The sequence below is a fragment of the Micromys minutus genome (assembly GCF_963924665.1).
Source record: "Micromys minutus genome assembly, chromosome: 3".
Lineage (NCBI taxonomy): Eukaryota > Metazoa > Chordata > Mammalia > Rodentia > Muridae > Micromys > Micromys minutus.
In genome coordinates this window covers 69,236,033-69,719,471 of record NC_137972.1, presented here as the reverse complement: position 1 = coordinate 69,719,471, position 483,439 = coordinate 69,236,033, and the positions used below count along the sequence as shown (strand labels likewise).

Here is a 483,439-nt window from a genome sequence, read left to right as displayed (position 1 = left end):
AGCTGGTCCCTATGGGCTTACTCTTTCCTCACGATGCTCTTATTTTTAGTCAGACACCGAAGCGGTTTATTTATTTTTAGTTAGACACATTTGGCACATTTCAAGTTTTCCAACTTGTATTCGATGAAGGGAACATAAAGGATTCCTGTCACCTGTCTTAATTGAAAGCTTCTTTGATAAATACTTTTGGACAGTTGATTCACACTACCAGCCTTCCAAAGGGAGAAAAAAAAAAAAAAAAAACATTCTTTTGAGACACTTTTGCACTTTTGATTTTTTTTTTTTTTTTTAATTTGTAATTTCGGGGCCAGAGATTTAATGGCTCAAATTACTCTTGACGGTCTCAGGAAATCATACTCTTGATAAAAGCAGTACCTGTCTCAAGTGAAATATGGGCATGGAAATATGCTGCCCGCTCTTGGACTCACATCTTACCCTACATTTCTTTCATCAGCCTACAGTAGCTGGGAATCAGGAAATGCCCACTGGATCCGAGTGTGGCCTGCCTTTAATAGTGATGCTTTGAGGTGCTGGGGGGCAGACTCTTCATTTTTATTGGATCTGCTGGGTGTGTAAATCTTGTCTTGACAACTGGTGTGTACACAGATGGTAGAAATGCAGTGATTCTAACAACAGCCTTAAGATCAAGGTACTGGTCTGTACTTTCTTATTGAGAGACCAGGCTACACTTCTCCCAAAGGGTCCCTGATTCTACCAGACTTCTCTGGCTGACTCTCCAACTCCACTGCAAGGCAGTCTTGATGGTGAATGAGGCTTAGCCCAGCAAAACAAGACCTCCTAACCTTGCTCCCTGAGTTGTCTTTCCTAATTTAAAACAAACAAGGCTGTAGTTTTCTCACAGCTGAATATGGTTCTGAAGCATGTGATATGCGTGTTGATGGGTTTTTATGATCCTAGAGGAAGCAGGCTTCTCAGTCTTTCTACTTAATCTCAATATTTTACGGCTGAAGGTTCCCACAGCAGCTGCAAGACTGTTTCCTATCAGTCAAAGCCAGATGGTAGTCCTGAGATGGTGGGCCATTCTGCTGAAACGCTTTATGTCCCCAAGGTTTTTCTCCCTGTGAACGAATCCTGTTGATGGGTCACGACCCACACACTCAGCAGTTGCCAGGTACAGCTGGATCCCCTCTCCTGGGCTGCCACCTACTCTAGAGACCCTGGGGTCCAGCAACTGATGAAGCATCCTGACCTTTCACAGTCTCAGTGTGTGGAAAATGAGAAGTATGCACTGAGAGGCAGGTGAGGAATTCACATCGGCAGTCATGCTCCAGATAAAACTGGGTAGAACAATGCTCGACCCTACCTGCAGCCCAAGCTGAGGTGAGTCTCCCCCTCCTCTCAGTCTGACAGGCTAGCCTCCCCCAGTGGGAGGCCACATGTTTCTCATTTTAGAAATCCAGATAAAGAAATTGTAAAGAAATGTATAGAGAACTCCTTGCAACCCTCACTAGAGTTGCCTGATGCTGACATCTTCAATGTTGAACATACTGACATCAGTACAATTAAGAAAGAGAGGAACAGAGGGAAGGGGAGAAGGAAGGGACAGAGAAAGGGAAGGAGGGGTTGAGGAATGAGCATATGTGCATGTGCACACAGATAGCCTTATACAATTTCAACTAGTGTGAGGCTTCCCGGAATTACCTCTACCTCAAAACACCCTCTCGTGCTACTCCTTGCTTCATCCACACCTCCTTCTCCCATTTAATTCTTGGTGTGCTTTTCAGACTCATTTGGTGGTAATAAAATATCCAGAAAACAAACATGGCCAAGGGTAAAGGAGTTTATTTCTGCTTACAATTCCAGGTTCCCGTCCATTGCTGTGAGAAAGTCAACACAGAAACTTCAGACAGCTAGTCACATCGCATCCACAGTCAAGAGTAGAGATAAATGCATATATACTTGCTCTCTTGTTTGCTTCCTCATGTTCAGCTTGCTTTCTCTATTCTTTTATAGTTCAGGACCCAATGTGCCTAGGGAATGGCGCTGCCCATAGTGAACTCAATCCCCCACATCAATTAAAAAGACAGTCCCCAGCAGAAATGCTCACCAGATAACCCAATGTAGATGATCCTTCATTGAGATTCTCCTTCTCAGAGATTCTAGGTCATAATCAAGTTGACAAAGCCAACCATCACAGAGTTAATTTTCATGTTGTAACTTGAGGAGAGATTTATTTTATAAATCTCATCAGAAATTTCCATTCAGATACCACTGTATCTGAGACTTGGTGAGGAAGAACATTATGGTAACAGAGGAAAGTAGAGAAGAAGGTTTTGTCTGATAGTGGACAGGAAGCAGAATGTAACACTGACAGGAACCCAGGATAGCCCAAGGAAGAACTTCCAGTAGCTCATTCCTTCCTACCTGGCCCCACCACCCACAGTTCTACCACCTCAAAGTAGTCTATTCAAAAAAATGTTTTAAGATTTATTTAATATGAGTACACTGTAGCTGTCTTCAGACACACTAGAAGAGGACATCAGATCTCATTATAAATGGTTGTGAGCCACTATGTGGTTGCTGAGAACTGAACTCAGGACCTCTGGAAAGAGCAGTCAGTGCTCTTAACCATTAAGCCATCTCTCCAGCCCATCTATGCAAATTTTAAACCATCAAAGAATGACCATTAGTGGGAGCTGAAGAGATGGCTTAGTGCTTAAGAGCACTGGCTGTTTTTCCAGGGGACCAAGGTTTGATTCCCAGCACCCACCCATGGTTGGCTCACAACCACCCATAACTTCAGTTCTAAAGGATCTGACACCCTCTTCTGGCCTGCATGGGCACCTGTACACATGACTAAAAATAAATAAGTCTTTTTGAAAAGTCAATTAAACCAAAGCATTCATTAGGTCAAGGCTTTATGATGTTATTCTCTCTCCCAGACACACCTGGCAGTATCCTGGCCATCTTTGATACAGTCAAGTTGGCCGTCTTTATTAACCATTTCCACTGACAGTCATTAGTCTCTTTGCTATTTTTCCAGTTATTTTTATAATGAACATATCATGACCATGGAATCAGGTGGTATGTGGCCATCTGATACTGGATTTTTTTTCCTCAGTGTGATTCTTCTGAGGCTCATCCAAGTTTTTTGTATTTTAAATGTATGTTATTCTAAAATGTGGGTGAATTTACTAAGATGGTGCACTTGGCTGGCACATGCTTGCTGCCTAAGCATGATTTAAAACAAAGTCAGTTGTAGTCACGTATGTAGCCTGTAATGCTAGCACAGAGAGGGAGAGACAGGAGGACCTGTGTCTCAGCACTAAGACAAAAGGTGATAGTAAAGGACACCTGATGTCTCCTCTAGCCTCCATTTATACACCTGTGTGCACATCTGCATATATGTTTGTGCCTATAACACATTCACACCCTTCTTACACTGAACATTTCACTCATTTAAAAGTTTGCATTTCAATGCCTCTGAATGTTCATACAGAGATATAGATGCTAAAAGAGATCCCATTGATGTCATGGCCCATAGTCAGTAGGCACAGCCCCGGGGGATGGCAAATTCACCTTCTCTCTTTACAGTTGTGCCTATTCAGGACATCTGGCATACATGGATTTAGAATATGTTGTGTTTTGAAGCTGATTTATTTCGCTTACTATGCTTACTTACCATGTTCATCCATGTAACATCATGTACCAGCCCACTGTGGGTGGTACCATTCCTTAGGCAATGGTTGGCCTCTGGGCATGTCAACTTTCTCTAGAAATGGTTGGCCTTTGGGTTTGTCTGTACCCACAATTAAGACAATTAACTAATTGATATGAGAAGACCCAGCTCACTGTGGGTGGTACCATTCCGTGTGCTGGGGGACCTTGAGCTGTAGGAAAGGAGATAAATCAAGCTGAGCACAAGCAAGTGAGTATGTATGCATTTCTCTCATCTCTGACGGTGGATGCTATATGACTAGTTGTTTGAATTCCCTTGCCTTGACAGTAGTTTCCAGTTCTGAGATCACTGTCCAGGTGTCTGTGTGTGGTGATCAGTCCACTTTCAGTTCCAAAAAAAAAAAAAAAAAAAAAAAACCCAAAACCCATCTATGAACATATGCAAAGTGGCATCTTACATTCCTATCAATATGTGAGGCATTTGTAGATAGTTGCCACATTTCACTGTGGTCTTATTTCATTTTATTATCTTATTATTACCGGGACATTATTATGTATTATTAATTAATATTATTAATTGGGCATTAATCTCAGAACTTGAAACTATTGTTCACAGTCGTGTTCTTTGCAATACTCTAACTATAACCTATGTATATGTTCTTCCACAGGTTGTTAATAACTGTCCTACTTTTACTGTTGCTGTGATAAGATACAGCAATTTATTTTATTTTTGTACAGGTTTGGCTATGTATCCCAGGCTAGCCTAGAACTTTTGGTGCTCCTGCCTCAGCTTCCCAGGTCCAGGGCATTTACCAGCATGACCAGCCTCTCTGAGGCTCTGAACTATGAAGTTAAACATCCTCTCATGTGCTACTGTAGTGACTGTGTACATCCTCTGCATTGAAAAGAAAATCTCCTCATTCCTTTTGCCTAGTCTTTAATTAGACCTTCAAAATACATCACAGTAGTTTCCATACAATAAATACATGCTTTTAAACTGTTCCCTGTAATCCCCTTTTCATCCTCATGACAGTTTTTAAAAGAGCAGACGTTCTTAACTTTGTTGGGTTTTTGTTGTTGTTGTTGTTGTTGTTGTTTGTTTGTCTTGTTTTGTTTGAAGACAGACTCTTGGGTGGTGGTGGTGCTCACCTTTAGTCCCGGCAGAGACAGGCTGATCCCAATGAACTGGTCTACAGAGCGAGTTTCAGGAAAGTCAAGGTTACACAGAGAAACCCTGTGGTGGAGAAACCCTGCTAATTAAGATTGGAAATCTACCATGTCCAGATGGCTCATTGGAGCTCGGTGCAAAATGGAGGACTCTTTACCAGCTGGGCTTCCCCTTCTCTGACCCTGTCTGGGGAATTGGACGCCCTACTGCCTCTACCTGGAGAAGGCTGAGTAGTCCTTGGCAGGCTTACATCTTCTTTTCCTGATAAGAACCCATCTGACAAATCCCTGGGATTCCTGGAATGCCTCTCCATACAATGAGGTGTTCATAGAACTTTAAACTCTAACCAATGATTTTCATTTATCCTGAAAACTTCCAACTCTCCAAGGTCCACATATAACCCTGGTTCACCCCAAACAAAGTGTGTGCATACAAGCCCATTCCAATAGAGGTATGCTCGAATGTCAGGATCATCTAAGAAAGCTATAACACTAAGATTCTTGGAGAAGGCCTTCTTTCTCTTTCTCTCTCCCCCTCCCCCACTGGCACTCACTCCCAGCTGGACCCTGATCCTTTATTACCCCATTCATTCTGGACTCTGTTTCATCCTCTCCCACCCAGTGTGCAGGACACGCTGAGAGGGAGGAAGCAGAGGATGTATAACCACAGCTGGACCCCCAAGCTTATACCACCCCCTGTTCTTAAATCCAAAACCACCTTCCCCTCAAAGATCTCCTGAAGCTCTGGTTAGCCTCCAACTTGATACACTTACTGTGTAGCAGAGGATGACCTTCAACATCTGATCTTCCTGCCTCCACCTCCTGAGTCCTCTGGTTATAGATGTGCTCCATCATGGCTGCTTTTATGGTTAGTCTTGAATCCCAAGCTGGGCAAGCGCTTTACCTACTAAGCCTGTGCTTTTTGTTTTTCTTTTTCATGCTTGGGGTTGAACCCCAAGGCCCTGTGCACATTACCTGTATCCCATCACCCCATGAGCCATACCCACAGCAGTAAAGCGTTTGATTATTATGAAGTCCATGCTTTCTTTTTGGATCAAGGCTCCTGAAGGGAGCCCCCACTTTTTTTTTTCTCTAAAAGTTTCAGTCTTACTTCTCATATCTAAGGCCTTACTCTCCATTTTGAATTTATGTACGTCTAAGCTATAGGCCGTAAGAGACCAGGATTTTGCCTCTTAGTTTCTGTCTTAATTACTTTGCTGTTGCTGTGAGAAAATACTCTGACAAACACAATTTAAGGGAGAAATGGTTTATTCTGGCCCGTAGTTCAATGGCAGTCTATTGTGCCACGGAGGTCACCATGACAGAAATGTATGTACAATCAGGAAGCAGAGAGAGAAAGGAATGCAACCCCCTTTCTCTATTTATACAGTGGAGGATCTCAGTCTGGGAATGACACCACCCAAGGTGGATAAGTCTTCACATTTCAATTAACACAATCAAAATATACTCCCAATCCTATGCAGTGAGGCCTGGTTCCCAGGTGATTCTAGATCCTATTAACAGCTAACAAAAGTCATCCCAAGTGTCCTATTGCCACAACACCATTTACTGAAAATGTCCTCTTCTGTGGGATTATTTTGAGCCTTTGTCAACTGGCAGCTGGGGATGCTTGCAAGGATTCTTTCTGGTTCTCCACAAAGCTTGCATTACAGTTTGAATGTGAAATTCATGTACTTGAGTACTTGGCCACCAGCTGGAGTTGTGGTTTGGGAGAGTCTAAGGAGCAGAGTCTAGCTGGAGGAAGTGGCTTGCTGAGAAACAAGCTTTGGAATCTGTAGCTCCCCCTGGGCTCAGCAGCAGCACTCCCCACCCCCACCCCATTCCTGACTGCTGATATTTATGAACAACCCACAGCCTGGTTCTTCTTGTCATAGCCAAATATTGTCCTACCGTGATGGACTTGGGCCTCTAAACCATGAGTCAGAATAAATCTTCCCTGCCTGAAGCTATTTCTGTTAGGTATTTTGTAACAACTATGAGAAAAGCATACTGTTTGAATTTCAGTCCAACCCTTATGCAAACTTGAGAATGTGGATCAGACAAGTCTTTCTTTTTTCTTTTGATCTATTTATTTATTTTATGTATATGGATACACTGTAGCTGTCTTCAGACACACCAGAAGTGGGCATTGGATCCCATAATAGATGGTTGTGAGCCACCATGTGGTTGCTGGAAATTGAACTCAGGGCCTTTGGAAGAGCAGGCAGTGCTCTAGTGCTCTTAACCACTGAGCTCTCTCTTCAGCCCCGAGACCAGTCTTTCAATTATGTATTTGTTACTCTGTGTGTGTGTGTGGAATTGGGAGAGCTGCGTGGTGACAACCTTTGTTGTTAATTCAATATACCCATAAAAGAAGGAACTTCAACTGCCTTGCCTCCATCAGACTCTATGTACTCACTCTGACTACCCACTGTTCATAAGGAGTGCCTGGGTCCCTGACCTGCTCCTACCTCCCTAGGCCAATTGTCAATCCTCATGTGGGTGTCACCTAGAGGCCCTGGGTATTGAAAGATGCCTCTTCACACTTGGCTTTCAACTTCACACCTCTGTTGGATGAAGCCAAATGTGGGGCCTGGAATCTATTCTCAGGGTTTCCCAGGCCAGCTGAAAAAGAAAGGCAACCAGTGAAGGCCACCCTAGCATTGACTTTGTGGTCTGACAACACAAAGGCAGGCAGGAGACTCTAGACCTTTGAGTTAGCATTTGGGCTTTTGTTTTTCTCATCATGAAAAAGCTCAGAGACCCTTGGACTTACTGCCAAGCCTTGCTGTGGCACACAAGGTAACGGGGAGGCCAGTACCGGACTTTCATGAGCTCCTGGCTTTCTGCAGTCAGTCTCTGATCAGCAGGACTTCTGCCAAGCCCCGGGTGGTGGTGGTCCCAGACCCTTCTGTTTCTCTCTGTAGCCATGAACAATGGAAAAGAGACAGGCTGCTACAGGTTTGCCTCTCCACAGTTGCAAGTAATGCAAACAAGCTTGCCTATATTTTCAGTGCCTCAGTGTCGCCCTTTAAATATATGTACATATATTTAATTTATATATGCAAATGTGGTGATGGTTAAGGAAGACACGTGACATCTCAAGGCCTGGTTGGGCATGCTGGTAGAACTCACAGGTAGTCCATTCCCACCAGGAGGCTTCTTTGTCAGTCAGATTTGCAACTGCAGGCACATGGGATAAGAGTGCCAGCTCAGCACAGGAAGTGGAAGAAAGGAGAGAGCATTACTTGTGGGTGGGTGGGAAACCCCAGTGCTTGGGACTCCTACTAATCAAAGTCATGTTACTACATACAACACACACACACACACACACACACACACACACACAGGAGCTACAGGCCAAGGGAAGTAAGCATACACAGGAACAGCAAGCAGGTAAGGGGAAAGTCTGTGTTCAGGGCTGGGGGTGTAGCTCAGTAGAGCGCTTGACTAGCACAGATTCGGACCTGTATTCCCACTACTAGGGAAGTAGAGGCAGTAGAATCAGAGGTTCAAGGTTATGCTCAGCTGTAGAGTATAAAGCCAGGTTAACTGATGTGAAAGCCTATCTCAAGAAAAAGAAAACAACATTGTAACTAACAAGGGGCTAGAGATGCAATCTAGGCTCCACCTTTAAGCTAGACCATTGCAAAGGATTCTGGGTCGAAAGCCCCGACTGCTGCAGACTCTTATGGAGTTTCTTGTGAGAATTTAAAATTCAAACTTCTAGGACAGGTGTTGCTCACGCTTTTAATCTCAGCACTTGGGAGGTAGAGGCAGGAAAATCTTTGAGTTTGAGGCCAGCCTGATCTACAATGAGAATTCTAGGACAGCCAGGACTACACAGAGAAACCCTGTCTTGAAAATCCAAACCAACCAACCAAACCAAACCAAACAGAACTATAGTGAAATATTTAAAAACAGAGTCACTGAAATGATGAGTCCATAAAAAAAAAAATCAGGTAAATTGAAAGCAATTAAAGTAATGGCTGTCTGAGAAATTAGAAATACAGCTGACTTAAAAGACAGCTTAGAATTGTGGTCAGTGAACAAGAGACTGTGTATCATTCAGCTTGTATCAATGTCCCTAGTAAGTAGATATATTGAGAGAGAAAGTAGGTCAGTGGTAGGCTATGGTAGAAGAACACCAGGGAGATGAGAAGGGTCACAGTAAATGAATGAGAAGTTTAACTCAAAGTACATTTGTTTATTTATGTTTGTCTGTGTATATGTATATGCACACCATGTCTTACCTGTGAAGGTCAAAGGACAACATGTAGGAGTTAGAGCTCTCCTTCCCCTGTATAGAACCTAGGAGTGGAACTCACTCCAGTTAACAGGTTTAGGCATCAGGAAGTTTTACCCACTGAACCTCTCACACACTTCTTTGGGATTCCTTAGGTTGTAAGTCAAAGGCTCTGACACTGATTGTGGGGTTGGTTGGTTATATAACTCTTAGTGGCAATGGTTATATAACTCTGAGAATTACTGAAAGGTGTGGATTGTAGGTTTTAAATAGGTTGAGAACATGGTATGTGAATAAGCTGTCTCTTAGGAGGTGGATGATAGAAAAATGAATTAGATGTTTATATTAAATAGATAGATAGTTTTGCAGTAAATATAAAAAATGGAATATCTTGTCTCTTTATTGACCCCCTGCAGTGTCACTCTGTGGGCGCCACTTCTTGTAAGGAGCCAGCACATGGACTCTGTCACTTGGTCCAATTTGCTCCTGATCTCACTCCGCCTGCACGACTGCTTCCAACTGAGTAAAATTACCACCTTGCCTGACACAAACATGATGTCATGGCCCAATAGCTTTTCATACAAGTTTACATATTCAATTCTTAATCCACAAGCCCTCTACACAGAAAGATTATACCAAATGGACAAAGATACAAACTGCCCTTCTATATGAAATAAAAGACCTATAAAATACTAAAAGTGTTCATAGCAACCTAACGCCCACCTGGATCTAATTCATCCTTCCCGATGTCCATATTGGTCCTTCTCTCTTGCTCCTCCTCTACCCTCCCTTCCCCTCACCCCTGACTCCCTCTCTCTACCTCCCTTCCTCTGCCTAATCACCAGCTCTTGCCTTTATTTTACTAATTAAAATGGGCAGGTTCTGATGAAGTCCTGAGTAGTGACTAGGCAGCATTTCTTGGAGAAGTGGAATTAACATCAAAATATGAACAGTTGTAGGACCATCTACAAAATAGATAGATAGATAGATAGATAGATAGATGGATGGATAGATGGATAGATAGATAGATAGATAGATAGATAGATAGATAGATAGATAGATAGATAGATGTTAGAGTTTACCCACATGCACACCTGTATAGCAGTTCAGAAACAGGATGAAGAAAAAATTAGTAAACTCGAATAAAGATATGAAGATATTATTCAAAGGACAACATAAAGATGGACAAACAAATACATGGGAAATAATATAAATAGTAAAGGACATTTCTGTTTAAAAAGAATTACAGAGGAAAAGAACAATGAGAATGGGAAAAAAGTGATATTCAAATATACAAGGTTTGGTGTTGGAATAGGTTTGGTCTCATAGACTCCTGTGTTTGAAGGCTTGGCCCACAAGGAGTGGCACTATTAGGAAGTGTGGACTTGTTGAATGTTTCACTCTGGTGGAGGAAGTGTAACTCTGTAGAGGCAGGCTTTGAAGTCTCCTATGTTCAAGCTACACCCAGTGTGGTACACCATCTCCTTCTATTGCCTGTGGATCAACATTTAAACTCTCAGCTCCTTCTCTAGCACCATGTCTGCCTGCCCTAATAATGGGCTGAACCTTTGAACCTGTAAGCTAGCCCCCAGTTAAATGTTTTTCTTTATCAAAGTCGCCTTGGTCATGTGTCTCTTTACAGCATTGGAAAAGCTATCAAAGACACAATGGTTAAGAATATTCCAGAGGCTCAGTGGTTAAAAGCACTGTCTACCCTTCCAGAGATCCTGAGTTCAATTCCCAGCAACCACATGGTGGCTCACAACCATCTGTAATGGGATCTGATGCCCTCTTCTGGTGTGTCTGAAGACACTGACACATACATAAAATGTGTCACTTTTTACTCACATACATAAAATGAGTAAATCTTTTTTGAAATAATATTCCAGAACTGATGAGATTCTTGAATCCACAGTGATAAAAACAAAGAGAATCCAAACCTAAGCATAGTAGAGCTACAGACTGCAAAAGACAGATTAAGGCTTTAAAGTAGCCAGAGAAAGATGGCTTGCTTAAAAAATGGATACTCTAACTAGTCTCGAGCTACCTTTCTCAAAAAAAAAAGCAATACAAGCTCAAAAACAGTACAGTAATAACCTACAAAATGCCAAAATTATAACGTCATTGTAGTTATAACTGGCTTAGTGGCTATGAGCAATGACCGCTATTCCTGAGGACCCAAGTCAGTTCCTAGCACCCACATCAGGTAGTTTCCACCTGCCTGTAATCCCAGCTCCAAAGGAAATCTCTGACCTCTGTGAGCATTTGCATTCATGTGCACATACCTTCCTACATAGTATACACAATTAAAATAAAAATTAATCTTTAAAAAAGAATAAGGCTGAAGTAAAGACATTTTCCCAAAAATAAATGCCAGGTTTACTCTAGGCATGTCCTAGGGAGGTCCAGGGATACCTGTCAGTCAGAACTGCCACCTATGAGAACCACCAATGTTAACTCCTCTTTGTTGTTGTTGTTGTTAAAGAATTATTTATTTATGGTATATGAGTACACTGTAGTTGTCTTCAGACACACCAGAAGAGAGCTCAGGTCCTCTTACAGATGTTTGTGAGCCACCATGTGGTTTTTGGGAATTGAACTCAGAACCTCTTGAAGAGCACTCAGTGCTCTTAACTGCTGAGCCATCTCTCCAGCCCCAGGGTCTTGCTTCTATTCTCCCTTCCTGTGTTCTTCTTTTGGACACCAGAGTTGGTCACACATTCTTTGCTGTCAGTGTGCAGGGTTGTTCAGTCCTTGAGTTACCCTGTGTCCAGTGGACTGTTCTTTCGGTTTAGCATCTTCCTATTTGGTTGTTGATAACCCCTGAAAGCGCTGGCAAACAGCCATCAGTGTAGACGGTCATCTAAGGGACCATACTAGGTAAAGAGCTGAGCTGTTTCATATACATAACATACTCTGACTGTTGTAAAGATAGAGAAACAGGCTGAAATGCCCTAAACAATCCGAGTCTGTATACGCTATACATTTTTGTAATGACTAATGTCAATGTATCTTTATCCCATAGAGGGCCTGGCTTGGAACATGTGTTCCAGTGGCTGAGTCACTGAGGGCAGAAATGAGTAACTTTCTTCCTATCCTCTTGTGTTCTTCCAGTAAAATTAAGGCTTTTCACTATCATGGACATTCCTAAGCAATGCTTAATTATCTGTACAAAGCTTTGTGACTGAGAACTCATGGGTTACAGATGGGAAAGGGGAAAACGTGTTTACTTCCGTAGTGTTTCACTTCTAAGAATGGGGTGAGCTACTAACAAACCATCACAGGAGGGCGTTTGTGTGTGTATGTGTGTGTGTCCACTCATACATGAGAGAAGAATGTTGAAAGGAAAAAGAAAAATGCAGAAAAATAGCATGAAGCCTAAAAGTTCACAGTGAAAGAGGCATTTTCGGCAAAGTTCCCAAGAGAGTGACTCTCTCTATGCTGTTGATTATTGTTGTGAGCCCAGCTGTTTAACACTGAGCCACCCCATCTCCCCTCCATAAGCCCAATGTATCTTCTGTGACGTGCAGCAGCTGTATCATCACTGCCCATGACCTAAATTCTAGGTTCTAGGGTGTGGTGGTTTGAATAAGAGTGGCTCCCACAGATTCATATTTGAATGCTTAGGGAGTGGCATTAGGAGGTGTGTTCTTGTGGGAGGAAGTGTGTCACTGAGGGTGGGTTAATAATATAGAAGTTGATACCAAGGTCTGGGGTTATGTTGTGATAGGCCTGACCAAGTTTCTTGTTTGTGAAATGTGGACTTTGGGACTTTGGATTAGAAAAATAGCTTTGTGGTTTGAGTGGGTCATCACAGGCAATACAGGTTTTAGAGGAGAAGAATTGTAGACCTAGATTTTTCAAAACCTACTTTTACTAAGGGTTCTTAAATGCTTTAACCTCTCTTCTAGCTCACCACCCACCAGAGGTAGTAGAAAGAAAAGGTTAATAGAGCAAAGGAGGACATGGACCTGTTTAGAAATAGTCCTTTGGAGCAAATACAATCTGTGTTGTCAGGATATCAGCAGTTCAGTTCATTTAAAACAACAAGGGTAGCCCAATCCACTTGCAAACACCATTCATGAATCAGCAGTGGCAGTTCAATCCGGAAGATACCTTGAAGCTCAGCCAATCAGCCCAAGTCTGAGACAGTGGCAAGAAGCTGCCAGAACACCACTAAAAGTTCTTTTGTGTTGTTTCTGTCTGTGAGGTCAGGAGAAACGATGATGACCAGCAAAGAACAGCAAGGTGAACCAATACCATACACTGTCATCAGCAAAGACCATAGTCAGCAAAGCCCAGTGATGACTAGCAAAAGAATGTAAGGGGTACTGATACCACACAGCATTGTCCACTGTCTGTTGGGTTATATTTATACTCTTTTGAAACATCACATTCCTGTTCTTGCAATTGTCAGCTCTAGCAAAACATCACATGCCCTTTTCCCAGGCAGCTTCTAGAAAACCACTATATGTTTATTCTCGGCAAAACATCCTCCCATGTGTCTGTTTTAGCAAAAACATTCTCTCATAAGACTGTTTCCAGAAAAAAAAAAAAAAAAAAAATCACATGACATAACTGAGTCTCCAAAGAAACCAGAAATTTCCAAATCAAAGAATATTAGTATGCAACCTAGAGACCATTCTTGTGATATTTTGGCAGAGACTGTGGGTACATTCTGCCCCTGTTCCTTGTCTTAGTCAGGGTTTCTATTTCTGCACAAGCATCATGACCAAGAAGCTAGTTGGGGAGGAAAGGGTTTATTCAGCTTACACTTCCATATGGCTGTTCATCACCAGAGGAAGTCAGGACTGGAACTCAAGCAGGTCAGGAAGCAGGAGCTGATGCAGAGGCCATGGAGGGATGTTGCTTACTGGCTTGCTTCCCCTGGCTTGTTCGGCCTGCTTCCTTATAGAACCCAGGTCTACCAGCCCAGGGATGGCACCACCCACAATGGGCTGGGCCCTCCCCCCTTGATCACTAGTTGAGAAAATGCCTTGCAGCTGAATCTCATGGAGGCATTTCCTCAACTGAGGCTCCTTTCTCTGTGATAACTCCAGCTTGTGTCAAGTTGACACAAAACCTGCCAGTATATCTCCCCAAAAATCTGCTTGAGCTTAAATAGAAAAATTATGGGTCGGCATTTTTCGTAGATTTCTCTCTATGGGAATTCCAAAGAGTTTAGTTTTGACTTTGTTGCTTGATTATTAGTGATCATAATTATGAAGATCTATAAAGAAAAGGACCAAGCTAAACAAGGGAAAATACAAAATATACAGTCTGAGGAGAGAAGGAACATTACACAGGGAAGTGTAATGGAGTCAAGTCCAGTGCCAAGCTTCCTACTTCCGAAAAGTAATTAAAAGTTTAGGACTGGGTGTGGCTGCATTACTTTTAATGCTAGCAGCACTCGGGAGACAGAGGCAGCAGGCAGCTCACTGAGTTCAAGGCCAGCCTGGTCTACAGATCGAATTCCAGGACAGTCGAGCTTAGGCAGTAAAGGAAACCACTTGAAAACAGAAAGCTAGTAAAGATGTATTTGAATGAAGAGACACATCCCAGGGCCAGGAAGCAGCAGAACTTGGCAGCTTTGGCCATATGGTTCTGGCTTTAGAGTCAAGGGTTCAAAAAGGGTTATGGAATCTCCCTCTGTGACTAAGGAAAGCTGATGAGACCAGGTGTGTGTCAGGAATATCCCTGTATAGAGGCCCAGAGACCTTCGCTTGAAGCTATGAAGGTTAAACCTGGTGATGATTTGAATAGATAAGGCTGGCCCTCATACATTTAAATGTTTGAGTGCTTGGCCATAGGGAGTGACACTATAAGGAAGTGTGGCCTTATTGGCTTAAGCATGGCTTTGTTAGAGGAAGTGCGTTACTGTGGAGGCAGGGTTTTGAGGTCACATATGCTCAAACTCTGTGAAATGTGACATACATACAATCTCCTTCTGATGCCTTCAGGTCAGTGTGTAAAACTCTCAGCTTCTCCATCACCGAGTCTCATTGGATGCTGCATCCCTCTCAGCTTCTCCATCACCGAGTCTCATTGGATGCTGCATCCCCTCCCGCCATTATGATAATGGACTGAGCCTGTGAAACTGTAAGCCAGCCTTAATTAAACGTTGTAAGAGTTGCTATTGCCACGTGTCTGCTCACAGCGATGGAAAACCTAACTCAGACAATTGCCCTGGAAACCCCTCCCCTGCCAAGATGTTGGATATGCCAGTGTCATGGGATGCTCAAAGAGAGAAGCTGTTAAAAGGGAGTGGAACTAGCCCAAGAGAAATGACTGTGTTTCAGTCAACAAAGCTGAAAGGAGTTAGAGATCTGAAGGGTGCTTTGACTTCAGGTGCGGAGATGCAGAGTTTGGAGTTTGCACAGCTATATTTTGGGTCTTGATTTTGTCCAGCATTTTCTCATGTTCTTTCGGAATGACTGGAGGTATGCGATGATTTTGCCTTTGTTTTTTTTTTTTTTTTTTTTTTTTTTTTTTTTTTTTTTTTGTTTGTTTGTTTGTTTTTGTTTGTTTGTTTTTTGCAGATCATAGTTAAGAGCTTGCTATAAGTCTTATAATAGACTTTGAACTTTTTAAAAAAAATTTACCTGAGCAGTCAGTGCTCTTAACCTCTGAGCCATCTCTCCAGCCTGACTTTGGACCTTTAAGCAGCGTTGAGACTAGGAACTATGAAGACTTTTAAGGTGGAGCTGAGAACGTTTTTGCATTATAATATGGCTGCAAGTCTGGGGGGGGGGGAGGCAGGGAGCAAAATGTGGTGTCTTGAATAAGAATGGTCCCTATAGACTCATGAATGCTTAATGGAAGTTGTGGCCTTGTTGGAATAGGTGTGGCTTTATTGGAGGAAGCATGTTATTGGGTTTGGGTGGAGAGGGTGAGCTTTGGGTTTTGAATGCCCAAGCCTGGTTCAGAGGCTCTCTGTCTTCCTACTGACTCCCAAACTGGATGTGGAATTCTCAGCTTCTTCTTACAGAACCATGTCTGCTTGGGTGCTGCCATGCTTCCTGCCATGATGATAGTGAACCGAACCTCTGAATTCTAAGCCATCCCCAGTTAAATGTTTTCCCTTATGAGAGTTGCTGGGTGGTCATGGTGTCTCTTCAAAGCAATGGAGACCCTAAATGTGATACTAGGTATTCCTGCTTTGGAGACAGAGATGCTGAAGATTCATTCCAAGGTATCTTCTTCATTTTTTTGTTCTTGTTTTTAATGTCCATTGGTGTTTTGTCTTTGTGTATACCTGTATGAGGATGTCAGATCCTTTGAGACTAGATTTACAGGCAATTAGATGCTGCCATGTAGGTGCTGGGAATTGAATCCAAGCAGCCAGTTCTCTTAACAACTGAGGCATCTCTTCAGTCCCATTCTAAAGAATTTTCTAGAAGTGCCTTAGCCAAGAAAGACAATAAAAACAGTTGTTCTATTTTTGACACCTTTGGCGGTTACATATCAGATATTTATTTACCTCGATTCATAACAGTTGCAAAACTTACAGTTATGAAGTAGCAATGAAATAATCTTATGGTTAGAGGTCACCTCAACATGAGGGACTGTATTAAAGGGTCACAGCATTAGGTTGAGAGCCACTGCAACAAAAGAAGAATTTTGTGTCAGGCAGTTGTAGCATGTGACTTTAATTCCAGCACTCAGGAGGCAGAGGCAGGCAGATCCTTGAGTTTGAGGCCAGCCTGGTCTACAGAGTGAGTTCCAGGACAGCCAGGGCTATACAGAGAAACCCTGTCTCAAAACAAACAAACAAACAAACAAACACAAAACAACAACAACAACAAAAAAGGTGTTTGTAAAACACCCTAGATCCATTGTGTCAAGACATAATGTAACCGCATTTCAAATATATATAGCCATAGTAGCCAAGAGGGTAGGGCTCTTAAGTAAGCTTGGCATGTGGGGAATTTCTCTTTATTCCCCAAAGATGAAGGGCTCTCATCCTCCATCCATGCTGGCTTGTTCGTTTGTTTTTAGGTTATTTTTATTTTACTTGGATGGGTGTTTTGCCTGCATATATGCTGTGTACCTTAAGTGTGCCAAGTGCAAGAGAAGTCCAGAAAAGGGGACCACATCCACAGAACTGGAGTTAGAGATGGTTTTGAGCTGCTATGTGGGTGCTAGGAATCAAAGTTGGGTCCTTTGGAAAAAAAAACAGCCAGTGCTCTTAATTGATGGGGCATCTTCCTGGCCCCTTCTATGTTTCTATAGAAAGTGTAATAATGAATAGAATACAAGACAGTATATCATGACAGTAATGTCTCCAACCCATTTTCGTACCAACAAATCAGGGTAAGACACAGGTATTTCAAAAGGACATAGGCAACTGCCCAGGCCCTTCCTGCAGGTTCCCCTAGACTTCACTTTAGTCTAGAGAAATCCCAGGGCCCTCAGCTTACTCCAGAAAGCTCAAAAGAGGAGCCCTATTTGGCTTGTTTTCTGTTTGTGTTTTTTTAACATAAACTTTCAGTTTCACTGGGGAGATATTCAATCAGTAATGTACTTGCTGTAAGATCATGAGGTCCCAAGTTCACCCACTCAGAACCTGTATACAAAGCTGGGCATATCAGCATGCATGTGAAATCACCATGGAGACAGAGTGACAGGAGGATCCCTGGCACTTGCTGGTCACCCAGACTAGTGGAATCAGCAGGCTCCGGGTTCAAGGAGAGATCCTGTATGTCAGAAAATAAGGTGTTTATCTGTGGAGGAAGACATCGGATATAGACCTCTGTCCTCCAAGTGTTTTGGGACACATATGCTCCCCAGATTGTATCTAGTAGCTTCCCAACCATTTCTCCATCACTGGAGGACCCTTTGGCTTCCTTGTTGCCTGTCTAACTATCCTTGAGGGGAGTACAGCATGTGAGCAGGAATGTGGTCGGGCAGAGCCTGTGCCTGGAAAATGGAGAAACACCCCAGAGATATGCTCGCCTTGCAAGGCTGGACTAAGGTGTGGACAGTTCAGCTGTGACTGCAGATGTCAGCGCAGATGCCGGGGACCTGATTCATGACAGCTCCACCTGGCTGGCAACCACAGGCTGGGAGGTTCCCTACTGATGGTGGAGCCCCGGGTGTGACAATCTCAGTGGTGTGATTTGTGACATCTTTGTAATAAGAGTGGATGTGGAGGGTGGAGGTGAGGCTCAGGTGGCCTTCTAGAAATGTCTTCAGAATCTGAGTTCAGACTGGACATTTGCTCTGTTCCCATGCTCATTTAAGACAGCTCAAGCCGCGAGCTTCCTATGCTGGCTGAAAGTGTGGCCCAGGAAGAGCACGTAGGGGCTCTCCACATCTCAACCCCAGAAACCAAATGCCAAGCTTTATTTTTCATGGCAGCCAAAAATGTATAAGAGCTGCCGCACTCCGACGAAGAGTAAGACACACTTGACTGTGACTGTCACCCACTGTTAGGAGACCAAAGCGTTTCTTTAGCAGTTCATCAAGTCAATGAAACACTGTGTGTGCTGAGGATAAGGGCGGGTGGATGTGTATGGCCTTCTGCAATAGCCCCTTCTCATCTGTGCTTTCTTTCAGTGAACAGAGGTCAACCGTGATCCAAAAAGCAGTACATGGAAGCTCCCAGAAACAAACAAGAAAGGAACTTGACAGTGAAGAGACTGGACACACTGCCTCAGTCAGGTGACCAACGTCAGCATAAGTTCTCAAGTGACTTCCACTGAAGCAGACCAACGTTGATCTGCAGAGGAAGGGCAGTTACTTTAAAAGCGCCCACCTTAAGTCTACAGATAATAAAACACAGATGCTAGCAGCTCGCCCAGAACACGGGGTCCTTAGCAGTCAGGCCCCACATAGGAGGCGGGAAGAAAAGGATGCAGGAATCAAACCATAGCCTAAAGTAGAAAATGAATATCCAGGAGCCTATACCACTCTAAAGAAAATTATATAGATTCTCCATGTAAATTAGGGAGCAGGAGAGAGAGCTTTAAGTTGCTTCTGCAGGTGCATAAATTATGCAGATACTTCCAGCCCAGTGGAGAACTTAATCCTCCTCTTCAGATGCTAACTGCACCCAGGGACTTCCTGGCACAGAATCCAGGCAGTGAAGTGCAGGGAAGAGCATTATAGTGAAGCTGCCTGAGAGGCTTCCTGGCCAGGTGATCAAAATCAACATCTATAGCCGCAAGTCTTGTTGATAGTTTGTATCCTTGAAATACCATCCGGAGAAGAGCACTCTGTGCCTTTAGGGTCTTCCTTCAACCCCAGAGCCCAGTCTGCTACGAGAAGAGCAAGAGACGGATTCTGGTTGACACACAAGCTATACAGTGTCTGGCCAGTGTTCCATAAACCGTCACTAAAAACAAAGTACTGTAAGAGATGTAACAATGTGTTTGACGCCCCAGATGGGACCTGGAAGGACCATAAAGTAGGAGAAACTAAGGAACCTGGGTACAGTCCTTACTAGTGTTCTGTTCATCTTGTCTCTGGGGGGTGTGGTGTGGTGGAGGTCTTTAATCCCAGCACTCAGGAGGCAGAGACAAGTGGATCTCTGAGTTTGAGGCCAGCCTGGTGTCAGAGAGACCAGAGGCTCTTTATAGAGAGAACTTGGAGGTTACATAGAAAGACCAACCAACCGACCAACCAATGAACTAACACAACCCACAAATTTTTGTGTTGTGTGCTTTTGCTGGAACCTCCCTCACTTTTCTCATTTTTTAAAAAAGATGTATTTATTTATTACATGTAAATACACTGTATCTGTCTTCAGACACACCTGAAGAGGGCATCAGAACCACCATATGGTTGCTGGGATTTGAACTCGGGACCTTTGGAAGAGCAGTTAGTGCTCTTAACCACTGAGCCCCTCTTTTCTCATTTTTTAAGACTCCAGAACCAAAGTGAGAATAGCTGGACATGGTAGTGCATGCTTGTGATCCCAGTAGTGGGGAGGAACAGACGGGACTTTCCTTGTGCTTACTAGCAAGCTAGCCTAGTTTACCCTAGGTGAGTTCTGGACCAGTGAGGGGCCCTGCCTTAAAGAGAGAGAGAGAGAGAAAAAAAAAAAAAAGAGTATGTTTGGAGGGGTTGTCCTCTGGCCTCCACACGCATATACCAGCATATGCACAGATGTGGGCGCACGCATGACTGTTCCCTCTTGTTTATCGCCTGTTCAGAAAACTGTAGCAGGCTTTCAGATGCAGAAGTGGGTCGGCTTAGTTAAAAATCTCAGCTCCACTACTGGCCACACACTGTGAGTACAGTCTCTCTCCAGGCCAGATCTCTACCAGCGAGGTCAAAAACATCCCCAAAGCAACAACAAAATGTTATGTGGGAAGGTATTGGTAAAGGTGTTTTTAAAATGCTGTTAAATATACCCACCATTAAGTTCAGCGAGTCCGTTTGACTTTCGGCACTACTTGTTTCTGGAACTTTCCCGTCTCACTCTTGCCTCCTTCCCCAGGTCCTGGTGACTATTATCATGTTGTATTCATATTGCTGTGCAGCAGCAAGTGTCTAGAATCTGCAGATTTAACCATAATCGCCCCCCGCCCCCCCTTCTGATAACTACCATTCTACTTCCTGTCTCTGACGCTGGCTGTTAGCTGCTTAGTGGAAGTGGAACTATACTGAGTTTGTAGCTGGCTTACTTTGCTTAGAGTACTGTCTTCAAGAGTCATCCATGCTGCTGAGCAGGCTGGTGACGTTCTAAAACCCTGTCACTCAGGAGGCAGAGGCAGGGGAGCCTAGACTAGTGGTTTTCAACCTTTCCTGTGTTGTGATGTCTCCCAGCTGTAAGATTGTTCTTGTTCCTCCTTCATAGCTGTAATTTTGCTACTGTTATGAACCATAGTATAAATGCTTTTGGAGATAGAGGTTTGCTAAGGGGGTCTCAACCCACAGGTTAAGAACCTCTGATTTAGATCTTTAGTGCAGGCTGAATTATACAGCGAGAACATGCCTCTTTCATTTCCTAATTTGAAAGAAAGAAAAGAAAGAAAAGGAAGAAAGAAAGAAAGAAAGAAAGAAAGAAAGAAAGAAAGAAAGAAAAAGAAAGGAAGGAAGGAAGGAAGAAAGAAACAAAGAAAAGGTGTGGTGCAGTTCACTGTGAGGTGGAAGTGTGTGTGGGGGGGGCATAGTACACAGTCTTCTCACGTTAGCTACATAGTGAATTTGAGGCCAGCCCGAGATACATGAGACCCAGCCTTTAAAAAACAAAATAGAGAACCATCTTAGTGGGGAAGTGTTTGTGAGCAAAGCTGCCAGAACCCACATAGTGGATGGAGAGAACCAGTTCCTGCAAGTGGCCCTGGGACCTCCACCTTGTGAGCCATGCCATGTAGGTATCCACATACATATAGACAAAATAGATAAATATATTAAACTTTTTAAAGTTCAAAATAGAGGGGGCAGAGGGAGAAGGAAAGAGTTAGAATCTTTTGTTTCTTTGTGTGTGTGTGCATATTTATGGATATATGTATGTATCTGAGACAAGGTTTCTCTGTGTAGCTCTGGCTGTCCTCAAACTTGCTCTAGGGATTAAAGGCATGCACCACCACCACCACCAACCAGCCGAGACAGGATCTTCTTAAAGCAGTCTAGTTCCCTATTGTGCCTGTGTTTCTTACCAGCTCATCCTCTACCAGTCACTTGGATGGTGTCTTTTACGACACTGTGAACAGAGTTACAAGCTTTCAGTTTGGGAGTATATACTCAGAAGTGAGGGTACTGGGTCATATGACCAGTCAGAGATTGCTTAGGAACTACCAAGTTCTCTACATATTCAAAAATACTCTTCTTCTTCTTCTTCTTCTTCTTCTTCTTCTTCTTCTTCTTCTTCTTCTTCTTCTTCTTCTTCTTCTTCTTCTTCTTCTTCTTCTTCTTCTTCTTCTTCTTTTTCTTCTTCCTTTCCTTTCCTTCTCCTTCTTCTATTTATTTATGTACTTTGTATATATGAGTGTTTTGTCTCCATGTATGTCTTGTACACTAGAGAAAGACACTGGATTCTATGGGACCACAGTTGCAGACTTGTGAGGTATGTCGGTGCAGGCCTTTGAACTCAGGTCCTCTGGAAGAACAGCCTGTGTGAGCCATCCCTCAGGTCCTAAATATTCTCCCTCTCTCCCTCCCTCCTTCTCCCCCCCTGTCTGTCTGTCTGTCTGTCTGTCTGTCTCTCTCTCTCCTCTCTCTCTCTCCTTCCTTTTTTCCTTTTTATTTTTTTTTCTACTTATTTCCAATAGCAGCCACCTCCATGGGTTCAAAGACCCCTGCATATGCCATTGAAAATGAGGTTAACCTTGAGCACTGTGTGGTAAGTGGACAGAGCATGGCCTTCTGCCTTGCTTGATGACTACAGCGGTCCTTAGACAGGCCCAGGGATCCTTCTTGGGAAGGGATGGTGCTATAAAAGCTCGTCTCCATCTACTTACTTTCAGCTCATTAGAAAGCATTTCAACCTGTTAGTGGGTTTCGGGGTCACGCCATCCCACTTTAATTAAACTAATCCTCACATTATGATCAAGAAATCTAATCAAAATGATCCACAACAACATCACACAGAGTAGATAAAATGAATTAATGTGAGCCACACGGAAATGAGGAATGGCAATTCCTGTGACCCTCCCAGAGTCCCTTATCAGTTGCAGAAACAAAACTAAGCTGACATGTTGGTCCAAACAGCGTAAAGAATTAGGAAAAGCAGCTAAGGGAAGAAAGAGGCCCGTAAAGATTTACATCTGTCCAATGAAGCCCACTCCAATGCATGAGTCCTGAGTGAGTGCGTACTAACCACAGAGCACTAGGGAAGCCATATTGAAGTGAGCATTGTGCCCTGTGCCATTGGACAACAGCTAATGGAGCAGGCATGCCGTGCCAAACGTTTTTTATTAATGGAACACATGATCAAAAATATTTGGAGACAGAGACTAGATAGAAGATCCCTGGATCTTCTGGTTAAAACTGGCACGTCGGTTTAGAAGAATCTCATAAAGGATACTGGGAGAGGGCTGGGGCAAGCATCCCGTGTGGAGGATGGAACTTGACAATGCTCAGGCAGAGTTGCCTTTAACCAACACCTCAGGATTTCTCAAGGTAAGAGTAAGGGATGTGGACAGTCCTTAGGGTCTCTCAGCTTCCCTCTGGATCTCTTTTGACACTGCTTCCTGAAATGTCTTCCATTTAATTGTGTCCCTGTGGACTTTGGTTGGCCCCTGTGTAGGATGGGGCTGGCATCTCCTGTTCCCAAGGCTGCGGGGAGGAGATGCTTAGCAGAGTGCCAAGGGTCCTCCGGGGGCAGCCTAGGATGGTGACTGGACTATTCATTAACTCAGAAAGATGGTACATTATACACAGGGAAGCATCTTACCAAAGAGCAGCTGTTCTGAGCTCAGAACTGAGCATGCTGGTTTGCTTCCCTTTTGAGAGGGGTTGGGTTTCGGGCAGTCTTGGTAAAGGTCTGTGTTACATTGTTTTGTTTTAATGACTATATTACCCTCCACCAATGGCTAGCCTCTGTTCTGCCTCCTCCCTCTACCCATCCTTTTCTTTCTTCAGTGCTGGGGATGGAACCCAACACTTTGCTCATGCTAAGTTAGGTTAGGCAAGATGCTCCAACACTCAGCCCCAGCCTTGTTCTTGGCTCTGTAATGCTCCTTCTCCATATGCCCGGTGAGTTCTCCCAGGTCTGACTTTCATTGCTCTTGCCTAGATGATGTTGGAATCCACGCCAGGGTCTAAGTATACCTGATGTCCCCCCAGGTCTCTTCTTTCCCCTCAGAGCAAGGAGAACACATGATCTCTCTCTCTCTCTCCCTCCCTCCATTCCTCTCTCTCCCTCCCTCCATTCCTCTCTCTCTCTCTCTCTCTCTCCCTCCCCGAAACCCTCTCCCATTGTTACTCCTGTTTGTGGAGCCAGAGAAAATGATCACTGAACTCATGAACAGTGACCATGTGATACGTTGGGGGAAAGATGAGTAGATAGGGGAGGGGAAGAGGGGAAGGGGAGACAAAAATTATGCAAAGAAAGGAAGGCAGAGAAAGTGGGAAGGGGGAGAGAAAGGAAGCAGGAAGGAGGATCTTTGTACACCTCCAAACTAACCCTTCCAAGAGCATCTTCCTCCAAAGCTGCACGGCCTTGCCTGTCATGGTACTCATGTCTGTATTGTACAAGCAAGGAAGCCAAGGCTCAGAGGTTCCAACCTTTGTCTGGAAGCATCTCATCCTCCAAGAAGATCAGCATGGACAGGTCATCCACCTGCCTCTGAGGACCACCTCCCCAGAGCCTAGGGAAGTATCTGGGCTCTCCTGCCTGGAATCATGGGCAGTTCATCTTACCCAGAAGGTATATAGTTGGGTGCCTGGAAATGCCAGCAAAGGAAGTCAGGAATGACTCAGGCAGAAACGGAAGTACAAGATGGGCTTCACGTTCCTGGCTGAACTGGGAGCAACAGTGAGCACACACTTCTAAGATCTCAGGCTTCTGATTTTCTTTCTTCCAACCCATCTGCTAGTTCAACTTTGCCTGGAAGGAGGATGCCCACATCCTTCCCTGCTTCACCTAGTCTTTCAATACCTCCTGCCCCTCCCCTCCTCTTCCTTCCTCCTGCTTTTCCCTTCCCCCTTTCCTCCTCTTCTTTCTCTTTCTCATTCTGTCCTTCTTTTCTTCCACCTTCCCTCTCCTATCCTCTCTTTAAAACAAACAAACAAACAAACAAACAAAAAAGATCCATGGCTTTTGCTTCTAACAATTTATCTGCATAGTAACCTCTTTGCCAATTCCAGGCACACAGAGCCAAGGAACCAGCTCCCTTTGGATACTTTAAATTGACCCCAAGATAGCGATACCCCCGCTTGTACCTCCTCCTATTTGCTTAAGAGGTTGCTCTAAGCTCTTTGTTTTCTGACCACAATCCTTCCAAGGCTTCCAATTGTCCCAGAGATGTCCACACCTGACTAAGCATCCCACCCAGCATCTGCAATCCTCTCAAGTTTCAATCCTCACCCTTCCTGGGGGTGGAGTGTCCCTGTGGTACCTTCAGTAGAGATGACTAGGGACTCATCAGATTACACAGGACAGTTGGTGTTTGGATTAGCAGCAGGGGTGCAAGTTTAGATGATTTATTTGCCTTGTGGCATGCAAGACACCTGTCAGTTGCTGAGAACAGCATGTCTTACCAATTTCCCAAAGGCCTCGGGCTCCTGTGTTTCCTTCTGCTACTCTAGCTCCTGCTGCTGCCTCGTGTGTTCCCAGCCTCTCTCTCTGGCTCACCTTCATCTGTCTACAGACCTCAGGGCTTGTTCAGATGTGTCTCTCTAGGGTGCTCCCCCGCCCCCGCCCAGTTTTGGGAAGTACAGCTGAGTGAGCTGTTCCTTACCAGGAGGGATGGGTTGGGGCTCAGAGAAGACCCTGGGCATACAGTCTGGGTGCCTTTGTGCTCAGGTAACTGAGGCAAGTCCCCCCACCAATGCTGTGTTTTTGCAGGAACTCTCAAAGCTGGGTTTAGGGATGGACACTGACATAGAACTTCAAACTCTGCAGCTGCCTGTGGATCACAGGGAGGTCAAACAGAGGCTCATCACAATCTGAGAAGACTTTCAACCACAAGTAAGTGGTACCTGGAGAGGCCGTGGGTCTGGGAAACAGATGATGACCTTGATCTAGATTTGAAGTCTGGAGAGCACCTTTTCATGGGGCCCCACCAAGAATGTAAATTACAAGCTTCTGGGTCTCTGTATAAGTTTATGCTGAAACATGGGGTAGGTCTTAAAGGATGGCTGGGGGCAGGGCGGAGTGTGGGATGAAATGGGAATCTTGTATTCAAGCCAAGACTCAGGATAACTCACACCTAAAAGAGAAGTCCTACATTTAAGCCCTGTGTATGGCTAATTCCAGCTATTCTGAGGGATTTAAGGTAAAGAGCTTCGGTCCACTCAGGGTCAGTCGGCCTTCCAAACATCCTGCCAGAGGCCTGGTATGGTGGCATACACCTTTGATCATGGTACTCAGAGGGCAGAGGCAGATAGGTCTCTGTGAGTTCAAGGTCAGCCTGGTTTATGTTATGAATTCAAAACCCCATTTCAAGCAAACAAAAGTCCTCTGCCTACACAGTAACTGAATATAAGCACTGTGTAAACAGGGGTGCAGTGCGGGTGTGGTGGTACACACCTTTAATCCCAACACTTGAGAGGCAGGGGCAGGTAGCTCTCTATGACTTCGAGGCCAGCCTGCTCTACAAAAAGAGTTCCAGGACAGCCGGGGCTGTTAGAGCAACTCTGTCTGGGGGGGGGTGGGGGGGGGGAGAGCGTGCGCACATGTGTGTGTGTGTGTGTGTGTGTGTGTGTGTGTGTGTGTGTGTGGTGTGTGTGTGTGTATCCATTTATCCTGTGGTAAGACACTGACCAAATACTGCAACAAATTCTTCTGCAACTGTTTTCAAAGGAGGAAAACTAAAGTCTAATAAGATTCAATTAGATTGTTGCTAGCTTCCTTTATGGATTGTTTCATTCAAAAGATACATGATTCTGCTAAAAAGCCAGCCTCTCCCAGGGTCATCTTAGATACCTGATCGCCCCCACCCACCCATGAGGAAAGAGAACACACAACCTCCTAGGAGCCATTTGAAATAGCAAAGTCCTTAAATGTAGAAATAGCACACTTAATTCAACCCAAAGATGTGCTCCCTTTCTATCAGCACCGTTAACTAGAGGCCTAGGCAGGGATCCTGGGGGTCTTCTGGAGGGTTCGAAGCTTGAAACGTTTTGTAACTGGGAGTGGGCTCTGCGATCACCAGGTCTTTCTGCCCATCTAGTGATCTGGTCCCCAGGATTTCCGACATGTATGTTCACACAGCTTGCTGTGCACGTGGGCATGGACACTTCCACCAAGGCCATCTTTCTGGAGCAGTGTGGTAAGAACCGAGGCTATCGGGATTCAGACATAAGAGGCTTCCAGCCGGAGGATGGAGTGTGACTCCCAGGTGGCCCTGAAGTGATGCTGTCTGTCTTCAACATGAAGGAGGTCTGCCGGCGTGTTGCTGTTGAGGGTGTTCAAGTGGCCTTTTCCCGAGATGCGGGCAGGTTCTTCAGGTCTCCATGTGCCAAACAGGCGGGAGAGAGGGATGGTCCTTCAGAGTTTCTTCCCTCTCCTTGAGAGGCTGTTTTATGCTGTTCATGTGGCTGCTTTAGTTGCGGGCATCTCCAAAATTGCCCTTAGTTGTCACAGGCACTGCATCTTAATTTAACCTCTTCTCCAATCGCTGACAGCCCCTTCCCCCCCAAGCATCTTCTCTCTTCCAGGGATAAAGAAATACCTGAGGGAAGATGGTAGGAAGGTAGCCACTGTGCTGAAGGTGTTTGAAAGGCTGGCTCAATACTGTCCCGACCACTTGCTGGTTATTAGACTATGAGCCCAAGAACCAATGTCTGTCTGGCCTATTCTTAGACTGTGTCCTTTCTCTATCAGAAGAGCAAAACTCAAGTGGTTGTGGGCATGTGGGTATGAACAACCACAAATCTCATGCTTTATGGACACTGAACTCACTATATCTGACAGTGACAAGATCTGGGAATAATGGGGAATTTCATGTGGTTGCAGGTACATCTGCGATTACACCTACTACCTGTCTCTGCACCCTGGGACTGGGCATGCGGCGTTCATCCATGTCATTCCTCTGTCACACTGGCTCTCAGCCAGCCTTCCGGGCAAAGCCTTGCAAGTCATCATCCAAGACATTCTGGAAGAAAGTGGGGATGTCCAGACTCAGAGCACAGCAGCTCAAGGGAAGCAGCAAAGGGGATGCCTTCTTTAGATGAAATGCTTCAAGCTTGGGTGGAGAGGCCAGCCATGCTACGAGAGGCTCTGAAAAAGTGGCTTGTGAAACGGTTACTAGGCTAGGGGTGGTGGCATGAGGTGGACACACAGAACCACAGACTTATTTTTGTGTCCAGAGCAAGAAGAAAATCCCCTAAGGTGAATGCTTCACAAGGGGGAGCTATGACCTTCCTGACAGTAATTTGCAAGCCAGTAGTTTTCCTCCCAAGGCTGTGTGGTTCTTCCTGGATCAGGGAGATGTCAGAAATGCTTCGGGGGGGGGGGGTCCAGAAATGCAGGCATAGCCCTGGCTCCAGGGGCTCAAATTCTGCTCTCTAAGCTTGTCATTCAGGTCTTGTGAATGGCTTTGGGGACACCTAGTCACTAGTCTTCCCTTCCCTCCCCATCCTGCTCTATCTCCCTCCCTCCCCCTCCCCCCTCTCCATCTCTAGACCTTTCTCTGCCACCTTCTGTTGCAGTGGCATGTGAAATACCCCCTGCCCTGCCCCCACCTGTGTTTGAACCACTTGGTCCCCTGTTTATTCCTGATTTGGAGGGCCGTGGAATCCTTAGAAGGTGGAGGCTTGCCTGAGAAAGTGAGCTACTGCCAGCGAGCTTCTGCACGGCACAGCTCTCCCCCACTTCCTTCTCACTCTTCATTCCTGATAGCAGATGCCATGTGACCAGCCAGCCCTCTCCTGCTGCCCCTCTGCTTCCCTGCACTGGTGCCTTCTACCTCCTTGAACACCAGGACAAACCCTTCCCTCCTTAAGTTGCTTTGGTCAGGGTACCTGTCACAACATTAGGAATGATGGTAATGCTTTTGAAAACTCCAAGTCCACCCTCAGTGACATATCTCCTCTAAGAAGGCCATGCTTTTCTTTTTTTAAAAAAATATTATTTAGGACTGGAGAGATGGCTCAGTGGTTAAGAGCACTGACTGCTCTTCAAGAGGTCACCAGTTCAATTCCCAGCAACAACATGGTGGCTCACAACCATCTGTCATAGGATCTGATGCCCTCTTCTGGTATTTCTGAGAACAGCTATAGTGTACTCATACACATATGATAAATAAATCTTTAAAAACGTTATTTATCTTATGTGCATGAGTACACTGTCACTGTCTTCAGACACATCAGAAGTGTCTTAATCCTTCCCAAACAGTTTCTACCAACTGAGGACCTATGATCCTATGGGGGCTGTGCTCGGTTAAGCCACTGTACTCCTGGTTCACTTTGTTTTCATTTTAGGACACTGGACCAGATCTTGTGCCAAGCTGTGCACAGCAAAGATCTGTGTGTCTACCACGCCTGTGTCTTCTGGGTACTTATTTTTATTATGAGCCCATCAGTAGCAGTTTCCTCTGAGGAAGCAGGTGAAGGTTGCAAGTAAGCACTGGACAATTTCTTGTCATGTTGTGTTAGTGTGTTCAAAACCACTGTTGGCTACTTATATCAGAACAAACAACCCCCCCCCCCCGGCTTCCTGTAAGAAAGACATTCATAGCCCAACAGCCACTTAAGGAGACTGAGTTGGGGGTATAGTTCAGTGGCAGTGTGTTGCATAAGGCCTAGTCTATATGTGTTCCATGATAGCTGGGGGTGGGGGGGTTGGGAAGATGGGGAGAGGAGCAGGAGGAGCAGGAGGAGAGAGTAGGGAAGCTTAGAGGAAGGGAGAGGAGAGGAGAAAGGAGAGAGACTGTACAAGGCCCTGGGTTAAATACTCAGCACTACAAAGAGCCACCAAAACCCAATGTCAAAATCAAATGAACCAAATAGCTCTCAACTATTTTTTTTTCCTTAAGATTTATTTATTATGCATACAGTGTTCTCCCTGCGTATATGCCTGCACTCCAGAAGAGGACACCAGATGCCATTACAGATGGTTATGAACCACCATTCTATAGTCGCTGGGAATCGAACTCAGGACCTCTTAAGCTCTCAGCCATCTCTTTACCTCCCTCTTTTGTTTTGAGACAGGGTTTCTCTGTGTAGCGCCCCCCTCCCTCCACTTAACTGGAACTCACAGAAATCTGCCTGCTTCTGCAAGAAAATGACTTTCCAAGACTCCCTCTGCAAATAAACTAGGAACCTTTTATAGATGATAGAACCAAACCACACTAAGGCAGATCAAAGCCCAAGGTGGATTGGAATGGTACAGGCCACCTGCACAGAGCCTAGCTTCCTAGCTGGTCCCTCAGAGACCCCTCTTTGTAAACAAAGAGCTCCTACTGCAAAACCTAAGTCCCTTTGTCCTAGGAGTGGGCTCCTGGGATACTGTCACTTGGCACCTGACCAGACACATTAAAAAAAAAGTTGTTTGTTTGAAAGCTACCTAGGCGGGAGGCCCAGAGCTCCCACTGATGAGCAGTTCCATTCTCTTCCAGTGCCCCTCAAGTTTAAGACACTAGGCACCCATTTGCATTGGGTTTTTGTAAATGGCTGCCAGGCCCTGGCATTGTTATCCTGCCCTGGTTGACAGTGGGTGGTTTTGTATGTTTGATAGTCTTAGTATAAAACACTGGTTTACCTGGTTACTTAATGGCTGGGAGGTTTGAAGCATGACTGTGTGTTCATCTATAGCCAGATTAATAAAGTCCTGCCTTTTCAGGTTGGTTTTGAATACCCCTCCCCCCCAATGTGTTACCAACAACACACTAGCCAAAGAAAGGGGGGAAAAAGCTTTGAGTGTGGCCCCTCAGCTTGTGGCTTGAATATGTTTTTCTGGTTTTTGTTGTTGTTTGGGGGGTGGGATGGGGTGGGGGGAGTGGAGCAGCATCTTGTAAACACGTGTTTAAAAAAAAGAGAAAGAAATGGTGACTCTGGGGGCAGTGATGGCCCATGCTTTTAATGACAAAGCTTGCTAGTGAAGCAGGAGGATCTCTGAGTTCTAGGACAGCCTGGTCTACAGAGTGAGTTCTGGAAACTGTGTTTCAGAAGGATTAAAAAAAAAAAAAGTGACTCAGACTCAGAGGGGAGGGGAGAGAGTCTACCTTAAAGGTCTAGTTCGTTCATCCTTAGAAGTGGCTGCCTTTGCCCGGCAGATGTTTTGTAAGGCATGCCCTAGCAAGCTGGAGACAACACCAGTCTGGAGCGGTACAGAAAGACCTTTGGAGTCATCTAGTGAAATTCCTTGGGCATGTGGCGAGAAAAAGAACCTGGGATAGTACCAGATGACAAGAAGGTGTGCTCTTTCAAAATGATTTCTTGATCATAAACCCACTCAGAGACTCACTGGCCACCCATTTTACCTTTCAGTTCTTCACCCGGTCTCCTGATTTTCTCAGTGTTTAGTGAGAAGGCTACCCACTCTCCCAAGAGTCTAGAATGTATGGCTTGCTTCATTTTCCAACCCAAACCTCCCACCATCTTCCCAGGACAAAGATGGAGAGCTCAACGTTTCAGAGTACCTGTGGGCAACCTGACTACTCACAGCCTCCCGGGTTTTCTCTCCAGCACCCTCTGAGGCACCCCAACGGTTAAGCATTACCAAGGACATGTTAATGTATGTACTTCGATTTTTGGCAATCCTGCCCCACCCCCAGACTCACATGTACCGCATGTGCACACACACGCACGCAAGCAAGAACGCTTGCACGCTCTACTCCCCAAGGAAGTGGGGAATAGTTTCGGAACGGAGAGGAAACCAACTTGGACAAAGGTGCATACAGAATTTTTATTTAACTTAATCCATGTGGTACTTTAACTACTAGAAAAAAGCAGAGTAATAGACTCAAGTGGCCTTAGCTTCAGCCATTCAAAATAGACAAAGTTTCTTTTCTTTCATAAAGAATCCCGAGTATGTCGCAGTAACAGGAATAAATTCTTACAACAGAATATACAAAAACATTGAATTTTTTTTCATCTACTGATTTTTTTTTATATATAAACAGGCCTTTTTTTTTTTTTTTAGGAATAATTTATACACAGAAAATTATTTTATGTAACAAATTGGCCATATTATCTTTTTTACTTTTTTCCTTTTTTAAGAAAAAATTTAACAAGAAAACTCATAAATGCATTATTGGTGGTGCATCTACTTCACCACTTTCTGATCTGACTTTTTTTTTTAAAATCCCAGAGGTAGATAAGCTCTTGCAAAGCTTTCACCTCAACCTCACTAGCTTAGGAAGCAGACAGGGGATGTCACCAGGTGGGCACCTGTCTGCACACTGCCCAACTTCCATGAGAAACTGAAAAACCAAACCAAACCCACCAATGGTTCCTTAGGCCTTTTTTTCCTGCAATGCTAAGAGAATTCCAGATGCTTTCAACAATGGTATCTTGTGGAACCGTAGAAACATGGCCAATAATGCACTGGGAGCCAAAGGACATGGATTTTAATTCTAAAAAAAGGGGACAAGGGGGACATACTTCCTGGTTTTTGTTACCAGTTTGTTCTGTATTAGAAAAAAATGGACCTTCAGCGTTCGGCATTTAACACAGGTAGGCACAGCTTCCTTCAGGATCTGAGGCACCTGTGCCAACAACCTGCACAACAGAATCATGTGGTCACTGCGAAGCCTTCTCAGGGTCCTGAGACCACCCTTCTCCAGATGTGGCCAGTGATGCCATCTCTTTGCTGGGTGGTAACACACTGCTACTTCCATGGCCAGTAAGATTCTCGGTTCTTTCTGTGTGTTTAGGCTGCTGCACTCCACAGGGGACAGTAACAGAGAATTCCTTTCCCCAGCAAAGGGTTCCAAGATCAAGATACCGAAGAATACAGAAGTACTTTTTAAACCACTGCATTCCTTTTTTTTTTTCTTTATTATTATTTATTTATTTATTTATTTTTACAAACTAGAGCAGAAAGCATGTGGGAAAGAGGGTGAACCACAATTTGGGTCCTGGGGAGAATTTTTTTTTTAATTTTTAAAAAAGTTTTTATTTTTTTATTTTTGGCATATTGTAAAGCTAGCTAGTAAACGAGTGTCAAAAAGAAAAAAGAAAGAAAAAAAGAAAACAAAGAAAAAAAAAAAAGACCACAAACACGCATTTTTGCACACAGAGAGGAAAAAAAAGTGTTTTTAAATTACTTCGGCAATTATAAACTACAAACATTTTATAAAATTATTCTATGTTCTTACAAAAATGCAATGAAACGTTTAATTAGTTCTTGTAAACCAGATCTTCGTCAACGACTACCCGTAATCTACTGGACTTAGAAGCCCTATTGGAAACCATAATGAGTAATTGAAAGAATGTTTACTGGAAAGATGTGGACACAAATGTGGACACACGGAAAGTGATTATGAAGTTCTCACAGAAACAAAATAAAATAAATCCCTAACGCCATGCCCCAGACTGACAACTCATCTGATGAGTGTGATGGAGTCTGAGTTCTTCAACGCGTGACTTAGCTCTAGAAGTTTCCAGAGCAGGATGCCGGAGTTTATCATCTGAAACCAAATAAATGCCCACAGATGACTCCGCAGCCTCCATGTGGTCTGACACCTTCAGAAACCATCAATTATGGTCCATGCTTCTTCCAGGCCCTTTACCCCTCTGTTAGCAATTCCTGTCAATCATGATGCCGGTTACCATGGTTTCCTACTGCACCATCACTCTGTCATTCCATCAAGGAATGTTCGTTTCTCTAAATCACCAACTGGTTATCCAAGTTGGAGGCCCAAAGCAAAGACCCCTGGCCTGTCCAAAGCCTGTTTCTTCGGCATCTCTGGTGAGAGAGGTTCAACTTTGAACAACATCCTGTCTTGAAGTTCTCATTTGTACCACCACCTAGTTCAAGGTGGAGCGATAAAGTTTGACTGTCATCGCTGTCTCAAGGAGTGGATCTCTCTGGTCCAGGTCTCCCAGTGCAGCTGCTTAGCCCAGGAAATGAAAAGACATCAGACAGACATAAAAGTAACATTAAAAACAAAATAAAAACCCCAAACTGTCAATGCTAAAATGGGCCAAAACATTTTGTTGGGGTGGTCCTGTCTCCCGCAGTATGCCAATGTTTAGGAAAGGAGTTGCCTTCAGCACTGTGTGGCCACTCTCAGAGGACCCAACAATGACAACAGAGGACCTTGGGTAAGCATTTCAGACTTCTCGCCCACTTGAGCTCAGAGTGGCTTTGCCACCACTTGTTTGCCTCAGGTACAGCTGCTGTCAACAGAGGTGGGCTGCTAAGGCCAAGGATCTGGGAGCTCAGACTGGCTTACAACTTGGCATCACACAGAGCTCACCCGTCTGTCAGCCCACCCTAAAACACTCCTGTCTACCACTCCGCCATCTGCTCCATTCATAATGATCCCTTCTCGATTTTATGAAGCTGCTTTTTCTACCACTGAACTGTCCCGAGTCCTAAGAAACAAGCAGGCAGGAAAGGCCAGTGTTGGCCCTGAACAGTCTTTTCTAGCTCAAGGAGGAAGGTTCATCCCAACTCTAAATCCACGTTAGGACACTGCTGGAAGGAGATGGAGGACACGTGGGCCTCACACAGCTCATGTGCCGCTGTATCTTCGTGATTCAGGAAGCGCTGTGTGTGTGGGAACACCGGAACATCACATCACCTGCGTGCTGTACCTCAGTGGTTCATGTTACCTCAGTGTGAGCTCCTATCCGAAGAAGGGGAGGTTCGTGAGAAAGGCCACAGCTTATCTTGTTAAGATGACTTGAAGCATATAGAGAGAAAGATCAGGAAGAGGCAGGGAACGTAAGCATGAGATCAGGCTAGAACTGTGGATATGATGCCTTGAAGTGGTCAGGGCAGGTCGATCCAGCAGAAGGACCGCACCCTGGATAAAAACCGACCTTTTCTTTTACTAAAGTGTTTCTGGAGCATTTGTTACGATGGACACCATGCTGCCAGTTCCGTCTCTCTACTTAAAGAGAAAAAAAAAAAAAAAAAAAAACCACCCACGGGAAACAAAAAAACACCAACAACTCGGACAGTTTTAAAAGAAAGGAAAAGAAGAGAAACCCTTAAAATCAATTGAATGAGCTGTATAAATCCAGTTGTGGAAAACAGGCAGGTATGTGCAAGAGAAGGGAGGCCACTATACCGAGAGTCACCTACAGTGTAGAAGAAAGCCCTGATCAAACAGCATCTCCTGGTGACCCTGTGAGCATCTAGGAACCCAGAGAAGGGCAGCATTCTGGCAGGAGGCAAAGGGCTCCTGAGCTTAACTGAACTGATAGGCAGTTTTCCACACTGCGGGGGAAAGATCAGCCACCATGTTTCCTAGCAAAGGTCCCCAGGGCCTGTGAGAGCAGCTGCTGGAATTGAGGAGTGCGCTGTCCACCCATGAGCAGCAGATGGATGGGGTGGACAGAGGCAGAGCACAGGGAAGGCTAGGTGCCAACCACTGGCCTTCCAGCCTCAAGATGTGGTCAGTCCTTGTTTAGCCCTGGGGGGGGGGCAGGGAAGAGGAGGGAAGGACAACAGCCTGCAGGGGGCACAGGCTTTGTCTTGCCCCCTTTATTATACTGGCCTTCTGTCAGAAGCAGAGGGGTGAGGAGAGAGCTCCCTGACTCTTGTACTTCTAAGAGGAACCAATGCCAAGAGAGCAATGGTGGCATGCCCCTGCCGTTGTGCAGGTCTCAGAGGAGCAGCTGAGGGGGCTGACAGGGCACCCTTACATGTGCACACATTGGGACTCTCAGACAACCTATGTGTGGGTGCCTCCTGCCCTCAAAACCTGGGAGTACCTGCTCTCTTAGGGATAGAGTCTATCAGTCATTCAATCTGTATAAAGCTCTGTTCCAAAGTTTGCCAGCTGAGGACGGGCAGTCGACCCCCTCTAGCGCTGTGCTCTGTGCTCATGGTGGTTGCTGGGTTCAAAGTAGGGAACCAGGTGAGGAGAAAGACCAGAGTTGACCTAGAAAAGGTGGGCTTTTGGAGACAGGGAGGGAAGAGGCTGATTGAGTTAGTGTTACTTTGACCCCAGAATCCAGCCTAGCCCCCCTCTCTACTTCACCTGGGTATGTGGCCTTTGGAGTGGATGAGGTTACCAGTATCATCGGCCTACTGTACTGAGAAGTGTGAGATATATTATATATCTATATATATATCCATATATATCTATCTATATATAGATATATATATATACACACACACACGAAAAACAAGAGTGAGGTAGATAAATGTTTGAAAAGCAAAACACCCCCCAAACCAAAAACTGTCCCATCTAATACACACATACACAGAAATACATACACCTTTTCCTCAGCACTTAAATTCATAACGGGGAGCTTCTCTAACAGTGATTAAAGTAGGTATCACAAAATAAATTAAAACTCCTACATGAAATACCTTCTTAGTAAGCTTTTCCCCATATCCTCCTTTTCTCTATTTCTGTTAAGGGAAAACACTGTGGGGCAGAGGCCAGGGAGAACCGTGAGCCTGAAAATACAAACAAGCCAGAGAACTTTTTTCTGTGTCTAGTCTCCAGTCACAACTGTAATCACCATGTTCCAACGTTTTTCTTACTTCTAACTGAAGTATTTCTACCCAGAAGCATCCCTCATGCCTTCACTACTCTGGTAAGTGCTTAAAACTAAACAGAACAGGACCCACAGGCCCAGAGAGCTGGGACTCTGGTTAAGGAGGAACAGCAAAGGGCCCTAGGGCTACTGTAGGGTCAGCTCTGCTCCACCTGTCATTTGGGCGTTCTGACCTCAGGAATGGGCTTTAGAACCCACAGAATTTGAAAGTGCTGCTCCTGGTCAAGGGATGTTGGTGCCTGACACCCCACTCACATGGAGGCCACTCCTTCAGATATGCTGGTTCTCTGGTTGGTCTAGTGAAGGAGATAGCAGGGTGGCAGATGGGCCACCAGGCCAGCTCTGCTGTTCTCTGGGGATTCAGCAGCTGTTTTTTTTGTTTGTGTGTGTGTCGTGTGGAATAGAAGAATCAAATATTCATTAAAAAAAAATAACAATCCAATGACTACTGTCTGCAGTTAAAACTGCTATTGTATCTCAAAAATTGATGTGTGTGTGTGTGTGTGTGTGTGTGTGTGTGTGTGTGACAACCAAAGCAAAGAGAGAAAGCAAAGTGTGACTTTCAACAATGGGGACTAGAAACACTAAACCAGGATGTGTGAGATCTTTAACCGTTTGTTTCTGACCTGAGTTTGTGGCCTGCCATGCACTGTAACAGACTCCAACGCTGTGTGTGGGAGGTGTGGAAAGGAATGGGGCCCAGGAGTATGTGGGCTCTGGCTTCCCAGCCTCCCCACTTCCTTACCCGTGTCTGTGCTCACAGAGCCTATGGGTTAGAGGAGAATGAACGGGGCTTTGGGGAGCAGGGGATGGGAGATATGTTTATAAAAAGGCATCAAACAGTTCATGGCAAATTATGTCCTAGAAGCATCAGTTGCCGGAGAAGAGGAAGAAAAACCACACTCTAGTAAGCACAGGAAGTTTCTTGGAGTGAGCAGAAAGGAAGAAGGGTAGACCTGAAAGTTTCATAGATTTAAATCCACGAAGATAAAGAACAAAAAAAATAGCAGCTTTTTTTTTCTGTACAGACATATAGATGAATATCTGAACTGTAAAAAAGTTATAAAACTGACATTGAAGACGATGCGTATGCAAATGTCTCACGGTCTAACATAGAACTGAGACCCATGAAGAAGTCCTAGTACCAGACCATGTCAAAGCTTAGGCTGCTTGGATTCACTGCCTGGGCTGCTCCATGCTGCTGTGGGTCTGTCTGAATCCCTTCCTCCATCTGAACCAACAGCCGGGCCGAGTCCCTGGAACCCTTCCGCATCTGTGGCTCTGGGGGGGGGGGCAGGAGGGAGGCTGGGGAGGGGACGAGGCTGAAATGAGGACCACCTTGACCCACAACCTGACCTTCAGGCTTGCCCATGGCTATTTCCTCCAGAATTCTTGGGGCGCTGTGGATGGGGTAGGGGTGGAGAACCAGGTCCACATTCCCCTTCTTCAAGGAGGGCGGGTTCCATCTGGTCCAGTTCTCCCAAACAGACCCAGGGGATGTGGTCTAGTAGAGCACGCCGGGCACAGTGGAGGCCTCGACAACGTGTCTCACAAATGGTATTATCAACTAGACACCACGTTTCACCCCGTGCCTCTGGATAAAAGGAAACCAGCGCAGGGAGCACATGCTCGCAAGGGAAACCAAACCGAAAACAGGATTTTGGCAGAAATGGCAGCATGAAAATGGAAACCACGGATGGATGAAAATGGCCCTTTTACATTTCCGGATGACCCTAAAAAAGGTTAAAGGTACAGTTAAAAAACTTTCATCTCAGTGTGTGAATATTTTCTTTTTCTTTTTTTTTTTTTGTAAAGACCTACGGTGTCAGGCAGGTATATATGGGGTGATAAAGAGCCCCAGGGACAGCCATTAAGTCAATCTGATTCTTTTCTTTTTTTTTTTTTTAAAAAAAAAAAAAAAAAAAAAAAAGGCTTCCCGGCTGGGCTCTCGCATACATTTTTCCACTGTAAAGCAGAAAAAAGAAAGGAGAGCGTGGAAGGGGAGAGGAGAGAGAGGGAAGGCAGAAGAGAGGAAAGGTACAGAATGAGGAGACTCAGTTCTCGAGCGTCCTGTTGCTATTAAGTGTTGTCATCAAGGTTTGCAGAGGCCCAAGTCAGTTAAGGGTTTGGGTAGGGAAATAAAAACGGCTGCTTGCATATTGAAAAAAAGGAAGGTCCCAATGTGTTTACTGCAGAGAAGCTCCCGTGGGCAGCAATGGCAGTTCTGAAGATCCACTGAGGTACAGGAGGCTTGTGAATAGATTGTTACAACCTGCTCCCCTCTCCGCCCACCGAGAGAGCACACACACGTTACTGTTTGCACGTGCTTGCTTCGGTGTCCGAGGATCAGCAGGTGGAGGACTGGGGCAGAGGCAAGGCCCTCTCGTTGGCACGTCCCCCGTTCATGTGAGCGTAAGGCTGTCTCTCATCAAAACTGGCACGGAGAACCAGCACACCAGGGCCCGGGCCGTTCTCAGCCTTGTGTCCTGAGTGTCTTTCAGGCAGAGGCAGGGAGGCTGAGGAGGCCGAAGGGTCCAGAGGGACGCTCTCCATGTTCTCGGGCTCCAGCTCCAGCTCCAGCTCCTCCGGCTCTGGAGGCTTGTTCTCCTCGCTGTAGTAGAAGGAGACCTCCTGAAAGCTGGGCTCCATCTCATCCTTGATGCTTCCGATGATCTCCAGGAAGGAGGGCCGCATCTTGGGGTTGTACTGCCAGCACATGCGCATAAGTTCAAACCTAAAAGGGAGAAGGAAAGGGGGTGAGCTGCCAGGGAGCTCTTGCTGAGGTCAGAGAGGTCCAGAACAACTGCATGACCTCTGCACTCCTTGGTTTCCCATCTGCCATGTATCTTGCCCAGAACCCAGATCTAGCCACGGTGCCAAGTCCAAACTCACTTCAAGCCTTGGCTCAGAGAGTCCACCATGAATAGAGTTGTATTGGTGATAACACTGCTAAGAGATAAAACAACCTGTCTGAAGCACCTCTTCTAGCCATGCGCTAACCAGAAGCAGGAAACCTCCATCTCTCAGTAATGAGAGCTACAGCTTTCCTGATGGGCATCATTTTCTGTATCTGAGCTTCTTCCTGGCACCAGGGTACCCCTGGCAGTGGGCCTGAGGGAGGAGGCGGCAGGGGTGCCAGACAGAAGGAGCACACATCCCAGGCTTGCTATCTCATGCCAGCACCTGCTTACTGTGTATGTCCCATTAAGAAGATCTAGGATACCCAGAAGCAGAGTTCTACTAGAAACCTCACGTCAGATGCCAACAAACCAAGGAATGCCCTGAGCACCAGCTTCTCCAAACAAGGCCAAGGTAGAGTGTAAGCCCACGCTGCATCTCCACCAATCTCACAAAGTTACAAACCTTTGCAAAGCTCCCCTGCCCTCGAGTCACATGGGCATCTGCACACATTACAGGAGTCGAGGAAAGCTGCACACACAGCTACCTGATTAGGAGAGGCCTGGGTGTAGAGAGTGGAGGAAACTCTGAGCAAGTGAAGGTCTGAGTGAGTGTGTATTGCTGATACGTGCATAGCCATGTCAAGAACCCTGAAGCCCCCGTCCCACGGGAGTGACAGAGTCTTCTCCAGTGATGCTCAGAGAGATGGTAAAGCCTTCCCAAGGTTTGAGTGCAAATGCTGATACTGTGCACAGAACATGTCCACTGTCATGTCCCCACTTCCTGCTCAGAGCTGAAGACAGACAGCTCCTGCCAAGATGAGCTAAACCTGCCTCCTTGTTCAGCTGTATATAATAACCCTGCTTCCTTGTTTATCTGAATGCGATAATCTGCCTGTCTGTTCAAATATATATAATAAGCTTCCAGAGCCAAGTCTGTCCAGCCCCGGCTTTTCTATAACCATGAGCTTATTCTTTCTTCATTCCCTTGATGCCCATAGTCAGGTAAGTCATAGTTCGGGTACCCAAGCCCTGTAGAGAGCCACACTTGAGCTCTGGTAGATGGACAGGCAGGACAGACAGAAAGCAAGAACAGGGTAGTTATTATTCTCAGGGAAAGGGGTACCCAGCAGATTTCATTCACAGGGGCATGAGACCAGAGCAGTTTCTGCCTATGCTCCTCCAGGAAATAGTGTGTGAAAACTTCTGGCTCAACAGACGCTTTACACCCAATGGAACTTCAAATACACAGAAATCCCTAGTCACCCTAAACAGGCATTCTGTTAGGTTGACCATTGGGCAACCTGGCCACTTCACTTCTTCACAATGGGCCATGTAAATGATCCCACGGGGGTAAAGGCATGTGAAAGCAGCCCATACACAGGCATGGAGTTGCCTATGGAGAGAAAGGGACTCCTCATCTGGCCAATTTTCTCAGAAGCCCTAGGGTCAAGTCAGGTCAGGTGGAAGACAGCAACCTTAAAAAAAAATTAAAAAGGGGTGCATTGGAGGTCTGCCCAGAATTAAGAATTCTGGAGGCCCAGAGGCATAGCCAATTAATTACAGCTGAGCAAGATGCGGTGCGGAGCCTGTTACACGTTGAGTTTTATAGGAACAGAGCTGTCTACATAGCACCTGTGGCTGGTCTAAGCTCCTCTGTAGTTTGAGTAGTTGAGACAAAGGCTGTTAAGCTAGCCTACAATATTTACTGTCTACTCCTCTGGGAATGAAAAAAAAAAAGTCCTGATAAAGTGGCCAGTGCCTTCGATGGAAGAAAACAAACTGGACCAAAGACGAGGCTAACTAGGTATCCTCACTGGCACTAAGTGACTGGTGCTTGTGGCACATGATAGGTTGCAGTAGGTACTAAGAGCTCTGGGCCTGGGAGTCACACTGGTCCAGAGCCAGAGATGTCTCTTTATTGCAACACATCCTCATCTTACTCATAAGGGGAAGAAGCACCAATCAAAACATTTAATCATTTGTCCAAAGTCACACAGTGAGTTGGAGTGACAATATAGCTTCACTGCAGACACCCTAGTAAGAGTGACCATGGTCCCGCTAGCGGACCATGTCCACAGCCAGCAGGCAGGTAGCATGCTTCCCTACTCTGGTTATGTGGTGGAGAAGCCTGTTCTCCCGTCTCCATCCTTTCCCGAAGGATTAATCAGAATGAGAAGCAAACACAGGGAGCTTAGCTCTGTGGCCGGGTGGCAATTTCCTCTCTGGCTGACAGGCCCGTCCCTGAATAGAAAAGTGCAACTGGAGGCAAGAACATGAGATGTGTCTGGCCTCACGCCCTGTGGCCAGGGGTGGGGATGGGGCTGAGGAGGTGCCACAAGCAGGGTACGGATGCGGTGACATCAGTAAAAAACAAGCCATGTGATGCCTCTTTTAAATCATCTCAGTCAGCCCTTCCACGGCTGCCCATACAAGGAAGTCTTTTTTTGCTCTGTGTGATTTAAGACCTTGTTTTTTTTTTTTTAATACTCTTTCTACAAGAAAACTCTCCAGTAGACTCTGGGACTAATAAGCTGATAAAAGGCTCCCTCTAAAAAAGCACATTTTGAAACCACCGGGCAGCTCTGATGAGCCGGAGCTGTGATTTATAGAATGTGTCCCTCTCTGATGGCACACACCTAGCTCTCCCCTAGGAGTGATGCTACCCCAGGGGTGTATGCACACCCTGTTATTTCCATCCCTCACTTGGCTTTTGAGCCCCCAAGCACACCCCATGTTTTGATCTGGACAGGCACTGGCAAGATAAAAAATGCTCAGGAGCTCATGTACATGGTACCCATGCTGAGTATTGGTACCGTACTCGGTAGTGGCAACTTACCAGGGACCAGACGTTCAGAAGGTCCCACAGGACTGAGTGGGTCCTCTTCTAGCAAATCTAAACAGCTAAGGCTGTTTTAGGGCCTACTTCTCAGCTGGGACTCATTCGGGGGGTGCTAGCTAACCCAGTTGCTGGCACACAGCTGATGCCAGGGATCGCCTGGCAGACACTGTCACCTACCTCTTATGACTCTATTTAAACAATTTATCTCTACAAAACTATCCCGGGATTCCCAGCATCCTAGGTGTTTGAATCTCAGAAAGGAAAAATGCAGAAGTCATCAGATTCGACCGAGCAAGTCTCAGCTGTATGTGAGCCAGTGACACTTGGCTAATAAAACGTTCAAGCTCTTTCCTGAATCTTGCATCCTGAAGACTTGGCATGTGAGCTCTGGAGACATTACTGGATCAAATGGTTCTACAGCCCAGTTTTGTGGCTGAGCTTAAATCTTCATCCCATTCTGCAGCTTTAGGTTTGGAACCTGTCTCAGGGTCTCCAGGTTCCATGAACTCTGACCTCAGCAGGGTTCACTGGCAATTTGGTATCCAAGGCACTGAAATCCAGGGGTAAAGATGATAATGGTGGGCTCCCCGGATCCTGCCTCATAAAATTTGCTAAATTAAGTCAAACCGAGTTATGGCATTGACACTCAGACCTGGATACCCTGGTGTTTGATGGCAGTCTTTTCTATAAAGCTAGAACACTTGGTGATACACAAGGCTGGGCCCTTGGCTACTCTTGAAACAAAATGGTTCATGTGTAGGGCTGGTCCTGCCTCGAATCCACGCACAGGAAACCCTTTCTCTACGTGTGAGACCCAACAGGCTTCAGACTACTCCCAAGGGTGTTCATTTACTGTGCCAAAAGAATCCTTTCCCAGAACACATCTTCCTCTCAGCAAATCAGGGCAGCACGCTCCCTGCTGGAGCCAGCTCGTCTCCCTTCTCTATGTTCTTTTCTTAGAAAGGAGACCAATCTGCCAAGGGGGTTCTGAATGGCAAAGCAGAAAGGCCTTCTGAATCAATCATTCTGCATCCAAGAGCAGCCTCCGTGTGTAAACTTCCTCCTCACTCTATGCTGGGAACAGGAAGTCCACTGCCTTTCCCATAGCAGGTGGCTGCTTCCCAAGCATATTAAATTCATACCAAAAAAACAAGAAAAACAGCCAGTCATCTGGAGATGGATTAACTTCAGGAGTCCCATGAGTTTCCCAGACAAATGTTTGCCCCGGTTTGAAAAGAACAAAAACAATACCTCTCCTGCGACCAGCCCCGAACCACAGGAATAAAACTCACACCTGCTCTTTTGAACAGTTTCATAGCTTGTGAGACACTGCTGACTCTGATATCCGAATCAATGCGGGTGTGGTACACCCTTAGGCAGATTCAGAGGCAGCCACGTTCTTCCTCCACAATCTGAACGCTGCCCCAGTACTAACTATCCTCTCACAGTGAGCGAGTAGAAATGTGGCCATACCACAGAGATCAAAGGAAAGCTCGAAGGGACAGCAGGAGCAGCACTTCAGAACCCAGAGCTTCTCTAGGTAGCCCTCCTGCCTCCCATAAGCCTTCTGAGGTCAGTTTATAGAGGACACAATGGCAGTGCTCTCCCTGAAGATGCAGCAGGGACACAGCAGGCAACGGACAAGCCAGTGGTCAATATGGCCGGCTGGCTGCCTATCCAATTTTGTAAGGCCCGCCCAAGTCAGAGGGTTTACACTTGCAAACAGTTGGGGCAAAAACAAAGAAACAAGCAACCTCTCCAAATAGGAATAATTTATAAGAAGAAAAGGAAGGGAATTCAAGTTTCATTATAAAGTTTGAGTTGGGCACCAGGGAACACAGGCTGCAATCGTAGCACTGGGGGGGCGGGGTTTGAGGCAGGAAAGTTATCCTGGGCTATATTCTCCCTCAAAGGCTCCATACTTGTTGAAGCCTGAACACCTGCTTTGCACAACTGTGGCAGGGCCCAGGGAATGAAGACTGAGCATGCAGCCCCCAGCACCACAAATCCTCTCCCGTCTGCTGGAGAAATCCCCTCACTGGATGGAGTGGTCCAAAGAAGCCACAGCCTCCTCTCACCTGACACAGACCTGTCACTGTTCCTACCGCCCTGTGGTAATCTGTTCTCCCCATAACCACTAACTGCGCAATAGTGTCATTTTTATCTGCAGGAAGTCCTGTCTCAGAGTTCAGCAGCACTCTCCTGGAGACCTTGGTCTAGCTAGCGTCGCCTTACCAAGCTCCTCCTAGGTTTCGTCAGAAAGCCTGCGAGATGACATTTTTCAACGGATGGAGCCTCACGTGGGACTAGGCTAGCCCACACTTTGACTTCTCATGATTCTGAGCGGAGTCACTAGCACCTCTGTGTGGTTCTGCCCACTGCCCGCACGTCCAACCTCCATCTGTACAGCCCCTCGCCCTCTGATGCACCCTGTGAGCGAGCGATTCGCTGAGGAAGAGAAGGCAGCGGGCGGGCAAGCAGATATGGATGTCTTTTGTGTGGAAGTAAAGACATTTTGACACTCCTCCTGGGATTCTTTCACTGGTGAAGCTGAACCTGTTTTGAAGAGTTTCTGGAAAACTATATGGGTCTTGACACATCAGTGGGAACCTGCTTTGATGTTTCCCCAGAGAAGCAAAACAATAGCTGAGCCACGACTTAACGAGTGCACGTCAAGTGCAAGCCCAGGACACTCAACCTGTACTTGATGAGCCAATCAGAATAGCTTCCTGTCTCCCTTGAAGCTTCACTCCAGGAAGGGCCATTCTCCAGGCCCACTGAGCCACCAACATCAGACGACAAAGCAAGGTCTTTCTCTCTTCAAGAGTACAAATACAGTTTGGATGCTCAACGCTCTACCGAGGCCTGTATGAAGAAAGTTTCTTCCCCAGTTTTGGCAACACCGGGGTAGCTTTGAGAGGTGGAACCTAGGAAGTTGCCAGGTCATTTGAAGGGTGTCTTCAAGATTTATAGCTACAGCCCTTTCATGCAGGGGTTCCCAACTTTCCTAAAGCTGTGTCCCTTTCATACAATTCCTCATGTTGTGGTGACCCCCAAGTATAACATTACCTTCACTGTTGCTTCCTAATTGTAATTTGCAACTGTTATAAGGTGTGACGGAAACATCTGTGCTTTCCACTGGTCTCGGGCGACTCTGTGAAAGGGTAAGGGGTCACAACCCACAGGTGGCAAACCACTTCTTTAATGGCCACTTTCCACTTTCAAGCCACGTGGTGAAATATGCGCTCGGAGACACACTCTCCACCCGAACAGCAGCAGCTACCTCACCGCAAAAAGCAACAGAACCCACTTGTGCTCCCCAACACTGGGAGCCAAGGCAAAACACTTCTCCTGGTATGCTGTCCATCTTGGGGGCTTTCTCGAAGTCACGCAGCCTGGGCACTGAGGTGGGCATGGCCCCCTGAATACGCTGCCATGGAGTGACAACTCTCACGACCGATCATCTCACTAACGCGCCCCCCCTCCTGCCCCCGCAGGGTGTGCCCCGGAGTATGGCCAAAGAGGGGTGAGGTCAACCTTGGTGTGGGTCCATGCTGCTCACAGGGGAAAGATGACAGCAGCAGATGGTTTGTGACCTTGTGTTGGAGCTACCTGAGGTTTAGCCTACTACTGCAAGGGAGTGACTCTCACCACGAAGCTCTGTGTGAGCATGCCATACAGACCTTCTAGAGGCTGGGAGAGCTCTCGAATCTGGCTCAACAGCAGTAACGGTTGCATCTTTTCCTTAAAAATTAAAATTTGTGTGCAAAAGATGAGGCAGGATTGCTATCATCCCTTATTCAGAGATGGGGGTGGGGGTGTGCCGAGAGACCATGGTGCAAAGTGCCAATTAGCATGGGGGGGGCAAGGGACACAGGATGGGATTAAGGTTAGCACAAAGTCACAGATCCGACAAGCTCATCTCCTGCAGTAAGGATGGATAAGCCCCCTTCTAATCCTCTCCTATGCCTGCAAGCAACAGAGGGAATGGCTCTGGAGTTACTAATCCTACATGGCTCAGGAAATACATACAGCATATCGGGGCAGTTGTCCGGCTTGTCCAGAAGGCCGCCCTCCATGACGAAACGAAGAACTTGCTCGTTAGACAAGCCCTGGTACGGCTGCTCAGCCAGAGTGGCGATCTCCCAGAGGACGACCCCAAAGGACCTACAGGTGGAACAGAACAATGAATAGCTCAGTAAAGGATAGGAAGGACTATTTCCCCTCCTTACTAGCATTTCTTTCTTTCTTTTTTTTTTTTAAGAAAAGATTTATTTATTATATATAAGTACCCTGTAGCTGTCTTCGACACACCAAAAGAGGGCATCAGATCTCATTACAGATGGTTGTGAGCCAACATGTGGTTGCTGAGATTTGAACTTAGGACTTGTCGAAGAGCTGTCAGTGCTCTTAACCACTGAGCCATCTCTCCAGCCCCTTACTAGCGTTTCTTAAACTCTGGGTTCTGAAAGAGTGTCCTCCATGTGATGACTGTGCTTTATGGATGTCAAACTAGCCAGCTGGCTACAGGTGGGACATCTGGGACATGTGGGACATAATGCTTCCTGTAGGGCTATGACAACCCAGGCGAAAGGGCTGAGGTAGCTCTGGGCTTCTAACATCTCTCACAGTTTTTAGAGACTAGTCTATAGCAAACACATTCAGTGCCAGGTACCAGCCATTACTTGGACTTAAGCCAAACTAGCTTTAGTTCAGCAATGTACGCAGAGGACCAGGTCCCAACCTGGCCACTGACCTGGGGCAGCTAAGCATCTCACCTGTCTCCTTCAGGGAGTTGTTCATCCCAGGTTAGAAATCTCTATGTTAATAGTTCTCTACACCACTGCAAACCAGAATCTGATCAGAGTTCTTCAAACAAATGGGTATCTGGGCTCCCCAAAGCAGTTCTGATCTGTTCATTGAAGGGTAGGGAGCTGGGTCTGAAATGTCTGGAAGCTCTGTAGGATCTTGACTTGGGCCAAGGCAGATGAAAACCCATGGCCTCAACAGAACTCAGCAGCCATGGCTGGGAAAAACGCTGTGTCAGGTAGGGGACTGGAAAGGATACATTGCCCAGGGGGTGTGTCGAAATAACAGTCCTTTGGTCTAGAGGGTGGCTGAGGTATGAACTCAGCAGGTGGAACAGTGAGAAATTCTCCCATGTGTGCAGTTTTGCCTGTCAGCCCAGAAGATCAAGCTACAGGAGATCTGTGCATGCAGCAACTTCGAACAGGTAATGGTCATACTGTCGCTCACAGTGTGAACACACCTTCTCAGGGAGAGTCTTTCACAAAATCCTCCTTTGCTTACACTCAGGCTGTATGGCTGGAATGAAGAAGGCTGACCGTGGCAAGCCAACACGAGGCTTCAGATGGTACCCTAGCAGGGTTGAGCCCCACAGGAGAGCCTGAGGCGGGTATTGTCCGCTTAGCACTCTGAGGCCTATGCTGAAGCAGGCAGCCTCTGACTGAATTATAACTTTTGGTCTGCTGCTTCAGCTTCCTTCTATGAGCAAAAGGGTTCTGTACAAATTGATACAAACAATGTCAGATGGGAACAGAACCTCAGCAGTCAGACCAAGTTCCTTTGGAACAGGTAGTCACTATGATATACAGCTCAGTTGTGGGTTTTAAAGACCTGGCCTTAGAGACACAGGTCCGTTTCAGTCATGGGATCTGCCTTCCAGAGCCTCCGTAGGCACACCAGAGGCACTGTTTGGGCTGCAGCGCCCACCCTCAGGTCTGAAATATGGCCTGAGACAGGCAATGAAGTGTGTGGTTTTCTATTTTTATCGACTGGTCTTGACTCGTCTCTTCCAGGCCAACTTCCCTCGTCTCTCACGCTTTCCCTGGTGCACCACAGGCTTCCAGGCATCCAATCCTGGCCCCGAGCTCTGACCGCCATATCTAGACTGCTGGTTACTTGAGTCTTTACAAACTCAGCATGTCAGCTCCAGCTTAATTCTTGCTGGTCCCCAGTTCTCTTCCTGGACTCCCTACAGCCCAATTCCCATCCAACCCAGCCCATCCCAGCAGTCCGCTCAGAGGGTGAACAGGAAGATAGAGTGTATAAACCAGGAAGAACAAAGACATCTAAAGGCTGGTCTTCCCGCCCTTGTGAGGGAGGGGACAGTCCCAAGAACATCTCCACAGAAGCTCAAATAACAGCTATAATAAATGTAGGTGATCAGGGTGTGGCTTGACCCGAGGCTGCCTCCCCACACCATGCTCCTAAGGTGTCCTACAAAGTCAAACAAAGTTCTTCGAATTTTTCCTTTGGATTTTTACCTAATAAGAACAATGGTCTTCTGACTATCTGTGAATTCATTCTAAAATGACTGCCATTCCTCCAGCAAGCAGGGGTGCAGTCAGAGCTGAGAACTGGTTTATATGTTCTGTGTCCTCGCTGTCCCCAGCTGTGTGCTCAAAGCATGGGTTGAGAAAACAAACACCCAAGCACTGTCTGCCTTGGCACTTGGCACAATGAACTCCAACGCCTTTCCTCTCTACACAGATATTTTCTTGTTGGTTCACAATGGCTATGTAGTCAAAGCAGAGGAAAAACCGGCAGGGAGCACCCCGTGTGCCCCTCACTGTGGCTTGTAGTGACATCTTCTACCCACAAGTGGGGTAGAATGAATCTGTGCTCACTGTTTTCCTATCCTGCAAGCTGACCTCAAAGCTTCCTGAAGCATAAAGCTCAGAACAGACGGAAGCTGGCCCTAGGTGTACCATCTCCCATGACCTCATCTACATGTGGAACAGAGTACTTTGATTTGACAGAAAAGAGGTAACCTCACATGGGCTCACTGCAGAACAAACCTCACCCCTGAGTCAGGAAACAACCAGGCTGTGCCGGGTCATGTTCAAAGGCTATTTCCAATTTGCACCTGTCCTCCAGATAAGATCCAAAGCTCTTGACCGGGAAAGGTTCACGAGACTAGAAAACTGATGTCAGGCACTACTGGGATGGTTTCTCGGTGTGGTCATTGGCACTTGGAATAAACAACAGCAACGGGATCTCCCAAGCAGACAGCCAAGGCACTTGCTGACATTTGAGGAGGGGGACGTGCCAGGGCTCCTGCCTGCCAAGAACGCCAGTTGTATTTTGGAACCTGATGACCTCTGCACGGCGTTTCCAAGGAACCGCAGTAAACACTACTACAGAGAAGTCTTTACAACCCTTGGTCGGTGTGCTTCTAGACAAGGCACTTTTATTGCTAAGGAAGATGCTTTGTGTCTGCAACAATGTACCTGTGTGAGTGTGTATGTGAGTGTGTGTGTGCGCATGCGTGTGAGGTCAGATGGCACCAACAGAAAAACCACAACCAAGACTTCCAAGTTTTGGGTTTAAATCAAGCACTGCCTTCTATCTGAAGGTTCAGTGAGCTGAGGCAAAAGTGCATTCATAGAATTAACCCACTGAGAGTGGGAAAAAGAGAGGGAGGAACAGGCAGAGGAACCAGAGGTGAGGACTCAGGCTTTGGCTATTTCCCCACTCCTTGGACATATAATCAATATTAGCTGAAAAGGGAAGGAAATGTTGGTTCTACATACTCCTTGGCATCCCACAAATACCCTTTTGCTCTAACGGACTCCACATCTAAAAGCTAACGGGCACTGAATGCTGAACTCTAGGCTGGTAATGGTGATCGTGAACAGAAACAAGGAGGAGAATAACCCAGGAGCCTGAACTGGGAGCTGGAAGGTCCAAGCTGGCTATGTAGGGGAACTCTCGTACCAGACATCGGAATGAGTAGTGAAGACTCCATCTTTGAGGGACTCGGGAGACATCCAGCGCACAGGCAGCAACCCCTTCCCCCCTTTCCGGTAGTAGTCCGTCTCGTAGATGTCTCGTGTCATACCAAAATCTGGAGGGAAGATGCACAGTTACTTAGCTGGATCAGGTCATGGTGCAGCAGCCAAGGTGCCATGGCTGTCCCAGCGTAGACCTTGTCCTCTGCCTGCATTCAAGGTGAGACATGTTCTTGCTCTACTGTGAGAAGGCTTCATCTAACATTACAGCTTGTCACTTTACAAGGCAGAAAGAGTAAGACAAGACCAGCCACTTCACAGGCAAATACAAGACATTTCTGGTCTTAGTAATTTATAGTCTGGCCCCTTTAAGAAATTAACTCCCTTACTGCATGTAAAGTGAAAGGCTGTTTGCAAACTATGGAGGACCGTGGTCTTTCAAGAAAAGAAAGACATGTGGTTTTTTTGTCATGTGGTTTTAAAGCTTGATCAAATACATGGGAGGATGTGGACCTTATTTTCTTGGCAGTGGGTTCCTAACACTGAGGAAAAGGCCTTTTACCACTTCACAGGGGAGAACATGCTCAAGGAGATGGAGGTAGACAGTGAGAACCTGAGATGCTCTTTACACACCTTCCCAACACAATACTCTCATTCATTTCCGACTCTCCTGATGGCGTCCCATCACCATGGCAGATGACAGGCTTGCTTTTTTTTTTTTTTTTTTTTTTTTTTAAATAATCTCACATTACTGTGTCTTCATCCATTTTATGATTTTTCCACTCAACCACACCACTCTTTTTTTTTTCCTCTCACAAACTCTCCCATTCTCCTTCCATCGAGGTAAGCGCTGCTCTAACCTTTAAAATGTCCCTTCATATCTCTCAGTGGTGCCACAAAGGGGTGAGGTACTGAACGACAGAGCGAACCTAATGGAGAATGAGGCTGCATGGATGTTAGCCCCACACAATAGAATTGCACTGCGTCTGAGCTACCAGCCGCCTCTGGTGGACTGACTTAGGGCATGTAATCCCCAAGACGGGGGCACTGGGGGACACAGAACTCGGAACGCGCCTGAAGCAGAAAAAGGAAGTGCTCAAGACTCATCTTTGAATTAATCCAGAGACTTGCAAATGAGAGAATCTCATTGCATAAAAAGGGGAATTCTAGAAAACAATCTCTCTTCCTAAATGCAAGAGAAAAATAGAACAACCTCCCCTCCCTTCCTAAACAGGCACACAGAATTTAATTCTAAAAAGAAGAATCATAATTATAATAGAAAATATCCTCATAAATGTGCCACATGGTTAAACGGAAAATATAATCTTGATTTGGATTTAAAATGGCAAAAGCACACATGCATGCACACATACACAAAAGCATTTCTCCAGCTGTAATGCAGAATGGGACAAAAGTGGCTTTGCTGAGTTTGGAAGGGTGCATGGGAGGGCAGGGTGAGGACGCAGACACGGGCTTGCCGGGTAGGCAGCTCCCCGTCTGCCCGAGTGCCTCTCTCATTTCACAGGTGAGGAAAGATGGCCACTCAGGTGCACAGTGGCTTCCTGATAGTGCACTCTGGGTCCTCACACATAAGGGCGGAAGGGAGGGTCACAAAGGCTGGTAAGAGGATGCCTCTTATCTAGAAACTCCTGAGGGGTGCCCACCAATTGGGGCCCCAGGCTCTGTAATATGTCTGCATGCCCACATCCCTAAGAGCAAGAGAAAGAGAGGGGGGTTTGAGGGAGGGAGAGCGAGTGAGCCCTACTTTGGATACCTCTTTAGAGATGATACCCATTGCTTATGAAGAGGCCAGAAATGGCTCCCTTAAAAATCACTGCTAGGGTTTTAGGCAAGCAAGACATTTCTAGAACACATGCTCAAGAGGCTGCCAAATGTTAGTGGCTGGTAGTTTCTGCTACACTTGCTGGCCCTCTGCTTGTTCTCAGGGTGAACACTTGGTGTGTTTCACAGTAGGAAGGTAAAGGCCTCTTAAATGCAGGATGGTTTTCTTAGCAACTTTGCTACTACTTTCCCCCCCTTTTCTTTGAAGTAAAAAGACAAAGCCAACATGCAAGCTGAAAGAAAGGCTGAGGAGAATTTCTAGCCAGTGACCAGAAATGCAATCCAATCAGTGTTTTAGGATCACAATGCATTGGTAGCAACAAGGTATGCTGAGCAGCCATGGTCATGGCAGGAAGTGCTATGCATGACAGAGAGCTCAAGCACTTGGAGCTACCATCGAAGGATGTAGCTCAGCGGTAGAGTGTTTTACTAGCATACATAAGGCCCTGGGTTCAATCCGTGGTAGCAGTACAGGAGGAGAGAACTTTGAGCCGACCAGTCAGTCCCTAGGTATAAAGACCAGTCAGTCCCTAGGTATAAAGACCAGTCAGTCCCTAGGTATAAAGACCAGTCAGTCCCTAGGTATAAAGACCAGTCAGTCCCTAAGTATAAAGACCAGTCAGTCCTTAGGTATAAAGACCAGTCAGTCCCTAGGTATAAAACGCAGTCAGCAGTGATCTTCCCTCTTCTGTGGACTGACCTGCCCACTTTGGTTTCATCATATGGGCACTTTGCCTCTTAGGAACTCCATGGGCCTATCCAGGGCCAATGTTCTTTATAAGCTGAGAAACTGGAGGGGTGGACTGGATAGTGACATTTTCCTCAAGAAATCACTTGAGGAAGCAAGTTGCCCTGATCATTTCTGAAACAACCTGTAACATTCTACCTGGGAAGCACAGTCCCTGTCTGGACCACCATGTTAAGGTGCTCTCAGGGCTACAGCCAGGAATAGATAATCACACTGACTACACACATCTTTGAGCTCAAGGTCCCCTGGGATGGATTGAAAAAAATCTCTCCGGTAGCAGACTAAGGACTGCAAAGTCCCTAAAGCACCTGTGAGTTTAGTTTAGTTTGTGTCCAATCTGGAAAAGCAAAGGACACACCTCCAATTTTGACTGTGAAATCTTCAGCTACCATGCAGTTCCGAGCAGCAAGGTCTCTGTGGACGAACTTGTTGGCATTGAGGTAGGCCATGCCATCTGCAATCTCTCCAGCCATCTGGATCATCTTGCTTAGGCTCGGAGGAATCAGGACTAGATTATTCTGCTGAAGATTAGAAACAAAACAAATACATGAGCAACTGAGACTTCCTCCCCACCTGTAGGTTTGTTCTAGGCGCTGTAAATCCATGTTTATCTGAGTACCGAAGGTCACCTGCAGGAAGTCAGGACTTGCTCAGAAAGGAGGTATCACTGCTGAGCCCTGGCATCACCTGCTTGTAACAAAATCACCTGCAGCTAGAGGAAACACCAATTAGCACCCCTGCTCCCATGTGTGCATGTACATGGATGTCAGGTATGTTGGGAGCCACCTTCTACCTATTCATTCAGGCAGAGTGTCCCAATCAAACCCAAAGCTGGTCAACACAGTTTGCTCCGGGGATCCCAACTCACACTTTCAAGGATGGAATCATAGGTGTGCTGACACACCAGCCCATCGCTTACATGGTTTCTGAGGGCCTTGAACTCTGGTCCCTATGCCGGAGGGGCTAGAACTTTTACCAGCAAGGTATCCCCCCACTTACCCCCATTCCCTGTCCAATGTTTTCTATTTGGAGCAGGACAAAAGTTATTTAAAGTAAATCAGCAAGTTTAGGCATTAATTATTCTCAGCTTCTACAATCACGAAGTGTGAGGGGAGGAAGGACAGAGCACCCATGCATAGGCCACACGAACAGACACCCTTCCTAAATGGATTCCCAGGAACTTCATTTCCCATGTAAGCTGCCAAGACTTACTTATCTTCATTCCCTTCTTCTAAGGTACAAAGGATATGAAGACTAATGCTTTCATCTTACATTACTGCTTTCTATGGGCACTGTGGACAACCAAAGTTCAGGTGGAGTTCACCTTGGAGGAAACAAAAGGTCACACTGGCCAGCAACACAGACCACTGTCATGTTTGAAGAGGAGGGCAAGATGCTGCCTTCGGCACTGAAAACCATTAGCTGAACAAGGAATAAATTAGTTTTGACAAAATAAAATAAATGTCTAAAAGGCTGATGAGAATGGCTTAGCGGGTGAAGGTTCCTGCTGCCAAGACGGAGAGACCTATGTTCAGTTCCCAAGACAGGTATGGTAAAAGACAAAAACCAACTCCCTCAAGGTATATGCAGGTACACACATGCACATGCACAAATGCACACATGGTACACACATACAAACATAAAAAATCCCAAAGCTCCCAGTCACCCCACTCCCAGGTGTAAAACCTCGCAGTTTTGACACTGTGTGTCAGTACCAGTACAATAAATTATGCCTCAGTTTCCCTAACTGCAAACTCACACAACACTCTGAAGCTATCTCATTTCCTAGGTCCCATCCACACAGCTTCCTAACGTACCTCGAGAGTCATAGGAACACATGACAAGGTTTGGAGATCAGACTATTTGGGCCATTCTACACAGGTCCCATGAACTCTGACCATAATGAACACTCAAGGATTCTGGCTCTTGCCCAGGGTTGCTAAGTTCTCACCAGATGCCAGGACCTAGGAACCAGGCAGCTGCCCTCCAGTGTGTCCAGGAGCATTCTCCACACCAGGGCAGACCTGGGTGAGCTCATTTACATATGTAACCATTTTTACTCTGATTCAGGGTCTCTTACTATAATCCTGGGGATGTTTTCAGAGGATGTACCATCATGTGGAGGAAGCCTATATTACCATTTATTTTACATGGGTCTGCCCCTGTCACATTGTCTTTTAGTATTGTTAGGGTCTTAAATACACATGGCAAAGCAGAACCTCTGCATTTCAGGTGACAAGTACTTAGGCTCACGACATATACTGGAGTATGAATGCTGTGTAAGTGTTCAACAAAGAGTTGTCACAAAATCAAACAGTCAACAAAAGGGACTTAATTGTGTGCGGAAAAGGGCTGGGCTGCCATTTTGTCAGTTCATGATAGTATGTTGTCATTCTTTCCTTCATCTCAAGAAAGCAGACATCTTTAATTTTGATAAATTAAAATTATTTATTTTAATAATTTTATTAAATGTGTGCCCCTTCAGACAGCACACATCCATACACTTATCTAAGTAAATAAACTGCAATAGAGTTAGAATCCACTGAAGGTAAGGCATATACACTGAACCAGGGTATCTACACTGAAGCTGGGGTATCTATGCCGAACCTGGGGTATCTACACTGAAGCTAAATACTTTTTAAAAGATTCTGATGTGAGTTAGACAAAATTTAGATCTGATCAATTTAAAGGTAAGTTTTACTTCTGCAAGAGACTTTAGTAATTCAACCTGTCACTTTAGATTTAATTAGAATTTTGTGTTATGTATGGTGGTGTTTTGCCTGCATGCACGTTTGTGCACCACCTGTACAACGGGTGCCCACGGAGGCCAGAAGAACCGTGAATACAAACAGTTGTGAGCTATTATGTGGGTGCTGGGAATCCAACCAGGGTTCTCTGGAAGAGCAGCCATTACTCTTAACTGCTGAGCCATCTCTACAGCCCTAGCCCCTTCTCTCTACAGGACTAAACTGAGGCTCAGAGGCCTCTTACCGTTGCCTGAGGATTGGAGGTAACCAATGGCAGAAACAACCCTGAGACCACAAGTTACAGGTTTATTCTGTGCACGAACGGGGAGTGGAAGGCGTTAAGCATGTCCTGATGTTAAGAAGTACCTAGAGAACCGCTCTCCAGGTACCTATTTGAGCAAGCTTTTCTCCTTCTGTAGACTGGATATTACTGGGTCAGGATGAGGCTCCACCATGAACCTGGGAATGATGCTGGGAGAAACGGGCAGAGCTTTGTGGTTCTGCTATCAGTGCATGCTCAGCCTTGTGGATCTCCTGAAACCCCGAAAGCACACGCTAAAAATTACGCGAGGACATTTGTGAAGAGCTACTCAGAACTAAAATGAAGAAACCAACACTTGGGAGATGATTAAGTTGTACAGGAAAAGAAAAGTTTACAGAGAGAACGGGAGCAAAACCAGAAAGGGCCTGAGAAGAGGAAGTTCCCCTTATGGCAAATGTAGACAGACAAGCTGCTTAGCCACAGGCAGCAAAGCCAGGGTGAAGTAAGAACATCAGAACCACTGAGGCAGCCCCATAAAAGGCAGTGGGCCCTGGCAATACTTCTCAACACGTCTATCAGTTAACTCTTAGTAAGGACTCAGAAATCAGACTTATGCCAGGTAGTGGCGGTGCATGCCTTTAATGCCAGCACTTGGGAGGCAGAGGCAAGTGAATCTCTGTTCTCAAATTTGAGGCCAGCTTGGTCTGCAAAGTGAGTTCTAGGACAGCCGGGGCTGCACAGCAAAACCCTGTCTCGAAAAACAAAAACAAACCAACAAAACCCAGAAACAATAACAAAAATGAAAGGACACTCACATATGCTAAAAAACTGGCTGTGGGCTAACACAACTGAAGGGGACACTCACAGTGTCTAATTAAAAAAAAAAAATCACACTGGACCTGCTAAGGTTTACATTTTGAAAATTCCACTAGACTGAGCAAAATTATGCAGCTGGGATGATTATCACTTAAAAGCCCAAGTAGGACACTGGCCTATTATCCAGCCTGAAAAGTAGGCCCGGCGTTTGGGAAGCATCTGAAACAGGGTCAGGGTGAGGGAAGTACAATGTGTGCCATCCCGTTAAGGATAGTATGCTCACATGTGTGTGTGTGTGTGTGTGTGTGTGTGTGCACACAAGCGTGCACGCATGTGTGTGTGCGTAATGGGCTCCTGAGAAAATAGATGTCTTGTGCACAGACAGGGTGGGGAGTCACTCTGGCCAAGGTCAAGGCCCCTGACAGCCTAAAGACTGACCATAAAGGCATTTACTGAAAAGGTTACCAGCCACAGACATGGCCCTGAGGTAAAGAAGGGGCACACCCCGAGGACCATGACAAAGGAAAATGTAGGCAGTCAAGTGTACTGGCAAATCGGCAGGGGAGGCCAGCCCAGGGTGAGTGGGAATATATAACGTGTCACACAGCAGCCGTAAGATGTAGGCAGGGATAAAGGGAATGCAGAAATAAGAACACGGAGATGCTGGAGGTCGCCTGGGTGGGATGAAGAGACAGACAAGTCTGAAGATTCCAGTCTGCTTACAGTTGGACAATCTTTTACAGAGGGAACCCACATACATGCAGCCAGGCACTCAAGGCTGAGAAGCAAATGGATTTAAAGACATGTTTTTACAAGCAAGCTCCTGAAGGGAGTGGAACAGGTACAAAACTGACCTCCACTTCTGGCCTTAGAGAGCGGAGATAGCTCTTTAGATCGCCACGGGTCATTAGTTCCATGATGACCAGGGTGGGCTGGCCTTGGGATACCACACCCAGCAACCGGACCTGGAGAAATCAAGAAGAGAAGGACTCAGAGGGGGAGGGCATCCCACACAATGATCTATGACTCCTGAAACTGGGTGGTGCTGGCCTGTGGCCAGGCATGGAGTTCTGGTGAAAGGGTGAGGCTTCCACCTAATGGGTCTCAGGGTAGCAGGAATGCAATGGGAAACTACCCATTGGGAAGAGGGAAAGGTACCAATCCTGTTAAGGACACAGAGGGTGACACTAGGGATGCTTTCTGTCCATGTCTGGCTCCCTAGTGACAGTCTTACCACATGGTGACAGTTGAACTCCTTCATCACGGAGGCCTCGTTGAGAAACTCGATTCGTTCGCGCATACTTGCAGCCTCATTCACGGTCTTGATGGCCACTCTGGTTTCGGGTTCATCCTTGACCACGCCCTTGGCCACTCCTTCATAGACCATCCCAAAGGACCCTTGTCCAAGCTCCCGGTTCATGGTGATCTTCTCTCGAGCTACCTCCCATTCATCAGGCACATACACTAGTAAGAGACAGGATGGGAGATGCTGCTTACCAAAACCCACAAATGAAAGTACCAAGGCACAAGACAGTCTAGCCCGGGTACTCAATCTTCGAGGACTCCATGACACTTGAGGGTAGTATTAGTAGCTAAGAACCATAAGGAAACCAAGAAACCTAAGGAAGGAAAACCAAACCAAACCAAAAAGCAGTGGTTTCCATTTCTTCCCTTGGCAAAACCCCAACCCAACAACAACAGCAGCAGCAGCAGCAGCAGCAACAGCAAATTAATCCTAAGAGACAAAGACAATCCCAGAAAGGATCAGAGTGTCAGAAGCTCTAATCTTCCCCTTCCTGGATGAACCCAGAGGTCAGAAACAGCCTGTGCACAGCCTGTGTGCTAGCTAACAGGTCACCTAGCCCCACTGTAGGCTTTCTGAGTACTTGGAAGATGGCTGGCTCCAACTGACATGTGCTGTAAGTAAGGCACGCATTATACATCAAAGACTTGTTTAAAACAATTTTAAAAAAGGCAACTTTACAAAAATTTAAAAATTTATGTATACATGTGAAAATCCCCCTTTGCCCCCCCCCCCCGTGTGTGTGTGTGTGTGTGTGTGTGTGTGTGTGTGTTTTACCACCTGTGTCTGCCTGGGGAATCCAGAAGACAGTGTTGGCTTCTCTGGACCTAGAGTTTCGGGTGTTGGAAGCCTCTTCAGAGGTGCTGGGAACTGAACTAAGGTTCTCTAGGTCAGCAAGTGCTCTCAACTGCTGGGCCATTTTCCCCCCAGCCTTGTATTCCCAAGACTTGGTTAAAAACAAGTTTAAAAAGAGAGCTTTTATGTTAAAACTGACTGTTGGATGTTGCAGGTTAAATGAAAATTGTAACAGATTTACCTCATCAGCACTTAGAAACATGGCTACTAGCCCAGTGTGGCAACAAGAGGCTGTAAGCCCAGCCCAGCCCGCCAGGCATGGAGGTTAGAGATGGGGCTTGTGGGACTACCCGCATAGTCAGACCGTTATGTGTCTGCGATCTGTGCCGATCAGACCGTGGTGCACAGATCTTACTCCACCCCTTCCACAGCCATGTCTGACAAACTCAATGTGGCTGAGACGGAGAAACTCAGTCAAAACTAAAGAAAGCAGAGGCTCAAGAGAAAACGCCTCAGCCATCAAAAGACATAGTAGAAAAGGAGACGGAGAGGGGGTCCCCGCAGAGTGCTGAGGGATGCTGTGCGTACTCCAAGCACTGCCTTCCTGTATCCCTCTGTACAGCTGTTTAACTCTGGAAGGTGCAAAGAAGTTGGATTTTGTTTAAGCCACGCTGCTACCCCTTTTGCATAGAGGAACTGAGATCTAGTGATAATGTAGACTGTCTGCCTTTCCCATCAGAGAGAGAACTCACACACTGATGAAAGCAGGTGGGAGATGAAACCTACAGCTCAAAACCAAGATGATTCAAGGTGTCCTGCAGGCTATAAAATGCAGTTTAATCCCAGGGCTGCTTTGTTTTGCTTTTCAAGTGATTTGACTTAGCGGAATGCATACTGTTTCAAAACAATCAATTTTGTTAACGGGTGTTTTCCCTGCCTGCACCTACACTTAGCACCTGAGGAGGACTGAAAGAAGGATGCACCCGGATCTGGGTGGGGACAGGAAACACATGTGGTTGTGGGCTGTCACATGCGTGAGAATAGCACATGGGTTCTGGGAATCAAATCAAGGTCTTCTAGAAAAGGAGCCAATGTGTGTAACTGCTGAGCCATCTCTCTAGCTCCAGAATGCACAACTTTTAAAAATAAAAGTATTAAAACCTAACCAAGAAACCAAACCAAACCCAGAGGCTGGGGTCTTCAGCTCGGTAGCAGAACATTTGCTTAACATGGGTGAGGCCTGGGATCCCCTTTCAGGGATCTCTAGTGAGGCAAGTGAGCTCTGGGATTGAGGACTCAGTGGTGACCCCAGGGCTTTGGCCTGCACTCTGTAACGCCAGAAACCTCCCTGACACAAACCTGAACAGAATTCCTTCTTCAGCTTCCATTTTTGGTTATGCTTGATCTGGTTCGAGAAAAATAAATAAACGAATAGTTCTCGGAAGGAAGAAAAGGAAATAAAAGAGAGGCAAGTAAGAAAAACCAAACAAAGACTCCATCCCATAATGTCAGTGAGCACAGCAAGAACTGAAATAATATTAAACTACCACATAAGATCTGGAAAGAGGATATCTGCTCCATTAGAACTGTAGCCCAACATAGTTACCAACAGCCTTGTCTAATGGAGGATGGTCAGCAGACACTGCAAGAAGGAAGTCCTAGCTCAGAGATGGGCCTGGGAGGGGAATCATGGCTGTGTTTTCCTTTATGCTTTTAGATGCCAATCTGCAGCTGGAGGTGGACGACCACAAGAAGGCCATCACAGTTATCAATCACCCCCAGAGCACAAGCCCTTACATCTAAGTAATGACTTAAGGGAAGGGTGTGTATTGTAAATGTGGGGTTAGGGACCTCACTGACTTATATTTTGAAGAACGGAACATATGTCTCATGGTGGTCTGAGTAGGTGTGGTCCCCACAGGCTCACAGACTTGAATGCTTGGACATTAGAGAGCAGTGCTACCTGACAGGAATTAGGAGGTGTGGCCTTGTTAGAGGAGTGGAGGAGCCCACTGAGGGTTTCAAATGCCTAGTGTCTTGCTCTGTTCCTGCTGCCTGATCTAGATGTAGAACTCTTAACTCCTCTCCAGCACTATGTCCACCTCATGCCACCATGCTTCCTGCCATGACAATAACAGACTAAACCTCTGACACCGTAAACCTGTCCCTCTAGGCCAGCCCCTTTCCATTAAAAAAAAAAAAAATCTGTTTTCAGACACACCAGAAGAGGGCATCAGATCTCATTACACATTACCATGTGAGCCACTACATGGTTGCTGGGATTTGAACTCAGTACTTTTGGAACAGCAGTCGGTGCTCTTAACCACTGAGCCATCTCTCCAGCCCACCCCTTTCTACTCTAAGAGTTGTTGTAGTCATGGTATCTCTTCACAGCAGCAGCACAATAAGACACATACTTATCTGTTTATTCACTTACTTCTACTGGCCGATTTGGGGAGAGGCTGTTCTATCTGGTTCACACTTGCCATGAACTTGCTATGCAATTCAGGTTGGCCTTCAATTTACAGTTTTTCTGCCTCCATGTGCCCAGTACTTGGACTTATAGGTTTGTGCTGCCACATCTGGCTCCTGGCGAGTATGTGTCTGGTAATTGGAATTCTGTCTTCCATAGGCCCCAGATAGCTCGTCACCCTGCAGAGGCTGAGCTTGCTCAGGAGACAAGGTCTTTGTAATGCCTCCCATAAGAATGGGGGCACTGCCTCTGTTTATTATTTCTAGGGATCCAGGCTAGTTATTAATGAGAATTAACTACGTGGCTTGCCACAGAACATGGAGTTAAAGCCCATCCCAGCCATTCCTTGGGAGGTCCCTGAAGTTAATGCCTTCAACCCTTTTTCTAAATTCAACCCAGCTGCCGACTTTAGCCAGCATACTTCGGCGTCACCTGCCAGAGCTGTTCATAAACTGCACACAATGTTATCAGCACTTTCCTGTAGGGAACCCTCAGTGCACTCTTGACAACAGTGACATGCAGATTAACTCTGGGAGAAAGACGTTTTTAAAGCACCTTTGAGATGCAACGTCACTCTGTAGCTCTTTGAGGAAGAATGGCTTCTGCTGTGGGTGCTTGTCAAAAGGCCAAATGAGCCAAGTGCAGATGAGGTGACAGTGTTCTCACCTGTTGACCTGGGCAGTGACAAGTTTGTGCTTGCTTTGTTTTGAAGGGGAAAAAGAGACTATTTCTCTGGCCCTTCTTTTCCCCCTCTTTTACAAAAGCAATTATTGACCTGGACAAATGGATGCATGACCCTGGCTAATCAGGAGACTGAGGGCAGGTAGGTGTTCGGAAGGCCTGAGGCTAAGAGTTTGAGGCTAGCCTGTATAACATGGTAGGCCCTTTATAGTCAGGCTCTGCCTCAAATAAGAAAAAAAAAGTTCTTTGTATAAACAATGCACATTTAGTTTCTTTATTTTCCTTGTTTGCTTTCTTATTTGCATTGGTGTTCAAGGACAGAACCCAAGTTCTGGAACACAGTAGGCAAATGCCCTGTCACTAAACTGCATATCCAAACCTTCTTCATTTATGTTTTAAAGGAGAAAGATAAGTCTCTGTAAATAACTATGCTCATGCCCTCCTAGTGTATTTTCCAGGCTTTATAGGCACAAACATAAGCACATAGTGCCTATTTAAAAAATAAGTCTTGTGAGACCTTCTGTAAACAGAAATAACATCATTATTCTGCACCTGATTCAAATTCAGAAGAGGCTGTTCTTGATTGGCTTTACTATAAACATTATCCAGTTAAAAATGATTAAAGAAACCATAGTAAAACCAAACGTACTTACACGGGCATTTTCAAATTACAAAGCGAATCTCTCTGCTCTTCCATTTGAACAGGATAATCAATCAGAATAATCCTGACTATTTCTTATCTGGGGCACATCTACTTATACTTCTGGAGCAAGGGAACGTCCCTCCTGAACAAACGCCCGCACTGCACGGACTCCATCCAGCCAGGGGCCCTGTACAGCCCAGCAACCTCACAGTTCTTCCAAACATATCGCGCTGTGAGGATTCAGGAGGAAGGCTGGGGATGCTCCTTGTCCTGACTTCCCACTGCTCAGCTGTGGGAACCTGAATAACTCCTTCTCAGAGATTCTTTTCTTGCCTGTATCTAGAGAGGCATGAGAAAGCTACAAGGGCTACCCAAGGAGGAACCCTCCCCAACTTACTTAAAAGGTCCGAGGTTAATTAAGCAGAAGCATTAGGTTAGAAAAGAGAAAGAGACCAGTAGGTACAAACACAGGTTCCAAGTCAGAACTTTGGAGCCATTTCATTAAATGACTTCCATCAGGTACTGCCAAAGGGAATGGAAATGGGTGGAAGGTTATATGACCCTAAGCAGGGCAGAACAGCAGAGGGGTTCCAAAACCACACAAAGCTATACAGTCTTAACTGGCCAGGGAACAACTGGAGCCTCACCCCTGAGTGGACGGCCACTCAGGAAGCCTGGCTGGCTTCAGCAGACCTCCAACCAGATGACAGTAATTAGAATATTTCTTTCCCCCTGGCGTAACATTTCAAGCAGCTCACTGAACTGATCAGCAGCCTGGCCATAGGCATCTCCAGAAGGTTTGACAAAGACACTGAGTACTAAAGATGTTACTAAAAAGCAAAAAGGAAATACTACCAGAGGCAGATCTCTGGACAAAGGTACTTCCAAATTACGAAATGCTTTTCTCCAATCAACACCCGACAGTTCCCATATTCCCACACGTTGGCCGGGACCCTTACCATCAGCTGCGCTGAAATACTCAGGGTTCACAGAGGCGTACAACACTCCATTGCCCAGCCTGCTGTTATTTCTGTCAAAAAAGATGAAATTCAGGTCAAAAAACCCCATCTCAATACATTTCTAGAAACATTTTCTTTTTCTTCTCACGCATTATTTTGAGCAAGGGATGGAAACCGTGCTCATGGGACCCTTGTCTGCACCCCTGATGCAGGCCCTGGTGGGCCAGTATATATCTGAGGTGTCTTTCCACTTTTGCTCTGGCCTCAGATTAGAGCTTTTAAACCTTAGTTTTTTTTTTTTTTTGTTTCACTGGAAATAACAAGGCTTACTCCATGGGACGCTAAACTGTCATGCTTGGAGAAGCTCTGACAAGGCAGCAATCTGTGCACTAGAACAGCCAGAAAGCAGAGGATGGGTACAGAGAAAGAAGCATCTCCTTTTGTCTTGTTAACCATCAGGAAATACAACCCTTTTTCCCTCTGAAGAATATCTGACTCAGAGCCCTGGCTATCCAGTCTGCTTGGTATTTTTTCCCCACAGACGATCTATGTTCAAGTTCAAATCCTCAGATCGACTCAGTATGACTACTGTTTTCTGCTGGCCCAGACACTCACCTCTTTCTATGAAAGACATACAGCATGATCACCAGCCCCCCCACGATCAGCAGGATGGCAACCGGCAGAGCAATGATCAAGTGCATGAAATTCTCATAGGTCGCTGCAGAAACAAGGAAGAAACAGGAAGACGTCAGGCACCGGGTGAATAACTGGCTCACCTCATTTTTGTCTATGGTTGGAAGTATGATAAAACCATCTCTGAAAAAGTCTGTATCCCCCCATCACACAGTAGGAGTGTTTGAGGAGTCTTCTAGTGTTAGGACTAGACCAGCACACAGCCTGAATTGTTTGGAGACAGAGGTACATAAAATACTGCATATTCTGAATATAGCAAGTAATTCTGAAGGCAAGTACTCTTTGTGTGTAGTTTTGTGGAAGTTTAGCTGAGGTAAAACGAACAGATTCTTATACACATACTAGTTGCTGATGCTACGCCTGTCTTTAATAAGGTCCCACAGACAGCTTGCTTACCACTGCAGCCCCCCGAAGCACTGGATGCCACTTCTTACCAATGTTGCTCTGAGTGTTCTACAAATATGTAAATCCAATTCAAGTCTGAACTTGCTACCAGTACCTGGAGTGGTAGGTACCATATGAAAAGTAGGTACCACTTTACACTTCATGTCTTTACCTCTGAAAATTCTGCCAGATCTAAGAACTCAGTCTACAGACAGGTGGATCTGTATATGGGTGTGCACTGGGCATAGGGGAAAGAGGAGATGGGGGAGCAAGGGACGCCCCTCACCGAAACTCCTTTACCAAGGTATGTTTCCCTGGGGAAAGCTTCCAAGGCAAAGAAATGCCTTGCAGATGGTACTGAATGAAAAACCAGCCGATGAAGGGCTTTGGTTCAGGCTTAGTGGTTTCCACTCCACCATGGAGGTTCAAAGGTGTTAGTGGCTCAGCGGTAAAGCCTATGAACCACAACAGGGACCAGGGTATCAAGGTGTTCCTGAGGGTGTAACAGTGGCACTTACACTGTGGGGTAACCAACAACTGTCTAATCGGACTTAAGGCCTGGGCATCAGGAGGAAATTCTTGCCTGATAAGGTAAACCTAGCCGATCATCTGTAACCGATGAGGTCATGGGCCCTAGAGAAAAACCTGCTACTACTGCTTCCTAGAGCAGTCTGCTTTCTAACTGCACTTTGAGTGCTCGAGCCTCCAGAGATTTCTACCCACTGATAACTGCAGCTTCCCTCTGCGGCAGGTGGAGAGGATTAGAGAGAACCATTACTGGTCAAAAGCGAACAGCTGACCAGGGGGTACCCATTCCCAGTTGATATACCCTTGTCAAAACCCACAAAACAAATGCCCGTGGAACACTGCAAAAAAGCGGGTGGTAAGATTCTAAGAGCCAGAGCACCAGGGTTGTCTGCTGAGAGACGGTGCCTTTTACACAAGACACCTGCACACATGAAATCTCAACAAGACGGTGACCTAAGCTTGCATGATGACAGTACCAGTTGACAAAGCTTACTGAAGGGAGCAAAATCTCTGAAGTCCCACCCCTAGATGAGAGAACAGCTGCTGAGAGGAAGATCAGACTTTATCAGACGATAGGTTAGCCAAATGGCCATTCCTAAACTTGGACACGTACCAGTAACACTAAATGATCCTGGTAGGACATATACATACATACATACATACATACATACATACATACATACATACATACATACATACATAGACACACACACACACACACACACACACACACACACACACAAAATATCCTTGGTAAGGAGCTGGGGACTCAGTAGAGACATGTTCATGGACCACAAGTCACTTACCAATGGTCGGTCTATCTCTAAACTCTATTCTTATTCTTGAAATACCACAGAAGCAAAATTAGTTTTTCAAATTAAATTTGATTTCTGAATCAAGTATTTTCCAAAATGCATGTGGGTGAGTTCAGCACCTTCCAACTCCTGGAAGGACTCACGCGAATCCCTGCCAGTGAGAAGCTAGGAGCTTTCCTGTTGCCCTAGGAGAGCTCTTGGTTTTGGGTTGCTGATTCTACAGGTCAGGCTGTGGATGTGTTCTATTTGAGTTTCATATTTCAGCAGGGACACAGAGAAACTGGAACATATCCAGAAGAACAAAACTGAGATTGGCCTTCAAGAAAGGGCCGAAAGGCCTGAGAAGATTTTATCGGGAAGGGAGAAACTTGAGTTTAACAGAATTCAAGCAAGAAGACTCTCCCTTAAAAATAGCAGGTGGTGCCGAGCCTTCATGCCCCCCACCTCCGCAATAAAGTGCACGTAAGAGTCCTGCAGGACAACGTTTCCCAAAAGCAAAGAAAGTTAGTGCACAGCTTCAACCCCCCCCCCCCCTGTGGGATGTGGCAGCTTCCACTAGAGAAACCCTATCAGAGGGCCTCTTAAGATTCCCCAGTGGCACCCAGTCTTTGTTTTACAAACTTGTTCTCTCCTAAGAAAAGCCAGGCTCCCTAGGCTTCAGAAGCCAAGACCGCTGACTTCAGAGGACACTATGGAATTTCTAGACTTGGGCTCCTATTCACTGGAAATAAGCAAAAAGAGGGAGGGGGCCTAGAGAGAGTTGCAGAAACAGCAGTGTTGGCATGGGAGCATGGCAAACTATGATTATAAGCTTAAATGTGCCCCAAGGGCAGAGATGTTCAGGGCTTTGTTGCCAGCCTATGATGTCATTGGGAAGTTAGCAGCAACCTTAGAAGCTGGTTCTAGAGGAAAAAAGTTAGGTCGCTGGACAGTAGGTAACCATTGAGAGACCTGTGAAACCCAGCCCCTTTCTGTCCTTGGTAACCAGCTTTGTTCTATCCCGTGCTTCCTGCTTCTGATGTTTTGTCTCAGCCCAGTCTGAAAATAAAAGAACCAGCAGACAATGCACTACAACCCCTGAAACTGTGGGGCCACCCCTCTAATTATCTCTGTGTTTTGTCACAACAGAGAGCTATTGTAACATCACAAGGGAGTGTTAACACATAAGCTAACTGATGAGACTAGGCTACCTAGAAAAAAATGAGAGAATTCAGACTCTACCTGACAGAACTATCCACCTCATTATTCCCAAAATCCACATCCAGGCACAGCAGCAGCAGATACCTAGACTCCTAACTTCCTGTTTATAATTCTGTTTACTTCTGTCCTTCTGCAGTCACTGGGGATTTTTGGATGTCATGCGTATCTCTGAATACCTGGAATTGACTAGGTAGACTATCAGAGTATTAACTGACATAAAGTTATACATAACATATTTACCACGTACAACATACGTTAAAGCATGTGTACATTAACTCAATCAGTATCAGCATTAACTCACATCATTACCGTTTCTGTGGTGACACTTCTTAGCATTACTCAAGAATGCTTTATTAACTATAGCTAGTGTGTTATACAGTTCATCTCTTGAAATTTTTCCTTCTATCTACCTAAAATTGTGTGCCTTTGGAGCACCTCCTGAAGTTACGCTCCCCTGGTAACCCACAGGACTCTCCGAGTTCCCCCTTTTAGTTCACATATACGTGAGGTCATGTGGTGTTTCTGCACCTTCTGTTAACAGACGAGTATTCTGTTACGTACATGTACCACATTTGCACCCAGGCATCTGCTGGAGGATATTTCCGCTGTTTGTTTATTGTGACTAGTGGGCCCTTAAACAAGAGAGTGTAGATTTTAACACAACTAACTTCATTTCTTTCGGATCAGTATTCAGGATTGGGGATTGCTGGATCTGTTGAGAGCTTGTCTGAACCAAGGGACATAGACACTAGGAAACAAAGTTCACCAAACCCAAGAGTCTAGCCTCAAAGCTGGGCTGAGATTTTGAGGGAGAGGGGGTTGCAAAGGTGTGTGTAGTTAAGGTGATAGCAGGTGACAAGGACAGTGGAGACGTAGGCAAGGAAAAGGCTAAGAAAACAGAAGAGGGGGAGAGAGGAAGACTGGAGGAGGAATCAAGATGGAGCTGCAGAAAGAGAATCTGGATTCAGGTGGTCTTCATTGGCAATAGGTAGTTATGAATATTTTAAGGGTTTCTATAGGTTTTTTTTATCTCATATAGAAAGGCAGTTTGTATCTTTGTCCTTTGGATGTAATCTTATTGTGTAGAGGGTTTGTGGATTGAAAATTTAATGTATAAACCTGCTTGATAAGCTACCAGGCTTTGGAGTCTTATTTGTACCGGGTGGTGGAGGAAAGAAAAACACTGGAGCTGTTGTATCCACCCGGGACAAAAGCAACAGGGCGGGTGGAGTAAACCACCTGGGAAGGGAATCTTATAGAGGGCAGCTTGCGTACTGTGTGACAGAGTCCGTGCGCTTGGCTCCACACTAGTCTTCGGAGCGAGACCGTGGGGTGGAGTGGGAGGGAGGATCGATAAAAGGTTAAACCATCTATTTAATATTTACTGCAACACAAAAGGAATTCACATTTGATCTTCTTATAATACTTGTTTATATATTACATGAACATGAAATCTAAAAAATTTGGTTTCTATTAAGACACGTTAAAAAAAAATCCCTAAGTATTATTTCACCAAGAAGACTAAGTTTTCGCGGTCAAACAAGTATGCAGCCCCTGCACTGAAACATTTCGCAACACTGAGTTTTAAATCTGAAATCATACGGAGCAGCCTAAGAATCCTATCTTCTCGGTGGTTCCCATGAAACGTGAAACATGATCCACTAGTGTCCGCCACATAACGCGTACAGCATCTTTCAATGCATGCTGGTGGGTGATGAAAAGCATATCTGCTTCTTACCACTGGGCAGATGAGGGAGAGGACTGACTCTGACTGGGGTGCTATACTGCAGATTCCTGCCCTGGGGCAGTGACTCCAGAGGATCCCTGGGAAGATGCTGACTATTGGCTCAGCCTCGCTGACCAGGCAGGAGACCAGATATCAACTCAATGCTTTGCAAATGCCTCCACACACCATGGTGCAAGCAAAGGTATCTTCTGGGTTGCACGATCTAGTTTGTCATGAAAAAAGGATCCAAGGCTCAGCATCTTCCCAGGTTGAGATCTCAGATAAACACGCTGATTCCTTAGTGTGACGCCCCTACCACCTTGGGAAAACTTGCTAGCTCTGGGATACACGTGTGTGCTGAGGGGGTGATGGTGGCACAGATGTATGTACACTAGGAGTAAATAAATATCAAGTGTCTTCCTTTCTGCCTTGCTACCTCTATTTTCTAGACATGGCTTCTCATTGAAACCAGAGTTCACCACTGGGCCAGACTGGCCAGCTAGCAAGCTATAAAACTTTTACTGTCAATCCACTGAACACAGAGGTAACAGAAGCATGCTACCGCCCCTGGTTTTTATGTCAAGGACTTGAACTTAGACCTTTAAGCAGGCACGTTTCCTAATAAGCCACCTCCTCAACCCAGTCAGCTCTGTTCTAACAGAAAACCAGAGAGCTTCGGAAGCTCAGGGCTTCTGAGTTCTGGCCCAGCCGGCTTGTAAGTGCACTGCGCAATCTCCCTCAGTAAGACTTACTTTTGGCAGGGACATAGAAGAACACAGGATCTGTCCAGGACCCATTCCCAGAGAGGGAGGTAGCCTGAATCCGGGCTGTATAATTCCCTGGATTTAGACGGTTAAGCTTGGCCCCTCCGTACTTCCTGTACTCCTGTCTGGACACACATTCCCGCTGATCCTACGGAAACATAAGGTAAGTGTTAAAGTACCACAAGCGTGAATGAGATCTGACACCTGTCAACCCAGATCATGCTGTTGACTCCAGCTGCCCAACCTCTGCCTAACAACTGTCCAGGTCATCAATATAAAGGAAGCAATTATGTCATAACGGTAGTCTTCAGGCTGGCACATGGAGAACCGTAATCAAATATGTTGGTAATCAGACAGAACGAGGCCTATCTACGGTTTAACTGTTTGTTGGTGAAGTACAGGTAGCTCCTTGCACCGAAGTTACTACTTAACAGAGATGGTGGTGTTGGGAAGACCCTTGCCCTCACTGACTGCCCACCTCTCTGCTGTGGGCTGAGCAGCCAGCAGACCACTGTCACGCTCTAACGTGCGCTCTCAGCACTGAAACACATGCAGCTGCAGGCCACGGCCCGCCTCTTACCTCGACTTGTGATCCGTATTTTATTTCATACATTAGAATCAATCCGTTGGGGTTCTCGGGTTCGGGCCACTTTAAAAAGATGGAGTTTTCTGGTCTTGGCTCCCAGGTCACTGGGCCTGGAATGTCATCTGCTCCTTCTGTGGAATCAATGTAAACAAGCAGAAAAAAATTGGGGTTAGGTCCCCAGAAAGAACAACAAATAGTACGCTCACATGTGAGTGACTCTTCCCCTGGTCCGTGTATATACAGGACTCTGGACCTTGTAGGAATTATTCCCCAAGATGGCTGCTCACACAAGGTGTAAGATGAGGGACTAGATTTGCCCGGTGACCTGTCATCTCAAGATGCCACAGCACCCCCCTTCTGACTGAAAAAATCTGTGGCTGAGTAGAAGCGAACACTCCAGAAAAATCTATGCAACATTCCCCAGGTCCATTTTTCTACCTAAAAAATAAATAAAAAGGAACCCTTCAAACAGAGCGGCCCTCAAGGAGGGCAGTGAGCTTCGGTGTGCTGCGCCTCCAGCTGAGGCACTGGCACATTCTCCGCAGCTCACACCCTCACAGCAACTGCAGCTCCCACACAGGACGAAGGGCCAGCTATGAGGCTGGCCTCTGAGGCAGCTGTTCTGGCCTCACTTCTGAAACCGAGGCAGTGAACCAAAGCTGAGACAGCTGAGTGACAGCCGAGAAAGGCCCTGGAAGATAAGCCGTTCTCTGTCTCTTCCAGGACTGGGAAACTGAGGCACAGGAGGCTCAGGGCTGCATGTGAGTGCTAGAGCCAATCTCAGAAGCTCCAACAGCCCCGGTTCCCATCATGCACAGTTCTTCCCACTGCTTGACATCTCCTGCAGAAGTGAGAAGCAGCCGTTCACACGGCTTCACAGACAGGCAGTGTCTAACCGTAAAAGGAGGCCCACAGGCTGCTCCAGCTGACCACGAGGACAATGTTTCCTCTGCGTCAAGGCAGCTGCTACAGTTGGGACCTGGCGTGCCTCTCACAGGTCTGTGGTGTGCTAAGAAGACCTTTGTGTCCTCAGTCTCTAGCCACTGGCACCTCCGAGAGAAGGTAGGACCCTTTAGGAGATTGGGCTGCCATGAGCAAAGGGAAATGGGCTTGCCTCACCACCTACTGCTGACATGATATGCTGTTTCACTACAAGCCCCAAAGCAGCAAAGGCAAGTGCCTGTGGTCTAAAACTCCCAAAACACTGAGACCAAAATAAACCTTTCCTCCGGGCAGGATTCTGCGGCAGTGACGAAGAGCTAACTCACTTAGCTGTACACAGGAGGGCAGAGGGGGTGTGTGCAGTATGAACAGAGGGGTGTGTGCATGTGCAGTATGAACCAAGCCAAGGGATGAGAGTCCTGAAGCGGGCTTGTGAAGACTTTCTATGGTGAGTCTGGGAACACATCTTCTGTTGATGGACAAGGCTGTGTACCAACGACTACACACCGGTAGGACTGAATCTAAGGGCTGTCAGTCTTTCCCCCTCGGCTCAAAGCCGGTGGTGGGGCTACCTGCCGTACCTGCCGGCATGGTTCTTGCAAAGACAAAGTTGGAGGCGCTGCAGCCCAGCTTCTCGGCCTCGTGGTTGCAGCTGTGGATATCGATGCGGTACAGAGTGAAAGGCCGGAGGTTGGAAATGACCGTCCTCTCCTTGTTGTCCACTCTGCTCTCAAAGAAAGGGTATTCTGTCTCGAACTCTTCTGGATCTGTGATATTGTAGGTGTCAGCTACTGTGGTGTTCCTGCTTCGGCTGGACATGGTGGTGTTGGCCACTTGCATGACGTCTCTCCTCCTCCTCTCGGGTCTGCAGGGGAGAGAAGGTCAGCTGCTAAGTTCATTTGTTTTTCTTGTCTTTCCCAGGGCCATGGTAGAAGTAATAGAACAAAAAAAATCCTAACCTTGAACTAAAAGAAACTATTCAGGCTCCTTGGGTAAGAACTAACAAATAACCAGGGGATTTTCTTCTTCATGGCCCATCTTGTACTCTCTGAGGTACTCAGAGAAGCATGCATGCACACCACACACACACACACACACACACACACACACACACACACACACACACACACACACCCCACAATGGTACTTGGAAACAATGTGTGGGCTCTTCTTAGCTCAGTATTTTTCTGTTTTACCTGACAGTGCTACTTGGTCAGGCCTGATAACCGAGCAATAAATAAGACAAACCAGCCAGGCTCATAAGACCAGTTTGGGAAAGGTGAGGTACCTTATGGCTAAGACATACAAGGTAGAAGGGACCCAAAGTCCAACAGCAGTGGCTTCTTTGATCTTCTTTGAAATGGAGATGCCCTAGTTTAAGCAGCTACCAAGTACCTAAATCCCAGGGCTTTCCCCGAGGAACAGGGTCTCCTATTAATGGGTGCCCCCAGTCCCTAATACACATCATGGTCTTGGAGGCCCATCAAACCTGGCTTTGCTTCCTTCTTGGCAGTGATACCTGTGGCCTCCCAAGAGGGGAGTGGAGCCTCTGCCATTGACTTGTGTTGGCTTGAGAAATTACAGAAAAATAACAGGAGCAGGGGCTGGGGCTCCCTCTCTCTCTACAAACCTTAAAACTGGCTTCTAACATTCATAGAAACTGGAAAAAAAAATAACATCAGACAAGCAGCCCTATGGGATAAAAGCACCCTCAGGTTGTCTGCAGGTGAACAGTGGGCAATCTGGGTCCTGAGGCTGTCGCTGGCATTGCTCGTGACCGGGCAGGGGAAGAAAGAACAGGTGGGATGCAGTCCATCTGGTAAGAACACGACTGTAAGATAAAAGGGAGCCTAGAGTATGGAGCGCAGCAGAGAGAGCAGAAGTTCCCATAGACTGAGGCACCGTGGAAGCCATGCCAAGGCCTATGGATATTCTCTAGGCCAACATCAGAAGAGTGACATAGAGTCAGGGGAAAGGGCCACGTGCTCCCCAGTCTTCAGCAGATGGATCTGCTATCAAAACCACAGTTCTTTGTGGTGTACTGACATGCCAGTCCCCACTAAAAGTATAGAAACTGCCAGGACCCACTCAAAAGCTAGGAACGGTATTTGTGTTCATGATGCTAGGGAAGGAAGAGTTAGGAAATGAGGGTGCTATTCCACCGTGCTCACACCCAGAAAACCACAAACCAACCAAGCAGCAAAGCACCCGTCTCCCTGGAAGAAAATACATAAGAAACCATTGGGGGGGGGGAGGAGGGGAGGGAAGGGAGACATTCAAAACATTACTAATAAATTTCCTGCCTCCCTCTCGAAACTAGTGCAACACAACTTGTGCCTTCATGTAAGCTTTTGCTTGCATTTGATCTATTGTGAAATCAGACTGGTCCACTCCCTGCCTTGAGCCACCCCCAACAAACTGGGGTACAGCACCAAGCAGACTAAGTTGTCTCCTTATTTATAAATACTGCACTCTTGCAGATTATGTAACAACCTACTGCTATTGGAAAAAATTAACATCTGAGAATGTTTTAGTGACAGAAAGTGACTTCAAAAATAAAGATGGCGGCCAATGAAAGCCATTGGCTAAACACCACATTTAGGAAGTTAGCTTTATGAACAGTAGCCTCTGTTCTACAATAAGCTCACAGGCAAAGTCAGACGACACAGAAGGACTAAATCTGACTTATTTGCCTTCAGCCCCCAGATAAACTGTACCTAGAATGACATGAAGGAAGAAATAGGTTTTAGGTAACTGGTGGTGGATTGTATGAGAGTCATTCCTGTCGCCCGGGGTGCTCCTTTACCGGACCTTTCGTGACCAAGAACTTGGTAAGAGATAAGTAATCAAACCAAACCAAACCCCAAAAGCTAAATGTGGTGACACCTAGATGCATGTTAGGCTTGTTTTAAGGACACAGAGGTAAGGACAATCAGCATGCAGGATCTGGCCGAGAGGAAACTAGTTTCAAGTCTACAGGACAAGCCCTGCACTGTCCCATGTAAAGTCAACCACAGCCCTACTGTGCCATCACATTTCCTGGTGTGGCACAGCTGATGACAATAGCAGTCAGAAAGCGGCGTCATCTGAGTATAATTAAACACTAGGGGCTTTCTCTATGGTCTGTCCTCTCTTGCTTGGTCACCAGTGGGCAGCTGCATAAAGAGCCTTTAGGGAATGGGCGTTAGGGGAGATGCTGATGTGCCGTGGGGTGCTGTAATCATAAAAACAAGACTAAGCTCTCAACTTCTGTCCGGCTTCCTGTCTGCCTTGCATCCTTTGCTGCCCCACAAGCGCATCTCCCACAATGCTCTCCCATGGGACACTCAAGGATGCCTTCACTGGAGCAGAGCCCATGCTGGCTCCTTACTCTTCTACCTTGAGAACTGTCGAGCTATGCATACCGCCAAGGATCAGGTAATTTGTTAGCAACGACGAAAGAACCTACAATGTCCACTTACAACCCAAACCTCTGGCAGTGCCTAGAAAAGCCTGGATTTGACTGACACCCAGTACACGTGTGGTTACAGGAGGACATCTGCCTGGCCTCCTGGGGACAATTGACACCTGGCCATTCTTGTGTCTATGGGAACTCTTACTAGCTGAGTGTCGGTTCATGTGGAAGGGTCCGCAGAGATAACCCAGTGAAGAGATGGGGGTTTGGTATTAGAGAATGCGGGTCTTAAGACTCAAGATTTCCACAGACGGTAAGTTATTCAGGGCATCAGAGAAGTCACCAGACTCAGTTTTAAAAGAACCTTTTTATTTGTTTCCTGTCGTTGGGTTTTCAAATTTAAGAAAACACACTGGACACACAGGAAAACATGGGTTTAAAAAAAAAAAAAAAAAAAAAAAAACAAACCAGCAGTGCATCCTGACCCAGCAGCCTGCCAACCAACAGGAGCTGCCCTGAGCGGCACAGATGGGAGTGTGCACAGCCCACTACGGGGCACTGGAAACCCTAGTAATTTCAACGGTGAAAGGAGGGAAGCGGAAGAAAGCCACCGAGAAGCCAGGACTCCTATTCTCAAAAAGATGGGTACCTCTAGAGCTCACAGGCCTTTATTTTCTTCTTTATTGACTTTTTCAGAATAAAACGGCCATCTTTTACTATTCCACAAATATCATGGAAGTAAGTCATGCTCAAATCCACTTGTTGATATAACCCAGAAAAGGCACCAAAGGCAAGTAACAGCAGGACAAACAGCCACTAAGGACTTGAGGGGAGCTCAGGAGAAGGGAATAAGCCTAGAGGACTACATACATCTGGGTTACCATGGAGACTTGGGTGGGCACCTCACTGTCTGAATCCAGCTGCTCAGCTAGTTTTTGCCCTCCAATGTTGTGTGCAGCCTCTCAGGAGCTTCCAGGCGCATGTCCTCTACCTCCTTCCCATACATTACTAACTCCTCTGGACTATAGTGAGAATGCACAACCACTGCCGCTATGTCCAAACACTACCATAAAAAAAAAAAAAAAAAAAAAAAAAAAAATCACCTGCTTCCCTCTCCACCCTATTCTGTTTTTTAAAAAATATTATTTATTTGTTTATTTTATGTGTACGAGTGCTCTGTCTGCATGTGTACCTGTATGCCCGAAGAGGGCATGAGAACTCATTACAGATGGTTGTGAGCAACCACATAGTTGCTGGTATTTGAATTCAGGACTTCTAGAACAGTAATTGGTGCTCATAACAGCTGAGCCACCTCTCTAGCCCCTCCACCCTATTCTTAACCCCTAGGAAATGCTAACCTGCCATATGTGTCTGTTCTGTATATTTCATATGCATAAAATCATACAGTACTTATTCTTCACATCACTCAGGATTTCTTCCCTTTTCACAGCTAGATAGTATTCCATTGAATAGATATACCATCGTTTGCTTATCTATCTACAGATGTACAACTGAGTTCTTTTTTTCAAGCTTTTCTCCAGTACTGTTACTGAAATTTTTCCTTTATTTAAAATAAAAACTAAATACATATACTCCTTCCCCCGCTTCCCAGCAGGAGGTTAGAGGACAGAGGACAACTTGTGGGAGTCAGTCCTCTTTCTTCTAACCATGTGGGTACTGAGTACTGAACTCAGGTGTTTAGGCTTAGGAGTTGCCTTTACCCACTGAGCTCACTGGGCCCCTTCATGTGCCTTTTTGCTTTGAAGAAACTGAGCGTAGAACAGGAACAGAGGGAGTACCTGGGACAGAGCTCTACACTACTTAGGGACACACTGAGGGCATACACAGCTATGTTTTGAAGCTGGATCCCCTTTGAAATGGACATTCAGTTTGCTTCCCTCCTGCGGGGTTGAGTGTCAGTGAACAGAAGAAGGGAGGGCAGACAGGCTCAAGTCTCAGCTTTTCCCTTTCCTGGTTTCCAGGAGGACAGTCAAGTGATTTATGCGGCGGCTCCACCACCAGCTGAGGAGGGCCCCACCTGCTCTGAGGGAAGCAAAATGGCTGAGGCTAGACAATTCTCAGGCTCATGTGACCTCCTCCCATACACAAGCCCAGAGCCCCCTCCTGAAGGGCTAGCCTTCTGAAGGAGCTCTGCGGGCCATACTAACAACATTATTTGTTGTTCCCTCTAGGTGGGTTCCCTGTGGTACCCATGTGGTACCATGTAGTGGGGAGTGAAATACTGGCTTGCTGAAGAGCACCAAACGTAGCACTTCCAAAGGGCACACTCACCGGGGCACAAAGATGGAATTGTGAAGAAAATTCTCAAAGACTTTACGGTACTCGGCCTCCTCCTTCTCGGCCTGCTTCTCGGCTTCCGTTTTCGGACACGCACAGCATGGCCCTTTATCACCACCGCACACTTCTGTCTTGGGATTTTCCGTCACCTCCTCCACATCAATGGTGCCATCGGCATACTTTCTGATGGGTATTTTGTCTGCTTGAAGAAGAACAGAGCAGGAACGAAAGCCATGTACAATGTGCCTGTGAGGGTTGTTGGTGGGGGAGGGATGCAACCCCGGGGCTCAGGTACTCTCGGACAACAGACAAGGCCAGTGGCACTGCTGCCGGCTGCTGGCCCACCTCACCTTTGGAGCAGTAGTTGTGCCGGTACAGGTAGCCATCCTGGGGCTGCCGCTGCCACCTCACAATGTAGTAACTCAAGTTACCATTGGGCAGGGTTGGGGGATTCCACTTGACAATCAGCTGAGAGGAAGAGTTTGATGCTGAGAGGACATCGAGGGGAATGGAAGGAACTGGAAAGAAGAACAAAGGGCATTTCAGAAAACAGAATGGAACCCGAGGTCAGGGCTATCAGGGAGCCAACGCAAGCCAGTGGGAAGTGTCAGGCTCGACCTGGGCATGGAGATAGCAACGGACCAACCAGAACACAAAGCGAACCCGAGCTTTTGAAAGATTACTAACTGGGACACCAGCCTCCCCTCCAGACCACTTGTTCTCAGATAATCTATGTGCAAACACACTCGGCTCACTGACCGGGGACTGACAGAGCTACGAGGGCATAGCTGGGGTTAAAGGGGACTCTTAAAATCTGACTGTTGACTCCATTATGACAACTGCTGCTCTCTGGTGTGTCTTAGGAAATGTCAGATTGGACTTAGTACTTCACCGTTGATTGCACATTTGAATCTCTGATACAGATGACAGAAAGCCAAACTAGAGAGTGGGACTCGGGGCTGGACAGCCTGTGGGGTGAGATGTGCCTGTGTGAAAGGTCCGTGAAACAAGGACCATAGACCCACAGATCTTGTAAGCAAGCTTGATTCAGGAAAGTCAGTGTGCCCGAGCCCCGATTCCATGCAAAGTCCTGTTACCAACAAATGAGTGACAAAACGACTGATTGAGGTTTATATCCTGCCGTCGGCCGGACTCAAAAAGTAGAACTGACTTCTGTAAAAAGGAAACCATCCCAGGACCACTGCCACGCCCTTGCCAGAGTTCCCACAGCAAAATCAATACAACAGCCGAAGTGCACCCTGTCCCAACACACAAGACAGAGAACAAGGCAGATTCCAAAGTGCAAGAGACAGGGCCATGGTATGCCACTTAAGCAGGAGTCCAACCAATCTGAAATCTGAAAGCAGCTTGTACTGGTTAGTCTTATGACAACTTGACACAGACAGAAAGATACTTTAATTGAGAAGATGACTCAGGGTGATCAGACTGTAGGCAGGTCTGTGGGACATCTTCTTAACTAATGATGGGTGGGGGGAAAGTCCAGCTCATTGTGGTGAGGAAGCCTCTGGGCTTGTGGTCCAGGGTAATATAAGAAAGCAGGCTGAGCAAGGCATTGGGAGCGAGCCAGCAAGCAGCATTTTCCCATAGCTCCTGTCTCTGCTGGAGTTTCCACCTTGGCTTCCTTAATGACGACAGGACTGTGAACTGAACATGGAAGTCAAATCCTTTCCTCGCCAGGTTGTTTCTGGTCATATACCACATCATTAGGAAGCAAACTAACAGAGGGCCATCATGATGTATGCAGTGCTCAGGGCATGTTGGAAGATCAAGACTGCTGATAGCTCTTGCCAACAGGCACCTGATGTCTGGACATGTGAGGGTTTCCATAAGTATTTACAAAATAGATAATTCAACGACAAGTGTCCCAGATGAAGCAGAGGTACAGGATGAACGAAGTATGTCATTATCAGCCCGAGCACTGTTGAGGACAGGGGCCAAATGCAGTTTTTAACATTTAGGAAGAAGAACCAGATTTCTTAAGAATCTGCTATAATAATAATAATAATAATAATAATAATGATGATGATGATGATGATGATGATAATGATGATGATAATGATAATAATGATAATAATAATAAATTCCTGTTTTTCCCCCTCAAATCTTAAATCTGCTGCAGTGAGTCACTGGGAATTGTTACTCCCAAATTTTAAGATGAAAAATGTATCCAGTTGAAATTCCACTACAGGAACCCATTCCCAGGACTAGAGGCCTGTGTGGAAAATTCGATTCTATGAACACTTTGGGGTCAGTGGTATGGCTGTGACTGTTTACGGAATCACTTGAGTGGCGTGGCAGTAGAAGTGGGGATGAATGATGAATGGGGATGCTGTTAAGATCGTCTCTTTCTACCACTCATGTCCGAGTCTGGGATGCCTCAACCTACTCACCAAAGCAGAGCCTGCTCTCAGAATGGTTACTGGTGCTGCAGATTGTGTGCACTTCTCACCCCACAGATCCCTATGTGGAAACCCCTAGCCTTCAAGTGTTAGGCCTCTGCAAAGTAGACAGGTCACAAAGAGGGAGTTTTAGCATTCTAACAAAAGAAAGTTGGAGGCCCCTGTGTGTGCTCTTTAAGATACTCAAGGGCACATCTAACTGATGTGTATGAGCCAAGAAGTTGGCTCCCACCCGTCACAAAACGCCAATGCTTTGCTCTTGGAATGGTGAGAAGTGCACATCTTTTTGCTTTGTAGGTCACCCAGTCTCCGGGATTTTTGTTGTAAGCGGCTAGTCGTTAATTTTACAGTGAAGCGTATCTTTATTTCTCTAGTCTTGAGATACAGATTTGCACATGTTCGCTTTTCCCACTTGTAGGTTCTGGAGCCGGGGAACGGGTATGTAAGCATGTGAAGAGAAGATGAGAAGGGACCAGTTGATCATCGGGTACCACGGGACTCTAAGCCTGCTGAGAACATGGCGAGTACAGAGTAAAGACAGCAAGCCACTAGAGGCAGGTGGTACAGGGGTGTCATCTCAGTCCCTACAAGTCTGCATCGCAACAGACGAGACCAGCCACAGATGGCTACATCCTGGGCATCGAGAAAGACACCACCCTACTGCTTTGGAGTATTGCTGCAGAGCAGATCGATTGTTAAGATGGTACCAAGACCAGAAACATCTCTCAGGAGAATTTAAGGTGCTGGAGGTGAGAAGTTACTGAGCAGCAACAGCAGGCATCTCACTGCTAACCCTACAGCCATACTACACCCATGTAAATAAAGCAAGCTTATAAAAAGAACGGCGGTGTGTGTGTGTGTGTGTGTGTGTGTGTGTGTGTGTGTGTGTGGTGCAGGGGTGCTCATCCGGTGTGTGGATACCTGAGGCATTGGTGCGAATGTACAAGATTTCACTTTTGGCCCCACGGATGTGGTCGTTCTCCACCATGGTGAGGGTCACAGCCTTGACATAGACAGCGTACTGAGTCCAGGGCTTCAGCCCGTGCAGTAAGATGCCAGGCTCCCCTTCCTTGTTCGGAGGGAGGTCCACATCCACCATGTTCCAGCTGTTGGAGCCACAGGCATCCTGCCCATCATATTCCGTGACATTCTTAAAGGGTCTGAAAGACAATCAGTGCAGGTCGGAGGGTGCTGAAGGGCTCAGGCAGCAAAGCTCTCAAGAACCTTCCCCAGGGGCTGAGCGTGTTACACTTTCTAAAACGGGAATTCCAAATAAAACTCATCATCAATTAGATTTCTATACAAGAATAAAACCAAGCATCTGGACTCGGGAGCTCAGCAGCTAGGAACCACAGAACTGAGTGAACAGCCTGAGCTGCGGGCAGCAAGATCCGTGTTCACGAGGAACGAAAGTGCTGCTCCTAGGACACGCAGATGCTGATTTTCTTCTTATTGATAGTTAAAAAAAACAAAAACCAAAAAAAAAAAAAAAAAAAAAAAAAAAAACCAACAAAACCACTAAAAGGAGGAAACCAAGCATGGCTGTTTAATGCAAATATTAAAGCTCATAAAAGATAACTTTTGAAGAAAACTAACTTTCCTATCCCTTATCCCCAGAATTCTAAAATGCAAATCGATAGTAGCTATTTTTGGTGCTTTTCAAATATTCTGTCTCCTGACTGTCTCAGAATCATCGGTGACACCATGGCCAGTGTACTGGTAATGCCTTCAAAGGGAAGACAGGGGTCTGCACGAGCCCATGGTGGCCAGAGTGTCTACTTTTATGAGATGGAAGGGTTGCTAGCCACTGGCTTCTGGAATTGGATCAACATGACCCGAGTTCAGTCACGGTGGGAGATGGGCAGCTCCCACTTATACAAACGCAGAGTGATTTTGAGCTTTCTGTTTCCCACGGGCTATAACAGCTCCCAGGACTCTAGGTCCAGCAGCAGCAAAGGTACCAGGCACTGCCATCGGCACCTTTGCTTCTGGGAAGAAGAGCACCTGGGAAAACAGATGACCACACAGACTGGGGAAACCCCCTGCCCACAGGAGGCCCAGTAGGGCAATGAGATAGCTTAGGGAAAGTCTCAGACGATCCTGGAAACTGGTGGCACCTAGGTTAGCCCCGCTCTATTCCTCTCTAATGCTAGAGGGCTTGTGGCCCAGAGCAAAGTCTTGGCAAGGCCATGAATGCATAAAGGGACTGGAAGACAATGGGCCAGTTCAGGGTAACCTCGGTGTGAACAGCGTATCCCATGGGGTATTTTGGGGACAGGGGCTAAGACAATATTTTAACAAAGTCCACATCATGGCATATGACGATTTAGACGGATCCAGTTCTCTTAAAAATCCATTCCCTTTTCCCCTTGGGGTAAATTTACTCAAATAGTGTCTAAACAACAAAAGGGCTGAAGTGGATACGCTCCTGACTGGCTGTGTCAGGTTGGGACAGCTCAATGTGACAACCAGAGAGGATGCATGAGGATTAGGTAGTCACCTCCTGGCCCGATTCTTCACAGAAACTCCAAAGACACTCTATTCAGCCAAGTCATACAACCACCTGGCCATCCCCACCCTCAAGCCTGGTGTCAGAGTGATGGGCCCAAACTCACGCCTCCTTGTAGTAAACCGTGAAGCTGATGAGATCCCGGTAGTCGGGCGGCCGGTACCGGTGCCACGTTATGATGATGCGGTTCTTCCAGGTGGTGGTGGAGGTGAAGCGGAGAACATCACTCTCACCTGGGGCGGAGAGGCACATGTGTGAGTGACAGAGACCCACATCCGTGAACTACTACTTCCATCTTTCCTGAGGCTGGCTGTCACGCTAAGCTCTGGCTAGATTTTGTGGGAAGCATTCTGACTCTCCCATCATGAATCCAAGTATTTCCCAGGGGAGCACCTACAGGTTCCTCTTTCAGTTCAGGTCAGTTCATCCCCTTGGTTGCTTGCCTGGGGATGGGGCGTGAACCTGGAACTGTCTCTCAACCAGTGAGAAGGGTCTCTTTACAAACAAGGTGGCTTTACCCCTCAGATCATTCACAGGGTGCTGGCAGCTAAAGGGGACCTGGTTGAATGACTGCACATCTGTACACTGGACTGAGGGGACAGGGAGTCTTGTACGTAATGACATCTGCTGGCTTCTGTGCAGTCTTCACAGGCGTGTGTAAGATGACGAGTAAGCCACAAACTGGAGCGTCTCTTGGAACAGGGCAGCAAGCTAGAAGGATCCAGGGCCTCTTTGGAGTCTTCTAGCAGGAATGAGACTGGTGGGCACTGATCTGGGCAAGCCTTGTGCTCTGTGGCCTGGCTATGAGGTATGGTGAGGTGCAGAGTCTGTCCTGATTTTAGCTCTATACCTAACTGCTAAGGTGGGGGAGCTGATGGTTAACATTCCATCAAGTTGTGTTTAGCCCCCAAACTGCCTGAGTCCTTGCGTGTCTTACTAGTGAGCTGAAGGCAAGAGATGGAGAATGTCAAAACCCTGAGAAATCTTCTGGGCCAAATGTGCTCAACAGAGACCCCCCAGAGCACCGCAGGCCCAGATCAAGTGTCATTCTGAGAGAAAACTCTGACTGTGCTTCCAAAGGAAAATAAATGGCTGGTGCATTCATGACCTGGCAGGTCAGGCTGGCTGCCCCTAAGGAGTCAGGCTGGCTGCCCCTAAGGAAGAAGCACTTTGTAATGTTCCGACCACAGGCTTTGGCTATGGTCTTAATGGGGAACAGGTTGGGGGCGCCTCCTGGGTCTTGACGGTACTCAGAAGACAAGGCTATCCCTCCCTCCGTATGTATGTGTACAACTGACTAGCATGGCTCCTGATTTCCACGCTAATGCTATAAAAACGGAGTGCCACATAGAGCTTTAGTATTTGTTTGTTTGTGTTTCCTTAAAACAGGGTTTTATGATGTAACCCAAGCAGGCTTCAAACTCGAAATCTTCCTGCCTTATCCTCTTAAGGGCTGAGATTATAGGAGTATACCATCATGCCTTGCTCCATACAGGGCTAGAGAAAGACTGACATTCCAGGTCTGGGACCACATTTGGAGAGGGGTTGGGCTACCAGGCCAAACTCTAGTCTGTATTAGGGTGAAATTTCTGTGACCACGATGATATCACTACATTGTCCAAATTGTAAAAAGCATTCTGGATTCGAGGACATGGGCTGACTTTGTCCTGGGAACGCGGGACAGAGAGGAGGCCAAGTGTGAGCACCAGGACACTGGATGCTCATGGAGATGCTGCAGTGGAACATACACCCCGAGGGAACCTTCTGTAGCACAGGAGAGAAAGGCAGAGCTGGCCTGTTCACAGGATGAGAATGGACCAGCTCTTTGATATGTACTGTCTGCTCATATTGAAAAGATATTTTACTGTGCACGCTCTAAGAACCTGCTTGAATGTTTAGTATACTCAAACAGACCCTCAGGCAAATATATCACTATGAATGTATCATGCACCCTCCTACTAACTGTGAAGACATTTGCAGAGGCCAGATACTGGCTGTAGTGGTTTGACAGTCCAGGGTGAAACAAAGAGCCCGCCCACGAATGCCAAAGACAGCCGCAGTGGTCTGAACGCTGTCACTCACAGGACGCTCGCTCTCCGTTGTTCCTGGTGTTTATGTCCCCTTTGCTCTGGCGTCCCTTTGTTCCTGTCACTTCCTCCATTCGGTAAATTTCGGAGACACACAGCTTGGGATTGAAAGCAAAGTACATTTTCCCCGACCTGACGGTCAGGTTCCGATGGTTCCAGTCCCACAGCTGCTGCAAGTTCTGGTTGTCCAGGACGTAGAAAGAGTAGTTCCTGGAAGCACAGATATCCACATTAGCAACCCACGGAGCCCATGCCCCCTTCAGCGACACAGAGCTTCTCTGAGGCAAGTGTGGCTCCATACCAATGGGAGGGTTTGCCTCCCGGGGCTACGTAAGAGCAGACAGTTGCTGGGGCTACTGGCAAAAAGATGAGCCACGGACAATGTTTTGAAATCGATGGGACACTAATTAATTTTATGACCTCTATTACCAGCGCACAAAGCTTCACCCACCAAAGGATGTTCCTTGATTCATTCCCTGGAAATGCCTTTGGTTATTTTTCTCGGAGCCAGGTATGTACAATGTGCTTGAAATCAGCCTACAGGAGAACAGACGTGCTCCGCTACTCAACTGGAACAGCTTACATGCTAGCAGCAAAGACTGCCATTATCCCTGGGAATAAATCCTACCCATGCCCAATCAGCAGTGCATGATGGGATGGGAGACAGCCTGGCTGCTCCCTCTTGTACCGTTGCCTCTCACAACAAGGAGCCTTTGATGCAGTCCCTAAAAAATACGGGAGAGGAGAAACCCCCAGTGTTCCCCTAGAATCTCCCATCAGGGTATCAAGAGGCAGTGGCTTTCCACAGTTAGTATGTCCACAGCTTGTTTTCAGAAGCCCTACTGCTAAAGCTTCTGGTACAGAGGTCCAGAGTGGGCCGGGAATCTCCATTTCTAACAGGTGAGGCTGGTAACACCAGTCCCAGGCCTACCCAGAGTGTACCAGGCTGGTCATGGCACTGTTTCCAAGGCTCAACTTCCACTAGAGGGAAGATATGGGCACAGCCAAAGGGAAGACAGCTATCTTTGGCTACTCTAGTACCAGGAGAGCCTATGGCAGGGAGAAAGCAAGGAGTCTACATGGGTGTGTCTGCAAACAACTCGTTCCTGTCCCTGACCACCAAAACCTGGAGGCAGTGTGTCTGTATATGGTCTGAGTCTCTAGCTAGGTGAGAGGTCTGTTCCCCATGGACCATGAGCCCCTTCTTTTTATTTTTTTTCCTGTTTCTTTACTGTCTTTGTTCCCCCTACTCCTCCCAAAGGGTTTTTTTCTTAACGTTATTTCTAAACCCACCCACAACCAGACAAATGTGTCCCAAAGTCCTGCTCTGCCGTAAAGGCTATGTCCACCTCTGTACCACCCGCAGAGAGCCCTCAGTCAGACCAGAGCCACTATCTAGGGGGTGTGCCTTCAACACAACCTTCACATGCTGAGCAACTGCTATGTTGTTGCCAAGCAGCTCCCGATACTTCCTTGAGCACTCATCCGGGAGCTCAGAGGTGGGAACCCAGCACTGGAAAAGCCATGAATTCACCACAGGACAAGCCACAGTTTCCTCCATGCTACTAAGAGCAGTGTTCATGTGCCCTCAGTCCTAAGAAAGGAGTGTAGCAGGCGGAGCCTGAGTTTCAGTGAGGTGGCTCATGTGAGCAGGGTACACAGTACATGTCTGGTTACCTGGACCCCGTGAAGGAAGAACAGTTACTCCATAAGGCTGTCCTCTCGGCTGTGAACACGCATCACTCTCACACACACCATGTACTCACACAGTCAATGGTAAAATAAAACCGTACTCAGAGAGTCCTCACATCTAGGAGTCAGAGCTCAAGTGTAATCCACCCTATCAAACAGAAGCCCCAAGCCTCCTCAGGCACTTCAGCACAAGCTTCAGCACAGGGTCTGCACTGGGCGGGCTCAGTGAGACAGGAAGCCTTTGGTAAGGAGTGTTTTCTTACCATGCCTGTGTCTAGGAATGGGAAGCTAAGACCCCGATCATAGGGATCCAGATTATATTACACAGGACTGTATGTTCCAAATCTTGGGATACCTGTCAGTCAGAACTGCCACCTATGGGAACCACCAATGTTAACTCTTTTTTTGTGGTTGTTTGTTAAAGAATTATGTATTTATTGTATTATACAAGTACACTGTAGCTGTCTTCAGACACACCAGAAGAGGGCATCAGATCTCAGTACAGATGGTTGTGAGCCACCATGTGGCTGCTGGGATTTGAACTCAGGACCTCTGGAAGAGCAGTCAGGGCTCTTAACCGCTGAGCCATCTCCCCAGCCCCCAACATTAACTCTTACTGATGGTGGGTTGTTCAGGATAGCCAGACAACTGAAGGACAGGTGTAATGGTGGAAAGATCTGGTCCTATCACGTATCTTTCCGAACCATGGGACATTTTAGACTGCTGCCTCATCACTAACCTCACTGGTCCGGCTGCTCCCAAGTCTTTAGAGCCCCAGGAGACCAAAAAAAAAAAAAAAAAAAAAAAAAATCTCCGGTTACCAAAGACACCTACAGGCCAGATGCAAGGGCCAATTAATCAGGTCAAACTTCCATCTCAATCTAGGACAAGGCCTAAGTAAACTAATTTCACTAGCAGGAAACAACTTCCTCCTGAACCAGACAGTCCTCTCTCCAGGGAGGAAGCATGAATTAGAAACTAGGAATTTGACGAATTGAATGGCAGGCACACAGACACTCAAGGCATTTGACTAATCACTTTGAAAAGCAAGATTATCCTTTCACAGCAAACACAAACTTGCTCTCTTTAAACAATGCTGAGAAGGCTGGGAGCCAGAAATACCAACATCTTTAAAACCCAGGCATCCAGGAGCCTGCAGAAGGTAAAGAAAAGTAAAAATCTCCACCAAAATAATCACCAGCCTGTTGGGGAGTGCTTGCTTTCCAACCCCTGCTGGAGGCCTGTTTCCCCAGCACCCTTCCACAATCAGGTGGGAATTAGGAGATCATCCCAGGTGGAGATCTGTCTGCACATCTTCCAAACACTAATGTACTTGAGCTGTCACTGTCCTCCCAAGGAAATGACTAGTTAAGGAAACCACTCAGTAAATATTACTTCATAAATTGTTTCTAAGCTCACTGCCTTTTACATTCTTAGAATATTAAAAAAAAAACAACAACAACAACAAAAAAAAAAAAAAAACCAAACTGTTCATTTATTCTTTGGCTCCTGCAGGATGTATGGTACACCAGAGTTTTATTAAAGAGTGTTATCTTGGCTCTTAGTTCCTTCCTTCCTGGTTCTGTTGTTTCTGTTTAGTTTTTTTTTTTTTTTTTTTTTTTTTTTTTTTTTTTTTTTTTTTGAGACAGGCTCCTCTGTGTAGCCCTGGCTGTCCTGGAACTCACTCTGTAGACCAGCCTAGCCTAGAACTCAGAGATCCATCTGCCTCTGCCTCCCAAGTACTGAGATTAAAGACCTGTGCCACCACTGCCCAGTAGCTCTTAGCATTTTTAATATTAGGGGAAAATCCCCTCTACTTGGATGGGTTTCACCTGCCAATGTGTAGACCTACTTGGATAGTTAGTCAACAATTTGGGGGTGTTGTCACATTATGAGCATACAGCCCACACTTAGCTATGATCTGTGGTGACCGTTTCTAGGCCATATCACCACCTCCCCAAGGGACCAAGTGTAGAGCCTTTGTAGGAATTGACTACCAGGCCCGAGTGCCCCCTTCGCTGCTCATGAAGTGCCACCTTTGTGCTTCACTTCTCTAGGGCTGCTGCTTCTCAGCTGCCCATGGAGGTGCCTTTTCTGGTCTCTTTTGGCCCTGAGGCTAAGTGGAAGAATTGGTTGAGCTAAATATAAAAGGATGTTGTGAGATTTCAACCACAGGGTGACCTGTGCTACTCTCTGAACTGTCAAAGTTCCCTGGAACAGTCACAGAAAAGAGGGAAGTCCTACACCTTGATACAGGCAGAGTCAAGCTTGAGCTCTCCAGCCTACGCAGGACCCCTCTTCCATACTGACACACTGGAAGACAACCTGGAAACACACTCAACCAGAAACTCCTATTCATTTCTGCAATGGGACACTGCTACTGCCTGTTGACAGCTGTCTCTAGAGGGCATCAGAAGCCAGCAAACTGAAGCTGTCACCAGCACAGCCATTTGTAACACTACTCGGCCCATTTGTAGAATACTGGTCCACTTCAAGTCCAGAGTTATACCATCTATATAGGCTGGTGAGTATGGCACTAGACATCCAGGCAAAACTGCACCAAGCACCACACAGATCGAAAGAAAAGGCTGTTGCTCCTGAGTGCTTTTTTAAAACCAGCCTTGCTGAGGTATGATTTACCTTCTAAAATTGTACCCACTATAAATATACAGCTTCATAAATTTATACAGATGGCCAATCATCTTCGCATCATCCAGAGTCAGAACATTTATATCAAGCTGAAGGCTACCCATGCTTCTCCTGCCCCAAGGCATCTCCCCTGCCTGTTCACCCATGATGCTACACGTACCATGATCCAGTCCTTTAGGTGTTGGCTAGCATCTCACTGTGTGCTTCGTGCTTACACCGAGGAACCCTTAGATTATATCCAATGCACTATTTTGAGGAAATACTATGATAAAATGTTTCTAAGAGCATTTGCATGTGACATTTGCATGTATATGCTTCCATATCTCTAGGAATAGCCTAGAACTTGCCAGCCAACAATTAAGTATTTTGGAAATCCTAGTAAGGGCTAAAATGTGGTTATGCTAGGGTCTAGTCCCAGAGCTGCAGGAGGCATTACAAAACTCGGCGGCTGCAAGGGGTAGAGATACCTAAACACACCGAGAATTCCAAGTCGTATACTGGCCACCTTCCCGTAATCTTGTTCAGTTTAAGACAATCATCTTTGACAGCACCCAAGAACTTGAACTTTTAGTTTATTTGATTGATCCCAAACAAAGGCTATCCAAAGCAGATCATTTTTCAGATAATGGAAGTATTTTCTCTCTTATTCAAGGAGAAATAGCCCCCATCCTCCCATAAAACCCTTGACTTTCCTTTTTCATTCCCCCTCCCCACTACCCCCATCAGGGGGACAGGCACCACACACTCTAGATGACGTGTTTGATCACTGCGCTACACCACTATTTCTGAGAAAACCCTTGCTGTCCTTTCAGTGTCTGTACCCGGGTATACAGATGTGCAGGCTTCTGGACACAGGAGGAAGCCAGAGGACGACACTGGACATTTTCCTGTTACTCCCCACCTCACTTCTGAAACAGCTTTTCTCAGGAAACCTGGAGCTCCTATGGCTCAGGTCAGGCAGGTCAGCTGACTAGCAAGTGCTTCGGATCAGTCTGTCTCAGCTCACCGCCTGCAGCTACGTGCGGGTGCAGCTATGCTCAGCCGAGCGGCTTCAAACACTTGGCCTCGTGACTGCTGAACAACTGTACGTAGCAACCCAGTCATCTCTCCAACTCCGTGATCTCATTACCCAAAGCTGGGATTCTATAGATGTACCACATTACAGAGAGAGTGATGGTACCACATTACAGAGAGAGTGTGGCTGTCCACCCCGGCTGGATTCTGCTTCACCTGTCACCAGCCTGGACATCAGCTTACAGAAATGGCATGTGATGGGTGTTCGTGACACAGGTAAGCAGGCCCAGAAAGAAACCACAGGAACTACACTCGAAGAAAAACACTTGTGTTCCCACGGGGGAGAGGGGGCTGCTCAGAAGCCTGAGTTGGACTACAGTGCTTTCTCAGATAGCTAAGGCTGAAGGGGACTTTCCTGAGGGAATGCTTCTCTTCCCATCAAAACAAAAGGCCTCAGAATCCTGAACCACACGGAAGCATTTACGTTGTTCTCAGTAGCCATGAGAGGTTCAAGAAATAAGGTTCCTTCAACGAGTTGAGGCAAGATTTCGTTTTAAAAAAAAAAACCAGAAGTGGCCTGGGGCTGTATACATTAGAAGGATTGGAGGGAAACAGTTGTCATTTCCAACCCTTGCCATGTGCATAAGCATAGAGCACAGAGGAATACTCAGAATGTCACCCAAGCTTACGCTGCCCCCCTCCCCAAGTTTACTGGTGAAGTACAGCAGGGCTTCCCTTCCAAGACTGAAGTATCACATTCTGGGAAACACGGTGGGGGGGGGGGGGGCGCATCTTAGTGTAAACGGATGACACCCTGAAATTTTATGTCAGATAACCCTGCTAATGCACCGCTCCTCAAAAGCCCAGTGTGGGGCTGGAGAGATGGCTCAGTGGTTAAGAACACTGACTGCTCTTCCAGAGGTCCCGAGTTCAATTCCCAGCAACCACATGGTAGCTCACAACCATCTGTAATGGGATCCGATGCCCTATTCTGGTGTGTCTGAAGACAGCTACAGCGTGCTCATATAAATAAAAATAAATCTTAAAAAAAAAAAAAAGGCCCAGTGTGTTCCGAGGCTTACTGAAACGATAACCTGCACACCATGCGACAGTACCCCCTGCGCTGCCCACCTCCCCAAGAACCAGACATGAGACAGGCCTAGGTGTCATTCTGTGCTCCTCTTCTCTCCCTGTACTTTCTAGTCCCCCCAAACCCTTCAAAGCCAGCTCTACTCAGAAGCCTGTGTGGCCTTCTCCACCAGAGTCTTCCTTGTACCCAGACGGCCTTCACTCCTCTCCCCAGGGCACTCTGAAAGCTGTGCTTTGTCCTACCTACACTGCTCCGCTTATCACAGACCTTTCTTTGCTCTGTTGAATGGACCAGGAAGGAGTGAACTGGTTGAGCCTATGGCAAAGGCGAGTCGTTGCTATGGTGGGCCCTCCAACAGCTTTGGATTTCATCCCTGGTAATGAGAGGCAGACCAGAGAAAGCTACTACTCAAATATCCTGGCCAGAGACAGCTTCGAAGCAAGTGGTTCGCAACCTGTGGGTCGAGACCCCTTTTGAGGCCAGATACCAGATACCCTGCACGTCATAGATTTACATTACACTTCATAACAGTAGCTAAGTTATAGTTCTGAAGTAACAGTGAGGCCATGGCTGGGGGTCACCACTCCGTGAGGAACTGTGTTAAAGAGCAGCACTGGAAGGTTGAGAACCGCTGCTTTTAACAGTGGTCTCCAGGCCACTTCTCAAACGCTAACCGCAGGGCGGCGCATCAGCTTTCCAAGGAAGCTTCCCAAATCCCAGCATCCTTAAAAAGACTTGGCTGGTACTTCATATCTAAGTTTCAAATAATGAAAAAAAAAAAGGCTATAAATATTCTTGGAAATAAAAACCAGTCTTCAATTTTCAGCAACATCTAAGTGTATGATACTTTTAGTTAAGCCATAACGATAAGATAATCATACCATGTAATAATCCTAATAAAAATAATCAAAGCCTCCTTTTGACTTTCTATGCCTATCACTTGCTCAGTGAGAGAAAAGGGAGTAGGGTGGGGAGAAGCTTATCCTTAAGTAACTAACAAATTTGACAGCTACTAATCTGCCAAAGAAAAAGTGCTTCCCGATGTCAGGGATTCCAGAGCACAGATCTACTGGGGGGAATTTAATGAAACAAGACCGAGTTGCAGTTCACATTAAAATTTAATACAAGCAACAATGAATTAAGGGTGACCATGGCCTCATGTAGGTGGAGGCCTCAGAAAGACTGTGACACTCTGGGTAGGGCATGTGGCACATGCCTTGATTTGCAAGGACAGGAATGTTTATCCAAAGCTTCTCTGATCCCAGTGGGAAGATGGGGGTGCTTTTCAAGGATGGGGTGAGAAGCTCTGCTTCTGGCTATATCAGGAGAAGAACTAGAACAGGGCTGGTGTTAGGAAAACTGGAGGTTGTACAGAAACATCATCTACACATGCTAGCAAGGACAAGCCTTCCCTGGATCTTTCTAACACTCTCTTTCTAAGGGAATTGATTGCTTAACTGATACATTTATAAAATTTCAGAGCATTAAACACCAGAGCCAAAGTAAATGCATAAAGGGGCCAGCAAAAGGCACAGACAGGCCGCAGTCTGGAGAGGAGCTGTGCACATACACGGTACGCACCAGCTCTGCTGAGGAACCCACGGTCCCTTTAAAACCCAGCTGGTAAAGCATTTCTGTGCAGAAGGCTCAATCCCTATCAATACTCCAAATCCTGCAAGCTAGTCAATAAACAAACGCTGTAAGCTAACCAATATACAAGCTCTGCAAGTTGAAATATCTTTGTAATAAAATGAACTGTCTTTTCTTTGCAAGTCTTTATGCTCTGTTTGAAGAGAAGATGGCTCCGGTGTCAGGTGATCAAGTGCTTGCAGGACAAGTATGAGGACCCGAGGCCAATGCCCAGAACCCATGTAACATGTGCCTAAAATCTCAGCGCTTGGAAGGTGGACGCAGGGACATCTCTGAGGCTTGTCAGCCAGTTAGTCTACAAACTGCTGAACTCCAAGTTCAATGAGAGACAGTGTCAAAAAATAAGGTGGAGAAGAAAGACACCCCATGTCTTCTTGAACCTCCACAGGAGGTGTGCACAAATGTACATATGCATACAAACTCTCTCTCTCTCTCTCTCTCTCTCTCTCTCTCTCTCTCTCTCTCTCTCTCTCTCACACACACACACACACACACACACACACTATTAAACTGTAGAAGGACAAGCACACTGCAGTACCGTGAAAGGAGAATACAGAGCGCTTACCCTTCTAGCTGCTCCTCCCCTAAGATGAGACGAAGGTTCTTCAGGAAGGACAAGGAGACCAAGGCATGGGAATGGCGGATCTTCACGTAGCCAGTCACCACCTCGATGAGCCCCATGAAGTTCTCCAATTCCGAGGCAATGTTATCTAGAGAAAACGTAGTCCGTGTCACTGAGTTCTCCCCTGGTCAGGAGGCACACTATACTCGGGTTCATACACATTGGTGTGAAGGCATTGGGAGGTAGGTCTTGTTTGGGGGAGCACAGTGAGAAGGCTGGCATGGGCCCAACCGTCCCTGTCAAACTCACAGCCTCCTCTTTCCACAAGCCACACAGGGACAAGGCCTCTGAGGCGGGAAAGCAGACTTCGAGGAGGCTGGCTGTTGCAGTTGCCAAGCTGATTAACAGAACGTGAAATCAGAAATGCCAAGCTGCTAATTAGCCCCCCAGCTGACAAACAGAGGAAACATCTTTTAAATATGCTCTGTGACAGGCGGTCCTGGCTCCACGGTGCCATGGTAGGACCGAGCAAACCTGTCCCAGCCTCAGTAAGAACGGCCCTTGCTGGACCTGTAGTTCCAAATTTAAAGACTCCATCTAGGGCTGGAGGAAACCACACCAATACTACAGCAATGATGGCTGCAGGTAGTTGATTTGTTCTTGTCCACTGTTGAGACAGGGTTGATGCTGAACTCCTGATCTTCCTGCTTCCCCTCCCTGAACACCTATTCCTAGCCTGTAAGTAGTTTTTTGTTTCTTAAAATTATTTCTCCATCTCCAAATGTTCTACTCTGCTCACGATTACTTCTGTAACCAGAAAGCTGGCAGGACAAGTTGCTAATGCAACAGGACACAGAACAGTGAATTTTCTTTTATTGTGCTTCCCCAACGTCACATAGGAAGTAAGAACCAGAAAAGTTCATGACAAAACTCTAAGACTATAATAAGTTAGGTTAGGTCCACCAAATGAGATTCTAGTGTATCTGACTTTTGAAGGTTGATTTAGTAAAAGATTCCCCTTTGGTCTGATACAAAGAAGAGAAAGTCAAAGCCTTATACTAAGTCTGAGCCTCGCAGGGCCCTGTTCACGTGCCGTACACATACAGGTAGTGCTCCTTGTACATAGTGGCTACAGGAAATTCAACCTGGGAAAAAGAGTGCCTGCTGCTAATTCTGTGCTTTGTTTCCCAAGAATTGAACCTAGGACTGCTGTGTGCAAGGCAAGCGCTCTGGCTATCCTGAACTCACTATGTAGACCAGGCTCGCCTCAAATTCAGAGATCTGTCTGTCTCTCCCTTGGAAGTGTTGGGCTTGAAGGTATACGTCATTATGCCTGGTTAGTGATACTTCTTCATGGGCTGAATTTCCCAATCACATTTATCTCCTATGACAAGAAGATATAAAACAATAAGGTTAATGAATTTGAAAAGGCATATCCTAGGTATGAATAAATTTAAAGAAAATTAATGAATCTGGTATGAGCAAAAATAAAACTTGGGGGCCTGGAAAGATGGCTCAGTGGTTAAGAGCACTGACTGCTTTTCCAGAGGTTCTGAGTTCAGTTCCCAGCAACCACATGGTGTCTCACAACCATCTGTAATGTAATCTGTTGCCCTCTACTAGTATGTCTGAAGACAGCTACAGTCTACTCATATAAATAAAGTAAATCTTAAAAAAAAATACAACTTGGTTAATATCATAAGGGTCAACATTCTTATGTGGGAACAGGGTCCTCTCCATGATGGAAAGATAGGAGTAGGTAATAAAAACTAAGGGCTTATAAAACAGGCAGACAGACAAACATAAACCCCCAAGCCTACAAAGAAACCACTACCACAAAAAAACCAACCCCCCTAAAACAAAATACAAAAACCAAAACCAAACAAAACCCCCAAATAAAAACAAAGCCAAAAAAAAAAAAAAAAACCAACCAAACAAACAAAAAACCCCACCTTGTTTCTATTACCTCTACATCCTAAGGATATAATTCACTTATTTAACAAATACTTAGGGGAAAGTAATCAGCTAAATAAATAAACAAACAAACAGGATGCTAACAGACAGGATGTGTTTTCTCTGAAGTAAAGAAAAACTTTCTTTCCCTAAAGATTCACTAATAAAGATTAAAAGAACAGTCTCCTGCCTATAGTATTTCACCCCATGAAACAATAGTAATAGCTCAACCTAGAGGTCCCAGTGGCAAGAACTAAAGGCCATATATCTAGGGGACTTTCTCTGTCAAAGACTAGACAGAAGGTTGCAGGGGTCTGTCTCCACTGATGAAAGGTGCTCTTCACGAATATAATTCTGAACTAATGTACCAGGAACACTGTCTACACCAAGTGAAAGGGAGTCTGCAGGCTCAGACCTCGGCTTGAGGTGTGGACGGCACATCTTTCTGGCTCTCAGAAGTAAACCAGGAGATCACTCTTTAAGACTTTCTAAAAAGGGCTAGAGAGATGGCTCAGTGGTTAAGAGCACTGACTGCCCTTACAGAGGTCCTGAGTTCAACTCCCAGCAACCATATGGTGGCTCACAACCATCTGTAATGGGATCTGATGCTCTCTCCTTGTGTGTCTGAAGACAGCTACAGTGTAGATCTTTTTTTTTTTTTTTTTTTTTAAAAAGACTTTCCAAAAAGTCAATTTAGTAAATCCTTCCTTTGCTTAGTCTCCTCAACAGAGGCAAGTAACCCAAACTCTCTGGTCTTACAGAAGTGTAGACTCTGCAGCAGCTAGCAAAAGCCAGCTCACAGGTCTGAGCCATCAGGTCTGTGTGTCAGAACAGGCCCCTCCTGCGTAAGATGTGACTTAGAGAAAGATGAGGGCTGATCCTCTTTCCAGGAATAAACTCTGGGCTAATGGCTCAGGCACTGTCCGCCTTTCAATCTGGACTTAGTGTTTCAGAGAAAACTCACGGGAGAGACGTCACTAAAGAGGCTTACTTACATCCCATGCTGGTTTTCTAAGCCTATATTCTGGTTGAGACTAAAGGAAGAGAGCCAGGAAGCACGTCAGTGCAAGTAAACCAAGAGACCCAGCCACCGGCCTGGCGGGGTGAATACTTACTGCCTCGCCGGATGTTAATGAGCAGATTGCCCTTCAAGATGGTGCACCCTTGGAGCATCTGAGCCGAAGTGACAGAGTCGATGGTTTTTGTTTTCTTTTCCTCATCGCCGCAGACTTTGGGGCAGGGGCCTTCACAGGGGATACAGTACATGCTGGTGAAGATAAAGAGTGGACCCAAATTACAGAAGCGAGTTTATCTTCTTGCATTAAAATACAAACGAAAAGAAAGGAGGCTTTTTTTTTTTTTTTTTTGCTTTGCTTTGGTACCACAGCAGCATTTCATGAAAGAACCATGCTGAAACATCCCAACGGTCTGGCAGTGTTTCCTACCCAGGTTAAGCCATCCAGGCTGCAGTCACAGAGGGAACACATACTACGGGAGAGGGGAGCATGCTGCTTGTTTCTAGACAATATACATTATCTGTAAGAAGCACGTGGATATCAAAGGATGTGACTGGGGAGGAATCAGGTCCCCCAGGGAGACAAGACTCACAGGCACTCTGGGGCTCTGGAAAAGTGCAGCTGCTCTCTGATGAGACCCTTACCTACACCCCAGAGGAGGCTGGGAAAGCTGGCAGTGGTGGGTAAGGGACAGTGGCTTTGCCACAATCAGGAGTCTAATTCCCAAAGCCCAGGGAGGGATTCCAACAGGCACCTGGTGCAGTGCAGGTCTGTTATGGTCTCGCTAAAGCACAAGTGAATTTGTATCTTGACAGTGCTTTGCAGAGACTTGCAAATTGATCCGAATGTTGTTTTGCTGCACATACAATGAAAGCCAGCAACGTTCTCAGCTCTGTAATGAGGTCCTGGTCCGAATGCTACTCTCCTGCTAACTGACCATCATTCAGGAAACGTCAGAGAAAATGTTAAGCCCGGGGCTACACCCGAGATCTTAGCTGTATACACAACCAGGGCAGAGAGGCTGGGTCGATTTCTGAATGAGAAAACGACCCATTCCTCTGGGGCGTATGGGATAGCATTATATTCAAATTACTGTTCTTAAGTGAGAACCTGTGGAACCTCATGAAGAGAAAGAAGATCAGGGTAAAATTATAGCTGCTTTTACTAAAGTCCTCTATCCTTTCCCGAAATACTATGTGCAGTTTTGTTTTGTTTAAAACTTCCTATTTCCTCTTAGGGGAGTGGGGCTGAGGTCTTCACAGGGCCCCATGGGAACTGAACCCAGCTAGCCAAAGTGGGGACATTTGGCTCTCTCTAATACCACATGCAATGTGCTTGTGGTGTCGGAATGAGAATGCCCTCACAGACCCATGTATCTGGATACTCAGTCCCCGATTGACAGGACTGTCTGGGAAACGTTAGGAGATGTGCCACTCCTAGTGCTTTAAGGCTTCAAAAGGCTCGTCCAGCATCTTGGATTCTACCCCTTGGAACCATAAGCCAAGTCAAACATTCTGTTTTATAAGTAGCTCCGGTCATGGCATTGTATCACAGCGACAGAAAAGAAATGAAGACAGGTCTCATTTCTGACAGAAAAATGGAGAGGGGTTTCCTTCTAAACTTTCTTTGTGCTGTGTTTGTGTTTCTCTAATTTAACTACACTCGGCATAAAACCATCTCTCTCTAAAAAAAGAAACAAAGCATACTTTGGAATAACTACAGCTTCACACACAGAGCTGCAAAGACAGTCCAGAGCACTGCGTACACTTCACCCAAAGCTCCCAACTGATGCTACATACACCACAACAACAAGACAGTGACCTGGCATGCGTGTGGGGTTCTGCACATTCCTCCATCTGTCTCGAGAGATCTGCAAATTCCCCACTGCAATCGAGATCCAGGACGATGTCCTCTCGGTGTGACCCATTGGTAGCTGCCCTCTAACCTGCCCCAGACCTCACTATCCATCACTCCTGGTAACTGCCAAGGTGGCACTTTGGGGTCATTACATAAATGCAGAGTCACATAGCACATGGCTGAGGCTGGTGTACTTCCCGGTGCACAGTATCCTTGAAGTTAAACCTTTCTTTTCCTCACCTGTGTTCTGTGGGTGGGCCACTTTACTACTTACTTTACAGGGCATGGGAGCTGCCCTCACTTCCTGGTGTTACAAAGAGGTTACAGCAAGTATGTGAAGTAAATGTGCAGGGTCACCACGACTGTGCTTTTTCCTTCCTCACTTTTTTGTTTTATTCAAATAGAAAAACTGGAACCACCTCCCCCTTTGTTAAAATGTCTAGGAATCATTTAGCAATTAAAAACATTTCTATAAGGACGTGTTGATTATATATGTAGAGTTTAGGTTTCCTAAAATTCGCTCTCGTATAGACAGAGCATAAACAATATTTAAAAAATACTTTCAAGTAAGCGCTAAATAGGCTTCAAAGGCCGAGAGAGGGCCAACTATCATGTCTTGGTAGTATTTTACTTTAAAATGGAAATGACTGTGAGAATGGGCAGGGGGCAGTGGCCCAGAGCTTTAAGACCACACTGCAGGGAAGGGGACCCAACTCCTATGAATACACTGCATCCTCGCTGTGTGTTACAGGACAGTTGAATGCCTTTGAGTAGGGAGAGGAAATAAAACTTGCAGGTCAGACATGACATAGTGAGGTTGAAGACCAAGACTCTTAGCGGCCAGCTTTCCCTCACTGCTCGAAGTCCCAGAAGGAAGGTATTGTCTGAACGGTGGCTGAACACCCACCTACTGCCAGACACTGGTCTTTGGCTCAAGATGTGGACTAGTACAGCCCCTTTATATCCTAAGACTTATTATCTAGATGGAGAATGCCTTCAAAGACCCACCTTGTAATAGCTCGTTAACTGTCTAACTCGGTAGGGTCTACTGGGAGGTCAGTCTGTCCTTGACACACGCCAAAAGCAATGGAACCAAGAGCGGAAACCAATCTTCTCCTCCTCCTCCTCTTCTTCATAAACTTAAGTATTTTGTACAGTAACAAAGAGTTGACTAACAGAGACTGTCAACACATGAGTAAGAAATGGCAGACTTATTTTTAATAGACTGTATTATGCAATTCTGAGTCACTGTAGTCCCTGGCTTAATCGTTTAAAAATATTTAATCTTTTCCCTTTTACTGTGATAATGGTACAGAAATTAAACAGGTAGAAATTGGCTTTCCATCTCAGCATTATGAAAGAACATTTAATCTTTGGTTTGATCCAGCAGTCAGCTTACAGTAGAGACATCTCCAAATGCTATAGCAGAAATGGAGTCTTCTTATTGAAGATGGATTGGGCATCTTTTACAGAAAGCGACTGTATCGAAAGTATGCATTTTGTACTTACAGAACTGTTAAGAACACTGGAGATTGGACTTGGGGCCTTCTATGTACCAGAGACAGGATCTGGGACCTCCTATAAGCTGGGGGTCTAGATCCAGGGCCTCCCTAAACTGGAGACTGGATCCCACAGGTTGGGGACAGGTTCAAGGGCATCTCACAGCTAAGTGTGAGCAGCATTCAGGGCCTCCTACTTGTATTTTGAGATGTTCAGAAATGTGTATGTGTGTATAGCACAGGGAGCAGGGAATGGATTACAACGGAACCTTCCCCCAAAGTCCTCTGCTCTGCTGAGGTAAGAAAACAGCAACCCCAGACTTCTGATTGTCCTCTGTTTCCAAAGTTATAAAGACCTGTCTTCAGGAACGTCGCCCACCACGAGTTTGTGGAAATGCTGCCTGTTCAGTCAGAAACAGCTCTGTTTGCATAGCGAAGCCCCAGAGTCCGGGAAGGAAATCCAGCAGCCACAAAGATGGCGGAAGGTGCAGAGGAGCAGAGCTTACTTAGAGAGAGGAGGTTCTGGCAGAAAACATGGCTGACCTGACTCCTAGTTCATGCCCAGAGCCCAGGCTTGCACTGAGAAGTGGGAGACCTGTTCCCAGGCCTCAGGAGTGTTGGTGAGGATTGTCTTCGCTCCCTCTCAGACTGCCAAAGCCTGCACTGGCCTAGAGTGGCAATCTGAGATGGAGTATCTGCCGTTAGTCTCCCCCTCTTGTGCTTCGGTTCAGCAGGTACACGGGGAGCAAGGCTATGAGAGTACCGGCAGGCAAGCTAGTCTTCGCTCTTCAGTGCTAGCAAGGCACTCCTCAAAGGGGGAAAGAAAAAGCAAGCCAAGGAAGAAAGGAAACAGACACACCCCCTCCAAGATTCTCATTAAAACAGGCTCAGCCATTACCCTCCAAGAGACCCATCCGGATGAACTCCCCCCACAGTGTCCCTACCCTTAGGGGAGAGGCAGCAGAGAACCCTGCTGAGTCTCGGGGAGGGAGAAGACAAGAGCCACTGACCTCTGGGTGCTGTTGCGGATGAAGCCCGAGGGACACTCCTGCATGCACTCGCCATCGTGGATGACGAAACCGTCCGAGTCACTGCTCTCGGCGTTGGGGATGTTGGCGCAGAAATCACGGTCCACACAGCGCCAGCCCTCGAACCTGTAGGTGCCGGGCGGGCAGGCAGGCACGCACACGCCTTTGTAGTAATAGTGTCGGCAGGCCACGCAGGTTGTGTTGTCGTCTGGCGTGTGGCAGCTGCCGAGGCACTCCGGGTGGCAGCACTCATTGTTCTCGGTGCAGGCTCGCTTCCCGCACACGCTGGGGCACACTGTGGGAACAGAGGGAGAGGGAGGTGAAGACGAAGGGCTACAGGGCCTCCCCTGGGTCGCCTGCTGCCACCACCGGAGTTAGATGATGTACCGGAGGTGGGCTAGGAATGCCCGCCTCCTCTGAAATCTGCATAGACCTTACCATCTGTGAATTCCACCTGGGTAAAAGACACAACACACCCCGAGTCCATTCTCTCCATCAGACTCTTGCTTTGGTAGGGGAAGAGCCATTAACATCTAATACCCATGACAGTGAAATGGGGTGGCTACACCCATTGAAAGGGTACTGGTGAACAGAGAAAAATAGAGACAACATGGGCCGCTAGGACGATAAAAGGTACTGCATTCCTCAACCCTCCTTTTGTGTGAGAATCCCATTCTAAGACCCCAGTGGATGCCTGAACCACACGTGAACACTGGCCCGTGCACACTGCCTACCCCCCACACACAGAGCAGTGAAAAAGAGAGGAGGCAGACCAAGTACGGCAGTTTGAAGGAGAAATGCCCTACACAGGTCCATGGATGTGAACAACCGGCTTGTGTTGGGGGTGGTCTGTTTGGGAACATCCTGCTGGAGGAAGTACTTTGCTGGGGGTAAGTTTGAGGTTTTATAGCCTGGCCCCACTTTTCTATTTCCCGTCTGTGGGTGAAATGTGATCACGTTGTGTTTCCTGCCTGACAAGCCTGAAGCCATGCCTTCCTTCCCCACCACGATAGACTCTGTCCCCTCTGGAGCTGTATGCCAAGATAAACCTCTATCTCCAGCTATACTTTCTGTCATGGTATTTTATCACAACAGGGAAGCACTGAATACAGCACGAGACTGGTCAAAATGTCTGGGTTACAGCAAACTAGAACCACACCCTTTACAAAGCACTGTGTGGCGGTGGTCCCTCCTTCTGAAACTCTACAAGGAGAAATCAAGGCTACAGAGGGACACTCTGCCATGTGCTCTAAAGACGAACAAGTGACAATCAAGGCACCACAATGCTCGTGTCTGCTTGTGTCATCTTAAAGCCTTTACCCCAGAAAGGTAAAGACAGCAATTTCTCTGCACAGCACAACCTTCAGATCACAAGCAAGTCATTAGATCAAATGGTACAACACAGGGTTCTTACTAGGGACCACCTACTGTAGGCCTTGTTAATTTAAAAGCCAGGCCCAGTAATCACAGATCTAAAACTTGTACCCCAGACAGGTACTCTGCTATGTCCTATAAATATACCATCATAAACACACACTCTGGCCTATGATCCTTTCATGTGAACAAAGTAGAAATAGAATGAGAAAGAAGAGGAAGAAATCTGGTTAGCATTACATGTACCCTATGGGGGGATTGTTTGGAAATACTACAAACCTATATAAATATGTATATTTTAACTGTGATGTACTGATGAGTCAAGATTCCTTGTTTTTATTATTAAAAAAAAAAACCACACTAAAACCAAAACCAAACCAAACAAGCCCCAGTAACCACAGACAATATCACAAACACACAAGTCCATCTGCCCCCCAAAACGGCTGCTTTGCAAACCCTTCATGATGTGGTCTTTTCCCAGATTCTTTCTGTGCGTGGGTGTATACACATCCTTGTATAGAAAGAGCACACCAACGAGAAAGTACCGGATAGATGTGTGTGGATGCCGCCACCATACAGCAGCCCCGGCATCTCTCACCACGACAGCCGTGTCTCAGCGTCAGCCATCTCTGTGGGCACCTTTGCATGCCATTAGGATTAGTTTTCAGACCTACTGCACTGAGTCTGTCTACACAGCTGCAAGTCACATTCAAGAAGTCCCATGTCATTACACTTACAAACAGATGCCAGGCCATCAACAGTTAAGTCAGTAGCATCACCCAGGAAGGACACTGGAGTTCTCACAACACTGCCACGGTGAAGTAATCTTGCACTTTACTCTAACGGCATCCGTCCACAGAAACATCAAGGCGTTTCCCCTTCCAGGTTCTATCCCAGGGAAGGGGTTTTCGGTATTTGGCTGAGCATGCTGTGCTCTTTGGCTCTGATGCCTCCTCTCCTCCACTGTAGCTAGAAGTGTGGCTGCCATGTGTTTGAAATTCCACCCCATGGGTTGTAAGCAAACATTTTACTAAAGCTTCCTGGAACATTCCTTTAAAAACACAGTGTGTGTCTCCTTCTTTCTTGCTGGCTGGAACACAGGACTGATACACAGATATTCACAAGACTATCTTGGAACATGAGGCAACATGGTGAGTTCAAAGGAACCTGGCCTCTCAGGATGCCTGATGTCTCTAGACTAGTGGTTTTCAACCTTCGGTTTGCGGTCTCCTTTGGGGGTGACATGTCAGACATATGCATATCAGATGTGTACATTATGATTCATAACAGTAGCAAAATTATGAAGTAGCAACAAAATGATTTTATGGTTAGGGGTACTAGGAAGGCTGAGAACCGCTGCTCTAGACTAACACTGCAGCTGTTGACCTTTGAACTTCTTTAGGTGAAGAGAAACCAACTTTTATCTATTACACGCAACTGAACTATCTGCACAGAAAACCTATCTTCACACAAGAGAAGGAAGAAAGCCTTCTTAGCTGGTTTATAACATTTGTTTATTATAGCTAGCTTTTGGCTGGTTTTGAACATCTCTTCTAGCTCACAAACAATCAGAAGTTACTATCTTTGGCCACACCAAAAAAAGAATGAAACACAGGTTGTTTCTGTTAATTTTGCTTTTTAACCTGTCAACAACAGAAGTCAACAATCTATTCTACATTTTCTTTATCTTTACTGGATATTTGCTGCACCTGTGTGCCAGGCAACTGGACACCCTATACAACTGTACAGTGACAGTCCCTGACCTCAAGGAAAGGATGTCATATCAGGGAAGCAGATAGGACCAGGCACATGGTGTTCCTAGGACCTTGGGTGACTGGAAAGGTCTCTAGAGACAGTGAGACTGGCACTGAAAATGGAAGGACGATGGGGAGGGTCATTATGATTGCATATAAAAATACTGTCTGGGATGTTGCTGGGACCAAAATGGACCAGCTCAGGGAGGCACCACAGGCACACCAATTGACGGACAGCAGGGAATCGCTCAGGCTTCAGGCAGGGGCTAGGTTTTCACACCAGAGAGGTCATCAGGTTGTACAGTAGAGGTTTGATAGCCAGAGTGGACAGGAAGACGGAAGAATGGCCCAACGAGAGCAATCTCCTGCCAGTTATGCTGTCCCCATCTAGGGCTCATGCAGGATAACAGATCCAGAAAGCTCAACGTAACTAGCTAAGGACCCCCTGGTGCAGCCATCCACCAACACCTCCGCCAACACCTCCACCAACACCTCCACCAACACCGTGTTCTGTGATTAGAGAGGGAAACTGACTAGTTATCTCCATTATCAGCAACGACTATTAATGGGGACCAAATGCCAACTTTGGAGTCCTTTACTTACACAGGAAAGAAAATAGATAAAACAGACAATAAAGTCAAACAGCTATATAGTAGTAAAAGCCTGCACCATATAAAAGCAGGGGAAAATAACCTTGTACATTGTACACTGAACCAATTACCCCCAAGTTAAAACATTGCCTTTATAGATAGAATTGTTCTTTTTTTAGGCAGATACCAGATCAATGGGCCCCTTAACAGTGAGTGATACCAACTGTGAACAAAAGCACATCTAATATTCTGCAGGGGGGATAGCAAAAGTGTATGCAAGAAGAGAAAGAGAGAAGATGGAGAAAAGCTGTCTTGCTCGCCAGAGGACTGACTCCAGAAATCTGTTTGGCTACAGGAAGGAAAGTGGTGATCCTCTCTCTACAGAAGAGGATTCTGGGAGGCAGCAAGAGAACTTAGGTTCATCTGGGATTAGAGAGTCCTGGAACCAGCTTCAGAAGCCTGCTGTAAATTTTGTCTCATCTCGATGTATATAAATATTATTAGTGTTCAGGACTATTAAGGGATTTCTTGAAAAGCCCCAGGCAGTGCATCTGCCAGTAGATGGATGGTTTCCCACTTGAGTGCCAAACTTAAAATTTAGTGCAGCAACCAAATGTCCAAAGACAGGTCTGTGGGGGAAAGAAGGGGACCTCTCCTCCAGTTCCCGAGGAGGGGGCACACGGGCGCGGCTAAAGGGCAGCCCAACCTTAAAAAGAGGAAATGGAAGCTGTGAACTAACGCATGAAGGGAAAGCAAATTGATTTCTGCCCACGAGACCGTTCTTTCCTCGAAATTAATCAGGGAGGACAATAAAAACAAAACCTTACTGAAACAATCAGAAAAGGTACAACATGTCCTGTGTCAACCACCAGAAAGGCTGGTCCAGGCTAAGCGTCCATCCGTAGGTCACACATTTAGAAACTACTCTTTATTTCTCTAGGAGAGAAAAACAAGGCTCACACATTGGCTCTTTACTCTTCCTCCCCAGGGTCCTTGCATTTATTAAGTTCTTTCTAATTTCTCTTTAGCCTGTGTTTGCTTTTGTCAGTAAATTCTGTAATGATCACACGCTCTGAGAGGCTGTATCTTCAGAGCACACGATGTTCAAGTTCCTGGCTAAGGGAGCCTCCACTTTTCAGAAGGAAAGTCCCTGGGCCACACGAGTTTTTACTGAAGACTTAGTTTTAATGTAAATGACTGCTGAGGGTTAGAACTGGTCTGTGGGTGTTTGAACAAACTAAAACTTTTGAGTCCTACATGGAAAGAGTAAGAGGTAATGAAACTGCAGAACAGGATGGAAAGCATTAGATAAGAAAGTGGACAGCGTTGGTGGGAACGCAGAGGCTGGTGGTGGGAGCTACGGGTGCTTTGGGTAATTGTTAGAGCCCATGGGGAGCGAGGCTCTGAACATGGTATTCAACTGTAGTCCAAACTCTAGTACGGAGTTAAAAATCCACCTTGGTATCAGCCTGTAAGCTCCTCCGGCAAGAATCCTCATATCCTTTGAAACCCCATTCCTAGAATTTCCATGGGGTTCCCTGGTTTGAAACTGAGCCAGCAAGACTGTTTGCAGGCTCTAGTGGCCTAGCTCCAAAGAAGCCTTACTCGCTTCCTTCCCCCAACCAAGCATCCTATGGAAGAGAGTGAAAAGCCTTGAATGGACTTGGGGCTGATCTTGGGGGGCATCCTGCTCAGTACTTAAACATGCAGAACCCCCTCCATCCTTCCTCTCCTCTTCCCTTTCTTCTTCTCCCATAGGCTTAGATGGTAGTCAACTTGGCCCTGTCCAAAGCAAGAGGACATAAAATACTCAGGACCACAATGGTAATAGTGTGCATATTTGTTTGTAAAGATTTATATATTTTATTTTATGTGTGAGTGTTTCACCTGCTTGTATGTATGTACTTTTATGTCTGGTACCCAGAGGGTTAGAAGAAGATGTCAGATTTCTGGGGAACTGGAGTTACAGATGGTTGTGAAGCAATCATGTTTGTGCTAAGAACCTAACCTGGGTCCCCAGCTCTTACAGGGGCAAAGGGCAACACTTGTGAATAACCACTGAACCACCTCTCCAGTTTCCTGATAATGTACTTATGGATGTCTCAGGCACAGCCATAGTACCAGGAGCCCAAGGGCAGAGTATAACCAAGGCTGGCCATACCTTTTGTTTTGTCCTCAAGTTAACCAGCAAGGAAGCTGTTTGTGATGCTTAAAAAACAAAACAAAACAAAACAGCCATTTGCCTTTCAAGAAAGGCTGAGATGGACCAGGGAACTCAGTTTTCGAAGACTGAGTATCTTATTGGCAGGAACTGTGCCTGACTGAAGAGAAGGAGCAGCTGATCCATGGAGGGGACAGGAAGAACAGCCTCGCTGGGGTCTGTGCTGGGTCTGTGCTGTGTCCACCTTACAAGCGCACCACAATGCTCTCAGTTTATTAAACAGTCTTCAATCTGCCTTCCTATTCTCTCTCTTCATATACCTTTCCCCACTCTGATCTCCCCCAACTAAGATATTACAAAGATTTTTATATCTCTGAAACAAAAATCACATGTTGGAATTTGGCTATTATCATTATGGTGGTAAGACAGGAAATCTAACTAAACTTCCTGTGTTGGAGGTAAGGCCTTTGGGGGGGAATTCGAATTGTATGGTGTCTCTAGAATGGGACATCATTGTGGTAGTGCTTTCTTCTTATATAGAGACAGATAGACAGAGTGAGCAGGTAAGCTTAGCAAGGGATGCCTTGACCATGCCACACTGCAATAAGAAGGTCCTCACTAGAGGCTGACACTACGTTCTTGGACTTCCAAGTCTCCAGAACTATAAAGAACAGTATTTTCTTTATAAATTATCCAGTGTCAGGTAAGATGGGTATACATCGTAAGAACTGAATTGTGTATGTTGCTTCTTAGATTCAGAGAGCTACTGGGTTGCATCCTAACAAAGTCTGCAGCTTGGTGGAAAAGGCTTAACTCAAAAAGTCAAACTAAATAGTGCTGCCCCCCCCCCCATACACCCTGACTGAGGGGAGTGAAGCAGGGTGGGAAATGTTGGGATTCTGTAAACCCCACCCCTCAATTACCTGGCAATAGCCAGGTATGCTCTGCCCCAGTGACCTGACACTATAAAAGGGGCTGCTTGCCCCCTCCTCTCTCTCTCTTGGCCTCTCTCATCTCCTGGCTCTCTTGCTCTCCCAACCCTACCCCTCCTCTTCCCTTTCTCTTCCCCCTCTTTCTCCACATGCTCATGGACTGCCTCTACTCCTCTACACTCACACACACACTCTCTCTCTGCCTCTACTACCCTCTTAACTCCCTCATGACCTAAATAAACTCTATTCTGTACTATACTGTTGTGTGGCTGGTCCCTTAGGGGGAAGGGATTCCCAACATGGGCCCCCCAGAGGTATCTCCCTTGCCCCCAGGCCTCACCACACCTCCAATGGGCCATATGCCCCCCACTCTCTTCATCCATTCCCTAACATTGGTGCCGAAACCCGGAACGTCATCTTTTCACAACATTGGTGCCCCGTGACTTTTCCTTTCAGTGACTTTTCCTTTCATTGGTGCTCCGTCATCTTTTCCTTACAGGAGAGTCAGAAACAGAGAGTAAGAATGAGGAGGAAGGAGAATGCTTCCTTCAAAAAGAAGAGAAGACCCTAACACCCTTATGGTCTAACTCACTGTCTAGCAAGCATCCACAGTTTAAAACAGTACGTAAGCAGGTCTTCCTGGAAGACTGTAGCCACCTCACTGCTAACACAGCAAAGGCACGTTCACCGGGCAACCAGGGTCACATTGGTAAACGTACTCTCTGCCTAATGCCAAAAACCAAACCAAACCACACACCATACCAAACCAACCTGAACCAAAACAAAATAACCTCCTCCTTTTGTGGAGGGGCAGAAGGCAGATCCAGAGGAGATATCATTTTAAGCTAGAACCTGAAGCTGTTCCAGTTTCTGTTTGAACAGAAAGGCTGTCACAGATTGAGAACTTCCACGGGGCGGGGCGGAGGTGGGGAGGAGTTAAGCAGAACACTCCTGGAGCACAGCAGGCTGGATGGGGGTGAGGACAGGACCATGACTGTTTTGTTTCTTTGACCTGTCTGCACTCGTTATGAGAGGTCCGGACTTTTCCAGCACCTGATGCTAGCAGCCATTTTCTCCTTATTGACTTTTAGAGAATTTTCAACTGCTCTGGGTTGGTTTGCTTCCTAAAGCGAAGAGCCTTGGACAATGCACCCATAACTGGGAAGTTTCTTGATTCTTGGGCAGTATACAGAGGGCTGGTTACAAGCCGCATAATGTTGATCCCCTTAGTTCTCCTTTGGCTTTGTTCTTTGCCTTCCACACCTCCAAAGTTGCAGGACTGCCTTAGAGGCAGCATGGTCCAGTCACAGATGGCCAGAGTCACAGACAAGTCCCCATCTCAATTCCAAATACATCTACACAGCCCCTAGACAGTCTTCCTAGGTAGCACTAGGGAAGCCCACTGCTTTGCAGGCAGTGGCCCTCAATGGCCAGACAGCAGTTTTCCCAGGTACAGCTTCCGGTCACACTCAATCCCCAGTGCTTCATGAAGGTTTGGCACATGGGGACGTGGGGCTGCCCTCTCCGATTGCTTGCAACCCTATTCTAACTGCACAGAAGCCGTTTGAACAGTGTGGGATATGCTGAGACCGAAGGATCAGTTTTGGTCTGCCATGGCTAAGGCAACTTGCTCAGACTCAGCTCTGAAAAGTAAGGACATGTCCATACTCAGCGGACTCATTCTGAGCCTCTCATCACTGAAACTTCCCAGGTCATCCTTTCCCTAATAGCTGTTTGAGTCTCTCTTATATAAATCCAATTTATAGCATGGAGGCAAAATACAAGACCGCTTATTAACATGGAGTTAACTTTCAGTGTTATTTCCCATATGCCCGATGATACTTTAAGTATGTTATTTATATACATTATTTAATCCTCCTAACAATCACAAAGGGTGGGCATCCTTCACTTAGAGATGGCCAAGTTGGAGACATCGGGGATATTAAAGAACTCATGCAAGCTGTGCCTTATGCTACGCATCACATTCAGAGTCCCCAACAGATGACAGCAGCCTCTCACACATCTTCCCATTATGGTTTGGTACCACCTCTGAACATCTCTGCTGTCTGAAAGGCGTGCCGCAGGAGAGTTGCTTTCGTGCTATTTTTCTTTTAAAGCATGCAACCATAGGAAGAAATTAACCACAGGTCCTAGCATCCTTTTCTACTCTGAGGTATATCTCTGTCTGAAGGACAAAACTAGGAAACACACACATTGGAAGAGACCCCCCCATACAAATGATACTAAAGAAATAATATGTATCAATTCTGTTTCCTCTGTTTGAGTTGCAGTCAACAGAAGTCTCATAGACATTTTACTATCACAAATTTAAAAAATTTTTTTTTCAAAGACAGGGTTTCTTTGCATAGCCTTGGTTGCTTTAGAACTCGCTCTACAGACCAGGCTGGCCTTAAACTTAGGGATCTGCCTGCCTCTGTGTCCAGAGGGCGCTGTGATTAAAGATGTGTGCCACCGTGCCTAGCCACAAGGCTGGATCTTGGTGTCTCCAAGGGCCACTGCAATGCTGCACACTAACAGACAAGCCTCTCTCCTGAAAGATACAGTGAACATGGCTTATCTGACAGGAAATGACTGTGATGTCAGGGAACCAGACCCACAAAACCCAAAAGACTGCAGGCCCCTCAGAGTCAGCGCCGCCCCAATGAGTCCACTTAGTACAATTCACAGGGTAAGTGGCACTTTATCAGGCTTAGACTTTCAAATGCTCAGAGACAATATTCACTCAAGGACCGCTCCTCACCAAGCTTGTAAACCCATTGTAACAGTACAGATGCACTCTCTTCACCAATTCACACAGGTCAGTCAGACCGAAACTTTATCATGGAAGAAAAAAAAATCTGAGTCAGGGCTAGTGAGATTGGCTCAGTAGGTAAATACTGAGGGTACCCTTCTGATGGCCTGTTCCACCCCCGGATCCACATGGTGGAAGGACAGAATCATTTGCTACAAAGTGTCCTCCAAATGCCACATACATGCTGTGGCATACGTGGGAATCTCCTCCCCCAATAAAATTTTGAAGACAGGGAACAGTTCAGTGTGCCCTCCTCTTGGGAAAGCACAGTTTGAAGGCTTGGAGAAAATAACGGAGTAGCATAGAGCAGTCGAGGACAGAAGGTAAGCCACAGAGTTCAGCTGCCGAAGCATCTGGGAACATTTCATTAATGAGCAGAAGAAACAATCGCCTACCGACAATGCCCACGGGATCACTGAAGCCTCAGGAACCAAGCAGTGCTGGGCAGAGGATTGAGAAAATAGGAAAACAAACACTGCAAAAGGAGGTAACAAAGAAGCCGGAGGGGGGGGGGTTATAAATAGCATCATTGTGTCTAGAAAGCTGGGTTCAAAGAGTGAGGACTGAGGTGCTGCTGACCCAAAGGCGGAGAGCAAGAAATTTCAATAAATAACAAAGGCCAACAAAGCAGAGAAGACTCGAGGGTTCCTGTGCCCAAGGTGGGCCAAGAGTTTCCTTTCTTCTTCCTGCACATTTTGTAATATCGGATTTACACGCACAAGTGCACGCACACACACACTTCAAAGTAGAAAGTCTGGTGGTTTTGAGTGTCTTCATAGAGTTGCGCAAGTACTGCCACAATCGATGTTAGAATATTTTCATTGTCCCAAAGGGGGAAAAAAAACCCTTACATAGCTAAGCTTTCCCAAGCTCTGGGGAATGACTAATCTTCCTCTTCTCTACTTCTCTCCGCTGATTCGCCTGCCAGGAACATTCTACCTAGAGGAATCGAACAAAGGGTGTTCTCTTGTGACCACCATCTTCCATTTAAAACAATGCTTTCAAGATTCACCCTTTGGCATGGTGTTTACTAGTCCTTCTTCTGGCTTTGGTCTGCCCTGATTCTCACTGTGGGAAAGGGAGCCTTTCTATCACTGTGGAGTAAAAACATCACAGGAACTTGGGAGTAGAAACGCCAGAAACGCTGACAAACCTGGAAGGGGGAGGGAGGTCAAAGACAAAAATGGTGAACACTGAGGTCCAGGTAAGGCTGTGAGAAGGGTCTGTTTGCACACCAGACCCTGTATTTTGGCTAACCCTATCCACACTAATTTGGGCCATTCTTTGATAGGTAGGGCTGTCACAGTGGGCACAACCTGTAAAGGAATGGTCACCCACGGTGTGGAACACGTCTCCCCTCTGCTCAGCTACCTGTGCCACCAACAGGAAGTTGCTGATGCTGCAACAGCGAAGAGGAAGGGCAGGAGAGACAGTCAACTGAAAAGATGGCGACAAAAGGCGGGCCTCAACCTTAAGAGTCCTTAGATCAGCATCGTGTTCTCACAGACCATCTTAATACCCGGAAACTCTTAAACAGTCTAAAATGCTCTTTTCCACCTATTTCAAAACCTACATACAAATGTGAAAAATCACAGGTGGACTTTAAGAGAGGGGAGAAAACAAACAGGAGGAGAGCTGGCACTGGATTAGGATCAGGACAGGCAGGACCCTCAAAGCTGATGAGGCATGGTCAGCTGCCAGGTCCCCTACAGTCCTTCTCAGCAGGCTCCAGCACATGAAGACAGGGAGGCGGGGTCACTTATGACTGCCTGTCACAGATGCACAAAGGGACAGGAAGGGGAAAAAAGTATCCTTCACACACTTAAAAATTACTCCAAGTTATTTTAAATTTGGAACTGTTTGTATATTCCTTATAAGTTGATGAAACTCACACGGTCTCCCCATGACTAACTAGAGCGGAATTGGGAGAGCGTTCTCTATTTATAACTTCTCCGCTTGTTCGTGCGACCAGCCCTGTTTCCATTCCCTGGTACTGTACGTGGAGTTATGTGAAGCAGTGTGGGCTCTGAAATGCTGATCACTTCCTAACAAGGCAGGCCTGTGCTCCACAGGGGCAAGTCGGTGGGAGAGGGGTGGGGGTTTGTTAGGACTGAGTGAAGGCCAGACTCAGAGGGGAGGCCTCAAGCATCCATCCTTGCTTAGATACCTCTTTTGTTGTTGTTCTTGTTTGTTTTTGTTTGTTTGTTTTGTTTTTCTTAAGACAGAGTTTCTTTGTGTTACTGTGGCTATCCTGGAACTCCCTCTGTAGACCAGGCTACCCTGGAATTCAGAGACCCACCTGACTCTGCCTACCAAGTGTTTGGGATTAAAAGTGTGCATTGTTGACGCTGCCGCCACCACCGGGCTAGACTGCACCTCTTTATAACGGGTGTTTGAACCTGTTTGGGGACAACCGCATACCTAACCGGTGATGACCGATGGTGTGAGCTTGTCACTGCACACAGCCCCAGGTCAGTGCCTTATAGCTTGTGTCTCCCTTGTTGCCTCTTCCACTTGATTTTAGTGGAATTGCGCTTCCAAGAGGTAGGTACAAGGCTTTAACAGCTCATGCAGAAGCCCCACTCCACACACAGAAAGGTTTATGTCAAGATAACTGAAGTGACTGACCAGAGCCACCCACAAGACAACCAGTACTCGGAGCAGAGCACCTGAGTCCTAGGATTAAGTTCTGTTGTGAAAATCAAGACCATGGGGCTAGAGAGATAGCTCAGTGGTTAAGAGCACTGGCTGCTCTTCCAGAGGTCCTGAGTTCAATTCCCAGCAACCACATGGTGGCTCACAACCATCTGTAATGCACTCTTCTTGTGTGTGTCTGAAGACAGCTACAGTGTACCTACAAACATAAAATAAATAAACCTAAAAAGCAAGAAAGAAAAGCAAGACCATGGAAGGAAAGAATAATAAATGTGAGAGACGCCTGTGCGTATAGACTACCCGTGGAATGCGGATGGTTGCGTGTGCATAAACACGCATCCCCTGTTCGCAGCTGCTCCTATAGACAGTAGGAGCAGCTGCTCCAAGGCTGCCTAGCCACAGTTGGGGGGAGGGATCTCCTGGACTCTTCTCTAAACAGTGCTTCTGGTAACTGTAGTATCTCCTTTCAGAAGTGACTCTCCATCCTGCCCCAAGAGGAGCAACTCCCCATAAAAAGAAGGAAAAAGCGGTCTTCACAGTCCACCCTTCTTTTGGGGAACATCAGAAAAGGTAACAGGTATCTCACACCACAATTCTGTGACTAATTATGAAGCTGGTTAGTTTTCACTGCACAGCTTTTCCTTTTCCTGTTTATACCAATTCCTAATGTCTCCAGATTAATGCTTTTCTAGAATCTTAACCATTACCACATGGGATTAGGCATCTTAAACTCCATTACAACTACCTCACTTGCCCACATATGAAATAAATGACCATTAAAAAATACCTGAGATGTGTCTTAGGCGACTGTCACTGTGTGGACACAGTGACGTTTACACCAACTGGTGGTCTCCGACATCATTAGCCACGACCCAAACAGGATCACTGGCAGAACTGAACCTCCAGAATGCACAGCTGCCTTTGAATCAGTGACAGCTCTTAACAAAACATGCAAGTTTGAAACAGCACAGATATCAACGGCTGGTCAAGACCTCCGAAGCCTCTGCATCTCTGCTCTGCTTTCTGAGATGCGTTTGCAGTTCTAAACATATGCGGTCCTCAACCTTCCTAAGGCTGTGACCCTCCAACAGTTCCTGAGTTTGTGGTGACTCCCCCAACCAGGAAACCATTTCATTGCTACCCTGTAACTGACACTTTTGCTACTGTAACAAATCGTAAATATCCGATAGCGGTCTCCATCCACAAGTTGAGAATGTCTGTTTTAGAGTATGTATTAGACTAAATCAACACAGTACACTTTCTTTTTACCCAGCATGCATGATGGCTCCACTTTCTGGAGTTAAAATATTCTTTTTTTCTGAGCTGGAAATATGACTGCCAGCATAAATACACAGAACATATGCACTCAGCCTATCTGATGGTTCAAAAGTACCTAGAAAGAAGACCATGCGACTGTCGAAATACCATCTTTAGAATATTAATCAATCTCTCTCCCCCCTCCCTCTCTGAGTGTGTGTGTGCCAGTGCCACAAACCTCTGTTGGCTTTTATTTTACTTTGCTTGAATTTTTTGAGCAGAGGTGGTGACAAATGTAATATACTGGGAGAAAAGGTACCAACTTTGCTAAAACTAATTAGAGGTGTTGATGTCCCTCGAGACAATAAGAATCCAAATATTAGGGCTGGAGAGATGGCTCAGCGGTTAAGAGCACTGACTGCTCTTCCAGAGGTCCTGAGTTCAAATCCCAGCAACCACATGGTGGCTCACAATCATCTGTAATAGGATTTGATACCTCTTCTGGCTACAGTGTACTCATATACATAAAATAAATAAGTCTTTAAAACAAAGTGTTGATGTCCCAAATACAGGAATCCAAATATTCTGGAAATGATCATTTCTCAGTTTCAAGCAGTTTTTTGTTTGTTTGTTTGTTTTAAATGGGACTGTACAGCGTTGAAACATTCACTGAAGGAATTCAAAGTTCAAGATGCTCCCTCTCTCTTTTTAAAACCATTAATAGTTGAGAAGTTAGCGGTTCAGCGGTGGCACACACCTTTAATCCCAGCACTTGGGAGGCAGAGGCAGGTGGGCCTCTGTGAGCTTGAGGCCAGCCTGGTCTACAGATCAAGTTCCAGGATAGCTAGAGAAACACTGTCTCAAAAAAAAAAAAAAAAAAAAAGAAAGAAAGAAAGAAAGAAAACAAACGGACAAACAGAAGCAAGCAAGCAGCAAGCTCCAGACTGGGAGCCATCATAGGCACATGGGCAGGATGCCAGCTGACTCAGCAGTTCAGATGTAAATAACAATAGAAAATTAGGAACTGTATGCCTGTAAGTTTTTCTTTGGCCTTTGAACTATAATCTCCTGATCTCAGATATCTGGTTGACTCTAGAGTGTTGTCCACATCGCCAAGGGTATTTCAGACTTACCCAAAATCACCCTCCATGCGAGAGCTGGAAAATGAACAAAGTATGCCAAGCTTCCTGGACTCTGAAGACTAGGGTAAACTCGGTATCCTTTCAGACACTGTGTGTATGGTGCCTGCATAGTCCTGTTATGTCACCTGACCCCACTGGGCTGGAAGGAGGGAGTCATACACCAGGAGACGCAGGTAGCTTTCTGCTTCCTTCCTATCTGAACCTTTACCCCAGGTCCCCTTCTCATATCCTTTCATCTCCTTGCAGACCTGTTCTGGAATACCCTCCAGGCTGGTTTTCATGGGTCACAGGAATTTTCATTGGAACCTGAAGGAAATCAGCAGGTAGATTAACTATCTCTATAAACCTGAAACCCAGTAAGCAATGTCCGTCCATAGATCACAGATGAGTCTGGAACTTGGACGGGTGTTCAAGAATCACTTTGTCCTTAGTATGAATATGGAGGAGCTCATAAATGGAAAAGGAACAAACTGCCTTCCCCCTAACAATGGTACCTGTGACCCCCACAAAAGTTTGGCAATGACAAGGACATGGGAGGTTTAGCTGTTACACAAAGGAACTGGTGCATATACAGCCACTCCTAAGATACATGACCGTACGCATTTTCCAAATCAACTTCAATGTAAGTGTATGTCTGTGCATATAAAATGTCTATGCATATGTCTGCATGTGGAGGACAAGAGGGTACTGGAGTCTGTCTTCCACTATTGCTCTCCATTTGTTGAAGCAGTTTCTTGATGAAGCAGTTTCTCGATGATTGGCCAAGCTAGTAAACAGCAGGCCTTTCCTGTTTCCTAAGGCTCAGGATCATTAATGTACATAGCCACCCTCAGTTTTTACAGAGACTCAAGGGATCTGAACTCAATTCCTCACAGAACCATCTCTCCAGTCCTCCAAACCAACTTTTAAGCTGAGACCCCTTAGATGCTGTGAAACTCCTAAACCATCCCCTCCTAGGAGCTTATCTCTGGCATACATCTGTTCTTTACAACAAGATTTCCAAATTCTGGACTCACTCAATCTGAAAGTGAGGATCTGAAAAGGTTATCTCTTTCATTTGGGGCAATTAAGCCCTGTAGTAGAGTCCTTGACACTCATGTCAAAAGAGCTGCTGCCTTTCTTCAGACAGACAAGATTCTTGGCCAGCAGGAAGCTCAGAGGTCACGGTGGAGGAGCTGCTGAGCCTGTAACCTGGTCTGCAGCGTGCCTCAGGGTGTGCGCTTTGTTCGGCCCTGCAGTCAGAGAGAGCATTAAGGTGAAAAAGGGTTAAAGGGGTGAAAAGAACAGAGCAAACGGTGCAAAAGACAGTGACTCAGGTAAAGGCTGAGTGTGTGCAATGCACTGTGGTGGGAGCCAGATTCGCAACTTCCGTCATGTAATGCTTTCTGCAAAGGGTAAGGCTTTTGGGGGTCTCCATTCACCCAAGGGACCACTCACCCAAGGCCCAGGGAACAAAGGAGGAGAGGAGGAACAGCCACAGCAAGTCTGGGTTGCATTATGTTGTTCTGCTTTTCTAGGGCCTGGGAGCATCACTGAAAAATAAAACTGCCTAAGAACGCTTGGGTTCTGGAGCAAAGGCAACTCGGCAACTATGAAACCAGAGGACATCTTCACTTGGAGAAAGTGGAGCTCAAGCAGCCCAAGCTGTGAAGGCCTCAGCACGCACTCACTTACTGGAGGGGATGGGGGGGCATGTTCAAGGTTCCAGGGATCGGGACACCAGAGAAGCAGCCTTTCTCATCTTTGCAATCACAAGCCCCTTTGAAACACACGGACCGCACATCTTCCTTTAAAAAAAAAAAAAAAAAAAAAAAACTGCACTCCTCTCTCGCCCTATAAGCCTACTTCTCCATCAAGGCGAGATCAGATGGAAGAGTTTCCCCTAATGGCGGTTTCCTTGGTGCTCGTCTATCTGAATTGGCAGCACCTTAACTTTCTCCTGCACTGTATCGTCCTAAACTGACATTCTCAGCCCACACTGGCACACTGGCCTGGTGCCTTTCAGGAGCACAAAAGATACATCCCAAGCCCGTTACTTCCGTCTCTCTGCCCTTTCCACATGGCTTGTCCACAATCCTCCCTCCACCCACTCCCCAACCCTTTGAAACTTCTAAACCCCAGCAGAGGAAGCACTGTAGGGCTCTTAATAAGCTCAGTCATGCTCAAAATATCCGTTTTACCCACAGGGTATTGTAGGCAGCAATTCCGACCAGAGCACATCTCGGCACAAGATCATCTGCCTCTAAAGCCTATCGTTCAGAACTCCTAAGAGCACAGCTCTTACGCAGTCCCATTAGAATACTTGGAAACTTCAAACAGTTTGGGGGCGGGGAAAAACATCCTCTCCAATATATCTACCTTCCACCTACACTGTGGGTTAGGAAACTCCTTCCTGTTGCCGTGGCCACAGAGGGTACATATCGCAACTATCCTGGCCCTGGAGTTTGTGAAACCCACAGGAACTTTGCCACCACCTACACAGAAAGCCCGGTGCCAGAGACAACAACGCATAAACATTTTATGTTAAGTCAGCCACATGTTTTAAAAAAAAATAACATCTCCATCAAGTATTTTTCTAGTTCTGGCTCACGTTCAAGTCTAGGGGTGTGTAGGGAAGTCCAGTGGATTTATGTCTTTGGTCCCACTGGAAGATGCTTGGCATTTCTGAAGAAACAAGGGTACATCAGTATATGCCTTAGGTCGTTGAGAAAAAAAGAGTCCATTAATTGTGTTTCATTGATGTGGGTCTACAGGCACTTCCCCTTGGACAAGGATAGGTATTAACAACATCCTGGGCTGGGGAGATGGCTCAGTAGGTAAAGTGTCTGGTGTTCCACAAACATGAAGGCCTGCGTTTGGTTTCCTAGCAGCCAAATAAAGCACTAGAGTTGGCAACAGGACCTTGGGATCTCCTTGGCTAGCCAGTCTCATTGAAATAGCAACCTCTGGGTTCAGGGAGACTTTGTAGTAAAGAAAACAATGGTAGCAAAGGTAGAGACTGCTAGAGATTCTGGCTTTTACCTGTGTACACTTACACACAGGCAGCAAGTGCACCCACATGCACCATGCACACACAAGCAGCAAGTACACTTGCATACACACGTGCACAGTCTGAAAAAAAAAAGTAGGGGAAAAAAAAAGCTTGTATCAATTTACAAAACATAAAGTTTTAACTTAACCCTTAACTGAAATGTTATTTTGAGAGGAGCATTAGTGAAATTAAAAACAAGGAATTTAATTGGAACCTGTTGATGTGTTTCAGGTTATTCAATAGCAGAAGCAATCTGCCAGCCCAACGCTATTGTCATTTGTGTTGAAACCCTTCTCCAGGGACTGCTGCATTTTGTGGAAACATATTCCCTGAGGTGGCCCCTGGATGGCCTAGGCTCATCTTCTGGGGAAAGGGACATAAGGGCACGAGGAAGCATTCCTCTGCACAGAAATCATGTCGAAAATAGTTTTAAAAAACCTACCAGCCCAGAAGCCATGGTGACAACATTTAAAGCAACAATTTAAGAACAGCCTAAGCCTGTTCACACGTCACTGTGGCTACATTTTTAAAGGCCCAAGTGATGTCTGTCTGTCTTCTTTGCCTACATTTTTCAAAACTGGCTCTGGGGAGAGCCAGGTTCCTGCTCTGTGTTAGAAACAAGTCACAGAGCAGCTGTCTGGTTACAGAAGGATACACGGTCGGGAGAGTTAGACGGAAGTTCATTGTCCAGCCCTGTCAGCTGCTCTAAGTCAAAGGGACTCTGTTTCCTCAGTACTCCACACGAGGCAGACGGCACCACCCCGCACTGCTGGCCCATGAATACATGCAGCAGCACACACAACGAAAGCAAGTGTCTCCTGCACATGGACAGTGCTCTGTAAACACAGGCTTTGACCTCTATTAGTCTCTTGACTGGATTCTCATCGTGACTTTGCCAACCATGTAAGCTCAGTTGGTGTGTAGGTAGAGAAGAGATGCTAAGGCTCCCCCATGACCGTCTGCCATGGCATGCTGGGAACAGGGATGTGACAAAGAGCTTCTGATTCCCTTAATGTACTGAAGAGCTGCAGAAGACTTGCTTTCATGGCAGGATGGGTCTATGAATAAGAAAGAAAAAGAGAACTAAAGGATGTTTTTAATTTTAAAAATTATGTGAAATTGTGTGTGTGTATGCACAGGCTATAGTGAACACATGAAGGGCAGAGGGGTGTGTGTATCATGGTATAGCATGCATACCATGAAAGTGTGGGAGTCAATATCTCTCAGGTCCTCAGCCTTTACCTACTGAGCCTTTTACTGGCTCATAAGGGCATGATTCTCAAGGACTTAAATTTTCTGTTCAAATAAAATTTTTATTAATTTTAAAATAGACTTTTTTTTAAATGTCAGTACTCCGTTCATATCCTCTTGTTCTAGAGTAATCTCTAAGTGGTCCAAAACGAACACTGGCTCATTCAGGACTTGTTGAAGGTTCGATGTAGGGGTTTTGATTTGTTAGTGGTGGTTTGGTTTTGTGAAGTTCTAGGAATGTACACAGACACAGGCTGACCACTGTTGAGATGTATGTAGCTCAGTGGTAGTGTGCTTGCCTAGCATGCATGACACAACCCCCAGGACACAGAAAACACGTTAACAAATTGTCTGTCAGAAAGCAAGCTCTTCAAAGACAAGTGTATTTCAGAAGCCTGTTTTGAAATGCAAATGGGGACTGGGAATGTGGCTCAGTTAGTGCACTGCTAGGCACCATCTGACAAGCCCTGGGTTCAAGCCCCAGCACTTTTACTAGCATGGGGCGTGGTAGAAGAGACCTGTATACAAAAGCTCTTTCCTGTGTGGTGATGAAGCATTACTTACAACCAAGCGAGGAAGCAGGGCCCCTCAGTATTAATTACGGGGTTCAGACGAAGGTAGAGATTTGGTAGAGGAATGTGTAACGGCAACATCCAAATCTGGAGTGGGTATCCCAATACTCAAAGAAACAGACAATGCTAACTTGGGTGACTAAAAATGACTCTGCAACTAGTTCCCTACTGCACGTGCAGCGGGAGGCTCCCAGAAGTTGGGGGCTTGGTGGAGACTGAGTGTGCCGTTGGTTTTCTAGGTCCTGGATCCATGGGCTGGACTAGACATAGACAGAGCAGGCTTCTCAAGAAGCACAGGCCCTGTTCACAGGCTCCTAAGCCTTGAGGCGGGGAGGATACCCAGCTTGCTGGCTGGTCACTAGAACTCCGGGTTCTCCTTCCATCTGCACCACTGTTGTCTAGGCCTCAGTGGTCTTCAGACATAGGAAAAGGCCGTCTATAGCCAGCAAGCAGAGCTATCCTTTTATGCACGACACTCAGCCAGGGCGCTGTTCCAGGAACACACAGACCACCTGCTCTGCTTCTGTCACTTCCCTCTTAGAGCCTGGATTAAGGAAGACGGATTCGGATTCACCCATCCTGTCAGCAGAGACCTGTGTAATCCCCTGCAGCTACAGGTATACAACTGAGAGTTGGTGTCTGGGCTATGGAGGGGCTGCGTTGGTCCAACAGATAATGTGTGGCTACATAAAGGTAGGCATGGGAATGGGCGAATACACACACACACACACACACACACACACACACACACACACACACACACACAAACACGAATCCACACTCACACATAAACACACAAAGGTTCAAACATACACACAGGCTCACACATACATGCACATGCACAAACATGTACTATACTCATCCACACAGTTACATGTATACACACACATACATACACACAAACATGTACACCTTCCCCCTGCTTCTGTACATGCTGCAGTACTGACTCTGGACCTTGGTACCTGCTGCTCATTTGGGTCATTGTATGCTCCTTTCTGTTGTCTACTTTCCTGCAGATGCCCCAGTGACCTGCCTGCCACCTGCCTTTATTGTCATTGAGTTGGTGCCAAAGCTGCCACCCCATCATTTTATGTCTCAGCCTCCTTTCTGCCTGACTAAAAGTTATTTCATTTGAGGTCTGCAGGGCAGCAAAGAAAGAAGAAGTGCTAGTGTTTCAGGGGTCCAGGATGGAGCGTTCTGGGGATGGATCAGTCACTGTTTTCCTTCTAGGGAGACTCACGATCAGTTGCTTGCAGGAACTGACCTGAATCAGAGCCCTTGAGTTTTACACACTGGTCCAGGGAGGTCCTGAGAGCGGGTGTGCAGAGCCCACTGCGTGACTTCTGTCTTTGCTTTGGAGTCCTAGAGGAGCAGGATTCCAGGGAGGAGTGGGCAGGCAGCAGTGCACAACAAACAAACAGAAAGACAGAAAAACAAAACCCCTAAACCTTCCTCCTGCCATGTGCGGTCATCTGGCTAATCTGGCTACTCAGGTCTTCTATGGTCTGGACATTTTCTGTTGTTGTTTTAATCAAAAGCTGTTCCAAATTGTCTGTGGGATTAGGCAAAGAACAAATAGGAAACAAATCGCACAACTGAGTTTCCTGGGGACAAGTGCCTTATGTTTTGACAGTGAGTTATTATTAAATGAGGAATGGATAACAAGAATACTATGAAAAATTATCTCTATGCCCCTTCCTAAAAAGGGGGCAAAATGGTAAAACTCAAATCCACCAGTTTTAGTGGGCCAAGGGTGCAGAACAGCACCGGTTTCATTTCTCCGATGGTCTTCCTCAAGAATAAGCAAAGAAACGATTTGTCCTAACAAGCCTTCTTACTAGCCTTACTGGCTTGTGGGTAGACTAAAGACCTGTATTGAAGATTATCTCAGGGGTTGACAGAAGCAACAGGCAAAGGCAAGGCAACAGAACAAAGTGGTGCCTTTTGTTATTAGTCACAAGGCACCGTCCGGTTGTGTTGTGAGACTCCATGGGTGAAGGAGCTCACCATGTGCCATTTGCATTCATTTCTACAAGAACCCCAGCCTTCCCACCTTGACAACCAGAGCCAGGAACACAAGGTAAGTGGCATGCATGACCAGAGTCACACAGCCTGCAGGAGGCAAAGCTGGAATTCAAATCTAAGTGGCTGAGCCTTCCTTGAGGACTGTTTGTGAGCAATACACTGAAGTGGACCTGCCCCAGTCCCAGAGTCACCGGGAATACTCTCATAGCAAACAGGAAGAGCTCAGGGACAGCAGGTATGGTTCAAAACAGGCATATCTTGCTAGAAGGCACAGCTGATGTGCCTTTTCCAGTACGAATTGTAAGAAGCCCATTTCCATGGCTGAAAAATGCAAAGGACTATTTTGAGCCATCCTGATGGCACAAAGAACAACAATTGGCTTTTTAAAAATGAGAGCTGTGCACAGCAGTACCCTTCTGTAGTCTCAGAACTTGAGAGAGGCAGAGGAAGAGGTTGACTGAGAAGAGACGTTCAAGGGGAACGTTCAGGGGAAACACATCAAGACCTTGTCTCAGATCCACAACGAAACCAAAGCAGAAGAAGGCAAACCTTGCGGCAGCGCTTAGGACATCTAAATACTCAATTATTTCTACTTCAAACAGTGTAATTCATACAGACTGGTAGAGCACAGAAGCAGAAGAACATTAAACACAGGATTTAATAATGGCTATGTGCACACACATAGACACTGTTGAAGAGCTTGTCCTCTGGAAGTTTCTATGAATTAAATATTTGTTCATTAACTACTTGAGTTCACTTGCAAGGCATGCCAGGCCCCAAGAGAGAGCACAGAAATGCACAAGGCCTTCCACACGAAGACAAGAAAAGGAGATGTGCACATAGATAATGAGTCAAGGCACAGATTTATGTCATAAAGATGCATATCAGGAAGACAAGAGCACTGCCAGCCAAGATCATAGTGTGGAAGGGCATGTGTTAGCAGGAGCTCCCGGCACTGTCTAAGTACGCACAAGAACCTGCTGGATTGATGCTGAGGTGGGGTCCCTCAGACCTATGCATTTCAAAGGAAAACTGCCACTTACCTTTATCATCTTTATTTTATGTATACGAGTACACTGCAGCTGTCTTTAGACAGAAGAGGGCTGTGCGCCATCATGTGGTTGCTGGGAACTGAACTCAGGATCTCTGCAAGAGCCATCTCTCCATCCTAATTATCATCTTTATTAATAACTAAAATGCCTTAAAAGTTTAGCTCAGTACATACTCTGCTTAAAAGGTACATAATTAAATGCAGCCAATTTGTTTAAAACAACACAGGATAAGAATTCCCCTAGTTGACTATAAGATGCTTCTTAATTCATTCTCTGTTTCTCCTGGTACAAGAAGGTTTCACACTATCTACAATCCTTCCATTAAATTTAAAAACCAACCAACCAACCAACCAACCAACCAACCAATCAACCTCCACTGTGAGAGGTGCCACTGGTACCCACCTCCTGCTCTAACCATTATAAGGAAGGCAAAGGGCTTAATGGCCTTGCTTGGGTTTCCTGACTGCCTACCAGCTGCACAGTCAGTCGAGGAAAAAAATCCAAACCTCCATGGTTTGTTAAAACAAATGAGCATTTTCACATTCACTCCTACTCTGGCCCCGTATACTCTGAATTCTAAAAATGATCACACATGATTAGAATGATTTTTAAACTTTAACGCCCACCAGGTGGAGAGCTACAATTGGATGGTAACCCTCATCTCCTGTGCTCGCCAATTTCTGGTCTCATTCATCCTCATGCTCTGAGCACCCCAACAAGAAGACCTCGAGGCTCCTGAAGGTCTGAGCCAGACCAGTGTACACATGAACATTCTGATTATGTGGTGCTGATGCAAGGAGACCCCAAATGGATGACTTGCCCACCTCAGTCTGAGCTACCATGACTCTGAGAAAATTGGTCAAAAGTTAGATTTCTGCTTCCCAAATTATGAACAGGGAGAGTATTAGGCTTTTTAAAAAGAAGCTTAATCTTTCAGGACATTTTTTCTTCTTCTTCTTCAAGAAATTGCCTCTGTTGTTTGAGATCTCCATTACTGAACTGTTTGTATTGAGTTTTAGTGAAGGAAGAAAAGAAAACAGAGCAAAGAGACCACCTCTCCTACCAAACTGGGAAGATTCAAGTGTGCTAGTGATTTGGATCCACACATCCCAGGCTTCAAGGATAAAGGAGGGCACTTGTGTGAGAGATGGGGATGGGGACAGAGCCAGCTTCTTTGGACAATTGGCTATTCCCTCTTTTTGTATGAAGCCTGGACTCTGGTCACAGCAAGTGCCAGAGCAGAGCATGGACCCATGAGCCCGAATTCCATGTGAGTATATGCATCCCTACTCCACACTAGTTTGCCTCATTCGCAGCACACTCTGCATCCTTTACTTTCCTTTTAGCTTCTGTGGTGTGCTTAGGTGAGTCAGCAGCTCTCTGAGTGACCTAGGCAAGTTCTTTCTTCCATGAACTGCCTCCAGCTGCAGAGAAAGGGGCAATGTTGCCGCAGGGTCATGGCAGGCGAGAACACTTCTTCCTGCAGTTCTAAAGTGATTGGTCTCCTACCAAAACCTCAGCTCATCATTAAGATATGCTACTGTGTAGCCAAACAGGCCAGAAGGATCTTTCTCCATATAAAATACTGCTGGCTGGGGCATGGAACCCCTGTCCTATTCGATGGTGTGACCACGAAAAAGAGAGTCTTCGAGAAATTTCGGATTAGAAGGCATGGTGGGAGAAGAACAGCAAACCTTGGAAGCGTTTGTCAGTGTGCTATAGAATTAAAAGTCAACCAAGGAAAAGAAGGTGCCTTCCTACCTAGAAATCCAGCTACTCTTTGCAGCGAGCCCAGGCCTGCTGGGGACAGTGGGAGGTGACAGTGGGTGGCCCAGATCCTAATGTACCACTTCTAGACCCGCCCCAGCTGGCACCCAATCAGCTGGGACATCATGACTGGCACAGCTGGCACCCAATCAGGAATGGCACAGCATTTTCTAAGCCCAGGTTGGCACTTGCAATCATCTTAAGCATACAATGGCATTGATTTCCACTTAGGGTGTAGAAATAACACTCAAGATTTTTACCTATCTCTGCTGTTTTGTTGCCAAATTTCAAATACTCTCCAAGAAACGCAAACACAACAGAACACAGAAGATGTGACACATGAATTCCGTGCAATCTCACTCCCAATACCTAGATCTACTTAGTGTATAAACTGAATCATGATCCTGAGTCCCACAGTCAAAACTCCTCCTCCTCTAGTCGGTACGCATGATTGACAGCTGACGTCACTGAAGGCTTGCTGTCTGAAATGCCCAAGATTCCTTTTTCTCCCCTCTAAATATAAAAGCTATGTTTCATACTCCCTAGAATTTCATTTGTGACTAGTTAGCACATTATCAGTGAGGAAGAATGGGGACTGCAGGGAGTTCACTGTCTCTACAGACTTCTGGGAGGGAACTCAGGGTAATTAAATACGTAGTTCTACCACACACATTCTCGGAATCTGATAAAACACAGCCGAAGAGCATAAGTATCCCGCCTTTTAGGGGACTAATAAAGAATCTGGATAAGAGACTAAAAAAATCATAAAGTAAAATATGCTCCTGAGTTTCAATAACTCTTTAAGATAAGGAGAGTTGATTGAATATTTTCAAAATGGGACATGAGAGAGAGAGAGAAAAAAAAAACAGAGACAGAGACAAAGACACAGAGACAATGTGAATAAGTGTGGTTTATTTGTGAGTGTGTATGGCTATGGTGTGCTTTATATATATGTGTGTGTGTGCACGTGACTGTGTGTGAGTACATGTGTAGTTCTGTGATAGTGTGTGCCTGGCATGTGAAATTCCCTAGTTTCAATCCTTCCCCTTCAGAATATTTCCTTTGGAACAAGTCAATAAATCTGGTGATGCTGACATTTAAAGCCCTCCTCCACTCACCCTGTCTGCTATGTCAAAAGCAAGAGGCATCTACAAGAAGGAAGCCATGCCTTAGGGAATCCTCACCAAAGCGTAAAGGGCATAGAGAGAAGAAGTCAGGTTCTATCCGATGCCTTGTGTTGAGGTAAGTCCTCCCAATCAACCCACAATGGCCCTACGCTTCCATGTCAACCCCTCCACGGCCTCCTGCCTTCAGAGACCTTGGAACTAAGAGCTCCGAGGCTGGGATCGACACTACCGGAGCTATTTTGGCAACTGAGTCACACGCCTTGTCTTTTGCCTCCTCTGCAGGGAAAAACAGTAGGAACGTTTCAAATAACATTCATATTTGAGGTGTTTCCTGGCTCTGCATATTTTTCTACTCTGGTAGCACGTGCGATTATCCTCCCCAATAAAAGTGGACCCCCACCCCCACTGCTATTTTACAAGTTTTGTGTTCTGCGCTTAAGAAGGATACACCAAGTTCTAGGAGGAGAACAACGTCAATTACCAAGTACGAGAAAACAAAAATAGGAAATCACCATTTGGCCAACGCCACAGCAATGGGCATTGAATTAGGAGGGAAGGAATAATGAACAGTGTGCTTACAGAGTCCCAAGATCTGTCTCAAAGTACTTCTTAATTAGAGGTAAAAATAAAGATGTTAGATGACGAGAGGATCTTGCAGGGACAACATTAACCAAGTGTCAAAATTACCTAAGCATCTGGGCATCAGGTGCCCTGACAGGCTGATGCACTCAGTCTCACTGCTGGGAAGAGCCCAGGAGGCTGCGTGTGCAGCTAGAAGGGAAGACCAACGACCTGTGAAGTAACTGGACCAAGCTACGGAAGTGTGGAGGGGGCAAACCGATATGGAGAGAAAAAGTATCCCAGAATCAGAGAAATCAAGGACAGTTATCAGAGAGGATAAAGGGCACCAGCAAGGAAAGGGCAGATGGTGATTGCAGTGCAGGCGTTACCTTAAAGGTTCGGACAGCTTCACTGGGGTTTTGGAAGATGCTAATTAGAAGATCTCAGACATCTCCCACTTTTGCAAGACCGAAGCGGAAATATTTCATATAAAACTTATAAGTTTTTTTTTTTATTCATAGAGTAAATAAAGCAACTTAGGGATATATGGAACACGACATCGCTGACACTAACGCAGCTCTCTCCCTTAGGCATCTGTACTGAGTAGGAACGTATCACGGACATGCATCTTTAGAAGTTCTTCAGGCTGGTAGAGCAGGTTGTCAATGTGTGCGTATGGAGGGGTAGGCTTTTACATTCTCACAATTACAATTCTAGCTCGTGGTACCCTCCAGTGCAACAGAAGTAGAAGGTACACTGAGAGGCATAAAGAGAAAACAGTTAACAAGATACACAAGGGGAATATAGCTCTCTGTCACACTTGTCCCGCAGTATCCTGTCCCTTCTCCTGGGCCACAAGCATGCAAGTGGTACACAGATATACATGAATCACTCACACACACACACACACACACACACACACACACACACACACACACACACTTCCTTTTGGGTCTTTTGGAGTCTTTGTATATGGAAGCAGACATTATTCTGTTCTCTGCCACAGAGAGCATCCTCTGTACTTTGAAAGTTTAACATGACATCAAACCAATTCCTTACAAGGTGAAGAGGAAGACTACTGCATAAGCAGCCAGCTTCCAGCATCACAAGCCTTAGCTTCCTGATCTATACTATGTGGTAGTGAAGGCAAGAAGAAGACCTTGTTAAACTTTTACTAGAACAATCTGAGGTTCTTCATTCTGTGAGTAGGCTAAAATGAAACTGTAGTCATTGGCAAATAACAAAACTAAGCCCACAATGAATCTAGAAAGGCTACCATTTTTACTTTGGTGATGCTGAGTGTTATGGCATGCATACCACGACAGAGAAGTACTCTACTGTAAAGGGTTGTACCAACCCTTTGGGGTACAGGTGGCCCCCTCCAGGTAGACAGAAAGAAGTGAATAGAGCTGGTCCAGGCTCCTGGCTGGCTCCAGGAGCTATGCTAGTCCTCTGAATCAACTGGAGTGACACACGTTTCTGTCGAGCTGGTGTCTTACTTTGTCACCAGTGTTGGTCACTAACTCCTGAGCTCAAGAAATTCTCCTTCGCAGCCTTCCAAGTAAGGGGGATTTCAGGCTTGACCCCCTTTTTAGAGAGAGGCAGCAGAGACACAAACGTTTGCCCGTGATGTACAGGGTCAGACAGCCTGCGGAGGACTGAAGGGTATAGGTACTCATGTTGGCCCCAGGACAGAAGCCAGGCCCTACTACATTATGCAAAGTTGCCTCCTAAATTATACTGCACTTCGTTTGCTGAGAGTCCAACACTAGACCCATGCTGTCTAGTAGCACAGAGGGAATTAGGCTGTGTTCTCTAGAGGGAGCGTTTGAGGACAGAGACAGACCAAGAGGGCTCGACTGTGGGTGGGGGTGGACGGTGTTATCTGAGAGAAGGCACAGGGAGTCCTAAAATTCTACTTCATGAAATTACCGGAGAACTAAGTGAATCTGATGATGGTGTTGACCTCTGCTGGAGGCTACAATGTAGCTAAATGTGTCATCTTTATCTTAATTACTCAAGAAAGGGCCATGCTGTGAAAGGAGCAGATACAGAGATAGCCAGTGCTAAGGTAGGCAGAGGGAGGTCAGGACGGCAAATCAACCTCATGTGAAGGATAACTCGAAGGCTCACAAGGACATGCTTCTAGGGTATAGCTGGGAACCAGGAAGCAGCCAGCTCTGAGTTGCTGCTTGCTTACTCTCTTACAATGGTAACAAGCATGCTCAACTCTTTTCAAAGAACTCCAAGCAAATAAACACCTGCAGAGGAGCTGATGGAGATAGACTTCTCTTACTGTGGTAAGTCTATTAAACAGAAAAGGAGGCATAAAAATGATAAACCCAGGCCATCAGAACACAGTAAGTGCAAGGAAACCTTCAGCGGAGAGGGAAATGCTTCCTACTCACGCCGGAGGGCATTGCTGGATTAAGCATAATACAAGTCACGTCTCCTCACTGATGTTCCCGAGTGGGCAAGAAATAAGGAGGCAGTGTTCACTAGAGTAAAAAGCACAGCGGTCCTGGGTGTGTGGTGGAAAGAGCTCCAGCAGGGGACAGTGCAGGAAAATGGGGGCAGAAGTCTCAACACTGGTCATGATTTCCAATTGAGGAATATTGGGATGTTGGTCCCAGGGCACCGAGGCAAGGCTCCTGCTACCGAGTGACGTTTTTAAGACTTACCACTAACTGGACTAAGTAACTAAAAATTCTTCAATACTTATGATCACACTGAAGTTGAGAATGGTATGAGGGCTTGATAGTTAAGAGCACTGGCTGCTCTTCCAGAGGACATGGGTTCAATTTCTAACACACACAGAGGCCTAGAACCAACTTCTCTGGGAGAAGTGTTACAGGGAAACTGATGTCTTTTTCTGGTATACATATGTCAAACTGAGGCTTAGTTTAAATCCTGCTTTACCAGGTTGGGAGGTGGTGTCTATGCACATGTCTGTGCCTCTGTGTGCATGTCCGTGTCCGTCTGTCTGTCTATCTGTGTAAGTTATAGTTCTGCACTTCTATTTGCTCAGCAGGAGAAGAATGTTGGTAGATTCTACCACGATCTGCAGCAAAAACTAAATGCTAAACTTTCTCTCAAAACAGGGTTTGTTATAACACTGGTCGTCGGGTACAAATTTTACAGGAACCCTGGTTCTATGTGGGTTTTGAACTTGGGATGAGAAGACAGTAAAGCTGAGATTGCCAATATTCCTGCCGGGACTCTTCTTCTTACTTAGAAGACAGGCTTCTGTCCCTCAGAGACTGGACTTCCCAACGGCTCAACTCTGCTGTAGGAAACCATGTTCTCCAAGAGTCGGGGAGGTGGAATGCCACCACTGAGAGGAGATCGCTTGCTTTCCTCCCTCAAGAAGAGAGTGAGCTATGCTCCGTGGCATGTTCCAACACCTTCCCACATAGCTGGACCCAGATGTCATAGGGGACTTGCAGAAAGGAAGTTTCAACATCAGCTAGCCTTGGCAGATGCTCCCAAGTCGTGCAAAAATAAAACTCGGGCGGTGATGGCAGGGATGGGATGACAGCCTAAGATGGAGTGAGAGGCTCTCCTGTGGCAGGCTCTCCCATGGCAGGCCTGCTTGCCATCTTGCTCAGGAACAAACCAGTGCTCAGACGAGGAGCATGCCCACGCTTACCATCCAGAAAGGCAGCGTGTGTGGTTCTGAAGCCAGTGTTCCCCAGCCTTTCCACCTTCCATTAAGGGGTTGAGACTGTCCTTGTATACTTGGATGAATTGATGTTATTTCTAAAGCACACAATTCATTTTAAGAGGGGAAAGGCAGGATTAAGCTGGAAATATTTTTCTATTGAGAAAAAATTAAATGTAAGTGGAAATGTTTTTCATGAAAATGTTTTTATATTTCAACGTTTCCTGTGAGCACTCTGATCCCAATATATCACAGGACTGCGCTAGATTAGGACGAATGAAGGCAAAATGAATTTAAATAAAATTGAAACTGACCAAGCCAAGCTTTATTCTCCAAATCTCATGAAATAGCAAAGCGGAGGGGGGACAAAGCCACAAATAAACCAAAAGAAAAAATAAGAATCAACTAACGCTTTCAACTCAAATGAGTTTCAATTTTATTTCAAAATGTTTAAAATCTAGTTTATTTTCATAGCCACAAAAGCTTTTGAATACCCATGAATCAAAAGCTATTTGACAGAACCATGGAGCTTTTCCTAGTTGTCTTCTGTCAACCTCTTCCCTGTGCCTGTTAACCCCTTGTTATCCAGTCACTCCTGGTACCCAGGTTTTAGTGACAGTGAACAGCAATAGTGTGTAGGAGCACGCAGTTGCTCTAAGCAGGACAGAGCATTTTAAAACTGCACGTTTTAAAGTGTACATTTTTTATTAGTCTTAAATAGGATAGGGGAAATGAATGTACAGACTTTAACTACTAATTACCCCAGTCAAAAAACAAAGAAACAAACAAACAAAACCCCAAGACAAACCCAAACACAACCCCCCCACATCCTTTAAATAGTATTGTGCAAATCTTGTGCCTTGGTCTGTGCTGTTCAGTGGCCAGTAGCCACACGAGGCCTTTAAACTTGAAGTAGTTAGGATTAAGTAAAATGTGGAATAAAGAGCACTAGCCGCATCCTAAGTGTCTCTCAACTACTCATCAACTCATGGCTACCACAGACAGGCAAATATGGGATGCTCTGTCAAGGCACAGAAACTTCAGAGTAACAGTGCATGTCTAGACGGGAGAACAGAGCTGTGGTCTTTGGCTCTTGTTGGTCTTATTCAAGTTCTCATAAAGCTCATGCTGGCTCCAAATTCACTACATCTCTGCAGATGGCCTTGAACTGACCTTCCCCCTCCTTCTGGGACTGCAGGTGTGTTACTCTACACAAGTTATATAACTGATAGGCTTAAACTTCTGATAGTCTTTGTATCTGTACGTTTGCAATGCTTTTCCCAAGCAACTTCACGTACAAAGCTATCTTGCATATGCGTTCTATCCCCAGGCTTGTCCTCTTTACCTCTCTACTATAAAATGCCTCTTCTCTAACAACCCAACTTGAGTGGGGTCCCTATGTACTGAAAACAAAGTTATTTACAGAAGAATGAGCAAATAATGACTTTTACAGGGAAAGACCACCCCAGGTCAGCACATAAATGTTAACACACATACCAGACTTTACAGAGGGCTTCTCTATTCCCACATCCCTATTCCCTTCTCAACACTCAGCCCCGCGTGAGCAGAAACTAAGGCCCCTGTTTGCTGCTGTGCCCTTATTATAAGCACAATACCTGGGACAAAAGAGATGGTTGGATGTTTGTAGAATGACTGGATGAATCGAAAGAAGAATGGTGTTCTGTTAAAGACCAGCCAACATCCTTTTGGAGCCTGAACATGTCTTTACATTGGGCAGCAACCCACCTTTTACTTTCAAATGCAATCTTGAAGCAACCCAGAAGAGTGATTCAGGTGGATTTGTATACCCCAGCTCAGCCTGTCCCGTCCTCAGCAATGGCTCCTTCCAAATGGCATTCTCATCATTTATGTATTTGCTCAGTTCGAGCTTATACCATTCAGCCTACCCTTTACTTGGATATTGTCTGTACAAGGAAGCTATGCCTTGGTTGGGTGAAATTAAGTGACTTTCCAGACCATATAGAGTTAGAGATATGAACGGAAAGGCTCCGGTGACAATGACAGACCATGCTGACTCTATGAACTGGTTGTAGGATGGCTGAACAGATTTCTCTCAAGGAAGGGCAGGATTCAAAAGCACTTCACACATCAGTGCTGAATAAGCCTCGTAAGTCCTACTGGCTTCCTGCCAGCCAGGAGGCCCCTTCTAGGGTGAAGGAACTGGGTAGAGCTCAGCACGACCAAGGTCTCTTAACTGTGGCAGTAGGAGTCATTGGATTCTGCCCATTATACATTCATTCTGCGGCCACCTCCTACAACTTTCACAAGCCCTTCACCAGGGTCAGGCCTGTGTCTGTAAGACCAAGAAGTACATCATGTCACTCATTCACTAGTCAGAACTTCAAACCAACAGCCAAAGAAGTAAAACCAAAACTCCTGACTCTGCCCTCTGGTGGCTTGCAATTCCCTCTATGATCCATTTCCCACAGGTTAGGGTTTCCAGAACCTTGACCAGGAGCTGTCCCCAAATCACTGATGAAACACTAGCTCTTAAGCTTAGAATCTTATGTGAAAAGCTGATTTCTGATTTATCAAAGGCTCACCAAACAGGGAACATAAAGAAGGTATGATCCTCACAGGGAAGGGGCAAAGGGGAGGCGGTCAGGTCTCTGGTTTACATAATTCTCAGCCTATTCTTTTTGGCAGACCTCCACAGCTACTAACATCTCCATCTATGGATGATAAAAAGAAAACACTTACAATAACTCTTCCCCCTTCTTGGGTGCCTATCAGGTATAAACTTGAAGCCAGGCACAGTTAATCCTTACAACTCCCTGAGGAAGAGGTATTATCACTTTTGCTCCAGATTAAGAAAGAAGGGTCGGGCCTGAATTCCAGGCATCAAAACCATACTGAGAGGGAATAGAGTCAGACAGATAGCTTTCACTCTGCCCTGGGGCATAGAGAAAACTACTACTTTCTGTGGGAAGAAAAATCAGTCAACCATGGGTTTGCAGAAGGACACAACATAAGAGGACATCACTGCCCCTTAAGAGGTAACAGGACTGCTAAGAACAAAGGTACTAGTGCAACAGAATGTGGAGGGGTCGGCTTGAGGCAGTGCTATAGAAAATGGGCCAGCCTGGCATCAAAGAGCCCATTCCAGAGCTAGAGAGGAAGCAACAGATCGTCATCACAGGGACCAGGTAGCACTGTGGGAGGCACACATACCATGTGCGTACCGATGTGGTGGGGGACACAGGCAGAGGCAGGGTGAAATCAGGTCAGGGAGAACTCAAAGCCAGGCTGGGGCCACTGCTCTCCCATGCTTATGAAAGCCAGGGGGATTAAGTCAAGACTTCACTCGTGATTCAAAACTTATCTGAAGACACGACGGAGAAGCACAGCTAGGCCTCGTCACCCCTCCCCTGGCACTGCATGCTCAACTGAGGAATCCACTTGGCACCCTGGCACTCTCCTACAGGAAAACATACTTTGGTTATTCAGACGTGACTTCCTGGCACTTGTAAGCTGTTGGCATGGAAAAATTAACAGGCTGGTTTGGCCAGAAAGGAGTAGGCAACACAAATAAGCAGGAGAGGATGAGCCCCGTATGAGCAGGATGCTTGGCTGAAGGGTCACAGAACAAAGAAAGGATAAGATGACTGTCAGGAGTCCCAGGCTCTGTAGTGGGTCCAGGCTGGTGCCTAGCCCACTGCATGACAAAGGTCACTGAGCCCTCATAGCTATGCAGAAGCACAGTTGCTTGACAAGCACTTGACAAGGAGGCTAACAGAGGTGAACTTATTTGGCCTGGATGAGACAGCTAGTAAGGGACAGGAGCTGGCGTACACATCATTACGACATACTTCATTACGGTGTCTTTCTGCCGTCAATCCCTTGCCGAGTTTGTAACTTCATAAGGTGGGGTAATGATGCCAGGAACTTTGTAGCCCTGAGGCAGAACTGTGCCCCAGCTCTGGCCTTCGTAACCTCCTCCTCCCACATGCTACAGAGCCACTTCTCCTCTCAAATCCTGACAACGGCTCAGTATATTCCACCCATAACTTGTGTGTGTGTGTGTGTGGGGGGGTGAATTTAACAAATGAGTAACTGGGAGGGAAAAACAAGCATCCACTAAGATGCCAATCAGGTTTTCATAACTTGAAACTGGAGCCTTCCACAAACTCACACAGGCAGGCCATGGAAGCTACTCCTGGGAATCCAATCCTGGCCAGCACATGCTAGGCCCACCCACACTCCTACCTGCACCCACCTTCCCCTTTAGTATCTCCCCTGAGGTCCTCAAGGGTTCAACTTTGCAGGGTGTGAGGCTAAAAAAGCCCAAATGTCCGTGGCCTTCTCTGTTGAGGTTACAATTCCAACAACCTTAAATCTTATAAAGCATGTCCACAAGATCCTTCAGCTTCTCAGCAGAACTTCCAAACCATGCCTTTCAGCACAGCTTCCTACTAAATATCAACAAATTTCCATCCGTTAGTTTTTCTGCTTGTGAAAGGGGGAAAAACTAGTCAAGATCAGATGTCCTCTGCAATACTAGCGTCTAGAAAAGAACGTTTCTGAATGGGATGCCACGTGCTGTGTTTTGCCATATTGCCTGTGCTTCCTGCTTGGAGTCAGAGTAACAGAAACCTTGGGCACTGGAACTGTTCCGCGCCACGCAAATTCCACTCCACATCTTCCAGGCAACCCTGTCGCAAATAATTCATGTCCACTACGCCCCTACCACACAGAATACAACTACATTGTGCTGCTAGAAATGGGAAACCTGATTCAGATCAGAGAAGGTAGAAAAACATTTAGTTCAACACAATACTGCCTTTATGAAAAGGGGCGTGAGCCGGGTGGTGGTGTAAATCCCAATCCTGTAAGTGGGGATAGGTTTCGAGACAAATTTTGGAAGAAAATGCAGAATCAAAATAACATTCGGCTTGCCTCAAACCAGCAATAATAATAATAATAATAACAAAAGCCCAGCCAGTCCTTCTAGAGCTGAGCCTGTTTAGGCTGCGTGGTGCTCCTAATGAACAGCCAGACAGCCTGTTCTGGGAAATGGTGCTGCTGCTGCTGCTACAGCATGACTTGCTTTGCTTGCAGCAATAAAAGGAAAACAAGCTTGGAGGACCTAATAGCTTCCTTCAGTTTGTGCCTAGCAGCGGGAAGATAAGGAAAGAAAAAAGCGTCAAGAGGGGTCCTGAGGCAAGGGGAATGGAGGACAGGATCCTAGAGAACAGAATTTCCCTGCAGGATTTTTGTAAACAGCTGCCTGTAATGGCCACGGTTAGAGAAAGAAAAACAGACATGGAGGGAAGCGTGTTTACAACTGCAGCAAGGGCGGGAGGCGGAGGGAAGGATTCCCCGGCTCTGCGCTCGGCCCTCTTCCACTCCTGTGGGGCCCCGGGGTTGGGCTGGGCTTCATCTCCCCACCCCAATCCGTGCTTTCTTGGGGGGCCCCCATCTTGTTTATGAGAAGGTTACTCCTACTCAGCTCTGGTGATCGCGTCCCTAATACTCCAGCTGCATCCTTGTGGGATGCCCACTTGACTGACAAGGCTTCCAGCCAATCGCTGCCTGGGCCCTTTGGAAAGGTGGAATTTCCCAACAAACTGATTGGCTGAGAGGGAGGGCGGGCCATGGTGATTGGCGTGTTATTCCGAGTAGAAAGTAGTAAACAACCTTGGTCCAGGGGCGGTGGGGAGGGCGTGCGATGCCAGCTCCCTCTGGCAGGCAGGGCGGGGTGGGGAAGCACCCGAAACAAAAGGAACCTCGGCTGCGGCAGCAGAGAAGGCAGGAAGGGGGTGCCCCCAAAAGTCAGCACCTGGAGGCATCATTTGGAGCCCCCCCGCGCCAGAACTGCTGACTTTAAGCGACACATCGCTTTTTTTTTTTTTTTTTTTTTTTTTTTGTTCTGTGCAGATCCTCAAAAGGTTTTGTTTCCATCATTTGCTCTTCTTCATGTAGGGCTGAAAAACTCTCCAAAGGAATGACAACCGATTTAGTCGCTTTTGTCCAGAAGCCTTCTCCTTGCCATCGAATAAAAATTTAAATTTGTCTTTTTATGAAAGTTGCTTTAAACCACACACTGAAATTGTTGCAGTACACAATACGCCATTAATGGCACGCTGGTGCATCAGACACCCAGCTACATCTTTTGATAGCAAGTTTTAGGCGCTCTGAGCCTATTCGGAGCGGCCGAGATGGAGAACATACACAAAAAGAAACAAGACATGACGGTTTGGGGACCACTTGATAAGAAATAAACCGTTCACTTGCCTTGGCCATAGTATTTCCGGCAGTCTCGCTTGAATCTCCCATTCTGTCACCCAGCCTCACCATCCTTACAGGACCCCAGGCGGAGGAAACCATCTGCTCGTAGGATGGGGGCTGTGCTCACCCTGGCACAAAACCATGCCCAGAAGTCTACACAAGTCGCTATCTGGAGCAAGCCCCCTCAGTGCAAAAGGGAGCTAGGAGACCAGCCAATCCGGCTCTCCACCTCAATGCTTGTTGATACACTTGGATATGCAGAGACTACATTGTTGCTAATGGTACCTGGTAGGAGGCAATTGGGTGCAAACTGGCCACCTGGCATTCTCCTTTGCTTCCCTTCTTGTTCTCCCTCAGCCTCTGCTATCTTTATGGGGCTTGCCACAAGCAGACCAGTAAATGTTCACCCCAAATCACTTTTGCTGTATAAAACATGGATTTAGGCTTTCCTTGGTCCTTGCAGCCTGGCATCAGACCCCAACCCAGTGGCTTCCTTCTTTACAGGCACCTTCCCTCCAGACACTTTGTTCTGTACACAGACCACACACACACACACACACACGCACACGCACACACACACACACACAAATACACACACACACACACACGTTCTTTTCCTCAATGTTAGTTTTTATGCTTTCTAGACGTTACCCCTGCCTGCCCAGGAGAGGCCACTGTTCTCCACTATTCTCACTGGCCCAGCTACCCCACTTCTTGAAGAAGCCTGAAATTGTTTTCCTAGCAATAAGTAAGTCACTGATAGGGCTTTTTGATGCTGTATGTAGACTCTCTGAAGCCTGCCTACCTTCATCACGACCCCGAGTCCTGAGATGGTATTATCTTCTGATTTGCGTCTTCAGGTGGAGATGGGCTCATACTAAAGTGCCTACTGCGAGCTTGCCAAATATTTCTAGGACTCCTCCCAAACATCCCGAGCATGCCTGTCCCTGAAAATCTTTCGGTGGTTCCTTACACACACACACACACACACACACACACACACACACACACACACAATCCATGTGTTTTCTCTGCCAGGCCAACAACTCTGTTTTCTCTACTTGGCAGATTTCCACTCTGCCTAAAGTCACTTCCTCTCTTGGGCATACCTTTCCCAAGTTCCAACCAACTATGCAGTGTACCAAGAGCAGAGAGGTCTCTTTTCCATTCTTGCTTCTCTTGCCAGAGGTTAGCTACAAAACCAGAACTAGCGTGGTTTGCCAGTAAAGGAAGAGCTGAAAAGCAACATTTCAAAGTGGTGTCACCCGCCTGCCTTCTGTGGGGGTGAAGCAGCACCCTTCGATGGTCTTTCCCTGCTTCGGGGTCTCTTCTATGTCTGAGGCACACTCTTACTTGCCCCTCCATCTCAATTCAGATGTCTTCTCCATGTTCTTGTGCTGACAGCTCTGCACATCCTGATTCACTTTCATCACGGAACTATCACCTCCTTTTCGATCTGACCATTCACTGACTTGCTCAGTTTATTCTGTCCCCCATACAGTAATATCTAGTGTTCCGAGAATTGTAGGGTTCCAGAGGTGGGGCCCACAGTCTCTGCCTATACTCTAGCGTGACATTTGTCACCATCCCTCCATAGTTCTAAACCTTTAATGGTGGAAAGGGGTAAAGTTATAGATAAAAAATTGATGCGTGGTTTCACCTTAAGGTTCACAGATGCTTGCTTCTGAATGGAATTTGTTCTGGCACAGGTAATACCAACCCACGGTTTAAAACCAAAACTAACAAAATATTTTAAACAGACGGTCTATTAGTTACTCTCCACAGTGTTGGGAACAACTGACCAACAAAAACAATGTAAAGCTGGGAGTGTATTCTGGCCCAAGCCCATCATGGCAAGGCAAACATGACGGCCTGATCTTCAGGGTGCTGCCCACAACACTGTGCCCTCAGCCAAGAAGCAGAGAGAACCCAAGACAGGGATCGGTGCTGCCTAAGTCTCAGCCTTCCTGCCTAAGTTAACCTAAGGTAGACAGTCCTTCACAGGCATGTCCAGAGGCTTGTCTTTGTGGTGATTATAGACCCTATCAACCATCATAAATAATTACACCACACATATATTACATATATAAAAACTATAGCACAGAACACTCATTTGGCTTTCAAGTAAACAGGCTATTTTTTTCCTTTGTCACTTAATGTATTCTAGATCTGTCTATGTTTACAAATAAAATGTCTTCTCTACTAACAAATAGAATTTCAAATTAAAAGGCTGAACAGCAAAGGAGACAATGAAGAGACAATCTGTTAGCTTTTCATCTGACAAGGGATTAATACACTGAATATATAAAGAACAAAATTTAAATGTCAAAAGAACAAATAATCAAACCAATAAATGGGCAAATTAATCAAATGGACAGTTTTCAAAAGAAGCACAAAAGACCAATACATACATGAGAAGTGCTCAACACCCTTAGCCACCAGGGAAATGCAAATGTAAACCACGCCGAGATTCAAATCTCACCCTATTCACAACACAGAGCACATCAAGACAACCATCAACAAACATTGGCAAGGATGCAGGGGGAGAATATGCCGTACACACTGTTGGTGGAAATAACGAGGTGTCTTAGATACTATGGAAGCCAATATGGTCAAACGTGAGCTGCCACCCCACTTCTGGATGTGCAGAAATGATGCTAGGTCACCATACAACACATCATCATTATCATCCACGTCAGCCAAGCAATCCGACCAGCCTAGGTACCCAGTGACAGGCGAAAAGATGAAGGAAATGTGCAGTACAGACACAGTTGTGTCAGATGTAAAGGATAAAACTAAACTCTCGGTGGGAAGTTAACCAGTGGACAATCATCTGAAGTGATGCTGGCCAGACCAAAGTCTTTCTCGTCTCTGCTTTTTTTTTAAAAAAATAAAAATAAAAGAAAGTCTTTGTACAGAGGGAGGAGACACAGAGGGGAAGGAAGGGACAAACAGAAGATAATGGGCCATGATCAGAGCACAACTTTATACACCAATGCAAGTATCTGAAAAAGAAAACAGCCATCTTACCTTAAGGGATAGCATTCTGCACTGCCGATAACCCCAAGTAGTCCTCACCCTTGTCTGTACATTTAAATCACTGTTACTTCCCCAGAAACAAGGTTTAGTTGGTTTTAGAGGCTACCACTTCAGCCTTAAAAATGAAACAGTACAAACAATGTCCCAGATGATTCTAATAAGAAAGCAAGTTTGAGAGACACCAGGTTCATGTATTTATCCCTTTACTGATGGAATTTGTCCCCATATTTTGTCATTCCAAACAAGGCTGTGTAAAGTGGCCCTGAACACCTGTCACTTCACATGTGTACTGGTGTGCCTGTGGGTGAATTACCATGTCAAAGGGCAGGCATTGGTATTTCAGAAATGCTGGAAAATTCCATTCCACAAAAAAAGAAGAAAAAAGTACCCCCTTCCAGCCCCCTCTGCCCAGTGGGGCTGCTAGCCTACAGATTGGCTATCAGAGTGTGTGACTGAACATTTGAGACTTCCAAGTGTGGGGAGGCTCTGAATACTCAAGATGTTATAAAAAGGACTTTCTCGTGTGTTCTACTACACACTTTATGGTTCTTTTGTTTGTCACTGTTGCTTACACTTTAACTCTGAATTCACTTGGAGTCGAAGATGAACCCATGGCTCCAACATCGGTTAAGTAAGGCGTATCTCTGCTCCGCTGGTGTAAAATGCCATCTTATTAAACAATGAATGGCCACATATTCTCACAGCTATGTTTAGATTTCCCATTCAGTTCCATTATTCTGTCCCTTCACATACTGGCACCTTGTGAATTATTTAATTGTCGATTACTTAGGAGCCATGGGATGCTTCAATAACTGGTAATTTTATTGTACTTGTTTAGCACTAGTACTATTATTGTCACCACTATTATTATTACGATTATTGGTAACTGTAGAGTCAGTTGGTATAATTAAAAGAAGCCACATAGTATTTGAAGTATATTAAATTTATAAACACAGGAAGAGCTGACGGCTTGCTAACATTGGTTAGATTTGCATAACAGATATGGTTCTTTTGTTTATCTGAATTTATATTGGGTACCTTTTTTTTCAGTACTATTTTCTTATTAATTTTTAAGCATTTTCTCTGGGCAAAACTTTTCTTCTACGGTATCGTATAGGAAACTATTTGCACACTGCAGGGTTGTCATAGGACTAATTTTTGCTTATGTTAATTCCAGAAGATGCTTTATTCTATGCCCTTAGAATCTGAGTATATATTTATTCACATGTGTGAAGCCACAGGTCAAATTTGGATGTCATTCCTCAGAAATCATCTACCTTATTTGAGACAGGCTCTCTTGCTGGCCTGGAGCTCACCAATTAGGCAAACAAGCTGGCTGGCCACAAGCCCTGGGGATCTACCTGCTTACCCCTGTTTCCATAGAACTGGGATTTCAAGCATGTGCCACTTTGCCCATAATTTTGAAAGTAAATTCTTAGACTTGAACTCAGTTCTTCATGCTTGTGTAGCAAGCATACCAGTGATGGAGCTATGCTGTGTTACCTACACCCCTAGAACTCTCAATAAATAAACACCAAGGTTCTAATCAATTCCATCCAAACCAATAAATTTTGACTTGGCATTCACTATGTAAGAAACTTGGATGTTGTAGGGCATAGTGCTGGATGGCAGAGGCAAGATTCTGGATATGGGGGTGGGGAGGGGGCTTCTAACCCGAGAGAGTGGAAGAAGTATTAGGAGAAAGCAACTGAGGGCTTGGGGCAGGGTGGGCAGGGTGGAAAGCGAACTGTATGCCTTAATGCATCCTTAGGCAGGTATCTTTGCTCGGCTACTAAAGTAGCTATGCCTCTACGTACACCAGAGAAACCCCACAGAATTGGACATACAGACAGTGTCTGGTGAGCTCATTCATTCATGTGATAACCATGAAGTTCTGCTGAACATTTTATGAGATAAAACCAAGTTTCCTGTTTCAGGGCTGTGTATTTAAAGATTTGTCCCTTTATGAGCATTAAAAAGATCAGCCGAGATGTGGTGGTGTACACATTTAACCCCAGAACCAGAGGATCCTGTGGAAGAAGGGTCTTAACTTCAGACTAGCTTGGAATAGTGCAACCATGCCTCAACAGCCAAACATAACTAAACTGTTATGTGTACCACTCCTCTTCCAAGCCGAGAGGCCCCAGAGTTAAGTATCAGAGCAGAGATGCCCAGCTTGGATCTCATTCCAGACCTTTTAACCTATGACCTGCTGGACTGAGCTCATAGTCTGCCCAGGGTAGCACCTGGCCAGTAACAACAGCACAGTCACACATCTGTCCACTAAGGAGCTCTGATTATGCCAAGCATAGCCACAGTGTCTGTGCTTGTAGAGTCTTGGTTAGAGAGTCCCAAACACCAACATCTTCCCCCATCTCTGTCTTTCACTAATTGGCCTCTGCCGTTCACTGACCTGGATCCCAGAATCCCTAAGTACTGACTGCTGTCCTGTTCTACCCAGAAACCTCTGAGAAGCCCAGTTTACAGAATCAGAGATTGGACCATGCCTTGAGGCATCGCTAAAGAAATGGCTGGCAGATCGGCCCCAAGTCACTCAGTTTCTCAGTGGAGCTATGAGAAGACAATATTCGCCCCAGTGCAGTTCTACTGAAAGGCAGGGCAGTAAGGAACACGTATGCCTGTCCCAGAATTCTTTCCAAATCCATTTATTACTTCCCCATTTAGGAAAGTCCCTGTTGTACCTGCACCCTGGCCAGGTACAACATCAGAAAAACATAAGTGTGTCCAATGATCCCTCTAATAACTACCAGAGAAGCAGTAAGCTGAAGCATGGGAGAATCAACGAGAGACCCTAAGAATTCAACACCCAATGTATAAATGTACTGTCAGTGCATGGAGAGTCCTGGTTTTTATGCATGCCTTATGCAAACTGGCCTAAGCTAAAATTTTTATAAAGCATTCTAAGGAGCAAACTTTGATATCAGTGTTAGCTGAAAAGAAATGTATAGAGTCAAAGAATCTTTCTGTTGACTGATAACAGAGACTACCTGGGGGAAAAAAAATTAATGTTTGTTTTAGAGAAGCAAAAGTCGAATGGAAATAGTGTCCGTAGCATATGATGTCTCGTGACAATGTGGCCAAGTACAACAGAGAAGGCAGTTGGGAGCTGCTACTAATGCCGAGTCTTAATTAGGTTCATATCTCAAACTTTTGGTTTTGTAAGGCTGCAACTCAATTTTGTAGTAAAAAAAAAAAAAGTAGTCAATTAGGGTGCATTTAACACTCACTCTATCTACTATGAGATAGGAGCTTGGGAGATAGCGGCAGCTACTTTGGAATACTCAAAGGCCAAAGAGTTGGAGCACTGAGCACTAACCACTGTAATTTGCCATCAGGATCAGGGTACGACATTCAGAAAACCGACATAAGCAATCAATGCTTATGACATGGGAGAAGAAAACCTTGTCAACCAATTGCAAATAGATGGCTCATGGACAACAAACCACAGAGAAAATACAGGAATATCAGAAGGACAGTGGGGAGGAAAAGAGAACACTTTCCAAACTACATGCTTGCATACAGAGGGTCTCTAAAGCCACCATGACAGATGTGTTCCTGTATCAGGGTAAACTAAGAATAAGGCCCGTAGCACAGCTCATAGGGAAAGTTGAAATGTCTGTTTTGTTAATAAAACACACTGATTTAAATTTCTACTACTTAATTTTATTAAATCCGCTTAAATGTGTCTAAATACTTTTTTTTTTCCTTGTTTTGAGACAAGGTTTTTCTACATAGCCCTGGCTATCCTGGAACTAGATATGCAGACTAGCCTGAGTCCAGACACAGAGACCCTTTTTCTTCTGCATTTGAAGTGCTGGGATTAAAGACACCAACAAGCTGGGCTTAGTGTCTAGATTTTTATTTCTCTGCATTTCTTTTTACCCTCAATTCTATTGAAAATTGATTGTGTATAGACCTGAGAGTTTACCAAGTTTGAGGGGCTGGCCAAATTCTTCTGGACTTAATGAGAAAGGAACATAAACACAGAACACCTACTGGCCCTACACGGTGCATGCCAGGATGCCAGGCCTAGGCACGTGGATCCTTCAGCTTTACTTCTGTTTCTCAGCTACCTCAGAGGTCTGCTCAGGAATTACTAGTATTTTAAACAATGCAAATGCAATTACAGTTGAAGCACATTCTCCAGGAGAAGGAAGAAGAGATTGGCATTTAGAAGCTTCATTAAACTTTTGGCCTTTTCAAAGCTAAATGAGTCTTAAGAAAAGCCATAAAAAGTTCTCGTTGACTGATTTAAAAACAGGCTTTTTGCAATTAGCAGATCTAAATCTATGAAAGGGAGAAACAGGGCACTTTTAGTAACTTCCTGCTTTTTCTGTGTATTTCAAATTGTAACAATTGGACTCTCTACAGAAACACATACAGATACACAGATACTTAGTAAGACTTAAACTTCTACTTTTTTAAAAAAAAGATTTATTTACTTTATATATAACTAAGTACCCTGTAGCTGTCTTCAGACACACCAGAAGAGTGCATCGGATCCCATTACAGATGGTTGTGAGCCACCACGTGGTTGCTGAGAATTGAACTCAGGACCTCTGGAAGAGCAGTCAGGGCTCTTAACTGTTGAGCCATCTCTCCAGCCCTAAATATCTATTTTTAAACTCCAAGAAAATACTAGTTATGTTTCCATACACAATGAATTCTGGCAATATATTTACAAGTAGATATCCCTGCTTCGTTAGGGGAAATGTCCTCAGCTATGTGACATGGTATGTCCCTCCTAATCAGAATAAGAATGAGAAAGCATTGAGTGGATATAAAAATGTTCAGGGCTTGCAATATTCCTTCCTAGTGCTTTTACCCCAATTTATAAATTGTAACGATTTACTGGAAAGATTGGACTAAATTACCGTATTCTCTTTATCGTCCGGATTTGTTTGCATTCAGAATCCTCTCCTTTCTCTTGGAATCTCCCTTGCTTTCCCTTTTGTCAGTAAGTTAAATTGCTTCTCCTCCCACACGCATAAAAGCATTAATTTATAAAACACATAGCCGTATGTCATATCTCATGTAATTCTATTTTACATTTTACCACTACCCAGACTTATCTAACATGAACAAATAGATATTATTTACTGTAGCCTGGATGAGAATTATCTAATGCCACTTACATAGCCAGAAATTGATTTTTGATTAATGTTTAAGCGAAAAGCAAACAAACCCATCTGCTCTGAAAACAAACAAACAAAGGGGAGCAGAGTAGGGAGCCCTCAGTTCCCAGGCATTGCTGCAGGCCTGGTACCTCAGCGGCTGGAGGATGGGGCCCTTTTCCCCACGGGGGAAGCAGGCCACGGACAAGAACAGGATTCCAGGCCCAGACTGGAGTTTCTTCTGTAGCAGCTGTTGATTAAAAGGCTATTACTTATAGTAGGGGGAGAAACAACACAAACAGCAACAAACCTCCACACCAGCAGAGAAATTCCTCTCTGCCTAGTGGAAGTCAAGAAAGTTAACGGTCATGCTTCCCCCTTCTTCCCTCTTGTTCAATGGATCAAATGAAAAGACTGAAGAAAAATGCTGGGCAGTGGGCGCACGCCTTTAATCCTAGCACACGGAAGACAGAGGCGGGAGAATCTCTGAGTTTGAGGCCTGGCTGGTCTACAGAGTTAGTTTCAGGAGAGCCAGGGCTACCAAAAAAAAAAAAAAAAAAAAAAAAAAAAATCCTGTCTCCAAAAAATAAAAGAAAAAGAAAAAGGGAAGGAAGAGGGGAAAAGCCAGGTGTATGGTGTTCCACACAGCAGAGTAAGCACTGAAGGACTGTGTGTGTGTGTGTGTGTGCCAGTACACTCTAATGTATGAGAAAATGGGGAGCCCAGAAGTTGTCATCAGTGATTCAAGAATGCATCTCCTCTTCCATAGGACCTATCTTCAGTCTTAGCACATACACTGTACAGCTTAGAACCTCCAAATCTGAGTAAAATCCAATGCTTCTAGCCTCCACAGGCATCTGCACTCATGTACACATGCACGCACACACACACACAATTCTGTATAAATGACAAAAGTTAAATCAAGAAAGAAGCAAAAACAAGGAAAACCAACCCTGTGCCATTTATTCTTATAATCTCTGCGGTTTCTTCAGTATGAATATCAGTGCAGTTTATAGTTCTTGTCCACTCCATTTATAATGAATATATACAGTATTTTCTAAGACATTCATATATGACTAATGAAGTGGGTTTTGTGTTTAGCAAATTTAGTGAAAACATTCAGCATAAAAACAAACAGCAGTAAGACTCTCATGATTCTTTAGGAGGTTCAAAACAAGAGAAGCACCCCAATCTATTCTTTAACAAGGTCTCTTGAACCCCAGGCTAAACCCTATGTAGGCAAAGATGACCTTTCACGGCTGCTCCATGCCTTCCTGCCCACGTGTGTGGTATTGAATTCTACAGCCTCCATGCACCCCAGAGAAACACTCTAACAACTCCCTGCCAACTAAGCTCCTGCCCTCCCTCCTTTGGAGCACTCTCAACTGCCTAAGCAGACACAACGCATACACATCAACAAATAAACCAAACACCCACCCCCTGTGTGCTGCAAGAAGCAACTGCTCACAATTTCCATTCTACACCCGATCATGGAAACACAACTCGAGGTCCTATCGGTGACGCTCTGCATACCACCAGTTCATAAAAGTGCAGAGTAGGATCGCAACTGAATTCCGAAGCGTTTTCTACAAATACTCATCCTGCTCTGAGAAGTATGGCACGAGTGCTTTATGGCTCTATTTGTGACTCTAGACTCTCAGGCTCTTGGCAGAATGTTTACACAGATCCTGCTGCACTTCCATGAAAAACGAGCCTGCTTTATTCTGAAACCTTAAAGACGATGTTGACTTGATACACACAGACACACAGACACACAGACACACAGACACACAGACACACACACACACACACACACACACACACACACAGGAGGCTAGAGAACAAGGGCCTTTGTCTTTCTTTGCCAAAGAACAGTGAGCCTTTCCTGAGCCCTGATTTAGCCTTTAACTAATGGTTCTGATTTGTGCTTCAACAGAAATAACTGCATGACTGACCAAAAAAGGAATAGCCAAACAGTCTTAAATAATGATTGTTAGTGCACCAACTACATCAACCTTTTCTAATTACAACTCCCCATTGTATTATTGTCAGGCAAAATGAGCACCTTAACTTGAAATGCTTAGCTGAGGAGGGGAGGCCTTTTTGTCTGTTTTACAGGTTTGTTTTTATAAACACTCCCTCAGTCCCCCAAAGCAACAGGAGGCAGGTACAGTGATCTACCAATGAGTACAGCTTTTACCTCCATGAGACAATAGGTTGTTTTTCTGTTATCCCCTATGGATGCCATTTCCGTATCAAAGACAGCAGGGTATACATGGAGGGTTTCAGAGCTTAAACTGTACAGACTTGGCAGGTATGAGGCCTACCTGCCTCCACAACGCCATGGGTTTCTACATCACTCTGGGAACAGAGAGGAAGAAGCATGTTCTGGGATTTTCCAAAGAGGCCATCTTTGTCAATGTGTTGTAGGTGAGAGTTTTACTACTCTCTACAGAGATGAATGAAACTAAAGCAAAACAAAACACAGAGAAAACCCCTTGGAGGGGAGTTGGAGAGAAGAGATCATCTAGAGACAGGATACAAACGTGGTTTGTTCCAACGTGACAAAGTGCACCTCTGTTGGGGAAGCTGCAAGGAAGAAGCCCATGGTTCAGAACTTTTCAAGGAGCAGAGGAACATCAAAATGACAAGCTACGGGGGACAGAATCATCTAGGTATCAAGAGCAGGACGAGAGGAATGTACGCCAACTCCTGCTTGTGCCGAGGCGGCTTGCTGCTCACACACACTATGTGGATGTCTCTGCACGGTGTTTCAATATTCTGAAGACACTCCTGGCAGTGTACAGTTAGATGCTGGCAGAATCTCCAGTCAAGACTAGCAACTCCACCTCAGTCCTGACATCCACAAGGGGAAACATGTCAGCAACCATGAGACAAGGTGAAGGTGCAGGACAAACGCCGCGTGTGGTCTATGGCTGAGCACGCTGCTGTAGACCGTCCTGTCAGGACAGTTATGAAACAAACTCCAGGAGGCAGAGGCAGGTGGGTCTCTGTGAGCTTGAGGTCAGTCTGCTTTACAGTGAGCTCGGGGACAGCCAGGGCTATGTAGAGACAATGTCTTAAAAAACAATGGAACAAACAAACCAAAACAGAAACAAAAAGGGAAGAAGAGAGGGAGACAGATGGGTGGGCATGGGGAGAGAGACTTACCCTGTGGAGACAGTGAAACTCTTCTTTGCCACCACACCTTTAAGGCAGGGTCTAACTGTACTCCTGACTAATCCTGAACTTGCTATACTTATCTACTTGGGTTCCAACCATGCCTGGAATTACAAGTGTGACCCACTACCATACGTCTTGGTACAAAGCTGTAGAGGCCATAGGAAATGGCTTTCTTGGTGGCCTGTAGAAATGTAACCTGTAACTTTATCATGGCAGTAAGACTGTTTTCTCTACTCATGCCCACACATTCCAAATAACCTAATGATACAGGCAGGCCTGGCATCCTCACTCACACCCTCCCCAGTCACCCTTCCCACCGGCTTAGGTGACATCAGAAGGAATAACGTACTCTAAAAAAATTCTCAGTTGGCACCATGGAAAACAAGCTTTATGGCAGGTGGGGCATACTGTTTTCTTTTCAGTTTCTCCTTAAAAAGACCTTTGCATCGTGTGTTTTGAGATGCATTCATTACACCTTCTTGGAATGGCTCTTCTCAAAAAGAAAGAGGCTCACTGACCCACCTCAACTGAAAGTGAGGAAGAAGAAAGAAGGAGTAGGAAGAAGGAAGAAGAGGAAAGATAGAGGAGGAGGAGAAGACGAAGATGAAGAAGGAAATAAACCAAGAAATTAAAATCACAAGGGACAGGGATTTACATAGGTAAAAAAATTAATCACAAGGACTATCCTCAAAGCTTAGTTTTATCCTGAAAACTCAAAACAAAGGAGTTTTCAGAATGGACCTGACAAAAGAAGCAATAATGTGGTTTGGAAGCAGCAGCAGCAGCAGCACACTCTAGATGACAGACAAAACAGCATGTGTGTGTGTGGGGGGGGTTGTTTTCTTTGTCTTTGCCAAGGAATGAAGGACCTTGGAGCACACATCCATCTCCTCTCAAACCTGTAAATACCTCGGCCACAAGAACTGGGGAGTGTGCACTGTTCTTGTTGCTTTAGAGGAGATCTCTACTGCAGAGGCAAGGTGGGTAGAGGGTCCTACTCAAAACCACACTGGGTACCCAGCACCCTGGAGTTGGCAGCAAGAAGTTCCGTTAGTAAATGAATGAACCTGGAGCTTTCTAGATGTTTCATTAATGGGACACCCAGAGCTAATACTGCTGCACCCCAGCCCCACACAACCATCGCTGCCACCTGGGAGCACTAACCTCTTAAGTAGAAATATAACTATATATCTGTGAAAACTGAGTGTTTACATGGAAGCATAGCACACGGTAAGGCCCTGTGTGCTGGCTTTCACTGCTATCCAGGCAAAGGCTTCCTGGAAGGCCAACAAACTATAACTTGGCTGATAATGGTGTTTACGAAACTGAGCAAGTGGCTTCATGAGCGCTCCGGTCCTGGTGGCCTTGGAGGGAGTTAGGGTTGAGTGGGGACTGCAGGGACTGAAACTCCTTCAGCAAGGAGTCCCTCTCCTCCCATGGTCACTAAGGAGGATTCTTGTATTTTTCCAGGGTCAGCTGAGTAGTCACAAGAGGAGAGCTGAGGGACAGGAGGAGACAGCCTCAGGCAGTGACAAGGGAGCCCAGCGTCTCCCCTGGCGTTGCAGCCAGCTGCTTCTTGGCTGGAAACTTATTTAAGTTGTCCTCTGTCCCACTTCTGAGGCTCTACAGGGATGCTCTGGGCACTAGGATCCATGAACAAACAGGGATGGACAGAGCAAAGGGAACTCTCTGCTCTCAGTCTGCCTCTCAACACCTTTTGTCTCACTGTGTTGGAGGGTCTCTGATGGGAAAAGCATTAAGGGGGGGGTATGAATGTCACGCAGAAGATGCACCCAGCTTTTAAACAAGTGAAGAATTCAAGAAAGCAAACCAAGGCACCTCTCCTGTTTCTATTCCCTAGTTATTGCCATCCTGATGAATCTTAGGGTAACTTTAGTTATTGACACTCCAGAAAGCATCTTTAACAGCAAAGCTGGGAGCAGAGCACAGGGTTCTTAGAAGCATGTGTTAATTTTTATGCAGGGTGCAAACAAGGCATTTCAAACTTCATCTCTAGGGATGCAGTTACCATCCCTGCAACCAGGATTCTCTCTTGATGTCATTTCTCTAAGAGTTGTGCATCAAGAGTGTTCTCTTGGTAGGACTTGTAACCTGCCTCTGCTCTCCTGTTTCAGGACAACTAGACATTTGAAAGTCTGTGGGGCATGGCTAACTGAAATCTGCAGATATTCTTCGGATTTCCTCCCAACCAGTGGTGTTAACCTCCTTACGTTTCTAATCTCTAACTTGTACCAATTGTGCAGCCTCAAAGAGATACGTCTCATTTCCTTCATTGATCTGATAACCCTCTGATGTAGATGCTCCCAAGCACCCTTCCCTAATGATGGTCACGCATAGAAAATTGTAGGCAAAGTTAATCAAAGTGGCTAATGGCAAATAGTGAAAAGGTTGAAATCAGAAGATCAAAAGTCCAATACAGGTGAATCTCACACCTATCCATTAACAGTGCCCTACTGACTAAGATGTTTGTGTAGGATCAATGAATAAGCCATGTCAGAAGACTTCCAGGCTATGAACACTATTTAGATAATGCTCCAAAGGGCTTGGGAATAGGATAGACCCAATTTATAACTGGGAACATATTCTGTCTCCAGGTCAGGTGATAAAGACATACTTAGAGTCATTCTTTCAGTAACCATGGGACAGTGTCAACACACGAAGAAGGCTTAAAAACACCATCTTACCCAAGTAATCAAGAGTAATGTCACCCAGCATATACTGCTACTCTGGCATGAATGTCACCAAGGGCACTATGTGACTTTCCTAGTGTCACGAGAGACGCCAGTTTAAAAACAAGCTGTAAAGTAATGGATTGGTGCTTGTTAGAAGTGACAAGGTCAAGCAAAATCAGAAAGAGGATCACAGCCTGGAGAAGACCATACAGATACAAAGGTGCATCAACTCGACCAAAGACACAGAACTGAAAAAAGCACATTAGTGGGGAAACTGGTGCAATTTAAATAAAGTCTGCTAAGAATATTGTGCCAATGTTAGTGTCTTGGTTGTGATAACTGGATTCTGATTATGTAAGATGTTACCATGAGGAGAGCTGGGTGACATTTCAGGAACTCTCTGTGCTGTTTTCAACTTTTTCTAAAGTTTTTTTTTCCTTTCTTTTCTTTTTTCTTTCTTTTTCTTTTTTTTTTTTTTAAATGAAGCTGAGGAGGAAGCAGAGAGCCTGGGAGGCTGACTAACTTCTTAGTTTGCCTTGTCACTTCGTCCGTGGTAAGTAGGGTCATTGTACTAAAGATCTGCCTTGTGTTACAGCTCTTCCGACTTTCTTCCCTCCATGTCTTCATAAATTCTGGAGAACCAAGTGGATGTTACTCAGGTGAAAAAGAAAATGAATGAAGTTAGGAAGGGGGGGCATGTATGTGGTGGGGGGGAGACAGACAGACAGGCAGACAGAGGGAGTGAGAGTTGGTTGATTAGCAAAAATATTCAAAATTATAAATCTGCTACACTTCCCCAGAGGCCCACATCAACCACCATTTCCACCCCTTTATATGTGCATCACCCTTAACAACACAGCTGTCTGGCTCTCTAGAAGATGTGGTTGGAGCCAACTTTTAGTGTGTTAAGGAATGATGTAATCCACTGCTCTATAGGAGCTGGTTCCAGAGGTACTGGGGAACAGCATTCTTTTCAGAAACCAGCAGGGTCTGAAGCTACCGGGACTTGCTCTAGACCCCTACTGTCTACCCCTTACAGGGTAAGGTAACATCTCATTTACAAGGACTGCAACTGTTCTGGCTCTTTGATCCCCCTGCTTCCTAAACTTATCTTCCCTAAATTGCAAAACATTTATTCTTGGTTGCTTGGGTTCTTCCTTGGAGTAGATATCCCCCCCACCCCCACCCCGGTGGACTGAACTTATGTGAACTCACCATGCTTGCTTGGTTTTCAGTGAACTAAGTACACCTTCAATCCTTTTCCTTTGCACAGAGGGGAAAAAAATCATTAAAGAGGAAATTGCTTCTTAAAATCATTCTTTTCCTCATCCTCCATGTGTTCTACAGAAAGAGTAGTAGTAAAAAAAAAAAAAAAAAAGATGTGTACTTCCACTTTGCTGGATGAGTTATGGATGGGTCCCTATCTATCTTATTGCTAAACAGTGACTATGGAAACTACTTGAAAAACATTGAAAAATGTTCCAATGAGCTCAGTAGTATAATACCTCCAAATCAGAACTGGGGTGCAGACCGGGTAAGCCTGGGTTACTTCTCAGTTCCTGCCTATCAGCCTACTTAGTAACTATGCTATTCTTACCTGGCATTTCAGTCAGTGTGTTGTGTGATCCCTCTTTCCTGCCATCCAAAATGTCTTGAGTTCCTTGCAACACGGGATATAATTTTTAGGTCAATATAAACTGGTGGACAGACCAATCCTGTCCCACATAAACCAGGCAAGTATCTGGGTATCTAGAGAGTCATGATCTCCAAACCAAATTCTCAACCAAATCTACCCTTAGCAGTTTGAGCCCATGTAAGTGTACGTGGTAAAGGAGAGGTTGGCTTCTTCTTAACTGCTAGGTTTATACCTGCTACCTATGGGGCGCCCCACATACCACCTCCAATTAAAACCCTTTCAAGTTAAAGAGCAAAGGGTACTTGGGCTAGATGTACCGACAGTCTGGTTCACTTGATGAAGCCTTCGCTCTCTGACCAGTCACATGAACCCACAAAGGAGACTCAGACTTCTGGTAACCTAAAGAGGTCCATGTCTTTCCTACACAATTTGCCACCAAACGACTCAAGTCTTATTGAACCAATATATCAATTCCAGTGGAGTTAAAGTGCTGAGTAAGAGAAAATAAAGCTGAAGTAAGCATAACAACAAGAGCTGTTTTGTTTTCTCTGGAATATGATTCTTTGATGAGAAAAGTCTCATAACAGGAAAAACTACATTATCGAAGCTGAAATGTTTGATTGTTTCCAGTTTTTTTTTTTTTTTTTTTTCCTGAGAGCATTTTACCCTAAACACATGTGATACCTGTCAAGAGCAACAGAATGATTCCTCTGGGTATTTCTACCATAAATATTTCTGAGGTCCTACTGTGTGCAAGGCACTGTAGTGATACTGGGAATAAAAAGCTAGGAGTCAAGCTTGTATAAACTCTTTTAAAAGGTGTAGTCTCAAGCTGTAAACACATGACTCAAACACAAAACCATGATATGCAAAGAAAATAAATGGTTTGTTTGTTGGGGGCAGGGAGAGGAACAGTAAGAATAGTGACAGGTTTTAATTAGGAGAATGCAGAAGAGCAGGGCTGGGCCATGTAAATCAAGTCCTATATTCAGGGTCTGTACTATACTCAGAAAGAATAATTCAAGCAGTTACTAGAGTTATCATGATTCCACACACAAGTTCATATAAGGCCCCTAACTATGAAAGCCTGGATTTGTTTCTTTGTTTGGCTGCCTCTAGCTAGCACATTTATGAAAAACAGGTTAAGTTACTGGCTCCTTACTTTTTAATAAACAAAGCAAACAAAACTGTGTAAGCTTTTAAGATTTTATTTTTTAAAACCTAGAAGACACAGTCTCCCTGTCAAGAGTGCGCATGATTAATGATTTCTATGCTGTAAGCGTGGGTATCTGCTGTGTTACTAGTGTATGGTATTCCTAACAGCTTGTAATTGCCCCGAGGATACTTGTGGAACTGATAGGTGTGGGGAGGGGCCTACCTTCCTAATATCTGCACAATTTTGGGGGAAATTTTTAGACAACATTTATCAATGGGTCATTGAAATATAGAGCCATTGTCAAGTCATCCACATGGAAGAATAATGTATTATATCATCTGAAGAGTCAGCTCTTCAGTATTCATGGGGGATGGGTTCCAGATCCTTCCTCAGACATAAAAATCCGACATGAGCAAGTTTCTTATTATAGATGACAAATTTGCATACGATTTAAGCTCTTCTTCCTGCATGCTAGAAATCAGAGATAGATGGTGTGTCATGCTTGAGAGAGTACAGATGCTGTGTAAACAGTCACTGTACTGCACTGTTTAGAGCAGTGGTCCTCAGCTTTCCTCAGCCTTCCTAATGCTGTTGCCCAAATGCTGGCATTAAAGGTGTGTGCCACCATGCTTGGCTAAAAGATGTTTTAAATGTGCCACTGGGTTGATCCCGATGTGCAGAACCCCAGGGTACTGAGTTCTAGCAGCTTACTAGGCACTAAGGAAGCTGGCAACTCGCAAACTCCTTCTGAAGCTAAACCACAACAGGGCATCCAGCTCAACCACTGGAACCAAATAAGCCAGTCAAATTGACGGAACACTAAGCCACCTTTTGTGCTCTATGACAGCCCTGCAAGACAACACAGACAAGCTCTATAACAGTGTGTGGCTCAACCAGGCATATTTACCATAGAGGGGAAACTGAGCTCGGCTGCTTTGTTTGGCAGATTCGAAGAGTGAAGATGCAAAGGAGACTCCATGAATGTACTGCACTTGGGAAGGCAGGCTGACTGATTGGCTGGGCTTCCCAATATGTCCCACTGTCCCTCGCAATTCCACTATGAGCTGCTACCTTCCTCCGGTCAATACCAGTTCTGAACGAAACTCCCAGGAAGGTTTGAAGGTGTCTGGCCTTCTACAACTTGGCTTAGATAACATTGGGCTCTCTGGTAGACCCTGTAAGCCAACTTTCTAGGAAGCCAATTCCTACAGTCCAGTTTAACGTTTTCAGGGAGGATAGGAAGGTGTGGAAGGTTTTTATGGACACCCCATCTCACTTGCTTTTGCTTTTCTAGAGCCAACCATGCACTTGAGAGAGGCAATCGAGATGTGTGGCTCGTTTACTTTTAGAGATGACTCAATACACTCTACGGTCTTCTGTTTCTCCGGTTGTTTAAGTAGAAACAAAATGTCCAGCCTGTCATTTTTAAAGCCTGACCCGTGAAAAGGTGGAAATGGTCAGTTTTACAAATTTTCCTTCCTGCCCTCTCTCTTTCTTCTAAGTCACACACTAGAATTATGTAACTGACTCCCAGAACACACTGCAGACCCCATCTGGAATAAGACAGCACAACTTCTGTCACGCGTGAGCACAGCCAGGCTGCAAGAACGTGTTAAAATACAACGTCTCTCCTTAAGTAGTGTACACACGACCCCTGTCTTGCCCTCTAGAAGTTTCCAAGATCCCCCGGTACACAGAACTTTTGCTTGAGGTCAAAGACTAGAGGGACACAGAAGGCCAAAGCAGGGGCAGTTCTAAGCTGACAAGAGGAATTTCTTAAGAGTCTGAAGAAAGGGAGCCAGGAACACAGAGAAGGCAGCTAAGGCTATTTCCGGCAGAGAGAACAGAGAAAGTTATCGAGATAAAATTGTGGGTGGCAGATTCCAGTGTAAGGAGTACATGGCCAACATTACACCACAGCAGAGGGGACACAAGGAGCCGTCTTCCAGCAGGTAAGACAATGATGGGCAGGGAGGAGGTAGATACAGGAAGTGGATCTAGGAACCCATAGCAACCATGAGGGAGAATGAGGGTGGAACTTAAATAAGGGAACGTTTACGCAGAAAAGAGTTGGCAGAATTAACTCCATGAAAAAAAAACCCTCAGTGGAACTGAGGACAGTATGTCAACTACAAAGACCAGAATGTAGCTCTAGTAAAATGGCCGAGAGAGGAAGGGTGTTTGCCCACCAGGTCTCACAAGCCTGAGTTCAATCACAAGGAGTCACAAACCAGGAGGGAACAAACTTCAACAGAGCATCTCCACACATGTGCTAAGACACACTATGCACATAGTAACCAAATAAATAAATGTAATGTTGTAAAAGACCACAATGCATGCTGTCTTTGAGAACCCTATTCACTGTCTTAAGTGTAAGATGATGGGGGCCGTTCCCCAAACCATACATCTCGTAGAGACACAAGTGGGGCAAAACCAGGTACCAAATGAAATTATGGCTACACCTCTGCTGAGGCAAGCCATGAAGGCGATGAGCTCTGGCGCCCACTTTCTGCAGAAATCAGAAATCTGGAGGAGGCCACTGGTAGACAGGGAAGATCATCTACGAGTGAGGGGAGAGAGAAGCTACGGAAGTCACTGAAGGAAGAGGAGAGGGTCCTTCCAGGCCATGGAAACATGGCACCTCAAAGGACAGGCTATTCCACCTCAGCTGTCTCTGCAGTAGAAACCCACAGTCAGAAGATGGAAGGTGGGACTCTGAGAAGCAGTTATTTTTATAATTAAATACTTTTATGATAGAGGAAAACACACAGGAAAGAAGCAGAAGCGTCAGGTTCCACCCAAACACAGCAATGGCCAGTTTGGGTGCATCTGAGATGACCAACAAACGCCAGTGTTAAGAGTTACAATTTTCAAGGTCATAACTGCTACATTTAAAACATCCAGAGTCACAGACTGTCCGCAAACAGTGAGACCCCTCAGGACCTGCCTGTCCCAGGATCTAAGAACTACAGTGTTCTGCTTCTGTTTAGAGCATTATGAATGCTAAATAGAAATGTTCAAAATATTTTACAAAATGAAAGTAGACACCAGCCCACTGTGGGTCTGAGGCCGATCTACACTTAAAAAAACAAATACATTAGTTCTTTTTCTTTTTCTTTTTCTTTTCTTGAGACAAGGTCTCGGGTAGCCCAGGCTGGCCTAGTATTTTATAGGTGACCAAGGATGACCTTGAGCTCCTGACCCTTCTGCCTCCAACTACCAATGAATGCAGTTCTTTTCTCTTAAGGGCCAAATACTTGAAGCAGAAATGATGGCTCATGCTTGCAATCCCAGCACTCAGAGGGGGAAAGGCAGGAGGGCTGTCTTGAGTTCAAAGTCAGCACGGACTATATAATGCGCTCCAAGGTTGCAGAACCACAGCATGTCTTAAACAAACAAGGCAGCGGTCCCATCTAACCTGTACGCACACCAAATGACACATCTGTACAATGCGTGAATGAATGCAAGGGATGAATTATCATTTTTACGGTCATAACTGTCACTGCTGTGGGAAGGTACGGAGTAGTCCAAAGAGTTGAGGACTGCAATTACTCAACTGCACAATAACTGAGACAAGTACCATGCAGAAACTGCAATGACAGACAGAGAAGTGAGCAAAAACTTCTGTCACTAAGTGAAATGCCATTCAAACAACCAACCAAACAAACAAACCTCTCAGGGCAAGGAAGTATAGCTAAGTGGGAACACACTTGTGACTGGAGTGTGAGAAGCCCTGGTTTTCTGTATCTAGCATCACACAAAAGAGCCAACAAGTTCTTTAAGCTGGACTTGGTCAAAATGACTCATTTTGAACCTAGTGTGAACTGGAGATTATTTTTCAATTAATGACTTTTCCCCCCTAGTTGAAAGGACTTCTAACAAGGGTTACTATCCCCAAAGCCCTTAGGGACTTGTCTAAATTAGTGAAAAATAATGTGCAATTAGGCCAACAGTTGTAACTAAGTGCTTCTAAGGGCTTAAAAGTAGTTGTTCTCAAGTACTAGTTCAAATAGCATCAAATCATATAAAGGTTTCCAAAGAATTTAAGTGAACTGGGCTGAGTTTTCAAGGGATTGGGATAGATGATTGCAAAATAGAAAATATTAGGCATACTCTAGGTTTAGACAAACAAAACTACTCCAAAACCTCCAGAACATACAGACACAGATAGACAGACAGACAGACACATACACACTCTTTTCCTTCCCCCCACATTAAACACATCAAGATAAATATGTATCAGAGAAATGTTTGCCTAAGATTTCCTTTAAATAGTGGGTATTATTTATTTTGGTTTTTCTCCACAGATCATTAATTTCTTTGCAAAACGTTTGGGGTACAGAAACTGCTTGACAAGAGTGGCTGCCATGAAGATTACAGGCACATGGGAGGAGGGGTGGAGAAGCATCATTTAAAAAAAAAAAAAAGCACATTTCATCTTCCCTTTTATTTTCCATAATTTTCAAAAGCCACTCTACCACCAGGCCTGAGAAACACCGGAGGTCAGATTCACAAATGAAATTTCTGGGTCCCTTCTCCCAGGTACCCAGCCTTTGCTCTACCTCGTTGATAATCACAGGGGCAGAGCCAGTGTTATCACATCAAATGGGCAGAGGCCTCTCTGCAGCTCTTAGTACATGTCTATCTAGTGGTAAACTAAATGACAGCAAGGAGGAACTCACTCCTTAGGATACACTGGGCTGACCTCTGGTGGGTTATTTCTCACCTCAGCTCCAGCCTACATCCTGAAAATTACTTCCAACAGGGAACCACCCACATCTGACTGCCCAATCAGCTTTCAGCAAGTGGGATGGGGATCCAGAAAGTATCCCTCTGTAACTTTTTACTCTGAGCTGCAAGCAGAACCAACCCATGGCAAGAAATGTTTCTCTGATTGTTCCTTAGCCCTTTTAGTGGCCATGTTAAATTAGCTAAGTAGGAATTCCTCTTCCATCTCTGTTAAGTGGCCTTTTAAGCTAGTTCACACTATCTCCAAGTACTCTGAATTACCAAGTCTGAGGGCTACCTAGACTACTGCTTGTAAGCAATAGAATGAAACTGAAGAATCTGGGCTCCCTTCTCCCATGTCCTTTTTGGTTCACTGAGAACCAAACATCATCTAAACAGAACAAAGGTATCAGAGCGACAGGGATTGTAATACTATATACAAGCCAATTCCATTTGAACACATTCAGATCCTACAAGTGACTTCAAGTTTTCTGCATGTTTCCCGTGAGCTACTTGCTCCAAAACTCCTCAACACCAACTCTCGAAATGACATGGACCCCCACTGTGGTTCTTCTTTTTTTTTTTTAAATGTATTTATTTATTGTATGTGAATACACCATAGCTGTCTTCAGACACACCAGAAGACAGCATCAGATCTCATTACAGATGGTTGTAAAACACCGTGTGGTTGCTGGGATTTGAACTCAGGACCTCTGGAAGAGCAGTCAGTGCTCTTAACTGTTGAGCCACCTCTCCAGCCCCCCCCCCCACTGTGGTTCTTATAATTCATTATCTGACTGGGAGTGGGTATGGGTTTTCCTGCAACCAGCCTCTAAACAGAAATACAGTTTATTCTGAGTCCTCAAATTCAAATCTCAGTAACACAGCAATTACATTTTAAAATAAATTCTCTCCATGTTCTTGCTTCTAAGAAGAGGGTTTAGTGGGATATGAAGAGTCTAATCCTAGGCAGCCATATGGCCAGGCCAATTATAAACCCCATATATGTTCACACATCAAGCAATGCCAAGTGCTCTGGGAGCAACCCTTAATATTTTCTTGCCTGCCCAGGTGCCCAAACACTGAGATACACCTGTCACAGGAAAAAGCCTCCTTCCATCTTCACGCCGTTGGCTGCCAGATGATTGGGCAGAGCTAAAGTGAGAAATATTACAGCCAACACTTCCCCTGAAACATTCATAGATGTCATTGATAAACAATAGAGATTTTAAAAGAGATACAAACGTACTCCTGAAACCCTAAATCTTCCTCCCACCAAGGCCTAAGAACTTAAAAAATCTCCATACACCTGGCATAGAAGAAGGGATACTGATTCCAAGGGAAGTCTAGATTTACGGCTTAAATATGCCTTCCTCTAGAATATCTAATACACGTGCGCTCTAGACATTCCATAGGCTTTGAAAATACTCTTGCACGATAAATTACAGTAGTTGCATCTTTCATGGTCGTTCACATAAATATCATTTGGCTTTCAGGAAACCAATTACAGAGCAGTAAATCACTTTTACGTTGCTTTCCGGAATCTTTAATTTAACTTACAACATGGACAAGACGCCTGAGTCACAAGAAAAAAAGCAGCTGACAAACTGTATCATTCTCTTAGCAACTTAAATCCCCCAGTCAACTACAACTACGTTTTTTTATGTTCTAAAACATTTGGGTTTTAACTATGTATTTACCCGAGTATCAGGATCAACAAATGTTTCCTATCCTGCAGTTATCAAGACTTGGGGTAGAATTGGGACCTCTTTGATTTCAGGGTGCTGACTACACTTCGATCATGATCAGCTAGTTTAAGGACAGTGGTTATCTTGGCAGACACTGCCCCAAGGCCCCCTGCAAACATAGAGCCTCTACAATATTCTTGAGAAATCAAGACTATTATCGAATTTGAAAGGGGTAGAAAGCAAGCCACACAATCAACTGTAGGATTTGATCCGGCCTCATATGCCCAGTGGGCCAGCATACTACACCAATTTACAATCAGCTGTGACAAGTTTGTGAACTTAAAGAACAAAACAATGTAGCTCATGATCAAGTCTTAGGAAAGAGAAGGCAGACAACCAAAACCAAGTACTTAGGGAGAAAACAGCTCTTAGCTAGGGAGGGACAGTCAAGGTGGGTAAAAATTGTGAGAAGGGATTTCATTCAAGCGCAAGAAGGCATGAGAGTTGGGAGACAAGGATTGAGCACCTTGGCAGAAGGACCGGAAACCCAGTCCAAGGTCTATGCCTCCATTGAGCAGCCACAGACATGCTTAGGTACCCGGTGGGGATAACCTACAGTTAAAGAGCATCATGTTAAAGACAACAGGGAGCCATTGTGAATCATCGTAGGCAGGTGAGATTCATAGCTTAGCAGGGTGGACATGACATCCGAGCAGTGGTTTAGAGCAGGGAATTGGGGATGGCCAGAAAGAAAGGTTATCCTAGAGACCTAGCAGAGGACTGTGTTAAGGCAGAGGCTTCGAAGGACTAACACAAAGGGCACTTGGGGAAGACAGGAGATGACAGGGAGGAGAATTCCTTCTGAGGGGGCCTAGTCACATTAGCCAGTTGCTATTCACCAGGAAGGAGGCAGAGAAGTTATGAGAGCAGGCACAAAGGCTCTTCTACCTGGAGAGCTGGCAGCTCTATCAATACCAACTACTCCTAAATGGGCTGCAGTCAGCCCAGGCAATCACTCAATATTCTCGGGTTACCGACCCTGGCTCCCAGACCTGGTTATGCAAGAAATAGTTTGTTGTTTTGTTTTTAAAGTGAGGCCACTTGATGCTCCTTTTAGTTTTGTTTGAACCACATCGTGCACAAATGAGAGACTGATAAGAGATCAGTCCGACTCCAAAAGGAAATGCTTTTCAGTCCGTTCTCATCTGCTCTACCCCCTCCCACTCTCCTCACCCTCCGCCTTGCAGCAGGCTCGAAAATAGTAGGTAACCATGTTTGTTTTGTATGGTGGTTGTCTTGTTATTTCGAGCAGGGTGGTCCAGACTGAAAAGCATCTTCTGGAAAGATTTTAACTACTGGATCATAAACAAGCATGTGGTGGCTATGCAGAAATCTTTGTGATAATGAAGCCAAGACCTTATGGTTGTGAGGCCCAGTGAATGTAATGTTGGCAGAAAAGCACTGCCTGACATACCTGGAAAGGCGCCGCGGGCCTCGTGGAGCAGCCCCATAGACTCCGACTTCAAATGGAAACTAACCAGAGTCTACTCCCGCTTTGTAGTTGGTAAAAGAAATGGTTTTGGCCGTGATGGTAGGGCAGAACCAGAAAATGAGTTTTGAATTAGTCACAATAATTTACAAAAGCCTACCAACTTGTTAAGATGCATCCTCCAAGTACAACTAAGCTGGCTATAAAGGCTGTTCTGCGTTCTGCATCAGGTCCCTGGGCTGCTAAGGCTTAATGGCAGGGGTAGGGTGAGGGGAGAAACATGGCTTAAGCCATTACCCTTATTCTGTGGGCATTTAAAGTGGCTGCCAGGCACGTGACACCAACTGTTCCAATTGGTTCACAATGACATCACTTCATTATTCAACTCTGCATTTCAGTCTCCTCCTTTTCTTGGACTGCAGGCCTCTCCTGGCCAAGGCACTTTAGAAAAGAAAGAAGCCAGTCTTAGGTAGTTACGGAGCGCCAAGTGTCTTTTGTGTCTCCTAGCCTAGTTTGTAAGAAGGGAGCTGGAGAAATAAGAGTCCCGTCATCACCGCCTGGGTCTGTCGCTTTCCTCGATGCATGAGGAAGGAGATTGAAAACCCAGTGAAAGGTGGCTGTCCGGCCTTGGTTAAGTCCCAACTGACCAAGTTCAATAAAAACCCTCAGTTTGTTTTCAATTGGGAAAGAAAACTATAAAATGGAAACCGAATGTGAGCTTACGCTGAGCCTCACTTAAAGCATTTTTTTTTTTTTTTTTTTTTTTTTTTTGGTTCCTAAAACGCAGACAACATTTCTAATTTAGTCAAACACTAGTCTCCTCCCCTCGAACAATTAGTCTTAATTTATGTCACTAACTACTACTTTTGCATTAAGCAACATGACCCCTTTCTGATTTATCCTGTTTTTTTTTTTCATCTTCACACAATGTGTTACCAACATGACTAACTTTTAAAAACGCACTATTGTGTCGTGTATGTGTGTTCGCTTGTACATATGTGTGCACATAAATGGCGGTAGCCGTGGGTCAGTATGCAGTTCTTCACATCTGAGTTTTGCAGCTGAACCTAGAGATCACCAAGTGGCCGATGAGCTCTAGGGAGTCTCCCGCTTCTGCCCTCCCAGTACTGAGACTACAGGCACATGCGCCTTCTCACGTGGGTGCTCATGATCTGAACTCAGGCCCTCAAGCTTGCATGGAGAACACGTTAGTGACTGGGCCATTTCCTTAACACAAAGGGAAAGGCCTTCCTCGTGGGAGAGGGTGGCTGGACGGGTGAGTGGATGGATGGAAATGGGCTTTACTGATTAGAAGCCCCGCGCTTCCTGGCACAAACCACAGCAGCTTCTAGCGTCGATGTGTTGCAATGCTCCGTCACTCTTACTTGGCTCTTATACGACAGGAAACTTTTCTTACAGTTGAACTTTATTCTGTAGAAATGCAATGGCATTAACGAAGCACACAAAGCCAACTCGAGCCTAAAATATGCCCATGACTTCAACCCTGCCAGAAGCAACACGAGTGTATAGACTCAGAAGAACTCTGCCTGGGCCTGTGAGGTGAGGCCAGGTCTACACACCTTGCAAACACACAGCAGGCGGCCCCTAGGAGCATTCGATGGGTGACTATCAGGGTGGCTCTTGGGCTCTATGACAGATCCTGCACAGGAAGGGAAAGTTCCCACCTTCCTGAGACCTATCATCTACTTTCTGTAATCCCAACGGATGTGTTCTGCCTATACTTGCCAGGTCAATTATTACTTATCATTTATAAAGTGGCTCCTATTGGCAACACACTCTGCAAATATTTCTTCATTTCATCAACCCTCCACGGTATGATCTCCTGTGGAGGAGACTGGGTTACCTGGAGCTGGAATACTGAAGCCTCATGAACACAGACCCAGACCCACATGCATATATGAGCATGGGCAAAAATACACGTGGCTTCCTTGCCATTCTTTCACAAGTCATATCTTGTCTGTAGGCTGAGCACTTACAAAGGAAGCTCTCTACATATGTCAAATCAAGCAAGCTTGGTCCTCTCAGATGTCAGCAAATGGTTTAGAATCCCCTGGCTAACAGAACCATTTGCATTGCTGACCAAGGTTAATCACCCCATTGCTCCACCTTGCCATCCTATCAGTTCAGAGCACACATCTGACCCCTTCTTCACCATCCTCAGCCCGGGTTCCGAGCAAGCCTATTTTTCTTCCTCTTCTGTCTCCAGAAGAAGTTCCAACCCCACATCCCAGCAAAGCAGCAGCTGCAGTGACTATGCATTTGTGATTGTGTATTACTCATCGAATTCACAGACTACTTAACATTGAGTTGTATACACTTTGCCCAAGAATAAATATTTATATTCCCGAAACACAGTCGATGGAGAGCAGCTGATACAGGGCTGGAGATGGCGGTGACAAAGGCAGCAAACACAAACAAGACCTCCAGGAGTGTGGGGGTGGAGCAGGAGACAACTCGTAAAAAGTCAACAGAGGCTGCAAGACCCTAGCTCTAGACTCTGAGGGGCTGCTGAAAAGAAGAGTCCTCTGGGGACTAGCTCTCACAATCTCAAGTGGTCAGCTCTGGATGCATGTCTATATGGCCAATGCAATGTATATGCATACACACACCCATGCAATGGCAATAATATTAAAATGATGGTCATGAGTTTGGGGACTTAGGGGGACATGGGCAGAGCTGGAGGTGGGGGGAGGAGAAATGGTTGGGAGTGACATAGGTGCAGTTCTTGTGTATGCTCTAAAGATTAAGAGTGTGGTTTGCAGGCCACTGACAGCACCTGGAGGGGCTCCCGTGCCACCCTCTGTAATTGTCATGTAGCTCTTCGTGAGAATCATCTGCTTGTGCATCTTGATTCTCCTCAACGTCATCAACAAATGCTTCCGAGTGACTTCAGCATCAGCAGTTGGAGAACAAGATACGTTGGAAGCAAAATGTAATTTACAGCAGAAAGAGGAGACAGGAAGCACGTGGAGCCTATGAACACGCTGGCAGCCCAGTAGCGTCCAAATCCCATCTTGCTACTCTGCAAACTGAAGTCCTGCGATGCGGAAAAGGAAACACAGAAGGCAGAGGCTCCATCACTCAAAGAGACACATCCCTTGGAGGTCAGTTTATATTTGGAGCAGTGACTTAGTTTTGGAAAAAAACATCACTCATGCCTTTAAAGTAAAACTTTTAAGTTTCGATTATTTTATATGCATTTAGTATGTCAATGTAGTCGATTTATGGTTGTAAAAAAGGCCTGGAAGTGTAAGAAGCTGGTATCCGAGCTTTATATTTGTAGGTATTTAGGCCTCTTTCTAAGTTCCAATTTACAGTGGAGCTACAGGTCAGCAAGTGTATGGTTTTTAACTTTAAGAGGGAGGTTTCAATAATCTAGGATAGAAAATGTGGGAGCACCAGACCTCAATGTGAAAGTATTTCACAGTGAAGATCTTCATCATCAGGAGGACATTGGTTTACACACATTATAGTTTCTTTAATATAAGCAATGAGAGATAGCCTTCAGAAGGGTCTCCTCTAAAATGACTGTTTAAATTGTGTTGTTTAAAAAAGATAACATCCGCCCACTTCATATTACCATTATCCCTTGGAACTGGAGTTACAGGCAGTTATAAGCTTCCTTACTTGGGTGCGGGGTCCTGAACTCTGGCCCTCATGCTAGAACAGCAAGCTGAGCGACCTTTCCAGCTCCATGATTAGGTCTTAGTTTTCATGGTCTCCTGAGGGTACACGGGAATTCTCCAGAAGTCAGATGCTACACAGGGAGACCATGAACACCCAGCTGCCCTCCAGCAAGCCAAATATAAAAGCAATTTTTCAAAAATAAAATCGCACCCACGATGCTCACCCACCAGGCATGTAGAGATTTCCCCAACAAAATATAACACACATTATATCTATGATTGCTTCTAAATGAAGAAGTCTCCTAAAATTTTAACTTCTTAAGGGCCAAATATCAATGGATATAATCCATATAAGTAAAAGTTCATCAGATTTTTCTTTACCTATTTTGGTTGTTGTAATGAAATCCAGCCAGCCAGCCAGCCAACAACCAACCAACCAACCAGCCAACCAACCTGGTCCCTGTAAATTCTGTCTTGTTCCAGCCCCATTTTCCTGGTGCACAGAAGGATTGATTTCACTTGTTAGAAAGTATCAGGCAATTCTGTGTCTCTTCTACAAAGGTATTAAGCAGTCTCAAGAGGGTTCAATCTTTATAGTCCAAAAGATTCACTGTCTTGATGAGCTTCTAACAGTCATGGTAGATTATGGTCTGTGGGTTTTACCGGTGCAAAGGGCTCCTGACAAATATCTGGCATCTCCAAGAGGGCTGCTATGGACAGACGAGTTTTACATGCTTCCCTCTACTCCTGGCTCATCCCTTGTCTTCCATACATTTATATTCTATCCCTCTTAGCTCTCTGAGTGGCAAAGAGGCATCTCAGACTTAACGAGATGCAAGGCAGAGTTCTAGCTCCATCTGCCATCCCTACCACACACCTCCCAAACAAACCTACTCCCTTCCTCCTCCTGCCAGCTCAGGAACGGGCAACTTCACTTCTCCTTTCATCTAAGCCAAACGCCTGAATCAGCTTCTTGCCCCACCTGCAAGATTTCACAGGTCCCTAAATATTCCTGAATCAATCTACTCTTAGTTACTGTAACTGATAGGAATGGTTCTCAACAAGGAACTGTTTGGCCCCGCCCCCACCTGCATCCAGCCATGTCTAGAAGCCTTTCTGATTGTTCTGTGTAGGCATAGGTAGGTGGGACACCAGTATCTAGCAGGGCGAGACCAAGGATAGTGACAGACATGCTATAATGCACTCAGCAGCTCCCACCACCAAGGGCTGTCCAGCTCAAAATGTCAATGGCATTGAGAGCTCAGCTGTATTCCAAGCCACTAGAATCTCTCAGAGGGATTTCCTAAAACCCTTTTCTAACTGGTTTCCCAGATTTCCACTCTTAATTGCTCTCCCTTCACCTAACAACTAAAGTGACCAAAGTCATCAACAGTCTTGTATTGTGACCTATAGTATAGTATAGCTCCTCACCTACTCCACTGGCCCCCAGCCAATAACATCTGCATTCTCAGCCCACTAAATTCTTAAGTCAGAGCCCTAAGCCTTCAGTGACTCTGCTGGAGACGCAGACTCTGTGGTTAGTAACTTAAGGTTAAATGAGCTCATAAGGAGGCAGCCCTGGAATGATTACTGCCTTCTTGAAAGACACATGGAAGCTTGCTCCCTCCTCCACTCTGGTGTGAGAAGATGGCCGTGCTTACAGAAACAGGATCTCACTAGAACCTGACTTTGCTGAATGTCAGTACTTTCAGCCACCTAGGCTACGGTACTTTGTTATGAAAACCTGAGCTAATACATTCAATCTTGCTACCTCGCCAAATTTCAGTTCATTGGCCTTTAGTCCACTGACATCACAGCTCTGGCTCTTCTCCTTCTGAACTGCCACTAGCTGACCCCTAATGACCCCCAGTCAAAATGCCACCCTTCCACGAGGAACTGCGTCTCTCCATACTTGCTGAATTTTGAGGTCAGCTCCATGGCTGTCATCAGCCTAGATGCCTACCCTCTTTGCTGACAGTTCTGCTTCACGCAGGGCCAAAACCTTTCAGTCTTGCCCTTTGTCAGACCAGTAAAAGATAATCTATGTGATTTATATCTCTTAGATTGAGAACAATGACCCAGTTCCCTCTGCCATGTCTCCAATGAGAGCTGCCATGCTTATGCCTGCCTTGGTTTCCCATGAGGCCATATGGGACAGGAGGGAATCATTACACGCAACATCTAGAATGAGTTACTTCCTTACATCCTTTCATTTTAGGGCCTGTACGGTTACGGTGAAATACAGGCATGGGGGCATCATCCTGGTACAAGGAAGCACCAAGGAAGTCCCCAATGTTAATTATCTGTAGCTACAGAGCAGGCGAGGGTGTGATTGTGTTGGTTTTATGAGGTCAGTTCTGAACACAGAAAACAAAAGCAAGCAGTAAAGGACCGAGAGACACGAGCTGTGCAGTCACAGATGTCTCACTAAGGAGATGGCATAGTGACTGGAGTTAGCCGTGGGAAATTCCAGCAAAAGGTGAGGACGAGCAGTTGTCAGCTGTTGGCTCTTCTTCCCACAGTGGCCATGGGCAGGTGCTTCTGCATGCCTGCCTATTTGCAAAGGGAAGTCTAGACACAGATGGCGGAATGAGGGGCCGCAAGCCTGTGCAGAACATAGATAATGAACGGGAACTTCACGGTGCGGAGTGAGGCCTACCACGTGATGGGTGCTTAACAGTGATGGGGTTACTGACAGGAATTTCTGAGAGAACCCCAAAGAGAGCTGGTTGCTTGAGGCCAGCAAGGGCAAGGCTTCTAAGTCAGGGGCACTCCAGAAGGGTAGGCACACCCCAGAACGAAGGCAGCTTCTGAGAAAGAGGAAAAGAGAGAAAGCAGGTATGAGTGAGAAAGCAGGCTTGGGTGGTCTGAAAAGGCAGACCATGAGATTTCTGGTGTGAAATTAGGGCAGGGTGCTCTTCCCTCTTCTGGAGGAATACACATGCTGCAACTTGGGACATCAAGTTTCAACCCCGCTCCAGGTCCTGCCAGAGCCTGTGTCCAGAATGACCTCTAACACACAGTGTTTAGGGGAGGTGGTAGAGCTTTTAAGAATGCTGGTCCAATGGAGGATGCTCAGATGAACAGAGTGTGTGCCTGGAGGGAATACGGACTGCTGAACACTCCCCCCTCCGCCATGATGTAGTGTTCACCACAGAACCAACCCCAGTGGGTCTAGCCCATCACAGACTGAAACCTCTGAAAGGGTTAGCAAAACAAACACACAGACACAAAACCCCAAGACAAAAATCAACCAACTTTTTTTTTAAATCAACTGACAATGTCAAGTATTTGTTCAGGGGACAAGAAGCTAGAAGAGCCATGGATGCCAGGCGGTAAGGAAAACCTCCACGTTTTGCCACTCTTCCCAATGTAAGGTACCTTAGAAGAGCATTTGCAAAGGCACCAAAAGAGCATCTGGAAGTATGTCAGTCAGGGAGGCCGTGGTGATCAGTTCTGCCTGCAGAAAAGCTATTCCTCCATCAGCCAGAGGGCCAGAACTGGTAACACCTAGAATTTCCATACCCTCAACCCCGATACAAAGTGTATAGAAACTGTCTGCTCTGGATGACAAGAGGTCCTGTCCTATCCACCAAGAGGTCTGAAGTGGGTAGGGCGGGATAAGTCCCTCACTTTCTTCCTCATCCCCCATCCATGTCCAACCTCTTCCAAAAACATCAAATATTTTCTTCCATAAATAATCGCAACAGGTTGCCATTGGTTTCCTCAAAGGAACAATGGCTTGATTGTGCCCTGCCCGACATGGGGGCCTAACCCAGCACACACAAAGGGCGGCTTTCAGAAGCCCTGCTGTAGAGAGATGGGTATACACCCCCTTTCTTTTCTTCTTTACCAAGTCATCAGGAAGGGGCTGCTACCACAGGAACAATTCCCATCAGAAGACAGCTACTGTTTACCTGCCTTTCTGTTGTCCTTTGGGCACCTCCACCTGTTGGCTCTCTAATCTAACATACATACATACATACATATATACATACACACACACATACATACATACATGCTAGGCTAAAGATATGTTTAAATTTTTTTAAAAAATTTCAAACTTACTTGAAATAGTTATAAATTAACTTTGAAAATATTATTTGAAATCCTAGCATGGGGGTGGGGTAGGAAGGGATGGACAACTGTCCCCATTTCAAACCAGTCTGGTCTACATTTTGAGTTTTAGGTCATCCAGGCCTACACAGTGAGTTCCTGTCTCAAAATATAAGTAGATAAAAATTATAAATAGGTGAGAAAATATTCCCATGTTACCTGTATATCTTCATACCAGCTTCATAATTTGAGATAAAATGAATATTGATATTTATACTTAATATTTGTGGTAGTGCCAATACTGAATGTTCACACGGGCTCATGCATTTTAACATTTGGTCCCACATTGGTGGCACAGTTTGGGAAGGCTATGGAACATTTTGGAGGCGGAGCCTTGCTGAAAGAAGCAAGCTAATGGGCACAGACTTTGAGGCTGATAGCCTGGCCCCACTTCCTGTCCACTCTCCTATTTCTTCACCCCCATTCTGCTTCCGGAGAGCAGGAAGTGCTTCATTTAGCTTCCTGCTCCTGCCACATCTCCCCTGATGAATGCCATAGAAACTCTAAGCCAAAAGAAACCCCTTTTTTACTTAAATTGCTTTTATAACACCAATCGTGTTTCTTAGTCTAAAAGGACAGGCTGAACCAAAGGACACAACTCAGCACTTAAAGAGCTGGAGAGATGCCTCAGTGGTTGAGAGAGCTTGCTGCTGGAGGGTGGGGTGGGATGAGGCCTGAGTTTGGTTCCCAGCGCCCATGTTCACCTCAGGCCTCCAGGGGCACCCACACACATAGATGGTATCCCACCCTGAGATATTCATATGCATACAAATAAATGTAAATGTAAGATAAGTATTTAAAAGGATCCATCATTTTGTAGCCACGGCTTGACAAACACACTCTTTGGGTTCTTCCTCACAAAGGTACAAGAACTCCGGCAGGGGTGCTGAGTTTTTTTTTTTTTTTTTTTGTTTTTTTTTTTTTTTTGGCTTTGCTATTTATTTGTTTATTGTATTCTTTGTTTATTGGGGGTGGGTTGCCATTTGTAACATTTCCATTAAAGACCTTAAAAGGCTGCCTTCCCCTTTCCAACACTTCAGACCGATCACTCTCCCAGTCAGAGGCATGCTTACATTAGCTAAGAGGTTCCTTTCCCTACTATTTTATGGCCTTTCTCCCATCCACTTCTGTTTTGTTCTTTTAATTAAAATAAAATGTAGCCCGACATGGCTGAGATACTAATAAGCCCCCTGAAAGTCATCTGTGAGCCTATCTACTTTTGTTTAGAAAGCCGTGTAAACAGACCATATAAGGCTACGGAGAGCAGTGCTGCATGGGGCATAAAAAAAGGGGAATTTGGCTGCGCCGTCCAATGCTATCCTGAAGTGATTTATCACTCGTGCCAGTAGGAGGAACTGAAAGGCAAATGCATGTTAAAGTTTTAAGCGCAGCTGCTCCACAGGACCTTCCATAGCAAGCTCTCCACACACTCAGGGGAAGCTCAGCCAGGGGACAATGGTTGGTTTGTCATCTGATCCCCTTCAGTTACCTCACCAAACATTCAAGAGGTACATTCTTATTTGTGTGGGCATTAGCACTAAGTTGGTACAAAACAGTACCCGAATCTGTTCTGGACCCTCACTGTGCTGTGACTCATTGCCAAATCCACTGGAACTGTTGCCTGCACATGGGGTAGCCACACTGGTGACCGAGGCTGTGTCTGCCACCATTCTGCAGACACTGGGAACAGCCCAGAGCCAATCTGTATCTCTTGTCCCTTTCTGTTTCTCAGTGAGTGACCGTTCTCCAAAGTGTTTCTAGATGAAGAATTTAGTCAAACAGACAAAGGGAGACACTGATCACTGGCAGACTGCTGTACCCACATGGGGGGAAACACTGGTCAGTCAGGAAAACACAGGTTCCTACAGGAAAAGTCAGGAGTCCTTGTGTGAGAAGGTTGTCCCCAAGGTATCAGTGCTGGGAGGCAGAAGTTTTCAGAGGTGGGCCTGGTGAGAAGTTCTTAAGGCCACTGGGTACCCTGTCCTCAGAAGATATTGAGGCAACTCTCACAAGAGGGCTAGAAAAAAGGCCCAAGGCTGAGCTCTCTCCACATCTGCTTCTTGTGTTTACTTGCTCTCAGGCTCCTGACACTGACTTGAGCAAGGGGCAACCCTTGCCATAGCTTCACTATGACGTTTGGACTTCGAAACCAAACTCTGGACATTAACGAAGACTTCTTTTTATAAAGGTAGCCTGTGTCTTCACATTAGTAATACACAGGTGCACACACAGCATCCCCTCCCCCAGCTACATTGTGAGTCTGAGGTAAAACCAATGATCAAGTTTGCCAGAAAGGCTCAAATCTTAAACAAGTGTTGAAAAGTTTGAAGTGTAGGAGCAGTAACGAAGTGTGAGAACGAACATCTGGAAGGGTTAGAGTTCCCTTGGAATTCAAGGAAAAAGCCACCCATTTTAATACCTTCCACTAGATACCCAGGACCCAATGCCCAGGGTTATGAGTGTATGGTCATACTTTGACCACTACAGTGGTACCTCATTGTGTCCATGGTCCACTTCACTGACCTCATACAAAACACCTGAAAGTGGAGTGTGGCTCGGATTGGCTGGCTGTCCTTCAGGAATGAAGAAATGATGGAGGCTATGCTGCCCCATGTACGTTGCTGATGGACCTCTGTTAGAAGCCCACCTAGACAACCCAGCAAAGAGGCTCACATCTCATGCATGGAATCTAACAAATGGCACTTCAGTAGAGCCATCGGGGTTGAGGGTGAGAGGTGCCAGGCTGTCTGTCGCATGTACTTAACGGGGGTTGTACGTACACCCCTCGCCTTCAGTGCATGCCTTAACACTGGCAAAGAGAACTATTTTTGTCTTAAATGACTCCTTGGACTTCAGCACACAGATCTACAATATGGTGTCTATTCAATAACTTCATGAAACCATAAAGGAAAAAGAAAAATGTCAATTATTCTTGCTAATTCACTGCCAACTGACCACACAAGTGGATCATGCTTTTTACCTGGCAGCTCAGGCAATGTTCCCAACACCCAAAGCCAAGACACCAGGCAAGCCTTTGAACCGGTAGTTGTTAGGAGGGATACACTCTCCAACTTACAAAATATTGACAATCACACCAAGTGAAGGGCAGGTGAGCCACAGTTCTCCCTTGTTCACAATGTGTGTTCCTTGGTTTCAGTTACCTGGAGACAACCATGACATGGAAATATTAAAAGGAAATTTTCAGGAAAAAAAAAAATTCCTTGGCCTTAAGTTGCCTGCCCGAGTTACAGGAGGCCATCTTGTTGCTCTGTAAGGGTCCCCCTTTCTGCAATGGATCCAGGATGTAGGCCCTATCAGCTAGCAACGTCATAGAGATCTGAGCAGTATGACAGTGCTGTTGTTCATGTACCCCTGACTTTACGTAACAGTGACCCCAAACTGAAAGAAAAGTGGAGTTTGCAACTAATTACAGCATATTTTTATGACTGCCTTATTGATACTGCTAATTTCTGGTAAAAATTAAACTTCACTATAGATATATATGCATAGAAGTGAACAGTGTATGCAAGGTTTGGGGATATTTATAGTTTCAGGAATCTACTGTAGCTCTTGGAATATATCTCCCCCACAGAGAGGGAAGACTGCTGTATTATTGATCTTCAATGGTGACCCCCGATACTGGCATACACACATCTCTGCTGACCTTTAGAAGTTCCAGAGAACAGACACTCTAGTGCTGCTCTTGGCTTTCGACGGATCTACAAGAAGAAATGTTCCCGGAGATCGGCTTCTCCTTTGAAAATGCAGAGACTAGTGAGACACTTTCTACAGGCGACCCAGTCAGTGACACCTATTAAAGGTATTTAGTTAGCGTTCGTCCCCAGACATGTCCATTAAGGCAATAGGTTCTCGCTACTCAGCGATAGCTTTTGTGTTCTTGAAGCTCCTATAAAGAAATGGCTGAAAAGTAAGGCTAAACCCAAACACAGTAGCAGCACTGGCAGAGGTGAGCCAGGCTGGTGAGCTGTTGGTAAACCAGCTGTCCCCCACCCCCACCCCCAAGATTAGATAGTACAGAGAATTCCATGTACCCAGGGTACTTTTAAATGGACATGCCTTTGAACTGAATTCCTAAGAAACCCATGCAAACCTGCTCCAAACCATGACCCTGCAGACTTGGTCTCGCCATGACCTTCCACTCCGCTGTTCCCGAGTTCCATTCTCGCTAAATAATAGCCACATTAAGTTTTCTGCCATTTGGGGGCCGTTGTGACAAATGATCAGAGTTGAAGGGGGAATGGCTATAAACTCAAACCTCTACCTTCCTGCAGTGAGAGGATGGTCTTAGAGGATCCCATCAGGATGTGCTGATTGCATGGTTGGTGTCAGAACTCCATTCGATTGCAAGTACCATATGGTGTTTGCCGGGCTGGAGCCCTGGCTGTCTGTATTGCAAACCACACACTGGGTGTCAGAAGCATTGTGAGTGAAAATATTTCGGCATGTTGAGAGTGCTTTATGGGAGTTTAGAAACAAGAGAAGTCCTGACTTACCAGAACTGGTGCAGCTTTTATTTTTAAGTTTCTTTTAAGAACCAAGATTAGACATTTAATTAGTTAAACAGGACAGGGGATCCAATACTTCCTTTGGGCTCTCGAGAACCATGACAGGTTGCAGCTCAAAGGGCAACCAAAGCAGACATGGAGTGTGCAGATAAAGAGGCTCTAGGGTAGCTGGAATCTCTCCTACGAAGACAAAGAAGCACTGGCCTCAGAAAGGGGTACTAATAGACCTCAGCCCGCCATTCTGAACTGTGTGGCCCTGCCCAGACACAAAGGCACATGCCACTCCTGAGGCGAATAGCCCTAGAGGAGGAACCCATGAGAACTGCTTGTGTGGGAGCCTGTGGTGGAGGTCAGAGGTCACCTCAGAGGTCCAATCCAGGCTCTTCTTGAACTTCTTGCTTAGTTTGTTAACTCTGGCAGCTGAGCTAGATTTTTGTTGTTGTTGATTTTTGAAATGAGACCTCAATCTGTAGCCCAGGCTGGGACTGAAATCATCCATCTAGGCCAGGCTGGCTCACAGCAATCTTCTTGCCCCAGTTTCCTTGGGACAAGGATTACTGCCAAGAACCACCACATTGCGGCAGCATAAAAATTTTAAACGTTGACAAAGCATTATCCTGTATTTATCTGAGAATGCCATTTGTTTTAAAAGCTCTCTGCAGCTCACCAATTCTTCCAACAGATGGATTAGAAACTACACTCTAAATGTCTATAAATCACATATCACAATCAAATTCTGGGGCTGTATGTGTACCCCCTCCACGACCCGCACACACAGAGGTTAAATCTCGAGTACATTCACCCCTGCATCAGTCTTGAAGCCAATTCAGCAAGCAAACCACAGTCCTTCCTGTGAGAATCGTGTGTTTCTCCCTTGACTCTATCTGGGCCTTCTCTTTCCTTCTGTAGTCCTCACATAGCCCCAGAGAGCTGGCGCATGGAACCGCATTCAGAAATAGAAGACTGCTTTGCAAAATCAAACTGCATTGGCCCAGCTGCCCATGTATAACATTCTAGAGCTTCAGCGAGGCAGGGTTTGTAAGATTCCTGCACATAAGCAATAATGGAATGGATGTGTGCACCAGGCTGTTTGTTTCCTTACTGTACTTACATCCCTGCCAATGATTAAATACAAGTACTGCCTGGTTAGTCCGTGGCTGTAGAATATAAATATGTTTCTGGGGCTCAAGCATTTTAAATTACCTTCAAGTTACTGAATCTGGCTTTTTAAAAAAACCTCAAAAAAAAAAAAAAAAAAACCCAAAACAGCAGGAAGCCACTTTTTCATTGTGTTTCAAGTTAGCTACAATTAAAATATCATTAGCTTGGTGACAAGCTAAAATGCAAACAAACACTTACCGACAGAACATTACATAATTTACATTTACTTCTCCTTTTCATTAGTACAATTCCTATCTGGGAAAACATAAGGAGTCATGGGGAGGCAAAGTAAGATAGAGGAGCCAGGACGCTAAAGGGGTTGAACGGCTCACAAAGAAACACTAACAGGCAAGAAGAGGAGAACACAATGTTTAACCATTAACAGTATCTCCCCTGTGTTGTCCATATCCAGGTGATGGACAGGGTTCTAGTGTCTCAATCTCCTGGTGTCCTAGAAACCTGATGTCCACTTAAAAGCAACAATGAAAGTCTTCTGCCCTGGTGCCAGGACACTGCAGGAACAGACACAATGCATTACATACAAGCACACACAGATGTCCAAAGCTCTTCAGCAAAACCAATTTTCATGTGCCAAAAGGTTCCAAGGCTTCAGATTTCGTAACAGTGCCTTGCATTACCAAGAAAATGATGCATCATTAACTGGCAAAGATCTGTCAATACCAGTTGAGAAGAAAGATTTACATTTATTAAATTGAGACATATGCTTCAACAATTTGGAAAAAGTCAACTCAAGGCAGGGGGAAAAAAAAAGAAACCAAAAGCCCGTTTCAATGATTCTAAGTAAACTCAATGCACACGTCTGCACACACCGACATACAACTGGATGCTAATCGAGATGTGAACTCAATGACTCCCTTGGAGCCAGGTTTGAAGTGTATACTGCTTACTCCACAGCCACGGAGCTGCTCTTGGTCACAACATCTCTGAAACTGTCCTGGTTCCTGACAGTTCCAGCTCTCTCGATATCACCCCAAACCAAGTGAGTCCTGCCTCCGTATCCCTCTCCCACCCTACAGTGAACCCGACCTCTGGGCGCAGGGCCTTCTCCTTCAGCCTCCCTTCCATTCTGTATGTTTCATTTCCTCTCCTTGGATGGCAGGGGTCAACAGAACCACGAGCAAAGAAGACAAAGTTGAAAGTGTCGCCTGACTTCTAAGTACACTGCAGAGGTGGAGCCTGGAGGATAAAGAGTTTAAGGCCAGCCAAGGCTATGAGTGACACAGTCTCAAAAACCAATAGCAAAAATGCACCAAAAGAAAACTTTACCAGTGCATGTAGTTACAATGCTACAGTTACCAAGAGAGTATGGTACTGAGAGAAAAACAGACACCTAGACTGGGGACAGAATAAAAAGAGAGAAAGAGAGAGAGAAAAAAAAGACATTAGAGCCCTTGTCTGTTTGTGTGTGTGTGTGTGTGCCTATGTGTGTCTGTCTGTCTGTCTGTCTCTCTCTCTCTCTCTGTCTCTCTCTCTCTCTCTCTCTCTCTCTCTTAAAACAAAATCAAAGATAAAACATTCATGACCAGAAACTACATGACTCCTACAAGAAACCACAGGGTATTATTCATGTCCTTGCTCTAACTTCCATCTGGTCTCTGACCCAGGGCTGTCAGCTGTAAGTAAGAATAGGGTTAGAACCTTGCATTGGAACCACTGCCTCCCTCCTGAGTTCCATTCACCTCAGCAAGCCAGAGTTTGTACACACTGTATGCCTCACTCACATTATCCAGAAAGACGAGCTGGCCAGGAAGACCTGAGATACACTAGATGCAGATATCAAGTTGGCATACCATTCCTTCCCAGGCAGCCTATACCTGTAGTGAGATGGCTCACAACCACCCCACCATGCAATCCACCTTTCACTGCAGATAAACCTAAGAACACTTCAGATGTGGCTTTAAGGGTTTGAAAAGGTCCTGCCTGTGATAATAGGACCCTGCATATGAGAGAAACCGTGGTTACTAGGAAAAGTGATAACTCTGAGTGTTATACTTTGCATGGTGCTTCTGGTTATCACCATGTGTGTTAATGCAGTATCAGAGCATGGGCAGAAGAAGCCATGTGTGTAGTCCATCAACATCTGGATGTTCTCTGGCAGATGCCCTAAAACACCTTCTTTCTGCTAGCAATAGAGCTCAGAGAGGTTCAGGGCACTTAAAAGTTGAATACCCAGGGTGACTTCTATTATTTGGTATCCCTTACAGAACAGAGTCCTTAACTTCTGCAATTGAACCAAGTTTAGGTCTCCCTAACATAAACACACACGCACATGCAGGCACGCAGACTGTGGTAATAATAATGCCTCATAGAGACTGCCCTTTCCCAAACACATGGTCACGGACACAAACCAGACATCATTGCATGAGGGCAGCAGAGATGGTCAGATCTATACTGTGAATGGAAGTGTTTCCACAGCCAGGATGGTGATCAAGAAATGGTGTCTTCTGACCTCAGAGAGCTCTGTGAGGTGATGAGGCGTGGTGTTGGGCCCACTCGGGTGTCTGCAAGCAAACTCACCCTTTCTGTGAGTATCTGCTACGACAGAGGCTCACTTATGCTCAGGACCATCCCCTGGCAGGAAGCGATGATGGGAAGAGAGGACCAGTCCTTGTCACACACTTTCCAATTCAGATTTTACTGCTCACAAAAAATGTGGCCTTAAATGCCACAGATAAAGAAATGCCAGTGCAGGATAGGGAAGCAAGCCACGCTACAGGGTAAGAAGGCACATTTAGATATTGGCAGGCCTCAGGGAGATATCACCTCGCCAAAAACACTCCACTCTTGTGGCTCCCAAGGGTCTAAAGGTTTGGTAAAGAGACTGCAAGGCTTCTCCTCTAAGACAGCAGAGGGTCAGAGGAGTAACCAAGATCCCCCAAGGTGACAAGGTCTCTCCCCTTCTTAATCAACCTTTCCTACTATTACACCCAATTAAATTGAGCAAATGCTCAAAACACAAGCTTTAATGTAGAAGCTGACTTAGTGTTGGAACTTCCTGAAGTCCAGGAAGGGGGAGTTCAGGGGGAGGCTAATCTGAACTGTCAAATAAACAAGTCATTTCCTTTAAAACAAAAGCCGGGCCTGGATGGCTGCAAGTGAATGAATTGTATTACTCAACTGGCTGCTGTAATGCAAGCCCTCTCCTCCCCCTTCTGGGCCTCATTCATAAAAAGCCTAAACAGCTGCAGGAACTGGGACTGGGTTTGTGTCCGTATTTTCCAAGACAGATCGAAAACAACCGAAACAAAGAAAAGAGCTCAGACACCAGCCCAGGCCTTTGAGGCCTCTGGGAAGCTTGCAGGGGCCTCTTGGGAAGCTGGTCTCTTATTTAAGCCAGGCACAGGCTGCCTGGGCATTTCTCAGAGCTGTTTGCCTGCTGGGCGGTTCTAACGCTAACACCAACACCTAACTGTGTTATTAAAGGAATTCCTATCTGCTGATACACAGTCCATTTTTTTCCCTTTCTTGCCATTTTATTAAAAAATTCTTAGTAAAATGGGATGCCAGCTTATTACAGGTTGTCAAACTGCATTGAAGAAGGCAATATATTTCCCAAAAGATGCATTTTTTAAATATTGGCTTTATTTTTATATTGATATCACTACATCTAAACCTTCTACAGGCTATTAAAAATTCAAGAAGCTAAGGAGCAATCTCAGTTCTTAATATTTTTTTCTAATGGTAATCACCACGTTCTCTCTGAACTACAGATCCATCCCCAAAGCCAATGCCTATGGCTACCCTCACAGCTTGGCTTTTGTTTTTGTTTTTGACTGGGAAGTTCCAAGTCCTAAGGACAATCAGGAATCCCCATGGTTAATGAGACTATCAATTAATTAAACCCAGTATTCTTACTGTCCTACCTTGAAACAGGCCCAAATACAAATGCCTGTTTCCTGGATTAGTATTAATGGAAGAAGACAGCAACAGAATGGGGGGGGGGGTGTTGGTATGTATAAGAGTGTGAGTATGTGTGTGTGTGTGTGTGTGTGTGTGTGGTGTGTGTGTGTGTGTGTGTGTGTGTGTGTGTGTGTAGGTAGGTAGGTAGGAAAGCATGCTACATTTCCAGAACAGTCTATCTCTAATACCACCAACCCATCCTGTCCCAGGGCTGGAACCAAGCATTCACGTTTCCTGGAACACAGAGATTAACTCCCCAGCTCCATGCTTCTATCCAAGACTGGAGGCCAAGCAACAGGAAAGTAATCAGGAGTTATCAAATAGATCTTGTAGAATACATGTCTGTGATTAAATTGCAATAATTCTATAACTTCTTCAAAGGCAAAAATATCAAGATAACAAGCGGAGAAAAAAATAAATAAACAAGTCTTACAGGAGTTATGCCAAGCTTTAGAAGGAACTAGACCAGAGCCTGAAGCAATTCGTAGTTTTGTTTTGAAACTTTTTTTTTTTTTTTTTTTTTTTTTGCTGGCTGTCCTCTAAGAGTGCTCACGGAGACCTGTTGACTCTGTGGCCATGAACATACTTTCTAGGTAAAGGAAACAGGTACCTATGATGTTGTCTACTCTTTGGGCTCATCCTGTGTTAACCATTAACACATTTCTTAAACAGCGGAATGTGGCCACAGTTACCTGAAGATATAAAAACTTTTCTCAAGAACAACAACAAAAAATCTACTTCCGCCTGGGCTACTCAGGGTCAATTCATTAGTACAATCTGTACAACTCTTGGAACTACCACCCTGGCCCAAGACTTAGTTCCACCCTACAGGAGGGCCACGGCCTCCTTCCAGAAGCGTCCTCCCAAGATCAATAGTATTCTTGTCCAGTGAACATACAATATAGCTGAGAACCTACTATCTTCTCTTCAGTGCCCAAGGCGAGTCCACCTTATCAGGGCTCCACGCAAATGGCCTTGTTTCCTCTGTGACGCTCAGGACACAGGCCTTTTAACATCTCCCTTTCCCATGCCTCTTCTAAAGATCCTTTGTCTCTTTTCTGAAATCTCTGCCTAAACAGACACTAGACACTCTCTAAACAGCATACATACAAGAGCAGCTCACCTCCTGCCACGTACCCCACTATGGGGCTGGCACTGGGAACAGTGCTTGGCACAGGCAGGTGCTCAATAAATATTTGTGGAGTGAGCCCGGGAGATCTCACCTCAAGGCTCTTCCCGACATCAGAGGGCAAATGACTTGGAGAATAACCACGGTTGAGTCTACCAGGTTCCAATGGATAGGTCCAGACCCACTCACTTTCCTGGTTAAATTAAGTGGGAAAAGTGACAGGGAGAGGGGAGGGAGATTCGAGAAGACAGGAGTGGAGGGGACGGGAGGAGAAGGAGGTTGAATGAGAGAAGAAGGAAAAGGCTGATAAGGATGAGAACCCCAGAGATGATGGGGTGAGAGTAATTGGAATGTATTACATACTTGCAAAACACTGTCAAGGAAGAAAGTTAATAACAGCTCCATTTTGAAAGATACATTTGAGAACTCAACCAGAAGTCCCCACCCCTAAAAGCTGCTTCTGTTTACTTAAGTTCCTAGCGCTCCTCTATTTATTTATTTGTTTTGTTGACTGTTTTCATGGATCTGGCTTTGTTAATCTCTGATTGCCCAGTGGCTGGGTTAATACAAGAGAATACTCTGTCTATATATCCGTCAAGAGTAATGTTGTCCATGCGGATGCTCTCTCAGCTATTATGAGGGAGACATGGGAGAGGGGCCTGGAGGGACTCTGTTATCCCAGGTGATAGGCACCTTGTTACCCAGCAGGTTTCCTGTCCTCTGGGTAGAACCCAGGACCTACCACATGCTAAGCAAGTGCTCCAACATTGAACTATAGCCTCATTCTGGGCTCCCGAGAATTCTACACATGTGGGCTAGTCATACCCAGTGGAAGGGGTTCAGAAGGAAAATCAAGTTATTAAATACGTTACTGAGTAACAGCTCAATAACTGTCACCACAGATGACCAATGTTACAGAAGGCCAGCAGTCTACACGGTATACTAATGACCAGACACGGGGGTGTGGGGATTTGCTTCCTCTTGAGTGGGGCTTTTGGACAGTCATCACAGCTCCCTGGAGGACACAGCTGTAAAAGGGTGCAGTAGGAACATCAGGTCACTATGCTTAAAAGGAAACAACGGGCCTGAGGTGGTCACACAGGCCTTTGTTCCCAACGCCTGAGAGGCGGAGGCAGTTGGATTTCCCTGAGTTAGAGACCAGCTTGCTCTACAGGGCTATATAGAGAAACCCTGTTCTGAAACCAATCCCACCCACAAAAGAGGGTACAAGCTTGTATAGTAGAGCTGTCAGCTGACAACACACAAGACCACACACAAGACCACACACAAGACCACACACACACACACACACACACACACACACACACACACACACAGAGCAAGAGGGGGACATTAGAAATGTGACAGACGCGTTCCAGCACCAACCAGCACCTCATCAACCAGAGGAAAACAGGTGTATTCCCAAAGATACCTCAGTAGTGTGGTCTTTAGGACCTCGACAGAAGGGATTCTTATATGAGGGTGAGCGAACAAGCCCCTGACTGCACTAATCCTGAGATTCCCCCAGCTAAGTATGCGCGTGATGTGCACACACCAAAGTGGTCAACCAGTGTCTCCATGAGACAGAAAACGGCAGGACTCACATCTTTGACTTCATGTGAGACTCTCACGTCAAGTCACCTGGCAGAGGCTAGGTTGGCAAGCAGAAGTTGAAAAACAAGGAAGTGCTTGTTCACTAAGCTCTCATTTCAACATCTCGGCATTTTCAGTGAGCTTCTACAACAGTGAGTCCCCAATATGTCTCCCCGTCATGTGCCACTGCAGGTCCTGGGGCAAATACGGATGTAAAAGAGCCACCAACTTCAGCACTGTCTCTATTTCAGATGTCCGCACGGGGTATTGTCAACTTCAACGCAGCTTCAGATTTGACTCACCAGACCCCATCTCTAGGTATTGCAAATTACCAGAAAGCAAACATGGCCCACAGAAAAGGGTTACCTACAAACACCTGGATTGTTCCATGTAGAAATGATGGCTCGCAGAACATAGCTTTCCATTGAGACTAGCCAGGCATGATGGGATATGCTTGCAGTCGCAGGCACTCAGAGAGTCCAGGTAAGGGGGCAGTTCGATCCCCATATTAAAACAACAACAACAGTTTTCAAAGAAACACATATTAATAGGTTATAACAGGACACATAAAAATTTCCATGTTGCTGTTAATCAACCGACTGGCACATGCAAAGGACTGTTAAGACCAAAAAAAAAAATTGTTTGCCTCCACCCTAGGACAAGGTTAAAGCAACACAAGATGCTGTTTTCTGTATGTTTTCCTTCTCCTGCCCTCTTTCACAATGTTTGAGTTTTACCATTTTCAAACAATCTGCTAATGCTGCGGTATCAATCTTTCAAATATTCCAGTTCCCCCACTTGCTTTGCTTATGGATTTGGAGATTAACTATTAGGAAATTTCACCACGACTTAGTAGTTAAAGACATCAGCAGATTCGGATTATTCCTCGAGCCAAGTACACAGTGAGGTTAAGGTCAAGGAAACACACATGGTTCCTGCCAAGCTACAAATGATGTTAGGGCAAGTGACCCCTCCAAGCACGGAAGACCAGCTGGGGGAGGATGCAGGCGGTGGGGAGCCCACTGATCACACAGCAGAAATGCTGATATCTAACAAAACCAGCGAGGATGAAGAGGTGAGAGCTCTTGATTCACACCGGGCACGTTTTCCAGTTGGGAAGTTACAGTGAATTAAGGTCACTTGGTATTTCAAGTGTTTCTCAAACCACTGTAAACAAAAGAGTCTGAAATTACTCCATTCTGAAAATGGTGACTGATCTTGCAACTACCAAACAAGCAGCAAACATTTGCACAAGGGTTTCTAGTGGCTGTAGTTAAGCGCGCCTCGGATCTTCTTCCGTGGAGGCAGAACGGTACAGACAGGTCACGGTGCCTGCCTGACGGGGGCAGTCTGCATACCAGTTAATTTTCAAGTCTACTTTGTATATAAAAATAGCGATGGGCTCACTGTAGAGAATCATTAAGCCATTAACAGAGCTTCGTGGAAGGCACAGTTCTTTCTCACACATGACTAATCCGAGGACCACCACGGACAACTGCTCATAGCACAGAATTTTCCACTATACTTGGACTTTCCTTTAGGTAGAATCACCTCACATAGCTGGTCTGAAATCTGTATCTGCCTGAGACATACCCTGGAGCTCTATCTACTATAACCCAAAACTGTGACTATGAATCAGTTCTAGACTGCTCCAAAAGAAGTGTCTGGCACATATTACCTTAAGAAGCACAGCTACTGGACACCACTGTTCAGCCACAGAGCTGACCTCAGGAATTCGGGGAAGGACTGTCAGGAGCCTTACGTGCATGCAGGTCACATGCCTCGTTCCTGAACATGCTGCCTTCTCTCAAAAACTAATGCTTGCTTCTACCACACCCTCTTTTTTGTGCCTTAAAAAAAAAAGCATTGATATTTGAACCCAGGAAAGAATAAGTGTATATATTTTAAAATATTCCACCTTGAGAAGAACCAAAGATTCCAGGGTGCTTTCTTGAAATGGAATTTATGCCTGCTCGAGTAAGGAGGTATTAGTAACATTTCCTTCCTTCAGGCCCCCGGAGGGAAACTACAGACCAATGTCTGCACAGTGTAATGGATATGAGACAAAGGAGGCTTCTTCCACAAAATGCTGTGCATTAGGGTTTCTATTCTATGCTATAAATATTTAGCAGAGGGTAATATGACATTTACTAATATTTATGTCAAAATAGCAGTATCTTAACTGTCATTTTGGCAGGATCCCACTCTCTGTGATACTACAGGAAAGTACCACTTCCCCCAACCCCTTCCCTAGAAATGTATTCTTTGTGGCACTAACACCAGAGTTAACCTGAGTCTGTGACTCAAAGGGTATATAATACAGCCCTAACACTGCAGGTCACAGGAAGGGAGTTTGGTGGTAGAAAGTGACTGCACGTGGCCTCCACTCTCATTAGCAAGCTTTTGAAATGGATGAATTTACTGATGGACATTTTTTTTTAACTACTTGTTTTTCCTAGAGGAGAGACTTTTCTTGTCGTTAGCTAGTTTTCATGTGTTACTAGTTACTGGGGGGTGAGGGGGGTGGGGTGGTGGATCTGCCGGATAAACTAGCACTTGTGTTGGATAAAAGCAGCAGCTTGCTAGAACACTGTGCTCCCGGTGGGACCTTGTGAGCAGGAGGGAAAACCTGGAGAATTCAGCCTCCTTAGTGACCTGGCCCTAGAAGTTCCCCAGTAGTAATCCTGGAGAACAGACCAGCCTTCCTATCTACAGAGAAAAGAAAGGCCTGAGATTTTTCGGGGAGGAAATAGAAAAATCAATACCTATTATACAATGCTGAACCAAGCTACATGTGTTTACAGAGCTTCAGCACACAGAGACATCCACTTCGAAGGCCTGTTAACCTCAAGCCTGTATTTGGACTTCCAAATCAGTCAACTCTTAACTAAACAGCAACTCTCAGTGAGCCAACAGAGTTCTTCATGCACCCACAGAGTATCTGTGCAAAACACCCCGAAACTACACCCCAAACTTTCCACAAGAAAAACAACCAGTAACTATGAAGAACAATATTTAAGATTTGAGCTCTGGAAGTTCAGCCTCTCCTCTTTGCTTCTACCTTTTCCCCTAGGAATATTACTATAATATATTATATATTATATATGAATGTACATGCATATATAGAGCTGCTATGACCATCTTAAACTGCTGCCCCAGGGAACAATGCCCATCTTCCTTGTCCTTACAGTACAGTGGTCACACAACACTGATGTTTTTTAAAAGTCTCCTTCCAAACAGACATCAGACAAGAAACACTTTAAATTTAGATTTATGCCTTTTTTTTTTTTTAATTTCTAAAGACAAATCTCATTATGGAGTTCACAGACACTAAGTTCCTTTCATGGTGGATATTCATTTGGGCCTCAGTCACCTCCCCCTCCCCCAGCCCATTTAGAAGAGCAGTTAGAAAACAAAGACTGAAGACCCCATGTTCTCTATAGCTCCAGTACTCTATTAATTAATGCTCAGTGGCATCAGCAAACAAAGGCGCATGAAACAGCACTCCAGAGTTTTATATGAAATCAATGTGGACATTTTAAGGCAATAGGGAGGGAATTAAAGAGTTCTGTCTTTACTGTTTCATCGGTCCTAAAATGCCATGACTTGTCCACTTGACTATACTCACCGGCTGCCGGGTTAGGCCCTCCGTCTATACAGGAGAGTAGACAACATCATATTTCTGCTCTTCCAGCCTCTACCTTCGACTTCTCCTCCAAACTAAACCTTCCGTTGGTACAGAAATGCCACACATCACAATGTCGACGATGATGAATTCACTATATCCTTTTTACTTGCAAACTGTGTCTTTTCACAGGATAATAACCACACATTTAGTCTTTATCCATTATTATAACTTGAGGAAGTATGAGCCCTGTCTCTTGTGATGGGTTCTTTCCCTTGGCCTAGCTCTCAATTCTATCCTGTACTTTGCTTGTATGAGAGAGTATATTGAAATTCGACATTTGAGGGAAGGGGGTCCTGTACTCTTAGCCAGACTGACAATCAATCACATATTACAAAGTAAATGCTGAAATTTACTGAATTGTCAGCACATCAGATCATTAATCTTCCTTGCATCATCCTTTTGAGAGTAAAATTCACTGTTAAACTAAATTTTTAACAAATGGTAACATAAGAATTCAATGTTAAAGGAAAGGCTAAGGTCCCTGCAGTGTCTTTACAGCATTAGAAGATGATTTAGACAATGAAAAAAATGTACCTTGGGTTGGAGAAATTGATTAGTCAGCAAAATGATGTCTTTGTGAGCACCAGGACCTGAGCTCAACCACAGAGCTAACATGGCAAAGGCAGGTATGGTGGTACAAACGTGTAATTCTTGTGTTGAAGGGGCCCATAGGCAGATCCCTGAGGCTCTCTCTGGCCAGCCTCACCACCTGCCAAATTTGGTACCAATAAGAAACCCTGTTAAGAGGGCTAAAGAGATGGTTCAGTGGTCAAGAACCCTGGATGTTCCTCCCCAGGTACTGAGTTCTGGCCCCAGCACTCACATGGCACCCGACTACTGTCTAGAATGTGATCAGATGCCTTCTTCTGGTATGCAGACATACAATACACATAAAATACATGCATACACAACCCCCCTCAAAAAGGGGGAAGTTGAGCGGCATCTAAGGAACATTACCATGTTGTCCTCTGATCTCTTTACACCTGTACCCCCACCTACACACCTGAATCCACACCTGCACAAAATTATGAAAAAATGTCTAAACACTTAGATGTCTTGTGACACATATTTTAATCAACAATCTATTACTAATATCAAACCACCCTGTCAGGAATTAGCAGCTACAAAAACTTCTTTAGAAGTTGGGGTCAAGTGTCAGTGTACTGTGGGCTTAGAGATGGTTTCACAGCAGGCATAGAAAAATCTCCTAGGTAAAGACTTCTTCAAAGGCAACAAGAGTATTGAAGTGACTTTTTTCTTTGTGTTTGAGTAGAATAATGTTCTGCTTTTGTTTTAAGCACTGTATGATAAAGGAATTGAAGCCCTGTTATTACAGTCTTGGGTGAGAACCTCAGCCAGCAATTCCCTTGTAAGGACTCAATATAAACCAGTGAAGACTGGGTTTTATAAAAGAGCATTCGTTTTTGCTCGGTTTTAGTATTTCCTGTCTGTCTTCTGTGAGTTATACTGTGGCGAGCCAATGCCATGTCTAGATGTCCCTTCTGGAGACAGAAGCTCCAGGCTGTGAGCCACCTACAGCACACAGTTGGGACTCTAGACTCCGACTCTACTCCAGCTCTGCTCCAAAGGACCCTTCGGGAAGTACTAACTGCACCGGGGATAACCCTTCCCATAAATGTCTACAAGAGGAAGCCACTCCATTTCCTGGTCACATGGACAGAGTACCACTGTCTATGACGGGACCAGGCATCTGTAAGAACAGGGAGGAGGATATTACTCCCCGTGGCTCACCCACGTTTCTCTGAAAGGATAGCAGCAAAATCCATTCCAGGTAAGGACAAAGGTGACCCTCATAATGTTAAGCATCCACCATCTTAGTGGTTCCCCATCACTGCGAGAAGCTGGGCCGTCTTGGACACGGAGATAAGTAAGTACATACTTGACTTAGGAAACATTCTTCCCATCAGCACCCTGAGGCTCGCCAACCCCAAGTGGAACGGAAGGACTGAAACCCATAAAAAGTGAAGTCCCACATCACAGACTACATGGGAATTGCCACGGGCATGCCTTTCCTTTCCCTGGTTCTGTCACAGAGAGTCCAGACCAGTGATGTAGCACACCCAAGCAAACCAAGGCCAGCCAACACCAGCACCCTGGCTTCCTTTCCTCTCTGACCCCACTCCCACCCCACCCCCAAGAATCGGCTCCTCTCTGACTCTCTTCCTCCAGCCTGCTTCCCTCCTCCACACGCCCCTCCCATAAAGCCAAGAGCCCTGTCCAGGCCACGTATTATCTGCCAGGATTTGAAAGCCATGCCCTGCACTGCTGTTTGCCTCAGTCCATATTAATTTGTAAGCGCATCCTCCAGCTCCAGACACTGTAATGAGGAACTTTGTAAGTCACTGCTCCACATAACTACATTTAAAGAAACTGCACACCACCTTCTTCATAAGGCACAAAATAATCAATTTCCTTTTCTATTTGGTGCTGTTTTTAAGACAGGGTTCACTCTGTAGCCCAAGGTGACCTCACTCGGTATCCCAGGCCTGCTTTAGGGCTGGGCTCAAACAGCACCTGGATAGTAGATGCTTGAACTCTGACAATTTTTTTTTTTTTTGAGAGAGAGATATGCCCTATGCAAGAGGAAAATGACCATTACATATTAAAGTCATGTGTTTTGCACTTTAAAAGGCTCACCGGCTGACAAAGACCTTATCATTCTGGTGGTTCCAAGTGGAAAATGGCGTCACAGGTGCAACCAGACAAGCCTGGAACAATGCGTTCCTGCAAACAGTCCAAGGTAGTTTCTTTTTCCTTTCAAAGATAAAGAACACAACCTAGAAATAATATAACTACTTACGCACAAAGGAGAACATTGGCAGAGGCTCTGTGAGTCAGGTATAAGGGTCTATTTGTCTTTCCATGTTATAGGGAGACAAATGAGCAGGAGGGGGAGGGGAGGGAGAGGGAGAGGCAGGGCAAGTCTGCTCTCCGGAGCCTACATGCTCACCAAAGCCAGGCGCACAGGCTACCTTAAAACTTAAAAGAGTAAAATGATAAAAATAAAAGAAATAAAAGTGAGGAAGGAAGGAGAGAAAAAAATCTGTAATGATTTTCTCAGCTAAAAATCAAGTAAATTAATGTTTAGCTGACATACAACTTTCTTATGGACTCCACCGACTGAGATAGGTTTTAAAAGCAACTGCACACAAAGGAAGGAAACTATAAAGGTATTAGGCAGAAGAGGAGAACGAAACAGAAAGAGGAAGACAAAGCAGGTAGATTTCTGTGAGTTTAAGGCGAGTTTATATATAGCAAGTACCAGAACATCTATGGCTACACAGAGAGGCCCCATCTTAAAGGGGGTGGGGATGGGGAGAAAACACATCATACAGATAAATGACCAGAGTGGCTTCTTCCTTTGACCTTAGCATGATCACTTGTCCATACACCAGGGACAAGTGTCCTTTAATCACTGACCTTTAAGACTGACCGAGCTCGGCGGGATAGGTGCTCTCAAGGAGCCTCAGTAAAGCCAGCAGGCTGAAGAATCACAGAAAGCAGTCATCATCGATATACCAACAGGGAAGATCCCCTAAGAGGTAGCCCCATCTTTGCCAAGTGCCTCAGAGATAGATACTCTGAGGGTGAGTTGTGTTATAAAAGACATGAGTCAAAAGCATTTCGGGTTAGTGACGGGGCTCAGTGTGCACAGACAGCGTGTGGCCAGGGGACACATCTTTTTCTTTTACGCCCTCACTGCCTGGCTCTTCCTTCAGAGCACCTCCTCTTCTAACACCCTACGTCTCCCAGGATGGTGAGGAAGTTTTTCTTCCACCTTTGGGGGTGCCACAAAACCTGATCCTGATTGAAATCCAGCCACACGGAGTGAGTCTCAAGCATTCCATCCTGTTATCAGCTCCCTTCAATACAGCATGGCACCCATACACACTGACGGACCTTCTCTATTAATTTGCAGTAAGTGCTCTATTCTGGCTACCAAAAAGAACAAAGTTCCCATGGATCACTGGAAAATGCCCAGGGACTCCAGAGGCAATCTTCTCAATCTGCCTTCCCGGGGGTAGAAAGTAGTTTTGAGAATCATAAACACATTTCTTTCTGCCTCCCCACCCCACCCCTGCCTCCAAGTGAAACTTCCATCCTCCAGGTATATGTATAAACAGATGTGGCAAATCCATTCAAAAAAATTACCACATATCCCAGCCAACAGCTTCCAGACAGACAGGTCTGTTGATGATGTGGAACTGGTTTGAGTTCGAAAACTACCTGCTGTGAGATGATCTTCCTACAAAACAGTGTGCTTCAGGCCCTCGTGTCCAGTGCAGCAAAGGGGACATATCAGCAGGGATTACATAGCTTTACTCAGTTACTTCCCCTTAGCTTGCAACCCAACGCCTCAGTCCACGGCACTCAGTCAGGCAACGGGTTTCAATGGGTTCACTGCTTTTAAGTGATGGGTCTGTAAGCATGGCTTCTGTAGTTTTCTAAAGGTACTTTATTCAGGAAGGCAGTTCGGCCACTTTGTACCCTGGTTCCTAATAGATAAAGGCAGGCTGGCAGGGGCCGACTGTATTCTGTTCTGTAGTCCCGAAAGTGTCAGGGCTTAGACAATGACAAACTACCCTGCACCAGGACTCCTCTCTGGAAGGCAGGCTGTAGCGTATCTCAACCCCCAGACTCTGATCCTAACCTTGCCCCTGGAAGCCAGTCTCATGCTGCTGGACAGAGGATGTACCTGGGAGTATTTATACTGCACTGCAGGCTTGGGAATGTCACCACTGAACAGAAACAGTGCTATTTCAATCCTCAACCCAGCCCCCAAAAAATCCTCAAGTGGGCAAGAGACGCTGGGCTTTCTGTCCTCGCTCCCTGACATCAGAAAAGGTTAGAGCAGCAACAGGGGAGCAAGCGTTTTCCAATCAGGAGACGCTCCAAAGCACAGGCACCTGCTCCACCATTGTCACAGCCTGGTGACAATGTCCTCCCAGAGCAATTCCAAATGAGCCCGGTGAGTGAAGAAAAAACATGCAAAGTTGGACTTTTTCCTCAGGGGTTCAAGGTGAAGAGCACATAGTTCAGTAACTATGGAGAACACTTACGCTCCCAGGTTCTGAAGAGCACGTGCAAAGTCCAGAGGGGCTTGTGACTGCTGATACATCTGCATGTCCTCAGGCACAAAAAGGAACACGAAGTGACTACCTCACTGACCCGGAAAGATCACAGACAGCTCCGCAGTAGTTCCTTCGCAACTGGACGAGCCACTTCATTCACAATAATTTTTAACTCAGTGGTTAACAATCAGAGTACCAAGTAATGACAATCTGCAACGGCGGTAATTTTTTTCATTAGCTCAGTTAAATGATGCTCAAGTTTTCTTCACTTTATTCGTAATGTCCAAGGTTCAAACACATGCTGGTCCTAAAGGTTTGGAGTGGAAGTATCCACGGAGGTTAACCTTAGAAGAAAGAGAACTCTTCATCTGTAAACTCTGGGTTTAAGTGGCTCTCTCTGCAGAAACTTTATACTCAGAGACTGAACACGGGAAGAAAATGGGAGATGGGGGGATGGAAGGGGCACAGGAGAGGATCTGCAGGGAAAGGGGAGGGCTGTGTGGCTGGCCACTGAAAGACCAAGCATCCCTGAGTAGATCAGAAACCAAGACCATGAGCCCCAGCCTCCATGCCAAGCTCTAGCATGAAGGCTATGTGGGTACAGTTGGTTTAAGAAAACCCAGTATGAACTCTCAGGATCTACAATGATTACTGGTGGCATCTTTCTTGGTCACACCTTGTGCCTTGCTTTGAACAGCTGGATCTCTGAACTACAAATGGGATCCAAGAGTAATTCAGAGGGAAACATCACGGGTCACTACGTATGCACAAGAGTGACAGAAAGACAAGAGCAGGCTCGAATACAAAACTCTAAATACCTCCAGGGAATCCTAGGTATCCCCACAGTACTAATAGATGATTGGGACAAACCCCACACTCCATACTGAGCAACACCACCTTCCACAAACAGTCCTGAAGAGTAAAGGCCACTACCCTTCCATGTATCCCTGTCAATTCTGAAACCTAACACTGATGACTTAACACTGAAACCAGTGACTACTTTCTACTAATTATTACTTCAGCTTCTCAAATCTGGAGCATTGGCAAGTACTTCCACCATTATGAGGGAACAGGAGCCCTGACAGGTGATGGGAAGGAGGATAAAGAATCAGACTCGAAAGAATTTGAGGTGCCTGTCTGGTACAAACAATCCTTGGTACAAATTAGATATGCACTGTATTACTTCTAAAAACACTCTGTACATTAAGAAAATCAGATTCTATTCCTTGTAACAATAAGTCATTCTCATGAGTTGGAGGTTAATTACCATGAGACACCAACCAACCAAGTGAAAAGTTCAGTTGCAAAACTGAATTTTAAAATTATAATTGTAAACTACAAGAACCAGGAACTATCTCTCCCTTTTATAAGCTTGCCACCTTCTAAACACATAGACAAATACACTTAAATGTGTCTGTGTTCTTTCTGCTTTACTACAAAATGTCAAAACAAACAACAAAAACAAAAGAACCCACTTTAGACATGGAAGGCGGGAGAGGTGACTCACTCATAAAGTACCTGTCACAAAAGCAAGAGGACCTGAATTTCAATCCCCAGAACCCACTGAAAATCCAGAAGGTGCACAGTGACAGGTTAATCCTGGGAGCTCAGTAGTCAGCCGTTCCAGCTGATTCCGTTATGTGTAAGTTCAGTGTGAAATCCTAGGTAAAAAAAACCACACAAGGTGAAGAGAAACAAAATACAACTTCTAATGGTGACCTCTGCATGCACATGGATACACACACACACACACACACACACACACACACACACACACACACACACACACACACACAAAACCACCACGTACGTGCACTTCCTTATCCTTAAACCTGTATAAAGGTGTATTGTATTTACTAATAAAATTCCAGCAAGACTGCTTTCAGGGTAGAGAAGGTGATAGTAACTAAGTTAGCAACAGAAAGAACTGTGATCAGGTTACCTGACTTCAAAATTTAGGATGCGGTGACACCATTCAAAACTATGTGACACTGGCAACAAAACAAGCCACACACCAATGCAACAGCTCAGAGAGCCTGGAGCAAGACCAGTGCAGCATGTGACTGGGAGGTGACAACTCAACCTCAGACCAATGGCGAAAGAGCAGTCTAGTCTACAGATGGCACTCCTAGGGATGAGGAGAATTCATCCAAACCTTATTCTCATACTTTGTTTTTAAAAAGTTAACTCAAAACAGTTCATACAATTAAAAAACCCAACATAAGCCATCAAACAGTAAAGTTGGCAGGGGATGGAAGGCAGGGGGATCCCTGGAATCTATCACTAGGTACAGAGTTCCTGGTTTAGGCCACAAAAGGAAAAAAATAATCACAAAAAGAAGGACCCGGACACCAGGCTTTCACAAAAGTAAAAAATTATGCTTGATGAAAGACTGTTAAGAAGATAAAATGATAAAGCACAGACTGGGAGAAAATATTTACAAACCACATATCTGAAAAAGAGCTAGAGAGTCTGTAATCTATGAAGAACTCTGAAAACTCAACATTACAAAATAAACAATCTAATTAGAGCAAAAGATGAACAGATGCTTCACCAAAGAGGACAGTATATACATAGTAAACAAACACGTTAAGGTGTTTGACATCATTAGACACCAGGGAAATACAAATCAAAACCACAATGAGATATCACTCTGTATTACTCCCCCATGGCCCCCCAACACACACACCAAGAAGGAAGTTAAGGAACCCCTGGTCACTCAGACTTCCCCAAAGAGAGTAGATTATAAAATGGCACACCTGCTCTAGATGGTTTGGGTGTCTTTACAAACACGCAGCTACCATTCTATAAAATAGAAATTAAACTTTTAGACACTTCTCCCAAAGAAAAGAAAGCTTACTTATGTTTGCCAAAATCTGAACAGAGAGGGGTAGATAGGTAAACTATGGGATGTTTAAAAGGAACAATTATCACAAAATGGCCTTAAAGTGATAGCTCTTTGAGAGGGAGAATAGATTTTTTTTGTGACCCTGGGTAAGGAGGTTTGACGTGAGGATCATAGGTAAAGAGATATGGACCAGCACACGCCTAGATGCTTCCTGATGCAGCAACAGCAACAGTGTTTGCCTAACTGTATTACAGTCTTACAAAGTGCTGAGGTGGGGGCGGGAGAGATACAGCATAGGAGACTGTTACTTCTTGTAACTGCCTGCGAGTCTGCGATTTTATAGTCTCTCAGGAAGGAATGGGGGTTTTCTTTCTAATGGACATAACAATATTCCAATGAGTAAATTAACTTGATGTCTTCTGGTAGGCTAGGCAGATGGCTTCTTGCAAACCACACTGCCTAGATTGCAGGGCATTATCCAGACGCAGGACATCTACTGCTCATGCACGGCCACTTCATCGGAAGTCACAGCTCCAAAGATGAGGACTTAGCTCAACTGTCTATGTAGAAATCCTGTCTTTAAGTTAAACTGCATTCTTAGCAAAAGTGGCTATTTTTGTCATAGTAGTTTAGGGACATATACTGTGAAGACAAAACAATAAACTAATAAATAAATAAATAAATGCCATTAGAGTTACTGGCACAAAAACATTTCTAAGCCAATTAGTGAGCTAAATTCTGACAGAAATACTTGCAAGTAAAAGCAAGCCCACCCAAGACTATTGAAGGCTGGTTTGTAATGTAACATAAACACTTAATTTGGGGCTTGCAAACAGTTGCTTCCATACTCCTAGCATCAGGCAACAGTTAAAAATAGTCAGGCCAATCAGAGTGGTCTGGCGGTGAAGGACAAGGGAAAGTATCAAGCTGGAAAAGATACAGAGCAAGGCTGAGAAAGATCTTTGAAGCTGCACATAGCTATGTGTGTGTATAACATAAACAGCACTGTTTGAATCACCTGCAGGACTCAAGGAGGCAGAGGAGGTATATGCATTTTATTATTTTAAAATAAAAACATAACATATAAATTTAAATTAATTTTTGTTTGTTTTATCCAGACAGGGTTTCTCTGTGTATCCCTGGATGTCCTGTAACTCGATCTGTAGACCAGGCTGGCATCAAACTCACAGAGACCCTCCTGCCTCTGAAGCATGTGCCACCATCACCCAACACAAATTTAGATTTCTATCGCTTGTAGTTAAAGAGGTTTGGGGTTTTTGTTGTTGTTGTTGTTGTTTATTTTGTTTTTTGAAAAGAAAAGAATTATTCCCTTTCAACCCAAATGCATGATTCAGTTTTTTAACTAAATATAACACCAAAGTTTGTCCCTTCTTAGAAAGTGACTGAATCAGCAACTCACAAACCGACATCTCCCAAAGACCTCTTCAGAGTAATAGGAAGATTTGCTCAAATCGTTACGAACACCTGCAGCACAGACCCCTCCTTTGTCCACTTCTGAAGTGAGGCTCTCAAAGGCCACAATCTCAACCTCTCCCCTCCCCCTGTCCCCCAGTACAGGAGACTGCTTTAGGGCATGTGCTCCGGGCCTGGTGTGGTCTCCTGTCTGGACATTTTTTCTTTCTTTTTTGGCTGTTCTGGTTGCTGCTGATGGGAATCACTGGCTAGGTTAAAGCGGGTAGCATGCAGCCATGCCTGCTGGCTAGGCTCTTTTGGAGGTGTTTAGCATGCTTGGGGGCTTACCTCAGGATCCCTGTAACATGTGGGCATTCCTAGCTACATCTAGGACTTTGGTTAGTATTTAGGGAATTGGGGGTCAACAATTCTGGAAAAGTTATGCTCATGATTTTAACTGCACAAGGCAGTTTGCAGACAGTTGTCAAACTCAGAACAGGGTAGGTTGGGTAGACCCCATTTACAGCAGGGACACCCCAGCTTGGACTCTTGAAGAATTAAATGTCTCCAAATGTCTACTATTTTGACATCATTTTACTTAAAGAACACAATGATAGAAAAGTGGTATGAACTTCGGGTGGTCTGGAGGGCAAGCCTTCTCTATCAAAGGGCTCTGAAGCAGTGAACAGTGAGCGTAAGAACCACAGCTTGGTTCCTTTTAAAAAACTGTTTGTTTTTTAATGTTTTATTTATTTTTATATGTATTGGTGTTTTGCCTAAATGTATGTCTGTGTGAGGTTGTCAGATCCCAGAGTTATAGACAGTTATTAGCATTGTAGATGCTGGGACTTGAACCAGAGTCCTGTGGAAGAGCAGTCAGTCACTGAGCTAACTCTCCAGTCCCCTAGTTTAGTTTTATATGCTTTCTGCACTAGAGGATGAGACTTCAAGGGTTAATGTTAGGTCTTAACCATGCCTTGGTCAGAACTATCTACCTCCCTCCCCGACCCCTCTCTGAATGAGAGAGTGAGAGAAAGACAGACAGAGAGACAGACAGAGAGTCAGACAGAAAGACAGACAGAGTGTGTGTGTGTGTGTGTGTGTGTGTGTGTGTGTGTGTGTGTGTGTGTGTGTGTGTGTAAGTATAAGTGTGAGTCTCCCAGTCAGATTTGGGATGCATGTTCTTTTGCTTATCTTAGAGCAAAACCTTTTTATAAAATTATTAAATACCAATAAAAATAAAGCCATCTATAAAGAGCAACCCCATACACTCACACACACTAGGCAATCGATCAGCTTTTCCCTTGGCTGACTGGCCTTTCACTTGACTATGAACTGTGTAGGCCAGTGGATATAGATGCTCCGTGGGTATCAGCGTGTAAAGCCTGTAGAACTTGATTCTCCTTTACTGTGGAATACCCCAGTGTGGTCCACATTCTCCATCATGCGCCCTGAAAAAATGCAGTGAGGACACAGAGCACTCCTCTACACTTGAGCTTGTGACATGCACACGCTGCTGCTGAGGAAACCCGTAAGGTGGGGCAGGTTTACAAACGTGCCCTACAACCTGTTGATTCTCTCTTAACTTACCAAAAAACATTAACCGTGGTTAAGTCATTCCTTCTATACCCCCCCAAAAAAAAAGTGTATGATCAACAACAAAATTTAAACTGAAAAATGAAAACCTGGTTTCACACATTGTAAGCACAGTCTCCACCCACTACTTGGGAATTCTGCATAAAACATAAATCCTCCAGCAATGCTGAAAATGATCTGTTATATAGTATCTGTAGCTGGTGAGTGCAGACATTTACTGCTCGCAAAAGTGACCAGGCAAGTCCACTCACTCCTGGCCACTCATTACTTTTTCTTCAAAATAAACTGTCAAGTTTGGGCCTGGCAGTGCATGCTTTTAATCCCAGCATTCCGGAGGCACAGACAGGGTAAACCTGTTGATTGCTTCAGGATAACCTTGTCGACCCAGTGACTCCCAGGCTAGCCAGGGCTACAATGTAAAAGACCGTCATAAGCAAAAAGCAGCAAAGCAAAGCAAAACGCCACTAATAAATTTTAAACCTTTCTCACCATTAGAGCTTTATGACAAAACCTTAAAATTACTTAATCAAATGCTGGCACTATTTTGAAATGGTGCATCAATGTATGAAGAGATGCCCAGGGCACTATTTCAGCTGCTCAGGCTACAGGAGAGTAGTGTTTTCAGCCCTTTCTCTACTGTTCCATCAGACCGTAGATTTCCTGTGAAGATGCCCTGGACTTTTCCTGTTAGACTTACTCCTTGTTATCTATCTGGATTATATAATTAAAAAGAAATGCACCTTTATCGCTTCTAAATACGTTAAGCGATTCAATTACCTTATCCATCTAAACCTTAAGGAGCTAGCTTGTCTGAGTGAATAGTAGGCAATGGCTTGTAATTAGCATGTTAATTTCGTCTGTAAATAGGAAATTATGAAACTCAGGGTGCTTAAGAGGTTCTACCAAGGAGGTGACACAGGCATCCTTGTAATCTCATTGATAATCAATTTTGACTACAGAGCAATGTTAAGTGAAATAATACATTAGAAAGAGCTTCAAGAAGTGTCTTGCATGTGAACATTCAATGCACATGAATGCTTGTTAGCACAGACTGGGGAAAATAAATCTTTCTGATTTCATCCCGAACTGGACAAGTCAAGTTAAAGGCTATGACAGAGGCTGAACTTTCCATGTAGGACCAGAACAGCCATAATGTCTTCAATGACTACATTGAATAGAAACTTCGGATGCCCATGAAGACCCTGCCCGTGGAGCCTGGTATGAAAACCCCACTGCCCACTAATTAGTTCACTGCCAGTTGCTTGGGTCCATTTCTCTCACTCACCATCCTGACTGACACTCCCTTCTGCTCGGCCTGTTCACTTCTGGACAGATGTGGTTTTACGCTCTGGCTCCTGTGGAAGACATGGATCTCTTCCTCCTCCACAGACCGGCTAACGTGTCACTACAGCCTAACGGGAGCGCAGGGAACAGCGTCGACGAGCTGTGGATCGGCACCAGCAAAGACTTTGAAATGTGCAGGTGAGATCTTGAATCCCAAAGCTGCTGCCTACAAGGAGGGCAACCTGGGCTTCCCCTGAACCTCTTTCTCCCGGTTCTGTCTCTGTGCAGAGGGAGAATCGGTACTTACCCACACAAGTAGAGGGGGCAGTGGATGGGACTTACTACAGAACAGTGCTTACAGATAATTCCTGAACAAATTCAATGAAGGAAAAAAAAATCACGCCTTTTGTCCCAAGGGAAGGGGGAGGGGGACAAAAAACAAAAACAAAAGCAAACCTCTTTTCAAAGCAAAATTTTAGAACCAACTGCATTCTAAAAGTCATTTCCACGATGTTGCTGCTACACAGTCACTTGTGCTAGATTACATAACTAGCTTGGGTGGGGGTGTGCGCCTTTTCTCTTGGGAATTTCCAGAAGTCTGTCGCAGAGCCAAAATACACTGACCTTGAATACGTTGTTCTTGAACAAAGTGGATGTACTGCGCGCTGAATAGATGTTACTACCTCGTACTGAGCACACAACACTGAACGCTCTCATACTCAATGACCTGACGGAGATGCTAGGAGGAATAATACATGATTTTTAATCTCATTTAAAATGTATTATGCACTCCCTGAGTACTTACGAGAAGCTACTCTTCTGCCCTTCGGGGTTTGCTGTCTATTCATCAGCAGACAGACAGCTGGTTTGGGGGCTGGTGATGGGTTTTTCCATTGTTTGTCAAAGACAGGAAGCTATGGATATGCTAACTTCCACAGTGGCTACGAGACCAGTCATACAGAAAGAGGTCGCTACCAGAGACCCACTGCACGGGAGACACCAGCTCACACTTTAAGGGCATTTATTGAGGCCCCTGGGAAGGAGGCCCAGTGCTGTGGTGTGCAGAGGTGAGCTGTAACCCAGCAAGCTAACTTCCTCATGGGGCCAAGGGAGGACACTGCTCAAAGAAAACATGCAGGTAGAAAGCAGTCCACTCCTCTCCTCTGAGAAAGCCATCTTCCTGCTCCTCATCAAGGAACCCATAGGTTACAATCTATGAGCCCACTAGCCAAGCTGGGTTTCTGCACCATATGGCCAACATGAACGCTAAGTAAACCACAGCCCCTCTCTGGTTTTCAGTTTTCTCGTCTATAAAATGGTCGTGAAACCAGGCAACTTCAGGACTGGGATAAGTGAGTGACTACCAACCAAGTCCATAGCTTAGGGAAGGATTGTGGGAAAGAAGTCGTTGACACGGGCAGATGGGAGAGGCTTGTAGCTCTAACGCTTTCAGGCTGCTCTCACCATGTTCTGCACTGTTCCTGTAGGACATGTCGCTGCCACGAATCAGATGCTCAAGTCATGCCCACACACATACACACACACACACACACACACACACACACACACACACACATACACGGAACGGTAGCATCTGACTTCATTCATATTCATATTGGAAGGTCTACTTCCTTTCTCCTATTTCCTGACTACCAGTGGCCAAATGCGGAGCCCACAGAGAATGCTGTCGGCGGTTTCTCAGAAAACATACACAGTGCTAAGCCACTTCTCTGTGCCCAGAGTGGACATCTGCAGTCCTGGTGTGCACCTGAGCTCTCTTCCTTCAGTCAGAATACTGTTCTCTCCAGCCATCGAGGTGCACTTGGGTCCACCTCCCCATGCACTGGGTCTGCTCCAGCCTGTGATTTGCTGACGACGCCCCAGGCCTGCGCAGCTAATGTCTCCATGCAGACTGCTACAAAGCTACAAAGGCCTGGAGAAGCTGCTTGTCCCATCACTGAGATGTTCAGGGTGAGATTACAAAGCCGTCTGCACCCTAGACAATCGCCACCATCACTCCTCAGTGCATGGGGGAGGGACGCTAAGGCATACAGAAGGCTAGGTCCTAAACCATCACTCCCTGCTCTCCAATAGATAAAAACTAAACCCAAAATAAGAACCTCTTCTCTTGGGGGTTGGTAGAAGGCTTGCCTGAAGATCTGGGTTTAATCCCAGCAATACATAAACTAGGCTGAGGGGCACCTGCCTGTGATCTCGGCCCTCAGGATGGAGAGACAGAAGGATCAGAAGTTCAGTTTATCCTCAGGCCACATAGGAAGTTCATGAATACTAAAGACCATGCACACCCACAACCTATCCCCTACCCCTAAAAATGGAGGAAGGCTCTTTACTGTTGCCCACTTTTAACTCTGTAAGTCACATTTACCTAGTCTCTTTAAGCTTGAGTCACATGAGGGAAGGAATGGTCCATTTAAAACAAACCAGAGGGAGCAGTTCCAAGGAGTGCCTGCCTCCCTTCTGGGACAAGCTCAGAACCCAAACAAAGGCCTGATAGGCACTTTGGTGTGTTTTGGAACACTGGGCCCCTCCTGGCCCCCTCCCACCCTCCTGCTGCTGTGGTGGCACACGTGGGCTGGCACAGCACCCTGGGAAAGAGACCGCAGCCCTCCCTGGCGCCCAGTGATTATAGGGCAAGGCTGAAAGCAGCAACAAAACCGAGAAACAAAGCCTTCTGTGAAACCAGAAACCACAGGAGGTCACAAAAACAGCAAGGACTTAGAAATCCCAGAAGCCCTTTGGTGAGAAGTTTCTCTAAGCACCTGTGTCCAGCTCTGACACATACCAGAAACGACAAGAGCACAAACCAGGCTGTCCTCCAGGAAGACCAGTCTAGGGTGTGATGGTTTAAGATGCTTGCCTGTTAGGTTCATCAGCAGACTAAGCAACTGCTCTAAAATCATTAAGGCAGACCATGTCATTACACACGGACACACATTATACATATGGCATCAGGCAAGTGCAGGTAAGGGAGACACTGATGGTTAATGTTCACACACATACATGTGCTCTTTGACAGCTATAGGCTCAAGCATGGGCTGGGTATGTAGCTCTTAAAAGCACCGTGGAATGCGGAATATTACATAAACACAACTCCACTACAAACTACAGTCTCTCTTTTTTAAAGAAACCTCTCTCTTGCCCACCAACCTTCTCCTTCTAGGAGTTTAAGGGAAAAATCACCTAAAGAGAAAGCCAGAGCCAGTCAAAAGCTGCCTAAAGGGTGTGCAATTACATGTGATTTAGAAAGTCTCTGTGTGATTAAAGGCAGAAATACGGCTGAGTACTTGGCACAGGCTTGGCACTGTGCTTAAGCAAGTACTCTTTCAACTATCCGTCTTCTTCCTACTGGCACACAACTGCATGATGAGCTCTAGGTTCTCCAACAGGTCTGTGGCTCTCCGGGTGTATTTGCAGAGCAGCAGGGGTGCTGGGGAGCTTCTGAGTCATTCTGCCCTGAACCTGAAGAATCACCCAAAGCTCAGGGCTGGTACCTAGTCTGGTGACCCTGAGCAGGTCTCAAGGGACTCTAAATGGAAGCCCCACAGCATCAGCTCCATGCCAGTATCCTAATGGTCCCCCCTGATCACTAAGCCAGTGCCGTTTTAGGCTTTCCTATATTAGACAACCAAACATGCCTCCCCTAAGGATCTCTACCACATGGACCGCTTTAGGGTACCCCAAAGGAGACATAACTGTGATAGGCCGTGGTAGGTAGCCCAGGCCAAGGCTAAAGAACAATGAGCTGTGCCCTAATCCCCACACCTGCTTGCAGAAGGTCCTTACCAGCCTCCCAAATACTCATGCCTCGTCCCACCCCCAGAAGGGGTGATTCAGTCTGTCTGAGAGGGAGGGAGGCAGCCCAACCTTGGCACCGAAAACACCCCTGGAGTGATTATAATGTGAAAACAAGTTTAGATCTGTTACATTCTGTCACTATAGCACTGTGCAAACAGACCAGGCAGGGCTTGAGGGCAGCAAGGGGAACAAGGAGAGGGAGGCCTCCTGCGGAAACCTGGCCTTAGTCAGGGGTGTAGGTGGGAATCACCCAGATAGGGTTGGCACCAGGGAAAGCCTGGCATAAATCACTAGAGAGGTTCCTTCAGAGGGCTGAGGCTGGGACGGAAGCCGGTGGTACCTTTGCTCACTCATGCCCCAGGTGGAGCCAGAACTTAGGCCTAGGCTGCTCAGCTAGTGTGTATAAAGTGGGCCAGGGAGACGCCAGCCCAGCTTCCCGGATCCAATAGCCAATGGCGGGCTGAATGCTACCATGCTCTCTCCTTTTCACATCCACCCATTTTAGTTGTGCTAAAGCGTAGCACAACAAGGTCAATCATTTGATACATTTAGATCTGAAATGCAGCAGTATCAATCATGTTCACTCTGTGTGTGAGACACCACCTTTACAACCTGCAGAAGCTCAAACACTGTCTGTCTCTCCCAAACACCAGCAATCACCCCTCTGCAGTTGCTGCCTCTGTCCTTGTGAAACCATTGGATGTGACTACGTGTGACTGGCTATTTCACTAGCATCGTGACCAGAAAGCCCATCCACGTGGTACATTTGCCAGGATTTCTGTCGTCTTTACAGCTGAATGATGTTCTGTATTTCAGATATAAAATCCCAACCCGCTCGTCAAGGTTTGCGATTTTACTAACTGGAAACTGATGTTATGATTCTTCTGTGATGGGTGACGGACATCTTTGAAGGTAGTCCCCGTTTTCAATCTCTGTCTTTTGTCCTGGCCCCAAATTTGGGCCAACAGAACCTGAGTGTATAATCTGAATTCCAGGTGCAGTTGCCAGACAGACTGGACATGCACTTCAAAGTTGACCTGAAGAGGCTGAAGAAGAACCCTGGGAACTTCGGTGAACACTGCTCCCCGTGGGAGACCCTCTCCTCTCCACCGGAATGTAAGCATGATGTCCATCCAACTCACCACCAAATTCTTCCGTCCTCCTGAAACTGATCAAAAGTCAGCCCGACTGGGTCAAGCTATATGATCATATTGAGGATTTATCGACTGAAACGGAGAGAAACAAACACAACACAAAAACTAGACTGGTTTCTGGGCCTCTACTCTGGTGACAAGTGACTCCAGTCTGTCCCCATTCCCCACTGTAACAGCCTCAGGGCTGGCTTCCCTTCTGATGGAGACATGGCTTCAATTGCCCATTACAGCCCTATGCCTCTGCTCTATCTATACTCAAAGGGTGTGCTTCTTTTTAGAGCCACCAATGTTCTGACAGATCAAACTGGCTGGGCTGTGAACTTTGGCCAGAAATTGCTTCCTCTCAATTACAGGGTGGGGTATGGCTTGTCTTTTGGGAAGAGGAAAGCTCTAGTGAGCTCATGTCACTTTTGGCTTAATCTCATCTTAAGGGTATGCCTGCTGTACACCACAGGTACAGGAGTCCGCAGACAAAAGAGCGTCTAGGTACTACATGCAAAAGAAAATGTTGACCGATACCCTTCTAGGATCTTCCGGCTTATAGGATACTGCAACATGATCTGAGTGTCAAACGTCCACATGCTGCTTGCTTAGAGAAAAAGGCAATGTATAAGTCAGCTGATTATCCTTTTACTTTGGGGAACTAACTTGTCTCATGTGATCATTAGAGGCCTTGATAATCTTTACCCAGGCAAACTTTCATAAAGTTGAACTCCCCAGGAAATAGCAACCCTTGTTTGTCCTTTAGTAGGGTAGGTGCCTGCCCAGCCCCCAGTGCCGTCCGGATGAGAATATACACATGAACCATTGAAATACATCTGAAATCTGAACAAGCTCGGGCACAACAATGAAATGAATGCATGAGTACAGAAGCCAGGGAGTAAGGGTAAATAGTCAAAGTTCCCATACTAGAAACAATTTCTAATTTCTCTTGGCTACCCAGGTGACCAGAAATAATTTTAAAAATCCAACTCAGTATTACTTCCAATAGATGAGCAGCTAAGTGTGAGACAGGCTTCTGAGAGTTGACAAGGAGTGACATGTATCACAATTCATGACAGTGCTACCCAGCCAGCCAGTGGGAGACGGTGAGTCTAAGCACTCAGCCTTCGGCACCTTCCCTATGGAAAGCACAGAATGTGTGAACACCTGCCATCATAATGTTTAATTCTGTCAGGACTTGGGGACCCGCACCAAGTCAAGCCTGTCAGTCCTGTGTCCCTGCGTGTCCAAACCACACCAAGTATCCCTTTGAGCAGTCTCCCTTACTCTGACTCTTCATTAACCCTTATTGGTTTCAATATTGATCACAGCAAAAATGACAGCCGGGCATAGTGATTTATGCCTTTAATCCCAGGACTTAGGAACCTGGAAGGTAGAGGCCAGCCTGGTCTATAAAGCCAGTTAATACACAGTAGACAGAAATTACATGGTGAGACCCTCTACCCTCCAAAAAAGTGGGGAAAAGGTACAGGGGGTGCTGCTAGAAAGATGGCTCAATGGTTAAGAGCAGAGACTCAAGTTTGGTTCCTAGCACCCACAAGGCAGCTTACTTATTACTGCCTTGAACGGTTCCAGAGCCTTCTTTTAGGCTCCCTGCCACCAGATAGACATGCATGCAGACAAAACCCATTTATGCATTTTTTTTTTGAAAGCTAGAAAGTTTTTTTTTTTCCCCAGGGAGACTGAAGAGATTAATAACAATCAATGTAAAGAAAAGAATTTACAAGTCTGAATTAGCATTTCTTAAGTTTGCCTAAGATTTATTTCACAAATTTGTTAAGTCAAAAGATTCCTTATAGATGAACACCTGCAAGCCTTTGCATTTCAAAAGCTTTCAACTGCACAGATGTCTCGCAGTCAGACCTTGTAAAAGTCCAAGCGGGTAGTTCAAGAGAAATTCTGTTTGTTCACAGTTTGGAGGTTTCTCTGGAGAGGAGCTGGGGCCGTGTGTCTGAGCACAGACTCGGTATATTGATTCTCTTTGAGCTCAGCCATGGAAGCTGATCTCTCCCTCACCCTAACTGCTGCAAACCTGGGAAACACTTGAGCTACTCTCTTACTGTTGGGGTAAAAAATTAAATGCCTTCCTGCCTTTTAATGCCTGTATCTCGGGAGAAGGAAGTAGGGAGTCTGTGGGACAGCCTGAACAGCAGTAACTTGATTAGCGTGTGGCTGGTAAACAAAGAACACTCTGCACCTTTTAGCAACTGCCAATGATGAAAACAAAGAAGCCAGGAACTCAAGCTTGACCTTGACCTGAGTGTTTTCTACTCTTTCATTACTGAAAACGCTCAGATTTCTTACATAAACTGTTCCCTATTCATAAATGAACTGCCAAACCAGTGGGGGAGGGTGCCCACACCTTCCCAGAAACACAGGGACCCCACAGGTGATCCATCTCTCTGGGCCTGGATCAGGGCAATGGCCTATGGCTAACAATAGTTTCTGAACATCAATATACATAAATCTTTGGCTCACTGCTACAAACTCTATTTTTGGGGTTCTTTCCTCATACTGAGTAAACACGGCATGCATAGACCAACAGCATATCTACACGGAGTCTTCTCTACACAGAGGAACCTCGGAAGCCTGAACTGAAGCCGTGAGGCTTGGGACAGAGCACGCAGGGAGAGAGGGGATGGAGAATGGCCTTCAGAAAGGAATTCCACAAATGCTCAGGGAAGCTGTCCTGTGCACCACACTGGAGACAGGACAGAGGCAGCAGCGATATGTGTCAGTCATCCCTCTGATCTCCAGGCTCAGTATGTGGACTGGATGGAAAAGAACAGATGGAAGGAGTGAAGATGCACCACAGTGCCATGGGGATGGCACACACACAGTGATGATCAAGTGCCGGCTTAGCGTCAGCCTCCAAATAGTCACGAGTATCCGAGCTCAAACTGTAAACACTCACACAGACTGGCAGAGGGGTCTGGGATGACACAACTGGGACGTCTCATGTGACGATTGGTCACTCTCTTGCTCTATCCTAAGTCATTGTAGATAAATGATGTAATTTGGTACTCTGAAACTACTTCTGGACTATCAAACAAACAAACAAATCAATGTCCAACCTACCTCTTCCTCTGACTTTTTATCCCTACAAAGACATTTAGTGAGGCCTCAGTCTGGCCCACCATGAATTCTAAAGAGGAAGCCCCATGGACATGGATTTAGGCCAGGACTTTTTACATGAGGAACAGCATGCAGATCCTGGGCAGAGCTGGTAGGGATGGGATGTTGAGTTTCAACAACAGCTCACATTGACAGCAACTGTTGAGTTATCCTGAGATCACATAAGAGTTCGAGGCCACCCTGTACTGGCTGGTTTTGTGTCAACTTGACATAGGCTGGAGTTGTCACACAAAAAGGAGCCTCAGTTGAGGAAAAGCCTCCAGGAGATCCAGCAGTAAGGCACTTTCTAAACTAGTGATCAACGGGGCATTGTGGGTGGTGCCATCCCTGGGCTGGCAGACCTGGGTTCTATAAGAAAGCAGGCTAAGGAGATCAGGGGATGCAAGCCAGTAAGTAACACCCCTCCATGGCCTCTGCATCAGCTTCTGCTTCCTGACCTGCTTGAGCTCCAGTCCTGACTTCCTTTGGTGATGAACAGCAATGTGGAAGTGTAAGCTGAATAAACCCTTTCCTCCCCAACTTGCTTCTTGGTTATGATGTTTTGGGCAGGAATAGAAACCCTAAGATACCACGCCAAGACCACAGAGACCAGAAGTGAACACACTCCCAGGAGTAAGCCACCAAGCAGAAGGAGATGAAATTCCTCAAATATATCTGTGAAGAAACCATGTGAGAGAATACTGTTGACCAAGTGCCATATACAATTATAAACAAAAGACAAAAACAAAACAAACCCACCACGGCTAATGGATGTAGGCTTGCTACTAGCATATCTGGAGAAAGAAGGTTTAAAAAAACAAATTAAAAAGAAAAAAAAAAGTCAAATTCCGAGCAAAATGAGACAAAGAAAACATCCAAGTCAGCAGTGTCTCTTAAATGAAAGAGCCAGTAAGTTCCTTCTGTATCTTGGTCTAATTAAACCTTTTTCACAAATGCCAGCAATCAATAAAAAATTATTTCTTATTCAATTTGGGCTTCAGTTTTAATTACTAGAAGTGTGACATGCTGTGACTCTGAGAGGATCTGATCGGTTGGATATATTTCTTTCTTTAAGAGGGGGGGATGACGGTGTGTGGGTCTTCTCCTTGTCCTCTAGCACTGTGGCTAGGGAGGACTTAAAGGCTCCCTGGGTGCAGGTGAGGGCATTCAACTGGAGTCATCACAGAAAAGGCATCAAAGAATCACTGCACAGGGTGAGAATCAGATAACATCCATCCATTCATTCTTTCAAGAAAGACCTCACACTCATTAGAGCAAAACGGGGTATGTGTGGTAATGTGTGGAGGGACTAAGTCATCTGAGTAATATTCGGTGTGCCTCGTCATAGATGTGTCCACCACAAGATGCACAGGGCAGACAGCTGTTTGCTTACAAAGAAAATGTTCATAATCTCCCTTAAACAGGATGAAGCATTTACATATTTAAATTTTCTTTCTTATTTATTTTTTTTAAATCTAAAGACTTCTGTAGCAAAGAGACTAATACTGGATGGTCAGCCCTGAAAACACATACACACCACTAACACCATATAGGCTGAGCAGATTGTATTTATAAATACAACAAACATGTATTTAGAAACGCGCACGCGCGAGCACGGGCACACACACACACACAATTGTGGGCACAAATAAAAACAGTTAATATAAAAAGGTCATGACTATTTTGTTACTGTACAGCCCCCTCCCCCAGGGTTTCTCTGTGCAGCCCTGGCTGTCCTGGAACTCACTGTGTAGACCAGGCTGTCCTCGAACCCAGAGATCCACCTGCCTCTGCCTCCCAAGTGCTGGGATTAAAGGCGTGCACTGCCACCACCTGGCAAAACCCACAAATTTTAAAGAGAGCAAAAAGGTAAAGGAGGGTTTGGAGAATGGAGTGAAGGGGAAATGTGAAATTAACCATAATCTCAAACAATAAAGGACAATTTTAAAAAGAGTGTTAAAATAACAGGAGAACGAACAAACACTGTTTTGTAACAAATACCGCCATTGCACCTTGTCTAAATGTTTTAATGCTGAGAACTGTGAGAGGCTGGGCTGTGCACTTTTACTTTAAAATTGGATTCCTCTTGCATAATGCCAGTGTAGAAAGGTCATCAGACTGTTTTCCTCAGAAAAGGGATTTGGAATCAATAGAAATCAAGAATGAATACACACACACACACACACACACTATACAAAGAGGGCAATGATGGCCCATGTTTACAGTCCCGGCTACTGGAGAGGATGAGGCAGGTCTCTGAAGCCCAGGAGTTTGAAGCCAAACTAAGCAACAGGGGGAAACCTACCTCATGTCAACAAAACGAAACAAGTTGGTGCGCAAAACAAACAAACAAAACCCAGAAATTCCTGGACACACAAACTTGTCTAATGCACTAAAGGCTGTACCAGAGGCAGACAGCACGAACAGGAGCTTTTATGCCTCAACTGGCCCCAAGAGCGCAGTGTCCTCTAGCAGATGCTTGAAAGGCTGGCTGGTCTGCCTTCCTATCAAACTCAAAGCTTACCACCTCGCTGCCAGAAGGCACAAGGCACCCATCGAGCTGTGTGAGCTGCTCTGTCCACAGACTGAAGAACTCTGGGAATTTCTACTCCTTGGCAGCATTCTCCAGAACATGTCACCCCACACACAAATATTTAAGCGATGCTGAGGATTTTGACTTAGGAGGTGAGACATAGCATTCCCCACCTCTTCCCTAACCTGCAGGGCTGCTATGCTCACCACAACAAACCCAATGAACTCAAGGGGAAAGCATTCATGGTCTCTACCTTGGCCTAAGGATCACAGATATTAATACATTAAATCCTACTGTTCTGTTTTACCATGGCAAGGAAATGATTCCAGCGGACTGCCTTGCTTGTGGCTGTTGACTGTCAACAATAAAACTATTTTCCGAGTTATTCACAACTGTTAAAACTCGACATATTTTTCATTTTAAGAGTCTTTTGAGGAAGAAAAATAAACTTTTTGGTTTCAGTTTCTCAAAATCTGAGGAAGATGTGAATAACAATTCAAACAAAGCCCAACCAGTTAAATACCTCCTGAATGGACACATGCTTCCTCTCTAGGGTGTAACCCCAGAGTCATGGCATGGAGTGAGAACCAGCCTGGTTAGGAACAAGAGGGGGAGTGGAGGGGGGAGTGGAAGAGAGAAGGAGGAGGGAGGACAAGGAATCAGCCAGCCTGGTCTAGAACAGGAGAGGGAGGGGAAGAGGGAAAGAAAAGGAGAGAGGGAAAGGGGAGAGAGAACAAGAAAAAAAAATCTATGCCAAAAACTCACTGCTATCTCATCTAATCCAAGAAAAACAATCATGCCAGAATCATTCCTCCCAGAGAGCAGCTATTAAGCGATTACATTAAGAATGCATGTAAAATGTAGCTATTTATAGCTAATGATCCAGAGAATGCAAAGAAAACAAATATGGACGAGAAAATAAATGAATCCCAGTGAACCATGAGAAACTCCTATCTGGTTTTCTAATTGCTGGCCAGGTGTCACTGGGAGGGTGGACAGCTTACTAGGCAGGAGGCCTGGAGGGCGTGTCCAAGCCTTCTACTCTCTCACCAGGTGGCCCTGGGATAATGTGGCCAGCTAGATCTGCTGGAGACTTTCTAGAAATAGGATTATGAATTTGTGACTTGGGTAAGTAACCTCCTGTTGAGATTTTTTTTTTTTTTAGAGTAAGGTGAATTAACTAAGTAACTGAGGCGGCTCTGAATTAGAGGTAAAGGACAATCATAGCGCTTCAAGACGGTCATGTCCTAATGCTTTCAAGAATAATCAAAATGCTCGCTTCCTACCACAACAGGTACAAGTTAATGCCATGAAAAAATTTTAAAGGATTATTAATTTATGTATTTGAGTACGCTGTCTCTATCTTCAGACACACCAGTAGAGGACATAGGATCCCATTAGAGATGGTTGTGAGCCACCATGTGGGTGCTGGCAATTGAACTCAGGACCTCTGGAAGAGCAGCTGGTGCTCTTAATTAACCAGTGAGCCATCTCTCCAGCCCCACCATAAAATTTTTAAAGAGGAGGAAGAAGGTACCAAAGGACATCAGGTTGGATACTTGTGAGCCACAGAGATGGCTCGTCCAACAATATATTATTCAGTCTCCCATTCTACTCAAATCAAGACACAAATCAACACAGGCAGGCCAGCTTCTGGGTCTGTCAGTTCCAAGTCACTAAGGCCCAGCCCGGTCTGGTGGTGACCGAAGCTCAGGGATGTTAACTAAGCAGCTTGCACAAGGTGTCACAGATGCTTTCTGCCAGGAAGTCAAAGCTCCTTCCCTCTGCCTGGAGGAAAAAGAGAAGTAGCTGGCAATTTCATTGGGAGCTAAAAGCACTAATGGTCCCCTAAACAAGGCTCTTGATGTGCTAATGGACAATAAATTCCCCCCTTCCTCCGAGGAAAAGTTTGTCTTTAGAGGTCCCCTAGGCTGCAGGAGTCACCCGCTCATACCCCTGTGAGAATCGGTTTTTCTATGCAGTCTGAACAGCTGAAAGGTGCAGTGGTTTAGTTACATGACGGCTCATGCACATAAGGACCAACAATATTTGTGTAATTTTATTGCAAAAAGAATGAAAAGGATGAAATGACAGCCCTCCTTTTGTTTTTTTTTAAGTGCATCGGAGTTCTCGTTAAATCATTCATAAAATTGGAATTTTCGAAATACCACTTCGCCCTTATTTGGTTAAAGCATAAACTCAGTAAGCAGAAAATTGAGGGGAGTGAGAGGTAGGAATTAAAACAAAGATAACTGCTAGTGGAGCCCTGTGCTCAGCGAAGCTCTCTGGATGGGGAAGGGATTTCTAGGGATTTGGAAAGCCCAATGGGACTAAATTCATCACTTGGGTGATGGGACAGTTCACTGCTGTTGAATTTAAGCCTAAGAAATAACAGATTAGAGGAATTCTGGTTTGGAGGAAAAGCTCTCCAGGCTTGTCTCTTAAGACTGAAGATGCCATCTTAGTCCAGCTCCTCACTCTGCCCAACACGCTGCTACAGACCAGAACCTCCACAGCGGCCTTTCTCCCCGCCCCAGCCACTGAACAGAACTGCAAGTCCCTCTCTCCCGGTGTACCACACGCACACCCATCACACACTCCTCAATAGCATAGCAATAGCCACATGTTAGACAGCCCTTGACTGAACCACCAAGGTCTTGAAGGTGGTCTCGGAGAGTGGTCCTGGGTCCACAACTCAGTTCCACCATGTGCAGGCTGGAAGAGTGGGGCATTCCCATATGGGGGGGGGGGGTTGATACAGGCTGAAGTGTTGCAAAGATGCCGGCTGAATGTAAGATCAGCCCAGACCACAGGGATGATCACATGCTAACACTGGGTGTTCCTCTCAAGTCCTTCCACCTCTACCCCCCAAGTTCCTCCTTCCGATTTCTGTGTTAGCAGGATTTGTGGGTTTCAGAGCGAGATGGAGACAAAGAGGAACCCATGGAGCAGGAACAGCATTCACAGCAATCCCAGAACAAAGATGGAAATGTCCAAGGTCCTGGATTTATGCAATAAGAAGATCTTCTAGATAAACAAAAAGAATTCACTGTGCTCACATAGTGGAATACTATTCAGCCATGAAATACAATTAAGTCCCCGTATCTGCTACAGTGTGGGTAAGGCATAAAAACAGTAGGTGATGGGACAGGATACTTCATATACTTCCTATGATTGTCAGAAGAGGTCTATGTAATAATGCAGACTGGGGTTTGCCAGCTGCTTTAGAGAATCGGGAAATAGGAGGCACTATGATGTGGGTTTCCTTCTGGGTTGATAAAGCTATTTTAGGATTAGAAATGGTGGTCACCCAAGAGAATTATTCAGTTCTAAATGGCTAGCTTATGTTCTAGGAATTTTACTTACTTACTTATTTATTTATTTACTTAAAGAAATCTTCTGCTACATACGTCATAATGAGACTTTAAAAGAGACCGTTTAAGAGAGAGGGTCTGGACTCACATGCACCATAGAAATTCACCTTTAAATTCTTGTCACCTAAAAATATGCCCTGCAAGAATTTTAATTGCTTAAGTGTTATCTATCGCTCTGGTAATCCCTAAAAACACTTCACAACATTTACACCATGTCTTTATTCCTGTGTTGAACAACTCTACTTGAAATGAGGACCAGATTACCCTTGTTGAGTATAAGCCCCAAGCGTTCCCATATGTACCCCAAAAGTTCGTCTGTGTGAAGAACCAAAGTTTTAGCATGTGAATAATTTATATTTACTTTCAAAAGTTCTGGGAGCACGCACGCACTCGCACGAACACACACACACACACACACACGTATGTATACACACACACACTGGAATAAAGGTGATGTTAACAGAAAATAAAGAGTAACAACAATAGAAATATCCACCAAAGCTCAACTGTGAATATATCTTTATTCCATTTTAATGACATCGTTTTAGGTGACTTTTGCTGATTAATAAGGAGGAAAGTTATATTCCAGCAAAGACACAAAAGCTTCAAGTAATGAACAGCTAATCCCAGAGTGAAGAGGTGTAGGCTGAAGGAAGACGGGTGTTAAATATGCAAATGGAGTGTCTATTTATTGCTAATGCAGACACCAGGAGAACAAATCAGATGCAATGCAATGCACCAAGTGTTCTCATCAACATTTGCTTTCTTCAGAAGAATCAACAAGCTAGACCATGCACACAGAACTGGTCTGTCTCCTGAGCACCTAGGAAACAACATTTGTGCTCTAGAAACACACACACACACACACACACACACACACACACACACACACACACAGCCATGGAAAGCCAGAGCCAGGCTCAGCTGAGACACAGCTCTGCAGAATATGTTAAAAGGGCTGTTTCCCTTCCATTAGCATGGAAACCAGACTTCTCTAGGCTGGGTTGGTACCAAGAAAATAAGAATCTGCACAGTGGTGTCCTACACTCACCTCTCCATCACCTGACATCTGGTGACAGCGGACCACTGAGAAGGTACACCATTGTAAGAGGCTTCCATTAATGCCATAAAAAAATAAACCAACAACATACAGCACCTCCCTCTTATCACTGTAGTATTCTTTGTTTGAACTGTTTCAGAGAATGGGTAATCAGAAAACACAAGGAATGTGCTTTCTTATATAACAGTATCAAACTGGGCAGGGACTCAAGAGTTCTCAAAACAGAATCTCCATTTTGCCCACCCCACCCCCAAAGATGATTAAAAAGAATAAACAAACAAACAAAGCATGGAAACAGGGAGCTGGACCTGACACACTCTGAGATCACAAGTGATGCTATGTGGCCTTCCACGCCTGGCCCAGACCGCCCTTGGCAGGCACCACACGTCTGCAGTGCCGCCGTCACACACTCAGCTCGGCCGGAGACAGACAAGTACCACGTAAATGGTCAAAATGTTCGAGCCTTGCAGTAAATAATGGTACTTCTATTACAGCTATCGTTACAAAAATCTGTTAACACTTCAAGAGACCATCACGGAGCTATTAAAAAAGACTCTGCATTCAGTTTTCAAGATGACTTAGGCAGAATGCCACAGCTACAGTAATTACTTTATTTATCGCTGTGTAAACGGACCCTAATGCTTCATTAAAAGGAAAAAAAAAAAAACAATGTGTGCTCCCGTGCCCTGACTGAGCAGAACATGGCAGCACAGGCAGTGGTCCTGCCTGCAAATACTGGCCATCCTGGGCACCAAGTAAGTCTCTGCATCCTATGGGACTGGCAGTTGGACCGCTGGAATAATTAGAAGCTAGCAAGGTTAAGATACCCTGCCAGACCAACTGTGGCTGAACCTCAGATCGCCAAAGGAGTCAGTGCCTTCATTAACAGGTTGCAGGCACTTGTAACATTTAGATTTGACACAGTATTACAAAGTATGTATCAAGGAATTAGAAGTGGCTTGAGAATATTCACTTAGACCTAACACATTGTTTCACATGCACAGGAAAGTTTAACAAATAAATAGATAATTAAATATAAATAAATAAATGAAAAGAAAGAAAGAAAAGTAAAGCCTTGGGCCTCCACGCCTGATAACCTAAGTCCAATTCTTAAGATTCATATCGTGGAAGGAGTGAACAGACTGCCCTCTAATCTTTACAAGTGTGCCCTGATGTGTGTGCCCATACAGATACACATAACACATGCACGCTAAGCCAGTAAAGATGAATTAAAGTATTGTAGTCATCATGGAAGTGGTTAATAAATCTGGCGGCATACATGCATAGCAACAATTTCCAGGTCCTTACTTGTGCTGGCAATTTTGCAAGGACATAAGCTATTTCTATAGCATGCTGCTGCAATAAAAGACATGTGCATCAGACAGACAGGAAGGGGAGACAGGGGTCCAGTATTCTTCCACATCAAACTAAATCACAGGGGTGCTTTGTCAATGCACATCCACAGCCACCAAGATATTGGAAAATATAGAAAATAATTCAAAATAATACACAGAAACAAGACTGTCGTTAAAATGCTGATGAACAGGGGGTTAAGCCAGTGCTGCAGCCCTTTCTAGGGTGCCTGAGTGCCACTTCGTATAAATAGAGCATGACTCTTAAGTCACAAACACCTGCATCAAGATGCCAAAGACAATGCTCTAATTTGGGCCAAGCTGGTTGGGCACTCTGCATAATGTTTTCCAGCTGTGAGAGGAGGAGATGCCACCTCTCCCTGTGCCAGTGGGCTTGTGCACACCTACACACACATAATGGATGCTATTAACAAAGATCATTCCATTGAGAGAACATATTAGTATCTATATGGAGTGATGCTGAAACAGGAGGAAAGTGCTGGTTGGTAAGAAATAGCCTTTTCTGAAGGAGAGACGTGTGCTGTCATGCTTCCTTTATATAAGCGCTCCAACTCCCCAAGGCTTAAATGAGAGCAACTGTGCTCCCCCAGTGCGCCATCACTCTGGATGCAGCATCCAATGGTAAGTAGCCATCTGTACCTTTCCCTGCCTCCATCCCACAATACAGTAAATAAAATTACTATCTAGTACGAGGCAGACAATGGCCTAAAGAATCATACTGACCCTGCTTCTGGAGAAATAACAAGGAAAGAAGTCTGAAGAAAGTCCCTGTAGTACACTGGGCTAGGGCTTTTTTAGCCTCTGGCAGGCCTCAACATTTCTGTGGTTAACAAACGTGAAAGTTATCTCAATGGAAGCCAACTTTGGACCCTGGTCACTCTTATGACCCAGTGACTCAGGGAGGGGCTTCTGTGGTTGGCAGAACTGCTCGCCATCCTAGGAGCACAGAACATCTCTGCAGCAGCCATTTGTTTCCTCGGTGGGCATCTGATACCTAGCAGTCCCTTCTTGAGATGGGAATGACTTCTGAGAAGAGCCATCAGGGAGCCAACAAAAACCATGATTCACTGAAGACAGCCCACGGGCCTGGGGCAGAGCGACCAGGCTGGACTGCAGTGGGTGGTACTCAAAGAAGAACCTATATAGAAAAGCAGTGAGAACAACATACACACTGTCTTCAATTTAAGTTTCATCTTTTAAATAGAACGGGGAAAAAAGATCCACTGTTCTTGAGCACTGAATTTATATACTAGAGGATTAAGGGAAAACAGTGGGAGCATCAGAACAGGAATTGAGGAGTGAAAAAAAAAATCACTCTAGACACAGCCTGGGATACACTTGCTGGGAACTACAGAGGCTGGCAAATACAGGCTCATCACGGAGGGAGAGTCAGTGACTTGATACTGGCACCTGTTTCGGGGGGCGGAATGAAACCTTCAACAGCTATGCGCTAACAGGACAGGAAACGACTCATCTCACCAAACTTCGAGATCAACATGGGAACAGAGTTATTACGGTCAGCACAGAAAGGCAGAATCTTCTGTTCAAAGGTGAAACTGTCAACCTGTGGGAAAGAGACGACCCACCAACTCTCCTCAAAACAAACCTGAGATTTACACAAAACAGATGAGCAAGCAAAGTGCCAAATGAAGTCACAGAGAAAAGCAAACAAATGTGGCCAATGATGAGAAGAGCCCAGAGCCAAACAAACCGGACGAGGCGGGATGCTTTACATGAAGCCAACTTGGGACACTGAGAGCAGGTGGGGCTGGAGAGTTGGCTCTGCAGCTCAGAGCACTTGCTGCTCTGCAGAGGACCAGGATGTAGTCTTTAGCACCCACATGTTGGCTTACCACCTGACTACAATTCCAGAGAATCCCAGATCTTTTGACTTCCATACTTCCATGGGTGCCATACTTACGTATAGTGCACATACATATCATACATATATAGACACATACATTTATACACACATACAGGCAAAACACATACACATGAAGTAAGTAAATGGAAAGTATTTTTAAAGTGCTCTTAAGGTGAAAGTCACACAAATACAGAGAGACGTTAACATTCCTCTCCATTTGACAGTAATGCAACCAGTCAAGTCTGATTCAGTAAATCCAAAAGTGAAACCTCTATTTAAGAACAAGACAAAGAACAAAACAAAACAAAACCCCGACCGATTTAAAAATTAACTATGTTCTTGGACTCATGTCAACCTCAGTAAATTCCCTCAGAGAGGTTTCTGGGATGCTTGTAGAGATCATAACAGAATATCAAAAGGTAAGTTAAAGAGAAACTTGGCCACAAACAGCTAAACAATCTCAGGATCAAAGGCCAAACAGGGACCTTAATTACAAGACACCTAGAAAATAACCGGCACCGGTGATTCTGAAACCAAGGTGTGGAGTAAAGCTGCCCAGGGGAAAACTTCCAGCTTGGATGGCGCTGTTTTAGGAAGCAAGGTGGATGGTCAATTTAATAAACTTCAGTCAAAAGTGTTTGATTTATAACAGATTACCCACCAAAATACAAAGAAAAAAAAAGGTAACTAAAATGTTAGGGTAACTAGACCTTTAATAAGAGCAAGATTCTACAAAGCTTGATTAAGAAGAACAAAAGCACAAGTGTTAATGAGGAATTGGTAATGAGGAAGGGATATCCACACACAGGAATTAATGACAATGGTGTAAGTGCACTGCTTTGGGCAGTGACCCTAAACTTCAGATAAACAAATTACTCAGGAAGAAGGAAGGAAGGAAGAAAGGAAGGAAGGAAGGAAGGAAGGAAGGAAGGAAGGAAGGAAGGAAGGAAGGAAGGAAAAGAGAGAGAAAGAGAAAGAAAGAAAAATAAAGAAAAAAAGAAAGGCTCTAGCTAACAACCCAGATCCATCCAGAAGCAAGTTTCCTTGCCCTTTAGGATTTTTGGAACGGTGTCTCACTCTGTAGCCGCACTCACCTCCAACTCACTGTCTTCGAGCTGCAGCCTGTAGCCTACTTTCTAGTCTGTGCCCTATACGGCCTTTTCTTTAAAACAGTTTTGGAGGATCTGGCTAGTGGGGACAAGGGCTTTTAACCCCAGCACTCAGGAGGCAGAGGCAGAACGACCTCTGAGTTCGAGACTAGCCTGGTCTACAAGGCAAGTTTCAAGATAGCCAGGGCTTCACAGAAAACCCTGAAAAGGTTTAAAAGGGCTGGGCAATTAAAAATGGGTTTTACTCTTCCAAAATCTTGTAGTTTGCTACAGTTAATATTTAAAAATTAGGAATTTTCTACATTATATAAATAATTCTAGATTGTAGGGAAAAAATAAAATTCTTTTTAAATCATATGAGAAAACATAACCCTAACAGCAAAATAGTAAAAATGACAGACCCATCTTAAAACTGCTATTATACAGCATGAAATATTAGCAACAACAGGGGTTTATTCAGGAATGCAAAGATGACTCAGTATTGGGAAATCTTATCAATATAATTTACTATGCCACAAAATAAAAGCAAAAGCTCACAATTATATTGTGTCAAAGGCATTTAATAAAATGCATCAGCCTCTTTTAATTAAAATTAGAAGAGGGATGAATACGCCAGCCTTTACTGCTACTTACCAAAACTTAGAATGTTTACTGCTTAAACACAGAAGGGTTTTTATGTGAACCGGGAGCAGTACAGTGGGTACCCTTATCTACAAACACAAAAGCACCAGTAAACAAACATGGTTGAGTATGGAGTCATTTACAAGAGAATTTAATATCATCTTGTTTAGGAGCAAAGGGAAACAGATTAATGATGTTTGCTCACTGATATAAGCTAGCTAATTAAGAATCATTCATATCATGACCTACTATAATTTAAAATCTTACTTAAATATTTGCAACTGACAAGTGATCTATACATCAAGAAAAATTAATTAAAATTATACAAAACACTGTAAGAATTATTCTTTATATAATACCATGATCTCCCTTTTAAAAAATCTAAACCCATGTTGGACGTATGTATTTATTTTTACATGCTGAGAGGAAAAACAGAGACTAAAGACAGTATGCTGTCCATCTATGTACTAACCACTCCGCAGCACACGTAAATGCTTGGATCAAACCCCGGGCTTTATGTATGACAAACAAGATCCTCTACCACTTAGTCACACCCCCAGATCACCTGAAGTAGGAAATTGTTTTTCAGTGTTTGTGTGTTTATCAACTTTTTCTTTTTTTGAGACAGGTCTTGTCCCCTAACTTTGGATGGGCTCCAGCTTTCAGACATCCTCATGCATGTTTTCCAGCTGCTGGGATGACAGGCTCTTGTAAAGGGACCAGACACACCTGCGTCTGCATACATAGCTAATGACGACTGGTCCATAGATAGAGGCATACATAACAGACTACCTTGTAGGCACACAAAACTTTGAAAACAAACACCCTCTGGATTATGTATCAGAAGGGAGGCAGGAAACACCCTGAAGTGGCTAGCTTCGGACACTTAGCCTATGGGGGGGGGGGGGGAGATAATGACAGCCAGTGCTCCTCACTGGCTTGTTGAGTAAAGATGAAACGTTTACACCTAGTCTTAAACCCAGTCATTACCGGTGTATTTTATTATTAGCTAGGACCTCTAAAAAGGGACAGCAGAAAGAAGGGATTCACCTGGCAAAGTGGGGAACTGTGGGTTTCCAGGGCCTTGCCTGCTAGCACGTGCTGCTTCCAAACACAGTGGGCTGGTTTGATGGTTCCTTCCTGTACTGCTGCAGCTCCCAGCCTGAGGCAGCCAAAGGTGAGCGAAGGGTGCTGGTGAGCCAGGGTCTCCCTGAAGCTTATCACAACCATCCTACCTACCCTCGGCTGCTGACTGAAACGGCAACTTCTCTCAGTCCTTACAGGCTGACTGCTGGCAGGGACCAGGAACTTCCTGGAGATGACGAGCCTTGGAGAAAGATAAAGGGCATAGGAGGCACTAAAGGACTTCAAGTCCAAAGCTTCAGGCTGCTCTGGGAAAGGAATGGGGTGGAAGCAGAAACCACATGGGAACTCATGGTACCTCCTTTTTTCTTTAAAGGGGAAGAAATGTCCATACATAGTCACCTCCATGATACTGAGCCAATGTAATCTGCTGAGACATTATTCATTAAGAACAAAATATGAAGAAAAAAAAGCATCAACAAAGATGGGTAAGGAGTTAAATAAATGGTTCTATATTCCTATCAGAGGGAAGCAAGGCTTCCTAGAGAAATGAGGGAGACCTTTAAAAAGGACAAAAACATGGCAGTATCAAACAGATGTCCTAAAAGTAGAAGGGTCCAGCGATGTCCAACTAAATCCTTTGAAGACAGGCAAACTAGAGAGCAAGAACGAAACATCCAACTATCCTAAGTCCTCACTCCTCTACAGGAGAAAGGCCTCTCGGCTCACGTTTGCCAAGATATGTGCTTTGTGATCCAAATAATATCATACAAGGAAATAAAACCATCTGTGAGGAACATTAATTCACTATGGTTTGGCTACCACAGAATTCTTCTCAATCTCTCCACAGATAAGTTTAAAACCAAATGAAATAAGCCAAGCGCTTTGTGTGTGTGTGAAATTTAATTAACTTTATAACTGCACTCTTGGGGGCAAAGCCACAGTTCCTTTAAGGGGAATATATCAGAATTTCCCTGGTTCTCCAGCTCTAAACACATTCCTGATCTCATCTGAATTTCTACTTACTTCATTAGCTTTTTCTTCTGAAATATTGGCTACTGTCATTGAATAATGATAACTTCTAATAATTCAAAACAACTGTTTTATCTCTACAGTTGCATATATATATAGATAGATAGATAGATAGATAGATAGATAGATAGATAGATAGATAAACAGACACAGACAGACAGATAGCATGTGCTATACAACTCACCTGAGATATGTTTAGGACATAGCACTTAAGTTCTCACTAATACTATGAAAAATATTTCAATGGAACGCCCCAGAAAGCCATTACTGAGGCATGTCTGAGCAGTCAACTGAATGGGTTTGTGGCTTCTCAGCTCAGGATCCAAAGAACCAACAGTGTACACAATTCCCCAGGGAAGAAAGCTAAAAGCACAGAGCCAGGGGCAACCCGCAGGTAAATGAACACAGAAGCCAACTGACGGACACTATTAATGTTGAAGACAGTCAAGAGCACATACAGACATTAAGTAGAACATGGTTTGGAGAGAGGGCAGAGGGTAGAGGAAGCAGGCAGAAACTGAAGCAAGTGTCTCAGTGATATCTTATTTCTTCTTGCGCATGGGGAATTTCTCACAGGGCCAGCATGTTACCCCTCTCACACAGCATTCAGAAGCTTAAGTCAGAGAATAAACTGGGCTCACGGGGAAAGAACCTTAATTTCCTTCTTTATTTTAGACACATAAACTTGATCTTAGAAGACAAAAAAAAAAAAAGAAAGAAACAAAATCCCAGGGAAATAATTTAAAATATTTTTAATTACAGCACAACAAAGTTGCTACCATCTAACAATTAATGATGTTAGTGCCCAAGTACATACACGAGTAGACAGATTGTGGAATCTTCATCCCACAAAACTTTACAAGTAATTAAATAAAACAAGGTTAGTGTAGAACACACAGCACAGAAAGGCTTTGAGATGCCGGGAAGAAGAATGCCAAACTATCAGAGGCTCAACTGCATGTTTTTTAGAAACACATTTTAATGTGCTTTTAAAATCTACAGGAGTATGTCACCCAGTGCTCCTAGCAATGGAATTAGAATGGAATGGAATGGCTGTGGCTTCTTCCCTCAGACTCAAGTTAGTGATGGAACATCGTCCCTTTATGCTTATCAAGTTTTACTTCTTAAACAGAACAAAATACAAATCAAAGGCCAACAACCAGAATACTAAAGAGGGATCAGAGAAGTTGGCTCTGCCTTTGGTCCAATCTCAAGAATGTCTCAGAGAATCAGCTTTGTACCCAGGGGATGAGAAGTTGGTTAGATGATTCCAGGGTGCCTCCCTAGGCCTGCTGTACCTGTAGAAGGAGGCCAGCTGCCTTGTCTGTGTCTCAGAACACCTTAGGTACCAGGAGGCAAGCAGGGCAGTGGGACAGCCTGCTCAGACCAAGAGACTCCAGGACACACAGCGCGTTGTCTCTGCTCTCTGCCAGGTGCAGCACAGCTCCTCAGTCCTTGCCTGCACTTTGTCGCCACTGTTAACACCAGAGAGGAACAGATGAGCTCCATGGATCTAACATGTAAGAATGCACACACCCGTGTCAAAGGGGTATTGCTGTGTATCAGCAATCCATTCTTAGCTTCTCGTCCCTCATAAGGAAGGAGAGGACAAAAGCTGGCTCCTCTGAGGCTGAAAGTGAATAGGCACTTTCACTCGCTAAGAAGTTAGGCTACAAAGCAGCCATTTAGAATCAGAAGCAAAACAAAACAAACAAACAAAAACCACATATAAAGTGATCAAAGATGTCCCCAGCTGACACAGTAAGCTCTCTCGTTAGCTGCTCCAGCCACAGGAAGAGGTGTTACACCACGCTGTGCCCACCCAGGCCGACTGCTGGCAGCCAAATCCAATCTCTTAGACAAAATATGGGATGATAGGATTACATAATTAATTTTCTTGTTAGGCGTAATTGTTGCTGACTTCATGTCATTACAGTGTCAGGTCGTCTAGTAGGCGATTGCGATCACGTTCTAATTACAAAAACATACAATTTGTAACTGTTCATTAGTAAATAACTAGCAAGGCCACACTGGCTAAATGAACTCTGGGGGGGGGGGGGATTAAAGGCAAAATAAAAGAGAGAAGAGGTCTTGAGAAATTAATCAGTGAATCCTGCTGAAATCTCCTGCTTGGGTGACTAGGAATACCTGCTAAGCATTCTCCAAGAGCCAGCTGTTCAATCTGATTAAATGTCAGAGTGACCCAAAGCAGTCTGTGTCACCAAGAACCAACAGAGAGACAAATATTTAAGATACAACCATAAACTGGGCATGTGGTACACTTGGGAGCGGGAGGCAGGACAATCAGGAGGTTCAGGCCGGACAAACGATGAGAATGGTTAAGTGCACCATTGTTTAGAGTTACACAGAGAATTTGTTGCAGACGGTTGTAATGCTCACATTTTAGACGGAGTGAAAGAGTAACTGGCTGCTTCTACACTTTCATCTTACTTGTTTTCTTGCTGATCATCGCACTTAGAAGCTGAAGATACTGAAAATGCAGAAGCATAATCCAGAAGGCAGTTCTGTTCTAGATCACACCCGTGATCTCAGCCCTCAGGAGGCTGAGGCAAGAGGACTGCTGTATGTTCAAGGAAAGAGGCAAAACTGCTCACTCCAAACCAAGAAGCAGAAACAGAAGAGGCTAGGTTCCCTTGGAGGGCACAGGTCAAGAACCTAAATACCTCCCACTAGACCACACCTCCTAAAGGATCCATCAACAGGGACCACACCTTTCTTGCGCAGACCTTTAGGAGACATTCAACGTTGAAAATGTAAACGACAAGATGTAAATGAATAGAAACTGACAGGTGAAAAAATGTGGAGGAAACTGCCCAAGTCGCTGCCTTCAGTCCCCATTACGCTAAACGTACAGCATCTCCCGAACATCTGACAGTAAAGGGTTTAATGAATGAGATCTTGAATTAATGATAATGATCCACGTGCTTAGTGAATTATAAGTCTGCTACTCAACAAAGAACAGATTTGTCACAAAAGATAGGGCAAAAGAATAAATAACCCAGCTCCAAATCACCGCTCAAAGAGTTCCTTTGCCAAATCTTAACTAATGAAAACCAAAAAAAAAAAAAAAAAAAAAACCCAAAAAAATCAAAAACCAAAAAATAAACCAACAACCTCTAAGTTCCAAAATAGGTTCAAAGAAATAACTAGCAAGACACACCCACCAAGGCCTTTAAATACCTTACCTTCGGGCCTCTGCTCTCCAACATCAAAAATGCACATTTTTATAAACTCCTAAGGGCATATTTAATTCTTAAGCCCATGATTGACAAGAAAATGGGAGGACACCTGTCTGGAAATGTTCTTTGCCCTCTACCCAGAAGCAATCACAATTGCAGAGCATGAGGTAGAGCTGACAGGTGCTTTTTGGGGGAAACACCCTGCAGTCTACTATAGTCCGTAAACATGCCCAGTCTCGTCCCACCTAGGGAGCTAGGCAGGGCCAGGCCTGGTTAGCATGTGGATGAAAGAAAAAACACCCTCCATAAAAGAGAAATCTACTCAAGAGCTGTTTGTTCTCTCTATTTTTGCATACAGCCTGCTAGAAAACTGTCTGGTACCAACCTATGGCACAATCCGAAGTCCCCATACCTAACTAGGATGTAGCGCAGAAGCTCCATTTCCTACCTAGCATTCTTAAAAACATCAGAAGGATGAATGTGAAGCTTTTCTTCAAGTTTGCAAAGCACACCTTGGCTTTTCTGCTTAGTATCCTGGGGATCTATTCACCCTAGGACCAGGGTGTCCTTAGGCTTGCTGAGTTGCAGAAGATATTCCATCTTCCTATCTTTCTGTCTTCCTGCTGATGATGGACAAGTAAACTGCTTCTAACCAGTTACTACAACAAATAATACTCAAGCAGTTGTGTTTCTAAGACAAATCTCCCAAGGTCTGTGTGAAAGGTTACATACAACTAGAAATGACCATTATTGCACCAATTTGCCTTCTGTGAAGGCTGAACAATTTTATACTGTCCAGAGCAAAGCATTGGAGTTCTTGCTTCCTCAAAATCCAGAGAACACAGCCTGTTCTAAAAACCAGAACATGAAAAGGTTTCTCACGGGTGAGTTAACACCTCAGTAGTTTCTGTCAGCCCTCTTTACACAGCACCTGCAATTCTTCAAAGAGTGCTGGGCAGGTCCTTAATACTTAGGAGACCATAATACCAGAGAACGAGGCTGCTCCCCACTTCCAGGATCTTGCCTTAGCCAGTTCCAAAGTCCTTTCTCATGTCAAGTGCTGGTGGAAGGAATCCAGGGAAAATGGCTCAGACATGTGGGGGAGCCCCTGACTCAGCACTTCCTGCCCCCCTCCCTCATCTAGCATTCACTGATCACAGAAGCATCTTGAGATCAGATCACATGAGGTCAGCTGACAAATCCTCAGCTCCAATAAGGAGTAGCTAGTGATGCAGTGTGATCCCACAAAGATGAACTCACGTGATTTCTGTAGAAATTCATGTGGGGAGCTTAACCAAGCAAATCAGTACAGATATCGCTGCTTTGCTTGAAGAACATTTAACTTCATCCTCCTATCTAGTTAATATTACTAGGGGGAAAAAGCTATTAACATAAAATGTAACTACCCTCTAAAGCATTAAGTCCGTATTAAGATATTATTGTGCTAAAAATTATTAGACTGTTACTCTCGGCCTATTGGTCACAGTATAGGCCAGTATTTAAAATACCAGCAGTGAGCAGAGGGTGCACACAAAAACATCTGGGGTTCCAAAGTCTGAACACCTGGTCCAGGCCCCAGCAGACTTCCTAGCTTCTCTAAGGTTCTATGTCCCACTCTGCAAAATGAAGAGAAATCAGAAAAATATGCAGGTCATTCATAGAAAATGCTCCCTCTCTAAGAAAGGAAGGAGGTTAGTTACATTGGCACGGCCTTTGAAAGACAGTCTGTCCTTTCTCTTACTGAAAGCTAAAGCTTGTCTCTGTGCCTTGGTCCGTCCTAGGGTTCGAATCTTCCCTGGATGTTCTGCCATGTTCCTTTCTCTAAAATAGAAGCTGCACCCTGGGCTTCTGCACATCCCAGGCTCAACCATGTTTGCTTTCCTTCCTACAGCTCCTCACTTCCCCATCCATCCTCTTCCATTCCAGGGTCACATCTCTCCCCCATCACTCTACCCACTAGATGTCAGGTCTGACCCTGTGGAGATCTCCATTTCTCTTTCCATTTGGCTGTTGGCACTGACTGCTTCCCCTCTACCCTTGACCCAACACTCTATGGTCTTCATTTCACTTTATGGTTCCTTCCCAATTCATTTTCCTCTCCCCAGCCGGTAAAAGATGACACTCATTCTGGCTCCATCAAAGGTGCTGTCATCTGTTTCTGCTTTCACATACCACCACACGCACCACTGTCCTCTGAACACCAATGTTTTCTTGACTCAGAAATGCTTTAAAAATCAAATTCAAGCTGCCCCTCCACCCTTACTATCTGGTCTCTGTCTAGGAATGGAACTTGGAACTCAGGCATTATCCCTGACACCTTGATCACCTCTGAAAGGTTTGCTTAACTTGACCTCCCCTAGAGTCAGCCATCTGACTCTCCACCATAGATTCATGTTAACGTCACCCTCTACCTTGTCTTCCCCAGTGAAGGTCTAACTGGCCACCCCACTATTGTTCATAAAATGGCTAGACTAATTTTTTGTGCAAATACCATGTCCCCCATCCCAACCCCCCATGTACTACATCACCTTAATATTTTACATCAACCTCCCAATTTCTAAGTGTTCCTATTGTTAACACAAAACCCTCATCTTGGCTTCTGGGACCCTACGAGGCCCGAATTGCTCCCTCCAATTCTACATACATTTCCTTTCCTGCTTGGTCTCAAGCCATCAGCCTCCAGCAATGTCCTGTTAATGTGTGGCTGGTTTGATAAAGATGTCTTACAACACTTGTCTCTCCTGGAAGACAATTCTTCCAGCAACTGGGTTCTTCAACATACTTAAGTTTCAAACTCAACGTTAGGTTGCAGGCAGCCCATATTCCTAAAAGTGAGCCCAAGCTGGACCACAGAAGGATTTCTGTCCCCAAAAGTCATTAACTTGTTTCTAGCAGAAGGAATACAGATCTCTAATGACATATACCTGTGGTTGCAAAACAAAGCCTATACTGGTCCTGCCTGTCCCTTGGTTCAAAGTCGCCTCACTAACATGCTGGCCCTTTTCACCTCCCCAGCCTCCCCTCCTTCCAGATACCCCTTTGTTCTCTCCGCAAGAGCAAGGCCTCGGTTTTTTTTTTTTTTTTTTGTCCCTGCCCCCACTCTCCCTTATTATCTCACTGTGCCCACTACTCTGTTTTGCTCTCTTGTCTTTCTAGCAGATAGCCCTGGCCATGTATAGTCTGTCTCTGTCTCTGTGTCTGTCTCCAGACAACGCTTCCCGATGACTCTAGATATTTTCTCTCTCTTATCCACAAAAACAAATAAAACACAAATTTATCCTAAAAACAAAGCAGTCCTGTGGGCAGTCTCTTCACCATGCCCCTTGCCTACTCACTAGGACTCAACAGAGTCCAGTGGACACTTGGAGCCAGCCATGTCCCTTCTGCTGGAAGCAAGTAAATGACCCCTTTTAGGGACAGGAAAACCATTTTTGCAAGTCCTTGAAGAAGGCTGGCTTTTATCTGACTGCCAGAATGAACACGCCAATGAAAGGACAGGAGTGAATCACCACACCAGCCCTACTCTAAAGGACAAGATAATTCCAGTGACCTCAAAAGTACATTGTAATAACTTGATGATGTATCAGTGTCATGGAAACGTGGTTTCTTGTGTTTACATTTCTAAACCACATAGAAAACAAATGATTTTTTTTTCATCTCTCTCTCTCTCTCTCTCTCTCTCTAATCCATCTAATTTGTTGTTTTCAAAAGTTGGAATGTGGCCATTGGAAGAAAAGGAGTTTAAATAAAAACTTAAAATAACCTATTAATTATGGAATCATGATTGATATAAATGTTTCCTTGAGTGCTTGGTGGCAAGTGCTTTTACCCTCTGAACCATCCTTCCTGTCTCTGCTTTTATGTCTTGATGAATCTCTACATCTGTCCTGAGAAAATCTACAACCTTTAGCCATCTTCTATAGCCAGGGAAACAAAGGACAGGAGGCCTGGCATGCCTGTGTCCCACTGTTCTCCCAGAGACCCAAAGCCTATACCACTAGCTCTAGGGGAGGGGCAGTTTTGCTAAGATGGCTGTTTTCAACATGGCCCCCTGGATACCTGGGAAAAAGGCATACAGAGCACTTTTTGCTACTTGCTTTAAAAAAACAAAACAAAACAACAACAACAGCAAAAAACAGGTGCAAACCAAGTGGCAGGACTGAGCAGCACAGCGTCCATGTTGGAAGCAACTTACTCTACCCTGGAAGAAAGTCACTTCCACATACAGCATGCTGGAAGTTTCCGGAAATGTTAAAAACTGAAGGGGTGAGGGTGTTTGTTTGTTCCTGTTCAGTGTATACAGATCTGTTACCCAAAATGCCCAAGGAAAAGGACAGTGAAACCATATCCTAAGATTTACAATGAAGACCGCTTAATGGCAAGGAAAATGTGACAAGGAAAATGTGACAACGGGAGTTTCTGGCAATAACTTACCTAAAAGAGATACTCTACAGACCTCAGAAATGTTATATCCCACTGAAATCTACAAAGTATACTTTTGAAAAATGTAACTCAATGTTTATGAGGCACCATGTAATGTTTTTGTATCTATTTTATTCTTGTTTTTGGTCTGTAGCCCAGGCTGGCCTTAGTGGTGTGGGCTTCTGTCTCCACAAGCAGAGTACTGGGACCAAAGGTGTGCGCTGTCCTACCCAGCTTCCTGTGGTATGTTAACATGCAGACACACTGTGTAATGCTCAATCTCTGGAAACTTTATCTCCAGTTCCAACCTCTTTCTTCGTTTCTTAGCATCAGGATGACAGGTGGCAAGTTACCATGAGCAAGCACCCTACCTGCTGCGGGGCAAGACCTACCTCTTACCTGCAAGTCAGAACTAACTTATAAAAGTGTCCTTTCTAAATATATATAACATATTATGTTACCACTCCTTGGCATTTCTATCCGGGAGAGTTTTTTAAGACCACAAATATATCCAAGTAAGACTTGCCAGCCAACAGGACCCTCTCCTGGAATAAAATGCTTCCTGCAAACTGGGTTCTCCAACATAATTAAGTTCGACTCCATCTCCTTAGAGATGATCAGCAGGGGAAGGGGCTGCAGAGAGTGGTGGAGAGTGGGAAGAAGCGGTGCTGTTTCTGCATGGTGAGCTCCAGAGTGCCTTTCCAGGAGTAGCCGCCATTCGAGCCTCCGGTGCAGACATTTTACTAGCTAGCCACCTTTCTCCTGCCTTTCAAAACATGGCTGCGGATACAGCAAGCCACATCTAAACTGTATACAGCACACTTCCTTCCCTCTGTTGAACTTTTATCCTCCAAAGTTGAAATGCCATTGCTCTCCGGCGCATGGATTTCTATGTCACACACAACTAAACACAAACTGCTCTCAGCTTCTGCCACAGCTTGTCAGCATGGCTGCTGCAAATTCCAAACTCAGCTTTCAGGGGGTGAGCTCTGTTTACCTTTGTTTTGGAGTCCTGTTGATTGGGGGTTTTCCGGTTTGTTTGTTTTTTTTTTTTTTTTGTTGTTGTTGTTTTTTTCCTTCTCAAACGATTTAGATCCTTAATCTGTTAAATGCGTTCTCTAGCTTGCTTTTCTTCTTGGTCCCATTTTATTAACCATGGCCATGACATTCTCCAAAAAAAGAAAAATTGCTCCCCCCCCCCCAAAAAAAAAGCATTAATAAGCCCTCAAATGTAGGGGTAAATTGATTGTGTGCACACACCAGTATGTAAAATTGGGGCAAAAACACATTCCAAGCAAAACAAAGGCAGGAACTCTAAGGTATTTTTCACCGTCAAGGTTATTAAACCCAAAGCTTTGGCCCTAGTGCTCTAATTTTCTAAAGTAAATAATATGAGTCAAAATCGGTTTCAGTAAAAAACTATGCCCAGGCTTGGGCTGTCTTCCATACCCTGGAAGGAGTCTTCACAGTACTGTGAAACCTTGTCCTTCATCAAAGCACAGGGTCCAGGTACAGCCACAGCACTCTGGGGAGAGCAGATTAGATTTCTTGTTCTAAGGTTAATCTTTTCTTTTAGTTTAAGTATCATTTTCACAGACTAGCCTTTAGTTCATACACACATCATACGTATGACACAGATTCAAAGGACAAATTTTTGTCAGTTGGTGCTATTATAAGCCACCCAGGATTTTCTATTTGGTATCAGAAAGCCCAATGTCTAATCACTTACCATTCTGTTTAGAATACCCAGTTAAGCTTCAGCTATGAAAAACTGCAAAAGTATCACTTTGAAGGAAAGGAGGAAAAAAACCAAGCCTGATGTATACCTCATACCTATGAAGGCTGCACTACAGAGGCAAGCAGCGAAGTCCCTTAGATCAGACCCTCAGCAGGAGGAACCGGGGAAGGTAGCCTGTGGATCATCACATCACAAAATGCAGGTGTCCCTGGGCTGCCTCCATTTTCCTGGATGTTTGGCACAGTTGTCAAGTCAACTTTTGAGATCCATGGAGAGTGTGACCCATTCTGACCAAGGGCAGAGCCACCACAAACACAGCAACCACGTTGATCTGATCTCACATGCAAAGTTACTGCTGTCTTGTTTTTGTCTTTGTTTTTTTCCAAATAGCGTAAACTAGAATCTGTGGGAAATGTACTTTCTCTGTTAGACCTCTGGGTTTGGTCCTTATCCCCCTCAGATCATTGCCTCTCGGTATGTCATCAGTCGCGCAGGAATGAGGGCTCAAGTGTGGCCACCGTAGAGGCTGAGAAAGCTCCAGCGATGGCTACAGGGCAATGGTCTCCACTGGAGCTAGTCACACATACCTAACGGGCCTCGGAAAAGATCAGGCAGGGACTCTGGGGAAAGGTTGTTCACTGTGAGATAAGATTTGAGAAAATGCTCAAGGTTAGGTACAACGTACAAAGCTGGTCTTTTATAATCTTAATGGGTAAACCCATCTGATTATGAATGTCAGGTTTATCCACAAAAATCCTGGAGGAGGCAGGGGACAGCAATGTCTATAAAGTGGTGATAAACATACCTAACAGTACATATCTCAGGACTAAAATTCTGTGGGGCAATCTGCCAACTTTACTCATTCCTAAAGAGACCTGTAGACCAGTTCCAGCCCTCACGGTGTCTGTCAGTACAGTAATTCCCCGTTATCCAGAAAGCTCAATGTGCAATGAAACCACATACATTTGAACATAGTGACGCTCTGATTCCTACTCAGAGTGGAGGCCATCAGCTGACTGTCCAGAGATGGAAGGCACACCTGTGATCCAGATCTTGAGGCTGGAAGACAGAGGCTTCTGACCTGGATCTTCGAATGGAGATCTTGAGGCCTAGTGGCCATGAAAAGCCTAGGCCCAGGCAAGGTAGTCCACACCTTTAATCCTGGGAGCCAGAGACAAGCAGACCTGAGTTCAAGGTCAGCCTGGGACAAAGCAAGTCCCAGATCCAGGAATGGTGGTATACCCTTTAATCTGGACCACACCTTCTGCTGGGGCCTACATAAGGACACTGGAAGAAGGAAGACTTGCTCTTCTATGCCTGTTTGCACTCACCTGCCAGCACATCTGTTGGGAACCTACCACAGAAGAGCAGCTGAAACAACTGGCCCCGTGGAACTGAGCAACTACTAGATTCTCAGACTTCCCATTCTCAGCTGCCCATTGTTGGGTTGGGTGGACTAAATACTTTAATATATAAAGACATTCTCTAAGTTCTGTGACATCAGGGAACCCTTACTAATACACAAAGGGATCATACTGTGGGACAAAGTTACCCAGGTAAAGGAGCAGCAGTACCGTCTCCACAACGTCTTCTATCATAGGGCTCCCTGACATATTTAGAGATGAGCTGACCAACTGTCATGGGATTTTGTTCCATACATGAGAGCATGACCCAGCACTGTGACAACTGCGTAGATCATCATCCAAACAGAAGTGACAGGTCTTCATAAACAAAGGAGCAGGAACTCCAGAGAGGACAGGAACTCTGTTCCTCTTATGACAGACGTCAAAGGCATACACTGACCCTTCCCTGTCAACACAGGTCAGTGGCACAAGCCTGAAGGGCTGACAGGAAACAATGAACAAGGCCACAGAACTTTCTCCCTCCTCAAAGTCTGCTCCTGCCTCCTGCCCACTTCAGCGTCAGAGGCTGTCTCCAGAGGCTGGGCTATACATTCTAAAAGCTACTTTTCTTCATTTTAAAGTGTGTGTGTGTGTGGGGGGGGAGGGTTTAAAAGGGAGGAACAAGGTAACTTTTTAAATACTTTTATTTTTTTAAATACTTATTTTTGAACACTCCCCATCTCGAATAAACTTGAGAGTTATTAATTTAATGTTCCCACTCAATACCTTTGAAGAGCTGCAAAGGCAGAAGGCTTTTCCAGGCGGAGGACCCCACGTGACTTATCTATCGGGTTTCAAGCAGAGTGCTGTGACTCAGCCCACCCTTTTGGATAGATCCCACCCAGGAATCTCCTATCAACTTACCCCTCTACTCTCACGCAAGAGACAAGCCGTCCCAGGCAGAATGTTCCAAGTCCACTGTCAGTTCCTAATCTCTACACTGAAAGACACCAAGGAACCAACTGGCCACCGAAATGTCACTGGTCAAACACTTCAGCACCCTGCTGGATACAGACTAGAAGAGAGCCGCACTGTGGTTCCCAAGACAGGGATGGCAGGGTGACTGCAGGCTGTTCTCGTTCTCATTGTTTGCTACTGAGTGAGTCACAGGAAAGCAGGAAATAATTAAACATCAGGGATCGTTGAAGTGCCATGTGCCAGGGCAAGAGAACAGGGCAATTTCAGTCCCTGGAGATGCATGGGCCCTCCCAGAACACTCCACTTTCCAAAACACCTTCTCCAGGCACTGGATTTGTGCCAGAGAAATGACTTACTCTTAAAGCATCTCTGCTCCAGGCTTCGGATTCTTTGGAAAAACAAGAAGCCTGTTAGCATCTAAGGGTACGGTGGGCTGTTCTCTTTAAAACACCTCCATCAATCGGGAAAAACTCGAAGTCCTCTTGCGTCCAATACTACCTACACTTACCATCTCCATAAGCCTTCAAGACAAGAGGAACACATTACACTGCCCAGGTCTCAGCCATAACTGTTTATCCGGTGAGTTATCAGAGAGTCTTGGATTTTTATTCTCCAAGCTTTTAGGACAGTTCAAGTTCAACACACACAATGCTTCATTCATGCTGTTAAATTGATAATATTAACCTTTCTTGCTGAGATGCATTAAAAACTCTGGCTTTGCAGAGCAAATGTAATTAGTTCACATTAGTAACTTCAACAGTAGCGGCGGCAGAAGCAAAGTGAATGAAGAGGATACAGATTAATGTAATCAAAATATCATCTCCCATCTTCTCTGCTCTTCAGGCAGCTGGCTGTGCTTCCTCCCTTGGTTGAAGGGGTTTCTTTCTTCTTTTAATAAAAACAATAGATCAATGAAACAGATGTCTAACTACTGTAATGCCCCCTCAGGGGAGGACTGTACAGGAAACCATTTTCGTGAGTGATCCCAAAAGTTTTTAGTCTGATATGCCTGCTCCATGCCACTATAACAATACAGAACTGTTTCCAGGGCAGATGGGCAACAGTGGAGAGAGAAGGAGAGAGAAGCCAGAGCTCACAAGGGTCCTGGGACTGCCTGTTTCTACGTACCCATGTAAGTCTCTCCTTCCCTAACACGGCGTCACTAAGAGAAATGAAACTCAGACATGGGTCTGCCGCTCCAACACTTTCCTATCCAAAACAGAATTCCCTCACACCATGAATGGCCTAACTATGTAAGATGGGTGGGTTTTGTTGTTATTGTTGTTGTTTTAAATCTGGCAATCCTTCTCACCTTGTTCAGAACCCCACGTTTCCTCAAAAGAACCATTTTGTCCTGTTCTCTGAGGATGGGAACTCCAGGGCTTGTGCTGGCCAATCTCTAGAGCACATGGCTGGAAGAAAATGGCCACAGAATGAGACCTAGAAAGCTGTTTCTGCCATCAGAACAGAGTCCTTGAGTTTGGTACTGTACCCTACATTGAAGGAGGCACAAGACAGATGCTGCCAGTAAACCATTTGCTCCCATGTAGACCCTAGAAATGAAGTCAACACACTGATAGGCAGGCAGGACCATGGAGATCCCCTAACCCACCTGAAGACAGTCCTGAGACTCTGCCATTAAGTGAGACCCAAAGTTCTTTTCACTTAAACCAGATGGAGAGCTTTCTTCAGGCGACACATGTCCAACAGGCCTGCGAACCCTGTTGGTTTTGTACTTGGGCTTACAGGAACAGATGTGACTAGGAGCAGCTAACTTCTCATGGTGCAGGAGGGGTGCATGGTTCGTGGGGACATTTCAGCGAATAGACCCCCTGGACTCTGGAACCCAAGGTAAACACCTGCTACAACCAATCAACCCTGCCATTCCCATCCCACTTTCAGGAACAGCAGTAAAGGGTGGCCTCCCACACACATTTACACACAGGTTGTAGAAAATGTTCATCCTATACACTTGTCTCTGCCTTAAATTAAAAATATAATTAAAAATAACTTTTAAAAAGGCAAAACTGCGCTAAAACAAACAAACAAACAAAAAAAAAACCCAAAAAACAAAAAAACAATGTTCTGGGGCCCTGAAGTTGTCATGACCCAGAAGGAGCCAATGGTGTTTCACTTCCCATCAATCAATGCCTTTCTAGGTCCTCAAGGGACCTAGAAAGTTTGTATCTAAGGGATCTCTTGAGCCCTTAGATACAAAGGGCAGTTAATGTTCAGAGTAACAGTTTCCAAATAATCTGCAACAGGCATGTATCTACCGAGTTCCCTTTGTTTTCCTTTTAAATCAGTGTTAGCATCTGACCAAGCCTGAAGTGAAACAGGTTTGGGGTCATTTAGTTAAGTGAATTCCACTTTATGTTTCTGCAGAGATGTAACATCTTCCATGTTTTTCGGGTAGTCCTGGGGATAAGCACAGGATAGTGACACGCCACATGATCTCCCTGTGCATCCATGTGAAAAAGAGGGGAAAGCACAAAGAAAAATACCGAGGCTCAATGCTCAACCGCTTTAATGTTTAAAAAGACGCCTTGCTTATGCCTGACACTAGAAAAAGAAAATTTAAAGGCAGAATAAAAATGTGGCAAACCCTACCACCTTAGGCTAACATTACTGAGCAAAATGACCAAACGGGGAACACCAGGTATCAGCATGCTCAGTCACAAAACCTAGTGTCCTTCCCATTGCAGGAAACCTTTGCACAGAAAACAAAACCCCAAGAAATCCCAACGGAACTAAAGCTAAGACAGAAGTGGTAGCTAACGTGCATTTGACGTACTGCTTCCTGAATCTAAACACTGAAACCCACTGACAGAGGCAGCTGGTGTCTGAGGGGCCCCGAGGGGCAAGGTCATGTTAATTGCTGATTTGCACATTTCTGGATCCACTGCAGTGTGTTTGTGAGGCCTTCCCCCTGAGCATAACATCAACCCTGGTTCTGGCCCTGCCTGTTAGCAGGTCAAATGAACGTTATCTGGACCAAGCCTTGACATTTGGGCCATGAAAATTCAAAACTTTTAAAGGTATGATCTAGTGTGAGGTCTTCAGGTCACTGAGACGTACCCGTGAAAGGGATGGAAGAATCCCAGCCCACTTTACTCCTTGTCACGATTTCTGGCCATAAAGTCATCAGCTCTGCCTCCCCCAGCACTCCCACTGTGTTGCGTTTCCATCCCATGGATTCAAAACATGAGTGCTCCCTAACCATAGACCCAAACACCCAAGACTGCGAGCCAAACATTTTTTTTTTCTATTTACAAGTTGTTTTTACTCAAGTATTTGTTATGGGAACCATTTTGGTTTGGATGAGAATGGACCCCATAGGTTTCTATTCAAATGTTTGGTCCCAGTTGGTGGAACTATTTGGGAAGGCTTAGGAGGTGTGGCATTATTGGAGGAGGTAGTATCTGAAATTTCAAAAGCCTGGGCCTGGTCTCAGTCTCTCTCTGCCTCCTGCCTTTCCCCACTCCATCTCTAGTGCTCCGCCTATCCGCTTCCCACCACAGTAATCATGAACCAACTTTCTGAATCTGTAAGCAAGCACTCAATTAAATGATTTCTATTATAAGCTGCCTTGACCATGGCGTTTCTTCACAGTAACAGAAGAGAACTAAGACAGGAGCAGAAAGCTGACTAAGATCGCCTGGAGATGTCACTGAAGTGGCTCCAAACCAAGTGCCTAAAGTCTCTTCCCCTCATCATCCAGGTCTGAGTTTCCAAACCAACTCAGCCTGCACACACATAAGATCCTCAAACAATATACCAACAGTTGGTCTCTCTCTCTCTCTCTCTCTCTCTCTCTCTCTCTCTCTCTCTCTCGCTCTCTGCCTTTTTCCATTTCCAGCTGATGGCACTGGTGGTCAGTCCGTTTCTTCCTGTCGGTCCTTAGTCATCCATCCATCCTCCTTTTCTTCCCTTCCCATCCCTACCCGCTTTACCATCTCCCATCTATCTTTTTCTATACTTACTCCAGCTCCCCCACTTCCTGGACGTGCTGCTTCCTCTTTCCTTGGATGTCTATCTCAGGACAAGGAAATCCCAGCAGAGGAATGCCGTAGCAGATTTGTGCTTTACAAATCTGCTACGGGATTCCTCAGCTTCTCAGTCCCTACCAGGTCTGGCTTCGCTATGCAGGCATACAGGCAGTTTCCACAGCCGTGTCACACTCATCCTCACAGGCATCTATCCACAATGCCTGGTCCACGCATCTCCACCATCCATCACTTCCAATCCCTCAATCCCTGCAAACTTCTCTGCAGATGTTGAGATCCTGCTCCTGAGTGTGCCTTTCTATATCCTCTCTACACCAACTGGTCCCTTCTCCCAGCTTTTTGGGGGCAGCTATTCTGGTACTACAAAGAGCACAGGGCAGTGATACTCGTTCATGTATCAGCCTCTCCACCAGGCCAGGAGTCCCCAGCAGAACTGCTATGTCTACTCTTATTCAGACTCACAGAGTCAAGTATAGTGCTTGGCCCCTATGAGCACATGAATTTCTAATTACAGTATCATGGACCTTCAGACAAGAGTGTTTGTCACAAGTAAGGACTGTGCTTTTATCCACGCCTGCCAACCAGCAAACGTTTGTGAGAAACAGATGCAGCATCTTCTCCTCCCAAGTGGGGGGACTGGGAGGAACGTGACTGCTCACACGCTATCCCTTGGCTAAGTAAAGCTGAGCTTCCCGCAGGCAAGCAATTCTAGTCAACAAGTAGAACCAACATCCCCACCGTGGGCAAACACACTGCTGTCACTGCCAACCACCCAACCATACTTCCCAATGGTTTAGTTCAAACTCTGGACCAATGGGGCCACCTCTATTTATGAATCTCTAACCTAGATGCCTCTAACCAGAGAGAGGACACAGATACCTTTAATTACTACCCTGGGATTCAGAAGTAAGAGAAGCAGTCCTGAGCTGAAAGGAGGCATTGTCCTCTAACATGTCCACAGTTACCTTCAGGGAAAGAGAGCACAGACTTAGCCAACGCCCAGCCCTCCCCAGAAGACTCTTCCCAGATGAAAATAAGAAACTCCACATCTGGCCACAGAGTGGAGGAGCTCTAGACACTCTCTCAGTAAACCCATGGGGGCAATATCAATGATGATTAATCTGTCAATCCCAACCTTTGAAAAATGTCCTGGGAAAAGAACACAGAACAAAATAGCCAAAGTCAAACGAGGGGAAAATTGAATCATGCTTCAAGTGCCATTCATTCTTAGAGGTTAATGATTACACAGACAGATGATTTATATGGCAAAACAACTAGCCCCTAATAAGCATGCACAACGCAACTAAACATTCCTTCAGCTATTATGAGCTATAACATTGAAAAAAACAAAGATACACATAACCCATGACATCTATTTTTACAACACAAGGCCAAGAGCTAGCCATATCACTTTTAATGACTGGAGATTCCAGAAGAATTATCACTATGGCAACACTTCAAAATGGCCATCAGAGTTACCAAGCACCCGTCCACAACAGTTTGAATCTGGTAACAGAGAGGGTTAGTTTCAAAATGCATCTGACGATTCCTACCAGACCTGCTGGCTCTTAGCACAGTTGCCTACAAGTGTGAATTAACAGAAGCCACGATGCAAAATGAACGTGCAAATATCATGCTACTGTACACAATTTAGCAGTAGTGTCACTGGGATGTACTTAAAATGTATTGAAAGCATGAAAATAAAGAGATAAAGTTAGCCATTGTTTTGTTTCTTTAATTGCTGACTTTTAACCGTCTTATGGCCGTTTATATAAATTATCCAAAACCCAGCAGATTTTAAATGTTTTTTTAAAGGTGAGCAAACAATGAAATGAATATAAAGTCCCACTGGGAATCTATACTAGAATTCTTACATTCCTCCCAGTCCTCAGGAGGTAGCCAGGAAGAAACAACTAATTCCCTGGGAGCCTCATTTTCATAAGAAAACAAGAGGCTGACCTGGAAGGTCAGATGCCCTGTGTATGAGAACAGGGTCCTGAGCTTAACCAGCAGCAGAGCTGGGAAGGGCTAAGTGCTTCCTAAACAGTCCCACTGGCACTGCTGCAAGATGAAAGCAATTCCTATCATCATTAAATCAGAGTAAGAAAACTCTGGGGCACAACCTGGGAACTACGGGTAAGTGCTGCAAGGAGCACGGAGTGTTTTGGGGACACCCATTTTCATTTTACAGTTATCTATCTTGTCTCTGATGTAAATCTTGGTCTTACTTTGGGTCTGGTTAAGAGAAGAATGAACGCCAATATGCTAAGATGTCTTATTTTTCAAGAGAGATGAACTAGTGTAGTGATGCTACGTAATATTAAGGACCCATTCAGACATGAGAAGTGAGGCCTCCTTGTGTCTAAACCTTCTCTCCGTGTGTCAATGAAACTCAACACAAGTGTCCAAAAGAAGGAGACACACACAACAGTATTTTAGAAATTAAGGGAACCACCAACACAAATTCTTTTAACCAGACCTGCAGTCGTGGGTGATGGACCTGCAGACATGGCGTCACAGCGGAGGGCAGTGCTTGCCCAGGGTTGTGCAGGGGAAACCTCATTCAAAGCCCACAGCAATGTCAAGGCCAGTTACTAAGGAAAGACACACCAGCTCACACACAGTCTCAAGAACATTCTTCAACAGCCCTGCCAAGACCTACTGTTTGGGTTCTTCTAGAAGAAAAAGACTCCCACTCAGGCATGAAGGCCTGAGAAAGCCTAACTAAGTCAAGGAGACCCCAGCTACTGTCTCCAGGTAGTTGAGAGGTCACTAAGACCACACACAGCCTGTGCTCTCTGAAGGACAGCTGAAAATGGGGACTCCTCTTGGGGAAAAACAATAGGAAGGATCTAATTTAGTTTAGTGTGTGTGTGTGTGTGTGCACGAGTGCGCTCACGAGATATGAGCACTTCTCTAACTGCAAAGAAACAGAATAAAATCAAACAGGTCCAGAATCCTGTTTTTCCAGATAACACCTGTGGACCTACAAAAAAAAAGTTAAAAACACATGGGTTAAAAACATCAATTCTGCCAAGAAAACACAAGATGAAGGTCACCAGCCTGTGTTTCCAGCTCCTGGCTACAGAAGGCACAGACTATGTCTCAGGATCCCCTCTGTTAAGCTTCTAATGATTACACCAGCTGACACCTGATAATTCAGAGACTGCACCGTTTGGCATCTTTTTCACTTAATGTACTGAAGCACATGAAGGTCTGATTTTAAAGCATTTTATTTTCAAGTATGTGTCTGTATCTACGTGTAGGTATGTGCACATGAGTGCTGCCGTCCTCTGGTATCTCAGGTCCCCCAGGGCTGGAATCATAGAGGTTGTAAGCTGCCTCAAGAGACTCTGGGAATAGTCCAGAAGACCAGTGTGTTCTCTTCACCGAGTCATCTCTCCCGACCTCATCTCTCCAGCCCCAAGATCTAACTTGGAAAACAAGGACAGTTGTATAGATAAAAAACCTGTTCTTCTGAAACAAACAAATCTGAAAGACAGACAAACTGCCCTACTTTTCCCTACCTGGTAACAGTGGTTCTCAGCCTTCCTTTGCTGCGACCCTTTGATAATCTTTAAAGTATAATGGTGCCACAGCTATTTGCTGAAGAACTGCCCCCATCTCAGCCCTGCTCTCAGGCCAGCCTTACCTACTCAAGAGAAATCTTCCAGAGGTCAGCTCTGTTGCCCAAAAAGGTAAGTCAGATCTGATTCCTGCTGTGAGAATCTTGCTGCTGCCTGACCCACCAGAGAAAAAGAAGCCATCTAAAAACTGTAGAGTGAAGCAGTGCTCACCAATGCTAAGGAGATGAGAGCCACAGGGCTGGCTCTGCAGATGGCCCCTAGCAGCAGCACAGGTATCTGTCTGGGGTCAGATTCAAAGAGCTGTGGCGGAACGTCCCCATCACTCGACAAGCCTGCTGTCATCACCGACCCTTCGGCGGGTACCATGAGTGGCAACTGACACCAACACAGCACCAAGCCGGACCTGCCCGCTGAAAGCAGCAGGAAGGTAGCCAACCCCCAGCGCTGTTCTAAGGTCTATAGTACAAGAACTTGAAGTGACCTGACACTCCCACCCACCTCACCTGCCGGCCAGCCTCCTACAGACAAACAAAAGGATCCGGTGGAGACAGCCACAACAGGCAGGATTTCTCCTCAAACATCAGTTCTTGGTAAAATACCTACCTGGAGAAACTGTGTTTACAGGTCTGGAAAGGTGAAGAACAGAAACACAGTTTAAAGTGAGTTTTTAAAGTCCTTGTCAGTGAATAAAGTGGCCACCTCTGCTCCTATCTCCTGCCTCTTTTTTTTTCCCTTTGATAGAGAAAAGTGGGAAGGGGGAGGTAGATTTGAGTCAGCTATGTTGGATCTGCCATAGGGCCTAGAGAACTTTCTGGGCCAGGCAGCCCCAGCCCAGCCTGCATTCTTTTGGGGTGACAGAGCACCCAGCGGTTTCCCTGTCCTCCAACCACTGTAGCATGGTGACTAAGTCCACAGGAATCCCAGCCAATGCTAGACCCACCCGGAGGACAGGCAGACACAGGACAGGCAGGGAGGGCCCTCACTGCCCCAGCCCTACTCACAAAGGAACCTACACTCTATTCTTCAGTCCTCGTATGTGGACAGCAGGAATGTGGTAGTTAGGAGCAGTACCATCTGTGCCCAGGTGACGGCCAACAGCACAAGGCTCTGGCTCCAGACACATACTTTCCCTAGGGGTCAGAAAGACAAGTCATATGCATACCTCTATAACTCTTGAAAAGGACACCCAGGAAATGACGGTGGTTCTGAGCAGGTAATCTTTCACAATTAAAAGGCAAGAAAGTAAATGTCAGGTCATGCCACCAGCCTCAGTTACTTTTCAGGAGCCCAGTTCAGGGTAGAAACCTGCCGTCCAGGATCTGCTTCGATACATTATTCCCTGAGGCTCTATGCATTTTATTCTGTGTGTAATGATTACCTATTTTTCTCAATAAAAGGATAAAGAGTTTACTGTAAACCACATCCCTTTCTTCCTGTACCAAAACCTGCCAATCACCAGAGCCAGAACATCCATTTCATAAGATTAAAGAATAGTTTAAAAACAAAGTCTCCCCCAGTTAAAAAAGATCAGCCAAACAAAGATGCTTGATCAAGGATCAACATCAAAGTTTTGCCTCTCATATAAAAATAATTCATCAACGTAAAAAACCAAAACAAAAAACAAAATAAATCCTGCCTGGGGAAGAGAAACTTAAGGAGTTGGACAAAACCAAGGTCTTACCACGGTCTGAAATAAGGTGCTATGCCATTCAGCACCACAATTTAAGAAATGCTTACCTCATTTGTGTGAACAGGGACAGGGGAAGACAGAGTGATGAGTGGCAGGGAAGGGACAGTACATGAGGAAGGTACAGAGATAGAGAGAAGGAAGAGAAGGCGGGTCGACAGGTAGAGGGGAGGGGCAAGCAGGAGGGGCAGGAGGACACCAGCCAGCAGAGCTCTGGCCGTATTTATTCATTGCTATGGAGATTTCCTACACAGGCAAGATATATAAAAATACAAGCATAAGCATCCTTAAGAACTCATCCAGCAGGCCCTCAGCCTTCTGCCAAGTCATTCCCACAGGAGGGCAGGGCCGGAGACTTAGCCAGCTACAAGGTACCTCGAATAACTTAAGCCAGGACTCCATGCTTCAGTTTCCTGGCCGTGTGCTGGTTGGTATTGTCACCTGGACATAAACCCAGTTGTAACTGAGAAAGGGTGATCTCTGTTGAGGAGTTGCAACCATCAGATAGGCTTGTGGAGCATTTTCTTGATTCATGATAGATACAGAAAGACTCAGATCGCTGGGGTGGTGTCACCTCTAAGCAGGTGGTCCTGGGTGGTAGAAGAAAGCAGGTTGAAGAAGCTTAGGTAAGCAGCAGCCCTGGACGGCTTCAGGTTCAGTTCCCACCCTTGGGGTTTCTGTACCGTGTGGGTTCCTGTCTTGGCTTACCTTAATAATGTACTTCGATTGGGGCGTGTAATCAAAATAAACCCTTTCCTCGTGATGTTGCTATTGCTTTGGTACAGCAACAGAAAGCAAACTACAGCAGGTAATAAAGAACCCAGAGGAGAAAACTTTGAGCTGTGTAGAACCTGGCTATTGCTCAAAAAATGCCAGTCATTAAACACAGTCCTTTGTTCCCACTGAGAGATACACTAGTGTCATCCGCCTTGCAGATTCATGCAACCGTTTCTACACCCTGGAATCCACACCCTGCCGTCTACACATGTGGGTTAGGTCAACAGGGACAAGAGCCAGAAGTTCTTGGAGATGCAGTTCATTGCCCAGGTTGCAGAAGCCAGAGACTAACTTGCAAAACCTCAAAAAAAAAAAAAAAAAAGTATGAAGATTCTCTGCAAAGGTCCAGGAAACCTGTCATCAGAAATTAGCCCCCAAAAGAGCCTTCCACCAAATGCTTGGGCTCCAGAAGCGAATCTCTCCTCTTCTTTTCAGAAAACACAGAACCACGTAAAGCTATAGGAAAGGGGGACCGAGATCCCGATCTTGTGCACTGTCTCAGTGTGTCTGCTGGCCCATCTCCTCTTTAGAGCAGGGTGCTTGACAGTATTGAGACGGTCAGCTGAGGCAGGAGAACAGCAGATGGAAGTGTTCAGGTGAGTACTTGCTAAGGCCAGTGGAGGAAGGAGTCCTCAACTAAACAAGCACCAGACAAGCTTCTTCTCATTCACCCAAACGAATGCCATCCTGACATAATCCAATCCACTCTCCTGCATTGGTCCACCTTGAATCAGAAAGGGCCCCTCAACTATGCAGTCAGCCTCCCCTCTGTGAACCCATTCTGTGGTCCACAAAAACCAAAAAGAAAAAAAAAACAACAACAACAAAAAATTCCTACACATAAGTGAAGAAAAGTCGTCTAGGCAAGTGCAAGAACGCCTGTCCCGTATCAATCACCTTTGTCAATTTACAGGTTTGGGATTTATAGGTAACGCTATGGAATAATCTGCACAGATAAATGTCACAGCTCACCTGTTTGTTCCAGTCTGGTAACACAAACATTTATTCATTTCCTATCATCTTGAAAGATAACTTCCACCTTCCCTCCCGCCGCCAAAAGGGGTAAATCTGCTTCATTCTTTCTGTTCTCTTGAAATATTATCAACAGTACAGTAGTTAACTGTGTGCACTGGCCCAAACTGTTCTCAGATGTTTTTCAATTTGCTAATTAAATTCTTTTCTCACTACTATCATAATAGAAATCCCAAGAGAGCTTAGTCTTCAGGGCATTCCACGAGGCAGGAGAATCACACCGAGTTCTCATCTACTGCCCCACTTAATAAGCAAATAGTTTGTGTGCATGCTTTTAAAAAATCTCCCCACTACATTAAGCGAAGGCTTCTGCTGGGAGTTTACTGAGCTGTTATCCTACAAACTCCAGCTCGAGGGTGCCAGCTTTAGCTCTTAGCTTAGAGCGGCCCAGACCAGGCTATATTCTAAATAGAACTGCACCACTCTTTCGCCTGGTCCGTATGCTATTGTCCCAGTTATTCTATCAACAGGCAGGAAACTCCAGCAGCTTCAAACTCCATCCTTTCGTTGTTTGAACAACCACCTTTCTCACTACTCTATCTCTGCCCATTTTTATTACTTGTTTGCTTCAGCTGATTCTCATCCACAAATCCCACCTTTGCCCATTCATGCCTGCATACTTAACATAGATTTGATATTTCTCCAGGCCAATGATCACAACTGAAGAGATTTTCTTTGATTGGAGAGCAGAGGAGACAAAAGCAGGGGCAGGGTGGTCTGGAATACCTCCATTTTTTACAGACGCCAGAAAGCAGTCCTCTGAAGAAAAGTTGTGCAACATTTGTATCCAGACCCTTCCATTTCAGACTCCAACAGTGCTGGACGCTATACTAACTTTGTATCTTCCAACTTTCTCAACAGACACTAAGGTACCTGTGGGCCAAAAGTCCACACTTCTTCAGACAGAATTGACATACTGGTGGAGATGTCCCTGATTCTCTCCAGAATGCTCCCCACTGGATGAGCAGTACTGGCTTCCAGCTTCCATAACCCCTGTACTTCTGCTGCCCCATGCCTACCATAATCCTCAACATCTGGGAAAGAGTCAGGCTCTCAGAAGGGGGTATTGTAAGGGGTATAAAAATAAAACAACCAGTATCCTACCGCCACCCTGCCTTACCCAACAGAAATAAGGCAACACTTGGCCTTATCCTCGCAGAAGAAAAGCTATGGACTTCAGTCAGATACAAATGAGGTCTGAGCCAAACAGGCTCTGCTGCCCAAACAGATGGCGGGAACCTGGGATCTAGATCACCAACTTAAACCTCTGCTTTTATGTAAGATACTTCACATTCCAAACATCTTAAAATTTGAAGTGCAGCCTACTCATGAGTCGAGAGCCGTGTATACAGCCATGTAAACAGGAATGAGCCAGTGCGAGCATTCTTAAGGGAAGACCTCAGTTTCACCGGAGGCAAATATCTGGTCCAAACAAAACTCTAAATACCAACCAAACGCCCTCCTCTGAGTTCTTAGCATTTATTATCTTTATTTCTCTCTCAGCCAAAGATGGGATTACCCTGCCACACAGCGTAAGTTGTCATCCTTTTATACTTTAAAGAGAGGGAGAGGGAGGAAAGGAGGGAAGGGGGTAGCTATATGTACTCTGTGGAGGCCAGAGGGCAACTCCAGCTTGTTCCTCGGTTGCTTCCACCATGTTTTCTGAGGGTGTCTCACTGGCCTGTGATTCACCACACAGGCAAGCTAGACGGCCCCCAAACACCTCCTCTCTGCTCAACAGAAATGGGACTCTAAGCACAAGACGCCACACTCAGCTTCCTTACATGGGTTTTGGGGATCAAACTGGGGTCCTAATACCTACAAAGCAAATGCTTTGCCTAATAAGTTGCTACCCCATCCCTAGCATCATGGGATTTTTATCTTAGTACCCAACAAAATTGTAAGCTCCTGTCCTCTCACCCTCCTCAGCATGGAACTCACACTAAACAAGGGCACCTCAGTCAGCCAGAGGGCAAAGAATGGAAACCCCAGCCAAATAAGGAGAAAGGGGGAAAAATCTGTAAAGGCTGTTCTTAGACATTCCTCATGATTCAAGCTTCTTCATCTTTCTCCCCGTCCTCAGGACTATCAACCTGCTCTCCTCCGCTTCACCAATGACACTGAGCTACAAGGGTGGCAAGAAGCATGAACCTCCAAGGTCCTGAGACATTCACTCACAAACTACTATCTAGTTGTCTTATTTATCCCAGCTAACCACTGACAATTTTGGCCATTTGAAAATGCTTTATAAATCCCTCATTAAAGTTTCCATATCTGCCAGAACTAGCAGGAGAGTAAGACAAGATTACTGTCTAGTTGTGATGGTTTGAATGAGAATGGTCCCATAGGCCTGTTATCTTGAATAGTCAGTCCCCAGTTGATGGGACTGTTTGGGAAGGATTAAGAGGCATGGGCTTGTTGAAGGAAGTGTGTTCCTGGGTGTGAGGGGGAGGAGACTTTTAAGATTTCAAATGCTCACTGTTCCCAATAGCTCTCTTTCTCCCTTCCTTTTGCTTTTAGATAAAATATTAGCTCTCAGCTACTGTTCCAGTGCCATGCCTACCTGTCAGCTGCCATTCCAAGCTCCCTCCCATGAGGGTCATGGATTCACCCTCTGGAACTGTGCATGCCAATAAACTCTTTTGTCTGTAAGTTGCCTTGGTCTTGGTGTCTCTTCATGGTAATAGAACAGTAACTAAGACACTGGGTGTCTGAAGTCAGACAGTTCTCACTCTCATACTGCCAGGAGTACGTTCTATGTGCCTCACCCTGCTCCTACCTCTTTTTTCTCCTCAGCCTCTCCTGATGAGCTTCCCGTAGTCATTAAGAACAAACTACTGAAATGCTATATAGTCAGGGCCACATATAACCGGCTGTGAGACAGGAGAAGCAAAAGTATATAATAAGCAGGGCATCTCTGAGCCACCAAGTTGTCTATTAACTGGAGAGTGAGGTAAGGGACAGGTGAACAAGGTCTTTTTAACCTACTGACGAAGGACAGAAACGACCTTCAGAAACCACACCCTCACCGGATCTATCCCTGCACAACCTCCAAGAGCCCTTGGTAAGGGAGATCTGAGAAACCCTGGACATAAGCATTCAGGACCGGATAACAGATAAGGGGGGGATCTTGTAATCTACCTCAGCAGTCAATGTTTTCTGTAGCTCAAACTCGCAGGGCAAACCCAGATGCCTATGAGAGAAACACATAACAAAATACACTCAACTCACAAACCAAAAAGGACGACTTTCCTTTGCTGTACCAATAGCACTGCCAACTCTGCTGGCCCTCAAAGGGAGCCCTCTGGAAAATGTCCATCATTATTGGTGGACTCTTCCCACTTTACCAAGCCGCTAGATGAGGGACAGCTGACATTAGCCTAAAAAAAAAATGACTTTACTGAATTTAAATTCAGTCTACATAATCAAGTTTCATTGTTGTTTCTCATGCTCATAAATAATTCACTTTCATAACAGTGAAAAGTCATAACAAGGAAATGTCACTTCGAAAATGCGAGACTTAGCGTGAATTCTACCTGGATTTCCTGCTCTCAACTTCTCCGACCGACGTTCCTCATTTCTGCCCCATTATGGATGTATTTCGCCAGCCTTCTAGTCTGCATCTAGCTCCCAGAAAACCCTTGAGAACTTGGGCGCTTCAGCCGCCTATGGGAGTTCACAGCCTACTTCTACCCTGGGAGCCAGTTCTTTCCAGGAGGGTATAGTCCAGAGAGGCCGGGTAGAGTATCTATCACCAATCTTAGCAGCATTTGTCAAAATCCAGAGCTAGTGCATCTGCTCTAGATTTCTACCGCCCTCCCCAACATTCCATCTGCAAGTCAGAAGAAAATGCAGGACTTGCTGTGTTTAAAGGTTAAGAAAAGAAGAGGTAGGGAAAGTGACAGACAGCCTTCGAGCCACTCATGTAAGTCAGAAGCTAGGAAAATGTGACCTGACTCCGCACATGCTGTTTTTATGCGAAGCTCCCTGATCAAGAGGCTGCACTGCGCCCTCCTCTTTTTACCAGAGCATCCCGGCAACTAGGCTACCAGTCTGGCTTAAAATGGGAAGGCAAGAGGAAGGTCAGGTTTGTGTTTATTTGAATATGTTACTAGCCAAACAAGTAAGTGATAATAGGAGCCAGGGAGCTTGGAAACGGATGCTACCTTTAAAACTGTGTATACACCAAGCTTGCTAACAGAACCTGAGCATCCCAGAATAAGCCACTCACAAGCCATTCATTCACCTTTAACTTGTGAGCTGAAGTGGAGTCTGAACACAACCCTGACCGCCATTTCCTTATAACTGACTTAACTCATCTCCTGTGGCCCTTCCACAATCTTTCTAATGCTTTGACCCTGTAACACAGTTTCTCATGCTGCTATGGCCCCCCCCCAACAGTAAAATGAGTGTGGTTGCTTCATAACTGGAATTATTTTACTGTTATGAATCCTGAGTATCTGTATTTTCCGATGGTCTGAGTTGACCCCTGTGAAAAGATCATTCATCTCCCCCACCCCAAAGGGGTCGAGACCGAGAGGTTGAGCACCACTGCTATACTCTGAGGCCTTCCAAGAAATAGGGAAACAACAGTGCCCAGCAAGATCAAGTTGTGGGTTACCTAAAGGAGTTTAGAAGCTTCCCAGTGAGGCTGGGTCACCTCAAAGGTCTAAAATCCCACTTGTGCCAGGCAAACAGGTGAGCATCAGAGGCCCTCGGGCTAAGAATTAAGTACTAATAAGCCCTGAATCACTATGGGCAGTGGGCACCAAACGCCATAGTCACTGTGTAACCAGCACCAAACCTACAATGAAATTAATCCTGCAAGAAGGACTCCTCTGGCAAGGCTGGGGGCTCAACTGACTTTTTGTCAATTGTCAGTGTGAACAGCTTCACCCAAAGCTCCAGCCCACCCCTAGTTGCCATCTCTGGCATCCAGTGACTCTTTGGAAAGATTTTTTTCCCCCTCCGCAAACAAGAAGTGTTTGTTGAGCTACAGAAACATTCTTCAGAGAAAAGTATACATTCTCAGAATTCCATTCATAAACCCGTAGGACCATCAAGGCTGGGGCCCTGCTGTGCTCATAAAAAGAACAGTTAGGAGAGGTATTAGTTGGGAGGAGAGGACAGAAGCACTGGTTTGAGGAGGAGGAGGCTCCAGGGCAGGAAGGACAGACTGGGAAACGGGGCTGGGGGGGGGGGCTCCCGTTCTGCACTCCCCCTCTGCGAGGCAGGGAGCACTTGAGACTTTCTTGTTGCTTCTGCTCAGAAGCTTCCTGACTCTGAGGTTTTTGAGGGGAACACTGACACATCACAGAATAATCTAATTACCTCAAACCCACCGAGTAATGGAACAAAAGAGATTTCTCTACATCCTGTCTGATAACATTTACTCAGCAAAGTATAAGGAGGCCATTCAGGGGTCAAAAAGAAATCAGGGGAAACATCCTGTGAAGTTACTGCCCCAGGAGCAGCGCCACGTTCTTGTCACGGGGCTCTGACGGTCACCACTTGTCTCCTTATCCAATCATTTCAGGGAGCAGGGGCAGCAAGAGACCTACAACTACCCAGAAGTGTTGGGGGGGGGCACTGATCATCTTCCTTTTTCTACTTTTTTCCTTTTGGGGGGCTCCATTCTTATATGCTGATCTTTTGCTTTCTTACCCTTTTACTACCAAGTGCAACCCTGGGGCCACAGCTAGAGCATTACAAGGAACCCCAGAATGGGCAACCTGGCTCAACCTGCTGCTAAAATGCATCAACTTAGGGGAGGGTAGCCTCATACTCAAACACCGTCTTATTTAACAGTGGTTTCTAAGCACAGGAGGAGTGGTCTTGGCAACTGTATTACAGTGCACTGCCCTAACTATAGCACAGTTGTTGTTGCTAATTTCTACTCATATCCAACTTTTACACTCAATTTTATCATGGTCTATAGAAGGTTGAATCCACGAGCGAGCGCGTGAACACACACACACACACACACACACACACACACACACACACACGCCCGCACGGCTTTATTTATTTATTTATCTGCAGGAGGTCGTGGAATGTATAGGGGAAACTACTGTACAGCTTTGGCTACTTCATTCAGTGCCTTCATTAGGATTTACAAAGATCAACTTGAGGCAGCTACACTCGGGGTCAGCCTGACAGCATCTCTAACCAAGGCTCAGTATCAAGCAACTAAGTCACTAAACACCGTCTCTGCTGCCATCCCACATGGCCCCATGGAGAAAAACAAATGACAGGAAGAAGAGAGGAACGAATGCTTGTTTGTGACCGAGGCAAGGGAACAACAAGCAACTTCTGTTCAATAATGAGAAGAAACAGAAGCCCAGCTTCCGGAAGAGGGCCTGGCATTCCTGCACAACATTTTCCCGCCCACCTGATCCCCTGGAACGGAAGGAAGATCTCAGAGGGGACACAGAGAGCCAGTGTTTGTTTCCTGCAATTTGAGAGAGGAGTTAAAAAAAAGAAAAGAAACAAAAACAAAGCAGGAGAGGAGGCCGGGTGGGAAAGACGGCGGTCTGACTGCATATGCACGCACACATAAACACACAGGCACAAACGAACACTCACACACAAACGTGCAAATGCAAACACATGTGCGCACGAAGGCATGTATACACACAGCTATTATTACCCGAAGAGGAGCATAAATAGGCAGAGGCTCCAGCCTGGAGCAGATGGCTGCTGCCTTCACTATGTGAGCTCTGCAGTTGTCACCAATAAAAATGTTTCTCCTTGCTTTCTTTACTAAAAACTATGCCTACTCTCTAACCACTTTAATGTTCTCAGAAAGGCAGGGGGTGCGCGGTGGGGAGGGAGTCAAAAGATAGTATTTAATGTCAATGTCAAACAAAAATCTGTTGGAATTTCTTAAATTCTCCCAAATACCAAGTCTGCTTCATGGAGTGTGATAACAAACGGAACCCACAGATACCTATAAGGTCTCTAGTGGCATCCGGATACAGACATACGTACATCACTGAGTGGTCTTTAAAGATGTGGCTTATCTGGACAGACCTGAAGATTTGAACAATTCAGATTAGATTAGCAAAAGCTGCTCATGCACCATGCCCTGCTATTTATGCAACTCAGAAAGGGCAACAGAGAAAGACCACCTAAGACATCACAGTAGATATGCAGTTAGTCCAGCTTAATGCTCAAAATTTTAGATGGTCTCCAAATGCAGCTGTTTTTAAAATAGCAGCAGTTGCTGCCTGCCATTGACCGAGAACTCACTAGATGCTGGGCAGTGTGGTGGGTGCCTTCCGAGTACTACCTGGTCAGCCCTGTTTCATGGATGGCGGATAAGCCTCGCCACGCTGCTCCATGCAAAACCGAGCTCAGAGAGACCGTTTTCCTTAAACCTGAACCCCTCATTCACACCATGTGCTGGAAGGAGGCCCCACCACTAACTGAACTTGACCTTCGAACCATGATACACTGGAGTTGGGCAATGCAGTCCAGGATGAGATTAGCCGTAGTCCCTCATGCTCCATGTCACCCCACTCTAGTTGGCAAATGTCACACTGGCATACACAGGAGAAGAGCAAGATAGAAACAGAAATGCAACCAAAGAAAGGGGGCTATCAGTTAACAAGAAGAAACCAGAACTATTCTACAAGTAGGCTTAGCAGAGAGGTATGAGGGGACGCATAGTATTCTCCAGAAACCTCAACTTCAAAATAAAACAAAACCACTAGGAAGAGAACCGAAAACGTTTCAGTGCCTAAGATGATATCCTTAATTTAAAAAACAAAAACAAAAACAAAACAAAAAACCCCTAACTTCTAATGTGGGTCCAGAGAATGATACCCCAGCTAAGGTCAACCAGCCCAAACCAAAGCCTCTCTGGAACTAGATACATCGCTCTAAGAACTAAAGCTTGCTAGGTGGTGTCCCAGAGACATGTGGACACAAATTGCTTTAGCACCTCAGTACCAGGGGTTCGCAATCAGGATAGAATATAATCTCCACACCCGGCTATAAAAGGCATATAGCAATGAGGCACAGGGCATGTGACCCCTTCTAAATAAAGATCGCCCCCACAGTGGGAGCAGCTGACCAGAACAGAGGCGTTCCCGGGGAATGGAGACAAGCTCTTAACACAATGTGAAAGCCAGAACACGCTTGTTCAGCCCTGGGTCTGCCTACCCACCAAAGACCATGGACCTGTCTCATAGTCTACATCATGATCTATTTTAGCAGTCTGCAGCAGCTTGGTGGAAGAGTCCACTGCATTTTCAGACATACTCTGGGTCTTCCCAGGTAGCTGAAGATTTAAAAGTTAAAATAAAACCCTGGCAAACACACGGCTGGACTCTCACAACACAGAAACTCCAGGGGATTTACAAATGGCTTGAACGGAGCCCTTCCACTTTCTCCCCAGGGGATGTGTTCTACCAGCTCGCACAGAAATGCAGAGAAACAATTCTCTCTCAGCCTGCGCTGTCCTGACAACCGGTGTTTGATAAACAAGACTTAAGAGCATCAGGGAAAAACAAAACAACAAAACCTGGAATGATCTGTTTTATCCCACCTGTCCTCACTGTGAGTCCCTGTTTCCCTTTCCATAAAGGGAGCCAAGGACCATCCTGAAGACTCCAACAGGCAACAAACATGGAGCCTCATCCTTAGGGCAGAGGGAAACGCAATGCCTTACATGACCACTACCTCAGACAGTATCTTTTTAACTGGAGTTAAGTCTGGCCTGCCAGTCAGGCTGGCTTCCAGTGTAGTGAGGCTCATGCCTCCGGATTTTCTGGCAAAGACTGGATGGGGTGCTGTGAGCCAGTCACAAGCTGTTGACTCTGGCGAGCTAAGAGGCACTCGGAGGCCGGGTTTAGCAGTAAGGTCTCAGGCTTTACTTTTGTGTTTTTTGTTTTGTCTTGTTTTGTTTTGTTTTGTTTTTTTCTGCGCATGAACTCAAATACCAGAAAGGCCTTGGTGCCAAAGCATTGCTTTAAGTAACTTCAACAAGAAGCCAAAATACCACTCAGAGGTACTCAGGAGGGTTCACCTCTGGTTCTTCCAATACGAAGCCAACTGGCCTTCGGCAAATAGCTTACAGCCTAGTGAACAAATGCTGGGGCCAGGCTCAACCCTTTAGACTTCTGCATCTTGGCCTGGATCATTCTGACAATGACAACAGTTTAGGACTTGAGATGGTTTGGAGGGACACGCTCCTCAGTAGCAGTGATGGTGACAGGGACAAAGGAAACATCAGAGCCACACTTTATGATCTTTGAGCTTACTAAGGACTACCACTGCATAGTGTTCTTTGCTTGGGGGGAGAAGGGGCCTTCACAAAGTAGGTGCCGTGCTCGCCCCTGGAGTAACAGCCATGTGTATGCCTAGATACAGCCGGAATTCATAGAACACGGTTTAAAAACAAAGCAAAACAAAACCTATCCTTCTAGGTGCTAGGTGATAGGACCACTGGAGGCTCCAAAGCCCTGGAGTCTTGTGGAAAAGGCAAAGCTGGAGTTCACCTCAGCCTCAGATCTGAGGTGGAGGGAGGCAGACAAAGTCAAAAGAAAGATGACTGGGAAAGGGTCTCAAGGACGTTGGCTGCAGGAGGGAGAAGGAGTGACAGACACAGTAAAATGGAGACTGGGGTAGAGGTGGGGATGGGGTGGGGAGGGGCCACCAACTCCTTGGTTAAGGCCAACTCCAGAAGTGCAGGTGGACAGCAGAGTGTTCAAGGCATGGGACATCCACAGGAGACAAGTGGCGTGGAAGGGCACAGAGCAGGAGGCTGAGAAGCGCTGTGTCACCTCGTACACAACGGGTAGGGTGAAGGCAGAGTGAAGCAGTACTTGGGACAGTAAGGGTTCAGACATCCCAGGAGAAACAGAGGCTACTCAAAAAAGGCCCTAGCCGTGGTGCTTCCGGTGGGCTTCCGGTGTAATCGTTAGCTAAGGAAACAAGAGCACTGACCTCCCATGGGGTTGGGGGGTATAGAGAGACCACAGAAGCAAGGAGACATTTCATGGGGGTGGTCTGCACATATAGTTAGAAGCTCAAAATGAAGCCGGGTGGCAGTGGTGGTGCACACCCTTAATTCCGGTGCTTGGAAGGCAGAGGCAGGAGGATCTCTGAGTTCAAGGCCAGACTAGTCTACAAATCAAGTTATAGGACAGCCAGGGCCACATAAAGGAAAAAACAGCTCAAGAAGAGGTTTGAACTTGAGATGGTATTTCAGAGTCCGATGGAAACAGGAGGATGCTAAGGGACCAGTGAAGACAATGTAGTGGGAAGAAGGGGAAGAGCCTTTGGCCAAGCCTTCATCTGAATGATGATGTCTTCTAAGACTCACACTGAAATCTAGTATCTGAGCACACGGTGCTAAGAGGTGAGGCTCTGCCATTGCCTCATGAGGATGGAGCCCTCCCACGTGGGAATAGTGCCCTTGTGAAGGAGACACCAAAGAGTGGCCTTATTCTTTTCCAAGATGTGAAAGATGGTGTTTGGGGGGGGGGGGGGCGCTGTGGTCCCAGAAGTAGACACTCATTGGACAGACAACCTGTCGGCCTCTTTTCTTGGGCCTCCAGCCTCCAGAACTATAAGAAGGGAATCTACGGTTCATAAGCCATCCAGCTTTCGCTGCACCAGCTCAGATGGACTGTGGCCAGAGAAAGCCTAGATGGAGAAAAGGCCAACAAAGCAGCCACCAGCAGCTAAGGTGGAGAAGCAGAAGCCATTTCAGACAAGACAGGAAAGAAAGGACCGACTACCAAATGTGAAGGCACTGATGGTTATTCCCCTATTAAAACAAAAATGCCAAACACAATTCCTTCAGGGCCCCTCACTATTTAGGAACAACTCAGGCCTGTATTAAAAACAAACAAACAAACAAAAAAAAAACCCAAAGAAATGCAGAGACTGTAACCAGTAGAGTGGCCCCTTGTTAGGGGGCTGGCTCCACATCACTGCCCAGCAGACACAGGAAGAAGGAAGATACATCGAGAGAAATCCATCTACTGGTACTGATCATTGATCAAGTAACAACTTCACTAGGTATTTCTCTCCAGATTTCTTCACCAGCCATCAGTAAATAGCTTAATGGGATTTTTCAAATGCTGGCATATGTGAACCCAAAGGTGGGCATTCTGTGAGGACTCGATGCCCTTGCCCTGGCTCCTTGAAGGAGGATCAAGGCAGGTGACTGAGGGCAGGTAGGATAAGGCAGCCCGACTGAAGCCAGTTGGTTAGAGTTGATGCAGGGAAGAACTTAGCCTCAAAGGAAGCCACTAAAGCCGCACTCTCCAAAGGAAAGAGAACGCCAGCCATCTGTATTGCAAACATTCTAGTGCCCCATCCAGAGTAAAGAAAGGGAAGCAGATGAACTGATTTTAACAGCACGTTTTACTTTTTCAAAGTATATTCATCAGAGCATGGAATCCATTTTCAAAATATAATGTATACAGTATTTCAAGGATCCTTCCCGTACTACACCCCAGAATCCTTTCACTGAAAGCTTACTTGAGCACATGGGTCAAGTGCTCCACTCAGGCACATGTGTTTAGTGGCTACTATGCCCATGACAGCATAGACTAGAATAGGAGTCTACACAGAGGGAAAGAATTCTTGCTGAATTAGAAAGCCTACAGGAAGCTGTGGCCGTGACTGAGTTTTCAGGACAAGGTAAGATGACAATATTCTTGAATGGAGTCAGCGATTTTAAGTACTCCATTGTGAAACCACGGAACACGTCATTAGGACTGGCATAGCCGGCCAAGGAAAAGGCTGCAGAGCATAACCTTGGGAAGACCAATTCTAGCCAACCGGCAACCTGGTATCAGGCCTTAAATCTAAGCCGGCTGCTGTTCTTTGTTCTAATCTAGCCTTCCATCGACTCTATGAGGAAGGCAGGGTCCGTGCCATTCTGAAGATGAAGAAACTAAAGCCTACACATTTAAATTACTTGTTATTTTCTGGCTACTGACCCTGGACTCTGACCCAGAATACAGGCCTCATCTCTACTCCTTTCTTCTTCAGAACCTGCTGAAAAAGCCAAAATGAGACCTGAGCATGCTGGATCGCTGAGCAGGTATTATCTAATGATACTGCAGACAGCACTTCCCTTCTGTGCAGAGCCTCTAAGCTCCCGAAACACTGGCTTGCCTATACTTAGTTTGGCCACCATTAAAGAGCGGCGTGGCTGCCGTAGGAACCAGCCCAACCACAGCTCAGGAGAGCTGGCCAGTCAAGTCGGCCCGGACTCTCATTTCTGCATCCAAATCCGATGATGCTTTTTAAGATAATTTTTTTTTTCAAATGCCAAGGCTACTTTAAAAACAAGATGTTGGGGGCTGGAGAAATGACTCAGCTCTTATGAGTACCACTGGCTGCTCTTCCAAAGGATCCAGGTTCAATTTTCAACATCCACGTGACTCAGAAATTGACTGTAACTCTGCTCTCTCCAGGGACACTACAGTTATATGTGGTGAACAGTCATACATGCAGATAAAAATCCTCAAATATATTAAAGAAACAAATAATTTGAAAATAAATAAAAACAAAATTTTGTTACAATGGGCAAGAACTGATCCCTATAATCCCAGGACTTGGGAAACTGAGGCAGGAGAACTGTCATGAACTCAAGAGTAGCCTGAGCTACATAGCAGGAACCAGGCTAGCCCCAACTACAGATTTTGAGAGCCTTTCTCAAAACCAACCAAAAAGATTACTGGTTTTTTTTTTTTTTTTTTTTTTTTTTTTTTTTTTTTTTTTTTGTCAAACCATTAGTTAAGACAAGCATAAGGAATTGTTTTAATCAATCAAGAAAGTACCTTTCACTCAGCTGTTCAAAGTATACATCCACCCACCCACACAAATGCATATCCCTTACCCCGTACACACATTCACAGACAAACACAAATCAAATTACAGAAAGCATCAAGGTGTGTGACCTCCTACTCTGGCCCCAACCATAAGCATGTTGAAATAAGAGTTACCTGTGAGGGCTGGTCTTCCATTCACTGATTATACACACCACAGAGTTCAGACAAGTTTATCAATCTGGGGGTTTTGTGAAAGATTTGTAGGAGCATTCTTCATAACTAACAACTACCCTAACCATGAAACAGCTAACATGCTGAGGGAAACCAGAAAGGGGAACCTTGCTGGCAACTATGTCTAAATATTGTTGAATTACTGAATTCAGTGTAGATAACACCCTTAGCCACAGCTACAGTCTAGCTTAAAAAAAAAAAAAAATCTAGTGTTCTTTGCTACATCCAGGTAAGAGTTTAGGTATTCTACAAAGAACATAAGCTTCAACCACCACCGGGAGACCCTGGGGTCACTGAACCTTTTCCGAGTTCTCTTCACTAAGTGACTGTGTAAGACTTCCACAACAGGTATACACAAAAGGAATGAAGCCCAAGGGTTCAGAAACATACCCTCCTACAGAGCTGTCTTACGTACAGATTAAACTCGGAACTCCAGGAAACTGGCGCACAGGCATCTGATCTATCACGTGTTCCTTATTAAACCAGATTTCCTGCAGCATCAGGGTCCTGAGAGCCAAGGGCCACCTTCATAGGACACAGGTGTTACACTTTTCCTTTATTTACCTTTATTTATGAGAATAATTAATTTGTAGGAATTTTGCTCTACAAAATGATGATGATGGTGGTGGTGGTGGTGGTGGTGGTAACACTATAAATCCCTTTACTCAAAGGATACAAGAATTGAGCCTGTTTATCTAGAGTCTGGGACTTACAAAGCACATCAAGTCCCCTTTCTCATCAGAGCAGTTGAAGGTCAGCAAACTTTTAGCCCCCAGGTGCAGTGAATTATTTCTAACCACATTTGACGGCAGCCACAGCAGCCTCCATCCAGGCCCCAGGCCTGTACTCTCAGAGCTCCCAATACACAGGAAAGCTAAACAAGACCCTCCCCATCCCCAGGGAACAGTTCCACTAGGTGGTATGGAGATGGGAGAGAATCTCACCCTGCCTCACCAAAGATGAAGGAGAGAAGGGGGAGGAGGAAGACGTAAGCAAGAAGCAGAAAGCGGTAGTTGTCCCCCCACCTCTCCATCCAGCCCTCCCCCAACACCCTCCCCCCACGTCCACCCACTCTTACTCTTCTGGCAGCGATTTGTGGTCCAGCAGCGGTAGTTGTATTCATTGTTGATGGTGGTCTTCTCACACATGGGCTTCTCCTCCAATGTCCCTGGACACAGGTCCCCACATTCCTTTGGGGGCTTGTTCCCCACAATGTAGTTATTGGATACCGCATCCAAGATGAGAGACCAGTCTATGGTGGAGAGGTAACAGAGGTCAGCGTTTTTCTCAATCCTGATGGCCCCCCGAGTAATGTTCCTCAGATTATAAAGCCCAATATCCTTGAGATTGGTCATCTCAAAGATGACCAGTGCGTAATTGTAGAAGAGTTTCCAGCCACGGATGACCGTGAGGTTTGGGAAGAGGTCTCCCAGGCTCTCGAGGCCGGCCACTCGAAACAGCAGCAAGTACTCGGTGATGACAGTGAGCTTGGGGAAGCGGTAGCTTCGGTAGTCCTCGGCCTTGGAGATGAGCAGGATATGGAGGAAGCCCTCGATCACGGTGCAGTTTTCCAGACGCTTCAGCTGCTGGTAGTCGTTGCGGATGTCAATGCCGGGCCCACAAACTGAAGGGAGACAAGAGGGCAAAGTGTGACATACCATTAAACAGAAACCATCCTTACGACTTTCCACAAAACCTGTATTATTATAAAAGAAGATGGCTTTGTTTTTTTCACTGCAGACTAAAGAGGTGTGAGTTGCAGACCACACACCCACACAGCTACCTGGTCACTCGGCTGTCTGCACTGGCCCAGATGCCATATGACATGCTCACTGACCTGTGGGAGAAACTGCTACATTAACCATCCAAACTGAAGCTTTCAAGCCAAGGTCACAGAGGGTTGTGTGCAAAAGTCCATGCTACAACCCAAACTAACCCATTGCTGCCAAGGCTCTCAGTCACAACACCTACACAAAAACTCCGCAGCCAAGGTTATACAATTTACTGTGTCCAGCGAAAAGAACACCAAGAAGAGTCACTGTGACCCAGAGAGTAGACACCATCTGATACAGACCAATTGGCCCTATAACCAGGAGGCTCAAAACCGCACACAAAAGAAATAGCTGAAGAAAAGACTTTATGAATGAAAGAGGTGCACGCTCACAAATTTAACACAATGTGCTATGTTAATGGAGTAAGATGTTTCCTGCAGAAGTTAGGTAACAGCAGAAGCAGTAAAAATCACCAGTGGTCTCAACAGTCACAGACAAACAGTACCTGTTCTTTACCTGTGCCAACTGTCCTTTCTCTGCAAATAATAAAATAAAATCGGGCAAGAACATAAAATTTGTAAAAAGACTTGTTTCACTTAGCTAACACTTAACCAATCCAATATCTTTCCAAGGCATTACTTTTAAAGAAGAAAACCCAGGGGCTCAGTAGAAAAGGGTATATTTGGCGAGCAACCCTAAGTTTGATCAGACCCCTGGAACCCACTGTGAGAAACAAACCCAGCAAGAGACTCCACATACACATGTGCACACACAGGAGCACTTTTTTTTATTTATTTAAAAAGGGGAAACTAGTTTTAAGTTATTAATACATACAAATCCCTTTTAGTTCTGACTCCCTATTGTTAAGATAGTTGGTCACCTCTAATTTTTCACATTATAAACAATGTCCCAGATATCCAAGGGCACTTTCTTAGGACACATCCTCAAGTAGACAAACTAACCCAAGGCACTTGTACATTGCAACATGTTACTTATTTATTTTGTTGGTTTTGGCAAAGTGGCCTTAATACCAGAACTTTTTTTTTTTTCTTTAGTTTTGAGTCTGGTGCCTGTGTGTGCATTTCTGCATGTGAGTGCAGTGCCCAGAGGCCAGAAGAGGGTGTCAGAGCCTTTGAAGATGGAGTTATGGAGGATTGAGAATCACCTCAACATGGGGGCTGTTTTTAACCACTGGGCCATCTTTCCAGACTCTAAACCTTTATTTAAAAAAAAGTATGAAATGTGTATGAAAAGACAGCCTTGGTCACTATGCTTTCTTAGTATGTAGTAATAATCCCAAGCACTACTAAAGCTTTTCAGACACCCTACAGTTTTCTGACCCATGTAATTCATTAATTTGATTCCATGGGAGATACAGAGAAGCTCATAGCGCAAAAAAAAAAAAAAAAAAAAAAAAAAAAAAAAAAAAAAAAACATGGCAAACAACTGTCAATCAAGACAGGGCAAGATGAATGAAACACACAGGGACCGCCTTCTCCAATTTCCAACAGGACAAAGGAGAGATAGCATCAAGGATGGGGTTTTAAGCCACCTGTGATATTATGGAACCCAGAGGCAGGTGGAATGACAGGTCATGGATACACAGAGGGATCAAAGGAAAGGAGGCTGGTTGAATCCTGTCCAGAAGGACCACGGGAGGGGATGAATGCTACTTCATAGGATCCAAGAGGGAAGAGAAGCCCAAGGGAGGCCTCGTGGAGGGTTAACCCAGAACAGTCTCAAGTGCAGTGGAGGGAAGGGAGGAGACACTCCTTAGCCATTACAGCCACTGAAGGAACTGGGCAGAGATCGGATGGTGAGGTAGGAAACGGGAAAATGGACAGAACTTGAGAACCTAGAGTAAGAATCCCTTTGGTCTATCTAGTTCCCTCCTTTTTCTGAAGAGGAAACAGGGCCCCTAAGTCAGAAGAAATGGGAGAAGCTCACCCTCAGCACACCCGACAATGCTGGAAGACTGGTGCTCCCAACCACACCTTACCTAAGAGCACATAACCACCACTTTAAAGGTGAGCTAGTGGATTCTGAAGAGTCTATGCAGTCATACCTACGAGGCAGCACGCTCTCTACACGGATATCAGCACAGGTTTGTCTATAGCTCCAACTCAGCATCTTCATCCCTGGCTGCCATCACTACCGTGGGTCCTTTTCGGACCTTCTGTCAACAAACAGCTCAAGCCTTGCAGAGCATGTGGCACCAGTTCCTCCTCCGTGCTCCCTAGATATGATGATCCCACTGAGAACCATTCCCTCATACCTGGCTACTGGCTGGTGATCCCCGACTTCTGTCATCTCACCCAGAAAGTGGCTTTCATATTCAGGGGGACCCAGACACTGCCCTATCTCACAGAGCTTTCTAGTAACCCATGCTTGACGCTGACCACCACCACCCCCACCCCCCACCCTGGCTCCCACATTGTGTCCAATGATGCTGCCTTATAACTTGCTCATGCTGAAAGTAAGCCTTCCCAATTCATCTTGTCCTTCACTGGGCACACACGCCACCTAGTTAACATCCACCTCTGGAATCCCCTTCTAAGCCTAAATGGAGTCTTCACGACTTTTCTCATGATGAACTGCCTCCTTCCTCTTCGTGATGCTCACTGCTGACCTCCAAGATCATGTTTCCCACTCGGGGTACCCCCACCTTCTTGGGACCCTAGCTCGAGCCTTTCTTCTCATCTTCTCTGCACACTGCTTGATACATGGCAGACACCAGAGAACACACACACACAAAACACACACAATGCACAATGGATTGTACCCTATGGTGGAGTTTGAATACTTTAGTAAGTATGGCCTTGTTAGAGGAGGTGTGTCACTGTAGGCATGGGCTTTGAGACCCTCTTCCTAGCTGCCTGAGAGTCAATCTTCTCCTAACAACTTTCAGATCAAGATGTGGAACTCAGCTCTTCCAGTGCCATGTCTGCCTGGATGCTGCTATGCCTCAGCCCTTTATGGTGACCGACTGAACCCCTGAACTTGTCAGCCACCCCCAATTAAGGGTTGTCTTCTATAAGAGTTGCCTTGCTCATGGTGTCTCTTCACAACAATGGAAACTGTAACTAAGACACCTGTCTTTGTCATTTTGTCTCTGCAGCTCCGGTCTCACTACTGATCTGACCACTGTCTCCTTCAGCCTGACTGACAGCAACACCTTCCTGCAGCACGCCCCTCTGCCCAGTCCATCCTTGGTCAACAGGTTCTGTACTAGTTCATGCCCATCCTCTTCTATAGCACATCCTTGCTTAACACACTTGTTCACTAGCCTCCAACAGGCTCAGCCCCGCCCTGCTGCCTTGATAGGGCTCCCCCTTCATACACTACCCCAGGATCTCTTCAAATTCAAACGTCACTTCCATAGAGGTGCTCTGTGCCTGGGCTTCAACAGTTCCCCCAACTATTCTTCAGCTCCCTCTCTCTCTCCAACCTCCCCCACCTCATGTTCACCCAGCCTCCACTCAATGACCCAAAGCTCACGAAAATAACAGCACAAAATCTCTCATCGAAAATGGGGGGGAGGGGAGATCCTGTGCCCAGCCTAAGCTATCTTATTCCTTCTAGACCACTGTAAATTAAGTATATTAATTTGCTCTTAGACTGTAACAGGAACATTGAACTGTATCACTGCATTCACCACGTGCTTGATCATAGCATAAAAGTATTAGGTATCGAGTAATTTTTTTTCCCAATGAATCGTACACATTCAGGACCAAATGCAGAAACTGAAAGACTTAACTAAGGTGTCCTTCACATATAATCAACACAAAGACAGTACGAAGGGCCTGTTCCCTCCTGACAGCTGGCCTCATGTCACACAGAGCTGGGGCTGGGAAGCTCCTTAGAATGAAAGAGCTGTTTCCTTATTTACACCCCCATCCCCATTTATAGAACAAAGGGAAAAAAAATAGGAAGAAACTACCCGCTTATTCCGGAGAAGAAGACAAGCCCAAGCCACAAAGTACAAGGCAGGGCCCAGCAACCAGCCGCTTTGGATTCTGAGCGACGCTGTGGGTCTTCGAGTGTTTTGTGAAAGAAAAAGAGAGTAATCAAGCTGAACTATGAATGACAGTAGTGTTCAAAGGCACAAGCCACAAACGGGAAAGCAAATGCAGCACGCCTGCCTGTCCAAGTATCCACGAGAGTGCAGGGGGAGAAAACACTCAAAAGCATGTGAAGCAGACACGCCCTCCTCACAGCTGGTACCGAATCCCAAAGCACATCCTCCCTTCCAAAGCCAACAGCTATCTGGCAGATCCAAAACAGACCCCATTGCAAAGACTAGTAAGAAAATGGAAATAAAAGATGTCTGGAAGGGCAGTGGTGGGAGGAGCTGAGGGAGGACCACAGCCGCAGGGTCTAACCTGGGGATGAGGACAACAGAAGCAAAAAATGGATGGAGGCCGCCAGGCAGGGCCATGTTCCCCGGTGCCAGAATTCACGTCTGCAAAGATGCCATCTTAAATAAAGCGTTTCGGGCGATAGAGTCTCTCCTAGGTACTGCCTAAAACCCAATTGGCAGAACTTTCATTCAGCCAGACTCAAGGGCGTGGCAGAGGCCATCGACGCATATTTGGAACATCCATCCTTCAGAACTTCTAATAGGAGAACGGCTGATGGAAAATGATGGGGGAAACATCTGACTGTGAGAACCTTCCAAAGGTGGGTGTCCGAATGTCTGGAAGAGATACGCTAACGATGAGCTCTCCTCGGTCAGCATGCACCTTGTGCAAGGCACCACGGGGTCCAGGAAAGGGACAAGGAGCTTAACTGGGGTTTGAACCCCAGAATGCCCTTTGGAAGGGCTTTTGTTGGCTCATGCCCTCAAATGGACAACCTCTATCCCCAAGCCTCAACTGCCTCACCTGTAAAACAGGCTGTTGCTACCACAGTGATGTCAGACAAGCATGGGGTCACTGTCATCAGGGATGTGCTGAAGCATTAGTGTTTCCTCCATCCTCTTACCCCAATTTAAATAAATATTGATAATCTGATGAAGAGAAAGGAAGTTGGCAAAACCGCTGGCTCATCTACTAACAGCCCCCCCCACACACAAATAGCATTACGTTATCCATTTAACAAAAATGCTTTCAATGTTGATCAACTTCCCTTTAAAAATAAGGGACAGTCTTGGTTTATGATTGCAAATCAAAGATACAGAGCAGAATCAGAATTAATTTTTTTTTTTTTTTTTTTTTTTTTAACAAAACTGTGGGTCCATGGAGTAAGGCACATTGGGGAACTAGACATCTCAGTTCTGAGAGTGAGATCCAACACAGCAAAGTTTTTGCAGTGTGAAAGAGGCCCAGTCTGGCTTAGCCAGTGGCTCACCCACAGTGGTCATTTCTCTTAAAAAGTGGTATCAGTAACTAAGTGAACAAAAACCCACTTCTCAATGCCGTCACTTTGTTAAAGCCAAAATGGCAGGGGATTGCTGTCAATGAACTTGGCACAGGGAGAGTGAATAACCCTCTCCACCAACTGCTGAACCAATAGGGGAAAATATTCCCTAGCTCAATGGACAGGACTCTGGGACCATAGAGAAAGAGACTCACAGCTCTAACTCTAGGGGGGCCTGGAAGACTTCTCATGTAGGGATCCCTGAAGATGGTCCTGCCATACTTTCTGTTTCTAGGATCCCCCAAAGGAAATCTAACAAAGTACAAGGGGAAGGCCCCAGGTAGTCTTGGAGGAAGAATGAAGCTTAGTGGATTGGTAGCAGTTTGAGGGAACCTTAGGGGTGCAGCAGCTGCAACAGAATGAAACTTAAGCAAGACATAGACCAGAAAGCAGACCGCTCAGGGAGCCTGCTTTGCTTTGCGTGGAGGACGGGCATTCAACCCCAGCATGCAGCAGAACCAGGTATACCTTGAGGTTTGCTAAATCACAAAGTGGCCCCAAAATCTGCATCTGAGAAATGCCACACGCTACCATTCTCTGTGTTGTAGTAAGACCCAGGAAAGGTGCCCTCCTCAGCCCTTGTCTCTCTTCTTACTGCCCTCTCTGAATCCACCAAGATCTGCAGTGTGACCCAGGGAAAAACCTATGTACCTGTATATTCAGTCTCAAGTCTCAGTTTCAATCTCATTCTCCTCCCTCCAAATCCCCCCCCATTCATCCCGTCCCCCCCCCCCGCCATGTCCCATGCACTTGATGATACAGGTACACATACCCGTGTCTGCACATAGAGGACACAGAGGCTGTCTTCTGTTTCCCACCTTATTGACTTCAGAGAGGTTCTCAGCGAGCTGGAAATTTGCCATTTTGGCCAGGTTAGCCAGTCGCCCCGGGACTCCACATCCTCCCCATTCCCCAGTGCAAGGTCACAGGTACTCTCGGCCATGCCTGGCTTTCTTATTTCTGTTGGGTTTTGCTTTGACCTGGGTGCTCGGGATTTTTACACAGTGTGGATCTGCCACACTTGCGTGGCAAGTGTTTTTTACCCACTGAGTCAGCAGCCAAGAAAATCCCCAAGCAATCCACCAAGACAATGCATGAAACACAGGAAGGCCATGGGGAAAAACAGGGCAGAGGGCGGATACACAGTCCTCCCACAGTAGCTGAATCTTCGGCCCTTTATAGCCAGAGCGCACCACCCCAGCGCTCTGAGAAGAGGACCTCTTCCTGCAGTAAGCTGTAACTAGCCAGAAACCCGGACGAGGCAGGGAGACTGTTACGGCAGCAAGCGTGAGTGATACTCCAGTTTGCCAGAGTAGAATTTCTGTGTCGAGTGTAAACAGACACAATTCATGTTAAGCCTTTTATCTTCATGTGTCAACGCAGACATGTTTACACTGTGTATGTACACTTCTCCTTCGCACAGACAAGACAGCCAGGCCACCTGACACAGTAAGTGAGGACAACGGCAGGAATGTAAGGGATTTCCACAACATGAGTGACTTTGAGAACAGAAATTAAAAAAAAAAAAAAGTGTAATCTGAACGTGCAGATTGTTCCTCACTGCCCTACAGAAGAGCTGTGTCACCACAGAAACAATCTAAAAAATCTGTCCACACACACACACACACACACACACACACACACACACACACACACACAAAAAAGGAAAAAAAAGAAATGCAGCCTGAATGCTGGGGATACTGAAACCAAGGCTGGATGAGGCAAGGAATCTCAGAGATAGATGTGGTGCTTTTATCCTACCATGCCAATTAAGAAATGGGAAACGCACAGGGAATTAGTTCCAAGGCAAGGGAACACACTCGAGTGTCCCCTCCATGCACGGCATCTGGAGCCAAGCAGATCTGTGCGCATGACGTGAAGTTTGCTTCAGCAGAAGGGCAACTGTTTCCACAGATCTTCGTCAAAACAACCTGGCTTGCTCAGATATTCTACATGCCATCCTAGTCTTAAAATATCCCCAAAGCCCAGCACTCAAAGGGTGTTTCTTCTTTAAAATAACACCCTTGGAAAAGGTCCTAAACCTTTCTCATTATCTCCACTCCCTATGATTGGCACTTTATGAGAAACAGCGCCCAGTGTCTGCCGTACCACACCTGGTGTGGGGCCCAGAGCAGCAGTGTGTTCTGCCTCACTGTGAGGCCCTCCTCAGGACCGAGCCTCAGCATCTTCACGATCACCTTATGCTACCAACAGTGAACTGTCCAACCAGATGCTGGGGCTGAGGGGGTGGGTGTGCCTTTGGGGGACAGCAAAGCTAGAACAAGCCCCCACTGAGCATGGGCCTTGCAGGGAAACAGCCCTCCCTTCTTTTTCTCTCTTCTGACTTGTGATTTTCTGTTCAAAAGCAGGCAAACATTCTCAGGGAAGGCTGGCCCTCTGTCTCCCTCACTGCACGCTGGCTTTGCCTGTCAGACCTGTTACATCCTCTGCTTCCTGGGTGTCTTCCTTAAGTGACCTGAGCTTGTGTTGATGAGCCAGTTGCCTAGATCATGCTGATGGTCAGTATGGGAACCCCATCTACTCACCTGCTCTCTCCTAGGATGTGACTCCATGGTGTGTCCAATTATGAGCCTTGGGCTAAGGGACATAATTCAGCACAATATCCCTTGTCCAGCATGTACAAGACCTTGGGTTTGATCCCCATGTGTGGCAAAATAAATAAAATAACAATAAACGTGTAAATGCACACATAAATTGTGTGTGTTTGTTCCTTCATATACAAGCCTGTCTGAACCTCCTGAAGCTTCTGATTTGATGACCTGTTTAGAGTGATACTGACACACACACACACACACACACACACACAGACACACACACACACACACACAGACACACACACAGACACACACACACACACACACACGTCCGAAAGAGAGAGACACAGAGACAGAAAGAATGAGAACACAGGGAGAGGCAGGCCAGACCAACAAGAAGGGCACCCAGAAGACACTTAAGTCCCAGGGAGAAACTTGCAGGGTAAGAGCCTCAACCCTACAAAGCAGTCACAAGAACACCTTCTGTGGATATGAAGTGTTTAACAGTCAGATGTAACCAAACCAAAGTACATGGACCACTCGTTCATAGATCTAAGAGAGTCCAGTGGGATGGGAGACAGGTTTGGTCACAGCTCTACCACAGTGCAAATACACAGGTGCAGAGACCCAGCCAGAGTCCCGAGCTGACTCACCAAGGTGAATTCTGAACACACGCTGGCGAACAGGCAGGCACACTGAGGTAATGGGGTGCCTGCATGCACCTCTCTGGATCCAGCAGGAAGCCACAACGCTTTGCAAACTGAAGATCAGAACGGACGCCTACCGCTGACCCCGACCTGCCTTCGTTGTCTCCTGCAACTTCTGCATTCCCACTCTGCTCCGTTACCTCCGGACGCCGCACTTGTGAGTGGTATTGTTTTGCATTCTCCAAGTATCTACAGGTGATATGAACCCCTAATTTCTTACCAAGAATCCCCAGAATTTAGGATTTTTCCTGGTGAAGCCTCCATTCACCAGGCTAAACAGCCCACAATCTCTGCTCCCAGCACCCTGCCGGGAGAAAATGTGTGAAATCAACGCCTACCTAGGTTCTGGGATCATCTCAACACCTTGTACATGAGTCCAAACACGAAAGACAGGAACATTTTCTCCTGTGCATCACCAACCAAAGGCAGAACTGGAAACACACTGACAGAGTGAAGCCAGGGGTCGTGGACCACAAGCCAGCATACATACCACAGCAGACAGGGACTCTGCCTTGGGTCTTTCCCTTCCCTGACAAGGTGGCTGCTTCCAAGATCGCATGCTTTGTCTACAGAGCTACATAAAACAATCTCATCACATCCCTGTTGACAGAACGGGGCAGTGAGAACTACATTCCAATGGCTTAGTAACAGTCCGAAGCGTTGACTAATGGGCAGTAGATGAAGGGCCACGGTGCTCCTTCTGGGTCACATCTATTTCAGCATTGCCATCAGTCACTTCACAATACTAATAAAACGTTCCTCTAATCAGGAACGGCAGGTTTCCAGGGGAGATAGCAAATGCACCGGATGACAGTCAAGAGCTAAAAAGATCAACAGATTGGAATTACAACAGAGAGGAAATTATGTTATTTGGACACTTGGGTGCAAAAGAAGAAATGCACAAACGTAGGAGGTGTGAAAAAGACTTAGGCAACTTAATTAGATATAATCTCTGGATGTGATGATGGGGTGTTGTGCCTGCATCCCCAAAAAAGTCAGCCTTAGGCTATACCTAAGAGGTCCTTAGTAGAAAGAGATGACAGAAGCGACCCCGGGTTCTGGGTCCGTCTCCTCCTTCATTCTTTGACAAACAAGCAGATGAACAAGATGGCATGGTGACAGACAGGAAGGGGCAGAAGCCAGAAAGCCTGTCTGTCACAAGGCACAGCTACTAAGCATGTCAGGACCCTAGGGAGGGCTGGTTGGGTCCCGCATGACCTGCTGAAAAAGCAGACCAAGGGCCTCAACAACACAGACCGACAGACTCAGTGTAAAGCACACTTTGCTCCCTATGAAGGTAATGAGCATTTCTGCTACATAACTCGTTTCTGAAATCCCATAAACCCAGCTTGCATCGCCTCTGAAACTCTTGGGCTCTGATCTGCCTTGGTTTCATTTTAAGACTTATTTTTATTTTACATGTATGTATGTAAGTATGTATGTATGTATGTATGTATGTATGTATGTGTGTGTATGTATGTGTGCCTGAATATATTGATATGCACCACATACGTGTCGGGTCAGAAGAGGGAGTCATATCCCCTGGAGCTGGAGTTACTCATGGTTTGTGAGCTGTCTGGTGTCATGCTGGGGACCAAACCTGGGTCCTCTGCAAAAACAGTGAGGGCTCTTAACTGCTGTGCCATCTCCTCAATCCCTATCTGCCTTGTTTTACATCAAAGAAATGAATGTGAATTAGGACCATGTGACCTGTCAGGGAGAGGGCAAGGACTCAAACCTAAATTACGGCATGTGATTTTACAGTGCAGCATTTGTTTAAAGAAATGTCCCAAAGTTGTGAAGGATGCTACTTCAAGGCACAGAGTGCTGAGGAGGGACTCTCATGTGTACCTTGAGAACCACCTGATCAGTGTAGGTGCTTTCAAATGATGCCTGGTAGACACCTCTGTCCAGTGTCTTCTCCATGATCCCTCATAGAAAGACCATGAGAAGCTGAAAGGGCCTCAGCAAGGTTCCATCTCCTCCTTCCCAGCCCACATGTGAAAGAGAAAAACAGGATAAAGTTCTGCATCCCCAAGGAAATACTACTATCCTGAACCTAATGCCCCTTAAAACACAAGTGTTTCCACCAGTAAAGGAGTGTAATAGCAGAAACCATAATCCATAGGAAGACATTAAGACAACGCACGACAGAACACAACCTAACCACAAGAAGTCTGCAGACATCCTTAGAGGGCAGAGCATCTCTCAGTAATTTCAAGCCCATGATTCCATCTTCCTCGGGCATCACACTCCCTCCCTCTCCCTCTCTCTCCCTCTCTCTCTCTCTCTCTCTCTCTCTCTCTCTCTCTCTCTCTCTCTCTCTCTCGTACACACACTTACACATACACTCTCACACACACTTACATATACATACACACTCACATACACTCACACACTCACATATACATACACACTCACATACACTCACACACTCACATATACATACACACTCACATACTCACACACACACTCACACACACACACACACACACACCACATCCACATAGAGAGGAGAGAAAGAAGAAAAGTGAAAAAGCTTAAGAGTTTTGGATTTTTAAGTTACCACGAGAGATTTAATGGTTCTGTAGATTAAAAAACAAAAAAATAAATAAATAAATAAAAATAAAAATAAAAACCAAAAACCAAAAAGCCACTTTCCATTCAATTGAGAGGCCTAGAGTTCAGATTACAAACTCTGAATTAAGAAGGAGAGGGGCAGACACAGGCACTGCCTGTAATCCCAACAGCAGGGCAAATTAGCTAAGCAGACTAAGTGCTGCTCATGAGCCCTGCCTCCATGATAGATCTTACTCCAGTAACTAAGTGTAGAATGACCAAGGGAGGACAGATGATACAAACTTCGGGACTCCGTACATATATACTTGTATACAGCAGTGTACCACACATGTGCACAGACACAGCTCCGCCCCATACATATATACACGTGCAAAAAAATTGACACCCCAATGGACACATGATTTTTGGAAACCAACAAGTACAGTTTGACATTTTTTTTAGGTTGTGTGTGTGTGTGTGTGTGTGTGTGTTCTCAATGTAGATGTGTACCGAATGTGTGCCTGCAGCCTGTAGCATCCAGAAGAAGGTATCAGATCTCCTGAAACTAGAGGTTAGAGATGCTTGTGAACTACTCAGTGTGGCTTCCAGGAACCAACCCCTAGTCGCCTGCAAGAGCAGCCAGTGCTTTTAACGTGGCCATCTCTCCAGCCCCTGGGTGGGTTTGTTGTATTTGGTGTCTTTACAGGTTCTGACTGAGAATAATATTATTCTCAAGTGCATCTGATGATCTCAAGCAAGCTTTCCCTTCAAAGTTGCGCTGCCTCAGTGAGATGTGAGGCTAGTACCAGCTTCTTCATCCAAACAGGTAGGCCACCTTAGTTGCAAACTGGAGTCCTTAGAAGAGAAAACTAGGTTGGCCACACCCTATTGCTAATTCAGAGAGGCGGCCAAAGTCCCCAAAGCCACAAAACACAACAACAGGTGCCAGGTCTTGTCCCACCACATTCACTTGGTACCACAAACACACCAAGGTCAACACTCACCACCCGTAGTCAAAACCGCCTCTATGCCTGTTGTCCTCTGCTCATCTCGGACAGGACCAGTAGTGATGGGCCCCTGAGGCAGCCGCAGCTCACAGACACCTCAAAGACGCTGCATGGGATCAGCCAGCAGGGCTGGAGGTGAGCACAGGAAGCTTCGGGGACTACGCAGCTCAGTAAGGAAGCACCACAGACATGCTCCAAGTGTACCTCAAGCTCATCAAAGCTGGGGGCAAACACCTCACAGGGCAAAGGAATATAAGGGCAACATATCTGACCCTGGAAACTAAAAAGTAGGGTCCTCCTAGCGTGTGGTCTACCTACCCTCACCCCACCCTGAATCTCCCATAACGCTGGATCACGAGTTTACCCCGTCCCTAGTTCCCTCACCATTAATGACGTGCTCCTCCATGAAACGTTAAACAGAGAAACAATAGGAATAAGGCTTGAAAGATGGCTCAGCGAGTCAAGCACTTTGCCACTGTGTGCGTGCGTCTGATGCATAGAACCCACGGAATGAAGCCAGGCAGGAGTGACACACAATATCCCCACGGCTGAGGAGTGAAGACACGGGCGGGCCCAAGGCTCTGGAATCGAGAATGATTCCAGAGAGTGAGTCTGAACTGATAAACTCTGGGCTCCATCAGAAACCCTGTCTCGAACGTTATGGTAGAACAGAGGTTGAGGAACACTCAATAACCTCTGGTCCCCATCCACATGCTAACACCTGCACAAAACCACACTTGAACACACAGGTATACATACACAGAGAGAAAACAGGTTCACACTAACACTACAATTAAGTGGTAGGGACAGTGACCAAAGGTTAACATGGCAGGCAACTGTTGTGGGAAAGAACTTTTAGATAAAGGCGTGGCTCCTTGAGGGGCGAGTCTCGGTTGGCGTATATTTTTACCAGGGCCTTGTACCAAACAGGTGTTCCCCAAATGTCACTAAGGACTCCTATTCTCACCTGCATCTTACGTTAAAGTTTTCAGGGTACAGCATATGCCGATCATAATCAGAAGAATATAAAATGTGTCTTTACTTACTGAATTTACAGGGGAAAAGTTACAGATCTAACAATGCCATTCTTGAGCATGGGGAGCAGGGGGGGGGGCAGCAATTCTCTTCTGGAGGGTGCACACAGCCATTTTTGAGGAGATGTCTATCCATCATTCCCATGCCCACTCTCCTGACTCATCTTAGCTTCTTTTCCATGGATGCTATTCTCACACAGGTTGAGTGAAAAGGAAGGCACGCTTGATAGTATCCCCAAGGATCTGATGTATAAAACCCAAATCCTTTTAAAAGACACGGCAAGGAAACACGGCAGTTAAAAAGCATGGGGACTGTGTAGCTGGCTTCTGTGAGCTTCCTCCTGGGATCAATGTTAACACACCTGTAGGAAGTTACTTTGGCAGGGAAGTTCCCACAGCATAGTGAGATGAGAAACACTCCAGTTCTGTGGAGGTTCCTTAAGCCTCATATTTCCATCAGACACCATTAGACACATTCAAACTAAGGGACATAAAACCTGGCCAGGAGGTTTTATGTCCTTAAAACTGTCACCATGGCCAAGGAGGACAGAGCTGAAAGGCCTGGTGAGAACTTACAGAAAGACACTGAGTTCAGCTCACTCACAGGCTGAGGTGACATAGGGTGCTCGCAGAGAAGGCGTCAGTGTACGGGAGAACTCTGTCCTACCAAAGCACTCCTTCTGTAAACCCCACGCTGTTCTAAAAGAAAGTCTACTTAAGAAGGCAAAGTAAGCCTGTGTGCACAGGAGAGAAAGTCTCAAGGACAACAGTGATGATGTCTTTTCTAAGAAATACCGTTATTATTTCTCTGCAGCTTGCCTCTCCCCACCCCCAGCATGGATACTGACCAAGTGCCAGCTCCCTCTGCAGGGAGAGAAGAGGGTAGACCACTCAACTCTGATTCCGCACTGCTCGCTTTACCTCAGGGTTGGAGGCCGCATCCCTCACAACGCCCAGAGCCAATCTAAGAACAAAGATCATCCGACTACAGGAAGAGAGCCAAGACACGTTAATATGAAAAATTACAAAACATAAATCTGTTCTTAAATAGAGCGGGGCACATCATGCTTGCTTACTATACCTTCTGTTTAAGTACTTTGCCGCCACTCTTTTTTTTCCCAATAACTGTCATTGTCAAAACAATCCTTAGAATTTATTACTTGTCTCCTCCACCTCTTTGACCCCCAAACTGCACCAAAGGGAGCCAACAGAAATTTTGGAATTCTGCTTCTAAAGCAAGGATAGGTGACATTCCTTTGGCCTCAGTCTCCCAGTCAGGAGCATGAGCAGAGGGGTAACTGCCCTCCAGTGTGGCCTGTCCTTTGCTCACACTGCTGAATGCTGACAGTATCTGAACACGGTCCCCTCTCAGTGCCAGCACGACTACCGGAGGCATCTTGAGAGGCCTGCGTGACGTGGTCCACGGCACCCACCCACGGTGGCAGAGAACACACAAGAACAAGCCTGCCTTCAGAGTCGTCAAAGGAGGCGGCACTTCTGGATACGGTCTAATCCTTTCTTTAATATTTCCTGATTAATCAATCAACTGATTACAAATCCCTGGAGCCTCAATCCCGGCATGTAAAAAGTCTAATACAACCAAGCAAAGCTGCTCTCCTTGACAAGGGTACATGAAAGGATACACACTGTAAGCCACGCAGAGCGAAACGGCACGGTGAGGATGACAAACGGTTCTTCCATTGTTGCTTTTAAGATCAAGTGATTTCATTTCACTAGCATTGATTTCTGCAGGGTGATTTCATTTCCCTAACACTGACTGAGCTTCTGTTTACTTGATGTGAACATCTGGGCATCGAAGACTCCTACCCCCTTGCAGAGAAGGAGCTGGACTGTGAGAGGCTGTCTGGTGGGCACATACCGAAGAGTCACACACAGTGGGGTGAAAGGGGAACCCCCAGATTTGACCAATGTTTCTTTCTAAGGTCCTGGATCCCCCTGGAAAGTCTCATGAAAGTGCTACTCTTTCTCCTCACACATACATGGCATTAGTAAATATCGAATTGGAAAGGTCCTTAAGACCCCCCCCCTTCGAGCTTAAGTACTTTTGGGCTGTGAGCATTTTGGTGCAATTTTCCAGATGAGTAAACTGATACCAGGAGTAACATGTAAATTCTCCCACTAACCAGCAGGGAAGTGGCAACAAAAGGCCTGATCTCATGAAGAGGGACAGACAGACAAAGGTTATCAGTGACCCACTAAAAGGGCCGTGAAGCCCCCTGAGGCTCCAATCCACATGCTTCCCAGAAACCCTTTCTCCCCATACCTATCTTCAGGGGATACCAGCCTTCTCACTTCACCCGGGGCCCCAGCCTCTCTCTCCTGAATATAAGTGGTATAACTTCTGGAATGGGATCACCCAGGAAAGCAGGGACCGGCACACTTATTTTCTGCCCCAAGGGCCTGAGGCATGGTGGGCACTGAGTGAACACTGGCCGACAGGGGCTAACTACTGTCCACTCGGAGCACTCCCGTCTCAACTCCCCCTTGCCAAACCCTCAGGTTTCAGTCACTTTGCACCTATGAAAACTTGAAACACTGGACGGGGTGGGGGGTGTTGCTCAATTCCCAACACCACAGAAATGGGGAGGGTAGAGAAGGGGGTTTACAAAATAAATAACATGGCTGTTCCTCAAAATATTACAAGTAGAACCACATTATGACCCCACATCTGGAGATGCACACCCCCACCCCCCCAAAAAAAACCTCAAGGCAGAAACCTAAAAAGCTATTGCTATGTCACAGCTACAGGAGCATTACTGATAAGTGCCAAAGCATGGGAGCTACCCAAGCACCCCAAAGATAAACGGGTGAACATTAACTACCATATGGTAGGAATATGGTATAGGCCCACTATTTACTGGAGTATTACTCCAACTCAAAATGAAGAAGCTCTCACACAATGGGTGGGCCCTGAGAACATTACACAAAGAGAAATAAATAAGCCAGACATAAAAGACAAAGGCTACCACTCCACTTCTCTGAGGTGCCTAGGGTAGTCTTAGAGACACAAAGAACGGTGGCTGCTGAGGCTGAAGGAATGTGGAGCTGGGGTTGCTGGAGGTTCCGCCTGAGAAACTGATAAAGCCCTGGAGAGGGATGTTGGTAGATGCAGCCTACTCAAAGCCACCGGACTTAGCACTTCAAACTGGACATGGCACAGAGGGGATGTCCAGTTGGTAGCCTACGCATTGCTTAGCACACACAAAGCTCTGGGTTCAGTCCCGGCACCATATAAAGGAAGAATCACTGACCAACAATCAGGGAACACAGGAAGTGGGCAAAGAGCCTCACCTGTCAAGGTCATCCTTGGCTACATTGTGAGCTGGACTGCATGAGACCAGTCTTAAGGGGCAGTTAGGTTTAATGATAAATTGTTACTATTTAAGTGGCAGAGGCAGGAGGATTGGAAGTTTGAGGCTTTCCAGTGAAGGTCTCTGAAAACTCCAAGAAAACTCAAATGTTAAGTGAAACATCAAAACAAACTCAAACCTTAAGGGTACCCTCTCCTGTGCAGCGATACTCTAAAGTTGTAAAGAGTTTTAGACTCAAGGATTTGCCCTATCATCTAAGCAAGCTGTAGCTCCAAGACTACGTGGTCAGGATGAGCCTCAGGAAGAGATTCCCGCCAATATAACCAACAGGAGTACCCCACACTTACACTCTGTCCTCAACAGTCACTTTCAGAAGTGAGTTGGGAGAAGCATCTTTGGAGAGACAGTGGACAACAATCTGCAGATAAGAGTCAGACAGCAGATAAGCCAGTGTGGGACAGGGACTGCAGCTGAGCTCCTGAGACAGAAGTGTCCACCTGGGCATGAAGGAAGCAGCCAGCAGATGCAACTCCATGCAAACCACTGAACTGTATCTAGAGGCCGTCCTTTGGACACAGAGGGGCCACTTCCAGGAGCAACGGAACTTCACACCGCTGGGCCCCATGTCTACCAGCCAACATTTCTACACACTTCCCAGAAATCACGTGATCACTATTCTTAAAAGTCAATAGTTCAAATTGAAAATTAAATATAATTTTGAAACACTAGGAACCAATATTGAGACACTCAATCTAGTGAAATCCAAGGCTCTCGGCAAGAGTATGGAATGGGAGAGAAACATTAAAGACTCTGGTTTGCATTCGGCTTTGTAATATGATTTCTCATGACGCGTGGCCTTGGAAGTTATTAAGATAAATTTGCAATTTCCAAATTATGTTAACAAATGGTATGCAATCACAAACAGAGAGGAAAAACAAAAATCAAAACTACAGAAAAAAAAAAAATCAGTCTAGGGCCGACCTCACGTTCGAAGCAACAGAAAATGAGCACAGTAGCTCGACAGTGTCCTTGGGTGACTAACGGCAACGCCACTTCTCTTTGGTTACCAAAATCCACACTTAAATTTCTTAATCAGGGGTGATGTATTTTCATCTAACTTGAAGCATCTTTAGGTCATCTGCCGATCATGTTTAATACCTAATACAATGTAGGTGCTATGGACATAGTCCTTATTCCATTCAGGTCAGGAGTTGATAAGGAAAGTGTCTGTTCATACAGATGTTCATACTCTTAAAAGAGTATCTCAATCTCACGTTAGTGGAATCTGCTGCTGTAGAAGCAGTGGGTTCGGAGGACCAACTGTATATGGTTCTAATAAAGTGAGATCAAACTTCTCATAAAGGATAAGCAAATATCTAATGTTATTTGTTCAAATCATAGCCACCAAGGACTAGCATTGGACAGAATAAAAAGCCAGACTGCCAGCAACCACAAGCTCTCCTGGCACACAGAGGGAAGGTTTCTGCTCCTCCAGTATCTCTTAACGGCAACAACCAAATTCACCTCACTTAAAGGGAGGGAGGGAGGGAGGAAGGTCAGTCCCATCTTTGTCCTGATATGCTCGTTATATTTGCAAAACATTCAAGAACAGTCAGTAGAGGATCTTTGCTGTAATGGGCATTTTTATTCAATAAACCACAGTGTAGGATGTTGCCAGTCTCACTATAGCTGCAGTGTCCTGGCTGAGTAAGTTCTTCTCCTTTTCAACTTCTAGGTTTCATTTATATACACCAGCCCCCAGCCCCCAACTCCCCATTAAAAAGCATAAAAACTAGCAGAGCTACATTGTAAGGCACAACCAGAGTAGGTGGAATATTATGATAAACAAGGATGACAATACAACATTTTTCCAGCTGTGATAAACATATTTAAGATCTATCATAGAAGCTGCTAGTGCCAACACTGAAAACTATGAAAATTACAAGTTGTTTATAATATAGAATTTATGTCTTACAAGCATTTCCTTTTTTAGACAGAAGTTGTCTCATTGGGAGAGCACTTCCTTATCTTCTTAAAGTCAGGACTTTCTGAGGTTGTCAAAACACACCCAAGTGATTTGATAACTGGCTCAATTCAGCCTGAAAATGAACACTGACCTATCTAATCCACTATGAGGGCCACCTGGCCAAGATGGAGGTGCATAAGGCAACCCTGTCAGCCTGAAGAGGATCCCAAAGAATGCACCTACCAATGGGGCCAGAACACAGCCCTCTCAAACACTGTGCACAAGTGGTTCAATTATCAGCTGTCACAGACTCCCAATAAATTAAAAACAAGGGTGAACTACACCCAGATTTCCAAATACCCATGGCCTTCATGCCCTGACTTGGCCTCTGAAACTATCTAGTTTCTATGCAGATTCTTCCTTTCCCAGCTTTAAAAAACAGAAAAAAATAAACAAACAAACAAACAAAAAAAAAAACTCAACAATAAAACTTGACAACCAGCAGTGAGAGATGAGACCGCAAAAGTAGCCCTGTGAGAAGAGGACATTCACTTGCCTTCGTTCCCAATGTCCTTAACATGCCCCCTCCCCAAAAAAGAGTTTCTCAGTGTATCCCTGGCTGTCCTTTAACTCTGAGATCCATCTGCCTCTGTCTCCCTCCCCAGTGCTGGGAGATCTGTACCACCACCACTGGCTAACATCTTTTTTTATTTTAGGAAGTTCAGCCAACAAAAATTTTCCCAACAAACCAAACTTATGTGTATTACACTAAGCAGCGCTAAGATGACCGCAGTACTTAAGAACAAGTGACAGTAATCAATCCAACTCAACTCTGCCTATACCTCCCTAAAGCCCAAGGGACTCTCCAGAGCCTTCTCCCCTTCACATAAAAACACCCCCAAGGATGGGACTTAGAAAGGGAACAGAGCACAACTGGAGAACAACGGAACAGCCAGCTACACCAGTAATTCTTGAACCCTAAATAAACATATAAACCACCCGAGCAATTACAAACATGTTTCCATAAAGCAAACTATATATCTCTTCCAAGTGCCATACCCAAATTAGATCTCTTTGTTAAGCCTTGCCTATCAACCTGAATTCAGCTGTTTTAATAAATACCTACTAGGTGGTGAGGACTTTGTTGGATGCTTCAGATATAGAACTAGGTAATAAAGAGAAAGAAGAAGACATAGCCTGCTATACCAGCACCGTCTGCTCAGCATATCCAGCCTCACATACTACACATACTAGCTGCTCAATCCAGGACTACCTGCCCGGGGCTGGGTCCTCCTACATCTATCAGCAATCAAGGAAAGACCTCCCAAATATGTCCACACAGCAGTCTAATGGAGGGAGGCAATTGCTAAACAAGGATCCCCTTCCCAATTCCCGCTTGTGTCAGGTGACAAAAACTAACCAGTCTGGAAGAACGAATGCTTGCCTCCATGCCTTTTCATAATGAAATGTGTAACAAGAGAAGTCAAGTTTAACTGTGTATACCATTTGAGCCCTAAATAAGATTATCAGGCAAAACATTTAAAAACAATCCAGAAGGATAGGGTCACTAAGGGGAAAAGAACAAAGCCAAACTCTTCGATTAAACCTACATTTTTGAAGGTAGACTTTTTTTTAAAAGTGGTGGTGGTGGGACCATTACAATTGATACTTTTTCCCCCATCAAAACAATCTGGGCTGGGAAGATGGCTCAGCAGGTAAAGTATTCACTGTGCAAACACTGGAACCTGGGTTTACATTCCCCAGGACCCACATAAAAATCCAAGTGTAGTCACACATGTCTTTAATGCATCCCTTGGGATGACCCCAGATACACAAATGTTTTCCTCTTCATAGAGGTCCTAAGGCCAAGGCATCTCCCAGCACCCATCACACAACATTATAGACAGTCAATGAAAACTTCCTAGTAACTAAAAAAGCAGTTGGGTACAAGGATAGAGCAGGAACACAACAACAGGGCTACCCTCAGAATTACCTGAAACAAGCCAGGTATGCATGGAAAAGGTATAGGTACAGCCTCTACCACCAAGTCACTGGTAACAAAGCAAGCCTGAGAAAAGAAAGAGCCTACCCACCACCAGCAAAGTGTCAATGGCAATTAAAGACAGAAGCAGCAATTATTCGGACAGAAGTACCCAACAAGGAGCACTCTGGCAGGTCTGACCAGGAATGAAAGAGAAATCAACCGAAAATGCCAGAAAAAACACACACACACACACACACACACACACACACACACACACACACAGTATGGAAAACACAAGAAAACCCTACATGGGGCTTGGGGTAAGCTGGGTTCAGTCTTCTGCTCAAGGTGGTAGGAGACCCTCATACAACTGAGCATTTTTAATTGTTTGCTGATTTTTTTTCCAATTCCACAAACTAATCAGAAAACAAATCAGAAGCCAACTGCACACCAATACCCAGAGACAAATTTTAAGAAAGTGACAAACCTGGGCAGTTTTTAGAGCATTAGCCTCTAAGCTTTTAACAAAGGGCAGCTTATTGCCAACACCATACAAGCCACAACAAAGAAGCTAAAAAGAAAGGCCACTAATTCATCTTACAGAGCTGGCCTAAACTCCCATAGCAAAGCCTGGGAAAGAATCCACACAAAGAGAAACATAAAGCTACATCCTTCTTTAAACTGTGCATAAAAAAGAAAAACTGAAATTCTGTCACTGAACAGACTAAATTCAATTCTGATTTTTAGACAGTCACCCACTACAAGCCCAAAGTCATTTTCCAAGGAGTCTGAAACAGGATTACCACCAGGTGATCTATTCCTGTATCACACTAACACTGTAACAGCATCTGAATCCAAAGACATGTCCAAATGGCACGGGAGGACATTCACAGCCATCCCTAATCAATCACCCACGAAAACTAGACAGATAATTCCTCAACGTGATGGAAACCTCCCCAAACCAAAGGATATCATACAGATGGAGAAATATGACAGGTATTACCATCAATATAAGAGACAGGCAGACAAATGGAGCATGATCAGCATTTAACACCATTTTGGATGAAGAATACAATGCAAAAAACACCTTGCAGGGGCCGACCACTTCCACAGTAGGCTGGCAAGCCACACTCACTGTTAGGTGAGTTAGAACAAGCCAACACGAGAGGGCGGACTGCTGGAACAGTTGCTTGCTGCTGCTGACAATTCACCCTGCCTTTTCCTCCTTCATCTTTAATTCCCCTCTATTCTTCCTGCCTAGAATACAGTGGTAGTACCTGGAGATATGGGGGCCATCTTGTCACCACAAGGGTGAAAGATGAATGTTAATAATAAAGATACAGAAGCCAGGAGTCCGGCCCTTCATGTCCTCTTAGAAACCCAAACAGCCAAGGCCACAGACTGCTTCCCTTCAGACATTTTTACTTGGGAAAGCTTATCCCCTGCTGAATTAAGCCTTGATTAGACAGGTTTTTGGCTAGTATATATCCCTGGTGGTGGTCTGAACAAGAATGGCCTCCACAGGCTCTTGTATTTGAATGCTTGATCTCAGTTGATAGAAATGTTTGGGAAGGATTGGGAGGTGTGGTCTTGTTGATAAAAGTATGTAATGGTGTGAGCTCTGAGGTTTCTAAAGCCCATGTATTTCCACAGCTCACGCTTGTACAATTCACTCTCTCCCTCCCCCTCTCTCCCCTCTCTCTCCCTCCTGTTTGTGGATAAAATTTAAGTTCTCCATACCATGTTTACCTGCCTGTTTCCCTGCTCCCTGTCATAGTTGTCATGGACACCCTCTGAAACTGTAAGCCCCCGATGAATCATTTCTTTCATAGGTTACCTCGGCCATGTCTCATCACATCAACAGAAAAGTAACTAAGATATTTCCTAAATGTCGTAAAACCTCAAACAGATAAGGGGGTATCTGATACTAGGAAAAACGAAGACAAGCATTCTTGTTGGTCCATCAATGATGCAGAGGAGAAATCGGGGAACTCAAGTGGAAAACTACTACAACAGGAACAATCAATGAATTAGGTAGCTGCAAAATAAACCAACAAAATCTTGCAACCTTCTCAGCCGATACACAGGAGTCATCAGAGAAATGAAAGGCGGAATGCCAAGCTCTTCTACATTAGCAATAGGCATTAAAATATCCAGAAATAGCCAAAAGGATAATTACAGTCCGTCCACAATCATCCATGACTTGATAAATAAAAAGTGACCGGAGAGAAAAATAGCATGCCCTAAATAAAGAGTGCAAGCATTCGGAAACACTGTTTTCCCAAAAACCTGACTTACTAACCATCACAACCGAAGTCCAGTGTTTCTTCATTTGGGACTTGGGAGTTTTGTTTGGTTGTTTTCCCCCATTTCTTGAAACACAGTGAGGAAGACTTGTAAAAACAAAAATAAACACATGTGAACACTCACGCTCTTGGGTCACAGGGATTACGCTCCGCAAGCTGTCACATGCCCGCTGAAGTGCTGTGTGGAACAGCGGCAGGTCACCGGTAAAAACTCTCAAAGTACCTCTAATGTACAAGGAGAAAATTCAGTGAAGGAAAGCATATCTCGAGAGGGAAGTGGACTAACCGTCAGGAGTCCATGTCCCACGTCACTGAAATACAAAAGGATTCTACAAGTACTAAACAGTAAAAGGAAAAAAAGGGGACAAATGGGACAGTCCTACACTTGTTTAAGCTTGATTGAGTCTGACATGAAAGTGAACTTTTACACAAGAGGACCAAGTATTAAACATGTTCTGAATTAAGAGTTAAAAGAGGAGAGGCTGTGGTTCTGGTTTCAAATGAAGTGATGTCAGTCAACAAGTATAAAATGTCTTAGAATAAGAGAGAGAGAGAGAGAGAGAGAGAGAGAGAGAGAGAGAGAGAGAGAGAGAAGGCAGCAGACATGTAGAAGAGATCACGTGATAGGCTAAGTCTTAAAAGTCACACACGTGTATGAACTGTTAACTTAAGTCAAACACGGGAATTGACGGATGAAGCATTCCGGAAGGATAACAGGCACTGCCTCCGAAGCTGAAAGCTGGGGCTTCCCAGACATTGCTTTGATGGTATTTATCAAAGACGGATCATTCCCCCCCTCATTCAAGCAGCTTCTCCCTAAATCTGACCATCCCCTGCTAAAAAGTAAGCTACAAATTTTACCCAGAGAATTAAACAGAGTAGGGTATCAGCGTATCACACGGCTTCTTTGTTATAGTTTTAATGCGAAGAGCGTTAAATGCTCGAATTCTGTAGCTATAAAATAATTCTATATGCCAGACTAATTTTAATAATTTCCTTAAGCACCATATACCAGATACAAACAGTATAAATAATGTAACAGACAGTAATACTCAATGTGCTAATGGGGAAATGATAATAAATAAATATATATAATACAATGCATTTTATTATATAGGTAAATAAATGCACACAAGTTGAAGGAACAGAGCTCTTTAGGAAAATATAAGAGAAAATTGCTGGTAAAGTTACCTCTTGGATGATTAAGGGTAATTTTTATTTTCCCTTTCTTTCCTAACCATATTTTTTTCTCACTTCCCCTTAATAACCATCCGTTGCTATTATAATTTGAGGGGGGAAGCATTAGGCATAATAAAGTAATTGCAGTGTAAGGTGGCAGACAAATGTGTCCCTAATTAAAAGTTCGATGTTCATCATGTCTGTGCATGATCTTTAAACAGGTCGCATGTGAAACTCCTGAGGTGGTGTGTGCAGGCACAAGTGTGGTAAGGAAAGTCAGGGCTCTGGGGACCGGTCTCTCCCAGGTGCACAGATGCAGAAGAGGCTGTGATGTGTCTAGCTGAGACCTGAGAGCACCCAGAATATCCGTGTCTCAGCTTCTATTTACACAACAGGAGCCACTGTCCACCCCTGCCTCCCAACACACACATGTGCATGTATAAGTGAACAAGTCTGGCTTTCGGGGAGGCTTACAGTTCAACTCTTTTACACGTGGGATCACATTCATTAGCATTTGTGGATGTATATGGATGTATACGCCACAGCAGGCACAGCTTGGAGAAGTTGCTTCTCCGTAGGTGGGTCCTGGAGACTGAACTGAGGTTTGGCAGGGAACAACTTTCCCCGCGGAATCATCTTGACAGCCCTTCAAGTGCTAATGTATTCAGTTCAAGCCAACAAGACCATTATGGCTTTACCTGTCTGGTGCTTTGTTTCTCGGTATGGTCTGATAATAAATTCTGCTTCCACATGACAATCACATCCCCTTTATAAAAATTTCTTGAAGTCCACCCTCAGAAGACCTAAGACTTGATCAGTTAACACTTGGAACACAGATCTTCTAGCTTCTGTAGACGGCACCAGATACTAGCCAAGAAACCATCAGAGTCCCTCTGCCCATCTAACACCTTGGATATAAGCCTTTGCTACTTTTTCCCAGACGTTTTTTCGAAGAACAGTGAGGTCAATGGAAAATTCAGTGAATGAGGAGGAAAAGAGCTGATTAGACTTCCAGAGAAGAAAAATGGAGATAAAAAGATGTTAGTATCAAACAGAGCACAAACAAGGGGTACTTATGAAGTACTTATCCACAAGCTCCGCCCCCCATAACGGATGCAGCCTTCACAGGTTCCTGCCACCTGTAACTCAGAGCCCTCAGATCCTAAGAGCTCTGTGCCACAGGCTGAAATTGGAAGGATTTTTGTTAACCAAAAGTGCAGCTGAGCATGGCCGTATTATAGAATATGGACCCAACATCAGGAATCTAATGGCCACACCTCATTCCCCATGCCCGAGGTTATTATCAAAGATGAGATATAAGGCTGCTAACAGTTAACATAGTCCTGCTTGGATGTAATTGGGAGAAAGTCACCACCCAAGAGGTTTTTATAATTTTCTTTCCATTTTTCTATTGTGGAGGAGCTCCCCAGAAGGTAGCAGTCAAGAGACTTGTCGTTCTCCTAGAAGGGCTGATGAGGAAACACAAAAAGGTGAATTGCTAGGAAAAAAATAAAAGAGAGTAGGGGGTATGTTCTACAGAGGTGTGGTGAGGTATGGGGGGAACAAATATCCAACATGGGTCCACCAGAGGCATCCCCCTCCCCCCACACCTCACCACACCTGCATAGAACATACCCCTACTCTCTTTATCTTTTTCCTATCTTTGGTGCCAAAACACTAGACATATCTTTTCTTTATCTTTTCATAAACACAACAACAATCATCTCCCATTTATTTTATGTTACTACAGCCTCGTATCTGCCACCGAATGCAGGAACAAGATCCCTCCGGAACAAGGCTGTCTGGCCAGTGTATTAATTAACTGCATATTAGAAGGACACGGACAGTATACTCAATATAGCAGTACTGCAATTAGCCATGGTATTTAACACCACGGGATCTTACACTTATTTGCAAAACTGTATTCAAAGCGGTTTATCAATAATCATAAAATGATACATACAGTACAACCAATACACCATATCAATTACACAGTATAAAAATAGGTATGCTCAAAAAGGACACTAGGAAACCACCCAGAAATACTAACTAGGTCTCTGATCAAGCATCACCAGGTACAAGGCTTCAACTGCTTAGGCCCCCATATGGGGTTAGGGGGTGTCCACTCACCACAGATAAAATGACTCATAGGCACTTGGAAGAGTAATACATCACCCCATAGAACTCCATCTTCCTCAAAATTGTTAGCACAAAGGAGCCCAGACTCTTCAAACTAGGTAAATAAACTCTACAGCAGGGACACATGGGAGCTCTCAGGTGCTGGCTGATCCACGCCCATCCAGGGCGGGATAAGAACACCCAGTCTGCTATTCAGATACTGGCTGCAGTTCTTTGGCTCTTTCTTCCTTGTTGTGCCACAAATATTCCCAGTCCCTCCACAGTGTCTAAAAGGTAACGTGTGTCTAAGTAGACCTTTTAAAAATCAGCACTGAAACATTTCGGAGGAAACAATCGGCGCTGTGAGGAACGCCAGTTTGCTCCAACTGTGCAGACGGCAGTGGCTTGTATCACGTTCACAAGCTCTTGCTCGAGAGCCAAACAGACCCTGAAGTGCAGCCTCTGCACTCTGCTGACTGAGCCGGGGGTTCTTTTAACTTATCATCCCCATACAGCTTATCCAAACAGAAAGAGTTCAAGAATCCCTTTGAAAAAGCCCAAACAAGAGCCTGAACTGGCCGAGCTATTTGTCAGGGCAGAGTGACAACAACAGGAAGTAGAATTTCTGGAGAGAGGTTTTTCTATTTATTTTTCTGTCAATGGCTGCTTTTAAACTGGAAGCGGGGAAGCCTGCAGGCATTACAAACCCTGGAAGCTATGAATCAGGAAGTGAGAAACTGCGGAGCCTCAAATGGCCAGCCAGAAAACCCTGGCTCTTTTATGTAGTCAGGTCTCCAAAGCCAGGAATTTAAAAAATCTTAGGCATTCTATGTTATTCTTCAAATCTTAACCGAGTGGAGACTTCAGAGAAAGGGGTCAGGAAAAAATGAGGTGGCCAGGAAGCCCCAGTCTCTAGTGCCACAAATGTCACCCCCATAATTAAGTGCTCAACTGGAATTTGCCCTCTACAAATGGGGTTTTGTTTCTGGATTGCTGAAGAGGGGCTGAGAGCCTTCTACACTTGGTCTGTTGCCTCACACTTCAGCTTTGTTACCTCCCCAAAGTTGAACCTGAAATGCAATGGGAACGCTCAGGCACTTCACAGCTCCAAATGTCCCCCTACTTTGCCTGTAAACCTTCATTTGTTCCCAGGGAAACACTGCCCCTGGCCTAAAGGGTTTCGAAAAGGCCTAAGAGACAGCATCCTGGAATGCTCACACCTGGGACAGGGCTCTTAGACAAGCCCACCTGCCTGAAAGGAACAGTACAGGGCCCGACCCATTTTACCAAGACTTATACCAGCATCATTGAGGAGAGACACCCACCAACCCCTCCACCCAGGAGCAGACATTACTGTAGTATAAGGTCTATTGTGCTGTAAGGGTCTATTGTGCTGCACCTTCTTGGCATGACAGAAATTCAAGCGGCAACTTCATCATCCCTGGGTAGGATGTAGAGGGGTCCCCCACTATTAGGAAGGTACTATAATTTAGATCACAATCCCAATTACTTTCTTTACGAATCAAACACACAACTATCTGAGCAGGTAATGTTAGAGGACACATTTTAAAGAGTGAATGGTGACCTAAGAGGGGAGCAGAAAGAGCTCTGTGAAGTCACTGAGAGGCCCTTCCGTGGCTTCCTGAATCAATTTGTCCCAAGCATTGCTCTTAAGCCCAGTAACGATGAGCAACAAACAGCCTTTGCAAGGCCCCCCGAAATAAGCCAGAGACCTGCAGCCAGAGACCAGCACACCTGAGACAGTCTTCTCCTGTCTTCCCTATACCCCACCCTCAGAAAGCTTAAAGTCCTAATCAAACAACAGGGGCTGTCAGTGTGCTGTTTTAAAAGACACAAAGAATTCCTTTGCTCTAAAGAAACAATGACCTCCATCATCTGGCCTCATTCCTCCATACACTCCTCCTACCTTGTTCTGAGCCCTATTCCTCATCAAGCCCCAAGCCCAAGTCTAGTCAGGCCTGATCCTCCATCTCCATGAGGTCATCAGGATTTGAGGGGGTACAATGATCTCTTCCTTAGTTTCCACTGTCAGCAATACAACTGTGTCTGTTCAGAAGACTCCTAACTGGTTTGTACAGGATACCTCAAGGTAAGCAAGTAGCAAGACCCGGCTGTATCTTACACAGCGTACACCCTTCCACAGGCCCCTGAACATTCTGCACCCCTCTTCGATCCCTACCAAACAGAATTCAGCTCAGCCCACGCATCTTGAGGGGCCTGTGAGCTGCCCACTCTGCTCTTTGAAAAACCAACAGCAATCAGCCCAATTCTACTGCTCACTGACAGAGTCCAGGTATCTACGCTCATCCGCTGGTACCACAGACAAATCAGAACATCCCTCTGGGCTCTGGGTACCCTTCTCCTCAGGACTCAAGCTAGCCCGTCATTGGTGATGTCCTGACAAATCTGCTCAGGGGACTTCAGGAAGGTGGGTATGAAGTGGTGGCCCTGCATTCCCAGGGTATTAGAAAGAGGGTCCCAATCAGCCAGCCCTTCGCTATACACCAGCCCCTAAGAATTCACAACCAGCACATCTGCCCTCTAGGCAACTCTAATCAACCTTCAACATCCCAGGAATTCAAAGCCTGGGCTAAGGGGGAAAAGCAGTCCCTGACTCTCCACAGACAGCAATGCCTCCTGAGAACACCAGCAGGTAATCTGGCCGGAGTCTGAAGAACAAACATTAAAGAGGAATGTTCCCAGGGGCTTGTATCTCTCCTTTCTTTAATGGAGCATGGCTTCCTAGAAGTTTGGGCCCCTTGGAGAATTCAGAGCTGCAGACAGCCTATGTTCACCTGACCTGAGCACTCTGGGATTAGAGTGTGTGTGTGTGTGTGTGTGTGTGTGTGTGTGTGTGTGTGTGTGTGTGTGTGTGTGTGTGTGTGTGTGTGTGTATGGGGGGGGTGTCCCAGGTAAAGGACTCCTTCAGACTGTTTCATCTCTCTCTAAATGGCTCCCAGGACTAGCAGGTAGCTTAATCAATACTAGTTTTACCATCCTGGAATGACTGGACACAAAAATCTACCCATTTTAAGGCTCGGCTGTGAACAAAAACAAATGTAATAGCAGGGTCAGATTCAAAATAGCAGTATGACTGACTGGTAAACAGTTAACGATTACTAACAGCAGCAACCTCCCCAGCCCTCTGGACCTGCTGAAGAAAAAGACCCGTGCCATGGGCTTTGAAGGAGCAGCTGTGGCGGGCCTGGGTGCTGCTTCAACCTGTGCAAAACAGATCCCTGGGGAAGGTTCTAGATGAGCCACTTTTGACCTGATTCCGGAGGTCAGGTAAGAGCAGTCACCAAGAAAGGGAGTTTTGTAGAACTGGGTTTTCAAGTTAAAATTCCCCTGGAGCAGAATGTCCCTCAGGTGGCTCCTTTAAGAGCTCAAAATAAGCAGTTTTATCTTTTCGAAAGTGGGAGATAAAGGCACATATAGTTTCCCAATAAGTGGGCCCCTCTCAGAGGGCATCCAGTTTTTAAAAAAGCAATGGGTTACTCATGGCCATCCTGCGAACACATACTGTAGACCCTCGGCATCAGTGGGGGACTGATTCCAAGATCACTATACAAAAGCCACAAGGTCAGGAAACTCTTAGACAAAAAGTATCTGCCTGTCTCACTTCCCCCATCTGTCAATCACCTCCAGAAGAAGGGCAGTATCTGGTACAGCACACGTCATAATGCTTTCCCTAGAGAACGACAACAAAGCAACACGTTTCCAGGCTCAACAGGCATGCTCCCTGCCCCCAATACTCCTGAGCCGTGCCTTGCTGGATTCATAAATGCAAGCCCATGGCTATAAAGGGCTGAATGTACAACTGGGCGCCCAGCTCTGTTGTCGTTGACTGGTTGACTGACAAACCCCTAAGGCGTCAGATGGAAGTATGGAAGTTCCAAGTCCCAGAGGGATGAGATTAGAAGGTAGGCCCTCTGGGACAAGACTGGGCTCGAAAGAGGTCATGAGGAAAAACTGTCACATGATGGGATCAGTGTCTGTAGTTGAAGAGTGAAAAGACCTTTGCTCTCCTCGCCACACAAAAACACAGCAAAAAGACATTTGTTATGGGTGAGACAGAAAGTTAGTCCTCACCAGAAACTGTAAGTAGCCGATATCCCGATGCCGGACATGGAGTTTACTGACAGGTTGTCTTTCCAAGCCACTCGGCCTCTGTAATCTGTGATAGCAAATTATCTGACCAAGACATCCCCACTGCCTACCACCAAGTGAGAGAAAGGTCTCACCACCTTGGATTTGGTGATGCCTCTGTGGGATGGTCAGACAAAGCAGACACACAGAGACAGGGTTAACAGTTTGGAAAAGCTGGGGAAGGCGAGAAGGAGCGCTCGGGTTTGCTTGTGACATACAGGTAAATACTAGTCTGACTCGGCAGACAGAGCAATGGTTCTTCCCATGGGTCACAGACCAAGAGGAGCTGTGGTGGGTCACTGGGGTGGAGGAAGCTCCTTTCGCTGCCAGACAGGCTCGACTACCTCTCAGTCTTGTCTGGAATTCGGCAGGTCCAGGCCTGAGTCCTGTGCCTTGTTAAACTAGCTTGAGACAACCACGTCCAAAGGGCTGGCCCCAGAGAGTACATTCTGGGGAGGTGTTGAGGCAATGCTGGACTAAAGCCCCATGCTGCGTGTCCCGTGACCCCAAGCAACACAAGACTTGAAAGTTCACCTATGAAGAAAAACCTCCGGCCCGCTTCAACTTCCAGATTCTTGAATTCTTGACAACTCCAGCCAATCTCTTCCTTTCGTATCCCAACGTGACGGAGCAGTCCATTTGCAATTTTAAAAAAAAAAAATTGAGCTGTCAAAGCAAATGAAAAACTTCCAGTATAATCAGGGAGGGAACCAAACATCTAAACAAGCCTCTCTTCTGGAAAAATGAGAAAATATAAAAAGCAATTACACGTCACATGGCCGATTAGCAATAAGCTTCATGTGTGACGACGACAGCACTCATGTTTGACTCTGACTAGCTGTGGGAGGCAGACTCTGCCCTGTGATGCTCAGCTCCCTAGCTCCCCAGAGGTGCCCCTGCCTGCACTTCCACTGAGGCCTCCTGGGGCGCTGGTCTGGAATGGCTCACCCACAGCCTACATGGTATGTTGTCACTATTCCGTGTGACAGCTTCTTTTCTTAAAAACAGTGAAATCTATACAACTCAAGTCTCACTCCGAATACCATGTTGAACACTCACCCTCCCTACAGCTCGGAACAGACCCACCTCCTAAGTCTCAACAGCATTCCAATGTACGTATGTCACACTCTGTGTATTCAGTCAACTTCGATGGGCCCTCCGTCTGCTTTAGCCTTGGCTTTTAAAACTTATTCATTAACATTAATATTCATTTGTACTGGTGTATAAGTGGCTGTTTAAGGCCCTGTTTTCACTATGGGGCATAAATTCAGAAGTGGGAATGCTGTATCATGGCAACTCTGCATTTAACTTTGGACGACCCTACTCCATGTTCCAGTGACTACCTTTGTCACTGCCGAGGCTCTCAGCACAATTTCTCCACGTGCTATGCTTGTTACCGCTTTTCTGACAGCTTCACGGTAAGAGGTGTGGAGTAATAGGCTGCAGCTCTGACTTCAGTTCACCTGTGACTAGTGGTATCTAACATCTTTCCAGGGGCTTCCTGAACTCAAGGAATTAATTTCAAACCGAAGGAACCACTCTAACTCCTAAGAGATGTCTGGTCACAAAGGTAAACAGTATCATTTCTAGTGACTATAATTTGTGAGATCCAGGCTCAAAACAAACTTCTCTGGAAACACCTAACAAGTACACCAAGCAGGGCTAGGCTTAAATGCAGGTCCTGGGGAAGGGTGCCCTGCAGAATCTAGGAGCATAATAAGAGGCAAGCTCCTGCTCTTAGAAGAGAAGCTGTGTTCAGAGAAGGCTGACCTACAAGAACTCATTTACCAGGTTCAATGTGTCCAGGTCCCACTGAAGCCTTCCTGTTCTCCAGGTACTGCTGGGTTCATCTCTGGGAACTCCTCCTATCCCTATGGGAAGCCCTTGATCTACAAGGACCAAAGGATTTCAACTTGTCCCATCCTTAACTTCAGCCAATCTTACCAGTCACCTAGAAACATAGATCTTTGCACTTCAAATCCTGGTATCCTAAATTTGGCTGGGAACTTAAACCCCACCCTACTCCCATACCTGACTCGGCTTTTTAAACAAACAAACAACCCCCCCCCCCCAATCTCCCACTTCATAGCTCAGGCTGGCCTCAAATTCGCAGACATACACCTGCCTCTGCTTCCTAAGTGCTGGAGCTAACGGTGTCCACAGCCACACTTGGCCCCTTGATCTGGTTCTTACCCAGTTCTGTGACCTCCAATTACTACCCTATCCTTGAAAAAGAGAGCAAAGGGACACAGGACTCTGCAACATCATAAAGCATCAACCATTCATTTCTGTCCTTCCACCCCTTAAGCAGGCACATGAGCCTTCTTTAAAGGGTACTGGAACCCAAATCTGTCTTCTGGAAGAAGACGCTTCAACCCTTCCCCAAAGGCCAGAGCAAGATGAGAAGGCAGAAAGAGCAGAGAAGACAGGCAGGAAGGATGGATGGATGGATGCGTGGACGGACAGATGGATGGACAACAGACAGACGAGGAATGTTTCTGTCCATTGGTAGGGTGTGAAACCTTCATGGTCAAAACCGACAGGTGCAGCTAAGAGGCAAGCATCAGATCAATGCCCATCCAGGAGAGTGCTATTTCCCACCCACCCCACCCCTTTCTCACAAATACTTCTACTGTGTATTCCCACTACTGTGAAGAACAGCAGCATCCAGGCCGGGCGAAGTGCAACGACTTTGTCCAGCATCACTCAGAAAGTACTTGTGAGAATCCTGGAAGGTGGTACCACCGCTTCCTCCCATTTTCTAGCCAAGGAAGAAGAGCATGGGGTGAGCAGGCCACAGCTCACCTCCAGCCTTCAGTGCCAATACCGCTAGGCTCTCCTGTCAGCTCATGATTGAACAGAGTCCACCACGCAAGTCTGAGAGGAAGCAAGGAAGCAATCCGAAACAGCGGAAACAGTCTGAAACCTACTGAATTTGTGGGGGGGGGGGGGGGCTGAGTCACTTAGTAACTTAAACTTCAGAATGCACTAAAATTCCCACATGGAAAGGCCCGCAGACCAAATGATGCCACCTTCCTAGGGCACCTTGTGTGTTACCACAGTTTTAGAGTTGTGAGCGGAAATGAACTGAATAGTTCCAGTTGCAGACCAGGCAGCTGGCAACTCTGTCCCAGGGCTAAAGCCCCACAATTGCTCTCATCAAGAATCACGGTGTGCCCAATCCATTTAAAATCACAAAGGAGTGAATGTTAAAAAGCACTGGCTGGGACCCCACATTGGCAAGGACTGGAAATCATCCTACGAAGCTGGCTGGCACCACCTGGGTAGCAGGGGCTGCTTGCTTGTCTCAGCTTCTGGGAGCCAAGGTTACTGCAGTGGCAGAGAGCAGGGCCAGCCTCAGGTCCCCCATTACAGTCTACTAGTAAGCAAGAATCTCCTTTGACCTGGGTTACCCTGAAACTCAGAAAGGGGCACCCAGCAACCAACTGTGGGAATGCCTGCCTGGAAAGCTGGGGCGTTTATTTTGAAGAAAAGAGGCATTTTGACCACACACACACACACACACACACACACACACACACACACACACCTTTTCCTGAAACCAGTTTCAATCCAAAGATAAATTCTGCAGTCTCCGGAAGGCGGTCTAATTCATAGCCCCACTAGAGGCAGGCTCCTCATCCTATGCTTCCTTAAGGGCCTGCTTTGTGCTGCTGACCCCAGGCTTACAGCTAACCCAGTGCCACTTTAGGGCCACTTTCTACACAGTCCCCTACTCTGGGTCCAGGGTCACACACATCTAACTAACTCCTCCAGCAATACAACCCTCCCTCCCAACGCAGGGAGGAACTCATCACTCACCCCCACCCCCACGCCACAGAGCCAAGTCACTGCACAGAGATGACATGTCCCTCCCTGGCTCTGTGCTCAGTGCCTCCCTCGACACCATCACCGGTACTGGAGTCCCACGGCAGCCTCCTGAAAGCTCTTATTCCTCTGATCACACGTCCCAAAGCTGTAAGGTTTCCCATTATCCACCCACCAGTCAACTTCCTCCGATGCCCTTGGTTCTCACGCCCGCTGTCCTGCTCCATCTGAGCAGGCTGCCACCTGCCCCGGCCTCCAAGGCTGCCAGCCTCACCACTTTGAATTAAACACTGGTGGCACACTAAAGCTCCCTTGGCTCTTCAGCAGTTCAAAGACTGGGTCTCCAATGTTTTGTGTGTGTGTGTGTGTCTATGTTGTGTGTACGCACGAGCACCGGCTCACATGCATTCGTGCACAGTGTGTATCTGGGGGTTTTGTGTTTGTTTTTATCTCAGATCTCAAAATTTGGTGCTGAACATAAATTTCCTATTACTGTTTGACAGTATGTAAAATGCTGGGACCAGAAGCGCTTCAGAGATGGGGATGTTTGGGTCTGGGGATATTTGCATGGATGCTGCTGGGTAGTCATGGTCTGAAAATTCCTAAATGCTTTAAACTCCGGGAAACTTTTTCAGCACTGAGACAACAGATACAAGTTCTGCATTCTGTAACATTTCAAATGTCAAGCAAGCTAAGGCTGTCCCACTGTACCTGATTTTTCCCAATAGGACATCAAACTTTCAGGGATGGGGGCAGGGAGAGGGAGAAAGAAAGGGTTTCTAAGTCTTGACTCAGAAGCAGGGCTTTGTATTCCCCCACTTCTGAGCTCTTCCATGTTTCAGGTGCGGATATGGCCTTGAACCGTGCTTCCAAACACCTTGAGACTCAGACTTCCTCAGGCTTTTAATTATTATTTTACTTGCATGGGAGCTTGTCTGCACATGCACCTGTATGCCTTGCGTAGGCAGCATCCACAGAAGCCAGAAGGTAGCACTGGACCTCTGTAGCTAGTTACAAATGGTTGTAAGCCATCATGTGGGTGCTGAGAACTGAACCTGGGTTCTAATTCTAATGCTCTTAACTGCTAACCCAGCTCTTCAACCTCAGCTTCTCAGGTTAAAGCCAAAACAATGGACATAATAACGCCTCCTTTTCCCACCCCTTTCGCAGGGACAGAAATCCTCACCCCCACCCCGCACCTTACAGGGAGGAGAAAAATCCACACTCATTTGCTAGATGCCTTCGACTGTCTGTTTCTGCTGGGCATCTTACAAACATTATTGCTAATTCCCTTTGGCATGCCTGCTAGAGTGGCACTACTCCAATTTAGAGATGGGTACCAAGGTCCCTAACTTCCCTCTCTAACATGCCTCCAGGTATCTAGGCAGAGCTGGCTTCCCTAAGGGCAGGGTGAGCTTATGTCCACTCAGCTCAGTGGTGAAGCAGTGATTTTTTTTTTTTTCTTTTTCCAAAACGTTTTTTCTATAGGCCACATTTGAAATAAACATACTAGCCTCAATGACTGTTTACACTTTCTACAAGAAATAGACCACCTTGACCGTCTCCTCGGGAGCATCAAGCTTGGGTATGAATTTCAGTAGTCCCTTTATAGCATCCCAGATTAAGTAAATCTAATTCTGTTGGGAGGCTAAAAGGGTGCAGACCTCACCTCCCCAAGGTCCCTATCATAAACTCTGACAGGCCAAGTCAGGCACTCAAAGGACAAGAGTCTAAGACCTGGCTACTGAGCCTGCTGGAGGCAAGGCAACTTTTTGCTGGCCTCATCAAAAAAAACGCTGCAAGCAAACTTCTGTCCCCAGGAGCCTGCAAGAGTCCACAGGAAGCTCCCTAGGAATCTCCACCCCCACCCCCTCTGCCTGGTTTTGGGCTGAAGGCTGAAAAAGCAAAACCACACTTCCAGGCCACTGGGTCACTCCTGAAGGAGAAGGGATGTAATTAGCTGCAGCACAGGAACTCCCACCAGCTCTCAGGCTCCTCCAGAGACGGGCAAACACCCACAGCCAACCAGAAGACAGCAACCTGTCCTCAGGAAGCTGGCTCCCCAATGGTTCGATGTACACTACAAAACTTCCTCTCATCCCTAAGAAGCTTACAGAGCCTGGTCACCCACCTCAGGGATACAAGACTTCCTAAAGTTTTTTGCCCAATTCTTGGAACAAAAGACCCGATGGTTTAAAAGATCACCCTACTGCTTCCAAGTGCCATGTGATGACTGGTGTGATGGAATGTGTCCACGGGTCAAGATCGTATGGCAAGGAGGAGCTAAGAAGAGCTCCACCGAAAATGAACAGTACAGGCACCCAAGTGAGTGACCTGAAGGTGATCCCTGTAAGAAGTCCGCCATTTCCAGAGCTCTTCTTACCCACCAAACATTGGGCTACTTCTTGGTATTCAAAGGAAACTATCTCCTCCCCTATGGTGGGGAAGAACCGGTTCTGAGCATCAGAAGTCCTACATCAGAAGTCCTACATCAGAAGTCCTACATGTACAGTCAACTGTTGGCTGCCTCTTAAAGGGATTTCATACATAATATGGCTACCCCAGGTACAGGGGCAAACTGGTAGGTTATCTGATTATTCTTACACATCTTGGCAAAGTGACCTTTTTACTCCAGAATGCACATTCATTGAATGCGTACTATATGCTGTGCTCTCAACCGATTTAAGATGATCAAAATCAAGTGTGTTCAACAGCTGGCTATAGTCGGGGCCTGCTTGAGAGCCGTCTCAAGTGTCTGGGCGGAAAACAAGCTAAAGTCCTTTCTCAGCCCAGCAGATGATCTCCAAGTTAAAAGGAAGTAACAAAAAGCCACCATGCAGGAACGTGCCCACTAGATACAGCCTCACTGAGGAACGGGGAAAGGAGATTCAGGAATTACCAATAAGCAAGCTCTGAGGACAAAGAAACCAAAAATATCTGACCAAGTGCAACCAGGGCAGGGCTGAACACCATCAGTAACGGAGCTGCCCGTGATTTCTGTTATCAGGACTGTTGGGGAGACATCTTAACTACATGAAGCAGCCCAAGGGGACATGCCTAAGAGCGAAATTTGAGGTGTTGTTGCATATCTAAGCCGAGCGATCAAAGGCAGACCTTGCTAGACGACTGACTGTGCCTTTCGAAATAAATTGGTAGCCTGTTCAAAATATTTTCATTACATTTATCTGGGAGGGGAAATTCAAGTGTCACGACATGGAGGTCACCTGACAGCTTGCAGTAATCAGTTCTGTCCTCCTATTGTGCAGAGTCCCCAGGGACAGGGGGAGGAGTCGGGGGGGGGGGGGGGATGAACTCAGAGGCACCGACTTAGCAACAAGCACCCTTACTAGCCAAGCCATCTTGCTGGTCCCAGCAGTATTATTTGTTTTAGCCCCTCATAAGATATATTTTAAAAATTCACACACATAAAGGTTTCGTGGCATTTTGAGGCCTGTAAGCCACTCTTGGTTTTATATGGGGATTTGGGTACATCAATTCGAAATACATTTACTTCTCTGAGTTGCTCCCTAAGCAGTAAACAATCTGTATCCTAAACCACAACCTGGTGATCTCTAAAGAAGCCTGACACATCCATATTTTTTTTTTTTTGCAACCATTTTTCAGTCACCACACCAGCCGGGAAAAGTTTAGGAATTTTGAGGGAATTGATTGTCTTCCCTCCTCTGGACAACACCTACTTCAGCCAGGGAGGTGGCCGGATTTCCAACATGACCACTAGATGGCGACCTCGCATTGGTGAGGCGGACAAAGTACAGACTGGACACGTTCTACGGCCTGGACTGAAACAAGAGAAAGGATCGAGGAAGAGTCTGTGGCAAACAACTGTAAAACGGAAGTGGGGCTGGCTACGCTTATGGGACAAAAAAAGAAATAAAGTGACAGAACTTAGAAGGGTTTAACATTTTTGTTTTGTTTTTCTTGAGACAAGGTTTCACTATGTAGCACTGGCTAGCCCAGAACTCTCTACGGAGACTAGGCATGGGCTTTAACTCAATGAGATTCGCCTGCCTCTGCCTCCATGGGCTGGGATTAAAGGCCTGTGCCTTTTATTTCTTGTACTTATTTGTTGTTGGGGGTGGAACGTGTGGAAGAAGGATGCCTGTGCAGATGGGAAGGCTAATGGTTAAGAGTTGGTTCCCCCAGCGACTGAACTCCGCTCTCTTAGGTTTGACAGTAATTGCCCTTCACCCGAGCTACCTCACCAATAGGACTTAGCTTTTTATAAACAGAACTCAACCGTATGAAGCACCTTAGCAAAGAAAAGTTCTATTACAGACCAGGTAGTTACTACACACTTGCTATGCAGGTCCCAATTAAGGGTGGGAAACAAGGAGGTGCCCTGCACGGCCAATACCATGCTGGATGCTGGCATATCTACAAGGTAGATGCAGCTCAAGCCCAAGGGTTTAGCAGGTGCCAGGTTCACTTAAAAGCATTTGACAAGAGTATTAATTCATTGAGCTTAATAAAAATACAGGGTGAGGCTCTAGTAGAATCCCCATTTCACAGAGGAGGAAACAAAGGCACAAGGTTATTCCGACTGTGCTGCTGCTGAAGAAGAGGCCTCCCTCTTCACCAAAAGTAATGACAGGCAAAGGACGAAGCTCGAGGAAACATCACTATTAATGCGCCCGGTGGTGTCTGAACTCAAAGGAAGGGAAAAGTCAGAACTATGCAGTTAGGAGAATGCCATACAGCCTCATAAGAAGGAGAAGGAAGAAGTTAGAACATCAAAGGTGGCATCTCTCATGTATTAAAATCATAGAAAGTCCTGGGAGCTGCGAGGAATTTACTGACATCCTATGCTACTGGCCCAACTTTACATTACACATCCAAAACTGGACAGACAGACAGACAGACACACACACACACACACACACACACACACACACACACACACACTCGAAAAAAAGTAAAGAAAATTAAAAACCACATTTCCTCCCCCAAATTTTCCTGAATTTAATTTTCTGAATGTAGCAGAAGACAATCTTATTTTGCTGCTTAGTGAGACATGGAGAAATGTCTTTCTTTCACAATCATCCCGAGTCTCCGGCTACTTGTTCAAACTCAGAAAAGTTAAATGGCATGTTTTGTATCAAAGAACTGATGGCTAGCTAAAAGGATTCTAGGCCCACGTGACCTTCCAGTGCTCTGGAGTAGCACCTTCCAATGTCTGTTGTGGGGAGGGGGCAGAAGACAGAGGTGGAAGTCACACCAGGTCACTGAAAGAGAGAAAAGGCCTGAGTGGGGGTCACCAGAGCCTACGCACACAGAATGCTGGGAATCCCTCTGGAACCTGACAGCAAGGTCTTTATAAGGATCTATTAGAGCCCAATATGAGTGACCTTGGCCTTCACGTTGTACACAGTGAGGACAGATGGTTGGTAAGCAAAGCAAGCCCAGGAATCTTCACGGCACTTCGAACTAGCTCAAAGTCCAGCTATGTGTCCCATCTACTCAAAGGATTGAGACGCAGGTCTGAACTGGATGGGGGTGGAGCTAGAAATGGGAAACTCTTTATGATTTCAAGTGAAGTTGAGAGGAAACATTCAGTTAACCACTCTCTTCAGAAAGGGGCAGAATGCAGAGCTGAGGTTAACTCTCCATCCACGCCAATCTTGGTGCTTGAAAAGCTCACTGAGGAGCATGTGAGAAGAAACAGTGGGAAGACAGCATCCAATTGAGAAAGGCCTCTCTTAACAAAGTACATTCCTAGGACTCAGCTCTTCTACACTGTGGCTCAACAGACACCATGAAGCCAAATTAACCCCCAAAAGTGGACAACAGAACCATCAGCCCATCAGCAGGGCTGCCCTTCAAGCCCTGAGTCTGGGAGCCTGTGTATTACCTCAGTCCAATGATGCCTGGGGAAAGCTTGTGGTGAGAAGAAACAGCATAAGACACGGACAGACACAGGGACAGCTGATGAAGAGTTCATTCACTGTCTAAACACAGTGGACAGCGAGTGACTCAATGTCCCCTCAAACTTCTGGTCAACCGGGTGGACAGCTGCCACCTGAAATCTACGCAGATATGCTTCCTATTTTTTTTTCAACTAATTATCAGAGGTTACTAAAACAATTCAAATTAGGAGAAATATTCTTTTATATTAACTCACTGCCATCTATTATCATCAGGCTTCTGCGCCTTACAGTGAGTATCTATCAATTACTCAATCAGACACACTCTCAACAATCAATATATAGATAAGGAAACACGCAAAATACCACAGGAACTTTCAAGTTCTGGTCTATAAAATATTTAGATTTCAATACCGTAAAATATGTGTTACCCACATAAAGATTAATTTTAAAAATGACAACTCCAAGCCAGCTTAAGGAAGTTGCCATGTTTAAAAAGAAACTGGCCAGTTTAAGTATACAGAAGCCCAAGAGCTATGCGCCTCAGTCAGTCAATGCAGATGGGTTGAGTGCACACATGCACATCTGGACACACATGCACATCTGGATGTACATGTGCAACTGTGAATAGCTGGTATTGTGGAACTCTTGCAGTGAGGTGTGAAACGAAAAAAAAAAGTTTCAAGTTCCTGGCTCCTCGTGGTACAGGCCTACGAATGATCCCTGTACTCAAACACCGAGGCAAGGGTGAATCAAATTCAAGACCAGTGTGGGCTACACAGCAAGACCATCTCTAGAAAAAACAAAAACCAAGAAAGCAAACTCCGGTTCTCTCGCAAGTTGTTTCTGTCATTCCATTGCAAAGTAAACAATCTGAGATGGGCATTCTTCTCTCTGCAATACACACTTCCCACGTAGTCACATTCTCTTCTCTAGCAGGCCACCAGATACTCCGTGAGAAATTGTCTCAAGCCTACCAGGAAATATAGGAGGGAGACTCCCTAAGCCTCAAGAGCACATCCCCTACCAGCAGTAACCAAGTTGAGGATAAATACAAAACCAAACAGCAGCATCGTTATCTGTGGAAGTCACCACAACCGCAGCTGCTCTCTGCTCATCATAAGAAGACGCCATGTTTTTGTTGTTCTGTCCGAGAATGCCTGAATAGCAATCTGTGAGTTTATAAATCCTCACAGTTTGGGACCCAAAAGAAAAAAAAATTAAAGCCTTGCTCGCCAGCTTCTCAGTTCTTTATACAAACATAGCAGTTAATTTCTAGGGCTCAATTCATACTCTGAAAAACTAATGGTGAGACTCAGTATGGTATCAGTATGTCTAACCTAGAGAATGGGGCCTGGTACGTACTCGGTGTGTATTTGAGGAAGAAAGTGGATGAATGCTCACTCAAACAGACATACCAACCTTAGGACTCTAAAACCCATTATGTTAATAAAGCGGAAGTCAAGCTGGCACCCATGGAAAGGAAATCTGCAGAATGTTAAGTCTGAATACAGATGTCTGAAGACACAGGGCTCTCACCCATCTGCAGAAATCCAAAGTCACCAACTCAAAGACAGTAACATCTTCAGTTAAAGAAATTTCAAACAATTAAAAGAAACAGACTTCTTCATGTCAAGGAACTATGTATCTGCTCAGATAATGAACTAATTTGTTTTTAAAGATCCTCTGTTTACTGTTTTACACAAGCCCACATCCTCTCCTCTGAACAAATCAGACCCAGGGGATGAGGGGACTGAGATAGGGCTCATGTACACAGTCTAATCTTTAATCTTTGCAATTATTGGACATCGGCCATGTTCTTTCTCCTCAACGTCACACGCTAGAACTGCGTCCGTCCCAAATCACACATCTTTATAAGAAACTGGGAAACTTCCTCTTGTGGACCCTGCTGCCAAACAGTGTTTACAGGAACCTCCAAGTACTTCATCCAGTGTACAGCCTGTTGTCTTTCAAGTGCATTTTCTTCAGACATCTCAGAGAGGTCAAGAGCCGTGGCCACAGCACGTGTGGAAGTATTACTTACTTAATGCATTTGAAAAGGAATTCTTTTCTGGGGCTCAGATAGCACCTGCCATAAACCAGCTAAGAAATGCAGTTCAAAGCAAGCTGGCCTCCGGGCACAAATACCTCTTCCATGAACTAGAGTTTGAGTTTTAAATGAGTCTTGAAAACAAATGGGAGAAAATCACAACCCAGAGAAAAACCGGTCTTGTGTGCTTTATGATTAAGAAAGCAAAAATCTTTTAAAGGTATAAAACTGCCTCTCCATCTCATTTCTACCCCCAACCCCCATACTTTTAAAAAATTCATTCACTTTTAAATTACAAAAGATTTGGAATTCTGAACACTTCCTAATGACTATCTCAGAACTGTGTAAGCAATGTATATACATGGAGAACAAAACCTCTTCAACTGGTCCCACCGTTCATGCCAGGTGACACTTAGGAACACACCTCTGGGTTGTTTTAATTTTTGAGACATGCTGCCCTCAGACTGGTAATCCTCCAGCCTAGGGTAACAGGTCTGAGTACACCCAGCATGACATTACATACACAGTGCTAACCACGACTGTCACACCAATGTTACAATGATGCCTGACTAGATGGACAAATATCCATAGTTGACAGTCTGTGGTAAAATTCCAATATGAGGGAGCCTGAAAGGGGGTAAGAACTGGGCAGCACTGGCTGCACACCAGATCAGCCAAGCCTACGGTAGATCCTTCCATGGACAATGCCCCAAAGGCAACAGCCAGGAGAACCCTTTCTCTCTCTCTGCCTAGCACTAACTTCTGCTTTCCAAAACTAAAGTACCTTGTGGGCTCTCAGGAAAAAGGAAGGGCAGATGGACAGACCGACAAGGAGCGAAGATGATGCCATTGATGCTCCGTTACTGACCTACCTTACAACAAGAGCAGGAAATATTTTCACCAATAAATAACCTTGAGACAAAGACCAAAACAAAATAATAATAATAATAATAATAATAATAATAATAACCCCTATGTAAAACATTACTTTCTAGGTCTGTTCCTATGGAAAAGGCAAAGCACATTTAGATAAAGGCCCACCAGATTGAAAACAAATCCACTTGACTTTATTCTTAAAATTCCTAAGAAATCCTAAATTTTTTTTTTCATTTAAAAAAAAAAAAGTTTAAGGTTGTAACCAACCAAGATCCCCCAACTCAGCTTCTGGCGTCTTTAAGAAATAAAACTCTTAAACTAAGAAAAAAGAAAAACCGTACCACTGCCCTAAAGTGAGCAGCTCTCCTGCATCAGCACCATTTGTAGTTACACTCTATTTCTCTATTGCAAAGCTGTAGATGCAAACAGGCCCCTTGCCTAGGCTCCTAAGCCCTACAGAGCTTCATCTCCAGTTCTGGTAGAGTATTTTGACTGTCAAAAACCATGCCTTCATTAGCATTTTATGTGTTGTCCCTTTCTAGTCAAGCCCCCAATTACCAAACTAAGTAAGAGCAGGATTCCTTTTTCTCTGCTTGTCTGTTTCTTGCCTGGCATCCAATCCCTGCTCTTAGTTCCAATTACCAATCTGTTGTATTGCAATAATTCATGGATCTTAAAAGCTCATGAATTTAGAGAAAGAAAGAAAGAAAGAAAGAAAAAAGACCAACTCCAACCTGCACTTATGTTTACTTATGTTTACTGAATAATCTTAGTCAGATCTTACGGCTTAGGTGGCATAATGAATTCCTCTCAATCTTGGAAATTAAAAAAAATAAAACAGGTTCAGATGTTATTCTCACGCCCTGAGACTCACCATTTTCAAGCATACAATTCAATGTTTCTGAGTCTCTTCAGAGTTTGTATAACCACAAACTAAGGCTAAAACATTTTCATCACCCCCTGCAGAAAATTCCTGGGCCCCCTAACTCGATCTCTCCCAGCACCTGGTGTGCGGGCTGAACATTTCACGTAAGAATCATACAAGATTTGGCAGTTCACAACTTATTTTCTCTAGTTGTAGTATTTTAAACGCCCCGATGTTCAACCCTTGCATCTCTCATAGAGATGTTCTTTTCTAATCCTTCTGACAATTAAAACATATGGCCTTTTAAACTTCAAGCCCCGAACCTCTCCCCCCCCCAACCACCCCCCCGCCTGCCCCTCCACAAAGTATAGTTGACTTGCTATTTCCCTGCAGAAAAGCCTTAAACTGTAATTTGCTAGTTCGGTTCTTTGAAAAGTTCTTATTCTGGGTTCTCCTTCTGGTAGGTAATAAAGCACTAACTTCTTTAAACGCCAACACTGCACACACCTCGGGTTCCTGACAATAGGACTTTACCGTACCCTCTGCAGAAAGATGACTAAACCCTTTTCCTTTTTGGAGACAACCACAATAACTCTCAAGTGCATGTTGATTTTCAAAACAGAAAGCAGCCCTACATTATCTGGCCTTCGGCTAGCAACTAAAGTCCCTTGTGTGGGTCTCCTCACTCTCCTGCTACAAAGCAAACATGTCTGCAGGGTTGCCTTTCTTCAAGAAACTTTCACAGTCCCAAGATGAAAGATGAAAATACATCCGCTTATGTCACGCTCTGGAGACTCACCATTCCTTAAACCTAATACCTGTGTGGCTCAAAGACTGCCTCTGCTGGCACCCAGAGACTTTCTCCTCCATTGTGTGGTCTAGCACCTTTCTGGCTAAAACTACCCTCGACTGTAAAGAGGAAGGAAGGGCAGATACCCAGGCAGAACTTCAGCAGGCCCTAACCAGGATCCTGAATGCTGTCAGGGTATCAAGAAACCGACAATCATAAAAGAAGCCTCTCAGGAAGAGCTTGGCCCTCACAGAATTAAAGACATCACATATTAAAATACCTTCCTCCTGCTTCCCCAGTTCTGGTCAAAGAATAGCCTTCAGGAAGACTCAGGGTTTCAGATGCCAGCTCCGGCCATCGCGGCTTCTTTGCATTTCTGAATTTCTACTATCTAAATAACAAAAGTAGCGACGTACACAGTACTGTAAGATGCCATAGTAAAATGGACTCGTTCCTGGTGTCTTCTAAACCATATTTAGTCCTAGAAATCTTCCCTGCCCCCAAACACCATCTAACCGCCCAATCCAGTGTGCTCAAAGTTTGGAAAACAAAGGACAGGAGAGCCCACATTTGTGAGGTCGGCCCTCTTACTCTAGGCTTACTACAGCTATAGTTCTTTAAAGACCTGCTCAGACTCCATCGTAGGTATTTCATAAAAGAGATTTAAGGGTTTGTTTATAGAAACAGCCTTTGTGAATTACCGCAGTGGTGGGGGCAGCACCGCCCGGCTCAGCCTCCATCATCCCCCCCCCACCCCGTAACTCCTCAAAGCTAGGTCGTGATTTTTTCGAAGTTAATAGGCACCACCTGCATACATTCTGCAAACATTACTCATCCGCACGCCCTCACTTCCCCGGCCCCAACTCAGAGACTGCATTTAAACTTTTAATCGCGTTCAAATTACTCTACCATCTCTAAAGTATGCCACACTGTTTTTCTCGAGAACAAAACCCCTCCTCCTCCTCCCCCTCCTCCCCCTCCTCCTACCCTCATACACTGTGGAGAGTTCTCATTCCCAGACACCCCACCACCACCACCTACTCCTACCCGACACCACCAAAACAAAAGCTATCAGATTGCAAGCGATAGCGAGCACTGAGCGATACTGCTTAATAAGTATGTACAAAGGAAGTGCGGGGCGGGGGATTGGCAGTGCAACACAACTTTTGTCACAATAAAACCAAGGCCAGAGCTCCCCGCTCGCAAAACAAAACAGCCACCCATCCACTACCATACTACAGATCCTGTCGCAGCTCAAGCCACGGCACACGACATCTCTTCCCCAGGCTGGGAGTCCAGTGGTCTCCTCGTGGTCCTATAGCTGTGGATGCATCTAAATCCGCGCTGAGAGCACGTGTGTGTGGAAAAGCACGTCGACTCTGCACATGGGTGGATGTCCCTATCTCCTCCTTACTAGGACGCTTCTGAGGGAAAAAATGTCCAGAGCTGGGTAGAATCTGAGAGCCCAAGGATCCTCTAAGCTAGGGATCATCCAAGACACCCCCCCCCCCGAGAAGTCTGATTAAAGTTTCAAGATCACACTTCCCTAGGGGAAACTGGGGTTCATACCCCGCACCCCAAGGCCACACCGGGCAGCCCAAATTACCAAGCCTTGGGGGAGGTGGGGACTAGACATCTACAGTCTCCAGAGATGCGAAAGGCCAAGAACCCGAGGGGCCCGATGGGCCCAACAAGTTGAGAGATAGGAGGCCGCGCCCCGATGTTTGGAAACCTGTCCTGGGGGCCCGAGGTTTCCCCATCCCGTACCTCCCCATCAAAGAAAACTTGCGTGCCGTTGGGCAGGATGCTCCCGCTCGCTGCCACGGAGCACTAGGTCGGTCTACCCCTGCAGCCACCCGTGGAGCCTCCAAGGGTGCTGTCATGGTGCGCTGCGCGGGATGGGCGCTGGGGTGCCAAGTGGCGCGCCCCGGAGGGGGTAGACGAAGGTAGCGGGGCTCCCGGGGCCACCCAGACGCCAACTTCCCCACCAAGTGCCCACGCGTGGGCTTCCCCTGACCCGCCAGGGAGGAGGCACTGCCCACCCACCAGGCCGCGTGCGGGACAGCGCTCCCGGGACAGCGAAAGAGAAAGCCCCGAGGCCCTTCCCGCGCTCAGATGCGCTGAGCTAGGGCTCTCGGAGGTCCTGAGCCGTGAACTCGGGCCCCGCTCCGCTCCGGCCTTCCAGGAGAGCCCCACCCTCCGCTCCCGAGCCCCGAAGTCCGACAGCTGCGCCCGTGGCAACTGGGTTTTCCCAAACAGGGCGCAGCCCCTCGGAGGAAAAGTTCCCGCAGTGGCCGCGGGCGGCGGGCAAATACTCACTTTCTCCACTCGTCGGCCAGAGCGAGAGCGCGGCGGAGAGAAACACGAGCCCCCACAGCGAGGTCGGGGACCCACCTCCGGAGCCAGACTTCATTCCTTTTATTTGGGACGAAATTCCCTTTTCTCCAAAAAAAAAAAAAAAAGAAAAAAAGAAAAGAAAAAAGAAAAAAGAGAAAAGAAAGAAAAAGAAAGAAAAAAGGAAAAAAAAGTCTCCAACTCAGTCCTCACTCCCGTCCAAAAACAAGAGCGCAGGATACGATCCTCGGAAAGCGGTGTGGACAGGGAGGGTGTCGCGGGGCGGCCCCTCAGCGCCGGCAGCAGCGGCCCACGGGGCGGCGGAGTCGGGAAGCCGGGGCGCGCCGGGGCGGGCTGTCGGTGTCGTCGGCCTCCATTTGCAAACCCAGAGATGCACAAGAGGGAGGAAAACTGTACAGAAAGAGGAGCAAAGCCCAAATCGCCGCAGACGAGGACAAACGCCCCCGATCCCCGAAGAGAACGACCACCCAAGCCTGGGACGCGTGAGCGCGACGCAGTTGGCGAGATTGGTCCGAAGTCCCGGGCGCGGGCGAGGCCGGCGAGGGGTAGAAATGCGGAGTGGAAATGAATGAGCGGTTCCCCCCTCCTCCGGCTCCTCCTCCTCCTCCTCTGGGCTCCGCTCGCCGCCGCCTCCTCCCTCAGCGCCGCCGCCGCGAGCTCCTTCCCAAATCCAAATCCAGGACACACACAAAGCGGCGGCCGCGCTGCGCTCAGCGCTCCCGCCGCCCCGCGTCGGCCCCCGCCCGCCGCCGACTCCGTGCGCGGGGGCTCCGGCTCGCTGAAGGTCAAAGCCGAGCACGCCGCGTGCTGTGGAGCTCTTCGCTGGCACGGGAGAGGCGTGGAGGGTCCGGGGAGCGGGGCCGAGGGTCTGCGAGTGCCGGGCGCGCCGGGACAGGCTCACTGGCGGCTTCCCTGTCGCTCGCCTCTCTCGAGTTCGCCCGGTGCGCTCGCTCCTCCTCGGTTCTCCTCCCCTCCTCCTTTTTTTTTTTTTTTTTTTTTTTTTTTCCGCTCAGCGGAGTTAATGCTGGTAAACAAGAACCTCAGCCTCACCGCGCCGCCGCCGCCACACACTGGGGGCTCTACGCGCGCGCTCTCGGGGCCGCGCACACGTGCCCGCGCGCACACTCAAAGCGGCTACAGCCGCAGTCCCGGCGAGCCGAGGGCCGGGCCCCGGACTCGGCAGGCGCCAAGAGCCGGAGTTCGGGATCGCAGGGACGTGCGGAGCGGAGCGCGGGCGTGGGGGAGCCGGGCCCAGGAGGCACCGCCCCCTGCGCCTCCACCCGCGCCGGCCCCCGCGCGCACACGGAGCCACGCGCGCGCCCACGCTTCCGCCCCCACCCGCACTGCGCCGGCCGGGGCCTGTCCGCACCCTCCCCTCCCGCAGGACTCCAAAAAAACAATGCCCCGGGCGCCGGTGGGACTCGGTGGCCAGCCGGGGGGAGCGGCGGCAGGGCGGGCGGGCTGCGGGCGCGGTGGGCGGGGAGTGCGGCCCCGGAGCTTCATTGAAAACAACAACAGCGCGGCTGGAGAGCGCGCTGGCCCGCTCTGTGCAAAAGCTTCATTGTTTCTTGCAGCTGTTGCAAAATAAATAAATAAGTGTATGCATGCGGCAATTTTTTTTTTTTTTTTTCAGTGTGGTGGAAAGCCCGGACGCGGCGGGAGGGGCACACCTGGGGGAAAAGGGGACCCCTGAAGACTGCTACGGAAGGCACTTTCCACGCCAGGCTTGGACGCCCGTGGCGGCGCTCCTGGGGTGTTCCAGTGCTTCCGCGCAGTCGGGGAGAGGACAGGGTGCGGTCCGCGTGGCTCTAGAGGTTCTCGAAGCACGGCGATTCCACCGTGGGCCCCGAGCCCTGGAAAGGGGACCCTGACCAGCGGCCCCTCGTGCCCAGGACGCGCCTCCGCCGCGGCCGCCAGAGGGCGCGGCGGTAGCCGGGGAGGGCTGGCTCGGGAATGTCGCCTCCCTCCCTCCGGGGGAGGAAATGTGGGGGCCCCGAGTCGGGGACCGACTCGGCTGGGTCGTGCTGGCCGGGCTTCTCAGCCCCATTCCACTCCCGCCCTGAGGGCGCTCCACCGCATCGTGCTGGTCGTTGCTCCACCACGTGGGCAGCCGCGGGGAAGGACCGCAGCGCGTGTAGGGCTGCGGGAACCTGCATCTGGGGGGCGTGTCCGAGGGGTTCCCAGGGAGGGGATTGCAGGCGGGGACCCTACCCCGGACATCGTCGTCTGGCTCCGGTCCTAATCTTAAGAATGTGGCAGCCGTCACCCGGGTCGGGGGATTGGGGGATCGGTGGCCACTGCAGAAACCCACCCGCACCTGCCTCCACCCTCTCCTCCCCTCCGCGTCCCTCTAGCTTCATTTGATCCCTAGGTGACTTGAAACTAGCACCAACCCAAGTATCCTCGGTGGTTTTTCTCGAATGTGCCAGAGAAGAGGTTTCCCCAAGAGGAGGCTTCCCCAGGACTGCCACCTAACGAACAAACACTGTGGAGCCCAGGTCCTCAAAGGGAAAGAAAACAGCAATGGCTGGAGAAAGGAGTTTGAAATACGTGGACTTTTAAAAATAGTGATTGGATCACGTGTCGTCCTTAATGCGGTCGGGCTTCATGACTCAGGCTAATTGATATCCACGATAAATAAAAAGATGGCTCATAAGAGTTGTGAATGTCTGGATAAAATAGAAGTGTTTGTCTTGTAAACAGCCAGACTGTCTGGTTGGTGGATAGGACGACCAGTTCTGTAGCAAATAAAGGTTTCTTTCATTACTCAAATAGTAAAAGATTTCGGCGTTACACTTATGCACACCATCTTTCATAAGGGATTTTTACTAAATTTGGAGCTGAAAATAAATCAAAAGCTACCGTAAAGGAAACTAAGCCCATGTTTTTCTGTATCATCTGAATCAGTTTTTCCCCTGGAAATGTTGGGCTCTGTTCAGTGAATCGGTTCTATAGAAGGGACATTTTAAAAAGAAGAAAAGAAAATTATACATTATACACATAGGGCTGTTTTGTTTTCCTGAAACTTGCCTTGTTTTTAAAATAAAATGTTCCAGTTTTAGATGTTCCTGAACATTAAGAAATAAATACATTAGAACTTTAATTTAGATGTATCATTTAAAAATACAAATCCGGGCTTCTAATATTAAAGTATCTCTTCAGAGCATTCTCTGAATCGAAGGGGTTCTTAATAAGTCCAGCCTGGTACACACAGCATATAATTCAAGTGCAAAGGAATAACATTAGATTTGATTTCAGAATGTTTTGACGCATACTTTGTAGATTAAGACTAAGCTTAGCAATGCTGTCTAGGTTGTTGCAACATAGAAATCTTTAAATGCAATATGTTTTTAATATTAGTTAGGAAAATGTTTGCACATTTGTTCCTCCAAATGTAAGTATATAGAACAAAGAGGAAAAAAAACGAACTGGTGTTTGTAGAGGAAGCAGAGGTTTGCTTTAGTGACTTAAGTTGTTTATTTGTTTGGTATCAAAAATAATATTTTACCTGTGGATTGTTAAATGTTTTCTTAAAGTAGTAGGAAATCAATAAGATGATGTCCCACCTCAGACAGAGAAGTTAAGAGGTTACTGTTTGGAAAATGAGATTAAAGTTACCTTCTCTTTAGGTTCCACCTTGACCTTGGAAAGACTTACTTTCTTCTGCGATTACCTTCTGCCTACCCAATCAAACTGACTTTTCTTTAGCCCTGCAAACAAAGTCCTGTTTGCTTTATACCTACAGAAATGGTGGCTCACACATTTTGTTTTATACCATTTTCCCCAGGCATCTTACACATTCTCCTTTTTTGAGCAGAAATTGGTTTCTTATTTTCAAGAATTAAAAAAAAAAATTAAAAAAAAAATAAGTTGGTAACAGCTTCAGATCTAATTATCCTGTTGGATATACCAGACTCCCCAAAGATGCACCACGTATGCGGTGAACACATAAGGCACAGCCCAGATGATTGACACATGTAATAAGGTATGTTGTGATCTGTTTCCAGAATGAAATCTAAGTCCACAGCAAAGAAGTGAACTAGAGTCTCACACATCATGTGCAAGATCTTCCAAACAGAATGCTGAGAAAACATATTCAAGTACTAGAAAGCCACACAGCATGATACTATTTTTGATGAAGCCTTTAACACAAAGAAAAAAAATGGAAAACTTTTTTTTTTGAGCAATAAAATTGAACACATGGCTACATAAATAAATATACCTACTATGTGAAGACTGAGTGAAGGGTATTCATTTCTTTGGAGGGAAGAGGGGAATCCCTTGAGCACACAGAAAGTTCTTGGAAATGTGAAGAATTTACAAAACTGCATTTTATGACTGTGACTAACACACGTTTCAAGATTTTTTGCATGTATTGAATATTAAACGGGAGTGTGTGAGAGATTTCAAGTTTTCCAATATGAATCTTCCAGACTTTAATTTGTTTTGTAAACAACTCAGAAATAATTTTTAGATGATGTAACTAGTCTGATATTGAGGAACACATTTCAGAAGAGTGTATACACATACTATATCAATGCCTTAAGACAAAAACAAATCATAAAATGAATTGAAGGGATTTACTTCGTAGGGCAATGGGCTTTGTTAATAAAATCTCTATTGGGAGAAACAAACTGGCAGTTTCTGGAAAGGTTAGACATACACCAAACTTAGGCACTAACATTTTTACCCCTAGCTTTTAACCGAAAGCAATAAAATATGTTCACAGAAATAGCTGCATGACCATGCTAGTAGCCTGTTTACTCATTATATTGAAAATCTGGAAACCACCCAAATGTCCTGCTAAAGGAAGATGGATAAACAAATCGGTCTAACACAATACCACCCAGCAATAAAAAGGAGCTGACTGCTAAGTCGTGTGAGTACAGACAAGTCTCAAAAGCAGAATGTATAAGCCAGACACAAAAGAGTGCATACTGTATCAGACCATCCAAACCAAATCCAGGGGCAGGCAAAACGGATCTAGGAAACCAAAACCAAAATTCGGTTCATGGTTTCCCTTGGTGGGTAGGAAGTGAGTAATTTCGAGTCAGAAGAAAACAAAACAAAGAACATTCTGGGGTGATGGCAGCAGACTGGGTCCAGGTAGATGATTTTGTGTGCTAGAGTGCACATTCACCAAAACCATCCATCTGTACACTTTAGACACATGGACTTCATTCTATGTGGCTGAATCTGGATTTAAACATTGAAAGAGTGCATTATTATATATGTTGAAAATTTTTCAACTGTTCAAAAAAATAAAACCGTTAACTTGGAGTTCCCTATTTTTTTTTGCTTCTGTGTGAGTCAGTTCAAATTCTAAATTACAATCACTTTGCCCAGGCTGATGACCAACATCTTTTAGGAGGTCCTCAGTGAGAGACCTTCCTCAAGAGCCTTCAGGTATGGAAGTCATCACAATGTCTCTACAGAGAAGTCTAGGAACATCCAAGGTGTGATATGACTCTGTGGTTGGTTCCTGTCCCCACATAGCCACAAACAACTAGAGATCTGTTTGAGCTTAACTTGAGATTTTCTATTTTTCTCTTTCCTTTTTATCTTCCTTCCTTCCTTTCTCCTTTTCTTCATTTCTTCCTTCCTTTCTTTTTTCTGTCTTTCTCCCTCTCACTTTTTTTTTTTACACTCTGTCACTCAGCCCAGACTGGCCTCCTAACCTTTCTGACTTAGCCTCCCTAGAGTTGGGCTAACAAGAATGAGTCACCATACCCAGCTATTCTGTTTTGGGTTTCAGGGATAGCCAGCTTTTGTGTCATAAATGTTGTATTCCTGAATGTGGAGATTACAAAGAGCATTTGTATGAAAACAGTCAAGAAGCGAACAGTCTCCTGGGGCAGCTTTCAGCACCTTGTTTAGTTGAACTATCAACAAGAACAGTTCCTGAAAAACCCAGGCCTGAGTTAGGAGTGGTGGGTACCCTTGGGACAGTCATTGATCCAAGGTGGAGACTCTGTGGCGGCATCCTGCCCGAAGACCAGTACTTCACAGGTTGGCACGAGGGTACCTGACTTGAAAGTAAGCATGATTCAAGCCCTACGTGGTGATCTCTAAGAAAACGAGCAGACATACACAGGCATACCCCGCCTGTCTGCGGGTGTAATCTTCAGTTGTGATTTGCAGTGGTTAGTTCCGGGGATAGGTGTACCATCTTTCCTCCTTGTAATTAACTTTCAGACATACCAATAGCAGGAATCCTTGCAGACAGCGCAAAAGATGCATCTTAGGCGTTGCAGGGCATCTGCATGTGATTATGTGAAGAATCGGGTGAAATCAAATGTCTGTTTCCTCTGACTAATGCCAGCAGCTCTGAGACGTTTTAGCAGCAGCCCAGGGACAGTGAGAGACATGCTAAACATCCACCCAGCCCCTTCTGACTTTACTAAGCTGTGAGGCTTTCTTCAACTTTCTCTACCTTTTGCTCTTTTTCTCTGCGAAATGATAATGTTGGCATGGAATTTTCAGCTGGAAGATAGTACAACACCTTCGGTTTATAATTGATATTCTAACACCTTATAATCTACCTTGTCTTCTCTGTCAAGTGACCAGCAGTTTAAAAATCAATATTCTGGCCACTCAGGGAAAATAGCTCTCAATCTTGTTTCTCTAGGAGATTTTTTTTTAAACAAATTAGTGTTTCTTAGATTAGAAAATATATCTTGTGGTTCTGAGTGCCCATATTTACTCCTCTAAGAATTTGGGGTCTGGAAAGACAAACAAAAAGGTTACTAAAGCCAGATAAAGTAGCTACAGGTAACCCACAAAGGGTGCCCACCTGAGAATAGTCCTGCGAATGTTCCACTTTGGAGTATTAAATCCTAGTGGAAGCCTGTTCTGCAAGAGAAACTCATATACTTAAGACAGGAGATTACTGTGTAGCTCGGGTAGACCAAGCTGCCTTCAAACGCACACCTACCAGCTTCCGTCTACTGAGTGCTGGGGTTAAAGACATGAAGCATTATACCTTTTCTTTTCTACAGCTGACTTTGTCTCTGGTTTTAAGAACAGGCTACGGAACAGGAGCTCTTTCTGGAGGCCACATATAAAACACCATTGGCTCTCTAATGGTGGCCACCACATCTGCAGAATTGTTTTGTTTTGTTTTGTTTTCCAGCTGTCCTTAAGGATCTTTGATGGTGCAGAGTCCTAACACTGACACAGAAACACAGAAGCAGGCTGACTCCTACATTCAGAGAGGATAGATGGAGATGTACAGACAATGAAAAGAAATCTTACAGGGTTCTTAATTTCAGGTACCTGAAAAGTGACCAATAGATCCGATCCTAGTGGCTAAGGCACAGAGCAAGACCAATGGGAAGAAAGTACATTTCTGTTCTTTGAAAGACCATCCCTTCTTTTTTTTTTTTTTTTTTATCAAAACAAACAAATTGATTTTTTTCCAGTCTCTAATAAGAATGTGTTTTGTGTGGCAGAGAGAGCCCTCTTTCTTAGAGAGTGTCTGTACGGACACTGAGTTTAATTCGAATCATTTCGGGAGAAATGATCCAGAGAAACCTTTGATTGACTGAGATGTTTATAATCCCTTCCCACTCTAATCCAATACCTGGATTCTAAATCTATGTTTGAATTACTGAGGCCACTGGAAGAGTTTGGATTTGTTTTTAGATGGGCAGGGGCTCACCTCTACAGTTGGAGATGCAGGAGCTCAAAAACACGCATCAAATACACCTTGTCTTCTGAAAATCCTGATTAAACGACTCCTGAAAGAGATTCTGGCCAGATCCAACGGGCCAAGTTCAGAAATCAGAACTTGCTTCTAGCCAGTCACTTTGAGGAAAATGGTTAGAACAGGTGAGGGCAGAGATTAAGATAACAGTTTGCTTGTAAAATAATTGCAGTGTGGAAACAATCTAAGTGTCCTTCTGTAGAAGAATGAATGGCATGCTTTGTTTATGTCGTAGAATACTATACAGAGGTTAAAATGGAGGAACCAGATCTACATGAATCAACAAGGTGATTCACCAAGGTTAAATAAGTCTCCATTATGTAACTGGCAACCCATTGACAATACAATCTATTGTTACTGAGTACATACACATCTAGCAAGAGTGAGATACACAGGAACTAGAGGAACAGCTTCAGGCTTCATGTTCAGGGATGGAAAGAGAGCAAGAGATTAGAGAGCAATCCAGACTGTGTTGTCAACATTTGATTTGGTGAAAAGGAAAAATAGTAAACTGCACAGGTTACTCTTGCTAACCTCTCTAGCCCACTACCTCATTTCCTGCATTCTAGGTCTGTGGTGTTCTTCCTTTGCCTTTTAAAAAACCTTTTATTTTAGGGCAGTTAAGGGTTTACAGGATTCCTATAGTTACAGGGGATCTTCTGGGCTTAATTGCTAGAAAGGAGGATCTCCAGATGGCAGACTAAGGGCATATATGTGTGTCCTGCCTTATGTTTATGTGTTTCTAGATGCAATGGCTGCCTTAAGCTCTTCATATTAGCACCTATATAACCATAGTCCATTTTTCAGGATTAGCAGACCAATTTTTATTAATTGTTATCATTATTTCGTCATTATGATCATTATTAACTAAGTCCCTACTTTACTCAGATTGCCCGAGTTTTTCTCCTAATCCTCCAATTCTATCTGAGATGCCATCCAAGACATCCTTGAATCGTGACTCCCCCTGACTGTGACAGCTTCGTAGATGGTTCTTTTATTTGATGACATGTCCTTCAGTTGGAATTTCATTTCCTCCCTCATGATTAGACCGCGGGATATGTTTGGGGGAAGAGGACAAGAACCCCAGTGATAAAGTGTCATTCTTGATGCGTCGATCAGGGGTGTGTAACTGTCAGTGTGGTGGCAGCACTGTTGATGGTTTCAGCCCACTTGTCCCTAGTCACATGCCATATTCCTGGAAAGAAAGCCATCGCAGGCCACCCTCATTTAAGAGATAGAGAGTTATACTGCGTTTCCTCAAGGGCTGCATGTTGATGTAAATTATTTGGAGAGCACTCCTCCGAGTTATTTATTTGATCTTTTATCTATAGCAGAATGAGCTCCTGGATATTTATCTCGCAGTTTCATGCTTTTTATTTCAATGCTACTTTATGTGCTGTGTTGCTCCGAATGATGCAGCTCTGGCCTCTGGGGGCAATTTCACTGGCCTCTTGAGTCTCTTCCACCCTCCGTGATCACTTTGGGGTTTGTTTCTGGCCTGTTCACTTTTCTGCCACTACAGGATGCCCCAGGTTCTTCTCCTGCGTTTCCTGCCGTGGTCTACGGTCAGTTCGTTCACCAAGATGCTCTGATTCCCTTTAGTTCAGAATGCTGTCCAAAATCCAGCACTGGCTGCTAGTTCAGCTTGCTGCTACTAAGCCAAATTGTGTGACAGGAGAGTCTCTCATCTGGCAGAGTAAAGACATATATATGTCTGTGTCCTACCTTATATTTATGCATAGCAGAATGTGTTTCTAGATGCAGCAGTCTGTGCCATTGGCAAGCTCTAGTGAGTCCTTGCCGAAGGCTCCAACTCTGACTGTTGGCTGGCAGATTACTTCGACCTCTCCTTTCTTGCTCTCGTCGCAGTGACAGCCGCTGGCTTGCCCCTTTAGCCATCCATGTTCTTTGATGATAATAATTTGAAAACATATCTTTATCTTTATTTTGTCTTGCCTGTTTTTCCTGTGTGTATGTCTGTGCATGCTGTACCTGGTATCCAGGGAGGCCAGAAGAGAGATTCCCTGAAGCCGGGGAGTTACATTTGGTCGTGAGCTGTCACATGTGTGCTGGGAATGAAACTTGAGTCCTCTAGAAGAGATAAAGGGAGGGACAGAAAGATGGCTCAGTGGGTAAAGTACTTGCTATGTAAACTGATGACCTGAGTTCAATTCCTGAAATCATTTTTGCAAAGTCTTCTGGCAATCAAACACACACACACACACACACACACACACACACACACACATACACACACGTCCCACCGTGGGCCTCTGGTCATAGAAGCCAAATGCACACCATAGGAATGTCGAGTCCCCTTGCTTTCATTCGGTAGGTAAAAATCTGGTCTTGCAAGGAAAGCAGCGGCAGCCCGATTATACAGTCAAACTATAGTCAAGACATACATGTCTCACGTGTGTGCTCATCTGCATCCTAGTCCGTCACCGAAAGAGTGAGCTTTGTACTCCTTCTGGCACATTGTATACCCAGCGTGGCCCATCTACCGCACGCCTGGTGTTAAATAAAGCACATGCTGGGTCATTGGAAATCGTATACGAAAATTGTCTAATCCACAATCGGTTTCTATTCAGTCGTTTCTGGAGAACCATGCAGTCAGTTTCCAAATGAAAACCACCACACATTTAAAACGCTACTGAGTCCAAAAACACATTACCAATGACCCTCCCAGCACCATAGATGAGCCACAGCACACTGCAAGGTACTGGTTGTTGCACCCCCTGACCTAGCAGGGTATATATACTAAGATGCGTTACATATCAGCAATGCAGGGAAGAGACCAACACTCAAAACTGAAGCAGATTTTTTCTGCATCCACATCACTCTCACGTCATCGTAACACTGAAAAATCCTAAATCACATCATCGCAGGCTGGGCAGCATCCGTGCTTACAAATATCCTGTCTGCCTCTTTATCGAACATCAGCCGATGTGTGCTTCTTACTTTCCCTTGAGCCACAGCTACAAGGGTACACCTAGCCTCCACAGGGAGGGTATGGGAGCACTCGTTCTGTTTCAGGAGTCTGCGCCAGCCTCCTCCCTTCCTCCCAAACCCTTCCCTTTGGTCCACGTGTCCCAATCTCATCTCCCCCCTTAATATTTAAATTAATATTGATGTAGGCAGAGACATTTCTAATGTTGTTGTATTTGCAAAGCTGGGTCACAGTAATAGATACACAGTAAAGCATTGGGGTAGTGGTCTCTCAAGGTAGCATTTCTCTCAGGGAGGGAGGGAATCTTCTTCTGGTACTGGTGAGTTGGCTTAGCAGGCAAAGTGATTAAGCCACTAAAAGACACTTGTTTCACAAACCGGTCTACCTGAGTTTGAGCCCTGGAACCCACCTAAAAGTAGAAAAAGAGAACAGACTCCACTAAGTTTTCCTGTGGGCCCAAGCAAGTTACTTAAAGAAGTCTCCCAAATGCCTGAAATCCAGGAAAAGATGAGAGCTAATCCTAAGGTATAGTGGCAAAAGATCTGTCTCAAAAACCGACAGTGGCCAGTTTTTCAAACATCAGTTTTCAGGTATATGCATTGAGTGAAGCAAACCTGAATTCCTAGTTATGCAGCATTAAAACGTACCACTTCCATCTGATAATAGACTGCTGCTGTGACCATCTACTTTTTGGCTGGTTGGGTTAGATAACTCCCAGCTCATCTCCTGATGGGCAGCTCAGGTCTCATGGAAATTTCCACTAAGGCCCAATAGCAGGCTGGAGCCTTCTGAAAGGGAGAATAGTTGTCTGCAGATGCTGGTAGAGCCTTGCTCCGAAATCCCAAAGGTCTCTTCTGTGATTCACCTTCAGAGGCCTGACAAAGACTCCAAACAGCATCCCTATCTGCCACCAACACCTCAAATACTGTCAAGTCTGCTGGATCACGTGGTCCAAGTGGTTGAACCATATGCACAGCAGCCTGGGCCTGATGAAGAGCCTTCTCCTATTCCAGGACTCACCCAAAACTAGCAGCTTTCCAAGACACGTGGTAAATGGACCTGAGTAACACACCCAAGTGAGGAATGTGTTGTTGCCAGAATCCAAATAGACCCACTAAACGTTGTGCTTCTTTCTTGGTGTCAAGAGGGGCTGGATGCGATAACGTATCCTTCACCTTAGAAGGAATATCTCTGCATGCCCCACACCACTGGACTCCTAAGATTTTCACTGAGGTAGACAGTCCTTAAATTTTGGTTAGATTTATTTCCCATCCTCTGACACGCATGTGTGTTACCAATGAGTCCAAAGTGGTTGTCACTTTCTGCTTACTTGGTTCAATCAACATAATGCCACCAATATAGTGAACCAACATGGTGTTTGTGGGAGAGACAGTCAAAAATCGCTTCCAACGAAGTCATGACACAGAGCTGGAGAGTCAACATAGCCTTGAGGTAAAACTGTAAAGGTATACTGCTGGCCTTGCCAACTGAAAGCAAATTGTTTCTGGTAGTCTTTATGGACAGGTACTGAGAGGAAAAAAAGCATTTGCTAGATTAATAGCTGCATGCCACGTACCAGGAGATGTGTTCATCTGCTCAGGTCTGGATGTCACATCTGGTACAGCACATCTGGTACAGCACATCTGGTACAGCACATCTGGTACAGCACATCTGGTACAGCACCTGCTATTGGAGTCGCTCCTTGACTTAGTTTTCGAGAGTCAACTGTCATTCTCCACGTTCCATCCATCTTGCACACTGGCCAGATAGGAGAAGTAAAGCAAGGGGTGTGGGGACCACCATGTTCTTTCAAGTCTTTGATGGTGGCAGTAATTCCTGTAGTTCCTCCAGGTATGTGATACTATTCTGATTCCCTATTTTCCCTGGCAGAGGCAACTCTAAAGGTTTCCATTTGGTCTTTCCAACCATAAGAGCCCTTACTGCATGGGTCAGGGAATCAATGGAAAAAATCTGCCAAATTTCTAAGTATATCTATTCCAATTATACATTCCGGGACTGGCAAAAATAACCACAGGATGAGTTGAGGTACCCACTGGACCTTGTGTGAGTTAGAATTTAGCCAACACTCTATTAATTTCCCAACTCCCATAATCCTGTGCTTTAGCTGGAGAGTCTCAATGTTTCTTGGGATCTCCCAGAATCAGCATCAATTCAGACTAGACCAATAGACCCCAGAAAAGTCTGATGGTTTCCTTTCCCCCAGTATACAGGCAAACTTTAAGGTTCTCTACCAAGGTCCTTCTTGGAGGAACCTGACTACTGCTTCATTTAAGGCATCATGGGAACATTGTGATTTGTTAGCCAGTACCAAAGGTCTACACATGTCGTGTCACCATAAAAATCATTTTCCCTGTGTTGGCCATCATGGGTTAAGTCATTATGGATATTGGTTTGTCTATGGTGTCTCATTACAATAACCACAAGGCAACAACCTTACCTTTGGGGATTCAGTGTTGTCACCTCACCCCCTGCTACTTGAGGACCCAACTAAACCCACTGCATTTAATTCATTCAAATGAGTCACAATGTCTCAGATTCTAAGGTCTGATACACTATGTAGGTTTTACATAGTGTACCACTCCAATATTACAATTCCCCTAAGCTTTAAAATTCCTCCGTCAGCACTAGGCCAAGGGATAGCAGGTTTCTCCAACTCCTTTTTGGTAGGCCATCTTCAGACAAATGCTTCAGCCAACCATTCGAACAAACTTTTGACATCTTTTTTTTTAAACTGTGCAAGCCTCCATATTAAACTTAGGATCTCCACTCAGTGGGTCTATATCAATAAACTCAGCCTGATCTAGTTTTATGTTCCTTCCACCATTATGCCACACCCTGAAAATCCATTCCCACACATATTGCAGACTTCTGCTTGAATGAATTAGCAAACTCATAGACTCTTTAGAAGTGTAGCACATTTCCTCATGGACTATACCTTCTAGGTCCCCTCTAGGAGCCGGCTTAGAGTCTGGTCTAGTTATAGATCTAGAAGCAACTACTAATGGACCCCGAGGGACACCAGTATCATCTTGCCTGGTATTTCCTGAGAAAGTAACTGCTGGTTAATTAGACAACGAAGATTAATTTCCTCAGTCAAAGGTAGAACAGGCAATATTTCAGGGGCTGAGGGTGGTAGTATATCTTCAGCTTGAGGGTAGAGAGACTACTTCCTCAGGTGAGTTAGACCCTTTAAGTCTCATGGTTCAAAGTTCTGAGGCTCAATGAGATCCTTCCACACATCTCCAACTGAAGTTCCAAGTTGTCATTTTGATTTTTAACCAGTTAATGTCTTTATTTTAACTGCCAACATCTTCAGAGACTGGGACTTCAATTTCCTTTGTAACTCTGCCAGTCTTATAGTGAGGGCTTCTGTTTGATTTTCGGCAACTGGAGCTGTGTAGCTGCTGGAGAGAAGATTCTCTTCCAGGGCACCTTTAGGAAACTTTAGGCCATTCACGCACATCTGGCAGCTGTCAACCTTATTATCAAGTTCATTATTACAAGTCACCATATTCTGAGATGCTGGGGTTCAGTTAATCAGGGACTTCTTCTTTTCCCTTTTAATTTATCTAGAGAAGCTAGGAATAACTAAACAGCATCATCGTTTTCCTTATCTTTCCACAAACTGTCAAAGTTTATGTACAGAGTTGCCAGATCTCACAAATGGCACATTAGGATGAACAAATGCACTTGCCTCCTTGAGTTTGTAAAGTAGTTCACACCATGGGCTTTCAGTACCCTCTGAACGTTTCAGAGGGGCTTCGGTAGTTGTAGGTAATTGTAGGAAACTTAACAGTATGTCTCAATAGTATGCTCATGGTTATAGGCACAGACCTGGTTCATCTGCATTGGCTGCTGCGCCAAATCCTAGGCGGGAAATAAAGGTTGCTAGACTTCCTCTCTCCGAGTGAGGGATGTTGACCAACTCCACACTACAATTACTGTTCTGAAGCACTCCATTACAACAACGTTTTTTTTTTTTAAACAAATTACTTAATCTTCAACTGGCAAATAGAGGAAGGATGTTAACTCACACCTGACTTTTCCCAACAGGTTACTGCTTTGCAGTAACTAACAGAGAAAGTCTTAGTGATTGATGGACAGAGACTGTTGAAAATGCACAGGAATGTCTTCCTCTACAGCAACAGTGACAGGATTAGTTAGCTTCCATAACAACCACTAAGCTTTTACACTAGTAATCCATCTGGTGACCCTGTAAGTACTTAGGAAGAAAACCTGAAAGCCCTTTTCCCCTAAGTTAAAATGAGGGAACAACAAGGATGACTTTTTTGAGATATATTTTGGTTTTTATTTTCACCATCACCATTTTTTTTTTTTGACACAGGGTTTCTCTTTGTAGCCTTGGCTGTCCTGGAACTTAATCTGTAGAGCAGGCTGGCCTCAAATTTAGAGATCAACCTGCCTTTTCCTCCCATGTGTTGGGACAAACGGTATGTACCATTATGCCAGGCTTGTTTTGTTCTTTGACAAAGTCATGGTCTAATTTATCTTAGGCTGGCTTTAAATTTACTCCGTAGCTAAGGATGATGTTAAATCCTGATCTCCCTACCCCCACCTCCCTTGTGCTGGGATTATGAACAGGACACCACACCAAGTCACACTTTAAATTTTTATAGTGATTAAAATTAGTCAAGGCAACTGCCCATGAACACTCAGGTATCCAGTATGGAAGGAGCCTCTATTTTCAGGCTGTAGTGAAGGGCATCTGCAGTACAAGGGGTTGTTACCAGCAGTCAGGAACCCAGTTCTGGTTGTTGTTCTTTTTATTGTTGTTCTTTTGTTTGCTAGTGGTTCAATGACAAGGTTCACCTTTCTTTTTGCTTTTGTGTTTGATTTTTTTTCTAAAGAGGTCTCATGTAACCTAAGATAGTCTTGAACTTGCTACTAACCAAGGATGTTCTTGAATTCCTGCTGCACTTTACTTCTTAAGTTGAAAGACCACAGAACTGTGCCAGCACATCCAATGTGGATAGAAAGCTATTTAGGATTTAATGAGTGTGCAATAGGTATATTTCTCTCAGAAATTCTTCTCATTTAGGCATAAAATGTTGTACCTTTTCCCTTAAGCATGTGAGTAAGAGCTCCTGGTCCAGGATATATGTCAAGCACTAAGATTTCCAGATCCCGGTAGTACACTTTTTCTTTCTGTTAACTATTCTAGAAGTTTTTCGAGGATTCTTCAACATCAAATCACCAAGTACCAATTCCCACCACCATGTGCACGTCATCGTTTTCCTATGGTTCGATCAATATCATAGCTATGAACCGCTTTCTTGTGGTTGTTATAATGCGCATTTTTCCCCAGCTTCTGTTTAAGCCGTGTATAACTTTATGTGCTTCTGGGTCATCCCCACATTCTCTCGTTACATATTCAACCCTTCATCAGTTCTTATTCGTCTTCATATGAAATTATTAGAATTTTAACACATCCTGCATAGAGTTCTGCCATCCACTAAATTCTACCTTTATGTTCTCCTCACAGTATTCCTGATCACACATCCACCGCCCCCCTTTTAAAACATGCTCCACTACAAGCTTACTGGGTTGCTTCTTTTCTAGAAGTCGCCTTAGAAGCTTGAGGCTTTAGGGTGTGTGAGTAAACGGTACAACTAAACACTCAGAAACTCAGATACTTGCGAAGGCTCTCCCGGTTCTGCTATTTATATACTAGAACCTCTCTTTATATATGAGAGGGTTTTTTTTTTTCCTCCTCAAAGGAAACGAAAAGGGAAATCCTCTTTTCTGGACAAATGTTGCCCAGATTGATTTCTTTTGCCAGATTAATAAGAAAAAGATTTTTTTTTTTTTTTGAAGAAAAATGTAGAAAGGTTAGACATCCTGTTTGAGTTGGACCCTGTGTAGACATCTTAACCTCCAGGGAAAACAATCTATTTTATTAAATTCCACTATTCTCATTTTTTAAATATTTGAGTCCTAAGTAATTGATCATGCTTCTCTGACAAGACACCAAAGAAAAATCCCCTTTAAAAAGAAAAAGAAAAGCAGGACATTTGCTACCGGGAACAGCAGAGATCCAGGAAACCAGGCCTGGTGAGACTGCGCTACGAGTAGCCAGGGCACAGAGAGGTCTAGGTCAAACTCACAGAAAGTGCACCCCCCCAGTGGTTCAGAGGAGCAGGAACTCTGCCTTAGGGACTTGGTTTCCACCTGGAGGGCCCATGCGTGCAGACCAAATGATCAGGCCATTTGCCACCCGGAAATCCAGGGACATAGTCCAGATACAAAGGAGAGACGGGAACCAATCACTGACAGCAAGACCACTTATAATCACAGACAACAAAATGGCAAGAGGAAAGTGAAAGAACTTACCCAGTGGAAACCAAGACAACCTGGCTATATCAGAACCCAGCTCTCCCATCACAGCAAACAGCTGAATGCCAAACACTCCAGAAAAAAGAAGACTTAGACCTGAAATCATACCTCAAGATGATAATGGAGATCCTTAAACAAGAACGGGAGGAAAAGCATAAAGAAATAGAAGCCTTTAAAGAGGAAACACGAAAAACACTCAAGGAAATCAAAGAACTAGAGGAAAACAGAACCAAAGAGATGAAAGAATTTAAGAAGGAATTCAAAATGGAAATGGAAACAATAAAGAAAATACTAAAAGAGACAACACAGGAAGTGGAAAAACCACAAAAGAAATCAGTAGTCACAGATGCAAGCATCTCCAACAGACTACAAGAGATGGAAGAGAGAATCTCAGGGACCAAAGACAACATTGAAAACATAGACAAAACAGTCAGAGAAGATGCAAAAACCAAAAATCTCCTAACCCAAAATGTCCAGGAGATCCAGGACACAATGAGAAGACCAAACCTAAGGATAATAGGAATAGAAGAGGGAGAAGAATATCAACTAAGAGGCACAGTAAATATCTTCAACAAAATCGTAGAAGAAAACTTCCCTACCCTTAAGAATGAGATGACCATGAGCATAAAAGAAGCCTACAGAACTCCAAATAGAGTGGGCCAGAAAAGAAATTCCTGCCAATGCATAATAGTCAAAACACCAAGTGCCCAAAGCAAAGAAAGAATACTAAAACCAGTAAGGGAAAAGGTTCATGTAACATATAAAGGCAGGCCAATCAGAATCACACCTGACTTCTCAACAGAGACTATGAAAGCTAGAAGATCCTGGACAAACATCATGTAGACCCTAAGAGAACACAAGTGTCAGCCCTAGCTGCTATACCCAGCAAAACTCTCAGTCACCATAGATAGAGAGACCAAGATATTCCAAGACAAAACTAAATTTACACAATATCTGACCAGAAACCCAGCACTACAACAAATTATAGGTGGAAAACCCAATACAAGGAGGGAAACTACATCCTAGTAAAAACAAGAAAATACCTAAGCAAGAAAACCAAAAGAAGAAAGACACACGGACACAATTCTACCTCTAAAAGCAAAAATAGAAAGAAACATCAACCACTATTCCTTAATATCTGTTAACATAAATGGACTCAATTCCCCAATAACAAGACATAGCCTATCAGACTGGATACATAAACATAATCCAGCATTTTGATGCATATAGGAAACTCATCTCAGAGACAATGACAGACACTATCTCAGAGTTAAAGGCTGGGAAAAAAAAAAACCTTCCAAGCAAAAGGCCCCAAGAAACAAGCTGGAGTAGGAATTCTAATATCGAATAAAGTAGATTTTCAACCAAAAGTTGTCAAAAAAGACAAGGAAGGACACTTTTTACTCATTACAGGGAAAATTTGTCAGGAGGAACTCTCAATCCTTAACATATATGCTCCAAATACAAGAGCACCATATTCATAAAAGAAACCCTACCAAAGCTCAAAAATACATTTCACCCTACACAATAATAGCAGGAGACCTCAACACCCCACTCTCATCAATGGACAGATCATGGAAACAGAAACTAAACAAGGACACAGTGAAACTAGCAGAGGTTATGAACCAAGTGTAATTAATAAACATCTACAGAACATTTCATCCTAAAACAAAAGAATACACCTTCTTCTCAGCACCTCACGGCACCTTCTCCAAAACTGATCATATAATTGGTCACAAAACAAGCCTCAATAGATATAAGAAGATTGAAATACTCCCATGCATCCTATCAGATCACCATGGTCTAAGGCAGGTTTTTAATAACAACAAAGACAACAAAAAGCCCATATACACATGGAAACTAAACAATACTCTATTAAACGATAGCATGGTCAAAGAAGAAATTAAGGATTTTCTAGAATTTAATGAAAATGAAAACTCAACATACCCAAACCTACGGGATGCAATGAAATCAGCACTGAGAGGAAAACTCATAGCTCTGAGTGCTTCCAAAAAGAAACTGGAGAGAGCATACACTAGCAACTTGACAGCACAGTTGACAGCTCTAGAACAAAAGGAAACAGATACACCCAAGAGGAGTAGATGGCAAGAAATAATCAAACTCAGAGCAGAAATTGATGAAATAGAAACAAAAAGGACCATTCAAAAAATCAATAAAACCAAGAGCTGGTTCTTTGAGGAAATTAACAAGATTGATAAACCCTTAACCAGACTAACTAGAGGGCAAAGAGAGAGTACCCAAATTAACAAAATCAGAAAGGAAAGTAGAGAAATAACAACTGAAACTGAGGAAATTCAAGAACTCATTAGATCCTTCTAAAACAGCCTATACTCAACAAAACTGGAAAATCTGGAGGAAATGGATGAATTCCTAGACAGATACCAGATACTAAAGTTAAACCAGGACCAGGTAAACCATCTAAATAATCCCATAACACCTAAAGAAATAGAAGCAGTCATCAAAAGCCTCTCAACCAAAAAAAGACCAGGTCCAGATGGGTTTGGTGCAGAATTCTATCAGACATTTATTGATGATGTAATACCAATACTCTCCAAACTATTCCACAAAATAGAGTCAGATGGAACACTACCTAACTCATTTTTTGAGGCCACAATAACCCTCATTCCTAAACACACAAAGACCCTACAAGGAAAGAGAACTTTAGACCAATCTCACTTATGAACATTGATGCAAAAATACTCAGCAAAATCCTTGCAAACTGAATCCAAGAACATACCAAAAGGATCATTCACCATGATCAAGTAGACTTCATCTCTGGGATGCAGGGATGGTTTAATATATGAAAATCCATCAATGTAATCCACCATATAAACAAATTCAAAGAAAAAAACCACATGGTCATCTCACTAGATGCTGAGAAAGCATTTGACAAAATTCAACACCCCTTCATGTCAAAAGTTTTGGAAAGAACAGAAATCCAAGGCCCATACCTGAATATAATAAAAGCAATACACAGCAAACCAACAGCCAACATCAAACTTAACAATGAGAAACTTGAAGCAATCCCACTAAAATCAGGGAATAGACAAGGCTGTCCACTCTCCCCCTACCTATTCATCACAGTACTGAAAGTCCTGGCCACAGCAATTAGACAGCAAAAGGAAATCAAAGGGATACAAATTGGAAAGGAAGAAGTAAAAACATCACTATTTGCAGATGACATGATAGTGTATGTAAGTGACCCCAAAAATTCCACCAGAGAACTTCTACAGCTGATAAACAAGTTCAGCAAAGTGGCTGGATATAAAATTAACTCAAACAAATCAGTAGCCTTCCTCTACTCAAAGGAAAAACATGTGGAGAAAAAAATTAGGGAAAATACCCTTCACAATCGTTACAAACAATATGAAATACCTTGGTATGAGTCTAAGCAAGTGAAGGACCTGTATCACAAGAACTTCATATCTCTGAAAAAGGAAATAGAGGAAGATCTCAGAAAATAGAAAGATCTTTCATGCTCATGGATTGGAAGGATCAACATTATAAAAATGGCCATCTTACCAAAAGCAATCTACAGATTCAATGCAATCCCCATCAAAATTCCAACCCAATTCTTCAAAGATTTGGAAAGAGCAAAGTGCAATTTCATCTGGAATAACAAAAGACCTAGAATAGCGAAATCCATCCTAAACAACAAGAAAACATCTGTGGGAATCACCGTCCTTGACCTCAAGCTATATTACAAGGCAATTGTGTTAAAAACTGCATGGTACTGGTACAGAGATAAGCACGTGGATCAATGGAATAGAATAGAAGATCCAGAAATGAGCCCTCATGTATATGATCACTTGATTTTTGACAAAGGAGCAGTAAACATTCAATGGAAAGAGGACAGCCTCTTCAACAAATGATGTTGGTCTAACTGGTACTCAGCATGAAGAAGAATGAAAATAGACCCTTTCTTATCTCCTTGTACAAAGCTCAAGTGCAAGTGGATCAAAGATCTCCACATTAAACCAGGTACACTGAAACCATTAGATGAGAAAGTAAGGAAAATCTTAGAACATAAAGGCACAGGAGAATATTTCCTGAATAGAACGTCAATGGCTTGTGCTCTAAGGTCAAATATCAACAATTGGAACTTAATGAGTTTGCAAAGTTTCTGTAAGGCTAAGGATACCGTCAAGAAAACAAAACGGCAGCCAACAGAGTGGGAAAAGATCTTTACCAACCCCACATCAGATAGAGGCCTGATATCCAGGGTATACAAAAACTCAAGAAGCTAGACACCAGAGAATCAAGCAACCCTATTAAAAATGGGGTACAGAGCTAAGGAAAAAGTTCTCAATTTAGAAATATCGAATGGCTGAGAAGCATTTAAGGAAGTGCTCAACATCAGGGTAATGCAAATCAAAACAACCCTGAGATTCTACCTCACACCAGTCAGAATGGTTAAGATCAAAAATTCAGATGACAGCAGATGATGGCAAGGATGGCAAGAAAGAGGAACATTTCTCCACTGTTGGTGGGGTTGTAAACTGGTACAACCACTCTGGAAATCAGTCTGGTGGTTCCTCAGAAAATTGGACATAGTACTACCTGAAGACCCAGTTATTCCACTTCTGGGCATATAACCCAGAGACGCTCCAACATACAACAAAGACACATGCACCACAATGTTCATAGCAGCCCTATTTATAATAGCCAGAAGGTAGAAAGAACCCAGATGTCCTTCAGTAGATGAATGGATACAAAAATTGTGGTATATTTACACAATGGAGTACTACTCATCTATCAGAAACAATGACTTTATAAAATTCTTAAGATAATGGATGCATCTAGAGAATATCATCCTGCGTGAGGTAACCCAGTCACAAAAGAACAGACATAATATGCAGTCACTGATAATTGGATACTCACCCCAGAAAGCCCTAAACACCCCAGAAACAACTCACAGACCATATGAAGTTCAAGAAAAACAAAGGCCAAAAAAAAAAAAAAAAGATGAAAAATCATTATGCTTAATCTTTACACACCAAGAAAACATTTACTATTTCCAGATTACATCTTCTTTTACATGTACTTTATGCTCATTGTAACTAGTAAGATTTTAATGCACACTATCAAACCTCTAAAAAATTCAAGTACTGACAAAAATGTATTCATATACTTTCATGCAAAAATGCTTTTAAAATCTGTACATTTATCTCTGTTTTTTTTTTTTTAAATAAAGTTGTTCAATTTAAGAAAAAAGAAAAAGCAAAAGAAAAGAAAACCTTAAATGAAAAAACTTGGAGTTTGGCTGGAACTGAAATTGTAGTCTGTGAAAACGCGAGCAGAGGATGTGCGTGCTGGAACGGGCCCTCAACACCCGTGAGGAGGCTCCGTGTGCGACTTCGCCACCTGAAGCCTTCCAAAAGAATTACTGATCACAACGTTTCTTCCGGCTTCCAGCCCCTGCCATGCTTGCCTGCTTGTCTCTTCCGGATACACAGCTCGGTTAAATTTACACTGACATTTTCCATAGGTTGGGCTAGGATTCTAGCCGACGTGGGCACGTATGTGTACGACGGTATTCCGCGGCACTCGGTTTTACAGCCGATAGACACTGGCATTGAACTGCTGCTTCCTATCCTAGAGCCTTAGAAGCCAAATCACATTAAAATTTGAAATACATCATTTTATGTTAAAAAGCGGTAGTTTCATCAAAAAAATTAATCATAGGATATCATATGATCCAGGGATTTCATTTCTCAGTATGTTCGCCAAAGAATTAAAAGTGGAGCTGTACGGCATATCCTGTTCTGCTTGTTTTTTTTTTTTTTTTTTTTGTGGTTGTTGTTTTGTTTTTGTTTTTTGTTTGTTTGTTTGTTTGTTTTCAATTTGACACAAGCTAGAGTCATTTGGGGGAGAATCCAAATTGAGAAAATACCCTTAACAGGTTATCCTGTAGGTAAGCTTTGAGGGCATGTTCTTGATTAATGATTGCTTTGTGAAGGCTCGGTCCACTGAGGACAGTCAACGCCTGCACCCTAAAAAGTTCCATGGGTTGGATTGGGTACCACATATTTAAATGTGTGGTCCTATGCACTCTCATTTAAAACATCAGAGAGTGTGACCCAGCAGTTGTAAGATGAAATAAACCCTTTCTTCCCCAAGTTGCTTTTGACTGTAGTGGTGTTTTTTTTTTTTTTTTTTTTTTAAATCACAGAAATAGAAATTCCAGCTAAGATAATTAATGTTCATTATCATCACGTTATTATTTCTAACTACCCCAGCATCCAACAGCAGAAGAACACAAACATGGCATACATAAAAGTGAAATGTGCACCAGCAACGGAAAGTGAAATTTAAAAAAGAAAAGAAATGAAACGCTGGTGCCCACTACAGGGTGGACGAGTCTCGAAGTCATGGTGCTAAGAGAAGTAAATTGTCACAAGGAAAAGTACCAAGGCCCCACTTCCATGATCTCGGAGAGTAAATTCATAGAGACAGAAGGTTGTTCAGAGTTTACTAAGGATTTCGAGGGCAGAGAAAGAGGCGGGAGACTGGGTTAATGAGACAGAGTGAGGCTCTGTCTGAGGAAGGGTGAGCGGAATTTTTTAAATAAACCATAGTAATGGTAGATAACCCAACTTCTGGAGCTGAGTGTTCAATTCTGGAGTAACTCTTAGGTTTTAAAACATGACAAACATTATCTTCTGATACTACAAAGAAATATTCGTGAATACATAGCACCCAAGTATTTATACGAGGCAGTTAACTTGTTACTTAAAATGGTTGACATGTAAAGTGTAAGTGATGCTATTCGCCAGGTTTCCAGTAAAGAAACTGAAAAGCAATTTTCCCCAACCCTACCTCAATAAGAGGAGAGAGTCTCATTAAAGGGGCTGTGTAGACTGGAGGTGTATGCTAGCAGCAGAGTAGCTGGTACCCCACAGAAAACCCTAGGTTCAAGACCAAGAACTTGGGTGGAAAGAGAAGGACCTCAGAAAATCTTATGAAGTAAAGCAAAATTGGAGCCACCTGTTCTAACGGTGTTGTAACATGAATTGCTGTGATGAGCTTTTCTTCTTGCTGGTCCCAACTGTGAGTTTGTGTATACATGCACACCCATGTTCCCAGGTATACAAAGTGTTACAGACTACAAGAGCTTGTTTCACTCACTAAGTACTTGAGAGAATCCAGTCTCACCCAGAATCCTTAGTTTACTTTTAACCCATCATCTGCTGCTTGATGTGTGAAACGCTATCAGTGTTTTAGTTTTAAACACTCTATAGTCAACGTCTTAGTGTGTGTCTAATATGACTGCTTGACCATGACCTTAGGATAGAGGTCTCAAAACGAAATTGCTGGGTTAAAGAATATGGGCTTCAAACAGAACAACACAGCAGCTGAAGAGATGAAGGGACAGCTCTGCCATTTCAAGTGCTGACTGTTCATGCACCAGACTGGTTCGCAGCTGAACCCAGTCCCCAAAGGGCATCTCACCAAGCATCTGCGATTTCAGTTCCATGGGATCTAATGTTATACTGATCCAAGGACAACAAACACATGTCGGATACACATGTACATGTGCGGGAAAATCACTCATACATGTAAAATAAATAAATCCAAGATTGAAACTAAACATAAATTTCTTGTGCATACCCCTTAATTACACACACCACTTAGGCAGGAGTGGAGGGATCTCTGTGAGTTAAGACCAAGATAGTCCACATAGTGATTTCTATGCTAACCAGGACTGTGCCGTAAGCAAGACCCTACCTCAAAAAGAAAAGTAATTTAAAATAAATACATGGATTTCTTAAAACATAGATACTAATAATTTGTGGAAATTTTTGCAAGAGGTATTTTCTGCAATGAAGTTTGAGAAGATTCCAACAACCTCAGCAACTCTGACAATTCAACTGTGTAAAAGACTCTTCAAATTCAACCAGTGGGATTAAAGACATAAGTTGGTGGCATGTTTGCCTAACAAGACTCTGGCTTCCATCCCTGACACTACATGAGTCAGGCATGGTGGCACACACCTACACTCTCAGCCTTCAGGAGGTCATGACCTCAGGAGGTCAGGAGTTCAGGATCATACTTGACTTTATAGCGTGTTTGAGGCCAGCCTGGGCTACCTGGACTCTGTCTCAAAACGAATTGATAAGAAATTCTATAGAATATAATAATATTGGACTGAGTGACTAACACAGAGAGGAAATTAGATAACTCTTAAAAGTTAAAACGAGATGAAGGAAGACAGGAGTAGTTCACCATGTTAGGATTTGAAGCCAGCCTCTAACATGGGTATCATGACAAATCCCCTCACATTCGTCTTCATGTCCAGAGAGCCAGCCACGGGTGCTGCACGTTCAGCCATTGATATTTGGACTTCATGTCAAGGGCAGGGAAGATGGCTCAGCAGAAAAAGGCATTTGCCTGGGGACCTAAACTTAATCCCAGGGAACCCCCACAGTAGGCAAGAGCTGATGCTACAATTGTCCTCTGACTGTTGAAGCACATAGTTTTTTTTTTTTATATAGTCTCAAAACACCACACAAAGTTAGAGAGAACTAACATTAAATGTTTGCATTCAAACAGTTCATCGGGAAAGAACAGAGGGACTCCTGCTATTTGGGAAGCAAGAGGTTAAAAAGATGGAAAGGCTGTGTTTGTGCTGGAGGTCCTGTAGCTTGGGGTAAACTTTCTTTAAAGGTGCATAGACTTCATTTATATTTTCCTATTTCTTTTTTAACTGCTGGATAGCCTACCGTGTTGGTTCATTGCAACGCGCGCGCACACACATGCACACACACACACACACACACACACACACACACTCACACACATACTCAGGACATCCACAAGAAAAGAAAAGAAAAAATGGTGGTTGATAAAAATGTTTCATTTCCTCAACAAGTTTCAGAAATTATTTACCTAATAAACATACTAATCAACACCAGAAACAATAATACAGCCCGTGGCCCGTTACAAGTATCACTAAGTCAAGAGATAGACTCAGGTTTACTCAAATAGCCTACAGTTCTTCGACAATTTTTGCTGAAAAAAATAAGAGCCCCAGGAAGTAAATAAGAGAAGCATCAAAGAGACCGACAGAACTGCCTCTCTCTTACTTTGCCCGTGCTCTGCACACTGGCTTGCACTTGGTGTTTTGCTGGGGTGTGAGTGAAGATCTCAAACCACAAGTGGGGCACTTCTGGTCTAGCTGAGGCTTAGAGGTCCACCCTCTTCCCTTTAACGTGTGTGCACACCCATAGTTACTAGCAAACCAATTACAAAACAATATTCACCCCTTTCATTAAACCGTTCTATTCTTTTATTCTTCTCTTCCCTTTAAAATGCCTTTCTTCTCCATGATGGATTTTAGACTACCTTTACCCACATTTCCATACATTTCGCTACACTTCTGTGTTCTGATTTTTCTACTTTCCCTCACACATTTTTTTAAAAATTACAATTATCTTAACCCCCGCCCCTGAAAAGTGTAGCAGTCAAATTCTCTTCAGCAGAACAGTTTTGTTACCGTTGCTTTTGATAAGAGCCTGCTAGCCATAGTTGGCTGAAGGCTCTGTGCTGGACCAGCCCCCACAGTGGCTCCACGCCCAGCAACTTCGTCCCCTAAACTCTTACTTCTTCTTGTGGTTTGGAATCTTCATGATGCCTTAAAAGCACTGCTGAGTATAATTATTTTTAAATTACCTTCACTAAGACAAATCTTGAAAAGCCCTTTTTATTGTGTGTAGGTTTTCCCCCCTAACCCCCCCTCACTTCAAAAAAACAAAACAAAACCGGAAACCAAATATTTCTTACCATCCACACAACAGAATTCTCTGCTTCCCTAAAGACTGACCGACCTAGCAGCAACATTTTACCATTTTCTTTAGCTTAGTTAAACTGATGGATTTGATTTTTAGGGTATACATGAATGTCTTTAATTTCTGCAGAAGGTGGTTGGTTTCTCAGATGTGAGTTTCGTGTGTACCCTTCATTTTAATTCTGTTTTCGAATTTTCGAACATCTGCCTTGTGAGCCTTGTCATTTAGTTGTGTTCAAATATATCCTTTGACCCCCACAGAGAGCATTTGCCTGTTATCTGCTTAAACTGTTTCTCACTCTCATGTGAGCTTTATAAATCTCGTGTCAGCAGCTCATTCTTTCTGCTGCTGCTTAGTCAAAATTGTTCTGTTTGCTCCCAGTTTTCCTGTCATAATTCGTAATTATTATCATCTATTGTTGATTACAGAATGGGGTTGGAGGTCTCAGACTAGCCTTTTTTTTTTTTTTTTTACTTTTTCTGCTTTCTAAGCATTCCTGGAATATCTGTGGAATAATCATTACCTTTCCATTTGTTTGTTAATTTAATCCTTTGCTAGTTTTTTTTTTTTTTTTTTTTTTTTTTGGTTTTTTGCATAGAACAATTCACTTCTGCACTGAGACACAAACCAGAGTGATATTAATGTTCTTAATTGATTTATCCTATGTTTTCTAAAATATCTCAACAAGCATGCTTTTTAAAAAATTTAGTGAATTTTATTATTTTTATAATGAGGAAAATGATTTAAAAATGATATTTTTCATTTATGCCTATTTATTTTCCAGAATGATTTTCTTTAAAAAAAAACTGTATGTTTTAAAGTGCTTTTATGGGGCTTGTGGAAAGTAAATCAGGTTTTAAAATTAGCTTGTGGAAAATACCTATTTACACTAAAGAAACTCTACACAGGTTGCTTGTCCTTCTGCTCAAGTTTGTCATTTAGCATGCTTGTGTGCAGCTGAGGAGAGGAGCAGTGTGGAGCCCACTGGTCACACACATTGTCACCTCCTGGCTGATCCCCTCTAAAGCCATACCAGGGCTTCGTGAGTTTACCTGTACTAGGTCACTCTCTCGAATTCTTTTTTGACTTCTAGCTATTTTATCTGGAATTCTAAGTTTTTTTCCATTCATCATAAATTAATACTTCGTATTTAAGATGTCGATTAAAAAATAATTTGCATTGAGGACATCGATCCTCTAGAACATTTTGGAAGTATTCCTAGGGTTTCAAGAACCTCTAAACACATAGTCAACTATTTCAACACCAAAAGCTGTATATTTGCTTCCATGAAAATTAAAAGGCTTCAGAAATTTACTGTTACACACTGTTAAGTTTTTCGTTATTTTTTGTTTTTTAAATCATGTTTTCTGTTTATAAGGAAAAAAGCTTAACCAGGAAAACCCATTAAATTTTATAAAATACTTTGTTATCGATCAAGATCATAGAAAACTTATTTTCAAAACTGTAAAATCCTATGTTTTATGTTAAGTAAACTGAATATATTATAATAATAAACCTTTCTATTTATGAACAATTTTTCTCAAAGGAATCTCACCTAGAGAGGGATTTCCTTTTAAATCTGCTGGTTTTGAAAAAGGTTAATTTTTTTTTCACCCATCATAAAACAAAAAGTGCTTGATTTAAGCAGTTTTTCCCAGCTTTTAGTTGTTGGTCTTAGAGCTGTAGTTTTTATTTAAAATTTTTGAAAATAAGTATTCAGGGAACTCACTGTAGCAAGAAAATCAATTACTTAGCTTCAACCTTCTTAATTTCTCTCCAGCCACTGGCAGACTTACATCCCCAATGTCTTGTATCATTTAAAAATTCTGTGATTTTCATATAACCATTTATTTTATTTAAATACCCCAAGGCAACTCCACAGTGAATGGGCAACAGAGAATCAAATTGTTTTTGGTCTTTTTGTTGATTTTAATTTCTTTCTGCCTTTCAAAGGTCATTTTTGTCACTAATTTTGCCAGTAAATTCAGTTTTTGTTTTGTTTTGTTTTTCAGTGCTGTGCTTCAGTATTCTGCAGTGCTGTGAAGAATTTAATAGATCTGTTGATTTACTGCTGCATGAATTTTTTTAGCCCCTAGCTATTGGCTTGATTTTTTTTTTTTTATCTAGAATGAAATGTCTGGTTTTTAAATTTTTTAATTTTTTCTTATTAAAAAAGCATTCAAAACAATGCTTTCTATAAATAAGTTTTTGATCTAAATGTAAAGCTTTGGTGGTTAATATATATGGCTAATAAAATACAATTTAAAAAGCTATATTTGAGATTGGCTTGTAGTATATTTCAAATTCCTGCAGCTAGATAGCGGAATCTTTGTCTCATTGATATTTAGAATGAAACATTCACTTATTCTTTCCGGTGATAATCTACGAGGTTCTTCAGGGTTCTAAATGCAGTCTGGGTGTTTGTTCATCCCTTAGTAAAATACAAGTTCTCCCCACCCCACCCTCCTGCAGAAGTTTGCATGTTCTTTCTTTCTGTCTCATCAGTAAGTTGCTCTCACACCTTTCCTGGACCTTACAAACTCCGATTTCCTTTCCCACCACTAATGTATCTAAATCTTCACACTGGGGTTTGTTAGACTGTGGCGATCACAATGTTTGATTGACACTTGCTTACCACCAACTTCTTCCATCTCCACCTTTACTCCTGTTTCATTTTAAACTCAATATTTTTGGGCTTTTGTCTTCTTGAATGGAAACAATTTTAAAATCAATTTATTCCGTTGAGATCATCTTTCTTTTAGACCACTGTGACCTTGTTATATGTTTGCTGTTCTGCTTACTTGTTCTATTTCTTTGGTTGTTTTTCCATTTGGAAAAAAAATGTTTTATTTAAACACCTTTATTTCACGTTGATATAAGCAGAAATGCAAAGCAGATAGATACTTTGTTACTATGAGCTGGTTGAAAAGACAGAGAATTCTACTTATGTAACTTTCTGTTTGTAGTTTCCAGGCTTCCTTCCTCATAGATGGTCTGCCTGAGATAAACTGTGTTAAAATTCGTTTGTTTGTTTGTTTGTTTGTTTTTTTAACTTTTCTGTCACTGGTGCTGAGTATAGTATAGGCTGAAAGACTGGAAATGCTATTTGGAGGTGAAATATGTGGCCAGGAATTTTCTCCAAGGATTCCTTCTACTAAATCCAGTAGATACACATGTTCCCCTCTAACCCCCTTCCTCTTCCTTCTTCTCCCTCTTTTCTCTCCTTTCTTTTTAAGAAAGGCTATAGAGTATTTTCTGTGACCCCTAGAAATCTTGCAGTCCCATTTGTAGCATCTGGTCTCATCTCAACCTAAAAACGGTTTTTGTTTGTTTGCTTTGGTTTTGTTTTGGGGGGGTTGTTTTGTTTTGTTTTTTAACATAAAGCCTCCAGCTTTGACAACATGAATGTATGGCTGTGAGGAGAGCGGTATCCTTTTGCTGGTACCACACAGTCCCAGCCGAAAGCAATTCCGGTGGCTTTCTCTGGTCTCACCTGAGAAATCTTCGCTCCTAGCTGCCTACCTTTCTGTGGCTGTCAGAACCTCGTGGGCCCTTGCTGGGGGGGAAGGTGGGATTTAGACATCAAATTTAGCTCTGCCACCCACTGAAGCCTCTTTCCCTCAACCCCGAGGCTCTCTCAAAGCGACGACCTCTAGTGACAGTTCCGTTATCCCAGATTCATTTATTTATACATCCATTGATCTAATCCGTCCTTTATTTATAGCTGGTCTGTTATGTAACTGCTCCACACAGCCGAGGCAGGAGCTGTGGAATACTTTAAACACCTAAGAAATCAACTGTGCATCGGCCACTGTCCGCTCGGGTCACAGAGGCTAGTAGCTTCCGGAAGGGATAATGGATCAGTAGAGGCTACTTGCCAACTGACCCGGTTGCCAGTTGGCTGTTTCCTTGGCAAAATCGAGCTGTCAACATTTTTTCCTTTCCATGGAGAGTTTAGTTCTTGTTTAGTGTACGGTGGGTTTTCCAGCCTATCCCCGGTGTTACTGTTTCATATCTCAAGTACTGCGTTTAACCGCTTTTTACTCTTCTGCTGTCGTGTTTAAACCAAGCCCTACTACATCTTAAGCTGTTGATGTACTCCATCGCTTTCTGCATCATCCCTCTTCACCAGAGACTGAAAGGTATGTACGCTGGTGTTGGTTCCTCTGCTCCCGTCCAGAAGAGCAGGGCTTTCGCGCTCCTCACAGTGTGCACCAAACAATGCTTCACTCGCTCTTTTTCATGTGCATCTTCTCCGTTTCTTTCCCCTGTGGCTCATTTGTAACACTAGAAAGTTTTGATGCATTCCTTAAAATGACCCTAGATTTCAGGTATAGATTTCAGGTATTTTAATGCAGACCCTGATGGTCTTAACAGAGAAGAAACACCCTGCACAGTCTGATTTCCCTAAGACGTCCCGGGTCAAACAGGTTTATATAGCAGCCATCACCCCATCACTTGGTGGCCGAGCAGAGCCCCACATGCCTGATCACCAGAAAGGGAGGCAGCATGAGAACCTTCTTCACCTTCTCTGTCCTAGGCTCTGTCCTCTTGTTCTTCAGCGTCTTGAGGGGGGGGGGGGAGATTCATTTCTAGCCCTGTCGGTTGAAATCAAACAGAGGACAGATAGGTGGATAAACAGACGTTATCTAACTATTCTCCATCTATCTGTGTGTATAATTCCCTTTCTTCCAAATGTTAGTAAAATTTATTGGTATAACTGCTTTCCCCTGCCTTAGGAAGAAAAGCCAATAGCTTTGAAGATCAAAAAGGTTTTTCTTAAACAGGGACTCAAATGGTGCCGATTATGGCCAGCTTCGCCACTAAGATCTTTCACGAGTTTTGTTTCTGCATCTCCGAACCTCTTTTTAGGAGTGCAAATTAGTGAGCTGTATGGGCAGACCCAGCGTGCCGGAAGATAATTTATTCATAGTAGACCCTGGGCTTGGAGTCTCCACAAATCTGAGTCATATCTTTGCATGTTTGCTTCTCAAAAGCCAAAAATAAACAAACTGGGAGCCGTAAAGAAAGTGAGAGGTTCTTGTAAACACGACTCATCACCTTGGGGAAGAGAGGAAGCTGGTCCCCTTCAGGAGCAGCATAATTGATCATTTGTGGTTGGCAGCAATACACAGTGTTAGCATGGACTGGAAACAGGAAGCCGGGTGCCACTGTTAAATACTGCTGGCAAGACTGCTTATGTCCCCAAACAGTGTTACTACTGCACAGCTGGGCCCACGGGACACTCTGGCTACCTCTCCTTTTAAAGAGACAATCTGTAAACAGTACCTGGGTGGTGATCAGAACTGTTCACTCCCACAAATATTTTTCCTTACAGTCTGAGCATCAGCAGCCACAGAATTTCCCATCACCCACTTCCAATGTGACACTGGTAAACCGTTGGCCCTTCCCAGGGTGAAGAATATGCTACTAGCTACAGAACTGCAATGTGTAACACACCATTCAAACCATCTCCTCTTCCCAAGGTGGTGGTGGGGAAGAAAATGAAAAAACAGAAGGAAGGAGAGGGGGAAGAAAAGGAAGGAAGAAGAATATAGATGATGAAAAGAGAAAAAAGAGAAAAGAGGAAGGAAGGAGGGAGAAAGAGAAAAGGAAGGAAGGAGGGACGAAGTGGAAAGGAAGGAAGGAGGGAGGAAGGGAAAAGGAAGGAATAAGGGAGGAAGGGAAAAGGAAGAAAGGAAGGAAGGAAGAAAGAAAGAAAGGAAGGAAGGAAGGAAGGAAGGAAGTTTTTTTTTTTTTTTGTCTAAGTAGCAGCCCCCATCTGCCTTTTGAGAGAGGTCTTTCTTAGTAAACAAGTCTAGAAGCACCAGATATTATTGTCCCTTGTAGATGCATAAATAGCCAACATTTACCCATAAATATGCATTAAGCATATATCAAGAGCCCAGTCCTATTTGGGGGTTCAAAATCAAAGAAGAGAAAGTAATAAAACTAATATAGTGAACCTTAAGGGATTTAATTACTTTAAATAAAATATGTTAATCTCCTGTGGGGGCTATAACAAATGACCACAACTTGATTAGTTAAAACAAGAGAAACTGGCCTGGTCTTGTGTTTGTATTGACTAGTCTTATGGTAGTTTAACGCATGCTAGAGTTCTCTGAAATGGGGGGACTTCAACTGAGGTCTGGCTGTAGAGCATTTTTTTAATCAGTGGTTTTTGTAAAGAACCCATCCCATTGTAAGTGGTGCCATCCCTGGGCTGGTGGTCCTGGGTTCTATAAAAAAGCAGCCTAAGCAAGCCATGGGGAGGAGCAAGCTGGGAAGCGTCATTTCTTCATGACTTCTGCACCAGTTCCTGATTCCTGCCCTGTCTGAGTTCCCATCCTGGTTTCCTTCTGTAATAAATAACAATATGAAAGCTTAAGGCAAATAAACCCTTTCCTCCCCCAAACTGCTTTTTGGTCACAGTGTTTCGTCACAATTGAGACCCTAACTAAGACAAGAGCTGGAGGTCAGAGTGAGAAGCCGGGTCCCTGGGTTAACCCTAAACTCCCATGGGCTGTGCTACTTCTTCGTACCTGGGGAACAGTGGTAGCCACGTGGCTGCTACAGGCATTCCTGCGCTTGTGGAGGCATCACTTTCATTTCTGCTTCCACAGTCATTTGACCTTCGCCCTTTCTGCCTGCATCAAATCTGGCACAGCTGGATACTTAAGAGGTCACTCTGAACCAAATTTGGAGGTTTCCCAGATAATCCATGGCCAACCTGTACCTCAACTTCACTTGGGCATATTTTCTAAGACTAGTTTACCACTGGGGAGATATTTTTCAGTCTACTACAAATAGAAACCATTATGAAACGTCTTGTCATCCAAACTGCCTGTTTTGAAACTCCTCATACCCGCCATACCCTAGGAAATCCCCACCTCCTACCCCCCCCCCCCCGGCACCATTCACCCTGAAGAACATTGGACAAGGACAAGGGATTGCCCTGTGCAGACAAGGAGAGAGCTAGCCTAAGGGAGCTCTACTGGGTCTCTAAGTTCTTTCTAGCTGACCTTGATTATGCAACCATTAGAACAGAGAACACAGACAGGGCTCCTCAGATGGGTCAGAGCCACACAGATAAAGGATGACCACTGGGGTTCCCTTTTCACTCCTGCCTGGCTCACTGCAGTCTGAACACCTCTCAGTCTGTCCTTTGGTCTTCCGTGTGTGAAGCCCTGGGCTCAGTCTCCAGCACCCACAAGAGCAGAAAGAAAACCTTGAAGGAAAGTACAAAGGACAGAGATAAGGAAAGACAAAGATTGTGGTCATGGAGTGAGCACCCGGCTACTTCACTCACCCCTGCACACTAGCATGGCAGATAGCACGTCCCTGACATGATTGTGTTGTCTCGTGCCCTGCAAGAAGGAGCTCCTAACTCTTCCTACTCAGTGTTCTTACATCAAATTTCTGATACAGGGAGCGGGAGAGAGGAAGGGAGAGATGGGAGACAGAGGGAGGGAGGGATGGAGGAAGCATGTGTTTTCTCCACAATGTCCCCAGTCCAATAGAGTGGTTCCTTATCCTGGGCCACTCTAGAGTCATGAGTGCCATGCAAATGGTTAGCTAGACCTGTAAGCCAAGTGGGAGACAGGGTGACAAGAAAAAATAAAATTGCAGTCATAGCAAAACCCTTCCTCATTGTGTGGTGGCTTCTGAGTGGCTGAGATATACCTGTGCTTGTCTCAGCTGATGGATGAGCTCCTTCTAGGGGTGCACGTGTGTGTGTGTGACAGAGAGATGGGGGAGGGGAGAGGGAGAGAAAGAATAAGACCAAAACTCTCACCTCCCTTCAAAGATAAATTGCCAATGCTCCAACTTGCTCAAGGCTACTAGAGGGTCTGAACTTGAATTCAGGACCTCTCTTGACTTGGTCTTTTTCCACTGAGTGCGTCTGCACAGGAAGAGAAGACCCCAGGTGTATCTTTTCCAGCCCCAAGAATGAAGTCCATCCACACAGAAGAGGAAAACCTTCTGCACAGAATCCATTGTCTTCATTCACATGTAGGTGGACAGCAGAGGATGCTGAAGAGTTGCCACCATCTGCTCCTGGTGGCTCTTGATAGTGGGAGCCTAGTGAGATGGGGTGACACACCCTGACAGGACTCAGACTCTAAGGGAGGCAGGATGAACTCTTAGCCATTTTCTTGGAAGGGTAATGGGAACTTTGAGCCTCTTTCTCAATGCCACAAGCAGTTGGGTGTGGTGGCACATGCCTGAAATCTCAACACTGAGAAGGCTGAAGTAGATCCTTAGAGCTCAGTCTCTGCTACACAGTGACACCACACACACACACACACACACACACACACACACACACACACACACACACACTAATACCACATACTCACAGACACCACACACACATATGCATATACACATACACCACCCCACCCCCACAGAGACGAATTCACACACATACACACACACACACCATAATACACACACATACTAACACACACAACAGTCCTACCACCACCCTATTCACAGACACACATATATAAACCACACACTGAAAACTCCACCCTGGTGGGTAGGGACACTCCAGGTTTCTGCTGACACATCTGTATCTCCTCCTAGAATAGACACCTGCTCTGCAGGGTAGCCGATTTCCCTATATGTCCCTAGATCCTGTGTCAATCCTCCTGCCTCAGCCTCCGGTTAAAATGACAGGCAGGTGACACTGTGCTTGGCTCTAAAGAACCTAAAAAACAATTAGTTGATACAGTAACAGGTAACAATTATTCTGTTTTCTATTAACCAATCACCATGGAAAGAATCACTCTGAGAGTCAGATAAAATTACAGCAGAGAGCTTCTCTACACATGGGTGGTCACTGCCGGCTCTCTTCCTGCTGACCGCAGTTGGTGTGTTGATGACACTTTTTTCTCACCTCTTTAGCAAGCAGGGCCATTTTGAGGGAGACACAAAGTACAGTAGGGAGAATTAACTTTCAATTTATGAGTCTGTTTGTAGAAAATTAAGACATTCAAGCCGCATCTGATGGCATCACAATGTCCTGGGAAACAACATGCTTTCCTGCAAAGTTTGTATCTGGATTACCCTAGCCGCTCTCTCTGAGCCACCAGGGAGATGTCTGCTGGGAGCATGCCTAGGTTCTTGCTGCTGTATTTGAAGCAGAGTTTCACCAAGATTCTGAAAAGTCAAGTTGCCACCATCACCAGGTTTAGGAGGAAGGTGAGAAGCCATTTTTTAAGGGGAGCCTGTGTTAGGTGCTAGGAGGTCTGCACCAAGGGACAGTCAAGGCAGGCTTGTTTATGTTGCTATAAGCCAGGTAAACCTCACCCTTCAATTACCTGGCAATAGCCAGGTATGCTCCGCCCCAGTTACCTGACCCTATGAAAGGAGCTACTTGACCTCTCTTCTCTCTCTTGTTCTCTCTTACCCTCCTCTCTTTCTTGGTCTCTTGCTCCCTCCCTTGCCCCTCTTCCTCTCCCCCCCCCACGTGCTCATGCCTGGCCTCTACTCCTCTACTCTCTACTTCTCTATTCCTCTTTTCTCTCCACCCCCCGTCCTACCCTCTTAAGTCCCCCACAACCTGAATAAACTCTATTTTGTACTATACCATTATGTAGCTGGTCCCTCAGGGGGAAGGGATTCCCAACATGGGTTACCCAGTGGCATCTTCCTTGTCCCAAGGCCTCACCGCATCTCCATGGGTTATTATCCCCCCTTCATCCTTTTCCTCACATTGATGCCGAAACCAGGGACATCATCTTTAACAACATTGACCACTCCAGCGAAGCATACCTAGCTATTGCCAGGTAACTGAGGGGTGGAGTTTGCAGAATCCCAACAAGGACCTCAGAGCTAACCTGGGAATGATTAGATGTCTCTTCTCTGCCTCCTCCCTCTTCTCCCCTTTCCTCACCCCGACTTGCTTACTTTTAAATCAGTTCTTTAATGCTGTGGAACAATGCCTGTACACAGTAAAAACTTAAGACAGTGGAGGAAGGTGCAAAGCAAACAGTCTTTACTAGTACAAGGCTGGACAGATAAAGCTGCTCACCTGACAGGGAGCGCCAGAAGCCTCTCATGGCTGTCTCTGTAGTGTGCTCGGTGGTTGAGGTGGTGGTGGTGGTAGTGTGTGTGTGTGTGTGTGTGTGTGTGTGTGTGTGTGTGTGTGTGTGTGTGTGTTTACTCAAGACTGACCCCCACATAGCTTGGAACATGTTTAATAAACACGTGACCACTGAGCTGTACCTTACCCCCAAACTTGTGACACAGGGCATAATCTTCCCCTCCCATGAACACACCTGTATAACCCACACACTGTGGGGGCCCTCTTTCAACTGAGCCCGTCACCAGCCAGGTACACTGACATTGTTCACACACCTAGTAGCATTATGGCAACTTTCTTCAACCCCCTAGCATCTTAAAACAAAAACAAAAACAAAAAAACAAAAAAAAAACAAAAAAACAAAACAAAACAAAAAAAAAAAAACCCTGTGACAACTAGGTTCCCCAAAGTCGGACTTCCAAACCCATCCCAGGTCTCATCAGCATCCGAGAGCCTCCACCACCTCTTTTACTTAACCATTTGTCACTCAAGGGATGACTGGGAAAAATCTTAATCTCCTTACACAGCAGGGCTAACAAAAGGCAAGCCATGGAAGTGGAGGAGAGGCATAGTAACGCTGGCCCCAGACACTGACAGACTGTTTCTGCCCTGCAGGGATGTGCCAGGATGGATGGAGGATGAATACCAGAGCCCTACCCTTTCGGGAGTCAGGTCTGCAGCTTTTCTAGACATTCTGAGCTTGCTTTGCTTTCTTAACTCTAGCCAAGTGTGCCATACAGATTTGTATTACTCACCAACAAAAAGCTTTTGCTAATATGCAAGACCCCGGGGAGACAGTATCCCATGTTCCTGATGACACAGACAGGTCCAAGTCACCTTCTAAGCAATGAATACAATGCTCTTTCTTGGATGAGGCAAAGGTCTGAACCTGGGCCAAGAGGACATGTTCAAAGTGCAGGAGTTGTTCTCTCTTTCCAGACAGTTGCCTTGGGCTTTTCTGGATGTGGATTAGCCAACGCCTGGCACCTTCCCAATGAGGATGAACCTAGCTACAGTCTACAATCAAATGATCTTGGACTTCTTTAGGTATTCAAATATTAGACCCTGTAATGTTAATTTTTTAACCGATAAATATATATTCTATGTATTTATGGAGTACTTTATGAAGGACTCCATTATAAATAAAATGTTAGTTATATTAAAAATGAGAATTATATATGTACTTACACAATGATAATTTGATACATATCCATGATGTCTTTATAATATACATATATATATATAATGACGATTTGACACATATAATATGATGATTTGGTATATGTGTATGATCAGGTCAAGGAAATTAACATCTTCATGTCCTTAAGCACTAGTCACCTCTGTGTGTGGAGAACCTTTTGACTTTATATATCCAGCAAACTGTTATAACCTACAGTCAGCTAACGATGCTATACAACATCAGAATGAATATCTCCTTTCCCATCATGCTTTGGTGCCTGTTTCAAACCTCCTTCCATGCTTACAGAATGCCCCATCTTTGTGACCTCTGATTATTTATAAAACTCACTGCCAATTTTGTCTTCTCCAATCTTAACTAGCATAGCAATGCTTGAAGTTTGAAAGTGCCTCAGAGCCTGTGCTTCCTGATACGTTGGTGAGGAAGACACTGTGGTGAGCATTCTTGTCATTTTTTTTAGATAAGGACACAGCTGAAAATATGATTGACATGCCCAACACAAAGGGGCCGGGACTCAGACCAACATATTCTAGAGTCATCGCTCTGTCTGCTGAAGAAATGTACATCTAATCCAGGAATCTTCCAGTCCCCTGCAAGCATGACCTCATTAACAAAGCTTGAAACCCAGGAGATGTGGTTCCTTTAGGGTTAGTATTGGGAAGTTCCATTTTCTCACTTAGGCAGTTAAACCACAAGGTCTTTACTCTAAAAGTCATAACAACATTTTATTCTCTGTCCCATCTCAAAGGCCACTGAGGGAAATTCAGGAAGAAGAGACTCCGGTGATGGCTTTTCTATCTGGAATCACTATCAGCACCAAAGTCATGGTTGGTTGGTTTTTCACTCAGCAAACGTGTTTGGGGAGGTGGCAAATTCTAGAGACAGGAGATGCACATACAACACCTGTGCCATCTTCCTCGTGCTGGCCCTGGGAACCCACAGAGGATAAGCAGCAAGCTTAGTAAGGGCAAGGAGAAGGGGTGTATGAGCTTCCATGGGGCCAGAGAGTTACCACCACCTTGCAGATCTTAGGAAGGAAAGGGGTCAGAGAATGTTCAAGAGGAGAAGTTTAAACAGGCTATTCCAAAAAGGATTAGGGCGACAGGGTAGCCTAGAGGCAGGCATATCCTAGAGGAGTAAAGGACGACCATTTCTGTGGAGTCTGGCTCACTGTAGCCTCTTCCGGTGTGGTCTGAGCCATCTCTCCGTAGGGGTAAGGAAATCTGCAGGGTCTTACCTTGTGCAAGGTTCCCAACAGTCCCCTGACATGATGATCAGTTCCTTTAGGAACAAATGGATGAGAAGGGCTTTGCTACCTCAGATCATACATTCCTTTCTGCTTCATATCAGATACCCAAAAGTGAGTATCTGTCACATTCGGTGAATGGGGTAGAAGTCCCTGTTGGGCTGCCTTTTCTCCACTCACTCTCTGGGGTTGCCCAGGATCACTAGAAGAGGGAATTACTGCTGGGTGCAGCCCCTGAACCTCTGCTGCTAAGTCATATCACATCTCAATTCCCATGTCTCTGTTCTCAAACCCTTAAGCTCCCAAATAGCATTTGACAGTTTCTAGCTCTGTTCCTGGAGCCCAATGACATATTTTCTAAAATTATTTATCTGAAGTATAGTGGTGAGTGCTGGTAGTCTCAGCCACTGGACAGACTAAGGCAGGGGAATTGCTTGATCCTGACCAATATCATGACAGCATGTACTGTTAGACTTGACGATGATGTAAGGGCAGCAAGTGTCTGGGACACATGGGTGAGAACCCTTTTCAGCTCCAGAGCTATGCTAGGCTGTCCCAGCACACAGCAAGCCAGTCAGCCATGAAATGGTTCCGTTGACGGGGATCTTCACACACACAGGTGATTTTATGTGTTAACTCTCCACCTCCGAAGCATATAGTCACAGCAGCATCCCTTAGAAACTGTAGCTGATTTCTTCATTTCCTTGAACAGGTCCTCCTGGCTCTCGCTCCTTTCTGGAGCCGTTTCTGGAGTTGGCTGGCACCTTCTTCCCCTAGGCTCTCCTCCTAGACTGGTTCTTTACTTTTAGGTGCAAGGGCTTGTTTGTTATTTTCCTCTCACTTAGTAGGATACCCACTTTCTGCCTCTGTCCACCTGCCACCTTGCCTCCCCTGCACCAGGTCCAAGGTCAAACCCAACCTCCTCCAGAAACCCCATCCCCACTCCTGCACAAGGAAGTCTGGGCTCTGCTCTGTATTTATATCTCTGCTGCTTCAGGCTGAGCACTTTCCCCTGCAGACTGAAGGTGCCTTCAAACTCACCATCTCTGCTCATTTACTACATGTCTTGCACATCCTGGACCACCTGGACACAAATACATACTGAATCCTAAGCTTCCAAAAGACAGTAATAATACTGCATGCTGGCTAGTCCTTGTCAACCTCAAACTGAGTCACCTGGGAAGAGGCAACCTTAGCAGAGGAACCGCCTACATCAAATAGCCTTTGGAGAATGTCTGTGGGGTATTTTCATATTAATGATTAATGCAGGAGGGTTCTTCTCACTGTGGCCAGTGCCATCCCTGGGTAGGTGGTCCTGGGTTATATAAGAAAGAAGGATGATAATCAATGGGTATGTTCTTTTCTCGGAAAGATGATTTCCCTTGCTTTCTTAAGTTCCGGGCTGCCTGTAATTTTTGTTGTTGTTGTTGTTGTTAGTCCAAAAAATATACATATACAAATGACATTAAATAGACTGAGCAGGATAGATTAGATAGATAGACAGATAGACAAACAGTTAGATAGACATGTAGATAGACAGACAGATATGTAGATAGATAGATAGATAGATAGATAGATAGATAGATAATGTTGTTAAAAGATGACAGGGCACCAATGTTGTTAAAAGATGAAGTCCCGGGTTTTTACACAAATTTTTTGACACGATTAATTTTGACAGATTAGGATGAAGGGGGGGTTGTATATGGCCTATGGAGATTCGTCGAGGCCTGGAGGCAAGGGAGATGCCTCCGGGGGGCCCATGTTGGAAATCTCTTCCCCCTGAGGGACCAGCCACACGACAGTATAGTACAGAATAGAGTTTATTTAGGTCATGGGAGAGTTAAGAGGGTAGTAGAGGCAGAGAGAGAGAGAAAAGAGGAGTAGAGGAGTAGAGGCAGTCCATGAGCACATGGAGATAGAGGGGGGAAGGGAAGGGAAGGGGAAGAGAATGGATAGGGGTGGAAGAGCAAGAGAGGCAAGAGAGCCAAAAAACCAAGAGGCCAAGAGCAAGAGAGAGAGGAGGGGGCAAGCAGCCCCTTTTATAGTGTCAGGTCACTGGGGAGGAGCATACCAAGCTACTGCCAGGTAAGTGAGGGGTGGGGTTTATAAAATCCCAACAGATATGTAGATAGATATGTAGATAGATAGATAGATAGATAGATAGATAGATAGATAGATAGATAGACAGACAGATATGTAGATAGACAGACAGACAGAAATGCAGATAGATAGTCAGATATGTAGATTGATAGGTAGATAGGTAGGTAAGTAGATAGATAGATAGATAGATATGTAGATAGATAGATATGCAGATAGATAGACAAATATTTAGATAGATAGATAGATAGATAGATAGATAGATAGATAGATAGATAGATAGACAGATAGACATGCAGATAAAAATATCAACAGTTTAAAATAATGAGGCCACAAATTTGAAAAAAAGCAAGAGGGATTACTTGTGAGGGTTTGGAAGGATGCAAGAAAAAGGGAAATGATGAAATTATGTTATAATCTCAAAAAAATAAAATAAATAAAAAGAAAAGAAAGCGAACAGGCTGAGCAAGCCAGTCAACATTTCTCTACAGTTTCTGTTTCAGGTTCTTCCTGCCTGCTTTGAGGTCTGACAGTAACTTCCCTTGGTGATGGACTGGGCTGTGGAAGTGTAAAAGTAATAAACCTTTTCCTCCCCCAGCTTGCTCTTGCTCCCCTCTTTTTGTCACAGCAACAGAAAGCAAACTGGGACAAAGACCCTGTCTAGTGCACAGAGAAAAGTTGGGAATAGCATTCATTCAGTATCTTTTGTATACCTAGTAGAGGCAGTGGAGCTAACAGTGGGGGGCAAACCCACATAGCAGATGTTGCTTCCCTCTGTGCTCAGACTCTCCTAGATACACTTATGAGGCACCGTCTGTATGCATGGTCCTAGGGACAAGGGAATAATGCCAGCGAGTGAGCCCCCAGTAAGGTTTGGCTGTTGCCTGAGAAAGTGAGGCAGGATGTGTTTATTTGAAAGCTTTGGGGAAAGGCTTAGGAGGTATTTTTAATTCCCAAAAGAATTACTTTCTTTTTTTTTTTTAAAAAAAAATGCTTAATATTCTTCGGTGTGGAAGGCCTTGAAAAGTATATCCTTTGTGCTCTCCAAAGGAAATGAATTCCACCTTTTGTAGGACGCCATTTCCTGGTACTTACGTGGAGAAAAGTGAAAAGTCTAACTCCCAACTATTGTCACTTTTTTCAAATGTTAATGTCAAAACATTTTTTAACCATTAAGGATGGAAATAGTCTAACAGGTATGCTACAGTGTGTTGTGAACAAGATGATAAATAAGGTGTTCAGCACAGAACTGTCCAAATGTTAAGAAGGAACCACCTTTAAACGTTAAATGTTCACTGAAATGCAGTTCACGGGCCCCAGACTTTGCCTAAGTCATCTGCTCAGGTTGGAGATGTTGGTGCTTTTCCTGGGGTGACGTGGCAGCACCATGACCTAATTTTAGAGCATCTTCATCACCCCCGCCAGCACCCGGTCCTCAGATACAGGCAGGGACCAAGCTGCCATTTTTGCCTTCACAGATTTGGCTGTTTTTGACATTCTATGTAAGCAGAGTTAAGGCTTCTATGTTCTTTTATGGTGTCTTTCACTTGCCTAGCGTGTTCAAGGTTTGTCCTTATGGCTTACAAAGTGACTTGTTTATGGGACAAAAGAGACGCTCAATAGTTATGAACACTTCCTGCTCGTGCAGAGGACCCGAGTTCAGTCATCAGCATCTGCTGGCAGCTCACACTGTCCTGGCAGACTTCAGCTCAAAGGATCATAATGCCCTCTTTTGACCCCCATGCATACACCTTCACTCAAGTGCTGTTCATTCACACAGACACATATACACACAAAAAGAATTGAATTCTAGAGGAGAAGAGTCAGGTTTTTATTTGTTTTTAAAGTAGACTGACCATTCGGTCCCCCAAAACAGGAGTATATAGGCAGTGTACACTAGAGTCTGTTTTGAGGGAGGTTGGTTTTGTTTGTTTGGTTGGTTGGTTTTTATTTTATAAGGCAAGAAGTTGGAGGAGAATATGGAGGTAGGAGTTGGTCTGGAAGGAGTTGAGGGGGAATATATAACCAAAATATATTGTAGGAAATTCTCAAAGAAGTCTTTAAGATACTTTTTAATTAAGTACTGATTTCTGTGCATAGCTAAATTCTATTCTACTCTGCTCTATTCTATTCTGTTCTGTTCTATTCTATTCTATTCTATTCTACCCTAGCATATGGATAGACTCAGCAATTAGTAAGCACTTGGTTTGTTTCTACTTAAAACACAAAGCCAAATGAGATGCTAGATTTATGTACTGTGAGTATGTGAGGTCACCAGTGCCACAGGTCACATGTGGAGATCAATGGACAACTTGAAGGAGTTCTCCCGCAAAGGTTCTGGGGAATGAACTCATGTCGTCAGGCTTGGAGGTGGGGCCATTACCTGGTGAGCTGCCTCCTCACCCTGATTCCACTTTTGACTACTAGGGGCAGGGAGGTATCGGAGCTTTGGTGGGTGCTTTGGCAATTCCTAAACCTCACCTACTGAGGGGAAACAAAAACATCCCCCAAAGCGGCTGGCTGCATAGCCGCTGTGTGTCACCATCAACAAGGAGGGGTCTGCCCCCCCCCCCCCACTTCCTGTCCACTGCTGGCTGTGGCCTGTTATTTCCTTGCAGTCACCTTTGGGGCTGTGAGGCAAACCTCTTTGTGGTTTCGATCTGCGTTTTCCTGATGAAGAGGGCATCTCTTTGTGTGCTTCTTAGTCTTTATCTTTGGATGAGGATCTGTTTAAATCCTCTGTCCACTTTCAGTTGGGTTGTTTTCTTCTTATCGAGTTATAAGAGTTCTTTATGGATACCGCATATTAGCACCTCATCAAATGTGCTCATTTTTCCCTTTCTTTCTTTCTTTTTTTTCTTTTGTAATCTTTCACTACCTTGAGAACGTGGTGTTTTAAGGGAGAGATTCAATTCAAACTCTGTAGTCATTTCTGCAACTGCTGGGCTATTTCAGATTTACGACACAACTTTCCGTGCTTTAATGAGAAGGGTTATGAAGGTTCAGGTTTCTGTAAGGACACAAAATTGTTTATGAGAAGACTAATTTGTATGCTCCCTCTGAGTTTTCGATGAGGTTTCCCTTGGCCCCTTTGTTGTTTCCCATTTTGAAAGCGTGGCCAAGTTCCTTTTCTAGTTGTTTGCAGGGAAATGTCTTTGTAGTTAGACGTTAACTTAAATCTTCTAAGTTCACTGCGTACACAGTGTGGCAGCTTCAGATTCCCAGGGCTCAGGTCTGCAGTGGAAATCAGGAATGGATTGACTTCCAGAGTGGAAGAAATCGAGAGAGAGAGAGAGAGAGAGAGAGAGAGAGAACTGCCAACAAGAAATCAGGCTAGAGACCAAGAGGACTCGGGCCTCCTAGTAGGGGAACCCGAAAAAGCACATTCTTAGGACAGTGACCACCCACAGGAGCCAGCAGCCTTGAGATTGGAATCCTGGACAGAGCAGTGGTGTGTACACTCGTGTGTGTGTGTGTGTGTGTGTGTGTGTGTGTGTGTGTGTGCGTGTGTGTGCAAATGAGCAAACAGAGAAGAGGTGGAGATAGGAACTCTTTTAAGATCTCTCCAGGGAGCCTGGGTTTTGTAAATACCTGTACACCCAATTCTTTCCACCCCAAGAAATATAGGGACTTGCTTGTTCTCAAATTGTATTTACCTTTAAAAAAAAAAAAAAAGGTCTCAGTCCTGCCCTCATACTTGAAGTGTTCTGCTGGTGTGTACATAACAGTTTCCACTCGAGATACTCGGTTACTCACACAAGTCCCTCATCCCCCCTCCCCCGAAATTAAATTCCATTCCAGCTGTTTTTTTTTTTTTTTTTTTTTTTTGAACTTCGCATTTTTGGTTCATGACATAGGGGCCCTGGAAATGTTAAATCTAAAACTCGGTGTGGATTGTCGCTCACAACTTGGGATTTGAGCTGAAAGCCCCATTCATTGGGAGCAGTGAGCAGAAGGCGTGGTGATGAATTCGGCAAGGCTGTCTATTCTCGGCTATAAATAGAGGAGGTTTGTTGCACGGCTCCCCAGCCTTTGGGCATAAAATATTTGCCAGCTTCTGTGCCATCCTGTCCCTGCTTCCGATTTGAGCTGCCCCCTTTGTTTTCTGTTGTAGCTGCAATTGTTTGTTGATAAATATCTTTCACATGAATGGCATAGAATCCATATTGCCATTTGTAATTGGAGCTCGAATTAAGCTGAGTTTGTCAACATGGTTTACCGAGAAATGGATGTAAATATATAGACTTTTAGGATTTATACATAGCTCTGGGAGACAGGTGCTTCATCCCCCTTCAAAGTGGCTAAGACGTTTGCCCAAAGTCACGTGTCCTGAGTTGGGGTTGGAGCCTAGGAGGTCCTAATGTGGAGTGTAGGAGCTAAGCGTTTTAAGTTAAACGCTTACAATTTGGAAGAGAGTAGATAATAGGTTCTTAACAGCCATAGCCAAAGTAGTCTTCCTCAGAAATCAGTCTGGGTTGGCAGAGGAGCCACTGCAACCAAAAAGCCTGGGGTGTGAAGCCTGAAGGCTAGGGCTTCATTCCAAGTTGTAGAGCACGCCTTTAGCATGACTGTCCTCATCTGTCAACCGGGCATGGCCATGAAGAGGAAAAGAAGTCCCTCCATCTAAACAGGTATTGTCAGGATTCCACAGGACTCGTAACAAACAGCAGCCACTCTAAGACTGACACACAAGCTCAAATTTGGCTTTGTGTCCATTTTCTTCCTTCCTTCCACGGAAGGCATGCCTAGACGTATAATTCAGGAGATCCATTTGAAAGCAGCAAGTTGTCCCCACTTCTTTTTTCCTTTAAAAACTGTACTATTGTTTGGGAGTGGGGAACATCATGGTATGTGTGTGTGTGGGGGGGTCAGAGCTTTGTTGAATCAGTTCCTTGGTTCTCTCCTACTGACTCTACTTGGTTTTTTTTTTTTTTTTTTTTTTTTTTTTTTTTTTTTTTTTTGGAGGGGGGAATCCAACTCAAGCCATTAGACCTGTTCATCAAGCACCTTTATCAGCTGAGCCACCTTCCCAACCTCCTCTTTTGCTTTTTAATGTAACAGTGGGCTTTCCTAGCTGTCAGGTACGAGTTAGTTCATTTAGTGACCATCACAAAGCTGTTGGCACCCTATTGAATAGCTCTGGATACAGTAGCAAATCAAACAGACACATATCCCATTCCCCCAGGACATGGGGCACAACAGTGAGCTAGGGAAGACACCAGGCAGTCAATCAAACCTGAGAGAGATGGATGGCTCCTTTCCCATGAAACCTGCTCTCATCTGAGGTTGGCTTTTAATCTTCTAAAATGTATCCTGGAATGTGTTTTTCTTCTCTTGCCTAAGAAATCACTGCCTCATAAAATCATATGTTGTATATTTCCACATCTCTTCCTCCAACACACACTATGTATGTATACTCAGAGTCTGTGTGTTTACATATATTTCTATATAAACCTTGTTGACAAACTCGACTTAATGTGAGCTCCAATTACAAATGGTAAATCCAATCCAATGTTTTTCACACATCAGATATTTAAGTGGTTTTGATTTTTTTTTTAAAGAAAAATCTTGAAGTGCCAACTGGTATCTTTTCGGAGCAAAGTGTCATCTCAGTGGGAATCTAGGATGTAGGCAGATGGAAAATGTGGACCTTTGAAGGTGAGTTTGATTTTCCACAGGGCTGTGAGAGAGTTTGGAGGGTCCACTCTTTCCCTGGACAATACCATTAGAATCTAAGAGGCATTGCCAACTTTGCCCCATGAAATTCTTTGGAGGTGAGGAAATATGAAGAAAGCAAAACTGATCAAATGGTGTGGCCAAGACTGAAGTAAAAAGGCCTTCACATGAACTGATGCCACCTATAAAGAGAGGACCCAGAAGCGAGGACAGGGGACTGATAGTTTGGGGCAGTAGCAAATGTATGAGAGGTGACCAGCTTGATGCTGGCAACTACAGTGGCATCAAGCTGCATGTCCACTTGGAGCTTCAGGGGCCTTCCAATTCACACAAAACAGCAAAGCCAAGAACTAACAGACAAATCATTCACAGTTTGAACCTCTGGGGAAAGGGACACCCTCCGGCTCATGCCTGGACATTTTCAAGATATATGGTAGGTGTCAGAGTGGGAATAGTGTGTAGTATCATTCTTGCCCCCTCTGACACATCCTAAAGAGACTTCAGCATTCGCACTGGGTAATTGAAAGAGTCCCAACATCCCAGCAGAGATGGTATAAAATTGTGCAATCCAGTGCTAGACAGAAGGCAGCGCAATGAAACATCCTCATTACCTTTAAACAGCTCTCACCATCACTCCTTGTCAAACACAAACCCAAGAGCATGAATGTACACCCCCTCTTTCGAATTGTGGCAGAAACCCAGGGCTTTGAACTTCTTGGCATTTGAGTTTAGCCTTACCAGTTCTCAAGGCGAGTTCACCACTGAGTGTTCCACTCTGACGTTAAACTGAACAAATTCCTTCTGGATGCGGATACCATCACGACAATAAGCATTTTGCAGATCCCATCCTTACGCAATTTTTTTTTTTTTGGCATGCATATTTTCTCTGTGTGTCTGTTTGGAGCCTGCTTCTATTATTTAGATTTTAGGTCCATCTGGTAATGGCTGACTCTTTCTGTACACAGTGTTTTCAGTTACTGTTAAACAATCATAATTCTTCAATAACAGGATATGTGTGCCCAGAAGAGATGGGACCAAGCTAAGAGCAGATCTGCCCTACGCTCCAAGACTTTGAGACATAGATTCCCCTTTGCAGTTGTTCTGTAGCCAAAATGACCTCAGGCTCACTTCAGAAAGAAATTGCCTAAAATGGCCAGAGCAGATGCAGTTCTCAGTCCTGGTCTCTGATAGATCATTGATTATTCACAGTAATGACAAAACCCACCAGAACGCAGAGAAGAGAGGTATAAAGGGTATCTTTTAACTTCTACCTACATCAAGTTGGCATATCTGTGTCTTAAGACTATGAAAGATTGACTTTTATCCCCCAGTCTCATGTAGCAAGGGAGCCCATCTGCTTGTGGAGTGCAGCTAAGCATGGGTCTAGTTTCTATTCTTTTAGGAGACAGGATTTCACTATGTAGTCCAGGATGAACTTGAACTCACAATCTTTCTGCCTCCCTAAGTGCTACCTGAGATGGCAACAGCACAGCTGACTGTTAGTCTTTATAATGATGCCAACAGAGGTACTTTGCAAAGGATCCAACCGTCCCCCAAGAAGAAATGCATTGTAAGTCACTCCTTGAACTGTGGTTCATGAGCCAGTGGGAAGAACTAACCCCCAGGAGCATATTAGGATTATAGAATTTGTAGTACTTCATGCCAGAATTGTCATGTTACCTAGATGCCCAGGAACTCACATGTACATTAAATAGGGAAGCCCCACAAAAAGGCACTAAAATTGGGAAACCTTTAGAAGGATACCAAGCCCTGGGTCCCCTCTAGTGGCTCTATGTCCTTTAAGAGACTACTAACGTCTTTTGGAAGAGTCCCCAGGCTTCATCATTGTTTAGCTGTGGGTATCTGCATCTGTCTGAGCCTCTCAGAGGACAGCTGTGCTAGGGTCCTGTCTGTAAGCATAACAGAGTATCAATAGTAGCATCAGGGACTGGTGCTTGCCCATGGGATGGGTCTCAAGTTGGCGCAGCTATTGGTTGGTCATTCCCTCTGTGTCCTCTCCATCCCTCATGCCTGCATATCTTGTAGACAGGATACATTTTGGATTGAAAATTTTCTGGATGGGTTGGTGTCTCTATTACTCCACTGGAGCTCCTGCCTGGCAACAAGAGATGACCTCTTCAGGTTCCATATCCCTAATACTATGAGTCACAGCTAAGGTCCTCCACAGTGATTCTTGGGTGTCTCCCTTATTATTATTATTCTTGGGTGTTCTCTGTCACATCCTGGAGATGTCCTCCACCTCCCCATCCCTGTCACTTGCAGAAGAAAAGGAGGAAGGATTGTGGGGCCCTAAGGGAATGGGATCTCCACAGGAAGACCAGCAGAGACAACTAACTTGGGCCCTTGGAGATCTCAGGGACCGTACCACCAACCAAAGAACATACATGGGCTGGACCTAGGCCTCCCCAGACATATGTAGCAGATGTGCAGCTTGGTCTTCATGTGGGTCCCAAACAACTAGAGTGGGGATTGTCCCTAAAGCTGTTGTCTGTAGGTGAGATGTGTTTTTCTAGTTGGGATTCAGTGGGAGAGGAAGCACCTGGCTTTGCAGAAACTTGATGTAGGGGGTGAGGGGGTAGGATATATCCAGGGGGAGCCCACCTGCTCAGAGAAGGAGGGGTGGATGGATAGGAGAAGGACTTTGGGAGGGAATGACCAGGAGGGGGCCAGTGAGAGGGTACATGAGCCTCTTGGTAGGTGCATGGATTGGGGACTGTTCCATGCTGACTTTTTGGTCTGTACCACTAGGATCATCTCCTGAGGTGGTTGTGAGGGTTAAAAAAGGCAGTGTGTGTAAACTAGAACCATGGCAAATCCTCCATAGACAGGACCCTTTGTCACCAAACAGAAGCTGCAAACCGAGACATACCTCTTCTCCCAGTTACCCAGCTGCCTTCAGCCTGGAAGCCACGGAACAAATTCTATGTGATCCATGTACAAGAGATTTCTTTGAACCTATTGGTCACTATCTCCAAGCATTCGTTTGGTCTTCTGCAGTAAGTTTTTTGGGGTTCTCATGGCCTGATGCTTAATGCTAGAAGAACTATCTCTTTAACTCACTTAAAACACAACTAAAATGCCACAGCTAGAGAGATGGCTCAGGGTGCAAAGCAACTTGTTGAATTTCTTAAGTCTGGATACTTAGACACCACATAAAGCTGGATGTAGTATCACACAACTAGAATCCTCATGTTCCTGGAGCATTCTGGGAGGTGAAGACAAGAGAATTCCAAGAAGCTCATGGACCAGAAGCTTGTACACACACACACACACACACACACACACACACACACACGCACAGGTGCACTTTTCCACACTATATATACACATGTATGTATATGCATGTACACTCACATACACATAATACACACACATATGCGTACACAAAGCTTTTGTTGTTGTTCAGATCAGAAAGAGGAAGCAAATTTCACTGGATCATAATACAATGAACATAAGCTGAAGTTTAGCTAAAATTAAGTATCCAGGTGATGATGACAACTAAATGGTCTTCAAACAAATGACGCTGTATTCATTTTTGGAGATACAGGTTTGCCCAAATGGCACTGCACTGAGAAGATAGTGGTTCTTTTTTGTTTTGTTTTTGCTTTTTTCCCCCCCTCAAGGCTGGCTTTTGGAGCATTTAAAAAGTAACTCCCACTTTCATTTTGAGCACAGTTTATTGTTTGCCTTGTTCTGTTAGACACTCATAGCATCTGTCACTATCAAAATAGATGTCACTCTGGCAGCTTCAGAGATGTTCACTTGAGGCCAAGGAAGTGACTGGTTCACTGGCCAGACTTTTAGGCACTGATGGCATTTACGTATCTGCAAAGAATTTTTTAAAATTTATTTTGTATCTTTAAAAGTGGGGCTGGAACTAACTGAAGCTGAAATCTTATATAGATATTTGCTAATTCCTTTAAGGCAGCCTTTCATTTCTTAGGAAATTCCCTGTCAAAAGAATTTCCTTACGCGTTTCCTGGAACTACAGAGTATTAACTTTAAAACCAACCAGAAACCATGTGCTTCGGTTTCCTTGTTTTTGAAAAGAGGAAACCAAGATTTTGATTTAGGACGTGACTTTTCTGAGGTTCCTGGACTCATGCAACTTGAAGCCACTATTTTTTTCCCATGGAGAGTTTAAAACTCAGAGTGAACAGTATTTGTCCCTCACATCTCAACATATGCAAAAATCCCACTGCAGTAACTTTCTAATTGCTATTTTGTTTTCCATTTTACAGTACTGTAAATAATATGAACCAAACAAAGAACTAAGAAACAAATCTAGCCTCGCATTGCTATACAGTCTTGTAAATCTCAAGTGGCCCAGCAAGATAGAGCAAGAGTATGGGAATGGGCCAGCCAATTCAGACACTTGTCCTTAAGGAGGGAGTGACTGTAAGGAAGGCTGGAGGAAGCAGAGCAGAGCAGCCTGTTTAGTTAGGTGAGTCTAGCCTGGAGCTAGGACCACACGAGAGGTCATGCACAGATCTCCATGGTCTGCCTCACCTGATTGGGGCTTTCCGCATCTACCATGCTAAGTAGATGCTAGGTCGGGGATGGGGTTAGAGAAGTAAGGGAGAGAATAATGTCTCTTTTGCCAAGGGGAGAGATAGATGGTCCATCCCATCTTCTAGTACAGTAGACTTGCCAGTGTGCTGAGTGACCTATTGATTACCAGACTTCTGATGGGGCCATGGCACCCACAAAGGTGCCAGCCAAGAAGTGAGGGACCTAGAGAAGAGTAGGCATCTCTTATATCAGGGAAACAGTTGTGCAAGAGTCACCAACACTGCAGAGCACAAGTGTCAGTCAGCAGCTTCATTTAAAGATTATCCAGAAGGGGCTCCTGTCCGTCCATCCATCCTTCCACCCACCCATCTATGCATCTAACCATCCATCCATCCATCCATCTTAATTATTTCAAAAACGCTAATGACAGATTCATATACACGAGAAAGTCTTAAATTTATTTTACATAACATACACCTAAATCTCCCTGGCTTGAAGATCCTGATTAACCCTAGCTCTATTGGAGGAGGAAATGTCAACTATACTTATATTCTTGTTCTTTCTCCAAACACATGAGAACACTAGCATTTCTCCTGTCACCTTGCCCACAAGGTAAGCAATGCATACCTCCCCACCCTACAACAGAAAAGGCAGCTGTGTTTCCCAGGATTTCTATAACAGGAGAGAAAGGATGGCATTCTCCCTGGAGATACCTGTTAATTAGTGGCTCTGGAGATGTGTGGGCTGAGGGGACAGAGAAGAAAAGAGACAGAAGGAAGCAGACATGCTTTCTGAGAGATAAAAAAACAAAGTAGGAAAGAACAGGGGTGAGTGGTGGTGGACACCAAATGAGGGCCATGCATTGGACTGGCTGAGAAAAGAGATAAATTAGGATTAGGCAGGGTGTTAATGGCCAAAATATTTGACTTTGGAAATAGTAAAGAGTTATTTCTTTCTAGAAGAGTTGTTAACAGCTTCCTGGTCAGGACAGATGGTTGGAGACTCTCAGCATAGTTGTCAAGCTTAGCAGGGAGGATCTTAACAGGGGCAACCGGGGAAGGGGGAGAGCTCTTCCAAAAGATTGTTTCTCTGGACAAATTCCATTGTTTGTGGAAACAAAGAGGAGAGATTAATCCAAGGTGCTATGGAGATCTGTGGTCCTTGATGGACCACAAGGGGTGAGAACATGGAGCTGTGAGCAAGCATCCCCACATCAAAATCCTCCAGGACATTTGCCTGAGCCAATATTTCTTTTGCCTAGGCAAACCTCCACCAGCTGTTTTAGAGCGAAGGAAGTTCATGTAGGGGGAGACAATGTTTTCAGTAGTGTGTGTGTTGAAGCCTGGTAGTTTGATATGTGGCAGCAAGAAGAAACAAGCTTAGTTTTGGAGACTCTGCAAGCATTTCTCTGAACATGGATCAGGGTCAGGGCAGCATGGTGCCCCCAGCAGCTTCTGAGCATTTGGAAGCTTCCTGAGGTTTGGGTTTGTTACTGACGTTTTTGTTCCCAAGACAAGGGGTCTGTTCATCCTCATTATATGTGTCCTTAGGACCACAGTAGATTCAAGGAAGCTAGGTAATACATATTTTTCCATATGTCCTAATGATAATAATGTCTTTAACCCAAGAGGAAATACACTCTGATGCAGATTAAGAACTCTGTCCTAAAATAATTTTCAAGGTTAGCTTTAAATCACTTCCGAATAATTGTGGGCTGGCAGCAGTTGTAAAAGATATTGTGGAGAAGTTCTGGGTACTTTTCTCAGTTCTCCTGGGTACTCTTTACTCAGTTCCCTTCCAGGATAACAACATCTTGCAATATACAATCAGGGTGTCAACAGTGTAAGATCCTTAAATCTGGTACTTAAGTCCTTAAAGCCTGTATAATTTTCTGTTTTCATAAATTCGGTTCCATGCATTTTGACACACCCATCCCATCCATGAGTGTACAAAACACTTTGTCTCCATGCTTACCCTTCAACCTGCCTCATCCGTTTCCTCCTTCTGCCTTAACTCTTGGCAACCACCTATGTGTTCTCTGTTTCTATTATTTTGCCATTGCAACAATGTTACAAAGGTAGAATCATTTACAACAGTGGCTCTCAACCTTCTTAATGCTGCGACCCTTTCATACAGTTGAATGCAGTTGTGGTGACCCCCCCACCATAAAATTATTTTGTTGCTGCTTCATAACTGAAATTTTGCTACTGTTAAGAATTGTAATGTAAATATCTGATATACAGGATGTCTGATTTGAGAGCCCCTCCCCCCAAAGGAGTAGTGATTCACAGATTAAGAATCACTGATGTAGAATATAACCTTTTGGGCACCGGTGTAGAGGTGTTTGTGTACTGTAGGATGATGTCATTATGCAGCTGGGTGAGTCCAGCCTATCACTGGTTGAGAAGGAAGGATGGGGCCCAGGTGAGGCTAGGAAAGAGAGAGGAGGAGGAGGATGAAGAGAATCAACATGGAAGACAAAAATGACCCATCTCTGTCTGCACGACTCTGTGTAGTCATAGGTAGTTATGTGTACTGTCTAAGAAATGGATTTCTATAGGTCAATTGATCTTATCTAGGTGAGCGGTTTATATCTTTGTCAACTGCTTGTAACCTTATTGTGTGGCTAGATTGTGGACTGAGAATTTAACATATAAATCTGATTGATAAATTATTGATTGTTGAGTCATGATTTTACTGGGCTGTGGGAAATGTCAGCAAAGTTTTCGTATGGCAGGAAGACAGCCGGGAGAGGGTGGCTCCCCGCAGGAGCGACTCAGAGTGAGAATGTTCAGGACCGATAGCCTCAGATTCGTTTTTTATTTACTGCAATGGTGCACAACAGTCCAGATTTCAATCCCTGGAACATATAAAGTAGCAGGAGAGGACCTACTCTAAAGTTGTCCTGGACCTCCACTTGCATGTTGTCATGTGTGTGTCTGCACTCATACATATAAAAATGAATAAGTAAACAAACAGAGTACGATCTTTTGGAATTGGCATTGCTATTCAATAAATAGTTGATATCAAACTAAGTCATTACATAGACTAATATATTCTCTTTTTTAAAAATTGCCAAATAGTGTTCCCTAGTATCGGCATTGCTTTTAAAAAACAAAACAAAACAAAACAAACAGAAAAATGAGGCTATTTAAAAGAATAAGCATGATAGATTTAAAAATCAAACATATATTTTAAATTTCCTTTATATGAGTTTTTAAAAATTGAAAAAAGAGAAAACCTTGCTGTTAAGGTTTGTGTGTGTGTGTGTGTGTGTGTGTGTGTGTGTGTGTGATCTTATGTTGTAAGGGCCATTTTTCTAGATGATGGTAGGGCAGTTTTGTTCCTTGATCACCATCTGAGACTAATATGGAGTGTTAAATGAAGGGGAGCCAATTGTTCCTGTGTTGGATAAGACCTTTGTGATAGTCGCATGAATATTGTCAGTCCTTTATTTTCATTTTTTTAGTATACATTTTCTCAACTTTGGATTTTTATTTCCTGACCTGTAATAGTATATTAGCCCCATATTTTAATATGAGTTTTGACACAGGATCTCTTATAACCTACTCTGGTCTCAAACTCAGTGTGTAGCTAAAGTTGACCTTGACTCTTTGGCTTGCCGCTTCCACTTCTCCAGGGGCGGGGGTGGGAATTATAGACAGATGTGCCCACTATCACATCTGGCTCCTAACTCCTAACTTAGCCATCCTAACACAATTAGATGGTCTTCCAATAAAACTGTTAAGTCACTGTGTTTAACAGCTACCCTAAAAGAATGCAGCCTTTTAAAGAAATGAGGCACTGCCTCTATAAATGAGATGGTTCTTAGCTTGCGTGTCACAGATAGAGAAAATGAATTATTAACTATCCTCTTATCTTAACAGGAGAACACTGTCCCTTTTCATTAGAAATCATTTTAAAGTATCCATAGTCATATAAATGATACAGCCACACCTCATTAATCTGAATGATACACTTAGTCGTTTTAAGCAAACTTTGGACATATCCCCTACCAGGAGGTACTGGAGCTAAACTAAAGCCAATGGAAACAAGAAATAATTCTCACTTAAAACCCCCTCTAATAATTTTAGAAATTAAGTGGGTGTGTCCACACATACCTTTAATCCCAGCTCTTGGAGGCAGGAGGGTCAAAAGCTCATAGAGACAGGCTGACGAGATGGTTCAGCTTATAAAAGCATTTGTCGCTATTAGACTTTCATGGCCCGAGTTCACTCACTGGGACCCATGCCCCACAGGATAGAAGGAGAGAGCTGACTGCCTATGTGTGCACACTGTTGCACACATGCACACCTCAACACACAAACAAGCAAGCAAACAAACAAACAAATAAGCATTGAATGTGAAAAAAGGTGGGGGGTGGAATTGAGCACAGTGGTATATTCTTTTAATTTCAGTGTTTCAGAGGCAGAGGCCTGAAATGTGATTCCCAGGCCAGCCAAGGCTACACAGAGAAACCCTATCTCAAGAAAAATAATGTTAAAAAAAATCATAGAGAATTTGAAGCCAGCCTGGGCTACATAACACCCTGTCACAAGAACATCAAAATAGAAATAATTCCAGAAATTAAAAAAGAAAAGAAAATCACATGGGCTAAGAATACAGAAGATACAGAACGGTTGTTATAGACCAGGGTGGCCTGAAGCTCACAGAGATGCACCTGTCTGTGCTTCCCAAGTGTTGAGATTAAAAGCATGCACCGCCACCAGCAGCCCTTCAGTAGTTTTCTACATTATGCATATCCAATTACATTTTTTAAGCATTCATACTTGACTTTAATATTTATGTATCGATTGTTTTATTTTGTTGATGTGGTTATGAGGATGTATATATGTGTGTGTGCTCATGTGTGTGTGTGTGTGTGTCTGTGTGTGTGTGTGTGCATGTGTGTACATAGCACAGAAACCAGGGGAGGGTGTCTTAGTATCCTTCTCTGTCATTCTTTGTCATATTTACTTGAGACAAGGACTCTCATTAATCCCAAAGCCTGCCATTTCAATCAGGCTGTCTGGCCAGAGAGCTCCCAGAATCTACCCACCTCCTCCTTCAGTTCTAGGGTTACAGGCATACTTGGCTATGTATGGCTTTTTGGTGTGTGCTTGGGTTCAAATTAAAGTCCTTCATGTTTGTGTGACAGGTGCTCTTACCCATGAAGCCCATCTCCCTGGGTCTTGACCTCAGTGTTTCCAGTGTGAGTAGGCAAGATGATTTAGCAAATAAAGATCTTGCTACACAAGTCTGATGACCTAAGTTCAATCCAAGGAACCCAGGGGAAGGTAAAAGAGAGAACCAACTTCATGAAGTTGTTCTTTTGGCTTCTTAAGTTACCGTATGTGGGAGTGTGCATGTATAATGTACCTCCCAACTCTTTCTATGTCTTCTACAACCCCAAGCACTAAGAATTCTACCCATTCTTGGCTATTAAAAAAGAGCTGAAACTCTTAGGAAGTTCTGCTTACATTTCCTAATATGTGTCCCAGGACTGCTTCTTGTTCTAAAAACAAGGTCTGTCATAAAACTGGCCACATGTCTGACCTCTCAAGGTGGAAGGCCCATTGGAATCACAGGAAAGGACCATTACCACCACCACCAGCACCACACCACCACACCACCACACCACCACCACCACACCACCACCACCACCACACCATCACACCACCACCACCACCACCACCACACCATCACACCATCACACCACCACCACCACCATACCATCACACCACCACACCACCACCATCACACGACCACTTTTTAAATCTTTATGTGGAGTTTCAGGTCATCTACACAGAACATAATGCTGCTTCTGGAAAGCTTGTGTGAACCTTAGTGTACCTAGCCCAGGTGTGGCCACAAGAAATCATGCTCTATTTCAAAACAACCTCAGCATCTTAAAAGTTTTAGATTTTTCTGACACAGGTTGAGAGCTACATTTCTCTGGTTTATACTGGTTTAGGAAAGTGACAGTAAGTAGGTTTTCCGATAAGACCCACATACCAACTAACCATGGGGTGCCCAACCCCAATCGGTACATTCTGCAACACAACCCTATAACCTAAGGCTCAAGGAACCATCATCCCTTGGAGAAGGAGTGGGAATATTGTAAGCACCAGCAGACCACAAAGTCGGCTGCAAGACTATGTCTTCTAAATATGGCTGGGAAGCTACACCCATTCAATCTCAATAAAATGGTGTCCTAAACAAGACCTGAACAATGACAACTATTGCCATGGCAACACAAATGGGAGAAGCTTTGAAGGGCCTACCCCCTAGATAAAGAGCTACAGTAATTTACAACTGCTGAGACTGAGAATCAATCTTCCCCAAAGATGAGCCCCTGTTGTAAATGACTGTCTTGTGATACCAGTAACCACTATCTGTCACACTCTCTCCTGTAAAGGTGGGAAGGGTCACTGACCCTCACCTGAGTCTCTCACTGCTCCCTACCATCTGTTGTGTGTTCATCTGTCTTAATTGTACATGGTCTAAGGAAGGACCAAAGTTTATTGGCCAAAAAATTAGTAGGGGTTGAGGGCCAGGGAATCCATGTATGTTTCTCTGGTGAAGCTATCAACCCTGTTAGGTAAATGCTTTCCAAGTACGTTCCGTTGGTAAGGAGGAACACCTATATCCCTGTAAATAACCCCTCACCCATGGTAAGTGAAGAAGTCTAATAAACTCATTATTTCCCAGAGTTAACTTTGGGGTGGGATCAAGTCTTTAGGAGGACACGGTAGGCATTACCTATATCCCTCTCTACCCATGTCTTAGGGTTTCCATTGCTGTGAAGAGTCACTGTGACCAAGGCAACTTTTATAAGGACAACATTTCATTGGGCCTGGCTTACAGGTTTAGAGGTTCAGTACCTTATCATCAATCCAGGCCAGCAGGGCAGCATCCAGGCCGGCATGGCACTGGAGGAGCTGGGAGTTCCACATTTTGATCCAACTGCAATAAGAAGACTGACATGCAGGCAGCTAGGAGAAGGGTTTCAAAGCCCACCCCAAAAGTGACACACTTCCTCTAGCAGGGCCACACCCACTCCAGCAAGGCCACACCCACTCCAGCAAGGCCACACCTACTCCAACAGGGCCACACCTACTCCAACAAGGCCAACCTCCCTGGGCCAAGTGTATTTAAAGTCACTACAACCAGGGAAGGAAATTTAGCAACAGCTCCCTAACTGGCTACCTAATAATACCAAGTGGTCAGCCTAAAAACAGAGGCAACGCTGAACAGATTCTGTAGGTTGTATTTACATATTTATTTGCAAGTGTGTGCATGCACAAAATAATTCAAGAATAAAAGGCATTTGAAAGGGTGTGGGGGGCATGGAGAGGGTTTGAGGGAGAAGGAAGGAGTGAGGTAAGTGTGTTTTAATTTAATAAAATTTTAATTAACAATTTAGATTCTCAAAGCTACATTAAGCTCAGCGTAATAAACAAATACCACGTGCCTGACTGTTTTGGAATAAGACAAGTCTGTCCTTTGACAGCGATGAATACCGATCACCCTGGAATCAGGAGGGCAGAACCCTGTGATTTCCACATCTCCTCCCTGAGACTGTTCACCTCTTCAAACAATCTCTACGCTCTGATTTTTAATAACAAACTCCTTTTCTTCTCTTGTTTATTTTCAGTTGCTGTATCTCCTTTACTTCTGAGGGGACTTCAAGAGGAAACATCAAAGTGTAGAGACCACAGGACACAGACAACCTGAAGAAAACAAGGCAGCAGTGCACAGAGGTGACTGCAGACAAAACAGGTTTGGGATCCGCTCTTGACAATGCAAGGAAAACAGAAAAAGAACTCTCCACTTGGGGTGGGGGCGCCGCAGTTCTAGTTTGGTTTCTAAAGAGGATAGCTTGTAAACAAATCCAGGATAGCACAGGTCTCTGTTGAAAGGACAAATGATGGGCCCTGATAAAAATCATACCAAAGTATCATTTTGCAAGAAAAGTTTTGTTCCAGTGGAGCAGCCGGGAAGCACCTTTGATGTCCTTACATGACAATTAAGCACAGGCAGCTTAGATCCCCTGCAGCTCAAAACAAGTAGGAAAAGGTATTTTTCCCTCATGTGAAATCATTCCAAGTTCCTGTTGTCTCAAAGGATAACATTTATACAGTCCCAAAGCTCGAGACCCGCAACATGCTTCTCTGCGATGGCTGACCCACATTCAGCTTTCCAGGTATGGATGGATGGTTCATGGCTAGATCTGGTTCATTAAAGTGTGGGGAAGAGAAAGAGATAGAAACAATAAAACGTAGAGGAAAAAAAATATCCCAGCAGCCACTGCTCAGAAAAAAGAAAGACAATAGCAAAAATAAAATGCTTCTGGTGGGGTGGCTGTGACCTGGATGCCTTTCCCATTCTTCCTCCTTGTTTATCTGTAAAGTCACTATAACCATACGTGCAGTATTTTCGTGCATTGCTGGATCGTCCATTTACATATCACAGATGTCTTACAGCATGTTTTTATGTATAACTGCTAACTTAATACTATAGAATTACTAGAGTTTTGTTTTTTTTAAATGCCTATTTTGATGAATCCAGACACATAAAAAAAATCTTCCATGATTTTTTGAAAAGAATAATCTTCTATCTTAAATGTATTGACTTAACCTTCTTTTTTATACCTGCCTCTTTCCAATTTGGTCTAAACACAATCTCTCTGATTATTAGAGGACTGAGAAAAATGCAAGGTGTGAGCAAGCCTTCCTAAATCTTCGACTGGAAATATTTCTTTTCTTAGTCATAACGTGAGAGAGTACTGTTTGATCTGTCTGCTGGGTGTTAGTCGTGTTCTTGGTATACCTGCCCATTATTTTGTAGAGACCTTACCTCTCAATACACATGGCACACACGCTTGGGCACACACTGCAGCTGTTTTGGTCCCTTAGTTTGCTTTTGACCATGGCCAAGTTTGAATCTCAAAGTAGCTTCCCCCATCACAAAATACCCTCTACTTCCCAGCTGCCAAACGCTCCAAGAATACGTGTGATCTATATGTTAGTTAGTTTCAGCGAAACATGATTAGGGAGATAAATGTGCTGCCACCCCTCACACATGTACACAAAATATCACATGTCCCCGAGGAGTCAGCATCAACTCTACAGAGACTTTGCATTTCCTAGGGTGATGCAGTATAACCAATGGTTTAGAAAGCAGGAAGCCATGTGGTTTGTCTTTTATTCTGTAAAACGGGAAAAGTCACGTTACAGACCCAGGGGGAAGCATGAAAGTGATGTAAATGTCAGCATCAAATGGATGAACAACATCACCCAGGTCATAGTTGCATGTTGACCTCTGTCCCCTCTTCCCACCTGGCATGGGAGGTGATGAGAACCCACCATTTCAAAGCTGAAGGTCACAGGATTCCTCAGACACGATCCCACCACCTTTATCTAATAATTTCTAATGACAACCAGAACAACAGCAAACAGAGGCAGTGGATACAGTCACCGCTTATGGGTGGAGTTAAAGTTGAGATAAAAACTTGAGGTATAGGAAAGATATGAACCCTAGAAAAGGAAAGCAGAACTCATCTATATTACCCCACTACAAATAGATTAATTTATTCTTCCTCCCTAAGAAATCTGAAGGGCAAGGTAGTAACCCCAGGAAATCAGAGTTTAGGTGGAGAAGAAGGCCAAGCAACATGTGGTGGTTTGAACATGCAAGGCCCAGGAAGTGGTACTATTAGGAGGTGTGGCCTTGTTGGAGGAAGTGTGTCACTGTCAGGGTGGCCTTCTCCTTGCTGCCTGGGGCCAGTCTTCTCCTGACTGTCTTTAGAACAAGATGTAGAACTCTCAGCTCCTTCTCCAGCACCATGTCTGCCATGTCTGCCAGGATGCTGCCATGCTTCCTGCTGTGATGATAATGGACTGAATCTCTGAACCTGTAGCTTAATGTTGTCATAAGAGTTGCTTTGGTCATGGTGTCTCTGCACAATAGAAACCTTAACTAAAACACCGCCCTTCCAGCAATTTGTGAAGGATTTTCTACACCTGCATTAACTTCCTACCATAGACTGTGATATTAAAACATGTGACTTGCTTGTAAAACACTACTGGCAAGTTCTTTGTGGTATTTTAAGTCCTTTTAAAAACACAGGAAATAAACAAAACCCCAGGCATCAAAGACAATAAGGTACTGTCAAAAGTCTTAGAAAAGATGCTGAGAACACACCCCAGAGTGTTTCCAAGGTACATAGAGTTCTCTTCTGTGCTTGACCACAACAGATGGGAGCACGTCTCTCCCAAGGCAGGATCAAAGTTCAGCCCTCTGGAAGAACCTGCCATCAGAGGCCCTCTCCTGGGCACACAAACTTCATTCAGACACCCTGGTTCACTTCCAGGTTGGGGAAACGTTCTACCACCTCCCTTCCAGGTTTCTTCCACACCGCTGTGAAGCATCAGGTTTTCTGGGTGACACACAGCCTGAGGCTTCCCTTCCTGCAGCTTTGACTAAGCTCAGTCTCTGCACAGTCTGAGCCACCTCTGAATAAAGTGCATCATGAAAAGGATAAAGGGAGCCATCTCTGGAAAAAAAAAAAAAAACACACAGGCTGGAGAGATGGTTCAGTGATCAAGAGCCCCGACTGCTCTTTCAAAGGTTCTGAGTTCAATTCCCAGCAACCACATGGTGGCTCACAACCATCTGTGATGGGATCAGATGTCCTCTTCTGGTGTGTCTGAAGACACTACAATGTACTCATATGAATTAAATAAGTAAGTAATTTTTTTTAAAAAAAGACAAAAAAAAGTGTATGGCTCTGGAGTCATTGATTTATGATTCAGATTAGTCATGGCGCTCCACATTCATAAAGTGTTCTGCCTTGTAAACGACATTTAAGAGTCTCATCTTGCTTTCTTATCAAAATTCAACATATTACTTGACATTTGGCTTGGATCAAAAGTAGTAGCTAACACAGGTTATTTTAGTTATTGTTTAAATACTTTACCTTTGAAATCTTCATGATACCCTTTTTCATAACTAATCTCTACATTCGGTTTTTATAAGTAGGAAAATCATGTGTGTTAAGTGCTGCTCCAAGTTTACACAGTTAAGCTGGGATCTAAACTACGTTCTTAGGTGAGATTGTCTCTCCTAGAGACTTGAATAGGAGTGGAGGAGACCATGGAGGAGACTTTTTTTGGTGCCAGGTCGCGGAGGTCTTGCTTTAGTCAGGTAGAAAGAGCGTTCGTTTCCCGCTGCAATCCGTTTGGACTTAGAGACTTTTCTTAATGGCATGATAATTACATATCTGTGAAAAACATCATTCTCCTTTGGCAAAGTCTTTCACATGTCATTCCAGAAGCATTTAGATGAAGTCAGGAGGTAAAGCTTACTGTGTCAGAAAATAATGATAGTTTGTGCCGATTGTCCGGAATTCTCTGTGACATTCTGGGTACCATACGGTAGTGTGTGTTCTCTGAAGAGACGGAGGAACTGCATGGAAACCAGCTATTCATTCTGTAGGTCCTGGTGTATCTAATGTGTTATCCCGTTAATATTGTATCATTGTCTGCCAGTGGGAAATATAAGGGTTATTAAATTACATTTGGATAAGAGCGAGGGAAAGAAAGAAAAAGGGGATGGGATGTGTCTTAGGGTTTCTATTCTTTCACTATTCATGAAAATTCTTATATTTTATATATATACATATATATATATATACATTTATATATATATATATACTATGTATTTGTCCACAATGCAATTTATAGATTTCTTAATGTATGTATGCAAAAAGGAAAGTTGGGTTTCGTAATTTGAAAAGAATGATAAAAATCAAATAACAAGCAACCCAGCTTCTAAAGCATGACTCAAACATGTTTGCCAACGAAAGTTTGAAACATTTTTTTCAATACCCCACTCCATGATTATAGAGTATTTGAACTATTTTCAAACAACTAAATTTAGAAAACTTCCATATAGGCCTGATTTGTCTCTGTTACAGAGACTTGGTTGCCATGACAGCAACAGGATACAATTATTTATTGCCATGACAATCTGCTGTAGGTTTCAAAAATACGTTATCTATTTTTATTAGTGTTGTCAATTGTGCTGAGAAGGGAGACCACCGCCACTTCACCTAAACAGCAGAGCTGGTGTTGCAGGGAACAAGTGGAAATGATTCTGCTGGAGAGGCAGAGCCCAGAGCAAGCCAGATGCTGTAGGACTCCTCAGTGACAGGCACATCCGCTGCTGACAACAGCATTCTGAGCAGCTGGCTGGCTGTGGGGTGCCTTTAGACTAGGGTATGGGCCTCGATTTTGTTTTCCATGTGCTTTACCAGGTCAGGTGATAGTCCGTGCCAGAAAGGACTAGAGAGGATCGTGAATTTTGATAACCTCTCAGGAGAGAAGCTAATGTGTGCTTAGTAACCAGGCTTATGGAATTGTCCTCTCTAAGGCAGGGACAGGAAGGGGTCACAGTAGGTGGGTGGCAAGGTGTTATTCAAACTTCCCAGTGCCGAAATGGAACCACTGCTCCAACCTGTCTCCACTTCTCTTATTTTTCTCTACCTGCCATCCTTCAAGACAATAGGAATAATAACACTTCAGGAGCTCTGTGTCTTGTGCGGGAAAGGAGTACGGTATTATTTGTATTTGAACCCACGTTTGAGTCATCGGTCACCAGGCAGCTAGCTAAGTCACCCTGGTTGTTGCTTCTAAAACACAAGCTTTTTATTTAAAGTCACTGTAGGAAATGCTGCTTCTTGAAGTCGGGATGTGGGTTAGCCATTTAATAAGTGCTGGGCAGTGCCCAATGCGCATCAACCCATCAGCCGGTGACTTACTACAAAACCGGAGTGGATGAGGGCCCTTTCATGGATGAGGATGTTGAGGATGCTAGGAGAGGAGGTTCATCCTCCGTGCTGCCTGCCTGATACTGTGTATCCTGAGAATATCTGCAAGAAGGATGCTCACACCCATTCTTGACCTAGTCTCAGAAAAAAAGGTTCCTGTTAGAAATACAGCGGTTTACAGGAACCGTGTCTCTGTGGGTCCTCAGAAGAGTTCTCGACTCGGGAGGCAAGGCCTGATCCTCACTGCTTGAACATGTCATTAGAGAGCCATAGATGGGGTCAGAGAGCATGGCAGTTTAGCTGTGGTCATCACCAAAAAAAGGTATTTTTATGTGTGTGCCTAGTGTATTATAGAAAACCCAGATGGTATTTGTACAGTGTATCTCAGTCTGACCACCACCAACCAGCGTGTTCTCATCTCTTGGAAGTTGTCCTTGACAGAAAGTAAACGTATTCATACCAATCAGGAAAGAGAGAAGGAAGGAAGGAGTGAAGAAAGAAAAAGAGATGGAGAGGGAGAGAGAAGGAAGAAAGGAAAAGAAGGAAGCAAATGAAAGGAAAAAGGAAAAAAAGAAGAAGAAAAGTAAAGGACAGAAGGAAGGAAGGGAGGGAGGGAGGAAAAGACAGAGGCTGGTGAGATGATTCAGTGGTTATGGGCACCGGCTCTTGAGAACCCAAGTTCAGTTCCCAGCACCTATATGGTGGCTCACAACAGTCTAACTCCAGCCCCAGGGTACTCAGTATCTCTTCATGCCTCTGCAGGCATCAAGCACGCACAAGGTACACAGATATATATATATACAAGCAGAATACCCACACACACAATATAAACATTTTAATTAAAGAGAGAGACAATCCCCTGTCCTAGCCTATGTGGATACTTGCATCCTCTCAGAAAACAAACAAAAACAAAATCTTACAAATGATCGGTGAATATATATAGTTTAAAATTTGAATTCACTAGGCATCAAATGGACAAATTAGGCAGCAGTGCCTGTCTTTGAGTGTCTGTGGCTTTACTGATAGCAAATTCAACGAGTGTTTCTGGAGTTTAAATTAGAAGTCCCCTGGAAAACTCTTTCTCATACTTGACTAACACTGTTCCAAAAATGCACTTCTAGGATATATCCCGAATGCACTAAAGGGTGTGATCTGAGGTGGACAGGAAGAGCTCAGTACTTAGAAGCACTTAGTGCTCTACAGAGAATCCAAGTTCTGTTTCCAGCACCCCAATGCAGCAGCTCACAATTGCCTGTAACCCCAGTTCAACCACTGAAGATCTGAAACCCTCTTCCAGCCCCTCAAAGCACATGGATGCACACGGAACTTGATAGACACATACAGGCATGCACACATATGTTTAAAAGGTCTTTAAAAAGATATCTAGGAATGTCACTGAATGCTGAACTGTTTTAAGCCTTTAAAATGACTACCGTGGAGCTGGGGAGATGGCTCAACGGGTAAATTACTTGTTGTGCAGGCATGAGTAATGAAGCCTAGATCCCCAGATAGACTAGGTGAAATTAGCAAACTTCATATTTAACAAGAGGTCCTGACTTTATAAAGGGGAATGTGAGCAAGGAAGACACTTGACATCAACTTCAGGCTTTTACATGTAGGCACACATATGTACCTATACATATAAAAGTGTGCATACATGTCAACTTGTGACTCATGCCTTTACTCTGGACACTTAAGTTGTAGAGGCAGAGGTACACAGATATTTGTGAATTCAAGGCCAACCTTGTCTACATGGTAAGGCTAACAAAGACTACATAGTGAGATACACAAACCCCATACATATGCACATGCACACACAATGGCTACCATGGACAAATCTTAAATATTATGTCTAGAACGTATTTAACGATAAAAGTATTTTTAAATATGAGTTAGAAATTGCATTAATGACAAATATGAACCAAAAAATCCCCATGTACATTTAGAAACCAAACTGAAATGACTTCTAAATAAATATCCACAATGAACTATGTCTGATTCACAGTCTTTGTTTTTGTTTTATTTGTTTTTTATGATTGACATTATTTTGTTTTCTCTAAAATGTCCCCATTGAACACAGTTGTAAATCATCTGATGACCATGACAGATTTAAAGGACCCTGACAGAGGTCACTAGTAGATATAAAAGCTGTCAGTCAGCTCAGCTTCTAGTACCTTCACCACATGCACATAGAACTTTGGAATATTTGGAGTTTTGTTAGTTTTCAGGAGAGGAGATGGAAACCGGGTGTAGAGGGGTGTCTGAGGGTGACCTCAATGGGTTTTGTTTCCTCCCAATAATCAGAGTCAGACAGAGGTGTCTTAGGACAAATTCATGTCTCTGTATTTATTTTTATTTTGAAAGAAACACTTTCAAAATTCAGCATTGGGGCAATGAGAATGATACGAGACTGCCTTGTAAGCATGCATCTTTGTATTTTTTATTTCCATTGAGTCAAGACCGGAACTGCCATCTATTTGCGAGCCTTTGTTAATGAGAAAGTAATCTGTTTTTGTTTGATTGCTTTGTTTTGTTTTTCTAAGATAGGATTCCTCTGTGCAGCCCTAGCTGTCCCGGAACTCACTCTGTAGACCAGGCTGCCCCAGAACTCAGAGATTCTGCCACCTCTGCCTCTAGAGAGAGCTGGGATTAAAGTCGTTTACCACCATCGTCCAGCTGAGAAAATAATTATCATAGTTCACAAAGTGGTAGCAGATATTGAAAATGGGAGTGGGTGGAATTAGGCTCAACCAAGCCTACCCTTCATGTAAAATTACAAAAGACATGACATCCCAAAGAAGACAGTTGTAGTTCTTAGAAAATTACTTCTAAAACCTTTCCCTATTACAATTTTTTCAATGCCTGAGTTACAATATATACATATTACCATAATCTTGTTTTAGAAAACAAAACATTTCATTTAAACAAAGGTGCAATTCCTTAAATGTCATAATAAAAGTAAGAAATACTTTGTATTTTTTTTCTAAGATGACATCTTGGATTGGTATAAATTTTATATTTTTAAAAGTTTAAGCTTTGGTAAAAGACAAAGGATGATACCAATGGTGTTGGTGATGGTGGAGGTGATTGTGATGATGACAGTGTTGATGATGGTGATGATGATGTCAGGAATGTTAGTGATGGTGATGATGTTGTTGATGGTGATGCTGATGGTAGAGAGAGGATGATAGAGATGATGATGGTGATGATGGTGATAATAGTGATGGTGGTGATAATGTCAGTGATGGTGATGATGCTGTTGATCGTTACTGATGGCAGAGGGAAGATGATAGAGATGGTGGTGATGATTGCAATGATGTCGGTGATGATGATGTTGGTGGTGGGATAGGGAGGATGGTAGAGATGATGGTGGTGGTGATGATATTGGTATATATCTAACATTTGCAATTGATATTAGCTTGGGACGTGTACTTCAAGTTCAGCATCTCCCAGTCGTCCTCTTCTGCTCACTCTAGTGTATCCTGACTGTGGTGAATTTTTCCTTTGAGAAGGGAGTCACCCTCTGTTGTCGAGAAATGCTATTGGGACTATAGTTTGTTTACAGACCCCTTGCTGCTCACACACCACACCCACCTACAACTCCTCTGGTTTCTGAATGGATATTGCTGCTAGATCTAGTTTATATGCATAAAGGTAGTTTTTATAGCTATTTATAGTTAATGAAAGCATAGGTAACTTAGTACATGATGAGGAAAAATACATATGTTTGAAAAGACCAAAATAGAATATCATTTCTTTATAAGTAAGAAAATAGGAAAACCTTCCAGTCGCATAACCTTTCATATACATGAAGCAAAGCTTTATAATTAACTAACTGTAGTTTGAAAAAGCGAACACAGAGAAGCAGCAAATGCCTAGAAAACATGTCAAGACAATGCTTCTTTCACTTTCATCCACCTGTTGAAATGGAAATATAAGCCATCAGAAAATTGGGCAGAAGGGGAAATGGACTCACTGCTGCCTGTTTATCTGATCATTAGTCAACAAGCATTTTTTAACTGTGTGGGAGCAATCCCCTAATCCAAGGCAGAATCTCTCTTCTGAGAGGAGGTGGGTGTTCATCAAACCATCACTGTGATGTGGGCACTGTGGTGCCAACTGTAGTTCCAAGAGGGACTTGACAACAGAGGTGACTCCATTCTCAAGGGAATGTTCACCACAACAGATGTACAACTCCAAACAACAGTCAGAGCTGCCAAGCAGAAATAGATGGTGCCTATGGAAAAAGGAAAAAGAACCCCAATGATCTTGGGGTTCAAAGAAGACACTCTGAAGAGATCTAGGTTTTACAGTGCCTGGAACTAGACACAGGATCCTCTTCCAAATTATGAAATTGCAAGCATCCAATCCCACTAGCCAGTGGCTAGCAATTAGTTATTCAGGACTCAGAAGGAAATGGTAGCACATTCTAAAACCTGAAAATATGAAAGACAACCTTCATGACACTTTCCCATACGAGACTTCTGTGTCTTGCCTTGACATACCTCTTTTATTCCTTTTGTCTATGCATTCCTTTAATTGCATTTCAGACAGTAACAGTTTTGGAGTAGACCTTCTGGCCTTAGAAAGATAGCCTACTCAATTGGCTAGCCTTGTTGGATAGCATTTGTTTTTGATTCCTGGGAACTCTGAATTTGTTGGCAATGTTGAACATGGCTAATACTGGGGTCAAATCTGGGGAGAGCACAGATTTTTATGGGTAACGGATAAAAGCTGATGGGAGTTTGCAGACTGGCTTCTCACTGTATCCCTGTTTCTCCTCTACCACTCCTGAACTTTTTGGGTTAAATCCCAAGAACATGTTTATATTCCATGTGACTTCTTTGTGTAGAAAAAGCAAGAGAGTGGTGACATCTGTGTCCCTATAAGGTTCTGCACTGAAACACATACTAGCATCCCCCACTGTGAGCTAAATGGGAGAAAAGCAAATGTAACTGACCTTCGATACCTGTAGGTTCTGCACCCATGGATTGAGACACTGTCAAGAATTCTTGGGGACAATTGCACCTGTGGAACAAGTATTGATCTTGTTATTATTCTTTAAGCTGTACAGTGTAAAAACTTTTGACATAGAACTTATGTTGCTCTACACCTAAGAGATGATTTATTATCCTTTGGAGGATGTGCCTAGCATATATGCAAACATACTACCATTTAATGTAAGAAAATTAAGTACCCAGAGATTTTGGTATTCACAGGGTTTCCTTTCATCCACATATATACTCACTAAGCTGAAGTAAGTTCAACTCTTAAATGTCATCCACAGGACCATTCTGATGCCAACATAGAATCAAGTATATTCAGGTAGTCTTAACCAAACATGATTTTGTGTGTGTGTGTGTGTGTGTGTGTGTGTGTGTGTGTGTGTGTGTGTGTGTGTGGTGTGGTGTGTTTATGTGATTAATAGTAGTATTGTGTTCCTCAGAACCTCAGAAGGAGTTCATATAATGACCATTCTTGAGGGTATACTTAGGGCTGAGATACAAAGGTCAGAATTCAACACTAGGATGAATCTTGTTGGCCAAGGGACGAGGGCTCAAGGGAAGCTGAACCTTCTACCCAGAGGAAACTTCCCTGAGACCCCTCAGGATTTTCTAACAAGGTTCTGAGTTTGTGAAGACCTGTCACTTCTAGTCACTACAAAGGATTTGATTGTAGACTGTGTTCCTGCTCTGCTAACTTCTCCTTTTTTTTCTCCCCATTACACTGCTTTTCTTAAGATGAGTCAATATTCTGATTTATTATCTCTATTTTCCCCTCATTGGATTTGAACCAGGATCCAAACAATGTGTATACACATTACATTGGGTGCTTGGCACATGTTACTTGAGTCCCTTTCAGAGGATAAGGTCTACTATCTGTGGAATTTGTCAATAGCATTTCCATGTCCTGGTTCTATTGCTGATTATATCTGAGTTGTCTCAGCCTGTTCTCTGCTTTTTCTGTAAATGAGTCATTAGGTCAAAAGTTTTAGCCGATTTGGACTAAATATTTTGACAAGAATGTTGGAGGGGTGCTGCTGTCTGCTCACTGCTGCAGCCACTGCTGTCCAGTTTATCTTTGTCTAGTTGGTTGGTTGGTTTATTGGTTGGTTGTTGGTTGGTTGGTTGGTTGGTTGGTTGGTTGGTTTGTTGATTGATTGGTTATTGGTTGGTTGGTTGGTTGTTGGTTGGTTGGTTACTTGGTTAATTGGTTGGTTGGTTGGATTGGTTGCTTTCAGTTCTGTTTTGAGAAAGTCGTCTCTTAGCTCAGGTTGGCACCTCACTCAGTAAATAGGCAATAATGACCTTGAACTTCTGATCCTTCTGCCTCCACTTCCCGAGGGCTTGAATTACATGCATTTGCTACTACGCCCAATTTAGGCATGGCTGGGGATTGAACCTGAACTCAGGATGTCATGCGGATTAGGCCAGAACTCTACAAACTGGCTACATCTCCAGCCCTGTCTCTTTTTAATGCTAAAATCTACCGGGAGGTCACATCCTGGCATCCCACTTTCATGGCAAGTGTTCCTATTGCCCTTGGTAGTGATCCATTCATAACCTAGATACATGTTTCATTACAAGATGCAAAGTGAGAAAACTCCCTCATGATTTCCATTCTACATCAATAGAAAAGTTGCCATTACAATCTATCAATCTCTTATTACCTTTGAAATACATTTTCTAGAGAAAGACAATGTATATATGATATTTTGTCTGTACTCATCAAATTTATTTGTTTGTTTATTTATTTATTATTTATTTATTTGCCATGAATGTCTAGAAAGATTGAATAGCAATCACATGATCTTAAAATATGCCAAACTGGGTGATTTTTTTTTTTTTGTTTTTGTTTTTTGACTGCTGTGTTTTCATTCACACTGTACCTGCATCAGTATTGTCTTGCAGATTTTCCTAGTTTGTCTCCAGGTGGATTCACACATTTTAACCTGACCTTAATCTGTCTCGAGAGCTCCATGCCCTGTGGTTCTCGTCCTCCACATCCTCCACTCCTCATGTTACTTTCCTGCCCAAATGTATCTGTGTTCTTTTGGTAGGACATGATACGGGTGCCAAGAGTGGCCCTGTTATGTTTCTGTCTAGTTTCCAATAGAACACTCTAAATCTGAGGCTGGCTTGCTGTCCCATGCTACTGTTAACCTTGCTACTCTACTTTCTGTTAAAATGATGATTCTCTAGTTTTGTGCCCCTGCACCTTCTTTCCTCTGCATTCTTTTCTGCTTATTCACTTGCTATTATAATCTTATTATCAATGTTATTATATTTGGTCAATGTTATTATGATGCTCAAATTGTTCTAAGTTTGACCAGCAGGAACTCATTCAAGTTTTTCCTATGTTTTCATAGCACATTTCTGCCTAGCTCAAATGACCTCAAACCTCCATACCTCAGTCTCCCATGTGCTAGATTTGCAGGCATGCACCACTACAACTGTCCGTGTATATATATTTATGAATTTTCTGGTGGTGGAGATTGAAAGTGGTGACTCACAGATGCTAGACAAACACTTTACCATTGAGCTGCACTCCCAACAACTTTGTCACTTTCTATTTTGAACAGAGATCTCATTGGGATCCTCGGGTTGAACTTGAACTCACTCTGGAACCCAGGGTGATGGCCACTCCTGTTTCTACATATGGAATGAACTACAATCCAGATATATAGTGTGCACCTATGAAAGATTATTTTTGTTTGGTTTGAAGTAGGTGAATCCACTTGGACTTTTGAGGTAATAGATCATATTCTTTTGATCCAGATCTTAAGGCACATTTAATCCCAACACTAGGAAGGCAGGTGGGACTCTGAGAATTCAGGACCAGCTTAATCTATAGATCAAGTTCTAGGGTAGCTAAGGCTATACATAAAAACCCTGCCTGGAAAAACAAACAAACAAGCAAACAAAAACCAAAAATTCTTTTGATACACACACACACACACACACACACACACACACACACACACACACACAGAGAGAGAGAGAGAGAGAGAGAGAGAGAGAGAGAGAGAGAGAGAGAGAGAGTCAGAATTTTGGTCCAGAATCACATGTTGTCAGTTTCTTACCTTTATTTGTCCTACTGGCATATTTCTAACATGGTATTTCTATATTTTCATTAAACTGGCAATAGTCATTAGAGATCCCCACAGCCAGATCCTGGAAACCCAACTGGGAGCAACTGGAGATTAAGAAAAGCAGGGGCAGGAGTGTGGCGGTGCACAGGGAGGGAGGCAACAGGGAGGGGATAGCAGCGTACAGGGGATCTGGTAGAAACATGGGGGAACGAGGGGCTCTAATTGGGGAGAGGGTGAGAGAGAAGCACAGAAGAGGGAGGAAAGCAAATAACAGCAAGAATGTCTAAAAAAAAAGTCGTAAGAAATCACTACTAATGGCCTAAAAAAACTGTGACTTGTGGACACTTATACTGTGTAAAACTACATGCATACAGTTTAAGTGAAATTTTCTCATCTGAGTTCCCTCCAAGAGCCAAAGACCACCTAATAAAAATCCTAAGACCAGGCTTGAGAAACCACTGAATTGTTGGTCAGTGTTGTCCAAGAAACTCCCAAAACACTAAAGGCTATTGACTTAGGTTGTCCCTTGGAGGTAGAAGGTAAGTCTCTCTTGCTGAAGATGTCATACACTTACGCAGGCCCCAGAGGACTTGCACGGGATCTGACCTTTCTCCCTGAGGAGGGTCAGCTTTATGGAACAAGAAGGCTTCAGAAGTAACCAGGAGTCTTGCCTATGGACCATAACAATGACCAGCACTAGACTTACGATACTTCCAAGGGTTCAGTAGTGGCCGCATCCATTGGTGGAAACCAACATGTCTCTGATTGAACTTAAGGGAAACCAAGCCTGGACAACTGCCAAGGGCTAGTGAAGACATGGATCTTGAGGAGAACCCAGAACCTGTCACCTTAAGAAAACCACTGCGATCTCTCACTACATTCTAAATATTTGTCCCCTACTCATACCCTCAGTACTTCTCAGCAGGGAAATGTCTCTTTGCAACAGTGAAGGCCATGACAGAAGACAACTAACCAAAATGTACAATGATAGAGCTCAGTCTCAACTGATACGCCTCCAAAAAAAAAAAAAAAAAAAAAAAAAAAAAAACTGTGCCTAAAGCTCAGAGATCCATGCAGAAGTCTGGGCAGAAAGATTGTAGGAGCCAGAAGAACAGCAAGTTGGCTGTGGAATTGTGCTACCTTTATTTCCTCCCATGAACGTTTTGTTCTTCCTTCGAAAGAAGACTGAGGCATCCACTTTCTGGCCTTCCTTCTCTTTGAGCTTCATAAGTTTTGTGGATTTTTTTTGGTTATTCCAAGCTTTTGGAGCTAGTATACACTTAAAAGTGAGTACATACTATGAATGTTCTTTTGTGACTGGGTTACTCCACTCAGAATGATAGCTTCTTGTTTCATCCATTTGCTTAGGAATTTCATTAAGTCATTGTTTCTAATAGCCAAGTAGTATTCCATTGTGTAAATGTACCACATCCATTCCTCTGTTGAAGGACATCTGGGTTCTTTCCAGCTTCTGGATATTATAAATAAGGCTGCTATGAATATGGTTGAGCATGTGTCCTTGTTATATGTTGGAGCATCTTTTGGGTATATGCTCAGGAGTGGTATAGCTGGGTCCTCAGGTAGTACTATGTTTAATTTTCTGAGGAACTGCCAGATTGACTTCCAGAGTCTTTGTACCAGCCTGCAATCCCACCAGCAGTGGAGGAGTGTTCCTTTCTCCACGTCCTTGCCAGCATCTACTGTCACCTAAGTTTTTGATTTTAGCCATTCTGACTGGTATGAGGTGAAATCTCAGGGCTTTTTGATTTGCATTTCCCTGATGACTAAGGATGTTGAATATTTCTTTAGGTGCTTCTCAGCCATTCAATATTCCTCAGTTAAGAATTCTTTGTTTAGCTCTGTACCCCGTTTTTAATAGGATTATTTGATTCTCTAGAGTCTAACTTCTTGAGTTTTTTGTATATATTAGATACTAGCCCTCTAACAGATGTAGGATTGGTAAAGTTCTTTTCCCAATCTGTTGGTTGCCATTTCGTCCTTTTGACAGTGTCCTTTGTCTTACAGAAACTTTGCAGTTTCATAAGGTCCCATTTGTCCATTCTTGATTTTAGAGCATAAGCCATTGGTGTTCTGTTCAGGAAATTTTCCCCTGTGCCTATATGTTGTAAGTTCTTCCCCACTTTCTGTTCTATTAGTTTTAGTGTACCTGGTTTTATTGGAGGTCTTTGATCTACTTGGATTTGAGCTTTGTACAAGGAGATAAAAAAGGATCGATTTGCATTCTTCTGCATGCTGACTGCCAGTTGAACCAGCATCAAGGGACAAATAGAGGAGCAGGGATTGGAGAAAAGATATCCAGAGCCTGCCTCACCTGGGGATCCACCCCATATGCGTCCAATAAACCCAAGCAGTATTGCTGATGCCAAGTAGTGCTCACTGGCAAGAACCTGATATGGATGCCTTCTCAGAGACTCTGCCAGAGCCAGACTGATACAGATGAGGATGCTTGCGGCTAACCATCAGACTGAACACAGAGACCCCAATGAAGAAGCTAGAGAAAGGACTGAAGGAGCTGAAAGGGTTTGCAACCCAATGGGAAGAACAAAATTATCAGCTATCCAAATCCACCACAGCTCACAGGGACTAAAACACCAACCAATGAGTTCGCATGGAGAGACCCATGGCCCGAGGTACATATGCAGCAGAGGACAGCATTGTCTGACATCAATGGGAGGAGAGGCCTTTGGTCCAACAAAGGCTCGTTTTCCCATTGTAGGAGAATGCCAAGGTGCTGAGTTGGGAGAGGGTGGTTGGGAGAGGGAGTACCTTCATGGGGGCAATGGGAGGGGGAGAGAAGGAGATTGTGGAAAAGGGATAACAGCTGAAATGTAAATGCAGAGACTTTCCAATTTTAAAAAAAAATTGGGAAGAGAAAAAAGAAGAAAAAATTGTGCTACCTAGAAATGGCAGAAACAATACCCACAAAGTCTTGCCAGTATGACTGCTTTAACGTGACCTAACCAGGACAACATTAATATACATGCTAAGATACATAAGGAAAAGTCCAGGAAGCCTCAAGCTTACACAAAGAACTACAGGCAGCTAAGGTGTGCCGAGATCAGGAGAAATCATGTTGCCCAGGAGAAACACACTAAGTGGTTATCCAATATCAAACAATCAGCCCTGAAAACATACATACAAAGAAGAGCTATGGATTGAAAAGGTTGCAGTTATGTGTTTAAGAATATGCATTCACATATACATATATACATGTGAATATATATGCAACATATATATATATATATATATAAACAATTAAAGAAAACAAGATCATGAATTCAAATGTAGGATCGGGATTCATGGGAAGGTTTAGAGCAGTGGTTCTCAACCTGTGGGTCGCTATCTCTTTGGGGTCGAATGACCCTTTCATGGGGGCCTCCAAAGACCATCTGCATATCAGATATTTACATTATAATTTGTAACAGTAGCAAAATTGCAGATAGAAAGTACCAATAAAAATTTTATGGTTGGGGGTTTCACCACACAACACAAGGAGCTGTTTTAAGGGGGTCTCAGCATCAGGAAGGTTGAGAACCACTCACTGGGTTAGAGGGAGGAGAGAGAGAAGAGGTAAATAATGTTTAATAGTGTAATCTCGAAAATTAAGAATCGAAAAACAAGGAGAAGAAAAACAAGCAGACACAGGTAGCATAAAGCTGGGACCTGGTGGGACAGGTGCTTGGATTCATCTGTGACTGCAGAACAAATGGTCAACCCAAAGGAAGAAAGAACATGGGTACAGAAAAGCTGGGCTGGGGGTGAGACAGGCTGGGGCACTGTGACATCAGGGTGCTTGACATGGTCATTAAGCACAGGAAAACAGGACGAGCAACTAATTTCATCAGGGGCTGTGGTCCCACAGCCTCCCTGAGCACGTGCTGGGGCCTTCTGTGCTGCTCTCCTTGGGCAGGCAGGAGATTGGTCAGTGTTACAGAAACATCCCAGGCTCAGAAGAGGCCAGGCTGTCCCCTTGCCCTTGAGACTCCTTGGAACTGGCTATGCTTAGATCAAGAATACAATCAGACCCGGCTACAACTGCCTTCTTACTGTAATCTTGAAGAACACATTTTTGTCCTTCTGTATTTATTTTAAATAGTAACAGTCAAGTTGATGTCATCTCCATTGGAACTCTTTTCCTGTACATTTCTGTATTTTTAATGATAAGTCACTCTTTCTACAGCTTCTGAGGAACCCAGGATCCTCAGAGAAAAATCTATTTGCTAGCACATTCTGTTTTATTCAAGAATTTATGTGAAAAATGTTTTGGCTAAAATGTTTTCATTTTTGGATTCATTCAGAAAAAAAAATCTTATCTTGATAGATATTTGTACAAAACCAAAAATTTATTAGATTATCTCTTTTAGCAGTTTTTAATGCTTTGCCAAATTCATATACTACTGTAGATTTGAAATTCTGCTACCAAACACAATGTCACACATTTATTAAAACACAAAGGCCCTCCAACATCTCTGCCATGTGTCAAGATATTCCAGAGCACAGTTATGGAATTGCGAACATAACGCTGGTAAGTCTTTAGCTCAATATATTCCGTTTTTCTCTGGCTTTTTCTTTTACCAAATAAGTGTTTCCTTTGCATACATAAGAGAATATAAACAAAATTAAGAAGATATTTTTAAAGGGGTTATTGAGATGGCTCAGTGGGTAAAAGGCACTTGCTACCAAGCCTGACCACCTGACTTTCAAATCTGGAACTTACGAGGTATGAACTCCCACGAGTTGCCCTCTGATCTGTACACACACGCACCATCGCTCACGCATGATAAACAAACAAACAAACAAAAAACAGTAATTATAAGTGCTTGGTTCTCTGCATCCCCAATACGGACCACTCTGTCAAGTCCCAAAATACTTTCAACACCACAGGGGGAAAAAAAAAACTCCTAGGGCTAGAGAGATGGCTCAGTGGTTAAGAGCACCGACTGCTCTTCCAGAGGTCCCGAGTTCAAATCCCAGCACCCACATGGTGGCTCACAACCATCTGTAATGGGATCTGGTGTGTCTGAAGACAGCTACAGTGTACTCATATACATTAAATAAACACATAACTACATAAATCTTTAAATATATATATATTTGGTGCTCATTAGCAGTCTTTCCCTGTCCCCAACCCCAAGCCCAGCCACCTCCAATCTATTTGATGGCCCTGTGGCTATTTTTCCCTAAAAGGATCACACCACGTGTGAAGCTTGTCACTAGACTCCTGTTTAGCTTTTCTTCAAGGCTCATCCACATCACTGTAAGTACTGATGCTCCATTCTTTCCTGATGACGGAGCCCCAGTCTGACAGCTGCCACAGGCTGCTCACCTGCTCGTCACTGACTGGTCCTGGCTGTTCCATCTTTTAGCTGCTCTGAAGTGTGCTGCTACGTGCATTCCTGTACAGGCGGCTTTCAGCAATTTCCAAGTCAGTTTGTGATTCTATGACCAAACTTCTTTTCTACAGCAACTCCGGCATCTACTCCCATCTGCCGTGTGAAGATTCTAACACCTCTACACCTGCCTGTCATTCTAGTCATTGCTACCATTGTCCTGGTGAGTGTCATGTTCCAGTTCACTGTTCTTATCATTGGGACTGTAGCAGAGAAAACTTTATTATCTGTGATTGCCACTAACCTCCAAAACTTCAAAGCTGATGTGGGTCTGGGGAACAAGACTTGACTATTTGATCTGTTACACTTGACTTGTATGAATGATTTGTTTGGAACAGATGTGATCAATATTCAGCTAACTTGTTTTCTAATTCCGTTAGATAATATTCTAGCCGATTGATTGTCCCGCACAACCGTCTCGCCAGCAAGAACGACTCGGCACACGAAATAGGATTCTTCTGCGGTATAGCTTTAATGCTCTCGAGAGGCAGAGCGTAAGCTTGCAACACGTGAAGACAAAGGCCCCGAACTATCTAGCCCATCCCCTTATAAAGGGATCAGTCCTCGCCTTGAATGTGGAGCCCCCTGATTGGTTGAAACTCATCAGGCCCTATGACACCACGGGAGAGGCAGAGCTCAAGGAGTGGAAAGTTACCCAGCGCGTGCGCACATGACTTGTTTACTGCTAACTCCAGCCAGATGTCAGCGCCATCTTGTAATGGAGAATGTGCAGGCAGCGCCCCACAATTGATAAAACATTTCTTTAAAGAGTACACACGTCTTACAGTCTTATTCAGATGTAACAAGTACTAGCCACTCTTTCAGGGGACCTGGGTTTGGTTCTGAGCACACTCATGCTGCCCAGAACCATCTGTAACCTTGGCTACAGAGGATCCAATGCCCTCCTCTGGCCCCTGAGGGCATCAGGCACACATGTGGTGCATGGACAAAAACAGGCAAAACGCCCATATCCGTGAAACAATAGGCTAGTGATGGATTTCAAATGAATGTGTTATAAATTGAAGATGTACCATGGAGTAAGGAGAACAAAGTGAAGCCCTCGGAGTCTCTGCTCACTGCTCTTTCACAGGGTCACAGCTTCTGTTTCTGCACACAGTTTGCACTTCCCTAACCTGTGACTGCCACATAATGGGAAGCGTTGAGTGAAGCCCGGCAGCTCCGTGACCCAGCACAGGCCATGGTGTGGATGGCTGGAACTTGAGTATTCCCACCATGGAAACGGAAAGGAGCCAACTGTCCCAAATGCTTGTGTGGAAGCTTACTATTTTATGAGACCGTACCCTGGCTATTATCTGGGAAATGTACATGTGAGTTACGTTGAGTTTGTGGGGGGAGGGGAGTTCTATTCATCTTTCAGGTTACCAGTAAGTTGAAATGAGAGCTCGTGTGTCTTGCACATGCCTAGTAGAGACCTCGGAAGAGCCGAAAGAACCAAGTGGATATCTACGAAACTCATGTCAGCTTGCTTCCATACACCTCTAGTTGCTTCTTTAAAAGCGGGGGTCCAGTCAAATTGCCAACAACAGGACCTTAGGATAGCAGCATCACCAGACTTTCCCAAGCAAACTGTAATGTTCTTTGATGGCCTGAAATGTTAAGTAAAACATTCCAGAATTACAAACATTCATGTTTCAGATCGCAAAACCTTGTTCCCCGTGATGAAACCTCATGCTTTCCAACCCTTCCCAGGCCTCTTCCTCTCTTTGCCCAGTGTTTCCATGCTGTATACACTACCCACCCATTAGTCATAGAGACCATCATGGTTTATTGGACCAGCTTCTTATATCCCAGGGCTTGGGTTTAGGTACCCTTTATTTTGTTCAGAGATAGCCCTATAGGAACAGTGGTGCTGGCCATTTTGATATGCTAAAGAGAAGTTGTAAAATTCTTTTTAGGAGAGATGAAAACTTGTCTGGTTGAAAAGAATTCTGTGCTAGTGTCTCTAAGATCTGTTCTACAGTTAACAAATAATAATCTCCTATCTAGGGCATAGTACAGAGAGAAGAAACCCATGCTAATTTTGCTGTTATATCTCAAATGGCAAAACTTACAGCCACAATACATGTTATGTGCTCAGATAAGTTGAAAGTCATTTAATTATGGAGCTGATACTTCATACCTTCAGGCAGCCACCTTGGGACTTGGAAAGTGACCTTGCCCACGTGCTAGGAGCTAGATTGTTAGGAATTTTCCATGCACCAGTCTTTGTTCTGGGCTAACTCACTTAATTCTTACAATAAACCTATAACACAGACACCATTAATAGTTTATAGATGGGCTAGCTGGGGCTCAAAGGAGATGTTAAAGTAGAAACTTTCAAATGTGCAGATAATCAACATCTGCCAAACTCTTCTTGGTCATTAAGCATCACTGCTGGGATTCAGACTGGTATATTTGGTAATAAAACCTGGGTTAATTATGCTGCCCAATCTGCCCTGTCAGACAGACCAGGGAGGCCAAATATCCACCCAGGAAACAGGGGCCAACACAAGGCAGACAGGATCAAATGCTGCACTGCATGCTGAGGGGCAAGACATCTGGTGCTGATAGGAATACTGAACAGGGCGTGGGTGCCAGCAGATGTATGTGGTGGCTAACCACCTCTTGGGAGAAATAGCCTGACAAAATCCTGGGTTCATGTTTTGTCTCAGAGGTGGCCGTTTGTCAGCAGTTACAGCACGGCTCATTGATCCAGATGCTGAGCAGCCTCTAGACTTGGAGATGAAAAAAAAAAACAAACAAACAAACAAACAAACAAACCTGTGAGTGTGACCTCTATCCATTTCCAGGACAACCTGCCTATCAAATTTGAGGGAAGACCTAGAAATCAGTCCTCAGAGGCAGCAATAGTGAGAATGACTTCCTCTCTGCTTGGAACCTCTTTTGGTCCTCTCAAAGAAGCGGCACAGTGCAGCCAGTGAGTTCTCATTCTCCCAGTCAAATCAGCTCAGAAATGCATTTGCTGACAATTCCTCCTAGTCTGCATTCTCGCCATCTGTGATGGTTTGCATGTGCTTTGTCTGGAAAGTGGCCTTATTAGCAGGTGTGGCCCTGTTGGAGTAGGTGTGTCACTGTGGGTGTGGGCTATAAGACCTTCACCCTAGCTGCCTGGAAGTCAGTATTCTGCTAGCAGCCTTCAGATAAAGATGTAGAACCCTCAGCTCCTCCTGCACCATGTCTACCTGGATGCTGTCATGTTCCTGCCTTGATGATAATGGACTGAACCCCTGAACCTGTAAGCCAGCCTCAATTAAATAGTGTCCTTATAAGACTTGCCATGGTCATGGTGTCTGTTCACAGCAGTAAAACCCTAACTAAGACAATGTCGGCCACAGACTGATTGACTTATGTGAATATTTCTGTCTTCATCTTTAAAATCACCAAAAAGTCAATCTGGTTTAAAAAAAAAATCTTTAAAGTTTAAAAATCTTTTTTTCCCTACCACGGTAGTGTTTTGTTTCATTTAGTTTTGTTTGGTTAGTTTGTAGCGTTTCTCTGGGTAGCCCTGGCTGTCCTTACTGCCAGCTTTGTAGACCAGACTGGCCTTGAACTCACAGAGTGCCTGCCTCTGCCTCACGGGGGTTGGGATTAAAGACATGCGCCACCACACCTGGAAATATTACTGATTTGAAGAAGAGAATAAAAACGTGACGTCAAGGGCAGAAGCTGAGGTGCAGCAATGACAACTGCCTAATGTGTGAGACCTGGACTCTCTCCCTCCCTCCCTCCCTCCCTCCTTCTTCCCCCTCCCTTCCTCCCTCCCTCCCTCCCTCCCTCTATCTCTTTGTGTGTAATCCTGCCGTAATACTATGTTTAAATCTGTACAAAATGTGAATTGTCATGTATTCAATAAAAAAGTTGGTGGAGGCTAAAATGTAATAATGTCATTATAGTCACATTAAAATAATTATTTCTTTAAACAATTGAGTCTTTCCAAATGGACACCCTGTGAAGGACGGTAAAGTGTTGAGGAGATAGTTTCAATCAGTGGTGTACTTGCCTCCAAGGCTCCTTCCCTTCTGCGGGCTCCTCCTTCCAAGCCTCAACCTTAGCCAGGGCCACCTGTGCCTCTAGGCCCAAGCTAAGAGCTTTCACCCTCAGAACTTCCCTCTGCCTCTCACAGGCATTAAAGTCACCTTTCCAAGCTCATTTTCCAAAAGAGGTAGAAGACTCCTCCCCCACAAGGCAGACCGAAAACTACTTTCTAGGTGGGAAATCCCCACCCCCACCCCCCCACCAATGTTTGCCCCCCTGTTATTACTGAATATTCCTGCTTCCAACAACAGCAGCGGGCTTGTCTTTAACGACTGCTCCGTTCCAGTGTGAAGACCCCCCCCAGCGCCCACAAATCTTCACAGTGGCCACCTTACCAGCTGTGAGGATGCTCACAATGGCGGGTTCCTGCATACTCTGCCAGGCCTGGTCATTTACAACGTAACCATCGGACAGGGTGGCTGCCTCCTGCCCGGGGCTTAGAGACAATTGAGTTCTGAGACCTAAGTGGGATGGAACCCCCAGGCAGGGCTGTAATGAGGTATTTATGGAGCTAAGACAGGCTGTAGGCAAAGCCAGGCAAAGACGTGGCCTAAGATATTTCTGAGGTATTAATGTATATTTTGGGCCTTTTGTAATTCTTTATGCTGTGAAACCTGAAGCTCCAAGTGGGCATATTTCAGGAGGCAAAAATGCTGTCCCACAAAGCCAATGGGCAGGTTCTTTTGAGGTCCCCAATAGACCTGGGCGTGGCTTGAGGGCTAGGGAAGCCTCCTATTGGTCTCCAGAACAGCTGGCTGCTCCAGTCAGCAAGGTTCCCAGTCCCACAGGCCCTTGTAAGAACCTCACAGTTTGACTAATGCTACCATTGAGTCACTGCTCTATGTGTGACAAAGCAGTCCTCCCTGCTGTCCCCTCCTCCCCCGAAAGCAGCTGTGTTTTGTAAGGAACACGGAGAAACTCTGATTTGAATTTGGGAGAAATAATTCTGGTTCAGCCTATTAAAAGGTCAGGGTTATCTAAACATATAATTGGGGGTATGGCAGGTAGACTGACGGTCCCTCCCAAGATGTCCTCATCCTAATCCCCAGCGCCAGGAAAGCGCCACTTTATATTCTATATATAAATGGCTTTCTAGTCAGTGTGATAAAAATCTCCAGTAGCTGAAGGAAGACAGGATTATTTTGGCTCGGTTACGGAGTCTCAGCTTGTCACAGCTGTGGGGCACACTGTCCAAATTCATGAAGAGCATGTTCACTGAGAAGCAGAGAGGGCAAGCTGGGAGCAGGGATGGGCATAAAGTCCACAAGCCACTAGTGACTCCTTTCTACCAGCCAAGTCCCATCCCTCACAAGTTCTAAAGCCTCCCAGCCCCATCCCACCCCCACCTAGCGTCACCTCATGGGAAAGGACTGTAAGCCCTCGGAGGACATTCCAGAGTCCCCCTGTACCACATGGCAATGAGGGTCAAAGTTGCAGAAAGAAGTAACGTGGCCGGTCAGCCGGCTTTTAGAGACCATCTAGGAGGAAGTCTGCTAGGTCAGTGCAAACGCAAGGGCTCTTGTAAACAAGAAAAGGGAGGAACGTGGGACCTGGAAGATGCTCTATGCTGGATCAATAGGAGGAGATACAGGCAGTCTGAGCAGCAGGAAATGACAAAGGCTGGAAAACTTCCCTGAGCCCCCTCAAGAAACACAGCTCTGCCACACTGAGCGTATTAAGCCCTGAGCTGTAAGAAAATATAGGCTTTAAGTTGCCAAGTCAGTGGCAGCCTGTTGCTGCTGACAATGCACTGTTGGCTCCTCCCACCCCATACTTTATCTCATCGCTGGCTGCACTTCCTCGGGGTTTTCTTGTCACTCGGAGACTGTATTCAGTTCCATAGAGTTGCATTCCATAAGCAGTTTGAGGGCTGGGTGGATATATAATCCATAGGGTGTCTTGGGAGACTTGGGGAGACTTGGGAGCTGGTGGACACAAGAAGATGGCCTTGCCGCTATCCCCAGGACTAGTGAGGCTGGCAAGAGACACACACTCCCTTGTGATTAAGATGGGCATGGGGCAGGCTGTAACAGTGTTCGGGAACCAAGTGCGGAGAACATAGTGGGAAGGAAGATACACATCGATTGGACAAACCTCAGTTGCTCATCTTATGGACAAAAGCAAAGGAAAAGCAATTCGTAGGGATTTGAAGTCAGTGCTTTGGAGGTTAGTGTCGGCCAAGCCCTCCTGTTTCAGAAGGTGAGCTTCCAGATGTGACTGTCCTTGCTACCCAGGTGTGTCCTGGGGCAACAGTAGAATCGCCTTAGTCAGCAACCAAGAGGCTAATATTGCAGCTTCCTAAATGTTCCACTGTGGAAATGGGTGGTCAGGAAAGTGATCCATGGACTCCGGCACTCCCTGTCCAGATTGCAAATCCTTAATATTATAGTTATGAAATAATATGTCCTCATATTGGAAAAAACAAGCAGAATGATACACCACTAAAACTAAATATTTCTCTTCTGTCTAGACTCATTCCAATTCCCCGAAGGTAACCTTTGTGCTTTTAAGAAATCTTCTTAGAAAATGTCTATGCACAGTCTATATGTAAATAACTGGTTGTAGTTAAATAACCCCTCCCTCCCCATATAAAGTAGACTATGATTGTTAGGATTCTGTGAATCCCACACCACCGTTACCTGGCAACAGCCAGGTAGACCCCACCTCACAGTTACCTGGCAAGAGCCAGGTATGTTCCACCCCAGTTACCTGGCATTATAAAAGGGGATGCTTGCTCCCTCCTCTCTCTCTTGTGCTCTTGCCCTCCTACTCTCTTGACTTTTAGCTCTCTCTTTCTCCTTACCTCTCCTCTCCCCCTTCCCTTTCCTCTTCTCTCTCCATGGCTGGCTTCTACATCTCTACTCCTCTCTTCTCGCTCTCTGCCTCTACTACTTCCTTAACTCCCCTCCCCGTGCCCTGAATAAACTATTTTGTACTGTTGTGTGGCTGGCCCCTCAGGTGGAAGGGATTCCCAACATGCCCCCATGCCTCACCGCATCTTAATCATTTCTACACTTCCCTGTATGTGAAGAGCTGTCTCTAGATTTACTATAAGAAATAAACTTTATTTTAAAGAGTTCTTCTTGGCGGAGAACACGGTGAGATACATTTATTCACAAGCCTGTGATAGCTGGTCTGTAGTATGAATACTTCAGTTTGGTTTAAGTTCAAAAGATGCCGTACCATTGGGATCTGACTGCTCCTTTCTGAGACCATGTACTTCCTTGGCTGGGATCCTTGACCATAAAAGTTGCCACCTCTATTGCCCAGGGAAAGTCCCCCTTACAGGGAAATTTACCTATCATCTTCATCCCAAAGATTTTGTCTTCTGTTTGTTTGGTCGGTTGGTTGATTGGTTGGTTGGTTAGATTTTTCAAGACAGGGTTTCTTGTATAGTCCTTGGCTGTCCTAGAACTCATTCTGTAGACTAGGCTGACCTTCAATGGAGAAATCTGCTTATCCCTGTCTCCTACATGCTGAAATTAAAGGCATGTGCTTAGCTAGAGCTCTGTCTTCTAAGCATCACTAACACCCTTCAGTTGGTCAGGCCTCTTGGTCTCTTCTTGGTCCTACCCTGATTCAATATGCATTCCACACACAGAGTGAGATACCCATGGAGCCAAACACACCATGCTCACCTGTTCAAAGCCATACTTCTATGACTCTACTCTCTTCCTTTGCCACAAGTCATAGGTAAATTGATCCGGACTCTGTCCAGCACCCGGTTCCATCGTGCACACTAGATTAATCCTCTCAACCCCCCTGACTCCTAGAGGTATCTTGAACTGTGGAGCTGTCTTCTTCTTGGCCTCTCGAAGGATAGCACCTTTTCATGTCCATTAGAGTTCAGTGTAAATCTCAAGTTTTCAATTCCTTCTCCGTCGTTAAACTGACTGCTCACTTTGCTTATCTTGTTTCTTGTTCATGTTTTGACTTGCCACAATGCCAGCCCCAGAATTCATAATCTCTTGTTTTGTTCGTTGCTGAATCCCTAGTGCCCGGTCCTGAGCATGGCACATAGTAGGCACTCAAAAATAGGGACGTGATGAAGGGATCCTTTGCTGAAACGTCCTCTGTGGATACACCATAGTACTGGTTAATCCTGGGAATGTCTGATACTTTGTTTTCTCTCGATGGAAAGGAGTTTTTGAATCCTTGGGTTGTTACTGTGTTCACTTTAGCATTTCCTGTCTTTGCATGTGATGGACAAAGGGACGTTGGAATGGCAGAGAAGTCCTCTTGAAGGATGAAAATATAATAGGACCTACAGTTGCCCTCCTAAAACCACTTCGCATTCTCGATGCTTTGAGACAATTGGGAGGCAGAGAGAAAAGTGGCCTATAATTATCATTTCCAGAGTGGTAGTTTAGGCTTCACAGTATTGACACCATTCTCAAGTAATTAAGACATCTTGACATAACTCAAGTCAGATAAAATTGAAATGGAATTCAAGAGACTGAAGATATCTGTAATAAGCTTAATGATAAGTCCTAAGAAGCAGGTTCCTGGTGGGATAGTTTGCTTTAAAAACACCAAGGCCTGTCAAGTAGATCTGTGTTCAAACATTCGATAGAACCAAGTGGATGCTGAAGTTAGTTATCTGGTCCTGTTTACATTGGAAACTATTCATAGCACACACACACACACACACATACACACACACACACACACACACACACACACCCCAAATGATTGCGTATCATGAGAGACTAGATCCTTAAGATTTCACATGACTGGGTTGCACTTACAAACCCTTACTGAAAGGTCTGGAGAGATAGCTCAGCAATTAAAATCTTCCAGAGGATCAGGGTTCAGTTCCCAGCCCCCGTATTAGTTGGCTTAATTACTCTAGTTTCTGGGTCTCTGCAACCCTCTTCTCTTCTCCAAAGACATTGATGCTCCCTTGCACCTACCCACATGCCGCATTAAAAGTTAAAAAGACCTTTGTTTTTGTTTTGTGTTGGGACAGGGTCTCACTACTTAGCTTTAGTTGAACTAGAGCTCTCTTTGTAGACTAGACTGGCCTCCAATTCATGGAGATCCACCTGCCTCTGCTTCTTGAGTTCTGAAATTAAAGGCATGCACCACCATGCCTGGCCAAAAATAAAGCAACTTAAATAAACAAAAGCAAACAATCGAATTGTAGTGAAGGAGTAAAATTAAAGCACATATTAGTATATTTCCTTTGGGAAAGTCAAGGGCTGTTTCCCAAAACTGAGGTGTTACACACTGGTTGGTTGGGTATGCTTTCTTCAGGTATTTGTGGCAAAAGTGAAATCTGAGCTCTAAATAGCTGTTGGCTTCTGTTTTAAACTACTAAAACAAAATAAAATTTCTGTCATGCTAGTTACTAAAACCCAGTATGCTATGGGGTCCCCTAGCTAACTAGAAAAGGCTCCTCCCCCAGGACAGGGGAGGCAGGGAGGTGACACTACTCATGAGTGTGTGGGAGACATGTAAAAAATAAAAAAGCCCCCCAAGACAATCTTGCTCGCTCTCCTCAGAGCCACGACGTCTCCTTTTGTCCCCTCCTCCAGAAGATCATGGCCCTTATCATATTGGCCAATTTATTAACCTGGGAAGTAGAATAGCAGAAAATGAAGAAGGAATCAGCAGAGTAGGAAAGGAGGGCCTGGGAATGGGCACCCAGGAAGCTTTCTGGGGCAGAGCTAGTCTCCCCACTGGGTGTCGATGGAGGTTGCTCAACTGTGCCGTGTTGCCGAGACCCACCCAGCAATAACTTCGCACTGCACATAAATTTTATGGCATGTAAATTATACCTCCCCAAAGCTTCGAAGAAGTGGATCAACCCAACCTGAGTGTGTAGATCAACACCCAGACTGAGCTCCCCTCTCCACCCACCCCAATCCCAAACTGCCTGTCACCTGGATAACTAGCGTCATTCTACCCAATTGTCCCTCCTTTGGTGTCTGCTATCTTTTGTCTCCTCCTACATCTCCCGACACTGGCCTGTTCTTTCTTCCTAATATCTTGGGAATCCGAATGCTTCTCCCTGATGCTGTCTATCAACTGTGATTGTCTGGCTCAGCCCTCCCTTCCCAATGCATGCTCCTTCAACGTCTAGACCACAACTCTCACGGGTTCCCATCTTCTTCAGAATAAAACTCTCCAGCAGGGCAGCAACCCCTCTTTGCATTTGTTTATTTCTCCAGTACCTTAGTAAACCAAACACTAAGCCAAACCAACCTGCATAACATTATCTATACCCTGAAACAAGGTAAGATTTTCTCACCTCCTTTGTGCAGACCACATCTCTGCCCATAGACACCATGGTCATCATGAGTAGGTTGTTTGGTCTTTGTTCTCGGTTGTTTGGTTGTCTTTTGCTGTTTATACTGCAGAGTAGTCAAAGGCTTCCCTTCCTACCTGCCCTTCTGTAGTGAGTTTTGTCAAATAGAGAAGCATGAGATGGGGCCTGAAGAAATGGCTCAAATGCTAAGAGCACTGGCTGCTCTTTCAAGTGACCTGGGTTCAATTCCCAGCACCCACATGGTAGCTCACGATGGTCTGTAACTCCAGTTCTAAAGGATTTGGTATCCTCACGCAAACATACATGCAGGCAAAATGTTCCCCCAAAAAGGTCTAGAAGAAGAAAGGAAATGAAGAGAAAAGTGTATCAAATCAGACATTCTTTGAAAGGGGCCTTCCACCTTTATGTTTCCTGGAATGAAGGCTTGTGGCTAAAGCTCTTGTAGCCATTTTGGATCCAAAGGATAACCTGGGTTATAGAAGCCATCACGGTGGTGCAGGAATGAGTGCATAGGCTTTACATAGCAGCCACGATGTCACTTCTAGACTTCATGCAATGGAAAAATTAGTTTCTGTTTTTATTTTTTGGAGATAATGTGTGGATTTATGTAAAGAATAATTCTGAGGGCCACTTAACCTCTATCCCCTGCCCCCCTCCCCATTCTCCTTCCCCTTTCTCTCCACATGCTCCTGTAGGTCTCTACTTCTCTACTCTCTCTCTCTGTCTCTACTACTCTCTCCACTCCCCTCCCTATGCCCTGTATAAACTCTATGCTATACTATACTGTTGGTCCCTCATGGGGAAGGGATGCCTCAGCATGAGCCTATAGAGGCACCCCTCCCCCCACACCTGACTACACATCCACCAAACATATTTCATCTCTCCTTATATTTTTATAAAACACAACACCCAGTGCCAGGTATCAGTGGGTTTTCTGGCCAAGAAAATGCATTTACTATCCAAAAGCTTAATCCAATAGAAAACAACAGTCACATTGTCCTTTGAGAGAGAGCCCAATGAGCAGGCTTCAGTTTTCCATCAACCCCACTCCCTTTTGCATCTGTAAATGAAGGGTTTGTATCTATTACACACACTGATGACCTGCACAGGAACAATACAAACGTCACTTACAAGATCAGGAGACATCAGTTGGTAAAGTTTGGACTGGTCATAATCTCCCTATCAAAGCAGCTAAGAACATGATACCAAGTTACTGACGAAGATGGAAAAGATCAAGAAGATCAAAAGGAAAAAGCAAGACAGCAACTTGGGGGAACAGAGGGGAGAAACTGATGTCCAGACTAGGAAGTCATTGATTTGAAATGGAGTCCCATCTAGTAACAGATGGCACCCCACCTGCAGACTCATTAGGCACACCTGGCTCAGTGCACCCAGCTGGCTTTAAAACCACAAATTGTGGTTTCACGACACAACAAACCATGAGACCCAGAGTGGAAATTCAAGATTTTAAAGGCCACAAGAACGTAAGAACCGGGGAGGGGTTGAAAATGAGACCAATTATGAAATGAGCCTGGAGCCTGAATCAGAGCCGTGGGGTGGGGGTTGGGGGCAGGTATATGGAAAGGACAGCACTTCTCACAGTGAAAAACAACAACTCTGGACTTGTCTGAGGCATCACTGCGGTGATTTCAATGCCACAGACGTCACAGTGGTGTTTACTGGGAAGGTGATCTCACCTGGAAGTGTCTGGTGAGACCCACTTGCAGTTGCATTTCGTGGGAAGGAAGTGTCTCCTTCCCTGCACGAGGTCAGCATCAACGTCAAGAACCCTGGTTAATGTGAGTCAGAGTGAAGATAGCTTAATGCACCTAAAGTCTGATGAAACCTACAGGCGTCACACGGTAGCAAACAGAACCCCCGGGAAGGCCATTAGCATCTCAGCATCTTATCTCCTGTGGGAATAGAATGCCTGGGACTGTCCTAGTCAATACTCATCAGCACAGCACTGCCCACACTTCCAGTGGACCAACCTGACATATTTCACCCCTCCCCCATCTCCTTCCCTACTAGGATTCTCTAAGCAGCAGAATTAAAAAAGACATACTGCAAAGGTTCCCCGTCTTCAGACAACATGGGAGAAGCTCTTTAGGAAGAGATATAGCCTGCTTGGTCCTTCAATGGGACAACTGTCCAGATTGAATCTAGTTAGCTATCTAGCTAGCTTGCTTGCTTGCTTAATTGATTTAAGCATTTCACACATTATATCTTATCATAGTATTTTTCATCCCTTACCTCTTCTCACATCCTCCCTCCCCACCCACCCAAACAAAAACAGGCTGAAGTTTAAACACCCCTAGCTCGTAAACTAGCCGTGTTGATGACAGCCCACTCAACCCTTATTCTTGGCCCCAGACTATTGAAAACAGCGGTTTCAGAAACTTACAGAAATTGTGTGGGACAGGGGTGGGGGGCCATTTTAGGGTAGAAATATCTCAGGAACTTTGAAGCAGCATCTAGAGTCTTCCTGAGCTTTGGCTGTTACTAAAGGTTCTTTAGCAGCTAAGAAGTCAACATATTCTACCTACTCAGACTAATGAGGAGAAAACGCTTCAGAGTCAGTGGAAAGCCAGAAGATACATATATAAGTTTGGTTTTTATGGTTGAAATAACATCCACAGCCACAAGTAACTTGAGGAAGAAAGGGTTTATTTCACCTTAAGGCTTACAGTCCTTCATGAAAGGACATCAGGGCAGGAACTGAAACAAAAATCATGGTTGCTGGCTCGTTGTCCACAGTTTGCTCCCTTTTATTTCTTATGAAGCCCAGGACCACCTTCCCAAGGGCAGCATCTCTCACAGTAGGCATCAACCATAGATCAAGAAAATGCATTGCAATCTGATCGGATGTGCTTTCTCAACCAAGGTTCCTCTTCCCAAATGTGGAGTGAGTGATTGTGTGTGCACGTGTGTGTGTGTGTGTGTGTGTGTGTGTGTGTGTGTGTATGTGTGTGTGTGTGTATGTGTGTGTGTGTGTGGGGTGTGTGTGTGTATGTGTGTGTGTGTGTGGTGTGTGTGTGTGTATGTGTGTGTGTGTATGTGTGTGTGTGTGTGGTGTGTGTGTGTGTATGTGTGTGTGTATGTGTGTGTGTGTGCACGTGTGTGTGTATGTGTGTGTGTGTATGTGTGTGTATGTGTGTGTATGTGTGGTGTGTGTGTGTGTGTGTGTGTGTGTGTGTGTGTGTGTGTGTGTCGGTGCCCATGGACGTCAGAAGTGTCAGATTCCCCTGGATCTGGAAGGTAACTGATGTGGGCAGTGGAAACCAAACTCTAAAGTCCTCTGCAGTTGCTTAACTGCTGAGTTATCTCTCTGGCTCTGAGCAGCTATGTTCCAGAAGAAATATTCCCTACCCAACAGGGCAGTACGAAGTCCTATTACAAGAGCTACGAAGGGTGCAGTTCTGAAGTACAGCTCTTCCAGAGAAAGTAGAACGGCCCTGCGTCTACCCCTGCACTGCCAGAAAGGCATTTTCCCCTGTTCTTGTTCAGTTAGATGACTGACTACTGATAAGAAACTTGGAAGCTAGGAAGGGTTTTGAATATTATATTAAAGGAGATAAACAGGCTTGCCCTGGTTTAATATATATACCCTCGTATCATATATATGTATGTGAAAACACCTCCCTATATCCATTTAAATTTCTTTCACTATGTATATTCATTGTACATGGTGCTGTGTGACATAAGGACCTTTTGTCTAAATATATACCTTAACTGCACATCAAGCATATTACTTCTACATTTCTCTCCCCACCCCTCACCCTCCTACTTCTCCACCTAAACATGTACAACTTTCATGAGCCTGTTTATAAGTGTTTTATGCCCATTTATTATATATCATGTGTGCTTCGTATTGCTGCAGGGTACATGCAAAGGAGGCAAAATGCCAACTTCCTGAAGCTGATTTTCTCACTGTACCACATGTAACCACTCAGGTTAGGCTTGGCAGTAAGCACAGCCTTTCCCAATTTTAAGAAGCCAGACTTGAAGAGTGTATGGTATATTTTGTGACAGGTGAGAATGACAGGTACAATAATCTATGTATTTTCTTTTCCGCATCACGATGCCTCAAATCTTATTAAAATATTAAATAGCCCTTACTTGGAATTAAAGAAGTTAATCTGAGGTTGATATAGATCTTCAGTAGAGTGTTTTCCCAGCACACACTAGGCCCTGGGTTTCATCCCCAGCATCAAAAAAAAAAAAAAAAAAAAAAAAAAAGAAAAAACCCAAAATTTAGTTGTACTAAAAGTTAGGGTCTTATATTGGGGTTTTATATTGCAGGGAAGAGACACCGTAACCACAGCAACTCATAAAGAAAAACATTTAATTGGAGCTGGCACACAGTTTACAGGTTTAGTCCATTATTATCATGATGGGAAACATGGCAGCCGGCAGGCAGGTATAGTGCAGGAGAGAAACGAAGGGTTTTGATTGGCAGACAGCACAAAGTGTGATCCACTGAGCCAAGCATGAGCTTCTCAAACCTCAAAGCCCACCCCCCTACACACTTCCTCCAATGAGGCCATACCTACTTCAACAAGGCCAGTCTCTCCAGACACCTGCTGCTATGGAAGATCTATTTCCGAGTCCCCAGAGTGAGCCCTGCTAAAGTTGCAGCACTCTGGAAAGGGGCTTACACACACACACACACACACACACACACACACACACACAAGGACAGATGTTATCGTGTATAAAAATCACATGTGTGTTTGCCCATGTGTGCCTCTGACATGGCAGAGATGCCTAGAGGAAAGGATGCTTTCCTGATTTTGGCAAACGTTTATTTCTACGTATTTATTTCCCTGAGACAGGATCTCGTGTATTCGAGGGTGTCCTGGGATGGCTCTATTGCTGAATACGATCTTGGTTCTCTGGATTCCACCTCGTGAGTGCTAGGAGTACAGGTGTGTACTCATGAAGCGCTGTGGCTGTAACCCTGGGCTTTGGGAATGCTGTGCAAGAACTCTCCCAGCTGAGCCACAACCACAGTCCTGACTCTCTCCCACCTCTCTGCCCCCCACCCCCATCTCTGCTCCCACACCTCATTCCACTCCACATGAACCACTTTGTAGCTCTGGATGTCCTGGAATTCACTATGTAGATCAGACTGGCCTCAAACTCACAGGGATCCACCAGCCTTTTCCTTCCTAGGGCTTACCACCTCTTCCTTCCTTACAGGGCTGCACCACCGTGCCTGGCTTGATAAATCATACGTTTAGTGAAGGAAAAGAGTAGACTCTAGACTGGTGTAGTCACACAGGATTGTAATCTCAGCATCTAAACAGTTGAGGCAGGAGGATTACTGCAAATTTCAGGCCATCCTGGACTAAAGTGAGACCTTGTCTCAAAAACGAATGAATAAACAAACAACAAAATTCAGCATTAGTATCATGGCTTGATGGCGTGTAGAAAGACTGTTCCTGAGCCTTTAATCCCAGCATGGCAGGGGCGGGGGGCAGAGGGGCAGAGAGACAGAGAGGCAGATCTCTGAGTTTGAGGCCAGCGTGGTTTATACCCAGTGAGTTCCAGGACAGCCAGGGCTACACAGAGAAACCCTGTCTGGAAAAACTACAAACTAAAAAAAAAAAAAAAAAAAAAACAAACAAGCAAAGAAGAACGACTGACTATTCCTGGGGCCCATCTAGACTCCCGATCGCATAGATATGGCGTTCTGAGTTTGAACATCTCCCTCCCCCGAGACATTTTGTTCACAAGCTGAGAAATTTAGGGATGCTGATCCCTGATACCCGCCTTGAGCCTCCTGGATGAACCTGGCGTTCCTAACTGCTCCCTGGGAACCAGGTTGTGACAGAAACACCTTAGTTTAATAATAGAATGCCACTTTTAGGTAGCCTCGTGCTTCGGAGTGCCATCTCCAGGTCGTGGGAGGACTGAGGTGAATGGGACACTTTGGTGGACTTGGGTAAACCAAGGCCAGGGAAAGATGGGGGTGGGGGGAGCACTAGATCTCACAGCTATCTGTTTGCAAATGTCCAGCAGTGTTTGAGCCCCGAGTGTGGAGCCAAAGCCACGTTTATATAATACATGAGTCCAGGCCGCCTCTGCTACCCCCTCCCATGTCAACTGTAGAACACGACATTGATCTGGGATGGAAAATGCCCTTTGCTAGATTTCCAGCTCCTGGATGTTTCCTCGTGGTAGAAACTTCTTGGCTCCTGCTTCCCGGTTCTAGAAATCCCACAGGCTTTTTTGTTACTCGCGCAGGGGCGGGGGTCTGGTGGTTTGCCTTGGGTCGGGAGCTGAGACCGGAGAGTCCGGGTCAGAGCGTTCACGCGGCTTTGCGGTGGGTACCCGCGAGCTTTTGTGTAGCTACTGCCCTTCACGGGAGACTGAGTGACAACTCGGGATCGGGGAGGATAGGCAGAGGGAGGGGGGTGCCGAGCCACGTGACGGGTCAGATGACTGAGTTGGCTGGGGCGTGGTTACGATAGGGATAGGGCCGATGGAGTGAGGCTAATTATCTCAGGGTCACCCCCAGTGACATCTGATGCTAGCCAGGAGCAAGACGACAAGGAAACGGCCGCCTGGCCGATGATGGAGGCTAGAGGGGTGATCTCAGGCCGCTGCTGATTTGGATCGAATTGGAGTTTAGGTGGAGTCGTGGAAACCCACTGCGAAAGACAAAACCTTAGTATTTTCTAGGCTGGAAGCAAGACAGTCGCAGAGAAAAAGCCAACCCGAGCCATGTATAAAGGGAAGGGCGGGGTGGGGCGAGGGTGGAGTGTGTGTGTGTGTGGGGGGGGGACGACTGGATAGGGCTCTGGGGTATGAAGCATCTGGTTTGCCGGTCAGTTTTATTTCACAACTTCTCTCAGCCCTATCCTACTGACCCAGAGTTTTAGCAAACAGGGGCCTGACTAGGAAAACAGCTCAGTGGTAAGACACTGGCCTACTCCAAGTGAGGCCCTGCGCTCTCTTCTCAGCCCAGAGAGGGCCAGAGTACAGGTATACAGGAGACAGGCATTCTGACTACCAAGGAGATGAGCCCTTTGGAAGGACTTTGCAGAAACGTCCTCTTTGCCCTGCCCTTCCTCGCTAGAGAACAGAGTTTTAAATTCTAGACTGAAGGACTTTGGAGACTGTTCAGTTAGCAAAGCTGGGGATTCCGTCCCCAGCACACATACAGAAATAGGTAATCTCAACACTCGGGAGGTGGGGACCAGAGAACTCTGAGGATTCTCTGGCGAGTCAGTCTGGCCAAATCAGTGCCCCCCAGGTTCAGTGAAAGCCCCTGACTCAAAAAATAAGGGGGAAAGTTATTGAGCAAGACCCCTAAACTCAGCCCCTGGGCTCCACATACATATTAAAACACATAAATTATAGATCCAGCCCAGAGGCTGTCAACCAGGGGTGAACACAATACTCCTGAGTGTGTGCAGTGGTCCACTGCGTCTCAAGCATACTTCAGCTATGGGTAACTCTTTTTTTTTTTTTTTAAAGAAGAGGGGCTGGTGGTAGTGCCACATGCTTTTTAACCCAGCACTTAGGAGGCAGAGGTGGGAAGATCTCTGAGTTCCAGGTCAGTCAGAACTACAAAGTGGCTACCCCCAGTTCCCCATCCCCCGTTGCTACACACCTCTGTTCAAATTTCTGACCCTCTGTATATCATCCCCATCTCCTCCCATACCTGATCCTGTCCCCCCTTTTCCCCTCCCACAAAGGACTCAAGAAGTTAGACTCCAGAGAACCAAATAATTCTGTTTAAAAATGGGGTACAAAGTTAAACAAAGGATTCTCAACTGAGGAATATCAAATGGCTGAGAAGCACCTAAAGAAATGCTCAACATCCTTAATCACCAGGGAAATGCAAATTAAAACAGCCCTGAGATTCCACCTCAAACCAGTCAGAATGGATAAGATCAAAAATTCAGATGACAGCAGATGCTGGTAAGGATTCGGAAAAAGAGGAACATTCCTCCACTGTTGGTGGGGTTGTAAGGTAGTATAACCACTCTGGAAATAAGTTTGGCGGTTGTTCAGAAAATTGGACATAGTGCTACCTGAGGAGCCAGCTATTCCACTCCTGGGCATATACCCAAAAGATGCTCTAACATATAACAAGGACACTGCAACCTCATACAAAGAACAACGGTATCAACCAGACCCCCCAGAGCTCCCAAGGACTAAACCACCAGTCAAAGAGTACACATGGAGAAACCCATAGCTCCAGTCACATATATAGCAGAGGATGGCATTGTCTGGCATCAATCGGAGGGGAGGCCCTGTGAAGGCTCAATTCCCCAGGGCAGGGGAATGCCAGGGAGGTGAGGTGGGAGTAGTTGGGTGGGAGGGGGAGCACCTTCATAGAAGTAGAGGGAGTGGGTATGGGATTGGGGGGTTCTGGAGGGGAAACTGGGAAAGAGGATAACATTTGAAATGTAAATATATAAAATATCCAATAATTTTTAAAAAAGAACTACAAAGTGGTAGCTTTGCATTTAGAGGGTGGGGTGGGGGATACCTTGGGGAGGGGAGGGAGGGAATAGAACGGGAGTGCAGCTCAGTGGGAGAGCCCTTACCTAACAAACACAAGATTCTTGGTTCCAGCTCCAGTATACTGCATGGGGTGGTGTCAGAGACTAGGGTGGGAATAACAATGTCTTTCTTTAATGATTAAAACAAACAAACAGTAAACCAGACAACTTGTTGCTTTCTTTGGCAACAGTTAACTCCACAAGCAATTTCCTTGTACAAGACAAACATATGAAGTAGGTTGGTAAGCTTGGGGGTGGGAGTGGGGGGGGGAACTAAGTCTCCATCCAGTGTGTGGAATTCTGGCTTTATTTACTTTAGGGCCTTGTTAAGACACATTCACCAAGAGATAAAAAGGTTTTCTGTTGGGACAATCCCAAAATGACTTTGTTTGATTCAATTAAGTAAGACCTAATGAAAGAGAAATCCGGCTCTGAGACAGGCATGGTCTCACCAGGTGAGTTGTAAATGCTTTCCAAGCAGGCTTAGGAGGCGAGCTCTTGGAAATGTAATCTATTTTTAAAAAGCATACCCTTGCCACAAATTGCTTTGAAGAAGATTCCCGCACTGATTGCATGCTGAGATAATTATTCTGTATCACCACTTAGGGAACATGAGTTTTTGATAAATACTACAGTGTCGGTCTTTGTTAATGATTTGGGAGGAAAAGGAGAAAACTTCATACAGCGGAGGTCAGGGTGGTTTCATTTCTTCTGCCTGCTTCGCTTTGGGATCCAGTGGAGGCCTGATCACTGAACTCTGCCCACTGTCTGGTCTCCAGTCCCTATGGAACAGTGGAAGGAGTAGTATACAGATGTGCTAAGATGTCCTATTGTAGGGCATGAAACCAGGGTGTCCCGCTTGACTCTGAGGCCAAGCTTGTGACAATGCTGTTCCCAGTTGCTCTCCTCAAGGACTGGTCTCTGAGTGCACCCCTGGGGGGGGGGAATTCAAGCAGAAGGCTGAGGAAAAACAATCTGGGAACAACCTGTGTGCTAGTGTTGCTAGGCACTGATGGTGGAACCTGTTCCTGCCCCTGGCTGTTCAGGGCTCACCAGTCAGGTGCCCTGCCCCCACACCTTGCCCTTTGAATATGGGGTGGCTTGCTTTGCACAGTACATTACTAATCCTTTCATGTCTTCATTCTTTCAAAGTTTTAATAAGAGCTTATTGGGAGCCAATTGTATGCCAAGCGTTGATCTGATATCAGAGAATGTGAGAAAAATAGGCATGGATAGGGAACTAAGGTGCTGTAGGTTATAAAATAAACAAGACAGGACAATGCTTAGTCATTGATTAGGGACTGGGAGGTTCACTTTACATTTGCTAACTGGAAGAAAAGGCAGAAAGCACAGAAAAGAACCGTGAGAGCCAAGGGCCTGCGGCAGATGAGGGTAGCATAGTTGAGGATCGGGCCCAGGAGATGGAGCTGGGGCACATTGCAAGATGCACATCCTTGGGGTGTGTAGGGCTGCCTCTCCACTCCTAATTCCCAGCTGAAAGGATAGTTAGGTTACAGGTGTGGAAACCAGAGTCTATGGTCTTTTCAGCAGCAGCATTCCCAGGGAAGGAAGGGCAGGTGGCATCTTGTGGGCAACTGTAGTTACAGTGGCAAAGGGGTGAGGAAGGTATCTAGCTGAATGGTCAGGAAAGTCGGAAGGGCCTGGTGCCAGTCAAACTTCCTCTCGCTGGTGTTCTGACCACTGATCTGTTGTTCTGCATGCCTTGTACCCCAGCTTTCCACAGAGACGCACTGTCCACCTTATAGGGAGAAAGCAAGCTCGTGCCAGATAAGTCATTGGACAATCCATCAAATTTAGCAATTTACCAAAAGCATGCACTAAAAATTGTTTTTTTGACTATCTTAAATTAATAGGAATATTTTTTCAATATACAAATATATTTACACTCAATAGTTAAAAGCATATTCGAGCAGCACATTAACAGATTTGCCATAAATATCAATTTATAATATTTTAATAATTAAATATTTAATTTAGTATAATAGAGAAAAATGTTAAGAAATAATCCCTTCTCTATATGATTGAAATGTTTTGGCAGTAAGCATAAGATGAAATTAATAACAAAAATAGTCAGAAAAGAAATACAAGTGGAAAATTTCCTTATAGTGAATATTTATTTAATGTTGCCAGCAAAAATAAATATGCAAACACGTATAACTGTAAAAAGAAAGGAAGGGGCTGAAGAGATGGCTTAGTGGTTAGGAGCACTGACTGCTCTTCCAGAGGTCCTGAGTTCAATTCCCAGCATCTACCTAGCAGCTCATAACTGTCAGTAACTCCAGTTCCAGGGGATCTGACATTCAAAAACAGATACACATACAGGCAAAATAAATAATAAAGTAAATCTTATTAAAAAAAAAAAAGAAAGGAAAACTCTAGTGCTACCATTCTACCATTTTTATACTTCGTGAGCATTAAGTATTGATTTTCTATGACAGTCTCAATAATAGAGTCCCAGCGTAAACAGGTGTTCATTCACTAGTGATTTTTAATAACAGAACAATAATCCATAAGGGATACACCAGGCACCTAGCATTGTTGTAGTGACCTCTTTCATTTTGAATTCCAAGTACAGTCCCTTCGGTGTCAAAATCAGTAGCACAGTTCACCTGTGAACTAAAACCAGCATCTGCCACTGGAAACGCCCTACTTAATACGGCTTCCCTGCTTAAATTTTAATACACAAACCAAACTCACGTGCTGTCACAGAACTGGAACACCAAAGCATGCCAAGGTTGCTCTTGATGTTTGCTTTGGATCCACGTGTTAGAAACAGATGAGTCTGACGACCTGGGGCTGCTCCAGCCTGAAGCACAGGAAGCCTTCTGGGATGGAAGCCCACAGCAGAGAGGTCTTGTGTGCCCAGACTAAGTTTCACATAGAATAGCATTTTATTAAAAGTTAAGAGATACCTCTTTGAAATTTGATGCTTTTATATATATATGAATCTGTCACCCCAGCTTACAATGGGGTTACAGGTGGACAGTCAGCTATGTCAGAAATCCAAAATGTAGTGTCCAGCATCCAGAGGAGAAAAAGGAAACAAAACTCGGCCTTCCAAGTCCAGTTCCAATGCATGCAGATTGCTTTTGTACTACAACATAGCTAGAAAGGTATAAACTGAATATTCAATCAGCGTTTTACTGTCCTGAGCCGCCTTCTTTGCCTGGGAAGTGTATTTTCTCAATAGTGTTGTTTAGAACTTTTAGGGCAGGAGAACGGAAGTGGAGGCAGCTTTTAGCTGCTTTACAATTCTCTGCAGAGGCGGCAGTCCTCAAGCTTACCTTCAGTTTCCTGACCCAGTATGCATGACCCAGTTACTCCCGAAGACAGTGGCAGCTGCTTCAGTGGCTATGAGGGTCTCCTGACATCTTGAGTGTGCATCAAGGAAGTCTTCCTGGAAGAAGGCGTTAAAAATCCTGAATACAATTCATATGCCTTTAAACTTGGCTCTTAAATGTCAGTGGATTTCAGTTATTTTCAGAGTTGTGTAACCAACACCATTATTTAACATCAGAACATTTCCACCAAGCCCAGAAAAACCCTGTGTCTGGGATCAGTAGCCTCTTGTGTCTGCTTCCTGTAGCTCTGGGCAGCTGCAGCCACTGCAGGGCTTTGGGTGAAGTTATGTTTTTGAGCTGAGTGAGACATGAGGCCAAAGAAGTAGCTGGTCAAATGAGAAAGGAAGACCGTTCCCTGCTGACTGTTCCCTGGTCTGGTCAGCACCTGGCAGATGGAAAACATGGGCAAGAAGTTAACAGGGGATCTGCTTGGCCAGGGCACAGACTAGGAGGGGGATGGTGTGAGGTATGGTGTGTCATCAAAGCCAGAGAGCCTGCACAGCGCATGCTTAGAAAACGCAGCAGGCAGGAACAAGTACAGACATCCTTCATATGTTTTTGAAACATCGTAGCAGGTTGCTTTTGTTTTAAATATTTACAATATATGTCAGAAACGTGCTCCCACAGATATCATATAATCTAATTGTTGGAATGGGGGGAGGGGGAGAAGGGGGAGAAGGGGAGGGGGAGGGGGAGAGCGCAGGTACATCAGTGTGCATGTGAAGGTAAGTAGAGAAGCCAGCCAGTTGACAGCCTTGGGTGGTCCTTCTTGGGGTTTACTCATCCTTTTGCGGCTAAGCTCACAGGTCTGCGAGCTCTGTCTGTCTCTGCGTCCCCAGCTCCAGGATTACAGCACTGTTACCACGCCCAACATTTTACAGGAACGCTGGGACCAAACTTAGGTCTTCATGCTTCTGCACGAAGCCCTTTATCCTCTGAGTCATCTCTCCAGTTAGGATTTGAACTTCTATGTGAAGCAAATAGGAGAAGATGATTAGTATCTTGAAACACCAGTCCCAGACTTTTGGTGGCATTTCTTGCTGATGGCTGACTTAATGTAGAATGGGGCTGAGACTGAAGGTTTGGGGGAAATGATATTTCAGAGAAGTTTTTTTTTTCATTTGAATGTCCTTCTGTTAGCGTTTCCCTATTTTTTATTGAAACTTTACTTATCTATTTAGCACTCCAGGGATAATTTCAGGAAGGCTTTGGACCCATTTCAGGAAGTTGGACCCAGGCCCTTTGTCTGTCTTTGTCCCATTTCTGGCCATTCTATCCCATCTTGTGCACCTACAGATTAATTTTCTATGCATCTAGGCAGTGTTGTTTATGCAAATGCATGCTAATGAGAGTATGCTATACTATGTACCCCTTTCTTGAAGGAAAGACAGCATAGTTCTAAAACTGCCTTGCCCACCTTGTTACACTATGGAAAAATTTCCCAACTAGGTTATGTAGGGACTCTGGTTTACTTTTCTGTAACACTTGCACACTGGTGTATGGTTGATGACTCTCCTGTGTTTCACATTGGCCTCTTCCAGGGATCATACAGAGATTCTTGTTCACCAGACAACCATCCCAGAGCAGCAGTGGTCAGAATTCCAGAGATGGAAAAGCTGGACAAAGGTAGCAACTTAACTGTGATGTTATTCTGCAACCCCGCAGTGTTTCCCCCAGTGTCTGCCCTCAGGGTCCACCCGACAATGCCTTCTCATGTCCAGGAGGTAGTTTAGTCTGTGTTCTCTTTACTAAGTGCCCTTCGTTAATCTAAGATCCATTTGTGTCTCTTCTGGAAAAGCCACTATTCCAATCCTTTTGCTTTTGTTTAGTTTGCTTCCCCATAGTCTCAATTTGCAGGCGCTCTTTACATATTAGGAAAGGATGGATGGCAAATATTTCTCCCATTTGTTCTTTGACTGCTATTGCGTCTATCCTCTCCGGGAGCTTGTTAATATAATCACACTTTTCGTTTACTGTCTTATGGTTCTAGATCTTTAAAACACAGGCAAGCCATTTTACCACCAAGTTCTAAAGAGATGTGTCCATGTTCTCTTATTTCTTACACTTTTACAATTTCGTTTTCACACAACCCCACCACCCAATGCTAAAAACTAGGGTCTCACATGTGCTAAGCAAGAGCTGTGACGTTCAATTGCATTGTCCAATTCTCTTTTTATGTTTTATTCTGAGACAAGGTCTCACAAAGTTTACCTGGCTCTGTAGCTCAGACAGACCTGGAGCTCAGTATCTTCCTGCCTCAGCCTCCTGAGCACCTAAAATTACAGGCCAGAGAATCCAGATCTAGCTTCACGGTTTAAATTCCCAAGTAGGATGGGTGAAATGGCTCAGCACATAAAGGTACTGCTACCAAGCCTGACCATCTGAGTTTGATCCCCAGGACCTGTGGGGTGGAAGGAGAGAAGCAGCTCCTACGAGTTATCCTCTAACCTCCACATGTGCTCACGGGAAACATTTTTTAAATTAATTTAATAAGTTATGATGCATCTGGAACTTATTTTTGTATACATTTGCAAATGAAAATTACCTCTAACTTTATTTGATGTTTACTCATTTACTCTACTAGTAAATTTGACCACCCCTTGGAACTGGCTCAGTCACCCACAGAGCAGAAAAGCTGTTCCTTAATTCTTCTAGGAATGGAATTAACACAAGACTGTCACCATGCGTCTTGGTCACTTTTCTATCACTGTGACAAGACACCATGACCAAAACAACATACAGAAGAAAGAGTTTATTTGGGGCTTACAATTCCAAAAGGTTAGCCCTCGATATCGTGACAGGGAGCAAAGCAACAGGCAGGCAGGCAGGCAGGCATGGAACTGGAGCAGTAACTTAGAGCTTACATCTTAAAAAACACAACCCCAAGACAGAGATAGCTAACTCTGAGTAGCATCAGCCCAGGGAAACCTGAACGCCTGTCACCAGGGACACACCCCCTCCAACAAGGTCACACCTCTAATCCTTCCTAAACAGTTCCACCCACTGGGGATCAAGTACTCAAACATGTGAGCCTTAAGGAGTCATTCCCATTCATCCAACCATACCATTCTCTTCATCACTTGGCATGCAGCACCAACAGCCAAAAGCAACATTTTCTCCCCCTTGCACATCACCCAGTCTCCAAGGTCTTGTTATAGCAGCAGAAAACGGGTCAGAGCAGTTAGCCACTTCCTCACTATGGTAATTATTAAGCCTGTGAAATATGTTTTGTTGGAAGGATTGACTCCATCTCCCTGAACCTCCCACCCTGCTTTCCTGCCCAGTCTTGCTTGCTCTGCCCAGATAAATATTACAGCTTGCCTAACGGCAAGAAAAACAGTGTCTCTTCCTCAAGCCACTCACCTCTCCAGTGGAGATCTCCATAGAGTGAAACTGTTTCTCCACCCTTCTTTCCCCTGTCCCACAGCCAGACGCATTCTAGAGCCAGGTCTAACTCTCAGACCCACCCCTCCACGTCACCATATTCCTATACTCCTATAAAGACAGACTTGTCCCTGCAGGGCTCTTCGGGTCCCCTAGTCTCTCTCTCTCTCTCTCTCTCTCTCTCTCTCTCTCTCTCTCTCTCTCTCTCTCTCTTAGCCCCGAGAGGGAACAATGACTCTGCTTTGCCATTATAAGCACAGGATAATAAAATCAAACATAGCTGTCAGCCGATAGCATGTGCAGTGGGGCTTGGGGTAAAATAATAGTAGAGATGTAGGAGTTGGGGCCCAGGAAATAGAGGAGACTGTAAGCTGAACAAAGGCATCTGCTTTCTAGCTAGCCAGGTGTGGGAGGGAAGGGAACACGGTAACATCCATGAGGGAACTCATGGATTCGACTTTTCTCCTAGAGGCAGTCAGACCCAGAGAAGAGAATGAGCCATGTGAGGCTCTGGCTTGGTGATCAACTTCACAAGAGTTCTTCCTGATATCTTTCTTCTTATAGGGACTGGGAAGTCACGATGCCCTCTCTAAGTCGCCAGTGACCTTCCCGTTCACTACAATGCGGATAATGTGTGCAATACTGAAGGTGCTTTGAAACCTTAAATGGCCAAGCATGTGGGGTAGACTCACTACCAGCTTCCTGTGGCCACGTAAATCTTTTATTGCCAAGTTATTTCAAGAGATGCCCTTCCTTGTCTTTTTCAGGTTTTCGCTAGCATCTCTGGACAAGGTGACCTGACATAGGATGAGCACTGAGATACCAAGCAAGGAGCGCTTGAAAACACACTCTCTCTGGGCTTTTTGGTTGAGTGTGCATAGGTTCTGTCTTGGCAGGCCTATTTACATAAGCTCTGGCAGGCAGGGGCTGGTTACCCTCTGCTCTCCTTCTCCCGAAACCACCTCCATGCCGACGATGCTAGGGAAGGGCTCCACGAGTCATTCCTTTGACAGACAGATCTATGGATGACAACTCACTTGGGGCAGGTGGCTTCTTGACTCAGGAGGAAACCCGTCAACAATCCTATTTAAGGCAATCCACATGGTCTGTTGTTAGCTGCTGACTTTGTTCAGAAAGCTTTGCTTTAAAACATGTCCTGAGCCCGCAGCTAGGAATTAGCTCATGTTCTGGCATATTCACAGATACCCGTGACATCACCTCCACCTGACAGCTCCGTCTTCCCCTCGGAGATCTTGCCGCCACCTTTCTCTGCCTTCCTTAAGTCTTGTTTACAGAATTTAGGAGTGCTTGCATTCTTCCTGGTCGGCTAAGAATACTTGGTCAAATGCCAACCTCAGAACAGTCTGGCTAGACAGGGGTGGCTAGGCCTCAGTAACCTGAGGCAGGTACTTCCCGGTCATGGAGGAAGACTTGAGGATCTGCATCTGCACCCGTGAGAGAAGTGCAGGCAGTCTTGTAGCTTCAGTGGTCTGTCAGCCCTGTGCTCACAGGTAACTCTGTCCATCCAGGCAGCAGGAGGGTTATGTGAGGGCCGGGCAAAGTGGTCCTCCGGTTTTCTGTTTTCTTTTCTCGGGCAGGGAGCTACAGAACTGACATTCGTTTAGGGCCTGGGAATCCCACTATACTGGGAGCCTCCGATAAAGTAAACCAAAACATTTCATTAAAATTCATTTCCTTTTCTCACATCTCACTGAAAACAGAAAAATATTTCAACCTTGGCATAGCCACTGAATTATTCATCTGAAAATTAAAAACATAAAAACAAAATGAAACACGGATGTGAAGCAGACTGGATGTCCCTGCTCTTTGCTCCTTGCCTCTGTCCTCCTGGAAGGGAGGTTACAGACTAAGGAAAGCGCATTCCCTCGAATCTTCTCATGTGGACAGCCCATACATGAAACATGGCTGCCAAGCACCATAGTGCACAAGTTACCGCAAACCCTGGACCTCAGCCAAAGGTGGGAGCTTCTCGTGGTGTCCTGAAGCAAAGCTTGCCAGAAAGAAAGCCCAGAGTGCTCCTGGGCAAGTCCTTCTGATTTCTGCTTTCCCTAAAGGCTTGGGGTGAAAGAGAGCGCTGTAGACCCTGAGGTGTCTCCTTTGTCTCACACACTCAGCAGCATAGGAAGTGAGTATTTATTTAGCAGCTGTCTCTGGATGTCTCCTCTTGGATTATTTATCTCGTACTTTTCCAGTTCAAAGCCACAGTTAATGCTTATTTAATCAAAAGGCACTAGTTTCACCTTGTGGGGTGGAGACTCACTTCCTGTCTCATACTTTCCTCCCACATGTGCTGCTCCGTCGACTTCCGGTGGGTCCCTCCTCTTCCCCTTGCTCAGCTCCCTCCTCTCCTGTCCTTCCATCCATCAGTAAGGGCTTTCTTCCTCTACCCGTATCCTCAGTGACCATGTTTTTCGAACTCAGAATTCTTGAGATACAGAAGAAAGTAAATCTTTGATAACGCAGCTGCAGCAGAAAGCCCGGGGCAAACGACAACGTTTGCGCCGCAGCTCAAGCTGTTCAGGAGCTTTTCTGGTCGACTTCCTTTCTGGACATCGCCGCACTACTTGCCTGCCTTTCCATTCTGTTTCCTGGGTTTCTGCCTCACAGAACTCAACTTCTTTGCTGAGGTAGTTTACTTACTCGTTGCTGTGGCCAAATGCCTGGCGAAAAGCAACTTGAACTCCTGTTTTTATCTTCGGCTACTCTATTGCCAAATGACATCACACTGGTAGGCATTGGGGTCATGATGTCAGCATAGGAGCAGAGCTGACAGGACAGAACCCAGGGAGACAATATGGAAGCTGAGTGTCATCATCAGCTAAAGAATAAAGAAGAGGAAGTGGCTGAGGCAAGGGTGAAGACAGATTTCCTGCCTAATCCTTCAAGATGAGTTGGGGAGATAAGGCCCATGGTAAGAACATTAGCTTTTGTCTTGGGGGTGGTTCATTTCCCTGCACAAATCCTGAAAGATGACATGTATTGGGAAACTGGGCATCCAAACTATATGAGAATAGCAGCTAACATTGGGTTTTCCAGGACACTCCTGCTGGGGTCCCCTGATAACATGTGCACAGGGCTGATGGGGTGATAAACTGTTCATCACGTCATAGTTCTGCCTAAAACCATCTCAGGCTCCAGTCCTGTTTTTTTAAGCCAGAAAGTGATGCTCACCAATCAGGATCTTAGGAGGCATAGAAAGGGAGTCTTGTGCAGGCTGATGGTGGCTGTGGTAAAAACTATTAGGCATTCCAAATATCTATTTTATTTTCCTATGAGTGGCAAGGTAATTTCTGATTTCTAGACAAACATAGCATCTTGGATAGAACAGATCAAGACTACATTTCACAGCTTCCTTTGCAGCTATATGGTCATGTAACAGTTCAGACCAATTTAAAAAAAAAAAAAAAAAAAAAAGCAGAAGCAGAAGCTTTGGTAAATTTCCACTCCAAGGAACCCTTTCTTTTTCCTCCCTCCCTTCCTTCTCTCTCATCCTCTTTTTCCCATTGTTGTCAATTACTGAGCCTGGCACCCCCGGCTCATACTACTTCTTCCAGAAACTGTATTTGTCTCCACTTTGTTTTTTGTTTGTTTGTTTTGTTTTATTGGATAGTCTCTATATTTACATTTCAAATGTTATCCCCTCCCCACCCCATTTCCCTCCCCCACTCTTCCTCTCCTTGCTTCCATGAAGGTGCTCCCTCTCCCAATCACCTTCTCCATCTCAGCACTTTGGCATTCCCCTGCACTGGGAAAACACACCTTCACTGGACCAATGGCTTCTTCTCCCATTGATTCCAGACAATGCTATTCTCTGCTACATATGAAACTGGAGCCGTGGGTCTCTCCATGTGTACTCATTGGTTGGTGTTTTAGTCCCTTGGAGTTCTAAAGGGTTTGGATGGTTGATAATTGTTCTTCCCGTGGGGTTGCAAACCCTTTCAGCTCCTTCAGTCCTTTCTCTATAGCTCCTTCATTATGGTCCTCATGTTCAGTTCAATGGTTAGCTGCAAGCATTCTCAACTGTATCTGTATAACTCTGGCAGTGCCTCTGAGGAAGTATCCATATCTGGCTCCTGCCAGTAAGCACTTCTTGGCATCAGCAATAGTGCTTGGGTTTGGTGGCTGCATATGGGGTGGATCCCCAGTTGAGGCAGTCTCTGGATGATCTTTTATTCAATCCCTGCTCCTCTATTTGTCCCTGTATTTCCTCCCATGAGTGCTTTATTCTATCTTATAAGGACTGAGGCATCCACATTCTGGCCTTCCTTCTTTTTGAGCTTCATAATATCTGTGAATTGTTTCTTGGGTATTCAGAACTTTTTGGGCATGTATTTGTTTATCAGTAAGTGAATTCCATGTGAGTTCTTTTGTGACTGGGTTACCTCACTTAGGATGATAGGTTCTAATTCCATCCATTTGCCTAGGAATTTCATGAAGTCATTGCTTTTAATACCTGAGTAGTACTCCATTGTGTAAATGTACCACAATCTCTGTATCTATTCCTCTGTTGAAGGACATCTGGGTTCTTTCCAGATTCTGGCTATTATAAATAAAACTGTTATGAACATGGTGGAGCATTTGTACTTGTTATATGTTGGAGCATGTTTTGGGCATCTGCCAAAAGACTGGGGTCCTCAGATAGTACTATGTCCAATTTATCTCCACTTTGTAAACGAAAAAACTGAGGCACATCTGACACTTCATATATGCCCTGATCCGTTATTTGCTATTTCTGTTTTGTTGTTTGTTTGTTGGTTCCGACTGACCCCAGAGATTTGCTAACTCCCTGTGGGGTCATGACTTGTGCTTGGGATGTAGCTCCATGGCTCTGCATGGTTCCACCTTCAAAGCAACGTATGGACCAAAACTCATCACTGAACTACAAGGATACGAAAAGCTCTTGGGTTCCTGAAGCTACTTGTTCTTCTTCATGACTCCCAGGCAATGGAATTTGCTCAGAAGTGATAAATTCCATTTCTGGATGGAAACCTTCAGAATCTTGTAGTCTTCCATATCCAGCCCTAAGCGGAGGACACAAAGACTTGAGAGATTGGTAGAATTCTAATGTGGAAAGAATCTATGTCACTCAGACTTGAACTAGACTTTCTGAAGTAATTTATTCACCTGACTTCTTTAGGTAATTTATTTAACTTACAGACCTTCATGAAGAAAAGGTGCCCACTAAGGAAGAACCCTTTTGCTGGACTCATAATTGGAGGGAGGTGATTTTTGGCTTTTTTTTACATATTAACATTTTTAAGCTTGTTTATCACCACAAAGAGGATTGACCCCAATCCAAGTGTTCCTCAAGGTCACTATGAGGCAAGTGAGCTGCACTTATCCTCCAGGACTATATTGGAGGGGAGGCTATTGTTCAGTGAGATCATGTGCCTACTGTAGGCATAGGTGTATGTTCAACCGCTGGTATTGGAAGAAACACCCTTCTAAAGAGACCACAGTGGGACAACCACAAGAACTAAACAAGCTATGCTGTTTGCTTTTTGTCTGTTATATACAATTTCTACAATGCTTGTTTATTGTTTGTGCTTTTTTATATGTAGTATAAACCTAATATGTTTCCTTTGTATTCTTACTCCATCCTATGTGCACCCATGACTGTGTTTGTGGTGGATGCGTGTGTCATACATGTGTGGGGGGGCTATTCACTTGTGTAGGTACACATGGAGGCCAGAGGCTGATATCAACGTATCTTTCCTCAGTTGTTCCCCACCCCGTTTTTTAAAGACAAGGTCTCTCTCTGAACCGGGAACGAATTGTTTTAGCTAAACCGCCTGGCCAGAAAGTCCCAGGAACTCACCCATCTCAGCCCCCTAGTGCTGGGGTTTCAGGTCGGATCTACACCTCCAACGTTGTTAAACACAACGCAAAACAAAACATGGGTACTGGAGATCTGAATTTTTTTCATTCAGCAAAATCTTTTTTTTTTTTTTATTTTTAAAAAACTGTTTTATTATATTATATTTGAACCACGGTTTCCCCCCTCCCCCTCCCCCAGCTCCCTTTCCCCAACTTCCCCTCTTTCCCAGATCCACTCACCTTCAAAAAAAAGAGCAGGCCTTCCAGGTATATCAACCAAATATAGCCTAACCAACTACAATAAGACCAGTACATACTGTCACAACAAGGCTGGAGGACACAACCTAGTGGGTAGAAAATGGTCCTACAAGGAGACAAAATGGGTCAGGGATAGCTGCTACTCCTACTGTTAGAATTTCCACAGGAATACCAAACTACTCCACCATACATATATGAAAAGGACCTAGGTCAGACCCCTACAGGCTTTCTGATCTCTGTGAGTCCCTGTGATTATCACTCAGTTGACACTGTGGGTCTCGCCCTGGTGCCAGAGATCTTGGCTCGGGTCTTCTGAGCCATCCCCCAGTCTTAACAGAAGAACCAATGTTCACCTCCATCCTTGTTGACACTTTCTTGATTCTACTTTTTTCCTCTGTATTCTTCCATGTGCATTTTGATTTTGAACTCTGCATTTCCAAGCATAAAATCTTAGCTTTGCTTGCGTCAACCCTTCTAGCCTCCAAAAACATCACTTACTTCAAGAATGCTGTTTGATACCTCCAAGTCCTAGTTACTTCATATCACCAGCCCTTCTGCCCCAAAGGGCTGGGCACACTGACATGCAAAAATCCACACTAACCTGACAGATGACTCAATTAGTGGGTGGAAAAATCCATCCCATGTTTATTACAACAGCCTTTTCAGGGTGTGGTCTTCCCTAGTTGATAATGCAAATACCTGGTTTCTGTGAAGTCTTAAAACTCCACTTGACATATTAGGACTACAGGACACGCTAAGCTCAGAATGGCTCTTTTACCAAGACTTAACTCTTTCATATAGCCAAAAACTGGTTCTGCTGATGGGGGAAATTTTGGCTTGCTCATTTGTGAGAAAACATGCTTGTGGGACCATGAAAGACACCCTGGCTCCTGATTGAGCTAAGGCTTGAAACCCAGGTGAGAATTCTGGGTTGAGAAGCATGAACATTGTCTTAGGTATTCCTGTTAGGGAGAACAAGCATTTAAGCAAAGCCTGAGAACTTTTGGGTTTCAAGCGTGTTTTTTCTATTGTCTTTGGGCCTAGGTGCAAGGAGGGAGGGGCCCGGTTTCCTGGGAGTCAGGCGAGCCGCCTACCATCCCTCAAGGGTCACGGGGTTTCACGCCTTAGCTGAACAGGGAATCAGGATGCCTGTCAGTGTCTCACGGATGCTCATGGCTCTAGCAGCCTCCAGGAAGCAAACAGCATGAAACCTGGAAAGGGTTGGGGATACCAGTCAATGGTGAAGGATGAAAAGAGAACAAGAGGAACCCAGACATTGGAGAACCAGCACGGGGTCCCTGCTCTGCCAAGAAACTCTGTTCTTTCCTCAGTCCCACCCCCTCTCCCAGTATTCAGTTCCATCATTTGAAAGGTGAGGCATATTTCTAGTCTACTGGGACCAGGAGTATTGAGCATGCTTGCTGGGGAACAAACTGCAGTTGTGTCCCTAGAGAGTGGCTGGTCTGTACTCTCCTCCTTCTAGAGCATTAGGCTTGGTAAGAATCCCAAGCCTTTGCCACCTCGTGGGGCAAAAGACTGGTCTGAGTAGTTACATCTCTTCAAGTGTTGCTTTGCAGTTCTTAAGTGGTTCGAACAAAAGAAACTAGCAGCCTGTCTGTTGGGAGACTCTAGGAATTTAAAGTTTGTGTGGAGAGTTAGGTCCAGGGCAGAGAAGGACTCTGTCCTGGGTGTTTGCAACCTTTTGACATTGTGACATGGTGCTGCCATCTTCAAGGTTCGCATGTGAGGACAGTGCAATCTGGTTACAAAAAAAAAAAAAAAAAGAAAAATCGAAAAAAAAAACCCCAAAAGTCCCATGATGCTGAAGGTAAGCTTACACGTTGTGTAGGCTGCATTCATAGTGGTCATGGGGTGGGGGTGGGGGCTTCAGGTTAGATGTGCCCCTGCCTTAAGCTATTATTGTTAAATGAAGGTTATCTTGTCTCTTCTCATGGACTGATCATTGGGGGTTTGAACTCTTGTCTCTAAGAGTCGCAAACTCCCTTTGATGTTAAACTTAGTCTTCAAAGTGTCTGTCTGATCCCAAGGATTCACTGACAGTGACAAAGTGTAGCCAGTTTCTGGATAGACACGCCTTTGGCCATCTGCTCAGAATGGCAGGAGCGAGCTCTCGGTGGATGAAACCTCGGAGTGCTGTATGTCTGGAGCACTAGGGCTGGCTGTCCTGTCATGTATGCACACATATGTGTTTTCAGGTGCAAAGGCCTGTATGTGTAAGGCCAGAGGTCAACATTAGATATCGTTCCCAGTCACTCTCTGTCTTACTATCATCATTATTTCTTAAGGCAGGGCCACTGAGTACTGAACTCAGAGCTTGCTGGTTTGGCTAGACTGGCAGGCCAGGTAGGTCCTAGGCATCCTCCTGTCTCTGCCTTCCAGTGTTGGGATCACAGTGAGGCCATTGAAGGGCTCTGCGTTCACAGTGATGCCTGCCAATGTACACATTCCCAGAAGACAAAACATCTGGAACTTGAATTTCCCTCTACTTCTCCTGTAGTGAAGATCAAGCAGCCATGCCTGGCCCAGTGTGGTGATCTGAACAAGGGCTCCACAGCAAAGCCGTTCACCGTGGAGCCTCCTCCCTAGGCCTGTGAGTCAGCTATAGTGCAGACAGCTGTGTGCCTTTCCTCATTCCTCATTTTCTTCCTCCCATTCCCATTCATATTCTCCCTCCCTCCCTTTCCCTCTCTCTCCCTCTCTCTCTCTCCCTTCCTCCCCCTTCTTACACACACACACACACACACACACACACACACACACACACTTTCTCACCAAGATTCCCAGTTAGATGTCAGTTGGACCTAACAGGTTCTCCCCTCAAAGAGATTAAAGAAGGAGGAGGATATGGCTTCAGATGCTGGATGTGGGACTTTATCCAGATGCACAAATCTTTCTTTAGCTGAGACTGACTCCCCTTATAGCAGACTCTGTTCCCAGCTCTGCTTCTTCTAATAGCTGAAGCCAACTGAAGCCAACCTCTCAGGAAAAGAATGTGAAGAGGAACCACCCTGCCTGGGGCATAGAGAAAGCTGCTATCAAAGTCTCATGTAAGCCTAATAGCACGTCACTCCAGGACCTATGATACTTACTTGTATGCCCTGAGTGAGATTCATGCTCCTTAGAACCCGTCTTTACTCCCACTGGCTCACAGAAAGACCACTCTGAGGTCTGGCTCCTACCTGTTACCAAGTGGGTTTTTTCTTGTCCCCAAATGGTGGGTGTAATGGCAGTCCTCTGGCTTATTCAGGGCATGTGAGAGCAGAACGAGGCTCTGCCAGTCTAGAGGAAGAGTCTGGTCTTGACCTATGAGACTGAGGTCAGAGAACAAACATCTGTGCTGGGTAGCATCTTCTGCAGCTGGCTGGGTTATCACAGGCATCTGCACTCATGGTGGCATCTGCCTCATGTGTGTGCCCAGCGTATGTCCCATCAGGGACTTGAACTCCCCTCTCCCATTTTTACACCCCAACATTAGGAAGGATACTGAGCATCAGGTTTTTCTTCTGTGTCCCGTGTTCTGTCCCCACAGAAGAAACAACACCAGGATAATGGTGATGATTTGGTTTGTCTAGTCTCACGATCCCAGATAAGCACTCGGGACTGTACCTTCGCAGGCTTTGTCATATAAGAGAACTACTTGATCTCTAATTATACGTGAAAGAAGACGTGGGGGTGGGGGGACAACAATTTCCTGGATAGCTAACGAAGTGCCACATGTCACTGCAGAGACCAGATTGATCTCTCCCTACATCTACTGAGGGTGCAAAGGAACAGGGGATTAGGAAACAACCACCAACACATGTCATTAAACAAAAATGGGACAGACCTTGATTGCAAATGTCTTTCAGCACAGGCATGCCTGTACTTTCATTAACCCTGGAGACCGGAATGGCAGCTTGTCTAGCTGAGGTGCTAGGGTTTAGCCAAAGCTCGCCTTAATGCAAAAGGCAGGGCCACCTACCACGAATTCTTTCTTCTCTGGGACTTCTTTCTTTAGGGTACTCAAGTGAAAAGCGACTTGTTTACCAGGATCAAAATGGCCATGCTAATGAAGTCTTGTTTATGTCACGGCAGTGACAGAAGTCACTTGTGTCAGACTGAACTGGGGAGCGGAGAAAAGCTGAGAAACTGCATGTCTGTCCTATACTTTCTATACAGATGTGTTTGAACCCAAGTTAGCACAGTCAATATTCATCTTTTCTTCTAATTGTGTGTCCGTGGTGGAGAAAAGTCATGTTACTGTGCAGAATTTGGTAAGCAAAATTACACTCTGCACTCCTTGAGAAGGAACGAAAGCAAGGAGCATTGAGGAGCGCTCCGACAGGCGTAACCTCATGACCAGCATGTGGGTTCCATGAAAGGAAAGCATGAATACGCAGACCCTAATTACTGCTTTTAGTTGACAAAGTATGGTGAATATGTACAGAAATGCTCAGAACAGCTCTGGCTGTGTCTCAAAGCAGCTTTCGAAGTAAATATAGAAAATGTTGCATGCGTGGTTTTACATAAAATCGTTTTTTAAGGAAGCCAGAGAATTCATTAATAGCCTATTGAGCGGGTCTGAAGGATGGCCAACTTCATTCGGTTTTGGTGTTCTACCGTAAGAGTTGATGAACTGTAATCTATGAGCCGGGTCCAGCCCAACACTTACTTGTAAATAAAGTTCTTATATTGGATAATAATAAGAACAAGAACATAGTCATTGTCCGTGGCTGCATCACACTGAAGTGGCAATGTCCGGTAGGCCTAACCAAGACCTGAAATGTTTACTTTGTGTCTTTTGAAAACATAAAAATCACCACCCTGTGGCATATTGGAAACATCTGTGTCAGAGAAGGTTCATGGGCCTTTGCTGAGCTGCTGGCTAGATGGAGTTGGGCGAGGCGGGGGGGGGGGGGGGGGTCACATGCCTAGATCACGGATTCAAAGAGCAATAATGGGACAATGGCTGGAGAAACTGGAACTTTAGGAAATGAATTCTGATGCGAGTGGACCAAGGAGAGGACTGTGTGGGCCGGTGTCCACTCTTCAGTGAACAGAATGTGAGGAGAAACGGAAACACTGCACAGGTTTCTGTAGGGGTGTTAAATGCTCTGTCGACTCGTGGGATCTGACTCACAAATCATGCCAACATCAGAGTTACATTAGAGCCAGCCGTAGCTTTGGAAGCCGAGGTGGGAAAGAAGGGTGCTAACTTCCTCTGGCTACTGGTAGGATATGGTAAGCCCTGAGCTCTCCTGCCCATGAGACTCAGCATGAAGTCATTGCATTTGTACTCTGGCTGTGACTCCAGATAAGACTATGGAAAGGTTTGCTCATGCCAAAGGGACATGCTGCAAAATAGAGTTCATTATGTTAAGTCACTGCCTACCCGTGTCTGGATTCAGTAGCCAGCGCATCATAAAGTGGGTGCTGACTATGCATTTTCCACGGGGATCTGTGAATCTAAAACATGGCAGACCCGGGAATAGCGTGAGTGTCAAAAGGGTGAGAGGAGTCATTAGTTCAGCTCGGTGTCTGGGCCTCCTTAGTCATGCAAAAGTTGACTCTTAGTTCAGAGTCCCAGTAGAACTTTTCCTACCACTTTCTCTTTCCCTATGTCTTGGTGAGCTTGCCCTTATTGGATGTGCCTAGCAACCGTAGTGGCAGCAGCCTTACAGGGGACACTGTCCTGACAGCTTTTCATGCGCTGGCTCCTGGAGTGCACACAGAAGTTGGATGGACTTAGTACTCCCATTTTACGGATGAGGAAACTGGGGGTAAGCAGCTTGCTAGAGAATTACAAGCCCACCAGTTTGGCTCCAGAGTCCGTACTTTAAAAGCATTTGAAAACAGACCTCAGGCACATGGAATTGGATTAATTACGACCCCCATGCATGATACACTTTCTCATGCATGGGCTGTCTTTACTTGGGTAATTAGAGAGTTACAAAGTATTATGTACAACACTGCCATGCACACACACACACACACAACTCATGCACACATATGCACACACCCTGGTTTGGCTCCCATGGAAGCAGGTCACGCTTCTTTGGGAGGTGAAAGAAAATTGACAGAACAGTGGGAAATGAGACAGGAAAAGGAGAGCCCGCAGTCCAAAGTGCATTCTTAAGCAGCAGCTAGAGGGCAAGTGGAGATTAGCCCCGGGCAGAGAAACCAGCTTCAGAAGGGCCTTGCTTTTCTGGAGAAAGGGGGAGTGGGTGGCTACCACCGGTCAGTGCTGACTGACAGGTTCTCAAGGGCAGATGTGTGAATCTTGATAGAAGCCTAAGACCTGATAGAAGCCTAAGACTTGATAGAAGCCTAAGACCTGGGATCCAAAAAACAGGGTCCAAAGCAGTATTTCATGATCATATGTGATACATTTATGTGATGAGCTTATACATATACACACATGTAAGTACACACACATGTTCTTTATATCTATCACATAACCGTTACTGCAACTCCTGATGAGCTTTAAAAACATTTTGTGCTGATTGTCCTATACATCTCTACTACCACACTATCACTTTCCATGCTGTGTCTGGTTGGAGAACCACAAGCCACTTGATATCTGTCTACACCAAGTCCCACAACACCTGCAATCTCTTCCCTCCTCTCTCCAGCCCCATACATTAAGGTAATTCTTGGGTGCTGGAGCCAGTGTTCCTTAAAAACAAGAGGAGCTCTCAGTTTCATTCTGAGGAATCCTGGGGAATGGGGGTGGGGTGGGGGAGTGGAGGGGCGCGGGAGGGGGAGTGTGTGAGATGGAGCCAATTCAAGACTAGGAAAAGCCCTGAGACTCCATTGTCAGTCCACCTTCGCAGACAGGAAACATTGGCTTTCATTCACTTTGGAGAACTCTGGGCAGCTCTGGTTGGTCAAAGGGGCAGGGCGCTGAGCAGCTAGGCCTTGGAACTCCAAGCTATTGCTGCTGCTGAGGCTGCTGTAGTCAGATCCTGCAGAGGGTGTGAACAGCTTCCTGGTGCCTGAGAACCACAATCTCACACCCGTGTCAAGCTCACTTCTCGTTCCCAGGCTGAAAAGCAGCTGAACAGATGGGGGCTGACACCTTTCTCAGGAATCCTGGAAACTCACCAGTCTACCCACTGAGGCACAGAAAAGAAAAGAAAAAAAAAAAAAAAAACTGAAAACGCGCTGTAGAGATAAAGTTAAGATTGGAAAGGGGTGGGCTCAAGAGAACCTGTTCTGCCAGAGTGACATGAAATGTGGTGGTCTCCAGGTAGGTTCACAAACCAGGCACCTGGGGACTAAGACACCGGGAACCTGGGCTCTCCACAGTGGGAGGTATGGCTGTAGCCAGGAGGCAGACACCAGACAGGACCCAGTCAAGCCTGGTCACTGACCAGCCTCCTTCCTCCAAGCCTTATGGAGCCGAGATAGAGCAGCACTGTCCACATTTTTATGCCTAAAAATAACATAATTTCTTCCAGGGTCTAAACGTAATTTTAAGTTGTAAAACTAGATCGTGTGTGTAAACACACACACACACACACACATACACAAATAATAAGGAAAAATAACAAAAGGAAAATCAATACACTTGTGATGCACCAGAGCTAAACACACTACAAACCTAGATCGGAGTTTAGTGCTGAAAAGCCAGGCAGGGACCGCGGTGCCTTGTCTGAGGGGAAGGAAAAAGTCAAAATTAAGAATGTCTTTAAGGTGAAGGAAAACCACAGCACTAACCATGAAGCGACGCCACAGAAAAGTATCTATCCCTGCTTTAATGCCAAGTGAATTTAGATTTGTCAAAAACAGTAAGTAGGGCGATAGTTCTGCCATGGAATCTGAATTTAAAAAGAAAGAAAGAAATTGAAAAGGAAGGCCATGACTGCTCCTAGGCATGGTGGGGGGAAGTTTATTGTGTATAAAAGGGAAGAGTGCAGCCAAGGGCGGGCACATGTGGGGGAGTCCAGAGTGAACAGGACCCTGAGCCCGTCTATGACACGGTTACAAGGGAAGAGGCAGGAGAGTAAGAAGAAGACAGAAAGGGGCTAGTGAGGAAAATGGCTGGATTACATATGGAAGGGCAGCTGGGGGAGGGGCCAGCACCTGAGCTGGAGAAGTTTAGGGTAGGGTACAAGGTATGCCAGCAGCCTTGATAAGTTAAATGTGCACCCCAGTTAGCCATCAGTCCTAGGCTTAAACCTTACAGACCAAGGTAGCATTCCAAATTCCTGTATCTCTTTATTAAACCTGAGGCATGGTGGTGACTATATTGTTAGTGCTGGTAACATGGTGACTATATTGTGTTAGTGCTGGTAACATGGTGACTATATTGTGTTAGTGCTGGTAACGTGGTGACTATATTGTGTTAGTGCTGGTAACATGGTGACTATATTGTGTTAGTGCTGGTAACGTGGTGACTATATTGTGTTAGTGCTGGTAACGTGGTGACTATATTGTGTTAGTGCTGGTAACATGGTGACTATATTGTGTTAGTGCTGGTAATATGGTGTCTATATTGTGTTAATCCTGGTAACATGGTGACTATATTGTGTTAATCCTGGTAACCTGGTGACTATATTGTGCTAATCCTGGTAACATGGTGTCTATATTGTGTTAATCCTGGTAACATGGTGTCTATATTGTGTTAATCCTGGTAACATGATGTCTATATTGTGTTAGTGCTGGTAACATGGTGTCTATATTGTGCTAATCCTGGTAACATGGTGTCTATATTGTGCTAATCCTGGTAACATGGTGTCTATATTGTGCTAATCCTGGTAACATGGTGTCTATATTGTGCTAATCCTGGTAACATGGTGTCTATATTGTGCTAATCCTGGTAACATGGTGTCTATATTGTGTTAGTGCTGGTAATATGGTGTCTATATTGTGTTAATCATGGCAACATGGTGTCTATATTGTGTTAATCCTGGTAACATGGTGTCTATATTGTGCTAATCCTGGTAACATGGTGTCTATATTGTGCTAATCCTGGTAACATGGTGTCTATATTGTGCTAATCCTGGTAACATGGTGTCTATATTGTGCTAATCCTGGTAACATGGTGTCTATATTGTGTTAGTCTTGGTAACATGGTGTTTATATTGTGTTGGTCTTAGTACCAGAACTTAGCCCTAAGGGATGAGGTTTTAGCTCTTTTAAGTGTCTCAAAACTTATAAGTAATGAAATGAATAGGAACATCACGCTGATGTTCAGATTTAGATTTAGACCACACTATGAGCATAAAATGTCTAGGTAAAATATACATTTTTTTTAAATATCAGGAATTTGAGGAATCTGTGAATCTCTTCCCTCCCCACAGCTCCGTGTGTGTGTGTGTGTGTGTGTGTGTGTGTGTGTGTGTGTGTGTGGTGTAATGTGGGTGCATATATATTTGTAGGCACATGTATGCCGCAACACATTTGTGGAGGTCAGAAAACAGTCTCTGCTGTTGAATCTCAGCTTCCTCCCTTGTTAGAGACAGTCTCTGTTGTTCACAGCAGTACACTTGAGGTTAGCCGGCCCATACTGCCTCCTGCCTCACCAGAGGAATGCTGGGATTATGGCCATGTGCTGGCATGCTTTATATGGGCTCTAGAGATTGGAATTCAGGTCCCTTCTTTTTAAGACTTAATTTTTTATGTGTATGTGTGCTTTGCTTATGTGTATGTTCATGCACTGTACTTATGCCTAGTGCCTGCTGAGGCTGACAGAGGACACTAGATCCCCTGGGGCTGGAGTTATACACAGTTATAGGCTACCTTATGGATGCTAAGAACTGAACTTGGATCCTTTGCAAGAGCAGCAAATGCTCTTCACCACAGAGCGACCTCTCCAGTCCAGGAACTCGGGGCTTCACACTTGCATAGCAAGAGATTTATTTACTCATTGAGTCATCTTTCAGCACCTCGGATTGGATCTTGAAGGTCACTGGGCTATCTACCTGTTCACTTACAGACACACAAACTGCGTTCAAACAGGTTGAGCAATCTACTTTATTTTACCAACTGTTTGATAACACCTGCTCAGCTTTACGTCACTCTAGCAAAGGCCTGAGATAGTCATTGTATACAAAGAACGGGTTTATTTGGGGTTCACGGTTTTGGAGGTCCCAGCCCATGAATGATTGCTCCATTACTTTGAAGCCTGTCTTGAGATGGTACACCACAGCCAGAATGCCTGGCTGATCAAAATCATTGCTTTATGTCCAGGAAGCAAACAGGAAAAATGGAATAAGGAGAGTAGGTCATACAGTTCCCTCTGAGGAGAGGTGCATGTGACATAAGTCTTCCTTCTATGCTGCACTTATTAAAGTGCCCAACCCCTATGGCATTACCACAGGGACCTAGTCATTCACCCTTGGTGCTGTGGGGGACAGCCAGGTTTTCTGTCCAGAACAGGTCGTTCAACCCTCTTAAGACAAAAAAAAAGTACCCAGTTTTAGTAAAAAGTACTCTAAGTGGTAACCCAGGGGTCACAAGCTGTTGTTTCAGAAATTTAAAAAAAAAAAAAAAAAAAAAAAAAAATATATATATATATATATATATATATATATATATATATATATATATATATATTCAGCACTATTAAAGGGAAAGAAAAACAGTGGTTCTAAAATATGCCATAGGGTATCTTAAGAGAACCATCCAGGAGAGTAGCTGACAAGGTATTAAAGGAATTTCCATGTCTGCCCTCCCCACCCTCAGACACCTTGAATACTCAGGGTGTGTATAATCCAGTGCCTCAGAGCAAAACCAAATGCTCCATCTCCCAATTAAATGTTTTAGGGAGTTGTGGGTGTGGCTCAGTGGTAGAGCATCTGCCTAAGTATGCATGAGGCCCTGTGTCCAATCTCAGCACTGATAAACTACCAACCACAAGACAAACAGGGGATCCATGTGCATGTCTAAACAGAGTGGCCTTCAGTAGAGTGAGGGGAGAGACACAGACTCAGCAGGCCATGTTCCACTAACAAAAGAGGGAAGAGGGAAAGTCAAGAAGGTCCTAGACCACAAGTCTGCTTACTGATGGGTTCTATAACTCACAGGGGAGCGCTTGCTGCGAAGATACTAAATTCAATAAGAAACGTACAAGATGATCCTTTGATATATAAAAAGGAAGCAGGCAATGTTCTCATTTCAAATTTTTATGTGACACTGAGAAAGGAGCTGGGTTTTCACTGGTGTGGTTGTCCCTTTGTGTTTCTGGTTGTCTGACTGCACTCCCCCTGTATGTCACAATTTGTATAGATCCTCAAGTTCTCTATATCAAGTGGCAAAGGACATGTATATAATTGACCCATGCCCTCCTGTCTACCTCAAATCATCTCCAAGTCATTTATAATAACTGATACAATTTAACTCCTGTGTAGACAGCTGTTCTCCAACAATGCAGCTGTATCATTGGAAAGCACCCTGTACATATTTCCTATAGATGCTTTTGTGTCAGACTTTCCATCCAGGTTCATTGAACCTGTAGATGTGGAATCCTCAGATACAGTGAGCTGAAGTTGTCTAGTTGTTGGTGATAATGCCACAACTCTGATCTGTGTATGCAGTAGCAGGAATCTTGAGGTGGGGGGGGGGGGGAGTCCCAGAGGTCCTGAGTTCAAATCCCAGCAACCACATGATGGCCCACAGCCATTTGTAATGGGATCCAATGCCCTCTTCTGGTGTGTCTGAAGACAGCTACAGTGTACTCACATACATAAATAAAGAAATATTATAAAAAAAGAAAGTATAAAACCAGTGCTTTAGAATGGCTATTTTAACTGTATTAAAGGTCACCAAGCTGTATAGACTCTTGGAGCTGGTTAATGTTGGTATGTAATGCTTTTCATTTGCAAAGCTTTTTATAATAAAGTTTGAAGATAATCTAAGTGCAGGGAACTCTAACGATAACAGAGGATCTGGAAAATAACTACACAGGGGGTCTACAGGAAAGGGACGGAAACAGGAAGTATATGGGTACACCTGGTGACACAATACACTCAGCTGAAAGGACTTATGAGCGGGAGGTACACTGGAAAACAGTTCAGGGCCGTCCTGGGTTACATGAGGTATACAATATATACCCAAGATATGGAAGATGAAGTAAAGTTTAACGCATATTTAAGCAATTCCTGAAGGCAAATCAGAGAGGTGACATAGAAATCAGATTTGAAGAGATTATGGATATAAAAAAAAAAACTCAAGAAATACAAACCTCGATATATCATAGTGAAGTGTCAGCAAACCAAAAGCAGGTTGCCAAAGAACCAGAGTAAAGACTCGTGACAAACAGACACACCATCTGTGTTTTATCAACTGAAGCAAGAGATGTCATCAGACAGTGGACAAGGGTATCATCAACTGGATGTACAAAAGTGAGTGATGGGCAAAGGACCTGCACCAGAAAGAGCTGTCTGCAAAAATGAGACCAAAATAGGAATGCGTTTTCTTCCAAGGCGTCTGTGATCAAGCCCTGTCCCCTGTGACCAGCTGCAGTAGCTTCTAAATCCCTCGTTTCTAGGAGCGGGCTGACTACAAGCATAGATGCATCTTTAATAAACGGGAGGATCCAGTCTTGGCTCCCAGGGGATGATGGGGATCACAGTATCAGAAAAGATGGAGGTCCTACGAGGCAATTTTAAGAATAAGAAAATAAATTTGCGTTCAGAAATGAAAACTGTGTATGTGCCTTCAGTAACATTCACTAAAAGATACTTATATTTTTGTTTGTTTGCTTTTGAGATGGGATCTCATGTAGCCCAGGATGGCTCTGAACTAACTATGTAGCCACAGCTGTATTTGAACTCTTCTTCCCCTGCCTCTCCCACACAGTGTTGGGGTTACAGGTGTGTGCCTCTATACCTGGCTGATTCCTTAGAAGGGATTTTAAAGGTGGAGATAAGATTTTCAAAAAGGGATGAAGAGGCACTGGGGAGATGTCCCATTGGGTAAAGTGTTAGCTGAACAGACATGAGGACCTGAGTTCTAACCCCCAGCACCCATGTAAAGCCAGTGGCTGGTGGTGTACACTAGCAATCCCGGAGCCCCTAGAGTGACGTGGGAGGTCCCTGGGGAAGCTCACAGATGGTTAATCTGGTGCACAGAGCAGCAAAATCCAAGAGACCTCCTTTCAAACAGGGTGGGAGACGATGCTGTAACCTGTAGGACTGAGGCTGGCTGACGGCGGGAGGAGAATGAGCGAAGCCGGGCAGCCGTTTAGCGGGACAAGGCAGGATAGTAAGACATGTACGAAAGGTTATTTTCATATTTCAGATAGTCATGTTGGTAGCAGATTTCCATTTTAGTGTTTTTATTGTGTGTGCTATGGGATGGGTTCACAGATGATGGTGGGTGGGCCAACTCAAAAAACCCTAGATCTGGGCTGAGTGGTAGCTGAGCGAGTCAACCTGTGGGCTCTTCCTTATCCACACCACCAGGGTGAGCTCTCCAGCATTTTCTCAGCTGGCCCACCCAGAGCCACTGCCAGCTGGAGTGGTGGGGCCAGCTCACCCATGCCCATGTCCTCTGGGGGAGGTGGGGCACCAGGGACAGTTCCACTGTGCTGCCAGTGAGAGGTAGGGCCTGCTCTCTGGATTGCCACAGCCAGTGTGGGGCAAGGCTGGTTCTGCACAGCCCCTGAACATCTACATGGTCCCAGGTGGCTACTCAGACTAGGAACATTCCCCATGGTCCCTAGTGGTAATATGAGCCAGAGATATCCACGCTGACCCCTGCATGGCCACAGACCCAGACATGGCCCTCAGTGGCAAGGTGGTAGGACAGGCTACTCACAGCAGGCTGTTCCTCCACACCCTCTAGTCTCTATTACATCTCTCTTTGTAATGCTCAAACTGGTCTCTTTTTCTCCTGTGTGTCTGCCACGTATTTGCACATTGTAGTGGCCCCTATTCTGAGTGTCACATGAGGGCCACATGGCTGGCTCTTAGATGACCTCCTCTACCAATGCCGTGTGGCAGCAAGAGAGCTTCTAGGTGCCTACAGCCCACCTATGCCGTGTGGAGGCAGAAAGGCCTCTGTGTGTCTGGTGTTCAGATTTTTAGTGTTTTTATCTCTTATGTTGTTGAAAATCAAAACTCATGACATAGAGGAAAAGAGTTATAGCTATAAAATGAAAGTCAATAAAATCTCTTTTAATTAGATCACAATTATCAATATTGACTCATGATATAATTTATCTTCAATATATATACATATATATGTATACCATATAAACACATATATACATACTATATATATATTTGTGTACACATACATATATACTATATGTATACACACTATATATACACATAACGCACATGCACACACACATCTGTATTTGTGATTCAGTATGTTGGAATTAGAAGGACTCAGAAGTGTGTGTATTTAGCTCCTCTGCAAACGTACTGATCATCGACCTGAAGAGGTCAGTGTCCCTACTGCACAACCACAAGGATTATGTATCCAAGTGCCGACGCTCCCAAAGGAGCCAGGGCTTCTTCGATAAATAAACAACCTCAGGACTGGCCCAAGACATAGAATGATAAATGTAGAACATCTTGTCCCAGTAAGAAGCAACGACATTTTAGAAGGTGCTCTGATGCTGCCATGGGGGCAAAAAACAATCAATAGTCCTGTGCTGCTGTGAAGCCTACAGCCCGAGGATGACAAATACTGTCTCAGGGATACTCAGTAACCACCCGAAAGGACCTAAGGCCCACACTTAGTTGAGACTTTATGCCTGGTACTGTCAACCTAACCAACTACCAGCAGCTACTGAAGCCATGGGCCCTTGGGGAAATCTACTATAGTCCTTTCCCATATCGATATAATTCACAACTGCACCTTAAATTCTTATCCCCGCAGGTAAACCTAGTTCTCTCCCTCGTATTAGATGGAGACCGTCACACAGACGCATAACTGGTCAGATGCAGAGAGACCCTCTGTGTGTGAGGAGCCCACCTCCAGCTGATACATCTATAACACAACACCACGCCCCACCAAAGACTCAGGGAACATTGAAGTAGGGTGCTAGAAAGATTGTCAGAGCCAGAGGAGCAGGATGTCTCCCAAGAGAGAGTGACTTCGACATATGACAAGGAAACTGCACCTATGAAATCTTAACAATATGGTACCCAACTAGACCTGCACAGTGACACCAGGTGACATGCCAATGGGGACAGAGGATACCTCATAAAGGCCCCAGCCCTGGATGAAGAGCTGCAGGCAATTAAAAACTGCCAAGAGACTAAAGAATCATTCTCCTGGGACCAGCCCTGCATAGGTTATCTAATCCAAAGCCATTGGCCCTAAATACATATCATATGAGCAACCCTATACTCAGGACCCAGCAGGTTGTATTTACACATGCATATGTGTATACATCTGCTTAACAATGACTAAAGAAGGGGTCATGAATGTGAAAAGGGATGAGGAAGCCATGGAGGAGTTAAAGGGAGTGGGGGGGGGGCAGAAGTGATGTAAAATACAGCATTCAGATATGAAATTATAGAAAACTAAACATGTAAACACAAAAACAAAAACAAAACCAGCAGTGAAAGGGCTCAAGGAAGCAGCCTAAAGAGGATGTCACTGCCAAAGCTGGGACATTCTGGACTGCTATAGACGACATTGGATCAGGTTTGGTGGCACACACCTTTCACCCAGCAAATCTTGAGGTAGAGGCAGGTGGAGCCCCAGGGGTTCCAACTAAAACTAAAGGTGCTCACGGACAAGCTTAATGACCTAATGATGGAAAGGAGGCCCCCAGACCACCACGTGGGTTTCCCTGATGCTGTTTGTATTCGATGCTAATTATGCTTCCCCAAGAGGGACTGCCTAGGACCAGGAGTGACTTTCTCCCCGTTTTAACTTGTAAAATAAATGTGAGAGCCAGTGATTGGACAGGGGAAGGGAAGGTGGAGCTGAAGAATTGGGGGCGGGGACAGAGAAGGTTGATGGAAGAAGAGGGGTGGAAGGAAGATGGAGCTGAAGCCCGGCCTGGAGAAACCGCAGGTTATAAGGGATCTCGTAGCTGGGGAACAGAGTAGTGTGCTGGTAGGTCTGCCCAGTCTAGGAGCACTGCTTGTATTCATATTAATTGAGTTGTGTTTTCTTTGCATGGGCTTATTTGAGTTGGAAAGGTTACTACAACACCACCACACAAATGCTATGGTGTCTCACTCACACACACACACACACACACACACACACACACACACACACACTCAGAAAACAAAAATGAACCAAAAACTAAAACTAATCCAACCAACCAACCAACCAAACTGAAAATTGGTAAAAAGGATTTACTGTCAGCAAGTGAATTCCTGTTTTCACAGGGTGAGACCCTGACGCTGGTTCAGATCCCTTTTAAATGAGTGACAGGGGTTTAATAAACAAATAAAGGAGTAAGATGGAGGCCAAGTGCCAGAGGACTTAGAGCGACTGGGAGCAGGGAGTAACTCTGAGAAGCATCTGGGTTTCCAAGAGATAAGCCTGAGCAACCAGTGCAAGGATGCTCGCCGTGACGCCCTCTCTAGCTGTGTCAAGAGTGGACGGTACAAATGTCCTACGGAACAGGCAGACAGGCGGTGCTGAGTGCATGTGTGAGAGACTGGAATAGCACTATGTGGCAAAAATAAAGACTGAAGTTCAGATACACACGGAACCTGAATTAGTCTTAAAGACATCAACCCTTAGGCGGCAAGCACTAACGCTCTATTTCTACGAACACACGTGTGTTGGATCTGCATGCTTCCTCTGTAGCCCCCAAATCCGCCGTGATTACCTCCATACTTCTGTGACTGGAGTTTCTCGTGGCTCAGGAAACATTTTACTTCTTTCTTTGTCCATTGGCTTTCTTCTTGTCTCTTTCTTCTTCCTGCCTTTCCTTCCTCCCCTCCTTTCTCCCTTGTTTATGGTTCATGTTGATGAGTGTGTAGATGCGTGTATGCATGAGGAGGCCCCAGCAGGAAGAGGTGAATGTCTGCATCCCTTTCTCACTGAAGTACAAGCTCATTGTTCGGGATAGGCAGGCTGCCAGCATCTTTGAGGATGCGCTGGTTCAGATCCTCAGTGCTGGCTTTGACATGGGTGTTGAGGAATCAAACTTAGGTCCTTTCGCTTGCATAGCAGGCATTTTGAACTGCAGGACCATTTCCCCGGCCCCAGCAGACATTTCCTATCTCGATGTGAGTCCTGGTTACATGGATGAATGCAGAGATTAAAAACAAGCGACATGAACACCCAAGACTTGTGTGTTTTTAATGAAACCTTTAGGCTTCAGAACACAATGGTGGTAGACTACAACAGGGCTGACCATTTTCACTGAAGTATCCAACCCAAACTTCAAAACATTTCATTAAATATAGTAAGTGTGTAGAAATGTGTGCAAAATTCTTGATGCAAAAGACAAAATCTCCAATGTCAGCGGTGGTCATTTTCCTTAGCAGAAGTAAAAATAAACAATTTTTAAAATGAAAAAGTAAAGATTAAGGCTGGGCTGTGGTGGTATGTGCCTTTAGTCCCCGTACTCAGAGGCAGGCCGATCTCTGAGTTTCAAGCCAGATTTGTCTTTACGGTGAGTTTCTGGGCAACCAGGTCTACGCAGAGAAACCATGCCTAAAACAATAACAACAACATCAACAACCACAATAACAACAACAACAAAATAAGCATGACCTAAAACACATTTCACTTATCAGCAAACATGTCGGTGCCAAAGACAGTATCGAGGACAGTATGGAATGTGAGAGCTGGCTGGCCACATACATACACATGGGCATTAGCTTATGACCTTTATTTTGTTTTAATTATGAAAAACATGAAGAACTTAGTTGTTTGGAAGCTGAAAGATGTAGCTAGGAGGACAGGTTTTCAAAATCACATGGCATTATTAAAGGTGACGTCTGGGGGAGGGGGGCTGTTGTCATTGCCATCACAGCAGGAGTGGCTCCTTTGACATCTGGTCTGAGAAAGTCTGAGGCTGGAGTTCAGGGGAAGTCCAGCAGATAAAGGCAGCTCAACGCAATGTTCAGAAGCAAAGTGTCACCTGGGAGAACTGGAAGCCAACAGCACACAGAGTGACAGAAGCCATCACTGGGGTTCGCATTACAGTGGTAAGGCATTTGACAATAGGTGAGTGCCTGTGTGAGGCTACAGCGTCAGGCGGTGAGCCTGGAGAACAGGTGTTGCCCTTTGACTAAGAGAAAGGGGTGCAGATTGCTCGACATTTCCCCAGGATGGCAGGTGGCTTTTGTTAGTACAGGTACGCAACAGGTGGAATTCAAGAAAGGAATAGATTTTGCCCGAACCTTCAAATAAAGGTGCCGTTTTGAATAATGAATTGGAAATGAACTGCTTTAGAAAGAAATGCTGTGCAGAGATAATTTGGGGACAGATGTCAACATGTTACACTTTTTGATTTTCTTCCTAAAAAGCATGTGGCTCAAATTTGTTCTTTGACAACATGTACCTATTTAAAAATTACAAACAAAATTTTATTCTTCCTAACCAAATGGGCAAATGAGTTTTGAGCTCAGTAATTGATAGTAATAAACCTGTAGGCTGAGGGAAAATGGCTCAGACAGTAATATGCTTGCTGTACAAGATGAAATCCCATGTTCAGATTATTGGCAGCCACATTAAAAGCCGGGTACATCAGCTTGAGGGTCTGTAATTCCAGACTTAGGAAGGCAGAGATTGGGAGAGCCCTGAGGTTTGTCGATCACCTGGGCTAGCCGGAAAAGTAAGCTCCAAGTACAGGGTGAGACCCTGTCTCCAAACAAACAAACAAACAAAAACAGAAAACAAAACAAAACACAAAAGTGAAGAGGAAGATACTTGACATGAGTCTCTTCTTCCACATACATGTGTATTCACACAGATGCGCATGCATAAACACGCTGACACACGCGTACCACTCACACAAAATGCACATGCAGGAACATGTTCACACACATGTACCATTCACACCCATGTATTAATGAGCGTGTGTACAAACCTGTATCATTGCTAATTTCATTCAATTTTACACATAAATAGTTCAGAGGGTTGGTCACAGCACAAAGTGGATTTCCTTAAAAGCCAACCAACACTCCAGCTGAAAGTGGATAAAACAGTAAATTTGATTTTCCAATTAGAACGATATAAAATGCCAATACATTAAAAAATCAATTTAAACATAGCTGGTTGACATCAAAAGAGACAGGAAGTGACTAGCTGTGTTTTATCTACTATTCTTTTTCTTAATCTTACAAAGTTGGGTTTCCTCAAGGCATTTCCCACAAATGTGTTAGCTTCTCTCCCCTGCTTCTTCCTCATCCTAGATCCCTTTGACCGTTAGGTTAAGAGTTCCGTCAGAAAGAACATGACCGTCTGATTCCATCCATTCCTGAAAATCTTGTTTCTTCTTTCCCACAGAGTGTTTGGATACCACACTCTCGCTATCTGCCGGTGGGTGGACATCTAGGCTGGTCCTACTTCCTTGCTATTCTGGATTGGGCACCAATGAACATGAAAACTCCAGTGTCTCTGAGAGAAGTCCCTTGGGTATGTGCCCAGGAACGGTGTGTATAGGACATAGATAGTAGGTAGCATTTACTTAGGTGTTCATTGTTTACTTTGAGACAGGGCTTCACTGTGGAGCCTTGGCAGTCCTGTGTAGACCAGGCTTGCCTGAAACTCATTGAGATCCATCTGCCTCTGCCTCCCGGGTGCTGGAATTAGAGATGTGCACCACCACATCCAGCCAAATATTTCTTATTTATTCCATATTTATTTCCATAATGGCTGTGCTAGTTAACACTGCCACCAGCACCATCCTGCATTTGTTGTCTTGACCATAGCCCTTCTGACTGGACTGAAATGAACTTGTTTGGTGGCTAGCCTGAAACTCACTGTGTAGCCCAGGCTGGCCTGAAACTCACTGTGTAGCCCAGGCTGGCCTGAAACTCACTGTGTAGCCCAGGCTGGTCTGAAACTCACTGTGTAGCCCAGGCTGGCCTGAAACTCACTGTGTAGCCCAGGCTGGCCTGAAACTCACTGTGTAGTCCAGGCTGGTCTTGAACTGCCTCTGCCTACCCGTGTAGGAATTTAAGGTGTGCACCACCATACCTGGCATATTCAGGTTTTAAATTAGTCCTTGGTTCATTTTACATTGACTTTTGTGCAAGATGGGAGTTATGGATCTAAGTCCATTCTTGCACGGGTGGACGTACTGGTTTACCCCCACCGTGTTGTGGCAAAGATTGTCCGTTCCTCATCCCTTTGTCAAATATTACGTGCTCTGTGGGTTATTTATGCTTCTCTAGCTATCCTATTCTGTCTGCCACATGTCTGTTTTGTGCCAGTACAGACACTATCTTTATCACTAGGGCTCTATAGTATGCTTTGGGGCCAAGTATCTTAATACTGCCAGCAGCGTTCTCTCTGATTAGGACTGGGTTGGCCATGCACGGTCCTTGGTTCATATAAATTTTTGGACTGCATTTTTTTTCTAGCTCTGTGAAGAATGTCATTGGAGTTTTGATGAGAATTACAATAAATCTGAGATTATCTTTGGTAATCCAAGAGCATCATTTGACATCCTCTTCAGTTCCTTTGTCCAGGAAAAGACAGTATAGGTCTTTTCCATCTCTGAGGTTTATTCTTCAATACTTTATATTTTGAAAGATATCATGAATGGGATGCTTTTTTTCTAACCACATCCTCAGTAAGCTCCTTATTGGGATCTACAAAACTACTACTGTTTTGTGTCTTAATTTTTGTATCTGGGAACTTTGCTGAAAGCATTTGTTAAACGTAAGTTTTCTGTAGGGTCTCCTAAGTATGTAGAATTATATTGTCTGCAATAGAGGCAGTTTTATTTCTTCCTTCTTATCTTTATATTTTGATTTCTTTCTTCCATCCTATGGAACTGGTTAATATTTTGAGCACAATGAAGATTGATAATTACTAGCTACATCTTATTAAAACATCGTTTGTTAGTTAATGGATGAGACTGATTTAAATATATATATATATATATATATATATATATATATATATATATATATATATATATATATATATATATAAAACCAATGATGCTTGTGTGCTACTTAGAGTCAGAGATATGGAGAATTATCCTATACAGCTAAATAGTCATTAACTAAAATTTTCAAGTAGACTAAACTTTAGAACCAGGTTTTCCCATTATAAAATTTACAGTCTGGTAAATCCATAGAGCAAGCCATGAAATATTTCCAATCACATCATTCTAAATTATTATCTAGTGATAAAATGAGGGAGGTGATAAAATTAAACTTGTTTAAACTGGACACATTTTATGCATTATTCATGTTTTTTACAGCTCCACTTCATAATGGTTGATGGCAGACACAATAATTACGTCAGGTTAAGTGGCCTTTGTCTAGTGCTTGGGACCAGAAGTGTTCTGGATTTGCGATCTTTTTCAGATTTTGGAATATTTGAAAAGACACATGTGTATCTTGGGGATGAGAGGAAGGCTAAAACATGAATCTGTGGCAGAGCAGATTCAGTGAGAAGCCATATTGGCAGGGCTGTGGGAGAGGACGAAGTGAGAGGGAAGCAGAAAGGGCAAGTCACCTGCTTTAGTCCTTCCGGTTCCTTCTCGTCAATCCCCCTCTTGTTCCCTCAGCCTAGCTAGCATCATCTCTCAGAGGTAACTTTCACCCGGCTTCTTCCCGTATCTCAAGCGTTCTTATTAGACTCATGGCTCACATACAACCCAGAGGTCCTCCTCTGACCTGGGCCCCATCGCAGTAGCTCAAAGAAGTCTGCCCAGTCCTCAGCAAGGAGAAGTTCAACCCAGTCCAGGCAGCATCCCGTCCCCAGTTCCAACACCATATGTCAGGTACCTCTCCCCTGCTCTCAGACACCAGTGTTCCCTCCTGTGCCTCAGCACCCAGTCATGACCGCCATTTTTAAATCAGGCAAGCAGACAAGTTCCCAGTCCTAGGAGTCTGAAGAAAACGTTTCCCAACAGATGGACCACTCCTTCCTACTGCACCGCCTCTCGCTCCCTGAGAGTGTTTAGGATCTGCAGAGAACAGACCTGTGGTGCAGGTCAAAGTGGAGGCCATGAAAGCCCTCCTACCAGCACCCTACAGCCGTGAGGGGCAGAGGCTGCCAATGAGCATCCATTCTCTCACCCATCCAGGCACACCTCTGCCTGTGCTGTCTGTGGTCTCTCAGAACACTTCCAGTGTCCACAGCACAAAGCTGGCCACTGGCAAGCCCTTCAGCAACTTAGTTGTCTCTACTTTCACTCCCAAGATGGGCTCTCAGCTCCAGACTTCACCTCAAGGTCAGCTTTAGGTGTGGATCCAAAGGGAAGGCAGATTTGCATATTACATATTGCACAGTCTGAGCTCCAGAAAGCCTCATGCCCACATGCTGCCTCCCCAGCAGCTCTCTGAAATCAAAGTTTCCCTCTTCACCAAGCTGGAAGCTCCCATCATGCTACCTGACACCTACTAAGTGCTCAAAGTTTTGTAAGGAATAAAAATATGAAGTCAGGGCTGCATATCTGGGGTCTCAGTCACTCTGGAGGCAGTGGCTGAGGCTGGAGGATGGTCCTAGCCCAGGGACTAGTTAAAGGCAAACCTGCACAGCAGAACAATAGCTATATCTTTAGGGGAAAAAAAGAAAAAGCAATGTGTTGGGGATGTAGTTCAGTCAGTGACATGCTCAGTTTGACCCCAGAACCCATGTAAAAAGGCATATGCTTGGAATACCAGCTTTGGAGGGGCGAGGCAAGGAGGTCTACCTAGGGCTGCCTGGCCAGCCAGCCCAAATCAGGGAGCTCTAGGCCAATGAAGGACCCTGTCTTGAAAAGCAACACGGGCTGCCCTTAAGGAATAACACCCAAGTTTGGTCCTCTTGCCTTTACACACACCACGCACAACACCTAGAAACAATGAATCACGGACTTGGGCTTGCCCCTCAGTCTGGTTTCATCCTCTTCTCCCTTGTGTGATTTGGGGAAACTGACAAGACCTTTCTAGGCACTAATGCCCTCATGTAAAATGGAGCTAGTAATAATGTCAGCCTCCTGGGGCTGCTGACGAATGAAGGAAATGGTGTACCAGAGAATTAAGTACGTAGTGATCCACGGTCACATCCCCAAATCTAAAAGAAACCTGCACAATCGAGGTGCCAAAGGAACAATCGGACAGTGTTGAGGAGTCACAGGGTTACTTGAGGCACAGAGCAAGAGGGCAGACACATTCTGGAGGGGCAGATACCTTTCCCCAGATCGTTTCTCCTGCTCTCTACTCACTTGCTAGAAAGGGATAATGAAGAGCTCTTGAACCAACAGATGCTTCCAACTAATCCCAAGGGCTAACCTGGAAATGGAGTCCAGTGTTTCTTTGCCAGAGGACAATGTGGACAGGGAGACAGTATAGGGGAAGGGTTAGACTGGAGACTCTGCTCCAGAAAAGGAGAGGCTTTGTCCACTTTCTAACTCAGTGTTTTGGGGTGTTCTTGAATGTGGAGGTGTACCATTCTGCTGCTCCCTCCCAGGGGACATTTGATGGCCAGAGTCGACCTGGTAAATAGATTCAAGTTTAACTGCTTGAGAAGCCTCCAAGGGTCCACAGTGTCTAATAATGTGCCTGTTTGCTCTGGCACCAGCTTGAATTGCATCAGATTGGAGCACGAAACAAGTCAACACACAGCTTGTGCCCAAGCCCAGTCAACAGCCTGGCATGCCCCTCGGTGTGGATTGGTAATGTCTTATTTATAGTTGTTTGTGTGGTGAGTCTCATTAAGGGTCCCTAGGGATTCCTAGTCCCGCTAGTTCAGTGAGACTTTATTGCAAGTTCACACGTCCTTATCTGCCATTACGTTATGGTAGTAGTATATTTGTGCATTTATGTTTATTTGTATAGATTATATTGTTATGACCATCTTATTAGCTAGTCTATCCAAATCATTATATATCATATTGTAAAATCATCTTTGCTACATGGGGGCATGAGGATTTCTAGACTTCTTGACACCGACTTCTTATGGACAGCAAGTAAGTGTGTGGTGGGGGGTGTTATACACATGTGTACATGTAGGAGTGATTGCATATGGATGTGGGTTCAGAGACCAGAGGAGAACATCAGGTATTTTTCTACATCACTCTAACCATTATTATTTTCAAATAAGGTGTCTTATTGAACTTTGAGTTATGGTGGTGGCCAGGAAGCCCCACTGACCACTCTGTCCTGCCCCCAATAGTAAGTACCTGGGGTTACTGGTATGAGTGTCGACATTTTGCTTTTTACATGGATGCTGGAATCCTACTCAGGTTCTCATGTTTGAGTGGTATAGGCTTTACCCACTGAGCCATCTCCACAGCCCAGACAGTGATGTTTTCTTCTATCATTGAAGCTGGTCCCCTGGGTGAGTGGACACAGTTCAATTTACCCCTTCCCAGCCAGGCTGCTTGCTAAGGGCCCCTCATGGCAGGACTATTCGCCATTCAAGTTTTCCGTCTTCTGATTAATAGCAAAGAGGAAGGGAGGTATGTGCCTGTTCTCTCTCTCTCTCTCTCTCTCTCTCTCTCTCTCTCTCTCTCTCTCTCTCTCACACACACACACACACACACACACATACACACCTGTGCCCCATGATTTCTCTTCAGGAACTCAAGTTTCTTAAGACTTATTAGGGCTAGCCCACATAGGATGATTAAGGGCCAAAAAGAGCGCCAACCCGAGAATAAAGTCACCCCAGAGCTAAGGATAAGGGCAGTTGTAATAATGTTAATCTGCTAGGTGAAGCTGTACATGAAATGGATGTTTCCACTGTCTTTTGCAGGAGGTGGGGAGACAATTAAATGTCTTTATTTGCATAAACAAGCTTGGGCTGGATTTCTGTCTTTTGCAAAGGATGAATTGTGACAACCTGGGTTTTCTGAAGGGACTCTGTGTGGCTGTAGGAATCTAACCAGATAAAAATTAATCAAGATCCTGGGCAGCTGTATTATCTCCTCCTCCTCTGAACCTTGAAGGTAGGCATTCTGTGCACCCCGGAGGCTGGATGGGGCTGCCAGCCTTGCACCCAGGCAGAACCATTAAATCCTATTAACAGTTGCCACACAAAGTTTAAAGTGTGTACCTCAGGCTTTGTAACTGTCCCCCCTCCCCACAAGTTCATCACTGGGCACCAGTGCCCTTCCAAACAAGAACCATCCTTAAGAGGATGGTAGTTCAACCTACCTCAAGGCATGCACAGAGGACAGAATCCAGACACCTAAAGGGACCATCTTATGGTGGGATCAACCTCAGGGAGAAGAGCAGAACAAGCTAACATTTGAGTTGGCCGGCACATAGAAGGGGACAATCCATGCTGCCATGGTGCAGGCTACCCACAACTGCTCCTGTTACAGGGACTGGGTTCTGGGATGTCACAACTAAGCTAGACAGCCAGAGACAGTGCTGTCATCCTATCTGGCTCCTGAGAAAAGCAGAGGATCCTCCAAGGAGAGCCAGCCTGTCCTCCTGTGACATAAAACAGAAATGCCACAGAGGCCACTGAAGGCAGTCACGAGCCTGTGCAATGGGGAGTTTGGTGAACATCTGGCTATCAGTGGAGCTTTGACTGACTGTAACCAATAAAACACTGACTGCAGAACAGCTGGTTCCTGGATAGCCTTGTTGGGAACTCCCCACACGTATGCTTGCTATGTGGCATGCTGAGTGAATTCTTGGAAACCAGGAGCCCACCCAAATTAATAGGAGCATTAAAGTGGTATCTCGGAAAATAAAGATGTTCCTTGGATTTAATGTTGTTCACACAGACTTTAAGAGAAGAAAGAAGAGGAAGAGGAGGAGGGAGGAAAGAAGAAGAAGAAGAAGAAGAAGAAGAAGAAGAAGAAGAAGAAGAAGAAGAAGAAGAAGAAGAAGAAGAAGAAGAAGAAGAAGAAGAAGAAGAAGAAGAAGAAGAAGAAGAAGAAGAATCTTCTCAATGTGAGAAATGGCTGTATAATCCCAGCACTAGGGGAGAGACAGGCTGCTGAGGTTTGCTGGTCAACCTTCCTCGGGTGGACAGCACCTGAGGAAGGAAACTAATTTGTCCACTGCCCTCCACATGACGTGTATGCACATACACAGGAACATGCACACACAAATACACACACACACAGCACATACAAAGAAAAGCAACCAGGTACTATATGTAATGTCATGCTTGAACCTGTCACCCCAATAACTTTCAAAAGTTGTTCATAACTGTGGAGCTTGAGAAATTAATGTCTTTCTAGGTGAAGAAACTTTAAATGGGTCTCCTTAGTGAAGGTAATTGGGGTCCCTGTCAGAAGGAAAGGGGGGGAGTACCCTGGGATAGGATTCCTAAAATAGAAAACAAAGAAAACCACTAAACAAAACAACAGCTTAGATTTGTCAAGCTTCCCTCAGGAACCATCAACAAAGCAACAGGAGCGCCCTCAACAGATTGGTCACCTAGGAGCCTTTTTGGAGTGAAAGCCTGGGAAGAGAGTCTCCTGTTGGTCCACCTCTAAAACATTTGTTTTGTTTTCAATGAGATTTACTCCTTTTATGCTTTGCCTTTATGCATGTACAGGCACCACACGCATGCTTGGTGCCTGAGGAGATCGGAAGAAGACGTCTTTTGGAACTGGAGTTGCAGATGGTGGAGGATCACCTCACGGATGCTGGGAATCCAACCTGGGTCATCTACAAGAGCAGCAAGTGTTCTCCACCAGGGAGCCATCGCTACAGCCCAAATCTTGGCTCTTTGGTTTTGAGGCAGAATGTTACTACTATGTAGCCCTTCTGGCCGGGAACCCTCTGGCCTCAAACTCACGGAGGTCCCCTGCTTCCTGGGTGCTGGGATTAAAGGCAAGTGTTAAAGTGCTGAGAGATCACGGTGCTTCCACCGATACCCCCCGCCCCCAGCTTTACCTGGAGGAATCCCTGGAAGAGGGATGAGTTCTCATCACGGGGGAAAAAAAGCATTGGCTTTGGGAAAACAGCTTTGTCCGTTACTACTGGAGTGGCCAGAGCCTTTCTGACCTCCAGATAAAATGGTGGCAATTCTTCTCTTGCAGGAAGGTGTAGGAAAGGAACCAACCACGAGCTGGTTCGAACTTAAAAACTCCGCCTCCCTTCTCTTCGGGCCACAAGGAGGAAAGTGGGTCGCTTCACACCCCCAGGCTCACTGAGAGGCCGGAAGAGCAAGGAGGAGGGGGGGCAGGGAGGGGAAGATTGAGGGGGAGGGAAATGATGGGCAAGAAAACGAATCTCCTAGCTGGTGCAAAGCCCACACGGTGCACATCCAGAGATCCGAGTCCCCTGCACCCGGGTGGGTGACTTTGAAACTGATTCCCGCCTGGCACAGCGTACTCTCCAGCGGCTCACGTGAAATCGATCAAGGCAAAGTCACACCCTTACAGCCAGAGCAATTTGGGAAGCTTGACTCTCCCACAAACAAGATACTGGGCTCTTTCCTCCCCATTCCCTTCCTCTGCGACTCAGCTTCTCCCTCCGCATCGCTGTCCACGTGCAGACTCAGAAGGCGCCTACCCCCACCCGGGCGGGTCCCCACCCTAGGGCATCGGATCCTGCGGGTTGTTTACCAGTTGGCCATCTCCCCAGACCCTGCGCGGTGCCGCCACCTACCGGCGGGAGACTGAACTGCACCCGCGGGTGCGGGCCAGCAACAGCGGGCTGATGACCCAACGCCGCAGGCATCCGAGGATAACCTTTCCCCTTTCTTTCCAAGACCAAATAAGGGGGCTCTTCCCTCTGTGAGCTCTGCCTGTGGCGGTTAGGCCAAGGGGCGTGGAAAGGAGGATCCCAGAACGAGGCTGACTGTCAGCTAAATCCCACTACATTGTTCCCGCCCCACATGGCCTCCTCCCTGCTCCCTGCAGTCCCCACGTGCAGCCCCAGACTAGTGGATAAAACTACCGGGGTATCAGGACATCCTAAGCCCTATCAGCAGCAATTCAAGCGCCCCGCCGCCAACCTCAAGCATGAAGACCAGGGTGCCTGCAGTAGCTTACTCCTGGGTGTTGCCCAGGCTCTGGACCCTCTGGGTCTGGGGGTCAGTAGGGCTAAGAGGAGTTTCGGACTCTGGTAGGGGTTAGGGGTGTCACTTGTAGAGGAGCTAGACAGGGCTGTCAGGCCTCTGAACCCTGGCATCACCCGCACGGAGGGAGTCACAGTGGCTGACAGTGTTCAGTAACCACAGAAACCAAGATTTGACCTATATTTTCAAACACGGCCTCAACTCTACCTTCCCCTCCTAGAAATCGGAAGTGAAAGCAACTGACTTGACTTGCTGTGAATGTTCCTCTTGCTTTAGATTCTAGGATGCCACCCAGAAGGCAAATTAAGAAACCTCACTGGATGGTTTGTGGATGACGGAGGAGGGTCCCGATGGTTCCAGGAAGGAGGCAAAGGCTGTCCTAGTTCACTGCCTCCTACCAACCACAGGGTCCTGTCCTGAGTATAGGGATTCTGTATACCCCACCCCTCAGTTACCTGAAAATAGCCAGGTATGCTCCGCCCCAGTGACCTGGCACTATAAAAGGGGCTGCTTGCCCCTCCTCTCTCTCTTGCTCTCTTGTGCTCTTGCTCTCCCTCCACTTGCTCTTCCTCTCCCCCTCCCATCCCCCCCTCACTCCATGTGCCCATGGCCAGCCTCTACTTCTCCACTCCTCTCCTCTTCTCTTTGCCTCTACTACCCTCTTAACTCCCCCATGACCTGAATAAACTCTATTCTATACCGTCGGGTGGCTGGTCCCTCAGGGGGAAGGGATTCCCAACATGGGCCCCCAGAGGCATCTTCCTTGTCTCCAGGCCTCGCCACACCTCCTTGGGCCATATCCCCCCCCCCCCAGTCTCTTCATTCTTCTTCTAGCATTGGTGCTGAAACCTGGGACATACCAACACAGAGCTTGACAACACTTCCTGAAGGTGACTAGATCATGGCTCTCCTGGTTTTATGTGTATGTGCTTTTTGTCTGTCTGTGCACTTTGGGTGTTTTGAGTGACAAAATGGAGGGACACAAGCCGATACTTTTGGCAGTATGGAAGGATGCTTCTAGCTTGTCCATTCCAATTTCCAATTGAGCACTCACTGGATGCCAAGCACTGTTCTAAATACCCCACATCATTACCATCTGTGGGTATTAATATAATACCTCTGCTACAGAGGCGGACCGTGCCTTCGGAAAGCCCGGCTTTCTACTTACCACCCAGCCCGGGCACTAACTGGATTCAGGCTCAGGTCTTGGGGCTCCAGAGTGTGTATGTATACCCTTGACCCAAACACTAAATATTCATGAATGGGGATTTGGTTAGTTGACAGTATACCTGTACAATGGCATCTTCTTTGGCTGTTTAAATGGTGACATAGGCCAGGACTAAATGGCGGGCGGGGGGGGGGGGGGGGGCAAACATCCACAACACTGTTCAACGGGAACAGCAGGGAGCCAACAGCTGGATCTTGTCTTGTGGCCTTTCAGGGGCACTTGTGGCAGTACTGAGCTGTGGTCCTTGGTGGGTGGCAGAACTTTACAGGGATGCTTTCTTCATTGCCGAGCTCTTTGTGATCCACTGTGAAGGCTGTGAATAAATCCCCCACACAGTCTTCCCTGATCCCCTGAATTGAACGCTAAAGATCCCCATGTCCCTCTGGTGTGGGAACTTGTGTGGGATGGTTACTTAGCTACATGAGCACACGGCTTTGGAAGGGAGACGCGAGCGGTTTCTCTGGTTTTCATGTTTCCTTTGTACCCACTGTGGGATTCAAATATTTTCCTATAGATTGGTGTCACCCAGTGCTGATGGGAGGACCCACTGAAAAATGACGTAATTAGCAGCTTGATATCAGCCCTCTTTCAGTTCAATAAATTCCCAAGGACAGAGGCATGCTTTTTCTAATCAGCTCCATATCCTGACACTAGGTCTACTACAGTACACAGTAGGTACTCCATATAGGTTTAGTATGCAAATGAGCACAGCTCTTCTTCTTGAGAAGCCAAAGTGGGGGTGCCCTCTGTGTCTAGCTGTACTCTCAAATAATTAAGCATCTCTACAAGGCTTTTAGTAGAAACGGGTTCTGGCTAACAGAGCAGAAAGGGGCAGTTTGGAACTGACAAGAAGGCAGAGGAAGCCTTAAAAACTGGGCAGGAAACAAAGGAAGTCAAGCTGAAGGAAGACCTAGTCAGTGATACCAGGACCTGGCAGCTGATTCCAGCACCCCTGAGTCCTGCTGCCTGCTTCCACAGATGTTGCCGGTGTGTTCAGATGCTGCCGCAGTGGCCGATTCTGGCTTGTCACTGGCTTTTGGATCATTTACCCTAGACTCCTGGTGTCCAAATGAAATCAGCTGGCTAAAGCCACATCCTAATGATGTACTGGTCATTACTTAGTCTGCATGTCAACAGAAAAGGCTCTATATCCTAGCATCTACTATTCCTAGTGAAAACATCCCTACCATGGCTGATTTTCATCTGTCCATCACTTAACCACTCAAGAGACTCCTGAGCCTTAAGAAGCTGGTACTGGTGGGCTGATGAGACATTCTCTGGTGTCTCCCTGTGTCAGGCATGCCAGCCTATGCCCTTCAGAGAAAACACAAGTCCACACCTAAGGAGATGCTGACAGTGGGACAGAGAGACTGGGTAAGGATGCAGGTTAATACTGTCTGGCTACTTGTTACAGGAGCATTCAGAACACAAAGAAAGGTCAAATGTAGAATCCCAGAGAGTGCAGGATGTGGCTGAGGGGAGAGTCTGGAGGCAGAGGGGGATGACAGTGTTTAGAGCTGTACCAATCAGGCCTCAGGCAGAGTCTCTGTTGTACATATTGCAAACAGCCTGCCAAGGACTGGGAGTGAGAGTCGGCTCTGAGTTTGTTGATGGACAGTACTAGAAGTCCTGCCTGCCCTCTCCAGGAGGGGCTAACCTCTTACACTAGGTCTTGCCCCAGGTCAAGTCCAAGGGCAAAATAGTTACATTCTGGACATGGTGCTATATAGAATTCCCTGCATGTACAAGGCAGGACACCCACAGATTACTAGTGGGCAAGTTGCCTGGAGTTTGAAGCCAGCCAGTATGCATGCTGAAGGCCATGGCGTTGATCATGAAGCCATCCTGACTTGGCCCATCAGTAGCTACTTGTGGTTGCCTTTGAATGAACCACAAGGCATGCCCACAGTTTGGAAAATAGAGACTCTGGGGCTTAGATTAAAGACTCTGTAGGCACAGTATGGTCAGGCTGACCTACCCTGGTATCCCAGGGCCATCCTTGCCAGCTTCCTCCCATGTAGAGATGCGTGTGGTCATGCCCAGTCCTGAGTAGGAGGACTGTATGAGCTAAGATGTGTGGCAGATTATACCTCACAGCCTGTTAATAAACCCATTCCTATCGGTTAGCTTACTTAAGGTGAAATTAATATATTTATTCGTAGTTTAAAAACCATCTCTGATAGAGCATGAATGGATGGTCACTGTCAGTTTTGAAGTTACTGGGAACTTTTCTTGCCTAAACTCCACTTAAGGATGCATATGAATGACAGATCGCTCCTAGTTACAGGAACAGGGTTAGAAAATGGTGTATTGGCTCTTCCAGCTCCCCTGGGACATGGCCTGGGCTGTCTTCACTCTCAGCTTACTGGCCTGGGTGAGAGGTGGCAAATTGCCTGGCCAACTCTTAGCATATGGACAACCTGGAAAATATTTAGTGACCCAGGAACTCCCGGGAGTTCTGTTGGAAGTATCAGGACCACTACCTGGGAAGGTAAGAACGGGACACTAAAAGTGGTTTAAGTATTTGGGAGTAAAAACAAATGACCCAGGAGGAAAATGTGCCTAAAAAGGCCATGTTAGCATGGACGCTGTTGGCAGCCAATAAGGAATTACCAGAAACATTAAAAATGAAGAAGTGGGTACCAGTACCCAGCCCTCTGGATGCCTTGTGGGTGATGTGGGAGCTCCGGTACAATTGCCGGGGCCTTGCCACACTTCTGAGCATTGGAGGGAGATTTGACTTCTTGCTTCCTTCACCTCAGGACCCTCCCTGTCCCTCCCAGAGCTGCACAGAGCCCCTGGGGGTATGCTTTCCCTATTTTCCCTGACCAAGATCTTCACAGCCTGGGAGAAGGCTCAGCTGATACAGAACTTGCCCTGAAAGCCTAACCTACCTGACCACATCAGGTGCCAGCCAAGTCAAAGTGGAAGGAAAAGAATGGAGTCTTTTCACTCGCTCCAGGAGAGACGTGTACCCAATGATGCTGGCGACAAAGAGGAAGAGGAAGAACAACAACGATTAAAAACATCTTTTGAAGAAACTGGTCTTTACGACTCATTGCAGTATCTACTTGAGTTCCCTTATTTAAAAAAAAATGCATATATATGTGTGTATGTATTAGATTTTAGACACTCATCATTCATTGTACCATCTTTGCACAGACTTCATCTGGTCCAGCCATGCATGGAGCCTTCTCGTTTTCTCTTTTAACAGATAGCAGAATTAGAATCGGAGAAGCGACTTTCCCGCAGACACACAATAAGGGCAGGTGAGAGTTGCCTCACCCGTGGAAGGGCTGATAGCCGGTGCTCTCTCAGGGACGAACAGAGTCCAAGCAGAGGTCATGATCGGTGTCCTAGCTAGGTTTCCACGACTGTAACAAAACACTAACCAAAAGCAGTGTGGGGAGGAATGGGTTTATTTCATTTTACAGCCTACAGTCCATCAACACAGGAAGTCAGGGCAGAAACTCAGAGCTAGGGACAGAAGCAGAAACCATGGAGGAACGCTGTTCACTAGTGCTTGCTCAGATGACTTTTTTATACAACCCTGGACCAGAGGCAGCACTGACCTAGTAGGCTACATCCTTAATCAAGAAAAAGCCCCACAGACATACCCACAGGAAAGGGACAGCGGTGTCTTAACAAGTGACTAGCTTCCTGTGTGAGCCACATTCTTCTCCCAACCTACTTTGTCATAAGTCACAGGCTTCATCTCCAGGGTCTGGAGGAAACAAACCCCAAGAGACAGGAAGGAGGTTCATTTCAACCAGAAAGCATTATGAAATTGAAGGGGTGGTCTGTCAGCCACTCTAGATTTTATTTATTCAATTATTATTTATTGAGCAACAGTTCTTTTCCAGCTCTGGGAACACAAAGGTGAGTGAGCCAGCCTACCTTAGACTCCCAGCACTGTCCAGGAGGAGAACTCTGACTTCACGATTGTTGGCTAGCAGGAGCTTGTTACCTCCCCTGTACAGATGCAATACTCATTCAACCATTAGTGATGGATCCAACAATCTGAATTTCACACTCATTTTTTAAAAAGTAGGTGAAACGCCAGCCCTCTACAAGACTGTTGTGGAAACCGAGCGAGATGGCCAAGACCTGCTTGTCTCTCCCCAGCCCAAAGACCAGGCCACATTCCAAATCTCAAGTAGTCTGGAAGGCTGAGGCATCAGCTTATGGGAAGAGACAGGAGTCAACCCATATGACCAAGACCAGTCTTGGTATGGCTGCTGCTCTCCCAGGGCAATGTCTGCTTGGAGGTACAACTGCTACAAGAAAGCAAAGCTGCCCAGAGTGTGTTCGGCTTCCCACCATCTGCTGGCTGAAGTCCCACTGGGTGTCACTGATCAATAGACATGTGGACAAATGCTTGCCTCTCCCTCTACATTGCCATTCTTGCTCATGCATGGTTAAAAATACCTGGAGAGCATCTAAAGATTGTCATCAATAGAACCTTTCACCTTAGACTGCCTTTTGCTCAAATGGGTTCCAAGGAGAACCCAGTAAGAAGTAACTGATCCCCGTGCCTTGGTACAAAGCTTCATCAACAACAACTGTTAGAGCCCAAATGTTTCTGGTCCCAGAGATATCCTGCCTGCTGGAAGGGCTAAGGTATAAGCAAGAGCTTTGCCCACGGCCTCTGTCACTCCACCTGAACTACATCAATTTGTCTGTGCTGTTACATGCATTTTACAAAGCTTCATCATTTCACGTGGCATGAAGTGTTTTCTATATTAATGAGCTGGAGTCAAAGGGAGAATTAAAAAAAAAAAAAAACCTCTGGTTAAGGTTTTGTTCTTCCAGAGCGCTAGGCTGTCTACATCTCATTACCCGGAGAAAGCCTCCTGCCTCTCTGCCTCTCTCATGTTATTAAAAACCAACTTGTTCCCTTGTATTCGTGTGCGGCTAAGTACTCAGACCACATGCAAGACATTAGACTGGAATCGGGGCTGGAACTGGGGGTGGATTGAAGAAGGGGGAAAGTCTGCCAGTTCCATTTGGCGAAAGCCAGGTGGAAAGAAAGACAAAGGCAGCCAGGAACCCTGGCAGGCCTGTGAAGTGTTCACACACCGTCGTGTGGAGTTGTTTAAAATCTCATCCTTCAGAGTTACTTTCCCTAGTCAGTTGCTACCAGAGGAATGAGATATCTGTGGACGTGAGTCTACAGTGCTGGCTGCTGGTATGTGGACCCTCCCTGAAAGGGATCACAGGGATTAGGAAATGCTGATGGATTGGGCCACACGTAACTCCCTAAATATGTCTACCTACACGTAGCTAGTTGACCTACACTGCAGATAAGAGGCTTGACTCATCGGAGAGAGAGTAAAGTTCAAAGTGGTGTTTCTCAATTTTCCTAATGCCTAGACCCTTTAATACCCTTCCTGAGGTTGTGGTGACCCCAACCACAAAATTATTTAGTTGCTACTTCCTAAATGCGATTCTGCTACTGTTAGGAATCTCAACATAAACACCTGATAGGCAGGGTAGCTGATAGGCAACCCCTGTGGGGTCAGAATCCATAGGTTGAGAACTGCTGTTTTATTTAACAGCGCTGCCTGGTGCCAAGTGCAGAGTTGCTGGTGATGGTTTGGAAGGCTCCTGCCGATGCTCTGTCTGATGAATTCATGGGTTCCTTGGCTCAGGTTAGCAGAAGAGAAAGCAGAGCACATCTTCCTGACCCACTGAAAAGTGGGAGTCTGAAAGGAGCCCTACAGAGGCAGGAGATAGGAAAATCTTCAAGGAGGGAAACGTGGGGAACATACCTGAAGCCACAGCATTCAGGAGACGGAGGCAGGAGAATCCTGAGCTCAAGACCACCCTTGGCTGCATAGTAAGACTTTGTCTAACAAAACAAACAAACTGAATAACCAAGTAAATAAGTAAATATTAACAAGAAACTGGATGTCCACGCACCAGGACCTCCGCTATCTGGCCGCTGATGGAGGCAGGTAGAGTAACAGATTCTAACGAGACAAACGGGGTGTTTGTGGGAAGGTGATAAATACTAAAGCTGTAGCCAGTTTCTCGAAGGTTCCTGCTAGAGGAAGAGGGTATGAGGAGAAACAGGTCCAACAGCATGATAGGGTCAGCGAGCGAGGCGTGAGTTTCACATTGGATCACAAAGTAGGACCACACTATCACTAATGCATCAGCTGTACTTAAAAGACAGGGGCTTGCAGCGTAGCCCTGGCATTTGCAGTTCAACTTAGGGCGTCCTCAAACATGTAGCAATTCTCCTGCCTTGGCCTCCTTAGTGCTGAGATGACAGGCATGCATTTCCACGGCTCGATTTTTCTTGTACATCACAAGGAAATAATAAATGCGTGAGGGGACAGCTGCTGACTATCTTGGTTGGATGAAGATAGACGTAAATGTGTGCTGATGTGTCAGATGGTACCCCGTAGATATACAGCACAGTTTTGTGTCAGCTAATTTTTTAGTATTTACTTTATAATCTATTTCTGTGTGTATTTGCCGCATGCGTACAGGTATGCCAAGAGAGCCGAAGAGTTTGTTGGAGCTGTGGTTACAGGTAGCTGTGAGCTGCCTGGTATAGGTGCTGGGATTTAAACTTGAGTCTCCTGGGAGAGCGGCGAGGGCTCTTCACCTCTGTGCTGTCTCTCCAGCCCTCGACTAAATTTCTAAAAACAAAAACAAAAACAAACAACAACAAACAGTTTTCCTCGTGTTTGAGGATGTGCATGTCGAGGCCAGAGGTCTGTTTCAGGAGTCTGCTTCAGTTGCTCCCCACCATGTGTTTTTGAGGCAGGGTCTCTTAAGTGATCTCCCTGATCCAGCTAGAATGGATAAACAGAGATCCAGTACCTGCCTGTCTCCCCGCCCCAGAGCTCTAGTGAGAGCTATACCAATGTCAAGCCTAGATTTTTAAAAAAGATTGACTGACTGATTGATTGATTGATTGATTGATATGACTGTTCTATTTGCATATATGCTTGATGCCAGAGGAAGGCATCAGATCCCATTACAGATGGTTGGGAGCCACGACTTCTGAAAGAGCAGCCAGTGCTCTTAACTGCTAAACCATCTCTACAGCCCAGATTTTAGAGAGAGAGAGAGAGAGAGAGAGAGAGAGAGAGAGAGAGAGAGAGAGAGAGAGAGAAAGAGAAAGAGAAACCTAGATATCAAATTAAAGCCTGTAAGTTTACAAAGCAAACACATTATGGCTGGGCCATCTCCCTAGGCCCTTATTTTAAAAAGAAACACACCAAAAATTTGCTTTCCTGGTAGTAAAAGGGATGTGAAGCAGATGGAGAAGCAAAGTCACTCTGACACACACACACACACACACACACACACACACACACACACACCTGTCAAGGACCCTGGGACATGTTTATTTCCCCCAGACCTTGGAGGAGACCACTAGCACTACTTTGAGTTCAGATGGGGACCCAGTTCTGGCGGAGTCAGAGTCAGTGATGGTCTTGTCAGTTTAAAACCAGACAGGCTTTGTGTTTGCAGGAGATGGTGGTAAGGAACATTTTTAAGTCAGTGTCCCTTGATGTCCTGGCAAATCGCCCCCAAACAAACACCAAGATATCTATTGATGTGGACGTTTGAATAAACCTGTAATGTATTTTTTATGGTTTATTGGGCATGAATTTTGCAAACATTACAGGTATTAGAGCGTTTTATAACGTTTTTAGTAACAATGGAGCTGGCTGCACTGAGAACAGCCCCCCAATAGTGTGGTGGAACTTGGGACCCTTTCCAAAGTCATGTTTCCAAAGAGATGTCAGCCCACACATCTCTCCGTGCTCCTGGGCTGCTTTGGCCACCCACTGGGTGTCAGGATTTCTCTGATAGCATTATGGAACGGATCAATGAAGACAACCTCAAAACATTTATATGTGGAATCTTCACCAACCTAGTAAGAATTCAGGACTCAAACCCCACGATGGCGCCCAGCTCTCACCTCCAAGGACTTGGGCAAACATTAACTGGTTAACACCATGACACACAGGTTTGCAGTAAGTTGCACCCTTAGAAAGGGTCTTTATGGCCACCGGGACTCTGCTTGGTCTTGGATCCATCCCAGCCTTCCAGCTTTATCAGGGTGGGGTGGGGAGCCCCGTGCAGTGGGGAAAGCCATCCGTATTGCCCACAGCGGATCCCCAGAAGAAAGTGCACACGTCCGACTGCTTCTTCCTCCACACAGCATTTGTGTGCACCCAAGCTCGGCCCACTGATGACTGCCACCAGAGCTGCATTTTGATCCTATTGACCCTCTGTTTCTTTCTCCCAATCCTCCCTCTTCTAACATCCACCCCCCCTACTTCAGGGAGTTTCGGTTTGATGCACTTGGTTTAATTAAAGTTGTTTTTGTGGGCATGGGTGCGTGTGTGTGTGTGTGTGTGTGTGTGTGATTATGTATTGACGCAAGAGCATCCGACTATGATTTCCCTCACCCACCCATCAGCCATCGGTTCCTCGAGGAGGGATGGTGCCTCGTGGTCCCCTCCATAGCCACAACGGATCGTTGGTAGACTCAGTCTTCTACAGGTAGCAATAGCTGCTGAAAGTTAACACGTATGAGGGCCATGCCTTGTCTAGAGGATACTATCTATTGCTCTAAACAGTGTCTTCAAAAATCAGCATCTCAGTCTGGAGAGATGACTCAAGGGTTAAGAGCACTGATTGCTGTTCCAGAGGTCCTGAGTTCAAATCCCAACAATCACGTGGTGGCTCCCAACCATCTGTAATGGGATCCGATGCCCTCTTCTTTATACACAGAGCATTCATGTGCATAAAATACATGAATAAATAACTCTTTTTTAAAAAATCAGCATCTCCTACTTTTTAATCTAACAGCACCCTTGCACAGGGGATGGCTCCAGCTGCCCCTGTAGCCAGGACACACATTCTATGGTGACATCAGCTCCAGCCAGTATGGCTGTCACAGGTCATCTCATGTGCAGCCTGTTTTTATGGAAGAAGAGGTTATTTTCTCTAAACCAGTCCTCTACCAGACCTAGGGGAAAACAAAAGCTCCTCCAGAAAGTACATTTGAGCTTGCATCCCTTGATATAATACCCCCCCACACACACACACCAAGGCAGATGCTGGGGAGGTTTCCTCTGGATAATATTTTTCCTAAGGAGGGATCCAGGCCACCTGCGGCACCCAACTGTTGTTTGTTTTTGAAGAAATATTAATAATAAAGCTAATATTTATTGAGCACTTACTCCGTGCCTGGCAACTTTCCAAGCTTCTTCCATGAATTAACCTATGTGATTTTCATGGTGAATACAGCCATTGCTATTTTCTAGATGAAAAAGCAGAAGTGTGACACACTCAAGTGTCTCTCCATAGGGAGTGGCAGAGGCCAGGAGTCAAAGGAACTTCATGGGCCCCAGCAGGGAGTTTAGCTAACCAGATAGCAGCCCTGCCCCCTGGGTGGGTTTCCTGAGACAGCTTTTGTAGGTTTATCCTTAAGAACAAGGGCTGGACCACAGTACAACAGAATCCCTTAAACCTCAGTGGATAGGAGCAGCAGGCTTTTCACATCTGCCTTAGGCCACGAGATAGCCAAGAGCTAGCTGGGGACGTCCTGATGCTACCGGCAGAGCTGCACCCTCGTAGACATTGCCGTGGTGAAGAGGAAAAGAGGGCAGGCCTCATCATTACTATTATGCACTTCCCTGGGGAGGGCAGCTTAGCTTGTCTGCCTAAAGTAAACCTCGTGATCTAAGTGAGCTTCAGAAGCAGAGGGTAGCATCAAACACCCCTCAGAGTTGCTGAACCATCCAGGAAAGATGGTGTAGGGCTGACCTGCAAGCGGGGACTTTGGTGCTCCTCGGGGATCCATGCATCTCTGCTTCAGGACCACATTTCTGTGGGTGAGGAGGCGGGCTTTTCTCCTCACCTCTCTTTGCACCACCTAAGAGATGCTGGCATTGAGAGAGGAATTTCCCCTCTGCTAAGCCTTTGTCTAGGCTGTTCCCACTGCCTTTGTCTCTCTTCCTGCTCTACCTCCACAGTGAGATAGTTCCTTTTCATTCCTCACGGAATTCAGTTGGGGGTGGAGAGCGGCTCTCACCCCCTGACTGGAGAAACCCAGCTGTTCTTCATAGCATCTAGGGCGACTTCCCAGCTTCCATTACAGAATCCCCTTGAGTAAGTTCACTAGCTGAGCAGGTACTTGGGGCCTGGGGTGGCTAAGTGCAACCTCAGAACACAGAGAGTGCTCTCACAAGTTGTCCCTGACATGCTGTGTGTCTCCACCAATAGACTGGAAACTTCATAAAGGCAAGTTCCAAACCTGTCTCGTTCATCTGGGGCACATGCACACATACATGCATATGCATGTACACACACGCACGCACACAAACATGGTACCTGGCCGAGTAGCAGGACACCTCACAATCTCCCCTAAGGTCAAACAGGTGAAAGATAGAGACACAGAGAGAACTTACTAACATAGGGAACTGTGGTTTCCTGTTTGAGACCTCGGAGAAGTGATGTAGGGGCTCTCCCCAAGCTCTACACATCTGGATGGAGTCAAGATAGGAGAATCCATAGAGGAAATTAATGGAGCCTTAATCACCCCAGAGCCAGAGGTCCTGGCCCTAGGAGTTTGTGTACTCTCTGAAGCCACTGACAGGATGCTAAGTGTAGGGATTCTGTAAACCCCACCCCTCAGTTACCTGGCAACAGCCAAGTATGCTCCACCCCAGTAACCTGGCACTATAAAGGGGGCTGTTTGCCCCCTCCTTGCTCTCTTGGCCTCTTGCTCTTCCCCCACTTGCCCCTCCTCTCTCCACTCCCTTTTCTCTCTCTCTCCACATGCTCATGGCCGGCCTCTATTTCTCTTCTCTCTCTCTCTCTCTGCCTCTACTACCTTCTTAACTCCCCCATGACCTAAATAAACTCTATTCTCTACTATACCATTGTGTGGCTGGTCCCTCAGGGGGAAGGGATCCCAACATGGGTCCCCCAGAGGCATCCCCCTTGCCCCCAGGCCTTGCCGCACCTCCATGGGCCATACCCCCCCCCCCACTCTCTTCATCTTTTAACTAATACTAAGGCAGGACACAGGGACAGGAAGAAGCTAAGCCACTGTCACCACTGCAGACCAGTTAAGCACAGCCACCGGAAGCTCTATCCCAGAGAACTACCTAGGGTTTCCACACAGAAGCAAGAGAGCAAAATTAAAAATAAATAAAATAAAAAAACACAAAACAATCTTAGATTTTGTTTCTGTTTTTGCTTTTGTTTTCTTTGTTGTCATAAACATTCACCCCGAAGGCCGCCAAGGGGCTTACTTTGGCTCACCGTTTGAGGGTAGAGTCCCCTGCGATGGGTTAATCCCGACAGCAGGAACTTGATGCAGCAGGTCCGTCACGTTGCATCTGGAGTCGGAAGGTAGTGCTGGATGCTGGTACTCAGCGAACGCTCTTCTTTTCTTTTTGTCTTCCAGTCGCACGTGTGAGCATGTGTTGTGTGTGTTTGCTTATGTGTGCGTTCTACACGGAGACCCGAGGTCGATGCTGAGAATCATTCCCTTATTCACTGAGGCAAGGGCTCCCAATCAAACCAACAGCTCCCAGATAAGGCTACTCTCAGTAGGCAGGTTGCTCTGAGCATCCTTTGCATTTACCTTCTAAGGCTGGGATTCCAGGCAGGCCAGCATGTCCCCCAGGAATCTACAACGCTTTCTGGGCATCTGGACTCAGATCTGCACACTTGAGTGGGAGGCGCTTTAACCACTGAGCCATCCCCCTGGCTTCACTTTCTCCTTTCTAATTCAGGCCAGGATGCATACCCGAGGAGTGGTCTACCACAGTGAGCAGGCCTTTCTAGAGCCGATGCGATCCAGACAATCTCCTCACGCATTCTCGCGCATCGGGCTTCCAGATGCTTCTAAAGTCCAAGTTGGCGATTAGCACCAACACTCACAAACTTCAACTCTGGGGGCCGGGGGAGGGGGCTCCGGCCTGTGGGCTGCCCTCAGAGCTGGCAAACCAGACAGAGCCTCGATAGCGCATGAGGACCGTGGCCCGCACCGCATTCACCCCGTCCCTAAGGAAAAATGAGCCTTCTCTTCCGCTCACCGAAGCATCTGCCACGGTGCGAGCTGAGGTTCCAGTCTGAGGTCCTCCGAGTCTGTCTTCCGGATCTCGGGCAGTGGCTGCACGTGCTGCGGTTGACTCCAGCTTAGTCTTGCTCCAACTTGACGTTTAAAGTCTCGCTGTCGCTCTGCTGCGTTTTCATCTGCGGTTTGTCATTGCTCTTAACAGACCTTCAGCCATCAGTGGCTCTGTTGTTTTACAGTCCCAAGCTGGGGGCAAGGTACAAAAATCAGGTGAAAGACGTTCTCAGCTCGGGAGTTCTTCATAAAGCCACAAGGCCAGGATCTGAAGAGGTGGTGCTGAAGGCTGAGCGAGGTATTGTGTCTCATGAGTGTGATGGTTGGTTTGGTCAACTTGACTGGACTGAAACACACCTATGAGATTTGTGGCTCCCATATTGGGCGTGTCTGCAAAGGGCCTAGAGACCAGCAGAGCCTAAGGGCTGTGACCTACTGGGTGGATTCACCCGTGGAAAGGCTCAGAGTTTGAGTAACTCATTAGCAAATGGTAGACCTAGACAGTGGGCCTGCCCGAGGAAGCAGGATGCTGGGAACACTCCTTCTGAGAAAAGTTTTCTGAGTTCCTCTGCTTCCTCTTCCGGGATACAAGGAGAACCGCCTTCTCCTACCTCCTACTGTTCCCTGCTTCCATGAGATTTCTGCTCTGTGATGCCCCCTCCCCCACACACACACATAACAGAGCCAGAGAGAATCCTTCCTTCCTTCAGTTGTTAATTACAATTATTTTATTGCAGCAGTGAGGCACCGAGCAATATGGTAAGCTTGGAAAGCTAAGCCCCGCCCTCTCTTGGGTGACGGAAAAGCACACAGGCACGTTAGAGGTTCTGAGAGGGTCCCTGTGGGGAAAGGGCTTTCTGTTTAACAGTCCTACCCAGTACTGCCCAGACATATTTGACACTGGAACTTTTTGAACCAAATTGCCTTTAATAACATCCCAGGGAACTAGAATCCTGTGGCAATGCTGTGAGGTTGCCATCCAGTGTATTGGTGACTTGAACTGGGCAAGAAGAAGCTAAGTGGTCACCTAACAGTGATCTTCTGGTTAGAACTCAGCTGAAGCTTAGCCTCGGATATCCTGACGGAACCCGCGCCATCAGCTCTCTTGAACCTCCAGTTTGCTCACGTCATTACGGACTCCTCAGCCTCCATAAATCCATTGTCCAATTCCTCGAAATCAATTAATTATTTACTCTCCTCTGGTTCTGTTTTCTCTGGAGGATCCTGTTTAATTGGGTTTCGGTAGAAAGGCCCACTGGGCCTTAAAGTTCAGACTAATGAGAGACCACGAAGGCAGGTCTCACGTCCGGCTTGTTGGTTGCCAGCTTGGAGCTGTGGCCGACATCAGTCAGGAGTGCTCTGACTTCAGAAACACTGAAATTACACAATCCGCCAAAATGAACACATTATAAATTTCAATGGGAAAAAAAAAAAACCAAATGGCAGAAACACTGATTTATTGCAAAAAAAAAAAAAAAAAAAAAAAAAAAAGTCTTGAAGTCGATTCTCTGGACTTTGCCCATAATCATTGCATGTTGGGTTCTTACGGGGAATCAGCAGATGGCTCTTTAATGAACCAACAGTGCACGACCAAGAAGTGTGGAGACTGGTGTTTATTTTCAGATCAAAGGGAGAAAAATTAAGCCCAGAGGTACTTGTTTTCCGGAAAAATCACACTCTTGTGTGTTAGGGTGACAGCGATCTTCTTGATTTCACAATTTTCTCCTACCCGCCCCATTTACTCCCACACTAATCTGAATCTATAAATAGGGTTTAAATATTGCTCTTCTGAGGCTGGGCGTGTTGCTTGGTGGTAGAGCAATTCACTTAGCTTGCAAAGAGGCCCCGAGTTTGATTCCCGGATGAGCAAAAAATCAGTGATAAACACACAGTGCCTCTTGCCTGTTCGCAACGAAGGCAAACTAGATACTTTTAATTAAAAGGTTTCCAAAAAGCCTCACTCCAAATAAAGGGTGTGGCCTTTCCATAAAGAATGCCTTACTGTAATTCACACCCAAGGAAAAAGACCTAGACCAGGAAGAAGTGAAGGACTGCATAAAAAGCCAGGATTAAAACGATCTAACGAGTTTGTTCCTTCTGTTTCCTCTTTCTGAACCCCTCAAAGCTTAAAAAACAGCCAGCTACAGGGTTCCGGTGAGGCCAAGCCTGCAGACTACTTGATCTGGAATCCGCTTGGTTCTCTCTTCGCTTCCTGCTTGCCCATAGAACAGTTTTGGAAACACCTGGTATTGAAATGCTGTCGTGTGGCCAACCCGCCATCTAGTGGCCATAGAGAGAATTGCAAAAACAACTTTCGGAGTTATTTGCCAAAACTGGCTTTCAGACCTAAGTTATTTATGCCAATAATTTTTAGGCTTTGCTTCACATTATAACGTCTCAGGGAGCTTGTAAAAGTCTAATGCCAAGGTTATACCCGCGTACCAATTACGTCTGGATTCCTGGGAATTCCAATGGGGCGTGCTTGTGAGCTGTGATCTTTGCAACCAAAGCGTTGATTAAAACAAAAGAAAGCGTCAGGCAGTATCTTGTGTTTCTGGGAGATACTGTGTGTGCTGATTTCTTCTCCCTTCTCTCTCCCCCGATTTTTATTTTTAAACAAGATCTCATGTGTCCCGGACTAGTCTTGAGTTTCTCATACTTTTGCCTCCACCTGAGCCCACTCCCCCCATTGCTAGAATTATATGTGTGTACCACCATGTATGGTTTTGATTTTCTTCCTCCTTCTCCAAATCCCTCCCTTCCTCCTTCCCTCCCTCTCATTCTTCCTCCCTCCACTTCTTTTTGTTCTTCTGATTTCATTTTTTAAAATGGGAGAAATGTACAGAACACTAGATGTGTGGCTAGCAAGCACAAACCTGGTTTGGCCCCTTGGAGTGTCACACCTTTGCTGACTGGTCCCTAGGACTCAGTGGATCATTGATAGGTCCCATGAGAATCGCTGTGTGCTAGGGTTTGAGTGTAAACTGTAGATCCCTGTCCCTCCCTCACTTGTGTGACTGAACAGTCAGCCACAGTGGGGCAGTCTGGGGAGGCTCTGGAATGTTTGCAGCCAGAGGCCTAGTGGGCGTAGGACCCCGTGATATATGAGCAGAGCTGCAGAGTATAGCACACTGCTTCTTGACCTTCAGGGGTGTAAGGAAACCACGCTGCAGGTTGTCACCACTCCAGCCTGGTGTCCTTGACTGATGGACAGCTGCCTTATGGCCCGTACCTCTTAAAGTGTGACTTGAAATGCATTTCCCTCCCTTCCATCGCCCAGACCTGCCCCGACTGTACAATAAATTCTATCTAGATGACTTTGTTAGGAGTCTATAAAAAAGATCTAGTTTTTATTTTAAAATTACATCTATGTGTGTCTGTGCACAAGAGAGCAAGTACCCATGGAGGCAAGAGGCATCAGAGTCTCCTGGCTTGGGGCTTCAGGCAGTTTGATCTGTCCAATGTGAGTGCGGGTAGGCTAGGCATTGTTTAGGTTCTCTTGACTGCTGGGTCATTTCACTTGAAATTTCTCTCTCTCTCTCTCTCTCTCTCTCTCTCTCTCTCTCTCTCTCTCTGTGTGTGTGTGTGTGTGTGTGTGTGTGTGTGTAATGTGTGCATGCACACACATATGCTGTGGTGGGTCTGTGGAAGTCAGGGAACAGCATGAGGAAGTTATTTCTCTTATCCACAATGTGGGTTCTGGGGATTGAACTCAGGTCATCAGACTTGGTGGCAGGCCCCTTTAACACCAAACCCCTTCTCTGGCCCACACTTGGAAATGGACGTTACGGACATCCTAGAAAGCAAACAGTAGTTCTAACTTCTTTCCAACAGGTGTGTGAACACTGTTTGTGGACACACGTCTCTTGACGTCTGGCCTCCGCCAGTACATTGCCTGGGTCAAATTCCACGCACGTCTGACTCTGAACGGAGTACTGTGAGCTTCCTTCAGCCAAAGCAAACCCTCCTGCGTCTCTTCTGTAACTTCCTATGTACTGAGCAATTTAACTCTTTCAAAATGATTGGTGAGGAACGTGACACATTTGTTGGTGTACGTTGCTATTTCCCTAGCAGGCAGATCGAAACATCTTCCCACAGGATAGTAAAAATGTGCCTTCTACTTCAGGAAGGTTTGATAATTAAGTCTCTGACATCAACAGTAAAAGAATCAGCAAGTGCCAGAATCCATAATCATGTTCATACCTATGCGAGTCCCACAGATTAAGCGTCAGAGGTTGGAGAGAGGGCTCAGTGGTTAAGAGCACTGACTGCTCTCCCAGGGGTCCTGAGTACAAATCCCAGCAACCACATAGTAGCTCACAAGCATCTGTAATGAGATCTTATGCCCTCTTCTGGTGTGTCTGAAGACTGTTACAGTGTACTTATATATATAATAAATAAATCTTTTTTAAAAAGATTGTTTCTACTTCTAAAACAAAAGTCAGGAGGTTTATACATACACATATACATAACATATATGTTTTGTTATATGTCACACATTACGTGTTATATTATATGTTATGTGTTATATTATATATTCATATGCATATATACATATGTACATATGTGTGTGTATGTATGTCAAGGTTTCACATTGTGGTCCAGGCTGGCCTAGAACTCACTATGTAGCCCAGGCTTGCAACTGATGAATTAAAAATGGCACCCACTAGTGAAGTGGGGTGGTGGCATCAAACTCATCCTGTGTCAGTCTCCTGAATGTAAGATTCCAGACAGGAGCCACCACATCCAGCTTTGGTTAAAGCCCAGTGGAATCCTGAGCTATGAAAAGGAATGGGGGCAGGGCGGTAACAACGAAAGGGAAGTGAGGGAGGAGTTGTTCAATGAATAAAGCTCTGGTGTGCTGATAAAATGTGTATTTCTTAGACAAACCCTTTCTCTAATGTCAACTTTTCTTAAAGACCTAAGTTTCTTTGACCCACGGAGAAAACCTCAGAGCCTGCAGCCAGAGTTTCTCAGATAGCCAGCTCTAAACTTGCTGCAGAGTCTTGTTTTAGGGGAGTGTACCTTGTTACATTTTAACCTGTTTATTAGCAGTGCTAGGCTGCTCCATCTGTGTATTGCCCAGCACCACCCCTGTCCACTAGTGGGCGCCATTTTTGACTCACCAGTTTCAAAGAGCTAAGAGTCCATCAGTGTACTGGCTGATTTTGTGTCAACTTGATGCAAACTGGAGTCATCACAGAGAAAGAAGCCTCAGTTGAGGAAATGCCTCCATGAGATCCAGCTGTAAGGCATTTTCTCAACTAGTGATCAAGGGAGGAGGGCCCAGCTCACTGTGGTGGGGCCATCCCTGGGCTGGTAGACCTGGGTTCTATAAGAAAGCAGGCTGAACAAGCCAGGGGAAGCAAGCCAGTAAGTAACATCCTTCCATGGTCTCTGCATCAGCTCCTGCTTTCTAACCTGGTTGGGATCCAGTACTGACTTCCTTTGGTGATGAACAGCAATGTGGAAGTGGAAGCTGAATAAACCCTTTCCTCCCCAACTTGCTTCTTGGTCATGATGTTTTGTGCAGGAATAGAAACTGGCTAAGATAATCAATTAGTAGTGGTGCTTTTATGTTTTGATTTTTTTTTAATTGACAGATTTGTATTTCTCCCTTTTGAATTCTAGCTTCTCTGAATTGTACCCTGCAACCCCACACTAGCTTTTCTGCGTTTCACCTCACAATCCTCACAGCCCCTGCCTTGAGCTTATGCTAATTTTCTTCTGATTCTGTCCTAGTTTTAGATCAGGGCCAATCCATTCAAGATTTTACTTGTGGTTGATGTTATTTTTCAAGTCAACGACCGATCACAGTAACAACATTGATTAAACAAACCTCTCTCTGTCCTGAGCTGAAATGCCATTTTCCTGTGTTTTACCTCTAACTGGACTGGGCATGACTGCATGCAGCTTTGAACCCAGCATTCTGGAGGCAGAAGCAAATGGAGCTCTGAGTCTGAGGCTAGCCTGGGCTACAAAGAGAGTTCCAGGACAGCCAGGGCTATGTAACGAGACTCCGTCTCAAAACCTCGGAATGAAAACTAAATGGTTTTCATACTTCTTGCTCTTCTTATATACTGCTGTGTCAAAACCACGCAGCCTTTCACGTTATTAGATCAGCTTGGTCTAGAGTTAAAGCATCTGGTACAACTGCTCTACATTAGTGTTTTTCACAGATAAATTGTCGCTCATGAAATGGAAATCCTTAGAATTGCTTCGACATAAAAATGTTAAATGCTTTTATAGGACCCAAAGAAAACCCTGTTGATGGTCTGATTAAAATTAAGGTTCTTATCCCTTTGGAAATTGCTGACACTCGTGGTTGTTAATCCTTCTGATCCAAGGACATTTCACACTTCCCCGTTAGTTCAAATGTGGCTTTTATAACCTCTAACAAAATGTCATGATTTTCTCTAGGAAGCTCCTCTAACTTCTGATATTTTAACTGCTAACTTTACAATGTAATAAAATAAAAAATTCCCCCCAAAGAACTGAGCACAGGTATCCCTGACAGCGCTGGGTGTCATTATCATCACCGTACCTATTATTATCTTTGCTTGTCCTTATTAAATAAAGTCATAGAAAAGAAAAATCTTTAAAAAAAACTGCACACTGGTGAAACTTACCACAGTGTCAGTATTGTGAAAATCTTGTTTCTCTGCAAAATGGTTCTATCAATGAACTGTAGTAAAATTTCTGGGTGACTCTGTATATAAATTCACAAGTCAATTGGAAAACACCAAAGGTGGCCACACAGATCCTAACAGAGTTTGACACAAAAGGGTACCAAGACCTGTAGGATGCTCTAGGGCTGAGAGGATACAGAGTCCGGACAAGTGTCCAGCATGGCCCATAGCCAAGAGGCTCACACACACACCGTTCATGTCTAACGAAATGACACAATAATATTTTAGTTTCAGTTTTGTTGCTGGGACATAAAGCAACTTTAGGGGCAAAGGGTTTATCTGACTCAGTCTCAGGACACATCTGATCACTGAGGAAGATCAGGACAGAGACCCAAGGCAGAAGCCTGGAGGAGCCCCTGATCATGGAGGAAGTCTGCTTGCTGGCTTGACTTTAGGGCTCATGAAAGCTAGCTTTCTCCTTTATTTTTACTTAATCTTTAAAAAGAAATCTGTTTTCAAGCTGGGCGGTGGTGGCTTATGCATTTAAGCCCAGCACTCAGGAGGCAGAAGCAGGTGGCTCTCTACGAGTTCAAGGCCAGCCTGGTCTACAGAGTGAGTTCCAGAATATCCAGGGCTGCACAGAGAAGTTCTGTCTCAGCAAACAGACAAACAAAACTCAAAACAAAACATAGTTTTAAGGGAAATAGAATTACATCACTCCCTCCCTTCCTCCCTCCAGCACCTTCCAGCTGTCTTCTTTCAAAGCCCTCTCATGGTTCCCCACTCTGGTCTCTTTATTAGTGTCGTGTGTGTGTGTGTGTGTGTGTGTGTGTGTGTGTGTGTGTGCGCGCGCGCGCGCGCACGCGCGCGCGCGCGCTCGAGCTACATTCCTGATTCTGTTAGAGGCCAGAAGAGGGCATTGAATCCCTTGGAACTGGAGTTATAAACAGCTGTAAGCTACCATGTATGTGTGCTGGGTGGTGTTCTAGAACAGAAGCAGGTGACCCTAACCACTGAGCAATCTGTCTAACCTTGTATAAAACATCACATTAATGATGGGAGCCAACATAATTATCTTAACAGTTCAGGAAAATTATTTAACGGAATCTATCATCTTTTCACAGAGGAAAGAAACCACACACACACACACACACACACACACACAGAGAGAGAGAGAGAGAGAGAGAGAGAGAGAGAGAGAGAGAGAGAGAGACAGACAGACAGACAGACAGACAGACAGAGGGAGACAGAGACAGACACAGAGACGGCGACAGAGACACAGAAACTCAACAGCTAGCAATAAAAAGGGATTATCTTTAATCCAATAAAAAACACATAAAAATCCAAAAGTTATGTCATACTTAAGAAAGACCTAATGGTGAGGATGACAGAAGCCGAAAGATTCACCAAAGATCAGAAAGAAAAGAATGTCGGCTCTCTCTCTTTCTACTCAGTGTTGTTCTGAAGTCCACAGCCAGGAGGACCAGCAGGCAAGAAAGTGAAACTCCACAGACATGGTGTTGACAGAGAAGATCTGAAGGAAGCTATCCCAGAATGACATACTGGCGTAACTTATTCAATAGTGTAAGATCAATGAACAAAAATCCAGTTGTCTTTTTAATACCATACTAATGCTAATGGGTCTGAAGATGAAGTCAAGGCAGCGGCTGCCTGTAGATTGGCATCACAGAGTGACACTTAAAAGCAAATTAAATGAAAGAAGGGCAAGACTTGTATCATGAAAATTTTAACATCCTGACAAGTATGCTAAAGAAGGATGACGTTGAAAGCAACTTCTCGTGGGCTGAAGCATCTCATATCTGTAAGATGCAGTAGTCTCCAAATTGCTCAACGTCATTTTTTAGGAGTTAAAAATCTGAAGATCCATGTGGAATTTTATGTTTTCAGACAGAATAGTTAGAAAGATTTTGAGGGAACATAAAGCAGGGAGATTCAAGGTCCTCGTCTTGAGCTTACGGTAAAACTACAGCAACAACTTGGTCGTTCTGATAGCATGGCTGTGTTTGTCAGTGAATGGGATTCAGAGGCAGGACAAATATATCTATAGTTGATGAGGTTTTTTTGGTTTTTGTTTTGTTTTGTTTTGTTTTGTTTTTTGCACAAGGTTGACCAAGTGGGAAATGGTGGGAAAGAAGAGTCCTTTCCAAAATAATGCTGGGACCCACACACAAGGAACAAGATTAGATCCCTACTATGCTGGTTCCACCAGCCATTGCTATGACAAAACAGCAGAGCAAACCCAGCATAACAGAGAGAGTTTATTTTGGCCCACAGTCATTATATCCAGAAAAGCATAGTGTCTGGAACAGAGAAATGTGGGTACCAGACCTCCCGTTTTCTTCTTTTTATTAAGTCTAAGGCTCCAGGCTCTGGTGCCACCCAAATTCTGTATCTTTTTCTTGCAGCCAAGTCTCCCTGCAAATGCGCTCATGGGTCTCCTAGGCCAGGCCATTTGCAGTCAAGCTGACAACTTTAACCATCACACTTACCTTACATTGTATCATAAATGAAATGAAAATAGATCATAAAGCTGAAACATAAAACCCTTAAACTATATGACCTAAGAGTCACGGCCATTTTTTTTTGATACGATGCTAAAAACACAAATAAGCAAATAAGATAGACGTGTTAGATTTTATTGAAATTAAAACCCTAGCCTGTTACCCAAGAGGCTGTGGGCCTAGGAGGGGACCTCACATTGTCTTGCTAAGTAGACATGTGGTCATCCTGCCTCCTGAATACTGATGCTCACACCCATAGATTGCTTTTCCAGAGAAGCTCTCTGCAGGGGACAGAACACAAAGGCTCACGGACAGTCACTGTACTGAGAGCAAGTGACTACTGAGTGCTGGAGTCTAAATGGGACATCGGTGTCAGTTCTCGTAGGGCTCGGAGAACATCACGGAAGAGTGGACAGGAGATGCAGAGACACGTGTGAGATGCTAACTTCTGCACGTCCATGGTGAGACTGTTGGAGTCATGAACTCACAGGGGCTACTGCTACCTACACAAGGTTAGATAACAAGATCCATCAGCACTCCCGCAGACAGTGCTAATGGATGCAGGGGGTTGCAAAGAATATAAAAGAGGACATGGCCCTTGAACCCCAGGACTTGGGAGGCAGAGGCAGGCAGAGCTCTGAATTCAAAGCCAGTCTACTATACAGAGCAAGTTACAGTACAGCCTACAGGGCTACACAGAGAAACCCTGTTCCCTATCCTTCCTACCCCAAAAGACTTGAAAGTGGGGTGAGGGACATGTTGGGGTGTCTAGGTGGACTGGAAAGGAGATTGTGGGTGAGTATAATTAAAGAATAAATAAAACTTTTCTAAGAATGGATTGGCATATATTAGAAACTTTTATGTTCCAATTAATACTATCAACAAAGTAAATAATAAACCACAGGGTGGGAGAAAATAGGTCCAATCCTGGATGTGATAAGGCACCTGGGTCTGAAATGTACAAACCTTACAACTCAATAGAAAACAAACACAGCCCAATTAAAAAAAAACTCAAAAGATTTTTCCTCAAAGAAGAAATGAAATGGCCAATAGGCACCCCAAAAGACATTAAATATCATGAATTAGAAAACTGTGACTGGAAACAACAAAAATGACATCTTCTGTCTTCTAGGATGGCCACACCTTCTAAAAGCCAGCTACAAGTGTTGGCAAGGATGGAAGAAACTGGAACATTCATATCTTGCTAGTGGGAATATCAAATGTGGTAGCCATCTTGGAGAGCAGCGTGGCCACTCTTTGGTTGCTGTTGTTTTGGCTTTTTTGATTGGCTGCTTTTGTTTTTGTTTGAGACACTGTTTCTCTGTATAGCCCACCCTGTCCTGAAACTCACTCTGTAGACCAGGCTGACGTCAAACTCAGATGTGCTGGGATTAAAGGTGTGAGTCACCACCACCTGACTTGGCCACTTCTTTGAAAGTTAGAGTTGACTCAGGCTATAACAGCTCCACTTTCAGATATAAATCCACAAGCATCAAAACACACACTACACAAAACCACAGTCATGACTGTTCATAGTACCTTTATTTATTTATAATAGGAGAGAGGCAGAAGAAACTGAGATGCCCATCAACTGATGAATTGGTAATCAAACGTATTCATCTCTAGTTTGGCACATAGAAAAATTTTGAAAATAATTTATTTGTGAAGTAATAGAAATAGGACCTAAAAGTTGGTGTATCACAGGGTCTGATTTATAGAAGTGGCCGGAATAGGCCAATCTACAAATATTAAAAATTAGATTCGTGGTTCACAGGGGTGGAGGAGCCAAAAGAAATAGATGTTGGGATGATTTTTCTCTCTCTGAAGTGAATGATATGTTCTGGGTTAGTGATTCATGCAGAACTCTAGTGAATATACCAAAATAAACTGTGAACGATGCCTCAGTTTCAAACTGATAATATTGAGAAAGGAACAACAACTTCTAGTGTGCTGGGGAGGCGGCTCAGTCATTAAAGCTCTTGCCACACAAACATGAGGACCCAACTCCAAAATACCTGGCATCCACATAAAGAGCCAAGTATGGCTGTGTTCCGTACTTCCAGCCCTGGGAGGCAGAGACAGGGAGCTCTTCAGCACTTACTAAATAGCTGGTCTAGCCACAGGGGTGAGTTCCAGGTTCAATGAGAAACTTTGTCTTGAAAGATAAGGTAGAGAACAGTGAAGAAAGACATCTAACATCAACTTCTGGCCTGTGTGCCAGCACATACAGGTACACACACCCATATAACCATGCATACACACACACACACACACACTCTCTCTCTCTCTCTCTCTCACACACACACACACACTCACTCATTCACACTGCCGCTTGTAATAAAATACTTGGAATGCACATTATCAGAGGGGTATAGCAGTATGTACAAGAGAGGAATTGCATCCAGAGCATACGAAGGCAGACAGAAGCATCTTCAGCAGGAGCTGCAGAGATGGCTCAGCAACTAAGCTGGGTTCCTACCACATGAAAGTCTAATTCTTAACCTCTCTTCCCCAATAATAAAAACAATAAAAATATAGCCCCACGGGTGTGTATGGGGGAACAACAGGAAAGCCACATGGACATTCCACAAAAAAAGGATATACAACCAACAAATATAATTTTTAAAAGTTCCACCTCATTAGTAGCCAGGAAAATGTAAAATTCAGACCCTAGTTCTATTACCACCCTCTAAACCCATCCCAAGGCTTTAGCTGCTAACTGCCCACTAACTGTGATGTAAGATATCAGGGACCTCTGTGGCGTTGCCGATCCCTGTACCTGAGAAGGAGTCACAGCCCTGCTCTGCTGTGGGAGATGACAGGTCGTTTATTTGGGTTGATTTGGGCTGCTGTGATGTAACCCACGGTCTGTCTGGATCGCCATCTGTTTGTTTGTTATTTCTGTTGTTTGGATCATTCCCAGTTTGTGGCTATGACAACACTGCGCTGAGAGAAGTCGGGTACGTGAGAATGTGTGCTTCATGGCTCCGCTCTGTAGGCTAAGCCCCTCTGTGGTTTAGGAGGAAAGAGGCTGGAGGCACTTGAATTCTTGCTTCTTCTTGTTTCTTCTTGGTGGAGCATGAGCCTCAGCTCCCCGACAGTGCGGGCAGGGAATACACTGAAGATTTCCCTTCACGCGTCAAGTACAGTCTACTTAGGAAACACAAAACCCACTTGGGACCAAATCAGGCAATATATTTTCCTTGCTGTCCACAAGATACTAAAGCTACTTTACAAAGGCAGGCAGGCTGCGGCTGCTCCGGGAGAAGCTGGTCCCAGGGGCATTTGGTCTCGTCTTAGTCCCTGGCCAAGCACTCCTACTAGGTTCTTCTGCCTTTTGGGATCTTTCCAGGATATCCTTGGTTCATAGGGGACATGCAGTACTTCTCTGTGTCCCTGCCCTTTCCTCGAGCTGTTGGTAATGACTTTTAAAACAGATCCTGAACTATATACACCGAGATTTCATAGTCCAAATGAAAGCTGAATCCCCCACCTTTTTTATGGACTTCCTCTACTGTGAGGAAACTCAGCAATGATGGGCACGGTTAAAACAGCCTCAAGAAGACCAGTTTTTCTTCTCTTCCTTCTGCCCCCCCCAACTTCCTTCCTTTATTTATTTACAGTGCTGGGGTCAAACCCAGAGCTGTGTACATGCGAGCTAACAAGTAGTCAACCAAAGAGCTACAATCCCTAGCCCTGAAAAATGTCTTTATTTATTTATTTGTATTTTGAAAACATCTTTTTATTGTTTTTTTTAACTGTGTGTTTGCAGGGGCCCTGTGCACTGAAGTGCAGGTTCCTGTAGTAGCCAGTTGGGTTCCAAGGTCCGCTTTCTCCCTCAGGGTGACCAGCCATAGCCTAGCAGGCGGGGAAGGGTGAAGTGGGGGAGGAGGAAGCCTTCTCCAAGGCCTTCAGTATCACAGCTCTTTCAGATGAAACAGCTAGAGGACATTGAGTGAAACAGCTTGTGCACTGTATTTGGGATGAATAAGGGCGATATAAACCTTGGAGAGTGGGAAGGGGTTTGAAGGGGGAATGCGCATCAGCTGTGGCTCAAGGTACCAAGAATGCCTCATTTGCATGGAGAAGCATCCCAGGTGCTTACTGGACAGGTTCTCATCAAGACAAAGGAAGTTGGACCTGTAATTTCCTATAAGAATTACGAGGTGTTCCTCACATAGAGGATGAGGGGGTCGGGCTCCCCACATAAGGTCAGGAGGAGACAAGGAAGCTTCACTGGGAAAGGAGTTCTCCATGTTCCCAGGGGCTCAGGGGAGCTGTCCAGACGAGGTAGAGATGAAGACCTTAACAGCAGGGGAGCTGGGGACTGAACTCTAGTCCTCTGCAGGAGCAAATACATGTACTTAGGCACTGAGCCTATCTCTCCAGTGACCCCCTTTTCATTCTTAGTAACTCTGGAATTGAACCCCCTGCCTTTGCATGTGATAAGCAGGGATGACATAGAGTTGTATCCACAGAAAGAATACGTCTTAAGTCCTAAATCCTGTTACACAGACACAAAATAGTTGCCCTGTTATACATTTTTTTGGGGGAGGAGTCAAAATCAAAAGCCCCAGAGCAGTTATTTCTACTCTGACACCGTGCTTTGCAGGAGCATCTCCCAGTGTCTTCATGCACAGGGGCCCCTCTCTCCTACCCCCTTAACATCTATGATGTTCCATAATATATTTTATTAGAACAAGTGTTTGCAAAGCAGGTGACTGTAAACGTGGCATATGGGGTGACTGTCATTACACTGTCACCTAAGACATTCGCTGTTCTAAATTTGCTGTCTTCCAGAAGACGCACTGGCCTTTCAGAAACGAATTAAGCATGTTTTTATTACCCAGCCAGGTCTCAATTATGCCTCAGATGGGTGAGCATTTACTAAAAACATATCGTAGTTTTAACTCCCAATGGCCCCGAATCTTTGCAAACACCTTGACTAGTCATCTTCTTCATTTTTGCTCATAATGTCCACTGATCACTTACATGTTCAGCCCTACCCCACCTCCCTCCCATCATGGACCCAATATGCTGCCTGACATATGCTGCTGGCTAGTAGTCCATCCTTTAGAAATTGGGAGTCACTCCAGACTATCTTAGTATCCAATGCCCAAACACCAGATTTTGCTGAGTTCAGACAAAGCCTAAGGAATAGTTGTGGTAAAAATAACACTGGTCACAATGGGGGAGAGTTAAAAAGAAAAAAGTCAGAGAGGCACAAAGTGGACTGATTGATCGCCCACTGGAGGGCCAGACTAAGACTGCAGTCCAGAGCCACGCCTAGTGGCCAGGGCAGCTCAGTTGTCTGGAACCAGGCACAGGCTCTGTCCTTAATCTATACCCAAAGCACAGGAACACTACGTGCACCTTCCTTAGGTCTTTACAAGGTCATCGGAACCCTCCTCCTGTTAGAGAATATTGTCGGAGGTAAGGCCAGCAGCAGGTGTGGAAGTGACCCTAGGTAGCAGAAGCCAGGAACAGGCTTGTTCAGGGCGCTAAGAAAGATGTTCCTGTGTACCCCCCTCCGTGTGTGTGTGTGTGTGTGTGTGCGTGTGTGTGTGCATGTGTGTGTCAGTGTGTGTGTGCATGTGTCTGTGTGTCAGTGTGTGTGCATGTGTGTGTGCATGTGTGTTTGTGCATGTGGCATGTATATGTTTGTGTGTGTGGCATGTATGTGTTTGTGTGTCAGTGTGTGTGCATGTGTGTGTGTCAGTGTGTGTGTGCATGTGTGTGTCAGTGTGTGTGTGTGCATGTGTGTGTGCATGTGTGTGTGTGTTAGTGTGTGTGTATGCATGTGTGTGTGCATGTGTGTGTATCAGTGTGTGTGTATGCATGTGTGTGTTTGTGCATGTAGCATGTATGTGTTTGTGTGTGTGGCATGTATGTGTTTGTGTGTCAGTGTGTGTGTGCATGTGTGTGTCAGTGTGTGTGTGTGCATGTGTGTGTGTCAGTGTGTGTGCATGTGTGTGTGCATGTGTGTGTGCATGTGTGTGTGCATGTGTGTGTATCAGTGTGTGTGTATGCATGTGTGTGTTTGTGCATGTAGAATGTATGTGGTTGTGTGTGTGGCATGTATGTGTTTGTGTGTCAGTGTGTGTGTGCATGTGTGTGTGTCAGTGTGTGTGTGTGCATGTGTGTGTGCATGTGTGTGTTTGTGGGTGTGGCATGTGTGTGTTTGTATGTGTGGCATGTATGTGTTTGTGTGTCTGTGTGTGTGTGTGTCAGTGTGTGTGTGCATGTGTGTGTGTGCATGTGTGTGTTTGTGGGTGTGGCATGTATGTGTTTGTATGTGTGGCATGTATGTGTTTGTGTGTCTGTGTGTGTGTGTGTGTGTGTGTGTCAGTCTATGATAAGACATCATGACCAAGGTAACATAGAGAAGGAAAAGTTTATTGAGACTTACCATTTCAGAGGGTTACTTACAGTCTATGACAACCATAGCAAGGAACAAAGCAGCAGGCAGGCAGGGAACTGTAGCTTGTACTGTTGGTTTTGTTTTTGAGGCAGGGTCTCTCTAAGTAGAGATGTGCTGGAGCTTGCTATGTAGACCACGATGGCCTCAAACTCAGAGATCTTCCTGACTCTGCTTCCTAAGTTCTGTGGTTAAAGATGTGAGATATGATGCTTGGCTGGAGTTTACATCTTGATCTATATGTACAGGACAGAGAGAGCTAACTGAGAATGGGTGGGCTTTTGGTAGCTTGCCAGTGACACACATCGTCTAATAAGGCCAAACCTTTGAATCCTTTCTAAATAGTTCCACTAACTTGGGACCAAATATTCAAAAAAATATAAATCTATGGAGATTATTCTCTGTCAAACTTCCCTCCTCCTCCTCCTCCTCCTTGCCTCCTTCTCTCTCTCTTCCCCCATCACTGTCTTCCTCTTTCTCCTCCTCTCTCCATCCTTAGAGAGGAAATCATTCCGAAGCAGTCTGGGAACCAGCTCAAGGCCTTTCTAGGTGCATTTATTGCACAGTGCTGCTCTCCCTATGAGATCCTGCCGCCTTCCCAGACAGTTCCCTGTCTTCTGAGAAACAGCAGCTCTGTGGAGGTTCTTCTGTTTAGCATACTGTCCACGGGAATAGGGCACAGAAGCTCCCCTTGGAAACTGTGGCATTTCTGCTGACCTTCACGATAACTCTTCTACTCCATCCAGTGTGGGAAATTATCCAAGCTGGACCTCTGGGACTGTCTCCTGGGTCCACGGCTTATGCATGGAACCTTCCTAACTCTCATACACCAGCCACTGGCAAACCCTAAGTTGCTGCCTGAGTCTGTTTTCCCTCACACCTGCAGTCTTCCTTCCAGATGACATGGAAGCCTGCTGCTGCAGTGGGGAAGAATAGATTTGGCTATTACTTCAAGAATTACCCACGTGTTCCCTGGACAAGCCCTAGACCCTTTGTGTCTGTGACTGACCAGCGGATATAAGGACAGGCTCCAGCTGACCCTGTCATTTGTTATGGCTTCCTGACTTTGAGTCCTACCTTATGAAGCCTAACAAGAATGGCTTGAGTTAAGCTGTGGTCAGGAGCATTTCTGTACCATGAGCTTACACTAGCTCTGCAGAGGCAGCTATGATGGTGGGGTGGTGGTCTCTACACCTCTCACTGAGATCTCTGGGACCAGACCCTCCATGATGCCAGTGGAAAAGATACAGATGGGACCCAATATCTCTTGAGACTTGTCAGCACGTCATTCTCTCCAATATCCTTTGACACAGAACATGTTGTTTAAAACCCCAGGACCCGGTCCTTGCAACATTAATAACCTTTGCGTCTTCTCTTACTGACAGCTATGTGGCAAGAGTCCCCCAAATGCCAGGTGACTCCCAATGTTGGAACAAGAGTTTATTGGACTCAAGGTGCTTTGGCTCCTAGTGCCATAGCATTCCAAACACTTGGTTTCGCTGCCCAAGCACAACTTTATCACGTTCACAAAGGAAAACCTGGTGTTCCAGAGCAAAACTGTGTTCAGCCCCATGGGGTGCAGTCACCAGAATGAGAAAGGGCTCTCCGAAAGGAGCCAGGACTGCCTCAGGGGTGTGGTGCAGGAGACAGATGTTTGGAACCAATAGCAGCTGAGCCAAAGAACTCTCTGGTCTCAAGTCTCCTGAGGAGTGAGATCCACAGGCTGGGCCTCTCTTAGCTGCTCACTCTGTTCCTAGCCTCACACATCTTAAAATCTACCCAGATTGCTTCTTTATTCTGTATACCAAGAGGTCCTCAAATCCTATCCAGCAAAGAACACTCTGGTCCTCCTTCCCTCTTTCCTTCCTTCCCTCCCTCCTTCCCTTCTTTCCTCCCTCCCTCCTTCCCTTCTTTCCTCCCTCCCTCCCTTCTCCCTCCCTCCTACCTTCCCTTTCTCCTTCCCTTCTTTCCTCCCTTCTCCCTCCTTCCCTTCTTTCCTCCCTTCTCCCTCCTTCCCTTCTTTCCTCCCTCCCTCCTTCCCTTCCTCCCTTCTCCCTCCCTCCTTCCTTTTCTCTCTTTTCCTTTCCTTCTTTCTTTTTTCCCCCTTCCCTGGTATTGAGAATGAAACCCATGGCTGGGCTTAAACTAAGCATGTCCTCTTCACCCGGACTTCATCCACAGCCCCCGCTGGTCTTTCATCAAATCCACACTGAGGGTCCCCTCCATGATGGTCTAAAATCTAAAGATACATTGAACAAAGAAAACACTCACCTTCCCAATGCACCTTCCCCCACACCTCCCCAAAACTGCTCTGCAGGCTCCCTAAAGTCTTGACAGGTTAAGCCTCCCTCTTCAGAAAAACTCTGACATCCAAAATGTTACAAAATCTAGTGTTTTGAGCACTAATGTTATGCAACAAGTTAAAAAAATTCACCCCTGACCTTGTGTGGTGAGCTTTGATCAAACCGCAGATAAAAATATTGAATAAAATTACCTCAAGGCTATGCGCCTAAGGGGGTCACAGAGTACAGAGCTGGTTCCATTTTAGACTTGGGTCTCCTTCGGCTAGCTGTCTGTGGGTATGCAAATCTCCCCAGATCTCAAACTCTTAGTTCTGCAAGCATCCAGATAAAAGAGATTTGAATCTGCCATGCTCGCTCTGGGAACCACCACTTGCTCTCTTCGTCGAGGAGCTTTGTCAGAGTCCCCACCCACAGCCAGAGGTGACGAGGGTCTCCTTAACTGACCCTCCCTCCTCTGGATTTTCTTCTTCACGTAGCCCTTTAAGGCCTCGTAGAGCTCTTTCTCCTCCTCTACATCAAAACATTTCTTTCGGAAGGAATGAGAGAGGCCCACAAAACACCTAAAATAAACTAAACTTACAGGTGTTCCCCTGACGCCATCCCCAAGGGTATAAAACCAGTGAGCAGTTGCTGGGCAGGAGAGACCCTGATGAGCTGAGCTGTCTGCCTGCAAGCTGTGCAGGGAGCTCCAGGCACACAGCGCTCACAAATCTTGGCCCATGCTGGAGTGGGCTTTTCAGTGATACATCCGACCCTTCACCCACACCCCTGAAGCTTCTGATTACTGACTGGCTCCATTCTGCTCAGATGAATAGATTCTTTGGTCTGTGGTAGTCTGTTGTGTGGGCCCTATCTGGGATATATATAGGACATATCTGTACACAACACACAACACATGGGTAGCTAGTCTCATTTCCGAAGAAACATTTCTCTCATTCCTTCTCATCCTGCCAAAAGTCTTCTCTTCATCCATCCTGATGTGGCAGACCCAACTTGGGGACTGCCTTCAGTGATTTCTCCAGAACCTCCCTTCTCCCCTGGGGTCTTGCTGGTCCCCCCAGGCTATCTGGGGCAAAACGTGCATGCATCATACTCTCTGGGATACATTTCTAGAGATGCGACTCAACGATGAGAAAATGCAGATATGAAAGAAATGACAGAATCCCAATTACTTAATGTATCTGGATTCCTACCTTTGTGTGAAAAGTAAGGGGCTCGGCAAAGCAGAATCATGAAACCATGAGAATGTTCAGAAAAACCACCAAGATAAACGTGGTCACTCCAAAATCCATTTATATATGCTTGGTGTTAATATTATTATTATCATTATTATTATTATTAATTATTTTACTGTGGTCAGGGGGAGATGACTCAGTTGGTAGCATGCTCACCAGAGGATCTGAGTCACATGACCAGCACCGACATAAAGAGCAAGCTGTGGTGGTACTTGCCTGTCATCCCATAGGTGAGGAGAAGGAGAGGGGAGGATCTCAGTGATTCTCTGAGCCAGTCTAACAGAACCAGTAATTTCCAGGTTCAGTGAGAGATCTTGTCTCAAAAAGTAAGGTGGGAAGCACTTGAGCAAGACACCTGACATTGATTTCTAACCTGAACATACATGTGCACGTCCACATACAACGCACACACATACACACAAAAGAAAAGGAAGGAAATCATTCTTTGATTGTTCTGACTGAGCGTGGGAATCAGTTGTTGGAAATCAGCCTTTCCCCAAATACAATAAAAGGCTTCATTTCAGGGTCTCGGGGTTATGTTGTCTTACATTAGTCATCTATTTGACTAGCAATAAATCACTCAAATCAACAACTTAATATTTCAGAGTTTTGGAGGCTGGGGAGTGCAGGTGTGACTTTCTGGATTGGTTTAGACCTCAGGGTTCTTTCATGGAGTGACAACCATGCTGCGGCCATCTCAGGGACTGACTGGGGCCAGTGACTTGGTGTCCAAGCTCAAGGTTGTTGGCAGCTTCTCAAGGTTATTGACCAAGGGCTCCAGTTTCTCACTGTCTAGACCTTGCAGAGGGTTGTCCGTGTGGCATCAAACTTCTTCCAGGATCTAAAGGAGGAACAAGGTGACAAGAAGGAAGCCACTGTGTGCTGCAGTAAATATTAAAAACGGATAGCTTAACCCTTTATTGGTGCCCTGCGTATCACTCCGTGGGTGCCGCTTTAGTATGGAGCCGAGCACAGACTGTCACTCAGTCTATGACCTACACTCTCCATGAGATTCCCTTCCCAGGCCGTTCACTCCGCCCATCCTGGTGCTTCTGCCCTGGTGTGTTTCTTTACCCCACTGCCCAGCACAAACATGACTCTAAGGCCCGATAGCTTTTTACGCAGGTTTATATATTAAATTCTCAATCCACAAACCCTCTACACAATAAGATTATATCCAATAGACAGAGATACAAATTGCCCTTACAGAATCCCTTAAAATATTTATATCTACCTAATGCCAATTAACCCACCTGGATCCAGCTCACCCTTCTCAAGCGCCATCTTGATTTCCTCCCCAATCTCTGTTCCTCTTCCTTTTTCCTACCTTTTTCCTGCCTACCTCTCCACTGTCCAATCATGCATCACCTTAACATCAATCCACAACCGTGTATATCTATAATACCTATACCTATATCTATATCTAATCTTGGAAGTTATGACTTGACCATCTTATACAGACCACTGTGGACTGAGCCATTCATCAATGAGCAACCAAGAAAATGTTCCACAGAAAGGTCCAGGCCATTCTAAAGGAGACAGTTTTTCAGCCGAGATTCCTCTTCCCAGGTGTATCTAAGTCTGTGTAAGATTGACAAAAACTGGCCTTGGTACAGTGAGAATGTGAACAACAGGAATAGAAGATTACTGGGGGCCATATTGGAGGTTGAGGACTGTGAAACCTTAGAGATGTCAGAGTCATACTCCCTCCATAGCAGTCAAGAAAGCTGAGGACTAGAGGGGTTTTGTTGGCCAAAATCACATACCATAGGTTAATATCCACACCAGGACTTGGACTCAGGTTGTCTGTAGTTTAGGACTATGTACTTTATAGATTATGTTTTACTTAATCATGTGCTTATTGAAAGCAAGGATTGGAGCAGGCAGTCTGGAGATTCTGGAATGAAAAATACACTATGGTCCTTACCCACAATGTCACAGCCCTGGTGTAGACTGGGGCACACTGGATGAGAAGGCAGAATAGAACAAAGCATCTTACATCAGAGAGTGGAAGTTGAAGGCCCTCAGTAGTTGAGAGTTTAAAGCCTGTGTGAGTGTGGTCAAATGTGACTTAGTCTAAGGCCACTCTGAGTGCGTTTAGGCCGGTGGAGAGAACTGAGATGCAGCTAAGATAGGAGTGCATAATTTGTCCCAAGTCTCCAAATCTAACTCTGTGTGGCTTAGATTATGAAAGTGTTCACTGGGGGGTCAGGGGCTGAGTCACTGCTGGTGATGGATCGCAGCAATCCTGAAGGAGAGACTTGGCAGCGTTTCAAGGACTCCACTTGCCTTGGCTGCAAGCACACGCTCGCACATGTACACACACACTCGCACTCACATGCACACACACATACTTGCTCATGCACACACGCACATGCATACACTTGCACGCACCTATTCACAGATTTAAATTTATTCTTTGAAAATTCCATAGTGTACACAATGTATTTTTACTATTATCCGGCCTCCACTTTCCCCTTCTGACCCTTGAAACTCCCCCAATATATCTTGCTCCCAGCTTCATGTTTGTCTTCTTTTTTAACTCATTGAATCCAGTTAGTGCTATATCAGGCCTGGGCGTAGGGACATCTGTCAGATCATGGGCAATCTACCTAGACCACCCTCTCACCCCACAAAGCTCTTAGAACATTTAAAAGAGGTAGCAAAGTTTCTAAGGGTCAGAGGTCAGGGAAGACTGTTGTGAATCAGTGTCCTCTGGTCATGACAGGGCCATCCCATTCATAAACTCACAGCATCCATGGCTACTTAACTAACACACATCTGGCTACCTAACCAGGATCAGTGTTGCCACCTACACAAGATCAAGCCAATCAGCATCCGGCATGGAGAGGGAGGAAGCACACAAAGCCACCACCGTCTTTACTGGTCATGCTACTATTTTGTGATGGAGAAATTCTTTTCTTTTTTTTTAAAAAAAGAATGTTGTATTTTATTTTATATTTATATTGGATATTTTTTATTTAAAAATGTTATCCTCCTTCCCAGTTTCCCCTCCATAAAACCCATATTCTATCTCCCCTTCCCCTGCTTCTATGAGGGTGTTCCCCTACCCACCCCTTCCTTGCCTCCCCATGCTGACATTCCCCTACACTGGGGCATTGAGCCTTTGCAGGACCAAGGGCTTCTCCTCATATTGATTCCCAGCAAGGCCATCCTCTGCTACATGTGCAGCTGGAGCCATGGGTCCATCCAAATGTACTCTTTGGATGATGGTTTAGTCTCTGGGAGCTCTGGTTGGTTGGTATTGTTGTTCTTATGGGGTTGCAAATCCATTCAGCTCCTTCAATCCTCTCTCTAACTCCTCCATTAGGGACCCTGTTCTTAGTTCAACGGTTGGCAGAAATTTCAGTCAGCATCTGGACCATGGTTAGCCAATGTCATCAAAGAAACCTCCAAGATGAGTAGATGGAAAATGTTCTGTTCAGAGAGTGAGTCTTTCCTACTAATTTCCCTGCCTGGGAATTTATGTGTAATTCCCTAATGAGGAGACGGTAAGAGGTTAGAAAGGCTAACCTGGGTTGAATGCTATCACAACCATAGGCCGGGAGCTTGAAGAAGGTAGAAGCTAAAGAGAGGCTGTTGGAGCTCAATCATAAAATGTGTTCACTTGATCTATTTATTCACCATGATCTTTAGAAAGCCCACAGGTGTTGGTGAATGCTGGGCCAGTGCTATTAATTAAAACAGTAGCGGGCATTGATCAGTGATGATTTGGGGGTTAGAAATCCATGCTACGTACTAAAATGTGGAGGCAAGCACTCTAACCACTGAACTACCCCCACAGCCTCTCTGTTTTCTGATGGGTGATGTCACCGGACTCCGCCAACAAAAAGGCTACTAACAAGGATTTGTCCCTTGACATTACAATAGAACTGTAAATCAAAAACTCGTTTTCTTTATTAATTTCCCAAGCTGAAGTATTGGTACCAGCAAGAGAAACTGGGCCAAGATGATAGCCAACCATTCAATAGCAAAATGAGTGATCTACTCTCCCTGGTGTAAGTGGCTTCCATCGACCTGGGGAAGGAGAGAGATCATGTCTAGTCACTTGATGGAGGGGGGTTGGATTATTCATTGAGTGGGTTCTGGGTCTGAGAGCAGTGGTGACTCATAAAGAAAACTGGATTATGACTACACATCCATGTTTTAGATTACGGACATTTGATCATGTGTTTGTAGGTAGCCTATTTACGTTTTCCTTAAGAACATCATGTTCTGTGAGCCATCCTCCCAATACACACTTACACATGGACGCACGCACCACACGTGCAGACATTGGAAGTTTATCAGAGTAGGTTTACTGACCTCATGGACATCCGCCTGGCCTCCGCTAGCTAAAATTTTTCAAAATGCATTCCCTGTACTAGTAACAGTAAGCATCACCCAGACGGTTGTTAGAAATGCCCACCCTACGGCTGGGTTTGGGCTCAGTGGTAGAGCATTTACTTAGCTTGTGAGAGTCCTTGAGTTGGGCCCGGCAGGTAGATCCCCTGAGCTCATATTCTAAGTTGCTGAGTAAGAGATTCAAAACTGGTATTTACTAAATTAATAACTCAGCACTGAGAATCTGGTGAAAGGAAAAAGGGAAAGGCACAGGCTTCCTCCATACCTTCAGTGGCCCATGATATTGAACCCCTCATCCTATGTCCCCTCCCACCTGGATGGTGCTCCAGTCTATTGAAAACACTCTGTAATTTCCATCCACCCAAGCCTTCCTTCTAGGTTCCTCTCTCCCTGCTTGAGCTCCAACTCAAGTCCTTTTATTCATGAGACAGGCACTTCACCAGTTAAGATAACTTCCCACCTAAGCCAGGTGACTCCACTGTTTACAACCCTCCGAAACCTCTAATTTTAGAGAAAACCAGAGTCCTTAACTGCTCCACCCCTGCACGGTGTGGAGCCCCGTGTTTCTGCTCTGGGTACCTTGGCTGGGCCAGTGAGAAGGAACTGGCAAGAAGAGGAACCAGTGAACTTCCTGGTGCTTTAGGTGTTCCATATCTTTTTTTGTTTGGTTGGTTTTTGTTTTGGTTTTTAAGACAGGGTTTCTCTGTGTGGCTCTGGCTTTCTGGAACTCATCTGCCTTCCTTTGCTGGCATTTAATCTGCTGGGATTAAAGGTTTGCACCACCACCACCACCACCACCACCACCACCACCGCCGCCACCGCCGCCGCCACCGCTGCCGCCACCGCCGCCTGGCTGGTGTTCCACATCTTGACCGTGGACACAACTGTGTAAATCTTCCAAATGCTCTCTACTGCACACTTCAAGTGGGTGAACTTTCAATGTAAAATATTCCTCAATACTGATTGATTTAAAGAAATGATCTGTCCCGAGCAATTCTATCTGTAATGCCGGAGACATTTTTGTGTCAAAAGTATTTTGAATTAGATGCACACTAGAAAAATTTTGAGTCATCAACCATACCTAAAATTATGATGTTTTCTGCTGGTATGCTTCATGGTGCCCTCTGTGGGGTTTTAGCAAAGAACCAATATGAGGAAAACTATTATCTACCCGTGTCCTTCAATTCGTTCTGTCAGTGCACACAATCAAAGGGAAAAAGATACATTCTGTATTGTGTATCCCTGCAAGGAGAGTGATTGGAACAAATATCTCCTCATCCCTTTAGTATTGTGATCTCTTAAAGATGATTTTACACACACACACACACACACACACACACACACACACACACATACACACACAGAGACACACAGACACACAGACATACACACCCATACACATACACACGCCCCAAGTCCTGGTTTTGATCCCTAGCATTGCATAAAACAGACCTTGTGGCACATACCTGTAATCCTAGCACAGGAGGGGCAGGTAAAAAGATCAGAAGTTCAAGGTCTACATAGCAAGTAACAGACTAGCCTGGGCTAAAGATGCTCCTCTCAAATATCAGGAGAGAGTTCATCTTTTCCTTCCGGTTCTAGTCTGTATCATTTCATAAACACAAGAGAAGCTAACAAAGGCCAAGCCGCCCTGATAACATTGTCTAATTATGATTATTTCTCAAAGCTCCATGTTGAAACACGTTAGTTGGGAGAAGTCTATCCTCTTCCTGTTTTGATGCATGAATTAAACTCCAACATGAGTCTCAGAGGAAACAAACCTCAGTGACCCGTAGCTCATGTCCACTGCTGGATTCGGATTGGCATCCTTCCCTGGTGATCCACAACACATCCTGTCTTATTAGAGGAAGGACAGCTGGGGATCATGGCACAAGCAGACGCCAGACGTGAGATGCGGTAGGTTCAGACCAGTTCACACAGAGCAGGGATAGTTGTTGAATGATTGCTGGGTGTCCACTCGGGAGGGAACATGCTGTGGTAGGCCAGGGCAAGCGCATCCTCTACAAAGCCTCAAGCCTTAGGCATGGTGTGTGGGAGTAGGTGATGTCTTTTTGCATGTCTCTAGGATTCACCTGGCACCAGGTACATAGGAGGGACTCAAGTGTCTGAGTTAGTGCTGCTAACGTCCTGTATGGAAAGGTTGCCTTTGGGGGCAGTAAGTGCCGACAGGATATTCTCCTTTAAAGGTAAATTTCTCTGTTTTCAGTTCTGTCACGCGCCCACGCTTCCCGCCGCTAGGAACAGGCGTGCAACAAAACGAACAGCTTCTTCTGCGGATAACCTTTATTGAACAGCACTTTGAGCAGGGGCTTCATGAGCAGGAAACTTGTCTCTGAGTCGGGGACTCCCTACCGAGTTCTACTGTCTAGACGGCCTCTCACGCGCAGTCCCCCAAGAACGATCTCTCTGTCCAGTCTCTGTCCACGCGGGACCTCCCCCAATCTCTCCTATCAGGTCCCTCTCCACGTGGCGCCTCTCCGCCATCCCTCCACGTGGGGTCTCTCTCTTCGTCTTCCTCTTCTTCTCTCTTCCTTTCCTCGTGGGGGAAGAAATGCACTGCTATATATGCCTAGGAGACTTGTGTTGCTACCTGATTGGTGCGCCCTCCAGTAACTCAATAGTATGCCCCGAGAGCGGGCTATGACGTATGTGGCGCATGTGCATTAAGTCTCTTGGCTGGGCAACAGCTCTGTTTGCTGAGCTCTCGGCGGGAAGCCGGCGCCATGTTTGGGTGCGGCACAAACGGCTCCCTACACAGTTCTCCATTAGAAGCAAGCGAGTAAGCATCTTTCGCCTGTCAAGAAGACTAGCCAGGGGCATTTCCTTGCCACTCGTGAACAGTCCCTAAGTTCATTTGTAATGTACATGACATAATTTTCCAAAGTAAGAGAGGAGAGCTTGGCAGCTTAAGTTACTGAACATTTTTTCACGTGACAAATGCTTTTTTTTTTTTTTTTTTGCATCATTTGAAAAGGCAGCCCGAACCCCATTGAACAGCTGCTGTGCTCCTATGAACCAGCGGTAAGCAAGCCAGAAATAGCCAGAAATAGCCAGAAATAGCCAGAAGAACTGAGAGCCAAGTGGCAGTGCCCTGGGCTCTACTGGAGAGGCTGGATTTAAATAGGTTTTCCAACGCAACGGGCACGAGGAAACATGCCTGAGGTCCTTCTGGTCTCACTAATCCTCCTAGAAACGCCCCGAAGGAAGAACTTTACAGAAGAGAGACTGAGTCTGGGAGGTTCAGTTCCCCTGGTCCCTAGCACACTTGACTGTGGATTCTGCCGAGCATCAGTGATCTGAGTGTTTCCCTCTGCCCCCAGCTTTCCTGAGATGGGTCCCTGTTTCTCGGTGATACCTAAACTTTGATCTTTCAACCTTTTTATGATGGGGCATAACCCAGGTTTACTGAGGGCTGTGTGTCAGGCCCTGGGCCATTAGATGATGATGATCACCCCCCCCCCCAGAGATTAGAACAGTGACCGGCACATGGGAAGGTGTCTTAGGGTTTCTATTCCCGCACAAATACCATGACCAAGAAACAAGTTGGGGAGGAAAGGGTTTATTCAGCTTACACTTCCACATTGCTGTTCATCACCAGAGGAAGTCAGGACTGGAACCCAAGCAGGTCAGGAAGCAGGAGCTGATGCAGAGGCCATGGAGGGATGTCACTTACTGGCTTGCTTCCCCTGGCTTGCTCATAGCCTGCTTTCTTATAGAACCCATGTCTACCAGCCCAGGGATGGTACCACCCACAATGGGCTGGGCCCTCCTTCCTTGATCACTAGTTAAGAAAATGCCTTACAGCTGGATCTCATGGAGGCATTTCCTCAACTGAGGCTCCTTTCTCTGTGATAATTCCAGCCTGTGTCAAGCTGACAGAAACCCAGCCAGTACAGAGGGCTATGCCAGGGTGAACTGATGGTGTAAGCTAGCCTTCCGTCTGTGGTTCTGGGCAGGTACCATCAAATGCACTTGTAGGGCATGGCCCTGGCACACTCTATTTGACAGGCTCCCTAGGATAGCCCCCGGTTGGCTCTGTGGCAGTTTGCAGAAAGATGTTCTCTCATCACACTGCCACTGTGCCCCCCTGAGCCCTCACTACCAGGGTGTTCTCTTCTCTCCACTTGCTTGTTTTCTACCTGGCAGCACCTGTTGTGGACAGACGCGTTCTCAGACATAGGCACGCAGAAAATTCTGTAGCCCAGGGGCTAGCCTGGAACTCACCATGTACTCCAGGCTCACTTTCAGTTCTTAGCACAGTGATCCTCTTTCCTCAGCTTCTTAAAGGCTTGGGGTATAGGCATGAGTCACAGTGTCGCAGTACCTTGAGTTTACCTGTCTTCTTACAGCTCTGTTCAGCACGGGTTGTAGACCCTCCATGCCAGGCACAGGCCATTCCCCTTCTTCAGCTCCGGGAGAGCCCGGCTCCCTGTGATCTCATGATCAAGATCTTCTCCCCACTTCTGTCTAGCCGAGATCTTCCCAGTGTCCCTAAAAAGCATAGTTAGGCTCTTCCTTTTCGGCTTTTCTGCCTGAGACACAGCACTTCCTGGTGCTTTGAGCCGGAAAGAAAGGCAGAGAGGCTAAGGTCCTTTAACAGTCATGGGTCAACTGGGCGTGGCTTGGGTTCGTGACTCCACCTCCTCTCAGCTTGAAAAAGACACCCCCCCCCCCAGTATTTCTTCGTCCCCAGCCCAGCACAAAGGCCTCACTTGCTTCTAGGGGCTTTCCATTACTGACTAGCTGTGGAATCCCCTGCGGGGAGCCTAGCTCTACTCTCAAGGTTGTGGAGGAGGTGGTCCGGCCCTCTGGATTCTCTGTCGCTGAGCACTCCCTGCCGGGAGGTGTTCACTAACCTCCAAATTTCACTAAAAGCCCACTTCTTCGTTCTGATCTAGTGCTGACATCTCACACACACACACACACACACACACTTGGCCTCCAGCTCAGTCCCCAAGACCACCAACAAACAAAAATCCAAGAAATACCATTCTTAGTACAGTGGCAAAAAGAATGATGTTAGGACAATTCTAGAAAGAAATCGTTAGAGACCTGTGGTGTTTGAATGAGAGTGGCCTCTGTAGGCTTGTATACTTGTATGCCTAGTCTCCGGTTGATGAACTGTCACCCGGAAGGATTAGGAGGTGTCCTATTGGAGGTCCTGATGGAGGAAGTGTCTCACTAGGCAGGTGGCAGACTTGAGGTGTCAAAAACTCAAACCAGGCCAACCCTTAAGCCCCCTTGCTGGACATCAGGTCGGCTACATCTCAGTGACTTCTCCGGCACCGGCTCTGGCATTGTGTCTGCCTGCAAGATAATGGACTAAACCTCTGAAACTGTAAGCCAGCTCTCAATGAAATTCTCTCCCTTTATCTGTAAAATGTCTCTTCTAAGACAAGACATATTTTACATTCAAAGAGAAAAAACAATTTTAATGAATTATTTATTTATGTTATGTATATGAGCACATTGTAGTTGTCTTAAGACACACCCGAAGAGGGCTCCAGATCCCATTACAGATGGTTTTGAGCTACCATGTGGTTGCTGGGAATTGAACTCAGGACCTTTGGAAGAGCAGTCAGTTCTCTTAACCAATGAGTCATCTCTCCAGCCCGAGAAAAAAAATTTAATTCCACAGTGAAATATAATATGTACTAACATTCTAATATATACTCTTTTATATACACAGTTTAGATTATACCTATTCTGTTTAATGAAGGAATGAAAACCAGAAACAAAGACCACAAGGATTTTTTTTCTAGTACGATATTAATTAAAGTGCATACCTTCTTATATTGTGGCACCATTGGGAGAGCTTCCACATTTTATTCTAAACAATAGGAAAATATCCAATACTCCTTATCATAGACTTCATATAATCAATTGATTCTTATAGAATATTCTTGTGGCTTATTGAGGGCTGTAATCTTTAGTTGTTGGTGGTGGTTGTGGTTGGTTGTTTGAGACCAGGTTTCACTGTGTAGCCTTTGCTGTCCTGGAACTCAGTCCATAGACCAGGCCGGCCTC

At 45.1% G+C, this 483,439-nt stretch overlaps 2 protein-coding genes across 3 annotated transcripts; one reads left to right on the top strand and one right to left on the bottom strand.

Moving 5' to 3' along the window:
- Positions 1 to 25,530: 25,530 nt before the first annotated feature.
- PGPEP1L (pyroglutamyl-peptidase I like) lies at positions 25,531 to 28,045 on the top strand. Its single transcript, XM_080915093.1, is given in 4 exon segments — positions 25,531 to 25,634; positions 26,880 to 26,996; positions 27,000 to 27,106; positions 27,624 to 28,045. Coding segments are annotated over 3 exon segments (420 nt in total). The 5' UTR covers positions 25,531 to 25,634; positions 26,880 to 26,897; the 3' UTR covers positions 27,838 to 28,045.
- Positions 28,046 to 38,287: 10,242 nt separating this feature from the next.
- Positions 38,288 to 302,910, bottom strand: IGF1R (insulin like growth factor 1 receptor). 2 transcript variants are annotated; one of them, XM_080914258.1, is made up of 21 exons: positions 302,798 to 302,910; positions 255,159 to 255,704; positions 99,393 to 99,705; positions 95,126 to 95,277; positions 92,061 to 92,205; positions 83,396 to 83,610; positions 81,420 to 81,546; positions 79,726 to 79,964; positions 76,735 to 76,902; positions 76,379 to 76,583; positions 71,274 to 71,557; positions 69,745 to 69,881; positions 69,153 to 69,312; positions 63,670 to 63,772; positions 63,055 to 63,125; positions 57,435 to 57,664; positions 57,055 to 57,165; positions 52,734 to 52,896; positions 49,772 to 49,901; positions 46,064 to 46,198; positions 38,288 to 39,026 (listed from the first exon to the last, which is right to left on the bottom strand). In XM_080914258.1, the coding sequence occupies exons 1-21, from the start codon at positions 302,889 to 302,891 to the stop codon at positions 38,639 to 38,641; spliced, it is 4,116 nt and encodes a 1,371-aa protein (XP_080770384.1). In that variant the 5' UTR covers positions 302,892 to 302,910; the 3' UTR covers positions 38,288 to 38,638. The 2 variants fall into 2 exon arrangements, with proteins under 2 accessions (XP_080770384.1, XP_080770385.1); XM_080914259.1 differs by having other exon boundaries at positions 52,734 to 52,893.
- Between the last annotated feature and the right edge of the window lie 180,529 nt (positions 302,911 to 483,439).

Coding starts and splice junctions, on each gene's coding strand:
- IGF1R (XM_080914258.1), bottom strand. CDS start 302,891: ATGAAGTCTGGCTCCGGAGGTGGGTCCCCGACCTCGCTGTGGGGGCTC. Junction 76,903..79,725: donor CATTCGCACCAATGCCTCAG/GTATCCACACAC, acceptor TCTTCTTTCCAG/TTCCTTCCATTCCCCTCGAT. Junction 69,882..71,273: donor TGCAAGAACCATGCCGGCAG/GTACGGCAGGTA, acceptor TTGATTCCACAG/AAGGAGCAGATGACATTCCA.